The 576,716-nt window shown below is 39.7% G+C and overlaps 1 protein-coding gene and 1 long non-coding RNA gene across 15 annotated transcripts; both read left to right on the top strand.

The window, feature by feature from the left end:
* Window positions 1-97,272: 97,272 nt before the first annotated feature.
* LOC110865673 lies at window positions 97,273-99,629 on the top strand. Of its 2 annotated transcripts, none has more exons than XR_002550874.2 (3): window positions 97,273-97,500; window positions 98,010-98,142; window positions 99,364-99,629. It is a non-coding gene; the product is annotated as an uncharacterized LOC110865673 (long non-coding RNA). The 2 variants fall into 2 exon arrangements; XR_002550875.2 differs by having other exon boundaries at window positions 97,280-97,500; window positions 98,070-98,142.
* A 396,309-nt stretch (window positions 99,630-495,938) lies between these two features.
* LOC110885347 (ATPase 3, plasma membrane-type-like) lies at window positions 495,939-501,470 on the top strand. Of its 13 annotated transcripts, none has more exons than XR_004861211.1 (11): window positions 495,939-496,082; window positions 496,170-496,309; window positions 496,402-496,479; window positions 496,710-496,772; window positions 497,178-497,234; window positions 497,339-497,460; window positions 497,794-497,961; window positions 498,041-498,134; window positions 498,384-498,555; window positions 499,909-500,145; window positions 500,653-501,464. XR_004861211.1 is itself a non-coding variant. In XM_035974737.1 (2 exons), exons 1-2 carry the CDS (start codon window positions 499,873-499,875, stop codon window positions 500,749-500,751), a joined length of 372 nt encoding a protein of 123 aa, XP_035830630.1. In that variant the 5' UTR covers window positions 498,573-499,872; the 3' UTR covers window positions 500,752-501,470. The 13 variants fall into 13 exon arrangements, 1 of the variants encoding a protein (XP_035830630.1); XR_004861214.1 differs by having other exon boundaries at window positions 497,786-497,961; window positions 498,429-498,526; XR_004861207.1 differs by having other exon boundaries at window positions 497,786-497,961; window positions 498,429-498,555.
* The last annotated feature ends 75,246 nt before the right edge of the window (window positions 501,471-576,716 follow it).

Below are 576,716 nucleotides of genomic sequence, written 5' to 3'. Positions count from 1 at the left end.
TATATTTGGTAAATATAATTTTTCACAACACTGTTTATGATTATTTTGTGAAAATACACAAATATTATTTTTAGAGTAAAAATAATATTTGCAAACGTTGACAAATCCAAAATAATACAAACGCTTTCATGATAAACATATAAGTTACAACGGTAATTATTATTACCACACGATTACTAAAACGTAACTTACGCATTATACGGAAATGATTATGAACGCGTATTTTATCAACGTATTATTTTTGGAAAATTATGTGAAGTGGAAATATAATATTTTTGAGAAAAAAATATTTATATTTGGAATTAGAAATGAAAATATATTAAGTGAGACTTAATATTATAAATTGAACGCACATGTATTAAATCCCCCATCATTAGGAAGGAGATTAACTACCAAGTACATGCAAAATATAAACACGAAATAGTTGTCTAACTATTTCCCAAAAACCTAAACTATAAAGCTAAGGCACGGCCATACGTCTAATAGAATTAGTACATGTAGGTCGTCGCACAGCAGACATTCGGAGTACTTGGTAGAGACGCACTGACTGTGAGTTCATGTCCCCCTTTTCTCTTAACTGTTTTCAGTTTTCTAAACTGCGGGGGTGAAATACATGTTACAATGTTTATGATTACTTTATACATGGTATGGTTAGCGTAAGGAGGGTTACTTTTTAGATCATGTGAATGGGTAGGCGGAAACTTGAGGTCATTAATCCTCAGGGTAGGACCGAGGGGCAGGAGCGATAGATCTATTTGGGTGTAGCGAGCCCAGTCCCAGGCCCAGCATAACGGACCTCGGGATGACTTTGTACCCGACACATAAATCTGCTAGGTTTGAGCCTTCCTACTTGCATTTCACACATATCAATGGCCTTGCAAACCATTGGTGATCTCTTTTTCCTTATTTGCTACATACCAGGATTTTGATAACTACAAAGGTTTATTTACTCACTTACACATGAACTCGCTCAACATTATTGTTGATTTTTCAACTTACATGTATTTCAGGGAATTAAAAGATCTGGCACGGTATGGCACGTTTTCCCGCTGCACTAGTTTCCAAGGTCATCCGGGGTTTAGGGAATGTGACTCTTTCCTGGACAAGTCACAGTCCTTAAACTGTGTTTATGTTATGTTTAAGTTGTTTTGTTTGGGAAACAATGTTATGGTTATTAGAGTGTTGTTCCGTTTAAACAATGATACTATGTTTGGGTTTTGAAATTTAATGGATGATTCTTGCATGTTTTTAATTCATATAGCTTTGTTATGATTATGCTATGGTATTAAGAAGTCACACCAAATTAACCACGCTTCCGCAAAGCCAGGGTGTGACAGCTTGGTATCAGAGCCAGGTTCATAGCAAACTAGGATTCCTTCTCGAGTCTAGACTATGATCACTAGGGCTCTCACGAAAACATTTTTACTGCATACCACTTAAGTCCAGATCCAAAACGTTTTTATAAACAAATGTTGAGCACAATTTATTTATTATTTTTCTTTTTAGGCTCAGTCTGGGAGGCTGAGGCTCGGTCTGGGAGGCTGAGGCTCGATCCAATGGATCGAGGTAGTTGTCTAGTGGGACTAGGGAGTCAGTCTGGGAGGCTGGGAGAATTGACTAGTGGGACTAGGGAGTCAGTCTAGGAGGCTGGGAAAATTGACTAGTGGGACTAGGGAGTCAGTCTGGGAGGCTGGGAGAACTGGCTAGTGGGACTAGGGAGTCAGTCTAGGAGGCTGGGAGAATTGGCTAGTGGGACTAGGGAGTCAGTCTGGGAGGCTGGGAGAATTGGCTAGTGGGACTAGGAAGAGCAGTCTGGGAGGCTGGGAGGCTAGTGGGACTAGGAGAATTATGTGATATCTTACTTGGTAACTTATGTGATTATTTGATTGCATGACTGATTATTTGTGCATATTTGTGTTTGTGTTACAGACACATGGACTCACCAGGCACAGGTGACTCGGACACCACCGGACCCCTACCTATCGTATCTGATGACCTCCCATCTTCGGAGCATGAGGTGCATACATCTGATTCCACCAGCACGGTCGACGACGATTTCCAGCCCTTCGCACTACCCGAGGGTGCTGATGAGCCTGCAGATGGCCCTCCTGCTGAGTACCTACCCCTAGTAGTGATTCCGGCTCCTATACCTTTAGCCGTTTATCCCGCATATGACTTACTACTTGACGCCGAGGCTGACGGCGATATCGATCTGTTTGAGGATGAGCCTATCGAGGATGAGATCCCGGACGCAGCCCTTCTTCCCGCTGGCGATCTTCTGATGATCGCTGATGCCCTTGCCGAGGACTCGCCCGCACATTCACCGGTCCCAGACTCCTTTGAGTCTGTGGCATCCGCACCTTCTCACGAGGTGAGCGCATAGCACTTTGCACACGATTCGGATCCTGACCAGGCATCCTCTGCCGCACCTATTCCTAGCTTTGCATTTGACCATGATGACATAGAGGATTCTGATCCCATCTTTCCTCCGGGATTCGACCCGGATCATGATATTGAGTTTATCCCGATGGACCAGCCCATGGAGGATCCCGCCGTGTCACACCCCCAAAATCCACCAGCGGAGTATCACCGCTTGGGAGCGTGACTGACCAGGATCAAGCCACCAATCATATTGAACATGTAATTAATGTCAAGTATAATAAATGTAAACAAACCATTCAATACGATTGATGTTTCAACAAAACATAATTTAAGTTGCGGAAGCATAGTAAATAATCCAACAATAGTTAATAGTTTAAATATCATAATAGTTCAACGTAGAAACCACGATCCTTGTCCACAACGACCCGCTTCTCCAGTGCAAGCTCCAAGTACCTAACGATCTGCAAGGCATGTAACAGAATGATCAACAAACTAGTTGAGCGAGTTCACAGAAAGTAAATGCGTAATAGTAAGTTCGTTTGTAACAGGTGGCTCTACTGGGCCATTTGTATGTTCTATTGGTGGTGGTGTTCCACGTTATTGGTGGTGGTGTTCCACGTTACTGGTGGTGGTGTTCCACGTTACTGGTGGTGGTGTTCCACGTTATTGGTGGTGGTGTTCCACGTTATTGGTGGTGGTGTTCCACGTTGTATAACCACTAGACTACTCGTAACTATAGGTATCCTTCACAACCGAGGATAGTGATCAGTATAAGTATCCTTCACATCCGAGGATAGTGATCAGTATAAGTATCCTTCACATCCGAGGATAGTAATGTGGTAGTCTAGTCATAGTGTCAATAGTGTATCTAATCAACCTTTCAATCCCATTCCCAACACCCCGGGAATCCCATGCCTTGGTAAGAGTGTGAACTCACCTTGGTTTGCTCGGTATGCTATGTTATGCACTCACAAGTAATTAATCAAGTCCTATTGTATGCACGTATAACAAATCAGTTCACGTTCGAAATGATACGCATGTAATCTAACGTCGTATGGTGCTTGACAGCCAATATCATGTATCAATCATGTATCACGTAACAGTTAACCTATCCATACAATACACGTAGCTCATATAATTCGCGTAATTCCTACTAACATATACAGGATCATGCATCAGACAAATATGGGGGGGGGTCTCCCCTGTTCAGAACTCGTATATCACATATAATCATCATACAACCTCAGACATACAATCAGTATATAAATTCGGACATGGTTGGTCATGAATTAAACTGGTCCAACATACCTTCATTAAACTCGGCCCATTTACACAACAATAAACTCGGACCACTCAACAACATTAAACTCGGACATATTTCATCACTTTAAACTCGGATCATGTGTTACACATCAAGTTCGGACCATAGGGAGCACATTATTCTCGGACCATATACAAAGCATTAAGTTCGGACCATATACAAGGCATATAAACTCGGACACTTACACATCAATTAAACTCGGTCCACTAGGGTCCATTTATACTCGGACTTGATGTAGTGAAATTAAACTCGGACTCATTTGTCTTGCAATTAAACTCGGACCCATTTGGAATTACAATTAAACTCGGGCCCAATCATGAGTCCACTTAAACTCAGACAACTACAACCTATTTAAATTCGGACCAAAGAGGTCCAATTAAACTCGGGCAACTCAACATCTTATTATATTCGGACCAATTCCCATTTATAATACTCGGATCTTATGAAATTCTAATAAACTCGGACATGTGTGGTTTTAATAAACTCAGACAAGTGATTAACATTTAAACTCAGGCAACAATCATTCATACGATTATTCAAGTCTAACGTGATTGAATCAGTTACGTTTTCATACGGCTCAAAACCCTAATTCATACATTTTCACAGTGAATTGTTCAATTATCAATCAACAATTCTACATATCTTGCATCTTAATCATCAACCCATGATTCCACATCAATTACACCCATTTCACAACAATCAACCATCAATCAATCACAGAATTATCATATGAAGACTAGGGTTTGCACATATTACAAGAACTGAGGATTTATGAAATCAAATAATCAATTAGGTTTACAAGTATTACAATAATCATAAACAATTACCTTGAATGATTCTAGAGAAAGAGAGGAATCAAACTTGTGATGATTTCTTGTGCCAAATGATTTGGTGATGATTGCTAGAGACAATGATTGTAGTGCTTTGGTTTTTGTGAATGATTAGAGAGTGATTAGTGAAAGGGTTTAGGGTTAAGTATAATCAAGTTTACTAATGGCTCTCTACACCCCTAACTAATATAATTTACAATAGTACACCATCTCATAACTATTTCATAATTCCACCACCAAGTTTACACATTTGACAAGTTTCACAAATACAATCAAACAATCGAAACATAAATAACTTCATGGCAATCAATTGTGCAATTACATGAACGTGCAATAAATACGAAATAAAATCTTAGAAATTCGAGTTGTCACATTATCCCCAACTTGAAAGAAATTTCGTCCCGAAATTTGGTACGCACTCACTGAGGAAGCTAGGTAAGTTATATCATTCACTGGTTTTCCTGGGGTGTCACATCATCCCCCCGTTGATTTGGAATTTCGTCCCGAAATTCAGTAGTAGTAGCTTCAGCCTCAGTAGTGGATGCATTGGTTTCGAATAACTGGGGGTACTTTTCTTTCATTTGATCTTCGCGTTCCCAGGTGTACTCTGGGCCACGTTGGGAGTTCCAACGAACTCGAACAAGAGGGATTCTCTTGTGTTTGAGGACCTTAACATCCCGGTCCGTGATTTCAACTGGTTCCTCGACGAACTGCAACCGCTCGTCGATAGTGAGTTCCTTAAAAGGAACTATAAGGGTCTCATCTGATAGGCATTTCTTCAGATTCGACACGTGAAATACATTGTGAACTGCACCGAGTTCAGCTGGTAGGTTTAATCTGTAGGCTACTTTGCCAATCTTTTCTAAGATTTCGAATGGTCCGACGTACCGCGGATTCAGTTTGCCTCGTTTACCAAATCGAACCACACCCTTCCAGGGTGAAACTTTCAATAAAACCCGGTCCCCGACCTCAAATTCCAATGGCTTTCTACGCTTGTCCGCGTAGGCTTTCTGACGGTCGCGTGCTGCCGCCATGCGTTGCCGTATTTGTGCTATCTTTTCTGTGGCGTCCACAACAATCTCTGGACCCGTAATTTGACTATCCCCCACCTCTGCCCAACAGAGAGGTGACCGGCATTTACGTCCGTACAATGCCTCGAATGGAGCGGCTTGAATGCTGGTATGGTAACTGTTATTGTATGAAAACTCCACTAAAGGGAGGTGCTTTTCCCAGCCGTTGCCGAAATCGATAACACACGCTCGAAGCATGTCTTCTAGAGTTTGGATAGTTCGCTCAGACTGCCCATCCGTCTGAGGATGATATGCTGTGCTCATGTCTAAACGTGAGCCGAAGGATTTGTGCATCGCTTGCCAAAGCTCTGACGTGAATCGTGCATCGCGATCCGAAATAATAGAAGTGGGCACTCCGTGCCTCGAAACAACTTCTTTCAAGTAGATGTCTGCTAGGGTAGAAAACTTATCCGTTTCTTTGATAGCCAAGAAGTGAGCAGACTTCGTGAGCCGATCAACGATTACCCAAATAGTGTCATTCCCACGCTGGGATCTAGGTAAGCCCGTAACGAAATCCATGGAAATTTCTTCCCATTTCCACTGTGGTATCTTGGGTTGTTGAAGTAAGCCTGCTGGTTTCTGATATTCAACCTTGACTCTCGCACAGGTTAAGCATTTTCCAACGTACGTAGCGATGTGAGCCTTCATACTAGGCCACCAATAAGTAGTGCTAATGTCGTGGTACATTTTATCCGACCCTGGATGTACCGAATAGCGAGACTTGTGAGCTTCATCCATTACAAGTTCGCGTAAACCGCCATAAAGTGGGACCCAAATACGCCCCGTTACATAGTAGGCGCCGTCTTCCTTTTGTTCCATGCGTTGCCTTGAGCCGCGTAAGGCTTCAGCTTTGACGTTTTCGGGTTTCAGTGCTTCTAACTGAGCGGTTCGTATCTGTGCAGGAAGACTGGACTGAATAGTAAGCTGTAGCGCTCGCACGCGCTTAGGTAGAGTGTCTTTCCGACTGAGGGCATCAGCCACAACATTTGCCTTGCCTGGATGATACTTGATGGCGCATTCATAGTCGTTTAGAAGTTCAACCCATCTCCGTTGACGCATATTCAAATCCTTTTGCTTAAGAATATGCTCGAGACTCCTGTGATCGGTGTAAATCGTGCACCTGGTACCGTACAGGTAGTGTCGCCATATCTTAAGCGCGAAAACAACAGCTCCCAGCTCTAAATCGTGCGTCGTGTAGTTCCGTTCATGAACCTTGAGTTGCCGAGAAGCGTAGGCTATCACTTTATCACGTTGCATCAACACACATCCAAGACCCTGGATGGATGCATCACAATAAACCACGAAGTCATCCGTGCCCTCTGGCAACGAGAGAATAGGTGCGCTGCAAAGCCTATCCTTTAAGTACTGAAAAGCGGTCTCTTGCGTATTACCCCATCGGTAAACGACACCTTTCTGTGTTAGCATAGTAAGTGGTTGCGCGATCTTTGAGAAGTCTTTAATAAATCGCCTGTAGTATCCCGCCAAACCCAAGAATTGGCGTATTTCTGTTGGTGTACGCGGTGCTGGCCAATTTCTGATCGAATCTACCTTGGATGGATCGACATGAATCCCATCCTTGTTCACCACATGGCCTAAGAAGTGGACTTCACGAAGCCAGAAGTCGCATTTAGAAAACTTTGCGTACAGTTGCTCCTTCCGAAGAAGTTCCAAGATAAAACGTAGGTGCTGCTCGTGTTCCTCCTGACTCTTGGAGTAGATCAGAATGTCGTCGATGAAAACAATGACGAACTTGTCAAGATAAGGTTTACACACCCTGTTCATAAGATCCATGAAGACTGCAGGCGCGTTCGTAAGCCCGAATGGCATGACAAGAAACTCGTAATGGCCGTAGCGAGTTCTGAATGCTGTCTTGGAGACGTCCTCATCCCGGACTCTCAGCTGATGATAACCTGACCTTAAATCAATCTTGGAGTAGTAGCTCGACCCTTGCAACTGGTCGAATAAATCGTCAATACGAGGAAGAGGATAGCGGTTCTTCACTGTGACCTTGTTCAGTTCACGATAATCGATGCACATTCTGAAAGTGCCATCCTTCTTCTTTACGAATAGTACTGGAGCTCCCCAAGGCGAAGAGCTTGGACGAATGAAACCCTTATCCAGGAGCTCTTGCAGTTGCTTTGACAGTTCTTCCAATTCCGTTGGAGCTAAACGATACGGTGCGCGGGCTATTGGTGCTGCTCCAGGAGCTAACTCAATCTGAAACTCAACTTGACGATGAGGAGGTAAACCAGGTAAATCTTCAGGAAACACTTGAGGAAAATCACGCACAACTGGTATATCCTCCAGCTTCTTTTCCTTTGTTGATGCGTCAGTGACAAGTGCCAGAATGGCAGTATGTCCCTTTCGTAAACATTTCTGCGCCTTTAAGTAAGAGATGATGCCAACCACAGCACCACTCTTGTCACCTTGTACTTCGAGAGGTTCTTGACTGGAGCGAGGAATACGAATAACTTTTTCTTTGCATAAGATCTCCGCATGATGTTGGGATAACCAATCCATACCGATGACGACGTCGAAACTACCCAAAACTATGGGTATGAGATCAATCGGGAAAGTCTGACCCGCTAGAACAATACTACAACCCTTGACTATATGTGCGGCTTCTACACTTTTACCATTGGCTAGTTCTACGACGTGTTTGGTGTCTAGAGGTGTTGGTGTACGTTTTAATAATTTACTCATTTTCAAGGACATATAACTTGTATCAGCACCCGAATCAAACAAGACAGTAACATAAATATCGTCGAGAAGAAACTTACCCATAACCACATTGGGATCATTCACTGCATCTCCTCGACCCAACACAAAAGCACGACCACGAGCTTCATTGCCGTTGTTGTTGTTTCCCCCGTTGTTGTTGTTACCATTACCCTGATTGTTGTTATGGTTGTTGTTGTTCTGGTTTCTGTTCAGCTGAGGGCAATGCCTTTTGAAGTGACCCTCTGCACCGCAATGAAAACACCCTTTGTTACCCTGCTGCTGATTCTGCTGTGCTTGAGGTTGCTGCTGATTCTGGTTTGCAGGTTGAGGGCTTCTACAATCTTTGGCCTCATGACCCGTCTTGAGGCATCTTTGACAACGAACCTGGTTACACTGGCCACGATGATGCTTGTTGCAGGTGTTACACTTTGGAAGATTTCCTCGATACCTTCCCTGTCTGTGGCTGCCTGAGGAGTGCTGACTTGGACTCTGGTAACTGTCTGTCTTTCGCTGTTGAGCTTGTGACTGCACTGAAGCTGATCCCTTGCTAGAATCCCCATCCCATTTTCTCTTACTTTCACTGGGAGTAGCAAGTGTAGTAGAAGCAGTAGCGGTAGCAGTAGCACTGATACGCTTAGGCAGTTTATTCTGATCCACTGCCTGATCGGTGATGCGGTGAGCGAGACGCTGGATTTCCTGAATGTTGTTGAGGTTAGCCGAGGTAACGTGGCTCTGTATTTCTGGTGCCAACCCTTTGAGATACAACTCAATACGCTTGTATGGAGGGTCCACCATAGTTGGACATAACACAGCCAACTCATTCGATCTCTTGGTGTAAGCTTCGATTTCCGAACCAACCATTTTCAAGTTATACAACTCATCCTCCAACTTGTGAATGTCTTCTCTAGTGCAGTATTCCCTCTTGATCAATTCTTTGAATTCATTCCAGGGTGTGGCGTTAGCAGCTGCCAACCCTAAGATTTGCACTTGTGCGTTCCACCAAGTGAGCGCAATCCCTTCAAGTGTGCCAGTGGCGAACTTCACCCTGCGAGCCTCAGGGCATTCACACATTTCGAAAACCGACTCGAGCTTTTCAAACCAGTGGAGGAGTCCAACTGCTCCCTCCGTGCCACTGAACGAGCTAGGACGACAATCCATGAAATTCTTGAAGGTGCACCCAGGTTGTTGCTGAGCGGGTTGACCTATTGTGTACGAACATGGCAAAGTTAAGTACGAGAATTAGTGTAGGATCTAAAGATCCTAGTGTCTATACTGCAGGGTATACTACCTGCTTGGGCGGCTGCAACTGCCGCAGCAACGAGAGCCTCTAGCTGGGCTTGAGTCATGGTAATTCGTGCGGCCATTGATCTTCACATCAAAGGCAACATAAGTGAGAAAGGTTCGCGAATAGTGCGATGACAGAAGAGTGTAAGCACATAAGTATTCTCATGCAATAACAAGTTGTGAGCAAGGTAATGTAAGCATACTACGAGCAAAGTTCTATGCAAATTCTAGCATGTAGGCAATAAACATAAACCTTATTACCTAGGAAGTTGAGTCTTGCACGTGGAGCGAAGCGTCGTTGTGGATCGTTGAGAGCACTGTTCTGGTTATAGTCTGGTTTTAATAAAACGTTTTTCCATATTAAAACCAAGTTCTCTATAACCAATGGCTCTGATACCAATCTGTCACACCCCCAAAATCCACCAGCGGAGTATCACCGCTTGGGAGCGTGACTGACCAGGATCAAGCCACCAATCATATTGAACATGTAATTAATGTCAAGTATAATAAATGTAAACAAACCATTCAATACGATTGATGTTTCAACAAAACATAATTTAAGTTGCGGAAGCATAGTAAATAATCCAACAATAGTTAATAGTTTAAATATCATAATAGTTCAACGTAGAAACCACGATCCTTGTCCACAACGACCCGCTTCTCCAGTGCAAGCTCCAAGTACCTAACGATCTGCAAGGCATGTAACAGAATGATCAACAAACTAGTTGAGCGAGTTCACAGAAAGTAAATGCGTAATAGTAAGTTCGTTTGTAACAGGTGGCTCTACTGGGCCATTTGTATGTTCTATTGGTGGTGGTGTTCCACGTTATTGGTGGTGGTGTTCCACGTTACTGGTGGTGGTGTTCCACGTTACTGGTGGTGGTGTTCCACGTTATTGGTGGTGGTGTTCCACGTTATTGGTGGTGGTGTTCCACGTTGTATAACCACTAGACTACTCGTAACTATAGGTATCCTTCACAACCGAGGATAGTGATCAGTATAAGTATCCTTCACATCCGAGGATAGTGATCAGTATAAGTATCCTTCACATCCGAGGATAGTAATGTGGTAGTCTAGTCATAGTGTCAATAGTGTATCTAATCAACCTTTCAATCCCATTCCCAACACCCCGGGAATCCCATGCCTTGGTAAGAGTGTGAACTCACCTTGGTTTGCTCGGTATGCTATGTTATGCACTCACAAGTAATTAATCAAGTCCTATTGTATGCACGTATAACAAATCAGTTCACGTTCGAAATGATACGCATGTAATCTAACGTCGTATGGTGCTTGACAGCCAATATCATGTATCAATCATGTATCACGTAACAGTTAACCTATCCATACAATACACGTAGCTCATATAATTCGCGTAATTCCTACTAACATATACAGGATCATGCATCAGACAAATATGGGGGGGGTCTCCCCTGTTCAGAACTCGTATATCACATATAATCATCATACAACCTCAGACATACAATCAGTATATAAATTCGGACATGGTTGGTCATGAATTAAACTGGTCCAACATACCTTCATTAAACTCGGCCCATTTACACAACAATAAACTCGGACCACTCAACAACATTAAACTCGGACATATTTCATCACTTTAAACTCGGATCATGTGTTACACATCAAGTTCGGACCATAGGGAGCACATTATTCTCGGACCATATACAAAGCATTAAGTTCGGACCATATACAAGGCATATAAACTCGGACACTTACACATCAATTAAACTCGGTCCACTAGGGTCCATTTATACTCGGACTTGATGTAGTGAAATTAAACTCGGACTCATTTGTCTTGCAATTAAACTCGGACCCATTTGGAATTACAATTAAACTCGGGCCCAATCATGAGTCCACTTAAACTCAGACAACTACAACCTATTTAAATTCGGACCAAAGAGGTCCAATTAAACTCGGGCAACTCAACATCTTATTATATTCGGACCAATTCCCATTTATAATACTCGGATCTTATGAAATTCTAATAAACTCGGACATGTGTGGTTTTAATAAACTCAGACAAGTGATTAACATTTAAACTCAGGCAACAATCATTCATACGATTATTCAAGTCTAACGTGATTGAATCAGTTACGTTTTCATACGGCTCAAAACCCTAATTCATACATTTTCACAGTGAATTGTTCAATTATCAATCAACAATTCTACATATCTTGCATCTTAATCATCAACCCATGATTCCACATCAATTACACCCATTTCACAACAATCAACCATCAATCAATCACAGAATTATCATATGAAGACTAGGGTTTGCACATATTACAAGAACTGAGGATTTATGAAATCAAATAATCAATTAGGTTTACAAGTATTACAATAATCATAAACAATTACCTTGAATGATTCTAGAGAAAGAGAGGAATCAAACTTGTGATGATTTCTTGTGCCAAATGATTTGGTGATGATTGCTAGAGACAATGATTGTAGTGCTTTGGTTTTTGTGAATGATTAGAGAGTGATTAGTGAAAGGGTTTAGGGTTAAGTATAATCAAGTTTACTAATGGCTCTCTACACCCCTAACTAATATAATTTACAATAGTACACCATCTCATAACTATTTCATAATTCCACCACCAAGTTTACACATTTGACAAGTTTCACAAATACAATCAAACAATCGAAACATAAATAACTTCATGGCAATCAATTGTGCAATTACATGAACGTGCAATAAATACGAAATAAAATCTTAGAAATTCGAGTTGTCACACGCCGATCCAGTTGATCCTATTGATCCCGATTTTGATTTTGAGATGGCTTTTGATGACCATGAGCCTGCCTTGGCTCCTGAGCAGGCAGCTGCTCTAGATCCTGTGCCCGAGCATGACCCCGTACATGCTGGCATCCCAGTTGAGCCTGTTCTAGCTGACCCGCCCGTTGATGATCATCTGGAGGGTGATCATGTTATTGCTATCGATCTTGTTGTTCCTCCACCTTTTGTTGCTGATATACCTGTCACACCCCCAAAATCCACACGCGGAACACCACCGCTTGGAGGCGTGACTGACCAGGATCCAGCCACCAATTATACTGAGCATTGAAATAATAGTAGAAATATTTAATATCCAAAGTAGTTAGCAACATCGTAGTTAAGTTCGATAATTAGTTTAACAAAACAGCGGAAGCATAAACCAAATAGTTTTAAAGAAAGTCCTTAGTTCAAGATAGTTAAACCCAACACACGGGTTTTGACGAACACTACACATCCCCAAGCAGCAGCTCCTGAGTCACTGGTTACCTGCAAAGCATGCAGTAAGGGGTCAACAATAATGCTGAGTGAGTTCACTAGTTGTCCAGTTTTAGTTACCAAAAACTTAAGTTGTTTAGATAAAGCATTTATAATCACGTTGTGGGGAGCTACCCCTCTGTAAGCTCACTAAACTGTAGATACCGAAACTGTTGACGGAATGTTATCGTGCCCCGAGTCAATGTCTATCGTCATTGACCATGTTGCAAGGTCTACTAGTTCACGCCCGATCCCCCCGGTCACGGTGTGAGGTTGTCAAACCTAATAGCGCTATCAACTAATAACCCGTTCGCCCCCGACGATTAATCGGTACTGTAAGCAGGGACTAAAAGTGATAGAGTTTCGTTTAGCATGGCTAGTTGTGATTTATAAATAATATCCAAACGTATCTCCCCCGGAGATAGTAATTACCCATTCTGATTTCCCCCGGAGTAATGGGTCAAAAGTGTTTTTCCCAAAGTTGGTAGTTTGTTCGTGTCCCTCCGCGGGACGCATGCTTTTAGTGTGTGAACTCACCTTGGGTTGCTCGGCAGATTAGGTTACTTGTCAAACACGTTGGTCACCACGTCCTAGCATGGTTACCGGTATAGGTCAGGTTTGGTGTACAAGCATTCACGTACAAACTTACACATAACTAACACGTATCATGCATACAAGTAAACAGTCATGGGGTTATTGGGTCGGCCCTAACATTCACACATTTCAAACAGAACATATAGTCCAGTTAACAGGTAGCCCATATTACACATTATGGCCCAATAACCGAAGTGGACAGCCCAGTCGCAACCAGGTGATCTCGAGTCGCAACCAGGAGGTCTCGGCTTGTCACGCTGTGGTTGCGAGTCGCAACCGTGTGGTCTCGAGTTGTCACGCTGTGGTTGCGAGTCGCAACTGTCGTAGTCTCGAGTCGCAACCGTTGCAGTTTCGAGTTGTCATGCTGTGGTTGCGAGTCGCAACTGTGTGGTTGCGAGTCGTAATGCTGTCCTTTTCATGTTCACGTGCAGATTCAGATACATCAGTCCAAATAGTACTATGTATTCAGGCCCAAATCAAGTAATAGCCAATAAGGTTTCACTAACAAGTTTTCCTAAACTGTCATTAATAAAAATTGGATCAAACATTGCCTTTTTGAAATCTTCAAACCATATTCAACAAGTTCATCACAAGTTCATAGATTTCTAGGGTTTTCATCTTAACATAATCATACCTTTTTGAACCGAAAATCACATATTTCATCAAGATCATCATGCAAGAACAAAGAAGACATACATTTTGTAGCCGAAATCTTATGTTTAACAACATCATTTTGCAAGAAACAAATGAAGCATAGTTTGGTTGGCCATTATCATTCCTAAAATATCATTCTTTAGCCATTTTGAATCATGTTATCAAATGTTATCACATAATGATTTACACACATCATTAAACCCACAAATCACTTCAAAGATCATGCATAACATTATTAACTAAACACTTTCTAGTCCATTCAACATACATAAATCTTATACACATAAAGATTACACTAACCGGTTATGAAAAGGAGCCGAAACAAAGGAAAGGAACCGAGAAAATGAAGTGTCCGAGTGATGAAGATCTTGTCCGAGATTTCTTGACCGAGATTCCTTGTGAGATCCGAGCTTGAACCGAAAGTTTGGGAGAGAATGGGATGTTGTTGAGGGTTTTCTAGTGAGAGAGAGGAGTGTATGTGTGGTAACTAAAGAATGAAGAATGAGGGGAGGTTGGGATTTATACAAGGGATCTCGAGTTGGGCTTGGGGGTTTCGGCCCAAACGGTTTCGGCTCAAGAGGCCCACTCGAGACCGAGTGGCCCATTCGCAACCGAGTGGTTGCGAGTCATGGTCTCGACTCCCATACATATATATATATATATATAATATATACATACAACACATATCATGCAAAAAGATCACGTTTTCATTTAATAACATATATATATACAAAAATATTACAAGGTGTTCGTTCGGAAAAACCTAGAGTGTCACATTATCCCCAAGTTTTAAGAACTTTCGTCCCGAAAGTTAAGGCAGCCACTGCCAAGCTAGCGTGTTTCAACGGGGTGTCACATCATCCCCCCGTTAGTTTGGAATTTCGTCCCGAAATTCGGTTGTAGCTTCAGTGCTGGGGTTTTCGTTTGGGAACAACTGGGGATACTTGGACTTCATCTGGTCTTCCCGCTCCCAGGTAAACTCTGGGCCACGTCGTGAGTTCCAACGAACTCGCACGAGAGGTATCTGGCTACGTTTGAGGGTTTTGATCTCTCGATCCGTGATCTCAATCGGTTCCTCAGTAAAGTGTAGCTGTTCATCAATAGTGAGTTCCTTGAAGGGAATTATGAGTGTTTCATCCGACAGACACTTCTTCAGATTAGACACGTGAAAAACATTGTGCACTGCACTCAGCTCTGCAGGCAAGTTTAATCTATAAGCAACCTTACCGATTTTCTCGGTAATTTCGAATGGTCCAACATATCGCGGATTCAGCTTGCCTCGTTTACCGAAACGAACCACACCCTTCCAGGGTGAAACTTTAAGTAGAACCCGGTCCCCGACCTGGAATTCTAGCAGTTTCCTACGCTTATCAGCGTAGCTTTTCTGATGGTCACGAGCTGCCGCCATGCGTTGCCTGATCTGGGAAATCTTTTCCGTTGTGTCTACCACCAGTTCTGGGCCTGTGAGTTGACTGTCACCGACTTCCGCCCAGCAAAGAGGTGATCGGCATTTACGACCGTACAATGCCTCAAAAGGTGCCGCCTGAATGCTAGTGTGGTAGCTGTTATTGTAGGAGAATTCCACCAGCGGTAGATGCTTCTCCCAGTTCTTGCCAAAATCGATCACACATGCCCTAAGCATGTCTTCCAGGGTTTGGATGCTGCGTTCAGACTGCCCATCCGTTTGTGGGTGATAAGCGGTGCTCATGTCCAAGCGTGAGCCAAAGGATTTGTGCATAGCTTGCCACAACTCGGAAGTAAAACGAGCGTCTCGGTCGGAAATAATAGAAGTTGGCACCCCGTGTCTCGAGACTACTTCCTTTAAATAGATTTCTGCCAAGGTAGAAAACTTGTCTGTTTCCTTAATGGCCAGAAAGTGTGCAGACTTAGTCAATCGATCTACTATCACCCAAATAGTGTCATTCCCGCGTTGGGATCTAGGTAGCCCTGTAACAAAATCCATGGAAATTTGTTCCCATTTCCACTTCGGGATTTCTGGTTGCTGGAGTAGGCCTGCTGGTTTCTGATACTCAGTCTTGACTCTTGCGCAGGTCAAACATTTGCTAACGTAAGCTGCTATGTGGGCTTTCATGCCAGGCCACCAGTAAGTGGTCCTTAAGTCGTAGTACATCTTATCTGAACCAGGATGTACTGAATAACGGGACTTATGGGCTTCGTCCATCACAAGCTCTCGCAGATCTCCGTAAAGTGGGACCCAAATGCGCCCTGCCACATAGTAGGCGCCGTCTTCTTTTTGCTCTAGTCATTGTCTCGACCCTCGCAGGGACTCAGCCCTGATGTTTTCCGGTTTTAGAGCTTCAACCTGAGCATTTCGAATCTGGGTGGGGAGATTAGACTGGATGGTAAGTTGTAATGCTCGCACGCGCTTGGGCGTAGTGTCTTTTCGGCTGAGGGCGTCTGCCACGACATTGGCCTTGCCCGGATGGTACTTGATGGCGCATTCATAATCATTCAGGAGTTCGACCCATCGACGCTGCCGCATGTTTAATTCCTTTTGCTTGAAGATATGCTCGAGACTCCTGTGATCGGTGTAAATGGTGCACTTGGTACCGTACAGGTAATGTCTCCATATCTTAAGCGCAAAGATCACTGCTCCTAGTTCCAAGTCGTGCGTAGTATAGTTCCATTCGTGCGTCTTAAGTTGTCGAGAGGCGTAAGCAATAACTTTGTCGCGTTGCATTAACACACAACCGAGCCCATGGATGGATGCATCGCAGTAAACCACGAAGTCGTCAGTGCCTTCAGGCAACGAGAGAATAGGAGCACTACAGAGATTATCCTTTAGTTTCTGAAACGCGGTTTCCTGAGCTTCATCCCATTTATAAACCATACCCTTCTGAGTAAGAGCCGTGAGAGGCTGAGCGATCTTGGAGAATCCCATGATAAATCTTCGATAGTATCCCGCTAGTCCCAAGAATTGGCGGACTTCGGTCGGAGTCTTAGGGGTAGGCCAATTCTTTATAGAGTCGATCTTAGCCGGGTCGACGTGAATTCCATCCTTGTTAACCACGTGCCCAAGGAAATGGACTTCTCGAAGCCAGAAGTCGCATTTCGAGAACTTGGCATATAGTTGTTCTTTGCGAAGGAGTTCGAGGATAAGGCGTAGGTGCTGTTCATGCTCTTCTTGACTTTTCGAGTAGATCAAGATGTCGTCTATAAATACGATCACAAATTTGTCGAGGTAAGGTTTGCACACTTGGTTCATGAGATCCATGAATACTGCGGGCGCGTTGGTCATTCCAAAGGGCATAACAAGGAATTCATAATGACCATAGCGAGTTCTGAATGTAGTCTTGGAGATGTCTTCATTACGGACCCTTAGCTGATGATAGCCTGATCGCAGGTCAATCTTAGAGTAGTAGCTCGATCCTTGCAACTGATCGAATAGGTCGTCGATTCGCGGGAGAGGGTAACGATTCTTGATGGTAACCTTGTTCAGCTCACGATAGTCAATGCACATTCGGAACGTGCCATCCTTCTTCTTAACAAAGAGTACCGGTGCTCCCCAGGGTGATGAACTAGGGCGGATAAACCCTTTATCCAATAGTTCCTGTAGTTGAGTAGAGAGTTCCTTCAATTCTGCAGGGGCTAGTCGATATGGTGCACGAGCTATTGGCGCTGCTCCGGGAGCTAGCTCGATTTGGAATTCGACCTGACGGTGGGGAGGGAGTCCAGGTAATTCTTCAGGAAATACCTCGGGGTAGTCACGCACTACTGGAAAATCTTCAATCCTCTTTTCCTTTTCCTGCGTGTTGGCGACAAGTGCTAAGATAGCGGTATGCCCTTTTCGTAAACACTTCTGGGCCTTCAAGAACGAGATAACGCCGGAGATTTCTCCACCTTTGCCACCTTGTACAATGAGAGGTTTGCCAGAATGGCGGGGAATACGAACTGCTTTCTCTTGACAGAGGATCTCAGCGCGATGTTTGGATAACCAATCCATACCGATGACGACGTCGAAGCTTCCAAGGGTAACAGGGAAAAGATCGATGCTAAACGTCTGACCAGACAATTCTAGTTTGCAGCCTTTGATAACATGTGAGGCCTCGATATTTCTACCATTAGCTAACTCGACGATATGAGGAGAACTTAGTAACGAAAGCGGACGCTTAAGCTTCTTACTAATACATAGGGACACATAACTAGCATCGGCTCCAGAATCAAATAATACAGAAACATAACGATCATCGAGTAGGAACTTACCCGCCACGACATTGGGGTCATTCCTTGCTTCTCCAGCTCTAATCACAAAAGCCCTTCCTCTAGCACCATTCCCAGCGTTGTTGTTCTGATTGTTGTTTCCAGCTCCCTGATTGTTGTTGCGGTTCTGGTTCAGTTCCGGGCAATTCTTCTTAAAGTGCCCCTCAGCTCCACACTGGAAACAACCCTTAGCGTTCCCGTGATGTTGTTGCTGGTTCTGCCCCACGGGACGTGGACTCCTACAGTCCTTGGCCTCATGCCCCATCTTGTTACATCTCTGACACTGACCTTTCCCACAAGGCCCACTGTGATGTCGATTGCACTTGTTGCACTTGGGGTGGTTACCGCGATAGCCACCCTGTTGTTGAGTGCCCTTGTTGTTTTCAGTTTTCCTTTGCTGAGCTGGGGCCTGAGTGGGGTTAGCATCCTTGCTTTGATTTCCTTCCCACTTACGCTTGTTGTCACTAGAAGTTCCGACAGTAGCACTGATCCTTTTGGGCAACCTGCCCTCTTCTACGGCCTGATCAGTAAGTTTGTGAGCAAGTCGAACAATCGGCTGAATGGTAGTGAGGTTGGCTGAAGTTACATGGCTTCGAATTTCTGGAGCCAAACCCTTGACGTACAACTCGATTCTTCGATACATGGGTCGAGACATGTTTGGGCAAAGAGCAGCATAGTCATTGGACAGCTTGGTGTAGGTTTCAATCTCTGACCCAACCATCTTAAGCGCATAGTACTCGTTCTCAAGCTTGTGGATGTCATCCCGATGACAGTACTCCTCCTTAATCATGTCCTTGAAATCCTCCCACGCAGTAGCATTAGCAGTTTCCAACCCAAACATCTGAATTTGCGCCTTCCACCAAGAAAGCGCGTTTCCTTCAAGCGTAGCAGTAGCAAACTTCACCCAATTCGCAGGGGGGCACTCACAGATAGCAAAGACAGCTTCAACTTTCTCAATCCAGTGCAGAAGACCTATGGCACCCTCAGTGCCATTGAAAGGGAGAGGATTGCAATCCATGAAAGTTTTGAAAGTACACACGGGTGGTTGCGCAGGTGCATGCTGACCTGTTCGTGAGAAGCGAAGCGTATAGATTTAGGGATAAAAGGCGATGTGGCGGTAGGATCTAAACATCCTAGGGTAACGAGTTTACCTCCAGGGTGAGCTGCGAAAGCTGCAGCCACCGTGTTAAGCAGGTTAGTGAATTGAGCCTGAGTCATGTTGATGTTTCCTCTTCCACGTCCACTCATTGTCTTCATAATCAGAAAACACAGTATGAGTGTGATGTTGTAACGTAGCGAGAATGAGATAGAAGAGAGAGGTGTGTCTATCTAATTAGGCACACTAGTACGTATAGCATAACAGGAATCATAAGGTAAGCAATCAAGTAAACACTAGTCCGAGCTATGAGGTCAAGTGTGTCGAGCCTTGCACTTGGAGTGTAGTGTCGTCGCGAGTCACAGGTTATAGTCTGGTTTTTCCCAAAAAGATTTTCCCCCTTTTAAAACCAAGTTCACTATAACCAATGGCTCTGATACCAATCTGTCACACCCCCAAAATCCACACGCGGAACACCACCGCTTGGAGGCGTGACTGACCAGGATCCAGCCACCAATTATACTGAGCATTGAATTAATAGTAGAAATATTTAATATCCAAAGTAGTTAGCAACATCGTAGTTAAGTTCGATAATTAGTTTAACAAAACAGCGGAAGCATAAACCAAATAGTTTTAAAGAAAGTCCTTAGTTCAAGATAGTTACACCCAACACACGGGTTTTGACGAACACTACACATCCCCAAGCAGCAGCTCCTGAGTCACTGGTTACCTGCAAAGCATGCAGTAAGGGGTCAACAATAATGCTGAGTGAGTTCACTAGTTGTCCAGTTTTAGTTACCAAAAACTTAAGTTGTTTAGATAAAGCATTTATAATCACGTTGTGGGGAGCTACCATATCTGTAAGCTCACTAAACTTTAGATACCGAAACTGTTGACGGAATGTTATCGTGCCCCGAGTCAATGTCTATCGTCATTGACCATGTTGCAAGGTCTACTAGTTCACGCCCGATCCCCCCGGTCACGGTGTGAGGTTGTCAAACCTAATAGCGCTATCAACTAATAACCCGTTCGCCCCCGGCGATTAATCGGTACTGTAAGCAGGGACTTAAAGTGATAGAGTTTCTTTTAGCATGGCTAGTTGTGATTTATAAATAATATCCAAACGTATCTCCCCCGGAGATAGTAATTACCCATTCTGATTTCCCCCGGAGTAATGGGTCAAAAGTGTTTTTCCCAAAGTTGGTAGTTTGTTCGTGTCCCTCCGCGGGACACATGCTTTTAGTGTGTGAACTCACCTTGGGTTGCTCGGCAGATTAGGTTACTTGTCAAACACGTTGGTCACCACGTCCTAGCATGGTTACCGGTACAGGTCAGGTTTGGTGTACAAGCATTCACGTACAAACTTACACATAACTAACACGTATCATGCATACAAGTAAACAGTCATGGGGTTATTGGGCCGGCCCTAACATTCACACATTTCAAACAGAACACATAGTCCAGTTAACAGGTAGCCCATATTACACATTATGGCCCAATAACCGAAGTGGACAGCCCAGTCGCAACCAGGTGATCTCGAGTCGCAACCAGGAGGTCTCGGCTTGTCACGCTGTGGTTGCGAGTCGCAACCGTGTGGTCTCGAGTTGTCACGCTGTGGTTGCGAGTCGCAACTGTCATAGTCTCGAGTCGCAACCGTTGCAGTTTCGAGTTGTCATGCTGTGGTTGCGAGTCGCAACTGTGTGGTTGCGAGTCGTAATGCTGTCCTTTTCATGTTCACGTGCAGATTCAGATACATCAGTCCAAATAGTACTATGTATTCAGGCCCAAATCAAGTAATAGCCAATAAGGTTTCACTAACAAGTTTTCCTAAACTGTCATTAATAAAAATTGGATCAAACATTGCCTTTTTGAAATCTTCAAACCATATTCAACAAGTTCATCACAAGTTCATAGATTTCTAGGGTTTTCATCTTAACATAATCATACCTTTTTGAACCGAAAATCACATATTTCATCAAGATCATCATGCAAGAACAAAGAAGACATACATTTTGTAGCCGAAATCTTATGTTTAACAACATCATTTTGCAAGAAACAAATGAAGCATAGTTTGGTTGGCCATTATCATTCCTAAAATATCATTCTTTAGCCATTTTGAATCATGTTATCAAATGTTATCACATAATGATTTACACACATCATTAAACCCACAAATCACTTCAAAGATCATGCATAACATTATTAACTAAACACTTTCTAGTCCATTCAACATACATAAATCTTATACACATAAAGATTACACTAACCGGTTATGAAAAGGAGCCGAAACAAAGGAAAGGAACCGAGAAAATGAAGTCTCCGAGTGATAAAGATCTTGTCCGAGATTTCTTGACCGAGATTCCTTGTGAGATCCGAGCTTGAACCGAAAGTTTGGGAGAGAATGGGATGTTGTTGAGGGTTTTCTAGTGAGAGAGAGGAGTGTATGTGTGGTAACTAAAGAATGAAGAATGAGGGGAGGTTGGGATTTATACAAGGGATCTCGAGTTGGGCTTGGGGGTTTCGGCCCAAACGGTTTCGGCTCAAGAGGCCCACTCGAGACCGAGTGGCCCATTCGCAACCGAGTGGTTGCGAGTCATGGTCTCGACTCCCATACATATATATATATATATATAATACATAAATACAACACATATCATGCAAAAAGATCACGTTTTCATTTAATAACATATATATATACAAAAATATTACAAGGTGTTCGTTCGGAAAAACCTAGAGTGTCACAATACCTGTTGATCATCCTGTTGATCACGTTGCACCGGTTGATCCTATTGTTGCTCCCCCATTTGATCCTGTTCCACTTGAGCCTGAGCACGCACTGTTTGCAGACCACATGGATCCACCAGATGAGCATGCACAGCACGGTTGGATACCTGCTGATGAGGATGTTCCACCTTTGCCCCCTCAGATCCCTGTTACACGACCTGTTGATTTCACTTTTCAGGTTCCTCAGTTTGTACCTCCAGCGAGGCCTGGAGAGGGTTCTTCAGCCTATCCTTTTGGACACGTACCGATGTCTATTCCTTTCATGCCCCAGATGTCATCTGTTCCACCCTCTACTTCACCATTTCATGTGGCACCGTTTGACCCCACCAGTGAGCCTTTGCTTTGGTCGACACCACCAGTCATGCCACCTACTGATCCTTACCATCCATTTCATGTGGGACACACTATAGAGGATGTTTTGATGTCCTTCGTTTATCAGCACGAGTCACACACGCAGCGTCTCCAGGAGCTTGAGAGAGCTCAGCTGCCACCATGTTCGTGCCATGGTCAGATACACTCTCCTCTTCAGCCATGTCGATCATTACCCCCAGATTATGCTGCTCGCCTCTTTACACTAGAGCAGCAGGTTGCTTCTGTCATCCATACTCAGCAAGCTATGGAGGAGGACTGGCTCCAGTTACGTCGCTTGCTTTACACTTACTTTCCCCCTCCTCCACCGCCATCGGTATAGAGCTCATCAGTACTGCTTGCGTAGACATTGGTGAGAGGACCGCGATTGCTTTTGATTGCACAGCATTTTGGAGGCTACATGATGATACTGACTTTTGACACATACTTGATAAATTTGATGTATTTGACACTGATTTGATATAGCTTTTGGACAGGGGTGATGTAGCCCCTAGTTGATTGATGATTGTATGACACAGTGATGTACTGATACACTTACGTTGTGGTCTCGATATATATGGCAATCGCAGTATTCTCATCATATTTGATTCGCTTGATTGCTTATTTATATTTTTATGACATGGGATGTTGTGTGTATATTTTTATGACATGGGATGTTGTGTGTATAATATTTGTGACATGGGATGTTCTGTGATTAGTATTTGTGAAGTATTGATAACATGAGATGTTATGTGCTATTACTATTACTATATACGTACGCGTTACTATGGCCTGACCGACGTAAACACATCTTTAGAAGATGCCGCCAAGACGTCAACAACAGCAAATGCCTATGACTCAGGAAGAACTACAGCAAGTCATTGCTGCTGCTATTGCTCAATATGCTGCCTCTCAAGGAGGAATGAGTGGAAGCAACTCTGGCAACAATAACAATCCACCTCATGGTAACCCTAAGTCATTAAGACATACCATGACCTAAATGGATTCCCTTAGCAAGAATGCTAATGCCAATCATGCGTTATAATGTATGTGCAGGGTGCACCTACAAACAGTTCTTGGACTGCAAGCCCGTAAACTTTGATGGCACAGGAGGTGCCGTCGCTTTTGTCCGCTGGGCTGAGAAAACAGAATCCGTTCTTCGCATGAGCAAATGCGCATTGGATCAGCAAGTCACTTACATCTCTGGGCTATTTTTGGATGGAGCCCTATCCTGGTGGAACTTGCAAGTACAGACACTTGGCGAAGCTGCTGCTTACGCGCTGACATGGACCGAATTAAAGGAACTCATGCGCAAAAAGTACTGTTCTCGCGCCGAAATCCAGAGATTGGAGACCGAGTTCTGGCATCTGAAAATGGAAGGCCCAAAGATAGCAGAGTATGTTCAGAGGTTCCACGACTTGTCGCATGTGGTACCCTACATGGTCACTCCTGAGTTCAAAAGAATCGAACGCTTCATTTGGGGATTAGCTCCTCAAATCATAAGCATGGTGACCTCCTCCAAACCTGCGAATATCACTGAAGCCATTGATTTGAGCGTGGCTCTTACAGAGGAGGCGATTCGTTTGAACAAGTTTGATGAAGTGGAGCCTAAGAAGAAGGAGACTCATGTGGAGTCATCTGGAGGGAACAAGCGGAAGTATTCAAACTTCAAGTAGAGCACCGGGGCGGTGGTTAAGAAAGGGGAATCAAATGCGCCAGCACAAGATACAGCTGGTAGTAGGAAGAAAGGAAAGGGATACATGGGCGCCCAGCCCAAGTGTAATAACTGCCAGCGCCATCATTCTGGCCGTTGTGGGTTGAAGGTTTGTGAAGTATGTGGAAAGACTGGCCACCTGAAGGAGACTTGTTGGGCTACTGCTGGCCAGGGAGGCCAGAGAGGATTTGGGAATAGAAATAACCGTGGTGGTACTGGGAACCGCCCACAAGGAGATAATGGAGGTGATGGGAATCGGGCCAATAATGCAAACCAAGCGGGCGCCATGAATCGTAATCAGAGAAACAACCAAGCGGGAAACAATGGTAGGAACGGGCAGAGGCCCGGATGTTTCAACTGCGGTGATATTGGGCATTACAAGAGGAATTGCCCGGAATTGAACCAAGCCCGCGGAAGGGTTTTCAACATAGAAGCAAGGGAAGCGCGCCAGGATCCCAATGTTGTCACTGGTACGTTCCCTGTAAACCAACGCTATGCATCCGTTTTATTTGATACTGGCGCCGATTATAGCTTCGTGTCGTTAGAATTTAAGAATATGCTTGGTTTAGCCGCTAGTAAGTTAGATATTCCATACTCAATTGAATTGGCGAATGGGAAGTTAGTAGAAGCTAATGAAGTGATTCAAGGCTGCGTAATCGAATTGGGAGAGCGCGAGTTCGCTCTAGATCTACTACCAGTCCAGTTGGGAAGCTTCGACGTGGTAGTAGGGATGGATTGGTTATCGAGTAACAAGGCCGAGATAGTTTGTCATGAGAAGGTCGTTCGTATCCCGACCGATGATGGTGAGACCATTATTGTTCACGGAGAGAAGCGTGAGACGCCGTTGAGGATTATTAGCTGCCTGAAGGCAAGAAAGTGTTTGCAGAAAGGATGTGCTGCCTTTCTGGCACACATTGTAGATAAGAAGGCCGCTGAGCCAAAGATCGAAGACATCCCTGTCGTGAGGGAGTACCCAGAGGTCTTCCCAGAAGATTTGCCTGGCTTGCCGCCTCAAAGACAAGTGGAGTTTCGCATTGACTTAGTTCCAGGCGCCGCGCCTGTGGCTAAGGCACCCTACAGACTTGCCCCGTCCGAGATGCAGGAACTGTCGACATAACTTCAAGAGTTGTTAGACAAGGGATTCATCCGACCAAGCTTCTCGCCTTGGGGAGCTCCAGTTTTGTTTGTCAAGAAGAAGGACGGTAGTTTTCGTATGTGTATTGACTACAGAAAGTTGAACAAGCTGACGATCAAGAATAGGTATCCCCTGCCAAGAATCGATGATCTGTTTGACCAACTACAAGGTTCAAGCTTTTATTCAAAGATCGATCTTCGATCTGGATACCATCAGTTACGGATACAGGAGGAGAGTATCCAAAAAACAGTCTTCAGAACTCGATATGGACACTATGAGTTTCTCGTTATGCCGTTTGGTTTGACAAACGCACCTGCAGTATTCATGGATTTGATGAATCGAGTTTGTAAGCCGTACTTGGATAAGTTCGTGATTGTGTTCATCGATGATATTTTGATTTATTCAAAGACGAAGGCTGAGCACGAGCAGCACTTAAGAGCTATTCTGGAGCTGCTAAAGAAGGAACAGCTGTACGCCAAATTCTCTAAGTGCGAGTTTTGGCTACGAGAAGTGCAATTCCTTGGGCACGTGGTGACTCGGACACCACCGGACCCCTACCTATCGTATCTGATGACCTCCCATCTTCGGAGCATGAGGTGCATACATCTGATTCCACCAGCACGGACGACGATGATTTCCAGCCCTTCGCACTACCCGAGGGTGCTGATGAGCCTGCAGATGGCCCTCCTGCTGAGTACCTACCCCTAGTAGTGATTCCGGCTCCTATACCTTTAGCCGTTTATCCCGCATATGACTTACTACTTGACGCCGAGGCTGACGGCGATATCGATCTGTTTGAGGATGAGCCAATCGAGGATGAGATCCCGGACGCAGCCCTTCTTCCCGCTGGCGATCTTCTGATGATCGCTGATGCCCCTGCCGAGGACTCGCCCGCACATTCACCGGTCCCAGACTCCTTTGAGTCTGTGGCATCCGCACCTTCTCACGAGGTGAGCGCACAGCACTTTGCACACGATTCGGATCCTGACCAGGCATCCTCTGCCGCACCTATTCCTAGCTTTGCATTTGACAATGATGACATAGAGGATTCTGATCCCATCTTTCCTCCGGGATTCAACCCGGATCATGATATTGAGATTATCCCGATGGACCAGCCCATGGAGGATCCCGCCGATCCAGTTGATCCTATTGATCCCGATTTTGATTTCGAGATGGCTTTTGATGACCATGAGCCTGCCTTGGCTCCTGAGCAGGCAGCTGCTCTAGATCCTATGCCCGAGCATGACCCCGTACATGCTGGCATCCCAGTTGAGCCTGTTCTAGCTGACCCGCCCGTTGATGATCATCTGGAGGGTGATCATGTTATTGCTGTCGATCTTGTTGTTCCTCCACCTTTTGTTGCTGATATACCTGTTGATCATCCTGTTGATCACGTTGCACCGGTTGATCCTATTGTTGCTCCCCCATTTAATCCCGTTCCACTTGAGCCTGAGCACGCACTGTTTGCAGACCACATGGATCCACCAGATGAGCATGCACAGCACGGTTGGATACCTGCTGATGAGGATGTTCCACCTTTGCCCCCTCAGATCCCTGTTACACGACCTGTTGATTTCACTTTTCAGGTTCCTCAGTTTGTACCTCCAGCGAGGCCTGGAGAGGGTTCTTCAGCCCATCCTTTTGGACACGTACCGATGTCTATTCCTTTCATGCCCCAGATGTCATCTGTTCCACCCTCTACTTCACCATTTCATGTGGCACCGTTTGACCCCACCAGTGAGCCTTTGCTTTGGTCGACACCACCAGTCATGCCACCTACTGATCCTTACCATCCATTTCATGTGGGACACACTATAGAGGATGTTTTGATGTCCTTCGTTTGTCAGCACGAGTCACACACGCAGCGTCTCCAGGAGCTTGAGAGAGCTCAGCTGCCACCATGTTCGTGCCATGGTCAGATACACTCTCCTCTTCAGCCATGTCGATCATTACCCCCAGATTATGCTGCTCGCCTCTTTACACTAGAGCAGCAGGTTGCTTCTGTCATCCGTACTCAGCAAGCTATGGAGGAGGACTGGCTCCAGTTACGTCGCTTGCTTTACACTTACTTTCCCCCTCCTCCACCGCCATCGGTATAGAGCTCATCAGTACTGCTTGCGTAGACATTGGTGAGAGGACCGCGATTGCTTTTGATTGCACAGCATTTTGGAGGCTACATGATGATACTGACTTTTGACACATACTTGATAAATTTGATGTATTTGACACTGATTTGATATAGCTTTTGGACAGGGGTGATGTAGCCCCTAGTTGATTGATGATTGTATGACACAGTGATGTACTGATACACTTACGTTGTGGTCTCGATATATATGGCAATTGCAGTATTCTCATCATATTTGATTCGCTTGATTGCTTATTTATATTTTTATGACATGGGATGTTGTGTGTATATTTTTATGACATGGGATGTTGTGTGTATAATATTTGTGACATGGGATGTTCTGTGATTAGTATTTGTGAAGTATTGATAACATGAGATGTTATGTGCTATTACTATTACTATATACGTACGCGTTACTATGGCCTGACCGACGTAAACACATCTTTAGAAGATGCCGCCAAGACGTCAACAACAGCAAATGCCTATGACTCAGGAAGAACTACAGCAAGTCATTGCTGCTGCTATTGCTCAATATGCTGCCTCTCAAGGAGGAATGAGTGGAAGCAACTCTGGCAACACTGGCAACAATAACAATCCACCTCATGGTAACCCTAAGTCATTAAGACATACCATGACCTAAATGGATTCCCTTAGCAAGAATGCTAATGCCAATCATGCGTTATAATGTATGTGCAGGGTGCACCTACAAACAGTTCTTGGACTGCAAGCCCGTAAACTTTGATGGCACAGGAGGTGCCGTCGCTTTTGTCCGCTGGGCTGAGAAAACAGAATCCGTTCTTCGCATGAGCAAATGCGCATTGGATCAGCAAGTCACTTACATCTCTGGGCTATTTTTGGATGGAGCCCTATCCTGGTGGAACTTGCAAGTACAGACACTTGGCGAAGCTGCTGCTTACGCGCTGACATGGACCGAATTAAAGGAACTCATGCGCAAAAAGTACTGTTCTCGCGCCGAAATCCAGAGATTGGAGACCGAGTTCTGGCATCTGAAAATGGAAGGCCCAAAGATAGAAGAGTATGTTCAGAGGTTCCACGACTTGTCGCATGTGGTACCCTACATGGTCACTCCTGAGTTCAAAAGAATCGGACGCTTCATTTGGGGATTAGCTCCTCAAATCATAAGCATGGTGACCTCCTCCAAACCTGCGACTATCACTGAAGCCATTGATTTGAGCGTGGCTCTTACAGAGGAGGCGATTCGTTTGAACAAGTTTGATAAAGTGGAGCCTAAGAAGAAGGAGACTCATGTGGAGTCATCTGGAGGGAACAAGCGGAAGTATTCAAACTTCAAGTAGAGCACCGGGGCGGTGGTTAAGAAAGGGGAATCAAATGCGCCAGCACAAGATACAGCTGGTAGTAGGAAGAAAGGAAAGGGATACATGGGCGCCCAGCCCAAGTGTAATAACTGCCAGCGCCATCATTCTGGCCGTTGTGGGTTGAAGGTTTGTGAAGCATGTGGAAAGACTGGCCACCTGAAGGAGACTTGTTGGGCTACTGCTGGCCAGGGAGGCCAGAGAGGATTTGGGAATAGAAATAACCGTGGTGGTACTGGGAACCGCCCACAAGGAGATAATGGAGGTGATGGGAATCGGGCCAATAATGCAAACCAAGCGGGCGCCATGAATCGTAATCAGAGAAACAACCAAGCGGGAAACAATGGTAGGAACGGGCAGAGGCCCGGATGTTTCAACTGCGGTGATATTGGGCATTACAAGAGGAATTGCCCGGAATTGAACCAAGCCCGCGGAAGGGTTTTCAACATAGAAGCAAGGGAAGCGCGCCAGGATCCTAATGTTGTCACTGGTACGTTCCCTGTAAACCAACGCTATGCATCCGTTTTATTTGATACTGGCACCGATTATAGCTTCGTGTCGTTAGAATTTAAGAATATGCTTGGTTTAGCCGCTAGTAAGTTAGATATTCCATACTCAATTGAATTGGCGAATGGGAAGTTAGTAGAAGCTAATGAAGTGATTCAAGGCTGCATAATCGAATTGGGAGAGCGCGAGTTCGCTCTAGATCTACTACCAGTCCAGTTGGGAAGCTTCGACGTGGTAGTAGGGATGGATTGGTTATCGAGTAACAAGGCCGAGATAGTTTGTCATGAGAAGGTCGTTCGTATCCCGACCGATGATGGTGAGACCATTATTGTTCACGGAGAGAAGCGTGAGACGCCGTTGAGGATTATTAGCTGCCTGAAGGCAAGAAAGTGTTTCCAGAAAGGATGTGCTGCCTTTCTGGCACACATTGTAGATAAGAAGGCTGCTGAGCCAAAGATCGAAGACATCCCTGTCGTGAGGGAGTACCCAGAGGTCTTCCCAGAAGATTTGCCTGGCTTGCCGCCTCAAAGACAAGTGGAGTTTCGCATTGACTTAGTTCCAGGCGCCGCGCCTGTGGCTAAGGCACCCTACAGACTTGCCCCGTCCGAGATGCAGGAACTGTCGACATAACTTCAAGAGTTGTTAGACAAGGGATTCATCCGACCAAGCTTCTCGCCTTGGGGAGCTCCAGTTTTGTTTGTCAAGAAGAAGGACGGTAGTTTCCGTATGTGTATTGACTACAGAAAGTTGAACAAGCTGATGATCAAGAATAGGTATCCCCTGCCAAGAATCGATGATCTGTTTGACCAACTACAAGGTTCAAGCTTTTATTCAAAGATCGATCTTCGATCTGGATACCATCAGTTACGGATACAGGAGGAGAGTATCCAAAAAACAGCCTTCAGAACTCGATATGGACACTATGAGTTTCTCGTTATGCCGTTTGGTTTGACAAACGCACCTGCAGTATTCATGGATTTGATGAATCGAGTTTGTAAGCCGTACTTGGATAAGTTCGTGATTGTGTTCATCGATGATATTTTGATTTATTCAAAGACGAAGGCTGAGCACGAGCAGCACTTAAGAGCTATTCTGGAGCTGCTAAAGAAGGAACAGCTGTACGCCAAGTTCTCTAAGTGCGAGTTTTGGCTACGAGAAGTGCAATTCCTTGGGCACGTGGTAAATGGAGATGGAATCCACATGGATCCCACCAAGATCGAGGCGATCAAGGATTGGGAAACGCCAAAGACGCCAACCGAGATTCGGCAGTTCTTGGGTTTGGCTGGCTATTACCGAAGGTTCATTGAGAATTTTTCAAAGATCGCTCAACCATTGACGCTCCTCACGCAGAAAGACAAGAAGTTTGATTGGGGAATCAAACAGGAGGAAGCATTTCAGATATTGAAAGATAAGCTTTGCAACGCGCCAATCTTAGCCCTACCGGAAGGTACAGATGATTTTGTAGTATACTGCGACGCATCGCGTCAAGGATTGGGTTGTGTGTTGATGCAACGCCAAAAGGTTATTGCCTACGCGTCACGCCAACTGAAGGTACATGAAAAGAACTATACCACACATGATTTGGAACTAGGCGCAGTAGTTTTTGCTTTAAAGATCTGGAGACACTACCTTTATGGTACGAAGTGCACAATCTTCACAGATCACAAGAGCCTCCAACATATATTCAACCAGAAGGAGTTGAATATGAGGCAAAGACGATGGGTAGAACTGTTGAATGACTACGACTGCGAGATTAAGTATCATCCAGGGAAGGCGAATGTGGTCGCCGATGCCCTAAGTCGAAAAGAGAGGATCAAGCCCATAAGGGTTAGGGCTTTGGAGATGGTTATTCGAACCAACTTTCCTCTGCGCATTCGTGCCGCGCAGAAGGAAGCCCTCAAGGAGAAAAACCTTGAGGAAGAGTATCTCCGTGGGACGGAGAAGATATTGGTACCAAACAGGGAAGGAACATTGTGTTTTGAGAAAAGGATTTTGGTTCCTCTGTTTGGTGGTTTAAGGAAGGTTATTTTCGATGAAGCTCACAAGTCGCGGTACTCTATCCACCCTGGAGCGGATAAGATGTACCAGGATCTTAAAGATTATTACTGGTGGCCTAGGATGAAAGGCGATGTTGCTATTTACGTGAGCCAATGTTTAACTTGCGCCAAGGTTAAGGCGGAATACCAGAAGCCCTCGGGACTTCTGCAGCAACCAGAGATTCCCAAGTGGAAGTGGGAACAAATCTCTATGGATTTTATTACGAAGTTTCCAAGAACGCCAAGAGGCCATGACACTATTTGGGTAATAGTGGATCGCTTAACGAAGTCAGCACACTTCCTACCTATCCGAGGAAGGATAATACGAGCAAATTGGCCGAAATTTACATGAGAGAGATTGTTACACGCCATGGAGTACCTCTCTCAATCATCTCTGATAGAGACGGAAGGTTCGTGTCAAGGATATGGCAATCCTTCCAGGAAGCTTTTGGCTCAAAGTTGAATCTGAGCACTGCTTTTCACCCGCAGACCGACGGCCAAAGCGAGCGGACGATTCAGACATTGGAGGACATGCTGAGAGCATGTGTTATGGATTTGGGCGGTAGCTGGGATAAGCATTTACCTCTGGTTGAGTTTTCATACAACAACAGCTACCACACCAGTATTGGTGCTGCGCCATTCGAAGCTTTATATGGGCGCAAGTGCAGATCACCGCTTTGTTGGGCTGACGCAGGTGATAGACAATTGGTTGGTCCTGAAGTGGTACAGGAAACCACAGATAAGATCGCACAGATACGAGACCGCATCAGTGCGGCTCGTGACAGGCAGAAAGCCTACGCGGATCGAAGCAGGAAACCTCTAGAGTTTGAGGTTGTTGAGATGGTTTTGTTGAAGGTATCACCCTGGAAGGGTGTGGCACGCTTTGGGAAACGTGGAAAGTTGAACCCGAGGTATATTGGACCGTTCAAGATCTTGGAGAGAATCGGGTTAGTAGCATACAAGTTGGACCTACCTGCCGAACTGAATGGCGTTCACGATACATTTCATGTATCCAATCTGAAGAGAAGTCCAACACAAGATACCGTTTTCATTCCTACCGACGAAATTCATGTTGACGACACGCTCCATTTCGTTGAAGAAACTGTTGAGGTCACGGATTGGAAAGTTAACAAGACCCGCCGGAGCAGTGTCAAGCTCGTCAAAGTTCGTTGGAATGCTAGACATGGTCCTGAATTCACCTGGGAGCGTGAGGACCGAATGAAAGAGAAATACCCCCACCTATTTCCTGAGAACCCTGCTTCTACAAGCAGAACTTAAAATTTCGGGACGAAATTTTTCTAACGGGGGGAGAATGTGACAACCCTCACTAAACCAGGTATCCGTACGATTTAATTAATTAATAATTACTGCCTGATTACTGTGCTTAACTGAAATTGCTGATGAACTGCTACTTGACGTTATTACTTGAACATATCTGCATCATACTTTACATACCGTCACTACATTATTTTACATGTTGAACCTTAGTGACAAACATGATGCACAAAAGCACAGTAGCATTAGAACGGATAACCTATTGAACATGCTGATAAAGCCAGCATCAGGCAGACACTGCCTCTAAGGGCCTGTATGAGCCAGAAATATTTTACTACACCCATAGTGAGTGTAGGGATACAAGGGTTGTAGAACTGCGTCTCTAGGAATAAGATATAATGACTGGATGTGCCTAAAACGTACTCTAAGCACGAAACACAGCACTTTTATTAACATACTAGCTTCTGGCTAACTAATAAAGTGCCAAAACATGAGGAAAACATTCCTGACACTTTGCAAAATGAGTGTGTCACTAAAAATATTATTTACGACACTTAAAAGCTTATTTAAGCACTTTAACGGATTTCTATCCAACCGAACAACCGGATTATACCCGGAACATAAAAATATTGATAACAATATTATTGGTCTTTTTCTGAGCCAGTTAGGGTCCCTGAATACCCTAACACCCGCATTATAAAACATCACACCACTAACCGAGTTAACCCCTAAACCTAACTTGGTTTAACATAACTAAACTCTAACCATGTGATTGAAATCGAACTAGACCCCCCCCCCCTTGGGCCGAATTCGGTCACTATTTGACCAAGGCTTGTACCCATTTCATTATTTTAATAGCCCTTGTCTAATATCAAGGGGACATGTAATCCATTGGTCGATGAACTTGAATTTTGTCTATAAAACCTTGCCTAAACACTAGAGATTATCACATCCAACATTTCACCAAAACTCTCACTCCCTTGCTCTCTTTGGTTCTCGGCCGAACACCCCACCCCCTACACACCCATTTTCGAGTTTTGATCCATCCATTCCAAGCACATACAAGCCTTTCGGGTCACGCATTAGGAGCCTTGGAGCAAACGGAAGTGGAAGGACCTCGTTATCTTGCTTTTATCCACCACATTTTCGCATAGATTCTTCCCTAGCCCCGAGCTAGAGGTATAACACTTAAAACTCATACTCGGATCATTCTAAGGTGGTTAATAAGATTTGTAACGGTTAAAACTCGGAAACTTGCAGTTTGAATCTTTAAAGTCTACTAAAACATGAATATAGTTGGTTAAAAGCTTAATACTTGTGTAAAAGTTGTAGTACTTGGAAGTGATGATTATTTAGTCCCGATCTACGTTGTGGTAGCTCGGATCATCGTTTAACCCGACTTTGTTAAGATCATAGATCTTGACATAAGCTTGTTTCTATCGGTACAAGGGTTAAAAGGTGAAACTCTACCACACGAGAAACATGAACTTGTGTAAAAGTATTTTTACTTGTAAAATAGTGTTTAAAACTAGCGGATCTACGTATCTGCAAGTGGTACTTTCAAAGGACCAAGTGTCGAGAAAATCATGTTTTCTAAAAGTCGGATAACACACTAACAAGCATGATTTTTACAATCCTCAAGCGTCTAAACACTTGTGAAATGAAAGATCCGACAAAATAATAATTTTTGCAAAAGATGACGGGAAGTTGTAAAGATAGATTTATTCTAAAAACGAGGTTTTTACGATAATAAGTTATTTTACACATAGATCCACAAACTATAACGGGATCTACACAATAGTTTTCGGAAAAACTACAAGTTCATGTGATTATGCGATTTACATACTTGTCGACTAGTTTGATGTGTCGGAAATTGTTTGATTGAATCAAGAAGTTGTTGAAATGATTTGGTAAAAGAAAATGATACGCTTGAAAGCGTGGCCACCTCCAGTTACAGAGGAAACTCTGACGAAATTTTCCTAAAACCTAACACTTAGAATTATTTACAAGTGTTAGAATTATTTTCGACATGTTTTCAAAATATATTTCGCCACGACTTTATTTACAAATATTCGGAGGTGGGATTTTCACAAAACTAAACGTGATAAATATATATTTGGTAAATATAATTTTTCACAACACTGCTTATGATTATTTTGTGAAAATACACAAATATTATTTTTAGAGTAAAAATAATATTTGCAAACGTTGACAAATCCAAAATAATACAAACGCTTTCACGATAAACATATAAGTTACAACGGTAATTATTATTACCACACGATTACTAAAACATAACTTACGCATTATACGGAAATGATTATGAACGCGTATTTTATCAACGTATTATTTTTGGAAAATTATGTGAAGTGGAAATATAATATTTTTGAGAAAAATATTTATATTTGGAATTAGAAATGAAAATATATTAAGTGAGACTTAATATTATAAATTGAACGCACATGTATTAAATCCCCCATCCTTGGGAAGGAGATTAACTACCAAGTACATGCAAAATATAAACACGAAATAGTTGTCTAACTATTTCCCAAAAACCTAAACTATAAAGCTAAGGCACGGCCATACGTCTAATAGAATTAGTACATGTAGGTCGTTGCACAGCAGACATTCGGAGTACTTGGTAGAGACGCACTGACTGGGAGTTCATGTCCCCCTTTTCTCTTAACTGTTTTCAGTTTTCTAAACTGCGGGGGTTAAATACATGTTACAATGTTTATGATTACTTTATACATGGTATGGTTAGCGTAAGGAGGGTTACTTTTTAGATCATGTGAATGGGTAGGCGGAAACTCGAGGGGCAGGAGCGATAGATCTATTTGGGTGTAGCGAGCCCAGTCCCAGGCCCAGCATAACGGACCTCGGGATGACTTTGTACCCGACGCATAAATCTGCTAGGTTTGAGCCTTCCTACTTGCATTTCACACATATCAATGGCCTTGCAAACCATTGGTGATCTCTTTTTCCTTATTTGCTACATACCAGGATTTTGATAACTACAAATGTTTATTTACTCACTTACACATGAACTCGCTCAACATTATTGTTGATTTTTCAACTTACATGTATTTCAGGGAATTAAAAGATCTGGCACGGTATGGCACGTTTTCCCGCTGCACTAGTTTCCAAGGTCATCCGGGGTTTAGGGAATGTGACTCTTTCCTGGACAAGTCACAGTCCTTAAACTGTGTTTATGTTATGTTTAAGTTGTTTTGTTTGGGAAACAATGTTACGGTTATTAGAGTGTTGTTCCGTTTAAACAATGATACTATGTTTGGGTTTTGAAATTTAATGGATGATTCTTGCATGTTTTTAATTCATATAGCTTTGTTATGATTATGCTATGGTATTAAGAAGTCACACCAAATTAACCACGCTTCCGCAAAGCCAGGGTGTGACAGTGCGACAGACTTGCAGACCAGATTCATTGAATTCAGCTTTGCAGCTTGTTCCCACTGATTTCTACCATTGTTTTGCAATGCTTGGAGCTTTTTTATGAGTTCCCATGGTATTTAACACCATGTGCTACACATGGATGGCCAAGATAAAAGCTCGAAACTCGAGAAACGATCCTAACGGTTGTGGAAAATCTATATATACCCACTTGATTTCATTCTTTTCTTCACACAATTTGCTCTAAATCTGCTCTAAGTTGAAGCCTTAGCTTCATACCCGAGTGTTTTAGATCAAATTCTTCATTGCTTGGACCTTTTGTAAGCTTCTATCATGCTTTTATTGCTTTTCAAGCGTAAAAGTCAAACAGTGTTTGACTTTCTGCATTGACCAGTCTTTGGTCAACACAAAGTTCGTTTGAACTTTGCAACGTGAGCGTAATCACGATGGTATAGTCCCTTGTGACTATACATACTGATTACCACGTTGATTAGGCGTAGTGACGAGTCATAGTTTCGGTCAAAATACGTGTTTATGCGTATTTTGCAACGAAGCTATTTTTGGGTATCAAAACAATTTGTTTTGATATCAAACTTGTTTTCTAACTTAGTTAAACATATTTTAACATGTTTAACTCGTCACTTTTAGTTTAGTGCTTATATAGGGTCATAAGATAAGCGGTCTAAACAACCGCTTAGACTTTCGAACCCGACCCGTTTGGTCTATCCTTAGGATTCGACCAAACATATTTTGTGACCATAGTTATTTAGGGAATAACCTTCCGAGGTTATACCTTATGGTCACTTAGTTTACTTAGTTGTATGATATGTAGTTTATATGCCTAAGGAAAATGACCAAAATGCCCTTTTGCGCATAATTTCATTTTAAGCATATGTAACACATGTTTTGACATCTAAACTGATTATATAACATAATTAGATATGTTAAGGCATATAATACTTGTCATAGGACTAGTTAGGCGTCTCGAATGCGCATTCGCGCGAACGACGTGTTAAAGTAGTTTAGACTACCTTAACGAGTCGTAATGGGTCGTAAGCAGTTAGGATAGGTTCCGATTTAGAATGTAGGTTTTCTTAAACCATATCACATGAGTTCCAATACTCATTTGGTTTACGAGACCTCATTCTACCCGATCTTCCGATTTAGGTGTCGATTCACTAACATAGAATCCGTTACACTAGGAACCACTTCGACACTTGAACTTTTGATCCTTTGAGCTTTATTATATCATTTAAACAAGACCTACACAAAATCCCAGGCGAGTACATAGTTCCCCTCTTTTACCGTTTTCAAATGTTTATGGGGTGATTCATATGTATAACCAATTTGTTTTCTAAATGTATGGCATATATGTGTTTACTAAGTGCTTTTATGTGTATTATTTCGATTATGCAAATACGATGTTTATCTAAATCCTTAAAAGATCTATATGTCTTCATAGTTAGATTCTTATAGGATATTTGAAGTACAGTCTTAGATCTTCCTATCTTCATAGTGAGATTTTTAAGAAGTACTTTACAGGCGATGGTTGGTTTATGTGTAGATTGTTGGTGATTTAGATAACGAAACTAGATAGTACAATAAGCACACGGTGGATACGCTATTGGTACTTCCTATATAAGTGTGCTTATTGTATTACCCTTCGTGGCGTTATCCCGAATCACCATTAGGATTTAGGATTGTTTTGATTCAATGATTCAATGTAACAGAACCCAGAATCCTTATAGCATTTATCTATCTTCATAGATTGACTCTTGTAGGATGTTTAAAGTACCAATATTGGAGTCCTTAATTCGATTCATCGTGTGCTTTAATGCGTATGTAACTAGACGATGTAACGAGAATCAGATCCCTGTAATATTTATCTATCTTCATGGCTAAACATGCATGGGATGTTTAAAGTGCAGATATTGGAATCCTTATTTGGATTCATTGTGTACTTTTATGCGTGTTTACGAGTTGGTACAAGTTGACGATTTATGTGTTTATGTGGTAGTTGTGATCTAGATAACGAAACGGGTGTAATAAAATAAGAACATGGTGGATACGCCGCTGGTACTTCCTATATATAAGTGTTCTTATTTTATTACTCTTGTAGCGTTATCCAAATCACTTTAGGATTTTGTGTGCAATTGATTCAATATTCGATTATTTAAATTCTCGTAGAATCTTCCATATCTTCATATGTTAGACTCTTAGAAGGATATTTAAATACTCACACGAGTTTTGTTTTATTTCAAACAATTATTAATAACCCTCGATTGGATTTCAAATAACACATTAACGAGTTTTACGATGGTTTTAAACGAGTTTACAATATACAATTTCAAATGGCATAAAATTACTTTTCATATTGCCATATACAAAACTATTTGCCACAAGTTTTCACAATCAAGACTATGTATTGCAATACTAAATTTTTGCCATTCTTTAGCTTCAAGATTTATTTTCAACTGACAGCTATCGTAGTTATCTAAGTATTGCAATATCAAATGTTTTGCCATTTATTTGGCTAACAAAACCTATGTATTCGCCGACATTTTTATGCTGACTTTATTTTCACATATGTTTCAGGTTTTCAATTATTCAAGCATGCAACGCCTAGGATTGCATACGAGCCTTAGACTTCCTAATCAAAAGAAAATTTCATGTATTCTTTGTTTGTATAACGATTATAATAATATTGAAACAATTTAGTACCAGTAGTTGTGAGCAATTTGTAACGTGACTCCCCGATATTTCCACCGCGTGTTGTTGTATTATGCGATTGGGGTGTTACATCGGTTATCAAATTTTCTTTAAATGTTTTGAATTTTAGGTGGAGTAAATTTTGTCAGAAAATACAAAAACATTTGAAAATTTGAAAAAGCCAAAAACAATAGAAAATTCAAAATATTTTTTGTGTAAAAAGAGGAAATGATAGTACATCAGCAGACAATCGCAGTATGCTAAAGAAATGGAAAGTCAAATGTGATAAACGGTCTCACTGATGATATGCCAGTAGGTTTTTACACGCTTAGTAGATTGATTTCGAGATATAAACCTAAATATCTTACTTATCTCGTGGGGAACATCTCTCGGATATATGGGTAACCCCTGAAATCTTGTTTGAGAGATTGCCTGATTCTGAGGTACTAGGTCTTTATACTGTTTGATATCTGGGGTATTAAACCTGGTCTTCTGATATTGCGGAAGCAATGGCCTAGACCTCGTATAATACTTTACGCGCTTTAAAGCTTATCTCTGCATAAAAATAAAAAAATTTCGAAAGATATAAATAAATTGCAGTTGCAAAGAAGATCCCTAAGTGGGACACGCCTCAAGTCGAGGCTTTATCTCTTTGACTGAACGGTAGTTCATACCTGAGCTCTCAAGGTCTCGCACTAACCCAGAGAACAGATATCAATATGGTATATTCATATGTAAGACTGAATCTAGGGAATCTTGATACAGGAGTATATTCTGAGGTGAGACACACGAATAAGTTTAAGTTCTTAAGACACTAATCTCGTATCTCGAATCAGTTGAACTTTGTGTGAAAATTCAAAGTATACTGACAATCTAAGTTGAACTTTGTCAAAACTGATATGATCCTCTGACACGAACTCAAACAAAAATATTGTCTGTAAATATTTCTTTACTGCTTTACGTTTCAGAAAAATTCAAAATTTTTTTCTACTTTATTTTCGACAATCGATGTGTGAAAGCTGAGTTTCTAAATCTAAGTATGTTGATTGTGTTTTTGATAATAAACTAGTTCATTAATTTGAAACTTGAATTTTTTAAACAAAAACCAAAAACAGTTTGTGAAATCTCCAAGGTCATTAATTTGGACTTGGAAGATTATTTGTGAGGTTTTGTATTCTTAAACTGTCAAATCTTATAATGTCATTTGATAGGGGGAGTGGAGTCAAGTAATCATGGAAAAATTCATATTGTTACATTTGTGCAATAGAGCCAGGTTCTCAATCCAAAAATATTTTAAGAGCCAGGTCATCATTCCTGGGAAAACCTAAAAAGCTTTCACTGTCACATATTTGAAATGCTCTAGCTTATGCTGAGAGTTACGTTTTCAATCCTATATTGTCAAATTTCTTATAAATGTTTGAGATATTGCAGATGTTGTACCAGAATATGATCCCGATAGCCGAGTCTAAGGGGGAGTCTGAAGACGAGCTCGACGCAAGGAGGAGCTTGTAATCAAAGAACCAGGTGTTGATCCTAAAGCACAGAAGCTTTACGAAAGGGGGAGCCTGATGAAAAGAGTCAGCAGAAAGGGGGAGCTGATTCAGATCGCAGAATCAAAAAGAGCTTGAAGAGGGAGTCTGTGATGCTGAAAATGTCAAAGCTTCGTGAAGACTCAGAATGAGAAAAGACAGAAGCTATGAGATTGACTGCGGCAACATCCAAGGGGGAGTCTGTGAGTGCACAATGTCTATCACCTCTGTCAATCCCGAATCGTGGCAGAAAACTGTTAAAGACAAGGTTTTATGATGTTAAATATAAGAAAAGTCTATTTTAGAATGAGGAGTGGCAAACTTGTAAATAAGGAGATCTTCCTTATGCCATTGCCAATAAATAGTGGACTTATGTTAGTCATTTAGAACTTTTGGAGCTTTAAAGTTTGAGAGAAGATCTAGAGAGAGAAAGTGATCAAGGTGATTCAAGGTTTTGTATTCTGTCATATTATCAATCGAATCATCAGTTTATTACGTTCTTGTGTTCGGTCCACACACATGCACGGATTTCGCACATCGTACGTGTCATTTCTCAATCGTTCGGGAGTCAAAACCGATCCCACAGTTAAGCTCCCGATAATCTATACACATCCTGAAGGAACCATCCTTCTTCTTCACAAACAAAACTGCTCCCCAAGGCGAAAAGCTTGGTCGAATAAAACCTTTGTCTAACAGCTCTTGCAGTTGATTTGACAGTTCTTTCATTTTTGATGGTGCTAATTTGTAAGCATATTTTGCAACTGGTGCTGCACCATGAACAAGATCAATTCTAAACTCGATCTGTCTTGCAGGGGCAATCCAGGCAAGTCTTCAGGGAAAACTTTTGGATACTCACGAACTACAGGAATCTCTTCTATCTTCCTTCATTCAATCTTTTTATCAACCACGTTGAGCAAGGATGCATGATAACCCATACGCAACATCTTATGAATCTTCAAAACACTAACGCCTCTCGATTTCAGACTTGTTCGATCTCTGTGAGTCACTATTACTTCACCGGCAGGGCGGGGTATCCGCACTAGTTTCTCCAAACAAATAATCTCCACTTTATTCTTGGATAGCCAATCCATCCCAACCACTACATCGAAACTACCCAGCCCCACTGGTAACAACTCGATACTAAAACTATGATCGCATAACCAAATAATACAACCATGAATAACTTCACTGGTTTCTATCAATTTACCATTTTCTAATTCTATTGAGTACTTTTTATCTAGCTTACTTGCTTGAGAACGCAGAAACGATTCAAAGATTTTCAAAAAAAAAAAAAAAAAAACCTCAAGTCAGCTCCAGTATCAAATAGCTTGAACGCATAATGGTTATTGATTAAGAACGTACCGGTATCAACTGTAGGATCATCACGAGGTTTCCCAGCATTCGACTCAAATGCTCTACCTCTTGCACTCTGACCTTTCATATTGGGACAGTTCCTCTTGAAGTGTCCCTGTTCCCCACATTCAAGGCATCCTTCTAGCTTGCCTCCATCCAATGTGCTATTAGAAAAGCACTCACGAGTCACATGCCTAGATCGACCGCATCTGGTGCATTTCCTTCGCTTATCACCCTGAGTTCTCTTCATCGAGCCACTCTTATCATCCTTGTTCACATCTTTCCCTAAACTGCTGGTGTTAGCCACAAATGCTTTACCAGACCCTCAGAATCCTTCCTTGAACTCTCAAACTTTCTCTTCCTCGAATCCGCAGATCTACGCTTAGAGCGCTCCTATCGATCGGATTTCTTGTCCATATTAACTTTCGCTAACGGCTTCGCAATCTCATCCATATTGTTAAGGCCACTTTTGCTAATGACATCATTAGTCAATGATTTTCTAGTGTAGTAGCTTCCACATAGGTAGTGGGTTTCGCAGATGTGACCATACTACGAATCTGAGGCACCAGTCCCCAAATATACCTTTCAATCTTAACATAATCAGGAATGACCATTCGAGGAACCAATATAGCTAGATCATTAAATCGGGTCGTATATGCTCTGACATCCAAACCTTCCATGGTTAGATTCAAGAAATCTGTCTCAATCTTCTATAACTCCATAAGTAGGAAGTACTCCTTAAGAAGGATCTCTGTTAATTTATTCCAGGTAAGACCGTAGGCAACGTCTTCTCCCAAAATTTGAACTTCAGCGTTCCACCAGGATAACGCTTCGTCAAGAAATGAGCATGAAGCATACCTAACACTCTGATCAGCTTCACAACCCGTGATTACCATCACAGACTCCATCTTCTCAATCCATCTAACGATATCAAGTGGTCCTTGTTGGTGCACTGAATGTCTGTTGACTACATTTGTATTGAGTCTTAGGTCTAGATAGGTTGTACGAAGTCGAAAATCATAAATTAGGGTTTTAGAATGTTAATTTCGCTCATAATGACATATGTGTCATTAAAAGCGAAATCAGTTCATAAGATTTCGCTCATGTATACATAGTTGTAGAGGGTTTCGCTCATAGGGTTACATGGGGGTTTCGCTTTTGTGTCATATGGAATTTCGCTCATTAGTCAGTCATTGGAGCGAAATCAGCCAAGTATAAATAGCCCATGTGTAATCTTGGTTGTAACCATTGGAGCAAAATCAGGTCATGTGCTAGGTGACGAAACTCTGTCAAAATCTACTCAGAAAGCATTAATAGAGAAGGAAATTGAAAGGAAAAGCTGTTGTTACTTTGTCTACACTGATTCCGCCTTTGTACACAAAGATGAACTGCCTTAACTGACTATTCAGGGTCATAGAACGGTCCAACAAGTGGTATCAGAGCTCAGAACGAGGAGTTCATACTACTACAGCTTGATTCTTCCAGATTCTCTTACTTCTATTCACTTCTTCTCATACTTTTCTGATTTGAACTGGTTCCTACGGTTGAAATGGACTGAATTTCGAATATAACGAGTAAAACATAGAAATAACAAACCATAGAAAGAATCAGGTTAAAATTCGGACTAAAAATGGTGAAAATTGGCTAAAAACCTGATTTCGCTTTTACGGACATCGAGGAGTTTTGCTTGTAATTGCTTGATTTCGCTCTTAAGGACTTGAATTTTCTGATTTCGCTCTTAGATACATTCTAATTTCGCTCGTAGGGACACATACTGCTGATTTCGCTTATCAGTCATTTACTGATTTCGCTTATCAGTCATATACTGCTGATTTCGCTTATCAGTCATATACTGATTTCGCTCAAGTGTACATTTTGATTTCGCTCATAGGTGTTTTCGCTCAAAATCACTGTTTTTCAAAATTTCAGAAATTTTTCTAAGTGTTTGCTGATTTTTCAGGTACATTAAAGATGGACGATATTTTCTTGAACCCATTTAGCGACAACAATGAGAACAAGCCAAACGCCAAGAAGAACAATGAGAACCCGCCAAACGCCAAGAAGATACATCTACAAGCAACAACAATGAGAACCCGCCAAACGCCAAGAAGAAATTATCGGATGCTTTGGAGGTTGAAAGTGCGTTCGGAACTTACAACAAACCGCCGAAGTTGATGGCTATCGAGGAGTATAGTCGGTGGGCAAAGAAATTCAAAGATTGGTTGATGGCTTTTGCGTTTTCGAGTTGGAAGAGTCTCAAAAATGGATATAATGACGGAGGCAAAAAGGGTGAAACTTTATCATCAGCTGAGGAAATAGAATCGTTTGTTGCTGAGCAGAAATGTGTTGCGTTGCTGTTTCAATCTGTTCGTGAAGATATAATCTCTTTGATCGAATTCTCTAGTTCTAAAGATCTCTGGGAAAAGTTGAAAAACAAATGTTTAGGAAGTACTGAAATCGTGAAAAACAAAAAGAAAATTCTTAGGAAATAATTTGATTTGTTTGGGTGTTTAAAGAATGAATTGGTTTCAAAAATGATCGAGAGGTTTGGGCACCTGAAGCTGGAACTAGCTGGACATGGAATTAAGTATCCTGAAGATGAGCTAGTAGACAAATTGTTCGATTCATTGCCAGACGAGATGGATTGGCAATATTATGCGATGATGCTGAAAAATACTATCAAAGCGCCAGAAGTGTTGACTGTAGATTTGCTGATTGAGAAACTTGAGAGTCACGAGTTGGAATTGAAGAAGACATTCAAAGTCAACCACTCATCGTACCAGCAGAACTTGGATTTGTATTATCCAAAGAGCATGATGCCAAAAACAACATCTCCTAAAACTGTGTTTTCTGCTGATAATGTCTCCACAACGAACAAAGAAAGTCAAAGTAGTGGCTGTCACAGTGGATATCACAATGGGTCTTCATCAATGTGACACCTGTGTCACTGCGACCATCAAACAAATACCAAGCCGATGAAATATTGTATTTCATACTTGGGATCTTGTATAAATATGTGTATCTTTTGCACATATCAATTCTTGTTCAATTTCAAACTTTATATCGCCTTCTTGAGAATTATACGCAAATTGGTGCGTAAACGTACTCAGTTTAAATGCAACAAATACTCCGGAACATCAACATATACTTAACATACCTTAAATAACCTTTACATAACTTAGAAATAAGTTTTGAAGGCTTTGGTATGGCAAAAACAAGTTAATTCGCTTACAGGGACTAAACTTGACAAACTGCGAAACTATGCCAATTTGAACTGTAACAAACATTCTGGAACATGTCCATAAGTTAAACATACCATAAATATCCTCTCCATAGCTTAGAAATAGGCTTTGAGGTGTTTGGTATGCTAAAACAAACTTTTGGATCATTCAGGGGCTAAAAGTGTCAAAAAGTGCACAAGTTTGCACTTTCGCGCATAACTTACGTTCTGAATACATTCGGACATCCAAAAATTTATGTAAGCACTAAAATAATTTATTGTAGTGTTTAGCATAAGAAAAATCCATTTGTCGCATCATTTGGATCGTCTTTCGCACTTATGCGCATTCCGTCGAAATTAATCGAACATCGCGATCGTACGGCCAAACGAACCAACATCCGGAATATTTTTGAGCATGTTTCATGTCCACAATGTTTAGGCATCATCTTAGGGCCTTAAAGTTGGCTTTACGGGCCTTAGAAGTGTCAGAAATGGCTTAAATATGCAACAGGGACCAAAACTGCCATTTCTGAAAGTTTGTGCAGATGAGACATGCCCAGGCGGCCCGCCTGAGTTTTCTCTATATGCTGACGCGGGCCGCGTGGCCCCTGCAGATGCAGAAACTTGTTTTTTGGCTGAAGTTGGCCTTTCAAGCACTCCAAAGGGCAATGCCCTTTCACAATCTCAGGAGTTAAGGGTCATTATGAGCCACCACAACATCTTGACAAGTGTACGCATAAGATCGTGACACGATATTCAAGAAACGTTCCTAATGGTTTTGCTTTTCCTATAAATACCCCCCCCCATTTGTGTTAAAACCCACAAAACTGATCAAAGAGCTCTAAGTTGATGCCATTGCTTCAAACCTGAGCTCCTGGATCGAGTTTACCTTTTAGGGACCCTTCGTAAGTGTTCTTTCGTTCTTTTAATCGCTTTCTAGTGCTAAAGTCAAACTTTGTTTGACTTTCTGCGTTGACCAGCCTAAGGTCAACACGAAGTTCATTGGAACTTCATAACGTGAGCGTGATCACGATGGTTATAGTCCGTAGTGACTATACCTACTGATTACCACGTTATCTAGGCTCAGTGACGAGTCGTAGTTTCGGCCAAAATGCACATTCTTGCGTATTTTGTAACCAAACTACTCGTGAGTATCAAAACTGTTTGTTTTGATACCAAACCTGTTTTCTAAACTTAGTTAAGCGTGTTCTAACATGCTTAGGTCGTCACTTTTAGTTTAGTGCTTATATAGGGTCGTAAGGTAAGCGATCTAAACAATCGCTTATACTTTCGAACCCGACCCATTTGGTCGATGTTTAGGATCCGACCAAACACATTAGGTGACCATAGCTGTAACCTTCTGAGGTTATACCTTATGGTCACGATGTTAGGCGTTCTAAATGCGTTTTACGCGAACGACGCGTTAAGGTAGCATAAGCTACCTAAACGGGTCGTATTGGGTCGTAAGCGCTTAGGTTAGGTTTCATTTTAGTATGTAGGCTTTGTTGAACCATATTACACGAGTCTCCATACTCATTTGGTTTATGAACCCGCATACTATCCGATCCTCCAATTTAGGCCCGGTATATTAATATAGCTACCTATTAGGTGTCGTTTGATATTCGTGATCTCTAGCATTTTTGGTTGTTATACAAGGATTTCAAAGCAATCTCAGGTGAGTACATACAACCCCATCTTTTACATTTTTTCGAGGAGTTCATGTGAGTACATTGAACCCCTCTTTTACTGTTTTCCAAACTGTTTTGGGGTGAAACACATGTGCCTACTTGTTACATTCATTTTTCCCGTTTTCACATCATATACTTGCTATGTTCATTAGTACATTATAGTACATGATTCCAATACACTTCATGCTATGTACGCCCATTGTGTGCATACTTAGACATCACATTTCACTACATTTTATGCTATGTATGCCCATTGTTTGCATACTTAGTACATCACTTTACAATACATTTCATGCTACGTACGCCCATTGTGTGCATACTTAGTACATCACTTTACAATATATTTCATGCTACGTACGCCCATTGTGTGCATACTCAGTACATCACTCTACAATACATTTCATGCTATGTACGCCCGTTGTGTGCATACTCAGTACATCACTTTACAATACATTTCATGCTACGTACGCCCATTGTGTGCATACTTAGTACATCACTTTACAATACATTTCATGCTACGTACGCCCATTGTGTGCATACTTAGTACATCAGTTTACAATACATTTCATGCTACGTACGCCCATTGTGTGCATACTTAGTACATTGTTTCTCATTACATTTCTGTTGCATATGCTCATCCAGCATATGAACACATTATACTACATTTTGAACCGTTGTAACCGTTTGACTATGCGAACCGTTTTAACCCTTTGATTATATGAACCGTTCGTAACCTTTGAACCGTGTGAACCAGTTGTATCTGTTGACATGATTTACATTTGATAATAGACATTTGACTATACATAAACATTTCTACAATCATTAAACATTACATCTTGATGGTTTGGTTTGAGTAAATGATCTAAGTAACGAGGCGTGTGTAATACGATACAAGTATGGTGGATACGCCGCTAGTACTTCCTATATATAAGTGTTTGTATGGTATTACATATCGTAGCGTTATTTGAATCATTTCAGTTTGAGACATATAACATTTTATACAAATAACATACTTTTCACAAGACATTGACTTACAAACAACTTGTCATATTCAACTCATTTTACATGGTTGTTCATTTAACCATACATTATTCTCTTATTTATACATATCATCTGATCTTACCATTTTTCAATGATTTACAAGACAAAGCAAATTACAAGGTTCATGACTAAACATTTTCTCAAACATAAGTCATGAATTCCGTTTTCACAAAACCTATGTATCTCACAGGCATTTTTATGCGGACGTACCTATTTTCACATGTGTTTTCAGGAGATGATGCATAGGACTTATCAAGATATACTTAGGCGGACCTGTGCCTTAGTGACTTAAAACGAGACAAGAACTAGTTAATTTATGTTATGTACTCTTTGGTTTTTGTTTAAACAATGTAAGCTTTTGTGTTTGATTAATAAAACGAAACTTCAATTGCCATGGATTTGAAACAATTAATTCTGTTACAACACTCCCCGACATTTCCGCCACGTCTTGTATGTTCTACGTGGTCGGGGTGTGGAAGAAAAGTTGGTATCAGAGCCAATGGTTATAGGGAATTAGGTTATTAGTAATGCTTTGACCTAGTCTATAACCTTCCTAGGACCCTAACGCGAGTTTACTTGCGTTTAGTCATAAAACAATACCGTCACCTATCCTTAGGCGACGACCACAACAAGAACATAAATTTCAAAACCGCTTTGAAAACTAATCATCTATTCTAGGATGATTGATTTCTAGGTTTTGAACCCTCTGTTATAAGTTTTTGATCCCCTTTGAATTTTCAAAACTCTCGTCAAAGTTTTGGGACCGAAATAGTGTGAACACGTGCAAACTGGAAGAGTGAATGCCTGTACCCTGGGTTTTGTGTCTAAGGCTAGAGTGTTCGTACAAATCCACATAATCGGACCAGTCACTCATACCTGGGAACTCTTGGGGTGAGTGTCCACTTATAGGCGAGCATGTCTTCGTGATACACTATGAGGATCTATTTGCTTTGACTCAGCCTTGGTGTTGTTTGTTTGCTTCGTGGTTCAAACAAATGACCATCAACCATAATTATGATCGGTAAATGTAACATCCTATTCTTACCCAATGCCATTTCATTTGTTTTCTTTCTTGTTTCTCTTTTAGAAAGCCTCCTCGACGCGAAAACCAGAGAGCAACTGCCGAGCTTGCAAAGATCATTGCGCAGCAAATGGCTGCTCAATTCCCAAACCTCTTTGCTCAATGGAACCAAGCCAACAACAACAATAATGCCCCCTGCAACTTCAAGACGTTCAACTCGGCTAAGCCATCAAAGTTTTCTGGGTCTCAAGGAGCGACTGCACTTCTGCAATGGTTCGAGAGTTTAGAGAGCACCTTCAGACATGTTCAGTGTCCAAACGAGCGAAAGGTAGAATTCGCATATAGCATCTTTGAGAAACGAGCTTTGACATGGTGGAATGGTGTGATGAGAGATAGGGGTGCCAATGTGGCACTGGCTCAAACATGGCAAGAGCTTCGAGCTCTGATGATGAAGGAATTCCGTCCTCGTCACGAGATCAGGGCCTTGGAAACGGAGTTCGACGATCTTAAGCAAGTTAGCGGTGAGCATCGAGCCTACACGGATCGTTATGAGGAGTTAAGTTTGTTATGCCCGAATATGGTTACACCTTTGGATAAGGCAATCGAAAAGTACATTGATGGCCTCCCTGACTCAATACAAGACATTGTGACTGGTAGCAACCCTACTACAGTTAGACAGGCCATTGAGCTATCTGCAACCTTGACTGAATCAAAGATCAGGAAAGGTAAACTTTTCCGAAAAGGTGACAAGAAACTGATCGGGGAATCGAACCCAATCGAGGAATCAAAGACCATGGATGAACAGACTGAATCCCCTAAGAAGTTAAAGAAGCGAAAGGCTTCTCAGAACTTCGCCGTGGTCGCTCACAATGGTCAAGCCGTCCCCAACCAACCAGCTCAACCCCCTGCTAGAAAACCATACAATGGAACTGCACCCTTGTGCAACCAATGTAGCCTCCATCATCACGCCAATGTACAGTGCCGCAAATGCCAAACTTGTGGACTTATAGGCCATACAGCAAGAGTCTGTCCAGCTGCAGCTGCGCCAAACCAAGCTGGCAACAATCCTGCTCAAGGTCGTTTTCTACCAGGCTCTTGTTTCAACTGTGGCGAAATGGGTCATTTCCGAAGAAATTGTCCAAAGCTTGCTAATGCAAATTCAGCACCGAGATGAGCATCTGACTGACTAGAAAACAACATCGTTTAGAAATAATCACGTCTTATGTATTATTTTCTTTTGTTGTCAAGGTCCAAGAAACAGTTGTTATCGTTGTATATAAAGAAATCTTTTATTTACATTGCAATGTATTTCTGTGGTTGCATGTATAAACGACATATCCCTTACAATACTGAAAATCAAGGAACCGTATTCCTTGAAGAACAAACTACCTCCAAAATTCTCCCATTCTATGATCTCTTGCGTCTTCCACGAAATTCCTAAGTACCCGTTTCTTCTAAGAAAAACGAAGTACAAGGCGCAAGTTACAACACGTGACAAATACCCAAAGTACCACTATAAATCCTTAATAGGGTACCTAAGGATTTCCCGTAAGTCCTTAATTGTTGTATACCTTAATTCGAATGTGGTGATTCCTTGTAAACAAAAATCAAATTTTGGGAGATCTTCCTACCTTCTCAGATAGATCCCAGTGGACATTGTAGCCCGTCGACTGGTTTCCATATCCGTATTCAATCAATAACAAGTTAATAACAAATTATAATCAAGTTAAACAGTTATGTGACTTTGTGCTTATGTGTTCCCTTATGTATTGTTGTGTGATCCAAATTATGTTACCCAAATCCTTGTAGAATCTTCCATATCTTTCGTATAAAGGATTCATAGTAGGATACCCAAAGGTACCATATAAAATCCTTAATGGACTTCTACGTTATAGTTAAGTCCCTTGGATTATAAAGTACTACTTCATAACTAGACCCTTGAGTGGTCTAGTTAAACAGATTAATCAAAAAATCTGGATAGGGATATCATGTGATGATATAGCTGAAAGGACTCCTTGGTGGCCTAATTAAGAAGATCCCCTGTCGATCTAATTAAAAGGACCCGATGGAAGTCTAGTCACCCTCATCACAAGTTTGATATCCTTCCCCAAAACATTACAAAACAAACTGTGCGGACTGTGCAAGGGATTACGTAATTATGGATGCATACATAATTATGGAATTTAGTGCACCGAAATCACAGCAAGTTCTGTCGTGTGTCTAGAGTTAACTCTATTCATTTCCATTTCTGATGAAGCAACCGTTGAAAATGACTCCGTTAGTTCATTTTCGTTTCTGAAGATTTATCCGTTGAGGAAATGAACATCCGTTGCGTAATCCTTCATTTCCAACTCTGATGAAGGAACCGTTGAAAATGACTCCGTTAGTTCATTTTCGTTTCTGAAGATTTATCCGTTGAGGAAATGAACATCCGTTGCGTAATCCTTCATTTCCAACTCTGATGAAGCAACCGTTGAAAATGACTCCGTTAGTTCATTTTCGTTACTGAAGATTTATCCGTTGAGGAAATGAATATCCATTGAGTAATCCTTCATTTCCAACTCTGAGGAAGCAACCGTTGAAAATGACTCTGTTGGTTCATTCTCGTTTCTGAAGATTCATCTGTTGAGGAAATGAATATCCGTTGTGTAATCCTTCATTTCCATTTCTGATGAAGCAACCATTGAAAATGACTCCGTCTGTTCATTTTTCGTTTCTGAAGATTTGTCCGTTGAGGAAATGAACATCCGTTTGCTTATTCCGTCATTTCCATTTCTGAAGAATACTCATCAAGGAAAATGACTCCGTCTGTTCATTTTCGTTTCTGAAGAATGAGCGCCAAGGAAATGATAGGATATTGCCTTGCATATCGCTGGTGGGTATTTGGCAAAGTCACTAATAGACTCCTACGAATAAATTTCGGGACGAAATTTCCTAAAGTAGGGGAGACTGTGACACCTGTGTCACCGCGACCATCAAACAAATACCAAGCCGATGAAATATTGTATTTCATACTTGGGATCTTGTATAAATATGTGTATCTTTTGCACATATCAATTCTTGTTCAATTTCAAACTTTATATCGACTTCTAGAGAATTATACGCAAACTGGTGCGTAAACGTACTCAGTTTAAATGCGACAAATACTCTGGAACATCAACATATACTTAACACACCTTAAATAACCTTTACATAACTTAGAAATAAGTTTTGAAGGCTTTGGTATGGCAAAAACCAGTTAATTCGCTTACAGGGACTAAACTTGACAAACTACGAAAGTATGCCAATTTGAACTGTAACGAACATTCCGGAACATGTCCATAAGTTAAACATACCATAAATATCCTCTCCATAGCTTAGAAATAGGCTTTGAGGTTTTTGGTATGCTAAAACAAACTTTTGGATCATTCAGGGGCTAAAAGTGTCAAAAAGTGCACAAGTTTGCACTTTCGCGCATAACTTACGTTCTGAATACATCCGGACATCCAAAAATTTATGTAAGCACTAAAATAATTTATTTTAGTGTTTGGCATAAGAAAAATCCATTCGTCGCGTCATTTGGATCGTCTTTCGCACTTATGCGCATTCCGTCGTAATTAAGCGAACATCGCGATCGTACGGCCAAACAAACCAACCTCCGGAATATTTTTGAGCATGTTTCATGTCCACAATGTTTAGGCATCATTTTAGGGCCTTAAATTTGGCTTTACGGGCCTTAGAAGTGTCGGAAATGGCTTAAATATGCAACAGGGACCAAAACTGCCATTTCTGAAAGTTTGTGCAGATCAGACATGCCCAGGCGGCCCGCCTGAGTTTTGTCTATATGCTGACGCGGGCCGCGTGGCCCCTGCAGATGCAGAAACTTGTTTTTTGGCTGAAGTTGGCCTTTCAAACACTCCAAAGGGCAATGCCCTTTCACAATCTCAGGAGTTAAGGGTCATTATGAGCCACCACAACATCTTGACAAGTGTACGCATAAGATCGTGGCACGATATTCAAGAAACGATCCTAATGGTTTTGCTTTTCCTATAAATACCCCCCCCCCATTTGTGTTAAAACCCACAAAACTGTTCAAAGAGCTCTAAGTTGATGCCATTGCTTCATACCTGAGCTCCTGGATCCAGTTTAGCTTTCAGGGACCCTTCGTAAGTGTTCTTTTGTTCTTTTAATCGCTTTCTAGTGCTAAAGTCAAACTTTGTTTGACTTTCTACGTTGACCAGCCTATGGTCAACACGAAGTTCATTGGAACTTCATAACGTGAGCGTGATCACGATGGTTATAGTCCGTAGTGACTATACCTACTGATTACCAAGTTATCTAGGCTCAGTGACGAGTCGTAGTTTCGGCCAAAATGCGCATTCTTGCGTATTTTGTAACCAAACTACTCGTGAGTATCAAAACCGTTTGTTTTGATACCAAACCTGTTTTCTAAACTTAGTTAAGCGTGTTCTAACATGCTTAACTCGTCACTTTTAGTTTAGTGCTTATATAGGGTCGTAAGGTAAGCGATCTAAACAATCGCTTATACTTTCGAACCCGACCCATTTGGTTGATCTTTAGGATCCGACCAAACACATTAGGTGACCATAGCTGTAACCTTCCGAGGTTATACCTTATGGTCACGATGTTAGGCGTTCTAAACGCGTTTTACGCGAACGACGCGTTAAGGTAGCATAAGCTACCTAAATGGGTCGTAATGGGTCGTAAGCGCTTAGGTTAGGTTTCATTTTAGTATGTAGGCTTTGTTGAACCATATTACACGAGTCTCCCTACTCGTTTGGTTTACGAACCCGCATACTATCCGATCCTCCATCTTAGGTCTGGTATATTAATATAGCTACCTATTAGGTGTCGTTTGATATTCCGTGATCTCTAGCATTTTTGGTTGTTATACAAGGATTTCAAAGCAATCTCAGGTGAGTATATAGAACCCCATCTTTTACATGTTTTCGAGGAGTTCATGTGAGTACAATGAACCCCTCTTTTACTGTTTTCCAAATTGTTTTGGGGTGAAACACATGTGCCTACTTGTTACTTTCATGTTTTCCCGTTTTCACATCATATACTTGCTATGTTCATTAGTACATTATAGTACATGATTCCAATACACTTCATGCTATGTACGTCCATTGTGTGCATACTTAGTACATCACATTTCACTACATTTTATGCTATGTATGCCCATTGTGTGCATACTTAGTACATCACTTTACAATACATTTCATGCTACGTACGCCCATTGTGTGCATACTTAGTACATCACTTTACAATATATTTTGTCACACCCCCAAAATCCCACACGCGGAGTACCACCGCTTGGGAGCGTGACTGACCAGGATCAAGCCACCAATCATATTGAACATGTAAATAAATAGTGATAGTTATCCATCAATACGAAAGGTGATTATCAAACCAACATAGTTAAGTATAGCGGAAGCATTTAAGTAAACCCAAACATATGTATTGATGTGTGAAATATCTTAAGTGTTCAAATAGCATTCACGATCCTTTGCCCACAACGACCTGCTCCTCCCTGTGCAAGCTCCATAAAGTACCTAAGGTCCTGCAAGGCATGCAGCAGAGAGTCAACAACTAGTTGAGCGAGTTCACAGAAAGTAAGTTCAGTAAATAGTAATGGTATAGTAAGCATTGCGTTCGTTCATCTAAACATGTATCGTATTAGTTCGTATCGCAGCCCTCTAGGCATGTATGCGAAGATTAGGGACAGTTCTCAAGTATTCTAGACTATGTATATTTGCATCGCTGGCCACCCTGGCATGTGTGCGAAGTTTAGTATGTATAGTTCGCAGCCTCCCTAAGGCATGTGTGCGAAGATCAGTCATAATATCGCAGCCAACCCTTGGCGTGTGTGCGAAGATCAGTTCAAGAAGGTATACTAGTCTAGCCGTATCTTATCATTTACCATCCTCACCCTGAGGACCATATCATTAAATTCTATCATCTGAGTAAGTACGAATAAATAATCCAAAACCCATTCCCACCCTGGGAACCCCATGCCTTGGCTGTGTGAACTCACCTTGGTTTGCTCGGTATGTTATTGCTTCTAGGGTTTATTAATCTCTAAGTCCGTTACACACGACCTAGGATATATTGCACATGATTCATTCAGTTAGGGTTTACAATCCTCGATATTCAAGCAACAGTGTGTTGTGTGCTTATCGTGTACATGATGATATCACATAGAATGTTCACGCACGTAGAATCATATCGTTGCATTCAGTATTATACAATCATATGGAGAGTCATACAACTATTTGCAGTTATGAACAGTTGCATGCAATTATATACAGGTGCATACAGAAGGCTTTATCACTGGTGTTTACAAGTTCTCGCTGTTCAACAGTCACTCACAGAATCATATCACACAACTTACAGAATCATAACACACAGCTTACAGAATCATATCACACAGTAGCATGCGTTTATTGTATCATACAGCACACAGGGTTTGGGAGTTAGCATCAAAGCATCAACACAAGTCATGCCAAACATTATTGTAAAGGAAATTCGGACAGGCATGCTCTAAGAAACTCGGACCCCTTAACTTGTTTAAAGGTCGGACTTAACCCCACTTAAAGAAACTCGGACATGAGAGTCCTCTAAAAGTCGGACCATGTGTGTGTGCGGGGGGGGGGGGGTTTCTTGCTTGAAACTCGGACTAGGGGCTGCCCCATTAAACTCGGACATATGTGTTTCATTCCATCCCACTTCGGATCCTCATAACAATAAAACTCGGACCCATGAATATTAGCAAAAGTCAGACAAGCATAAAACAAACCAAAGTCGGGCCCCTTAGGCATTTATAAAACTCGGACACATAAGAGGGGATTAAACTCGGACATCTTATGTGTTTGTTAATAAAGCTCGGACATCTACCATCATTAATAACCTCGGACTTACATTTATATAGATAAACTCGGACCACTGCATGTTGTAAAGGTCGGGCATGGGTTTAAGCTTAAAACTCGGACCCAAAGACTTGTTTAAAAGTTCGGTCAACAAGTATAATCTCAAATAACTCGGATATCAATACTTATAGCAAACATGGGCATTCAATTTATATTAAAACTCAGACATCCTTTGTCCATTTAAAACTCGGACATGCTATTTTGTTATAAAACTCAGACACTTAATATATCATTAAAGTCGGACTCAACACATTCACAAACTCAGACAAACAAGCAATCACAATTGTAACAATTATGTTCTATCATTCCATCGGTTACGTTTCAGTATTCATACGATTCCAAAACCCTAATTCGTGCAATACATGGCAGAAATCAATCCAACAATCAACATCTTCATACAAACAAACGATTTCCCGACTAGTCATCATTATAACACAATAATCAAGATTGAATTCAGTAAATACAGGACCATCATATCAAGAACTAGGGTTTGCAAGAATTACAAGAATCATGAATTGATATCAATCAAATAATCAACAAACAATCATTAACAATTACCTTGTGTTGATCCTAGAGAAAGAGAAGAAATCAAACTTGTGATGAGTGCCTTGTGCCAATGATGGTGGTGATGATGATTGCTAGGGGATTAGAGAATTGCAAGTACGTGTTTTGATTCTTGGTGAATGATTAGAGAATGATTAGTGAATGAGATTAGGGTTAAGTATGGTTTAATTTTCACTAATTACACCATACACCCTGAATTACTATATTTTACACAAGTACACCATCCCCTAATAATTTCACAATTCCACCACCATGTTCATATATTTACCAATTTCACAATTAACACATATCATGCACAATCACACAATCAAAACATATATAATTCCATGGCAATCAATTGTGTAAATAAACAACTAAATAATACAAGAACGTGCAATAAATGTGAAATGGAAATCTTGGAAATTCAAGTTGTCACATTATCCCCAACTTAAAAGAAATTTCGTCCCGAAATTTGGTACGCACTCACTGAGGAAGCTAGGTAAGTTATATCGTTCACTGGTTTTCCTGGGGTGTCACATCATCCCCTCGTTGATTTGGAATTTCGTCCCGAAATTCAGTAGTAGTAGCTTCAGCCTCAGTAGTGGTTACATTGGTTTCGAATAACTGGGGTACTTTTCTTTCATTTGGTCTTCGCGTTCCCAGGTGTACTCTGGGCCACGTCGGGAGTTCCAACGAACTCGGACAAGAGAGATTCTCTTGTGTTTGAGGACCTTAACATCCCGGTCCGTGATTTCAACTGGTTCCTCGACGAACTGCAACCGCTCGTCGATAGTGAGTTCCTTAAAAGGAATTATGAGGGTCTCATCTGATAGGCACTTCTTCAGATTCGACACGTGAAATACATTGTGAACTGCACCGAGTTCAGCTGGTAGGTTCAGTCTGTAGGCTACTGGGCCTATTCTTTCGGTGATGTCGAACGGTCCAACATACCGTGGATTGAGTTTGCCTCGTTTACCAAATCGAACCACACCCTTCCAGGGTGAGACTTTAAGTAAAACCCGGTCCCCGACCTGAAATTCCAACGGCTTCTTACGCTTATCCGCGTAGGCTTTCTGACGGTCGCGTGCTGCCGCCATGCGTTGTCGTATCTGTGCAATCTTTTCTGTGGCGTCCACTACAATCTCTGGACCCGTAATCTGACTATCCCCCACCTCTGCCCAACAGAGAGGTGACCGGCATTTACGTCCGTACAATGCCTCGAATGGAGCGGCTTGTATGCTGGTGTGATAACTATTATTATACGAAAACTCCACTAACAGGAAATGCTTTTCCCAGCCGTTGCCGAAATCGATCACGCATGCCCGAAGCATGTCTTCAAGAGTTTGGATCGTTCGCTCAGACTGCCCATCCGTCTGAGGGTGATACGCTGTGCTCATGTCTAATCGTGAGCCGAAAGATTTATGCATCGCCTGCCATAGCTCTGACGTGAATCGTGCATCCCGATCCGAAATGATGGAGGTGGGCACCCCGTGCCTTGAAACAACTTCTTTAAGATAGATGTCTGCGAGAGTGGAGAACTTATCCGTTTCCTTAATAGCCAGGAAGTGTGCAGACTTGGTGAGTCGATCCACGATCACCCATATGGTATCATTCCCACGCTGGGATCTAGGTAAGCCCGTAACGAAATCCATGGAAATTTCTTCCCATTTCCACTGTGGTATCCTGGGTTGTTACAGTAGACTTGCGGGTTTCTGATATTCAACCTTGACTCTCGCACAGGTCAAGCATTTTCCAACGTATGTAGCGATGTGGGCCTTCCTGCTAGGCCACCAATAAGTAGTTCTGATGTCGTGGTACATGTTGTCCGATCCTGGATGTACCGAGTAACGAGACTTGTGAGCTTCGTCCATCACAAGCTCGCATAGACTGTCATAAAGTGGGACCCAAATACGCCCTGTTACATAGTAGGCGCCGTCTGCCTTCTGTTCTAATCGTTGCCTTGAGCCGCGTAGGGCTTCAGCCCTGACGTTTTCTGGTTTCAACACTTCTGCCTGAGCATTTCGTATCTGTGCTGGAAGACTGAACTGTATAGTGAGCTGCAAGGCTCGTACGCGTCTAGGTAGAGTGTCCTTTCGACTGAGGGCGTCAGCCACAACATTGGCCTTGCCTGGATGGTACTTGATGGCGCATTCGTAATCGTTAAGTAGTTCAACCCATTCTTCGTTGACGCATGTTCAAATCCTTTTGCTTAAGGATATGCTCGAGACTCCTGTGATCGGTGTAAATCGTGCACCTGGTACCGTACAGGTAGTGTCGCCATATCTTAAGTGCGAAAACAACAGCTCCCAGCTCTAAATCGTGCGTCGTGTAGTTCCGTTCATGGATCTTAAGTTGGCGTGAAGCGTAAGCAATAACCTTGTCGCGCTGCATTAACACACATCCAAGACCCTGGATGGATGCGTCACAATATACTACGAAATCGTCCGTGCCCTCTTGCAATGAGAGAATAGGTGCGCTGCAAAGCCTATCCTTTAGGTGCTGAAAAGCAGTCTCCTGGGGTTCTCCCCAGCGATAGGTGACACCCTTATGTGTCAGTAGCGTAAGCGGCTGAGCAATCTTTGAAAAGTCTTTAATAAACCGTCTGTAGTAACCCGCCAAACCCAAGAATTGGCGTATTTCCGTTGGCGTACGTGGTGCAGGCCAGTTTCTGATTGAGTCTACCTTGGATGGATCGACATGGATCCCATCCTTGTTCACTACGTGGCCTGGAAAGTGGACTTCACGAAGCCAGAAGTCACATTTCGAAAACTTAGCGTATAGCTGTTCCTTCCGTAGGAGTTCCAAAATAAGGCGTAGGTGCTGCTCGTGCTCCTCCTGACTCTTGGAGTAGATTAGAATGTCATCGATGAATACAATGACGAACTTGTCAAGATAGGGTTTGCACACCCTGTTCATAAGGTCCATAAATACGGCAGGTGCGTTCAATAATATCAAACCATCCATCATATCAAACATAAAATATAGTAGTTAATATAATTCATAAAACCCAATACGATTGATGTTCAAGCCAAACTTTGTTTGAGTAGCGGAAACATAATAAAGAAAACCCAAAATAAGTTATAAGTTCAAATATCGTTCATTGCGTCTCCTCGTCCTAACACGAAAGCTCGACCTCTCGCCTCGTTGCCATTGTTGTTGTTGTTTCCCCCGTTGTGGTTGTTGTTCCCGTTGCCCTGGTTATTGTTGTGGTTCTGATTCTGGTTCAACTGAGGGCAATCCCGTTTGTAATGACCTTCTACCCCACACTGGAAACATCCCCGATTTCCACGCTGTGGCTGCTGCTGCTGTGGGTCTTGGGGAACTGGTGGTGGAAGTTGCTGATTCTGGTTTGCAGGTCGTGAGCTCCTGCAATCTTTGGCTTTGTGCCCTAGCTTGAGACATCTTTGACAACGTTCCTTGCGACACCTTCCACTGTGGTGCCTGTTACACTTGTTACATAGTGGGTGTACTCCCCGGTATCCACCCTGTCCTTGACTGCCAGATGATTGCTGGCTCGAATGCTGGTAGTCACTAGTTCTGCGTTGCTGTGCTTGAGACTGAACGGAAACTGATCCCCTGCTGGAATCCCCATCCCATTTCCGTTTGTTGTCGTTGGGTGTAGCAGAAGTAGCAGCTGGAGTAGTAGTTGCACTGACGCGTTTGGGCAGCTTGTTCTGTTCAACTGCTTGATCTGTGAGTCGATGAGCAAGACGCTGGATGTCTTGGATATTATCAAGATTAGCCGATGTCACATGGCTCTGGATCTCTGGCGCTAAACCCTTGAGATACAACTCAATACGTTTCACTGGAGGGTCCACCATAGTTGGGCATAGCACGGCCAGTTCATTCGACCGTTTGGTTTAGGCTTCGATCTCTGACCCAACCATTTTCAAGTGATACAGTTCATCTTCCAACTTGTGAATGTCTTCACGAGTGCATTATTCCCTTTTGATCAATTCCTTGAAATCATTCCAAGGGGTGACGTTAGCAGCTGCCAACCCTAGGATTTGTACTTGCGCGTTCCACCAAGTCAACGCGATTCCTTCCAAAGTGCCAGTGGCGTACTTAACCCTGCGAGCCTCAGGGCATTCACACATTTCGAACACAGATTCTAGCTTCTCGAACCAATGGAGGAGTCCCACTGCCCCCTCGGTGCCACTGAATGAGCTTGGACGACAGTCCATGAAGTTCTTGAAAGTGCAGACAGGCTGCTGCGCGTGTTGACCTATTGTGTACGAATAGGACAAAGTTAAATACGAGAGTTAATGTAGGATCTAAAGATCCTAGTGTGTGACTATACTGCAGGGTATACTACCTGCTTGAGCAGCTGCAAGTGCCGCAGCAACTTGAGCTTGAACGAGAGCCTCTAGCTGGGCTTGAGTCATGTTAATTCGTCCGGCCATTGATCTTCACATCAAAGGCAACATAAGTGAGAAAGGTTCGCGAATAGTGCGATGACAGAAGAGTGTAAGCACGTAAGTGTTCTCGAGCAATAACAAGTAGTGAGCAAAGTAATGTAAGCATACTACGAGCAAAGTTCTATGTAGTTCTAGCAAGCAGGTAATAAACATAAACCTTATTACCTAGGATGTCGAGTCTTGCACGTGGAGCGAAGCGTCGTTGTGGATCGTTGAGAGCACTGTTCTGGTTATAGTCTGGTTTTAATAAAAACGTTTTCCCATATTAAAACCAAGTTCTCTATAACCAATGGCTCTGATACCAATCTGTCACACCCCCAAAATCCCACACGCGGAGTACCACCGCTTGGGAGCGTGACTGACCAGGATCAAGCCACCAATCATATTGAACATGTAAATAAATATTGATAGTTATCCATCAATACGAAAGGTGATTATCAAACCAACATAGTTAAGTATAGCGGAAGCATTTAAGTAAACCCAAACATAAGTATTGATGTGTGAAATATCTTAAGTGTTCAAATAGCATTCACGATCCTTTGCCCACAACGACCTGCTCCTCCCTGTGCAAGCTCCATAAAGTACCTAAGGTCCTGCAAGGCATGCAGCAGAGAGTCAACAACTAGTTGAGCGAGTTCACAGAAAGTAAGTTCAGTAAATAGTAATGGTATAGTAAGCATTGCGTTCGTTCATCTAAACATGTATCGTATTAGTTCGTATCGCAGCCCTCTAGGCATGTATGCGAAGATTAGGGACAGTTCTCAAGTATTCTAGACTATGTATATTTGTATCGCTGGCCACCCTGGCATGTGTGCGAAGTTTAGTATGTATAGTTCGCAGCCTCCCTAAGGCATGTGTGCGAAGATCAGTCATAATATCGCAGCCAACCCTTGGCGTGTGTGCGAAGATCAGTTCAAGAAGGTATACTAGTCTAGCCGTATCTTATCATTTACCATCCTCACCCTGAGGACCATATCATTAAATTCTATCATCTGAGTAAGTACGAATAAATAATCCAAAACCCATTCCCACCCTGGGAACCCCATGCCTTGGCTGTGTGAACTCACCTTGGTTTGCTCGGTATGTTATTGCTTCTAGGGTTTATTAATCTCTAAGTCCGTTACACACGACCTAGGATATATTGCACATGATTCATTCAGTTAGGGTTTACAATCCTCGATATTCAAGCAACAGTGTGTTGTGTGCTTATCGTGTACATGATGATATAACATAGAATGTTCACGCACGTAGAATCATATCGTTGCATTCAGTATTATACAATCATATGGAGAGTCATACAACTATTTGCAGTTATGAACAGTTGCATGCAATTATATACAAGTGCATACAGAAGGCTTTATCACTGGTGTTTACAAGTTCTCGCTGTTCAACAGTCACTCACAGAATCATATCACACAACTTACAGAATCATAACACACAGCTTACAGAATCATATCACACAGTAGCATGCGTTTATTGTATCATACAACACACAGGGTTTGGGAGTTAGCATCAAAGCATCAACACAAGTCATGCCAAACATTATTGTAAAGGAAATTCGGACAGGCATGCTCTAAGAAACTCGGACCCCTTAACTTGTTTAAAGTTCGGACTTAACCCCACTTAAAGAAACTCGGACATGAGAGTCCTCTAAAAGTCGGACCATGTGTGTGGGGGGGGGGGGGGTTTCTTGCTTGAAACTCGGACTAGGGGCTGCCCCATTAAACTGGGACATATGTGTTTCATTCCATCCCACTTCGGATCCTCATAACAATAAAACTCGGACCCATGAATATTAGCAAAAGTCAGACAAGCATAAAACAAACCAAAGTCGGGCCCCTTAGGCATTTATAAAACTCGGACACATAAGAGGGGATTAAACTCGGACATCTTATGTGTTTGTTAATAAAGCTCGGACATCTACCATCATTAATAACCTCGGACTTACATTTATATAGATAAACTCGGACCACTGCATGTTGTAAAGGTCGGGCATGGGTTTAAGCTTAAAACTCGGACCCAAAGACTTGTTTAAAAGTTCGGTCAACAAGTATAATCTCAAATAACTCGGATATCAATACTTATAGCAAACATGGGCATTCAATTTATATTAAAACTCAGACATCCTTTATCCATTTAAAACTCGGACATGCTATTTTGTTATAAAACTCAGACACTTAATATATCATTAAAGTCGGACTCAACACATTCACAAACTCAGACAAACAAGCAATCACAATTGTAACAATTACGTTCTATCATTCCATCGGTTACGTTTCAGTATTCATATGATTCCAAAACCCTAATTCGTGCAATACATGGCAGAAATCAATCCAACAATCAACATCTTCATACAAACAAACGATTTCCCGACTAGTCATCATTATAACACATCAATCAAGATTGAATTCAGTAAATACAGGACCATCATATCAAGAACTAGGGTTTGCAAGAATTACAAGAATCATGAATTGATATCAATCAAATAATCAACAAACAATCATTAACAATTACCTTGTGTTGATCCTAGAGAAAGAGAAGAAACCAAACTTGTGATGAGCACCTTGTGCCAATGATGGTGGTGATGATGATTGCTAGGGGATTAGAGAATTGCAAGTACGTGTTTTGATTCTTGGTGAATGATTAGAGAATGATTAGTGAATGAGATTAGGGTTAAGTATGGTTTAATTTTCACTAATTACACCATACACCCTGAATTACTATATTTTACACAAGTACACCATCCCCTAATAATTTCACAATTCCACCACCATGTTCATATATTTACCAATTTCACAATTAACAACAATCATGCACAATCACACAATCAAAACATATATAATTCCATGGCAATCAATTGTGTAAGTAAACAACTAAATAATACAAGAACGTGCAATAAATGTGAAATGGAAATCTTGGAAATTCAAGTTGTCACATATTTCATGCTACATACGCCCATTGTGTGCATACTTAGTACATCACTCTACAATACATTTCATGCTATGTACGCCCGTTGTGTGCATACTTAGTACATCACTTTACAATACATTTCATGCTACGTACGCCCATTGTGTGCATTCTTAGTACATCACTTTACAATACATTTCATGCTACGTACGCCCATTGTGTGCATACTTAGTACATCACTCTACAATACATTTCATGCTATGTACGCCCATTGTGTGCATACCTAGTACATCACTTTACAATACATTTCATGCTACGTACGCCCATTGTGTGCATACTTAGTACATTGTTTCTCATTACATTTCTGTTGCATATGCTCATCCAGCATATGAACACATTATACTACATTTTGAACCGTTGTAACCGTTTGACTATGCGAACCGTTTTAACCCTTTGATTATATGAACCGTTCGTAACCTTTGAACCGTGTGAACCAGTTGTATCTGTTGACATGATTTACATTTGACAATAGACATTTGACTATACATAAACATTTCTACAATCGTTAAACATTACATCTTGATGGTTTGGTTTGAGTAAGTGATCTAAGTAACGAGGCGTGTGTAATACGATACAAGTATGGTGGATACGCCGCCGGTACTTCCTATATATAAGTGTTTGTATGGTATTACATATCGTAGCGTTATTTGAATCATTTCAGTTTGAGACATATAACATTTTATACAAATAACATACTTTTCACAAGACATTGACTTACAAACAACTTATCATATTCAACTCATTTTACATGGTTGTTCATTTAACCATACATTATTCTCTTATTTATACATATCATCTGATCTTACCGTTTTTCAATGATTTACAAGACAAAGCAAATTACAAGGTTCATGACTAAACATTTTCTCAAACATAAGTCATGAATTCCGTTTTCACAAAACCTATGTATCTCACAGGCATTTTTATGCCGACGTACCTATTTTCATATGTGTTTTCAGGAGATGATGCATAGGACTTATCAAGATATACTTAGGCGGACATGTGCCTTAGTGACTTAAAACGAGACAAGAACTAGTTAATTTATGTTATGTACTCTTTGGTTTTTGTTTAAACAATGTAAACTTTCATGTTTGATTAATAAAACGAAACTTCAATTGCCATGGATTTGAAACAACTAATTCTGTTACAACACTCCCCGACATTTCCGCCACGTTTTGTATGTTCTACGTGGTCGGTGTGTGACAATCAAATTCTAATCAAGCTGATGCAAAGAATTTGTTTCACTACAACATCGCTGTAGACATGAAGAACGCTCAGAACTTCAGCGAGGAGTCGGCTAAGCAACAGATGGTTTTCCTAGCATCGGTTTTGGAATCGTATGAAAGCCTTGTAGCTGGGAAGATAGGCAACACCAACCTAACGTAAGAGGACTATGATCAAATAGATCCTGAAGAAATGGAACTAGTTGACATAAGGTGGTGCATGGCCAGTGTTGTTCGTCGAGCATAGCGTTTCATGGATATAACAGGCAGGAAGTCAATAGGTGGACCATCTACCAAGTTGGGGTTTGACAAGTCCAAGGTGACATGCTTCAAGTGTAAGCAGAAAGGTCACTTCAAACGTGAATGCAGGAACGCGTATGCTGATGAGTCAGAGAAACCGTTCAGGGAAGATTACTACAAGAAGGCAATATATCATCAAAACAAATCTGAGCCGCCAAGAATGAAGCAGATTGAAGAGAATAAAGAGAAATCTGGAGCTCTTGCGGTGATTTATGATGATGAGGGTTATGAGTGGAGTGAGCTGTTACCGGAGGAAGATGCGGTTGGTTACGCTTTCATGGCAAAAACAGAGCCTATTCCTTGGAAAGATAACAGAACTGAAGAACAGAAGTATAATCACAGAAGACTGTTGGCCTCAAACAGATTGATTAGAATATCTGGAATTTATTCTGAAGCAAAAAGAGCAAACAGATGGGATCCAGACAGGGAATGTTATCTTGATCCATATGGAAACATTGCCATTGATCATAACACTCTTGACATAGAAGCCATAATCAAGGAGTTTAAAGATGATGATGATTATTGGCAGAATAAATGGTGGGGAACTGGAGACGAGAAAGAAAAAGAAGAGAAAGAGAAGAAGGAGAAAGAAGAAAAAGAGAAGTCAAAGAAAGTTGATACTGGAATCATTGACACTACTCAGGAGTTGACTGCCGAAAATCTCAGAAAAATGGCTGACAAGGTGCTGGCAGCTAAGGCGATTGAGGTAGATTCTAAATCCGTCTCTGAGTCTAAAAGCCAGGTCAGTTCAAACACGTCAACGACTGAATCAGGTAAGAAAGTCAATGGGGATGTTGATTGCAAAAATTGCATCAAAGAATGCAAATATTGTAATACGGTCACGTATCTCAATGGTAAGAAGGTTGATGATCTGACAGCAATGGTCAGAAACGTTGAGGATCAAATTCTTGATCTTGACAAGATGGCTAAAGCTTCAACTGAATGGATAAAAGAATTAACTAACAAAATTGAAAATGATAAAACTGATCATGAGAGAATTAGACAAGAAAATGAAAAGTTAGTTCTTGAAAACCATCAAATCACTGAAAAATTTGAGAAGCTAAAAACCACAAAGAAAGATAATGATGATCGAAACGGTAAAACTTATAAAGAAAATGTTCAACTAAAAGTCGTGCTTAGGGTAAAAGAAGAATCAATCAACCAACAACTGGATGAAATCGCTAATTTGAAACTTAAATTTCAAGAGGCTGAAATTGAAAATGAGCGAATCCGGTTGAAGCTTAACAGTTACAACTCCGCAAGCTTTGTTTTGCAACACATTGTTCCCAAACCCATCGGGAAAAACAAAGCTGGCGAAGATGTTTATTCTGATGGAACTGGGGTGGGTTTTCATCAAGTTCCACCGCCAATTCTTGAAAATTATACGAAAAAGCAATCTGGGTTGGTTGAAATTGAGGAAGAAAATGAAGTTAAACTTCCTGAAAACATTGATGTTACTTTTACATCATCTGATGATAGTGTTCAGACAGAGATTGTTAAGAGCACAGTTGAAAGTGTTTTGATGTCTGATTCAGCTGAAGATGATGGATGTTTTCTGGACAAATACATTCCGAAACAAAAGTCCAAAGACAACTTAAATGATGAACCTACTCTTGTTATGTACAAGATGTCGGGATCTGATAAGTTGTATTCGGATTCAGAGTTTCCCATTGAGAATGTGAATGTGAAAAAGTTAACAAATGTTTTCAAGTTGGTCGAAGTTGAATTGTCAGAAGTGAACAGTTTGAGTCAAATAAAGAGACAAATGAATTTTGAAAAAGATAAATCATACTACAAGAAACCTGTTGTTCCACCACGTTTTAATAATAACAAAAATCGAAACAATTGGTCGGGTGGTTATCAGGGTGGTAAGAATTATCAGAGAAGAAATGTTCAAAACAAGAGGTTTGTTGAAAAGAGAAAGTTTGTGAACAGTTCAAGTTCACATGCTGATGAAGAGAAAGAAATTTTTTGAAAAGCGAATGAAGAATTCTTTGAGAAAAGAGCTTCACAGTCTCAGTTTGAAGGCACAAGTCGAGTGGTTGATACTTGAACATGCTTTAGATGTAATCAAGTTGGTCACATTGCACGGAAGTGTACTAACGTGAAGCCTAAGACTGAAATTGTGAAGATTCAACAGAAGAAAGTTGAGGTGAAGGGTAAAGCACCAATGTTGTTGAGAGAAAGAGTGTGAAAAATGACAACACCAAAGTGAAAAATGAACCCGTAAAGAAAGTGGTAACTAAAAATGACATGTTTTATAAACGGGTTGCATTATCTCAACAAGTTTGGAAACCGAAAACTGAGAAAAAGATTTCACCTTCTGAGGATTCAATTCAAGTTGATTATGATGCAAATTTTCCACCTCCTGAAAACTTTAAAATTCAAATTGCGAGAGTTAAAAGTGTCAAGGTTACACCCAAAGCTGATGAGGCTTGGGTGGACACCATGTTTGACTAAGTAGTTTGAATTGCCGGAGCTTCCTTGATCGCGAAGCATGAATCGGCATCTTTATTGAAGTGTTTTAATCATGATGTTATATGTGCAGGATCTTCCGAGATTAGTCTCACGCTGGATTATGGACAGTGGAGCATCTCGACATATGACAGGGAAGACTGCATTGTTATATGATGTGAAGAATATCAATGGAGGATATGTTGGTTGTGCGGGTAATCAAGGAGGAAGGATCATTGGTGAAGGAACTTTATCCAATGGGATTGTGACGTTTGAAAGAGTTAACTACATTGCTGAGCTGGAGAACAATCTGCTGAGTGTCTCGCAGATCTGTGACAGGATGTATACCACTCACTTCACTGATAAAGAATGTTTGATCTTGAAACTAGGATTTGTTATCCCTGAGGAATGGATTATCATGAGGGCACCGAGAGTTAATGATCTGTACGTGTTGGATATGAGTGTTGCTACTACAACCATGGGTCAAGCTCATTGCTTTGTGTCCAGAGCAACTGAAAATGAATCGAGATTGTGGCACCGGAAGATGGGACATATACATCTTAGAAAAATGAATCACTTGGTGCACAATGATTTGGTTACAGGAGTTAATGTCAAAGGTTTTCATCTGGAAGGGGAGTGCATTAGCTGTGTTAAAGGCAAGCAGAAGAAAAAGTCACACCCTACAAAGCAAGTCAATTCAGTCTCAAGACCCCTGGGGAGACTTCACATGGATTTGTTTCGTCCGGTGAATGTCAAGAGTATTATGGGAGACAAATATTGTCTTGTGGTTACTGATGATTATTCCAGATTTTTGTGGGTTTCTTTCTTGAAGACGAAAGACGAAACGTTTGATAGTTTGATGGCGTTGTTCAAGAAGATTGAGAATCTGTACCAAAGGCGTATCAAAATAATTCGAAGTGATAATGGTACTGAATTCAAGAACAACAAGATGGAAGAATTTTGTGATGAAAGAGGTATTTTGCATGAGTTTAGTGCTCCGTACACTCCGTAGCAGAATGGAGTCGCAGAACGCAAAAACCAGACACTAATCAAGACAGCTAGAACGATGCTCGCAGATTCAAAGTTAACGATTAATTTTTGGGCTGAAGCTGTTTCCGCTGCATGCTATACGCTCAACAGAGTTCTCACTGTCAAGAAGTTCAACAAAACATGCTTTGAGCTAATCAATAACCGCAAACCGGATTTGAAGTATCTAGAACCGTTCGGGTCACCCTGTACTATTATAGAGCCTTATGGAAAGTTTGGTCCGAAGTGCATTGAGGGTATATTTGTTGGATATTCAAGTCCTACGCGACGTGTCTTCATTCCAACTGAGAAGCGGATTATTGAAGCTGCAAAAGTTGAATGTCAAGGTTATACTATGCCACCACAAAATCTAGGAGATTCATGGCGTTATCATTATGACAAATTGTGGGAATCGTTTGACATGATGGAAGAAGAAGAGGAAGAGGAAGATTTCTTTGATGAGCTGGATATTTTGCGTGAGTACGAGTCACAGCAAAGGTTCCCAGCTGAATATTCAAGGCGACAACGGGAAACTTCAAATGACGATGAAGCAGGTCCATGTAATGCTGATGAACACGATGATGTCCAACAGGATGATGTTGCTCAAGATAATCAGATGGTTGAGAATGATAATCAAGAATCTGAGAACATGCCGATATTTGATCGAGGAGATTCAGAGTCTGAGGGGGAGCAGATTCAGGATTTAAGTCAAATAAACCAAATTGGTGAACAAGGTGCAAATCAAAATGTTACTAATCTGGAAGGCGATGTGTTTGTTCAAAGCAAAGTAATGCTGCGAACTCTTTCATATCATCCAAAGGAGTTGATCATAGGAGAATTGCAAACAGGCGTTCACATGAGACGTCAAATTGACCAGGGCCTTACATGTTTTTACTCTACAGTAGCACCTTTACAAACTGAATTTTCATTAAGTTGTTTCATCTCGCAGATCGAACCGAGAACGTATAAAGAGGCGCTTACTGAAGACTCTTGGGTCATTGCGATGCAAGAAGAGTTAAGTCAGTTTGAAAAGTTGAGAGTGTGGAAGCTAGTGGATTTACCGGATGGTCAAAGGAAAATCAATACGAAATGGGTATTTAAGTGTAAAAGAGACGATAGAGGAGTTGTTGTAAGGAACAAAGCTCGACTCGTTGTTCAGGGCTTTAGTCAACATGAGGGGATTGATTTTACTGAAGTCTATGCTCCTGTGGCACGACTAGAGGCAATCAGAATTTTCCTTGCATTTGCGTCTTGGAAGAACTTCAAAGTATATCAGCTAGATGTAAAATCGGCGTTTCTTTATGGGAAGGTTAAAGAGGAGGTTTATGTCGGTCAGCCGCCGGGCTTTACTGACCCAATCCACAAAAACAAAGTCTACTTATTGGACAAAGCGCTGTATGGTTTACACCAGGCCTCGAGAGCTTGGTACGAGACTTTGTCTCAACACCTACTAGCCAACAACTTTGTACATGGAAAAGTGGATGCCACTCTCTTCACTAAAGAGGTCGACGGACATCTTCTGATAGTTCAGATTTATGTGGACGATATAATCTTTGGGTCGAAGCAAAAATTCGAAATGTCATCAATGGGGGAGATGAAATTCTTTCTGGGTCTACAAGTTGAACAACTACCTGAGGGAATTTTCATTCACCAGACGAAGTACGTTCATGATATTCTGGAGAAATTTGGAATGTCAAGTTCTACTCCAGCTGCTACCCCACTTGCAACAAATCATGGGATTCATCCAGATCTCACCGGAGACAGGGCTGATGAAACGTTCTACCATTCCATGATAGGTTCTTTGATGTACCTAACTGCTTCACGTCCTGATATTATGTACCCAACGTGCCTCGCAGCAAGATATCAATCTAACCCGAGAGCTTCGCCCATGATTATTGTGAAGAGGATATTATGTTACCTGAAGGGAACTCCAACATTGGGGTTGTGGTATCCTAGAACAGGCGATTTTACGCTCGAAGGGTATTCCGATTCGGATTTCGGATGCTGCAAAGTCAATTCAAAATCGACAACTGCAGGATGCCAGTTCTTTGGACCTAGTTTGGTTACCTGGTAGTGTAAGAAACAAACGTCTGTGGCGGTATCTACATGTGAAATGGAGTACGTTTCTGCTAGCAGTTGCTGCTCTCAGATCCTGTGGATACAGCAACAGATGCGCGACTACGGTTTGCAGTTTCTTAACACACCTCTTTTTGTTGATAATGAGGCCACAATAAATATAACAAAGAATCCAGTACATCACGCTAAAACTAAACATATAGAAATTCGTCATCACTTTATTCGCGATTGTTTCGAGAAAAAGTTGATACGAATTGAGAAAATCCACACTGACGAACAGAAAGCTGATTTACATACCAAAGCTTTTGATAAAAACCGGTTTAAATATTTGTTAAAACTGAACGGTATGAAGCTTCTTTCGGTGGCGGATGGCATTATCGGCGTTGATGAGAGTACTGTTGCGGATGAAGATGAGAAACAATCTGCAATGGTTTGTAAATAGTATATTTTTCAGAAAAATACAAAAACAGAAAAAAATGCAAAAATACAAAAACATGATAAAATTTCAAAATCCAAAAACAATAGAAAATTGAAAAAGAGCTTGTGTAAAAAGGGAAAATGACAGTACATCGGCTAGACAATTACAGTATGCTGAAGATTTGTAAAGTTTAAAATGAGTTAAACAGTCTCGCTGACGATGTGGCGACAGGTTTTCGCACATTTAGTAGATTTATTCGGGATATAAACCTAAAATTTCAAACTTGTGTAATTCGTGGGGAACACTACTTGGATATATAGGTAACCCCTGAAATCTCATTTAAAAGGTCCCATATTCTGAGATACTAGGTTCCATATTCTGAGATATCTCAATGATATCTGGGGTATTATTCCGGGACTTCTGCTGAATGGAAGTTCTGACCTAGTCCCCGAATAATACTTTCTGCATTGCTTGAAATATAGCAACCACCCTCAGCATAAAAAACGATGAAACATTGCAAAATGCAAATCGTGTGCTGTTGAAACTAAAAGATCCTCTAAAGGGGACACACCGAAAAGTCGAAGCAGTCATCTCTCTGCGTATACGGAAGTATCGACCTGAGCTCTCACGGCCCTCGCATTTAACCCCTCACAGATATCATCTATGGTATACTCACCTGTAAGACTGAATATTTGGGATTCTGGATACGGGAGTATATTCAAGAGGTGGGACACATGAATGAGCTAAGTTCTTAACATATCTAAATCGTATCCTGAGTAGATTGAAATTTGTGTGAGAATTTAAGATGGATCAGTATATCGACAATCGACGTGAATTGTTTAAGTCTGAGTATGAAATGAAGCTTAACGGTACTTGTAATTTGTCTAAAAAGCTGATATGATTCCCTGACACGCTCACAAAAATATGTGTGTAAATAGTTTAATTTCGTTACATTCTGCAATTTAATTTTCTGTATTCCATTTCTTAGTTTAGAATACTTTGTTAAAATCCAAAAAGATTTTATTTCTGCTTTATTTTTGACAAACCAAAGTGGAGAGTTAATCGTTGGATTCTCGAAGATTGAAGCAGATGCAGGAAAAGTTTTAAGCTGAAGAATGAGGAAAGCTTACTTTGATGGAGTTTGAGTTATTTACAAGTTTAAACAAGTTCATTAATTTGATGCTTGTTACATTTTTCAGAAAATGTTTGAAAAACTTAAACAAATTCAGTCTGTATTTTCAAAAGATCAACCAGGGTCATTTAATTGGACTTGGTAGATTAATTGAGTAATCAGGGTCATTAACTTGGACCTGAATACTTGAGTGGATTTCAAGAACTGATAGACTGTGTGATTTTGTGAAGAGATAAGTTTGTAATGTTTGATGTCTGAGATACACGTTTTGGACTTCATCATTCCCACGGTAGCTAATTGTCAAAGCTTGAACCAGATCAAGACCTCAGATTCTAGCATATTGAGAGGGGGAGTCTGTGAAAGGGGGAGTCTGGATCAACAGTAAAAGGGGAGTTTGAAGATGGAGCTAGGAAGTGATCCTGAACCTGTGAAGATGGAGTTTTACGATGAAAAGACAGAGTTGGAGAAAAGACCAAGACTGAAGACTCGGAGCTGAAGATTTCGTCAACATCCAAGGTGGAGTCTGTTGGTGCATTGAATGTCTGTTGACTACGTCTGTATTGAGTCTTAGGTCTAGATAGGTTGTACGGAGTCGAAAATCAGAAATTAGGGTTTTATAATGTTAATTTTGCTCATAATGACATATGTGTCACTAAAAGCGAAATCAGTTCATAGGATTTCGCTCATGTATACATAGTTGTAGAGGGTTTCTCTCATAGGGTTACATGGGGGCTTCGCTTTTGTGTCATATGGAATCTCGCTCATTAGTTAGTCATTGGAGCGAAATCAGCCAAGTATAAATAGCCCATGTGTAATCTCAGTTGTAACCATTGCAGCGAAATCAGGTCATGTGCTAGGTGACGAAACTCTGTCAAAATCTACTCAGAATGCATTAGTAGAGAAGGAAATTGAAATGAAAAGTTGTTGTTACTTTGTTTACACTGATTCCGCCTTTGTACACAAAGATGAACTGCCTTAACTGACTATTCAGGGTCATAGAACGGTCCAACAAGTTAGATGTAAATAGTATATTTTTCAGAAGAATACAAAAACAGTAAAAAATGCAAAAATACAAAAACATGATAAAATTTCAAAATCCAAAAAACAATAGAAAATTGAAAAAGAGCTTGTGTAAAAAGGGAAAATGATAGTACATCGGCTAGACAATTACGGTATGCTAAAGAATTGTAAAGTTTAAAATGAGTTAAACAGTCTCGCTGACGATGTGTCGATGGGTTTTCGCACATTTAGTAGATTTATTCGGGATATAAACCTAAAATTTCAAACTTGTGTAATTCGTGGGGAACACCACTTAGATATATAGGTAACCCCTGAAATCTTGTTTGAAAGGTCCCATATTCTGAGATACAAGGTCTTTATACTCAGTGATATCTGGGGTATTATTCCAGGACTTCTGCTAAATGGAAGTTCTGACCTAGTCCCCGAATAATACTTTACGCATTGCTTGAAATATAGCAACCACCCCCAGCATAAAAAACGATGAAACATTGCAAAATGCTAATCGTGTGCTGTTGAAACTAAAAGATCCTCTAAAGGGGACACACCAAAAAGTCGAAGCTGTTATCTCTCGGTGTATACGGAAGTATCGACCTGAGCTCTCATGGCCCTCGCATTTAACCCCTGACAGATATCATCTGTGGTATACTCACCTGTAAGACTGAATATTTGGGATTCTGGATACGGGAGTATATTCAAGAGGTGGGACACATGAATGAGCTAAGTTCTTAAGACATCTAAATCGTATCCTGAGTAGATTGAAATTTGTGTGAGAATTTAAGTGGATCAGTATGTCGGCAATCGACGTGAATTGTTTAAGTCTGAGTATGAAATGAAGCTTAAAAGTACTTGTAGTTTGTCTGAAAAGCTGATATGATTCCCTAACACGCTCACAAAAATATGTGTGTAAATAGTTTAATTTCGTTACATTTTGCAATTTAAGTTTCTGTATTTCATTTCTTAGTTTAGAACACTTTGTTAAAATCCAAAAAGATTTTATTTCTGCTTTATTTTTGACAAACTAAAGTGGAGAGTTAATCGTTGGATTCTCGAAGATTGAAGCAGATGTAGGAAAAGTTCAGAGCTGAAGAATGAGGAAAGCTTACTTTGATGGAGTTTGAGTTATTTACAAGTTTAAACAAGTTCATTAATTTGATGCTTGTTAGATTTTTCAGAAAATGTTTGAAAAAGTTAAACAAAATCAGTCTGTATCTTCAAAAGATCAACCAGGGTCATTTAATTGTACTTGGTAGATTAATTGAGTAATCAGGGTCATTAACTTGGACCTGAATACTTGAGGGGATTTCAAGAACTGATAGACTGTGTGATTTTGTGAAGAGATAAGTTTGTAATGTTTGATGTCTGAGATACAGGTTTTGGACTTCGTCATTCCCACGGTAGCTATTTGTCAAAGCTTGAACCAGATCAAGACCTCAGATTCTGGCATATTAAGAGGGGGAGTCTGTGAAAGGGGGAGTCTGGATCAACAGTCAAAGGGGTGTTTGAAGATGGAGCTAGGAAGTGATCCTGAACCTGTGAAGATGGAGTTTTACGATGAAAAGACAGAGTTGGAGAAAAGACCAAGACTGAAGACTCGGAGCTGAAGATTTCGTCAACATCCAAGGGGGAGTCTGTTGGTGCACTGAATGTCTGTTGACTACGTCTGTATTGAGTCTTAGGTCTAGATAGGTTGTACGAAGTCGAAAATCAGAAATTAGGGTTTTAGAATGTTAATTTCGCTCATAATGACATATGTATCATTAAAAGCGAAATCAGTTCATAGGATTTCGCTCATGTATACATAGTTGTAGAGGGTTTCGCTCATAGGGTTAGGGTTACATGGGGGTTTCGCTTTTGTATCATATGGAATTTCGCTCATTAGTCAGTCATTGGAGCAAAATCCGCCAAGTATAAATATCCCATGTGTAATCTCAGTTGTAACCATTGCAGCGAAATCAGGTCATGTGCTAGGTGACGAAACTTTGTCAAAATCTACTCAGAAAGCATTAATAGAGAAGGAAATTGAATGGAAAAGCTGTTGTTACTTTGTCTACACTGATTCCACCTTTGTACACAAAGATGAACTGCCTTAACTGACTATTCAGGGTCATAGAACGGTCCAACAAGTTAGGTGTAAATAGTATATTTTTTAGAAAAATACAAAAACAGTAAAAAATGCAAAAATACAAAAACATGATAAAATTTCAAAATCCAAAAACAATAGAAAATTGAAAAAGAGCTTGTGTAAAAAGGGAAAATGATAGTACATCGGCTAGACAATTACGGTATGCTAAAGGTTTGTAAAGTTTAAAATGAGTTAAACAGTCTCGCTGACAATGTGTCGATAGGTTTTCGCACATTTAGTAGATTTATTCGGGATATAAACCTAAAATTTCAAACTTATTTAATTCGTGGGGAACACTACTTGGATAAATAGGTAACCCCTGAAATCTCGTTTGAAAGGTCCCATATTCTGAGATACTAGGTCTTTATACTCAGTGATATCTGGGGTATTATTCCAGGACTTCTGCTGAATGGAAGTTCTGACTTAGTCCCCGAATAATACTTTCCGCATTGCTTGAAATATAGCAACCATCCCCAGCATAAAAAACGATGAAACATTGCAAAATGCTAATCGTGTGCTGTTGAAACTAAAAGATCCTCTAAAGGGGACACACCGAAAAGTCGAAGCTGTCATCTCTCTGCGTATACGGAAGTTTCGACCTGAGCTCTCACGGCCCTCGCATTTAACCCCTGACAGATATCATCTGTGGTATACTCACCCGTAAGACTGAATATTTGGGATTCTGGATACGGGAGTATATTCAAGAGGTGGGACACATGAATGAGCTAAGTTCTTAAGACATCTAAATCGTATCCTGAGTAGATTGAAATTTGTGTAAGAATTTAAGAGGATCAGTATATCGACAATCGACGTGAATTGTTTAAGTCTGAGTATGAAATGAAGCCTAACGGTACTTATAATTTGTCTAAAAAGCTGATATGATTCCCTGACACACTCACAAAAATATGTGTGTAAATAGTTTAATTTCGTTACATTCTGCAATTTAAGTTTCTGTATTTCTTTTCTTAGTTTAGAACACTTTATTAAAATCCAAAAAGATTTTATTTCTGCTTTATTTTTGACAAACCAAAGTGGAGAGTTAATCGTTGGATTCTCGAAGATTGAAGCAGATGTAGGAAAAGTTCTGAGCTGAAGAATGAGGAAAGCTTACTTTGATGGAGTTTGAGTTATTTACAAGTTTAAACAAGTTCATTAATTTGATGCTTGTTACATTTTTCAGAAAATGTTTGAAAAAGTTAAACAAAATCAGTCTGTATCTTCAAAAGATCAACCAGGGTCATTTAATTGTACTTGGTAGATTAATTGAGTAATCAGGGTCATTAACTTGGACCTGAATACTTGAGGGGATTTCAAGAACTGATAGACTGTGTGATTTTGTGAAGAGATAAGTTTGTAATGTTTGATGTCTGAGATACAGGTTTTGGACTTCGTCATTCCCACGGTAGCTATTTGTCAAAGCTTGAACCAGATCAAGACCTTAGATTCTGGCATATTGAGAGGGGGAGTCTGTGAAAGGGGGAGTCTGGATCAACAGTCAAAGGGGTGTTTGAAGATGGAGCTAGGAAGTGATCCTGAACCTGTGAAGATGGAGTTTTACGATGAAAAGACAGAGTTGGAGAAAAGAACAAGACTGAAGACTCGGAGCTGAAGATTTCGTCAACATCCAAGGGGGAGTCTGTTGGTGCACTGAATGTCAATTGACTACGTCTGTATTGAGTCTTAGGTCTAGATAGGTTGTACGAAGTCGAAAATCAGAAATTAGGGTTTTAGAATGTTAATTTCGCTCATAATGACATATGTATCATTAAAAGCGAAATCAGTTCATAGGATTTCGCTCATGTATACATAGTTGTAGAGGGTTTCGCTCATAGGGTTAGGGTTACATGGGGGTTTCGCTTTTGTGTCATATGAAATTTCGCTCATTAGTCAGTCATTGGAGCGAAATCCGCCAAGTATAAATAGCCCATGTGTAATCTCAGTTGTAACCATTGCAGCGAAATCAGGTCATGTGCTAGGTGACGAAACTTTGTCAAAATCTACTCAGAAAGCATTAATAGAGAAAGAAATTGAATGGAAAAGCTGTTGTTACTTTGTCTACACTGATTCCACCTTTGTACACAAAGATGAACTGCCTTAACTGACTATTCAGGGTCATAGAACGGTCCAACAATTTAGATGTAAATAGTATATTTTTTAGAAAAATACAAAAACAGTAAAAAATGCAAAAATACAAAAGCATGATAAAATTTCAAAATCCAAAAACAATAGAAAATTGAAAAAGAGCTTGTGTAAAAAGGGAAAATGATAGTACATCGGCTAGACAATTACGGTATGCTAAAGATTTGTAAAGTTTAGAATGAGTTAAACAGTCTCGCTGACAATGTGTCGATAGGTTTTCGCACATTTAGTAGATTTATTCGGGATATAAACCTAAAATTTCAAACTTATTTAATTCGTGGGGAACACTACTTGGATATATAGGTAACCCCTGAAATCTCGTTTGAAAGGTCCCATATTCTGAGATACTAGGTCTTTATACTCAGTGATATCTGGGGTATTATTCCAGGACTTCTGCTGAATGGAAGTTCTAACCTAGTCCCCGAATAATACTTTCCGCATTACTTGAAATATAGCAACCATCCCCAGCATAAAAAACGATGAAACATTGCAAAATGCTAATCGTGTGCTGTTGAAACTAAAAGATCCTCTAAAGGGGACACACCGAAAAGTCGAAGCTGTCATCTCTCTGCGTATACGGAAGTTTCGACCTGAGCTCTCACGGCCCTCGCATTTAACCCCTGACAGATATCATCTGTGGTATACTCACCCGTAAGACTGAATATTTGGGATTCTGGATACGGGAGTATATTCAAGAGGTGGGACACATGAATGAGCTAAGTTCTTAAGACAACTAAATCGTATCCTGAGTAGATTGAAATTTGTGTAAGAATTTAAGAGGATCAGTATATCGACAATTGACGTGAATTGTTTAAGTCTGAGTATGAAATGAAGCCTAACGGTACTTATAATTTGTCTAAAAAGCTGATATGATTCCCTGACACACTCACAAAAATATGTGTGTAAATAGTTTAATTTCGTTACATTCTTCAATTTAAGTTTCTGTATTTCTTTTCTTAGTATAGAACACTTTGTTAAAATCCAAAAAGATTTTATTTCTGCTTTATTTTTGACAAACCAAAGTGGAGAGTTAATCGTTGGATTCTCGAAGATTGAAGCAGATGTAGGAAAAGTTCTGAGCTGAAGAATGAGGAAAGCTTACTTTGATGGAGTTTGAGTTATTTACAAGTTTAAACAAGTTCATTAATTTGATGCTTGTTACATTTTTCAGAAAATGTTTGAAAAAGTTAAACAAAATCAGTCTGTATCTTCAAAAGATCAACCAGGGTCATTTAATTGGACTTGGTAGATTAATTGAGTAATCAGGGTCATTAACTTGGACCTGAATACTTGAGTGGATTTGAAGAACTGATAGACTGTGTGATTTTGTGAAGAGATAAGTTTGTAATGTTTGATGTCTGAGATACAGGTTTTGGACTTCATCATTCCCACGGTAGCTAATTGTCAAAGCTTGAACCAAATTAAGACCTCAGATTCTAGCATATGAGAGGGGGAGTCTGTGAAAGGGGGAGTCTGGATCAACAGTCAAAGGGGAGTTTGAAGATGGAGCTAGGAAGTGATCCTGAGCCTGTGAAGATAGAGTTTTACGATGAAAAGACAGAGTTGGAGAAAAGACCAAGACTGAAGACTCAGAGCTGAAGATTTCGTCAACATCCAAGGGGGAGTCTGTTGGTGCACTGAATGTCTGTTGACTACGTTTGTATTGAGTCTTAGGTCTAGATAGGTTGTACGGAGTCGAAAATCAGAAATTAGGGTTTTAGAATGTTAATTTCGCTCATAATGACATATGTGTCATTAAAAGCGAAATCAGTTCATAGGATTTCACTCATGTATACATAGTTGCAGAGGGTTTCGCTCATAGGGTTACATGGGGGTTTCGCTTTTGTGTCATATGTAATTTCGCTCATTAGTCAGTCGTTGGAGCGAAATCAGCCAAGTATAAATAGCCCATGTGTAATCTCAGTTGTAACCATTGGAGCGAAATCAGGTCATGTGCTAGGTGACAAAACTCTGTCAAAATCTACTCAGAAAGCATTAATAGAGAAGGAAATTGAAAGGAAAAGCTGTTGTTACTTTGTCTACACTGATTCCGCCTTTGTACACAAAGATGAACTGCCTTAACTGACTATTCAGGGTCATGGAACGGTCCAACAAGTTAGATGTAAATAGTATATTTTTCAAAAAAATGCAAAAACAGTAAAAAATGCAAAAATACAAAAACATGATAAAATTTCAAAATCCAAAAACAATAGAAAATTGAAAAAGAGCTTGTGTAAAAAGGGAAAATGATAGTACATCGGCTAGACAATTACGGTATGCTACAGATTTGTAAAGTTTAAAATGAGTTAAACAGTCTCGCTGACGATGTGTCGATAGGTTTTCGCAAATCTAGTAGATTTATTCGGGATATAAACCTAAAATTTCAAACTTGGAACACTACTTAGATATATAGGTAACCCCTGAAATCTCGTTTGAAAGGTCCCATATTCTGAGATACTAGGTCTTTATACTCAGTGATATCTGGGGTATTATTCCAGGACTTCTGCTGAATGGAAGTTCTGACCTAGTCCCCGAATAATACTTTCCGCATTGCTTGAAATACAGCAACCACCCCCATCATAAAAAATGATGAAACATTGCAAAATGCTAATCGTGTGCTGTTGAAACTAAAAGATCCTCTAAAGGGGACACACCGAAAAGTCGAAGCTGTCATCTCTCTGCGTATACGGAAATATCGACTTGAGCTCTCATGGCCCTCGCATTTAACCCCTGACAGATATCATCTGTCGTATACTCACCTGTAAGACTGAATATTTGGGATTCTGGATACGGGAGTATATTCAAGAGCTGGGACACATGAATGAGCTAAGTTCTTAAGACATATAAATCGTATCCTGAGTAGATTGAAATTTGTGTGAGAATTTAAGATGGATCAGTATATCGACAATCGACATGAATTGTTTAAGTCTGAGTATGAAATGAAGCTTAACGGCGCTTGTAATTTGTCTAAAAAGCTGATATGATTCCCTGACACTCTCATAAAAATATGTGTGTAAATAGTTTAATTCCGTTACATTCTGCAATTTAAGTTTCTGTATTTCATTTCTTAGTTTAGAACACTTTGTTAAAATCCAAAAGATTTTATTTCTGCTTTATTTTTGACAAACCAAAGTGGAGAGTTAATCGTTGGATTCTCGAAGATTGAAGCAGATGCAGGAAAAGTTCTGAGCTGAAGAATGAGGAAAGCTTACTTTGATGGACTTGAGTTATTTACAAGTTTAAACAAGTTCATTAATTTGATGCTTGTTACATTTTTCAGAAAATGTTTGAAAAAGTTAAACAAAATCAGGCTGTATCTTCAAAAGATCAACTAGGGTCATTTAATTGGACTTGGTAGATTAATTGAGTAATGAGGTTCATTAACTTGGACCTGAATACTTGAGTGGATTTCAAGAACTGATAGACTGTGTGATTTTGTGAAGAGATAAGTTTGTAATGTTTGATGTCTGAGATACAGGTTTTGGACTTCATCATTCCCACGGTAGCTAATTGTCAAAGCTTGAACCAGATCAAGACCTCAGATTCTAGCATATTGAGACGGGGGGTCTGTGAAAGGGGGAGTCTGGATCAACAGTCAAAGGGGAGTTTGAAGTTGGAGCTTGGAAGTGATCCTGAACCTGTGAAGATAGAGTTTTACGATGAAAAGACAGAGTTGGAGAACATACCAAGACTGAAGACTCAGAGCTGAAGATTTCGTCAACATCCAAGGGGGAGTCTGTTGGTGCACTGAATGTCTGTTGACTACGTTTGTATTGAGTCTTAGGTCTAGATAGGTTGTACGGAGTCGAAAATCAGAAATTAGGGTTTTAGAATGTTTATTTCGCTCATAATGACATTTGTGTCATTAAAAGCGAAATCAGTTCATAGGATTTCCCTCATGTATACATAGTTGTAGAGGGTTTCGGTCATAGGGTTACATGGGGGTTTCGCTTTTGTGTCATATGGAATTTCGCTCATTAGTCAGTCATTGGAGCGAAATCAGTCAAGTATAAATAGCGCATGTGTAATCTCTGTTGTAACCGTTGGAGCGAAATCAGGTCATGTGCTAGGTGACGAAACTCTGTCAAAATATACTCAGAAAGCATTAATAGAGAAGGAAATTGAAAGGAAAAGTTGTTGTTTCTTTGCCTACACTGATTCCGCCTTTGTACACATCGATTAACTGCCTTAACTGACTACTCAGGGTCATAGAACGGTCCAACAGTCCTTCAGCTCTGGTAAATGATCTTGGGTTACAACCCTGGAATGTTTCACCTCTAACTTGACAACGTCGTACCCTAATAGCATGGTACTTATCCGCAGACAAGACCTACTTAGAATAATATGTAGATTTTCCATCAAGGTTTGGATGTCACTCCTGACTTGAGGGCAAATTTCGTGCAAAATACAAACACTGGTTAGCAGTGTTTTCGAAGTATCAAGTGTATATTGTGCCAGCCTTAGGAAAGGCATGTAAGTTTAACAAAGAAACTGTGCTGCTAGGAAGTAGATACGGTAGAATACATCAGTCTTAAACAACAGATAAGATTCAAGATTCCTAGAACTATAGACTAGGGCAAGTATTCATACTTATCCTAATTCCCTATAGTTATGGCTAAGCGTTCGGATTGCTTATGAGATTCCATAACACTAGATATTTCAAAAGATTTAGATTGATTCAAAATAGTCTAACAAATCACAAAACAATTATAAGTACCAAATACATCTCATCAATTAAATGTTCAATGTTTCAAGATTAGCTATGTGGAGTTTCTAATCTTCATCCTAGCGTGTTTCATGAATCCTAGCATCCTATCAGCCTGCAACATGTATTAAAATAGAGTCAGTACATAAATGTACCGGCGAGTATATAAGTTTGAATAATAGCATAATAGATTAAAAGTCTCATATCCATATGTAAATGTAACAAAAATAGTTTTAGCCATGCTAGTGTTCGTAGTCCAACAAGTGATAGCCCAAGTATCCCGATGCTTTGTTGTTTTCCCAATTCTCTAGGAAAACTAGAATCCTCCTAACAATACCCCCGAGAATAATGGGGAGGTGCATCTCCTATAGCGCTAGTATTATTAAGGCGGAACTACACACCCTTGATTAAACGTCCACATAGCACAAATAGAATACAAGAATCACAAGTTTCACATACACATAGGATAGAGTCTAGTTTCCAAAAGTCTCAAGTATCATAGTTTTATAGAATACATGTTGCATCCTAAAGTTTAAAATAAAAAGGGATCGAGTATACTCACAGTGATTGCTTAACAGATTAACTGTTATTGGATCAAAGGGAGCTCTTGAGGTTTAGCCTGATTAGATTACAACAGATAAGAGTCGGGCATAATAACGAGATTCAAACCAAGTGTCGGATCAGTCATCTTGGTCGGGTGGCTGTCCGATCGGATGGCCATCCGATCGGATTGCCATTCGATTGGGATGACACTGTGTGAAAGGGACGGATGGCCATTCAGTCAAATAGTCATCCGATCCAAGTGTCAAGATTCCAAAATGTCATGTCAAGTCAAGTGCCAACTCAGGTTACCTTGATCGGATGGCTATTCGATCGGATGGCTATCCGATCGGATTGCCATTTGAACTAAGGTTCAAGTCTTCAAAGATTCAAAGTTCAAAAAGATTCTAGGGTTACGAGGCAAGTATCACCTAATCGGATGGCTGTTCGATCGGATGGCTATCCGATCGGATTGCCACTCGATTGTCACACCCTGGCTTTGCGGAAGCGTGGGTTAATTTGGTGTGACTTCTTAATACCATAGCTTAATCACAACAAAGCTATATGAAAGTAAAACCATGCAGATCATCCATTGATTAAAGTCTTAAAAACAAAATACCACAACATTGTTTGATACGCTGACACATGCATCAAGTTTACAGCACTACAAAAGATAAACATTTTTTAGAAGACACAAACATAAACATAAAACAGACGTAGTTTAAGAACTGTGACTTGTCCAGGTAAAAGCCACAACCCCTAAACTTGGATGACCTCATAACTCTTACACAGCGTGAAAACGTAGCATACCTTGCCAGATCTTTAGTTCCCTGAAATACATGTAAGTTGGAAAAATCAACAAAAAAGTTGAGCGAGTTCATGTGTAGTGAGTATGTAAACCTTTGTAAGTATAAAAATCCCTGGTATGTAGCAAATAAGGAAATAAAGAGATCACCAATGGTTAGCAAGGCCATTGATATGTGTGAAGTGCAGTAGAAAGACTCAAACCTAGCAGATTTTTGCGTCGGGCACCAAGTCACCCCGAGGTCCGTGCTGTTGGGCCTGGGCTCGCTACACCCAGATAGATCTACCGCTATTGTCCCTCGGTCCTACAATGAGGATTAATGGCCTCCAGTTCCTGCCTACTCACTCACATGATCTAAGTAGTAACCCTCCTTACGCTAAACATACCATGTGTAAAGTATTCGTAATCACAGTAACATGTATTTCACCCCCCGCAGTTTAAAAACTGAAAACAGTTAAGAGAAAAAGGGGGACATGAACTCACCGTAGTGTGTCTCTAACTAGAAATCTCCCAGTCAACCTGCTGTGCGACGACCCACACGTACTAACTTCTATTAGACGGATGACCGTGCCTTAGTTTAAGGTTAAATGTCTTTGGGAAATAGTTAGAGAACTATTTCGTGTGTACACTTCTTAATTATTTAGTAAATTTATTCCTTCCCAAGGATGGGGGTTTCAATACATGTGGGTTTGTATAATTCCATGAATATATTATTAAGTCCCACTTAATATAATATATTTTAATTCATTCGTTTAAAACATTCTATCTCCAAAATATATTTATTTTTCCCAAAAATATTATATTTTATTCCAAGTAATCCCCAAAATAATACTTTTATCGAAATACGCTTTTAAGAGTATTTTTTCCGAAAATACATAAGTTACGTTGTAAAGTTCGGGTGGTAATAATAATACCGGTGTAACTTAAATATTTATTGTGTAGGCGTTAGTATTATTTTGAAGTCGCTTTTAATCAGTATGTTCCAGTAATATTATTTTTACTCTAAAAATAATATTCACGTAGTTCACAAAGTAATCATGAAATTCACACAAGTGTTACTATGAAAAATATATACTAAATATATATTTAGCAAGTCTTATTTATGAAAATCCCACCTCCGACACTTGGTTAATTTGTAATAAAATCATGGCGAAATTTATTTGGAAAAACAAGTTAAAAATATGTTTATAACACTTGTTGTAAAAATATTTCCAGGTGAGTTTCCTTTGTAACTAGAGGTGGCCACGCTTACAAGTGTATCATTTTCTTTAAAAATCCAATTAACAATTTTCCCAACATCAATAAACAATATTCCAAGCAGAAACTAGTCAAAAATCTACAAAAATTGCAAACACATGAACCTGCAAGTTGTGTAAAAGTAGGTAGTAACCTTCCATTATCTTTAGTAGATCTTTTTATCTTTATAAATGAAATCGGTTTCTTGCAAACTTTATTTTTAAAGAAAATGCAAGTTTACAACTTCTAGTTTAAGGATTACGAAAATATTTCTTTGTTATAACCTTTTGTCACACAAGTGTTTACACACTTGTTTGTTCACAAAAACACCTTTGTTTCAAGAAAGATCCGGCTTCTAAACATGATTTCACTTTACACTTGGTTCTTCGAAAATACCACTTGTAGATCTTTAGATCTACTAGTTTAGAACTTCATTTTACAAGAAAACCTACTTTTACACAAGTTCATGTTTATGTTTGAAAGGGTTCGTCATCTAGAAGCTTTACTACTTATCATAAGGCTAGTTCATGTTCCATGAACATGATCTAGCGTGGTTTGATGACGATCCATTCCAACACTAGTAATCAACAACATAAAATAATCATAACAAAACAAGATTCATGAGTTTTACACTATTATTTATTCTTTAACCAAGAAGTTCATCTTCTTTACAAGACATTAAACTTTGTTTTAGCATGTTCATGATTTTTATCCAATAAACTCCTTATTAACCACTATAGACAAGATCAAGAGGGTGTTTAGAATCACTTAAACTAGCTCAAGGCTAGGGAAGAATCTAAGCGAAAAATAGGTGGATAATAGCGTTGTATGGAGGTCCTTGTGATTCCGTAAGCACCGGGCTTCCTTGTATGTGATCCTTCACCTTTGAGTACGTATGGAATGGCAAGATTGAAACTTGAAAGTGGATGTGGATGTGGGTTGGCTCTCGGCCGAAAGTATCAAGAGACGGGGAGAGATGAGCAATTTTGGTTAAGTGAATGTATGTAATGGTGTGATCTAGTGGTGTTGTATATAATCCATCTAATCCAATTAACCTCTAGATAATATTCCCTCTAGATATAAGACAACAACAAATAAAATATTCAAAATGGTAAGAGGGTGTCCCCTCATGGGAACCGAATCATTGGGGGGGGGGTACATGGTTAGATCTTAACCACTTGGTTAGATAACTAGTTAGTTTAGTTTGAGATTAATTAGTGTATTATGTGTTATGAAATATAACAGGTGTTAGGGTATTCGGGGACCCTAACTGGCTCAGAAAAGGAAAAATAGTGTCATTGACAATATTTTTATGTTCCGGGTAAAGTCCAGTTGTTCGGTTGGATACTGATCCGTTAAAGTGCTTAATAAGCATTTAAAGTGTCTTTAATGTTATTTTTAGTGACACAATGTATTCCTGACACTTTGGAAAGTGTCTAGTATTATTTTCCCATGTTTTTGCACTTTACTAGTTAGCTAAAATGCTGAATTTTATATTACAGTGCAGAATTTTGTGTTTAGCACTTGTTTTAGGCACATCCGGTCACTATAACTATTACCTAGTGACGCAGTTCTATAACCCTCATTTCCCTACACTCTCTACTAGTGTAGTAAACTATTCCCGGCTCATACTGGCCTTAGAGACAGTATCTGTCTGATGCTGGCTATGTCAGCATGTTTAATGGGTTATCCGTTTATTGTGCTACTGTGCTTTTGTGCATCAAGTTTGTCACTGTAGTTTGTTTGTAAATAATGGAGTGACAGTTAATAAAGTATGATGCATGGTTATGTATATTTCAGAAATCATGTAGCAGTTCATTCACAACTGTAAGCAAGCACAGTAATTAAGCAGTAATTAAATATTAATTAACGCGTACGGATACCTGGTTTGGTGAGGGTTGTCACATTCTCCCCCCGTTAGAAAAATTTCGTCCCGAAATTTTAGGCTCTGCTTCTAGTTGTAGGAGTCTTGGGAAACAAGTGGGGGTATTTCTCTTTCATTCGGTCCTCACATTCCCAGGTGTATTCAGGACCATGTCTTGCGTTCCAACGAACCTTGATGAGCTTGACACTGCTCCGGCGGGTTTTGTTGATCTCCCAATCTGTAACCTCAACCGGTTCTTCGACAAAGTGGAGCGTGTCGTCAATATGAATCTCGTCTGCAGGAATGACAACAGTATCTTGCGTTAGACTTTTCTTCAAATTTGATACATGAAATGTATCGTGAACACTGTTCAGCTTAGTAGGTAAATCCAACTTGTAAGCTACTAAACCAATTCTTTCCAGAGTCCGGAATGGACCAATATAACGCGGATTCAACTTTCCACGCTTCCCGAAGCGTGCCACACCCTTCCAGGGTGATACTTTCAACAAAACCATATCACCTACCTCAAACTCTAGAGGTTTCCTTCTTCTATCCGCGTAGCAAACTTATCTGTGCAAACTTATCTGTGGTTTCCTGGACCACATTAGGACCAACCAATTGTTTATCACGTGCGTCAGACCAACAAAGCGGTGATCTGCACTTGCGGCCATATAGAGCTTCAAATGGCGCGACACCAATGCTGGTGTGGTAGCTATTGTTATATGAAAATTCGACCAAAGGTAAATGTTTATCCCAGCTACCGCCCAAATCCATAACACATGCTCTCAGCATATCTTCCAACGTCTGAATAGTCTGTTCGCTTTGTCCATCGGTCTATGGGTGAAATGCAGTGCTCAGATTCAATTGTGAGCCAAAAGCTTCTTGGAAGGATTGCCAAATCCTTGATAGGAACCTTCCATCTCTATCGAAGATGATCGAGAAAGGCACTCCATGGCGTGTGACGATTTCTCTCATGTAAATTTCAGCCAATTTGCTCGTGTTATCTTTCTCTCTCATGGGAAAGAAGTGCGCTGATTTCGTTAGCCGGTCCACTGTTACCCAAATAGTGTCATGACCCTTTGGCGTTCTTGGCAACTTCGTTATAAAATCCACGGAAATTTGTTCCCATTTCCACTTGGGAATGTTGGGTTGTTGCAGAAGTCCTGAAGGCTTCTGGTATTCAGCTTTCACCTTAGCGCACGTTAAACACTTGCTCACGTAAACAGCAACGTCGCCTTTCATCCTGGGCCACCAATAGTAATCTTTAAGGTCCTGGTACATCTTATCCGCTCCTGGATGGATAGAGTACCGCGATTTGTGAGCTTCATCAAAAATAACTTTTCTCAAACCACCAAACAGAGGAACCCAAATCCTTTTCATAAAACATAACGTTCCTTCCTCGTTTGGCACTAATTGCTTCTCCATCCCACGGAGATATTCTTCTTCAATGTTCCTTTCTTTCAGAGCCTCTTTTTGCGCGGCACGAATGCGCAAGGAAAGATCCGTCTGGATAATCATCTCCAAAGCCCTAACCCTTATGGGCTTGATCCTTTCTTTTCGACTTAGGGCATCGGCGACCACATTCGCCTTCCCTGGATGATACTTTATCTCGCAGTCGTAATCGTTCAGCAACTCGACCCAACGTCTTTGTCTCATATTCAGCTCTTTCTGGTCGAATATGTGCTGCAGGCTTTTATGATCTGTGAAGATTGTACATTTCGTGCCATATAGGTAGTGTCTCCAGATCTTTAACGCAAATATCACTGCGCCTAGTTCCAAATCATGTGTGGTATAATTCTTTTCATGTACCTTCAACTGGCGCGAAGTGTAAGCTATAACTTTCTGGCGTTGCATCAACACGCAACCTAAGCCTTGACGCGAGGCGTCACAGTATACCACAAAATCTTCTGTACCCTCTGGTAGTGCTAAGATTGGCGCATTGCAGAGCTTGTCTTTTAACAGCTGAAATGCTTCTTCCTGTTTGATTCTCCAATCAAACTTCTTATCTTTCTGTGTGAGGAGTGTCAGTGGTTGAGCAATTTTTGAAAAATCCTCATTGAATCTTCGATAGTAGCCAGCCAAACCTAAGAATTGTCGAATCTCGGTTGGCATTTTTGGGGTCTCCCAATTCTTGATCGCTTCGATCTTGGTGGGGTCCACATGAATCCCATCTCCATTTACCACATGTCTAAGGAATTGGACTTCTCGTAGCCAAAACTCGCACTTAGAGAATTTGGCGTACAACTTTTCCTTCTTTAGCAACTCCAAAATGCCCCTTAAATGATGTTCGTGCTCAGCCTTTGTCTTTGAATAAATCAAAATGTCATCGATAAACACAATCACGAACTTATCCAAGTACGGCTTACAAACTCTGTTCATTAGGTCCATGAAAATTGTAGGTGCGTTTGTCAACCCAAACGGCATAACTAGGAACTCGTAGTGTCCGTAACGAGTCCTAAAGGTTTTCTTCGGGATACTTTCCTCTTGTATCCTTAACTGATGGTAACCTGATCGCAAATCGATCTTCGAGTAAAAGCTTGAACCTTGTAGCTGGTCAAATAGATCATCGATCCTTGGCAGAGGATATCTATTCTTGATAGTCAACTTATTCAACTCCCGGTAGTCAATACACATACGAAAGCTACCGTCCTTCTTCTTGACAAACAGGATCGGAGCTCCCCAAGGTGAGAAGCTTGGTCTGATAAATCCTTTGTCTAACAACTCCTGAAGTTGTGTCGACAGTTCCTGCATTTCTGAAGGTGCAAGTCTGTAGGGTGCCTTAGCCACGGGCGCGACGCTTGGCACTAAGTCAATACGGAACTCTACTTGCCTCTGGGGTCGCAATCCTTGCAAGTCCTCTGGGAAGACTTCCGAATATTCCCTCATGACAGGGATGTCTTCGATCTTCGGTTCTGCAGCTTTCTTATCCACGATGTGTGCCAGGAAGGCAGCACATCCCTTTTGTAAACACTTTCGGGCTTTCAGGCAGCTAATGATTCTTAAAGGTGTATCATGCTTTTCTCCATGAACCACACCCATTTCACCATCCTTGGTTGGGATGCGTACGAGCTTTTCGTGACAGACAATCTCTGCCTTGTTGCTCAATAACCAATCCATCCCTACTACCACGTCGAAGCTTCCCAACTTGACTGGTAGTAGATCCAAAGCAAACTCACGCTCTCCCAACTCGATTACGCAACCTCTGACAACTTCATTGGCCTCTGCCAACTTTCCATTCGCCAATTCGATTGAGTAGGGAATATCTAATTTACTAGCAGCTAACCCAAGCATATTCTTAAACTCTAATGATACGAAGCTATAATCGGCACCAGTATCAAATAAAACGGATGCAAAGCATTGGTTTATAGGGAACGTACCAGTAACAACATTGGGATCCTGGCGCGCTTCCCTCGCTTCGATATTAAAGACCCTTCCCCGTGCTTGGTTCAATTCCGGGCAGTTTCTCTTAAAATGCCCAATGTCACCACAGTTGAAACAACCCATTCTTTGACCATTCCCTGCTCCATTCCCAGCTTGTGCATTGTTGTTTCAGTTCGCATTACCAGCTTGATTCGCGTCGTTGCCTCGGTTTCCATTTCCTCCATTATTTCTTTGTGCACGATTTCCATTACCACCACGGTTATTGTTCCGATTACCAAAACCTCCTTGGCCTCCCCGGCCAGCATTAGCCCCACAGTTATCTTTCAAGTGTCCAGTTTTTCCACAAGCTTTGCATACTCTTGACCCACACCGGCTAGAATGGTGACGCTGGCAGGTGTTACACTTGGGGTGTGTACCCATATAACCTTTTCCTTTCTTCCCAGCACCGGTTGTAGCTTGAACCGGCGTGCTTGACTCTGCTTTCTTAACAACACCGCTTGTTCCTTGTTTGAAATTCGAGAACTTCCTTTTATTACCCCCAGATGACTCTACGTGAGTCTCCTTCTTCTTTTGCTCAACATCAGAAAACTTGTTTAAGCGGACGACTTCCTCAGTAAGAGCTACGCTCAGATCGATTGCCTCGGTGATTGTCGCAGGCTTTGAAGTAGTCACCATACTCATGATTTGAGTAGCTAAACCCCAAATGAAGCGCTCTATTCACTTGAATTCCGGTGTAACCATATAAGGTACCACATGAGACAAGTCGTGAAACCTCTGAACATATTCCGCAATTTTCGGACCATCCATCTTCAGATGCCAAAACTCAGTTTCCAACTTTTGAATTTCAGCACGAGAGCAATACTTTCTTCGCATGAGCTCTTTCAGCTCATTCCAAGTCATCACGTAAGCTGCGGCTTCACCAAGAGTCTGTACTTGTAAATTCCACCAGGACAGGGCTCCGTCCAAGAATAGCCCAGAAATGTAAGTAACTTGTTGGTCTGGAGTGCACTTGCTCATCCGAAGAACAGACTCTGTCTTTTCGGCCCATCGGACAAAAGCAACAGCACCTCCGGTGCCGTCAAAGTTTACAGGTTTGCAGTCTAGGAACTGCTTGTAGGTGCACCCTGCACATACGTTACAATATACGAATGGCATTAGCAAACTCGCTAGAGATATCTAATGTATCGTGGTGTGTCTCAACAACTTAATATTACCATGAGGTGGATTGTTATTGTCGTTGTTGTTTGAATTACTCCCGCTAGTTCCTCCTAGTGAGGCTGCATACTGCGCAATGGCGGCAACAATGACTTGTTGGAGTTCTGCCTCGTTGGTAGGCATGCGTGTCTGGCGTCTTGGTGGCATCTTCTAAAAGATGTGTTTACGTTGGTCAGGTGGTAATAAGTAAAGCATACTTATATATCAATGCATAACATCTCATGTTATATATAAATCAACCACATCTTGTGTTAACAAACATAAACAACAAATCAAACATCACATATGATGAGAATACTGCGATTGCACTGCCATATATCAAGACCACAATGTAAAGTTTACAAGTACACCACTATATCATACAACATCAATGACTAAGGGCCACATTGCCCTAGTCCAAAATATCTAATCAGTGTCAACAACAACCAATATACATAGCAACAAAAGTCAATCAAAATGCAGTCTCCCAAAAGCTGTGCAATCTGTGCAATCGCCGTCTTCTCAACAAAAGTCTACCCGTGTCGTACAAAGTGGCCCTAAGCTGATGGCGGTGGAGGAGGGGGAAAATGAGAAAAGAGGAAACGTCGCATGTGAACCCAATCCTCCTCCATGGCTCGATGAGAACGCAACAGATATGCTATCTGCTGCTCCTGAGTCCAAAAACGAGTAGCAGAATCGGGAGATAACGGACGAGGAGGATGTGATATCGCAGGGTGAGTCGGGCCCTGGCACTGGCATGGTGGTACTGGCATGAGTCGGTGATGAGAATCAAACATCACATATGATAAGAATACTGCGATTGCACTGCCATATATCAAGACCACAATGTAAAGTTTACAAGTACACCACTGTATCATACAACATCAATGACTAAGGGCCACATCGCCCTAGTCCAAAATATCTAATCAGTGTCAACAACAACCAATATACATAGCAACAAAAGTCAATCAAAATGCAGTCTCCCAAAAGCTGTGCAATCTGTGCAATCGTCGTCTTCTCAACAAAAGTCTACCCGTGTCGTACAAAATGACCCTAAGCTGATGGCGGTGGAGGAGGGGGAAAATGAGAAAAGAGGAAATGTCGCATGTGAAGCCAATCCTCCTCCATGGCTCGATGAGAACGCAACAGATATGCTATCTGCTGCTCCTGAGTCCAAAAACGAGCAGCAGAATCGGGAGATAACAGACGAGGAAGGTGTGATATCGCAGGGTGAGTCGGGCCCTGGCACTCGCATGGTGGTCGCTGAGCTCTCTCAAGCTCCTGCACGCGACGAGTCAGCGCCTCCTGCTGTATCATGAAAGACCTGAGAATATCCTCTGTAGAATAACCCATGTGATAAGGATGATAAGGATCAGATGGTGGCATAATGGGCAGCGAAGTCCAGAGAAAAGGCTCACTAGATGGAGCAAAGGATGGCATAGTAAATGGTGTGTCACACCCCAACCACGAAGAACATACAAAACATGGCGGAAATGTCGGGGAGTGCTGTAACAGAATTTATTGTTTCAAATCCGTGGCAATTGAAGTTTCGTTTTATTAATCAAACATGAAATTTTACATTGTTTTAAACAAGAACCAAGTAGTACATAACATAAATTAACTGGTTCTTGTCTCGTTTTAAGTCACTAAGGCACAGGTCCGCCTAAGTATGTCTTCATAAGTCCTATGCATCATCTCCTGAAAACACATGTGAAAATAGGTACGTCAGCATAAAAATGCCTGTGAGATACATAGGTTTTGTGAAAACAGAATTCATGACTTATGTTTGAGAAAATGTTTAGTCATGAACCTTGTAATTTGCTTTGTCTTGTAAATCATTTGAAAAACGATAAGATCAGATGATGTGTTTAAATAAGAGAATAATGTATGGTTAAATGAATAACCATGTAAAATGAGTTTGTATAAGATAAGTTGTTTGTAAATCAATGTCTCGTGAAAAGTATGTTATTTGTATAAAATGTTATATGTCTCAAATTTAAATGATTCAAATAACGCTACGATATGTAATACCATACAAACACTTATATATAGGAAGTACCAGCGGCGTATCCACCATGCTTGTATTATATTACATACGCCTCGTTACTTAAATCACTTGGTCAAACCAAACCATCAAGATGAAATGTCTAACAATCGTAGAAATGGTTATGAATAGTCAAATGTCAATTGTCAAATGTAAATCATGTCAACAGATACGACTGGTTCACACGGTTCAATAGTTACAAACGGTTCATATAATCAAAGGATTAAGACGGTTCACATATTCAAATGGTTACAATGGTTCAAAATGTAGTATAATGTGTTCATATGCTGGATGAGCATATGCAACAGAAATGCAATGTAAAACAATGTACTAAGTATGCACACAATGGGCGTACATAGCATAAGTGTAATGTAAAACAATGTACTAAGTATGCACACAATGGGCATACATAGCATGAAATGTATTGTAAAGTGATGTACTAAGTATGCACACAATGGGCGTACATAGCATAAGTGTAATGTAAAACATGTACTATAAATGTACTAATAAACATAGCAAGTATATGATGTGAAAACAGGAAAGCATGAAAGTAACAAGTAGGCACATGTGTTTCACCCCAAAATAGTTTGGAAAACAGTAAAAGAGGGGTCTATGTACTCACCTGAGATTGCTTTGAAGTCCTTGTATAACAACCAAACAATGCTAGAGATCACGGATATCAAACAGCACCTAATATAGGTAACTATGTTAATATACCGGACCTAAATCGGAGGATTGGATAGGATGCAGGTTCGTAAACCAAACGAGTATGGAGACTCGTGTAATATGGTTTAACAAAGCCCACATACTAAAGTGAAACTTAACCTAAGTGCTTACAACCCATTACGACCCTTTTTGGTAGCTTATGCTACCTTAACACGTCGTTCGCGTAAAACGCGCTTGGAACGCCTAACGTCGTGACCATAAGGTGTAACCTCGGAAAGTTATTCCCTATACAACTATGGTCACCCAATGTATTTGGTTGGATCCTAAAGATCGACCAAATGGGTCGGGTTCGAAAGTATAAGCGATTGTTTAAATCGCTTACCTTACGACCCTATATAAGCACTATACTAAAAGTGACGAGCTAAGCATGTTAGAACATGCTTAACTAAGTTTAGAAAACAGGTTTGGTATCAATACAAACGGTTTTGATACCTATGAGTAGTTTGGTTACAAAATACGCAAGAGTGCGCATTTTGGCCGAAACTACGACTCGTCACTGAGCCTAGATAACGTGGTAATCAGTAGGTGTAGTCACTAGGGACTATAACCATCGTGATCACGCTCACGTTATGAAGTTCGAACGAACTTCGTGTTGACCATAACCTGGTCAACGCAGAAAGTCAAACAAAGCTTGACTTTCGGACTCGAAAAGCGAATAAAAGAACGAAAGAACACTTACGAAGGGTCCCCGAAAGCTAAACTTGATCCAGGAGCTAAGGTATGAAGCAATGGCATCAACTTAGAGCTCTTTGATCAGATTTGTGGGTTTTACACCAAATGGGGGGGGGGGTATTTATAGGATATGCAAGACCGTTAGGATCGTTTCTTGAATATCGTGCCTCGATCTAACCCGTACACTTGTCGCAATGTTGTGGTGGCTTATTTTGCCCCAACCATAGGGATTTGACACGTGGCGTTGCCCTTTGGAGGTTTGAAAGGCTACTGCAAGTGGATTAAAACATTGAATCTGGTCTGGGAGGCTGACGTGGCCCGTGTAAGAGTTCATATTGGGCTTACGCGGGCCGCCTGGATGTCCAGATCAGAAAACAAGTTTCAGAAATGACATATTAGGTCCATGTTGTGGTTTAGGGCCATTTTCGACATGTTTAAGGCCTGTTAAGCCATCTATAAGGCCCTAAAATGATTCTTAAACATTGAGGACATGAAACATGCTCAAAAATATGCCGGATGTTGGTTCGTTTGGCCGTACGATCGCAATGTTCGGTTAATTACGACGGAATGCGCATAAGCGCGAAAAACGATCCAAATTGCGCGAAGAATGGATTTTTCTCATGCCAAACACTAAGGCATAATATTATAATGCCTACATAAATTTTTGGATGTCCGGATGTATTCAGAACGTAAGTTATGCGCGAAAGTGCAAACATATGCACTTTTTGACACTTTTAGTCCCTGAATGATCCAAAAGTTTTTTTTGGCACACCGAACCCCTCAAAGCCTATTTGTAAGATATATAAGGGATATTTAAGGTGTGTTTAACTTATGGTCATGTTCAGGAATGTTCGTTACAGTTCAAATTGGCATACTTTCGCAGGTTGTCAAGTTTAGTCCCTGTAAGCGATTTAACTTGATTTTGCCATACCAAAGCCTTCAAAACTTATTTCTAAGTTATGTAAAGGTTATTTAAGGTATGTTAAGCCTATTTCACTATTCCGGAGTGTTTTTTGCATTAAACTGGTTATATTTACGCATCAGCGCGCGTATAACCTTCTAGAAAGCGATTTAGAGCTTGAAATCGAACAAGAGTTGATATGTGCAAAAGATACACATTTTTATACAGATCCCAAGTATGAAATACAATATTTCATTGGCTTGGTATTTGTTTGATGGTCTCAGTGACCCAGGTGTCACAGTCTCCCCTACTTTAGGAAATTTCATCCCGAAATTTATTCGTAGGAGTCCATCTGTGACTTTGTGTCAAGTAACCACCAGATACACTACAAAAAAAGTGATCATTAGAGACTAAACTATTAGGGACTGATTTGTATGGGAGTCTTATTAGCGACTAAAAATCAGTCGCTAATATTTTTCCACCTTATTTGAGACTAAATATCAGTTTCGAATACGTCTAAGTGATATAAGGTCTCAGAGGGAACCTTTTTCGTGACTGAATTTCGGTCCACAATTTGTTGCCTCTGTAATGAAAAATGGTGTAAGTCTATCGACGACTGATCTTCAGTCTCTAATTCTTATATGGGGGAACAAATTAGAGACTGAAAATCAGTTCTTAACACAAAACTAACCCTGGTTAAAAGCTCAATTAGCTCAAGGGTAAAATGGTCATTCACATCATTATTACTAATGGTTTTAGGGCTCAATAGAGTCTATTAAGACATGCATGAATCATGATAGATATTTCATATACATTATTATTTAGTATGACTACCTAATCTATCCATACAAGGTTTAATACGGTCCATTATGACATATGTGATGTATTATTACCATTTTGAACTAGTATAATTTACCTTTTATGCCCTAAATGCCTAAGATTGTGTCACACACATGAATTCAAATGCCGTGTGAACTTTGTTGTAGGGGTGTAAATTTCTAACACGACCTGAAAACACAACACGAAACTAACAAGAAATTCGAAGGTTTGGGTTTGGTCTAAACGGGTTCGGGTCAGTTTCAGGTTGAACCCACGAACCCGTTTAGCTAAACGGGCCAGGTTCGGGTCAACCCGGTTGGGTTGACCTGTTTAACCCATTTCTATTATATTATATTTTCTTACAATATGTTCTATGTCATAAATTAAATTAGGTGTGTATTTTATGCTATAATTATAACTTAAAAAGGGAAATTGACATAAGATTTAATGCTTTTAATGTATAAATTTGTGCAATTTTAGTAGATGTTAATTTTAACATATTAATTAGCTGAACAAAATAAAAAAAAAATAAAAAGATTCGGGTTGAAAGGTTTGGGTTTGGGTCAACATGTGAATATTTGGGTCGGGTTCGGGTAGGGTTCGGGTTTGTCTAAAATTTTTGGGTTCGGATTGGGTTGAACCTGCCAACCCGTGAACACGACCCATTTAGCACCCCTACTTTGTTGTACCATGAACATGATTCGTTTTAACCCTAACTCTTTTTTTCATATTAACATTATAAGAAAATCTAACATGTTAATTTTTTTCTTTTATTTTATATCATCTATATATTTGTGAATATCTAAAAAATACAACTTTATTTAATATAAATCATAAGTTAGCATATCATACATATATATATTTTATAAGTATATCTTAATTTAATGAAAACTATAAAGATTTATTATTTTAATTCCTCCTTGAAATTTTGAATTCCCTCTCAAAAATTTTCAATTTTCTAAAACTCCCGCCGCACGTATTTCATTAATTTTCATCTCTTCTCCCGAAATCCCTAATTGGGGTCTTCTTCAAAACCAAACCCAAGCTCTCGTGCATCAGTGCATAGCAGCGATCTACCACCAATCAACCTTTTGCATTCGTTCAACCTCAGCAAAGCAATTGACTCATTGCATTGCTTCCACTACAACAAATCAACCACCTTCCAGTCATCCCCTTTTGTAAGTCTTTATACGTTGGTATTTGTTCCATTTATTTCAGGTCTTAATTGCGAATTTCTGTTGTTTACACACACTACATCTTGCTTTTATTTTGTATGTTTTGAGGGTTAATGTTTTTTGTTACGTTATTTATAACTTATAAGTGAAATGTTTGAACTTGTGCATCAACTGCTCGACGAAATGCTTTATGCCTTTTCATGAGATAGGTGAATCTTTTATATCATATTTTTAGTAAGATTTATGATTTACAGAGACAAAGAAGACTATGTAAAACTGAGATTGTTTTAAATAATGTGCATTTCGTAAACTATTGGTTTGCCATCATTCATTTGCTCATTTTCCTATCCAACTAATGTATTTTTACCAGTTAGTCTATAGAACCTGTGTTTTAATTCAATTAAGATGAGGCTAAATAAATTCTTGTCTACTTTTATAAAGCTAGGTGTTTGTATTTTTTTTGTTTTTAGTTGTATTTTTTTTATGATAATACTTTGTTCTAATTGAAACAGAGTGTGTTTTTGGATCTAGCATAACACCGGTATTGTTTTCATCTAAACATATGCTTCCAGGTAACTTGAGTCTTGAGGCTGTTGTGAATTAGCTTTTTAAACATGATGATGCTACATAGATCAGATGACTTTGGTAATTTTCACCCTTTTGCTTTTATACTCCACTCCTTTGTATATTTGCAAAGTGAAGTTGTACTTGTAAATGTGCTTTCCAAGAATTAATTTGTCAATATATTTTGCATGAATTATGAATTAGGTTGGAGTGTAAACAAGCCCAGAGGCTCGAGAGCTACTTGGGACTAACTTGGTTGAAAGCTCGAATGAGCCAATTCTTAACGAGCCTGAGCTCGAGCATGAAATACAAATCCTTTAGTTATCGAGCCCGAGCTCAAACAAAATTTTAATGTTTTTACATATATAATAATGATGATGATTATAACCCAATCTTAAAAAGCCCAAGCCCGTTTCAATTCACGCCCATATGATTTAAACTAATAACTTTAGCTATAGCCAAACTTTGGCTCGTTTAAGCAATATTGAAGCGAGCTTGAGCTGAGCTTTTAGTTTGTTTGAGATTGTTCTCAAATTAGCTCGAGCCGAGCTCGAGTAGGGGATGGTCGGAGCTGAGCTCGAGTAGTGGATGGATCGGGCTCGGCTTGGCTTAGCTTGTTTACACCCCTAGAATTAGGTGATTTTCTGGAAGCAATTTTGATGAATTATGTAATAACTAGACAGTATCGAAAACAAAAATTGTTGGATGATGCTTGCTATATCCTTTCGTCATGTGCAAAAACAAAATGGATTTCTTACCAAGTATATGTAACTCTCTCCTAGATGCTTGCCAAGAGTAAATTAGAGCCTGCCAAGCCTTCTCTAACTCTTGTCGAACAAAAAGCAAAAGCGCAAGTGTGAGTTATGATTTTTTATTGTATATTAAGTTTGCCATATTTGTTGATGAAATAAGCCAGCGGTAGTAAGAACAAGACTAGGATGCTCAGCTATTAACATAATGAGCAAGAGATGGCTAATGCAAAAAATAAAATATTGTTTCTGATTGGTTCCTATATGTTAAAGATATTAAACTAACAGTAGTTTAAGGTGTTAGTGCAACATTCTAGTCTTAGTATTTTTCTTGTTATGTCTTGGGAAGTTATTAACATTTTCTTGTTAATTTTTTATTTTATTTCTAAATTTGAGATTTAAGTGCTCGTTCAATGCTTCATAAGGTTAATATTCAATCTCCTTTTATATCTAGTTTGAATCTATTTAATTCTATATATACTTCATGTTTTTGTAAATTATAATAAGCAACATTTATTAATAAGTAACAAGTAACAACTATAGTGCTTGACAGGTAACTTGGAGCACTAATGGATCCGAGCAAGTCAATTACAAAACTAAGGAAGATGGAAAATGGAAACAACATACATTACAGACTACAACAAAAACATGAAGACTATTACATTGAAGACTATGACTTAGAAGTATTATATCAACTTGGTTGTTTTTGTGTTCTAGAAAAGTCATACATTTATTTTATTTGTTCACATGTATTATCCTATCTAAAGAACATTTTCTCTAAGAATTGTGAATTCATACAAATTTGTAAATTTTTTGGTATGGTTTGCTTAAAATTGATTTGAGACGTAATAGTGGAGACTATGTTTTGGTCACTGAAAGCAATATGAAGTACTGTTTTTATACTTTAAATAAATGTATTGGAGAGTGAAAAATTTGTTACCAGTGATTGATTTTAGACTCTAAAAAATATATTTGAAACTAAATAACATGGCATTTGAGACTATTATTTAGTCTCTAAAGGAAGAAATTATGAAATGAAATCATGTACTGAATACTAATTTTTAGTTTTTAATACATCTTATTAAGGACTGAATTAACATAAAATGACAAACCTAATAGAATGTTTTGGTGACAATAAAGGCAAGTTTAGATACTTATTTTTAGTCACTAAAGGTATACATTAGGGACTGAGCTATATAGTATTCGAAACAGATATGTAGTCACTAAAGAAATGTATTAGGGACTAAAATGGCATGGTACAAGGGAACAAATTGAAGACTGAATTTCTATGTATCAAAGACTGACCATTAGTCCCTGTTGGTGTCATACAACCGAGACTGAATTTTAGTTACTAAAACCACTATCTAGTACTAGGTATCTAGGACTGGCTGGGGACTGGCAAATCAGTCCCTGAACACCATTAGGGACTGATTTTAATGTATCAGATACTGATTTTTCAGTCTTTAATACTCATTTTTTTTTTGTAGTGATATACAAGGCATAATCCTGTCATTTCCTTAACGAGTATTCTTCAGAAACGGAAATGAAGGAATAAACAAACAGGGATTCATTTCCTCAACGGACAATCTTCAGATACGAAAATCAACAAATGGAGTTGTTTTCAACGGGTGCTTCATCAGAAATGGAAATAAAAAGGATAATCAAACGGATATTCATTTCCTCAACGGACAATCTTCAGAAACGAAAATCAACAAACGGAGTTATTTTTAACGGGTGCTTCATCAGAAATGGAAATGAAAAGGATAATCAAACGGATATTCATTTCCTCAACGGACAATATTCAGAAACGAAAATCAACAAACAGAGTTATTTTCAACGGGTGCTTCATCATAAATGGAAATGAATAGGATAATCAAATGGATATTCATTTCCTCAACGGATAATCTTCAGAAACGAAAATCAACAAACGGAGTTATTTTCAACGGGTGCTTCATCAAAAATGGAAATGAAAAGGATAATCAAACGGATATTCATTTCCTCAACGGACAATATTCAGAAACGAAAATCAACAAACGGAGTTATTTTCAACGGGTGCTTCATCAGAGATGGAAATGAAAAGGATAATCAAACGGATATTCATTTCCTCAACGGACAATCTTCAGAAACGAAAATGAACAAACGGAGTCTTTTTCAACGGGTGCTTCCTCAGAGACGGAAATGAATAGAGTTAATTATGTATGCATCCATAATTACGTAATTCCTTGCATAGTGATTTGACACGTGGCGTTGCCCTTTGGAGGTTTGAAAGGCTACTGCAAGTGGATTAAAACATTGAATCTGGTCTAGGAGGCTGACGCGGCCCATGTAAGAGTTCATACTGGGCTTACGCGGGCCGCCTGGATGTCCAGATCAGAAAACAAGTTTCAGAAATGACAGTTTAGGTCCCTGTTGTAGTTTAGGACCATTTCCGACATGTTTAAGGCCTGTTAAGCCATCTTTAAGGCCCTAAAATGATTCTTAAACATTGAGGACATGAAACATGCTCAAAAATATGCCGTATGTTGGTTCGTTTGGCCGTACGATCGCAATGTTCGGTTAATTACGACGGAATGCGCATAAGCGCGAAAAACGATCCAAATTGCGCGACGAATGGATTTTTTTCATGCCAAACACTAAGGCATAATATTATAATGCTTACATAAATTTTTGGATGTCCGAATGTATTCAGAACGTAAGTTATGCGCGAAAGTGCAAACTTATGCACTTTTTGACACTTTTTGTCACACCCCCAAAATCCACACGCGGAGTACTACCGCTTGGGAGCGTGACTGACCAGGATCAAGCCACCAATCATATAGAACAATGTAAATAGTAAAAGTAAATGTATTTAATCCAAACCAATCCATATGAAAGGTGTTCAAAACATAAGTATAAATTCAACGTTTAGCGGAAGCACATGAGTAAAAGCCCAACATAAATAAAGTATGTAATGTCATAATGTTTAATCAAGCATTCACGATCCTTGTCCACAACGACCGCGCCTCCCAGTGCAAGCTCCTTGTATACCTAACAACCTGCAAGGCATGTAACAGAGAGTCAACAACTAGTTGAGCGAGTTCACAGTGAGTAAGTTCGTAATAGTAAGTTCGTAATAGTAAGTTCGTTTCGTAACGTGTGGCTCTACTGGGCCGATAGTATGTTCTATTAGTGGGGGCTTCCCATGTTTGAATATATAAACTAGACTATTTGTAGGTTTTACGTAAGTGCCTGACACAACCGAGGAAGTAATGAGTATAAGTTCACGTAGGTTTTACGTGAGGGTCCTTCGCAACCTGAGGACAGTGATGAGTACAAGTATACGTAGGTTTTACGTATGTGTCCTGCGCATCCGAGGACGATGGGAGATAGTCTAGTAATAGTGTAAGTACAAATCTATTCCTTCAATCCCATTCCCAACCCCGGGAATCCCATGCCTTGGTAAGAGTGTGAACTCACCTTGGTTTGCTCGGTATGCTATACTATGCGCTCACGAGAAATCAGTCAAGTCCTATTGTGTTCATGCATACGAAATCAGTTTTATTCACAATGTCTCCGTATCATTAAAAGTCATAGAGTGTAATGTGTAATCAATCAGAAATCATCACATAGTATATAAAAGTTATACAAAACCATTCAGAACTCATAATTCCCATGCGCGACTCATATCAAAGCTTAAACATCCAATTCGGATTACACAAAACATCCCACACTATTAACAGTCATATTGTATTAGTGAATTATAAAATTCTTCATCAAGAATTGTGTACACATGCTACCCTATAAACAAACTCAGACAAGCAATCAGCCACAAAGAATTCGGACCACACAACTACAAACTCGGACCATGCTTAACCCCTTACAAGATTCGGACAAGTATCAAACATAGAAACTCGGACAAGCTTCAACCCAAAACTCGGACAAGGCTTCATGGCCTAAAACTCAGACCATATGCATGACTTAAGACTTCGGACCATGTTTCCCCCCTACAAAAACTTGGACAAGGCTTTCCCTTGTCAAAAACTCGGACCTTTACATATCATAAGCTCGGACCCCCCCCCCCCCCTTATTTCATTAAAAGGTCGGACCCCCTTATATCCTTATAGAAGTCGGACTATGCATAACAATACAAAAGTCGGACTATTCATAACATAGGAAATTCGGACCAATAACAATCTAAATTCGGACATGCTTTAATATACAAAACTCGGACATATGTTTATAATAAACTCCGAACATAAGATGTTTTTCAATACTACGGACTCAAAACCCTAATCGCACAGAAACACAAGATGAGCAATGTAACAGTTGCAACAATTCTACAATCACAACCCTACCTTCATTGTTACGAATCGACCTAACAGTATGGCAATTCAATCATATCTATGGCATTATAATACCCAGTAACCATGCACATTCATTCACAAACAATCATGTATTCATTCAAGCATAATCATATAAACACAAAACAATTGTTTAGCTTTCTAGGGTTTGCATGAATCAAATAATCAATGATTAACAACAAATATCCATTAAACAATTACCTTGGATTGATTCTAGATAGAGAGAGAGGAATCAAGAGTGATGAAGAGCTTGTGCCAAGAAGATGATTGTAGAGAGAATTGTAGAGGAATGTTGAAGTACGTATGATGGTTGTGAGAATGATTAGGGTTAAGGGTTTTGTTTTATTTTCAATATTAACACTAAACACCCTTAAGTATTATCTATTACATAATACATGCACAAGACATACAATTTACAGTTTCATCACCAAGTTCATGTATTTGACAATTCTTTCGCAAATAACACATAACCATGCACAATCACAATTCACTTTATCGAATCAAAACGTATACAGTTACAAAACAAACCAATTGTGCAAGTAAACAACTAAACAAACAGTGAACGTGCAATAAATGCGAAAGTGGAATCTCGGAAACTCGAGTTGTCACACTTTTAGTCCCTGAATGATCCAAAAGTTTTTTTTGGCACACCGAACCCCTCAAAGCCTATTTCTAAGCTATATAAGGGATATTTAAGGTGTGTTTAACTTATGGTCATGTTCCGGAATGTTCGTTATAGTTCAAATTGGCATACTTTCGCAGTTTGTCAAGTTTAGTCCCTGTAAGCGATTTAACTTGATTTTGCCATACCAAAGCCTTCAAAACTTATTTCTAAGTTATGTATAGGTTATTTAATGTATGTTAAGCCTATTTCACTATTCCGGAGTGTTTTTTGCATTAAACTGGTTATATTTACGCATCAGCGCGCGTATAACCTTCTAGAAAGCGATTTAGAGCTTGAAATCGAACAAGAGTTGATATGTGCAAAAGATACATATTTTTATACAGATCCCAAGTACGAAATACAATATTTCATTGGCTTGGTATTTGTTTGATGGTCTCAGTGACCCAGGTGTCACAGTCTCCCCTACTTTAGGAAATTTCGTCCCGAAATTTATTCGTAGGAGTCCATCTGTGACTTTGTGTCAAGTAACCACCAGATATACAAGGCATAATCCTTTCATTTCCTTAATGAGTATTCTTCAGAAACGGAAATGAAGGAATAAACAAACGGGGATTCATTTCCTCAACGGAGAATCTTCAGAAACGAAAATCAACAAACGGAGTTGTTTTTGAAGGATCGTGCGACGACCTGATTGCGTCGATTTGAAGAGCTCTTGTATGTTTCAGAGGCGGAATACTAAGAAACACACTTCAAAACAGCCTGAAATACACTCTAAATCTCTTTTCTATTGATATAACAATGAATACAATCAGAAAGATAACCGGCAGCACCTCGGTATCAAGTTTCACAATTGTTACAAATGAAACCGTTTGGAATCTATTTATAGTGATACCTGGCCGTTTGAAACATGCTTCAAACGACCAGCCTTCAAACGGCCAGCCTTCAAACGGCTGCAACATTCAAACGCACAGGCTTCATTTCAAATGGACAACTCCATTCAAACGACCAGATTTGACTTTTCTTGATTTCTTGACCAATCTGATCTGTAATGAACCCGAGACTCGACATAAGACGAAGACGACAGATGAATTCACCAACAGACTCCCCCTCAGATGTTGACGAGTCTTAAAGGCCGAGTCTTCATAATCTTCAGTCTTTATCAGTCCTCTGAGCTTTTCTCTCTCTTTGTCTTCAGACTCCCCCTCTCAATTTGCTGGTATTCTTTTGTTCTTCAGCAATATCTTTAGGATCGTTGCCTGGTCTTCACGAAATCAGAATCGATCAACCTGGCTTTCCTGCACATTCTTAACCCAGAAATAAATCTCTAATTTTATCACTTTACGTGCACCAACACTTGACTCCCTCTCATGTGCATCAATTAACACTCTCCATTAAATTTTTTGTGATGAACCACTTAGGAAGATCAGATTATGAAGAACATTTAATCTCACACAAACACTCTCCCTCAAATATTGCTCATCATGTTTATCACTTGGAATTTTGATAATCAGCTTTTCAACATCAGTTTGTCGAAAATCTTTTTGAATTTTTCAAAAATTTATGCTAAAACACACACAAAATCTTTTTGAATTTTTCAATGTAAAGAAATGAAATGCAAACAATGAAATATTTACAAACAAATTTTTGTGAGTTCGTGTAAGAGGATCATATCAGTTTTTGAGACATGTCACTAACACCGTTAAGCTGATTTCATTTTCAGTTCTAAACAATTTACCTAGATTGTCAGTATATCGGTCCACTGAAATTTTCACACAAAGTTCAACTGATCCGAGAAACGATATTAATGTTTTAAGAACTTAAACTTATCCGTGTGTCCCACTACTTGAATATACTCCCGTATCCAGATCCCAATATTCAGTCTTACAGGTGAGTATACCACAGCTGATATCTGTAAGGGGTTAGGTGCGAAACCGTGAGAGCTCAGGTCAGAACTTCCGTTCAGCAGAGAGATGACGGCTCGACTTTTGGTGGGTCCCCTTTAGAGGATCTTTTAATTTCAACAGCAGCGACAATCAATTTTATTGTTTCATCAGCATGCTGAGGGCGATGCTTTTTCAAGCTTTGCGAAAAGTATTATCCGGGGACTAGGTCAGTACTTCCATACAGCAGAAGTCCCGGGATAATACCCCAGATATCACTGAGCATAAAGACCTAGTATCTCAGAATAAGGGACCTTTCAAACAAGATTTCAGGGGTTACCTATATATTCAAGTTTGTGTTAACCCACAGAACAAGCAAGTTTGAAATTTTAGATTTATATCTCGTCACAATTTACTAAATGTGTAAAAACTTACTGACACATCCTCAGTAAGATTGTTTATCACATTTTATATTTCCAATTTTTTAGCATGTTGTGACAGCCTACTGTTGTACTATCATTTCCTCTTTTCACAACGAAACTCATTTTTGAATTTTATCATGTTTTTGTCTTTTTCAAATTTTCTAATGTTTTTGGATTTTCTGAAATTTTCTACTCCCCCTAAAAGTCAAACACATTTCAAAGGAAATTTGAAAACTACTAGACTCTTGACCTACTTGAAAACATAGAAAACAACACAAACTGTACAGAAACTTGACAACTGATATTGAATCACATCAAATCTCCATTCACTCGGCATAAACAATCAGAACTCCCCCTTTTAACAAACCATTTTCTCATTTAGATTTCAAAACACTTAAGTTTGTTTTAATCGAAATGATTTTTCCGGAAAATGAGTTTGTGTTTACCATTTTTAAGTTTACCACTTATTAAGCATGGGGATATGGTTCATCATCTTGTTTATCAATCTCATATGAATAATAAATCAAGTACAACTTAATGTCCCTGATTTATCATTTGCAGTTCAGAATCACTGTACCACTTGTAAATGTAAATTCTTCAGAGTATAACTACAAATACCACTTGTAGATCAAAAATACCATATGCAGGTTTTGCTGTAGGAATTAAACATCTACAGAAACCTCTTTTCCACTTGCCGAATTATTCAGAAAGATGCCGATTCCTGCTTCTCAATTACCAACCTGGAAGCTCCGGCGTAGTCCTTTCACCTGCAAAATTCAAACACTATTCAAAATCTTTCAAACAAACCTTTTAAATACTAGAATGATGCCGATTCCTGATCCACGATATAAACTTGGGATCTCCGGCGTAGTCCTTCGACTATCATGGGAAGCAAACTTCCATCCAAGTCTTCAAATTTCAGCGATGGAAAATCATCATCATTTACTGAAATTTTCTTCTCAACCTGTGGCTCTTCTGGCTTTGTGGAACCAGATTCATCGCCGACATTCACATCAACCTTTTTAGCAACCCACACTTGGTTGTCTTTTCCCTTCTTTTCATACCTCTTCTTTGTAGAACACTCACCAACCTCAAATGTTGAATTTTCAAAAACTTTAGGTTTTTCTGTTGGTGGTTCAGAATCAACAACCTTTTCTTTCAATTTCTGAGAAAATCCCTGTTTTGTTTTGGCAGTTTTTGGACAATTCCTTGCAAGGTGACCAGCTTCATTGCATTTAAAACAGGTTCGAGTATCTCTTGGATGAAATACTCCAGTACCATTCCTTTTTCTCTCAGCAAGAAACTCTTGATTCGATTGTTTCCAGAATGGTTTCTGCTGTTCATCTTCCGAGCTTCCACCTGACACAAATTCTGTTTTTGTTTTAGAATTTTTCTCATTTTTATATTTTTCTGGTGGAACAAAGCCTAAACCTTTCTTTTTGTAGCTACGATTTTGGTTAGGTTTCTTTTGAAAACCAGAACCAGAATTGTAACCCTTTTTCTTGTTTAAACGTTGTTGTACTCTTGAAGTATATTTTTTAGGTTTTTCAAAATTTTTCAAAACTTTTAATTCAGGAATATTAATCTCTATTAGTTTGAATGTTTTGTTAATCAATTCTGTTTTAATACTCATAATTGGAAACTCTTTGTTGTAATATAATTTGTCAGAACCATTCAAAGTATAAACAACTTCGAATGTTTCATCATTCAAATCTGCCTTCGATAACAAAAATTCTTTACTGTAAGACCGTTTAACCGACGACTTTTCACTGTTGACTGACGAATTTGACCCTCCAGACTCAGACTTAGACTCGGACTCCTCATCAGTATCCAACACCTGATCGACCACCTTTTTGATTAATTCGGACTCATGATCAGTATCGGACGAGGTGAACGTGACATTATTTTATCTGGTAAAACGTCAGTTGTGTCGGTTTTAAGCTTTATATTGACTGCTGTTGCAAGTTGCTCCTCATTTGGTTTTCTAGGAGAATACCCATCCCAAATCGGAGGTGGACACTTGTTATAGCTAACAGTCGGTTTCTTACCACAGTCTTTCTTTCCCGTCAGCTTCTCCTCTTGAAAAGCTTCCATACCTGCAACAGTTGGGTAAATACGATCAATGAGATAATCAGAACTAGAATAGCTTTGCAGTAAACGTCTAATTCTCTCATTCTCTATTTTCTCTGTCTCCAACTCTTGCTTCCATTTAGCACTTTCTTCGATGTAGAAATTTATAGCTTTCTGCTTTGACATCATGACTGCATTCATCATCGTCAGTACTTGTTCTCGTTCTGAGTTTGTCTTTTGGAGACCAGTTACTGTTTTGTTTAAGACATCGTACGATTCTTTCACATAGTTGAGATTAAATAGTGACTGTTCCTTCTTTTTCTCGTACTCAGCTATAATGTCGTCTTTTGCTGCACATTCCTTGCAAGCTTCCAAACACTTCTTGCAAGGCTTGACGACTTCAACAATCTTTTCAACCTCGATTGTTTTCACAACTTCAATCACCTTTTCAGCTTCCGTCAACTTTTCTTCTTCTTTCACAACTTCGGTAATCTTCTCAGCAACGCTTTCAACATTTTGAACATCACCATGAGATTTCTTTTGTTGTTCTTTAGCAGCTCTTTTCTCCCTCAGTTTCTCCATGCGTTCTGCAAAATAGAAATGAAAACTTTCAGGAGAAAGATGAGTTTTAGCAACATTTATCTGTCTTTCTTCCTCATCATCACTGCTACTGTGATCTGGTGATTGATCATATTGAACCGATTTTTCAGAATCAGTATCTGAAACACCCGAATCAGATGGTGTTTTGTCAAATATAACTACTTTTTCTGAAACAACCTCATTCTGTACACTCTCATCAGAACTTGATAAACTCTCATCTAAACCCTCTGAAATTTCTCCAGATCTTTCTAAAAGTTCATCGGTACTTTCTGAATTTTCATTAGACGCAACAGACTTTTCATCCTCATTAGACACATTCATCCCAATAGATTTCATCCAAGTAGTAAACAAATCTGGCTCTCGGACAATCTTGGCAATGAATGCTTTGAACTCTCCTTTTTCATCAACAAACATATCCCAACTAAAACCTTCTGGTAGTTTCTCATCATCTTGATCGATTATGCGTGCTGCTTTGCCTTCAGATGATATGTAATCACTCCAGCTGAAATCTACCAAACATGCTCTCTTGGGATCTTCAATCTTTCTTCCATGAGCTGTCTGTGATTCTTGAGATTGACCAACTTGTTGATAGATAGCTTTGCGGTAGTAATCATCTTTCCCAAATGGATTCTGTGCCCCACTAGCTTCTCTTCCTTTGCATTCCCGTTTGAAATGGCCTTTCTCCCTGCATCGAAAACAAGTAACTTTAGATTTATCAAAACCTAAAGTAGATACATGAGCATCAAGAAAGTCATTTCTCCCGGTGATGGTTTTGAACTTCTCAGCACGTCGAAGAACACTTGCAAGACACCATTTGATATCCATGAGTTCCATTTCTTCGGTATCTATCTGATCGTAATCCTCTTTGGTAAGCATAGGATTTCTGATCCGACCAGCAACAAGCCCTTCATAGGATAACAATACAGAACCAAGAAGTGCCATGTGGTCTTTTGCAGTGTCTTCTGAAAAGCTTTGACCTTCTGGAAGGTTGAGAGCTATGTTGCATTGAATCACGTATCCATTTCCTATTTTGGTACTCTGAGACTGAAAGCTTGTGTTTGTCTCTTTAGGATTGACACTCGGAAATGATGAAAATCCACTACTACTCTTGTTTAAACCCTGATCAGCTTTTTCAGATGAATCTCCAGCACTGAATGCAGTTTGAATTTTAGGACTTTTCTCAGCTTCAGGAACTGGAACACCACCTTTGTAGTACATTTTCACATCCTGTTGACCACTCGGACTATTCATCCTCGCGATCTTTTGCTGTTCTAAATCCTGACTCTCGATCTTTTCAATAAAATGTGAGATTGTCAGTCCATCATAAACACCCGTATTCTTCAATATCATCAAATATGTTCCCCACTCTTTCTGAGGTAACGCATCAGCCAGCTTATCCACCCACTCCTCATGTTCTTTCCTAATACTCAACATCGACATCGATCGTACTAGGTGACAATATCTTTCAATCAGTTTCTTTGTATCCTCTCCTGGTAAGCTGCTGAACAGATCAAATTCTTTCTTTAGCAATGCCTTCTTGCTTTTAATCATATTCTCACTACCTTCAAACTTGACTTTAAGTGCATCCCAAATCGATTTTGCAGTTTTGTCATGCTGAAGTAGAATAAAAATATCTTCCTTGATAGCTTGTTGAAGCAGACTGATCATCATCTTTTCTGCTTTGTACATAACACGTTCTTGATCCGTGAATTCTGATAACTCTTTGGTAACATGTAATTCAGTTTTAGGCAACACATACTTCTTTAATATACATTCCCACGATCTAAGATGATTTGCCTGAACCCAGTTCTCAAAACGATCTTTCCACCCATAATATTCTTCGATACTCATCAATCTTGGGGGCTTTTGGGTGGTTCCCGTCTCATTCTCTGAGTTCATTGCCTGAGAAATTACGGCTGGAGTAGACGGTGTTGCGAAGGCATTGTAAAACTCGGTACTCATATTTCACAGATTTCAAATGGATCACACAGTTCAAACGATAGAGTCTCAAACGAAACAGGTTCAAACGATCAATGAATATTTCAAACGACAGAACACCTTTTTTAAACGGTAGGATACTTTCAAACGACAGAAAGTATTTTCAAATGACTGGAAGTAATTTTCAATCGATCAGATCACTTTCAAACGATCGGATCACTCTCAAACCATTGGATCACTTTCAAACGGGCTGAAACTGATTTCAAACGATAGGATACAGTTCAAACGATCAGTTCAAACGATAGTGAACTTTTCAAACGACAGGATCTATTTTCAAATGGAAGAGTGTTCTTCAAACGACAGAATGGCAATTTCAAACGGTAGGTCACTAGACTCGTTCAAACGGACACCAGTTTTCAGTCAATTTTCACCACTTTTTCGTTGAGTTTCAAGCTGAAACTTTCAAGGCTTTGTCATTTATCAATTCCGATCATAATGTGAAGTTTTGAGCTGATTATGACCGTGAAAAGTATCAGAAATGAAACAGAAGGTGTAGAAAGTCAGATTTCCAAGCTGATAATGGTAAGAACTCCTCGTCCTGAGCTCTGATACCAATTGTAGGATCGTGCGACGACCTGATTGAGTTGATTTGAAGAGCTCTTGTATGTTTCAGAGGCGGAATTCTAAGAAACACACTTCAAAACAGCCTGAAATACACTCTAAATCTCTTTTCTATTGATATAACAGTGAATACAATCAGAAAGATAACCGGCAGCACCTCGGTATCAAGTTTCACAATCGTTACAAATGAAACCGTTTGGAATCTATTTATAGTGATACCTGGCCGTTTGAAACATGCTTCAAACGACCAGCCTTCAAACGGCCAGCCTTCAAATGGCTGCAACATTCAAACGGACAGGCTTCATTTCAAACGGACAACTCCATTCAAACGGCCAGATTTGACTTTTCTTGATTTCTTGACCAATCTGATCTGTAATGAACCCGAGACTCGACATAAGACGAAGACGACAGATGACTGCACCAACAGTTTTCAACGGGTGCTTCAACAGAAATGGAAATAAAAAGGATAATCAAACGGATATTCATTTCCTCAACGGACAATCTTCAGAAACGAAAATCAACAAACGGAGTTATTTTTAACGGGTGCTTCATCAGAAATGGAAATGAAAAGGATAATCAAACGGATATTCATTTCCTCAACGGACAATATTCAGAAACGAAAATCAACAAACGGAGTTATTTTCAACGGGTGCTTCATCAGAAATGGAAATGAAAAGGATAATCAAACGGATATTCATTTCCTCAACGGATAATCTTCAGAAACGAAATCAACAAACGGAGTTATTTTCAACGGGTGCTTCATCAGAAATGGAAATGAAAAGGATAATCAAACGGATATTCATTTCCTCAACGGACAATCTTCAGAAACAAAAATAAAAAAACGGAGTTATTTTCAACGGGTGCTTCCTCAGAAATGGAAATGAAAAGGATAATCAAACGGATATTCATTTCCTCAACGGACAATCTTCAGAAACGAAAATTAACAAACGGAGTCTTTTTCAACGTGTGACACCTGTGTCACTTCAGCCATCAAACAAATACCAAACCAATGAAATATTGTATTTCATACTTGGGATTTGTATAAACATGTGTATCATTTGCACATATCAACTCTTGTTCGATTTCGGGCTTTAGATCACTTTCTGGAGGGTTATAAGCGCACTGATGCGTAAATATAACCAGTTTAATGCAACAAACACTCCAGAATAGTGAAATAGGCTTAACATACCTTAAATAACCTTTACATAACTTAGAAATAAGTTTTGGAAGGTTTGGTATGCCGAAATCAAGTTTATTCGCTTATAGGGACTAAATTTGACAATTTGAACTGTAACGAACCTTCCGGAACTTGACCATAAGTTAAACATACCCTAAATATCCTTTACATAGCTTAGAAATAGGCTTTGAGGTATTCGGTGTGCTAAAATAAACTTTTTGGTCATTGAGGGACTAAAAGCGTCAAAAAGTGCATAAATTTGCATTTTCGCGCATAACTTACGTTCTGAATACATCCGGACGTCCAAAAATTTATGTAATCACTAAAATATTTTATTTTAGTGATTGGCATGATAAAATTCCATTCGTCGCGTAATTTGAGTCGTTTTTGCGTTCATTACGATTTCCGTCGTAATTATCCGAACAACGCAACCGTACGACCAAACGAACCGACATCCGAGATGTTTTGAGCGTATTTTAAGATCCCTATACGTTAACTTTATTTTAGAGCCTTGAAATGGGGTTAACGGAACTTAAAAGTGCAAAAAAAATCAAGTTTTACAAGTGCAGGGGCCATTTTTGAAATTTCTGACTAGATTCAATGAACCTAGTCCAATTTTGAAGGGTTGATGGTTTTAACCCATGGTTTTGCAAAACCATGGGCTGATATTTAATGGTTTATAAAATACTATGTGTGACAACCCGTACAATTACAGGTACTGTACAAATTAATTAACCCTAATTATGTGCTTAATGACTGTGCTTGATTACATCTGACACTTTAAATGCTTACTGATTTATGTTATTTACATACATGTGCATTCTTTACATACAGTCACTCCAATTATTTCATACAGACTCTTAGTGACAAACCTGATGCACAAAACACAGTTAGCACAGTAAGCGGATAACTCAGACACATGCTGACAATGCCAGTACTTAGACAGATACTATTTTTAGGCCAGTATGGGCCAGGAATAAAACACTACACCAGTATGGAGTGTCGGGAAGTGAGGACCATAAGACTATGTCACTAGGTGATAGTTTGAGTGCCGGAAAGTGCCTAAAACGCAAATTAATTACAGAATTCCACACTTTCTGTAACAATTCAGCTTTTAACACACTCATATTATACAGAGTATTGACTAAATGGTCCTGGACACTTTCCTAAGTGTTGGAATTAATCTCGTTACAAAAAGATGCACAAAAGACGCTTTACGGGACAATTAAACGCTTTAACGGAACGATGCGAAACCGAATAACCAGACATTACCAGAGACATGAAAGTATTGTTAGAAATATTATTTTATTATTTTAAATTAATCATGGTCACAAAAATCTCCATGCACCATGTAAACATGACATACACCCACTATACTTGTAAATACCCTTAACCTTTTAATAATTACATACTAATTAACAAAAATTTACACTTTATCCCCCCCCCATAACCGAAAATCTGCCCAAATAATTAGAGAATATTTTGTTTAAATCTTGTGTAAGGCAAATCTCACTTCCATTGGCCAATAGGATGGGTATGATTACCCTAACTCCTAGTAGTGCATATTTCCAAGGGAATGTCATCATTTCAAAGGCAACAACCAATCTCCTCCTCTCTCTCTCTTAATTTTTGGCCCATATACCCCCCCCTCTCTCATAACCGAAAATCACCACCATCATCTTCACATCTCCATCTTCTTCCACTAAAAGCTCTCTTTCAAGTTGTGAAGATCCTCCATAGAAGTGTGAAGTTGAAGTGCTCTCAAGAAGCCTTGTTCAAGCTTTTCTCACCATCATTCTCCTTCATCCTTGCACTAAGATTACAACCCTAGCCTTGTGCTAGTAGTAAGTCCCTTCATACTCTTGTTCCACATTGATTCTTGTTACGATTTGTTGAATGTTCATGACACACACAAAGCTTAAACACTAAAATGTGAACTTAAAATTCTGCCTAAAAACCACATATAAAAAGGTTGTGTGAGGTTGAAATCTGAATGATTTAGGGTTGGTTAATGCATGATTGAAGTTTTTAACATTTGTTCATCCATAAACCATGATTAGGATCTTCGTTTATGCACTTTTGGTCACTTCTACAACTTAAACAGCTTGCTGAGTTGAATTTCCAGCCAACTTCAACAGGCTGTAACGGGATCATTCTAAGTCGAAAAACGGATTTTCTAAAGCCTAAAATGAGTGCTTTAGAATAACTAAACAAATGGCACTGGAATCATAATTTTTCGAGATCGTTTACTATTTTTAAAAGTCTATTTTTGGACAGCAGCTCAAGCTGCATTTTTATTTCAGAAAAAGTATGTTATTTTCGTAGTCATAACTTAAAACCTGAGTAAAATCAACTCATGGAATTTTTACAGTAGATAGAAACCATTGTCAGGACGACCTCCAACTAGAATTTCGTCAAACGGACTTACGGTTGATTTTTAGTGAATATTTCCGTAAACTGCGATCAGAAGGCAACAAATCTGATTGCAGTCGAGAAAATGATTTTCTATAAAATATGGGTAACGAATTGGACTTTGATATTTTTACACAATAAACTTTGGAACATATGTGACATTCTGTAAAAATTTGGTAATTTTTAGAAAAGGTTAACTATTTTAGAAAAATCCTCGAAAACAGTCCGGTTTCGAGTAATAAAGCTGAAATGAAGTATGTAATGTTTTGTATGTGTATATGTTGGTTTGGTTATTGAAAATGAACTATTGGATATATATAAAAGAAAATGATATGCTATTTAAGCATGGACACCTCTATTTACAGAGGAGACTCTGCCGAAATTTTTTGAGATTCCGAACACTTAGTAAAATATTCGAGAAAATCGATACGAAATAGTTTTCTAACTATTTTTCTAAGAACGATAGTTAAGTTAAATAATTATTATTGTTTTAACAAAATAATACCTAAGCCAAGGCACGGCCCGTTCGTCTAATAGACATTAGTACGTTGTAGGTTGTCGTGTAGCGGAAAGAGTTTAAGTTCTAGTCAAGACGCACTACGGTTTGTTCATGACCCCCTATTCCTTTACTGTTTTTGGTTTTATACTTCGGGGGTGGAATACATGTTTACAAATTATTTCAGACATTTTATTATTGGTATGATTAGCTTAAGGAGGGGTTTTTATTACGCGATCAAGTGAGTGGTGGGCATGACACTTAAGGCCATTAATCCTCATCGTAGGACCACGGGACATGAGTGATAGATCTATTTGGGTGTAGCGAGCCCACACCCATGAGGCCGGGGGCCCATAGTGGTGACTATGTCTTCATACCGGAGACAAATTTGCTAGGTTTGAGTCTTCCTGCATCATTCACATATACTATTGGATTTGCAACCCAGTGGTGATCATTTTTCCTTATTGCTACATACCAGGGACTATTTTTACTTACAGACATATTAAACGGTTTATTCACACAGACTTACGCATGAACTCGCTCAACTTTTTGTTGACTTTTTAAATTACATGTATTTCAGGTAATTAATTTGGATCTGGCAAGTGATGCATGATTTAGCTGCGTACTTAATAAGGATGTCATCCAGAGTCGTAGGTTTGGGAAGTGTAACTCTTTCCTGGACGAGTTGCATGTCTCAAGTCCTTGTGTCGTTGGTAGCTTTTCGTCGAGTCTTATGAACTCATTTTTAAACAAGTCATGTTTTGTAAACGTATCGTGTGGTTGATGTTTTTGTTTCAAGACAATATGTTATGCATTTTTTAACTATTTTAATGGATGAACATCACTTGTTTTTATCATATAGCATGTTGTGATTGTTGCTATGGTATTAAGAAGTCACACCAAATAAACCCACGCTTCCGCAAAAGCCAGGGTGTGACAGCTTGGTATCAGAGCCTCGATCATAGCGAACTAGGATTCCTTCTCGAGTCTAGACTATGATCACTAGGGCTCTCACGAAAATGTTTTCAAATGTTTTTACATTTGCATACACTAAAAGTCCAGATCCAGGGCACAAACATTTTTACAAACAAAAGGTCACAAATACATTTTTTTTTTCAAAATTTTTGTATCAGTCTTAGAGACTGAGGGAGTTTAGTCTTAGAGACTGAGGGAGTTCAGTCTTAGAGACTGAGGGATTCAATCTTAGAGATTGGGGATGTTCAGCCTTAGAGGCTGGGGAAAATTTGAGTCTTAGAGACTGGGAGGTTGGTCTTAGAGGCCAGGGAGTTAGTCTGAGAGAGACTAGGGAATTCAGTCTTAGAGATTGGGTGGGATAGTCTGGGAAGACTAGGATGCATACATGACTTCATTATTATTTGTTTACATGCTTATCTTATTTGTGTGCATATGTTGTGGATGTGTTACAGACACCATGGCATCATCCGGTAGCGGAGTATCCGATGCGAGTGACCCGAGGACTTTTACCTCTGACGATGAGATGGCTACCGATTCGGGAGTTTACACCTCAGACTACACGAGCACTGATGAAGATGACTTTCAGCCTTTTGCCCTACCGATCTTCAGAGACGACGCACCCCTAGCTGACGGCCCACCTGGAGAGGACCTACCTCTTGTTCCCATCCCTGTCCCCTCCCCTTCGCTGCGGTTCCCTTTGAGGAACAACATATCGACGCATTACCCGATGGTGACATCGACCTACTCATCGAGGGTCCCCCGGAGGGAGACCAGGATGGTGGGGCCCCGGTGGAGGACGGTATTCCACCTGTTGATATCCCAGATGTTGATCCTATTGTTCCCATGGTCGAGCTTCCTGGTATGGAGGTTCAGTCCGATTCGTCCGCTTCTGATTCCTTTGAGTCGATAGCTTCACATATCCCAGCATTGGGACTCGGTTCCATTCCTCGCATAGACGCGGATGAGGAGATGGAGTTGGAGCAGCTTGCTGAGGCTCCTGCTCATCCAGATGATCTGATTCCTGCCATGCTTGTTGATTATCAGCCCGCTCCAGTCACTTCCGAGCCCGTTCTTGCCATCGACCCTGTTACTGTCTCTGTTACACCCGTTGTTGAACCACCAGCCGTTGAGATACCCGATCCCACGGCTATCTTTGATGACCTTGCACCATTCGCTACCCACATGGACCCGAGGTATGCCCACTCCAGCAATGGGTGGATTGAGGAGGATGACTACCCTTCGTACGTAGTCCCAGTCACTCCCCTTCCCGCACCTATCGCTGTACCCTTCGATGCTCCCCTGTTTCCTCCATCCACATCCGATACTCACCGCACTGACCTTCCTATCACCTTCCTTCAGGACATTCCTCCGCCCCAACCTGGGGAGTGATCGTCGAGCCAGCTTTTCGGGCACACCCCATTCATGCCAGAGGTTAGCCAGTTCTTACCGCAGGTCCCTTATTCAGATTTTGTTCCACCAGTGTCACTTTCTGCACCATTCGAGACCAAGTTACCCCACGTCACTTCACAGTTTGTATTTACCCCACACATTACACTTCCGGTTTCAGCTGTCACACCCCCAAAATCCCACCTGCGGAGTACTACCGCTTGGAGGCGTGACTGACCAGGATCCAGCCACCAATCATACTGAACAAGCATATAAATATCATAATAGTTTAACCCATAGGATTGGTGTTTCAAAACAAACAAGTTAAGTTGCAAGCGGAAGCATAAGTTTAAAGTTAAAACATAAGTTCAAATGTTCTCAAATGAAATATGACACGCAGCAGTCCGTGTCCCACAACGACTCTCCTCCATGCAAGCTCCAGCTGAGTACCTATGGTCCTGCAAAGCATGTAGTAACGAGTCAACAACTAGTTGAGTGAGTTCACGGTTGGGTGTTCGTTTTAGTTATTTCAAAACAGTTTCCTTTAACTGGCATCCTGCCGTGGGGGTTACCCCATAGTTTAAAAACGTGACATGTTCATTCCCAGTTACTCCGGCACTCCAGCCGTGGGGGCTACCCCATGTTAGTTATCAGGCATTTCGGCCGTGGGGGCTACCCCATGCGTACACTAGACTCGTTACCATATCGACTGCTGACTGTAGTCATGTTTATGTGCCATGAAAACATCAATGTCTATCATCATTGACGTGCCCCAGATCCATTAGTTCACGCCCGCCCTCTGCGGCACGGTGTGAGGTTTGTCAGACCTAAATAGCGCTATCTAACTAATGACCCGCTCGCCATTGGCCCGGCGATTAGTCGATACAAAAAGGAGGGACTTCGTGATAGAGTTTTAGTCTAGTACGAGTTATCCGTCCATCCGGACGAGGAATCACATTCCTGAACCACTGACGTCCTACCCAAGGAGGACGAGGAATCCACGTTCCTTAACCCCGTTCCCAACCCAGGGAATCCCATGCTTTGTAGAGGGTGTGAACTCACCTTGGTTTGCTCGGCAGTTAATCACGGAAAGTCAATTACGTTGCAGGTAATCAATTAGGTCCTATCACAGGTATTATTCGTATCAGATTCAAGCCAAGCAGTGCACGTATGTTCAACACGTATTGTACACAGGTAATAATCGTGGCAACACGTTTAACATAAACAGTTCACAGGTAACAGTCAAATACCAACCCAAAGTCCAAGTGTGAGGCCCAAACAGTTGGGCTCGTAGTAACAGGCCCAAACAACACGTCAAAGGTAACACAGAAGTCCATAAGTCCGGCCCACTAACTTAGGCCCATAACTAAACAAGTCCAATAAGTGTAGTCTCGAGTCGCAACCGGACTCGCAACCCCGGTCTCGGGTCATGCTGTTTGTGTTGATCATAGGTGGTTGCGAGTCGCAACCTATGTCGCAACCACGGTCTCGGCTTATCATGTTTTGGTCTCGAGTCGCAACAGGACTCGCAACCTGTGGTCTCGATTCATCATGCTGTGGTTGCGAGTCGCAACCAGGCGTTCTTGACTCGCAACCGGTGTCGTAACCTAGAGATTTCGAGTCGCAACCAGGGGTTCCGACTCCCCAACAGTTGCTGATTCTGCGCAGGTCGTACTATCCAATAGAATTCATGCAGAAATATGTACCAGCCACTAAACATGTTTTGTTGTCTAAATTTTACTCAAAATGGATCAAACAATGCAGGTTTCAAATATTCAAACCATATTCAAAGCATATTCAAGTAGTTCTTCATGTTCTTCAAACATTCAACAAGTTCTTCAAATATTCAAATCACAACAACCCTTATTCTAACACATTCATATGATATTCAAAAGACATATTCATAATACATTTAACCCTTGTTCAAGCACACTATGCATTTATCCTAATTATAACATGAACAATTATCAAACACTTGAACCAAAGGCTACCATTCGGTCCTTTATTAACCCGATTACATGACAACTACAAACCGATTTCATGCTCCTTAAAACTAGTGGTTCAGCCTCCTTTAAACACAAAGCATCAACAATCCGAATTCAAGCATGTTAACCGGTTCATTATTATCATACATGTAATATCATCTTTTGACAACAAACAACTATTTTCTACCAAACAAACATCTTGATAAGCAACCATCTCATGTAAAAACAACTTAGTAAGCAAAACATAATGTCATAATATCACCAATCCAAGCACAAAACACAACAAGGATTACTAACCGGTTGAGAGATGGGAAAGGTGAACTCTAATGTTGATTTCCAAGCTTGAACCGATCTCCTAGTGCTAACCGATTGGGTCCGAAATTGATGTGTGTTTGTGTTCTTAGGGTTTTAGTAGGAGAGTGTGTAGAGGAGGGTGAGTGTGGTTGCCCAAAGAGTGACAAGGTTGGCAAGGGGTTTGCTATATATACTAGTTCCACAAGGTGCACCCTAAAGGGCTTACTAGCCGGTTAAGGAGGTCACGGCCCAATGGCCCAAACCGGTCACTAGGTTCTCGGCCCAAGGCCCATTCGGTTACTATACACTCGAGACCTCATGGTCTCGAGTCGGGTCCTTTGTTCTCGGGTCGGGTTCTCGGTTCACTTATAATACATACGTATATACATACCAACACACAAACAAGGCACATTTCACGTAAAACTTCACATTTATTAACAAGTTAACCAGTCCCATAGTGTACAAGTATGTTACATCGAGACACAAGAAGGTTCTAAATTTCGAGTTGTCACATCATCCCCAAGTTGAAAGAAATTTCGTCCCGAAATTTGATGGCACTCACTGAGGAAGCTAGTTAGGTTGCATGGTTTTCCTGGGGTGTCACATCCACCCCCCGTTGATCTGGAATTTCGTCCCGAAATTCCGTAGCTTCGGCCTCAGTAGCGTTTGCAAACAGTTGGGGATACTTTTGTTTCATCCGATCTTCGCGCTCCCAGGTGAACTCTGGGCCGCGACGTGAGTTCCAACGAACTCGAACGAGAGGTATTCTAGTGCTCTTGAGGATCTTAACATCCCGGTCCGTGATTTCGACTGGTTCCTCGACGAATTTCAACTGTTCGTCGATCGTGAGTTCCTTCAGAGGAACCACGTGGGTCTCATCTGACAGACACTTCTTCAGATTCGACACATGGAAAACGTTGTGAACTACACCGAGTTCTGCTGGTAAGTTCAGTCTGTAGGCCACCTTGCCTATTTTCTCAATGATTTCAAAAGGTCCAACGTATCGTGGGTTGAGTTTACCTCGTTTACCAAAACGAACCACACCCTTCCAGGGTGAAACTTTGAGTAATACCCGCTCCCCAACCTGGAGCTCAAGTGGTTTTCTGCCCTTATCGGCGTAGGCCTTCTGACGGTCACGAGCGGCCGCCATGCGTTGTCGTATTTGAGCAATCCGCTCAGTAGTGTCTACCACATGTTCTGGACCAGTGATTTGACTATCCCCCACCTCTGCCCAACAAAGAGGTGACCGGCATTTACGTCCGTACAATGCCTCAAACGGAGCAGCTTTAATGCTGGTGTGGTAGCTGTTATTATACGAGAATTCCACGAGTGGCAGATGTCTTTCCCAGCTGTTGCCAAAGTCGATTACACAAGCGCGAAGCATGTCTTCTAGTGTCTGAATAGTTCGCTCGGACTGCCCGTCCGTCTGTGGGTGATACGCTGTGCTCATATCAAGACGTGAGCCAAAAGTCTTGTGCATTGCCTGCCACAGTTCCGAAGTAAAACGTGCATCTCGATCAGAGATGATAGAGGTGGGCACCCCGTGCCTCGAAACAACTTCCTTGAGATATATTTCCGCTAAAGTGGAGAATTTATCTGTTTCCTTAATTGCCAAGAAGTGTGCAGATTTTGTAAGTCGATCCACGATCACCCAGATAGTATCATTTCCGCGCTGTGATCTAGGTAGGCCAGTAACGAAATCCATGGAAATTTGCTCCCATTTCCATTGTGGTATCTCTGGTTGTTGGAGTAGGCCTGAGGGTTTCTGATATTCCGTCTTGACTCGCGCACAAGTCAAACACTTGCTGACGTAAGTTGCTATGTGGGCCTTCATGCTAGGCCACCAATACGTAGTTTTAATATCGTGGTACATCTTGTCCGAACCAGGGTGTACCGAGTAGCGAGATTTGTGCGCTTCATCCATCACAAGTTCTCGTAAGTCGCCGTAGTGTGGGACCCAAATGCGTCCTGTTACGTAGTAAGCACCGTCTTCTTTCTGTTCTAAGCGTTGCCTTGACCCGCGTAGGGCTTCGGCCCTTACGTTTTCTGGTTTCAGTGCTTCTATCTGAGCAGCTCGTATTTGCGAAGGTAGACTAGAATGGATCGTGAGTTGTAGGGCTCTTACGCGCTTAGGCGCAGTGTCCTTTCGACTGAGGGCGTCAGCCACAACATTGGCCTTGCCCGGGTGATACCTGATAGAGCACTCGTAGTCATTTAGCAGCTCGACCCATCGTCGTTGCTGCATATTCAGTTCCTTCTGCTTGAATATGTGCTCTAGGCTCCTGTGGTCGGTGTAGATTGCGCACTTGGTTCCGTACAGGTAATGCCGCCATAACTTAAGTGCGAAAACAACAGCTCCCAGCTCCAAATCATGCGTCGTGTAGTTCTTCTCGTGAACTTTGAGTTGGCGTGAGGCGTAAGCTATGACTTTATCTCGTTGCATCAATACACAACCAAGACCTTGAATTGATGCATCACAGTAAACCACAAAATCTTCTGTGCCCTCTGGCAGTGAAAGGATAGGTGCACTACAAAGTCTATCCTTTAGATGCTGAAAAGCTAACTCTTGTGCATTTCCCCAATGATAAACAACGCCTTTCTGCGTTAGCGAGGTGAGAGGCTGCGCGATCTTAGAAAAATCCTTAATGAATCTCCTGTAGTAACCTGCCAATCCCAAGAATTGGCGAATCTCCTTTGGTGTGCAAGGCGCAGGCCAGTTCTTAATAGAGTCCACTTTGGATGGATCAACGTGAATCCCATCCTTGTTCACCACATGCCCTAGGAAATGGACTTCACGAAGCCAGAAGTCGCATTTCGAGAACTTTGCGTAAAGCTGTTCCTTCCGAAGGAGTTCCAGAATAAGTCGTAGATGCTGTTCGTGCTCCTCTTTGCTCTTAGAATAGATCAGGATGTCGTCGATGAAGACTATAACAAACTTGTCTAGGTAAGGCTTGCACACTCGATTCATTAAATCCATGAAAACTGCGGGTGCGTTTGTCAGCCCAAACGGCATGACCAAAAACTCATAGTGCCCATATCGAGTCCTAAAGGCTGTCTTAGAGACATCCTCTTCTCGAACTCTCAGCTGGTGATATCCCGATCTCAGATCGATCTTTGAATAGTAGCTCGACCCCTGCAACTGGTCGAACAAGTCGTCAATGCGCGGTAGAGGATAACGATTCTTCACAGTCACCTTGTTGAGTTCACGATAGTCGATACACATCCTGAAGGTACCATCCTTCTTCTTCACAAAAAGTACTGGGGCTCCCCAAGGCGATGAGCTAGGACGAATAAAACCTTTATCCAGGAGTTCTTGTAGTTGCGTAGAGAGTTCTTCCAACTCTGATGGAGCTAAACGATAAGGTGCACGTGCTACAGGCGCAGCTCCAGGAGCTAGTTCAATCTGAAACTCGACTTGGCGATGGGGCGGAAGACCAGGTAATTCCTCAGGGAATACCTCAGGATAGTCTCGTACAACTGGAAAATCTTCTAGCTTCTTCTCTTTCTCTGTGGTATCAGTAACTAGGGCCAAAATCGCAGTGTGGCCCTTTCGTAAGCACTTCTAGGCCTTAAGAAGAGAGATGATGTTCTCAACAGCGCTTCTCTTGTCGCCACGAATCATGAGTGGTTCACTACCCGAACCAGGAATACGAACGATCTTCTCGTTGCAAAGAATCTCTGCTCGGTGTTGGGATAACCAATCCATCCCAATGACAACGTCGAAGCTACCCAAGACGATAGGAATAAGGTCAATAGAGAAGGTCTGGTTAGCGAGAATGAGTTGGCAACCTTTGACTACATGTGAGGCCTCCAAACTTTTACCATTGGCTAGCTCTACAGTGTGCTTGGTGTTCAGGGGTGTGGGAGTACGCTTAAGCATTTTACTAACTTCTAGAGACACATAGCTAGTATCGGCACCCGAATCAAATAAGACTGTAACATAAAAGTCGTCGAGAAGGAACTTACCCGTCACCACGTTGGGATCATTCCTTGCTTCACCTTGACCAATCACGAACACTCGCCCCCTAGCACCATTGTTGTTGTTGTTGTTTCCATTGTTACCATTCCCCTGATTGTTGTTGTTGTTGTTCTGATTCAGTTGGGGACAATCTTTCTTGAAGTGGCCTTCAGCTCCACAATGAAAGCATCCTTTGTTGTTACCCTGTTGCTGTCGCTGGTTCTGTTGAGGTTTGCTGACGATTCTGATTGGCGGGATATGCGCTCCTGCAATCCTTTGCAACATGGCCAGGCTTGTTGCACCGATGACAGTTGCCCCTGGTGCATGGCCCACTGTGGTGTAGGTTGCAACGATTGCATTTGGGGTGATTCCCCTTGTACCCACCATGACTTTGACCACCCGACGATTGCTGACTGGGGCTCTTGTGGTCGTCAGTCTTTCTCTGCTGAGATTGAGATTGCACAGAAGTTGAACCCCTGCTTGAAGTTCCATCCCATTTCCGCTTGTCCCCACTAGAAGTACCGGAAGTAGTTGCAGCACCTATGCGCTTTGGTAACTTGTTCTGCTCCACCGCCTGATCAGTGAGACGGTGAGCCAACTGAACAACCTGCTGGATAGTAGTCAAGTTTGCTGAAGTCACATGGCTTTGGATCTCTGGCACCAAGCCCTTGAGATAGAGTTCAATTCGCTTATACGGAGGGTCCACCATAGTAGGACACAACAAGGCAAGCTCATGCGATCTCTTAGTATACGCCTCAATCTCTGACCCCGTCATCTTGAGGTTGTAGAACTCATCTTCCAGTTTATGGATGTCATCGCGACTGCAGTATTCCTCCCTGATCATTTCCTTGAAATTTTCCCATGGGGTGGCGTTGGCAGCAACCAACCCCGACATCTGCACTTGAGCATTCCACCACGTGAGGGCCAAACCCTCGAGAGTACCAGTAGCATACTTCACCCTGCGCGCTTCAGGGCATTCGCACATTTCGAACACAGACTCTAGTTTCTCAAACCAGTGTAGGAGACCTACTGCTCCTTCAGTTCCGCTAAAAGTAGTGGGTCGGCAGTCCATGAAGGTCTTAAAAGTGCACACCGGTGCCTGAGCATATTGACCTAAGGTAGGTGAAAGAAAGACGGAGTTTAACACAAAGGTTGGTTCACGAGAGTAGGATCCAAATGATCCTAGAACAAATTCGGACTGCAGGATATACCTCCTGCGTTTGCAGCTGCAAGCGCTGCGGCAACTCGTTCGTTGATCAAAGCCGTCAACTGGGCTTGTGTCATGTTTACGCGTCCAGACATGATTCTTCATAATAAGAGTAATACGTGTGAGAGAGGTTCGCGAAAGCACGATAGTATGATAGAGTAAGCACACACGTGTTCAAGCAATAGTAGTTATACTAATCAAGCATACCATGGGTAATGTACTATGTAACTAACAAATAGGCAATATACACATATCATATTACCTAGTATGTCGAGCCTTGCATGCGGAGTGAAGTGTCGTTGTGGACCGTTGAGCACTGTACCGGTTATAGTCTGGTTTTAACAAAAACGTTTCTCTTTTATTAAAACCAAGTTCACTATAACCAATGGCTCTGATACCAATCTGTCACACCCCCAAAATCCCACCTGCGGAGTACTACCGCTTGGAGGCGTGACTGACCAGGATCCAGCCACCAATCATACTGAACAAGCATATAAATATCATAATAGTTTAACCCATAGGATTGGTGTTTCAAAACAAACAAGTTAAGTTGCAAGCGGAAGCATAAGTTTAAAGTTAAAACATAAGTTCAAATGTTCTCAAATGAAATATGACACGCAGCAGTCCGTGTCCCACAACGACTCTCCTCCATGCAAGCTCCAGCTGAGTACCTATGGTCCTGCAAAGCATGTAGTAACGAGTCAACAACTAGTTGAGTGAGTTCACGGTTGGGTGTTCGTTTTAGTTATTTCAAAACAGTTTCCTTTAACTGGCATCCTGCCGTGGGGGTTACCCCATAGTTTAAAAACGTGACATGTTCATTCCCAGTTACTCCGGCACTCCAGCCGTGGGGGCTACCCCATGTTAGTTATCAGGCATTTCGGCCGTGGGGGCTACCCCATGCGTACACTAGACTCGTTTATCGACTGCTGACTGTAGTCATGTTTATGTGCCCTGAAAACATCAATGTCTATCATCATTGACGTGCCCCAGATCCATTAGTTCACGCCCGCCCTCTGCGGCACGGTGTGAGGTTTGTCAGACCTAAATAGCGCTATCTAACTAATGACCCGCTCGCCATTGGCCCGGCGATTAGTCGATACAAAAAGGAGGGACTTCGTGATAGAGTTTTAGTCTAGTACGAGTTATCCGTCCATCCGGACGAGGAATCACATTCCTGAACCACTGACGTCCTACCCAAGGAGGACGAGGAATCCACGTTCCTTAACCCCGTTCCCAACCCAGGGAATCCCATGCTTTGTAGAGGGTGTGAACTCACCATGGTTTGCTCGGCAGTTAATCACGGAAAGTCAATTAAGTTGCAGGTAATCAATTAGGTCCTATCACAGGTATTATTCGTATCAGATTCAAGCCAAGCAGTGCACGTATGTTCAACACGTATTGTACACAGGTAATAATCGTGGCAACACGTTTAACATAAACAGTTCACAGGTAACAGTCAAATACCAACCCAAAGTCCAAGTGTGAGGCCCAAACAGTTGGGCTCGTAGTAACAGGCCCAAACAACACGTCAAAGGTAACACAGAAGTCCATAAGTCCGGCCCACTAACTTAGGCCCATAACTAAACAAGTCCAATAAGTGTAGTCTCGAGTCGCAACCGGACTCGCAACCCCGGTCTCGGGTCATGCTGTTTGTGTTGATCATAGGTGGTTGCGAGTCGCAACCTATGTCGCAACCACGGTCTCGGCTTATCATGTTTTGGTCTCGAGTCGCAACAGGACTCGCAACCTGTGGTCTCGATTCATCATGCTGTGGTTGCGAGTCGCAACCAGGCGTTCTTGACTCGCAACCGGTGTCGTAACCTGGAGATTTCGAGTCGCAACCAGGGGTTCCGACTCCCCAACAGTTGCTGATTCTGCGCAGGTCGTACTATCCAATAGAATTCATGCAGAAATATGTACCAGCCACTAAACATGTTTTGTTGTCTAAATTTTACTCAAAATGGATCAAACAATGCAGGTTTCAAATATTCAAACCATATTCAAAGCATATTCAAGTAGTTCTTCATGTTCTTCAAACATTCAACAAGTTCTTCAAATATTCAAATCACAACAACCCTTATTCTAACACATTCATATGATATTCAAAAGACATATTCATAATACATTTAACCCTTGTTCAAGCACACTATGCATTTATCCTAATTATAACATGAACAATTATCAAACACTTGAACCAAAGGCTACCATTCGGTCCTTTATTAACCCGATTACATGACAACTACAAACCGATTTCATGCTCCTTAAAACTAGTGGTTCAGCCTCCTTTAAACACAAAGCATCAACAATCCGAATTCAAGCATGTTAACCGGTTCATTATTATCATACATGTAATATCATCTTTTGACAACAAACAACTATTTTCTACCAAACAAACATCTTGATAAGCAACCATCTCATGTAAAAACAACTTAGTAAGCAAAACATAATGTCATAATATCACCAATCCAAGCACAAAACACAACAAGGATTACTAACCGGTTGAGAGATGGGAAAGGTGAACTCTAATGTTGATTTCCAAGCTTGAACCGATCTCCTAGTGCTAACCGATTGGGTCCGAAATTGATGTGTGTTTGTGTTCTTAGGGTTTTAGTAGGAGAGTGTGTAGAGGAGGGTGAGTGTGGTTGCCCAAAGAGTGACAAGGTTGGCAAGGGGTTTGCTATATATACTAGTTCCACAAGGTGCACCCTAAAGGGCTTACTAGCCGGTTAAGGAGGTCACGGCCCAATGGCCCAAACCGGTCACTAGGTTCTCGGCCCAAGGCCCATTCGGTTACTATACACTCGAGACCTCATGGTCTCGAGTCGGGTCCTTTGTTCTCGGGTCGGGTTCTCGGTTCACTTATAATACATACGTATATACATACCAACACACAAACAAGGCACATTTCACGTAAAACTTCACATTTATTAACAAGTTAACCAGTCCCATAGTGTACAAGTATGTTACATCGAGACACAAGAAGGTTCTAAATTTCGAGTTGTCACATCAGCCCTGATGGGTGAACCATCCCTATGGTCAGCACCCCATGTCATGCCTGTATCTGACACTTATCATCCATTTTATGACGGATTCTCTGTGGAGGACACGCTCACGTCGCTGCAGTTACGGCGGGACGCCTTGAGGTAGTGTGTCCAGCGATTGGAGAGAACTCCACATCCTCACTGTCCCTGTCAGACTCAGTTTTCAGCATCGCACACTTCTTTTCCCTCATTTCAGGATTCAGACGTTCATTTCCTCCCTCTCGATCGACAGGTTGCTTTCGTGTTACGTTTTGCCTATGCACTTGAGGAGGATTTGGTGCAGTTGTGCCGATTGATTTTCTCTCATTTTCCACCTCCTCCTCCACCGTCAGCTTAGGGATATACTCGGGGCAACAGGGATTTCAGACCATCAACAGATCAGCTACTCTTAGTGGGAAGATAGTGCTAGAGCCATGATTATGAAGACTTTTTTTTGAAGACCACGATTTTGATTTTTGGTTTATTTGTTATTGTACTCAGACATATATTTTGGCCCATGGTAAAATTGTGAAACTGTATCGGTGGTTTGTTTATGAAACATTAATCGCAAGTCTTTTAATTTCATGCATTGTTGATTATTTGTTATGGTTATGACATGAGATGTTATGTGGATGATGAATGTTACAATGTATACGTATAATTACTATACTTACTATGACCTGACCAATATGGAACATCCTCTAGGAAATGCCTCCTCGACGTGACGCACGCATGCCGACTAACCAGGCAGAACTACAAGGAATCATCGCTGCCGCTATTGCGCAGTATGCTGCTTCTCAAGGAGAAACAAGCGGCAACATTCCGAACAGCAACAACAACCCTCCCAACGGTTGTACCTACAAGCAATTCCTGGATTGTAAACCCTTGAACTACGACGGCACTGGGGTGCTGTTGCTTTCGTTAGGTGGACAGAGAAGACGAATTCTGTTATAAGGATGAGCAAGTGTGCTCTCGAGCACCAAGTTACGTACATCTCAGGGCTCTTTCTTGACGGTGCCCTATCTTGGTGGAACCTTCAAGTACAGACCCTGGGGGAAGCAGCGGCGTATGCTATGACATGGACTGAGCTAAAGGAGCTCATGAGGAAGAAATACTGTTCTCGGGCCGAGATACAGAAACTGGAAACCGAGTTCTGGCACCTCAAAATGGACGGCCCAAAGATTGCTGAATATGTGCAAAGGTTTCACGACTTGTCACGCGTTGTGCCGTATATGGTTGAGCCTGAGTTTAAACGCATTGAGCATTTCATCTGGGATTGGCACCCCAAATCATGAGCATGGTAACGACGTCCAAACCCCTAACGATTACCGAAGCCATTGATCTCAGTGTGGCACTTACAGAGGAAGCCATCAGATTGAACAAATTTTCAATCTCTGAATCGAAAAAGAAGGAAACACATGTTGAATCGTCGCCAAGTGAGAACAAGAGGAAGTTCTAAAATTTCAAAAAGGGCACCAGCAGTGTTAGCAAGAGGGAAGAAGGAAGTGCACCAGCCAGGGCCGGAACTGGTACCGAAAACAGAGGAAGAGGATACATGGGCACTCTGCCCAAGTGTGGTACATGTCAGTTCCATCATCCCGGCCCGTGCCGACTCAGGAAATGCGAATCTTGCGGGAAGACAGGTCATTCAAAGGAGACGTGTTGGGTTGGATTAGGCCAAGGTGGCCAGAGGGGTTACAATAACAACAACCGCGGTAATGGAAACAGACCATAAGGAAATAATGGGGGAAGCGGAAATCGTGGGAATGCCCCAAATCAAGCTGGTAACCGGGGAACAAATGGAAATCGAAACGGAAATGGTAGTGGGAATGGCCGAGGCCAGGATGCTTCAACTGCGGGGACGTTGGGCACTTCAAGAGGGAATGCCCAAGATAAATCAAGCTCAAGGCCGAGTTTTTAACATTGGTGCGAGGGAAGCGCGCTAGGATCCGAACGTTGTCACTGGTACGTTCCCTATAAATCAACGCTATGCGTCTGTTCTTTTTGATACTGGTGCCGATTATAGTTTCGTATCGTTAGACTTTAAGAACATGCTTGGGTTAACTGCTAGTAAGTTAGACGTTCCGTACTCTATTGAATTGGCAAATGGAAAACTAGTGGAAACGGGTGAAGTTATTAGGGGATGCATGATAGAACTGGGAGGACACGAATTTACGCTAGACCTACTGCCAGTCGAGTTGGGAAGCTTCGACGTGGTAATAGGGATGGATTGGCTGTCTAGCAACAAAGCCGAGGTGGTTTGTCACGAAAGACCATCCGCATCCCAATGGCCGATGGAGAGACGATTGTGGTTCACAGAGAGAAGCGCGATACGCCATTGAGGATCATTAGCTGCTTGAAAGCTAGGAAGTGTTTGAGGAAAGGATGTTTTGCCTTCTTGGCACATATCGTTGATAAGGAGGCCGATGAGCCAAAGATCGAAGATATCCCTGTCGTGAAGGAATATCCTGAAGTCTTTCCAGAAGACTTGCCTGGATTGCCGCCTCCAAGACAAGTCGAATTCCACATTGACTTAGTTCCAGGCGCCGCGCCTGTGGCTAAGGCACCTTATCGACTTGCACCGTCAGAGATGCAAGAGCTGTCGACGCAACTCCAAGAGTTGTTAGACAAGGGATTTATCAGACCAAGCTTCTCGCCTTGGGGAGCTCCAGTTTTGTTTGTTAAGAAGAAGGATGGTAGTTTTCGCATGTGTATAGACTACCGCGAGCTTAACAAGTTGACTGTCAAGAACAGATATCCTTTGCCAAGGATCGATGACCTGTTCGATCAACTACAAGGTTCGAGTTTTTACTCAAAGATCGATCTAAGATCAGGTTACCACCAGTTGAGAATACAAGAGGAAAGTATTCCCAAAACTGCTTTTAGAACTCGATATGGACATTACGAGTTTCTGGTTATGCCATTTGGGTTGACAAACGCTCCAGCAGTTTTCATGGACTTGATGAATAGAGTCTGCAAGCCGTACCTCGACAAGTTTGTAATCGTATTCATTGACGATATTTTGATCTACTCGAAGACGAAGGAAGAGCACGAGCAACACTTGAGAGCTATTCTAGAGCTGCTTAAGAAGGAGAAGTTGTACGCCAAGTTCTCGAAATGTGAGTTTTGGTTACGCGAAGTCCAGTTTCTTGGACATGTGGTTAATGGAAGTGGAATCCATGTGGATCCCACCAAGATCGAGGCAATCAAGAATTGGGAGTCCCCGAAAATGCTAACCGAGATTCGGCAATTCTTAGGTTTGGCTGGGTATTATCGTAGATTCATTGAGGATTTTTCTAAAATCGCTCAACCTCTCACCGCACTTACTCAGAAGGACAAGAAGTTTGATTGGAGCGATAAGCAAGAAGAAGGGTTTCAATTGTTGAAAAACAAGCTTTGTGACGCACCGATTTTAGCTCTACCCAAAGGCACGGACGACTTCGTGGTATATTGTGATGCCTCGCGTCAGGGTTTAGGCTGCGTGTTGATGCAGCGACAGAAAGTTATAGCTTATGCTTCACGCCAACTGAAGGTACATGAGAAAAACTACACCACGCATGACTTAGAGTTAGGCGCCGTGTCACACCCCGACCACGTAAAACAACAAAACGTGGCGGAATCGTCGGGGAGTGTTGTAACAGAATCATTGTTTGATAACACATGGAAAATTGAAATGTTGTTTTATTGATTAAAAGAATTACAATGTCTTAACAAACAAATAAGCATAACATAATTAACTAGTCTTGCATCTTTTAATGTTACTAAGGCCCAAGTCCGCCTATGTGTATCTTGATCAATCCTATGCATCGTCTCCTGAAACACATGTGAAAATAGGTACGTCAGCATAAAAATGCCGGCGAGTACATAGGTTTTATTGATTTAGGATTCATGACTTATAAGTTTAGAAAAAAAAAGTTGTTTAACAAAAAGTCAGTCATGATCCTTGTAAAATGTTTTGTTTTATAAATCATTTGAAAAGCGATGATAGATATGTATATTTAAATGAATAATGTAAGGTTAAATGAATAACCAAGTAAAATGAGTTTGTATAAAACAAACTGTTTTGTAAAACAATGTCTTGTGAAAAATATGTTATTTGTGTAAAATGTATAAGTCCAAATTGAATGATTTAAATAACGCTACGACATGTAATATAATACAAGCACTTATATATAGGAAGTACCAGCGGCGTATCCACCATGCTTGTATCACATTACACACGTCTCGTTACTCAAATCACTTACCCAAACAAACCATCAATGTAAATTGCCCATGTCTAAACCATTTGTCAAATGTCATAGTAAAAACCATGTCAAAAATGTCTATGTCAAATGTAATCATGAAATGTGTAAACAAAAAGTCATGTATGGCAAGTGAAATATGTATCAACTAAACCATAGGTGAAAATGCACAAAACAAAGTATTGAAGTAAAACTCAGTTTAAATCAATGTTATGTTTTGTGGATGTGCATGCTATACTGATATAAACACTTATGCGGTATGTTAAACGCAATACATTCAAGCCTTGAGACAGCAGGATAACCTTAGAGTAAAGGTTATCAAAGTGAAAATGTTCACGGATTCAGTCATTCCTTACACCCAAACAAACCTAGGATGTCAGGAACGGGATTTGTCAAGTCCTATGGTACCATTACTTACTACCGAGCGGCGTAGCTAATGTTAATGAATGTAGTAAAAGAACCGTTTAAACAAACCAAATGTTTTACCGAATGTAAGCATGTGATGTGATGTGAATGTACTAAGTATGGACTAAATGAACATACATAGCATGAAAAAGGTAAATGTAAATCAAATGTACTATGTATGCTAAGTAAACATACAAAGTAGAAAAGTCATGTAAATCAATGTGCTAGCATGCTCAGTAAACATACATAGCAGAAAAAGTAGTGAAAACAATGTGCTAGCATGTTAAGTAAACATACATAGCAAGAGAAATGTGATGTAAAACAATGTGCTAGCATGTTAAGTAAACATACATAGCAAAACATAATGAAATCATGTACTAATAGTGTACTAATGAAAATAGCAAGTATATGATATGAAAACATGAAAAGCATGAAAGTAACAAGTAGGCACATGTGTTTCACCCCAAAATGTTTGGAAAACAGTAAAAGAGGGGACTATGTACTCACTTGAGATTGCTCAATAGACTTTAAATATCCACCAAGCAAAGCTAGAAGATCACGGATTCAAACGGCACCTAATATAAGTATCTACATTAATAAACGGACCTAACGGAGGATCGGGTAGTACGAGGGTTTGTAAACCAAATAAGTGTGGGAACTTATGTAATATGGTTTAACAAAGCCTACATACTAAAACGAAACCTAACCTAAGTGCTTACGACCCATTACGACCCGTTTAGGTAGCTTACGCTACTTTAACGCGTCGTTTGCGTAAAACGCGTTCGGAACGCCTAACTAGTCCTATGACAATTAATGTATGCCTTAACATGTCTAATATTATTGTCTAATCAGTTTAGATGTCAAAACTTAGGTTACATATGCTTAAAATGAATTTATGCGTAAAAAGGGCATTTTGGTAATTTTCCTAAGGCATAAGAATTACTTATCATACAACTACTTAAATGACGTGACCATAAGGTATAACCTTAAAAGGTTATTTCATATACAACTATGGTCATCTAAAGTGTTTGGTCGGATCCTAATGATCGACCAAGTGGGTCGGGTTCGAAAGTATAAGCGATTGATTAGATCGCTTACCTTTAGGACCCTAAACAAGCACAAATTTAAAAGTGACAAGCTAAACATGCTAGAACATGTTTAGTAAAGTTATAAAACAGGTTTGGTATTAAAACAAACGGTTTTAATACCCTAGAGTAGTTTGGTTACAAAATACGCGAGAAAACGTATTTTGGCCGAAACTACGACTCGTCACTGAGCCTAGATAACGTGGTAATCAGTTGGTGTAGTCACTAGGGACTATAACCATCGTGATTACGCTCACGTTATGAAGTTCAAACGAACTTCGCGTTGACCAAAAACTGGTCAAAGCAGAAAGTCAAACGCAGTTTGACTCTAATGCTAAAACGAACGAAAAACGCGAAAGAATACTTACAGAAGGTCCCCGCAAGATTGAATTCCAAGTATTTCTCAGGTATGAAGTGATAACCACTCCAACTTAGAGAAAATCTCAGAATTCAAGTGAGTTGGGGGTGAGAAGGGTGGGGGTATTTATAGGAAAGGCACAACCATTAGGATCGTTTCTCGATAATCGAGCTTGAATCTCAACCTTACACTTGGGCCCAAGGTATTAGAATACAATGGGAACATGAAAACCATCAAATGATATTGAAAACAAGGGATTAAAACCATCAAAACAGCTGGAACAGGCCAGATTCAATGTTTCTACAATTCTGCTGATCTGGGGACTGCTTACGGACCGTAAGCACATGTCCATACGGTCCGTAAGGGACCTGCAGACCAGCAACTTTCAAAAACGACAATTTAGCCCCTGAACTTGCAAAACTTGCATTTCGGCTCATTTTTGACATGTTTAAGCCTCGTTAACCCCATTTTAAAGCTCTAAAATGAAGTTAAAGTATAGGGAACTTAAAATGTGCTCAAAAATATTTCGGATGTCGGCTCGTTTGGTCGTACGGTTGCGTTGTTCGGTTAATTACGACGGAAGTCGTAACGGACGCAAAAATGATCCAAATTGCGCGACGAATGGAATTTTGACAAGACAAACACTAAAACATATTATTTTAATGATTACATAAATTTTTGGATGTCCGGATGTATTCAGAACGTAAGATATGCGCGAAATTGCAAACTTATGCATTTTTTGACGCTTTTAGTCCCTGAATGTCCCAAAAATTTATTTTAGCACACCGAACACCTCAAAGCCTATTTCTAAGCTATTTCAAGGATATTTAGGGTATGTTTAACTTATGGTCAAGTTCCCGAATGTTCGTTACAGTACGAATCGGCATACTTTCGCAGTTTGTCGATTTTAGTCCCTGTAAGCGAATAAACTTGATTTCGGCACACCAAACCTTCCAAAACTTATTTCTAAGTTATGTAAAGGTTATTTAAGGTATGTTAAGCCTATGTCACTATTCCGGAGTGTTTGTTGCATTAAACTGGTTATATTTACGCATCAGTGCGCGTATAACCCTCTAGAAAGCGATCTAAAGCCCGAAATCGAACAAGAGTTGATATGTGCAAATGATACATATGTTTATACAAATCCCAAGTATGAAATACAATATTTCATTAGTTTGGTATTTGTTTGATGGCTGAAGTGACACAGGTGTCACACACCGTAGTGTTCGCATTGAAGATCTGGCGACACTACTTGTATGGAACAAGATGTACAATCTTCACTGATCACAAGAGTTTACAGCACATCTTCGATCAAAAGGAACTTAACATGAGACAGAGACGCTGGGTTGAGCTGTTGAACGACTACGACTGTGAAATCAAGTATCACCCAGGAAAGGCGAATGTAGTTGCTGACGCCTTAAGTCGAAAAGAAAGGATTAAGCCCATAAGGGTTAGGGCTTTAGAAATGATTGTCTAGACAGACCTCTCGTTGCGCGTTCGTGCCACGCAGAGAGAAGCTTTGAAAGAAAGCAATATTGAGGATGAGTATCTCCATGGGATGGAGAAACAGTTAGTGCTAAACAAGAAAGGAACCTTGCGTTTCATGAATCGAATTTGGGTTCCTCTGTTCGGAGGATTGAGGAAGGTTATATTCGATGAGGCTCACAAGTCACGATACTCAACTCATCCAGGAGCAGATAAAATGTACCAAGATCTTAAGGATTTCTACTGGTGGCCTAGGATGAAAGGCGATGTTGCAGTATATGTTGGCAGATGTTTAACTTGCGCCAAGGGTAAAGCCGAGTACCAGAAGCCTTCAGGTCTCCTGCAACAACCTGTAATACCCCAATGGAAATGGGAACAGATTTCCATGGACTTCATAACGAAATTGCCAAAGACGCCAAAGGGCCACGATACAATTTGGGTAATTGTAGATCGACTGACAAAATCTGCGCACTTCCTGCCGATCAGGGAAAAGGACAACATAAGTAAACTTGCTGAAATATACATGAGGGAGATTGTTGCACGTCATGGAGTGTCCCTCTCGATTATCTCTGATAGAGATGGACGATTCATATCAAGGATTTGGCAGTCCTTCTAAGAAGCATTTGGTTCTCAGCTGAACCTGAGTACAGCATTTCACCCACAAACGGACGGCCAGAGTGAACGAACGATTCAAACATTGGAAGATATGCTGAGAGCATGTGTAATGGACCTAGGTGGTAGCTGGGACAAACACTTACCCTTGGTCGAATTTTCGTACAACAACAGCTACCACACCAGCATTGGAGCAGCACCGTTTGAAGCTCTTTATGGGCGCAAGTGTCGATCACCGCTATGCTGGGCTGATGCGGGTGATAGACAGTTGGTTGGCCCCGAAATGGTTCAGGAAACAACAGACAAGATCTTTCAAATTCGAAAACGCATCGAGGCAGCTCGCAACCGACAGAAAGGTTACGCAAACCAAAGGAGGAAACCCTTGGAGTTTCAAGTTGGGGATATGGTTTTGCTAAAGGTTTCACCCTGGAAATGTGTGGCATGCTTTGGAAAGCATGGGAAGTTGAATCCGCGCTACATTGGTCCTTTCAAAATCCTGCAAAGGATTGGGCTTATAGCATACAAGTTGGACTTACCTGCGGAACTTAATGGTGTTCACGATACATTCCATGTATCGAACCTGAAGAAGAGTCCGACTCAAGAGACAGTTGTCATTCCTGCTGATGAGGTTCATATCGACGACACACTCCACTTTGTTGAGGAACCGGTTGAGGTTACGGATTGGAAGATTAATAAGACACGCTGGAGTAGTGTCAAACTCGTTAAAGTTCGATGGAATGCACGACACGGCCCGGAGTTCACGTCGGAACGTGAGGATCATATGAAGGCCAAGTACCCACATTTATTCCCCAAGACCCCTGCAACTAGAAGTAGAACTTAAAATTTCGGGACGAAATTTTCTTAACAGGGGGAGAATGTGACAACCCGTACAATTACAGGTACTGTACAAATTAATTAACCCTAATTATGTGCTTAATGACTGTGCTTGATTACATCTGACACTTTAAACTGCTTACTGATTTATGTTATATACATACATGTGCATTCTTTACGTACAGTCACTCCAATTATTTCATACAGACTCTTAGTGACAAACCTGATGCACAAAACACAGTTAGCACAGTAAGCGGATAACTCAGACACATGCTGACAATGCCAGTACTTAGACAGATACTATTTTTAGGCCAGTATGGGCCAGGAATAAAACACTACACCAGTATGGAGTGTCGGGAAGTGAGGACCATAAGACTATGTGACTAGGTGATAGTTGGAGTGCCGGAAAGTGCCTAAAACGCAAATTAATTACAGAATTCCACACTTTCTGTAACAATTCAGCTTTTAACACACTCATATTATACAGAGTATTGACTAAATGGTCCTGGACACTTTCCTAAGTGTTGGAATTAATCTCGTTACAAAAAAGATGCACAAAAGACGCTTTACGGGACAATTAAACGCTTTAACGGAACGATGCGAAACCGAACAACCAGACATTACCCGAGACATGAAAATATTGTTAGAAATATTATTTTATTATTTTAAATTAATCATGGTCACAAAAATCCCCATGCACCATGTAAACATGACATACACCCACTATACTTGTAAATACCCTTAACCTTTTAATAATTACCTACTAATTAACAAAAATTTACACCTTAACCCCCCCCCCCATAACCGAAAATCTGCCCAAATAATTAGAGAATATTTTGTTTAAATCTTGTGTAAGGCAAATCTCACTTCCATTGGCCAATAGGATGGGTATGATTACCCTAACTCCTAGTAGTGCATATTTCCAAGGGAATGTCATCATTTCAAAGGCAACAACCAATCTTCTCCTCTCTCTCTCTTAATTTTCGGCCCATATACCCCCCCCCCCTCTCATAACCGAAAATCACCACCATCATCTTCACATCTCCATCTTCTTCCACTAAAAGCTCTCTTTTAAGTTGTGAAGATCCTCCATAGAAGTGTGAAGTTGAAGTGCTCTCAAGAAGCCTTGTTCAAGCTTTTCTCACCATCATTCTCCTTCATCCTTGCACTAAGATTACAACCCTAGCCTTGTGCTAGTAGTAAGTCCCTTCATACTCTTGTTCCACATTGATTCTTGTTACGATTTGTTGAATGTTCATGACACACAAAAAGCTTAAACACTAAAATGTGAACTTAAAATTCTGCCTAAAAACCACATATAAAAAGGTTGTGTGAGGTTGAAATCTGAATGATTTAGGTTGGTTAATGCATGATTGTTGTTTTTAACATTTGTTCATCCATAAACCATGATTAGGATCTTCGTTTATGCACTTTTGGTCACTTCTACAACTTAAACAGCTTGCTGAGTTGGATTTCCAACCAACTTCAACAGGCTGTAACAGGATCATTCTAAGTTGAAAAACGGATTTTCTAAAGCCTAAAATGAGTTTTTTGGAATAACTAAACAAATGGCACTGGAATCATAATTTTTCGAGACCGTTTACTATTTTTAAAAGACTATTTTTGGACAGCAGCTCAAGCTGCATTTTTATTTCAGAAAAAAGTATGTTATTTTCGGAGTCATAACTTAAAACCTGAGTAAAATCAACTCATGGAATTTTTACAGTAGATAGACACCATTGTCAGACGACCCTCCAACTGGAATTTCGTCAAACGGACTTACGGTTGATTTTTAGTGAATATTTCCGTAAACTGCGATCAGAAGGTAACAAATTTGATTGCAGTCGAGAAAATGATTTTCTATAAAATATGGGTAATGAATTGGACTTTGATATTTTTACACAATTAACTATTTTACTATTTTAGAAAAATCCTCGAAAACAGTCCGGTTTCGAGTAATAAAGCTGAAATGAAGTATGTAATGTTTTGTATGTCTATATGTTGGTTTGGTTATTGAAAATGAACTATTGGATATATATAAAAGAAAATGATATGCTATTTAAGCATGGACACCTCTATTTACAGAGGAGACTCTGCCGAAATTTTCCGAGAATCCGAACACTTAGTAAAATATTCGAGAAAATCGATACGAAATAGTTTTCTAACTATTTTTCTAAGAACGATAGTTAAGTTAAATAATTATTATTGTTTTAACAAAATAATACCTAAGTAACGCAAATCAAAACACTAAACTCTAAGCCAAGGCACGGCCCGTTCGTCTAATAGACATTAGTACGTTGTAGGTTGTCGTGTAGCGGAAAGAGTTTAAGTTCGAGTCAAGACGCACTACGGTGAGTTCATGACCCCCTATTCCTTTACTGTTTTTGGTTTTATACTTCGGGGGTGGAATACATGTTTACAAATTATTTCAGGCATTTTATTATTGGTATGATTAGCTTAAGTAGGGGTTTTTATAACGCGATCAAGTGAGTGGTGGGCATGACACTTAAGGCCATTAATCCTCATCGTAGGACCACGGGACATGAGTGATAGATCTATTTGGGTGTAGCGAGCCCACACCCATGAGGCCGGGGGCCCATAGTGGTGACTATGTCTTCATAGCGGAGACAAATTTGCTAGGTTTGAGTCTTCCTGCATCATTCACATATACTATTGGATTTGCAACCCAGTGGTGATCATTTTTCCTTATTGCTACATACCAGGGACTATTTTTACTTACAGACATATTAAACGGTTTATTCACACAGACTTACGCATGAACTCGCTCAACTTTTTGTTGACTTTTTAAACTACATGTATTTCAGGTAATTAATTTGGATCTGGCAAGTGATGCATGATTTAGCTGCGTACTTAATAAGGATGTCATCCGGAGTCGTAGGTTTGGGAAGTGTAACTCTTTCCTGGACGAGTTGCATGTCTCAAGTCCTTGTGTCGTTGGTAGCTTTTCGTCGAGTCTTATGAACTAATTTTTAAACAAGTCATGTTTTGTAAACGTATCGTGTGGTTGATGTTTTTGTTTCAAGACAATATGTTATGCATTTTTTAACTATTTTAATGGATGAACATCACTTGTTTTTATCATATAGCATGTTGTGATTGTTGCTATGGTATTAAGAAGTCACACCAAATAAACCCACGCTTCCACAAAAGCCAGGGTGTGACACTATGGGCCATTCTAGGGGTGCCCATGGTATTACAAAACCATGGGCACATGTGTACGGTTGAGATTAAATCACGTTTTTCGACGAACGATCTTAACGGTTCAAGGAAATCTATAAATACCCAACCCAACTTCATTCATTTCCTACATTTAATCTGATTCAAAGCTTTCTAAGTAGAAGTATATACTTCCTACTTGAAAGCGAATCGGGTTAAATCTTGTGGGGACCTTCTGTAAGTATTCTTTCGCGTTTTTCATTCGTTTTAGCGTTAAAGTCAAACTGCGTTTGACTTTCTGCATTGAACAGTTTATGGTCAATGCGAAGTTCGTTTGAACTTCATAACGTGAGCGTAATCACGATGGTTATAATCCCTAGTGTCTATACCTACTGATTTCCACGTTATCTAGGCTCAGTGACGAGTCGTAGTTTCGGCCAAAATGCGTTTCCTCGCGTATTTTGTAACCAAACTACTCTAGGGTATCAAAACCGTCTGTTTTGATACCAAACCTGTTTTCTAACCTTACTAAACATGTTCTAGCATGTTTAGCTCGTCGCTTTTAGATTTGTGCTTGTTTAGGGTCGTAAAGGTAAGCTATCTAATCAATCGCTTATACTTTCGAACCCGACCCATTTGGTCGATCATTAGGTTCCGACCAAACACTTTAGCTGACCATAGTTGTATATAAAATAACCTTTTAAGGTTATACCTTATGGTCACGTCGTTTAAGTAGTTGTATGATAAGTAATTCTTATGCCTTAGGAAAATTACCAAAATGCCCTTTTTACGCATAAATTCATTTTAAGCATATGTAACCTAAGTTTTGACATCTAAACTGATTAGACAATAATATTAGACATGTTAAGGCATACATTACTTGTCATAGGACTAGTTAGGCGTTCTGAACGCGTTTTACGCGAACGACGCGTTAAAGTAGCGTAAGCTACCTAAACGGGTCGTAATGGGTCGTAAGCACTTAGGTTAGCTTTCATTTTAGTATGTAGGCTTTGCTAGACCATATCATATGAGTTCCAATACTCATTTGGTTTACGAAACCTCATACTATCCAATCCCCCGATTTAGGTCCGGTTATTTATGTAGTTATCTATATAGGGTGCCGTTTGATTCCGTGATCCCTCTAGCTTTGCTTGGTTGTTGTTCAAGACTTCTAAGCACCCTCAAGTGAGTACATAGTCCCCTCTTTTACTGTTTTCCAAACATTTTGTGGTGAAACACATGTGCCTACTTGTTACTTTCATGCTTTTCATGTTTTCATATCATATACTTGCTATTTTCATTAGTACACTATTAGTACATGATTTCATTATGTTTTGCTATGTATGTTTACTTAACATGCTAGCACATTGTTTTACATTACATTTCTTTTGCTATGTATGTTTACTTAACATGCTAGCACATTGTTTTACATGACTTTTCTGTTTGTATGTTAACTTAGCATACTTAGTACATTTGATTTACATTTACCTTTTCATGCTATGTATGTTCATTTAGTCCATACTTAGTACATTCACATCACATCACATGCTTACATTCGGTATAACATTTGGTTTGTAAAAACGGGACTTATATACATTCATTAAGATTAGCTACGCCGCTCGGTAGTAAGTAATGGTACCATAGGACTTGACAAATCCCGTTCCTGACATCCTGGGTTGGTTTGGATGAAAGGAATGACTGAATCCGAAAACATTTCACATTGATAACCTTTACTTAAGGTTATCCGTCTGTCTAAACGCTTGAATGTATGCGTTTAACACACCGCATAAATGTTAGTATCAGTATAGCATGCACTTCCACAAAACATAACATTGATTTAAACTGAGTTTTACTTCAATACTTTGTTTTGTGCATTTTCACCTATGGTTTAGTGATACATGTTTCACTTGCCATACATGACATTTTGTTTACACATTACATGATTGACATTTGACATAGACATTTTTGACATGGTTTTCACAATGACATTTGACAATTGGTTTAGACATGGGCAATTTACATTAGTGGTTTATTTGGGTAAGTGATTTAAGTAACGAGATGTGTGTAATATGATGCAAGCATGGTGGATACGCCGCTGGTACTTCCTATATATAAGTGCTTGTATCATATTACATATCGTAGCGTTATTTGAAATATCTCAATTTGGACTTATACATTTTACACAAATAACCTATTTTTCACAAGACTTTGTTTTACAAAACATTTTATTTTACAAACTATTTTACTTGGTTATTCATTTAACCATACATTATACTTTATTTATATATATCATTTTTATCGCTTTTCAAATGATTTTCAAAACAAAACATTCTACAAGGATCATGACTGACTTTTGTTAAACAACTTTTTTTTTCCAAACTTATAAGTCATGAATCCTAAATCAATAAAACCTATGTACTCGCCGGCATTTTTATGCTGACGTACCTATTTTCACATGTGTTTCAGGAGATGATGCATAGGATTGATCAAGATACACATAGGTGGACTTGGGCCTTAATGACAATAAAAGATGCAAGACTAGTTAATTTTGTTGTACTTATTTGTTTGTTAAGACGTTGTAACTCTTTTAATCAATAAAACAACATTTCAACTTTCCATATGTTATGAAATAATGATTCTGTTACAACACTTCCCGACGATTCCGCCACGTTTGTTGTTTTACGTGGTCGGGGTGTGACAGAAAAGTTGGTATCACAGCTCATGGTTATAGGGAATTAGGTTATTAGTAATGCTTTCACCTAGTCTATAACCTTCCTAGGACCCTAACGCGAGTTTACTTGCGTTTAGTCATAAAACAATACCGTCGCCTATCCCTAGGCGAACCACAACAAGAACATAAATTTCAAAACCGTTTTGAAAACTAATCGTCTGTTCTAGGATGATTGATTACTAGGTTTTGAACCCTCTAAGTTTTCAAAATCTCGTCAAGGTTTTGGGTTCTAAATAATGTGAACACGTGCAAACCGGAAGAGTGAATGCCTGTACTCTGAGTTTTCTGTCTAAGGCTAGAGTGTTCGTACAAATCCGCAGTATCGGACCAGTCACTCTTACCTGGGAACTCTTGGGGTGAGTGTTCACTTATAGGCAAGCATGTCTTCAGCGATACATTATTATGACCTGTTTGCTTTGATTTGTCACCATCTCACTTGTTTGCCTTAGGTAATAAACAAATGATCGCAATTTTTATGCGTTGCCATTCTGTTTTGATTATCCGATAACCTTTCACTTGCTTCTTCCTATGCCTTTCATTTCCTTCTAGAATGTCTCTTCATCTCAGCAACGGTCAAATGTCCGAGCAAACAGCCAAATTTGCCCAGCAAATAGGCGAAGTGATACTGAAGTCTGTGGATCTAGGCATTGCCATGTCTCATCTCAAAAAATGTAGCCACTCAAGAGTCACCGAAGGAAGCAGAAGTCAGGCCTGCACCAAAATCAAGGAAGCATAAGGCTTCAAGGAAACCCGCAGCAGTTACACCTAATCAAGCGGGACCTAGCCAAGTGGCAGCGCCACCAGCTAGGAAGCCGTACATAGGAACTACCCCATGGTGCAAACGATGCAACCGTCATCATTCAAACCTCGTACCCTGCTCCAAATGTACCTACTGTGGACGGTTGGGACATTTGATTAACATATGCCGCTTTGCTATCCAAAACAAAGCTGCTATAAATCTTGCTGCTACCCAACTCCAAGTCAACCCTACTCAAGCTCGTTTTCCGTTTGGTACTTGCTACAACTGTGGCGAGACGAGCCATTTCAGGAACAAATGCCCGAAGATTGTCAATGCAAATCCAACCCTTGGATGAGCATTTGGCTGAGCAAAAGATGTTGCTGTCTTATGCCTTTGTTTTCTTGTATTGTGAAACAATCTTTCTTGTTCATAAATAAAAAAATTGTTGTTCACAATTCTGATGTACATCAAGGAACTACATCAAGGAACTATGTTCTTTACAAACTACTCTTGTGATTCTCCCTTCCAAGTGATCGCTCATGATTTCCTCGAAAACTTTAAGTACTCGTTTCATTCTAGGAGACGAAGTACAAGAAATAAAGTGAAATTATGAGTAATCGTGCTTTTGTTCATCTGTGCCTTTGAATTCTTAGTTAGATAACTAAGGGTATTTTCAAATCTTATTCCCATTACGTTCTGATTTTTTCAGCATGCATAACATAAGTTTTCAAAACAACCTTCATGATTTCAAAAAACATTTTATATATAGTTCAAAAACATTTTTTAATATAGTGTATTTACTTAACATATCAAATCCATGATTTCAAAAGCATTGTCTATGTTTTCAAAAACAATTTTTCAAATGCATTGTCTATGTTTTCAAAAACAACCTCCATGATTTCAAAAACATTGTCTATGTTTTCAAAAACAACCATCATGATTTCAAAATGTTTCAAATAGTCTAACATAGTATATTTTTATCAACTGCATGATTTCAAAAGCATCATTTATGTTTTAAAAAAAAAACCTTATATATAATTTCAAAATTCATCTCGCATGATTTTAAAACATTTTTTTTATATTTACCTACCTAATACACCTACTTTATGATTTCAAAAATATTATATATATAAGGTTTCAAAAACATTGAACACATTTTTTTAGAACCCCATGCGTAGTTTTCAAAAATATTTTCTTCATACATTGACTTAACCTTCAAATTCTGCTTCATATGTCGCCTTGACATATCGAGCATCTCAACTTCATAAGCATTTTTACTTCATGTTTTGACTTAAAGCACATCCAGTGCAAGGTTTCAAAACATATTCAACTTCTAAAATCCACATGGGATCTTTTTATCTTCACAATTAGATCCTTGTGGATAATTGTCATTCAAATCAGAATCCTTAATTGGATTCCTTGTGTACCTAAATTCGAACATCTCGATTCTTTATAATCGAAATCGAATTTCCTCTTTAAGATCTTTCTATTTTCATAGTTAGATTCTTGATAATGTTTAAAAGTACCAAATGAAATCCACAGATTGGATTCCTGGTATGCTTTGAATATCCGTGTCCAAAGATAACAAATCAAATTAAACAATTATGTGATTTTGTGTATATGCATTTTGTGTTTTCTTTTATGCATTTTGTGTTTTTGTATACTCTGGATATTCGTTATCCAAATCCTCGTAGAACCTTTCATATCTTTATATGAGGGATTCATAATAGGATATTCAAAAAGGTACTACCTTAAATCCTTATTGGGCTTCTACGAGATAGTCAAGACCCTTGGATTATATAGTACCATTCCATGATTCAAAAAGAGACCCTTTAAGTGGTCTAAAAGATTGATTCAGAATCTGGTTAAGAATGACATATGATGATATAAGCTGGAAAGACTCCTTGGTGGTCTAGAAATCATTTATTGACTATATTAAAAAGGACCCCAGTATGGTCTAATCACAATCATCACCGGCTCGTTCATTGTTTCCTTCCCCTACACATTATAAGATGCACTACGTGACTATTCAAGGAATTACATAATTATGGATGCATACATAATTATGAAGTTCAGTGCACGGAAACCGCGGTAAGACTTATTATGTGTAAGAACCAATAGTGGCAACCATAACAAAATGTGAACAATGTAATAGAGGTACGGTGGACGCACCAATAACGCTTTATATACTTGTATATAAGTGACCCTCTCACGTTGCAAGCATGATGTTATTTAAGGTTACTAGAAGTTTAGGACTCTAACCAGTGTTGTTCGATCTTTTCAACTTCATGTCTCAAGCTCTCACAAGTTTCTTCTAAATAAATTTCGGGACGAAATTTCCTGAAGTAGGGGAGACTGTGACACCTGTGTCACTTCAGCCATCAAACAAATACCAAACCAATGAAATATTGTATTTCATACTTGGGATTTGTATAAACATGTGTATCCTTTGCACATATCAACTCTTGTTCGATTTCGGGATTTAGATCGCTTTCTGGAGGGTTATAAGCGCACTGATGCGTAAATATAACCAGCTTAATGCAACAAACATTCCGGAATAGTGACATAGGCTTAACATACCTTAAATAACCTTTACATAACTTAGAAATAAGTTTTGGAAGGTTTGGTATGCCGAAATCAAGTTTATTCGCTTACAGGGACTAAATTCGACAAACTGCGAAAGTATGCCAATTTGAACTGTAACGAACCTTCCGGAACTTGACCATCAATTAAACATACCCTAAATATCCTTTACATAGCTTAGAAATAGGCTTTGAGGTATTCGGTGTGCTAAAATAAACTTTTTGGTCATTGAGGGACTAAAAGCGTCAAAAAGTGCATAAGTTTGCATTTTCGCGCATAACTTACGTTCTGAATACATCTGGACATCCAAAAATTTATGTAGTCATTAAAATATTTTATTTTAGTGATTGGCATGATAAAATTCCATTCATCGCGTAATTTGAATCGTTTTTGCGTTCATTACGATTTCCGTCGTAATTATCCGAACAACGCAACCGTACGACCAAACGAACCGACATCCGAGATGTTTTGAGCATATTTTAAGATCCCTATACGTTAACTTTATTTTAGAGCCTTGAAATGGGGTTAACGGGATTTAAAAGTGCAAAAAAATCAAGTTTTACAAGTGCAGGGGCCATTTTTGAAATTTCTGACTAGATTCAATGAACCTAGTCCAATTTTGAAGGGTTGATGGTTTTAACCCATGGTTTTGCAAAACCATGGGCTGGTATTTAATGGTTTATAAAATACTATGGGCCATTCTAGGGTGCCCATGGTATTACAAAACCATGGGCACATGTGTACGGTTGAGATTAAATCACATTTTTCGACGAACGATCTTAACGGTTCAAGGAAATCTATAAATACCCAACCCAACTTCATTCATTTCCCACATTTAATCTGATTCAAAGCTTTCTAAGTGGAAGTATTTACTTCCTACCTGAAAGCGAATCGGGTTAAATCTTGCGGGGACCTTCTGTAAGTATTCTTTCGCGTTTTTCATTCGTTTTAGCGTTAAAGTCAAACTGCGTTTGACTTTCTGCATTGACCAGTTTATGGTCAATGCGAAGTTCGTTTGAACTTCATAACGTGAGCATAATCACGATGGTTATAGTCCCTAGTGACTATACCTACTGATTTCCACGTTATCTAGGCTCAGTGACGAGTCGTAGTTTCGGCCAAAATGCGTTTCCTCGCGTATTTTGTAACCAAACTACTCTAGGGTATCAAAACTGTTTGTTTTGATACCAAACCTGTTTTCTAACCTTACTAAACATGTTCTAGCATGTTTAGCTCGTCGCTTTTAGATTTGTGCTTGTTTAGGGTCGTAAAGGTAAGCGATCTAATCAATCGCTTATACTTTCGAACCCGACCCATTTGGTCGATCATTAGGATCCGACCAAACACTTTAGCTGACCATAGTTGTATATAAAATAACCTTTTAAGGTTATACCTTATGGTCACGTCGTTTAAGTAGTTGTATGATAAGTAATTCTTATGCCTTAGGAAAATTACCAAAATGCCCTTTTTACGCATAAATTCATTTTAAGCATATGTAACCTAAGTTTTGACATCTAAACTGATTAGACAATAATATTAGACATGTTAAGGCCTACATTACTTGTCATAGGACTAGTTAGGCGTTCCGAATGCGTTTTACGCGAACGACGCGTTAAAGTAGCGTAAGCTACCTAAACGGGTCGTAATGGGTCGTAAGCACTTAGGTTAGGTTTCATTTTAGTATGTAGGCTTTGCTAGACCATATCATATGAGTTCCAATACTCATTTGGTTTACGAAACCTCATACTATCCGATCCCCCGATTTAGGTCCGGTTATTTATGTAGTTATCTATATAGGGTGCCGTTTGATTCCGTGATCCCTCTAGCTTTGCTTGGTTGTTGTTCAAGACTTCTAAGCACCCTCAAGTGAGTACATAGTCCCCTCTTTTACTGTTTTCCAAACATTTTGGGGGTGAAACACATGTGCCTACTTGTTACTTTCATGCTTTTCATGTTTTCATATCATATAGTTGCTATTTTCATTAGTACACTATTAGTACATGATTTCATTATGTTTTGCTATGTATGTTTACTTAACATGCTAGCACATTGTTTTACATTACATTTCTTTTGCTATGTATGTTTACATAACATGCTAGCACATTGTTTTACATGACTTTTCTGTTTGTTTGTTAACTTAGCATACTTAGTACATTTGATTTACATTTACCTTTTCATGCTATGTATGTTCATTTAGTCCATACTTAGTACATTCACATCACATCACATGCTTACATTCGGTATAACATTTGGTTTGTAAAAACGGGACTTATATACATTCATTAACATTAGCTACGCCGCTCGGTAGTAAGTAATGGTACCATAGGACTTGACAAATCCCGTTCCTGACATCCTGGGTTGGTTTGGATGAAAGGAATGACTGAATCCGAAAACATTTCACATTGATAACCTTTACTTAAGGTTATCTGTCTGTCTCAAGGCTTGAATGTATGCGTTTAACACACCGCATAAATGTTAGTATCAGTATAGCATGCATTTCCACAAAACATAACATTGATTTAAACTGAGTTTTACTTCAGTACTTTGTTTTGTGCATTTTCACCTATGGTTTAGTGATACATATTTCACTTGCCATACATGACATTTTGTCAACACATTACATGATTGACATTTGACATAGACATTTTTGACATGGTTTTCACAATGACATTTGACAATTGGTTTAGACATGGGCAATATACATTGGTGGTTTGTTTGGGTAAGTGATTTAAGTAACGATATGTGTGTAATATGATGCAAGCATGGTGGATACGCCGCTGGTACTTCCTATATATAAGTGCTTGTATCATATTACATATCGTAGCGTTATTTGAAATATCTCAATTTGGACTTATACATTTTACACAAATAACCTATTTTTCACAAGACTTTGTTTTACAAAACATTTTATTTTACAAACTATTTTACTTGGTTATTCATTTAACCATACATTATACTTTATTTATATATATCATTTTTATCGCTTTTCAAATGATTTTCAAAACAAAACATTCTACAAGGATCATGACTGACTTTTGTTAAACAACTTTTTTTCCAAACTTACAAGTCATGAATCCTAAATCAATAAAACCTATGTACTCGCCGGCATTTTTATGCTGACGTACCTATTTTCACATGTGTTTCAGGAGATGATGCATAGGATTGATCAAGATACACATAGGTGGACTTGGGCCTTAGTGACAATAAAAGATGCAAGACTAGTTAATTTTGTTGTACTTATTTGTTTGTTAAGACGTTGTAACTCTTTTAATCAATAAAACAACATTTCAACTTTCCATGTGTTATGAAACAATGATTCTGTTACAACACTCCCCGACGATTCCGCCGCATTTTGTTGTTTTACGTGGTCGAGGTGTGACACAACGGGTGCTTCCTCAGAGACGGAAATGAATAGGGTTAACTTCTAGGCACATGACAAAGCTCGCTGTGGTTTCTGTGCACTAAATTCCATAATTATGTATGCATCCATAATTACGTAATTCCTTGCATAGTCCGCACAGTTTGTCTTGTAATGTTTAGGGGAGGAAAATCAAACCTGTGATGAGGGTGACTAGACTACCATAGGGTCCTTTTAATTAGATCGACATATGATCTCTTTAATTAGACCACCAAGGAGTCTTTCCAGCTATATCATCACATGATATTCCTAACCAGATTGTTGGATCAATCTGTTTAACTAGGCCACTCAAGGGGTCTAATTATTGAGTAGTACTTTATAATCCCTTATTCGTAGATATGGAAGATTCTACGAGGACTTGGATAACAAAAACTTGGATTACACCAAAAACATAAAAAGGAACACATAAGCACATAATCACATAGTTGTTTAACTTGGTTATTAATTTGTTATCGACTGAGAATGGATATGGAAACCAGTCGATGGGCTACAATGTCCTCTGGGATCTATCTGAAAAGATAGGAAGATCTCCCAAAAATTTGATTTTGTTTTAAAAGAAACGTAATATTCGAATTAAGGAACACATCAATTTTTGGATTTACAGAAATACCCTTAGGTACCCAATTAATGATTTACAGTGGTACTTTGGGTATTCGTCTCATGTTGTAACTTGCGCCTTGTACTTCGTTTTCTTAGAAGAAACGGGTACTTAGGAATTTCGTGGAAAACGCAAGAGATCATAGAATGGGAAAATATTGGGGGTAGTTTGTTCTTCAAGGAATACGGTTCCTTGATTGTCGGTATTGTAAGGGATATGTTGTTTATACATGCAACCACATAAATACATTACAATGTAAATAAAAGATTTATTTTTAAACAACGATAATAATTGTTTCTTGGACCTTGACAACAAAAGAAAATAATACACAAGACGTGATTATTTCTAAACAATGTTGTCTTCTAGTCAGTCAGATGCTCATCCATGTGCTGGATTTGCATTAGCAAGCTTTCGGTAATTTCTTCGGAAATGACCCATCTCGCCACAGTTGAAGCAAGAACCTGGTAGAAAACGACCTTGAGCAGGATTGTTGCCATCTTGGTTTGGTGCAGCTGCAGCTGGGTAGACTCTTGCTGTATGGCCTATAAGTCCACAAGTTTGGCATTTGCGGCACTTTACATTGGCATGATGATGGAGGCCACATTGGTTGCACAAGGGTGCATTTCCATTGTATGGTTAGTTGGGGACGGCTTGATCATTGTGAGTAACCATGGCGAAGTTCTGAGAAGTCTTTCGCTTCTTTGACTTCTTAGGGGATCCAGTCTATTCATCCATGGTCTTTGATTCCTCGATTGGGTTTGATTCCTCGACCGGTTTCTTGTCACCTTTTCGAAAAAGTTTACCTTTCCTGATCTTTGATTCAGTCAAGGTTGCAGATAGCTCAATGGCCTGTCTAACTGTAGTAGGGTTGCTACCAGTCACAATGTCTTGTATTGAGTCAGGGAGGCCATCAATGTACTTTTCGACTGCCTTATCTAAAGGCGTAACCATATTCGGGCATAACAAACTTAACTCCTCATAATGATCCTGTTGGGTTTTTCACATGTTTATCAAAGTAATTTTATCCAAATAAAATTAAAACGCAGCGGAATAAGGATTTAAAACATGTTACTTTGCAAGATTTAAAACCATTTTTAAATGCAAAACCCAAAATCGGATCCATATATGAAATGCATGCTATCAAAATACAACCATAGGGTGTTTTAGAATACTACCTTTCCAAGATCAAGGTGATATGAAGAAGATGATATTCTTGAATGGAAATCTTCAAAGGAGAAGACCTCAAGCTTGCATACCCCAAGCTTCCAACGAACACCTTATGTTGCTAGGTTTTCTACACTTGAAGCTCAAATGAAAAATCCTCTTGATCAACCCACCTTGGCCGAAAATTTTAGAGAGTTTTTGAGCTCTTGCACTTGAAAAAAAACTTGTAAAAATGATAGATTAATCCAAGTCTTGGAACTCCTTTTCTTAAAAGGATGAGAGAGATAGTTGCCACCCACAATAGCCAATCAAGGAGCATCTATATATGCAAAATGCATGGACTATGATTGGACCAAAAAAAAAGTGTGAGTTCCCATGAGGGGGGGCGGCCCCTAGCTTTTATTTAAAAAAAAAAAACAAAATTTCTTTTATAAATTTAAGTCTTGTTTATTTTATAACCTTTTATAAAATATAACATCTCATGTTTACAAGACTTATGTAACCTTTTAAAATTGTTATTTAACCCATTAAATAACAAATAAAATATTCTCTCAAAATAAATTATCCATATAATTTATTAGTTTGTCAAGTGCAATTATTTAGAAAACCGATTTCTAAATATTGTAAGTGTTAATATTTATTTGTTTGATCATATCATAAATAAATATTATAGGTGTTTGTCTAGCTTGTTATTGGGTATGACCCGACTTGGATCATAACGTACTAGCCACATCAATTTAATATGTGTCTTGGGCATATAGAGTCCAACAATCTCCCACTTGCACAAGATACATAGAAGATTGATGCAAGCAGTAAATGACGCCTAACAACGGTTTACTACCCCTAATACGTATGACGAAGTGCCATTCAATAACATCATCTCCTTCAAGTCCCTTAGTTGAACATGATTTAGGTGAATCTATCATTTATCCTTTCGTTGCAGATGTCATGTCAAATCCAGAGACACAGTGTGATCATTCTCTGTTGATTTAACTTTAACAGGCCTTAGACATCTTACTCTCAATGAATAAGAGGAACAAATCCCTTCTTGACTACATACGTCTCTCACAATCACCTCTTACCATACCTGAGCTTAGCCTTGTGTACTGTCTTATTACAGACAGCGAAGAACTAAGTCAAGGTACAATATTTAGTGAATATCAAGACCCAATATGTATCTTAGGTCAGAGGATACTATGATATTCGCCTTTGCTCAAATTTACTTATGATCAATCACAAATGATTCCATGCAGTAACATTTGAGAGCGGGTCAGTCCAATATTTGTATCCCACAAATATCTATGAACTTTGGTAGCAACACTTTGCTCTATATTCATACCTAATGAATATCCACCAATCCAAGTTCATAATAGTCTTACATTCATATTTGTTCCCACAAGTATGATCGACTATGGACATTTAGAATAATTAATTTATTCACGGATTTAAACATGCTAAAATGGAACATAACTCAAAATACCATAAAGAGTTAAAATAACAATTGTTCCAATATCCAAATACAAAATAGATCAAATCCAATCACTAGAATATCGAAGTCCTAAGGCACAAGTATGACCCTCATGTTTTGGCCGTTCAAGGAGCTTCGTGAGTGGATCCGCAATGTTTTGATCGGTGTGAACTTTGCGAATACATATCTTTCCTTTTTCAACTTCATCCCTTATGTAGTTGAATCTCCGCTCAATGTGCCTAGTCTTTTGGTGTGCACGAGGTTCCTTGATTTGAGCAATCGCACCCTCGTTATCACAAAAGATCTCTAGGGGGTCTTGAATGGTAGGGACTACCCCTAGGTCGGCAATGAACTTTTTAACCACGCAGCTTCTTGTGCTGCCAATGAGGCGGCGATGTATTCTGATTCTGTAGTGGACAATGCTACAACATCCTGCTTCGAGCTCTTCCAAGAGACTGCAGCTCCATTCAAAATGAAGACATACCCAGATTGTGATCGTGAACCATCTCGATCAGTTTGGAAACTCGCATCCGTGTAACCTTTTACAACGAGTTCCTCTTCACCAGATCCATATATTAGAAACATATCCTTAGTCCTCCTAAGGTATTTCAATATGCTCTTAACAGCCATCCAATGACTGTTACCTGGATTTTGCTGGTATCTGCTTGTCATGCTTAAAGCGCATGACACGTCCGGTCTAGTACATATCATTGCATACATTATGGATCCAATAGCAGACGCATATGGGATTCCTTTCATTCTTTCTTGCTCATCCTTTGAGCTTGGACATTGAGTTACATTCAATATTGTCCCCTTTTGAATAGGTACCAAACCTTTCTTTGAGTTCTCCATCTTGAACCTTTTCAAGACTTTGTCAATGTATGCACTTTGGTTTAAACCTATCAAGCGCCTTGATCTATCCCTATAGATCTTTATTCCCAAAATATAGGCAGCTTCTCCAAGATCTTTAATGGAAAAACATCTTCCAAGCCAGGTTTTTACACCTTCCATGGTTGGAATGTCATTTCCAAATAGTAGAATGTCATCGACATACAATACTAAGAAAGTGACGGTGCTCCCACTAGCTTTCTTATACACACAAGCTTCATCACCGTTCTTGATGAACCCAAAATTCCTGATCTCTTCATCAAAACGGTGATTCCAACTTCTCGATGCTTGTTTCAATCCATAGATTGATTTCTTTAACTTGCACACTTTGTTAGGATGTTTTGGATCGACAAAACCTTCAGGCTGAACCATATAGATATCTTCATCAAGATATCCATTGAGAAAAGCCGTTTTGACATCCATTTGCCAAATTTCATAGTCATAATATGCAGCTATGGCAAATAATATCCTAATCGACTTTAGCATCGCCACTGGCGAGAAGGTCTCATCATAATCAACCCCTTGAGTTTGAGTGAAACCTTTTGCTACAAGTCTCGCTTTATAAGTATCCAAGTTACCATGCATATCAGTTTTCTTCTTGAAAACCCACTTACTTCCAACTACTTTGGAGTTAAGAGGTGGCACAACCAATTCCCAAACTTGGTTGTCATACATGGATTGCATCTCTACGTTCATGGCTTCAAGCCATTTGTCACAATCAGATTTTGACAATGCATCATGGTATGTGGTTGGTTCATCTGAATCTACCACATAGCATCCATCCATGAAAAATCCATATCTTTCAGGTGGACTACTAATTCTACCAGATCTGCGAACGTTTTGTGTACGTTGATCAACCATTTGATCATTTTCAACAACCTCTTGTTGAGTGCTAGTATCAACCAAACGTGTATCGGGTTGTGGTTCTTGATCCTCATCAAGTTTCACTGTTCTATTAGTTCCTTCCATTAGGAACTTATCCTCCAAGAACTTACCCTTTCGAGCAACAAATACCTTTTGCTCTGTTGGATCGTAGAAATAATATCCTATATCATCTTTAGGATATCCTACGAAGATACACTTAATGGATCGTACTTCTAACTTGTTTGGGGTGTATTGCTTTACATAAGCATCACAACCCCATACCTTCAAATATGATAATGATGGAACCGTTCCATGCCATATTTCAAAAGGTGTCTTATCCACTTTCTTGGTTGGGGCCATATTTAATATACGAGACGCGGAGAGCAAAGCGTAACCCCAAAATGATAGAGGCAATGTGCTTTTAGCCATCATAGATCGAACCATATCCAATAAAGTTTGATTCCTCCTCTCAGACACACCATTATGTTGTGGTGTTCCAGGTGGAGTAAGTTGTGAGATGATCCCACAACTCCTAAGATGATCTTGAAAAGCATCACTAAGGTATTCACCTCCTCTATCGGAACGAAGAACTTTGATTGTCTTGGTGAGTTGATTTTCTACTTCGTTTTGGAAGACTTTGAACGTTTCAAAAACTTCATCTTTGTGTGTTAGCAAGTACACATAACCATAACGACTGAAGTCGTCGGTAAAAGTTACGAAGTATCTTTCACCATTCCTAGTCATTGGCTTAAAAGGACCACATACATCTGAATGTATGATGCCTAATAAATCTTTTGCCCTTTGGTTTGTGCCACTAAAGGGTTTCTTGGTCATTTTTCCTTGTAAACAAGATTCGCATGTATCAAATGAACCAATTTCATTTGTTTCCAAAAGACCATTCTTTTGAAGTGTTTGCATGCGATTTCTGTTTATATGACCAAGACGACAATGCCAAAGATAGGTCTCACTCAAATCCATTTTGAGTTTCTTGGTGTTTGCTTGGTACATCGAATTATCAAATGATGTATTATCATGAACCAATTCATAAATACCATTTGAAGGCGTAGCTTTAAAGTAGAACATGTCATTCATCAAAGCATAAATTTCATTGTTCACAAACTTAAAATCAAATCCATATTGTCTTAAAAGGGAAACAGAAATAATGTTCCTAGTCAAACTAGGAGCATACAAAACATTTTTCAAACATATTTCCAAACCACTTGGAAGTTTTAAAACATAGTCTCCTTGGGCTTCAACTTGAACCTTCGCTCCATTGCCCATGAAGAGACTAGTGTCTCCCTTCTTGTAATGCTTATTTCTTTTGAACCCCTGCAACGAATTGCAAATATGAGTTCCACATCCGGTATCTAATACCCATGTGTTAGAAGAAATAACATTTAGATCAATATGTATCATAAAGATTGTACCTGAGGTTTGCCCCGCATCCCTCTTGTTTTTCAACTCTTTGAGATAGGTTGGACAATTCCTTTTCCAATGTCCTATCTCTCCACACTCAAAGCATGGATCGCTTGTGGCAACTTTTGCCTTCTCTTTTGGTTTTGGTGGTTCTGCTTTTGCCTTTCTTTTTCCCTTCCCTTTGACGTGTCCCTTTCCCTTGGCAACATTTGCTTAGGTGTCGAGGTGATGCCCTTTCTTGCCTCCCTCATTGATCGTTAGAACGGGTAAAGCCTTTTTACCCATTCCTGCTTCGGCCATTTTGAGCATTGCATGAAGCTCACCAATGCTCTTGTCCCATCCATTCATGTTATAGTTCATAACAAAACTCTCAAATTTCTTTGTTAAAGAGTTGAGGATCAAATCCGTAGCCAACTCTTTAGAGACGGGACAATTGAGCCTCTCGAGGCGATCAATGTGGCTTTTCATCTTAAGGACGTAAGATGAGACCGATTGGGTTTCCTCCATCCGACATGCATGAAGCGCTCGAACCGTTTCGAAGCGTTCTACCCTTGCTTGTTGTAGGAACATTTCCTTCAATTGGGTAATCATGTCATATGCCCCATGATGTTCAAAGTCCTTTTGAATCTCGTGAATCATAGTTCCCAACATGAGGCATGAGGCTTGCATGGAGTCTTCGGTATACTTAACCCAATCATTGTAGGCTTCTACATCTTCCTCGTCAGGTTGGTCGGGAATAGGATCGTCCAACACATAGGATATCTTTTCTTGCTTGAGAACAATTCTCAAGTTTCGAAACCAATCCATGAAGTTGTTATGGTTGAGACGATCCTTTTCAAGGATGGTTCTTAGTGATAGGTTACGGACGGTTTGGGTAATCGGGTTTGCATTGTTAGCGGCCATCTACAAAATTTAACAAAGTTCAATTTTAGTATTTTCGATATTATTAAAATTTTAATCATTAATACCCTTTTAATGTCTCATAGACAATTAATAATTAAAATCTAGAATCCAACGTTACATTTAAATATTGGTTAGGTGACCTTTATCCCATTATTTAAATTAACAAGGTAGTCAACGTTTGACGATTGCAACTCTTTGCAACTTCTAGCTATATGGGATCGGTTAAACATCTTTATGTTTAGTTGGCATGTTTAATCCCATCAACACCTTTGTTCCCCATGCTTCGGTGACCCTAAGTTCATGGTTTCCAAATCAAGTCGTCCAACTTACACACACATGTGAGTTTACTCACATAAGTGGTTAGGTGACCTTTATCCCACAAACATGGTGAACCCACCTCAAATATACAAGTTTCCTCAAATGTGGTTAGGTGACCTTTATCCCACAAAGAGTTCCCAAGTAATTCGAGTGTTGTATAAAAGGATGGTGTTTGACTTGTTTTATAAAAGGGATTTTTATTTTTCAAAATTCTAGTTTAGAAAAATTTTATGTACCATATATTTGCATGCATTCAAATCAATGGTACTTTAGTGAAAACCAATTTTCAAGGTTCTTTTAATAAAACCCATTTTATTATAAAATCATTAATTTTTAATAAAACTTTTATTAATCGTTTTAATGATTTTGTAAGAACCAATTTTAAGCTTGTTGTTGATTTTTAGTTTGTTAAGCATGCATATCCAAATATCATCCAAACAACATAAATAAACAACCACACAAGCACAATACACATATCAAAAGGTGCATAACCATAGCCAACTATTTTGACCATACTTGTTAGCCGAAACAAGTGTTGTCAAAAGGTCCTTCCTAAGGGTGAATATAGACACAAATAATGTGTCGTTGAACTCCCACTTGATCCCGCATCCAAATGCTTCAAATCTTCATCTTGTGTTGTGATTTCTTCACATTCTTTGAGCTTCCAAATGTCTTTAATATTCAGCTCCAAACTCCTTTGGACTTCAAAAAAATGTGTTTTGGTTATCGGGCTAAAATCCCATTAAGAACTATGAAGTCCTTTATGCCCGAAAATGGCAAAACACAAAACCGCATTTTTGTGTGCATCTTCTTTTACATAAAAGTATCCTAATACATTTTTCTAGTAAAATAAAATGCATCTAATCTATTTACTTACAAGCCAAATGAAAATAAATAAATTACATATTTTTACAAATGGAAGACAAAATAATAATTATTACAACCCATTGAATAATGAAATCACAAACACAAATATATTCACACAAGGTCATGGCTAGGTTATGAACACCAAAATATATATCCAAATATATATAAATTTCAAGAGCAAAATGGTTTCCTTTTACAACCTATATTTTTCGTTCAAGAATGAAAAACCGAAAAATGTGGGTTTTTGTCCAAACAAAATAAATCATCCATATGACATAATTTTTTCAAGATTCCTTTATGCATGTAGGAAATAAATCTTGAAAAAACAAAGGAAAACCATGGATAAAATTTCGGCTATTGGGTTTCTCCAAACCCGAAAAACCAAAAATCTTTAAATCCGATGAAGCAAGCACTCATATAAGCGGCTCTAGATGCCATTGTTGGGTTTTTCACATGTTTATCAAAGTAATTTTATCCAAATAAAATTAAAACGCAGCGGAATAAGGATTTAAAACATGTTACTTTGCAAGATTTAAAACCATTTTTAAATGCAAAACCCAAAATCGGATCCATATATGAAATGCATGCTATCAAAATACAACCATAGGGTGTTTTAGAATACTACCTTTCCAAGATCAAGGTGATATGAAGAAGATGATATTCTTGAATGGAAATCTTCAAAGGAGAAGACCTCAAGCTTGCATACCCCAAGCTTCCAACGAACACCTTATGTTGCTAGGTTTTCTACACTTGAAGCTCAAATGAAAAATCCTCTTGATCAACCCACCTTGGCCGAAAATTTTAGAGAGTTTTTGAGCTCTTGCACTTGAAAAAAAACTTGTAAAAATGATAGATTAATCCAAGTCTTGGAACTCCTTTTCTTAAAAGGATGAGAGAGATAGTTGCCACCCACAATAGCCAATCAAGGAACATCTATATATGCAAAATGCATGGACTATGATTGGACCAAAAAAAAAGTGTGAGTTCCCATGAGGGGGGGGGGGGGCGGCCCCTAGCTTTTATTTAAAAAAAAAAAAACAAAATTTCTTTTATAAATTTAAGTCTTGTTTATTTTATAACCTTTTATAAAATATAACATCTCATGTTTACAAGACTTATGTAACCTTTTAAAATTGTTATTTAACCCATTAAATAACAAATAAAATATTCTCTCAAAATAAATTATCCATATAATTTATTAGTTTGTCAAGTGCAATTATTTAGAAAACCGATTTCTAAATATTGTAAGTGTTAATATTTATTTGTATGATCATATCATAAATAAATATTATAGGTGTTTGTCTAGCTTGTTATTGGGTATGACCCGACTTGGATCATAACGTACTAGCCACATCAATTTAATATGTGTCTTGGGCATATAGAGTCCAACAGATCCGTGTAGGCTCGATGCTCACCGCTAACTTGCTTAAGATCGTCGAACTCCGTTTCCAAGGCCCTGATCTCGTGACGAGGACAGAATTCCTTCATCATCAGAGCTCGAAGCTCTTGCCATGTTTGAGCCAGTGCCACATCGGCACCCCTATCTCTCATCACACCATTTCACCATGTCAAAGCTCGTTTCTCAAAGACACTAGATGCGAATTCTACCTTTCGCTCGTTTGGACATTGAACATGTCTGAAGGTGCTCTCTAAACCCTCGATCCATTGCAGAAGTGTAGTCACTCCTTGAGACCCAGAAAACTTTGATGGCTTAGCCGAGTTGAACGTCTTGAAGTTGCAGGGGGCATTATTGTTGTTGTTGGCTTGGTTCCATTGAGCAAAGAGGTTGGGGAATTGAGCAGCCATGTGCTGTGCAATGATTTCTGCCAGTTCGGCAGTCGCTATCTGGTTTTCGCGTCGAGGAGGCATTCTAAAAGAGAAACAAGAAAGAAAACAAATGAAATCGCATTGGGTAAGAATAGGATGTTACAATTTCCGACAATAATCATGGTTGATGGTCACTTGTTTGAACCACGAAGCGAACAACAACACAAAGGCTGAATCAAAGCAAATAGATCCTCATAGTGTATCGTGAAGACATGCTCGCCTATAAGTGGACACTCACCCCAAGAGTTCCCAAGTAAGAGTGACTGGTCCGATTATGTGGATTTGTACGAACACTCTAGCCTTAGACAGAAAACCCAGGGTACAGGCATTCACTCTTCCAGTTTGCACGTGTTCACACTATTTAGGACCCAAAACTTTGACGAGAGTTTTGAAAATTCAAAGGGGGTTCAAAACCTTATAACAGAGGGTTCAAAACCTAGCAATCAATCATCCTAGAACAAATGATTAGTTTTCAAAGCGGTTTTGAAATTTATGTTCTTGTTGTGGTCGTCGCCTAAGGATAGTTAACGGTATTGTTTTATGACTAAACGCAAGTAAACTCGCGTTAGGGTCCTAGGAAGGTTATAGACTAGGTCAAAGCATTACTAATAACCTAATTCCCTATAACCATTGGCTCTGATACCATCTTTTCTGTCACACCCCAACCACGAAGAACATACAAAACGTAGCGGAAACGTCGGGGAGTGCTGTAACAGAATTTATTGTTTCAAATCCGTGGCAATTGAAGTTTCGTTTTATTAATCAAACATCAAAGTTTACATTGTTTTAAACAAGAACCAAGTAGTACATAACATAAATTAACTGGTTCTTGTCTCGTTTTAAGTCACTAAGCACAGGTCCGCCTAAGTATGTCTTGATAAGTCCTATGCATCATCTCCTGAAAACACATGTGAAAATAGGTACGTCAGCATAAAAATGCCTGTGAGATACATAGGTTTTGTGAAAACAGAATTCATGACTTATGTTTGAGAAAATGTTTAGTCATGAACCTTGTAATTTGCTTTGTCTTGTAAATCATTTGAAAAACGATAAGATCAGATGATGTGTTTAAATAAGAGAATAATGTATGGTTAAATGAATAACCATGTAAAATGAGTTTGTATAAGATAAGTTGTTTGTAAATCAATGTCTCGTGAAAAGTATGTTATTTGTATAAAATGTTATGTGTCTCAAATTGAAATGATTCAAATAACGCTACGATATGTAATACCATACAAACACTTATATATAGGAAGTACCAGCGGCGTATCCACCATGCTTGTATCATATTACATACGCCTCGTTACTTAAATCACTTGGTCAAACCAAACCATCAAGATGAAATGTTTAACAATCGTAGAAATGGTTATGAATAGTCAAATGTCAATTGTCAAATGTAAATCATGTCAACAGATACGACTGGTTCACACGGTTCAATAGTTACAAACGGTTCATATAATCAAAGGATTAAGACGGTTCACATAGTCAAATGGTTACAACGGTTCAAAATGTAGTATAATGTGTTCATATGCTGGATGAGCATATGCAACAAAAATGCAATGTAAAACAATGTACTAAGTATGCACACAATGGGCGTACATAGCATAAGTGTAATGTAAAACAATGTACTAAGTATGCACACAATGGGCGTACATAGCATGAAATGTATTGTAAAGTGATGTACTAAGTATGCACACAATGGGCATACATAGCATAAGTGTAATGTAAAACATGTACTATAAATGTACTAATGAACATAGCAAGTATATGATGTGAAAACAGGAAAGCATGAAAGTAACAAGTAGGCACATGTGTTTCACCCCAAAACAGTTTGGAAAACAGTAAAAGAGGGGTCTATGTACTCACCTGAGATTGCTTTGAAGTCCTTGTATAACAACCAAACAATTCTAGATATCACGGATATCAAACGGCACCTAATATAGGTAACTATGTTAATATACCGGACCTAAATCGGAGGATTGGATAGGATGCGGGTTCGTAAACCAAACGAGTATGGAGACTCGTGTAATATGGTTTAACAAAGCCCACATACTAAAGTGAAACTTAACCTAAGTGCTTACGACCCATTACGACCCGTTTTGGTAGCTTATGCTACCTTAACGCGTCGTTTGCGTAAAACGCGCTTGGAACGCCTAACGTCGTGACCATAAGGTATAACCTCGGAAAGTTATTCCCCAAACAACTATGGTCACCTAATGTGTTTGGTCGGATCCTAAAGATCGACCAAATGGGTCGGGTTCGAAAATATAAGCGATTGTTTAGATTGCTTACCTTACGACCCTATATAAGCACTATACTAAAAGTGACGAGCTAAGCATGTTAGAACATGCTTAACAAAGTTTAGAAAACAGGTTTGGTATCAATACAAACGGTTTTGATACCTATGAGTAGTTTGGTTACAAAATACGCAAGAGTGCGCATTTTGGCCGAAACTAGGACTCGTCACTGAGCCCAGATAACGTGGTAATCAGTAGGTGTAGTCACTAGGGACTATAACCATCGTGATCACGCTCATGTTATGAAGTTCGAACGAATCTGGTCTGGGAGCCTGACGCGGCCCATGTAAGAGTTCATACTGGGCTTACGCGGGCCGCCTGGATGTCCGGATCAGAAAACAAGTTTCAGAAATGACAGTTTAGGTCCTTGTTGTGGTTTAGGGCCATTTCCGACATGATTAAGGCCTGTTAATCCATCTTTAAGGCCCTAAAATGATGCTTAAACATTGAGGACATGAAACATGCTCAAAAATATGCCGGATGTTGGTTCGTTTGGCCGTACAATCGCGATGTTCGGTTAATTACGACGGAATGCGCATAAGCGCGAAAAACGATCCAAATTGCGCGACGAATGGATTTTTCTCATGCCAAAACACTAAGGCATAATATTATAATGCTTACATAAAGTTTTGGATGTCCGGATGTATTCAGAACGTAAGTTATGCGCGAAAGTGCAAACTTATGCACTTTTTGACACTTTTAGTCCCTAAATGATCCAAAAGTTTATTTTGGCACACCGAACCCCTCAAAACCTATTTCTAAGCTATATAAGGGATATTTAAGGTGTGTTTAACTTATGGTCATGTTCCGGAATGTTCGTTACAGTTCAAATTGGCATACTTTCGCAGTTTGTCAAGTTTAGTCCCTGTAAGCGATTTAACTTGATTTTGCCATACCAAAGCCTTCAAAACTTATTTCTAAGTTATGTAAAGGTTATTTAAGGTATGTTAAGCCTATTTCACTATTCCGGAGTGTTTTTTTGCATTAAAATGGTTATATTTACGCATCAGCGCGCGTATAACCTTCTAGAAAGCGATTTAGAGCTTGAAATCGAACAAGAGTTGATATGTGCAAAAGATACACATTTTTATACAGATCCCAAGTATGAAATACAATATTTCATTGGCTTGGTATTTGTTTGATGGTCTCAGTGACCCAGGTGTCACATGGTGAAACAGGGGGAACAGCAGTATGATGAGAGATCTGTGGTACAAACTGATCTCCTCCAGTCATGAATTGTATCTGACCAATTGGCTAACGTGATGAACCTTCCCCAGGACGTGGTGGGGGTATGTCCTGGAGAAATGTGATAGGCAAGTTGGTGCGGTGAGCATCTGTGGCATGGGTGGGAAACAATGGTGCATCAATAGGAACCGAAGCAGGTGCTGAAGCAGGTGTAACAGGTACAACAAAAGGCGGTTAGTCATCATCATCGTCTATCCACTCATTTCGGGTGTGAGCGTATCGAGGGTCAACATGGGTCGCAAAGGGTGCATGATCGGGATCCACAGGCACTGGGTCAGGAAGAGGGGTGTTGGAATTGAACCCGAACAGAGGAACATATAATGTAAAGCCAAAACCGGATCTCATCAGTGGACCATCAATAAGCGGCAGTTTATCCTATGCTCTCCCCTTGACAGTGGTTATCTAATATCTAATGGATCTTAAGTGCTGCTCAACTACAACAACTGATAAACCAAACTCTGATGATTATCCAACGACTGCTGAAGACAAACACTGATGCTCTATCTACTGCTGTTTCCTAAGTACTGCTGAAGACTCAAGCACTGCTCTCTCAAAGACTGATCACCTTTGAAGATTGCACTGAAGATTCAACATCTGTGCTCAGGCTACAACAGTGGAACGTGAAGCAGTAGTTTTTCTTAGTTTTGCATTTTACTACTTATCAGATGTTACATGTCAGTAGTTTGTATAGAACAGTGTTTATAGTTTGTTAGGTCGTTAGATATCACTATCATGGTGACGTCAGCTGAAGCTCATCAGTAGTTTGGTTTGCCTATAAATATGACAGTATTCTGTACTGTTATACTTGATCGTTTTGAGTGAGTTCTTCTCCTCAATTCAATCCTTTCATCTTGTGCAACCAGCTCTGGTGTATCAGGCTGAGGGGGAGTTTAGATTGTAAGCTTGCATTGTAATCTTTTGCTTTTATGTAAATCTTTTGACTCAATGAAAAGTAATTGTTTATCAATCTATACTTTCCTTTGATTGTGTTTACAAAGTTTGCTACTCATTTCCGCTGCACTTAGTATTCGTTTTATGCAAACAAACACAATCATGACGGCCCCAGATCCTAACAATTAGTATCAGAGCTTGGACAGTCAAATTCGATCTAACAATCAATTTGACATAACAGTTCAGCTCAAAAGTCATTGATACTAAAGGGTTGGTTGTATTCAGTTGAAAAACAGAGTAACGAGTGAATCATGATCAAAATGGTTATTCAAAAACTCTGTAAATCAACCAAGATGTCATATGACACACAAATCTCACACAACAAGTGTTTTCATGCATATGTCACTCATAGTTTTCAGATCTGTAAAATATCTGATAAACTATAGGATCATTCGATGGTTTCAAAATTGATTTCAATTGTTGTTTTGATATTTGTGATGTGTTCAATAAACACTAAAGTATGGACCTCAGTTCAGCAAAATTTGTGTTCATCTAAAACACTAGAATACTGCTGACATAGAAAAGAGGGAATAAAACTTTAGTCAAAATCTCTCATGTGCTCAAACGCAAGTTGAGTATCTTCAAAAGGACCAAATCGACTTTGTCTAAAACACATTGAGAAAATAAGGTGTCAAAACTGTCCTAATCATAGGTAATGTGAGATCTGTAATAAAACATGATCGAATATGGTCAGATCTCTCAAAACATTGCTTCAAAGTGATTATGGACAAAGTATGTTCAAAATGTAATTTCCTAGTGAGTATTTCTGAACATATGAATAAAAAGGGTAAAACGGGAAAAAGAAAATGAGCAAATCTCAAAGTGTGGCTATCTCAAAACTTTTGAAATCAAAAGAAAAGAGTATAAGCATAAAACACTGTTAAGGTTAAAATTAGATCATCAGTGGTCATCATGCAACTGTGTGCATTCATCAATGCAGAAATTGTTCTGGTAGCAATGGCATCTCCAGTGATTATGCTTAAAAGAAACTTTCAATCAATTGACAAGAAAATGACCCAAACAATGGTCAACATAACTTGAGAATAATATGATCATGAATTTACTTGAAAACTGTCGGATCCTTTTTGATTATTTTCAAAACTTCCTTTGATTTTTGTAAAGGTGTTTTCCTATAAAAAAACAGATGTATTTTATTTTTTAATATATTATGATCTTTTACTCATTTTTATATATAGTAAAAGTTCATATCTGGTCTGGATGTAATTACCTTATTTTTGTGTGTAATTACTATCCCTAAAACTGGTCAAAAGGAAATGACACACATATCAAGGTCATGTTAAGCTCAAGTTTGGTAGTAATAGATTAAAAATTGATTGCAAATTAATTTTGAACTACAGAGACACTCATGTTCTAGTTCAAGTAATTAGAAACAAAATGAGTTGTTTAGTAGTAAAAAGGACTCATCATCTGGGATGCTAAACCACTGTTTGAAAAATAGACAGATGGTAAAACCTTGAACAAAATTTCTGAAGATAACTGCTGACAATTTAATCTTGATATTATACATCTAAAATGTGTGGTGTTAAGAATAGCATTTCTGGTACTCAACAGATGATAGACATGGGATTGTGCTTTTACAAGAACAAATCATTTTCTACATCTGAACAAACAGGTGCTAAAAGTTTTTGTCAAAAGTCAAAACACTGCTGCACAAACAGTTGTTAAACATATGATCCTCATTGGTTTTTTTCCACTGTTGTATCTAAAATGTTGTTGTGCCTTAACATCTGTTCACTAAAATATGTCCACTGCTAAGTGTCAACCTCTGTTCTTCAAAAACACTGATGTTTAAAATCATTGTTTCATCCACTGATACGTCCACTGTTTCTTTTTATTACCGTTGTAACTACTGATACTTGATCCATCAGTAGTTATCAAAACAACTGTCCTCCATTGTTTACCATCCATCAGATGTTTGACACGTGGTCAGTTTTTAGCCTTCAGATCAAAATAACCGCTGCCACATCAGCAATCACTTTTTCCCTAAATAAAACCCTGATTAAATCCAAACAGAGGATTACACTGTCGAATTGAATTCCAAACATTCTCTTCACAAAGCAGTTTCCCTCTCAAAACTCCAAAAATCTTCTTCGATCTTCTTCATCTAAAATGACGAAACCAAAATCGAAGCCATCTGCAAAACCAAAATCAAAACTATCATCTTCTTCCACAACAGCAGAGGCCACTCAAATGGCTGCTGTAACCACGGAGATTCGTTACAAAGCTCCACACAACTATGTAGGTATTCTCACAAAACCTACCGATAACCACACTTTCGACTCCATCCTTGACATCCTTTCTGCATCAATAGCAGAAGCTCCTATTTACCTTGATACCCAGAGAGAGTTCTTGAAAAATGCCACCCTTGAAAAACAAGGAGATATCATCGCCGCCATCAACTCCTCGATACAGGGTAAGAAGGTACAAATCTCACCAAAATCCATCTCTGAAACCTTTAAACTCAATGATTTGAAAGGAAAAACCTCATTTACTAAAGACGAGTTAGTAAAGGATTTCATGAACATGGGCTATGTAGAACAACCAAATAGGGATACCCTACAAAAGGGTTACTTCCCTTCTGCAACCAGATTTTTATTCCACACACTGCTCATGTGTGTTTCTAATAAAACAACGTCTTTTAATGAGATACCAACAAAAATCCAATGCCTGGGGTATGCAATTTTAAACGATAAAAACTATAACTACTCCCAGGAAATATTTGATGATTTGGTAAAGAACGTTGATAATAAAGCATTTCTACTCTTTCCAAGATTTCTAAGCTACTATTTTGAACAAAAATTTGTTGAGAAAGATGCAGAATTGCCCAAACAAGGTGTCTCATTCAAAATAAACTGTTTAACAATTGAAACATTTTCAAGAATGATGGCACCAATAAAATTAAAAACAAAGGAGGCTGAGCAGGTTTTAAAAACTGCTACTGATCCTCAAGCAACCACTGCTGAGCCCACTGCTCCAGGTGATCAAAGTAGCACACCCACTGCTTTGAAACCAACACCTGCCACCAAAAAGACCAAAAGAAAAACATCCAGAAAACCCACCAAACCCACACCAAAGGCAACTCTGGAAGATGAGATCCCAGAGTCAATGCCAGTGACAACACAAAAGTCACATGAAACCACTGCTGCTACTTCCTCACAGCAGTTGGAAGAAAGATCTCAACCCCAGCCTAAAACTCCTCCTGCATCCTCACAAAAGGATCAGGTTGTAAGCACAGGGACCCCACAATATGAAGCTCTGGACCCACTCAGATCCATCTTCCACAGTCCTGATCCCAAGGACATGTCTCTTTCAACACCCATACCCTCACCAATCATATTGCCACAATCAATAATACCCCTGTTGCATGCAGTTGGTATGGCACAGACACAAACCAGTTCCTCTCTATCACCTATTACTGAGAGTATACCTCCACAAGTGACTGGGTCTGATGCTCACACCTCTGCTACCCCAACAACAGCTGAGGAGGTTACACCCCCTGAGTTACAAATAACTCTTGGTGGTAGTTCAAGTGGAGCAGTAACTACAACTGATGGATCAACAGATCTTCAGTTGGACAGTTGTTACATTACTAAGACTCCCTTGAAGGCAATTTCTTCCATGGCAACATCGATAACCACCAGTGAGTTAATTTTAACCACCGGTACCATCAAAGGTTTATCGGTTGCTGAAGAAAGAAGTCCCCAGTACCAAGAAAAAGGGGCATCAATGGATGATTTTTGGGACTCTGTTCCTAAGTCACACATTGATACAATCACTGCTGGTGGGGATTCAGATGATCCTGTTAATTTAGGTGATGATTCAAAATACAATGAATTGACGGCCAGAGTTGAAAATCTGGAATCTTCAGTTGCAGAGATAAAAGATATGGTGCAGCAGCTGTTAAAAGTTCAAAAACCCCAATCATCTGCTCCTCCTGCTCAAGCACCTGCTCCACAAGCATTTGCTGCAAATGAGCTTTGGAATATTTTCCAACCAATGCTTGAACAACAGCAACAATTGGCTGATAAAAAGCATGCTCTTCAAGTACAAATGCTGACCAACATGGTGGAATCAAGGTTCAAAGACACTCAAGCAGACATCAAGGCTATAAAAGCTAGCATACAAAAGACTGCTCAGAGTGAGAAAGTTCCATCTGCCATCTTCTTCATGGATACACTGTCACACCCCAACCAATGGCGGAAACATCGGGATGAGACGAAGTGTGAAGATTGCTCGAGACATCATAACGCTAATAATTGTGACAAGTATTTAAATAATCATTTCATTTCATTTCTAAAGAATCAAGTACAAGGTTTTGAAACAAAGTACAACAACATGAATAATAAAATGATACAATACAAATACAATTCTTTCTAAGTGTGTATCTAAGCATCCTACTAGATTCCATGCATCGTCAACATCCACCTGTAACATGTTAAAATAAAGTTCAATGCAAAAGCAAAGGCGAGTATACAAGTTTGATACGTACATAGCAAAAGATAAGTTTTGAACAATTCCTCATAGCAAGCATGTGATTCAAGATAAGCCTTTAAATATGGTATGTGTCTAACATATCAAACCAAGGAAACGCAATATGCTCATGACATAAACGAAGATAAAGAGGCGGGTCGTTAATCCTATAGCGCTACATATGTCACGGTTTGGCTTGTACGAAGTTAATGATAAATTCGACACATAAGATTAATCCAAGTTTAAAGCATCAAGCCATCACGTATACAAGCATGTTATAGGAATGTTCATGTGTTTAAGCAAAATGTTCATGTGTAAGTTGTTGATAGATAAACATGTTACACCCCAAAAGTGGTAAAAGTAAAAAGGGGGGATACGAGTATACTCTCAAAGTTTGCATATGTTTTCCGACTATCCAATGTGACAAAGTTGATGAGGTTGGAAGGTTGAATGCGTAAAGGTTTAAGTTCAAGCATGTTTAGAGTCGAGATTCGGAATGAAAGTGACATGAAAATATTATATCAAAATATTCATCTTCACACATAACACTTGTATGACACTTGGTAACCACAAGGGTTATAATGATTTCATGAGTTAAACACCCATAAGAATCATAACAAGGTTTAGGTCCTTAGATGATAACCTACTACTTTGACAAATGAATATGATTTCAACATCAATGATTCGAGTGTACATAGATAGTATTTAGGTTGTATAATATACACATATTATTAAGTCCAAATGTTCAAGTATTCAAGTAAGAGGTAGAAGATTACATCTTCATTTAGGTACCTCAAGTTGAGTCATGGGTGTCATGGATGGGGTAGGAAGACAAGGCTTCCATTTAGGTACCCCTTTGATGTTCACCACTACACTTGATGTAAAAACAACCAAGGAGGGTCATGAACTAAGGTCTTTACATGTATGTAAACTAAACTAACTAATAGAAATCATCAAATCATGTGAGGATTGTATGTTTGGACAACCCAAGTTGTTCCATAATCACTCATGTATCAAAGACTATGTTTGACATGATTTGTGGGTTGAAACCCTAGACAAAACACCAAGTTTATGAGGTTTAATCCTCTGATTTCAAATGTATCAACCTTGTTTTTAAGCTTAACCAACCATGGGATAAGTTGTAAGCATTAGGACATAGGCATGAGATGTGTTAGACATAAGTTGCATAGGTTTAAACAAGTTTTGAAGAACATAAAAATCAAACAGAAAGTTTATGGACTATTTCGGGGCATTTCCAGGTCTGATTTCTCCAAGGAGAAGTCTAGGAATCGAACCCCATGATTATCCAAGCAAGTAGGAAAAAGAATCAAGTGAATCGGATAAGAATTGAGTGAGTTATGCTCATTTTCGTGAAGGGGTGTCAATCTGCTCGAACCTTTGCTTTCAGCTACGGTTTGGAGGATGTTTTGAGAGTTTTTAGTGTTGCAAAAGTGGTAGGGAGGCTGGTTATAAGTGGTATTTATAGGAGGAAGGATTAGGGTTTCAATGGGTTGGGCTTTGGAAGTGTTTAGAAGGGTTTACACCTTGAAACTAGCCCACAAAACCCAACTATATGGGGCTGAATTTTGCTGAATTGGGGCTGCCATATTTCTTTATTTTTTTTTATTTTTTAAAACATTATAATGAGTAATTTTGTTAATTAAGTTGTGTAATAATATGCAACAATGTTTCCCCTAACTTGTAACAAGGTGAAATATGAAATAAAACATGATTTAACTAGGTAAAAAGTGTAATGTACAAGTATGTAACATGTTTGTAAGTGACAAGTATATGTCACATATTAGATGATTAACCGTTGTATAAATAAGCATATTATTAGGGGTTTTTAGGTATCAACAATATAAGGACAAGCATGGACATGCATCGTGAATAAGTATAAGTATGAATTACAAATAAGGATTCGATGTACAATGAATTCGAACGTATGAACATGTATGAATATGTAGATGGTGAATTTAAAGAATATACGAATTTTATTTATGATCCAAGTCTCGGATTTTACAACGAAAAGACGACTACAATAATACAAGATTTCCAAAAATAGCATTACAAGGCGAGCTTTCTAATTATGGAAAGTATGAAAAAGCAGGGCGTTACAGTCTCCCCTCCTTTAGGAAATTTCGTCCTGAAATTTATTCAAGATGAAGACCTTGGAGAAAAAGCATTTTGGCTAAAAGAATCGACACTTGGGAGTTTTGAAACGTTTAGAAAAGTACGAAATTTTGAAGAACGATAGGATAGGAATTTGTTTGACTAAAATGGGTTGAGGCGTTTAAGCATAGGTAAAACGGGTATGCGTGCGCATAGGCAAAGGAGTTTAAATAAGTTAGAATGTGAACGGGGTTCATATGAAAGAAAGGATAATGGAGAATAATAGGAGTATGGGGTGAACAATTGACACTAAATGAATGCAAGTATATGAATGATATAAGTATTAGATAGACGAATGTAGCGTGTTAAAGATGAAGTCTCGGCATGGATAATCGGATATGATGCATTTGTGAGTTGTTTAAAGCTTGTATTAGGTCCAAAAGGTCTGTAAAACACTGAATTTCTCATTGCACGTTTTACGAAAGTTTGGTAACATGGTGAAAACACTTATATATAGGAAGTACCAGCGGCGTATCCACCATGTTTTGACCATGTTACGTCCGTTTCGTCTTCGGTGTCATGTTACGTTCCGTGTATTACCATACGCAGTAGCACACTCTATGGTTCTCATACGCCTATCACTATAATCCCGTGTGCACCCGTGATTATTTTGATCGTCGCATGATCCGCATAGCTTGTACTAATTGTGTACGAATCGGGGTATACATAAAAAAAATTTAGAATGTGTACGTACAAGAATGTAGTATATAAGCAAGTCCATGTTTAAGTATGTGTGGAACCCACGCAAGCGAATCCCTCGGGTTGCGCTCGCGTATAGGTACGAATGTATGAATTATGAGTAAGGATGAAAGTATGAGCATAAGTTTAAGTATGAATACGCATGTATGTATGAGCATAAACATAAAACGTGAAAGTAGTATGTGTACAAGTAGAAGCGTAAAACGTATAAGTAGTATGCGTATAAGTACAAGCATAAGACGTATGAACATAGGTGTAGGTATGAAAAATAAATATTGCGTAAATAGTGTTTGTTGGGACACCACGGATCTAAGTGTATAAAACATTCAAAAGGTCGAGTATGTAAATACGAATGATATAAATGATGTTATCGCGAGGTATCGACCAAAATGTGTACGATGATATGCATGTATAGTTGTTTAAATGAAACATTGAGTTTATCGAATCAAAATTAGGTTGACCTTGGTTGAAAGGGTAGAATATAGTTGTGTATGTAAGAGGATATAAAGTACTAATTGGTTAAGCATAATGTATTTTTGTAATGATTGAAATGCTACTTTTGTTAAAAAAAAAATTTCATGTAAGTCAAAGATTGTCGGTTCCCATGAAGACTTCTTGCCCGCGTGTTTTGTAAATTGGTGTAGGAAAAAGGTTTTCGTTAAAAAGTAAGTTCGTTTCATCAAATAAGAAATTATGAATTTAGGAGGTCCTTGTGAAAACTAGGATCTTTAGAAGGGAAATTTAGCAAAAGGACTTAGAAATAAAAATAAAATAACAATTGATTTGTTGGTGTTGGAAAGGGTATTTGGTAAAACAATCATATAACTTCTATAAGATCTTATAAGTATTCGGGAAAGGTTGGTTGGATTTTGATTAAAAGTAGAAGGTGGGCGTGTTTTAGTGATTAAGTCGAATATGAAGTTCATGGGCAAGAGTTTCATTGAACCGATTAAATTGATAGGTAGCATTTCGTAAGGTTTTGAAGTTCGAGCAATAAAACGTTTTAAGACATGATTATGAATTTCGCGTATATGAGTTGAGTGAAAATAGATTGTAGAATAAAAAGTACGTTTGATAAAACAATGTATTTCGAAATCTGTATGAGTGGGTATTTTTAAAAAACATTAAATAATTTGGGTATAAAGTATGATCGAGTTTGCATAATAAGATATTTCGAAAGAGAAGTTTTGGTAACGGTCACCTAAGTAAGGGAATCACCCCTAACTCGTTGGTGAGGTCGTTTTAAGGAAAAGGGAGTGGAGCTAATCGTCAAGGTAAGGAAGTCACTCCCATCTCGATGATATTTCTCCACTTGTCGTTACAAGGAAAACGAATTTAAATTATATGAAATCATGCATACGTATAAATGTATGGAAAAGGTTCAATATGTTGTGTGTGTGAAAAGAGAAATCGAAAGTAAACTCGAGTTTGAAAGATTGCATCGTATAAATAAATAATAGAAACACATGTTTGACCAAAGTTTGGAGTGTTCCAAACGGAACTTTGACTAACCAAAGTGGTCGAAAAGTATTTTGAATTTGAGGAGCATGCTTTGGCCTAATAGGTAAAATACTCTCGCCGACAAGTCGGTTAACGGTATTTACCCTTCCGGTTACTACATGTCCCAAATCAATCGAAATTTCGAGACTTGGCGGGATTTATGAAAAAAATCAAGGAGTGGAACGAGTCGGCAAGGTGCGGGTTTCACCCCTATCTTGACGATTTCGTATCCTAAGTGTGGTTGGTACTCGTCGGGTCAAAATTTAATTTCAACACTATGACGAGGGTCCACTAGAATTTGAAATTCGAATTTCTCCATCAAGGTGAGGATTTCACTCCTAACTTGGTGGTGAATTCCGTGTAAAAAGAAAGGTAGAAGGATTGAGAGTCATTCACCAAATTGTGGGTTTCACGCCTATTTTGGTGGACTCGTCTCGTTTGTGCAATATGTGTGTTGTCGGATTTAGAATAGCCGAGTAAAACGCGTGAGGAAAAGTGTATATTAATGATTAAACAAACAAGTATAACATGTCAAGAATATCACAATAAAAGTGAAATGATGAAACGAATATTAATGCATAAAAAGTATGTCAAAAACACACATAAAGGATAAGACGATGAAACAGGTATTAACACATAATAAAAATAAGTATAGCATGTTAAGTGTTAACGCATAAGTGACACATATGCTTACAAGATCAAGAGAATAAATAAAAGCAAATAAGATAGCATGCAAGTAGTTTTTAGTAAAACGTACGAATAAGGCTCTAGAACTATAGACTAGGTTAAAGCATTCCTACTTTTCCTAATTCCCTGTAGTTATGGCTCTGATACCAATCTGTCACACCCCAACCAATGGCGGAAACATCGGGATGAGACGAAGTGTGAAGATTGCTCGAGACATCATAACGCTAATAATTGTGACAAGTATTTAAATAATCATTTCATTTCATTTCTAAAGAATCAAGTACAAGGTTTTGAAACAAAGTACAACAACATGAATAATAAAATGATACAATACAAATACAATTCTTTCTAAGTGTGTATCTAAGCATCCTACTAGATTCCATGCATCGTCAACATCCACCTGTAACATGTTAAAATAAAGTTCAATGCAAAAGCAAAGGCGAGTATACAAGTTTGATACGTACATAGCAAAAGATAAGTTTTGAACAATTCCTCATAGCAAGCATGTGATTCAAGATAAGCCTTTAAATATGGTATGTGTCTAACATATCAAACCAAGGAAACGCAATATGCTCATGACATAACCGAAGATAAAGAGGCGGGTCGTTAATCCTATAGCGCTACATATGTCACGGTTTGGCTCGTACGAAGTTAATGATAAATTCGACTCATAAGATTAATCCAAGTTTAAAGCATCAAGCCATCACGTATACAAGCATGTTATAGGAATGTTCATGTGTTTAAGCAAAATGTTCATGTGTAAGTTGTTGATAGATAAACATGTTACACCCCAAAAGTGGTAAAAGTAAAAAGGGGGGATACGAGTATACTCACAAAGTTTGCATATGTTTTCCGACTATCCAATGTGACAAAGTTGATGAGGTTGGAAGGTTGAATGCGTAAAGGTTTAAGTTCAAGCATGTTTAGAGTCGAGATTCGGAATGAAAGTGACATGAAAATATTATATCAAAATATTCATCTTCACACATAACACTTGTATGACACTTGGTAACCACAAGGGTTATAATGATTTCATGAGTTGAACACCCATAAGAATCATAATAAGGTTTAGGTCCTTAGATGATAACCTACTACTTTGACAAATGAATATGATTTCAACATCAATGATTCAAGTGTACATAGATAGTATTTAGGTTGTATAATATACACATATTATTAAGTCCAAATGTTCAAGTATTCAAGTAAGAGGTAGAAGATTACATCTTCATTTAGGTACCTCAAGTTGAGTCATGGGTGTCATGGATGGGGTAGGAAGACAAGGCTTCCATTTAGGTACCCCTTTGATGTTCACCACTACACTTGATGTAAAAACAACCAAGGAGGGTCATGAACTAAGGTCTTTACATGTATGTAAAGTAAACTAACTAATAGAAATCATCAAATCTTGTGAGGATTGTATGTTTGGACAACCCAAGTTGTTGCATAATCACTCATGTATCAAAGACTATGTGTGACATGATTTGTGGGTTGAAACCCTAGACAAAACACCAAGTTTATGAGGTTTAATCCTGTGATTTCAAATGTCTCAACCTTGTTTTTAAGCTTAACCAACCATGGGATAAGTTGTAAGCATTAGGACATAGGCATGAGATGTGTTAGACACAAGTTGCATAGGTTTAAACAAGTTTTGAAGAACATAAAAATCAAACAGAAAGTTTATGGACTATTTCGGGGCATTTCCAGGTCTGATTTCTCCAAGGAGAAGTCTAGGAATCGAACCCCATGATTATCCAAGCAAGTAGGAAAAATAATCAAGTGAATCAGATAAGAATTGAGTGAGTTATGCTCATTTTCGTGAAGGGGTGTCAATCTGCTCGAACCTTTGCTTTCAGCTATGGTTTGGAGGATGTTTTGAGAGTTTTTAGTGTTGCAAAAGTGGTAGGGAGGCTGGTTATAAGTGGTATTTATAGGAGGAAGGATTAGGGTTTCAATGGGTTGGGCTTTGGAAGTGTTTAGAAGGTGTTACACCTTGAAACTAGCCCACAAAACCCAACTATATGGGGCTGAATTTTGCTGAATTGGGGCTGCCATATTTCTTTAGTTTTTTTATTTTTTAAAACATTATAATGAGTAATTTTGTTAATTAAGTTGTGTAATAATATGCAACAATGTTTCCCCTAACTTGTAACAAGGTGAAATATGAAATAAAACATGATTTAACTAGGTAAAAAGTGTAATGTACAAGTATGTAACATGTTTGTAGGTGACAAGTATATGTCACATATTAGATGATTAACCGTTGTATAAATAAGCATATTATTAGGGGTTTTTAGGTATCAACAATATAAGGACAAGCATGGACATGCAACGTGAATAAGTATAAGTATGAATTACAAATAAGGATTCGATGTACAATGAATTCGAACGTATGAACATGTATGAATATGTAGATGGTGAATTTAAAGAAATACGAATTTTATTTATGATCCAAGTCTCGGATTTTACAACGAAAAGACGACTACAATAATACAAGATTTCCAAAAATAGCATTACAAGGCGAGCTTTCTAATTATGGAAAGTATGAAAAAGCAGGGCGTTACATACACCCCTGGCAGATAATGCCAAAAAGGGGGAGAAAACCAAGCTGAAAAAGAAAGGTATAGAAGATGGGTTGTACATTGAACCAGAAATACCCAAAACCTCAAAAACTTCAACTCAAACAGCTGATACAACAGTAGTTACAAAAACTACTGTCTGTAGCCAAACAGCTGCCATCTCATCAACACACACCTCCAACACACACCACCTCAACATAAATCACCACAACTACTGTTCCACCACCACCACCTGTGTCCACAACACAAAAACCACCATCAAAATCAAAAACCACCAAACCATCATCACCCCCTGCTAAAAGGCAGAAGACAACAGATGTTACAACATCTGTTGTAATGGCAACAGTGGCTGAAACACAAGTTGTTTCAACTACTGCTAGTCAACCACTGATCACTGTCACACCCCCAAAATCCCACACGCGGAGTACCACCGCTTGGAGGCGTGACATGACCAGGATCAAGCCATCAATCATATCAAACATAGTATTTAATAATCAAAAGTAGTTAATACAATTCATAAAGATATGACTGATGTTTCGAAACCAAACATTGTTTAAATAGCGGAAGCATAGTAATAAAATTCTCAAATGTAGTTATGAGTTCAATTAACGTTCGCTATCCAATTCCCACAACGACCTGCTCCTTCCTTGTGCAAGCTCCAATATGTACCTAAGGTCCTGCAAGGCATGCAGCAGATAATCAACAAACTAGTTGAGCGAGTTCACAGTTTATAGTTTAGTTTGGGTAATAGTGCGTTTGTTCAATTAAGTTTCGTATCGTATCAGTTCCATCGCGGCCTCACAGGCATGTGTGCGAAGATTATGTTCGTTAGTTCGCGACCGTAGTCTTTACCGACCAGGGTGTGTGCGAAGGCAATTGATCAGTTCGTTCGCGACCATAGTCTTTACCGACCAGGGTGGGTGCGAAGGCAGTTGAGTAGTTCGTAAGCATCAACAGTTTAGTCGTTCGTTACAGTATCAAAGTATGCACAAGTAATCATCCAACCCATTCCCACCCTGGGAACCCATGCCTTGGCTGTGTGAACTCACCTTGGTTTGCTCGGTATGCTAGGTTATGCACTCACAAGTAATTCATTCACGTCCTATCGTATGCACGTATAACAAATCAGTTCATGTTCACAACGATACGCATGCAATTTAATGTTCACATAACAGTCAGTTTGCATATCGGCACAACACGTAGTATTACACGAATATGTTCATCACCAAGCATGGCATAACAATTAATTCAACATATGTTCTACTGTTCAAAGCATTATCAAAACCCTAATATCTTTCGATTCATAATTCATCTTTCGACCAACAGTTTTGTCATGTTTCGAAGCATGCTATCCTTCGATCAAATCTATCCTTCGGTCAAATTATGGTTCGGTCAAACTATCTTTCGGTCACTACTATTATCTTTCGGCATATACATTATCTTTCGACAATAACTATGTTTCGAGTAGACAAGTATCGTTCGATACAATCAGTTACGTTAACAACAGTTACAATTTCAGAAACCCTAAGCATGCTAACAGCCGTCAATCAACATTATCGATCAAACAACAATCATGCAGTAATCATAGGATCATCATCTAATCATCATGCAATCATCATAATTCTAATACCCATCGTGATCCCTAGTTTATGCGTATCCCGAAACCGGTTAACACACAGTAATACATTATCAAACCCTATCAGAAATAATGACTAAATCCAGATTAACGCCACCCAGAAATCAGTATTCAATCGTAACGAGTTTCACATAGAATCATATACATATCCGTCAACAACAATCCTATATGAAAACTATATCATCAATATCGTAACAAGAATCCTAATATTTAATCATGCATCAATTTCAGATTACTTCAACAACCAAAACACACGACACATGAGCACATACGCAGAGGGGCGAACGATCAAATCAAATCAAATAGATTTACTAACCGAGATGAGGGTTTGGTCACGCAAAAAGGGTTCCGGTGGTTTCTAGTCTGCCGTCACAGTGAAATGGCTCTTAGGGTTGAAAAATGACAGAAATGACAGCCGGTTATGTGCTTATACGTATATATACGTATTACAGAAATGGGCCAAGCCCATCTGAATGACTGGGCCGAAGGATGTCGAAGGATTCCTTCATGGCCCGAATGATATGTTTCGAGACTTATCAATCCGAAGGATGATCTTCCGGATCGAAGGATGTGTTTCGTCATCCTTCGATTCATGCACCATGTTTCGTGGACATCCTTCGAAGGTTGTTTGTGTAATGTAATGTGTTTCATGCTAACTAGTTTACAAGTTTCACAATGTAACAAACAACTATGCACGATCAAACAATCAAAACGTATATATATATATTTTCATTAACACACAACTCGTATAATTCAAGTCCACAATCCAACAACTAAACAGTCAAAGTCAAAGTCAACGCGCAATAAATGCGAAAGTGAAAGTCAAACACTCGAGTTGTCACATTATCCCCAACTTAAAAGAAATTTCGTCCCGAAATTTAGTACGCACTTACTGAGGAAGCTAGGTATCGTTCACTGGTTTTCCTGGGGTGTCACATCATCCCCCCGTTGATTTGGAATTTCGTCCCGAAATTCAGTAGTAGTAGCTTCAGCCTCAGAAGTGGATGCATTGGTTTCGAATAGCTGGGGGTACTTTTCTTTCATCTGGTCTTCGCGTTCCCATGTATACTCCGGGCCACGCTGGGAGTTCCAACGAACTCGAACAAGAGGGATTCTCTTGTGTTTGAGGACCTTAACATCCCGGTCCGTGATTTCAACTGGTTCCTCGACGAACTGCAACCGCTCGTCGATAGTGAGTTCCTTAAAAGGAATGATGAGGTTTTCATCTGATAGGCACTTCTTTAAGTTCGATATATGAAAGACATTGTGAACTGCTCCGAGTTCAGCTGGTAGGTTCAACTTGTAGGCTACCTTGCCAATCTTTTCTGTAATTTCGAATGGTCCGACGTACCGCGGATTTAGTTTGCCCCGTTTGCCAAAACGTACCACACCCTTCCAGGGTGAAACTTTCAATAAAACCCGGTCCCCGACCTCAAATTCCAATGGTTTTCTACGCTTATCCGCGTAGGCTTTCTGACGGTCGCGTGCTGCCGCCATGCGTTGACGTATCTGTGCTATCTTTTCTGTGGCGTCCACAACAATATCTGGACCCGTAATCTGACTATCCCCCACCTCTGCCCAACAGAGAGGTGACCGGCATTTACGTCCGTACAATGCCTCAAATGGAGCGGCTTGAATGCTGGTATGATAACTGTTATTGTACGAGAACTCCACCAGAGGGAGATGTTTTTCCCAGCCGTTGCCGAAGTCTATGACACACGCTCGAAGCATGTCTTCTAGAGTTTGGATAGTTCGCTCAGACTGCCCATCCGTCTGAGGATGATATGCTGTGCTCATGTCTAATCGTGAGCCGAAAGATTTGTGCATCGCTTGCCAAAGCTCTGACGTGAATCGTGCATCGCGATCCGAAATAATAGAAGTGGGCACTCCGTGCCTCGAAACAACTTCTTTCATGTAGATGTCTGCTAGGGTAGAAAACTTATCCGTTTCTTTGATAGCCAAGAAGTGAGCAGACTTTGTGAGCCGATCAACGACCACCCAGATAGTGTCATTCCCACGCTGGGATCTAGGCAGGCCAGTAACAAAATCCATGGAAATTTGCTCCCATTTCCATTGTGGTATTTCTGGTTGCTGAAGTAGGCCTGATGGTTTCTGGTACTCGATTTTAACCCTTGCACAAGTTAAACACTTGCCGACGTAAGTTGCGATAAGAGCTTTCATGTTTGGCCACCAGTAAGTTGTTCTGATATCGTGGTACATCTTATCCGACCCTGGATGTACCGAGTAGCGAGACTTGTGCGCTTCATCCATCACAAGTTCGCGTAAGCCGCCATAAAGTGGGACCCAAATACGCCCCGTTACATAGTAGGCGCCGTCTTCCTTTTGTTCCATTTGTTGCCTTGAACCGCGCAAGGCTTCAGCCTTGACGTTTTCGGGTTTCAGTGCTTCTAACTGAGCAGCTCGTATCTGTGCAGGAAGACTGGACTGAATGGTAAGCTGTAGCGCTCGCACGCGCTTAGGTAGAGTGTCTTTCCGACTGAGGGCATCAGCCACAACATTGGCCTTGCCTGGATGATACTTGATGGCGCATTCATAGTCGTTTAGAAGTTCAACCCATCTCCGTTGACGCATATTCAAATCCTTTTGCTTAAGAATATGCTCGAGACTCCTGTGATCGGTGTAAATCGTGCACCTGGTACCGTACAGGTAGTGTCGCCATATCTTAAGCGCGAAAACAACAGCTCCCAGCTCTAAATCGTGCGTCGTGTAGTTTCGTTCATGAACCTTGAGTTGCCGCGAAGCGTAGGCTATCACTTTATCACGTTGCATCAACACACATCCAAGACCCTGGATGGATGCATCACAGTATACCACGAAGTCATCTGTGCCCTCTGGTAATGAAAGAATAGGTGCGCTGCAAAGCCTATCCTTTAAGTACTGAAAAGCGGTCTCTTGCGTATTACCCCATCTGTAAACGACACCTTTCTGTGTTAGCATAGTAAGTGGTTGCGCGATCTTTGAGAAGTCTTTAATAAATCGTCTGTAGTAACCCGCCAAACCCAAGAATTGGCGTATTTCTGTCGGTGTACGTGGTGCTGGCCAGTTTCTGATCGAATCAACCTTGGATGGATCGACATGAATCCCATCCTTGTTTACCACATGGCCTAAGAAGTGGACTTCACGAAGCCAGAAGTCGCATTTTGAAAACTTTGCGTACAGTTGCTCTTTTCGAAGAAGTTCCAAAATAATACGTAGATGCTGTTCGTGCTCCTCCTGACTCTTGGAGTAAATCAAAATGTCGTCGATGAAGACGATGACGAACTTGTCGAGATACGGTTTGCACACCCTGTTCATGAGATCCATGAAGACTGCAGGTGCGTTTGTAAGCCCGAATGGCATGACCAGAAACTCGTAGTGACCATAACGAGTTCTGAAAGCAGTTTTGGAGACGTCTTCATCCCGGACTCTCAGCTGATGATACCCTGACCTCAAATCGATCTTAGAATAGTAACACGACCCTTGCAACTGGTCGAATAAGTCATCTATGCGTGGAAGAGGATAACGGTTCTTCACCGTCACCTTGTTGAGTTCACGGTAGTCGATGCACATCCTGAACGTACCGTCTTTCTTCTTCACAAATAACACTGGAGCTCCCCAAGGCGAAGAGCTTGGACGAATAAAGCCCTTTTCCAAGAGCTCTTGCAGCTGTTTCGACAGTTCTTCCAGTTCGGTTGGAGCTAAACGATACGGTGCGCGGGCTATTGGTGCTGCTCCAGGAGCTAACTCAATCTGAAACTCGACTTGACGATGAGGAGGTAAACCAGGTAAATCTTCAGGAAACACTTGAGGAAAATCACGCACAACTGGTATATCCTCCAGCTTCTTTTCCTTTGCTGATGCGTCAGTGACAAGTGCCAGAATGGCAGTATGCCCCTTTCGTAAACATTTCTGCGCCTTCAAGTAAGAGATGATGCCAACCACAGCACCACTCTTGTCGCCCTGTACTTCGAGAGGTTCTTGACTGGAGCGAGGAATACGAATAACTTTTTCCTTGCATAAGATCTCTGCGTGATGTTGAGATAACCAATCCATGCCGATGACGACGTCGAAGCTACCCAAGACTATGGGTATAAGATCAATCGAGAAAGTCTGACCCGCTAGAACAATACTACAACCCTTGACTACCTGTGTGGCTTCTACACTTTTACCATTGGCTAGTTCTACGACGTGTTTGGTGTCTAGGGGTGTTGGTGTACGTTTTAATAATTTACCCATTTTCAAGGACATATAACTTGTATCAGCACCCGAATCAAATAAGACAGTAACATAAATATTGTCGAGAAGAAACTTACCCATAACCACATTGGGATCATTCACTGCATCTCCTCGACCCAACACAAAAGCACGACCACGAGCTTCATTGCCGTTGTTGTTGTTGTTTCCCCCGTTGTTCTGATTATTGTTGTTATTGCGATTCTGGTTCAACTGGGGACAATCGCGTTTGTAGTGACCTTCAGCCCCACACTGGAAACACCCCCGGTTTCCACGCTGTGGCTGCTGCTGCTGATTCTGTGGAGCTGGCGGTGGAAGTTGCTGGTTCTGATTCACTGGTCGCGCGCTTCTACAATCTTTGGCCTCATGGCCCATCTTGTGGCATCTTTGACATTGACTCCTGCGACATCTTCCACTGTGGTGTTTGTTGCACCTGTTACACCACGGGTGATTTCCCTTATAACCACTATGTCCCTGACTGCCCGATGACTGCTGACTCGGACTCTGGTAATCGTTGGTGCGACGTTGCTGAGTTTGGGACTGAACAGACGCTGATCCCCTGCTGGAATCCCCGTCCCACTTTCTTTTATTCTCGCTGGGTGTGGCAGAAGTAGCAGCTGTTGGAGTGACTGAAGTAACAGCTGTAGCAGTAGCGCCGACACGCTTTGGCAGTTTATTCTGATCCACTGCCTGATCAGTGATGCGATGAGCGAGACGCTGGATCTCCTGAATGTTGTTGAGGTTAGCCGAGGTAACGTGGCTCTGAATCTCTGGTACAAGCCCCTTGAGATACAACTCAATGCGCTTGTATGGTGGGTCTACCATGGTTGGACATAGCACAGCCAACTCGTTCGACCTCTTGGTGTAAGCTTCAATCTCTGAACCCACCATCGTCAAGTTGTACAACTCATCCTCCAACTTGTGAATGTCTTCTCTAGTGCAGTATTCTCTCTTGATCAGTTCTTTGAATTCATTCCAGGGTGTGGCGTTAGCAGCTGCCAACCCTAAGATCTGCACTTGTGCGTTCCACCAAGTGAGCGCAATCCCTTCAAGTGTGCCAGTGGCGAACTTCACCCTGCGAGCCTCAGGGCATTCACACATTTCGAAAACCGACTCGAGCTTTTCAAACCAGTGGAGGAGTCCAACTGCTCCTTCCGTGCCACTGAACGAACTAGGACGACATTCCATGAAATTCTTGAAGGTGCACCCAGGTTGTTGCTGAGCGGGTTGACCTATTGTGTACGAATAGGGCAAAGTTAAGTACGAGAATTAATGTAGGATCTAAAGATCCTAGTGTCTATACTGCAGGGTACACTACCTGCTTGGGCGGCTGCAACTGCCGCAGCAACGAGAGCCTCTAGCTGGGCTTGAGTCATGGTAATTCGTGCGGCCATTGATCTTCACATCAAAGGCAACATAAGTGAGAAAGGTTCGCGAATAGTGCGATGACAGAAGAGTGTAAGCACATAAATATTCTCATGCAATGACATGTTGTGAGCAAGGTAATGTAAGCATACTACGAGCAAAGTTCTGTGCAAATTCTAGCAAGCAGGTAATAAACATAAACCTTATTACCTAGGATGTCGAGTCTTGCACGTGGAGCGAAGCGTCGTTGTGGATCGTTGAGAGCACTGTTCTGGTTATAGTCTGGTTTTAATAAAAACGTTTTTCACATATTAAAACCAAGTTCTCTATAACCAATGGCTCTGATACCAATCTGTCACACCCCCAAAATCCCACACGCGGAGTACCACCGCTTGGAGGCGTGACATGACCAGGATCAAGCCATCAATCATATCAAACATAGTATTTAATAATCAAAAGTAGTTAATACAATTCATAAAGATATGACTGATGTTTCGAAACCAAACATTGTTTAAATAGCGGAAGCATAGTAATAAAATTCTCAAATGTAGTTATGAGTTCAATTAACGTTCGCTATCCAATTCCCACAACGACCTGCTCCTTCCTTGTGCAAGCTCCAATATGTACCTAAGGTCCTGCAAGGCATGCAGCAGATAATCAACAAACTAGTTGAGCGAGTTCACAGTTTATAGTTTAGTTTGGGTAATAGTGCGTTTGTTCAATTAAGTTTCGTATCGTATCAGTTCCATCGCGGCCTCACAGGCATGTGTGCGAAGATTATGTTCGTTAGTTCGCGACCGTAGTCTTTACCGACCAGGGTGTGTGCGAAGGCAATTGATCAGTTCGTTCGCGACCATAGTCTTTACCGACCAGGGTGGGTGCGAAGGCAGTTGAGTAGTTCGTAAGCATCAACAGTTTAGTCGTTCGTTACAGTATCAAAGTATGCACAAGTAATCATCCAACCCATTCCCACCCTGGGAACCCATGCCTTGGCTGTGTGAACTCACCTTGGTTTGCTCGGTATGCTAGGTTATGCACTCACAAGTAATTCATTCACGTCCTATCGTATGCACGTATAACAAATCAGTTCATGTTCACAACGATACGCATGCAATTTAATGTTCACATAACAGTCAGTTTGCATATCGGCACAACACGTAGTATTACACGAATATGTTCATCACCAAGCATGGCATAACAATTAATTCAACATATGTTCTACTGTTCAAAGCATTATCAAAACCCTAATATCTTTCGATTCATAATTCATCTTTCGACCAACAGTTTTGTCATGTTTCGAAGCATGCTATCCTTCGATCAAATCTATCCTTCGGTCAAATTATGGTTCGGTCAAACTATCTTTCGGTCACTACTATTATCTTTCGGCATATACATTATCTTTCGACAATAACTATGTTTCGAGTAGACAAGTATCGTTCGATACAATCAGTTACGTTAACAACAGTTACAATTTCAGAAACCCTAAGCATGCTAACAGCCGTCAATCAACATTATCGATCAAACAACAATCATGCAGTAATCATAGGATCATCATCTAATCATCATGCAATCATCATAATTCTAATACCCATCGTGATCCCTAGTTTATGCGTATCCCGAAACCGGTTAACACACAGTAATACATTATCAAACCCTATCAGAAATAATGACTAAATCCAGATTAACGCCACCCAGAAATCAGTATTCAATCGTAACGAGTTTCACATAGAATCATATACATATCCGTCAACAACAATCCTATATGAAAACTATATCATCAATATCGTAACAAGAATCCTAATATTTAATCATGCATCAATTTCAGATTACTTCAACAACCAAAACACACGACACATGAGCACATACGCAGAGGGGCGAACGATCAAATCAAATCAAATAGATTTACTAACCGAGATGAGGGTTTGGTCACGCAAAAAGGGTTCCGGTGGTTTCTAGTCTGCCGTCACAGTGAAATGGCTCTTAGGGTTGAAAAATGACAGAAATGACAGCCGGTTATGTGCTTATACGTATATATACGTATTACAGAAATGGGCCAAGCCCATCTGAATGACTGGGCCGAAGGATGTCGAAGGATTCCTTCATGGCCCGAATGATATGTTTCGAGACTTATCAATCCGAAGGATGATCTTCCGGATCGAAGGATGTGTTTCGTCATCCTTCGATTCATGCACCATGTTTCGTGGACATCCTTCGAAGGTTGTTTGTGTAATGTAATGTGTTTCATGCTAACTAGTTTACAAGTTTCACAATGTAACAAACAACTATGCACGATCAAACAATCAAAACGTATATATATATATTTTCATTAACACACAACTCGTATAATTCAAGTCCACAATCCAACAACTAAACAGTCAAAGTCAAAGTCAACGCGCAATAAATGCGAAAGTGAAAGTCAAACACTCGAGTTGTCACATTATCCCCAACTTAAAAGAAATTTCGTCCCGAAATTTAGTACGCACTTACTGAGGAAGCTAGGTATCGTTCACTGGTTTTCCTGGGGTGTCACAATCACCACCCAAACAACTGCAACAATAACCCCTGCTCAAAAGCAGAAGACATCTGCTGATACATCAGTAGTTGTGATGACAACAGCAGTTGAGACACCAGTTGTTTCAACAGTTGTTAGTCAATCATCCACCACTGCTCTATCCTTTCCTATATCTCAACCAAAGCTCTTTAGCAGAAAAAGAAAGCCAATCACTGCCAATGAAGGGATACATGATCCGAATGCTGAAAAGTATCCATTGGAGCTTGAAGCCAACAAAAATGAGATGAGGCAGTTTTATACAGAAACAGATCCCTCAAAAAGAAAGTTTTCCTCACTCATAGGCTATATAGCTACAGAAGACATAAATGATTATCTCAAGATAAAGGCTAGGCAAGCTAAAGTTAAAGCTAAGGTTGACAGTGAAAATGAAAGGCTAAGCGAAGAAGGCATTGCTAATAGACTGGAGTTCTACCTTGCAAAGGTTAAGCAGATAGAAGAATTTGCACAAGAGCTAGACAAAGAAAAGGCTGATCAAAAGAAGAAGTTGAGAGAACAACTTCTAGCCTTCATCATGAAAGAAAAGTTCTATCCTGCTAAAGAACAACAGTTTAAAGAATGGCCTTTAGTAGCTTTAAAGCATGAGGCTGAAAGGAACCAAAGAATCAAAAATGATCCTTCAAAGAAAAAGAATGCTCCAAACTGGAGTAAATACGAAAAGCTCATTGCTGACCTCACTGCTGAATATAAAGGAAAGAAAAAGGAGCTAGTGGATGCTAATGTGGACACTGCTGAAGCCATATCAAAATGGTCTAGGCAGCAAACTGATGAAGCCTAGGAGAGGCTGAAGAAAAGGAAGAAGAGAGAACAAATGGTGAAGCTGGAACAACAAATTGAAAGCCTCAAAACAATGCTAAAACCAGCAGACAACCTTACTCTTGTGACAAACCAAGAAGAAGGTAAACAGCTGTCTGGCAAGGAGGTCAAAGAAAAGGAAGCAGAGTATCTCAAAGACTCCATCATGAAAATGGGTCTAAAAGAAGATAGCTCAGCAAGAATTCAAAACCTTTTTAAGAAGGTATTAAACAGTCCTGTATCCCCAAACACTGCAACAGGCATGATAGAAAAAGAAAAACAAGAGCTTACTGGACAAGAAACTGCAGAAGACATAGCTGCAGCAAACTTAGTCATTGAAGAAGCTTTCAAAAGAATGTCTGAGAGTTTGCATGTGTTTTCAAGGCCATCATCCCTCAACTCATCTGATAATAAATCTCTCCCAAGAAACCCATTGGATTCAAAAATACTAAAGTGGAAGTCTGATCAAAAGACCCACGTATTGACTTTGCTCAGATCCAATGGTGAGGTGAAGCACATATCAAGGAAAGAAGCACTAGGCCTTAGTGTTGAAGATTTGCAGGATCTCCTTGAGCTTCACTGTGCAGGGATGAAGATGACCAGAGTGCCAAAGAATTTGAAGCTGAATTTAAGGAACAAGCTAAGGCACTCTTGATGAGTAATAAAGGTCCGGAATAAGGAAGGGTTTTGGCATTATCTGTTCCAGGGGAGATTGTTGGGATTGAACCCTAACAGAGGAACATATAATGTAAAGCCAAAACCGGATCTCATCAGTGGACCATCAATAAGCAGCAGTTTATCCTATGCTCTCCCCTTGACAGTGGTTATCTAACAGCTGATGGATCTTAAGTGCTGCTCAACTACAACAACTGATAAACCAAACTCTGATAATTATCCAACGACTGCTGAAGACAAACACTGATGCTCTATCTGCTGTTGTTTCCTAAGTACTGCTGAAGACTCAAGCACTGCTCTCTCAAAGACTGATCACCTTTGAAGATTGCACTGAAGATTCAACATCTGTGCTCAGGCTAGAACAGTGGAACGTGAAGCAGTAGTTTTTCTTAGTTTTGCATTTTACTACTTATCAGATGTTACATGTCAGTAGTTTGTATAGAACAGAGTTTATAGTTTGTTAGGTCGTTAGATGTCACTATCATGGTGACGTCAGCTGAAGCTCATCAATAGTTTGGTTTGCCTATAAATATGACAGTATTCTATACTGTTATACTTGATCGTTTTGAGTGAGTTCTTCTCCTCAATTCAATCCTTTCATCTTGTGCAACCAGCTCTGGTGTATCAGGCTGAGGGGGAGTTTAGATTGTAAGCTTGCATTGTAATCTTTTGCTTTTATGTAAATCTTTTGACTCAATGAAAAGCAATTGTTTATCAATCTATACATTCCTTTGATTGTGTTTACAAAGTTTGCTACTCATTTCCGCTGCACTTAGTATTCGTTTTATGCAAACAAACACAATCATGACGGCCCCAGATCCTAACAAGGGGCAACAAGAGGAGCAGCAGGAATATCAGCGATATGAGGAGCATCAATAGCATGATCATCCTCCAACAGCGGAGCAATAATAGGATGATCGTCAACAGGTATATCAGCAATCAAGGGAGCAACAACTGGTGCATCGGCATGATCAAGGCCATGCTCTAATGCGAGGACAGGAGCATCAACTGGCTCAGGGGCCACAGCAGGCTCCAGATCATCAAACTCCATCTCGAAATCTGCGGGATCAGCAAACATAGGGTCAACAGGGGCTACGGGATCCTCCATGGGCTGATCTAAATGAATAAACTCAATGTCATGATCGGGATCAAAGCCCGGTGGGAAAACAGGATCCGAATTGTCATCAACATCATGGCCAAACTCAAAGCTAGGGGCAGGTGCAGCGGATGATGCTCTATCAGGGTATGTGTCGTGCGAATGATGTTGCACTCCCTGCGCATGTGAAGGTGCAGATGCCACAGACTCAAAGGAGTCTGGGACAGGTGAATGGATGGGTGCCTCCTCAGCAGGAGCATCAGCAAGAAGTAGGAGGTCACCAGCAGCAATGTGGGCCTCGCCCTCAAAATCATCCTCGAGTGGGTCCTCGTCAAACAAGTCGACGTCGTCGTCAGCGACTACGTCGAGGGGTATTTCGACAATAGGATAAGCTGCAAGAGGTACAGGAGCAGTGATCACCATGAGTGGCAAGTCCCCGGCGATAGGGCCATCAGCGGGCTCAGCCACGACATCGGGCAGCGCAAATGGCTGGAAATCATCATCGTCCGTGCTGGTACTGTCTGAGGTATACACCTCGTGCTCTGATGAGACCATGTCGTCCGATACTATAGGCTTGGGGTCTGTGGTGTCCGACTCTCCAGTGTCGGATGAAGGCATGTCGTCTGTAATAAAAACACACATATGCACAAATAATCAATCATATAGTCATATAAGTACATTAATCAACAATAAGCAATCAAATAGTCTTCCTAGTCCCACTAGCCTCCCAGCCTCCCAGACTGACTCCCTAGTCCCACTAGACAAATCTCCCAGCCTCCCAGACTGACTCCCTAGTCCCACTAGACAATTCTCCCAGTCCTCCCAGACTGACTCCCTAGTCCCACTAGACAACTCCCTCAGTCTCCCAGACTGAGCCTCCTAGTCCTACAAGACAACTCCCTCAGTCTCCCAGACTAAGCCTTAACTAACAAATAAAATGTGCTCATCTTTTGTTTGTAAAAACGTTTTGTGACCTTGATCTGGTCTTAAGTGGTATGCAATGTAAAAATGTTTTCGTGAGAGCCCTAGTGATCATAGTCTAGACTCGAGAAGGAATCCTAGTTCGCCATGATCAAAGCTCTGATACCAAGCTGTCACACCCTGGCTTTGCGGAAGCGTGGGTTAATTTGGTGTGACTTCTTAATACCATAGCTTAATCACAACAAAGCTATATGAAAGTAAAACCATGCAGATCATCCATTGATTAAAGTCTTAAAAACAAAATACCACAACATTGTTTGATACGCTGACACATGCATCAAGTTTACAACACTACAAAAGATATACATTGTTTAGAAGACACAAACACAAACATAAAACAGACGTAGTTTAAGAACTGTGACTCATCCAGGTAAAAGCCACAACCCCTAAACTTGGATGACCTCATAACTCTTATGCAGCGTGAAAACGTAGCATACCGTGCCAGATCTTTAGTTCCCTGAAATACATGTAAGTTGGAAAAATCAACAAAAATGTTGAGCGAGTTCATGTGTAGTGAGTATGTAAACCTTTGTAAGTATAAAAATCCTTGGTATGTAGAAAATAAGGAAATAAAGAGATCACCAATGGTTTGCAAGGCCATTGATATGTGTGAAGTGCAGTAGGAAGACTCAAACCTAGCAGATTTTTGCGTTGGGCACCAAGTCACCCCGAGGTCCGTACTGTTGGGCCTGGGGCTGGGCTCGCTACACCCAGATAGATCTACCGCTATTGTCCCTCGGTCCTACAATGAGGATTAATGGCCTCCAGTTCCCGCCTACTCACTCACATGATCTAAGTAGTAACCATACTTACGCTAAACATACCATGTGTAAAGTATTCGTAATCACAGTAACATGTATTTCACCCCCCGCAGTTTAAAAACTGAAAACAGTTAAGAGAAAAAGGGGGACATGAACTCACCGTAGTGCGTCTCTAACTAGAAATCTCCCAGTCAACCTGCTGTGCGACGACCTACACGTACTAACTTCTATTAGACGGACGGTCGTGCCTTAGTTTAAGGTTAAATGTATTTGGGAAATAGTTAGACAACTATTTCGTGTGTACACTTCTTAATATTCACATAGTTCACAAAGTAATCATGAAATTCACACAAGTGTTACTATGAAAAATATATACTAAATATATATTTAACAAGTCTTATTTATGAAAATCCCACCTCCGACACTTGGTTAATTTGTAATAAAAATCATGGCGAAATTTATTTGGAAAAACATGTTAAAAATATGTTTATAACACTTGTTGTAAAAATATTTCCAGGTGTTATATTTCTGGAAAAATTTCACTAGAGTTTCCTCTGTAACTTTCCTCTGTAACTGGAGGTGGCCACGCTTACAAGCGTATCATTTTCTTTAAAAATCCAACTAACAATTTTCCCAACATCAATAAACAATATTCCAACATCAAACTAGTCAAAAATCTACATAAATTGCAAACACATGAACCTGCAAGTTGTGTAAAAGTAGGTAGTAACCTTCCATTATCTTTACTAGATCTTTTTATCTTTATAAATGAAATCGGTTTCTTGCAAACTTCATTTTTAAAGAAAATGCAATTTACAACTTCTAGTTCAAGGATTACGAAAATATTTCTTTGTTATAACCTTTTGTTACACAAGTGTTTACACACTTGTTTGTTCACAAAAAACACCTTTGTTTCAAGAAAGATCCGGCTTCTTAACATGATTTCATTTTACATTTGGTTCTTCGAAAATACCACTTGTAGATCTTTAGATCTGCTAGTTTAGAACTTCATTTTACAAGAAAAACTACTTTTACACAAGTTCGTGTTTATGTTTGAAAGGGTTCGTCATCTAGAAGCTTTACTACTTATCATAAGGCTAGTTCATGTTCCATGAACATGATCTAGCGTGGTTTGATGGCGATCCATTCCAACACTAGCAATCAGCAACATAAAATAATCATAACAAAACAAGATTCATGAGTTTTACACTATTATTTATTCTTTAACCAACAAGTTCATCTTCTTTACAAGACATTAAACTTTGTTTTCGCATGTTCATGATTTTTATCCGATAAACTCCTTATTAACCACTTTAGACAAGATCAAGAGGGTGTTTAGAATCACTTACAACTAGCTCAAGGCTAGGGAAGAATCTAAGCGAAAAATAGGTGGATAATAGCGTTGTAGGGAGGTCCTTGTGATTCCGTAAGCAACGGGCTTCCTTGTATGTGATCCTTCACCTTTGAGTATGTATGGAATGGCAAGATTGAAACTTGAAAATGGATGTGGGTGTGGGTTGGCTCTCGGCCGAAAGTATCAAGAGAGGGAGAGAGATGAGCAATTTTGGTTAAGTGAATGTATGTAATGGTGTGATCTAGTGGTGTTATATATAATCCATCTAATCCAACTAACCTCTAGATAATATGCCCTCTAGATATAAGAGAACAAGAAATAAAATATTCAAAATGGTAAGAGGGTATCCCCTCATGGGAACCGAATCGTTGGGGGGGGGGTTTACATGGTTAGATCTTAACCACTTGGTTAGATAACAAGTTAGTTTAGTTGGAGATTAATTAGTGTATTATGTGTTATGAAATGTAACGGGTGTTAGGGTATTCGGGGACCCTAACTGGCTCAGAAAAGGAAAAATAGTGCCATTGACAATTTTTTTATGTTCCGGGTAAAGTCTGTTGTTCGGTTGGATACTGATCCGTTAAAGTGCTTAATAAGCATTTAAAGTGTCTTTAATGTTATTTTTAGTGACACAATGAATTCCTGACACTTTGGAAAGCGTCTAGTATTATTTTCCCATGTTTTTGCACTTTACTAGTTAGCTAAAAAGCTGAATTTTATATTAAAGTGCAGAATTTTGTGCTTAGCACATGTTTTAGGCACATCCGGTCACTATGACTATTACCTAGTGACGCAGTTCTACAACCCTCATTTCCCTACACTCTCTACTAGTGTAGTAAACTATTCATGGCTCATACTGGCCTTAGAGACAGTATCTGTTTGATGCTGGCTATGTCAACGTGTTTAATGGGTTATCCGTTTATTGTGCTACTGTGCTTTTGTGCATCAAGTTTGTCACTGTAGTTTGTTTGTAAATAATGGAGTGACAGTTAATAAAGTATGATGCATGGTTATGTATATTTCAGAAATCATGTAGCAGTTCATTCACAACTGTAAGCAAGCACAGTAATTAAGCAGTAATTAAATATTAATTAACGCGTACGGATACCTGGTTTGGTGAGGGTTGTCACATCGATAGGGTTATCCTTGTCCCGTTCTAAACTTGTAGAGTTTCTATGTTTCTGTTTAAACGATAATGACTTGGTACGTATTGAGACAATGGTAAACACACCAGTGTACAGCCGTTCTGATCGGATGGGAATCACCCCTAGTCCGTCTAGTCGTCTGTTCTTGGTGATGCTTATGTCGGAATCCGTACTCCGGTCATCTTCTCCGGCAATAATCCATTTCTAAGCTGACTTCGGACTAATAATCAAGTCTACAGTCCGTTTAGATCCTGATTACACCATTTCAAGTGAAACACATGAAATTCCTTAGATCTGAGCTAGATCTTGACTGGAATGACATCACACAACAGTTTGGTACAAACCGCCATGATGACATCTGTCGACTTCGTCTTGTATCGAGTCTAGTATTAGAATTGTTAGATTAGGGTGCGTTGTAGGACCGGTTTTTCGACCGTTCGATTGCGTAACGAACGTTTCACGTGCAGAATCCGTGAACGTACGTGACCGAACACACAATAATGTACTACTTAACGTGATTTCATTGAGAAATATGACAATTTCGGTACAAGAATCACGTTTACACAACTTTCTCTCTCTAGACTTTCTCTCTCTAGAATCTTCCAAGTCTTCTCCTAATTCTCCCAAAAATCTAATCTAACTAATGACATAATCCCCTATTTATAGGTCAAGGCATTTTAATGAAAGTTCTCATTAATTACAAGTTTGCCACCTTGCCTTTTAACTAGATATGACATTTACGGATTTCTTCGTTATCTCGCCACGGCTCGGATTGACGAAGGTGATAGACATTCGTGCACTAACAATCTCCCCCTTGGATATTGCCGTAGTCAATCTCATAGTGAAACTCGTAGCGACTTGACTTTCTTTCTCTCTAAAACTCGAACGAAGATGTAGTCGACAGACAACTTCACTAACAAACTCCCCCTTGAATGTTGACGGAATCTTTAGTGAGAGTCTTCAACTACTCTTGCTCGAACAGAATCCCGGTGGATTCGTCTTTAGCTTCAGCTCCCCCTTTCGGTAGACTCTTCAGGCTCCCCCTTTCGTCAAGCTTCCGTGCTTTTGGGATCGACACCTGGCTTTGCGTATCAACAGATTAAGAAACCTGCACATCTCAAACACACAATTATAACAAACAATATTGTGATTCAACTAAATGAATCAACTAAACATTTGAGAATTATCACATTTTAAAACTTATCACAAATTTTACACATTCCAATTTCTGATTCAACCTAATGAATCATTTTAAACATTTCAAACCACTTAACCAACCTGTCTGTTCATCATGTTTAGCCTTTGAGATTTTGAAAATCAGCTCTCCAACATCAGTTGTCGAAAATCTTTTTGGATTTTTCAAAATATGAAACGTAAATGCAAAGACAGAAATTAAATGCAAAAATGAAATATGTACAAACATATTTTTGTGAGTTTGTGTAAGAGGATCATATCAGTTTTTTAGACACATCACACGCACCGTTAAGCTTTTAGACATTTTAAGTTCTAAACGATTCACGTTGATTGACGATATAGTTGTCCTCTTAAATTTTCATACAATTTTCAATCTATTCAGGATACTATTTAAGTGTTTTATGAACTTAGTTCGATTCATGTGTCCCACCTCTTGAATATACTCCCGTATCCAGAATCCCAATATTCAGTCTTACAGGCAAGAATACTACAATGATATCTGTACATAAATTAGGGGTTAAATGCGAGAACTGAGGGATCTCAGGTCAGAACTTCCGTTCAGCAGAGAGATATCAGCTTCGACTTAGCAGTGTGTCCCCTTTAGAGGATCTTTTCAGCTACAACAGATGATTATCAATTTTATTGTCTAATCAGCTGAGGGCTTTATGCTATGTTTCAAGCATTTTGCGGAAAGTGTTAGCCAAGGACTAGGTCAGAACTACCGTTCAGCAGAAGTCCCAGAATAATACCCCAGACATCATAGAGTATAAACACCTAGTATATCAGAATACGAGACCTTTCAAACGAGATTTCAGGGGTTACCTATATATCCAAGTAGTGTTCCCCACGAATTTCACAAGTTTGAAATTTTAGGTTTATATCCCGAATAAATCTACTAAACGTACAAAAACCTATCGTCACATCATCAGTGAGACCGTTTATTATATTTGACATTACATTTCTTTAGCGTGCTGTGATAGTCCACTGATTTACAATCATTTCCTCTTTTTCACAACAAAACTCATTTTTAAATTTTTCAATGTTTTTGACATTTTCAAATTTTCTAATTTTTTAAAATTTTTCTCCCCCTAAAATCAAAATATGTTTCAATTTTGATTTTCTGGGAAAATTTGAAACAAAATGTACAAACTTGACAACTTGATGAGAATCACTTCAATTCTCCATCCACTTGGCATAAACAATCAGAACTCCCCCTCACAACAAACTATTTTCCCATTGTGATTTCAAAACACTTAAGTTTGTTTTAATCAAAATGGTTTTTCCGAAAAATTAGTTTTGTGTGTCATTTCATAAACTCGGGGTTTCATCACTTTGTTTTTCAAATTACCACTTGTAGGAAAGATGAATCATGTACAACTTAATGTCCCTGATTTATCTTTTGAAAGACGAAAAATCACCAGAGTGAAATTTCTCAAGAAATGTGCCGATTCATGTTCCACGCTTACCAACCTGGGAACTCCGGCAAGTCAGGTTTTTCTATTTGAAAAGTTTCACCCCAGCCTGACTGTCCTTGGGTGATTTTGAATTCTTATTCAACAATGGTGGAAAGTTTGTATCATCCATTGTTAAACCTGAATTCTCAGATGTTATCTCAACAACTGGCTCTTCTGGTTTTGACGAACCAGAATCATTGCCTGAATGTGGCATGTCTGACTTTGATGAGCCCGATTCATCACTGACATGTGGCTCCTTTGTTTCCAAAGAAACAGATTCATCGCCACAAAACGTTACCTTCTTCTTTATCTCCTCTTTTGTCCTCAGATTTGCATCTGACGAATTCGGTTTACTTGACTTTATTGTCGAGTGAATCGATTCATCAGCACTCTTATTCGATCTGTCGGGTGAACCCGAGGACAAAATCTTCTCCAGATATTCTCTGGCCTTCTTCCTCTTCTTTCGCAGTTTGTCTTTTTGCCCCTGAGAAAGCTTCACTTTCGTTTCTTGAACTTTAGGTTTTTGAACCTTCTGTTCTTTGACTTTCTGTTCTGAAACTTTCAGTTCCTTGGGCTTGACAGTGACTGGTTTCTTTGCCAATTTCTGAGAATTAACCCTCAATCTGTCATTTGATCTCCTTGGGCAATCCCTGGCAATGTGACCTTTGATTTGACAATTATAGCATCTTCTCGATTCAAACCTCCAATTCTGGCAGTTAACAGCAATGTGTCCTTGATAGCCACAATTGTAACACACTCTGTTATCATACCAATCACCATTTTCATACCAAACGCTCAGATCAAAGCACTATTTGGCTTGGTGATACTCTTTCTTCCTCTTGATTGCTGGATTTGACTTTTGAGCACTGTGGTCAAACCTACACCACTTATTACCAACAATTTTTTAGTTTTCATTTTTCAATTTTTGTGATTTTTTATTGCGATTGGATGATCGATCTAATGAGCTTTTATTTTCTTTTTGAACATTTTTCGATGTTTTAACAATTTGTTTTTGTTCAACAATCTTCTTAACAGGTTTTTGCTTTGAGCATTCGCCTATTTCAGTAGATCGCAAAACAGTAATTTTGAATTTTTCTTCTAATTCTAAAAACAATTTTTGTTTTTCAATTTTTCCATTTACATCATCAGATTTCTCATCACAATCTTCAACTTTGACATTGTCAAAGTTTGTGACACAGTCACTTATTGGAACTAAATTGATCGGTTTTGGGCATGAAATATTCACATACGCTGAAGAAGTCACAAAACCTTTCAATTTATTTTCAAGCTCGTTGATTTTCTTTCGAGCTTGTTCTCCATCTTTTTCAAGTTGGATAATCTTCTGAAGATGAGAATTTATCATTTTTTGCTTTTCGATGTTATTCTTACTAAACTCATTCCTCCCATCTTCAAGAATCTTTATTTGACTTTGAAAATCTTTTTCAATTTTTATTTTTTCAATTTCTGAATTTTTTTTTTGAATTTTCAAAACATTTTCTGAATTTTTAAGATTTTTGTTTTCTAATGTCAAACTCTCTAAATCCCTCAAGAGTTTGGCATTTTCGGATTTCATATTTTCACAATTTAAGCACTTCTCAATCATCTTTTCAGCTTCAGCTTTCTTCTCCACCTTGATAGCTGAAATTTCTTTAACTTGCTCCTCTTCCTCTCTAACGATTGCCTCAGATTTTAATTTTGCTTCATCAGCTGCTTCTGCATTACTAATCTTTTGAATTTCAAGTTCTCGCTCTTTAATCTTCTCGATGAACACGCTCAAATTCAAGTTTAAGTATATCTTCTTCAAGTCTAACAAATACGTTCTCCATTCAACACCCGGTAAAGCATTTCCCAACTTATCAACCAATTCCTCATTGGTCTTGGTTATCTGCAATCTCACCATCTCCCAATACAACTCGATATACCTATTAATCAATTCTTCAATTGATTCTCCATCGATACCTGTAAAATTTTCAAACTTGTTCAGTGCGATATACATTTCAGAATCCATGTTTTGGTAATGAGAAATACACAGCAACATATTTTCAATCAATTAAAAAAAATTTCACACAAACAAAAAATCTGATGAATATCCGATTGATGAAAATCCGGTGACAACAAATCACTTCAAATTACCTGCAACCACACAAATAAACGGTCAGTAAAAATATCAATCAATTGAATCGGCCGACTTAACCGTGATTGAGCCGAATGCAATTAATGGGTCGGTGTATTAATGTTCGTGATTGGGCCGACTTGATAGTGGGTCGGTGCACTATGGTTTAAAAACACTTTGACAGGCCTTTGTTCTAATTGGATAATGGGGCGGTACCTACAAATATATGTTTAAACAATTCACTGATAAAGCTGCCAACACAATTCAATTTATATCAAACTTTTTCAATTGTGCGCCGTAACAAAATTTGATTGTAGTGTAAGTCCACTAATTTCTCATCTGACAACTATGGGGCGGTGATTTTACGATAATTGGACCGATTTTTGTTTAATGGGTGGTGCAAGAAGACAACAACTAGCCGATACTCCACATGCAATACACCTGCCAACTTTCATGTGCAATACACTTTGGTTGAACCTTTGTTTAATTTGTTTCACGTGCACAACAACAATTAAAATGACGGTGCTTTAAGGCTACACAATTAGTGGGTCGGTGAAACAAAGGACCTCATATTCAGACGCCGACAACAACCTGTAATGATCAGAACATCATGTGAAGACGATGACAAAAGAGCGAACCACTTTGGAACCTTATAAGCGGAACTAAATGTCAAATAAGCGAACCAAACATTGACGTTTGAGCGGACCTGTTTCTGTTACCCAATAAGCGAACCATAACAATTCATTTCGAGCGGACCTCTTTTATACAAATAAGCGGACCTGTATTACCAAATGAGCGAACCTGTCTGATCTGATCGTATGACGAGAATTCGGACCGAAAAACCGCGGTTACTCCTAAACGACTTGGAGTTTCGAGCTGAAACTTGGTAGGGTTTTAGATCAGGTCTATACGCACAACATATCCAAAAATCAGACGAAACGGACCATGAAAACCCATTCAATTTGACGTTTTTCAGAAAAAAAACGTAAGAAATGAGTAGAAGATGAAGAAATCGATGAAATCGGATCTGAATTACCTCTGAAATCGCTGAAATCTATACGAAAACGATGTGTTTGATCAAGCAATCCAGCTCCTAGCTCTGATACCAATTGTAGGACCAGTTTTTCGACCGTTCGATTGCGTAACGAACGTTTCACGTGCGGAATCCGTGAACGTACATGACCGAACACACAATAACGTACTACTTAACGTGATTTCATTGAGAAATATGACAATTTCGGCACAAGAATCACGTTTACACAACTTTCTCTCTCTAGACTTTCTCTCTCTATAATCTTCCAAGTCTTCTCCTAATTCTCCCAAAAATCTAATCTAACTAATGACATAATCCCCTATTTATAGGTCAAGGCATTTTAATGAAAGTTCTCATTAATTACAAGTTTGCCACCTTGCCTTTTAACTAGATATGACATTTACGGATTTCTTCGTTATCTCGCTACGGCTCGGATTGACGAAGGCGATAGACATTCGTGCACTAACATGCGTTGTACGAGAAAATAGGAGTTTTTAGGTTGAATTTGATCTGATTCCGCTTGAAGCATGCTATTTTGCTTGAAAGTGTTTTGTGCAATTTCAAGCGAAATCACTATATTGTGATTCCGCTTGAAATGATCAAATCCACTTTCAAGCGGAATCAGCCGCCTATATATAACCCCTTCGAGCGAAATCAGAAGTAGTTGTTCATTCTTCCGGTACCGAAGTGCTGCCGACGTGCCGTTTGATTGTAATCAGTGTGAAATCAATATACAAGGAAAATTTAAGTGAAACAAGCTGTTTTTCAAGTCTGTTTCTTAGTTTCCGCCTCTGAAACGGATAAGAGGTCTTCTGTTTGACTCGTTTGGGTCACGAACCGATCCTACAAGTGGTATCAGAGCTCAGGGGGAGGAGTTCTGCAGATATCAGCCTGTTTTCATTGTGTTTTCTCTCTTCTACACCTTCTTTCATCAATTGAACAACTTTGAACGGTCAAAATGACCTGAATTTTTCACAGCATATACAAAACTACATTTTAACAAAGCCTTGAAAGAATCAGAACAAAATTCGAATTAAAAGTGACAGAAATGGACCATAGACCTGATTCCGCTTGAACGTATATGTTGTGATTCCGCTTGAGATTGTGATATTGCTTGACTGATTCCGCTCCAATGTGCTATCCCGCTTGAGATTTTGAAGCGATGTTAGTGATTTCGCTCGAAAGTTGGTATTTCGCTTGAAACGGTTCAAGTGAAATCTGTGATTTCGCTTCAGTACTAATTCCGCTTGAAATCATGTAGTAGTTCATTCACAACTATAAGCAAGCACAGTAATTAAGTAGGAATTAAATATTAATTAATACGTACGGATACCTGGTTTGGTGAGGGTTGTCACATCGATCGGGTTGTCCTTGTCCCGTTCTAAACTTGTAGAGTTTCTATGTTTCTGTTTAAACGACAACGACTTGGTACGTATTGAGACAATGGTAAACACACCAGTGTACAGCCATTCTGATCGGATGGGAGTCACCCCTAGTCCGTCTAGTCGTCTGTTCTTGGTGATGCTTATGTCGGAATCGTACTCCGGTCATCTTCTCCGGCAATAATCCATTTCTAAGCTGACTTCGGACTAATAATCAAGTCTACAGTCCGTTTAGATCCTGATTACACCATTTCAAGTGAAACACATGAAATTCCTTAGATCTGAGCTAGATCTTGACTAGAATGACATCACACAACAGTTTGGTACAAACCGCCATGATGACGTCTGTCGACTTCGTCTTGTATCGAGTCTAGTATTAGAATTGTTAGATTAGGGTGCGTTGTATAAGAAAATAGGAGTTTTTAGGTTGAATTTGATATGATTCCGCTTGAAGCATGCTATTTCGCTTGAAAGTGTTTTGTGCAATTTCAAGCGAAATCACTATATTGTGATTCCGCTTGAAATGATCAAATCCACTTTCAAGCGGAATCAGCCGCCTATATATAGCCCCTTCGAGCAAAATCAAAAGTAGTTGTTCATTCTTCCGGTACCGAAGTGCTGCCGACGTGCCGTTTGATTGTAATCAGTGTGAAATCAATATACAAGGCAAATTTAAGTGAAACAAGCTGTTTTTGAAGTCTGTTTCTTAGTTTCCGCCTCTGAAACGGATAAGAGGTCTTCTGTTTGACTCGTTTGGGTCACGAACCGATCCTACAAGTGGTATCAGAGCTCAGGAGGAGGAGTTCTGCAGATTTCAGCCTGTTTTCATTGTGTTTTCTCTCTTCTACACCTTCTTTCATCAATTGAACAAGTTTGAATGGTTAAAATGACCTGAATTTTTCACAGCATTTACAAAACTACATTTTAACAAAGCCTTGAAAGAATCAGAACAAAATTCGAATTAAAAGTGACAGAAATGGACCATAGACCTGATTCCGCTTGAACGTATACCTTGTGATTCCGCTTGAGATTGTGATATTGCTTGACTGATTCCGCTCCAATATGCTATCCCGCTTGAGATTTTCAAGCGATATTAGTGATTTCGCTCGAAAGTTGGTATTTCGCTTGAAACGGTTCAAGTGAAATCTGTGATTTCGCTTCAGTACTAATTCCGCTTGAAATTAACTTGTGATATCGCTCCAAATCAGTATTCAGCTTGAATTTGTTGTTCGGTGATTCCGCTTGGAAAGAGTTTTTGTTTGAAAGTATTGATTCCGCTTGAATCTGCATTTTTGAGATAAATTGTTCCGAATCATGGCTGGAGAATTTTACAATGCATTCGCTACACCAGTTGCTCCAGTTACTAGTGCTGAAACTTTATATAGTGAGAACGAAATGGGAACTTACCAAAAACCACCAAAGCTGATGTATATTGAAGATTTTAAAGGGTGGTAGAATCGGTTTGAGAATTGGGTACAGGCATACAAGTTTGATGCATGGTGTGCTTTAAACAAAGACTACGGGAAATCGAAAAATGAACGTGGGCTTGAAAAAGCTTTTTGTGATTTTTCCGAAAGTGATAAATTGAAGTATACAAGCGAGAAAATGATGATTAGTCTTTTGCAACAAGCGGTAAAGGAAGACATCTTTGTTTTACTTCAACATGAGGGTACTGCTAGGTCAATTTAAAAAAGCCAAAAACAATAGAAAATTCAAAATAGTTTTTGTGTAAAAAGAGGAAATGATAGTACATCAGTAGACAATCATAGTACGCTAAAGAAGTGGAAAGTCAAATGTGATAAACGGTCTCACTGATGATATGCCAGTAGGTTTTTACACGCTTAATCGATTGATTTCGAGATATAAACCTAAATATCTTACTTATCTCGTGGGGAACATCTCTCGAATATATGGGTAACCCCCGAAATCTTGTTTGAGAGATTGCCTGATTCTGAGGTACTAGGTCTTTATACTGTTTGATATCTGGGGTATTAAACCTGGTCTTCTGATATTGCAGAAGCAATGGCCTAGACCTCGTATAATACTTTACGCGCTTTAAAGCTTACCTCTGCATAAAAATTAAAAAATTTCGAAAGATATAAATAAATTGCAGTTGCAAAGAAGATCCCTAAGTGGGACACACCTCAAGTCGAGGCTTCATCTCTTTGACTGAACGGTAGTTCATACAAGAGCTCTCAACGTCTTGCACTAACCCAGAGAACAGATATCAATATGGTTTATTCACCTGTAAGACTGAATCTAGGGAATCTTGATACTGGAGTATATTCTGATGTGGGACACACGAATAAGTTTAAGTTCTTACGACACTAATCTCGTATCTCGAATCAGTTGAACTTTGTGTGAAAATTCAAGTGGATCAGTAAACTGACAATCTAAGTGAATCATTTAGAACTTAAAGTGTTAATAGCTCAACGGTACTAGTGATTTGTCAAAACTGATATGATCCTCTGACACGAACTCAAACAAAAATATTGTCTGTAAATATTTCTTTACTGCTTTACGTTTCAGAAAAATTCAAAAAAAAAAATTCTACTTTATTTTCGACAATCGATGTGTGAAAGCTGAGTTTCAAAATCTAAGTATGTTGATTGTGTTTTTTATAATAAACTAGTTCATTAATTTGAAACTTGAAGTTTTTAAACAAAAACCAAAAACAGTTTGTGAAATCTCCAAGGTCATTAATTTGGACTTGGAAGATTATTTGTGAGGTTTTGTATTCTTAAACTGTCAAATCTTATAAAGTCATTTGATAGGGGGAGTGGAGTCAAGTAATCATGGAAAAATTCATATTGTTACATTTGTGCAATAAAGCAAGGTTCTCAATCCAATAATATTTTAAGTGCCAGGTCATCATTCCTAGGAAAACCTAAAAAGCTTTCACTGTCACATATTTGAAATGCTCTAGCTTATGCTGAGAGTTACGTTTTCAATCCTATATTGTCAAATTTCTTATAAATGTTTGAGATATTGCAGATGTTGTACCAGATTATGATCCTGATAGCCGAGTCTAAGGGGGAGTCTGAAGACGAGCTCGACGCAAGGAGGAGCTTGTAATCAAAGAACCAGGTGTCGATCCTAAAGCACGGAAGCTTTACGTAAGGAGGAGCCTGAGGAAAAGAGTCAACAGAAAGGGGGAGCTGATTCAGATTGTAGAATCAAAAAGAGCTTGAAGAGGGAGTCTGTGATGCTGAAAATGTCAAAGCTTCGTGAAGACTCAGAAAGAGAAAAGACAGAAGCTATGAGATTGACTGCGGCAACATCCAAGGGGGAGTCTGTGTGGGCACAATGTCTATCACCTCTGTCAATCCCGAATCGTAGCAGAAAACTGTTAAAGACAAGGTTTTATGATGTTAAATATAAGAACAGTCTATTTTAGAATGAGGAGTGGCAAACTTGTAAATAAGGATATCTTCCTTATGCCATTGCCAATAAATAGTGGACTTATGTTAGTCATTTAGAACTTTTGGAGCTTTAAAGTTTGAGAGAAGATCTAGAGAGAGAAAGTGATCAAGGTGATTCAAGGTTTTGTATTCTGTCATATTATCAATCGAATCATCAGTTTATTACGTTCTCGTGTTCGGTCCACACACGTGCACGGATTCCGCACATCGTACGTGTCATTTCGCAATCGTTCGGGAGTCAAAACCAATCCCACAGTTAAGCTCCCGATAATCTATACACATCCTGAAGGAACCATCCTTCTTCTACGCAAACAAAACTGCTCCCCAAGGCGAAAAGGTTGGTCGAATAAAACCTTTGTCTAACAGCTCTTGTAGTTGATTTGACAGTTCTTTCATTTTTGATGGTGCTAATTTGTAAGCATATTTTGCAATTGGTGCTACACCATGAACAAGATCAATTCTAAACTCGATCTGTCTTGCAGGGGTAATCCAGGCAAGTCTTCAGGGAAAACTTTTGGATACTCATGAACTACAGGAATCTCTTCTATCTTCCTTCATTCAATCTTTTTATCAACCACGTTGAGCAAGGATACATGATAACCCTTACGCAACATCTTATGAATCTTAAAAACACTAACGCCTCTTGATTTCAGACTTCTTCGATCTCTGTGAGTCACTATTACTTCACCGGCAGGGCGGGGTATCCGCACTAGTTTCTCCAAACAAATAATCTCCACTTTATTCTTGTATAGCATGTGACATCTGTGCTTGTGATATCATTTTACAAACTCTGAACAATACAATATTAATAAAACAGTGTGTTTTGATCCCAATGTTTGTCATTTATGTTTGGTTTTGTGCCCATGTTGATTTTTGATCGATTTTGAACTCTATATCGCTTTCTGGAAAGTTATACGCGAACTGATGCGTTAACACGATCAGTAAAACGCGACAAACACTCCGGAACATCATCATAAACTTAACATACCTTAAATGACCTTTACATAACTTAGAAATAAGTTTTAAAGGCTTTGGTATGGCAAAAACAAGTTTATTCACTCTCAGGAACTAATTGCGTCAACTTGCAAAAGTCTGCCGTTTCATAAGACAACGTACAGTCCGGAACTTGATCATAAGTTAAACATACCATATATAACCTAAACATGGCTTAGAAATAAGCTTTGATAGGTTCGGTGTGCGAAAACATGCTTATATGATCTTACAGGGACTAAAAGTGTCAAAAACGGCGTAAGTTTGCATTTTCGCGCATATCTTACGTTCTGGCCACATCTGGACATCCAAAATTTTTGTACACAATAAAATATTTTTATTTTAGTGATCGGCATGCAAAAATTCCATTCGTTTCGCAATTTGGATCATTTTCGCGCTCGTTACGATTTCCATCGTAATTAGCCGAACAACGCAACCATACGGCCAAACGAACCAACATCCGGCGTATTTTTGAGCATGTTTCATGTTCCCTATGCTTTAACTTCATTATGAAGCTTAAAAATGGGCTTGACGAGTGTTAGAAGTGCCAATACGCGTTGAAACAAGCTCAGGGGCCGAATCTGTCATTTTGGGAAACTTGCTGATCTGCAGCAAGGTCCTTACGGACCGTAAGGGTCCCCTTGCGGACCGTAAAGCATGCCCAGCGACCAGAAACATGAAATTAGCTGCTGTTTTGTAAAATCAGGCCCTTGTTTGCAATTTTTATGTTTTGGGGAGCAAGTTATCTTTTCTCCAAGGCTTCTCTTCTGCTTGTAACAAGTGTAAGGCTTGGATTTCATGCTTAATGACCAAGAAAAACACTTCGAATGATCTCATGTTCTTGCTTCAAATATAAATAGCTTGATCCTTTCACTTCATTCTTTACTCATTCCTTCTTTCTCTCATTCACATCTGCTTTGGAGCTCTCTCTCAAGCATTTGGGACTTTGTCTTCTTGTTGAAAAGATAGCAAGGACCCTTAGTGAGCATTCTTTCATATCTTTTTATTGCTTTTCCCTTATGTATTGTAGAAAGTCAAACGTTTGGCCAACAGTTTGACTTTCGGTTTTGACCATCAATTGGTCAAGTCAAAGTTCAATTGAACCTTGAAACGTGATTGTAATCACCATAGTTATAATCCTTCGTGATTATAGCCGCTGATTACCACGTTAGCTAGTTGTAGTGTCGAGTCAAAGTTTCGGTCAAAATGCGTTTTAGCACGCATTTTGCCTCGAAACTATTTTAGGGTGTCAAAACACTTTGTTTTGATACCAAATCAGTAGGTTAGACATGTTTTGACATGTCTAACTCGACACTATTAGTTTGTGCTTGTTTAGGGTCGTAAGGTAAGCGGACTAAACAACCGCTTATACCTCCGAACCCGACCCGTGTGACAACCCTCACAAAACCAGGTATCCGTACGACTTAATTAATTATTAATTGTTGCCTAATTACTGTGCTTGACTGAGATTTCTGCTACTTGATTGTTGATACTTATACATGTCTGCATCATACTATGATTTTCCTGTCACTACATTACTTATTTACTGAACCTTAGTGACAAACATGATGCACAAAAGCACAGTAGCACTAAACGGATACACAGTGAACATGCTGATATAGCCAGCATCAGGCAAACACTGCCTCTAAAGGCCTGAATGAGCCAAAATATTTTTTACTACACCCATAGTGTGTGTAGGGATACAAGGGTTGTATGATTACGTCTCTAGGAATAAGATATAGAGATTTGGACGTGCCTAAAACGAACTTTAAGCACAAAACACAGCACTTTTATCAACACACTAGCTTCTAGCTAATTAATAAAGTGCCAAAATATGAGGAATTATTCCCGACACTTTGCAGAATAAATTGTGTCGCTAAAAATATTATTTATGACGCTTAACGGATATCTTAAGCACTTTAACGGATTACTATCCGACCGAACAACCGGACAATACCCGGAACATAAAAATATTGCCAAAATTAATATTGGTATTTTTCTGAGCCAGTTAGGGTCCCTGATTACCCTAACACCCGCTTTTGATGCACTGAAACAACTAACGGGGTTAGACCTTAAAGTTAACGCACTTAACCAAACTGAACCGTAACTGAACGATTGGAAACGAACCGAGCACCTTTACATCTCAATGGAATCGGCCAACTAGTGGGCCCCGGGGGAGTACACCTTTATTATTTTATATTGGATTGCACGAGGATCGAGACAACTTTCTCTATAAATAACATCACCTCTCACACACACAAACACACACACCTCACCTTCACTCTCTCTCCCTCTCCCTCTCCCTCCTCTCGGCCGAGATCACCACCACCCCCACATCCGTTTTTCGGTTCAAGTCTTGACATTCCAAGGGTATACAAGTGTCGGTGGTTACGTACAACGGAGCTCGGAACAAACGGAACGCGGAGGACCTCTACCGTTTGCTATTATCCACGCAGTTTTCGACTAGTTTCTTCCCTAGCCCCGAGCTAGAGGTATAACGTTTAAAACTCATTTTTGGTCATGTCTAAAGTGGTTAAAAAGATATTTGTCGGTTGAATGTCGGTAACCCGCTTGATGGAACTTTAAAGTTTGCTAAAACGTGAATATCGTTGGTTAAAAGCTCAAAACGCGTGTAAATGTCGTAGTACTTGAATATGTTGATTAATATGGCCCGATCTATGATGTGGTGGCTCTCATCATCGTTTAACCCGACTTTGTTCGGATCGCGTATCTTGACATACACTTGTTTCTTGTGTACAAGGGTTAAAAGGTGAAACTCCACCACACGGGAAACATGAACTTGTGTAAAAATGTTTTAACATGAAAAATAGTATTTAAAACAAGCCGATCTACGTATGTACAAGTGGTATACTCGTAGGACCGGGTGTTGAGAAAATCATGTTTTTGTAAAAATGGATAAAGTGTTAACAAATACGATTTCTATAAACTACAAGTGTAGAAACACTTGTAGAATAAAAGATCCGACAAAATAACAATGTTCACAAAAATTGTCGGGAAGTTGTAAGAAGTGATTTGTCCCAAAAACGAGGTTTTTGCAAGACTAAGTTATGTTATATATAGATCCACTAAAAATAACGAGATCTACACCGGAGATTTTGTAAAAACTACAAGTTCATGAAACAACGCGGTTTTACATACTAGTCTTCTATTTGAAGTGTTGAAAATTGATTCAGTTGATTTGATAAATTGTTGAGATGATTTTGTAAAAGAAAATGATACGCTTGAAAGCGTGGCCACCTCCAGTTACAGGGGAAACTCTGGCGAAATTTTCTAAAAATCTAACACTTAGAATTATTTAACAAGTGTTAGACTACTTTGACATGTTTTCAAAAATATATTTTCGCCACAACTTTATTTATAAATAATCGGAGGTGGGATTTTCACAAAACTAAAAGTGATAAATATTTATTCGGTAAATATATTTTGTCACCTCACTGTTTATGATTATTTTGTGAAAATGTATAAATATTATTTTTAGAGTAAAAATAATATTTACTAACCTTGTCAAGCCCGAAATAATACAAACGCCTTCACGGCAAACATATAAGTTACAACGGTAATTTCTATTACCACCTAATCACCAAAACGTAACTTACGCTTTATTCGGAAGTGTTCATAAGCACGTATATTGTCAATATATTATTTTGGGAAAATATTATGAGAAAAAGGAAATATATTATTTTTGAGAAAAATAAATATATTTTGGAATAAGAAATAAAATATATTAAGTGGGACTTAATAAAATGATATAAATACACATGTATTTAAATCCCCCATCCTTGGGAAGGAGAATGCGTATCAAATATATACACGGAACGGTTGCCTAACTGTTTCCAATGATGTAAACTATGAAGCTAAAGCACGGCCATCCGTCTAATAGAATTAGCACATGTAGGTCGTTGCACAGCACTTGGATATTGGATTGCTTGATTTTGTGACGCGCTCACTGTGAGTTCATGTCCCCCTTTTCTCTTAACTGTTTTCAGTTTTATAAACTGCGGGGGTGAAATACATGTTACAATGATTATGGATATGTTATACATGGTATGATTAGCATAAGGAGGGTTATTACTTAGATCATGTGAGTGGGTAGGCAGAAACTTGAGGCCATTAATCCTCGTTGAGGACCGAGGGACAGGAGCGGTAGATCTATCTGGGTGTAGCGAGCCCAGCCTCAGGTCCAGCATAACGGACCTCGGGGTGACTTAGTGCCCGACGCATAAATCCGTTAGGTTTGAGTCATCCCTACTTGCACTTCACACATATCAGTGGACTTGCAACCCATTGGTGATCTCTTTTATTTCCTTATTTGCTACATACCAGGGTTTTTGATAAAGATAAAGGTTTATTTACTCATTTTCGCATGAACTCGCTCAACATTATTGTTGATTTTTCAACTTACATGTATTTCAGGGAATTAAGGATCTGGCACGGTTTAGCAGGATTTCCTGCTGCATTTAGATTCAGAGTCATCCGGGTTCAAGGCTTATGGCTCTTTCCTGGACAAGCCATAGCCCCTGAACCATGTTTATTTATGTTGCATTATGGTAGTAGTTGTACTGTTTAAGACAAGTAATGGTTGTTGGGTGTTTACCCATTTAGACAATGTTTGACAATTTTATTTTCAATGGATGACTTTGCATGATTTTAAATTCATATAGCTTGTTATGGTTAAGCTGTGGTATTAAGAAGTCACACCAAATTAACCACGCTTCCGCAAAGCCAGGGTGTGACAGCTTGGTATCAGAGCTCTGATCATAGCGAACTAGGGTTCATTTTGAGTCTAGACTATGATCACTAGGGCTCTCACGAAAATGTTTTTCTGCATACCACTTAAGTCCAGATCCAAAACTTTTTATAAACAAATGTTGAGCATATTTTATTATTTTAGGCTCAGTCTGGGAGGCTGAGGCTCGGTCTGGGAGGTCGAGGCTCGATCCAATCGATCGAGGTAGTTTGTCTAGTGGGACTAGGGAGTCAGTCTGGGAGGCTGGGAAATGTTTGTCTAGTGGGACTAGGGAGTCAGTCTGGGAGGCTGAGAAAAGTTGGCTAGTGGGACTAGGAAGAACAGTCTGGGAGGCTGGGAGGCTAGTGGGACTAGGAGGAATATGTGATTATTATGTGGTAACTTGTGTGATTACCTGATTTACTGATATTTGTACATACTTGTGATTGTATTACAGACTCATGGATACCTCAGATACAGGAGATTCGGACACTACTGGACCCCGACCCATGGAGTCAGACGAGAGTATGTCATCAGAGCACGAGGTGCACACCTCAGATTATACCAGTACAGACGACGACGACTTTCAGCCATTCGCACTACCTGACGGCGTCGATGAGCCCATCGTTGGTGGTCCTGCTGCGGATCTTCCTCTCGCTGTGATTCCCGCCCCGATTCCTCTTGCATCCTACCCAGCTTATGAGCTTATGCTTGATGCCGAGGCTGGTGACGATATTGATCTTTTCGATGATGAGCTATACGAGGACGAGGATCCTGACCCAGCTCTTTTGCCCGCTGGCGGTCTTTTGATGATCGCCGGTGCTCCTGTCGGAGACTCGCCTGTTCATTCTCCAGCTCCAGACTCCTTTGAGTCTGTGGCATCTGCTCCATCACATGTGGCGAGCACGCAGCTTTTCGTTCATGACTCGGATCCTGACCAGGCGTCATCTGCCGCCCCTATGCCGAGCTTTGTTTTTGAGCATGACGATATCGAGGATTCTGACCCTGTATTTCCCCCTGGATTTGATCCAGACCGTGATATTGAGTTCGTTCACATGGACCAGCCTGTAGAGGACCCCGTTGACCCTGCCGACCCTTTTGATCCTATCGATCCGGACTTTGACTTCGATATGGCGTTTGACGATCCCGAGCCTGCAGTAGCTCCAGAGCAGGCCGCTGCTTTCGATCCCGCACATGAGCATGGTTTGGCGCATGCTGATGTTCCTGTTGATCCTATTTTAGCGGGTCAGCCGCTTGGCGATGTTCCTGTTGATGATATGCCTTTGTTAGATGCTGACCATGTTGTTGATCCTCTTGTTGACCCTCCGATCGCTGACGTTCCAGTTGACCCTCATGTCGATCATATTGATCCTGTTGTTGCTCACGTTGATCCTGTTTTAGCTCCTGTTGATCCCTTACCTATTGAGCCCGAGCATGCTCTGTTTGCAGAGCACATGGATCCCCCTGACGAGGAGGCTCAGCACGGTTGGATACCGGCTGACGAGGATGTTCCGCCGCTTCCTCCTCACCGCACTGATGCTCACCATCCTGAGTTCTCGTTTCAGATTCCTTCTGTCATACCTCCAGCGGGGCCTGGAGAGGGCTCTTCCGCCCATCCATTTGGCCATGTACCGATGCCATTACCTGTCATGCCTCAGATAGCATCCATCCCATCTTCTGTTGCACCTATCGATCTTACCAGCACGCCATTACTTTGGTCCTCTTCCTCACCCATGCCACCCACAGATCCATACCACCCATTTCATTTGGGCCATACCCTAGAGGATCTTTTGATGTCATTTGTACACCAGCATGATTCCCATTCTCAGCGTTTGCAGGAGCTCGAGAGAGCTCAGATGCCTCCGTATCCATATCATGGTCTGTCATCCTCATCTGCTCAGCCATTTCGGTCTTTTCCTCCTGACATTGTTGCTCGACTTTCGATCCTAGAGCAGCAGATTGCATCCGTGATCCGCACCCAGCAGGCCTTGGAGGAGGATTGGCTTCTCTTTCGCCGCCTACATTATCCTCCACCACCACCACCATTCTAGAGATCATCGACGTTACCAGGGTAGACACCGGTGAGACAGCCGCGATTGTTATGCACAGCTTTTGAAGACCATTTGACTACACAGATTTTTGTTGATACATGTGATGTATTGTTTGTATGTAACACTGATATGATGTATTTTGTACAGGGGTGATGTAACCCCTATGTGAGTGATGGATGTACTAACACACTTACTATGCTTATGGTCTTGATATATATGCAATCGCCGCATTCTCATCATATCTGATTTACTTGATTGATTATTTTTATATTTGGACATGGGATGTTGGACATGGGATGTTGTGTGTGATATATTGATAACATGAGATGTTATATGCTATTACTATTACTATATACGTATGATTTCTATGGCCTAATCGACGTACGCATCTTTAAAGAATGGCACCAAGACGTCAACCGCAGCCGATGCCCACGACTCAAGAAGAACTGCAAGGAATCATTGCTGCCGCGATTGCTCAGTATGCTGCATCGCAGGGAGGACCCAGCTGGAGTAGCTCCAACGGCAATGGCAACCAGAATCCCACTCATGGGTGCACCTTCAAGCAGTTTCTGGACTGTAAGCCCACAAACTTCGACGGCACGGGTGGTGCTGTAGCCTTCGTTCGTTGGGCAGAGAAGACTGATTCCACCATTCGTATGAGCAAATGTGCGATCGACCAGCAGGTCACTTACATTTCAGGGCTGTTTCTAGATGGAACCCTATCTTGGTGGAACCTTCAAGTGCAAACTCTAGGCGAAGCTGCCGCCTACGCCCTGTCTTGGGCCGAATTGAAAGAGCTTATGCGAAGGAAGTACTGCTCTCGCGCGGAGATTCAAAAGCTTGAAACTGAGTTTTGGCACTTAAAGATGGAAGGGTCGAAGATAGCAGAATATGTTCAGAGATTCCACGATCTGTCTCACGTGGTACCTTATATGGTTACGCCCGAGTTTAAGAGGGTTGAGCGCTTCATCTGGGGATTGGCTCCTCAGATAATCAGTATGGTGACTTCTTCCAAACCCGCAACCATCACAGAGGCCATTGATCTCAGTGTGGCTCTTACTGAAGAAGCGATTCGGTTAAACAAGTTCGATGAGATTGAACCTAAGAAAAAGGAGACTCATGTGGAGTCATCTAGTGGTAATAAGCGGAAGTTTTCAAGTTTCAAGCAAAGCACCGGGACAGTGGTCAAGAAGGGAGAATCGAATGCACCAGCTCAAGATTCAGTTGGTGATAGAAAGAAGAGCAGGGGATACATGGGTGCACAGCCCAAGTGCAACTCATGTCAAAAACATCACTCTGGTCGCTGCAGTCTAAGGGTTTGTGAGTCTTGTGGGAAGACGGGTCATACAAAGGATTTCTGTTGGGCAAATGCTGGCCGGGGAGGTCAGGGAGGAAATGGAAATAGAAACAACCGTGGTGGTAATGGGAACCGCCCACAAGGAAATCAAGGAGGAAATGGAAACCGTGCTAACCAAGCAGGCACCGTGAACCGAAACCAGGGAAACCACCAAGCTGGGAACAATGGTGGAAACGGGCAGAGGCCCGGATGTTTTAACTGTGGAGATCAAGGGCACTTCAAGAGGAACTGCCCGGAATTGACCCAAGCTCGTGGAAGAGTTTTCAACATGGAGGCCAGGGAAGCGCGCCAGGATCCCAATGTCGTTACTGGTACGTTCCCTGTAAACCAACGCTATGCGTCTGTTTTGTTTGATACTGGTGCCGATTATAGCTTCGTATCGCTAGAATTTAAGAACATGCTTGGTTTAGCCGCTAGTAAGTTAGATATTCCTTATTCGATCGAGCTAGCTAATGGGAAGTTAGTAGAAGCCAATGAAGTGATTAGAGGTTGCGTAATCGAGTTAGGAGAGCGTGAGTTTGCTCTCGATCTACTACCAGTCCAGTTGGGAAGCTTCGACGTGGTAGTAGGGATGGATTGGTTAGCAAGTAACAAAGCAGAGATTGTTTGTCACGAGAAGATTATCCGTATTCCGACCGACGATGGTGAGACCATTGTTGTTCATGGAGAGAAGCGTGAGACGCCGTTGCGGATTATCAGCTGTCTGAAAGCAAGGAAGTGTCTGAAGAAAGGGTGTGTTGCTTTTCTAGCACACATCGTGGATAAAAAGGCTGCTGAGCCGAAGATCGAAGACATCCCTGTCGTAAGGGAATATCCGGAAGTCTTTCCTGAAGACTTGCCAGGCTTGCCGCCTCAGAGGCAAGTGGAATTTCGCATCGACTTAGTTCCAGGCGCCGCGCCTGTGGCTAAGGCACCTTATAGACTTGCCCCGTCTGAGATGCAAGAGCTATCGACGCAACTTCAAGAGTTGTTAGATAAGGGTTTTATTCGACCAAGCTTCTCGCCTTGGGGAGCTCCAGTTTTGTTTGTCAAGAAGAAGGATGGTAGTTTCCGTATGTGCATTGACTACAGAGAATTGAACAAGCTGACGATCAAGAATAGGTATCCTTTGCCAAGGATTGATGATCTGTTCGACCAACTTCAAGGTTCAAGTTTCTACTCAAAGATCGATCTTCGATCTGGATACCATCAGCTCCGGATACAGGAAGAAAGTATCCCGAAGACAGCCTTCAGAACTCGATATGGGCACTACGAGTTCCTTGTCATGCCGTTTGGTTTAACAAACGCACCTGCAGTGTTCATGGATTTGATGAACCGAGTTTGTAAGCCGTACCTGGATAAGTTCGTGATTGTGTTCATCGACGACATCTTGATCTACTCAAAGACGAAGGCAGAACACGAGCAACACCTCAGAGCTATCTTAGAGCTACTGAAGAAGGAGCAGTTGTATGCCAAATTCTCTAAGTGTGAGTTTTGGCTGAGAGACGTGCAATTCCTTGGGCACGTGGTAAATAAAAGTGGAATTCATGTGGATCCAACCAAGATCGAGGCGATCAAGAATTGGGAAGCGCCAAAGACGCCAACCGAGATCCGGCAATTCTTGGGTTTGGCTGGTTATTATCGAAGATTTATTGAGGATTTTTTTCAAAGATCGCTCAGCCATTGACGCTCCTCACGCAAAAGGATAAAAAGTTTGATTGGGGAATCAAACAGGATGAAGCATTTCAGTTGTTGAAGGATAAGCTTTGTAACGCGCCAATCTTAGCTCTACCGGAAGGTACCGACGATTTTGTGGTATACTGCGACGCTTCGCGTCAAGGATTGGGTTGTGTGTTGATGCAACGTCAAAAGGTTATCGCCTACGCATCACGCCAGCTGAAAGTGCACGAAAAGAACTATACCACGCACGATTTGGAGCTAGGCGCAGTGATTTTTGCTTTGAAGATTTGGAGACACTACCTTTACGGTACGAAGTGTACGATCTTTACAGATCACAAAAGCCTCCAGCATATATTCAACCAGAAGGAGTTGAATATGAGGCAAAGGCGATGGGTTGAGTTGCTGAACGATTACGACTGCGAGATCAAGTATCATCCAGGGAAGGCGAATGTGGTCGCCGATGCCCTAAGTCGCAAGGAGAGAATCAAGCCCATAAGGGTTAGGGCTATGGAAATGATTATCCAAACCGATCTTTCCTCACGCATTCGAGCAGCGCAAAAAGAAGCTCTCAAGGAGGAGAACCTTGAGAAAGAATATCTCCGTGGGATGGAGAAGATATTGGTTCCAAACAAGGAAGGAACGTTATGTTTTGAGAAAAGGATTTGGGTTCCTTTGTTTGGTGATTTAAGAGAAGTTATTTTTGATGAAGCTCACAAGTCACGGTACTCTATCCACCCGGGAGCGGATAAGATGTACCAAGATCTTAAGGATTATTATTGGTGGCCTAGGATGAAAGGCGATGTTGCTATTTATGTGAGCCAATGTTTGACTTGCGCTAAGGTTAAGGCAGAATACCAGAAGCCTTCGGGACTTCTGCAGCAACCGAAAATTCCCCAGTGGAAGTGGGAAGATATATCCATGGATTTTGTTACAAAGTTGCCAAGAACGCCTAAGGGCCATGACACTATCTGGGTGATAGTGGATCGCTTGACGAAATCAGCACATTTCTTGCCTATCCGTGAAAAGGATCATACAAGCAAATTGGCTGAGATTTACATGAGAGAAATTGTCACTCGCCATGGAGTACCCCTCTCGATTATTTCTGATAGAGATGGAAGGTTCGTATCAAGGATATGGCAATCCTTCCAGGAAGCTTTTGGCTCGAAGCTGAATATGAGCACCGCATTTCACCCGCAGACCGACGGCCAAAGTGAGCGGACGATTCAGACATTGGAAGACATGCTGAGAGCATGTGTGATGGATTTAGGCGGTAGCTGGGATAAGCATTTACCCCTGGTTGAGTTTTCATACAACAACAGCTACCACACCAGTATTGGTGCCGCGCCATTCGAAGCTTTATACGGGCGCAAGTGCAGGTCACCGCTCTGTTGGTCTGACGCAGGTGATAGACAATTGGTAGGTCCCGATGTAGTTCAGGAAACTACGGATAAGATCGCGCAAATCCGAGATCGCATTAGCGCGGCTCGTGATCGCCAGAAGACCTACGCTGATCTGAAGAGGAAACCTCAAGAGTTCGAGGTTGGGGATATGGTTTTGTTGAAGGTATCACCCTGGAAGGGTGTAGCACGCTTTGGGAAGCGTGGGAAGTTAAATCCACGCTACATTGGTCCTTTTAAGATTTTGGAGAAGATTGGAACAGTAGCATACAAGTTGGATCTACCTGCCGAGCTGAATAACGTTCACGATACATTTCATGTATCCAATCTAAAGAGGAGTCCAACTCAAGTTAACGTTGCCATTCCTACCAACGAGATTCATATTGATGACACGCTCCACTTCGTTGAAGAACCTGTTGAGGTCACAGATTGGAAGGTTAACAAGACCCGCCGGAGCAGTGTCAAGCTCGTCAAAGTTCGCTGGAATGCTAGACATGGTCCTGAATTCACCTGGGAGCGTGAAGACCGAATGAAAGAGAAATACCCCCACCTGTTTCCTAAGAACCCTGCTTCTTCAAGCAGAACCTAAATTTCGGGACGAAATTTATTTAACGGGGGGAGAATGTGACAACCCTCACAAAACCAGGTATCCGTACGACTTAATTAATTATTAATTGTTGCCTAATTACTGTGCTTGACTGAGATTTCTGCTACTTGATTGTTGATACTTATACATGTCTGCATCATACTATGATTTTCCTGTCACTACATTACTTATTTACTGAACCTTAGTGACAAACATGATGCACAAAAGCACAGTAGCACTAAACGGATACACAGTGAACATGCTGATATAGCCAGCATCAGGCAAACACTGCCTCTAAAGGCCTGAATGAGCCAAAATATTTTTTACTACACCCATAGTGTGTGTAGGGATACAAGGGTTGTATGATTACGTCTCTAGGAATAAGATATAGAGATTTGGACGTGCCTAAAACGAACTTTAAGCACAAAACACAGCACTTTTATCAACACACTAGCTTCTAGCTAATTAATAAAGTGCCAAAATATGAGGAATTATTCCCGACACTTTGCAGAATAAATTGTGTCGCTAAAAATATTATTTATGACGCTTAACGGATATCTTAAGCACTTTAACGGATTACTATCCGACCGAACAACCGGACAATACCCGGAACATAAAAATATTGCCAAAATTAATATTGGTATTTTTCTGAGCCAGTTAGGGTCCCTGATTACCCTAACACCCGCTTTTGATGCACTGAAACAACTAACGGGGTTAGACCTTAAAGTTAACGCACTTAACCAAACTGAACCGTAACTGAACGATTGGAAACGAACCGAGCACCTTTACATCTCAATGGAATCGGCCAACTAGTGGGCCCCGGGGGAGTACACCTTTATTATTTTATATTGGATTGCACGAGGATCGAGACAACTTTCTCTATAAATAACATCACCTCTCACACACACAAACACACACACCTCACCTTCACTCTCTCTCCCTCTCCCTCTCCCTCCTCTCGGCCGAGATCACCACCACCCCCACATCCGTTTTTCGGTTCAAGTCTTGACATTCCAAGGGTATACAAGTGTCGGTGGTTACGTACAACGGAGCTCGGAACAAACGGAACGCGGAGGACCTCTACCGTTTGCTATTATCTACGCAGTTTTCGACTAGTTTCTTCCCTAGCCCCGAGCTAGAGGTATAACGTTTAAAACTCATTTTTGGTCATGTCTAAAGTGGTTAAAAAGATATTTGTCGGTTGAATGTCGGTAACCCGCTTGATGGAACTTTAAAGTTTGCTAAAACGTGAATATCGTTGGTTAAAAGCTCAAAACGCGTGTAAATGTCGTAGTACTTGAATATGTTGATTAATATGGCCCGATCTATGATGTGGTGGCTCTCATCATCGTTTAACCCGACTTTGTTCGGATCGCGTATCTTGACATACACTTGTTTCTTGTGTACAAGGGTTAAAAGGTGAAACTCCACCACACGGGAAACATGAACTTGTGTAAAAATGTTTTAACATGAAAAATAGTATTTAAAACAAGCCGATCTACGTATGTACAAGTGGTATACTCGTAGGACCGGGTGTTGAGAAAATCATGTTTTTGTAAAAATGGATAAAGTGTTAACAAATACGATTTCTATAAACTACAAGTGTAGAAACACTTGTAGAATAAAAGATCCGACAAAATAACAATGTTCACAAAAATTGTCGGGAAGTTGTAAGAAGTGATTTGTCCCAAAAACGAGGTTTTTGCAAGACTAAGTTATGTTATATATAGATCCACTAAAAATAACGAGATCTACACCGGAGATTTTGTAAAAACTACAAGTTCATGAAACAACGCGGTTTTACATACTAGTCTTCTATTTGAAGTGTTGAAAATTGATTCAGTTGATTTGATAAATTGTTGAGATGATTTTGTAAAAGAAAATGATACGCTTGAAAGCGTGGCCACCTCCAGTTACAGGGGAAACTCTGGCGAAATTTTCTAAAAATCTAACACTTAGAATTATTTAACAAGTGTTAGACTACTTTGACATGTTTTCAAAAATATATTTTCGCCACAACTTTATTTATAAATAATCGGAGGTGGGATTTTCACAAAACTAAAAGTGATAAATATTTATTCGGTAAATATATTTTGTCACCTCACTGTTTATGATTATTTTGTGAAAATGTATAAATATTATTTTTAGAGTAAAAATAATATTTACTAACCTTGTCAAGCCCGAAATAATACAAACGCCTTCACGGCAAACATATAAGTTACAACGGTAATTTCTATTACCACCTAATCACCAAAACGTAACTTACGCTTTATTCGGAAGTGTTCATAAGCACGTATATTGTCAATATATTATTTTGGGAAAATATTATGAGAAAAAGGAAATATATTATTTTTGAGAAAAATAAATATATTTTGGAATAAGAAATAAAATATATTAAGTGGGACTTAATAAAATGATATAAATACACATGTATTTAAATCCCCCATCCTTGGGAAGGAGAATGCGTATCAAATATATACACGGAACGGTTGCCTAACTGTTTCCAATGATGTAAACTATGAAGCTAAAGCACGGCCATCCGTCTAATAGAATTAGCACATGTAGGTCGTTGCACAGCACTTGGATATTGGATTGCTTGATTTTGTGACGCGCTCACTGTGAGTTCATGTCCCCCTTTTCTCTTAACTGTTTTCAGTTTTATAAACTGCGGGGGTGAAATACATGTTACAATGATTATGGATATGTTATACATGGTATGATTAGCATAAGGAGGGTTATTACTTAGATCATGTGAGTGGGTAGGCAGAAACTTGAGGCCATTAATCCTCGTTGAGGACCGAGGGACAGGAGCGGTAGATCTATCTGGGTGTAGCGAGCCCAGCCTCAGGTCCAGCATAACGGACCTCGGGGTGACTTAGTGCCCGACGCATAAATCCGCTAGGTTTGAGTCATCCCTACTTGCACTTCACACATATCAGTGGACTTGCAACCCATTGGTGATCTCTTTTATTTCCTTATTTGCTACATACCAGGGTTTTTGATAAAGATAAAGGTTTATTTACTCATTTTCGCATGAACTCGCTCAACATTATTGTTGATTTTTCAACTTACATGTATTTCAGGGAATTAAGGATCTGGCACGGTTTAGCAGGATTTCCCGCTGCATTTAGATTCAGAGTCATCCGGGTTCAAGGCTTATGGCTCTTTCCTGGACAAGCCATAGCCCCTGAACCATGTTTATTTATGTTGCATTATGGTAGTAGTTGTACTGTTTAAGACAAGTAATGGTTGTTGGGTGTTTACCCATTTAGACAATGTTTGACAATTTTATTTTCAATGGATGACTTTGCATGATTTTAAATTCATATAGCTTGTTATGGTTAAGCTGTGGTATTAAGAAGTCACACCAAATTAACCACGCTTCCGCAAAGCCAGGGTGTGACAACCCGTTTGGTCGATCTTTAGGATCCGACCAAGCTTAGTTAGTGATCATAGATACATAGGGAATAACCTCTGAGGTTATACCTTATGATCACATAGGATTGGTTAGTCATTTGCTAGTTAACTTGTATGCCCATAGGAAATGACCAAAATGCCCTTTTGACGCTAAAATCCGTATTTTGACTATGTGAACATAATATTGACATGTAATCTGATTTAGTAACATGTTTAGGGATTATTGGGCATGTAAGACTTGACATAGCACATAGTTAACCATCCGAACATAGTTTTACGCTAATGACGCCTTATAGTGACTTATGTTACCATAATGTGTCAAAACGGGTCAAAAGCACTTAGGTAGGCTTTCTAATCAGAATGTAGGGTCCATTAAATCATACCATATGCGTTCAATTACTCATTTGATTTATAGAACCTCATTCTATCCTATCTCCCGATTTAGGAGCCGATTTATTAACATAGTTACCTATACTAGGTGCCGGTTGATTCCGTGACCTTTGGAGCTTAAATTGGTCTTATTCTCAAGACTAATTAGCAATCCCAAGTGAGTACATAGTTCCCCTCTTTTACCGTTTTCAAATACTTTGGGGTGATACACATGTACATACTTGTTACTTTTGTGCATTTCATGCTTTTATGACATAAACATGCTAGTTTCACCTAGTACATATTTAGTACATGCTTTCACTATGTTTTGCTATGTATGTTAAATCATGCTAGCACAATGATTTATTACACATTTGTTGCATATGTTTACTTAACATATGGAACACATTGTTTTACATGACATTTCTGCTATGTATGTTTACTGAGCATGCTAGCACATTGTTTTACATGAACATTTCTACTAGGCATGTTTACTTAGCATACCTAGTACATGGTTTTCACATGCTACATTGGTTATGACATTTGGTATGTTAAATCGGGTCAATAATACATTCATTAACATTGATCATGCCGCTCGGACTTATGTAATGGTACCATAGGAATTGACAACTCCCGTTTCTGACTTCCTGGGTTTGTTTGGAAGTTGGGGATGACAGAATCTGACTACATAACTTTAGACGAACCTTTAATTTGTTTAAAGGTTTGTCGCCACAGTCGCAAGGCTTGAATGTATGCGATTAACATTACTGCATAAATGTTTGTAATCATAAAGCATTGTTTTCTGCAAAACATAACATTTGATTTAAACTTAGGTTTATTCAAAAACATTGTTTTGTACATTTTCTATGGGGTTGAGTAGCTTTTAGTTATTCACCATACATGACACAGTTTATACATTGACATCATCACATAGTTTAAGTAGATGATTTCCTACTTGCTATGCATTTCATTTGGTTATACATGAAACATTTTTACACATGACATTGTACATGGTTTACACATACACATTTTTGACATTAAACAAGACATTTTGGTTGGTTATTGATAAGTGACTTATGTAACGGGGCTATGTGTTATATTATAAAAGCATGGTGGATATGCCGCTGGTACTTCCTATATATAAGTGCTTTTATTGTATTATACATTGTTGCGTTATCTAAACCACATGGGCAAGACATGAAACATTTTATACAAGAACATGACATTGTTTTACAAAGTACACATTTTATCTAAATTCATTTTCACTTGGTTATTCATTTAACCATGCATTATCATTTCATCATCATTTGATTTTCATTGATTTTTACATGGTTTTACAAAGGAAAACATTTTACAAGGTTCATGACTACATTTTATTAAATACTTCTTTCAAATACAAGTCATGAATCTGCATAAACAAAACCTATGTATCTCACAGGCATTTTTATGCTGACGTACCTATTTTTACATGTGTTTCAGGTGCTAATGCATAAGGGTGTTTGTGCTTCACTTAGGCGGACTCGGGCCTTAGTGACTTAAAAGACAGTTATTATGTAGTTTTAGTTGAACTCAAAGACAATGTAACTTTAAATTTTAATAACACATAACTTTAAATTGCCATGGTTGTTGAAACAATAATTCTGTCGCCACTCACCTCCCCGGCGTTTCCGCCGCGGTTTGTTGTTTTACGCGGCCGGGATGTGACATAGCCAATCCATCCCAACAACTACATCGAAACTACCCAGCCCCACTGGTAACAAATCGATACTAAAACTATGATAGCATAACTAAATAATACAACATGAATAACTTCACTGGTTTCTATCAATTTACCATTTTCTAATTCTATTGAGTACTTTTTATCTAGCTTACTTGCTTGAGAACACAGAAACGATTCAAAGATTTTCGAGAAAAAAACTCAAGTCAGCTCCAGTATCAAATAGCTTGAACGCATAATGGTTATTGACTAAGAACGTACCGGTAACAATTGTAGGATCATCACGAGCTTTCCCAGCGTTCGACTCAAGTGCTCTACCTCTGGCACTCTGACCTTTCATATTGGGACAGTTCCCCTTGAAGTGTCCCTGTTCCCCACATTCAAGGCATCCTTCTAGCTTGACTCCATCCAATGTGCTATTAGAAAAGCACTCATGAGTCACATGCCTAGATCGACCGCATCTGGTGCATTTCCTTCACTTATCACCCTGAGTTCTCTTCATCGAGCCACTCTTATCATCCTTGTTCACATCTTTCCCTAAACTGCTGGGGTTAGCCACAAATGCTTTACCGGACCCTCAGAATCCTTCCTTGAACTCTCAAACTTTCTCTTCCTCGAATCCCCAGATCTACGCTTAGAGCGCTCCTATAGATCGGATTTCTTTTCTGTATTAACTTTCGCTAACGGCTTCGCAATCTCATCCATTTTGTTAAGGCCACTTTTGCTAACGACATCATCAGTCAGTGATTTTCCAGTGCAGTAGCTTCCACATAGGTAGTGGGTTTCGCAGATGTGACCATACTATGAATCTGAGGCACCAGTCCCCAAATATACCTTTCAATCTTAACATAATCAGGAATGACCATTCGAGGAACCAATATAGCTAGATCATCAAATCGGGTCGTATAAGCTCTGACATCCAAACCTTCCATGGTTAGATTCTAGAAATCTGTCTCAATCTTCTATAACTCCATAAGTAGGAAGTACTCCTTAAGAAGCATGTGACACCTGTGTCACTTCAACCATCAAACAAATGCCAAACCAAGGAAATATTGTATTTCATACTTGGGATTTGTATAAATATGTGTATGCTTTGCACATATCAATTCTTGTTCAATTTCATACTCTACAACGCTTTCTGGAGAATTATACGCAAACTGGTGCATAAACGTACTCAGTTTAATGCGACAAATACTCCGGGAGACCATCATACACTTAACATACCTTAAATAACCTTTACATAACTTAGAAATAAGTTTTGAAGGCATTGGTATGGCAAAAACAAGTTAATTCGCTTACAGGGACTAAACTTGACAAACTGCGAAAGTATGCCAATTTGAACTGTAACGAACATTCCGGAACATGTCCATAAGTTAAACATACCATATATATCCTTTACATAGCTTAGAAATAGGCTTTGAGGGGTTTGGTATGCTAAAACAAACTTTTGGATCATTCAGGGGCTAAAAGTGTCAAAAAGTGCACAAGTTTGCACTTTCGCGCATAACCTACGTTCTGAATACATCCGGACATCCGAAAATTTATGTAAGCATTATAATATTATGCCTTAGTGTTTGGCATGAGAAAAATCCATTCGTCGCGTCATTTGGATCATCTTTCGCGCTTATGCGCATTCCGTCGTAATTAAGCGAACATCGCGATCGTACGGCCAAACGAACCGACATCCGGAATATTTTTGAGCATATTTCAAGTCCCCTACACTTTAACTTCATCTTAGAGCCTTGGAATGAGGTTAACGGGGCTTAAACGTGCCAAAAATGGGCCAAAATACGTGTTTCTGAAGTGCAGGGACCAAAATTGAAAATTCTGGTCTGGGAACCTTAGGCGGGGCGCGTAAGGATTTGCCAAATCCTTAGGCGGGCCGCGTGAACATGTCTGACAGAAAGATTTTGCATTTAATGCAGAATCTGGCCTTTCGTTCGATCAAGGGGCGATGCCTTTTCACCCAATGAAGAGCCAAGGGTCAAGTTCACTGAACTTATCCACTGGACACATGTACGCACGAGATCAAGGCACGATATTCGATAAAACGATCCTAACGGTTCCACTTTTCCTATAAATACCCCCCCCCCCTTTGTGTAAAAATCACAAAATCAGATCTTAAAGCTCTAAGTTGAAACCATTGTTTCATACCTGAGCTATTTGGTCTTGATTAGCACTCGGGGACCCTCCGTAAGTCTTCTTTCGCTCTTTTATTCGCTTTTCGAGTCCGAAAGTCAACGTTTTGTTGACTTTCTGCATTGACCAGCTTATGGTCGATGCGAAGTTCATGGAACTTCATAACGTGAGCGTGACCACGATGGTTATAGTCCGTAGTGACTATACCTACTGATCACCACGTTAACTAGGCCCAGTGACGAGTCGTAGTTTCGGCCAAAATGCGCATTCTTGCGTATTTTGTAACCAAACTACTCGTGGGCATCAAAGCCGTTTGTTTTGATGCCAAACCTGTTTCTAAACTTAGTTAAGCATGTTCTAACATGCTTAGCTCGTCACTTTTAGTTTAGGGCTTATATAGGGTCGTAAGGTAAGCGATTTAAACCATCGCTTATACTTTCGAACCCGACCCATTTGGTCGGTCATTAGGACCCGACCAAACACATTAGGTGACCATAGCTATAACCTTCCGAGGTTATACCGTGTGGTCGCAATGTTAGGCGTCCCGAACGCGTTCTACGCGAACGACGCGTTAGGGTAGCATAAGCTACCTAAACGGGTCGTGATGGACCGTAAGCACTTAGATTAGGTTTCATTTTAGTATGTAGGCTTTGCTAAGCCATATCACACGAGTCTCCATACTCGTTTGGTTTACGAACCCGCGTACTGTCCGATCCTTCCGATTTGGTCCGGTATATTAACATAGCTACCTATTAGGTGCCGTTTGATATCCCGTGATCTTTAGCATTATCTGGTTGTTATACAAGGAACTCAAAGCAATCTCAGGTGAGTACATAGTTCCCCTCTTTTACTGTTTCTGAACTGTTTTGGGGTGAAGCATGTGTACCTATCTGTTATTTTCATGATTTCAAAGTATAATTGATTATACATGATAGTATTTATCTTTTGACAAACTAAATGACTATCTATGGTTTAAACACTGATTTCTCAAAAAAATTACAAAAGTAATTGTTGGAATAGTACTTATTTTGTTCACCAGACCGATTGGTAGTATGATATAGCGCTATAGGACTAGACACCCCATTCCTGTTGTCATGGAATGTCTGAAACCAATTTGTTTCTCCATCCAAATAGGGATTTCCTTTGTGGTATCCTTATAGTCTCAAAGGTGTAGTTTGATGCACCAGGTCTGAATGAATTCTTAAATCGCACCTTTAAAGTATATTTTGATATACTCCCAAAAAGTATAGTTTGATATATTCTCATGTGTGGTGTTGTACAAGAACCAACATATATTTTGTAATCATCCAAAGCATATTGTGATATGTTACTTACATAACTAAAACATAGTTTAATATGTTATTTATCACATCCAAAGCATATACTGATATGTTAGTTACAAAACTAAAACATGGTTTAATGTGTTATTTATAAATCCAAGATATACTTGTAATATACTACTGAAAACTATTATTTTGAACAACTAAAGTATATTTAATATACTATCTATCAAACGATTTAGTTTTGGTTAGTGTTTACATAACGGAACGAGTGTAATGTGATGAAAACATGGTAGATACGCCGCTGGTACTTCTTATATATAAGTGTTTTCATTGCATTACATACCGTGGCGTTATTTAGTACACTTGGGTTAACAATATTGGAACTGAAATATATTTTAATATATTACTTATTCAACTTTCTTAAAACCAAGGTATATTTTATATATACCATAAACGTTTTATTAAAACATTGTTTTTCAAACAACTTAACTTATACAAACTCATTTTACATGGTTATTCAGTTAACCATACATTATTCTCTTATTTATACATATCATCTGATCCTATCGTTTTTTTTCAAATGATTTACAAGACAAAGCAAATTTACAAAGTTCATGACTAAACATTTTCTCAAACATAAGTCATGAACTCCGTTTTCACAAAACCTATGTATCTCACAGGCATTTTTATGCTGACGTACCTATTTTTACACATGTTTCAGGTGCTGTCTTGTGATGATTGTTGATGCATGCTACATTTAGGATGGACTCGTGCCTTAGCAACTTTAAAACTTGGAAGATCATAGTTGTACTTATGTGATTGTAATAGAACAACGAGTTCATTTAATCAATAAAACAATATTTAAATTTCCATGTGTTATGAAACAATGATTCTGTTACAACACTCCCCGACGTTTCCGCCACGTTTTGTTGTTCCACGTGGTCGGGGTGTGACAAAGCATCTCTTTTAATTTATTCCAAGTAAGACCGTAGACAACGTCTTCTCCCAAAATTTGAACTTGAGCGTTCCACCAGGATAACGCTTCGTCAAGAAATGAGCATGAAGCATACCTAACACTCTGATCAGCTTCACAACCCTTGATTACCATCACAGACTCCATCTTCTCAATCCATCTAACGATATCAAGGGGTCCTTTAGCTCCGGTAAATGATCTTGGGTTACAACCCCGGAATGTTTCACCTCTAACTAGACAACGTCGTACCCTAATAGTGTGGTACTTATCCGCAGACAAGACCTACTTAGAATAATATGGAGATTTTCCATCAAGGTTTGGATGTCACTCCTGACTTGAGGGCAAATTTCGTGCAAAATACAAACACTGGTTAGCAGTGTTTTCGAAGTATCAAGTGTATATTGTGCCAGCCTTAGGAAAGGCATGTAAGTTTAACAGATAAACTGTGCTGCTAGGAAGTAGATACGGGAGAATACACCAGTCTTAAACAACAGATAAGATTCAAGATTCCTAGAACTATAGACTAGGGCATGTATTCCTACTTATCCTAATTCCCTATAGTTATGGCTCTGATACCAATCTGTCACACCACAACTGATGGCGGAAACATCGGGATGCGAGCACTAAGCGTTCAGATTACTTATGAGATTCCATAACACTAGATATTTCAATAGATTTAGATTGATTCAAAATAGTCTAACAAATCACAAAACAACTATAAGTACCAAATACATCTCATCAATTAAATGTTCAATGTTTCAAGATTAGCTATGTGGAGTTTCTAAACTTCGTCCTAGCTTGTTTCATGAATCCTAGCATCCTATCAGCGTGCAACATGTATTAAAATAGAGTCAGTACAGAAATGTACCGGCGAGTATATAAGTTTGAATAATACCATAATAGATTAAAAGTCTCATATCCATATGTAAATATAACAAAAATAGTTTCAGCCAGGCTAGTGTTCGTAGTCCAACAAGTGATAGCCCAAGTATTCCGATGCTTTGTTGTTTTCCCAATTCTCAAGGAAAACTAGAATCCTCCTAACAATACCCCCGAGAATAATGGGGAGGTGCATCTCCTATAGCGCTAGTATTATTAAGGCGGAACTACACACCCTTGATTAAACGTCCACATAGCGCAAATAGAATACAAGAATCACAAGTTCCACATACACATAGGATAGAGTTTAGTTTCCAAAAGTCTCAAGTATCATAGTTTAATAGAATACATGTTGCATCCTAAAGTTTAAAATAAAAAGGGATCGAGTATATTCACAGTGATTGCTTAACAGATTAACTGTTACTGGATCAAAGGGAGCTCTTGAGGTTTAGCCTGATTAGATTACAACAGATAAGAGTCGGGCAGAATAACGAGATTCAAACCAAGTGTCGGATCAGTCATCTTGGTCGGGTGGCTATCCGACCAGATGGCCATCCGATCGGATTGCCATTCGATTGGGAGGACATTGTGTGAAAGGGACAGATGGCCATTCGGTCAAATAGTCATCCGATCCAAGTGTCAAGATTCCAAAATGTCATGTCAAGTCCAGTGCCAACTCAGGTTATCTTGATCGGATGGCTAGTCGATCGGATGGCTATCCGATCGGGTTGCCATTTGAACCAAGCTCCAAGTCTTCAAAGATTCAAAGTTTCAAAAAGATTCTAGGGTTACGAGGCAAGTATCACCTAATCGGATGGCTGTTCGATCGGATGGCTATCCGATCGGATTGCCACTCGATCGGGTTGTCCTTGTCCCGTTCTAAACTTGTAGAGTTTCTATGTTTATGTTTAAACGACAACGTGTTAGTGCAGTAATGTCTATCGCCTCCGTCAATACGAACCGTAGCTAAACCTGAAGTAAACAAGCATTATATTGTAATATCTTGTTAGTAAAGGCAAGGTGGCATAATTGTAAATAAGGAGAGTCTCCTTATATCCTTTGCCTATAAATAGGTACCTTAGGGTTTCATTTAGTGACTTTTGCTCATTTGAGATCTAGGAGAGCTAAGCTTAGAGAGAGAAAGTCTAGAGAGAGAAAGTTCTCTCACGTGATTCTCGGAGCTTGTACTTGTCATTGTTATCAATAGAATCACGGTTATTGTACGTCTCGTGTGTTCGGTCACACACGTTCACGGATTCCGCACGTCGAACGTGTCGTTACGCAATCGATTCGGAGTGAAAACCGGGACCTACAAGTGGTATCAGAGTAGGTGCTCGGTTGTGAAGATCAAACGCACAGACTCGTACAAGATACGATCAGATTCAGAGCCAAAAACATCCAGATTTGTCAAATTTCTCTTAACTTTCTTGTTCTTCACGTTTTTCTATGAATTTTGCGAAATTGACAGGGTTTTTACGGTCCAAATTAGCTGATCTTTTGATATGTTGTGCGAAATTAGCTGATCTATAATCCTACAAATTTTCAGGTCAAAATTCCAAGCCGTTTGGGAGAAATCTGCGTTTTTATGATCGTTTATGTTGAAACTGTTCGTCACCAGCTGATCAGACCTGTTCGATCGAGTAGCATGTTCGTTCGGCTAGCATAGTCCTGTTCGATCGAATATCCCACTCGATCGGCTAAGCAAAGTCTTGTTCGATCGAATATCCCACTAGATCGGCTAAGCAAAGTCCTGTTCGATCGAATATCCAACTCGATCGGCTAAGCAAAGTCCTGTTCGATCGAATATCCCACTCGATCAGCTAAGCATAGTCCTGTTCGATCGAATATCCCACACGATTGGCTAGCAAAATTTCTGTTCGATCGAACATCCCACCTGATCGGCTAGGCTAACCGTTCCACTGACACATACTTTGTAAATTCATTTAAGTCTGTTGACTTGGCAGCCGATCGGTCGGCAGGCAGTTTCATAACAATCATTACAGTTCATTAAAATGTTTGACTTTGTTGACCCTGGCCGATCGGACAACCTGTCCGTTTCTCTGCATCACTGACATTCACTTAAGTCGTTGACCTGTTGACCTAGCCGATCGGCTAGCACCCTAGCCAAACGACCAGCATCCCTGTCCGATCAACCGACTTATTCAACCAATCGGTTAACAATACACATCATTTAAAGTCAACACTTTATGCTTTTGTCAGTAACATTCATGTGTAACAATCTTTGGCCCAATGAATCTTGAATATTATTAGGTGTATGTCGGCCACTATACTCATAATACATGTGATTTCTATGACAATTAATGCACATTGAATATTGAGTTGTTGAGTGGAATGGGCGGTCCTATAGAAATTGATGGGTGTGTCGGATTTTGCTTGATTATCTGATAAAAATCTCTAAACAATTCATAGGCCCAATCAAATTCTTGCATTACCTTGTTATTGTCAGCCATCATTGTTGTGCATGAGAATGAGTTAACCAATGTGTTTTGGATAAGGTGTTGTCAGCCACTATTAAAAGATTTGCATGTGATTGTGTATTAAAGGTGTGTCATCGTCACAAGAATAGCGGCCTAATTAAATTCAAGTGTTTAGTTTATTTTGTCGGCCATTTTTGAAATCAATTCATCATTAGTGAACCTAAACGGCCCAATCATATCAAAAATAAAATAAGCGCACCGACTCAATAAAGTTTAGCGGATCTATAACAATTGAAGTGCATTAAAACAATTGTCGGCCATTATCTTTGTATTAGTGCATGTGATTTTGTCGAACGAATAAACAAGTCTTTGTTTTTTTTAGTGCCATCGGTTGGAGTGCAAGAGATCGAACAGCTTTTGTCATTTTGTGAATCTATTCAATACGCCAACCGAACGGCTTGCCTAACCGTTCGGCTAGCCTACCCGATTGAACAACACATGTTTGTCCTGTAGTGTTTTTGTTCGAACAGCGAGTCTTTTGAAGTGCCAACCGATTCAAGTTAATTGTTGTGAAGTGTTTTCATACGGCTAGCCTCACCGTTCGGCTAGCCCATCCGATCGAAAAACTTTACTTTTGTTTGACTCACTTGATCGGCTAGCCCAACCGAACGAACAGCATATTATTTTGTTGTTTTGTGAATCAATTCATCACGCTGTCCGATCGAACAAGACAAAATATTTTTTTAAAGCGCTAGTCGATCGAACAGCGTTCCCGACCGATCGACCAGCATTCTGTTCGATCGATCAACCTCCCGTCCGTTTCAGTTGATTGATATTGTTTAAACTGATCGTATGTTTGTTTGCAGGTGATCTGAGGTAATTCAAGAATATAAAATCATGGAAAAATTGTTCCTTTCAAAGACACCAGAACAGAAGAAGAAAAATTCATCAACAGAAAAATGAAAGCTCAAACCAGGTTGCTCAGAATCTCTCGTATATTCAAAGAAGCTAAGGAGGCGATGCGATGTGATGCTGGTAAAAAATGTTACCTTGATCCCAATGGAAACATTGCAGTTGATCCAAATTCCATTATTATTGATGCTTTCATCCAGCAATTTGCTGATGAAGAAGAAGCCAGACAGAAAGAATGGTGGGGAGGTGGTGAAGAGAAAGAAAAAGAGAAAGATGAAAGTTCAAAATGTGAAGTTGTGTGCTCCAAGTATGAAAATCTGAAGCAGACAATGTTAAACTCTTGAAGGATGTGGAGAGTTTGACATTGGAAAACAAAAACTTAAAAGAAAAAGAAAAAGAATTTCAAAATAAGATAACATTTTTAGAAAATGAAAAATTGAAAATTGAAAAAGATTTTGAAAAGATTAAAATTGAAAATAAAGATGTTTCTTGGATAAAATTAGAAAATTAAGTGTTAAAAGAAAAAGAAATAGATTTTCAAAATCAAATAAATATTTTAGAAAATGAAAAATCTATTTTTGAAGAGAAGAAAATTGAAAATGAAAAGAAAATAAATTCTCATCTTGAGAAAATTTCTCAACTTGAAAAAGAAGTTGAGAATGCTAGAAATAAAATTGATGATTTTGAAAAGAAATTAAAAGGTTTTGTGACCACTTCAACAAAGTTTGATTATTTATGTCCAAAGCCGATCAATTCAGTTCCAATAAGTGACAATGTCACAAAATTTGACAAAGTCAAAATTGAAGATTGTGATGATAAATCTGATGATGAAAATGAGAAAAATGAGAAAAGAAAAATATTTTTGGTATTAAAAGAAAAATTTAAAGATACTGTTTTACATTTTACTGAAGTAGGTGAATGCTCAAAGCAAAAACCTGTTAAGAAGAATGTAAAACAAAACCAAAATGTTAAATATTCAAAAAAATTTCAAAAAGAAAATAAAAGCTCATCGATTCAGTCATCCAATCATTATGAAAAATTACAAAAATTTAAAAATCAAAACTCACAAAAAGTTGTTAACCAGTGGTGCAGGTTTGACCATAGTGCCGAAAAGTCAAATCAAGCTTATGGGAGAAGATGGAATGAAGATTCTTCAGAGATAAATCTTGGTAATGATAGAAAAAGGAGAAGTCATGACTACCACAAGGCCAAACAATGTTTTGATCTAAGTGTGTAGTATGAAAATGGTGAAAGGTATGATAACAGAGTGTGTTACACATGTGGTTTTCGAGGACACATTGCTGTTAACTGCCAAAGTCAGAGTTTTGAGACAAGAAGATGCTATGAATGTCAAATCAAAGGTCATATAGCAAGACATTGCCCAATGAGATCAAAGGGAAGATCGAGGGCTGAATCTCAGGAAATGGCAAAGAGACCAGTCAGTGTCAAGCCCAAAGAACAGAAAGTTCAAGAACCAAAAGTTCAAGAGCAGAAAGTTCAAGAAAAGAAAGTGAAATTATCACAAGGGAAGAAAGATAGACTGAGAAAGAAAGCGATAAAGTATCTAGAAAAGATTTTGTCTTCGGAGAAAAGAAAGAAAGAAAGAAAGTATCTTGAAAGGATTTTGTCCTCGGATACAACTGGTAATCCGAGAAAAAGTTCTGATCAATTGCATTCCTCAACTGAAAAGGCAAGCAAAACGAATTCATCAGATGCAAATCTGAGGACAAAAGGGGTGATAAAGAAAGAAAAATTAACTAATCAAACCAACGAAAAATCAAAGAAAGATAGTTTTTCAGAAAAAGCTTTTATCAAAGTTTTAAGTATGAAAAAGGCTGTGAAAGAATTTGTACATCACAGGTTGACAAGTTTGGAAAGCTTAAAAATTGTAAGCATTGGGTTCCAATAGAGAATGGCGATGAATTTATTTCGGTGAAAACAAAAGAGCCATCTTTTGGGAATGAATTTGTTTCTTTGGAAGCAAAGGAGCCAAGTGTTGGCAATGAGTCTGACTTGTCAAAGTCAGATAAGCCACGTTCTGGAAATGATTCTGGTTCGTCAAAACCAGAAGAGCCATCTGTTGAGATAAAAACTGTCAAACTCAAGGCTAGTCAGGCTTGGGTGAATTTTTTTAAATAAAATCCTGACTTGCCGGAACTCCCAGGTCGGTAAGTGGGGAGTAGGAATCGGCATCTTTCTTGAGAAATTCACAGGTTGGTAACTGTGATATTTTTCATTACAAAAGACTAATCAAGGACATTAAGTTGTACTTGATTTATCTTTCCGACAAGTGGTTAAAGGAGAACAATGTGATGAAAGAACCATAAGTTTGTGAAAAGACAAACAAAACTAATTTTCTGGAAAAACCATTTTGATTAAAACAAACTTAAGTATTTTGAAATCATAATGGGAAAATAGTTTGTTGTAAGGGGGAGTTCTGATTGTTTACGCCACAAGGATGGTGAATTGAAGCGATTTGATATCAGTTTGTCACATTCCTTGTACAGTGTGTTTTCAAATTTTCCTAGAAAATCAAAATTGAAATATATTTTGATTTTAGGGGGAGAAAAATTAAAAAAAAAATTGAAAATTTGAAAAAGCCAAAAACATTGAAAAAGAAAAAATGAGTTTAGTTGAGAAAAGAGGAAATGATAGTACATCAGTGGACTATCACAGCATGCTAAAGAAATGAAATGTCAAATGTGATAAACGGTCTCACTAAGTATGTGACGATAGGCTCAGCTAGACTAGTAGATTTGCGATAACGATACAAACTAAATGAAAAACCTAGTTCTAGTGGGAAACATGGTTGAAAGCATAGTACTTAGTTTTGTCCTTCGTGATTGTGTACCTACTCAGTAATCGCTGAATGCTAAAAGAGCATAAAAACCAGTTTGTTTGTGAACTTTCACAACTTGCTGAAAAAGTCGTTGTGCATGTGCATTTTATTTTGCAAAGATTTAAACTTGTTTTATTTCTTTATTTTGTTTATGCATTGGACATCCTCTGCGTATACGTGAGTATCGACCTGGATGTTATTGCCTAAACATTCTGCTTTATTTTCTTTGATGTTTCGTTTAAGCTTTGGATCACCTCTGCGTATACGGGAGTATCGACCTAGTGGTTAAAGCCTAAACAACTTCAATTTGTTTTATTTTCTTATTTTGTTTAAACATTGGACTTTCTTTGCATATACGGAAGTATCGACCTGATTGTTAATGTTTAAACATTCTGCTTTGTTTTCGCACATATCACAGTTGATGAAAGTTTAAAGGCATTACTTGAGTTAGTGTATTGCATGATGAGGGGATATGTTGAGATCGTGGGGTCCATAAGAATTTAGTGCAAAAGTAGTATACCCTAAGTTATCGGTAAGCATTTCGAAAGTTTTTAGATTGAGCTTAAGAGGACCACTATATCGTCAATCTATGTGAATCGTTTAGAACTTAAAATGATTAAAGCTTAACGGTGCTAGTGATTTGTCTCATAAACTGATATGATCCTCTTACACAAATTCACAAAAATATTATCTGTATATATTTCTTCCTTGCATTTCTATTAAAAACAAAAATCCAAAAAGATTTTTGGAGTGTTTTCGCATAAAGTTTTGAAAATTCAAAAAGATTATCGACAACTGGTGTTGAAGAGCTGATATTCAAAATTCAAAGTGCTAAACATGATGAATTGGTTTGGGAGAATATGTTGAAAACTTTGAATGTTATATACAAATGTTTTGAAAGATTGTGTGGTTAGTTAATCAAGGTCATTCATTTGAACTTGATGTAACTATAACAGATTGATGAATGAATGATTTCTACCAGTAAGTTTCTTAAATCTAAGTGTTATAAGTTTGTGATACTTATGTTGAGGTAGAGGATGTGCAGGTTAGACAGGTTTCGAATCCTGAGCAGATGTAGAATAGAGCCAGAAATTGATTCTGGACTTGTGAACTTGTGAAAGCCAAACTACGATCCCGACAGCTGAGTCTAAGGGGGAGTCTGAAGACGAGCTCAACGCAAGAGGAAGCGTGGATTCAAAGAGCCAAATATCTATCCTGGAGGAGCTTGTATCCGGAAAGCCAGGTGTCGATGTGACACCCCAGGAAAACCAGTAAACGATACAACTTACCTAGCTTCCTCAGTAACCGCATGCTAAATTTCGGGACAAAATTTCTTTCAAGTTGGGGATAATGTGACAACTCGAGTTTCCAAGATTCTATTTTCGCATTTATTGCACGTTTATTGATTTTTTAATTGTTTGCTTGCACAATTAGTTTGCTGTGAAACTGTAACGTTTTTGATTCAGTTAAGTATATGTGTTGATTATGAAAGATTTGTCAAATGTATGAATTTGGTGGTGAAACTGTGAACTATTTTGAGATGGTTTACTATTGTAAATTATGATACTTAGGGATGCATAGAGTAATTAGTGACACTTAAACTATTCTTAACCCTAATCCCTTTTCAGTAATCATTACACAAAACAAAGCACGTACTTTCACTTTCTTTGGTTCTCTCTGGCAATCATCACCATCATTATTGGCACAAGATATTCATCACCCTTGATTCCACATTTTCTCTAGAATCAGTGCAAGGTAATTGTTTATTGATTGCTTGATTATTATCAATTCTTGATTCTTGTGATTCTTGGTAAAACCCTAGTTCTTCATATGATACTCTCTGTGATTATTGATTAGATTCTGATTATGATGATAATGATATTGAATAATCGTTTAATCGATTGCCTGGTGATTAAGAATACATGATTGATTTGATAATTGGATTGATGCTAGACAGATACAATGTAATTAGGGTTTCTTTGTCATGATAGTGTGAAAACATAACTGTTACAATGCAATGAACATATAACTAGTTGTTTGTCTGAGTTTTGTGAATGATTGTAATTGTCTGAGTTTGTGGTTATGACACTTAGTCCAAACTTTTTGTATAAACAATGATGTCCGACTTTTTGTGAAGCTTTGAATCCGAGCTTTGCACATTGTACACATGTCCGACCTTTGTTAAACATGGATATAGGTCCGAACTCTTAAACATATGAATGTTGTCTGAGTTTTGATAAGGACTCAAGTCCGACTTTTATATGACATTTATGTGAGGTCCGAGTTTCATGAGTGGGTGCCATGTCCGACCTTTAAACCCTTGAAAGGGTGGTCCGACTTTGTTTAAGAGAATGGGGGGGGTCCGAGTTTTGCATGTAGGGGAGGGGTTGTCCGAGCTTTAACCCCCACCCCCATGGTCCGAATTTTTGGTGCTTGCCATATCCTGTCCGAGTTTTAACAAGGGGAAGTCCCCTTGTTCTTGTCCGAGCTTTATGGCCCCTAAACCCCCACCCCTAGTCCGAGTTTTGTAGTATGGGATGCCCTTGTCCGATTTTTCCTTTGATGTGCCTTGTCCGACCTTTACAACAACCCTTGGTCCGAGTTTCATATGTTAGTAATTGTTGTATTGTTTTTTTAGAATGGTGATTTGATTGTTCTGACGATCGAATAATGAATGATATATATATATGGTTCCATTATAAGCATGCAGAAAATGATTATATTAAACTGCTAATATTGAATAACGAATTTGATGATGATGAGCACATGATTTGAATGATGTTGTTTGAGCATTATAAGTGATGTGTAGCCTAAGTTTAGGACAAGCACTAGTGTTAAAGCATACTACGTGTTCTGTATATGACGGTGTGCTACCGAATGTTAGTGTATGATACTTCATGTGTGTGCAATCTATGTCACGTAAATCTGTAAAGATATATCACACGGAATCACTGTTGTTTGGACTTTTAAGCAATTGTAAACCCTACTTGAATATAACACTTACATCGAATCATGTGCAATGTTTCCTAGGTCGTGTGTAACGGAATTAGACAGTTTATTAACCCTAGAAGCAATAACATACCGAGCAAACCAAGGTGAGTTCACACAGCCAAGGCATGGGATTCCCGGGTTGGGAATTGGGTTAGAAAGATTTGAATTGGATAATTACTCGTACTTACACTATTGCTAGACTATATACCTTCGTCCTCAGGTTAGTCAGGATACTTACGTAAAACCTACGTAAACTAGTATCTACCACTGTCTCCCGGGTCGGGAGGACACTTACGTAAAACCTACGTAAACTCATGCCTACTACTGTCTTCCGGGTCGGAAGGACACTTACGTAAAACCTACGTAAACTCATGCCTACTTCTGTCTTCCGGGTCGGAAGGACACTTACGTAAAACCTACGTAAACCCCACGCGTACCATTGTCCTTGGGGAAGGGCACTCACGTAAAACCTACGTGACCTTGTACATATTTCTGTTCTCGGATTAAGAAGAACACATGGTTACAATAGTCTAGTAAGGATAAACATGGGAAGCCCCCATTAGTAATAAATATAATCATGGGAACCCCCACTATTAGTACATACATACGTGGGAAGCCCCCACCAAATGAACATACGTATTACTGCTACGAACTTACTTTTTGTGAACTCTCTCAACTAGTTGTTGACTCTCTGCTGCATGCCTTGCAGGACCTTAGGTACATATGGAGCTTGCACAGGGAGGAGCAAGTCGTTGTGGACAAGGATCGTGAATGCTATGATTGAACGTTATGACATTACATACTTACTTATGATTGGGCTTTTACTTATTTGCTTCCGCTAAACGATGAACTATTACTTATGTTTTGAACACCTTTCATATGGATGGGTTTGGTTTAATGACATTTACTTTTACTTTATACATTGTTCTATATGATTGGTGGCTTGATCCTGGACAGTCACGCTCCCAAGCGGTGATACTCCGCAGGTGGATTTTGGGGTCTGACAGATTGGTATCAGAGCCATTGGTTATAGAGAACTTGGTTTTAATATGGGAAAAACGTTTTTATTTAAACCAGACTATAACCAGAACAGTGCTCTCAACGATCCACAACGACGCTTCGCTCCACGTGCAAGACTCAACCTCCTAGGTAATAAGGTTTATGTTTATTGCCTACATGCTAGAATTGCATAGAACTTTGCTGGTAGTATGCTTAAATTACATTGCTCACTATTTGTTATTGCTTGAGAACACCTATGTGCTTACACTCTTCTGTCATCGCACTACTCGCGAACCATTCTCACTTACACTACTTTTACTATGAAGATCATGTCTGGACGTGTGAACATGACTCAAGCCCAGTTGACGGCACTTATCAATGAACGAGTAGCTGCGGCACCTGCAGCTGCACAAGCAGGTAGTATACCCTGCGGATGGGATACACACTAGGATCTTTGAATCCTACATTCCTAAACCAACCTTTGTATTTAATATTGTCCTATTTTATGCACAATAGGTCAAAACGCTCCACAACCTGTCTGCACATTCAAGAACTTCATGGACTGTCGTCCAAGCACAATCAGTGGCACGGAAGGAGCAGTGGGACTACTCCATTGGTTTGAGAAGCTCGAGTCGGTGTTCGAGATGTGTGAGTGCCCTGAGGCTCGCAGGGTCAAGTACGCCACTGGTACTTCGGAAGGAATCACGTTAACTTGGTGGAACGCGCAAGTACAGATCCTAGGGTTGGTAGCTGCTAACGCCACCCCTTGGAATGATTTCAAGGAACTGATTAAACGTGAATACTGCACACGGGAAGATATTCACAAGTTGGAAGATGAGTTCTACCATCTGAAAATGACTGGGTCAGAAATCGAAGCTTATACTAAACGGTCGAATGAGCTGGCCATCTTGTGTCCAACTATGGTGGATCCTCCAATCAAGCGCATTGAGTTGTATCTCCAAGGGTTAGCGCCAGAAATTCAGAGCCATGTGACATCGGCTAATCTTGATAACATTCAGGCTATTCAGCGCCTTGCTCATCGTATTACGGATCAGGCAGTGGAACAGAACAAGCTGCCTAAACGCATCAGTGCTACCACTACTGCTATTACTACTTCTGCTACTCCCAGTGACAACAAAAGAAAATGGGATGGGGATTCCAGTAAAGGTTTAGCAACAGTTCAGTCTCAGTCTCAACAGCAGAAGACTGATCACTACCAGAGTCCTAGTCAGCAATCTTCTGGTGGTCACAGGCAGAAAAGGTATCAAGGATCTCACCCCAAGTGTCACAACTGTAACAGGCATCACAGCGGCCAGTGCAACAAGGTTCGTTGCCAAAGGTATCTCAAGATGGGTCACGAGGCCAAAGACTGTAGGAGTCCACGGCCTGCGAATCAGAACCAGCAACTGCAATTACCAGCTCCACAAAACCCGCAGCAGCAGCAACAACGGGGCAACAGGGGATGTTTTCAGTGTGGGGCCGAAGGTCATTTCAAGCGTGATTGCCCACAATTAAACCAGAATCAGAATCGCAACAACAACAACAACCAAGGCAATGGTAACAACAACGGTGGGAACAATAACGGCAATGAAGCTAGGGGTCGTGCTTTCGTGCTGGGTCGAGGTGACGCAAGGAACGATCCTAACGTAGTCATGGGTAAGTTTCTTCTCGACGACTTTTACGTTACTGTTCTGTTTGATTCGGGTGTGGATACAAGTTACGTGTCATTGAAAGTTAGCCAAATGTTAAAACGTGCACCAACTCCCCTAAACACCAAACATGTGGTAGAATTAGCTAATGGTAAAAGTCTTGAAGCAACACACATAGTTCAGGGTTGTAATCTTATCCTCGCTGGTCAAGCTTTCTCCATCGACCTCATTCCTATAGTACTGGGTAGTTTCGACATCGTCGTTGGTATGGATTGGTTATCCAAGCAGCAAGCAGAGATCATATGTAAAGAGAAGATCATTCGTATTCCTCGTTCGGGTAAGGAACCTCTCGAAGTCCAAGGCGACAAGAGTGGTGCTGTGGTTGGCATCATCTCTTTCTTGAAGGCTCAGAAATGTTTACGAAAGGGTCATACTGCCATTTTGGCACTTGTTACTGATGCATCGACGAAAGAGAAAAGGATAGAGGATATTCCAGTTGTACGCGAATTTCCTCAAGTGTTTCCTGAAGATTTACCTGGTTTACCGCCTCATCGTCAGGTTGAGTTTCAAGTCGAGCTAGCTCCAGGAGCAGCACCTATAGCTCGCACACCGTATCGTTTGGCTCCAACGGAACTGGAAGAACCGTCTAAGCAACTACAAGAGCTCTCGGATAAGGGCTTCATTCGCCCAAGCTCTTCGCCTTGGGGAGCTCCAGTACTATTCGTGAAAAAGAAGGATGGCACTTTCAGGATGTGCATTGACTACCGCGAACTGAACATGGTCAAAGTGAAGAACCGCTTTCCTCTTCCACGTATTGACGACTTATTCGACCAGTTGCAAGGGTCGAGCTACTACTCCAAGATTGATCTAAGGTCTGGTTATTATCAGCTGAGAGTCCGGGATGAGGACGTCTCCAAGACAGCATTCAGAACTCACTACGGTCACTACGAGTTTCTAGTCATGCCATTTGGGCTTACGAACGCGCCTGCAGTTTTCATGGATCTTATGAACAGGGTGTGCAAACCTTATCTAGACAAATTCGTCATCGTTTTCATCGACGGCATTCTGATCTACTCCAAGAGTCAGGAGGAACCCGAGCAGCACTTACGACTTATCTTGGAACTTCTTCGAAAGGAACAACTGTAAGCCAAATTTTCAAAATGTGACTTCTGGCTTCGTGAAGTCCATTTCTTAGGCCACGTGGTGAACAGGGATGGGATTCATGTCGATCCATCCAAGGTAGATTGGATCAGGAACTGGCCTGCACCGCGTACACCAACGGAAATACGCCAATTCTTGGGTTTGGCGGGGTATTACAAGCGATTCATCAAAGACTTTTCAAAGATCGCACAGCCGCTTACAATGCTGACACAGAAAGGTGTTACCTATCGTTGGGGTAATACACAAGAAACGGCTTTCCAGTACCTAAAGGATAGGCTTTGCAGCGCACCTATTCTCTCATTGCCAGAGGGCACGGACGATTTTGTAGTATATTATGATGCATCGATACAGGGGCTTGGTTGTGTGTTGATGCAGCGTGATAAAGTTATCGCCTACGCCTCGCGACAACTTAAAGTACATCAACGGAACTATACGACGCACGATTTAGAGCTGGGAGCTGTTGTTTTCGCGCTCAAGATATGGCGACACTACCTGTACGGTACCAAGTGCACTATCTACACCGATCATAGGAGTCTCGAGCATATCTTCAAGCAGAAAGAATTGAACATGCGTCAACGATGATGGGTCGAGTTACTTAATGATTACGAATGCGCCATCAAGTACCATCCAGGCAAAGCCAATGTTGTGGCTGACGCACTCAGTTGAAAAGATACTCTACCTAGGCGTGTACGAGCTTTGCAGCTCACTATTCAGTCTGATCTTCCTGCACAGATACGAGATGCTCAGGTGGAAACATTGAAACCAGAAAACGTCAGGGCTGAAGCCTTACGCGGCTCAAGGCAACGATTAGAACAAAGGGAAGACGGTGCCTACTATGTAACAGGGCGTATTTGGGTCCCACTTTACGGCGACTTGCGTGAGCTAGTGATGGATGAAGCTCACAAATCGCGATACTCGGTACATCCAGGGTCGGATAAAATGTACCATGACATCAGAACTACGTATTGGTGGCCTAGCATGAAGGCCCACATCGCTACCTATGTCAGCAAGTGCTTGACCTATGCAAGAGTCAAGGCAGAGTATCAGAAACCAGCAGGCTTACTCCAGCAACCAAAGATACCACAGTGGAAATGGGAGGAAATTTCCATGGATTTTTTTACAAGCCTACCCAGATCCCAGCGTGGGAATGATACTATATGGGTGATCGTGGATCGACTCACCAAGTCTGCTCATTTCTTGGCTATTAAGGAAACGGATAAGTTCTCCACTCTCGCAGACGTTTATCTTAAAGAAGTTGTTTCGAGGCACGGGGTGCCCACCTCCATCATTTCGGATCGGGATGCACGATTCGCGTCAGAGTTATGGCAAGCGATGCACAAATCTTTTGGCTCACGGTTAGACATGAGCACAGCATATCATCCTCAGACGGATGGGCAGTCTGAGCGCACTATTCAAACTTTAGAAGACATGCTTCGGGCGTGTCTTATCGATTTCGGCAACGGATGGGAAAAGCATCTTCCTTTGGTGGAGTTTTCGTATAATAACAGCTATCACACCAGCGTTCAAGCCACTCCATTTGAGGCATTGTACGGGCGTAAATGCCGGTCACCTCTCTGTTGGGCAGAGGTGGGGGATAGTCAGATCACGGGTCCAGAGATTGTAGTGGACGCCACGGAAAAGATTGCGCAGATACGACAACGTATGGCGGCAGCTCGTGATCGCCAGAAAAGCTATGCTGATAAACGTAGAAAACTGCTCGAATTCCAAGTTGGGGATCGAGTGCTACTCAAAGTCTCACCCTGGAAGGGTGTGGTTCGTTTTGGTAAACGAGGCAAGCTCAATCCACGGTATGTTGGACCGTTCGAAATCACTGAAAGAATAGGCAAAGTAGCCTACAGACTAAACCTACCAGCTGAACTTGGTGCAGTTCACAACGTATTTCACGTGTCGAATCTGAAGAAGTGTCTGTCAGATGAGACCCTCATAGTTCCTTTTAAGGAACTCACTGTCGACGAGCGGTTGCAGTTCGTCGAGGAACCAGTTGAAATCACGGACCAGGACGTTAAGGTCCTCAAGAACACGAGAATCCCTCTTGTTCGAGTTCGTTGGAATTCCCGTCGCGGCCCAGAGTTCACCTGGGAGCGTGAAGATCAAAGGAAACTCAAGTATCCCCAGTTATTCAAAAACCGTGCAACCACTGCTGAGGCTGAAGCTACTACTGCAGAATTTCGGGACGAAATTCCAAATCAACGGGGGGATGATGTGACACCCCAGGAAAACCAGTAAACGATACTGTAACGCCCGGCTCTTTTGTACTTTCCATTTATAGAAAGCTTTGTTCGTATTTCTATCTTTGGAAACTTTGTAGTCTTGTAATCGTTCCTTCTTTGTAATCATTATCAAATCGAGACTTGGATCATTAACGAAGCTTATATTTTGTTACATCTATGTTAAACGCATTCTATGTATACTCGTATGTTCGATTTGGTGAATCAATCTATGTTTAATCGTGATTCTTGGAAACTATGTGCGAAACTTATAATTAAACTAAACTTATGCATTGAACGTGTTTTGAATGAGAACGATACTTAATTTCGACATTCATGCACTCAATTATACTTGGTTTATGATAATCATACTTGTCTTGCCCTTAAACAATGCTTACATGACAAGAACATCCCCTAAAACTTTTAAAAACCCTAAACTATGAACTACAGGGGCCAAATTGTCATTTTTCAAACTTAATTTCATAATCCATGTGCTAGCGTAGCGCGACGGGTATAGCCTGGTTGCTAGCGCTACGCGAGCGCCTTGTTTCGGCAGACTTGTGTTTTCTTTCAAATTTTGCACGAAATCCAACTCTCCAACCTCACCCAATCACCTTTAATCCACCTCTAATCACCTCCAATCACCTCTAATCTCTTCCATTATAAATACTCACCTTCTCCAACCCATTTTACACTTTCACAACTCTTAAATCTTCACTAAATTGCTCTCTAATCAGCTGAGAATCTGAGTTTTGGACAGATTCGTGAAGCTTCACAAAAGTGAGTGTAACTTGTTCATTTCTCAACCAAATCACTTGGTTCTTCTTCCTATTGCTTTGTTATGTCCTTGGGTTCGAATCCTTGGTTTTTCTTTGGAAGAATCATGCTTGGATTTGCCCTAAAATGGACTAAAACTTTCTGTTTGTTTTATATTATTCAAATGACATGTTATTTCTTATCCAACTTGTGTCTAACACATCTCAAACCAATGTCCTGATGCTTACAACCCCTCTTATGGTTGGTTAAGCTTAAAAACATGGTTGAGACATCTAAATCAGAGGTTAAAACCTCATAAACCTTCTGTTTTAATTAGGGTTTTACCCACAAGTAATGTTCAAGTGTGAAACTTGTTGAATGTGTGATGGTTGGATTAGCTTGGGCTATCCTTCATAAGAATCCACTCATTACTTGATGTTTTACCATAGATTAGTTGTTGATAATACCTTAATACTTGTATGTTCATGACCCTCCTTGTTGTTTATAACAACAAGTGTAGTGGTGAACAATAGAGGTGCCTAAATGGAAGCTTGTTCTTCCTACCTCATGTATGTATTCTATGACACAAAGAGGTACCTAAATGGAGACATTAATCTCCTACCTCATGCTTGAATCTTAAGACTTGTAAAACTATATGATATCTAAGTTATTCTATACGTATACATCTAAGTAACTAAGACTTGATGATGACTTAATAGTTATTTGTTAAGTGGACGTTACATCATCTATGACCATGCCCTTGTTACGACTCTAATGGATCTTAGAATCCATGAAATCATACCAACTCTTTTGAGTTTCAATAGTGTCAAGAACAAGAGTTATGTGTACAAGATGATTATTTTCACCTATGTTACTTTCTTTATATTTTAAAAACTCCGAATCTATAATCTTCCGTATACGCCAAACTCACACACCTACGTTTCCTTGTGTAGAAGGACAAGGTGCTCCGAACTAACTCATCTACAAACTTGCTCTCGGAACTTCAAGTCACCACTTGTAAACCGTGAGTATACTCGAACCCATTTCTACTTTTAACACTTTGGGTGCAACATGTATTCTTTATTAAACGCACACGACACTTGAAACTTATTTGAAACTTACTCTATCCATTTAAACATGAAACATGAAACTTGTGAATCTTGAGACTTTTTGTGCAATGTGAACGTTTAATTCTTGTGTGTAGTTCCGCCTTAACAATAGTAGCGCTATAGGAGTAATGCACCTCCCCGTTAGTCTTTGGGGTATTGTTAGGAGGAGACATATCAACCTCCCGTTAAACTTTGGGTTAGGTACTTTAAACGCATTGGGAAACTTGGGCTATCACTTGGACTACGTAAACTAGCACGTTGAAACTATTTTGTTATGTTCATGTTGGATATGAGTTTTTATTCTATTATGCTATGTAAACAAACTTGTATACTCGCTCTTTGCTTTTGCATTGAAACTCTATTTTAATACATGTTGCAGGTTGATTATTGAAGTATGGATGATTCATGAAACAAGTTTAGGGTGGACTAGATACACACCTAGATTAATCTATCATTTTGTTTGTTATGTTATGTTATGAAACAAAGTTGTTATTTCCTTTTGAATTATGTATGACATTTAGTTTTGAAATGAAATTTGAATTTAAATTAATTATTGTCACATAGTGTTATGACGTTTTGAGCAATCTACACACTTCGTCTCATCCCGATGTTTCCGCCATCGGTTGGGGTGTGACAGATACAACTTACCTAGCTTCCTCAGTAACCGCATGCTAAATTTCGGGACGAAATTTCTTTCAAGCTGGGGATAATGTGACAACTCGAGTTTCTAAGATTCTATTTTCGCATTTATTGCACGTTTATTGATTGTTTAATTGTTTGCTTGCACAATTAGTTTGCTGTGAAACTGTAAATTTTTTATTCAGTTAAGTATATGTGTTGATTATGAAAGATTTGTTAAATGTATGAATTTGGTGGTGAAACTGTGAACTATTTTGAGATGGTGTACTATTGTAAATTATGATACTTAGGGATGCATAGAGTAATTAGTGAAACTTAAACTATTCTTAACCCTAATCCCTTTTCACTAATCATTACACAAAACAAAGCACGTACTTTCACTTTCTTTGGTTCTCTCTGGCAATCATCACCATCATCATTGGCACAAGATATTCATCACCCTTGATTCCACATTTTCTCTAGAATCAGTGCAAGGTAATTGTTTATTGATTCCTTGATTATTATCCATTCTTGATTCTTGTGATTCTTGGTAAAACCCTAGTTCTTCATATGATACTCTCTGTGATTATTGATTGGATTCTGATTATGATGATAATGATATTGAATAATCGTTTAATCGATTGCCTGGTGATTAAGAATACATGATTGATTTGAAAATTGGATTGATGCTAGACAGATACAATGTAATTAGGGTTTCTTCGTCATGATAGTCTGAAAACGTAACTGTTACAATGCAATGAACATATGACTAGTTGTTTGTCTGAGTTTTGTGAATGATTGTAATTGTCTGAGTTTGTGGTTATGACACTTAGTCCGAACTTTTTGAATAAACAATGATGTCCGACTTTTTGTGAAGCTTTTAATCCGAGCTTTGCACATTATACACATGTCCGACCTTTGTTACACATGGATATAGGTCCGAACTCTTAAACATATGAATGTTGTCTGAGTTTTGATAAGGACTCAAGTCCGACTTTTATATGACATTTATGTGAGGTCCGAGTTTCATTAGTGGGTGCCATGTCCGACCTTTAAACCCTTGAAAGGCTGGTCCGACTTTGTTTAAGAGAATGGGGGGGGGGGGGTTCCGAGTTTTGCATATAGGGGAGGGGTTGTCCGAGCTTTAACCCCCACCCCCATGGTCCAAATTTTTGGTGCTTGCCATATCCTGTCCGAGTTTTAACAAGGGGAAGTCCCCTTGTTCTTGTCCGAGCTTTATGGCCCCCAAACCCCCACCCCTAGTCCGAGTTTTGTAGTATGGGATTCCCTGGTCCGATTTTTCCTTTGATGTGCCTTGTCCGACCTTTACAACAACCCTTGGTCCGAGTTTCATATGTTAGTAATTGTTGTATTGTTTTTTTAGAATGATGATTTGATTGTTCTGACGATCGAATAATGAATGATATATATATATGGTTCCATTATAAGCATGCAGAAAATGATTATATTAAACTGCTAATATTGAATAACGAATTTGATGATGATGAGCACATGATTTGAATGATGTTGTCTGAGCATTATAAGTGATGTGTAGCCTAAATTTAGGACAAGCACCAGTGTTAAAGCTTACTACGTGTTCTGTATATGACGGTGTGCTACCGAATGTTACTGTATGATACTTCATGTGTGTGCAATCTATGTCATGTAAATCTGTAATGATATATCACACGGAATCACTGTTGTTTGGACTTTTAAGCAATTGTAAACCCTACTTGAATATAACACTTACATCGAATCATGTGCAATGTATCCTAGGTCGTGTGTAACGGACTTAGTCAGTTAATTAACCCTAGAAGCAATAACATACCGAGCAAACCAAGGTGAGTTCACACAGCCAAGCCATGGGATTCTCGGGTTGGGAATTGGGTTGGAAAGATTTGAATTGGATAATTACTCGTACTTACACTATTGCTAGACTATATACCTTCGTCCTCAGGTTAGTCAGGACACTTACGTAAAACCTACGTAAACTAGTATCTACCACTGTCTCCCGGGTCGGGAGGACACTTACGTAAAACCTACGTAAACTCATGCCTACTACTGTCTTCCGGGTCGGAAGGACACTGACGTAAAACCTACGTAAACTCATGCCTACTAATGTCTTCCAGGTCAGAAGGACACTTACGTAAAACCTACGTAAACCCCACGCGTACCACTGTCCTCGGGGAAGGGCACTCACGTAAAACCTACGTGACCTTGTACGTATTTCTGTTCTCGGATTAAGAAGAGCACATGGTTACAATAGTCTAGTAAGGATAAACATGGGAAGCCCCCATTAGTAATAAATATAATCATGGGAAACCCCCACTATTAGTACATACATACGTGGGAAGCCCCCACGAAATGAACATACGTATTACTGCTACGAACTTACTTTCTGTGAACTCGCTCAACTAGTTATTGACTCTCTGCTGCATGCCTTGCAGGACCTTAGGTACATATGGAGCTTGCACAGGGAGGAGCAAGTCGTTGTGGACAAGGATCGTGAATGCTATGATTGAACGTTATGACATTACATACTTACTTATGATTGGGCTTTTACTTATTTGCTTCCGCTAAACGATGAACTATTACTTATGTTTTTAACACCTTTCACATGGATGGGTTTGGTTTAATGACATTTACTTTTACTTTATACATTGTTCTATATGATTGGTGGCTTGATCCTGGTCAGTCACGCTCCCAAGCGGTGATACTCCGCAGGTGGATTTTGGGGGTGTGACAGTCGATCCCAAAAAGCACGGAAGCTTGACGAAAGGGGGAGCCTGAAGAAAAAGAGTCTAAGCGAGAGGGAAGCAACTGATGTCGAAAACAGATCCACGAGAATTCTGTTCGAGAAAGAGGGTGTCTATGGTTGCTGATACCGTCAAACCTTCAAGAAGACTCAGAGAGAGAGAGACAAGTAGCTACGAGCTTGGCTACGGATTGACTGCGGCAATATCCAAGGGGGAGTCTGTTAGTGCAGTAATGTCTATCGCCTCCATCAATGCGAACCGTAACTAAAACTGAAGTAAACAAGCATTATATTGTAATATCTTGTTAGTAAAGGCAAGGTGGCATAATTGTAAATAAGGAGAGTCTTATCCTTTGCCTATAAATAGGAGCCTTAGGGTTTCATTTAGTGACTTTTGCTCATTTGAGATCTAGGAGAGCTAAGCTTAGAGAGTGAAAGTCTAGAGAGAGAAAGTTCTCTCACGTGATTCTCGGAGCTTGTACTTGTCATTGTTATCAATAGAATCACGGTTATTGTACGTCTCGTGTGTTCAATCACACACGTTCATGGATTCCGCACGTCGAACGTGTCGTTACGCAATCGATTCAGAGTGAAAACCGGGACCTACACAATGACTTGGTACGTATTGAGACAATGGTAAATACACCAGTGTACAGCCGTTCTGATCGGATGGGAATCACCCCTAGTCCGTCTAGTCGTCTGTTCTTGGTGATGCTTATGTCGGAATCCGTACTCCGGTCATCTTCTTCGGCAATAATCCATTTCTAAGCTGACTTCAAACTAATAATCAAGTCTACAGTCCGTTTAGATCCTGATTACACCCTTTCAAGTGAAACACATGAAATTCCTTAGATCTGAGCAAGATCTTGACTAGAATGACATCACACAATAGTTTGGTACAAACCGCCATGATGACGTCTGTCGACTTCGTCTTGTATCGAGTCTAGTATTAGAATTGTTAGATCAGGGTGCGTTGTACGAGAAAATAGGAGTTTTTAGGTTGAATTTGATCTGATTCCGCTTGAAGCATGCTATTTCACTTGAAAGTGTTTTGTGCAATTTCAAGCGAAATCACTATATTGTGATTCCGCTTGAAATGATCACATCCACTTTCAAGCGGAATCAACCGCCTATATATAGCCCCTTCGAGCGAAATCAGAAGTAGTTGTTCATTCTTCCGGTACCGAAGTGCTGCCGATGTGCCGTTTGATTGTAATCAATGTGAAATCAATATACAAGGCAAATTTAAGTGAAACAAGCTGTTTTTCAAGTCTGTTTCTTAGTTTTCGCCTCTGAAACGGATAAGAGCTCTTCTGTTTGATTCGTTTGGGTCACGAACCGATCCTACAAGTGGTATCAGAGCTCAGGAGGAGGAGTTCTGCAGATATCAGCCTGTTTTCATTGTGTTTTCTCTCTTCTACACCTTCTTTCATCAATTGAACAAGTTTGAACGGTCAAAATGACCTGATTTTTTCACAGCATATACAAAACTACATTTTAACAAAGCCTTGAAAGAATCATAACAAAATTCGAATTAAAAGTGACAGAAATGGACCATAGACCTGATTCCGCTTGAACGTATACCTTGTGATTCCGCTTGAAATTGTGATATTGCTTGACTGATTCCGCTCCAATGTGCTATTCCGCTTGAGATTTTCAAGCGATATTAGTGATTTCGCTCGAAAGTTGGTATTTCACTTGAAACGGTTCAAGTGAAATCTGTGATTTCGCTTCAGTAGTAATTCCGCTTGAAATTAACTTGTGATTTCGCTCCAAGTCACTATTCAGCTTGAATTTGTTGTCCGGTGATTCCGCTTGGAAAGTGTTTTTGTTTGAAAGTATTGATTCCGCTTGAATCTGCATTTTTGTCATAAATTGTTCGGAATCATGGCTGAAGAATTTTACAATGCATTCGCTACACCGGTTGCTCCAGTTACTACTGCTGAAACTTTATATAGTTAGAACGAAACGGGAACTTACCAAAAACCACCAAAGCTGATGTATATTGAAGATTTTAAAGGGTGGCAGAATCGGTTTGAGAATTGGGTACAGGCATACAAGTTTGATGCATGGTGTGCTTTAAATAAAGACTACGAGAAACTGAAAAATGAACATGGGCTTGAAAAAGCTTTTTGTGATTTTTCAGAAAGTGATAAATTGAAGCATATAAGCGACAAAATGATGATTAGTCTTTTGCAACAAGCGGTAAAGGAAGACCTATTTCTTTTACTTCAACATGAGGGTACTGCTAGATCAATTTGGAATGCACTAATTCAAAATTTCAAAGGAAGCGCATATATGATCAAAAACAAAAAGGCGTTATTAAAGAAATCCTTTGATATGTTTGTAGCTTTTGATCATGAATCAACAAATTAGACGATTGACAGATATTGTTATCTTGTTTTGGAAATGGGAAGAATGGAAATTGTGAAGGATGATGAAGAATGGGTGGATAAACTTGCTGAAGCACTACCACAGCAAAAGTGGGGAACTTATTTAATGATCTTTTAACACATGAGGAAGTCTCAGGATATGAATTTGGCACAATTTATTCAGAGAATTGAGGAGCATGAGCTGGATATTCCGAAAACAGCTATCATGACAAATCCAAATGCTAAACAGGATGTCAGTCTGTATTAGCGAGGGAACAAGTTTGAGGCTACCCCAAGCCGAAGTCCAAAGATTAGTACTGTTTTTAGTGCTGATGGTTCGTCTAGTCTGAATGTTAGCACTACAACTCACAGTGGTGGATATTCTTCATCATTTTCAAGTTTTGATCCAAATAGCACAACATCAAGTCCTCAACAGCAGAATTCTACAAATCTTTAATGCAATGTGAGTTTGAACATTCAGAATGGTCAAAATCTATCTCATGAAGTGGCTAAGCAACACATGGCATCTCTTGTCGCCATGTTAGAGTCGTATGAAAGTTTGGTTGTAGGAAAAAATTGAAATGCGATGCTTACAAAAGAAGATTATGACCAAATTGATGCAGAGGAACTTGAGTTGATGGATGTAAAATGGTGCATGGCCAGTGCTGTTAGAAGAGCTGAAAAATTTCAGCAAATCACTGGCAGAGATGAGTTTCGGGGATTGGCTACTTCTCCGTTAGGTTTTGACAAGTCAAAAGTTACCTGTTTTGGTTGCAAAGGAAAAGGACACTTTAAACGAGAGTGTAAAAACCAAGAAGCAACCAATGGTCAAGATAAGAACAATTATTATCAGAAATCAATTTTTCATCAGATTGAGCAACAACCTTCATCATCTCGTGCCATTGACGATGGAAAGAAGAAAGCTTTGATTATTCATCAAGATGATGAAAAAGTTGCTGAGGGTTTTAGTTGGGACAAATACATACCTGGAACAGCTCTTGTTGCTAAAATTCTTGGTGAAGAAGAGGCTAATCAGAAAAGAATCCAGATTTTTTCAGATCTAGGAAGTGATGTTGATACTGATGATGAAGAAGAATATCTTAATAAATGTAGAAAAAGCATTGATCCTGACAGCTTTAATTTTTTCTATGCAGATAAAGTTGAGATGCTGAATCAAAAAAAGATTAACAGATTAAACAGAGAGCTAGAAGCAGCAAAGTTATTCGCTTATGAAAAGGCAAAGACATAAGCTGGAGAAACAAAAGTTGAAGCAGTGACTGAGAATGCAATAGAAAAAATTGTTGAAGTGGAGAAAGTGATAGAGAAAATAGTCGAAGTCGAAAAAGTTGTTGAAATAGAAAAAAATGTTGAAGTTGAGAAATTAGTTGAAATTGAAAAGATTGTCACACTTAGGGATCTTCTTTACAACAGCACTTGATTTATATCTTTCAATATTTTCTCAATTTTTATGCTGAGGGAAAGCTTTTTTAAAGCGCATTAAGTATTATACGAGGTCTAGGCCATTGCTTCCGCAATATCAGAAGACCAGGTATAATACCCCAGATATTAAACAGTATAAAGACCTAGTATGTTAGAATCAGGCAATCTCTCAAACAAGATTTCGGGGGTTACCCATATATCCGAGAGATGTTACCCACTAGAATAAGCAGTTATTCATTATGTTTATATCTCGAATTCAATCTACTAGTCGTGTGAAGTCTACTGGCACATCATTAGTGAGACTTGTTTAAAATCATTTTGACTTTCCATTTCTTTAGCATGTTGTGATAGTCCACTGATGTACTATCATTTCCTCTTTTTCACAACAAAACTCATTTTTGGTTTTTCAATGTTTCTGTATTTATGAAATTTTATCATGTTTTTGTATTTTCTATAAACTTTCTCCCACTAAAATCAAAAACATATTTTTTGTGTTTTTGGTTTTATCAAAAGCTGTAAAGAAACTGTACAGAAAACATGACAACTAGACGCAGATCACTTCTGATCGCCGTCTGCCTCGGCCATACACTCTACCGCCCTACCAGAAACCAAATTCTTTAACCCGTTCAATTTTAAAAGATAATTAAACCTTGTTTTATCAAAGGGTTTAGTGTAAATATCAGCTCTCTGATCATCGGTGTGAATATAATCAATTCGAATCAATTTTTTCTCGTAGCAATCATGAATAAAATGATGTCGAATCTCAATATGTTTTGTCTTAGAGTGTTGAACCGGATTTTTAGTGATATTAATGGCTGTCTCGTTGTCCACAAAAATTGGTGTGTCTAAGAATTGCAGACCATAGTCCCTCATTTGCTGTTGGATCAAGATAATCTGAGAACAACAGCTCGAAGCTGAAACGTATTCAGCCTCACAAGTCGAGAGAGCGACTATGGTTTGTTTCTTACACTGCCAAGTGATTAGCCAATTTCTGAAGAATTGGCAACCAGCAGTTGTGGAATTAGCATTTAACTTACAGCACCCGAAGTCAGAGTCAGAATATCCAGTTAGAGAGAAGTCACCGCGTCAGGGATACCACAAGCCGATGCATGGGAAACCTTTGAGATACCATAAGATCCTCTTCACTATTATCATGTGCGATGCTCTGGGACTTGACTGGTACCGGACGCAGAGGCAAGTTGGATACATGATGTCCGGTCGTGATGCTGTCAGATACATTAGCGATCCTATGATTGACCGATAAAGCGTTTCATCCACTTTGTCACCAATTTTCATCTGGACATATGCCATGATTCGTAGCCAGGGTTGAATTTGTCCAACACATCATTCACATATTTGGTCTGCTGTATGAAGATTCCATCGGGCATTTGCTCAACTTGAATCCCGACAAAGAACTTCATCTCCCCCATTGAACTCATTTCATACTTTTTCTTCATGACCTTCTCAAACTCCTTACACAACTGATCGTTCGTTGATCCGAAAATTATATCATCAACATATATTTGCACGATTAGAAGATGTCCTACAACCTCTTTAGTGAACAGGGTCGACAATCCCTCTGGTAAACCCGTTGGTCAACAGATGCTGGGAAAGCGTCTCGTACCAGGCTCTCGGGGCCTGGTGTAATCCGTATAACGCCTTGTCGAGTAGATACACCTTGTATTTATGTACAGGATCGGTAAAACCCGGTGGTTGACCGACGTACACTTCTTCTTTAATCTCCCCGTAGAGAAATGCAGATTTGACATCCAGTTGGTAGACTTTGAATCCCTTCCATGACGTGAACGCTAAGAAGATTTTGTTTGCCTCAAGTCGAGCAACGGGAGCATATACTTCAGTAAAGTCAATCCCTTCCTGCTGACTAAATCCTTGGACTACCAACCGTGCTTTATTCCTTACTATAACCCCTCTACCATCTCTCTTACATTTGAAGACCCACTTGGTCTTGATCAACTTCTGATCTGCCGGGAGATCAACCAACCTCCACACTCCAAGCTTTTCAAACAGTAGAAGCTCCTCTTGCATTGCATTTACCCAACTCTCTTCGGTTAATGCTTCTTTGTAAGTTTTCGGCTCTACCTGCAAGATAAAACATTTTAATGAGAACTCTTCTTTTAAAGGTGCTACAGAGGAGTGAAAAATGTAAGCCCTTTGTTTATTTGTTCGCTGGTTTTCCCGCCGCTTTGAAGGTCACCAATGATTTGCTCTGACGGATGGTAAGATAACGTTCTTGGCATGACTGTATCCGGTACGCTCACTTCCGATTGTAAATTTGTTATATTCTGGTCACCCATGTGATCAACAGCATTTGAAGTCGCAATATTTGGATCCTCGTCATAAATCGGATAGGTTTCCGATTCTGAGTCATCATATTGATCAAATATTGGAGTTGTTTCTTCTGGGGGTACATGTGCAGTTCCACTAGGACCTGTCTCATGATCATTTGAACCCACGTTGGGCGAAGATACCACTAACGGTCTCGGTACTTGTTCTTGTGAAAGAGACTGCTGTTGTTGGTATAAGAATGCCAGTTCCTCCTCATTCGGCTCTGTCAGTAAATGGAATGACTCCCAGAGATTTTCATAATCAAATAGCAACCTGTTTCTGGGAAGTTGAGTCGGAGCAGTAAACTGTTGACAGTCAACATGTTGTGTGACAACCCTCACAATTGCAGGTGTCGTACAAATTAATTAACTCTAATTATGTGCTTAATGACTGTGCTTGATTACATTTGACGCTTTAAACTGCTTACTGATTTATGTTATATACATACATGTGCATTCTTTACATACAGTCACTTCAATTATTTCATACAGACTCTTAGTGACAAACCTGATGCACAAAGTACAGTTAGTACAGTGAGCGAATAACTCAGACACTTGCTGACAATGCCAGCACTTAGACAGATACTATTTTTAGGCCAGTATGGGTCAGGGATAAAACACTACACCAATATGGAGTGTAGGGAAGCGAGGACCATAAGACTATGTCACTAGGTGATAGTTTGAGTGCCGGAAAGTGCCTAAAACACAATTTAATTACAGAATTCCGCATTTTTAGTAACAATTCAGCTTTTAACACACTCATATTATACAGAGTATTGATTAAATGGTCCTGGACACTTCCCTAAGTGTTGGAATTAATTTCGTTACAAAAAGATGCACAAAAGACGCTTTACGGGACAATTAAACGCTTTAACGGAACGATGCGAAACCGAACAACCAGACATTACCCGAGACATGAAAATATTGTTAGAAATATTATTTCATCATTTTATATAAATTATGGTCACAAAAATCCCCATGCACCATGTAAACATGACATACACCCACTATACTTGGAAATACCCTTAACCTTCTAACTTATTACCTAATAGTTACCAAAAATTTACACTTTACCCCCCCCCAACCGATTTTTCTGCCATAATTAATGAGAATATTTGGTTTAGATATTTGATATTACCACCTTCACTCTTATTGGCCATTAGATAGGCAATGATGATATTAGGGCTTGAGGGTGCAAGTTTCCAAGGATTTTCCATCATCATAAAGATTTCAACCAATCTCCTCCCTCCTCTCTGTTAATTTCGGTTCACACCCCCCCCCCCCCTCTCTCCATAACTGATTTCACCACCACATTCCTTCACCACCTCCATTTCCTTCTCCAAAAGCTCTCATTCAAAGATTTAGGATTCATCCTTAGAAGTGCAAGGTTGAAGGTTTTCAAGGAAGTTTGATTCAAGTTTTGTCACCAACATTTCACCATCATCTCATCCTAAGATTACTACCCTAGCCTTGTGCTAGTAGTAAGTCCCTTCATACTCTTGTTCCACCTTGATTCTTGTTACGATTTGTTGAATGTTCATCACACACAAAAGCTTAAAAACTAAAATTTGAACTTAATTTTCTGCCTAAAAACCATATATAAAAAGGTTGTGTGAGGTTGAAATCTGAATGGTTTAGGGTGGGTTAAAGCATGATTGAAGTTTTAACATTTGTTCATCAATAAACCATGGTTAGGATCTTCGTTTATGCACTTTTAGTCACTTCTACAATGTAAACAGCTTGCTGAGTTGGATTTCCAGCCAACTTCAACAGGCTGTAACGGGATCATTTTTAATCGAAAAACGGATTTTCGGAAGCCTAAAATGAGTATTTTGGAATAACTAAACAATTGGCACTGGAATCATAATTTTTCAAGACCGTTTACTATTTTTACTGCAGAAAAAGTGTGTTGTTTTCGAAGTCATAACCTGAAACCTGTGTAAAACCGACTCATGAAATTTTTACAGTAGATGGATACCACTGTCAGGACGACCCTCCACCTAGAATTTCGTCAAACGGGCTTACGGTTAATTTCTAGTGAATATTTCCGTAAACTGCAATCAGAAAGTAACAAATCTGATTGCAGTAGAGAAAATGATTTTCTATAAAATATGGGTAACGAACTGGACTTTGATATTTTTACATAATAAATTTTGGGACATATAGAACCTTCTGTAAAAATTTGAGAATTTTTGGAGAAGGATAACTATTTTAGAAAAACCCTCGAAAACAGTCCGGTTTCGAGTAATAAAGCTGAAATAAAGTATGTAATGTTTTGTATGTCGATATGTCGGTTTGGTTATTGAAAATGAACTATTGGATATATATAAAAGAAAATGATATGCTAATTAAGCATGGACACCTCTATTTACAAAGGAGACTATGGCGAAATTTCCGAAAATCCTAACACTTAGTAAATATTTTCTAGACAAGAGCTTACTAGTATATTTTCGACAAGGTTTTTCAAAGATAAAACTCGTCATAATATTTATCACAAAATACGAAGTATCAGAGGTTGGTTTCATACACGAACATGGTTAAATATATATATAATCTCTAAAAGGGACTTAAAAATATATTTCCGACATCCCATCCTTGGGAAGGAAACGCGTATATAAGATACTTTAGAAGTATTGATACTAGAATATGGAATGAACAAATATTCCAACACGACATATGACTAAGTTGAAATACTAATTATTTTGACAAATAATTATCACTCGAAATAATATAAGTAACGTAACCCAAAGACATAAATATTAAGACAAGGCACGACCCGTTCGTCTAATAGACGTTAGACCATTGTAGGTAGTCGTGTTTGCTGAGGAGATTTGGGTTACGAGTACCGAAGACGCAATACTGTGAGTTCATGTCCCCCTTTTCTCTTAACTATTTTCAAGTTTTACACCTCGGGGGTGAAATACATGTTACAGACATTTACAGACATTACAGACATTTATTTACATGGTATGGTTAGCTTAAGGAGGGTTTTTATTACGCGAACATGTGAGTGGTGGGCATGACACTTAAGGCCATTAATCCTCGTTGTAGGACCGAGGGACATTAGTGATAGATCTATTTGGGTGTAGCGAGCCCCACTACTGAGTCCGCTGAGTAGACCATGAGTTGACTAAGTGCCCGACGCACAAATCCGCTAGGGTTGAGTCTTCCTGCATCACTTCACACTTATCATTGGCTTTGCAACCCAATGATGGTTTTTCCTTATTGCTACATACCAGGGATTTTCATACATACAGACATTTTTACAAAGGTTTATACATACTTACTTACACATGAACTCGCTCAACTTTTGTTGATTTTTCAAACGACATGTATTTCAGGGAATTAGTAAATGGATCTGGCGGGCGTTGGAGTTTTTAAGCTGCGTTGTGAATAAAGATGTCATCCAAGTCATTAGGGCTTAGGAGGCGTATCTTAATCCTGGACGAGATACGTGGTCCTAAACTCGGGGTTGCTTTAAAATCTTTTGTTGAGTCTTTTTGAACTCCTTAAAACATGTTATGGTTTGTAACTTGAATTTGGTCTCGTCATTTCAGACAATTATGTTGTACTACTTTTAAACTTAAATTAATGGATGTACATCTATTGGTTTTATCATATAGTGTTGTTATGATCGTATGCAATGGTATTAAGAAGTCACACCAAATAACCCACGCTTCCGCAAAAGTCAGGGTGTGACAGCTTGGTATCAGAGCTTCGATCGTAGCGAACTAGGATTCATTCTCGAGTCTAGACTACGATCAATAGGGCTCTCACGAAAATGCTTTTACAAACATGTTTTTCATTGCATACACAAAACGCCCAGATCCAGGGAACAAACATTTTTACAAACAAAAGGCACAAATACACATTCCAAAATATATGTTTATAATTCAGCCTTAGAGGCTGAGGGAGGTTCAGTCTTAGAGGCTGAGGGGTTCAATCTGAGAGATTGGGGAGGTTCAGTCTTAGAGGCTGGGGAAAAATTTAGTCTTAGAGACTGGGAGGTTTGGTCTTAGAGACCAGGGATTTAGTCTTAGAGACTGGGAGGTTTGGTCTTAGAGACCAGGGATTTAGACCTAGAGACTGGGGAAGTTGGTCTTATAGACCAGGGAGTTGGTCTTAGAGACCAGGGAGTTGGTCTTAGAGACCAGGGAGTTGGTCTTAGAGACCAGGGAGTTAGTCTGAGAGACTAGGGAGTTCAGTCTAAGAGACTGGGTGGGATAGTCTAGGGAAGACTAGGATGATTACTTGCTTACATTGTTATCACATACATGCTTAATTGCTGATTATTGATAAACGTGCATATGTGGAAACTGTTTGCATACGCTAACTAATAGTAATTACTATGGAAATACATACTATGACTACCATATACCGATACACATGTCGCCTTGATAAAAAAGCGGGTTGTCAGACATTAATGACCCTATGGCCACCACCACAAATGATGAGAATGCAATTGCGCCGGAGATATTTACGTCAGACACTGAGAGTGATCCTGATATGCTGACCAAGGGCAACGACGACTTACAACAGTCCGCGCTACCAGATTTTGGGATGATTTATCCTTGCTGAAGGCTTCTCCGACAAGAATCCTCCTATTACTCTTGTTTCAATCCATGACCACTTCATCACTGGTCACCCCGATGGTGAACACACCATGGTTCCGAACCTCGACAATACGCCCCCTGTGGACATTCCTTCCGAAGGTAGGCTACTCGACGAATAGCCGATGACGTCGACATGACTATTGATGGTCCTCCTGACGACACACATGGTGATGGAAAGTTAGACGAGAACGTTATTACAAATTTCACATTTGAGACCTCTGTTATCAGGCTATCCTCTGCGCCTGGAATACACACGATTTCCGACTCCTCTGAGTCCGTGACATTTACAGCCTTATAGATGTCCGGACTGCAACCTTCTACTACTGACACAGACGACGACGCCGTTATGACTGCTGCACTATCACTTGCTCGAGGCGCCACACCGTTACATGACCCGGAGACTGCCCCTGAGCTAGCTTCTGCACCTTTGTGGGACAACTTGATGTTGCACCGGTTGATCCTGCACTCTTGATTGATCATAACCCTGTTTCCTTTTGATTTACCAGACAATGCACCTCTTATATCTGACCCAGTACCTGCACTTGACGATCCCCTTATTGGTTGAGACGTTTGTTTTTGCACCCACAACCGATGATGATTGCTCCTTCTCTCCTATGGAGACCGATGTCCATTGCAACAGCATGCCTATCGCTTCCTCTTAGGACTTACCCACACCGCAGAAAGGTACTCCAGGACGACACCCGCCTAACGATCCCTATTGCTGCTACAACATTTTCTATGACCTCACAGGCCGCGTTGTTGCTACTTTCAACCCTACAGCACTGGACGAGCCATTTCGATGGTCCCTATAATACACTATGCTAATTTTAGACCCTCACACTATGGAGACTACACAGTTACAGTTTGAGGATATGAGTCGCAGAACGTTGGAGCTTGAGCTGACACCACGTCCTCCACCCTGACTATTGCCAGTATACTTTGATTCTCCACATTCATCACTGTCTCCTTTGGCACACTCACCTGCTGCTATTACACCTTCTTGGTTATTAAGGCTCGTTTCTTTACTGTCGAACGGCAGATCGGTTAATTACTAAGACGTATAGACAAGCTCGAGGAGGAGTTCACGCATGTTAACGATTTACTTTTCTTTCCCACTCCACCTCAGTCACCAACATAATTGATTTCTGGATTTTGCGGATTTCATTACATTTGGGTAAAAACACTAATGATAAGCCGGGATTGTGGAGACTTTTAAAGACCACTTCAGACTACGTGATTTTGATACACTAATATACTTATTGGGCAAGGGTAGGGTGACCCTGTTTCCCCCTTGATGTGATACATTTTGAAATACGATACAATTGTGGTCGGAGAATAATAAAACATGCGACAATACTGTGCGGCCAATGACCAGCGAAAGCTCAGACGCTATGTCTTCGTTAAGCACGATATTGATCTATATGTAACGCTACGTGCTTACTTGCTATGATCTCATTAAGCAAAATTACCAAATTGTTTGGTTATGCTATTATTATGCTATTGCTTGATTGGTTGGTATGATAACCTATTGTGTGTATGTACATATGACCACTAAACAAGTAAACGCGTCCCCTGAACAAGTATAACCTGACTTAACTAACCTTCTTCTGAGAAGATGTCGGCACAAGGGAACGTCAATGCCAACAACCTTCCCCCAACAACAGCGGCAGAAATACAAGTGCGCATCTCACGGGCCATTGCACAGCTCGAGGCCCTTCGCTCGGAACATAGTGAAGGCTGCACCTACAAGCAGTTCTTAGACCACAAACCTCGGGAATTTGACAGCACTGGGGGTGCCTTAGCCTTCGTACGCTGGGTTGAGAAAACGGATTCTGTCTTAAGATTGAGCAAATGTGCCCCAAGGAACCAGGTCACGTACATAGCCGGACTATTTGTAGATGGGGCTCTGTCATGGTGGAACCTTCAGGTTCAAACAATGGGCGAGACTGTTGCGAATGCTTTGACGTGGGACGAACTAAGAGAACTAATGCGAAAAAGATATTACTCGAGGGCAGAAGTCCAGAAGTTGGAGACGGAATTGTGGAACTTGACAATGGAAGGTCCAAAGATAGCCGAATATGTGCAGAGATTTGGCGAATTATCACAAGTTGCTTCGCGTTTGGTGGAACCGGAACCTAGGAAGATTGAACGTTTCATAGGGGGATTGGCACCTCAGATTCTAAGCCTGGTAACAACATCTAAACCTTCAACGATCACCGAGGCTATCAACACAAGCGTGGCACTCACTAAAGAAGCGATTAGACTAGGAAAATTTTCGACTACGGATGAGAAAAAGGAGACTCCTATAGAGTCATCTGGGGATAATAAGAGAAAGATCGCAAATTTCAAGAAGATTACTCAGGCAAGTAACAAGAAAAATGCCAAAAAGGGAAAGGACTACATGGGTATTCTCCCTAAGTGCGACAACTGTCTACGCTATCATGTCGGGCGATGTAAATATGGGAAATGTGATACTGTGGCAAGAGAGGGCATCCTAAGGAAACTTGTAGGCAAGTTACTGAAAGTAGGAATGGAGGCCAAGATGGAAGCAAGAATCACGGAGGGAGCGACGAAAGTGACGATTATCCAGGCAGGACAAGTGACAGACAAAAACGTGCTCAAGGTTGTCTTAATTGTGGGAGCAAGAAGCATTTCAGAAGATACTGTCCTAAGAAGAATCAGGCACGAGGATAAAAGCTCAGTAGCAGAGCTAGGGGAGCACACCAGGAATCCAAGCATGGATATCGGTACGTCCAATATCACTCAACGTTATGCATCTGTGTTGCCAAATACTTTTGCAAATTTTCGGTTTCGCACCTCTAGAATTCGAGAGTGTACCTGATATAGTAGCACGTAAGTTAGATAACTTGCACTCGATGGGACTAGCTAGGTGAAGCTAGTGGAAGTCAACGCAGTGACTAGAAACGGCAAGATAGAACCCGGAGAGCGTGAATTTACACTTGATCTACTGTCAGTTGAGTTGGAAAGCTTCGACAAGGTAATTGGAATGGATCAACTGCCGAGTGTTCGAGCGGAGATTGATAACCGCATCACAATGGCAAGCGAAGAAACGACCATGGCTCATGAAGCAGGATACGCCCCTACAAATTACTAATTGCGGGGAGGCCCAAAAGTTATTGAGTAAAGGATGTGTTGTTTTCTTGGCTCATGTCGGGGACAAGGGAGCCGAAGGACCAAAACTCGAAGACATTCCGGTGATAAGGAAATATCCTGAAGTCTACCCTGAAGACTTGCTAGAATTATCCCCTCAACGACAAGACGAATCTTCGCATCGATTTGATTCAAGGCGTTGCGCCTGTAGTCGATGCACTTTAGCGACTTACACCTCGGAGATGCAAGAATTGGCAGTTCGAGCTCAGAAGTTGATGGAGAAGGAAGATAACAGACCAAAAATTCCCTTTTGGGTAACCCAGATTTCTGCTCATCAAAAAAAAAGAGGACGTAATTTTCAAATAGGCATCGACTATCAAGAGCCGAACGAACTAACCCGCAAGAGTCAGTAACTCTTGCTGAGAATTAACAAATTTCTTACTTAACTATCTGTGAGGATCTAACTACTATTACACGACTGATTGATGATCGAGTGTCGTTAGCAATGGATTCAGGAAGAAAGCATATCGGGGGAAATTGTGGGACAATAACTTGTTTTTAAACGTACACAAAGATGGTGTTTCCTACACAATGCACAAAACCGAGTTACACAGAATACGAAACCTTGAGGATCTAGAAACATATGCTTAGGACCCTTGGGAACCCAGGTCCAAACTTGTAAAGGTTGTTACTTAGACACCATATCTGTTAACTCAATCGAACACTATTAACCTGACATATATGCCATTTCAGTTAACAGAACAGAAAGTACTTGAAATTCTTTCGTTAAAATCTTCACTTTTGCTTCTAGCCGAGTAGATGTTTGCATCTCTACTCCCCTTAAAGTAGTTGCATCGCTTTGATTTTCTTTGCTAAGAGCGAACACACATTTGCTTCGATACATGGTCATTACCTCATACTCATTGTTTCATCACCTGGAAACTCACATATTACGCGTGCACCATCTGCTACGCATACGGTTTCATTTCGAACGCTTCATTGAAAATTCGAATATTATGTTGCTAAATCTAACTACTGGTTTGTGATTCGAATGGCCTACATTATTGTAACGGTTGACTCTTTTTCTATCAAGTCAACACACTTTCTCGAAAACTTCTTTTGTTTCAAGATACATTCATGGTTTATTTTTTAACCATGCTGAGATTTCCCTTATTGGTACATACGTTTATTGTCGGGTTATGCTGAAAATAAGTTCAACTGCTTGAACTTATCCATTTCATATGTTTTGATTTGAGACGCCATGTGATGTATTGGGAACATCACATTCAAATATTCTTGCAAAGGTCCTTTTGTTTCGAGACATAGTGGACTCGATTGGCCTACGACTCCACTAAATCATTTGTTGATGTCGATACCTTGCGGTGATACTTTCACAGAATTGAAGCTTGCGCTAAGTTCGTTACGCACCTCATACACGGATTTGATTATTTATTGACTTGCACTAAATCCGTTTTGTTTATCATGATTAAAGTAGTCTCAACACAGTTGTGTGTTAAGGCAATGGTACATAGATTCATTTCATAAGCCCAATGTACCTCCTGACGATACTTTCATTGACTAATCGAATACCTTGTGGTATTTAATACTTTTTCACCTTCGTTCAAAAACAGTGGCTCTTTGATATTCTTTGTTCAGCTGGAAACTTTATGACATTGTGTAAATCAAATCTTCAGGTTGTCTCAGTACACTTTCATTTGATTTCGGACACGGTGAACTTGTTCAGTCACCATTATTATTTCTCGTCATTTCGTCACTTTGTGGTGTCATTGCAAATTTGCAGCTTGTGCTAATCATGGTCGATCGTTTTACACAAAACTACATATAATTTTATTTGAACTAAGTCATTCCAACATTCCTGATGCAACTACGAATCAAGACAATGATACACCAGATTCACTTGTATTTCATTCAGTGTATATTCGCAATTCGAGAATGTCAACACACAAATCCTTACCATTTATTTATTTGAAAGTTGACAGGTCATTTTCATCTCCAAGTTGTTGATTTTGAGTTCATATAGCGGATGCTATGGTTTGTGAAAATTTGCATACTACGACCAATCATTTGAGAATCCTATCGGACAAAACTCCTCTTTTGTGGAACCCCTGTTAACTGGGTTACACTAGACTATGCGTCGATACGTCTTGTACCTTCGACACCAAATGCTAAAAGCACATACCTTTTAATTCGTGATATTATATATATTCTTGGACTCACTTGATGTGAATAGGGTTTAATTCGATTTGGTGATTATCTGCCTCGGTGCTATTCATATGCATACATACATAATGAAACCCTAAGGAGTTAAGGTAGTACAAATTTCGAGGACGAAATTTTCTTAACGGGGGGAGAATGTGACAACCCTCACAATTGCAGGTGTCGTACAAATTAATTAACTCTAATTATGTGCTTAATGACTGTGCTTGATTACATTTGACGCTTTAAACTGCTTACTGATTTATGTTATATACATACATGTGCATTCTTTACATACAGTCACTTCAATTATTTCATACAGACTCTTAGTGACAAACCTGATGCACAAAGCACAGTTAGTACAATGAGCGAATAACTCAGACACTTGCTGACAATGCCAGCACTTAGACAGATACTATTTTTAGGCCAGTATGGGCCAGGGATAAAACACTACACCAGTATGGAGTGTAGGGAAGCGAGGACCATAAGACTATGTCACTAGGTGATAGTTTGAGCGCCGGAAAGTGCCTAAAACGCAATTTAATTACAGAATTCCGCATTTTTAGTAACAATTCAGCTTTTAACACACTCATATTATACAGAGTATTGACTAAATGGTCCTGGACACTTCCCTAAGTGTTGGAATTAATTTCGTTACAAAAAGATGCACAAAAGACGCTTTACGGGACAATTAAACGCTTTAACGGAACGATGCGAAACCGAACAACCAGACATTACCCGAGACATGAAAATATTGTTAGAAATATTATTTCATCATTTTAAATAAATTATGGTCACAAAAATCCCCATGCACCATGTAAACATGACATACACCCACTATACTTGGAAATACCCTTAACCTTCTAACTTATTACCTAATAGTTACCAAAAATTTACACTTTACCCCCCCCCAACCGATTTTTCTGCCATAACTAATGAGAATATTTGGTTTAGATATTTGATATTACCACCTTCATTTTTATTGGCCATTAGATAGGCAATGATGATATTAGGGCTTGAGGGTGCAAGTTTCCAAGGATTTTCCATCATCACAAAGATTTCAACCAATCTCCTCCCTCCTCTCTCTTAATTTCGGTTCACACCCCCCCCCCCTCTCTCTCCATAACTGATTTCACCACCACATTCCTTCACCACCTCCATTTCCTTCTCCAAAAGCTCTCATTCAAAGATTTAGGATTCATCCATAGAAGTGCAAGGTTGAAGGTTTTCAAGGAAGTTCGATTCAAGTTTTGTCACCAACATTTCACCATCATCTCATCCTAAGATTACTACGCTAGCCTTGTGCTAGTAGTAAGTCCCTTCATACTCTTGTTCCACCTTGATTCTTGTTACGATTTGTTGAATGTTCATCACACACAAAAGCTTAAACACTAAAATGTGAACTTAATTTTCTGCCTAAAAACCATATATAAAAAGGTTGTGTGAGGTTGAAATCTGAATGGTTTAGGGTGGGTTAAAGCATGATTGAAGTTTTAACATTTGTTCATCAATAAACCATGGTTAGGATCTTCGTTTATGCACTCTTAGTCACTTCTACAATGTAAACAGCTTGCTGAGTTGGATTTCCAGCCAACTTCAACAGGCTGTAACGGGATCATTTTAAATCGAAAAATGGATTTTCTGAAGCCTAATATGAGTATTTTGGAATAACTAAACAATTGGCACTGGAATCATAATTTTTCAAGACTGTTTACTATTTTTAAAAGACTATTTTTGGACAGCAGCTCAAGCTGCATTTTTACTGCAGAAAAAGTGTGTTGTTTTCGAAGTCATAACCTGAAACCTGAGTAAAACCGACTCATGAAATTTTTACAGTAGATGGACACCATTGTCAGAACAACCCTCCAATTGGAATTTCGTCAAACGGACTTACGGTTAATTTCTAGTGAATATTTCCGTAAACTGCAATCGGAAAGTAACAAATCTGATTGCAGTCGAGAAAATGATTTTCTATAAAATATGGGTAACGAACTGGACTTTGATATTTTTACATAATAAATTCTGGGACATATAGAACCTTCTGTAAAAATTTGGGAATTTTTGGAGAAGGATAACAATTTTTGAAAAACCCTCGAAAACAGTCCAGTTTCGAGTAATAAAGCTGAAATAAAGTATGTAACGTTTTGTATGTCGATATGTCGGTTTGGTTATTCAAAATGAACTATTGGATATATATAAAAGAAAATGATATGCTAATTAAGCATGGACACCTCTATTTACAAAGGAGATTATGGCGAAATTTCCGAAAATCCTAACACTTAGTAAATATTTTCTAGACAAGAGCTTACTAGTATATTTTCGACAAGGTTTTTCAAAGATAAAACTCGTCATAATATTTATCACAAAATACGAAGTATCGGAGGTTGGTTTCATACAAGAACATGGTTAAATATATATATAATCTCTGAAAGGGACTTAAAAATATACTTCCGACATCCCATCCTTGGGAAGGAAACGCGTATATAAGATACTTTAGAAGTATTGATACTAGAATATGGAATGAACAAATATTCCAACACGACATATGACTAAGTTGAAATACTAATTATTTTGACAAATAATTATCACTCGAAATAATATAAGTAACGTAACCCAAAGACATAAATACTAAGACAAGGCACGACCCGTTCGTCTAATAGACGTTAGACCATTGTAGGTAGTCGTGTTTGCTGAGGAGATTTGGGTTACGAGTACCAAAGACGCAATACTGTGAGTTCATGTCCCCCTTTTCTCTTAACTATTTTCAAGTTTTACACCTCGGGGGTGAAATACATGTTACAGACATTTACAGACATTACAGACATTTATTTACATGGTATGGTTAGCTTAAGGAGGGTTTTTATTACGCGAACATGTGAGTGGTGGGCATGACACTTAAGGCCATTAATCCTCGTTGTAGGACCGAGGGACATTAGTGATAGATCTATTTGGGTGTAGCGAGCCCCACTCCTGAGTCCGCTGAGTGGACCATGAGTTGACTAAGTGCCCGACGCACAAATCCGCTAGGGTTGAGTCTTCCTGCATCACTTCACACTTATCATTGGCTTTGCAACCCAATGATGGTTTTTCCTTATTGCTACATACCAGGGATTTTCATACATACAGACATTTTTTCAAAGGTTTATACATACTTACTTACACATGAACTCGCTCAACTTTTGTTGATTTTTCAAACGACATGTATTTCAGGGAATTAGTAAATGGATCTGGCGGGCGTTGGAGTTTTTAAGCTGCGTTGTGAATAAAGATGTCATCCAAGTCATTAGGGCTTAGGAGGCGTATCTTAATCCTGGACGAGATACGTGGTCCTAAACTCGGGGTTGCTTTAAAATCTTTTGTTGAGTCTTTTTGAACTCCTTAAAACATGTTATGGTTTGTAACTTGAATTTGGTCTCGTCATTTCAGACAATTATGTTGTACTACTTTTAAACTTAAATTAATGGATTTACATCTACTGGTTTTATCATATAGTGTTGTTATGATCGTATGCAATGGTATTAAGAAATCACACCAAATAACACACGCTTCCACAAAAGTCAGGGTGTGACATGTTGAACTTGTATGATCTTCCCCAAACTCGGAACAAAAACTCTCTTCAACGGACTAGCATATCCTACAAAAAAACCTTCATTAGCTTTTGCACTAAATTTACCGTCTAGATCAATGTATGTGCATGGTGAACCGAATGGTTCTAAGAACTTCAGAATTCGTTTGTAAAGATGTAGCAATTCAAAACAAGTTTTCTTGTACTTCTTCACCGTAAGAACTCGATTGAGCGTGTAACATGCCGTGGCTACCGCTTCACTCCAAAAATATATCGGTAATTTCAAATCTGCTAACATGGTACGAGCCGTTTCGATCAATGTACGATTTTTCCTTTCTGCGACACCGTTTTGTTGAGCAGTATATGGTGCGCTGAACTCATGAAGAATGCCCTTATCGTTGCAGAATTCGAGCATACAGTTGTTCTTGAATTTTGTCCCATTGTCGCTTCGAATACGTCTAATCGGCAGTTTGTAAAGATTCTCCATCTTTTTTAATAGCGTCATCAAAGAATCAAACGTTTCTTCTTTTCTCTCTAGAAACATTACCCAGGAGAATCTTGTAAAGTCGTCAGTAACAACTAAACAATATAGATCTCCACTTATTCTTTTCACATTTACCGGTCTGAAAAGATCCATATGGAGTCTTTCGAGCGGTAATCTGATGGAGTTCAAGAGATTTTTCGGGTGTGATTTCTTCGTCTGCTTTCATTTCTTACATTCAATACAGTCATCATTAAGATGGAAGCTTTTCAAATTAACACCTTCTACAAGATCATTATGAACTAAAAAGTTCATCTTTCTCAAGTGAATATGACCCATTTTACGATGCCACATGATGGATTCTTTTTCAGTCACCTTCGTCTTACTCACAAAACATTGTGCCTTTTTATCTGTCGTTGTTGCAACGCTCATGTCTAGTACATAAAGATCATTTTCACGAGGAGCGCGCATCAACACCATTTCTACAGGTATCTTAAACCCTGGTTTAAGAATCAGACATTCATCTTTTGTAAAATGAAAAGTAAATGACTTCTCACAAATCTGTGAAATGCTCAACAGATTGTTTTCTAACTCAGCAATATATTTCACTTTATCGAATGTTACGGCCCTGTTGGTAAGTATTCCTTCTCCAAAAATTCTTCCACCTTGAGTTCCAGCAAACCCGACATAACCTCCATTGATTGACTTGACGTCGTATAGTAGTACTAACATCCCTGTCATGCGCCGTGAGGCGTGCTATTCATTATCCATTTAGAAATGATAGACCTTGGAAGCCCCTACACACATCAAAAGACATTTACTTAAACAATGATACCCGAGATTTTTCAACATTTGGTATACTACCAAAGACAATATCATGAGCTACTTTGTCAACTTTTGGAATGTTAAAAACAACATTTGGAACATCAGGTTCTGGTTTTGATTTTAGATCTCCATCCTTGATAGGTGGGAATTCTTCAATCAACTTGTTTAACTCAAACTCATTTTTCTCATCATTGGTTTCAAAGATTTTTGGTTTAGATTTTAAAACTTCTTCCATTTTCTTTTCCTCAAAAGAATGTTTAGGTTTCTCCACCCATGATTGACTTTGGGAAGTCTTTGCTTTAAGATAAACCTTTGAAGTCTTTTGTGATTTTGAAGATTTACCAATTTCAAAAGTTGATTTTGGTTTGTCTTCTGACTTCAATGATTCACCGCATTTAAGAATATGCACGGGGGATACCATAGGTGATTTTTCCTTAACATACTTTGAAACTTTTGGTTTTGGTTTATGGAAAACTGGTTTTATTATCTTTTGGACACATTGTTTGGCCATGTGACCGATTTCATTGCATCGATAACAGATTCTTTTGTCATATTCAACAAAAGTGGATATTTTGGCCTCGTCTCTTATCTTTTTGGCCGCAATAAAATCATCAATTGCTTGCTTACTAAAGATATAATCCTTTTCGACTTCTGTATTATTACCAGCCACAAACACTTCACTCAATTTTTCTTTTGGCTTAACTTCTTTCTTGGCCATTTTCGTCTCAAAACCAACACCTTTCTTTTTGTAATTATTACCATTTCTCTTGTTATTACCATTTATACCCACCCATTCATTTTTCTTTCCCGGGTTCTTTGTCGGTTATTGTTTAACAAAAGATTTTTTCGGTTTTGATAGAAATGAATTGTTGTTAACTTCTGAAATATCAATTTCCATGAGTTTAAAAACTTTTTCAACCTTTTCCAGGTTCGCATTCTGAATCGGGTACTCAAAATCAGTATACGGTTTGTCAGTTCCATTCATCGTGTAAACCACAATGATCGAATCGTCATCCAAAACTTTATCTGACTTTGGGATAAACTTATCAAGAAAGTTTCCGTCATCTTCAGAATCTGAACTGGAATTCTCAAAACGAGTTTTAACCGTTTCGAAATCAATGTTATCATTCTCTTCATCCAACACTTGGTCTACAACTATTTTAACCAATTGTGACTCGTGGTCGGTGTCAGACGGAGAGAATGTAACATCTATGTTTTCCGGTAACTCATTCTCTTCTGTTCTCAGTTTGAGATTCAATGCCTCTTCCACCCTGTCTGGATATTTCTGAGTATAATGATTCCACATTGGGGGTGGAACATTTTTGAAATCTGGTTTAACTTCAGCTTGATGAGGAACGACCTGATCAATCACATATGAAGATGAAAGATAACTGATCAACTTTTTGTCAACTCTTTCTGTCTTAATGCGCATCAGTTCAATTTCCTTCTTTAGAGATGCGATTGTGTCCAGATGGATTTTAATCGACATTTGCTTTTCCATGACCGTAGCTTTGAGCAAATTAGAAATTTTATCATTTTCTTTACTCTCATTGTGAATCATTTTGATTGATCGTGACAGAGTGTCATAAGCTTCTTTAACATCATTAAAATCAAATTTTAATTTGTCGTTAAACTTTTTCAACTCTTGAAACTGTTTGTCTTTTTCAAGACAATCCATGCATGGTTTTAAACAGTTTTTCCATGGCGTTTCAAGAATTGGATCAACTTTTTCAAAAACATTTTCTTGTTTATCATTTTTACTTTCCGATTTACCAAACTTTCCGGACTCAGACTCAGATTTCTCTCTGGATTTGGACATCACATTTTCTGATTTGCCATCGGACTCGGACTTCTCTTCAGACTCATACATATCACAAGTCTCGATAATTGACTCCTTTTCAACTGACACTGACTCTTGAGTTGCATCTTTGGTCTCATTGTTATCAGAAGATGTTTTAGTTTGTTCTACCTCTTGCAGCTTGACCATAAGACCTTTGTCTGCTATTTCTTTCAAAGTCTCTTCATTCATTTCCTTTGAGACATCAATGATCTCTTGAACCGGAGTTTGTTCAACTTCGTACTATGGGCAAAAACCCATAGTCGGTTCACTAAAGAAACCTGTAAAAGAATCAAACACATTAGCTGGCATTATAGATTTAAATTCATTAGTAATAACCTCCTGTTCAGACTGATAATAGTAGACCGCTGCTGCCTCCTCTTCTAGATCTGCAAAACTTTCTTCATTCACCACTTCACTGACTTCTTCAATTTCAGGAACACATTCCTCGATTTCCGGTTCCGACTCTTCAATAATTTCAGCCATCATTGCAAGACCACTTCCTGGAAATCCTTATCCCAACTGAAACCTTCTGGAATCTTTTGGTCATCTTGATTCACCAAAAGAGCTTTTTCTGTTTGTTTGGATGGACTGTTCTTGATTTGAGGTCGTGTATTGAATGGTTGTTGACTGTTTTTATGATAGATGGTCTGTCGGTAATAGTCGTTGGCGAATGGATTCTGATGGTTATTAATTTCTCTGTTCGAACATTCGCGCTTTGTCACACCCCCAAAATCCACATGCGGAGTACCACCGCTTGGAGGCGTGACTTACCAGGATCTTAGCCACTAATCACATTGAACTCATGTGTATATTTAAATAAAACCTTCATTTATTAACAATAGTGTTACAACGTTACAATAGTTCATCATTTTACAGCGGAAGCAAATTTAACTCGTTAAGCGTTTTTAAACTACATGTATAAGCTCTTAGTCTTGTGTTGTGTTTCCATGTAGCTCGACCCATGACCACTCCAGCTTCTCAGACATCAAGTTCCATTGATATGCACCTAAAGGCCTGCAAGGCATGTAACAACTAGTCAATAACAAAGTTGAGCGAGTTCACAGTTGGTTGTTTAGTTATAGTGTTCGTAAATCGTATGTTTATTTCTTAAACCATGATTTGTATCAATTCGTATCGCGGTCTCCTAGACATGTTTGCTAAGATTAGTGCGGGCTTCCCATGTGTTACTAGACCGTGTGTATCGACTACTATGAAAATGTAAGAGGTGCCCTAAGTCAATGTCTATCAGCATTGACCCTTTGCCCATAGTCCATTAGTCCATGCCCGTTCGAACGACACGGTGTGAGGTTTGTTAAACCTAATAGCGCTATTAACTAATGACCCGCTCGCCATAGGCCTCGGCGATTAAGTCGATATAAATGAGGGACTTAATGATAGAGTTTTGGTCCAGTGTGTATACTTGGCATCCTACCCACGGAGGATGGTCGTATTTACCGTTTAGTACATTTACCCATTCCCAACCCTTGGGAATCCCATGCCTTGGAAAGAGTGTGAACTCACCTTGGTTTGCTCGGCAGATAAACAAAATGGTCACTTGAGCTATATGTGGTCAACCACGTCCTAACATGGTTACCATACAAGTCAGGTCTACGTTCAAGTATTGCGCGTATGTTTACATAGAACTAGCAAGTTACGAACACATAGTATTCATAACATACACGTAGAGCAATATCCGACAAGTTTATGTAAAAGCCCATTGTGAATAGCCGGCCCAACCTATTGTGCGATTAGCACAACTTGTGCGATCCACAATGGGTTGTGCGATCTGCCCTATACCCGGCCCAGTAAAACATATGCAGTCCAAGACTTGTGTGGCCCAACAATTAAGCAAACACTTTAACTTATGCAATCCAAATAATCTTGTGCGACAACAGATATCTTGTGCGATTGGAGTTTGGGCTTCGAGGCCCAACAACATAGTAATGTTCAACAGATGTGTGTGGCCCAAGCCTTGTGCGATCAGCACTGTCTTGTGCGATCCACAAGGTCTTGTGCGATCATGAAATTCTAAACTGTACAATATGCCTAAACAATTACACTAATCTTGTGACTGTCTTGTGCGACCGGGGCTTGTGCGAACTGCCCTTGTGCGATCAGGTTCCGTTGACCTGATCTTGTGCGGTCAACAGTCTTGTGCAATCAAGACTAGCTTGTGCGATCAGTTTTATCATCCATAATTCATGGTAACCAGTTTATCTTTGTATGGACCCTAATAAATATCAAATCATTAACGAGAATTAACAACACCCAACATAGATCAAACCAAGTCAATCACTAAGATTATTTGTATGAACCATAATTCAAAACTAATCGTTTAACATTTAAATACACTAATTCGAATAATCTAAGTCATTGATTTCACATACTAACATACAACCTTAGTCATGAACATCAACCAACCCCTCATGTAAATCAAACAAAGTAACATGTGAACCGATTTCTAAGAACACTACATTCTATCATATAACATCATATTCAATCCCATGAATTCATATCATCAGTTATTATATTAACAAGAACCCTAGATCATCATGCAAGATTATACAACACGCATCGGTTCCAGATTATTATGACATGGGGCATCATGCAAAACATAATCAACATACAACAATCAACTAAGGTACCATTAGACGTAAATATTATACTCACCGATTGGAAGGATGGTTTCAAACAAGGAGGTCTTCGGAAGAGGGGGCTGCCGCCAGTTCTTCGAGGAGGAGAGGGAAAGAACAGGGTTTGCTAAAACTTGAGTGTTAAGATAATTGTGGGATTTATACACCACCACACTTGGTGTTATGCGAGGATGATAGGGCCGAGCCCAAAGGATAGAGGGGTTTGCGCCGAGATTATAAGCATAAGAATCTATGTGGTCCAAGGAGTATTTGTGCGATCGGACTCCTCTTGTGCGATCCCCATAAGTTACACACATATACATAACACACTACAATCTCATAACACATATCACATAATAAAAACATAGCCTTTCATCACAAACAATCACATTAGTTAGTCACATAGTGTTCACACCGGCTACATCAAAGTACACGAAAGGTTCTGAAATGCGAGTTGTCACATTATCCCCAAGTTGAAAGAAATTTCGTCCCGAAATTTAGCACGTACTCACTGAGGAAGCTAGTTAAGTTGCGTGGTTTCCTGTTTTTCCTGGGGTGTCACATCATCCCCCCGTTGGTTTGGAATTTCGTCCTCAAATTCCGCAGTAGCTTCAGTCTCAGTGGTGGTTGTACTGTTCTCGAACAACTGTGGATACTAGTGTTTCATTTGGTCTTCTCGTTCCCAGGTGAACTCTGGGCCACGACGGGAGTTCCAACGAACTCGAACAAGAGGTATCCTGGTACGTTTGAGATCCTTAACATCTCGGTCAGTAATCTCTACTGGCTCTTTGACGAATCTCAGCTGATCGTCGATAGCTAGCTCATCGAGAGGAACTATGAGGGTCTCATCTGACAGACACTTCTTCAGATTCGACACGTGGAAAACGTTGTGAACTCCACTGAGTTCGGCTGGTAGGTTTAGTTTGTAGGCCACCTTGCCTATTTTCTCAGTGATTTCAAAAAGTCCGACGTATCGCGAGTTGAGTTGCCTCGCTTGCCCAAAACTAACAACACATTTCCAAGGTGAGACTTTGAGTAGCACTCGATCTCCAACCTGGAACTCGAGTGGTTTCCTGTGCTTATCAGCGTAGCTTTTCTGACAGCCGCGAGCCACCGCCATTCGTTGTCGTATCTGAGCAATCTTCCCAGTTGTGTCTACCACGAGTTCTGGGCCTGTGATTTAACCGTCACCAACTTCTGCCCAACAAAGAGGTGATCGGGATTTACGTCCGTACAATTCCTCAAACGGAGTGGCCATGATACTGGTGTGGTAGTTGTTGTTATGTGAAAACTCCATTAACAGGAGGTGCCTTTCCCAGCCGTTACCAAAGTCGATTACAAATGCCTGAAGCATGTTTTAAAGAGTTTGGATGGTTCGTTCAGTCTGCATATCCATCTGTGAACGATATGTTGTACTCATGTCTAGACGTGAGCCAAAGAGTTTGTGCATCGCTCGCCACAAGTCAGATGCAAGTCGTGGGTCGCGATCAGAGATACTGGAGGTTGGCACCCCGTGCCTAGCAACCACTTCTTTCAGGTAGATGACTACAAGTGTAGAAAACTTATTCGTTTCCTTGCTGACTAGATAGTGTGCTAGTTACGTGCGACAATTGACGATCCTCCAGGTGATATTATTTCCGTTTCGAGTTGTAAGTAGGCTAGCAACCAAATCCATGGCAGCCTGTTTTCGCTTTTGATATAGGTGTTTCTGGTTGTTAACACTTCATCTTGACCTTCCCACAAGTCAAACATAATTCCCATACCTAGCTAGGTGGGCCTTCATGCCCGATTACTTAGTACAAGTTTTATAGATCCTAGTATCTCTCATCAAAACCCATATGACTAGAATATCAGCGCCGATGTGCTTTGCTCAACACAAGTTCCCTACAGTAATCGTATTGTGAGACCTACATTTGTTCCATGAGATAGCGAACATCGTCCGGGCTGTCAAAAGTTGCTTCTCCATGCCCCTCATGGGTTCAACTTGAAAATCCTCATCCTTCAGTTCTCCAGTTTGAATAGAGCGAGTCTAATCAGGTAAGTTAGGGTCGATAGTGAGCTGCAAAGCTCGTGCACGTTCAAGTTTCGTGGTTGCAATCATCCTAGAGTTCCCTTCAGCGATGCCATAACTGATCTAGCTCTATCGAAACAAAAGTACACAGGAGGCCCCTGGTGATCGGTCTAAATAACACATCTGGTACCGTCCAAGTAATGCCTCCATCTAGAATCCTAAGGCCACGGTTTTCACCGTCAGTCATGTGTCGTGCAGTTCCTCTTTGCAACTCCATCACGTAGGTCACCACTCGCTCGTATTGTGTCGGTGTGTAACTGGGACTCTGATTCTGACCATCATGGTATACCACTAGATCCTCCGCACCCTCGGGTAAAGACGATGCTTGGTGCATTGCAAAGTTGGAACTCGAAAGCTTAAAAGACGTCCTCCTGTTTCGTCTTTTACGAACACAACACCCTACTGTGCTTAAGAGATTTAAGTTGTGAGACATTCGAAAATCCTGTGGGTAAGCTGCGATAGTATTTAGTGAAGCCAAGGAATTGCTGCATCTCCGAAGGAACCTTTGGTGTCGATCAGTTTCTAACAAGTTGTATCTCAGCGAGATTCGCAAGTATTCTCACTCCGTTGGTTACCTGATCAAAATGCATGACTTCGTACAAAATGGCTCCTCCCACAGAAATGCTGAAACAGAATACATATGCCACCCATGGTGTTCCTTTCTCTTGGTCATGATTCAGAACGTCATCAATAAATACGGTTGATTCATGTGATCCCTAAAGCTGGTCAACAGGTTGATCTTCGTAGCTGGTCAACAGGTTGCCAATACATGGTCAAGGCAAGTGGTCCTTAACTGCCACCTTACTACGTTCTCAATAATCTGAACACCTACGAAAACTTATGGTTCTAACTAGGGCTCCCCAAAGCTAGGTTCAACAAAACTCCCGTTCAATAATCCATGTAGTTGATTAACGCAGCTCTTGCAACTCTCCTGGTGCAAGACGGTAAGAGTACGAGTAATCATGACTGCCTCTGACCTGATACTGATCTGATACTCCTCCGGGCGATGCGAGGGTACACCCAATAGTTCTTCTGGTAGCACATATGTAGAAATCACGAGCAAAAGGGTGGATCCTCGATCCTCTATTCTTCAACCTTAACATCGATAATAAGTGCTAACATAGCTGGATAATCCTTCCGTGGACACTTCCAAGCTTTCATCGCAGAGTTGTCGCTAGGCTTTGAAACAGATGACGATTCTCCACTAGGGAGAGAGGTACACGAAGTTTTCTCTTCACAGGGCACGCCTGCGCAATATAGGGATTACCTATCCATCCTAATTACTGCTTCAAACCACCAAGGATAGTAGAAGGAAGGTCGATGTCGTTCGCTTGTCCCACAAGGTCGAATTTTGCTTCCCAAGATGTCAATTGTCTTGTCGTCAGCCGATTCCACAACAGGTTCAAATTCATGGAGCATCAGGGTCAAACGGAGCAAAGAAGAAGCGTTTAGCTACTCATACTAGCTACCATGTTGCTAAAGTCCTGGCGTTGCCCATGCCAATTCTAAATTTTCTTCCATGACGTCATTTATAGTGCTGTTGTTTTCATTACATGTATTTCAAGTACTGTCGTTGTTCCTTTGGTCGTTGTCTTCTTAACTCAACCATGACCAATCCATGTTGTAGTCACGTTTTTTTACATTATTGTAGGCTACGGTTACGAATACCTTGTTGTCGCTGTGACTGCTGCTCCCAATGTCGTTGCTTGAAACGAAGCCCTACGATTCTTCGCCATTGAGGTCCATCTTTCCACATTCTGAGCCACGACCTAAAGCACTCCTCACTGTGCTAGCAGTTACACATTCTGTGTTATAGTCGATAGCCATTGCTTATGTCCTGATTGATTCGTTAGGGTTGACTCTCATGAGTCGTTGACAAGGGTTAAGGATTCGATTGAAGCCAATTCGCTGGTGCTCACTGCCGGTAATAAGTGTCGTCAAAGTACTGAGGTCGGTAAGGTACTACGCTCATCCTCCGGTCCATTGATGTTGCAAGTTGTTTGAGTAATACTAGGTTGGTTGCGAGAGAATCGCAGATGTGATCACACTTAGGGATCTAAGAAGTTATTGCGCTAGATTCTAGCAAACAAAGTTAGGCGAGGAAGGTATAGACCAGTCAGTTGACGCTGAGACATCCATCTCAGGGATGCTCATATAAGCACCGAACATCCTACACAGGTCGCTAGGTGTGCAGATGGGTGTTCAGGTAATACTCGATAGCATCAAGATTCGAAAGGATCCAGAGAGGAATGAAAAGTTCACGTTCGAGTAGGGGACAATCACTACTATGACCCCTATAGGTTTGCTATGTCTCACATCGATCAAATAACGGAACGTAACCCATTTTCCACTTGTTAAGGCTCACTGGGACTCGCATGCACCCCACACTATTATTATGTGTGCACCCACAATAATATTGTGATTTGCATGCTCATCTCAGCTCCCCTTAACTCATGTCAAATGGTTCCTCAAACTCAAATAGCGAACAAAGGGCATCACGAAGCGTGAGTCATGAAGGTTTAGGGAAATACCACCCTATCGAACACATAACACAGGTAAGTAATACCCTAACTCATACTGTTGTGCTGAATGTGCAATTACAGGCAATAACATACGTATGTGTTCACTAGTTATGCAGTACAATGAGTATACGAGAGATGAACCTTGCAATCTGGAGCTGAGTGTCATGGTCATATTCACGTTTTCAGAACTTTCCGGTTATAGTCTGGTTTTATCAAAACTTTTTCCCTTTTTAAATAAAACCAAGTTCAGTATAACCAATAGCTCTGATACCAATCTGTCACACCCCCAAAATCCACATGCGTAGTACCGCCGCTCGGAGGCTTGACTGACCAGGATCTTAGCCACTAATCACACTGAAATCATGGGTATATTTAAATAAAACCTTCATTTATTAACAATAGTGTTACAACGGTACAATAGTTTATCATTTTATAGCGGAAGCAAATTTAAATCGTTAAGCGTTTATAAACCACATGTATAAGCTCTTAGTCTTGTGTTGCGTTTCCATGTAGCTCGACCCATGACCACTCCAGCTTCTCAGACAGCAAGTTCCATTGATATGCACCTAAAGGCCTGCAAGGCATGTAACAACGAGTCAACAACAAAGTTGAGCGAGTTCACAGTTGGTTGTTTAGTTATAGTGTTTGTAAATCGTATGTTTATTTTGTAAACCATGATTTGTATCAATTCGTATCGCGGTCTCCCAGACATGTTTCCGAAGATTAGTGGGGGCTTCCCATGTGTTACTAGACCGTGTGTATCGACTGCTACGAAAATGTAAGAGGTGCCCTAAGTCAATGTCTATCTGCATTGACCCTTTTCCCATAGTCCATTAGTACATGCCCGTTTGAATGACATGGTGTGAGGTTTGCTAAACCTAATAGCGCTATTAACTAATGACCCGCTCGCCATAGGCCTCGGCGATTAAGTCGATATAAATGAGGGACTTAATGATAGAATTTCGGTCCAGTGTGTATTCTTGGCATCCTACCCACGGAGGATGGTCGTAATTACCGTTTAGTTCATTTATCCATTCCCAACCCTTGGGAATCCCATGCCTTGGAAAGAGTGTGAACTCACATTGGTTTGCTCGGCAAATAAACAAAATGGTCACTTGAGCTATATGTGGTCAACCACGTCCAAACATGGTTACCATACAAGTCAGGTCTACGTTCAAGTATTGCACGTATGTTTACATAGAACTAGCAAGTTACGAACACATAGTATTCATGACATACACGTAGAGCAATATCAGACAAGTTTATGTAAAAGCCCATTGTGAATAGCCGGCCCAACCTATTGTGCGATCAGCACAACTTGTGCGATCCACAATGGGTTGTGCGATCTGCCCTATACCCGGCCCAGTAAACATATGCAGTCCAAGACTTGTGTGGCCCAACAATTAAGCAAACACTTTAACTTATTCAATCCAAATAATCTTGTGCGGCAACAGATATCTTGTGTGATTGGAGTTTGGGCTTCGAGGCCCAACAGCATAGTAATGTTCAACAGATGTGTGTGGCCCAAGCCTTGTGCGATCAGCACTGTCTTGTGCGATCCACAAGGTCTTGTGTGATCATGAAATTCTAAACTGTACAATATGCCTAAACAATTACACTAACCTTGTGTGACTGTCTTGTGCGACCGGGGCTTGTGCGACTGCCCTTGTGCGATCAGGTTCCGTTGACCTGATCTTGTGCGGTCAACAGTCTTGTGCGATCAAGACTAGCTTGTGCAATCAGTTTTATCATCCATAATTCATGGTAATCTGTTACATCATTTATTTATAAATCAATTCCAACAGTTTCATAACTTGCATTCATTGGTCAAGACAATTAAATAGTTTCCAATCATGCAAATAAACTTTAATTTATTTAAAGTCGGTAACTTCCACAATCATTCCATATCCTATTCTTGGTAACTCATAACAGGAATCAACATCTAATAATTCATTCAAAACGGATCAAACAGTTTATCTTTGTATGGAGCCTAATAAATATCAAATCATTAACGGGAATTAACAACACCCAACATAGATCAAACCAAGTCAATCACTAAGATTATTTGTATGAACCATAATTCAAAACTAATGGTTTAACATCTAAATACACTAATTCGAATAATCTAAATCATTGATTTCACATACTAACATACAACCTTAGTCATGAACATCAACCAACCCTTCATGTAAATCAAACAAAGTAACATGTGAACCGATTTCTAAGAACACTACATTCTATCATATAACATCATATTCAATCCCATGAATTCATATCATCAGTTATTATATTAACAAGAACCCTAGATCATCATGCAAGATTATACAACATGCATCGGTTCCAGATTATTATGACATGGTGCATCATGCAAAACATAATCAACATACAACAATCAACTAAGGTACCATTAGACGTAAATATTATACTCACCGATTGGAAGGATGGTTTCGAACAAGGAGGTCTTCAGAAGAGGGGGCTGCCGCCGGTTCTTCGAGGAGGAGAGGGAAAGAATAGGGTTTGCTAAACCTTGAGTGTTAAGATAATTGTGGGATTTATACACCACCACACTTGGTGTTATGCGAGGATGATAGGGCCGAGCCCAAAGGATAGAGGGGTTTGGGCCGAGATTATAAGCAGAAGAATCTATGTGGTCCAAGGGGTATTTGTGCGATCGGACTCCTCTTGTGCGATCCCCATAAGTTACACACATATACATAACACACTACAATCTCATAACACATATCACATAATAAAAACATAGCATTTCATCACAAACAATCACATTAGTTAGTCACATAGTGTTCACACCGGCTACATCAAAGTACACGAAAGGTTCCAAAATGCGAGTTGTCACATTATCCCCAAGTTGAAAGAAATTTCGTCCCAAAATTTAGCACGTACTCACTGAGGAAGCTAGTTAAGTTGCGTGGTTTCCTTTTTTTCCTGGGGTGTCACACCATCCCCCCGTTGGTTTGGAATTTCGTCCCAAAATTCCGCAGTAGCTTCAGCCTCAGTGGTGGTTGTACTGTTCTCGAACAACTGTGGATACTTGTTTCATTTGGTCTTCTCGCTCCCAGGTGAACTCTGGGCCACGACGGGAGTTCCAACGAGCTCAAACAAGATGTATCCTGGTACGTTTGAGAACCTTAACATCTCGGTCAGTAATCTCTACTGGTTCTCTGACGAATCTCAGCTGATCGTCGATAGCGAGCTCCTCGAGAGGAACTATGAGGGTCTCATCTGACAGACACTTCTTCAAATTTGACACGTGGAAAACGTTGTGAACTCCACTGAGTTCTACTGGTAGGTTTAGTTTGTAGGCCACCTTGCCTATTTTCTCAGTGATTTCAAAAAGTCCGACGTATCGCGGGTTGAGTTGCCTCGCTTTCCCAAAACGAACAACACTTTTTCCAATGTGAGACTTTGAGTAGCACTCGATCCCCAACCTAGAACTCGAGTGGTTTCCTGTGCTTATCAGCGTAGCTTTTCTGACGGCCGCGAGCCACCGCCATTCGTTGTCGTATCTGAGCAATCTTCCCAGTTGTGTCTACCCCGAGTTCTAGGCCTGTGATTTAACCGTCGCCAACTTCTGCCCAACAAAGAGGTGATCGGAATTTACGTCCGTACAATGCCTAAAACAGAGCGGCCACGATGCTGGTGTGGTAGCTGTTGTTATATGAAAACTCCATTAACGAGAGGTGCCTTTCCCAGCCGTTACCAAAGTCTATTACAAACGCCTGAAGCATGTTTTCAAGAGTTTGGATGGTTCGTTCAGTCTGCATATCCATCTGTGAAGGATATGTTGTGCTCATGTCTAGACGTGAGCTAAAGAGTTTGCGCATCGCTCGCCACAAGCCAGATGCAAGTCGTGGGTCGCGATCAGAGATACTGGAGGTTGGCACCCCGTGCCTAGCAACCACTTCTTTCAGGTAGATGACTGCAAGTGTAGAAAACTTATCCGTTTCCTTGCTGACTAGATAGTGTGCTGGTTATGTGAGACAATTGACGATCCTCCAGGTGATATTGTTTCCGTTTCGAGTTGTAAGTAGGCTAGCAACCAAATCCATGGCAGCCTGTTTTCGCTTTTGATATAGGTGATTCTGGTTGTTAACACTTCATCTTGACCTTCCCACAAGTCAAACATAATTCCCATACCTAGCTAGGTGGGCCTTCATGCCCGATTACTTAGTACAAGGTTTATAGATCCTAGTATCTGTCATCAAAACCCAGATGACTAGAATATCGGTGTGTAACTGGGAATCTGATTCTGACCATCATGGTATACCACTAGATCCTCCGCACCCTCGGGTAAAGACGATGCTTGGTGCATTGCAAAGTTGGAACTCGAAAGCTTAAAAGACGTCCTCCTGTTTCGTCTTTCACGAACACAGCACCCTACTGTGCTAAAGAAATTTAAGCTGTGAGACATTAGAAAATCCTGTGGGTAAGCTGCGATAGTATTTAGTGCAGCCAAGGAATTGTTGCATCTCCGAAGGAATCTTTGGTGTCGATCAGTTTCTAACAAGTTGTATCTCAGCGAGATTCGCGAGTATTCCCACTCCATTGGTTACCTGATCAAAATGCATGACTTCGTACAAAATGGCTCCTCCCACAGAAATGCTGAAACAAAAGACATATGCCACCCATGGTGTTCCTTTCTCCTGTTCATGATTTAGAACGTCGTCAATAAATACGGTCGATTCATGTGATCCCTGAAGCTGGTCAACAGGTTGATCTTCGTAGCTGGTCAACAGGTTGCCAATACATGGTCGAGGCAAGTGGTCCTTAACTGCCACCTTACTACGTTCACAATAATCTGAACACCTAGGAAAACTTATGGTTCTAACTGGGCTCCCCAAAGCTAGGTTCAACAAAACTCCCGTTCAATAATCCCTGTAGTTGATTAACGCAGCTCTTGCAACTCTCCTGGCGCAAGATGGTAAGAGTACGAGTATTCATGACTGCCTCTGACCTAATACTGATCTGATACTCCTCAGGGCGATGCGAGGGTACACCCGATAGTTCTTCTGGTAGCACATAGGTAGAAATCACGAGCAAAAGGGTGGATCCTCGATCCTCTATTCTCCAACCTTAACATCAATAATAAGTGCTAACATAGCAGGATAATCCTTCCGTGGACACTTCCAAGCATTCATCGCAGAGTTGTCGCTACGCTTTGAAACAAATGACGATTCTCCACTAGGGAGAGAGATACACGAAGTTTTCTCTTCACAGGGCACACCTGCGCAATGTAGGGATTACCAATCCATCCTAATTACTGCTTCAAACCACCAAGGATAGCAGAAGGAAGGTCGATGTCGTTCGCTTGTCCCACAAGGTCGAATTTTGCTTCCCAAGATGTCAATTGTCTTGTCGTCAGCCGATTCCATAATAGGTTCAAATTCAAGGAGCATCAGGGTCAAACGGAGCAAAGACGAAGCGTTTAGCTACTCATACTAGCTACCATGTTGCTAAAGTCCTAGCGTCACCCATACCAATTCTAATTGTCCTTCCATGATGTCATTTATAGTGCTGTTGTTTTCATTACAAGTATTTCAAGTATTGTCATTGTTCCTTTGGTCTTTGTCTTCTTAACTCAACCATGACCAATCCATGTTGTAGTCATGTTTTTTTTTACATTACTGTAGGCTAGGGTTACGAATGCCTCGTTCTCGCTTTGACTGCTACTCCCAATGTCATTGCTTGAAACGAAGCCCTACGATTCTTCGCCATTGAGGTCCATCTTTCCACATTCTGAGCCACAACCTAAAGCACTATTCACTGTGCTGGCAGTTACACATTCCGCGTTATAGTCGATAGCCATTGCTTATGTCCTGATTGATTCGTAAGGGTTGACTCTCATGAGTCGTTGACAAGGGTTAAGGATTCGGTTGAAGCCAATTCGCTGGTGCTCGCTGCCAGTAATAAGTGTCGTCAAAGTACTGAGGTCGGTAAGGTACTACGCTCACCCTCCGGTCCATTGATGTTGCAAGTTGTTTGAGTAATACTAGGTTGGTTGGGAGAGTATCGCAGATGTGATCACACTTCGGGATCTAAGACGTTATCGCGCTAGATTCTAGCAAACAAAGTTAGGCGAGGAAGGTATAGACCAATCAGTTGACGCGGAGACATCCATCTCAGGGATGCTCATATAAGCACCTAACATCCTACAGAGGTCGCTAGGTGTGCAGATGGGTGTTCAGCTAATACTCGATAGCATCGAGATTCGAAAGGATCCAGAGAGGAATGAAAAGTTCACGTTCAAGTAGGGGACAATCACTACTATGACCCCTATAGGTTTGCTATGTCTCACATCGATCAAATAATAGAACGTAACCCATTTTCCACTTGTTAAGGCTCACTGGGACTCGCATGCACCCCACACTATTATTATGTGTGCACCCACAATAATATTGTGATTTGCATGCTCATCTCAGCTCCCCTTAACTCATGTCAAATGGTTCCTCAAACTCAAATAGCGAACAAAGGGCATTACGAAGCGTGAGTCATGAAGGTTTAGGGAAATACCACCCTATCGAACACATAACACAGGTAAGTAATACCCTAACTCATACTGTTGTGCTGAACGTGCAATGACAGGCAATAACATACGTATGTGTTCACTAGTTATGCAGTACAATGAGTATACGAGAGAAGAACCTTGCAATCTGGAGCTGAGTGTCATGGTCGTATTCACGTTTTCAAGACTTTCTGGTTATAGTCTGGTTTTATCAAAACTTTTTCCCTTTTTAAATATAACCAAGTTCACTATAACCAATGGCTCTGATACCAATCTGTCACACCCCAAAAAACCACATGCGGAGTACCACCGCTTGGAGGCGTGACTGACCAGGATCTTAGCCACTAATCACATTGAAATCATGGGTATATTTAAATAAAACCTTCATTTATTAACAATAGTGTTACAACGTTACAATAGTTCATCATTTTACAGCGGAAGCAAATTTAACTCGTTAAGCGTTTATAAACCACATGTATAAGCTCTTAGTCTTGTGTTGCGTTTCCATGTAGCTCGACCCATGACCACTCCAGCTTCTCAGACAGCAAATTCCATTGATATGCACCTAAAGGCCTGCAAGGCATGTAACAACGAGTCAACAACAAAGTTGAGCGAGTTCACAATTGGTTATTTAGCTATAGTGTTCGTAAATCGTATGTTTATTTCGAAAACCATGATTTGTATCAATTCGTATCGTGTCTCCCAGACATGTTTGCGAAGATTAGTGGGGGCTTCCTATGTGTTACTAGACCGTGTGTATCGACTGCTACGAAAATGTAAGAGGTGCCCTAAGTCAATGTCTATCAGCATTGACCCTTTGCCCATAGTCTATTAGTACACGCCCGTTCGAACGACACGGTGTGAGGTTTGTTAAACCTAATAGCGCTATTAACTAATGAGCCGCTCACCATAGGCCTCGGCGATTAAGTCGATATAAATGAGGGACTTAATGATAGAGTTTTGGTCCAATGTGTAAACTTGGCATCCTACCCACGGAGGATGGTCGTAATTACCGTTTAGTTCATTTACCCCTTCCCACCCCTTGGGAATCCCATGCCTTGGAAAGAGTGTGAACTCACCTTGGTTTGCTCGGCAGATAAACAAAATGGTCACTTGAGCTATATGTGGTCAACCACGTCCTAATATGGTTACCATACAAGTCAGGTCTACGTTCAAGTATTGCACGTATGTTTACATAGAACTAGCAAGTTACAAACGCATAGTATTCATGACATACACGTAGAGCAATATCAGACAAGTTTATGTAAAAGCCCATTGTGAATAGCCGGCCCAACCTATTGTGCGATCAGCAAAACTTGTGCGATCCACAATGGGTTGTGCGATCTGCCCTATACCCGGCCCAGTAAAACATATGCAGTCCAAGACTTGTGCGGCCCAACAATTAAGCAAACACTTTAACTTATGTAATCCAAATAATCTTGTGCGAAAACAGATATCTTGTGCGATGGGAGTTTGGGCTTCGAGGCCCAACAGCATAGTAATGTTCAACAGATGTGTGTGGCCCAAGCCTTGTGCGATCTGCACTGTCTTGTGCGATCCACATGGTCTTGTGCGATCATGAAATTCTAAACTGTACAACATGCCTAAACAATTACACTAATCTTGTGTGACTGTCTTGTGTGACCGCGGCTTGTGCAACTGCCCTTGTGCGGTCAACAATCTTGTGCGATCAAGACTAGCTTGTGCGATCAGTTTTATCATCCATAATTCATGGTAATCAGTTACATCATTTATTTACAAATCAATTCCAACAGTTTCATAACTTACATTCATTGGTCAAGACAATTAAATAGTTTCCAATCATGGGAATAAACTTTAATTTATTTAAAGTCGGTAACTTCCACAATCATTCCATATCCTATTCTTGGTAACTCATAACAGGAATCACCATCTAGTAATTCATTCAAACGGATCAAACAGTTTATCTTTGTATGGACACTAATAAATATCAAATCATTAACGGGAATTAACAACACCCAACATAGATCAAACCAAGTCAATCACTAAGATTATTTGTATGAACCATAATTCAAAACTAATCGTTTAACATCTAAATACACTAATTCGAATAATCTAAATCATTGATTTCACATACTAACATACAACCTTAGTCATGAATATCAACCAACCCCTCATGTAAATCAAACAAAGTAACATGTGAACCGATTTCTAAGAACACTACATTCTATCATATAACATCATATTCAATCCCATGAATTCATATCATCAGTTATTATATTAACAAGAACCCTAGATCATCATGCAAGATTATACAACATGCATCAGTTCCAAATTATTATGACATGGAGCATCATGCAAAACATAATCAACATAAAACAATCAACTAAGGTACCATTAGACGTAAATATTATACTCACCGATTGGAAGGATGGTTTCGAACAAGGAGGTCTTCGAAAGAGGGGGCTGCCGCCGGTTCTTCGAGGAGGAGAGGGAAAGAATAGGGTTTACTAGACCTTGAGGGTTAAGATAATTGTGGGATTTATACACCACCACACTTGGTGTTATGTGAGGATGATAGGGCCGAGCCCAAAGGATAGATGGGTTTGGGCCGAGATTATAAGCATAAGAATCTATGTGGTTCCAAGGGGTATTTGTGCGATCGGACTCCTCTTGTGCGATCCCCATAAGTTACACACATATACATAACACACTACAATATCATAACACATATCACATAATAAAAACATAGCATTTCATCACAAACAATCACATTAGTTAGTCACATAATGTTCACACCGGCTACATCAAAGTACACGAAAGGTTCTGAAATGCGACTTGTCACATTATCCCCAAGTTGAAAGAAATTTCGTCCCGAAATTTAGCATGTACTCACTGAGGAAGCTAGTTAAGTTGCGTGGTTTCCTGTTTTTCCTAGGGTGTCACACGCTTGAAGTGCCCCTTCTCTTTACACTTGAAGCAAGTCACCTTCGATTTGTTGAATCCAAGTTTAGGATCAGGACCTGCGAGACTACTTCTTCCGGTAATTTCCATGAACCTCTGAGCTCTTCTCACAATGCTCGCCATACCCCATTTTATGTCAATGAGTTCTAGTTCCTCGGGATCAATTTGATCGTAATATTCTTTAGTCAAGTTAGGGTTACCAGTTCGTCCGGCTACTAGACTCTCGTAAGACTCAAGTACAGAACCTAGAAGTGCTATATGCTGGTTTGCGGCTTGTGCAACTGCCCTTGTGCGGTCAACAATCTTGTGCGATCAAGACTAGCTTGTGCGATCAGTTTTATCATCCATAATTCATGGTAATCAGTTACATCATTTATTTACAAATCAATTCCAACAGTTTCATAACTTACATTCATTGGTCAAGACAATTAAATAGTTTCCAATCATGGGAATAAACTTTAATTTATTTAAAGTCGGTAACTTCCACAATCATTCCATATCCTATTCTTGGTAACTCATAACAGGAATCACCATCTAGTAATTCATTCAAACGGATCAAACAGTTTATCTTTGTATGGACACTAATAAATATCAAATCATTAACGGGAATTAACAACACCCAACATAGATCAAACCAAGTCAATCACTAAGATTATTTGTATGAACCATAATTCAAAACTAATCGTTTAACATCTAAATACACTAATTCGAATAATCTAAATCATTGATTTCACATACTAACATACAACCTTAGTCATGAATATCAACCAACCCCTCATGTAAATCAAACAAAGTAACATGTGAACCGATTTCTAAGAACACTACATTCTATCATATAACATCATATTCAATCCCATGAATTCATATCATCAGTTATTATATTAACAAGAACCCTAGATCATCATGCAAGATTATACAACATGCATCAGTTCCAAATTATTATGACATGGAGCATCATGCAAAACATAATCAACATAAAACAATCAACTAAGGTACCATTAGACGTAAATATTATACTCACCGATTGGAAGGATGGTTTCGAACAAGGAGGTCTTCGAAAGAGGGGGCTGCCGCCGGTTCTTCGAGGAGGAGAGGGAAAGAATAGGGTTTACTAGACCTTGAGGGTTAAGATAATTGTGGGATTTATACACCACCACACTTGGTGTTATGTGAGGATGATAGGGCCGAGCCCAAAGGATAGATGGGTTTGGGCCGAGATTATAAGCATAAGAATCTATGTGGTTCCAAGGGGTATTTGTGCGATCGGACTCCTCTTGTGCGATCCCCATAAGTTACACACATATACATAACACACTACAATATCATAACACATATCACATAATAAAAACATAGCATTTCATCACAAACAATCACATTAGTTAGTCACATAATGTTCACACCGGCTACATCAAAGTACACGAAAGGTTCTGAAATGCGACTTGTCACATTATCCCCAAGTTGAAAGAAATTTCGTCCCGAAATTTAGCATGTACTCACTGAGGAAGCTAGTTAAGTTGCGTGGTTTCCTGTTTTTCCTAGGGTGTCACACGCTTGAAGTGCCCCTTCTCTTTACACTTGAAGCAAGTCACCTTCGATTTGTTGAATCCAAGTTTAGGATCAGGACCTGCGAGACTACTTCTTCCGGTAATTTCCATGAACCTCTGAGCTCTTCTCACAATGCTCGCCATACCCCATTTTATGTCAATGAGTTCTAGTTCCTCGGGATCAATTTGATCGTAATATTCTTTAGTCAAGTTAGGGTTACCAGTTCGTCCGGCTACTAGACTCTCGTAAGACTCAAGTACAGAACCTAGAAGTGCTATATGCTGGTTTGCGGCTGTCTCGGTAAAATCTTGACCGTTTTTTATATTAACAGCGATATTGCACAGTATCCCATGACTATAACTCTGATTGTTCGAACCTGAAGAACTTTGAGATGAAACTTGTTCCTGAAAATTCTGAACCTTAGGATTCGGTTCGTAATTTGAAAACTGTGAAAGGTTGTTAGGCATGCTTTGAGGTACTCCCGATGAAGAATTTGCACTGAATGCCGTTTGAATCTTTGGACTCGGAGCAGATGTGACAGATGAGTTTCCTTTGTAATAAAGCTGAACATCTTGCTGTACGTTTGCAGATTTCATTTTCCTCATCTTCCGAAGTTCAAGCTCATGAGCTTCAATTCTCTCGATAAACGTACTCAAATTGAAACCCACATATTCCAAATTGTTCTTCAAAACTAATAAGAACGTACCCCACTCTTCTTGTGGTAATGCGTCAGCCAACTTATCAACCCACTCTTCGTCTGATTTATCCATATTCAAATGTTTCATCTCCAATACCAAGTGACAGTATCTCTCAATCAACTCTTTCGTTGATTCTCTACTGAGAGCAGTAAATATGTCGAATTCTTTTTTTAGTAGTGCCTTTTTGCTTTTTATCATTGAAACACTCCCAAGAAATTTGATTTTAAGAGCGTTCAAAATAGATTGTGCGTCACCCTAATGCTGTAACAGTACCAAAATGTCTTCCTTAATTGCCTGTTGCAATATACTGACCATCTTCTTCTCGGCTTTAAAGTGTTCTTGTTCAGCCGGAGTTAACGTGTTAAGTGTTTTCGGAAGACCAGCATCATTCGTAAGAACTACATATTTCGTTTCAACTTTCAGCCAGCATTCGAGGTGATTCGCATGAACCCACATGCGAAATCTATCTTGCCACCCCGAATAATCCTCAATGTTGAGCAGTTTCCGTGGTTTTTGCATGGTTCCTAGCTCGTTCTCCATATTCACATTATGGGTTATACTTGCTGGAGTTTGAGCTGTCATACCTCCTCCGAAAAAACACATTTTAAAACTCTTGATTGTCCATTTCATACTTTGAAAATTGTTTCGAAAAATTTCTAAGTTTTGAAAAATTACGATTTCAAGCGACCTAGACTTCCAAACGAACTGGACTTTCAGACGACCTGTAGTATTTCAAACGACCTGAATTGTTTCAAACGACCTGGACTATCCAAACTGTGCGAAGTGACAAATACAAGTTTAAAAAAAAATTTCAGTTCGTGCGAGGTGAATCAAGTTCACACGATGTGATCAGCTCGTGCAACCTAGTCACACAGTTTTAAAATTTTTCAAACGATCTTGTCCAATCCGTGAGATCTGGACCAGAATTTCAAACGATTTGACAAAAACTCATACGATCTGATCAATTTCACACGATTTGAGCATCATTTTCACACGATTTGGACAATTTCACTATGTTTGAAGACTTAGTTTATCAAAATTTCAAGTTTTTGACATTTTTGGATCAGTTTTAGTGTTATTTATGGTATGTAACTTTGTATAATTGTTCAAAATGATGTTTTACACATAATATCCAAAATTCAGTCCATTTTGTCTGTGAATTTGTCTGAAAATCCATGAAAGAGTAGAAGTGTATGGTTCTAAACCGTTCAAAACACTGATATCAACAGATTTGACTCATCCTGAGCTCTGATACCACTTGAAGGATTGAGGATTTGTCCAAACGAGTCAAACTGAGTCAGATCTAGTTTCTAGAAAGGCAGAATCAGACTAGAAATAGTCAATCAATGTTAGAACAGGAGTAGAAGAGTAGAAAGTCACTTTAAACATGCTTTTCATTTATATAATACGTTTTGGTACAGAGAGAATCGGACAGCACTTCGGTACAAAATTCTCTGGAAAGTTACAAATGAAGAACACTACTTACCTATATATACGCTGACCAGATCGCGTGAAATAACATCACCAGACCACACGAACTGGACTAAATCACTTCGTGCGACCTGACCTTATCAGGTCGTGCGAACTGGCCTAATACATAAACTTTGACATTTTTCAAACCTATTACATATTCATGACACGACATAGACTGATGACGTAGGCGATAGACATTATGCATCCACACACTGAACATGCCTGAAGGTGCTTTCTAGACTCTCAAACCATTGCAGAAGTGCAGTTGCTCCTTGAGACCCAGAAAACTTTGATGGCTTAGCTTAGTTGAACGTCTTGAAGTTACAGGGAGCATTATTCTTGTTATTGAGGGCTTGGTTAACTTGAGCAATGAGGTTTGGGAGTACAGCAGCCATTTGTTGCGCAATGATAGCTGCCAGTTCTTCATTAGGTATCTGGTTGTCGCGTCATGGAGGCATTCTAAAAGAGGAAGTATGGGAGAAAACAAGTGAAATGGTATCGGGTAAGAATAGGAGGTTACAATTACCGACCAAAAAGGCATGGATGATGGTCATTTGTTCGAACCACGAAGCAAACAAACGACACACAAAAGCTGAATCAAAGTAAATAGGTCCTCGTAATGTATCGTGAAGACATGCTCGCCTATAAGTGGACACTCACCCCAAGAGTTCCCAGGTAAGAGTGACTGGTCCGATACTGCGGATTTGTACGAACACTCTAGCCTTAGACAAAAAACTCAGAGTACAGGCACCCACCCTTCCAGTTTGCACGTGTTCACATTATTTAGACCCAAACTTTGACGATATTTTGAAAACTTTGAAGGTTCAAAACCTTATAATAAATCATCCTAGAACAGGTGATTAGTTTTCAAAGCAGATTCGAAATTTGTGTTCTTGTTGTGGTTGTCACTTAAGGATAAGTGACGGTATTGTTTTAAGATCTAAACACAAGAATCTTGTGTTAGGGTCCTAGGAAGGTTATAGACTAGGTCAAAGCATTACTAATAACCTAATTCCCTATAACCATGAGCTCTGATACCAACTTTTCTGTCACACCCCAACCGCGTAAAACAACAAATCGTGGAGGAAACGTCGGGGAGTGTTGTAATAGAATCATTGTTTCATAACACATAGATTGAAGTTTTGTTTTAATGAATTAAAAGTATTACATTGTATCGAAACTAGAAACAAAACATGAACAATTTAACTTCCATTGTTATTAAGTCACTAAGGCCTCGTTCAATCCTATGTGAGCATGCACCAATATCATCAACAAACATCATTAACTATGGTACCTGAAACATATGTGAAAATACGTCAGCATAAAAATGCCGGTGAGTACATATGTTTTATGTGAGTGTCAGATTCATGGCTCGTTTACATGTTGCAATACCTTATTAAAAACCTTGTTTTGAAAAGTGTATAGTGTTGCAACATAATTAACCAACTCAAATCAAGTTGGTTATAGTTTATAAAACCTCGCAGCCATGATTCTTAATCCAAAACATTTGTTTAAGTAAACCCATATCGTAAATTGTTTTTGTAATAAAACTCAAATGGTTTATATTGTTAAAAACCTCATAATATAACTTTTTTTTGATAACCTTGCCCAAGTGATATAGATAACGCAACGAAATATAATGTGTTAAAAGCACTTACATATAGGAAGTACCAGCGGCGTATCCACCATGCTTATAACACATTACACCCACCCTGTTACCTAATCACTTCCCTAACCCAATGGTTCAAACAGTTCCAAATGGTTCACATAAATCAATCAGTTCTAAACGGTTCACAAGGATCAAACAGCTTCAAACGGTTTAAAATGTAAAACAACGTGTCCATATATTGGATGAGCATATGCAACAAAGTGAAACATATGAAAATCAATGTGCTAGCATGCTAAGTGAACATGTATAGCAAAACATAATAATATCATGTACTATCTACGTACTAATCAACATAGCAAGTATATGATATAAAAGCATGAAAAGCATGAAAGTAACAAGTAGGCACATGTGTTTTACCAAAACATTTGAAAACAGTAAAAGAGGGGACTATGTACTCACTTGAGAATGCTTAGAAGTCTTTAATAACAAACCAACCAAAGCTAGAGGGATCACGAAATCAAACGGCACCTAATATAGGTAACTACACTAATAACCGGACATAAATCGGAAGATCAGATAGGATGAGGTTTTGTAAACCAAATGAGTGTTGGAACTTGTATGATATGGTTTAACAAAGCCTACATACTAAAACGAAACCTAACCTAAGTGCTTACGACCCATCACGACTCGTTTAGGTAGCTTATGCTACTTTAACGCGTCGCTCGCATAAAATGCGTTCGGACCGCCTAACTAGTCCTATGATAAGTATTATATGCCTTAACACATCTAAAAATGTTGCCTAATCAGTTTAGATGTCAAAATTTAGGGTACATATGCTTAAAATGAGTTTATGCGTAAAAAGGGCATTTTGGTTATTTTCCTAAGGCATATAATCTACCTATCATACAACTACTTATACGAAGTGACCATAAGTATAACCTCGAAGGGTTATTCCCTATACAACTATGGTCACAATATATGCTTGGTCGGATCCTAAAGATCGACCAAATGGGTCGAGTTCGAAAGTCTAAGCGGTGGTTTAGACCGCTTGACTTACGACTCTATACAAGCACTAAACTAAAAGTGACGAGCCAAACATGTTAAAACATGTTTAATTAAGTTAGAAAGCAGGTTTAGATATCAAAACAAAGTGTTTTGATACCCAAGAGTAGTTTGGTTGCAAAATGCGCATAAATATGCCTTTTGACCGAAACTACGACTCGTCACTACGCCTAGTCAACGTGGTAATAAGTAGGTATAGTCACAAGGGACTATAACCATCGTGATTACGCTCACGTTGCAAAGTTCAAACGAACTTTGTGTTGAACAAAGACTGGAAGAAAATCAAACACTATTTGACTTTCACGCTTGAAAAGCGATAAAAGAACGAAAGAAGCTTACAAAGGGTCCAAGCTAGGGAGAACTTGATCTATAACACTCAGGTATGAAGCAAAGGCTTCAACTTAGAGCATTAATCAGATCAAGGGTGAGTAGAAATGAAAGAGGGCTTGGGTATTTATAGTTTTCGGTAAACCATTAGGATCATTTCTTGCTAAAGAGGGATCAATCTTGGCCATCCATGTGGGCAAATGGTATTCTAATACTCGGGGACATGTAAAACTAGCAAAAACTAGTAGATGGTATCCAAAAACCATGAACAAAACCATCAAAAACAAGCCCCAAGTCCAGATTCAATGTTTCTGATCTGCAGGTCTGTCGCGGCCCGCGTAGCTTTAAGGCTAGGCTTACACGCCCCGCGTAGCTAGTTTGGCAGAATTACACTTTTAGTCCCTACAGTTAGAACTTGGTTTTTGATGCATTTTTGACATGTTTAAGCCCCGTTAACCCCATTTCAAGGCTCTAAAATGAAGATAAAGTATAGGGAACTTAAAATATGCTCAAAAACATCTCGGGTGTCGGTTTGTTTAGTCGTACGATCGAGTTATTCGGTTAATTATGACGGAAGTCGTAACGAACGCAAAAACGATCCAAATTAACGACGAATGGAATTTTATCATGCCAATAACTAAAGTAAAATATTTTAATGATTACATAAATTTTTGGGAGTCCGGATATATTCAGAACGTAAAATATGCATGAAAATGCAAACTTATGCACTTTTTGACGCTTTTAGTCCCTATTGATCAAATAAGTTTATTTTAGCATACCGAACCCCTCAAAGCCTATTCCTAAGCTATGTAAGGGATATTTAGGGTATGTTTAACTTATGATCAAGTTCCGGAATTTCATTACTATACAAATCGGCATAGTTTCGCAGTTTGACACAAATAGTCCCTACTATTGAACAAACTTGATTTCGACACACCAAACCTTCCAAAACTTATTTCTAAGTTATGTAAAGGTTATTTAAGGTATGTTAAGCCTATGTCACTATTCTGGAGCGTTTGTCGCATTAAACTGATTATGTTTACGCATCAGTTCGCGTATAACCTTCAAGAATGTGATTTAAAACTCGAAATCGAACAAGAATTGATATGTGCAAATGATACACATATTTATACAAATCCCAAGTATGAAATACAATATTTCATTGATTTGGTATTTGTTTGTTGGTTGAAGTGACACAGATGTCACACCGGGTAGAGGAACGGTGACTAACCAAAGTGATTCGAACCCCTTTCGAACTAAGGCAACGTGTCTTGACTTACTTAGACAAATACGTCATCGATGTTAGGCCTACGATATTCGTCCTTTTGGTCATTTCACATTACTAATTGATTGGGAATTCCGAGACTTTGGCGAGACATAAAAAAATCAAGGAGTGGGACTAGTTATCAATGTCTGAGTTTCACCTCTAACTTGACAACATCGTACCCTAATAGCGTTGGTACTTATCCACAGACAAGACCTACTTAGAATAATATGGAGATTTTCCATCATGGTTCGGATGTCACTCCTAACTTGAGGGCAAATTTCGTGCAAAATACAAACACTGGTTAGCAGTGTTTTCGAAGTATCAAGTGTATATTGTACCAGCCTTAGGAAAGGCATGTAAGTTTAACAGAGAAACTATGCTGCTAGGAAGTAGATACGGTAGAATACATCAGTCTTAAACAACAGATAAGATTCAAGATTCCTAGAACTATAGACTAGGGCAAGTATTCCTACTTATCCTAATTCCCTATAGTTTTGGCTCTGATACCAATCTGTCACACCCCAACCGATGGCAGAAACATCGGGGTGCGAGCACTAAGCGTTCAGATTGCTCATGAGATTCCATAACACTAGATATTTCAATAGATTTAGATTTATTCAAAATAGTCTAACAAATCACAAAACAATTATAAGTACCAAATACATCTCATCAATTAAATGTTCAATGTTTCTAGATTAGCTATGTGGAGTTTCTAAACTTCGTCCTAGCTTGTTTCATGAATCCTAGCATCATGTCAGCCTGCAACATGTATTAAAATAGAGTAAGTATAGAAATGTACCTGCGAGTATACAAGTTTGAATAATAGCATAATAGATTAAAAGTCTCATATCCATATGTAAATGTAACAAAAATAGTTTCAGCCATGCTATTGTTCGCAGTCCAACAAGTGATAGACCAAGTATCCCGATGCTTTGTTGTCACACCCCCAAAATACCACCTAGAGAATGTCCCTGTTAGGCGTGTGACGTACCAACAACGAGCCACCAATTACTTTGAACCCATTCAAGTAATAAATAAAATCCTCAATTATTAATGAAAAATTTTGTCAACAAGTTTAAAAGAAAACCAACATGTTCAGCGGAAGCAAATAGTAAACCAAAGTTAAATTGTTCAAAACCAATGTATACTAGCCATAATCAATCACACAAGTCCTTCCAGTCGACCCATGACCACTCCAGCTACTCCAGGCAGCAAGTTCCCAAATCCAAGATATCTAACGACCTGCGAGCATGCAACAAGTGTATCAGACAATGCTGGTGAGTTCATAATTTTACGAAAACGTTGGTTACCAAGTGTTTAGTTAATCCATTGAATTTAAATTCGAAAGTAATGTTGATAACAACCCGAATACAAGACGGCTTCTGATTTACATTGCCCTTTCTCCAATGCTCCTATCAAAGCATTGGTTATGACTAGGTCATTAGTTCAACACCCGTCCTCCCAGGTACGGGGTGAGGTTGCCAAACCTAAGTAGCGCTACTAACTAATACCATGTTATCTCCCAGGTAACCAAACAACACAGAGGGACTTTAAAGGTGATAGGATGAGTATATTATCCAACATTACCGTTTTTACCCAAAAGACTTATCCCTCCCCGGGATACCCATTGACTGTCCCAACCACCGGGGCGCATGCTCAAGAGATGAACTCACCTTTGGTTTGCTCGGTAAGACTTAGTTACTCGTTTAATAGTTGATCAATCAAACCCTATCGAGTTTACCAGAGACAGTCAGTTTCACGAATTCACAGTTCACGTATCCCCTCACAGGTATTTCTCAAACAATAAACAACTAAACATATGACATCACGTATATCATACCAAACATCCGGGTCATGGTACATTTACGATGCAAGTTCATGTCCCTTAATTATTGCATGCATTCGATCATGAACATCACTTAGCACATTGCATATATTCACATAATAATAAATCATTAGTACACTACAACGGCCCACTGGCATGTTCCACATCCGAGTGTATGTGCATGTGCGGCCCATGTCACATAATCCTACAAGAAGTGTGCAGTCCAATAGCATGTGAGCCCAATATCACTTAATAGTTCTTTTGCAGTTCTAGTAACAGTGCACAACGGCTTAAAACAGGTGGCCACAGGCCGGTTCGCAGCCCACTCGCCATACCAGCCCAACCACTATGTAAATTATTCGTTAACACATTGGCCCAAACAGGCTTGCATTTATTATTAGTCCAATTTCCCAGTTGTCACCACCATCCTAACCCATATTTAATTCATTCTAAACTCACAACCATCAACAAATAATCCTTGAAGTCCTAAACTAATTCTTGGTATCCATCACAGTCACGTTGCACATGCACAATTAATTAATTCACATCATACTAGAAACTATCACCGGCTACATTAATTGGATCACATGGGCCGCCATTATTTAACTGTCATCTCCACTTTGTTTGATTAGATCAAGGTTACATCACATGGCTGCCAATCATTACTACTTGTTTATCCAACATAATACTTGTTTTAAATTCACATAATACTTGTTTTACATCGGATAATACAATGACTTTTTTCGAAATCTAAGAATCAGATTATTTATAACAAACATAAAGCTATCACTACCAACTTTGATTAACAACATAATCACCACCTAGCATTCTACGATTGCACTAATCTATGCCTTAGAATACCATGTTATTCATTATTCATGTAACACGTTTATATGATCTAAACACACCCAATTAATCTACAAACATTACATCGACAATCATAAACATTACACCAATAATCAATAAAAGACAATCATAAACAGCTAGCTAACGTACCGATTGAATGCAACGATACAAGAAGTGATACTTTGATAATAATAGGCTTCGATGGATAGCTACTGCCATTGATAGACTATAGGGCACCTAGGGTTTGCAAATACTCATGTATTCTTATACAACTCTACGTAAACAATAGTTAGGAGGATTGGCTTGATTTGACTTGGGCTTGCGAAACCGAAGCAAAAGGTAACAAGAGTTTGAAGTGGGTTATAAAGGTTAAACACATGCAAAGTCCATAAGGAGTGGGCTCCTTAGACACTACCAATGACAGCTGACCCAACTCTGATATTCAGTTGGGCTCTAGCAGGCCCAAGTATACCCATGGTCGGTTATTGTGGCCCAATACATGTAATTTACATCATAGCCATTAACCCCTTCTAGCATGTAGTCCATGAAATAACAAAACACCACACAACACAAAACTGTTCAAGAACTCTAACTAATACATTAACATACTAACAGGCGTAGAGAAAGCACCAATGAGAGGCCTCGATGGTGAAGGGGGGGGGGGGGGTATACTGCCGCACACAAACTTGGAATACGTAGGGTTTTTATTTGTGTTTTTGTGCAAATTAGAATATAATATCAGATCCAAAACACATATGTTGGACTATTCCTGATCACTACAAACCATTTAATATCGTAGCCCATTACATGAGCGGCCTAACTCAACCATTTGACACTTAACGTAATCCAACTACACACTTTAACATGCTTAAATACGTTTTACATTCACCACGTTTATCCTAACTAAGAGCGCTTAAAACTTTATCAAAGCACATGATGACAAATCATGATCACGGGACTAAGTGATACTAACCTTGAAAGTTCGGGTTGTCACATCATCCCCAACTTGAAAGAAATTTCGTCCCGAAATTTGACAAGAAGTCTCAGAGAAATGAAGTGGTAGTTCAAGATAACTGTGGATGAATGTGGGTTTTCCTCGGGTACCACATCATCCCCAAATAGAAAGGGAATTTCGTCCTCGAAATTCACCAGTTGCATCGGAATTGATTCAGCAGATTCGTACAATTGCGGATACTTAGTCTCGAGTTCCAACAAACGCTCATAATTGGAATTTGACAGTGCTCGCAAACCTTAACCTCCTGGGGCATGATTTCAATAGGCACCTTGACAACTGAAACTTGTCGTTAGCCTCAGACTCTAAGAAGGTATCACAGGCGTTTTGTCGGACAAACACTGCTTTAGACTCGCGACATAAATGACGTCATAAACGTTACCCAATTTCGTCGGGTAACTCGAGTTTTAGGCGACGTGACCGGCTCTTTCTAGAATTCTGAATAACCCAATGTAACGTAAACTAAGCTTGTCACGCTTCCCAAGCGTACCACACCCTCCCAGGATAAGACTTTCAACAGGAAACGATCGCCTACATCGATCTTCCAGCGTTCCCCAAGTTCATGAGCTTTCCTGATGGTCACGCGTTGCCGCCAATCGACTCCTGATCCAAACAACCTTCCCAAGAGTTTCGAGTACCAGTCCTGGACCAGTAGTTATGTTGTCAACCATCTCAGTCTGGCAAGAAGGTTGGCATTATCGTCTATGTATTGCCTCAATAGAGCTGTCTGGTTACCAGAATGATAACTGCTGTAGTAATACTCAACCATAGGTAAGAGTCCTTCCAATTTGCACCAAAGCTAGTCACACACATGCTCGCAACATGTTTCTGATTGTTAATATCCCACCTTGACTGTCCCACATGTCAAATATCGTTCCCATGCGTGGCTATATGGGCTTTTAGGCCCGGTCACCCACACATGGTCTTCAGGTTTTAATACATCCTATCAAAACTCCGACGAATAGGATATCGAGACCCGTGTGCTTCGCCTGCACCAGTTTCCTAAGGTTGCTGTATAGTGAGGTTCATATTCGTTCCATGAAGTAGCAAATATCGTCCGACCTGCCAAAGGTTGCTTCCCCATGCCCCGCATGGGTCAATCTTGAGAACTCGCTTCCTTCATTTCTTCAGTTTGAACAAGGCGAGTCTTTACAGGTATGTTAGAGTGGATAACGAGCTGCAAAGCTCGTGCACGTCCAGGTTTCACGGTCGTATTCATTCAAAAGCTCCATCCAGCGATGCCAATAACTGATTTAACTCTCTCGTAACCAGGGTACGCAGGAGGCCCTTGTGATCGGTCTAAGTAGTGCATTCGGTACCGTCTAAGTAATGCCTCCCACTTAAATCCAACGACCACGGCTTCCACCGCAGATTGTATGTCGTGTAGTTCCTCTTCGTAACACCATTACGTAAGTCATCACTCTCTCGTGTTGCATCGGCGTGTAACTGGGACTCTGATTCGAACCATCATGGTATACCGCCGGATCATCCGTACCCTCGGGTAGAAGTGATGCTCAGTGCGTTGCAGGGTTGGGTTACAAAAGCTGAAAAGACGTTTCCCCTATTTTATTTCCCATGAATTCACAGCTCCCTGCTATGCTAAGGAGGTTGAAGTTGCACAATCTTCAAAAATCCCATGCTGAATCTGCGATAGTATCCAGCGAACCCAAGGGATTGTTGTATCTCAGAAGGAATCTGAAATTGCATAAGGTCAATCTGAAATTCCACCTGACGATGTGGAGGTGAACCAGGTAACTCTTCAGAAAACACGTCAGAAAATTCACAAACAACTAGAAGATACTCGATCTTCCTTTCTTCAGGTTGCGAATCGGTGACGAGAGCTAGTATACCAGGGTAGCCCATACGTAGACAGTTCTGGGCTTTCGTGGCTGAGATGATGCCAACCATGGCACCACTACGATGACCTTGAACTGATAAGTATTCCCCACTAGGGAGAGGGATACGCATAATTTTCTCTTTACAAAGAATTCCCGCTTGATGCATAGATAACCAAATCCATGTCAACGACCACGTAAAACTTACAAGAGTGTCAGGAAGTAGGTCAATGTCGAACACTTGACCCATGAGCTCAAGTTTACAACCAAAAAGAACACGAGGAGCTTCTATCGATTTACTATCAGCTAATTCTACTACATGCTTATTTACAAGAGGGGTGGGAGTCAGTGCTGACTAGCGACTGGACCCCAGAGACACATAACTCAAATCGGCACCAAAGTCGAATAAAACAGAAGCAAAAAGATCATTCAAGAAGACATACCGGTCTCAGCATTGCCATCATTGCGAGCTTCCCCAGTGCCAATAGTAAATACTCTTCCACGTAACCCATTCCCACCATTGTTCCCGTTATTGTTATTCCCAGTATTGTTGTTGTTGCCAGCATTTTGATTAAGCTGAGGGCAATCCCTCTTAAAATGAGCCTCATCACCACACTGAAAGAACCCCTTTCGATTACTCTGATTGTGTTGAGGCTATTGTTTCTCCTGTTGTTGTGGCTGCTGCTACTGCGTCTGCTTAGGAAGCCAAACCCTACAATCTTTAGCCATATGACCCACCTTGTTGCACCTATGACATACCCGGGTGCATGGCCCACGATGGTGGAACATACATTTATCACACTTTGGTAGCTTTCCCGCGTAAGAACCCTGATTTGAATTGTTGCTCTGATTCTGGTTCACAGAAGACGACTAGCTGAAACTAAGGTGGATGCTGTTGTCTACCCTTTTCTGAGATTGGCTGGCAGTGGTTGCTTTGTCAGTATCGTTGCATTTGCGCTTGTTATCACTAGCAGGTGTGGTAGCTGTAGCAGTCGAGGTAGTAGCAGAAACACGTGGCGGTAAGTTGCCCCGTTCGACCTCTTGGTCAGTAATCTTATGTGCCAAACGGACGATACGGGGCAAATTGTCTAGGTTTGCAGCAGTAACGTACCCCTTAACAGCTGGTGCTAAGCCCTTGAGATACAACTCAATTCGCTGATGTGGGGGTCGAGACAGGTTAGGGCACAAAGTTGCTAAATCATTAGACCTCCTAGTGAATGCTTCAATCTCAGATCCCTCCATTTTCAGATTGGAGTACTCGTTCTCCAGTTTCTGAACCTCATCACGAGGACAATACTCCTCTCGCATCAACTCCTTGAAATCATCCCAAGTAGTCGCATTCGCCATCTCAATACCCAACATCTGAACCTGGGCATTCCACCATGTCAGGGCACCATCCTCGAGTGTGCCCGTAGCATACTTCACTCTGTCCCCAGCAGGACAGTTACACATTGCAAATATCGATTCTGCCTTCTCGAACCATCGCAGGTGTCACACCCCGACCACATAAAACAACAAAACGTGGCGGAAACGTCGGGGAGTGTTGTAACAGAATCATTGTTTCACAACCATGGTGTCACACCCTGGCTTTGCTGAAGCGTGGGTTTATTTGGTGTGACTTCTTAATACCATAGCTTAATCACAACAAAGCTATATGAAAGTAAAACCATGAAGATCATCCATTGATTTAAGTTTTAAGTTAAAAGTACCACAACATTGTCTTAAAGCGTTGACACATGCAACGGAAATTACAACACTACAAAATAAAAACATTGTTCATAAGACACAAACACCAGTATGAAATAAACGCAATTTAAGGACTGTGACTCGTCCAGGTAAAAGACACATCCCCTAAACTTGGATGACCACATAACTCTTATGAAGCGTGAAAACATAGCATACCGTGCCAGATCCTTAGTTCCCTGAAATACATGTAAGTTGGAAAAAAATCAACAAAAATGTTGAGCGAGTTCATGTGTAAGTGAGTATGTAAAACCTTTGTAATATGAAAATCCCTGGTATGTAGCAAATAAGGAAATAAAGAGATCACCAATGGGTTGCAAGGCCATTGATATGTGTGAAGTGCAGTAGGAAGACTCAAACCTAGCAGATTTTTGCGTCGGGTACCAAGTCACCCCGAGGTCCGTACTGTTGGGCCTGGGGCTGGGCTCGCTACACCCAGATAGATCTACCGCTAAAGACCCTCGGTCCTACACTAAGGATTAATGGCCTCCAGTTCCCGCTTACCCACTCACATGATCTAAGTAGTAACCCTCCTTACGCTAACCATACCATTTAATAGTATTCGAAATCATAGTAACATGTATTTCACCCCCGAAGTATAAAAACTGAAAACAGTTAAGAGAAAAGGGCGACATGAACTCACTGTAGTGCGTCTCTAACTAGTAATCTCCCAGTCAACCTGTACTAACTTCTATTAGACGGATGGCAGCGCCTTAGCTTAAGGTTTAAGTTTTTGGGAAATAGTTAGACAACTATTTCGTGTTTACACTTCTTAAAGATGTATTAATTATATTCCTTCCCAAGGATGGGGGTTTTAATACATGTGCGTTTATATAATTCCAAGACTTCATTATTAAGTCCCACTTAATAAAATATACTTTAATTCATTCGTCCAAAACATTCTATCTCCAAAATATAAATATTTTTCCCAAAAATATTATATTTTATTCCATATAATTTTTCCCAAAATAATACTTTTATCAAAATACGCATTTAGGAGTATTTTCTGAAAACACATAAGTTACATTTAAAATTCGGGTGGTAATAATAATACCGGTGTAACTTAGATATTTATTGTGAGGGCGTTAGTATTATTTTGGAGTCGTTACTATTCAGTGTATTCTGATAATATTATTTTTACCCTAAAAATAATATTTATGTAGTTCACAAAATAATCATAAAATCCACACAAGTGTTACTATGAAAATACATATTCTAAATATATATTTGGCAAGTTTTATTTATAAAAATCCCACCTCCAACTCTTGGAGATTTTTGTAATAAAAATTCATGGCGAATTTTATTTGGAAAATAAGTTAAAAATATATATTTATAGACACTTGTCATGAAAATATTCTAAGTGTTATTTTCTGGAAAAATTTCGCCAGAGTTTCCTCTGTAACTGGAGGTGGCCACACTTACTAGCGTATCATTTTCTTTTCAAAATTCAATCAACAATTTTCCCAACATCAACAAACAATATTCAAACACTAAACTAGTCAAAACAAGTATAAATCGCAAACACATGAACTTGTAAGTTGTGTAAAAGTATGTAGTAACTTCCCAATATTTTTAGTAGATCTTTCCATCTTTATAAATAAAATCAGTTTCTTGGACATCTTTTTTTTTAAAGAAAATGCAAGTTTACAACTTCTAGTCCAAGGATTACGAAAATATTTCTTTGTTAAAACCTTTTGTGTCACAAGTGTCTACACACTTGTTTATTCACAAAAATGCCTTTGTTGCGAGAAAGATCCAACTTTTAAACATGGTTTGCATCTTACAATTGGTTCTTCGAAAATACCACTTGTAGATCTTTAGATCTACTAGTTTAGAACTCCATTTTACAAGAAAAACTATTTTTACACAAGTTCATGTTCATTAGTAGTAGAGTTCATCATCTAATCATTTTCACACTTTAACATAACACTAGTTCATGTTTCATGAACGTGACCTAGCCTGGTTAGATGACCATCCGTTCTACTACTAGCATCAAACAACATAAAATAATCATACCAAAACAAGTTTCATAAGTTTTACACTATTATTTTCTCTTTATCCACTTTGTTTGTCATTCTTACAAGACTTTAAACTTTGTTTACGCATGTTCATGATTTTTATCCGATAAACTTCTTATTAACCACTTAGACAAGATCAAGAGGGTGATTAGAAGCACTTACAACTAGCTCAAGGCTAGGGAAGAAATCAAGCGAAAACAAGGTGGTTAATAGCGTTGTAGAGAGGTCCTTGTGATTCCGTAAGCACCAAGCTTGGTTGTATGTCACCTTGCACCCTTGGGTATGTAAGAAATGGTTGATCAAGACTTGAAGGTAGTGGTGGTGATGATGGTTGTGTTCGGCCGAGAGTCTCCAAGAGGGAGAGAAAGATGAGCAAAGTTTGTGCGTTGATGAAATGGAACTCTTAACTTTAGTGTTTATTTATAAACTCGTTTAGGGCTTTAACCCTTATGTAATATGTAGCCTAGATATCAAACCATTGAGATTATTATAATTAAAAATTGGTGTAGGGTGTCCCCACATGGGGAACCGATCGGATGGAGGGGGAGGGGTTATTTAGTTTGATTTCAACCAAAGCTAAGTGATCTAGTTTGTTTAGTTAAGTAACTAAATTAGTGTAATAGTGTTTTATGTGTTATAACGGGTGTTAGGGTGTTCGGGAACCCAAACTGGCTCAGAAAAGGAAAAACAATGTCAACGACAATATTTTTATGTTCCGGGTAAAGTCCGGTTGTTCGGTTGGATACTGATCCGTTAAAGTGCTTAATAAGCATTTAAAGTGTCTTTAATTTTATTTTTAGTGACACAATGAATTCCCGACACTTTGGAAAGTGTCTAGTATTATTTTCCCATGTTTTTGCACTTTACTAGTTAGCTCAAATGCTGAATTTTGGGTTAAAGTGCAGAATTTTGTGTTTAAAACTTGTTTTAGGCACATCCGGTCACTATAACTATCACCTAGTGACGCAGTTCTACAATCCTCACCTCCCTACACTCCCTACTAGTGTAGTAAACTATTCCGGGCTCATACTGGCCTTAGAGACAGTGTCTGTCTGATGCTGGCTATGTCAGCATGTTTACTGGGTTATCCGTTCATTGTGCTACTGTGCTTTTGTGCATCAAATTTGTCACTGTAGTTTGTTTGTAAATAATGGAGTGACAGTTAATAAAGTATGATGCATGTATAAGTACGTATCAGAATTTAAGTAGCAGTTCAATCACAATTGTAAGCAAGCACAGTAATTAAGCATTAATTAAATAGTAATTAATTCATACGGATACCTGATTTGGTGAGGGTTGTCAAACATGGATTAAATAAATTTCGTTTCATTGAATTAAATGTATTACAATGTCTTAACAACAAAGAAAATAAAAACATAGTTAACTAGTCTTGCATCTTTTAATGTCACTAAGGCCTCGTCCAATCCTATGTGAGCATGCATCAATATCATCATCAAATATCATTAACTGTAGTACCTGAAACACTTGTGAAAATACATCAGCATAAAAATGCCAGCGAGTACATAGGTTTTGTGAGAATAGGATTCATGACTTAGGTTTAAGAAAATGTTTATTGAAAACTTGTCATAAATCCAATGTAAGTGTTTGCTTTTATAAAATGTTTGAAAAGCGATAATAAATCAGTTGATATATATATATAAAAGAATAATGTATGGTTAAATGAATAACCCGGTAAAAATAAGTTGTATAAAACAAATTTGTTTTGTAAAAACAAAGTCTTGTGAAAAATATGTTATCTGTGTAAATTGTAATAGTCCAAATTGAATGATTCCAATAACGCTACGACATGTAATATAATACAAGCACTTATATATAGGAAGTACCAGCGGCGTATCCACCATGCTTATATCATATTACACACACCTCGTTACCTAATCACTTCCCTAACCCAACGGTTCAAATAGTTACAAGTGGTTCATGTAAATCAACAGATACAAACGGTTCACCCGGTTCAGCAGATACAAAAGGTTCACATAATTTCAATGATTACAAACGGTTCACATAGTCAAATAGTACAACGGTTCAAAATCTAATTCAAAGTGTCCATATGCTGGATGAGCATGTGGAGCAAAAGGTAATGTAAAACAATGTACTAAGTATCCTAAATTAACATACAAAGCAGAAAACTCATGTAAAACAATGTGCTAGCATGTTAAGTAAACATACATAGCAGAAATGTAACGTAAATTTATGTGCTAAGTATGCACTGAAAGAACATACATAGCATAAAACATAATGAAATCATGTACTAATAGTGTACAAATGAAAATAGCAAGTATATGATATGAAAACATGAAAAGCATGAAAGTAACAAGTAGGCACATGTGTTTCACCACAAAACGTTTGAAAAACAGTAAAAATGGGACTATGTACTCACTTGAGATTGCTTAATAGACTTTAGATATCCACCAAGCAAAGCTAGAAGATCACGGATTCAAACGGCACCTAATATAGGTATCTACATTAATAAACGGACCTATCGGAGGATTGGGTAGTATGAGGGTTTGTAAACCAAATAAGTGTGGGAACTTATGTAATATGGTTTAACAAAGCCTACATACTAAAACGAAACCTATCCTAAGTGCTTACGACCCATTACGACCCGTTTCGGTAGCTTATGCTATTTTAACGTGTCGTTCGCGTAAAACGCGTTCGGGCCGCCTAACTAGTCCTATGACAAGTAGAATATGCCTTCACATGTCTAATATAGTTGCCTAATCAGTTTAGATGTCAAAATTTAGGTTACATATGCTTAAAATGAATTTATGCGTAAAAAGGGTATTTTGGTAATTTTCCTAAGGCATATAAACTACCTATCATACAACTACTTGAACAACGTGACCATAAGGTATAACCTCGGAAGGTTATTCCCTATATAACTATGGTCACCTAATGTGTTTGGTCGGATCCTAATGATCGACCAAATGGGTCGGGTTCGAAAGTATAAGTGATTGATTAGATCGCTTACCTTTACGACCCTAAACAAGCACAAATCTAAAAGCGACGAGCTAAACATGCTAAAACATGTTTAGTAAAGTAAGAAAACAGGTTTGGTATTAAAATAAACGGTTTTACTACCCTAGAGTAGTTTGGTTACAAAATACGTGAGAAAACGTATTTTGGCCGAAACTACGACTCGTCACTGAGCCTAGATAACGTGGTAATCAGTAGGTATAGTCACTAGGGACTATAACCATCGTGATTACGCTCACGTTATGAAGTTCAAACGAAGTTCGCGTTGACCATAAACTGGTCAATGCAGAAAGTCAAACACAGTTTGACTTTAATGCTAAAATGAACGAAAAACGCGAAAGAATACTTACAGAAGGTCCCCGCAAGATTTGATTCCGATTCTCTCTCAGGTAGGAAGTATATACTTCCACTTAGAGAGCTTGAATCAGATCAAATGTGAGGAATGAAAGAAAATGGGTTGGGTTTATATAGGCATAGCACAACTGTTAGGATCGTTCATCGCGAAACGTGCTTCGATCTAGGCCGTACACATGGGCCCATTGTTTTACAAAACCACTAGAGCCCATAGATTCAGTCCATTGATTGAGAAATACCATTTGCAATGGGTGTTTGGGTGATTAACAGCTGTAAATAGCTGTTTGCAACAATTCTGCAGATCTGGGGGTCCTCTCGCGCCCCGTGTAAGATTCAAAGAAGTCTTACGCGCCAGGCCTGAGGAAAGTTTGGCATAAATGTCAAAACAGGCCCCTGTAATTCAGAAACTTGCATTTTGGCTCATTTTTTGCACGTTTAAGCCTCGTTAACCTCATTTCAAGGCTCCAAAATGAAGTTAAAGTATAGGTAACTCAAAACATGCTCAAAAATATTCCGGATGTCGGTTCGTTTGGTCGTACGGTTGCGTTGTTCGGTTAATTACGATGAGAGTCGTAACGAACGCAAAAACGATCCAAATTACGCGATGAATGGATATTTATCAAGACAATCACTAAAACATAATATTTTAATGATTACATGAATTTTTGGATGTCCGGATGTATTTAGAACGTAAGTTATGCGCGAAAATGCAAACTTATGCACTTTTTGACGCTTTTAGTCCCTGAATGAGCAGAAAGTTTATTTTAGCACACCGAACCCCTCAAAGCCTATTTCTAAGCTATGTAAAGGATATTTAGGGTGTGTTTAACTTATGATCATGTTCCGAAGAGTCTGTTACAGTACAAATTGACATACTTTCGTAGTTTGTCGAATTTAGTCCATGTAAGCGAATAAACTTGATTTCGGCATATCAAACCTTCCAAAACTTATTTCTAAGTTATGTAAAGGTTATTTAAGGTATGTTAAGCCTATGTCACTATTCCAGAGTGTTTGTTGCATTAAACAGGTTATATTTACGCATCAGATCGCGTTTAACCTTCCAGAAAGCGATTTAAAGCCCGAAATTTAACAAGAATTGATATGTGCAAACGTTACACGTATTTATACAAATCCCAAGTATGAAACACAATATTTCATTGGTTTGGTATCTGTTTGATGGTCACATTGACACAGGTGTCATAGTCTCCCCTACTTTAGGAAATTTCGTCCCGAAATTTATTCCTAGGAGTCTGTCTGTGGCTTTGTGTCAAATAACCATCAGAGATATGCAAGGCATAATCCTGTCATTTCCTTAACAGACATTCTTTAGAAACGAAAATGAACGGACAGGGTCATTTTCCTCAACGAGTATTCTTCATAAGCGGAAATGAAGGAATAAACAAACAGAGATTCATTTCCTCAACGGACAATCTTTAGAAACGAAAGTGAACAGATGGAGTCATTTTCAACGGTTGCTTCCTCAGAAACGGAAATGAAAAGGTTAAACAAACGGATATTCATTTCCTCAACGAACAATCTATTGAAACGAAAATGAACTGACGGAGTCATTTTCAACGGTTGCTTCCTCAGAAATGGAAATGAAAAGGATAAACAAACGGATATTCATTTCCTCAACGGACAATCTTCAGAAACGAAAATGAACTGACGGAGTCATTTTCAATGGTTGCTTCCTCAGAAATGGAAATGAAAAGGATAAACAAACGGATATTCATTTCCTCAACGGACAATCTTCAGAAACAAAAATGAACTGACGGAGTCATTTTCAACGGTTGCTTCCTCAGAAATGGAAATGAAAAGGGTTAGACAAACGGATATTCATTTCCTCAACGGACAATCTTCATAAACGAAAATGAACTGACGGAGTCATTTTCAATGGTTGCTTCCTCAGAAACGGAAATGAAAAGGATAAACAAACGGATATTCATTTCCTCAACGGACAATCTTCCGAAACGAAAATGAACTGACGGAGTCATTTTCAACGGCTGCTTCCTCAGAAATGGAAATGAAAAGGGTTAGCTCTAGACACATGACAAAACTTGCTGTGATTTCTGTGCACTAAATTCCATAATTATGTATGCATCCATAATTACGTAATTCCTTGCACAGGCCGCATAGTTTGTTTTGTAATGTTTTAGGGAAAGAAAATCAGATTTGTGATGATGGTGACTAGACTACCATAGGGTCCTTTTAATTAGATCGATAAATGATCTCTTTAATTAAACTGCCAAGGAGTCTTTTCAGCTATATCATCACGTGATATTTCTAGCCAGATTTTTGGGATCAATCTGTTTAACTAGGCCACTCAAGGGGTCTAATTATGGAATAGTACTGTATAATCCAAGGGTCTTAACTATTACGTAGAAGCCCATCAAGGATTTAAGGTAGTACCTTTGGCTATCATACTATGAATCCCTTATACGAAGATATCGAAGATTCTATGAGGTTTTGGATAACAAAAATTTGGATCACACAAAAACATAAGAAGGAAACACATAAGCACATAAGAACATAATTGTTTTCTTGGTTATTAATTGTTATTATCTTGTTATTGGTTGCTATTAACTTGACATCGATTTGAACATGGGTATTCAAGGCATACTAGGAACCCAATCGATGGACTTCAACGTCCTGAAGCATCTATCTGAAAGATAGGATAATCTTCCAAAATTCGAGTTTTGATTACAAGGAATCATCACATTCGAATTAAGGTATACAACAATTAAGGACTTACAGAAATACCCTTAGGTATCCTATCAAGGATTTGGGTATTTGTCCAAAGTTGTAACATGTGCCTTGTACTTCGTTTTTCTTGGAGGAAACGGGTACTTAGGATTTTCGTGAAAACACAAGAGATCATAAAGTGGAAGAAATTTGGGGGTAGTCTATTCTTCAAGGAATACGATTCCTTGATTGTTGGTATTGTAGGGCATGGTTGCAAAAGTCGCTAGGCGCTCCCTAGTCGGATTCGGGAGTACTCGGGAAGTACTCGGCTTAGGCGGAGATTACTCGGGGAGTAATTGGCCTGGGAGACCAGTACTCGTGCCTCGGCAGCCTACCTTGTAGCGAGTACTCAGGGAGTACTCGGAGCCTAGGCGGGACTTTTACAACCATGTTGTAGGGGATATATTGTTTACACATGCAATCACATGAATATATTGCAATGTAAATAAAAGATTTATTTATAACAACAATTACAACTGTTTCATAGATCTTTAACAACAAAAGAAAATAATACATAAAGCTTGATTATTTCTAAATAGTGTTGTCTTCCAATCAATCAGATGCTCATCCTTGCGCTGGATTCGCATTAGCAAGCTTTGGGCAATTTCTTCAGAAATGGCCCATCTCACCACAGTTAAAGCAAGAACTTGGTGGAAAGCGACCTTGAGCAGGATTGTTGCCAGCTTGAGTTGGTGCAGCTGAAGCTGGGCAAACTCTTGCTGTATGGCCTATGAGTCCACAAGTTTGGCATTTGCAGCACTTTACATTGGCATGATGATGGAAGCTACATTGGTTGCATAAGGGTGCAGTTCCGTTGTAGGGCTTCCTAGCAGGGGGTTGAGCTGGTTGGTTGGGGACAGTTTGTTCATTGTGAGCGACCACGACGAAGTTCTGAGAAGCCTTTCGCTTCTTTGACTTCTTAGGAGATCTGGTCTGCTCCTCCTTGGGTTTCGATTCCTCGACCGGTTTCTTGTCACTTTGTCAAAAAAGTTTACCTTTCCTGATCTGAGATTCAGTCAAGGTAGCGGATAGCTCAATGGCCTGTCTAACTGTAGTGGGATTACTACCAGTCACAATGTCTTGTACTGAGTCAGGGAGGCCATCAATATACTTTTCGATTGCCTTATCCAAAGGTGTGACCATGCTCGGGCATAACAGACTTAACTCCTCATAACGATCCGTGTAGGCTCAATGCTCACCGCTATCTTGCTTAAGATCATCGAATTCCCTTTCCAAGGCCCTGATCTCGTAATGAGGACAAAATTCCTTCATCATCAGAGCTCGAAGCTCTTCCCATGTTTGAGCTAGTGCCACCTCGGCACCCCTATCTCTCATCACACTGTTCCACCACGTCAAAGCTCGTTTCTCAAAGACACTAGATGCGAAATCTACCTTTCCTTTCGTTTGGACATTGAACATGTCTGAAAGTGCTCTCTAAACTCTCGAACCATTGCAGAAGTGCAGTCGCTCCTTGAGACCCAGAAAACTTTGGTGGCTTAGCTGAGTTGAACGTCTTGAAGTTGCAAGGGGCATTGTTGTTGTTGAGAGCTTGGTTACATTGAGCAACGATGTTCGGGATTGCAGCAGTCATTTGCTGCGTAATGACAGCCGCCAGTTCTTCAATAGGTATCTGATTTTCACGTCGCGGAGGCATTCTAAAAGGGGAAACAAGAGAGGAAACAAGTGAAATGGCATTGGGTAAGAATAGGATTTTACAATTACCGACCAAAAGCAAGGGTGATGGTCATTTGTATGAACCACGAAGCAAACAAACGACACTCAAAGGCTGAATCAAAGTAAACAGGTCCTCATAATGTATCGCGAAGACATGCTCGCCTATAAGTTGTGACAACTCGAAATCTAGAACCTTTCGTTGTAACTTGCTTGTACATTATGTGATTAGTTGAATGATTAAACTTAATGATAACGTGAACCTTTTTACATGATATGTGCTTATTTTGTGTGCATTGTATGTATATGTATGTGTTACATGCGAACCGAGAACACAACACGAAACAACAAGGAACCCGACTCGAGACCATGAGGTCTCGAGTGCATAGAAATCGGTTTGGGCCTTTGGGCCGAGAACCTTTGGCCGGTTGGGCCTTTGGGCCGTGAACCCCACTCGAAACCCACTAAGGGTGCACACTTGGAACTTGACTATATATATACCATACATTAGTTAGTTTTGCCATTTGTTGAACATTATACAACACACACTCTCCTACTTCTCTCTCTCACCTAAACTCTAGAACACAAACACACTCCATCATTCTTGGATCTTTGGACTTGGATCGGCTCACACACACACCCGGTTGGAAGCTTTTCACACACACCCTCGAAACCCATAACCGGTTAGTATTCTTGATGTTTTGTTGAATGATAGTATGTTCATGTTATGCTTGTGCTTAAATAGATGCATAAATGAGATGATGTTTTATGTGTGTTAAAAAGTTTAGTGTTGGAATGTGTTCATGTGTTAAAGAGAGTTTAAACTATTAGATTTGATGATTCATGAAATCGGTTTACATATGTCATGAAATCGGCTAAGGAGTATGTTTGTCATGTTAGGATGCATGCTAGTAAATTGTATCTTGATGGTTGTTCATAGTTTTGTTTGAATAAAGGTTGAATACTTGATGAATATGGGTTTGAATGTGTGAAGAACACTTTGAATGATAGTTGAAGATTGAAAACCCTTGTGATTTTGATCCATCTTTGACCAATAACCTGATTAGGAAAACTGTTAGTGGAATGCTATTGGTTATTTCCGGATTTGGGCCTGATTATATTGTACCACTAATCTGACTACATCTGCATCAACACGTGAACTTGAAAACGACAGCTTACCGACTCGCAATCACCCGGTTGCGACTCGCAACCACAGCGTGATGACTCGAGACCACGCGGTTGCGACTCGCAACCATAACAGGACAAGCCGAAACCACAGGTTACGAGTCCGGTTGCGACTCGAGACCTTAGCATGATGAACCGAGACTACGGTTGCGACACCGGTTGCGACTCGCAACCACCTGAGATCAACACACACAGCATGACTCGAGACCATGCTTGCGAGTCCAGTTGCGACTCGAGACCACACTTTGGGCCTTAGTTAATGGGCCAGACTGATGGGCTTCTGTGATAACTGCTTTTACGTGTTAGGGCCTAAGTAGTTGGGCTGAACTTGTGAATCGTATGTGCTACTGTTGACTGTTAACTGTTACTGCTAAACGTGCTTGCCAAACGTGTTGAACATTTGTGCACTACTTGGTTCGAATCTGATTATACGTGATATCCGTGTTAGGACGTTATTGACTACTTGCGACTTGATTGACTTCTGTGTTTGACTGCCGAGCAAACCAAGGTGAGTTCACACCCTTTACAAAGCATGGGATTCCCTGGGTTGGGAACGGGGTTAAGGAACGTGGTTCCTCGTCTACCTTGGGTAGGACGTCAGTGGTTCAGGAATGTGATTCCTCGTCCGGATGGACGGATAAACGTACTAGACTAAAACTCTATCACGAAGTCCCTCCTTCTTGTATCGACTAATCGCCGGGCCAATGGCGAGCGGGTCATTAGTTAGATAGCGCTATTTAGGTCTGACAAGCCTCACACCGTGCCGCAGAGGACGGGCGTGAACTAATGGATCTGGGGCACGTCAATGATGATAGACATTGATGTTTTCAGGGCACATAAACATGACTACAGTCAGCAATCGATACGGTAACGAGTCTAGTATACACATGGGGTAGCCCCCACGGCTGGAGAGCCAGATGATGTACATGGGGTAGCCCCCACGGCCGAAATGCCTGATAACTACATGGGGTAGCCCCCACGGCCGGAGTGCCGGAGTAACTGGGAACGAACTGGTCACGTTTTTAAAACTATGGGGTAACCCCCACGGCAGGATGCCAGATAAAGTAAACTGTTTTCGAAACAACTAAAACGAACGCCCACCCGTGAACTCACTCAACTAGTTGTTGACTCGTTACTACATGCTTTGCAGGACCATAGGTACTCAGTGGGAGCTTGCATGGAGGAGGATCGTTGTGGGACACGGATTGCTACGTGTTATGTTAAACTTGAAACTTTTGAACTTATGTTACAACTTTAAACTTATGCTTCCGCTTGCAACTTAAACTTAATTGTTTTGGAACACCAATCGTGATGGTTAAACTTTTATAACTACTTATATGCCTGTTCAGTATGATTGGTGGCTGGATCCTGGTCAGTCACGCCTCCAAGCGGTAGTACTCCGCAGGTGGGATTTTGGGGGTGTGACAGATTGGTATCAGAGCCATTGGTTATAGTGAACTTGGTTTTAATAAAGGAGAAACGTTTTTGTTAAAACCAGACTATAACCGGTTTAGTGCTCAACGGTCCACAACGACACTTCGCTCCTCATGCAAGGCTCGACGTTCTAGGTAATATAATGTATGTATATGGCCTACTTGTTAGTTGCGTAGTACATTGCTCATGGTATGCTTGATTAGTATAACTACTGTTGTTTGAACACGTGCGTGCTTACTCTGTCCTACTATTGTACTTTCGCGAACCACTCTCACACGTATTACTCTTATTATGAAGAACCATGTATGGACGCGTTAACATGACACAAGCCCAGTTGACGGCTTTGATCAACGAGCGAATTGACGCAGCGCTCGCAGCTGCACGCGCAGGAGGTATATCCTGCAGTCCGAAATTGTTCTAGGATCGTTTGGATCCTACTCTCGTGAACCAACCTTTGTGTTAAACTCTGTCTTTTCTTTCACCTACCTTAGGTCAGTATGCTCAGGCACCGGTGTGCACTTTTAAGACCTTTATGGACTGTCGACCCACAACTTTTAGCGGCACTGAAGGAGCAGTAGGTCTCCTACACTGGTTTGAGAAACTGGAGTCTGTGTTCGAAATGTGCGAATGCCCTGAAGCGCGCAGGGTGAAGTATGCTACTGGTACTCTCGAGGGTTTGGCTCTCACGTGGTGGAATGCCCAAGTGCAGATGTTAGGGTTGGTTGCTGCGAACGCCACCCCATGGGAAAACTTCAAGGAAATGATCAGGGAGGAATACTGCAGTCGTGACGACATTCACAAACTGGAGGATGAGTTTTACAATCTCAAGATGTCAGGATCAGAAATCGAGGCATACACTAAGAGATCGCATGAGCTTGCCTTGTTGTGTCCTACTATGGTGGATCCTCCGTATAAGCGAATCGAACTCTATCTCAAGGGCTTGGTGCCAGAGATCCAAAGTCATGTGACTTCAGCAAGGTTGACTACTATCCAGCAGGTTGTACAGTTGGCTCACCGTCTTACTGATCAAGCGGTGGAGCAGAACAAGTTACCGAAGCGTATAGGTGCTGCAACTACTTCTGGTGCTTCTAGTGGAGATAAACGGAAATGGGATGGAACTTCAAGCAGGGGTTCAACTTCAGTGCAAACTCAGTCTCAGCAGAGAAAGACGGACGATCACAAGAGCCCCAGTCAGCAGTCGTCTGGTGGTCAAAGTCATGGTGGATACAAGGGGAATCACCCCAAGTGCAATCGTTGCAGCCTACACCACAGTGGGCCATGCACTAGGGGCAACTGTCATCGATGCAACAAGCCTGGTCATGTTGCAAAGGATTGCAGGAGCGCATATCCCGTCAACCAGAATCGTCAGCAACCTCAGCAAAACCAGCGACAGCAGCAGGGTAACAACAAAGGGTGCTTTCAGTGTGGAGCTGAAGGCCACTTCAAGAAAGATTGTCCCCAACTGAATCAGAACAACAACAACAATCAGGGGAATGGTAACAATGGGAACAACAACAATGGTGCTAGGGGACGAGTGTTCGTGATTGGTCAAGGTGAAGCAAGGAATGATCCCAACGTGGTGACGGGTAAGTTCCTTCTCGACGACTTTTATGTTACAGTCTTATTTGATTCGGGTGCCGATACTAGCTATGTGTCACTAGAAGTTAGTAAGATGCTTAAGCGTATTCCTACACCCCTGAGCGACAAGCACACTGTAGAGCTAGCTAATGGTAAGAGCTTGGAAGCCTCACACGTAGTCAAGGGTTGCCAGCTTATTCTCGCTAACCAGACTTTCTCTATCGATCTTATTCCTATTGTCTTGGGTAGTTTCGACGTTGTCATTGGGATGGATTGGTTATCCCAACACCGAGCAGAGATTCTTTGCAACGAGAAGATCGTTCGTATTCCTGGTTTAGGTAGTGATCCTCTCATGATTCGTGGCGACAAGAGAAGTGCTGTTGAGAACATTATCTCTCTTCTTAAGGCCCAAAAATGCTTACGAAAGGGCCACACAGCGATTTTGGCTCTAGTTACTGATACCACAGAAAAGGAGAAGAAGCTAGAAGATTTTCCCGTTGTACGCGACTATCCTGAGGTATTCCCTGAGGAATTACCTGGTCTTCCGCCCCATCGCCAAGTCGAGTTTCAGATTGATCTAGCTCCTGGAGCCGCGCCTGTAGCCCGTGCACCTTATCGTTTAGCGCCATCAGAGTTGGAAGAACTCTCCACGCAACTACAAGAACCCTTGGATAAGGGTTTCATTCGTCCTAGCTCATCGCCTTGGGGAGCTCCAGTGTTATTTGTGAAGAAGAAGGATGGTACCTTCAGAATGTGTATCGACTATCGCGAACTCAACAAGGTGACTGTGAAGAATCGTTATCCTCTACCGCGTATTGACGACTTGTTCGACCAGTTGCAGGGGTCGAGCTACTATTCGAAGATCGATTTGAGATCGGGATATCACCAGCTGAGAGTTCGGGAAGAGGATGTCTCTAAGACGGCCTTTAGGACTCGATATGGGCACTATGAGTTTCTGGTCATGCCGTTTGGGCTGACAAACGCACCGGCAGTATTTATGGATTTGATGAATCGAGTGTGCAAACCGTACCTGGATAAGTTTGTTATAGTCTTTATCGACGACATCCTGATCTATTCTAAGAGCAAGGAAGAGCACGAACAACATCTACGACTTATTTTGGAACTCCTTCGGAAGGAACAGCTTTACGCGAAATTCTCGAAATGCGACTTCTGGCTTCGTGAAGTCCATTTCCTAGGGCATGTGGTGAACAAGGATGGGATTCACGTTGATCCATCCAAAGTGGAATCTATTAAGAACTGGCATGCGCCTCGCACACCAAAGGAGATTCGCCAATTTTTGGGATTGGCAGGTTACTACAGGAGATTCATTAAGGATTTTTCTAAGATCGCGCAGCCCCTCACGTTGTTAACACAGAAAGGCGTTGTTTATCATTGGGGAAATGCACAAGAGTTAGCTTTTCAGCATCTAAAGGATAGACTTTGTAGTGCACCTATCCTTTCACTGCCAGAGGGCACAGATGATTTTGTGGTTTACTGTGATGCATCAATTCAAGGTCTTGGTTGTGTATTGATGCAACGAGATAAAGTCATAGCCTACGCCTCACGACAACTCAAAGTTCACGAGAAGAACTACACAACGCATGATTTAGAGCTGGGAGCTGTTGTTTTCGCACTTAAGTTATGGCGGCATTACCTTTACGGAACCAAGTGCGCCATCTACACTGACCACAGGAGTCTAGAGCACATATTCAAGCAGAAGGAACTGAATATGCGGCAGCGACGATGGGTCGAACTGCTGAATGATTACGAGTGCTCTATCAGGTATCACCCGGGCAAGGCCAATGTTGTGGCAGACGCCCTGAGTCGGAAGGACACTACGCCTAAGCGCGTAAGAGCTTTACAACTCACGATACATTCTAGTCTACCTTCGCAAATACGAGCTGCTCAGATAGAAGCACTGAAACCAGAAAACGTTAGAGCTGAAGCTCTACGCGGGTCGAGGCAACGCTTAGAACAGAAGGAAGACGGTGCTTATTATGTGACAGGACGCATTTGGGTCCCGCACTATGGCGACTTACGAGAACTTGTGATGAATGAAGCGCACAAATCTCGCTACTCGGTACACCCTGGTTCGGACAAGATGTACCACGATATTAAAACTACGTATTGGTGGCCTAGCATGAAGGCCCACATAGCAACTTACGTCAGCAAGTGTTTGACTTGTGCGCGAGTCAAGACGGAATATCAGAAACCTTCAGGCCTACTTCAGCAACCAGAGATACCACAATGGAAATGGGAGCAAATTTCCATGGATTTCGTTACTGGCTTACCTAGATCACAGCGCGGGAACGATACTATTTGGGTGATCGTGGATCGACTCACGAAATCCGCACATTTCTTGGCAATCAAGGAAACGGATAAATTCTCCACTTTAGCAGAAATATACCTCAAGGAAGTTGTTTCAAGGCACGGGGTGCCCACTTCTATCATCTCTGATCGAGATGCACGCTTTACTTCGGAACTGTGGCAGGCAATGCACAAGTCTTTTGGATCACGTTTAGATATGAGCACAGCGTATCACCCACAGACGGACGGGCAGTCCGAGCGAACTATTCAGACCTTAGAAGACATGCTTCGCGCTTGTGTAATCGACTTTGGCAACAGCTGGGAAAGGCATCTGCCACTCGTGGAATTTTCGTACAATAACAGCTACCACACCAGCATTAAAGCTGCTCCGTTTGAGGCATTGTACGGACGTAAATGCCGGTCACCCCTCTGTTGGGCAGAGGTGGGGGATAGTCAAATCACTGGTCCAGAACATGTGGTAGACACTACTGAGCGGATTGCTCAAATACGACAACGCATGGCGGCGGCTCGTGACCGTCAGAAGGCCTACGCCGATAAGGGCAGGAAACCACTTGAGCTCCAGGTTGGGGAGCGGGTATTACTCAAAGTTTCACCCTGGAAGGGTGTGGTTCGTTTTGGTAAACGAGGCAAACTCAACCCACGATACGTTGGACCTTTCGAAATCCTTGAGAAAATAGGCAAAGTGGCCTACAGACTGAGATTACCAGCGGAACTCGGTGCAGTTCACAACGTTTTCCATGTGTCGAATCTGAAGAAGTGTCTGTCAGATGAGACGCACGTAGTTCCTCTGAAGGAACTCACGATCGACGAACAGTTGAAATTCGTCGAAGAACCTGTCGAAATCACGGACCGGGATGTTAAGGTCCTCAAGAGCTCTAGAATACCTCTTGTTCGAGTTCGTTGGAACTCACGTCGCGGCCCAGAGTTTACCTGGGAGCGCGAAGATCGGATGAAACAAAAGTATCCCCAACTGTTTGAGAACAGTACAAACGCTACTGAGGCTGAAGCTACGGAATTTCGGGACGAAATTCCAGATCAACGGGGGGTGGATGTGACACCCCAGGAAAACCAGGAAAACCATACAACTTGACTAGCTTCCTCAGTGAGTGCCATCAAATTTCGGGACGAAATTTCTTTCAACTTGGGGATGATGTGACAACTCGAAATCTAGAACCTTTCGTTGTAACTTGCTTGTACATTATGTGATTAGTTGAATGATTAAACTTAATGATAACGTGAACCTTTTTACATGATATGTGCTTATTTTGTGTGCATTGTATGTATATGTATGTGTTACATGCGAACCGAGAACACAACACGAAACAACAAGGAACCCGACTCGAGACCATGAGGTCTCGAGTGCATAGAAATCGGTTTGGGCCTTTGGGCCGAGAACCTTTGGCCGGTTGGGCCTTTGGGCCGTGAACCCCACTCGAAACCCACTAAGGGTGCACACTTGGAACTTGACTATATATATACCATACATTAGTTAGTTTTGCCATTTGTTGAACATTATACAACACACACTCTCCTACTTCTCTCTCTCACCTAAACTCTAGAACACAAACACACTCCATCATTCTTGGATCTTTGGACTTGGATCGGCTCACACACACACCCGGTTGGAAGCTTTTCACACACACCCTCGAAACCCATAACCGGTTAGTATTCTTGATGTTTTGTTGAATGATAGTATGTTCATGTTATGCTTGTGCTTAAATAGATGCATAAATGAGATGATGTTTTATGTGTGTTAAAAAGTTTAGTGTTGGAATGTGTTCATGTGTTAAAGAGAGTTTAAACTATTAGATTTGATGATTCATGAAATCGGTTTACATATGTCATGAAATCGGCTAAGGAGTATGTTTGTCATGTTAGGATGCATGCTAGTAAATTGTATCTTGATGGTTGTTCATAGTTTTGTTTGAATAAAGGTTGAATACTTGATGAATATGGGTTTGAATGTGTGAAGAACACTTTGAATGATAGTTGAAGATTGAAAACCCTTGTGATTTTGATCCATCTTTGACCAATAACCTGATTAGGAAAACTGTTAGTGGAATGCTATTGGTTATTTCCGGATTTGGGCCTGATTATATTGTACCACTAATCTGACTACATCTGCATCAACACGTGAACTTGAAAACGACAGCTTACCGACTCGCAATCACCCGGTTGCGACTCGCAACCACAGCGTGATGACTCGAGACCACGCGGTTGCGACTCGCAACCATAACAGGACAAGCCGAAACCACAGGTTACGAGTCCGGTTGCGACTCGAGACCTTAGCATGATGAACCGAGACTACGGTTGCGACACCGGTTGCGACTCGCAACCACCTGAGATCAACACACACAGCATGACTCGAGACCATGCTTGCGAGTCCAGTTGCGACTCGAGACCACACTTTGGGCCTTAGTTAATGGGCCAGACTGATGGGCTTCTGTGATAACTGCTTTTACGTGTTAGGGCCTAAGTAGTTGGGCTGAACTTGTGAATCGTATGTGCTACTGTTGACTGTTAACTGTTACTGCTAAACGTGCTTGCCAAACGTGTTGAACATTTGTGCACTACTTGGTTCGAATCTGATTATACGTGATATCCGTGTTAGGACGTTATTGACTACTTGCGACTTGATTGACTTCTGTGTTTGACTGCCGAGCAAACCAAGGTGAGTTCACACCCTTTACAAAGCATGGGATTCCCTGGGTTGGGAACGGGGTTAAGGAACGTGGTTCCTCGTCTACCTTGGGTAGGACGTCAGTGGTTCAGGAATGTGATTCCTCGTCCGGATGGACGGATAAACGTACTAGACTAAAACTCTATCACGAAGTCCCTCCTTCTTGTATCGACTAATCGCCGGGCCAATGGCGAGCGGGTCATTAGTTAGATAGCGCTATTTAGGTCTGACAAGCCTCACACCGTGCCGCAGAGGACGGGCGTGAACTAATGGATCTGGGGCACGTCAATGATGATAGACATTGATGTTTTCAGGGCACATAAACATGACTACAGTCAGCAATCGATACGGTAACGAGTCTAGTATACACATGGGGTAGCCCCCACGGCTGGAGAGCCAGATGATGTACATGGGGTAGCCCCCACGGCCGAAATGCCTGATAACTACATGGGGTAGCCCCCACGGCCGGAGTGCCGGAGTAACTGGGAACGAACTGGTCACGTTTTTAAAACTATGGGGTAACCCCCACGGCAGGATGCCAGATAAAGTAAACTGTTTTCGAAACAACTAAAACGAACGCCCACCCGTGAACTCACTCAACTAGTTGTTGACTCGTTACTACATGCTTTGCAGGACCATAGGTACTCAGTGGGAGCTTGCATGGAGGAGGATCGTTGTGGGACACGGATTGCTACGTGTTATGTTAAACTTGAAACTTTTGAACTTATGTTACAACTTTAAACTTATGCTTCCGCTTGCAACTTAAACTTAATTGTTTTGGAACACCAATCGTGATGGTTAAACTTTTATAACTACTTATATGCCTGTTCAGTATGATTGGTGGCTGGATCCTGGTCAGTCACGCCTCCAAGCGGTAGTACTCCGCAGGTGGGATTTTGGGGGTGTGACATAAGTGGACACTCACCCTAAGAGTTCCCAGGTAAGAGTGACTGGTCCGATACTGTGGATTTGTACGAACACTCTAGCCTTAGACAGAAAACTCAGGGTACAGGCACCCACCCTTCCAGTTTGCACGTGTTCACATTATTTAGACCCAAACTCTGACGAGATTTTGAAAACTTTGAAGATTCAAAACCTTATAATATATCATCCTAGAACAGATGATTAGTTTTTAAGGCGGATTCGAATTTTGTGTTCTTATTGTGGTTGTTGCCTAAAGATAGGCAACAGTATTGTTTTATGACTAAACGCAAGTAAACTCGCGTTAGGGTCCTAGGAAGGTTATAGTCTAGGTCAAAGCATTACTAATAACCTAATTCCCTATAACCATTGGATCTGACACCAACTTTTCTGTCACACCCCGACCACGTAAAACAACAAAACGTGGCGGAAACGTTGGGGAGTGTTGTAACAGAATCATTATTTCACAACCATGGATTAAATAAATTTCGTTTCATTGAATTAAATGTATTAGAATGTCTTAACAATAAAGAAAATATAACATAGTTAACTAGTCTTGCATCTTTTAATGTCACTAAGGCCTCGTCCAATCCTATGTGAGAATGCATCAATGTCATCATCAAATATCATTAACTGTAGTACCTGAAACACATGTGGAAATACATCAGCATAAAAATGTCGACGAGTATTTAGATTTTGTGAGAATAGGATTCATGACTTAGGTTTAAGAAAATGTTTAATGAAAACTTGTCATGAATCCAGTTTAAGTGTTTGCTTTTATAAAATGTTTGAAAAGCGATAATAAATCAGTTGATATGTATATATAAAAGAATAATGTAAGGTTAAATGAATAACCAGGTAAAAATAAGTTGTATAAAACAAATTTGTTTTGTAAAAACAAAGTCTTGTGAAAAATATGTTATCTATGTAAATTGTAATAGTCCAAATTGAATGACTCAAATAACGCTACGACATGTAATATAATACAAGCACTTATATAAAGGAAGTACCAGCGGCGTATCTACCATGCTTGTATCATATTACACACGCCTCGTTACCTAATCACTTCCCTAACCCAACGGTTCAAATAATTACAAGTGGTTCATGTAAATCAACAGATACAAACGGTTCACCCGGTTCAACAGATACAAAAGGTTTACATAATTTCAATGGTTACAAACGGTTTACATAGTCAAATAGTACAACGGTTCAAAATGTAATTCAATGTGTCCATATGCTGGATGAGCATGTGGAGCAAAAGGTAATGTAAAACAATGTACTAAGTATGCTAAGTTAACATACAAAGCAGAAAACTCATGTAAAACAATGTGCTAGCATGTTAAGTAAACATACATTGCAGAAATGTAATGTAAATTTATGTGCTAAGTATGCACTGAAAGAACATACATAGCATAAAACATAATGAAATCATGTACTAATAGTGTACTAATGAAAATAACAAGTATATGATATGAAAACATGAAAAGCATGAAAGTAACAAGTAGGCACATGTGTTTCACCCCAAAACATTTGAAAAACAGTAAAAGAGGGGACTATGTACTCACTTGAGATTGCTTGATAGACTTTAGATATCCACCAATCAAAGCTAGAAGATCACGGATTCAAACGGCACCTTATATAGGTATCTACATTAATAAACGGACCTATCGGAGGATTGGGTAGTACAAGGGTTTGTAAACCAAATAAGTGTGGGAACTTATTTAATACGGTTTAACAAGGCCTACATACTAAAATGAAACCTATCCTAAGTGCTTACGACCCATTACGACCCGTTTAGGTAGCTTATGCTAATTTAACGTGTCGTTCGCGTAAAACGCGTTCGGATCGCCTAACTAGTCCTATGACAAGTAGAATGTCACACCCCGACCACGTAGAACATACAAAACGTGGCGGAAACGTCGGGGAGTGTTGTAACAGAATCAATTGTTTGAAATCCATGGCAAATGAAGTTTCGTTTTATAAATCATACATGAAAGTTTACATTGTCTAAACAAGAATCAAAGTCTACATAACATAAATTAACTAGTTCTTGTCTCGTTTTAAGTCACTAAGGCACAGGTCCGCCTAAGTATGTCTTGATAAGTCCTATGCATCATCTCCTGAAAACACATGTGAAAATAGGTACGTCAGCATAAAAATGCCTGTGAGATACATTGGTTTTGTGAAAACGGAATTCATGACTTGAGTTTGAGAAAATGTTTAGTCATGAACCTCGTATTTTGCTTTGTCTTGTAAATCATTTGAAAAACGGTAAGATCAAATGATATGTATAAATATGAGAACACTGTATGGTTAAACGGATAACCATGTAAAAATGAGTTTGTATAAGATAAGTCGTTTGTAAAACAATGTCTCGTGAAAAGTGTGTTGTTTGTATAAAATGTCATATGTCTTGAATTGAAATGATTCAAATAACGCTACGATATGTAATACCATACAAACACTTATATATAGGAAGTACCAGCGGCGTATCCACCATGCTTGTATCATATTACACACGCCTCGTTACTTAATCATTTACTCAAACCAAACCATCAAGATGAAATGTTTAACAACGGAAGAAATGTTTATGTATAGTCAAATGTCTATTGTCAACTGTAAATCATGTCAATGGATACAACTGGTTTACACGGTTCAATGGTTACAGACGGTTCATGAAATCAAAAGGGTAAGACGGTTCACATAGTCAAATGGTTACAATGGTTCAAAATGTAGTGTAATGTGTTCATATGCTGGATGAGCATATGCAACAGAAATGCAATGTGAAACAATGTACTACGTATGCACACAATGGGCGTACGTAGCATGAAATGTATTGTAGAGTACAACGGTTCAAAATGTAGTGTAATGTGTTCATATGCTGGATGAGCATATGCAACAGTAATGCAATGTGAAACAATGTACTACGTATGCACACAATGGGCGTACGTAGCATGAAATGTATTGTAGAGTACAACGGTTCAAAATGTAGTGTAATGTGTTCATATGCTGGATGAGCATATGCAACAGTAATGCAATGTGAAACAATGTACTACGTATGCACACAATGGGCGTACGTAGCATGAAATGTATTGTAGAGTACAACGGTTCAAAATGTAGTGTAATGTGTTCGTATGCTGGATGAGCATATGCAACAGTAATGCAATGTGAAACAATGTACTACGTATGCACACAATGGGCGTACGTAGCATGAAATGTATAGCAATGTACTAAGTACGCACACAATGGGCATACATAGCATAAACACAATGAAATCATGTACTATATATGTACTATCGAACATAGTAGTATATGATGTGAAAACCGGAAAGCATAAAAGTAGCAAGTAGGCACATGTGTTTCACCCCAAAACAGTTTGGAAAACAGTAAAAGAGGGGTTCAATGTACTCACCTGAGATTGCTTTGGAGTTCTTGTATAATAACCAGATAATGCTAAAGATCACGGGATATCAAACGGCACCTAATAGGTAGCTATGTTAATATACCGGACCAAATCGGAAGGATCGGATAGTACGCGGGTTCGTAAACCAAACCAGTATGGAGACTCGTGTAATATGGTTTAACAAAGCCTACATACTAAAATGAAACTTAACCTAAGTGCTTACGGTCCATCACGACCTGTTTAGGTAGCTTACGCTACCCTAACGCGTCGTTCGCGTAGAACGCGTTCGGAACGCCTAACATCGTGACCACAAGGTATAACCTCGGAAGGTTATAGCTATGGTCACCTAATGTGTTTGGTCGGATCCTAAAGATCGACCAAATGGGTCGGGTTCGAAAGTATAAGCGATGGTTTAGATCGCTTACCTTACGACCCTATATAAGCACTATACTAAACGTGACGAGCTAAGCATGTTAGAACATGCTTAACTAAGTTTAGAAAACAGGTTTGACATCAAAACAAACGGCTTTGATGCCCACGAGTAGTTTAGTTACAAAATATGCAAGAATGCACATTTTGGCCGAAACTACGACTCGTCACTGAGCCTAGATAACGTGGTGATCAGTAGGTATAGTCACTACGGACTATAACCATCGTGATCACGCTCACGTTATGAAGTTCCATGAACTTCGCATCGACCATAAGCTGGTCAATGCAGAAAGTCAACAAAACGTTGACTTTCGGACTCTAAAAGCGAATAAAAGAGCGAAAGAAGACTTACGGAGGGTCCCCGAGTGCTAATCTAGATCAAATAGCTCAGGTATGAAACAATGGTTCCAACTTAGAGCTTTAGATCTGATTCTTGTGGGTTTTTACACAAAAGGGGGGGGGGTATTTATAGGAAAAGTGGAACCGTTAGGATCGTTTATCGAATATCGTGCCGCGATCTCGAGCGTACACTTGTCAAATTCTTGTGGTAAGTCAGAAATTGCCCCTTGGCTCTTGATTAGGTGAAAGGGCATTGCCTCTTGATCGAACGAAAGGCCAACTGCATTAAATAGATATATTGAATCTGTCTGACAGTCTCACGCGCCCCGCGTAAGGATTTGGTAAATTCTTACGCGCCCCGCCTAAGGTTCCCAGATCAGAATTTACAATTTTGGTCCCTGCACTTCAGAAACACGTATTTTGGCCCATTTTTGGCACGTTTAAGCCCCGTTAACCTCATTTCAAGGCTCTAAGATGAAGTTAAAGTGTAGGGGACATGAAATATGCTCAAAAATATTTCAGATGTCGGTTCGTTTGGCCGTACGATTGCGATGTTCGCTTAATTACGACGGAATGCGCATAAGCGCGAAAGACGATCCAAATGACGCGACGAATGGATTTTTCTCATGCCCAACACTAAGGCATAATATAAGGATGCTTACATAAATTTTTGGATGTCCGGATGTATTCAGAACGTAAGTTATGCGCGAAAGTGCAAACTTGTGCACTTTTTGACACTTTTAGTCCCTGAATGATCCAAAAGTTTGTTTTAGCATACCAAACACCTCAAAGCCTTTTTCTAAGCTATGTAGAGGATATTTAGGGTATGTTTAACTTATGAACATGTTCCGGAATGTTCGTTACAGTTCAAATTGGCATACTTTCGCAGTTTGTCAAGTTTAGTCCCTGTAAGCGAATTAACTTGTTTTTGCTATACCCAAGCCTTCAAAACTTATTTCTAAGTTATGTAAAGGTTATTTAAGGTATGTTGAGTATATGTTGATGTTCCGGAGCATTTGTCGCATTAAACTGAGTACGTTTACGCACCAGTTTGCGTATAATGCTCTAGAAAGCAATGTAGAGTTTGAAATTGAACAATAATTGATATGTGCAAAACATACACATATTTATACAAGATCCCAAGTATGAAATACAATATTTCATCGGCTTGGTATTTGTTTGATGGTCGCGGTGACACAGGCGTCACATAGAATATGCCTTAACATGTCTAATATAGTTGCCTAATCAGTTTAGATGTCAAAACTTAGGTTACATATGCTTGAAATGAATTTATGCGTAAAAAGGCTACTTTGGTAATTTTCCTAAGGCACATAAACAACCTATCATACAACTACTTGAACGACGTGACCATAAGGTATAACCTCGGAAGGTTATTCCCTATACAACTATGGTCACCTAATGTGTTTGGTCGGATCCTAATGATCGACCAAATGGGTCGGGTTCGAAAGTATAAGCGATTGATTAGATCGCTTACCTTTACGACCCTAAACAAGCACAAATCTAAAAGCGACGAGCTAAACATGCTAGAACATGTTTAGTAAAGTAAGAAAACAGGTTTGGTATTAAAACAAACGGTTTTAATACCCTAGAGTAGTTGGTTACAAAATACGCGAGAAAACGTATTTTGGCCAAAACTACGACTCGTGACTGAGCCTAGATAACGTGGTAATCAGTAGGTATAGTCACTAGGGACTATAACCATCGTGATTACGCTCACGTTATGAAGTTCAAACGAACTTCGCGTTGACCATAAACTGGTCAATGCAGAAAGTCAAACACAGTTTGACTTTAACGCTAAAATGAACGAAAAACGTGAAGGAATACTTACAGAAGGTCCCTGCAAGATTTGATTCCGATTCTCTCTCAGGTAGGAAGTATATACTTCCACTTAGAGAGCTTGAATCAGATCAAATGTGAGGAATGAAAGAAAATGGGTTGGGTTTATATAGGCATAACACAACTGTTAGGATCGTTCATCGCGAAACGTGCTTCGATCTAGGCCGTACACATGGGCCCTTTGTTTTACAAAACCACTAGAGCCCATAGATTCAGTCCATTGATTGAGAAATACCATTTGCAATGGGTTTTTGGGTGATTAACAGCTGTAAACAGCTGTTTGCAACAATTCTGCAGATCTGGGGTCCTCTCGCGCCCCGTGTAAGATTCAAAGAAGTCTTACGCGCCAGGCCTGAGGAAAGTTTGGCAGAAATGTCAAAACATGCCCCTACACTTCAGAAACTTGCATTTTGGCTCATTTTTGGCACGTTTAAGCCCCGTTAACCTCATTTCAAGGCTCTAAAATGAAGTTAAAGTATAGGGAACTCAAAACATGCTCAAAAATATTCCGGATGTCGGTTCGTTTGGTCATACGGTTGCGTTGTTTGGTTAATTACGACGAGAGTCGTAACGAACGCAATAACGATCCAAATTACGCGACGAATGGATTTTTATCAAGCCAATCACTAAAACATAATATTTTAATGATTACATGAATTTTTGGATGTCCGGATGTATTCAGAATGTAAGTTATGCGCGAAAATGCAAACTTATGCACTTTTTGACGCTTTTAGTCCCTAAATGAGCATAAAGTTTATTTTAGCACACCGAACCCCTCAAAGCCTATTTCTAAGCTATGTAAAGGATATTTAGGGTGTGTCTAACTTATGATCAAGTTCCGGAGGGTCTGTTACAGTACAAATTGACATACTTTCATAGTTTGTCGAATTTAGTCCTTGTAAACGAATAAACTTGTTTTCGGCATATCAAACCTTCCAAAACTTATTTCTAAGTTATGTAAAAGTTATTTAAGGTATGTTAAGCCTATGTCACTATTCCGGAGTGTTTGTTGTATTAAACTGGTTATATTTACGCATCAGATCGCGTTTAACCTTCCAGAAAGCGATTTAAAGCCCGAAATTTAACAAGAATTGATATGTGCAAACGATACACATATTTATACAAATCCCAAGTATGAAACACAATATTTTATTGGTTTGGTATCTGTTTGATGGTCACAGTGACACAGGTGTCACAGCAGGAGTCCTACAGCCCCTTCAGTCCCATTGAAGGTCTGTGGCTTACAATCCATGAACATCCTGTACGTACAAGCATGTGGAGCAGGTGGATTGTTTTGATTCGCAGGTTGACCTAAAATGAAAGAATGTACAACGCACAGGTAAGATTCGAGTACACGTCACAAGGATAGAAAGCAATTGGCACATATCATACCAGCCTGGTAAGCCGCTAGGGCTTCATTTACACGAGTGTTGATCAAGTTGGTTAATTCGACCTGCGTCATAGCAATGTGACCGCGTCCATGGCCTCGTCCGCTCATGATTCTATAGAAGAAGAGGGAAAAGGTTACGAGTCGAAATAAGGTAGGAGTCAAACCTCTTATCATTTGTGCTTGTAATCATTATGAATAGTTTAGTTATCAATAAAACAATGTTATTTGATCCCAATGTTTGTTTGGTTGTGTTTTACATTTTTCATGTTTTGACTTTTGTTCAAATTCAAACTCTACATCGCTTTCTGGAGAATTATACGCAAACTGGTGCGTAAACGTACTCAGTTTAATGCGACAAATACTCCGGAACATCAACATATACTCAACATATGTTAAATAACCTTTACATAACTTAGAAATAAGTTTTAGAGGCTTTGGTATGGCAAAAACAAGTTAATTCGCTTACAGGGACTAAACTTGACAAACTGCGAAAGTATGCCAATTTGAATTGTAACAAACATTTTGGAACATGTCCATAAGTTAAACATACCATAAATATCCTTTACATAGATTAGAAATAGGCTTTGAGGGGTTTGGTATGCTAAAACAAACTTTTGGTTCATTCAGGGACTAAAAGTGTCAAAAAGTGCACAAGTTTGCACTTTTGCGCATAACTTACGTTCTGAACACATCCGGACATCCATAAATTTATGTAAGCATTATAATATTATGCCTTAGTGTTTGGCATGAGAAAAATCCATTCGTCGCGTCATTTGGATCGTCTTTCGCGCTTATGCGCATTCCGTCGTAATTAAGCGAACATCGCGATCGTACGGCCAAACGAACCAACATCCAACATATTTCTGAGCATGTTTCATGTCCACAATGTTTAGGCATCATTTTAGGGCCTTAAAGTTGGCTTTACGGGCCTTAGAAGAGCTGAAAATGCCTTAAATACACAACAGGGACCTAAACTGTAAATTCTAGAAGTTGTGCAGATTAGTCATAGCCAGGCGGCCCGCCTGGGTTTTGCTTGTCTGCTGACGCGGGCCGCATGGCCCCTTCAGTTGCAGAAACTTTGTTTTCTTGCAAAAATTGGCCTTTCAAACACTCCAAAGGGCAATGCCCTTTCACCATCTTTGGGGTTAAGGTCACATTAAGCCACCACAACATCTTGACAAGTGTACGGCTTGGATCGTGGCACGATATTCAAGAAACGATCCTAACGGCTTTGCTTTTCCTATAAATACCCCCTCCTTTTGGTTAAAACCCACAAAAATCTGATCTAAAGCTCTAAGTTGAGGCCTTTGCTCTCATACCTGAGCTCCTGGATCGAGATTAGCTTTCGGGGACCCTTCGTAAGTGTTCTTTCGTTCTTTATTCACTTTTCGAGTCTGAAAGTCAACGTTTCGTTTGACTTTCTGCATTGACCAGCCTATGGTCAACAGGAAGTTCATTGGAACTTCATAACGTGAGCGTGATCACGATGGTTATAGTCCGTGGTGACTATGCCTACTGATTACCACGTTATCTAGGCTCAGTGACGAGTCGTAGGTTCGGCCAAAATGCACATTCTTTTGTATTTTTTAACCAAACTACTCGTGAGCATCAAAGCCGTTTGTTTTGATGCCAAACCTGTTTTCTAAACTTAGTTAAGCATGTCCTAACATGCTTAGCTCGTCACTTTTAGTTTAGTGCATATATAGGGTCGTAAGGTAAGCGATCTAAACAATCGCTTATACTTTCGAACCAGACCCATTTGGTCGATCATTAGGATCCGACCAAACACATTAGGTGACCATAGCTATAACCTTCCGAGGTTATACCTTATGGCCACGATGTTAGGCGTTCCAAACGCGTTCTACGCGAACGACGTGTTAAGGTAGCATAAGCTACCTAAACGGGTCGTAATGGGTCGCAAGCACTTAGGTTAGGTTTCATTTTAGTATGTAGGCTTTGTTAAACCAGATTTTACGAGTCTCCATACTCGTTTGGTTTACAAACCCTCATACTATCCGATCCTTCCGATTTTGGTCCGGTATATTAACATAGCTACCTATTAGGTGCCGTTTGATATTCCGTGATCTCTAGCATTATTTGGTTATTATACAAGAACTTCAAAGCAATCTGAAGTGAGTACATTGAACCCCTCTTTTTCTGTTTTCCAAACATTTTGGGGTGAAACACATGTGCCTACTTGTTACTTTCATGCTTTCCATGTTTTCACATCATATACCTGCTATGTTCGTTAGTACATTATAGTACATGATTTCATTACATCTCATGCTATGTATGCCCATTGTGTGCGTACTTAGTACATTGTTTTACATTACATTTCATGCTATGTATGCCCATTGTGTGCGTACTTAGTACATTGTTTTACATTACATTTCATGCTATCTATGCCCATTGTGTGCGTACTTAGTACGTTGTTTCACATTACATTTCATGCTATTTATGCCCATTGTGTGCATACTTAGTACAATTGCTACATCACATGCCTTCATTTTGGTATGACATTTGGTTTGTTTAACATGGAACAATACGTTCATTAACATTAGCTACGCCGTTCGTAAGTAGGTAGTGGTACCATAGGAATTGACAACTCCCGTTCCTGAAATCCTGGGTTTGTTTGGATTGGAAGGAATGACCGAATTCGATATAAATAACTTAGATAAACCTTTAATTTGTTTAAGGGTTTATCGCCACAGTCTCAAGGCTTGGATGTATGCATTTTCACAATACCGCATAAATGTTTGTATCAGTAGAGCATGCATTGTTCCACAAAACATAACGTTGATTTAAACCATGTTTTACTTCAACACCTTGTTTTGTGCATTTTACATATGGTTTAGTTGATACATCTCACTTACCATACAAGATATATTTTGGGTACACATTACATGATCTACATTAAACATAAACATTTTGACATTGATATACATACTTGGTGGTTTACATTGAACATAGACATTTCGATATGGTTTACACAATAACACTTGACAATTGATTTATACATGAACAATTTACATGGTGGTTGGTTTGGGTAAATGGTTGGAGTAACGTGGCGTATGTAATATGATACAAACATGGTGGATACGCCGCTGGTACTTCCTATATATAAATGCTTGTATAATATTACATATCGTAGCGTTATCTAAGTCATTTCAGTTTAGACACATTACATTTTACACAAATAACATACTCTTCACAAGACATTATTTTTACAAACAACTTATCTTATTCAACTCATTTTACTTGGTTACTCGTTTAACCTTACACTTATCTATACATATCATCTGATATTATCGTTTTTTTCAAATGGTTTACAAAGCAAGACAAATTACAAGGTTCATGACTGACTGTTATTAAACATTTCTTTAAACTCAAGTCATGAATCCCATTTTCACAAAACCTTTGTATCTCACAGGCATTTTTATGCTGACGTACCTACTTTCACATGTGTTTTCAGGAGCTGTTCCATAGGATGATGATCATGACACTAGGGCGGCCCTGTGCCTTAGAGACTAAAAATAAAGATAGACTAGTTTAATTATGTCATGAACTCTTTGTTTTCCTGTTTAAGACAATGTATTACTCTTGTTAAATAAATAAAATGTAACTTTGGTTTCCCTGGTTATGAAACAATTAATTCTGTCCCAACACTCCCTAGCGTTTCCGCTGCGATTGCATGTTATACGCGGCCGGGGTGTGACAAAAGAGCTGGTATCAGAGCCAATGGTTATAGGGAATTAGGTTATTAGTGATGCTTTGACCTAGACTATAACTTTCTAGGACACTAACACAAGTTATCTTGTGTTTAGATTTTAAAACATGCACATCACCTATCCTTAGGTGATAACCACAACGAGAATTTCGATTCTGAATCCGCTTTGAAAATTAATCATCTGTTCTAGGATGATTGATTACTAGGTTTTGAACCCTCTGTTATATGGTTTTGAACCCCTTTGAATTTTCAAAATCTCGTCAAGGTTTTCGGGTTTTAATAGTGTGAACATGTGTGAACTGGAAGAGTGAATGCCTGTACCCTGAGTTTTCTGTCTAAGGCTAGAGTGTTCGTACAAATCCACATAATCGGACCAGTCACTCTTACCTGGGAACTCTTGGGGTGAGTGTTCACTTATAGGCGAACATGTCTTCGCGATACATTATTTTTGACCCACTTACTTTGACTAGACATTTCGTGTCGCTTGTTTGCTTTGCGATGCGTAACCACCATCTTTACTTTTGTTGATTATGTTTCATCTCATTCTCTTCATCCAATCATCTCACTCGTTTCCTTTCATGTTTTTCCTCTTTTAGAATGCCTCCTCGACGCGAACACCAGATAGCAACTGTCGAGCTGGCAGAAATTATTGCGCAGCAAATGGCTGCTCAATTCCCAAATCTCTTTGCTCAATGGAACCAAGCCAACAACAACAACAATGGTACATGCAATTTCAAGAACTTTAACTCGGCTAAACCACTCAAGTTTAGTGGTTCTGAGGGAGCAACTGGGCTTCTTCAATGGTTCGAGAGCATCGAGAATACTTTTCGCCACGTGCAGTGTCCGGATAATCGCAAGGTCGAGTTTTCTTCGAGCGTGTTTCAGAAGAGGGCTCTTACATGGTGGAATGGGGTAATGAGAGACCGTGGTGCAGAAGTTGCTCTAGCGCAGACATGGGCTGAACTAAGAGCTCTTATGATGAGGGAGTTTTGTCCTCGTCATGAGCAACGAGCGTTGGAGAAAGAGTTTGATGATTTGAAGGAAGATAGTGGCGAGCACAGGGCATATACTGATAGGTTTGAGGAGTTGAGTCTACTTTGCCCGACTATGGTCGCCCCACTCGACAAGGCTATCGAAAGATACATCGACGGCCTTCCTGACTCGGTACAAGACATCATTACTGGTAGTAACCCTACCACACTCCGTCAGGCAATCGAGTTATCAGCGACATTGACTGAGTCGCAGATTCGAAAGAATAAATTACATAGGAAGGGTGACAAGGGCAAGAAACAGTCGTCTGACAAGGAAGATAGCAAGAAAGGTCAAAACAAGAATGGAAAGGATTCTGGTTCATCAAAAAGGGCAAAGAAGCGTAAGGCTTCCCAAAACTATGATGTCACTTCCCAAGCTAACCAGGCAGCTCCCAACCAACCCGCACAACCTCCAGCAAAGAAGCCCTATTCAGGAAGTGCACCTTTGTGCAATCGATGCAACAGTCACCATCAGCCGCAACATCAGTGCCGTTTCTGTAGTAACTGTGGGAAGTCAGGTCATCTTGCCGATGTTTGTCGGTTTACTCAAAATCGCGCAGTTCAGAACCCTGTTCAACAAGTTGCTCAGCCTCCTGCTCAGCAACAGGGTCAGGCTGCACGACCAAACTACCTACCAGGTGCTTGTTATAACTGTGGGGATCTGACCCACTACAGAAATCGGTGCCCAAGGCTAGCCAACCAGAATCAGAATGCCAATCAAAATCAGGCTCAGGCTCGAGGGCGAGTCTTCAACATGAATGCTCAAGAGGCACAAGCAGACAATGAAGTGGTGAACGGTACGTTCTTTATTAATAATCAGCCTGCATCTGTTCTTTTTGATTCGGGTGCCGACAAGAGTTTTGTGTCATTGTCTTTTGAGCCAATGCTTCGCGTATCTAGAACGAAACTAGGTAAACCTTTGACAGTAGAGGTTGCCAGTGGTGAACCCATTGTTCTTAACTCTGTTCTACGCAACTGTCAGTTGAACCTTAACGACCATATTTTTCCTATTGACCTCACGCCAATGCAACTTGGAAGCTTCGACGTTATAGTGGGTATGGATTGGTTATCTAAGCATCGCGCAGAGATAGTTTGTTCTGAGAAGATTGTTCGTGTGCCGCTGTCGACAGGCGAGATCCTACAGGTTCGTGGTGAGAAGCCTGCCGGTGGTCTCAAACTCATGTCTTGTTTTAAAGCACGGAAGTATCTACGGAAGAACTATGTGGCTTTCTTAGCACATGTTACAGCAGATAAAGGCAAAGGTAAGCCTATTTCAGATATTCCTGTCGTTCGGGATTATTCTGAAGTTTTCCCTGAATAGTTACCTGGTCTACCCCCAGCACGCCAAGTCGAGTTCCGTATTGATCTCGTGCCTGGTGCAAATCCCATTGCCAGAGCTCCATATCGTCTTGCACCGTCCGAGATGCAAGAGTTATCTAAGCAGCTACAGGAACTCTCTGACAAAGGTTTTATCCGTCCTAGCTTTTCACCTTGGGGTGCTCCCGTTCTTTTTGTCAAAAAGAAGGATGGATCTTTTAGGATGTCTATCAATTATCATGAGCTTAACAAGCTTACCATCAAGAATCGATATCCCCTACCTCGCATTGATGATCTCTTTGATCAATTGCAAGGCGCTTCTTATTTTTCAAAGATTGATCTGCGATCTGGATATCATCAACTCCGTGTGCATGAAGAAGATATTCCCAAGACAGTGTTCCGTACTCGTTATGGGCATTATGAGCTCACAGTCATGCCATTCGGTTTGACTAATGCTCCTGGTGTTTTCATGGACTTGATGAATAGGGTCTGCAAGCCTTATTTAGATAAGTTCATCATCGTTTTCATTGATGACATCTTGATATATTCTAAGATGCGAGCTGATCATGAGCAACATCTTCGTCTTACTTTGGAACTCCTAAAGAAAGAGCAACTTTTCGCCAAATTCTCCAAGTGTGAATTCTGGCTTAAAGAAGTTCAATTCTTAGGACATATTGTCAACGAACAAGGTATTCATGTAGATCCTTCCAAGATCAGTGCGATTAAGGATTGGGATACACCTACTACTCCTACTGAAGTTCGTTCTTTTCTTGGTCTTGCGGGTTATTACCGTCGCTTCATAGAAAACTTCTCAAAGATTGCAGTTCCTCTAACTGCTCTAACACAGAAGAACAAGCCCTTTGATTGGGGATTCAAGCAAGAGGAAGCGTTTCTGACTTTGAAACAAAAGCTTTGCGACGCGCCTGTCCTAACATTGCCTGAGGGCAATGATGATTTCGTCGTATATTGCGACGCATCTAAATTAGGTCTTGGCTACATCCTGATGCAAAGAAACAAAGTCATAGCATATGCATCAAGGCAGTTGAAGATATATGAGAAAAACTACACCACTCATGATCTTGAGTTGGGTGCAGTTGTCTTCGCTCTTAAGATCTGGAGACACTATTTGTACGGTAAAAAATGTGTGGTTTTTACGGACCACAAAAGTCTTCAGCATATCTTCAATCAGAAAGAGCTCAACATGAGGCAACGACGTTGGGTTGAACTTCTAAACAACTATGACTGCGAAATTCGATATCATCCTGGTAAGGCGAATGTCGTGGCCGATGCTTTGAGTCGCAAGGAACGTACTAAGCTTCATTGTGTTCGTATCCAATCTGTTATTCAAGCTCAATCCGATATCCAAGCACGTATTTCTCAGGTTCAACAATCTTGTGTTTCACAAGGGTTGATGGATAAGGAATTTCCTTATCCCATAACTCCTGCTCTAGAACTAAAGGACAATGGATCGTATTACTTCATGGACCGTTTGTGGGTCCCGAGCCAAGATAATCTTCGTACCTTGCTTATGGATGAAGCCCATAAGTCTCGCTATTCTATTCATCCTGGCTCAGATAAGATGTATAAGGATCTTCGTATTCAGTATTGGTGGCCTAGTATGAAGAAAGACATTGCCTTATACGTATCCAAATGCCTTACTTGTCTTAAGGTTAAGGCTGAACATCAGCGTCCTTCCGGATTATTGGAGCAACCAGAGATCCCAGTTTGGAAATGGGAAAACATTACTATGGATCTCATTACCAAACTTCCGCGCACAAAGAAAGGTCACGATGCCATCTGGGTAGTCGTTGATCGTCTTACCAAGTCAGCGCATTTCTTGCCAATCCGTGAGGATTTTTCGGCTGACAAACTTGCTCAAATTTACGTGGATGAAATTGTAGCTCGACATGGTGTTCCTTTGAACATCAATTCTGACAGAGATGCTCGTTTCACTTCTCATATTTGGAGAACCATGCAATCTGCTATGGGGTCCCAACTTAATCTGAGCAAAGCTTATCATCCACAAACAGATGGTCAATCTGAAAGAACAATCTAGACACTGGAGGATATGCTTAGAGCTTGTGTGATCGATTTTGGTGGTAGTTGGGATTCATATCTTCCATTGATTGAATTCTCCTACAACAACAGTTATCACTCCAGCATCAACATGGCTCCTTTCGAGGCTCTCTATGGTCGAAAATGTCGTTCACCAGTATGCTGGAATGAGATCGGCGAGGCTCAACTTACTGGACATGCCCTCATTTTAGAGACAACAGATAAAGTAAAGAAAGTTCTAGATAACCTTCAGACAGCTAGAAGCCGTCAAAAGAGTTACGCGGACCTAAAATGCAAGCCCTTGGATTTTCAAGTCGGTGATCGTGTATTACTTAAGGTCTCACCTTGGAAAGGTGTGATCAGATTTGGAAAGAAAGGAAAACTTGCACCTAGATACGTTGGACCATTCAAGATCGTCGAAAGAATCGGTAAGGTAGCCTACAGACTTGAGTTACCTCCTGAACTTGGAAATGTTCATCCAACCTTTCACGTGTCCAATCTCAAGAGGTGTTTAGCTGATGAGAACCTCCACATACCGCTTGACGAAATTCGTATTGATAAAACACTGAAATTTGTTGCGAAACCGGTGGAAATCATGGAACGTGAAGTCGAGTGGCTTAAACGTAAGCGCATTCCTTTGGTCAAGGTTCGCTGGGAATCTAAGCGTGGACCCGAGTTTACTTGGGAACGCGAAGATCAAATGAAGGCAAAGTATCGACATCTTTTTCCACGAGTTTCCTCTATATAAATTTCGGGACGAAATTTTCACAAGTAGGGGAGACTGTAACATTTGTGCTTGTTATCATTATGAACAGTTCAATTATCAATAAAACAATGTTATTTGATCCCAATGTTTGTTTGGTTGTGTTTTACATTTTTCATGTTTTGACTTTTGTTCAAATTCAAACTCTACATCGCTTTCTGGAGAATTATACGCAAACTGGTGCGTAAACGTACTCAGTTTAATGCGACAAATACTCCGGAACATCAACATATACTCAACATACCTTAAATACCTTTACATAACTTAGAAATAAGTTTTGAAGGCTTTGGTATGGCAAAAACAAGTTAATTCGCTTACAGGGACTAAAGTTGACAAACTGCGAAAGTATGCCAATTTGAACTGTAACAAACATTCCGGAACATGTCCATAAGTTAAACATACCATAAATAACCTTTACATAGCTTAGAAATAGGCTTTGAGGGGTTTGGTATGCTAAAACAAACTTTTGGTTCATTCAGGGACTAAAAGTGTCAAAAAGTGCACAAGTTTGCACTTTCGCGCATAACTTACGTTCTGAATACATCCGGACATCCAAAAATTTATGTAAGCATCCTAATATTATGCCTTAGTGTTTGGCATGAGAAAAATCCATTCGTCGCGTCATTTGGATCGTCTTTCGCGCTTATGCGCATTCCGTCGTAATTAAGCGAACATCGCGATCATACGGCCAAACGAACCAACATCCGACATATTTCTGAGCATGTTTCTTTTCCACAATGTTTAGGCATCATTTTAGGTCCTTAAAGTTGGCTTTACGGGCCTTAGAAGTGCTGAAAATGCCTTAAATACACAACAGGGACCTAAACTGTAAATTCTGCAAGTTGTGCTGATCAGTCATAGCCAGGCGGCCCGCCTGGGTTTTGCTTGCTTGCTAACGCGGGCCGCATGGCCCCTTCAGTTGCAGAAACTTTGTTTTCTTGCAAAAATTGGCCTTTCAAACACTTCAAAGGGCAATGCCCTTTCACCATCTTTGGGGTTAAGGTCACATTAAGCCACCACAACATCTTGACAAGTGTACGGCTTGGATCGTGGCATGATATTCAAGAAACGATCCTAACGGCTTTGCTTTTCCTATATATACCCCCCCCTTTTGGTTAAAACCCACAAAAATCTGATCTAAAGCTCTAAGTTGAGGCCTTTGCTCTCATACCTGAGCTCCTGGATCGAGATTCGCTTTCGGGGACCCTTCGTAAGTGTTCTTTCGTTCTTTATTCGCTTTTCGAGTCCGGAAGTCAACGTTTCGTTTGACTTTCAGCATTGACCATCCTTTGGTCAACACGAAGTTCATTGGAACTTCATAACGTGAGCGTGATCACGATGGTTATAGTCCGTGGTGACTATGCCTACTGATTACCACGTTATCTAGGCTCAGTGATGAGTCGTAGTTTCGGCCAAAATGCACATTCTTGTGTATTTTGTAACCAAACTACTCGTGAGCATCAAAGCCGTTTGTTTTGATGCCAAACCTGTTTTCTAAACTTAGGTAAGCATGTCCTAACATGCTTAGCTCGTCACTTTTAGTTTAGTGTATATATAGGGTCGTAAGGTAAGCGATCTAAACATTCGCTTATACTTTCGAACCCGACTCATTTGGTCGATCATTAGGATCCGACCAAACACATTAGGCGACCATAGCTATAACCGTCCGAGGTTATACCTTATGGCCACGATGTTAGGCGTTCCAAACGCGTTCTACGCAAACGACGCGTTAAGGTAGCATAAGCTACCTAAACGGGTCGTAATGGGTCGCAAGCACTTAGGTTAGGTTTCATTTTAGTATGTAGGCTTTGTTAAACCAGATTTCACGAGTCTGCATACTCGTTTGGTTTACGAACCCGCATACTATCCGATCCTTCCGATTTTGGTCCGCTATATTAACATAGCTACCTATTAGGTGCCGTTTGATATTCCGTGATCTCTAGCATTATTTGGTTATTATACAAGAACTTCAAAGCAATCTCAGGTGAGTACATTGAACCCCTCTTTTACTGTTTTCCAAACATTTTGGGGTGAAATACATGTGCCTACTTGTTACTTTCATGTTTTCCATGTTTTCACATCATATACCTGCTATGTTCGTTAGTACATTATAGTACATGATTTCATTACATCTCATGCTATGTATGCCCATTGTGTGCGTACTTAGTACATTGTTTTACATTACATTTCATGCTATGTATGCCCATTGTGTGCGTACTTAGTACATTGTTTTACATTACATTTCATGCTATGTATGCCCATTGTGTGCGTACTTAGTACATTGTTTCACATTACATTTCATGCTATTTATGCCCATTGTGTGCATACTTAGTACATTTTCTTACATCGCATGCCTTCATTTTGGGATGACATTTGGTTTGTTTAACATGGAACAATACATTCATTAACATTAGCTACGCCATTCGTTAGTAGGTAGTGGTACCATAGGAATTGACAACTCCCGTTCCTGAAATCCTGGGTTTATTTGGATTGGAAGGAATGACCGAATTCGATATACATAACTTAGATAAACCTTTAATTTGTTTAAGGGTTTATCGCCACAGTCTCAAGGCTTGGATGTATGCATTTTCACAATACCGCATAAATGTTTGTATCAGTAGAGCATGCATTGTTCCACAAAACATAACGTTGATTTAAACCATGTTTTACTTCAACACCTTGTTTTGTGCATTTTACATATGGTTTAGTTGATACATCTCACTTACCATACAAGATATATTTTGGGTACACATTACATGATCTACATTAAACATAAACATTTTGACATTGATATACATACTTGGTGGTTTACATTGAACATAGACATTTCGATATGGTTTACATAATAACACTTGACAATTGATTTATACACGAACAATTTACATGGTGGTTGGTTTGGGTAAATGGTTGGAGTAACGTGGTGTATGTAATATGATACAAACATGGTGGATACGCCGCTGATACTTCCTATATATAAATGCTTGTATAATATTACATATCGTAGCGTTATCTAAGTCATTTCAGTTTAGACACATTACATTTTACACAAATAACATACTCTTCACAAGACATTATTTTTACAAACAACTTATCTTATTCAACTCATTTTACTTGGTTACTCGTTTAACCTTACACTTATCTATACATATCATCTGATATTATCATTTTTTTCAAATGGTTTACAAAGCAAGACAAATTACAAGATTCATGACTGACTGTTATTAAACATTTCTTTAAACTCAAGTCATGAATCCCATTTTCACAAAACCTATGTATCTCACAGGCATTTTTATGCTGACGTACCTACTTTCACATGTGTTTTCAGGAGCTGTTCCATAGGATGATGATCATGACACTAGGGCGGACCTGTGCCTTAGAGACTAAAAATGAAGATAGACTAGTTTAATTAGGTCACGAACTCTTTGTTTTCCTGTTTAAGACAATGTATTACTCTTGTTAAATAAATAAAATGCAACTTTGGTTTCCCTGTTTATGAAACAATTAATTCTGTCCCAACACTCCCCGGCGTTTCTGCCGCGGTTGCATGTTATACACGGCCGGGGTGTGACATCACTAGGACTCACATGCACCCCACATTATTATTATGTGTGCACCCATAATAATAAGGCAATTTGCATGGTTATCTTAGTGCCTCTTAACTCACGCAAAAAGGTTCCCCTCATCCAAACAACAAACGAAAGGTATTACAGGGTTATGAATCACAATAGTCAATAGGTAGTGTCACACTAACAGATCACATAACAGGGGTTGGTAACATAAGGGCTCATACTGCTGTGCTAAGTGTGCATTCACGTGTAATGTTATACATAAGTGTACACTAGATATACTACTCAATAGTAAATGAGAAACGAACCTTGCAGTCTGGAGCTGAGTGTCATGGTCAATTTCGGTACTGTTTGGTTACAGTCTTGTTTTATAAAAACGTTTTAAAACCAAGTTCACTATAACCAGTGGCTCTGATACCAAACTGTCACACCCCCAAAATACCACCTAGAGAATGTCCCTGTTAGGTGTGTGACGTACCAACAACGAGCCACCAATTACTTTGAACCCATTCAAGTTATAAATAAAATCCTCAATTATTAATGAAAAATACCATCAACAAATTTAAAAGAAAACCAACATGTTCAGCGGAAGCAAATAGTGTTAAATTGTTCAGAACCAATGTATACTAGCCATAATCAATCACACAAGTCCTTCCAGCATGCAACATATCTAACGACCTGCAAGCATGCAACAAGTGTATCAGACAACGCTGGTGAGTTAATAATTTTACGAAAACGTAGGTTACCAAGTGTTTAGTTAATCCATTGAATTTAAATCCGAAAGTAATGTTGATAATAACCCAAATACAAGACGGCTTCTGATTTACATTGCCCTTTATCCAATGCTCCTATCAAAGCATTGGTCATGACTAGGTCATTAGTTCAACACCCGTCCTCCTAGGTACGGGGTGTGGTTACCAAACCTAAGTAGCGCTACTAACTAATACCATGTTACCTCCCAGGTAACCAAACAACATGGAGGGACTTTAAAGGTGATAGGATGAGTATATTATCCAACATTCCCGTTATTACCCAAAAGACTTATCCCTCCCCGGGATACCCATTGACTGTCCCAACCACCGGGACGCATGCTCAAGAGATGAACTCACCTTTGGTTTGCTCGGTAAGACTTAGTTACTCGTTTAATAGTTGATCAATCAAACCCTATCGAGTTTACCAGAGACAGTCAGTTTCACGAATTCACAATTCACGTATCCCGTCACACGTATTTCTCAAACAATAAATAACTAAACATATGACATCACGTATATCATACCAAACATCCGGTCGTGGTACATTTACGATGCAAGTTCAAGTCACTTAACTATTGCATGCATTCGATCATGAACATCACTTAACATATTGCATATATTCACATAATAATAAATCATTCGTACATTACAACGGCCCACTGGCATGTTCCACATCCGAGTGTATGTGCATGTGCGGCCCATGTCACATAATCCTACAAGAAGTGTGCAGTCCAATAGCATGCGAGCCCAATATCACTTAATAGTTCTTTTGCAGTTCTAGTAACAGTGCACAACGGCCTAAAACAGGTGGCCCACAGGCCGGTTCGCAACCCACTCGCCGTACCAGCCCAACCACTATGTAAATTATTCGTTTAACACATTGGCCCATACAGGCTTGCATATTATTATTATTATTATTATTATTATTATTATTATTATTATTATTATTATTATTATTATTATTATTATTATTATTATTATTATTATTATTATTATTATTATTATTATTAGTCCAATTTCCCAGTTGTCACCACTATCCTAACCCATATTTAATTCATTCTAAACTCACAACCATCAACAAATAATCCTTGAAGTCCTAAACTAATTCTTGGTATCCATCACAGTCACGTTGCACATGCACAATTAATTAATTCACATCATACTAGAACTATCACCGGCTACATTAATTGGATCACATGGGCCGCCATTATTTGACAATCATCTCTACCTTGTTTGATTAGATCAAGGTTACATCACATGGCTGCCAATCATTACTACTTATTTATCAAACATAATACTTGTTTTAAATTCACATAATACTTGTTTTACATCGGATAATACAATGACTTTTTCTGAAATCTAAGAATCAGATTATTTATAACAAACATAAAGCTATCACCACCAACTTTGATTAACAACATAATCACCACCTAGCATTCTCCGATTGCACTAATCTATGCCTTAGAATACCATGTTATTCATTATTCATGAAACACGTTCATATGATCAAAACACACCCAATTAATCTACAAACATTACATCGACAATTGTCACACCCCCAAAATCCACACGCGGAGTATCACCGCTTCGGAGCGTGACATGACCAGGATCAAGCCACCAATCATATTGAACATGTAATTAATAAGTAGAAGTAAATGCCATTCAATCACCAATATGAAAGGTGTTCAAAACACAAGTTTGTTATCACTGTTTAGCGGAAGCGTATAAATAAAACCCAACATAATAAAGTATGAAATGTTGTAAAGTGTTTTAACGAAACATTCACGATCCGTGCCCACAACGACCTGCTCCTCCTTGTGCAAGCTCCATATGTACCTAAGGTCCTGCAAGGCATGCAGCAGAGAGTCAACAACTAGTTGAGCGAGTTCACAGTTAATAGTTCAGTAATAGTAATGGTATAGTAAGCATTGCGTTCGTTCATTAAGTCATGTATCGTATTAGTTCGTATCGCAGCCCTCTAGGCATGTATGCGAAGATTAGGGAAAGTTCTCAAGTATTCTAGACTATGTATATTTGTATCGCGGCCACCTTGGCATGTGTGCGAAGTTTTAGTATATAGTTCGCGGCCTTTCCAAGGCATGTGTGCGAAGATTAGTCATAATATCGCGGCCAACCCCTGGCGTGTGTGCGAAGATCAGTTCGATTGGTATACTAGTCTACGTCGTATCTCATCATTACCCTTCCTCACCCTGAGGACCATATCATTAAATTCTATCATCTGAGTAAGTACGAATAAATAATCCAAAACCCATTCCCACCCTGGGAACCCCATGCCTTGGCTGTGTGAACTCACCTTGGTTTGCTCGGTATGCTAAGTAGGTGCTCACAGTTTATCAATCAAGTCCTAGAGTACGCATGTGTACATGATCAGTTTATATCCAAATTGTTCACGTATAGGCATAATCACAGAAGTACTAATCAGGTATTCAATATCATACAAGTCATGCATACCACTTGACAGCAGTTAATCAGTCCAGTTAACTTCTAACAAAGTTAAGTCAGGTTATGGTGCAAATTATTCGAGTTGGCGTATCACAGGTTGGCGAAACACATGTTGACGAAACACATTATGTTTCGTCAACTACCCTCGGCGAAACACCCTTCCTATTTCGTCGATTACCCCTTGGCGAAACACATTCTCTGTTTCGCCAAACTCCTATTTCGTCAAACAGTCTGTTACGTCCATGAGTCAGTTACGTCAATCACGCCAAACAGTTACAGAACTTATCACAGAAACCCTAACCATCTAAAACAGCCGTCATGAACATCCATCATGATCATCATCAAAAACAACCATACAATTCAGTAATCATCATCTACAACAGTTACGAATCACAGCATATCCAACAGTTACAACATATACAATCATTCAGCCAAACCAACTCATGTAATCCTGTGAATTACTAAATCATTATACCATCATGATTCTCATTCAGTCAATCATTACGTAATTCGAATCATCATTCAGTTGACATATAGACCTACATATATATATATTATCCAGTTAAACATGATCAGTAGTACAATTAATCAAACCTAGTCTAACGATTCACAACAGAAATATCAACCCTATCAAACAACCCAATGAATTATCAATCCGATGTAACAATCTCATCATCTAATCGATCATAAACATACAGCCATGCAATAATTTTCTAAGGAACCATTCAAGAATCAAGCAACAGTGCAAACTAACCAAGATGGAGAGATCACTATACTGATTGAAAGGAAAAGACTTCAAAGCTTGTAGTTGCCGTCACACAGGGAAAACAATAGGGCTCTAGGGTTTCGGTGGTTTCCTTAAAAGTGTGGTGAATGAACGAGTTACCAAACAAATACTTCACATAACGAGTTGGGCCTGAACTGGGCTTTGGCGAAACACGTGTGGGCCGGCGAATTAGATTCGGCGAGACTAGAATTGACGAAACATAGCCAGTTTCGTCAAGTATGCGTTGACGAATCACAATTAGTTTCGTCAAGAACGAGTTAGCGAATCACATTTGATTCGGCGGGTCCTTAATGAGCCTTAAGTCGAAATAGTTTGAATAGTTTAATCAGTTATAATTTCATGTTACCCTAAAACACAACCTACCCAACACATATTCATAAAATCACAAACACTTTATAATACCACAACATGTACATTACAAGACAAACAACTAATAGTCAAAGTCAACGGTTAAAGTCAACGTGCAATAAATACGAAAGTGAAAGTCGGAAACTCGAGTTGTCACATTATCCCCAACTTGAAAGAAATTTCGTCCCGAAATTTAGCATGCGGTTACTGAGGAAGCTAGGTAAGTTGTATCGTTCACTGGTTTTCCTGGGGTGTCACATCATCCCCCCGTTGATTTGGAATTTCGTCCTGAAATTCTGCTGTAGTAGCTTCAGCCTCAGTAGTGGTTGCATTGGTTCCGAATAACTGGGGATACTTGAGTTTCATTTGATCTTCACGCTCCCAGGTGAACTCTGGGCCGCGACGGGAGTTCCAACGAACGCGAACAAGAGGGATTCTCGTGTTCTTGAGGACCTTAACATCCTGGTCCGTGATCTGACTATCCCCCACCTCTGCCCAACAGAGAGGTGACCGGCATTTACGCCTGTACAATGCCTCGAATGGAGCGGCTTGTATGCTGGTGTGATAACTGTTATTGTATGAGAACTCCACCAAAGGAAGATGCTTCTCCCAGCCGTTGCCGAAGTCGATAACGCATGCCCTAAGCATGTCTTCAAGAGTCTGGATCGTTCGCTCAGACTGCCCATCCGTCTGAGGATGATATGCTGTGCTCATGTCTAACCATGAGCCAAAAGATTTGTGCATCGCTTGCCATAGCTCTGACGTGAATCGTGCATCCCGATCCGAAATGATAGAGGTGGGCACCCCGTGCCTCGAAACAACTTCTTTAAGATAGACGTCTGCGAGAGTGGAGAACTTGTCCGTTTCCTTTATAGCTAGGAAGTGTGCAGACTTGGTGAGTCGATCCACGATCACCCATATAGTATCATTCCCACGCTGGGATCTGGGTAGGCCTGTAACAAAATCCATGGAAATTTCTTCCCATTTCCATTGCGGTATCTTGGGTTGCTGAAGTAGGCCCGCTGGCTTCTGATACTCCACTTTGACTTTTGCACATGTCAAACACTTGCCAACGTAGGTAGCGATGTGGGCTTTCATGCTAGGCCACCAGTATGTTGTTTTGAGATCGTGGTACATTTTATCCGACCCTGGATGTACCAGTAGCGAGACTTGTGTGCTTCATCCATCACAAGTTCCCGTAATCCGCCATATAGTGGGACCCAAATACGCCCTGTTACATAGTAGGCGCCGTCTTCCTTTTGTTCCATTCGTTGCCTTGAGCTGCGTAAGGCTTCAGCCTTGACGTTTTCGGGTTTCAATGCTTCTATCTGAGCAGTTCGTATCTGTGCAGGAAGACTAGACTGAATGGTGAGTTGCAAAGCTCGTACACGTCTAGGTGTAGTATCGTTCCGACTGAGAGCGTCAGCTACAACATTGGCTTTGCCTGGATGGTACTTGATGGTGCATTCGTAATCGTTCAAAAGTTCGACCCATCTTCGTTGCCGCATGTTCAAATCCTTTTGCTTAAGGATATGCTCGAGACTCCTGTGATCGGTGTAAATTGTGCACTTGGTACCGTACAGGTAGTGTCGCCATATCTTAAGCGCGAAAACAACAGCTCCCAGCTCTAAATCGTGCGTCGTGTAGTTCCGTTCATGAACCTTGAGTTGACGAGAGGCGTAGGCTATAACTTTATCCCGTTGCATCAATACCCAACCAAGACCCTGTATCGATGCATCACAATAGACCACAAAATCATCCGTGCCCTCTGGCAATGAGAGAAGAGGTGCGCTGCAAAGTCTATCCTTTAAGTACTGGAAAGCGGTTTCCTGGGAATCTCCCCAACGGTAGGTGACACCTTTCTGTGTCAGTAGTGTAAGCGGCTGTGCAATCTTTGAGAAGTCTTTGATAAATCGCCTGTAGTAACCCGCCAAACCCAAGAATTGGTGTATTTCTGTTGGTGTACGCGGTGCAGGCCAGTTTCTGATCGAATCTACCTTGGATGGATCGACATGAATCCCATCCTGGTTTACCACGTGGCCTAGAAAGTGGACTTCACGAAGCCAGAAGTCGCATTTTGAAAACTTGGCGTACAATTGTTCCTTTTGAAGAAGTTCCAAAATCAACCGTAGGTGCTGCTCGTGCTCCTCCTGACTCTTGGAGTAAATCAGAATGTCGTCGATGAAGACAATCACAAACTTGTCTAAGTACGGCTTGCACACCCTGTTCATCAGATCCATAAATACGGCAGGCGCGTTCGTTAACCCGAATGGCATAACAAGGAACTCGTAGTGACCATAGCGAGTTCTGAATGCGGTTTTGGAGACGTCCTCATCCCGGACTCTCAGCTGATGATACCCTGACCTCAGGTCTATCTTGGAGTAGTAACTCGACCCTTGCAACTGGTCGAATGAGTCGTCTATACGCGGAAGAGGATAACGGTTCTTCACCATCACCTTGTTGAGTTCCCGGTAATCAATGCACATCCTGAAGGTACCGTCCTTCTTTTTCACGAATAACACTAGAGCTCCCCAAGGCGAAGAGCTTGGACGAATAAAGCCCTTTTTCAAGAGCTCTTGTAGCTGCTTTGACAGTTCCTCCAGTTCAGTTGGAGCTAAATGATACGGTGCTCGAGCTATGGGCGCTGCTCCAGGAGCTAACTCAATCTGGAATTCGACCTGGCGATGAGGCGGTAGCCCAGGTAGATCTTCAGGAAACACCTAAGGAAAGTCGCGTACTACTGGAATATCCTCCAACTTCTTTTCTTTCGCTGATGTATCAGTAATAAGTGCCAAAATGGCAGTGTGCCCATTTCGTAAACATTTCTGAGCCTTCAAGAAGGAGATGATGCTAACCACTGCACCACTCTTGTCGCCTTGAACTTCGAGAGGTTCCTTTCCAGAACGAGGAATGCGAACTCTCTTTTCCTTGCATAAAATCTCTACGTGATGTTGGGATAACCAATCCATACCGATGACAATGTCGAAACTACCAAAAACTATGGGTATAAGATCAATCGAGAAGGTCTGACCAGCTAAGACGATGCTACAATCCTTGACTACATGTACGGCTTCTACACTTTTACCATTTGCTAACTCTACTACATGTTTGGTGTTTAGGGGTGTTGGTGTACGTTTTAACATTTTACTCACTTTTAACGATATATAACTTGTATCCGCACCCGAATCAAATAAGACAGTAACATAAATATCGTCGAGAAGAAACTTACCCATAACCACATTGGGATCATTCATTGCGTCGCCCCGACCCAGCACGAAGGCACGACCTCGGGCTTCGTTGCCATTGTTGTTGTTGTTTCCCCCGTTGTTGTTGTTCCTGTTGCCCTGGTTGTTGTTGTTGTTGCGATTCTGATTCTGGTTCAATTGAGGGCAATCACGTTTGAAATGACCTTCTGCCCCACACTGGAAACACCCCCGGATTCCACGCTGTGGCTGCTGCTGTTGGTTCTGTGGAGCTGGTAGCTGTAGTTGCTGGTTCTGATTCGCAGGTCGCGCACTCATGCAGTCTTTAGCTTCATGCCCTAATTTGAGGCATCTCTGACAACGTTCCTTGCGACACCATCCACTGTGGTGTCTGTTGCACTTATTACATAGTGGGTGATTTCCCCGATATCCATCCTGCCCCTGACTGCCAGATGATTGCTGACTCGGACTCTGGTAGTCATTTGTCTTGCGCTGCTGTGCTTGAGACTGAACTGAGACTGAACCTTTACTGGAATCCCCCTCCCATTTTCTTTTGTTGTCACTGGGGTTAGCAGAAGTAGTAACAGCAGTAGTGGTAGCACTGATGCGTTTTGGCAGCTTGTTCTGCTCTACTGCCTGATCCATAATGCGATGAGCAAGGCGCTGAATGTCTTGGATGTTGTCAAGATTAGCCGATGTCACATGGCTCCGGATTTCTGGCGCTAACCCCTTGAGATACAACTCAATGCGCTTGATTGGAGGGTCCACCATCGTTGGACACAGCACGGCCAGCTCGTTTGACCTTTTGGTATAAGCTTCAATCTCTGACCCAGTCATTTTCAAATGGTAAAACTCGTCTTCCAACTTGTGGATGTCTTCCCGTGTGCAGTATTCACGTTTAATCAGTTCCTTGAAATCATTCCAAGGGGTGGCGTTAGCAGCTGCCAACCCTAGGATCTGTACTTGCGCGTTCCACCAAGTTAACGCGATTCCTTCCAAAGTACTAGTGGCGTACTTGACCCTGCGAGCCTCAGGGCATTCACACATCTCGAATACCGACTCGAGCTTCTCGAACCAATGGAGTAGTCCCACTGCTCCTTCCGTGCCACTGAATGTGCTTGGACGACAGTCCATGAAGTTCTTGAATGTGCAGACAGGTTGTGGAGCGTTTTGACCTATTGTGCATAGAATAGGACAATATTAAATACAAAAGTTGATTTAGGAATGTAGGATTCAAAGATCCTAGTGTGTATCCCAACCGCAGGGTATACTACCTGCTGGTGCAGCTGCAAGTGCCGCAGCTACTCGTTCATTGATAAGTGCCGTCAACTGGGCTTGAGTCATGTTCACACGTCCAGACATGATCTTCAGAGTAAAAGTAGAATAAGTGAGAAGGGTTCGCGAGTAGTGCGATGACAGAAGAGTGTAAGCACATAGGTATTCTCATGTAATGACGTATAGTAGGCAATGTAATCTAAGCATACTATGAGCAAAGTTCTATATAGTTCTAGCAAGCAGGTAATAAACGTAAACCTTATTACCTAGGATGTTGAGTCTTGCACCTGGAGCGAAGCGTCGTTGTGGATCGTTGAGAGCACTGTTCTGGTTATAGTCTGGTTTTAATAAAAATGTTTTTCCCATATTAAAACCAAGTTCTCTATAACCAATGGCTCTGATACCAATCTGTCACACCCCCAAAATCCACACGCGGAGTATCACCGCTTGGGAGCGTGACATGACCAGGATCAAGCCACCAATCATATTGAACATGTAATTAATAAGTAAAAGTAAATGCCATTCAATCACCAATATGAAAGGTGTTCAAAACACAAGTTTGTCATCACTGTTTAGCGGAAGCGTATAAATAAAACCCAACATAATAAAGTATGAAATGTCGTAAAGTGTTTTAACGAAACATTCGCGATCCGTGCCCACAACGACCTGCTCCTCCTTGTGCAAGCTCCATATGTACCTAAGGTCCTGCAAGGCATGCAGCAGAGAGTCAACAACTAGTTGAGCGAGTTCACAGTTAATAGTTCAGTAATAGTAATGGTATAGTAAGCATTGTGTTCGTTCATTAAGTCATGTATCGTATTAGTTCGTATCGCAGCCCTCTAGGCATGTATGCGAAGATTAGGGAAAGTTCTCAAGTATTCTAGACTATGTATATTTGTATCGCGGCCACCCTAGAATGTGTGCGAAGTTTTAGTATATAGTTCGCGGCCTTTCCAAGGCATGTGTGCGAAGATCAGTCATAATATCGTGGCCAACCCCTGGCATGTGTGCGAAGATCAGTTCGATTGGTATACTAGTCTAGGTCGTATCTCATCATTACCCTTCCTCACCCTGAGGACCATATCATTAAATTCTATCATCTGAGTAAGTACGAATAAATAATCCAAAACCCATTCCCACCCTGGGAACCCCATGCCTTGGCTGTGTGAACTCACCTTGGTTTGCTCGGTATGCTAAGTAGGTGCTCACAGTTTATCAATCAAGTCCTAGAGTACGCATGTGTACATGATCAGTTTATATCCAAATTGGTCACCTATAGGCATAATCACAGAAGTACTAATCAGGTATTCAATATCATACAAGTCATGCATACCACTTGACAATAGTTAATCAGTCCAATTAACTTCTAACAAAGTTAAGTCAGGTTATGGTGCAAATTATTCGAGTTGGCGTATCACAGGTTGGCGAAACACATGTTGACGAAACACATTCTGTTTGGTCAACTACCCGCGGCGAAACACCCTTCCTATTTCGTCGATTACCCCTTGGCGAAACACATTCTCTGTTTCGCCAAACTCCTATTTCGTCAAACAGTCTGTTACGTCCATGAGTCAGTTACGTCAATCACGCCAAACAGTTACAGAACTTATCATAGAAACCCTAACCATCTAAAACAGCCGTCATGAACATCCATCATGATCATCATCAAAAACAACCATACAATTCAGTAATCATCATCTACAACAGTTACGAATCACAGCATATCTAACAGTTACAACATCTACAATCATTCAGCCAAACCAACTCATGTAATCCTGTGAATTACTAAATCATTATACCATCATGATTATCATTCAGTCAATCATTACGTAATTCGAATCATCATTCAGTTGACATATAGACCTACATATATATATATATCTATTATCCAGTTAAACATGATCAGTAGTACAATTAATCAGACCTAGTCTAACGATTCACAACAGAAATATCAACCCTATCAAACAACCCAATGAATTATCAATCCGATGTAACAATCTCATCATCTAATCGATCATAAACATACATCCATGCAATAATTTTCTATGGAACCATTCAAGAATCAAGCAACAGTGCAAACTAACCAAGATGGAGAGATCACTATACTGATTGAAAGGAAAAGACTTCAAAGCTTGTAGTTGCCGTCACACAGGGAAAACAATAGGGCTCTAGGGTTTCGGTGGTTTCGTTAAAAGTGTGGTGAATGAACGAGTTACCAAACAAATACTTCACATAACGAGTTGGGCCTGAACTGGGCTTTGGCGAAACACGTGTGGGCCGGCGAATCAGATTCGGCGAGACTAGAATTAACGAAACATAGCCAGTTTCATCAAGTATGGGTTGACGAATCACAATTAGTTTCGTCAAGAACGAGTTAGCGAATCACATTTGATTCGGCGGGTCCTTAATGAGCCTTAAGTCGAAATAGTTTGAATAGTTTAATCAGTTATAATTTCATGTTACCCTAAAACACAACCAACCCAACACATATTCATAAAATCACAAACAGTTTATTATACCACAACATGTACATTACAAGACAAACAACTAATAGTCAAAGTCAACGGTTAAAGTCAACGTGCAATAAATACGAAAGTGAAAGTCGGAAACTCGAGTTGTCACAACAATCATGAACATTACACCAATAATCAATAAAAGACAATCATAAATAGTTAGCTAACGTACCGATTGAATGAAACGATACAAGAAGTGATACTTTGATAATAATAGGCTTCGATGGATAGCTACTGCCATTGATAGACTAGAGGGCACCTAGGGTTTGCAAATACTCATGTATTCTTATACAACTCTATGTAAACAATAGTTAGGAGGATGGGCTTGATTTGTCTTAGGCTTACGAAACCGAACCAAAAGGTAACAAGAGTTTGAAGTGGGTTATAAAGGTTAAACACATGCAAAGTCCATAAGGAGGGGGCTCCTTAGACACTACCGATGACAGCCGGCCCAACTCTGATATTCAGTTGGGCTCTAGCAGGCCCAAGTATACTCATGGTCGGTTATTGTGGCCCAATACATGTAATTAACATCATAGCCATTAACCCCTTCTAGCATGTAGTCCACGAAATAACAAAACACCACACAACACAAAACTGTTCAAGAACTCTAACTAATACATTAACATACTAACCGGCATAGAGAAAGCACCAATAAGAGGCCTCGATAGTGAAAGGGGGAGGGGGGGGGGTATACTGCCGCACACAAACTTGGAATAGGTAGGGTTTTTATTTGAGTTTTTGTGCTAATTAGAATATAATATCAAATCCAAAACACATATGTTGGACTATTCCTGATCACTACAAACCATTTAATATCGTAGCTCATTACACGAGCGGCCCAACTCAACCATTTGACACTTAACGTAATCCAACTACACACTTTAACATACTCAAATACGTTTTACATTCACCACGTTTATCCTAACTAAGAAAGTTTAAAATTTTATCAAAGCACATGATGAGAAATCAGGATCATGAGACTAAGTGATAATAACCTTGAAACTTCGGAGGATGGGCTTGTGTGAAAGGGACGGATGGCCATTCGGTCGAATAGTCATCTGATCCAAGTGTCAAGATTCCAAAATTTCAAGTTCAGTGCCAACACATGTTACCTTGATCGGATGGCTATCCGATCGGATTGCCATTTGATCCAAGCTCCAAGTCTTCAAAGATTCAAAGTTTCAAAAAGATTCTAGGGTTACAAGGCAAGTATTAGCTAATCAGATGATAATTCGATCGGATGGCTATCCGATCGGATTGCCACTCGATTGGGTTGTCCTTGTCCCATTCCTAAACTTGTAGAGTTTCTATGTTTCTGTTTAAACGGCAACAACTTGGTACGTACTGAGACAATGGTAAACATACCCGTGTACAACCATTCTGATCGGATGGGAATCACCCCTAGTCCGTCTAGTCGTCTGTTCTTGGTGATGCTTATGTCGGAATCTGTACTCCGGCCATCTTATCCGGCAATAATCCATTTCTAAGCTGACTTCGGACTAATAATCAAGTCTACGGTCTGTTTAGATCCGGATTACACCGTTTCAAGTGAAAGGTTAAGAAAAGATGAGAGAAAACATAAGTTTTAGCTGAAAAAGTCTAGATTTAGTTAAGATTCAGTGTAAACACATGAAATTCCTTGGATCTGAGCTAGATCTTGACTAGAATGACATCACACAATAGTTTGGTACAAACCGCCATGATGACATCACCTTCTGTGACACCTGTGTCACGTCAACTATCAAACAAATGCCAAACCAATGAAATATTGTATTTCATACTTGGGATTTGAAAAAATATGTGTATCATTTGCACACATCAACTCTTGTTCGATTTTAAGCTTTAAATCGCTTTCTAGAGGGTTATACGCGCTCTAATGTGTAAAAATAACCAGTTTAATCCAACGAACACTCTGGAATAGTGACATAGGCTTAACATACCTTAAATAACCTATACCTAACTTAGAGATAAGTTTTGAAGGCTTTGGTATGACAAAAACAAGTTTATTCGCTTACAGGGACTAAACTTGACAAACTGCGAAAGTATGACAATTCGTACAAAAACAGACATTCCGGAACATGACCATAAGTTAAACACACCTTAAATATCCTTTACAAAGCTTAGAAATAGGCTTTGAGGTGTTCGGTGTGCTAAAATAAACTTTTGTGTCATTCAGGGACTAAGAGCGTCAAAAAGTGCACAAGTTTGCACTTTCGCGCATAACTTACGTTCTGAATACATTCGGACATCAAAAAATTTATGTAAGCACTAAAATAATTTATTTTAGTGTTTGGCATAAGAAAAATCCATTCGTCGCGTCATTTGGATCGTTTTTTGCATTTATACGCATTCCGTCGTAATTAACCGAACATCGTGATCGTACAGCCAAACGAACCAACATCCGACATATTTTTGAGCATGTTTCATGTCCACAATGTTTAGGCATCATTTTAGGGCCTTAAAGTTGGCTTTCTGGGCCTTAGAAGTGTCGGAAATGGCTTAAACATGCAACAGGGACCAAAACTGCCATTTCTGAAAGTATGTGCAGATCAGACATGCCCAGGCGGCCCGCCTGAGTTTTGTCTGATCCTGAAGCAGGCCGCATGGCCCCTACAGTTGCAGAAACTTTGTTTTCTTGCAAAACTTGGCCTTTCAAACACTCCAAAGGGCAATGCCCTTTCACAATCAGTAGAGTTAAGGTCATTTTAAGCCACCACAACATCTTGACAAGTGTACGCATAAGATCGTGGCACGATATTCAAGAAACGATCCTAACGGCTTTACTTTTCCTATAAATACCCCCCCCCATTTTTGTCAAAACCCACAAAACTGATCAAAGAGCTCTAAGTTGATGCTATTGCTTCATACCTGAGCTCCTGGATCAAGTTTAGCTTTCGGGGACCCTTCATAAGTGTTCTTTCGTTCTTTTAATCGCTTTCTAGTCCGAAAGTCAAATTTTTCTTTGACTTTCTGCGTTGACCAGCCTATGGTCAACACGAAGTTCGTTGGAACTTCATAACGTGAACGTGATCACGATGGTTATAGTCCCTAGTGACTACACCTACTGATCACCACGTTATCTAGGCTCAGTGACGAGTCGTGGTTTCGGCCAAAATGCGCCTTTCTTGTGTATTTTGTAACCAAACTACTCGTGAGTATCAAAACCGTTTGTTTTGATACCAAACCTGTTTTCTAAACTTAGTTAAGCATGTTCTAACATGCTTAGCTCGTCACTCTTAGTTTAGTGTTTATTTAGGGTCGTAAGGTAAGCGATCTAAACAATCGCTTATACTTTCGAACCCGACCCATTTGGTCGATCATTAAGATCCGACCAAACACTTTAGGTGACCATAGTTGTATATGGAATAACCTTCCGAGGTTATACCTTATGGTCACAATGTTAGGCGTTCCAAACGCGTTCTACGCGAACGACGCGTTAAGGTAGCATAAGCTACCTAAACGGGTCGTAATGGGTCGTAAGCACTTAGGTTAGGTTTCATTTTAGTATGTAGGCTTTGTTAAACCATATTACACGAGTCTCCATACTCGTTTGATTTACGAACCCGCATACTATCCGATCCTCCGATTTAGGTCCGGTATATTAACATAGTTACCTATATTAGGTGTCGTTGATATCCGTGATCTCTAGCGTTATTTGGTTGTTGTACAAGAACTTCAAAGCAATCTCAGGTGAGTACATAGTCCCCTCTTTTACTGTTTTCAACTGTTTTGGGGTGAAGCATCTATCTGTTATTTTCATGATTTCAAAGTATAATTGATTATACATGTTAGTACTTATCTTTTGACAAACTAAATGACTATCTATGGTTTAAACACTGATTATTCAAAGATTATGAAATTAATTGTTGGAATAGTACTTATTTTTGTTCACCAGGCCGGTTGGTAGTATGATGTAGCGCTATAGGATTTGACACCCCATTCCTGTTGTCATGGAATGTCTGAAACCAATTTGTTTCGCCATCCAAATAGGGATTGCCTTTGTGGTATCCTTATAGTCTCAAAGGTGTAGTTTGATGCACTAGGTCTGAATGAATTCATAAATCACTCCTTTAAAGTATATTTTGATATACTCCCAAAAAGTATAGTTTGATATACTCTCATGTGTGGTATTGTACAGAACCAACATATATATTTTATCAACAGACCAAAACATATTTTTAATGTGATATTTACAAACCCAAAGTATACTTTTAATATGCTACTATAAGGTTATTCGTTTAACCTTACATTATTTTACAAAGCATAACTTTTGATTTATTCAAACACTTTGTTTTGTACATATTTACTTGTGGTTTAAGAAATCTCATTTTACTTACCATACATAACTTTTGTTTATACACTACATGGTTTACATTTCACTTGAGTTATACAATAACATTGGACTATTGGTTTAAACATGAACATTCTATATTGGTTGTTTGGTTTGCGTAAGTGACTTAAGTAACGAGACGTGTGTAATATGATACAAGCATGGTGGATACGCCGCTGGTACTTCCTATATATAAGTGTTTGTATGGTATTACATATCGTAGCGTTATTTGAATCATTTGAATTTAAGTCATATAACATTTTATACAAATAGCATACTCTTGATAAGACATTGTTTTACAACAACTTATCTTACACAAATTCATTTTTACTTGGTTATTCAATTAACCTTACATTACTCTTTTACGTATCATCTACTTTACCATCACTTTTCGAATGATTTATAAAACAAAACATTTTACACGGATCATGACTGACTTTTGTTGAACAACTCTTTCTAAACTTATAAGTCATGAATCCTATATTCACAAAACCTATGTATCTCACAGGCATTTTTATGCTAACATACCTATTTTTACACATGTTTCAGGTGCTGTCTTGAGATGATTGTTGATACATGCTACATTTAGGATGGACTCGTGCCTTAGCAACTTTAAAACTTGGAAGATCATAGTTGTACTTATTTGATTGTATTAGAACAATGAGTTCATTTAATCAATAAAACAATATTTCAATTTCCATGTGTTATGAAACAATGATTCTGTTACAACACTCCCCGACGTTTCCGCCACGTCTGGTTCTTCTACGTGGTCGGGGTGTGACAGAAAAGTTGGTATCAGAGCCAATGGTTATAGGGAATTAGGTTATTAGTAATGCTTTGACCTAGACTATAACCTTCCTAGGACCCTAACACAAGTTTTCTTGTGTTTAGTTTTAAAACAATACCGTCACATATTCTTAGGTGACAACCACAATAAGAACATAAATTTCAATCCCGCTTTGAAAGCTAATCATCTGTTCTAGGATGATTTATTATATGGTTTTGAACCCTTTTAGTTTTCAAATCCCATCAAAGTTGGTCTAAATAATGTGAACACATGCAAACTGGAAGGGTGGGGGCCTGTACCCTGAGTTTTCTGTCTAAGGCTAGAGTGTTCGTACAAATCCACATAATCGGACCAGTCACTCTTACCTGGGAACTCTTGGGGTGAGTGTCCACTTATAGGCAAGCATGTCTTCGAGATACATTATTTTTGACCTATTTACTTTGATTAATCACCGGGGTCGTTTGTTGCTTTGTAGTAACAAACAAATGACCACTATCCTTGCTTTCATCAGATTTGTTTCATCTCATTCTTTTCGTCTAATTCTCTCACTCGTTTCCTCTCATGTTTCCTCTTTTAGAATGCCTCCTCGACGCGACAATCAGATAGCGAATGCCGAACTGGCGGAAATCATCGCGCAGCAAATGGCTGCTGCCTTCCCAAATCTTTATGCTCAAATGATTCAAGCCATCAACAACAACAATGCTCCATGCAATTTCAAGAATTTTAACTCGGCTAAACCGCTCAAGTTTAGTGGTTCTGAGGGAGCAACTGGGCTTCTTCAATGGTTCGAGAGCATTGAGAATACTTTCCGTCACGTTCAGTGTCCTGAAAATCGCAAGGTCGAGTTTTCTTCGAGTGTATTTCAGAAAAGGGCTCTTACGTGGTGGAACGGGGTTATGAGAGACCGCGGTGCTGAGGTTGCATTAGCACAGACTTGGGCCGAGCTTAGGGCTCTTATGATGAAGGAATTATGTCCTCGTCATGAGCTAAGGGCTCTAGAAACGGAATTTGATGATTTGAAGCAAGACAGTGGGGAACATCGAGCCTATACTGACCGCTATGAGGAATTGAGCTTGTTATGCCCTGCTATGGTTACGCCTCTGGATAAGGCGATTGAGAAATACATTGATGGTCTTCCTGACGTAGTTCAGGATATCGTTACTGGCAGCAACCCTACTACTGTCAGACAAGCCATTGAATTGGCTGCCACTCTGACTAAATCCCATATCAGGAAGCGCCAGCTGTTTCGGAAGGGCGACTTAAGACCACCTGAAAAGACTGCTCATGTGGAACCAAAGGAAGAAAATGCTGAGGTGTCCAAGAAGAAGAAGCGCAAAGCCTCTCAAAGCTACGCTGTAACTGCTCAAGACAAACAGGTTGCACCAAACCAGCCAGCACAACCTCGTAAAAGACAAAACTATGTTACTGGCAGCAACCCTACTACTGTCAGACAAGCCATTGAATTGGCTGCCACTCTGACTGAATCCCATATCAGGAAGCGCAAGCTGTTTCGGAAGGGCGACTTAAGACCACCTGACAAGACTGCTCATGTGGAACCAAAGGAAGAAAATGCTGAGGTGTCCAAGAAGAAGAAGCAAAAAAGCCTCTCAAATGTACGCTGTAACTGCTCAAGACAAACAGGTTGCACCAAACCAGCCAGCACAACCTCGTAAAAGACAAAACTATGTTGGTACCGCACCTTTGTGCAACAAGTGCAACCGTCATCATCTAGAGCAAGAGCAGTGTCACAAATGTACCCACTGTGGGCGGTTGGGACATTTGATCAATGTTTGTCGTTATGCAAATCAAGCTGTTGCAAACCCTGCTGCTGTTCAAGCACGGTTCCCTCCAGGGTCATGTTATAACTGTGGTGACCTTACCCACTACAGGAACAATTGCCCAAGGCTTGTTAACATACCTCCAGCGCGTGGATGAGTGTTCAACATCAATGAGGCAAACATGAACAATGATGCAATAGTGAACAATTAGTGTTTTGTATTTCCTTGGTTGTTATCTTGTGACACTTCAAGACAATTCCGTTGTTACATAAATAAAGATTTGTTGTTTTTATTTCTGCAAAATTTATGCGTTTGTGTGAATGCTTGATGAAACCTTATGATGTCAACCCAAAGACAAACTACTCGTATGGTTCTGTCATATTATGATCACTTGTGATCTCCCCAAGAACCTTAAACTCTCGTTTCTTTTAAGAAACAAGGCTAAACTCTTATTGAGAATCCCTCTATCTTTATAGATAGATCTTTAAAAATCATTAAAGTGCCAAATGCAATCCATGGATTGGATTCCTAGTGTGCTTTAAATATCCATACCTAAAGGTAACAAAATAAAGAATCAAGTTAACTAAATTTGTGCTTATGTGTTGTCTTACATGTTTTGTGGTTGTATGTGATCCATCCAAATCCTCATAGAATCTTTCATATCTCATACGAGAGATTCATAATAGGATATCCAAAGATACTATCTTAAACCCTTAATGGAATTCAACATTGTAGTTAAGTCCCTTGGGTTATAAAGTATTATTCTATAATTGGACCTCTTGAATGGTCTGGTTAAACAGATTGATTTTGAAAATCTGATTAGAAATATCATGTGATGATGTAACTAAAAAGGATCCCTTAAGTGGTTTGTTTAAAGAGATCGTACGACGGTCTAGTTAAGAAGATCATATGTTGATCTAGTTTAAAAAGATCATTCGTTGATCTAATTAAAAGGATCCTTTGGTGTTCTAGTCGAGTCGCTTCATGTTTATTCAAGTAATTATTCCTACGCATTATGAAATGGACTGTGCGGACTGTGCAAGGAATTACGTAATTATGGAGGCCTACATAATTATGGAATTCAGTGCATAGGAGCCACAGGAAGCTTCGTCATGTGTTAAGACCTAGTAACAAGAATAATGATACGGGAGAAGTCTTGGACCTCGACCAATGTCATTTATTCTCACACTCCCCCAATTCTGATCTCAATCACACACCAAGTTTCCTATGATAAGCCTTCATAAGAAACGTTCTTCTGTCCGTAGTCAAGGAATTCACTTTGAGGGTTAACAAATTCGCTAAGAGTCCTAACATGGCCCAGAGTTTTACTTAAGGGTTCAATGGATCTATTAGAAGGCGAAACCGTCACAACTGTCCTCACAAGTTTCCTCTAGAATTAAATTTCGGGATGAAATTTCCTAAAGTATGGGAGACTGTGACACCTGTGTCACTTCAACCATCAAACAAATGCCAAACCAATGAAATATTGTATTTCATACTTGGGATTTGTAAAAATATGTGTATCATTTGCACACATCAACTCTTGTTCGATTTTAAGCTTTAAATCGCTTTCTGGAGGGTTATACGCGCTCTGATGCGTAAAAATAACCAGTTTAATCCAACGAACACTCCGGAATAGTGACATAGGCTTAACATACCTTAAATAACCTATACCTAACTTAGAGATAAGTTTTGAAGGCTTTGGTATGACAAAAACAAGTTTATTCGCTTACAGGGACTAAACTTGACAAACTGCGAAAATATGACAATTCGTACTAAAACAGACATTCCGAAACATGACCATAAGTTACACACACCTTAAATATCCTTTACAAAGCTTAGAAATAGGCTTTGAGGTGTTCGGTGTGCTAAAATAAACTTTTGGGTCATTCAGGGACTAAAAGCGTCAAAAAGTGCACAAGTTTGCACTTTCGCGCATAACTTACGTTCTGAATACATCCGGACATCCAAAAATTTATGTAAGCACTAAAATAATTTATTTTAGTGTTTGGCATAAGAAAAATCCGTTCGTCACGTCATTTGGATCGTTTTTCGCACTTATGCGCATTCCGTCGTAATTAACCGAACATCGCGATCGTACGGCCAAACGAACCAGCATCCGACATATTTTTGAGCATGTTTCATGTCCACAATGTTTAGGCATCATTTTAGGGCCTTAAAGTTGGCTTTATGGGCCTTAGAAGTGTCGGAAATGGCTTAAACATGCAACAGGGACCAAAACTGCCATTTCTGAAAGTATGTGCAGATCAGACATGCCCAGGTGGCCCGCCTGAGTTTTGTCTGATCCTGACGGGGGCCGCATGGCCCCTACAGTTGCAGAAACTTTGTTTTCTTGCAAAACTTGGCCTTTCAAACACTCCAAAGGGCAATCCCCTTTCACAATCAGTAGAGTTAAGGTCATTTTAAGCCACCACAACATCTTGACAAGTGTACGCATAAGATCGTGGCACAATATTTAAGAAACGATCCTAACGGCTTTACTTTTCCTATAAATACCCCCCCCCCCATTTGTGTTAAAACCCACAAAACTGATCAAAGAGCTCTAAGTTGATGCTATTGCTTCATACCTGAGCTCCTGGATCAAGTTTAGCTTTCGGGGACCCTTCGTAAGTGTTCTTTCGTTCTTTTAATCGCTTTCTTGTCCGAAAGTCAAAGTTTTCTTTGACTTTCTTCGTTGACCAGCCTATGGTCAACACGAAGTTCGTTGGAACTTCATAACGTGAGCATGATCACGATGATTATAGTCCCTAGTGACTACACCTACTGATCACCACGTTATCTATGCTCAGTGACGAGTCGTAGTTTCGGCCAAAATGCGCCTTTCTTGTGTATTTTGTAACCAAACTACTCGTGAGTATCAAAACCGTTTGTTTTGATACCAAACCTATTTTCTAAACTTAGTTAAGCATGTTCTAACATGCTTAGCTCGTCACTCTTAGTTTAGTGTTTATTTAGGGTCGTAAGGTAAGCGATCTAAACAATCGCTTATACTTTCGAACCCGGCCCATTTGGTCGATCATTAAGATCCGACCAAACACTTTAGGTGACCATAGTTGTATAGGGAATAACCTTCCGAGGTTATACCTTATGGTCACAATGTTAGGCGTTCCAAACGCGTTCTACGCGAACGACGCGTTAAGGTAGCATAAGCTACCTAAACGGGTCGTAGTGGGTCGTAAGCACTTAGGTTAGGTTTCATTTTAGTATGTTGGCTTTGTTAAACCATATTACACGAGTCTCCATACTCGTTTGGTTTACGAACCCGCATACTATCCGATCCTCCGATTTAGGTCCTATAAGCATAGTTACCTATATTAGGTGTCGTTGATATCCGTGATCTCTAGCGTTATTTGGTTGTTGTACAAGAACTTCAAAGCAATCTCAGGTGAGTAGATAGTCCCCTCTTTTACTGTTTTCAACTGTTTTGGGGTGAAGCATCTATCTGTTATTTTCATGATTTCAAAGTATAATTGATTATACATGTTAGTACTTATCTTTTGACAAACTAAATGACTATCTATGGTTTAAACACTGATTATTCAAAGATTATGAAATTAATTGTTGGAATAGTACTTATTTTTGTTCACCAGACCGGTTGGTAGTATGATATAGCGCTATAGGATTTGACACCCCATTCCTGTTGTCATGGAATGTCTGAAAACAATTTGTTTCGCCATCCAAATAGGGATTGCCTTTGTGGTATCCTTATAGTCTCAAAGGTGTATTTTGATGCACTAGGTCTGAATGAATTCATAAATCACTCCTTTAAAGTATATTTTGATATACTCCCAAAAAGTATAGTTTGATATACTCTCATGTGTGGTATTGTACAGAACCAACATATATATTTTATCAACAGACCAAAACATATTTTTAATATGTTATTTACAAACCCAAAGTATACTTTTAATATGCTACTATAAGGTTATTCGTTTAACCTTACATTATTTTACAAAGCATAACTTTTGATTTATTCAAACACTTTGTTTTGTACATATTTACTTGTGGTTTAAGAAATCTCATTTTACTTACCATACATAACTTTTGTTTATACACTACATGGTTTACATTTCACTTGAGTTATACAATAACATTGGACTATTGGTTTAAACATGAACATTCTATATTGGTGGTTTGGTTTGCGTAAGTGACTTAAGTAACGAGACGTGTGTAATATGATACAAGCATGGTGGATACGCCGCTGGTACTTCCTATATATAAGTGTTTGTATGGTATTACGTATCGTATCGTTATTTGAATCATTTCAATTTAAGTCATATAACATTTTATACAAATAACATACTCTTGATAAGACATTGTTTTACAACAACTTATCTTATACAAATTCATTTTTACTTGGTTATTCAATTAACCTTACATTACTCTTTTACGTATCATCTACTTTACCATCACTTTTCGAATGATTTATAAAACAAAACATTTTACATGGATCATGACTGACTTTTGTTGAACAACTCTTTCTAAACTTATAAGTCATGAATCCTATATTCACAAAACCTATGTATCTCACAGGCATTTTTATGCTGACGTACCTATTTTTACACATGTTTCTGGTGCTGTCTTGAGATGATTGTTGATACATGCTACATTTAGGATGGACTCGTGCCTTAGTAACTTTAAAACTGGGAAGATCATAGTTGTACTTATTTGATTGTATTAGAACAATGAGTTCATTTAATCAATAAAACAATATTTCAATTTCCATGTGTTATGAAACAATGATTCTGTTACAACACTCCCCGACGTTTCCGCCACGTCTGGTTGTTCTACGTGGTCGGGGTGTGACAGAAAAGTTGGTATCAGAGCCAATGGTTATAGGGAATTAGGTTATTAGTAATGCTTTAACCTAGACTATAACCTTCCTAGGACCCTAACACAAGTTTTCTTGTGTTTAGTTTTAAAACAATACCGTCACTTATTCTTAGGTGACAACCACAATAAGAACATAAATTTCAATCCCGCTTTGAAAGCTAATCATCTGTTCTAGGATGATTTATTATATGGTTTTGAACCCTTTTAGTTTTCAAATCCCATCAAAGTTGGCCAAAATAATGTGAACACATGCAAACTGGAAGGGTAGGTGCATGTACCCTGAGTTTTCTGTCTAAGGCTAGAGTGTTCGTACAAATCCACATAATCGGACCAGTCACTCTTACCTGGGAACTCTTGGGGTGAGTGTCCACTTATAGGCAAGCATGTCTTCGAGATACATTATTTTTGACCTATTTACTTTGATTAATCACCGGGGTCGTTTGTTGCTTTGTGAGTGTCCACTTATAGGCAAGCATGTCTCAAGTAGTAAATAATCACCTTGCATATGAAGAAGAGTGCTAAGATGTTTAAAACAGGGTTGTGATTTGTAACACCCCGAAAATATAAAACTTTATATTAGAACTGTAAAGTATTAAATAAACAAGAATAAGCTAACTAGGGTAAGTAACCTAGTTAGTCATAAATCTTGTTATAACTAAGGAACATGAGTTAAAACACTTAGAGATTAACATGGTTTTTAGTTGGAGGGCCAAAAGTGTTAAAATGGAAAACTTAATATTATTAAACTATAAAAAATAAAATCCAAACACACCTTTAGATGTGTCTGGATCGAACAAGAACAGGAGAAGGGCGACCAACCCACCTTCAAACCCTAACTCTCACAAAACTCACAAATTGATGGCCCAAATCAAGTCAAAATCGAAATCTGAATATAGATTAGTGAACACTTCGACGAAGGGATCATAAGGTATGTAATTTCCATGGAAAAATCTTCATCCAAATTTCTGAGTGAGTTCATGAAATTCGAAATTGATGTTGCATGATTGTGGTATGGATGATATTGAAGTGAAATGGTGTTTATGAGTAAACCCTAGACAAGTATATATTGAAATCATGCCTAGCTCAAGTAAATTCAGATTTTGTTGATGCTAAATTCATGTATGAGATGTTCTTAGGGTTTTGATTGCTAAAAATTAGTGTTATGATTTCAAGAACATGTTTAAATTGAAAGCTGAATTCAAACAGCTCATGATCAGAATTTACAGCTGACTTGTATTGGCTGTAACCTGAACAAAACGTGACAAAAACATATGTTTCTTGAGTATGAAATGTAATTCCAGGAAATATCTTTAAAGTCCCACTGTAATCGCATTTTTTCGACGAAAATTGAGCGTTTTATGAATTTTTCCTTATCAAAGGTTCAAGCTGCGTTTTCTGGCAGAATTTGCAGCCCATTACGAATGTCATAACTCAATTTAGGGATTTAGTTAGGATCTCAAATTCTTAATGTAGATAGTTTTAAGCGATTAAAAGAATCGCCAATTGGAATTTCTTCAATCGGATAAACGAGGAATTTTTAATGAATTTTTCCGTAAGCTGCAGTCAGAAGTGACGAATCTGATTGCAGCTTAGTAAATGAATTTTCATACATTTTTGGTGGAGAGTTAGACTCTACAAATTTAACACAAGGATAACCCCTCCGAGGGGCACGTCGCATAAAAAGATTGTAATTTTTGCAAGCTCGTAAGTACAGTAAACGGACGTCCCCAAACAGCCTATTTTCAGTGAAATAAACTTTACATGTTAGTGAATGAATGATTAATGCAAGTTGAATATGAAATTATGCAAATGTATGCTCGTTATCAAGTACAATGATGTATGCTAACAAGAATGTGTTGATGATAACCTGAAAGCGTAGGAGCCATGTCAACATGTACACGAGCATGGAAGGGCAATGGGTCAAAGGTAAATACGGAAGCTATGCATGAACTCGGACGCACGAGGTAAGTGATTTCCGAAATCACTTCTTATTTTGTTTAAGTAAGGTAGCGTTAGTTAATTGAGCATGGTGATGATTGAAGTTTGATATGGTTTTGGTTGTATGAAATCGGTAATTTTAGCTAAGTAGACCGAACGGGACAATATAAAGTTGTAATGATATGACAGATTGATGTCTAAGTAACGTTACGGTATTGTAACCGGGTAATGGGTAGAATTGCACATAAGTGCGCGAACCAAGAATGGCGACTTAGGTTAATGGTCAAAAGACTTAGCTTTTGACCTTAAATAAAAGAATGGTTTAACAAAATACGAACGGGTCGAATAAATGTGCATAAACTTCATAATGCTAATGAAACGCGTAAAGATTAAGGACCCGGGTAAGGACGTTTAGCCCATAATGTAAGAACAAGTCTTACTGACAACTAGAAATAATTGTGAGCAATTTGATTGAGGAATGTCCGAGTTACGCAAGTTTTAATAATAAAAATATGAATGGGTTGAATAGTCAAAATGAGTATGTAGAGCCAAAGGCTTTAAGTTAAGATTTTTCCTTGTTTGGATATTATATTACAAGCTCATATGTTAGAAAATCGATTTACCAACGCATAGGAAAAAAAGAATCATATTAATCGATTCGTAGATCAGAAGTTATGCAAATTGTTAGTCGAAAATACCCTTGGAATTCATAGCTGGGAATTTACAGTAGCAAATCGAAAGTTTCTGTCGAAATAGGGTTGTCGCGCCTCGCGGTCGCCCAGGGTAGGGGCTGTCGCGCCCCGCGAGCACCAGTCAGCTGGCAAATTTTGGTTTTCTTGTTTGATTTCGCATCCGAACTCGATGTTTTAATGATTTTCGATGTCCCTTAACTTATATTAAAGCCGGTTTGAAACACGAGTGATGTTATGAGCCTCCGGATAATGAAAGTATGTATTTTCTTTCGTGTTAGAGAAGAAAAGATTATAAGTAATCGAGACTAGAAATGAGTGGGCATGCAGTATGATAAGTATAAAACTTATATCACGGAAGTTATGATTATGATAAGAAATGCGAGATTAAATGAATAAAAGTAGTAAGCGAGGGCTCGCGTCTATGTGTGTGTATGTGAATGTGTGCGTATGTATGTAGGTGGATATGTTGTATGTATGTAGGAATTAGGAACGTATACGTTTGTGGATGCGAGATGTTATAAGTATATGAAGGAATGGTTTGGACTGGTTTCATTATGTTCTAGCATTAATGATTGCTAATTGTGTGTTTGAGATTGGAATGAAATGCAGGTACATGAACACCGAGTTCATGAAGTATCGAAGTCGAATTCGGAACAAGAAAATACGAAAGGATAGTTGAATGAATTAAAGTTCCTACTGTTAAATGTTATTCAATATTGGACTATATGAGAATCATGTCGTATGATGTTGTTAATAACTAATGGTTATGATGTATGTGATGTCTACAGGTATTGCACGGATCACCGCTACCACTACCGAAGATAAGCAAGCGTTGATCGAGTCACGGAGCAGGGGTTGTACGGAATTATGTATTGTCTTGAAGCGTTAATTTAATGTGGTTATTGTAAATCCCTTTTGTAAATGTTTATCATTTGTATTTGAGCCTTTAAGTAAGTAATGTGTCTAAATAAGAAAGAAATTTTTGGGCTCGTATTTTTCTGTTGCGTCATATTTAAGTTCTTACAAGTTGGTCTTACAGGGAATCGTTCATTATACGAACGGGTCATGCCCGAATTTTTTAAATAATAATACGTATTTTGAAGTATGAAATATGGGCATTACATGATTATAACTAAAGTATACCAATTGAAAAATAACCATTTTGGGCATTTTGACTTTTCGAGAGGTTATGGGCTGCAGCCCAAAATGTTGGTTCATATTCTTTTTTTTTACAACTTGCATTTACTTCCGGGCCAGCAGGTAAGAAACTAAGAAAGGAAAAAAATAGAAGGGGAGGCAATAGGTAAATACGTAGTTAAGTGTTATTATTAAAGGGTTTCTTTTTTTTATATTAAGTTTTTTACTACATGTGTTTAAAAAAATTGCTTACTCTATTTGTTTTTCATATTTTTACATATACATTTGCCATCTAAATTAGTCATTAAATTGATTTATAAATTAAACAAGTTGGAGTTACCCGCGCGATGTTGCGGGAAGTTGACTATAATTATCTCATTTATTGACGATAAACAATTACTCATTTATTTAACCGATATATGCAATTTAATTATGTGTTCATAATTAAAATGAATGGATACGAAAATACTACTTCATGCCTTTCTTGCTTAAAGTGAATCAACGCATATTTTACTAAGGAACACCTCATTTAACATAATAAAACAAAGAGACACTCTTAAAAAAAGTAGTAAAGAAAACATAATTGATGTAATGATAGTAAAGATTCAATCTAATTCCAATAAGCATTTAGTAAGGAAAACATAATTTGATAAAATGATGGTAATTCTAATTCCAATAAGCATAACGCGTTATGGGGCGGTTCCGTTACTTTTATCACCGAACATTCTATCACGCGTGAACTTCCATATTCCCACCACCACCTAATAGTATAACGCGTTATATTTTCCACGAAATCCATTTTCGTTATTTTCTTCACGCGTGATGGTTTTTTTTTTTTTTTTGTGAGTGTAATTGTTGGTTGGGGGAAATTGTTGGGTGTGGTGGTGAGTGATGATCACCCCCACTAAAAAAGGTTGTGAGTGATGGAAAAATGGTTGATGACATGGCGCAACTTGATTGGTGCTTGTGAGTGATAGAATTCTATCACTAGTGACCACCCCCTCCTCTAATAACACAAAAAAGATGAATATCGTTTACTAATTCTTTTAATCCATGTATAAGAAAAATATTTAAAGTTCTTGTGAATTAAACACACATACGCCATTAAAGTTAAACCAATAAATCATTGATAACATACGTAACTTTATCATGTTGTTGTCAATTCGTTGCCAATATTCGAAATCAAGTATGTCTATTGTTTAGTTGTTTAATCATTTCAAACCTACAATATTATCAGTCATACTCTTAATATGTTAATATGTAATATAATTTTACATATTTTACTTGTATAGTATGATGAAGTTTGACGTAAATCGAAACTCATTCTTTATAAACAAAAGTTATTTATGTAAGTTTTATTGATGCAAACATTTATAAACTAATATTATGAGAGTAAAAAAGCAAAACAAATACTTTAATCTAGAAAAATCGATAAAAATACTTCAAAAACTTTATAAACACACAAACTTTTCAACTTCTCTGGTGATTTTTAGGCTTCCCAACATTTTCAATTTTCTTAAATATTATTCATCCACCCATCCATCTAAGGCCTTGTGTAGTGGGGCTCCATCTCACCTCATAAAGCCCCATAAAGCCCTTGAACACCATTACGTGGGCTTTATGAGATGAAAATGGGGGGAGGGCGCTACTTTTTTCACGGCGTTTTGTTGTTTCCATTTTCCACTTTGGTCCCTGCATTTTACACTTTGGTCCCTGCATTAAAACACTTTGGTCCCTGCATTTTACACTTTGGTCCCTGCATTTTACCCTTTGGTTATGATGAGGTAGGGGCTTTATGACTACGGGCTCTAGTGACATAAAGCCCCTGTGTGACGTGGCACGACACGTGTCGCATAACGCCCACAAAAGGGCTTTATGACTACACATGACCTAAGAAAATCAGATAAAATTAACATCTCTCATCTTCTACACACATAATCTGTAAAATTCTTCAAAATCAAGGAGCATTGCCACAAAAGAATAACCGCCATCACAGACCATCACCACGCCACCGGTGTACCGAAATCGTTGGGTTTTTTTTTCTGCTCCCCTCCTTAACCATCTAAACACTTTCATCTTTTTTTTTCTTTTTCTTGCGATGCCGAGTGATAACATTGCAGGAGATTTTTGGTGGTGGTTTGGTTATATACAGTGTAAAGAGGTAGCAGATGATGGGAGAAACGATGGTTGGAGGAGATGCGTCAATAGGGGAAATGGCAGTTGGAGGAGATGCGCCGTTTGGGTTTATGTTCTTCTCCAACGGCAACTTGGTTGTCGATGATGGTTTAATGTATATGTGTGCATATATTTCATTTGAATGGGTTTCGGGTTTATTTCACTGTTTTTATCAGGCGCGTCTTATGGTTACCAATTGTGTAGATATTTTTTTCATTTGATACAGCGGTGGCGTTGTGGTGGGGCAGCGGTAGAGATGGTGCCGAAGAATTAGAACAGAGATGATCGATTTGATGGTGGTTGCTATGGTGGTGGTACTGTAAATGTAAAGTCCGATTGTTGGGTTTTTCATTCATGTGAAAGTTTCTGTCGGTTCCAGAGATTTAGAGAGAAAAACAATCAAAATGAAACAATGCCTTTGTAAATCAAATAAAAAATGAGATTTTTTTGTAAAGGCTTTTTGGTTAGTCGGTGTTAAAACGAAACGGTTCCTTTTAATGAACGGGTGCCATGATGGTTAAACGCAACTTAAGTTGTTTTTTGTAGGGTATAGTAATTGCTTCTGTACAGTTTGTAATATTTCTAAAATGAGAAATGTAAGATTAAATATTTTATTTATATATTTAATCTAGTAGCTATCATTATCATTTATATAATATGGATTAAAATATATTAAAACCTATAATAAATTAGTTGGTAATTGTTGATGGGCCATATTACCTTAACATCACATCACACTAAAATCGCCCCTCCTCTCTCTCCATTACTACGAGTTCTTAAACCCTAAAGAACTCGGTACTACCATCAAGAAGATACATCCTAACGGGGAACCGAATCAATCTGACGAACATGACGTCTACTTCATTCTCTGATGCGGTTACTGGCTAACCAGGTACATGTCACACCCCGACCACGTAAAACAACAAATCGTGGCGGAAACGTCGGGGAGTGTTGTAACAGAATCATTGTTTCACAACCATGGATCAAATAGTTTTGTTTTATTAAATTATTGAACTCAATGTTTTGGTACAATTCAGATAATTACAAATAATTGTTTCTCAGTTTTATAGTCGCTAAGGCACAAGTCCATCCTATGTGTAGCATGCATCAATAATCATCACAAAGCAGTACCTGAAACATATATGAAAATAGGTACGTCAGCATAAAAATGCCTGTGAGTAACATAGGATTTTATGAATTAGATTCATGGCTTTGGATAAAGGAGGAAAAGGTTTTATGTTTTCAAAATAGCCATGAATCCAATGTAAAAAGTTTTGTTTCTGAAAACGTGTCGTTTTGTAAAAGGGTTTATAGTATATACAAAATATACTTTGGTTTTGGAAAGTTTGTATAAATAGTATAATAAAGTATACTTTAGTTTTGAAATAGTTAATAGGTAGTATATCGAAATATACTTTAGTAATTAAAATATTAGATTTGGTAGTATATCTCAAGTATACTTTAGTTTAAGGATAAAAGTATTGGTAGTATATCAAATTATACTTCGGTTTGAAAATAGCATATCAAATATGCTTTGGTTTAAAAATAGCATATCAGTTATGCTTTGGTAGTATATCAAATTATACTTTAGTTTATGAAATAACAAAGTGGGTAGTATATCAAACTATACTTTGGTAAACAGTAGCATATCAAACTATGCTTTGGGAAATAACAAAGTAGTATGTTAAAACATATGTTGGATTTTGTACTTAGTATATCAAAATATACTTTGGTAGATCACATTTGAGAGCACATCAAACTGTACTTTTGTAGTATATCAACATATACAAAAAGAGTGTGATTTGGTATTCAATCATGCCTTAGTGTATCAAACTACACTTTGGAGACTATAGAAACACCACAAAGGCAATTTCTATTTGGTTAAAATTTGGTTTCTGACATTCCATACAACAGGAATGGGGTGTCTAATCCTATAGCGCTATATCATACTACCAATCGGCTGGGTGAATGTATAAAAATGGTACAATCCAACAATTTGTTTATTAAGTTTTGGAAAATCAGTGTTTAAACCATAGGTAATTGTTTAATTTGTCAAAAGAATATGTATTAAGCATGTGTAATCATATAGTTTAAAATCAGGAAAATAACAGATAGGCATATATGTTTCACCCCAAAACAATTGAAAACAGTAAAAGAGGGGACTATGTACTCACTTGAGATTGCAAGTATCCTTGATTAAGTGCCCTAACAAAGCTCGGGAAATCAAGGAATCAAGTGGCACCTAGAATGGATCACTATGTTAAACAATCGGATCCTAAGTCGGGAGGTAGGATAGAATGAAGTTCTATAAATCAAATGAGTATTGCAACTCATATGGCATGATTTAATAGAGCTAACATTCTGATTTGGAAGTCTACCTAAGTGCTTTTGACCTGTTTCGACCCATTATGGTAGTATAAGCCACTATAATGCGTCGTTTGCGTAAAACTAGGTTCGGATGGTTAACTATGTGCTATGTCAAGTCTTACATGCCCAATTATCCCTAAACATGTTACTAATTCAGATTATATGTCAAAAATATGTTCACATAGTCAAAATACGGATTTTAGCTTTAAAAGGGCATTTTGGTCATTTCCTATGGGCATACAAGCTAACTAGCATACGACTAACCAATCCTAGGTGATCATAAGGTATAACCTCGGTGGTTATTCCCTATACAACTATGATCACTAACTAAGCTTGGTCGGATCCTAAAGATCGACCAAACGGGTCGGGTTCAAAAGGCTTAGCGGTTGTTTAGACCGCTTACCTTGCGACCCTAAACAAGCACTAAACTAATAGTGTCGAGTTAAACATGTCAAAACATGTCTAACCTACTGATTTGGTATCAAAACAAAGCGTTTTGATACCCTAAAGTAGTTCCGTTGCAAAATGCGTGCTAAAACGCATTTTGACCGAAATTTGACTCGACACTACAACTAGTTAACGTGGTAATCAGCGGCTATAATCACGAAGGATTATAACTATCGTGATTACAATCACGTTTCAAAGTTCAATTGAACTTTGACTTGACCAATTGATGGTCAAAACCGAAAGTCAAACTGTTGGCCAAACGTTTGACTTTCTGCACTACATAAGGAAAAAGCAATAAAAAGAATGAAAGAATGCTCACTAAGGGTCCTTGCTATCTTTTCAACAAAGAAGACAAAGTCCCAAATGCTTGAGAGAGCTCCCAAGTCAGATGTGAAGAAGAGAAAATGAGAATGAGCAATGAAACAATGAGAGGAGTGGGCTATTTATAGTTGTGGTGAGGCTCTAGGATCATTCCAAGTGGTTTGTTTAGCCATTAAGCAAGAAATCTTGACCCTCCAATTGTCACAAGCAGGTACAAAGCCTTGGTGACCACTTAAACTTGCTTAACACACCAAGAATTTACCAAAACAGCCCCTGAATTTGCAAACTGTTGCTGAAAACAGACTTTCTGCCCAGATGTGATCGTCGCGTAGCGCGACGAAATAGGCAGGGGATGGTCGCGCTACGCTACCATGTGTCTGATTCAGCAAAGTTTCAAAAATGACAGAAATGGTCCCTGCACGTGTTTAAAGCCTTTTTCGATGCGTTTAAACCCCGTTAACCTCATTTTAAGGCTCTAAAATGAAGTTAAAGTATAGGGGACTCAAAACATGCTCAAAAATATCTCGGATGTCGGTTCGTTTGTGTGACAACTCGAACTTTAGATTTACTTTGTGCACGATATGTGATTATATGAACTTGATCGATTAATTGAAAGTATGATTATTATGCTTGTGTATGTAATGTATTTATGTATGGTTATGACCCGATCGCACAACACACAAGACCCACTCGACCGCACAAGCCCACTTGGGCTTTACATTTGGACGCGGCCCCTTATGGGCAGCCTAAGTGGAGTTCGGCCCACCTACTTTACACGATTAACACAAGGGGTGTTGGTAATTTGCACACACTTTGGCAAATCATCCTCACACAAGAAACCCTAGGCGCTACCCCTCTCTCTCGTTGCTTGGAACCCGACGGCACACACACACTCTTTCTAACCGAAGACTATTGTTCGGATCACCTTTTCTGCCATTAATCGGTTAGTATGTTTGATTGTGTTCATGTATGATTCGTGTGGTATTGCTCGTTTGTTTACCGAATGATATGTTTCGAATGAGTATTGTATGATGATGATATTAGCAATTTTACTCGATAAACCGAGGAGCCTTGTTATCATGGTTGTTTATGATGATTGATTTATAGTGTTTTGTTAAATCGACTCTCATGTATGTTCACGTAAATCGGATTGTACGACATAATCAAGTTAAGTGTAGGTTGTTAATCGGCTGTTATGTTATGCAATTCGGATTGTTAACTTGATTGATTGGTTTGTGTATGGGTTATGTTGTTGATAACCGGATGCATGTTTATGTGAATCGATAAGTTTGTTGTTCATACTTTGTTAGGGTTCATATGGATTTAGGAACGATTTGCACTGTTTGATCGACATCATGCTAAACGATTTGTTGAAATCGTGTTAATTGATAGAATGTTAAGTTTGGAAACTATTGATTGTTGTAACTGATTGCTTAAATCACGGAATTTGTTTACCAATCGCACAAGGCATCTTGTTCGCACAAGATGCCCACACGAACAAGCAGACCAGTCGCACAACTGACCTGGTCGCACAAGCTAGCTGGACCGCACAAGTGTTTGGGTTATTAAGCTGTTGGGCCGAATGACCCAAAACCATCCATCGCACAAGTCTGGCCGATCGTACAAGACCTGTCCAGTCGCACAACGCCGGTTGGATCGCACATGTGTTCAACGATTGGGCCATCGCACATGTGTTCAACGATTGGGCCTCTAAGCCCAATACGAGTCGCACAAGGCCGGTTTATGTTGTCTGGGCCGGAAGGTTATTGGGCTGGACTTGATCGCACAAGTTCACTGGATCGCACAAGTCATTTATGTGTTACATTTGGGCCGCTTATACGTGTTGGGTCAGTTACGTTATTTGGGCTGTATTCTGATGGGTTTAATTATTGGGCCGGGTATGTTTGGGAAACATATGGTGGATCGCACAAGACGATTGGACTTGTGCGAGCCCAATCTTGTATATGATATAACTGTTGAACATGAGGTTGCGTATTTGCCATGATCCGTGTGTGTTTTTCCTATATGCTATCTTATGTGATAATGGTGTGCAATACTTGAGTCAAAACCTGACTTGTGTGGTAACCCTGTTAGGACGTGGTTGACCACCCTTAGTTCAAGAGTCTTTTATTTGTGTATCTGCTGAGCAAACCAAGGTGAGTTCACACTCTTACCAAGGCATGGGATTCCCGGGGTGTTGGGAATAGGATTGATAAGGATAAGGTTGAATAGATTCATACGGATACTATTACTAGACTACCATACCATCGTCCTCGGTTGTGCAGGACACGTACGTAAAACCTATGTACACTTATGCTACTCGCTATCCTCGGTTGTGAAGGATACTCACGTAAAACCTGCGTGAACGGATACTCACTACTGCCTCGGTTGTGTCAGGAACTTACGTAAAACCTACGTAAACCCCCACGTACGCTATCCTCGGTTGTGAAGGATACTTACGTAAATCCTGCGTAAACTTGTACGTATTACTGTTCTCGGTTGTGAAGAACACTTATGGTTACGCATAGTCTAGTGGATTAATAACATGGGAAGCCCCCACCAATGGAAAACTATATTGGCCCAGTAGAGCCACTTGATACTCATGAACTTACTATTACGCATTTACTTTCTGTGAACTCGCTCAACTAGTTGTTGACTCTCTGCTGCATGCCTTGCAGGACCTTAGGTACTAACGGAGCTTGCACAAGGAGGAGCAGGTCGTTATGGACAAATGGATCGTGATTACTTATGTTATTTCATACATTAATACTTATGATTGGGTTTTTACATTAATGCTTCCGCTATACTTAACTATGTAGGTTTTGATAAACACCTTTCGTATTGATGGATAACTTCTGCTATATATTTACATGTTCAATATGAATGGTGGCTTGATCCTGGTCAGTCACGCTCCCAAGCGGTGATACTCCGCAGGTGGATTTTGGGGGTGTGACAGTTTGATCGTACAATCGCGTTGTTCGGTTAATTACGACGGAAGTCGTAACGAACGCAAAATCGATCCAAATTAAGCGACGAATGGAATTTTTGTATGCCGATCACTAAAATACAAATATTTTAGTGTGTACAAAAATTTTGGATGTCCAGATGTGTCCAGAACGTAAGATATGTGCGAAAATGCAAACTTACGTCGTTTTTGACACTTTTAGTCCCTGTAAGATCATATAAGCATGTTTTCGCACACCGAACCTATCAAAGCTTATTTCTAAGCTATGTTTAGGTTATATATGGTATGTTTAGATTATGATCAAGTTCCGGACTATAAGTTACCTTACGAATCGGTATAGTTTCGCAGTTTGACGCAAATAGTCCCTGCGATCGAATAAACTTGTTTTCGCCATACCAAACCTTCCAAAACTTATTTCTAAGTTATGTAAAGGTCATTTAAGGTATGTTAAGCCTATTTCACTATTCCGGTGTGTTTGTCGCGCTAAACTGATTACGTTTACGCACCAGTGCGCGTATAACTTTCCAGAAAGCGATTTAAAGCTCAAAATTGAACGAGAAATGATATGTGCAAAAGATACACATATTTATACAAATCCCAAGTATGAAACACAATATTTCATTGACTTGGCATTTGTTTGGTGCTTGTGGTGACACAGGTGTCACAGCCTCCCCTACTTTAGGAAATTTCGTCCCGAAATTTAATTCTAGAGGAAACTTGTGAAGACAACTGTGATTGTTTCGCTTTTGAATGAATCCTCCGTTTCCCAAGTAAAACTCTAGGTCACGTTTTGATTCTTAGCGAATCTGTTAACTGCCAAAATGTCGTTGTTGTAGTAACAAAAACATGGGGTTTTGAGCAACAGATAGGAGAATGTTTCCTATGAAGACTATTATAGGAAACTTGTGTGTGCTCGAAATCAGAGTCGGAGAATGCAAAATAAGATTGACAGTGGTCAAGGTCCAGGACTTCTAGCAATTTAAATAACGCTACTTTCGCAATGTAATAAGGAACACTTATATATAGGAAGTACCAGCGGCGTATCCACCATGCCCTTTTTACATTGTTCCCGTCTCGTTATTCTTATCACTATAGGTCTTAACACATGACAAAACTTGCTGGGGTTTCTGTGCACTGAATTCCATAATTACGTATGCATCCATAATTACGTAATTCCTTGCACAGTCCGCACAGTTCATCTTATAATGTGTAGGGTAAAATCAATCGAATAACCATGAAATGACTTGACTAGACCACCAAGGATCTTTTTAACTAGATCAATGAACGATCCTTTTAACCAGATCAACACATGATCTTCCTTAACTAGACCGTTGTATGATCTCTTTAAATAGACCACTTAAGGGATCTTTATAATTCGGAACCAAATAAGTGTTTTGAATCAGCACTTTGGAATCCAAGGTTCTTACTATTTGCATAGAAGCCCCTTAAGGATTTAAGACAGTACTTTGAGTATCCTTCTGGGAATCTAATCATACGAAAGATTCTACCAGGACTTAGATAACAAGCTTTGGAATTACACATAAACACGAAATCACCAAAAATTGTGTATTCGTTAATTTAGTTATTAGCTCGTTTGTGAATTTGAAGTACACTAGAAATCCAATCACGGACTTCAATTAGTACTTTAAAATATCCTCAAGAATCTAACTATGAAGATAGGAAGATCTTATAAGGATTTGGAATTTGTTTCTGTCGTGTTATAACATTCGTATTAGGATAAATAAAGAATCCAATTAAGGACTTACGACAGTACCTTTATCAAATCAAAGATTTGAAATGGTACTTCAAGTATCTGATTAAGAATTGCACCTGTACTTTGTTTCTTAAAAGAAATTTGTACTTAGGATTTTTGGGGAGATCACAAATGATCATAGAATGAAGGAACCACACGAGTAGTTTGCTTTGTTAGGAACACAGTTCCTTGGCGTGAATATCGTAGGGGTATGTCAACACACACACCATCGGATCAGTTTTGGAAATAAAATTGGAACAACCATTTTATTTATAATAACTGAATTGTCTCAAATGTCAAAAGATAACAAACAAAGGAAATACAAAAGTCTAGTTATTCACTGCTGCATTGTCATTTGCATTTGCCTCGTTTATGTTGAATACTCGTCCACGTGCTGGATTTGTATTAACAAGTCTTGGGCAATTGTTCCGGTAGTGAGTAAGATCACCACAGTTATAGCACGATCCAGGTGGAAACCGTGCTTGAACAGCGGCAGGATTTGCAGCATTTTGGTTTTGGATAACATAGCGACATGTATTGACCAAGTGTCCCAATCGCCCACAGTGGGTACACTTGAGACACGGTGTTTGATTCACATGATGACGGTTGCATTTGTTGCACAAGGGTGCAGTACCAATATAGTTCTTCCTAGCACGAGGCTGTGCTGGCTGATTTGGTGCAACCTGATCATTCTGAGCGACTACTGCAAAGTTTTGTGAAGCCTTACGCTTCTTCGACTTCTTAGAGGACTCGGTCTGTTTATCCTTTGGTTTATCTTGTGTTGTCTTGTCAGACGGTCTCGGATCGCCTTTTCGGAAAAGCTTACCCTTCCTGATTTGAGATTCAGTCAAGGTGGCAGATAATTCAATGGCTTGTCTGACGGTAGTAGGGTTGCTACCAGTAACAATATCCTGAACTGGATCAGGAAGGCCATCGATGTATCTTTCAATTGCCTTATCCAAAGGCGTAACCATGGTAGGACATAACAGACTCAATTCCTCGTAACGATCAGTGTATGCTCGATGTTCACCGCTGTCTTGTTTGAGATCATCAAATTCCCGTTCTAAAGCCCTAAGCTCATGACGAGGACAGAATTCCTTCATCATTAGAGCCCGAAGCTCTTCCCAGGTTTGTGCCATCGCTACATCGGCACCTCAATCCCTCATTATGCCATTCCACCATGTGAGTGCTCTTTCCTGGAATACACTCAACGCAAACTCAACTTTTTGCTCGTTTGGGCATTGCACTGTAGGAGTCCCGTGGCCCCTTCAGACCCAGTAAATGTAAGTGGCTTAGCTGAGTTGAATGTCTTAAAGGTGCACTGAACATTGTTATTGTTATTGTTTGCCTGATTTATCTGGGTGATAAGGTTCGGGAGTACAACAGCGAATTGCTGAGTGATTAAGGCTGCCAAAGCGGCATCCTGAGCTTGATCACGTCGAGGAGGCATATTCTAAAAGAGCAAAGAAGCACGAGGAAAAACAAGTGAGATGTCATTGGATATTCAAAACTGGATGTTAAGAATATCGACAAGGCATAAGGATTGTGACCATTTTTTCGTTACTTAAAACAAACAAACGACACTGTGACAAATCAAAGTAAATGGGTCAACATAATGTATCACTGAAGACATGCTTGCCTATAAGTGAACACTCACCCCAAGAGTTCCCAGGTAAGAGTGACTGGTCCGATACTGCGGATTTGTACGAACACTCTAGCCTTAGAAAGAAAACTCAGGGTACATGCATTCACCCTTCCAGTTTGCACGTGTTCACATTATTTAGACCCAAACTTTGACGAGATTTTAAAAAAACACCAAAGGCTTAAAAGCCTAAAAACAAATCATCTAAGGATAGATGACTTCTTGTGATGTTTTGAAAAATTTTGACTCGAGAGAACGAATTGTGTTTTGTTTTTGTTAATCACCTAAGGATAGGTGAAGTGTATTGTTTTAAGACTAAACACAAGATAACTTGTGTTAGGGTCCTAGGAAGGTTATAGTCTAGGTCAAAGCATTACTAATAACCTAATTCCCTATAACCATTGGCTCTGATACCAACTTTTCTGTCACACCCCGACCATGTAAAACAACAAATCGTGGCGGAAACGTCGGGGAGTGTTGTAACAGAATCATTGTTTCACAACCATGGATCAAATAGTTTTGTTTTATTAAATTATTGAACTCAATGTTTTGGTACAATTCAGATAATTACAAATAATTGTTTCTCAGTTTTAAAGTCGCTAAGGCACAAGTCCATCCTATGTGTAGCATGCATCAATAATCATCACAAAGCAGTACCTGAAACATATATGAAAATAGGTACGTCAGCATAAAAATGCCTGTGAGTAACATAGGATTTTATGAATTAGATTCATGGCTTTGGATAAAGGAGGAAAAGGTTTTATGTTTTCAAAATAGCCATGAATCCAATGTAAAAAGTTTTGTTTCTGAAAACGTGTCGTTTTGTAAAAGGGTTTATAGTATATACAAAATATACTTTGGTTTTGGAAAGTTTGTATAAATAGTATAACAAAGTATACTTTAGTTTTGAAATAGTTAATAGGTAGTTTATCGAAATATACTTTAGTAATTAAAATATTAGATTTGGTAGTATATCTCAAGTATACTTTAGTTTAAGGATAAAAGTATTGGTAGTATATCAAATTATACTTCGGTTTGAAAATAGCATATCAAATATGCTTTGGTTTAAAAATAGCATATCAGTTATGCTTTGGTAGTATATCAAATTATACTTTAGTTTATGAAATAACAAAGTGGGTAGTATATCAAACTATACTTTGGTAAACAGTAGCATATCAAACTATGCTTTGGGAAATAACAAAGTAGTATGTTAAAACATATGTTGGATTTTGTACTTAGTATATCAAAATATACTTTGGTAGATCACATTTGAGAGCACATCAAATTGTACTTTTGTAGTATATCAACATATACAAAAAGAGTGTGATTTGGTATTCAATCATGCCTTAGTGTATCAAACTACACTTTGGAGACTATAGAAACACCACAAAGGCAATTTCTATTTGGTTAAAATTTGGTTTCTGACATTCCATACAACAGGAATGGGGTGTCTAGTCCTATAGCGCTATATCATACTACCAATCGGCTGGGTGAATGTATAAAAATGGTACAATCCAACAATTTGTTTATTAAGTTTTGGAAAATCAGTGTTTAAACCATAGGTAATTGTTTAATTTGTCAAAAGAATATGTATTAAGCATGTGTAATCATATAGTTTAAAATCAGGAAAATAACAGATAGGCGTATATGTTTCACCCCAAAACAATTGAAAACAGTAAAAGAGGGGACTATGTACTCACTTGAGATTGCAAGTATCCTTGATTAAGTGCCCTAACAAAGCTCGGGAAATCAAGGAATCAAGTGGCACCTAGAATGGATCACTATGTTAAACAATCGGATCCTAAGTCGGGAGGTAGGATAGAATGAAGTTCTATAAATCAAATGAGTATTGCAACTCATATGGCATGATTTAATAGAGCTAACATTCTGATTTGGAAGTCTACCTAAGTGCTTTTGACCCGTTTCGACCCATTATGGTAGTATAAGCCACTATAATGCGTCGTTTGCGTAAAACTAGGTTCGGATGGTTAACTATGTGCTATGTCAAGTCTTACATGCCCAATTATCCCTAAACATGTTACTAATTCAGATTATATGTCAAAAATATGTTCACATAGTCAAAATACGGATTTTAGCTTCAAAAGGGCATTTTGGTCATTTCCTATGGGCATACAAGCTAACTAGCATACGACTAACCAATCCTAGGTGATCATAAGGTATAACCTCGGTGGTTATTCCCTATACAACTATGATCACTAACTAAGCTTGGTCGGATCCTAAAGATCGACCAAACGGGTCGGGTTCAAAAGGCTTAGCGGTTGTTTAGACCGCTTACCTTGCGACCCTAAACAAGCACTAAACTAATAGTGTCGAGTTAAACATGTCAAAACATGTCTAACCTACTGATTTGGTATCAAAACAAAGCGTTTTGATACCCTAAAGTAGTTCCGTTGCAAAATGCGTGCTAAAACGCATTTTGACCGAAACTTTGACTCGACACTACAACTAGTTAACGTGGTAATCAGCGGCTATAATCACGAAGGATTATAACTATCGTGATTACAATCACGTTTCAAAGTTCAATTGAACTTTGACTTGACCAATTGATGGTCAAAACCGAAAGTCAAACTGTTGGCCAAACGTTTGACTTTCTGCACTACATAAGGAAAAAACAATAAAAAGAATGAAAGAATGCTCACTAAGGGTCCTTGCTATCTTTTCAACAAAGAAGACAAAGTCCCAAATGCTTGAGAGAGCTCCCAAGTCAGATGTGAAGAAGAGAAAATGAGAATGAGCAATGAAACAATGAGAGGAGTGGGCTATTTATAGTTGTGGTGAGGCTCTAGGATCATTCCAAGTGGTTTGTTTAGCCAATAAGCAAGAAATCTTGACCCTCCAATTGTTACAAGCAGGTACAAAGCCTTGGTGACCACTTAAACTTGCTTAACACACCAAGAATTTACCAAAACAGCCCCTGAATTTGCAAACTGTTGCTGAAAACAGACTTTCTGCCCAGATGTGATCGTCGCGTAGCGCGACGAAATAGGAAGGGGATGGTCGCGCTACGCTACCATGTGTCTGATTCAGCAAAGTTTCAAAAATGACAGAAATGGTCCCTGAACGTGTTTAAAGCCTTTTTCGATGCGTTTAAACCCTGTTAACCTCATTTTAAGGCTCTAAAATGAAGTTAAAGTATAGGGGACTCAAAACATGCTCAAAAATATCTCGGATGTCGGTTCGTTTGATCGTACAATCGCGTTGTTCGGTTAATTACGACGGAAGTCGTAACGAACGCAAAATCGATCCAAATTAAGCGACGAATGAAATTTTTGTATGCCGATCACTAAAATAAAAATATTTTAGTGTGTACAAAAATTTTGGATGTCCAGATGTGTCCAGAACGTAAGATATGCGCGAAAATGCAAACTTACGTCGTTTTTGACCCATTTAGTCCCTGTAAGATCATATAAGCATGTTTTTCGCACACCGAACCTATCAAAGCTTATTTCTAAGCAATGTTTAGGTTATATATGGTATGTTTAGCTTATGATCAAGTTCCGGACTATAAGTTACCTTACGAATCGGTATAGTTTCGCAGTTTGACGCAAATAGTCCCTGCGATCGAATAAACTTGTTTTCGCCATACCAAACCTTCCAAAACTTATTTCTAAGTTATGTAAACGTCATTTAAGGTATGTTAATCCTATTTCACTATTCCGGTGTGTTTGTCGCGCTAAACTGATTACGTTTACGCACCAGTGCGCGTATAACTTTCCAGAAAACGATTTAAAGCTCGAAATTGAACGAGATATGATATGTGCAAAAGATACACATATTTATACAAATCCCAAGTATGAAACACAATATTTCATTGACTTGGCATTTGTTTGGTGCTTGTGGTGACACAGGTGTCACAGTACACATGTTTTATTATCCATGATTGAATTTATTTAATTAGGGTTTATGTTTTACCCATGTTCTTATGATATAATCAACATGTGGTATCAGAGCGTATGTTGATTATATCAATTCAATGAAGGAACTCAATGTTTTAGGATTTAAAACATTAAGATTGATTTTTTTTTCTGTTTTGCGATTTTCTTATGATCTTCAAATTAATTTGAAAATTAAAATCAATCAAAATTATATAAGTAATGATGGTGGTCGAATTACTTGTGAAATTAGTGGTTAACGTTCTCAGTTTCACCACTTATTAATTCTTATCATTCCATTATACATTATTTTACTTTTACTTTGAAATCATAATTCCTACAGTGAATTCTTTATGAGATTTCACCTCATGAAATCATTATTTAAAGTTAAACGAATATTGATTTTCAATAATTGAAAGCTTCATAGTTTTATTATGTTAATTAATTAATTGTCATCACATGTTCTAAGAAACTCGAAAAATTCCTTAAGTTTTGGAATATGATTTGGACTAGTGGACGTTTTAACTGTTTTGATCTGAATTTTATCTATTAAAATTGTCGAAAACTGTTAATAGATAACCAGTTGTAATTTTCGAAATCTTTGATAAGTTTAGATCAGCAATAAAACAGGAAACATTATCCCACAATCCCTAAAATTTCGAAGTTTTAGTTATTATCACAATAACAGCTATTAACAGTGGACTCGAGACCATCAGATTACGACTCGAGACTACAAGGTCTCGACTCGAAATAATAAGGTCCTCAAATCTTTACAACTCGAGACAAAGGTCTCGACTCGAGACCATAAAGTTTCAACTTGAGACCACTGAGGTTTCGATTAAAGGCTTCAATCTTCACAACTCAAGACCGTGGTTGTGAATCGAGACCTCATTATGAGTCGAGATCTCATAAAATACAGTAGTCGAGACCATGGTTCCGACTCGGAACAACGAGGTTGCGACTCGAGACTGTAGGATCGTGTTCTGACCCGAATGAGTCGTTCAGAGGCGTTCAACTACGTTTCAGGTGCGGAATAACAAGAAATGAAGGTAGAGACAGTTTGCAATTCACTTAATCTACTGAGTTTATTGATTTGACAATGTTTACAGCTCGTTCTTCACACCGGCAGCACTTCGGTATGGAATTTGACCAAGTTACAAATGAGATCTGCTTATGAGGTATATATAGTGTTGGTAGGTCCCCACATACGGACATGTACGTATAAGCGGACCTAACCAGATAGGTTCCCATATACGGACATGTACGAATAAGCGGACCTAACCAAGTAGGTTCCCATATACGGACATGACACATAAGCGGACCTACTCTCTAAAACACATATACTCTCCAGTTTTCTCGTAAAACGCGCGCTAATCTATACAATACAATGTATAATATGATCCAAGATGAAATCAACAGATGTAGTGCACCAACAGAGACCTTAATGAGTCGAGACCTCATAATGTTACAGATGAGTCGAGACTTGACTCGAGATCTCACTCGAGACCTCATAACTGAGTCGAGATCTCACTCGAAACCTCATTATTTTGGGTTGTTTAATGTGAACTAAGACTTAGCTATTAAATAATTGGTTTTGTAAATACTTAGTTAATTAATAAGGATCAAATAATGTTTTACAAAACCAAAGTGGCTTAACTTGAATGAGCTTATGATGTATCATTTCTGGCCAAAGCTGATTTGATGCATCTATTTATTGTTCAAGTATTATAGAAGCTATGTTAATTATGCATTAGAAACGTGAATGTCTTACTTCTGGCCAAAGCTGATTTAATTCATTTATGTCTAGCATAATTAACAAGTGCATAACTAAAGTGATTGTCTCATTTCTGACCAAAGCTGATTTGTCACCATTACTTTGCACACATGCTTAAATGATCACACTTCTGGCCAAAGCTGATTTGTTTTCGTTTAAGTAGAACTTTAAATAAGTTTATTATTTTGATGTTAGTAATAGAAATATCACAACCTCTTCACATAATGATCCTTATATCAATGATCCTTCATTAATTTTAATTTTATGATCATTTCGTCTGCCTTATTTTTTTAGTACCCATAATCTTACTCACTATAACTTTCTTCAATAAATCAATATCTTATCCACTCTAATTTCTAAACCTAATATGTTTTTGCTTTACTTAAAGTTTCTATAAGAATTAGCTCTTAAATTGAATCCTTGATTATCCCTTAAGACGCGATAATCCTACTGCTCTCTTCTGATAATGATTACTACAGAAGAAAAGTAGAACATGATGAATAGGACAAATCAAACATGATGTCTCTCATGATAATCAAGAACTCTCTAAACATAAATGCTATCACTAAAAGGTCATTCCAAATTAAGTTTTTCCTAAGACTAATCTATTATTTGTGGAATAATCACAAGAATTCCTAAGATGCATGCCTTCATTTAAAATTCTAAACTTTAAAGTTAAGTGGTATATGTGAATACATTATAATGTACAATGCCATGACCCATAAAGTTAAGGGCTTACACATGGAAATAAGTACAATTTTCAGTACATTACATACTAAGATTTTCACTTGTACAATTTGATGCCTTATAAATCAAATATAACACTCGAAAATACCAAAGTATAATGAGTGTGTTGGTAAGCAACATATGTACAAAGAAATAAATGTTTGAAACTGGAAAATAAGATGTTATTCACCTTACAACCACTAAAACCTTAAAAGAGGATTGTTCTAAGGTCCACAGTCAAAATACAAGTACAAAATCCCAACTCTAAGGTTCTTCAAGGGAAAATCTCACTACATGATTATGCCATTAGACTAGGCATAAGCAACGAGACTATCCATTATTCAAAGGAACGGTTGGATAAGTTAATTAGGTAGTCACTTACTAATGATATTTAAGTCTGATAATTTTTTAATATTCCAATTAACACATGATTAGTTGACTTTAGTTTTAAACGTTTCCTTACTAGAAGTCAAGAAATAACTAACATGAGAGTTAGTGACAAAATTAAATGTTAAGGCTATAAGAACCATAATAAGCAGTCTTCTAACAACGTCTTTCGATACCTTTTATATTCCGAAGATTAATCAGAATATAGTATCATAATTAAGTAATGTTATGAAGGTTGTGAGGTTTGAATAGTCAACATAAAGTCACACTTACCTTAAACTCTCATCTTATTTGTTCTCAATATCTGGATATAAACATTACTAAGATGAAACTGGATGATACCTTATACTTTCACAACTTTTGTCATCATGCAAATAAGAATTTGACAAAAGGAAAATGAGACATATAAATTTCATCCATTATACCCAAATATTACTAATCTCATTCTAAGTGATTTTAAATCATGACGTTACAGCCCTAAATATTACTTGGCTTAAGGAATAAGTATGGGTCCATCATAAGTCATTCATTGACATTCGTGGAATTTATTCCAAATGGAATATTCAGACATAATTCATTTATCACTTAAAAGACTATCAACTTGTATCTAAATTTTGTTGCGTATGGCCCACGGTCTTCGAAGAAATCTATTCATATATGTACTTAATAAGATTTCTATTAAATATGTCCTTAAAGTTTCTTATGATATCTGGACATTAAAGAAATCAAATAAAGTCTAACGTATATATGATAGGTTCCCACGTCACGTAGCTCATTGAAACTTCTCTTGTAGCATTCTAGAGATATTAAAGATCAGTGGGAGCATTAAGTGTCTTAATCATAACTTGCAATAGTTGAAAGAGGTGGGGGAGTGAAAACTTTATATTACTTCAATTTACACCTCATGTACAAGACACCGCTCCATCACGACATTGTTCCATCAAAACTTGTCTCCTTAAAATCTAATGCTACTCTTACAAAAGTTTCATTGTTGCTTAATTGTGGGCACACTTAGATTTCTTACCTAAACTAACATACTCCTCAACAAGAGAAACTACAAAGACTGATGTAATTAATTAGTTTTCTCTATTAGAATTTGTTGGTCTTTAAATATTGACCCTATGCATGTTGAGTTCCTAAAGATTTCTAAGGTCAGTGGGAGCAGTCAAAGTCCTTATCCTGACTTGCAGGGAATACAAGAGGCCGGGGGAAGAGTGTCATTAAATTTTACTCTGAATTTAACTCTGATTACACCTCTTGTACACCATACTGCACCAACTCTTACAAACTTAGAATCCTGAAAATGATAGCAATCTAACTAAGAGCTAATCCATAAAACTGAAACTTCTAACAAACCCAATAATCAACTCAGGAGGTCATCTAGGTTTAATAAACTACTAACTTTAATGATTACACAACCTCCCTAACTAAAGTTGAAATGGATTTTAGAAAAGTTTACCGATCCTATCTCTTCTAATTAAGCCATTAGTGTAAATCAATCTTCTCAAATGGAATAAAACTGTTTTTAGTAAAACTAATTTTATGTGTTCATATAACGTTTGGGATTTGATTGAATTACTTAAGAGTGTTCATAACTAAACCAAATCCTAATGTATAAACGTTAAGACACTAAGAAGCATGATTGATTGTCAAAGGTTATACTTAGGAAGAGATAAATTATCAAAGATTTCTTTGAGGATCATCACTGTTCTAGTAGCTTATAATAGTTTAAGGCTACATTAAATGAACATTAAAACAAATTTCCTTAACAACTGGCTGACATACTTACATGTTCATAAAACAACCTAAAAGTTCTAAACTCAAGGTTAAAGAACAGTTTGTCTATAAGCCAATAAAATCCATGTATGAGTTAATGCAAACATCATAATATGATGAAATCTTAACGTAATTATTTTCATCAACAACTAAGTGGATTAATGTACCTACCTCAAGATGAGTGGGAGCAACTAAGAAAAACTTGTCTATATAGATGATATTCTTTTGACAACTATATGTTACATAAGTCAAAACATTGTTAACACAAACTTTGATATAATAGATCTCAGAGATATCTCTTATGTAATAGATATCATAACATACCGAGATAGACCCAATGGGACAATAGTATCGTTCCACAAGTTTAACATTAAATGGGTCCTGTCCATGGCTTTATAGCCTAGTGGCATCTTGGTGGTGGGATAAAGCTTTGGGACCAATAGGTCCTGGGTTCGATTCTCACAAGGGGGTTTTCCCATATTTATTGAGTTTCCTCCTGAATTGGTGAGGCATTATTGCCTAGTGGTGTTCGATATGATCGGGTGGTTCCGCTGGTGGCACGCTGATACTCCGGTGGTCCGTCAGTGATCCAAATTTGCCGTTCAAAAAAATAAATAAATAAATGGGTCCTTACATATGTAACAAAATACGGCTCTCCTTTAGAGGATAATAGGATAAATGAGATTATTTCTTACGCTTCATTAATTAGAAGCCTTATGTAAGTTCAAGTCTATACTCGTTTAGATATTACTCACTTTGCAACACACTAGATATGTGTGACAACCCTCACTAAACCAGGTTTCCGTAGGACTTAATTAATAATTGATTATTGCTTAATTACTGTGCTTACTTGAATTTATGGATAGACTGCTACTTGAATGCTGATACATGTACTTACTTACTTCAAACTTTACTTGTTGTCACTCCATGTTTTGCTCACAGCACCTTAGTGACAACCTTGATGCACCAAAAGCACAGTAGCACAATGAACGGATAACCTATTGAACGTGTTGTTATAGTCAGCATCAGGCAGACACTGCCTCTAAGGCCTGTATGAGCCAAAAATGTTTTACTACACTAGTAGTGAGTGTAGGGATACAAGGCTTGTAGAACCACGTCTCTAGGAATAAGTTACAATGACTGGATGTGCCTAAAACGTACACAAAGCACAAAACTCAGCACTTTAATAAGCAATTCAGCTTTTAGCTAACTAATAAAGTGCCAAAACATGAGAAAAATATTACTAGACACTTTCCAAAGTGTCGGGAATAAGTTGTGTCACTAAAAATAATAATAACGACACTATAAAGCTTTGTTAAACACTTTAAAGGATTACTATCCAACCGAACCACCGGACTATGCCCGGGACATAAAAATATTGCCATTAACATTGTTTATCTTTTTCCGAGCCAGTTAGGGTCCCTGAATACCCTAACACCCGCTATAAGGCATAACACACTAAGTAACCGAGTTAACCTTCACTTAACTTAACTAACCTAACTATTTAGTTGAAATGGAACTATATACCCCCCCCCCCCCAACCGAATTCGGTCACCATGTGACCATCCCCTTGTCCTATTTTTGATTATTAAATTCACCTTTGCCTAATATCTTGGAGACATAGGAACCTTTGGTTAATACTCTTGAAATAGCCTATAAGATCCAAGCTTAACCCTCCATATTATTCACCACATTTCACCCAACAAGAACACTCCCTCTCTTTCTCAAGAACTCACGGCCAAGCACCCCTCTTTCAACCCTCCATCATTCGACTTCCTTCTTCACATTCCAAGTCCATTCAAGTGTCGCGGATCCCGTATAAGGAGGCTTGGTGCAAACGGAAGGCGAAGGACCTCATTCTCTTGCTTTTATCCTCTCATTTTGCGCTTAGATTCTTCCCTAGCCTCGAGCTAGTGGTATGCTGCTTAAATCACATTCTTGAACTATTTTGAAGTGGTTAATATGATATGTAACGGTTAAAACTCGAAATCTTACAAGTTGGTGCTTTAAAGTCTACTAAAAACACAAATAATGATGGTTAAAAGCTCATATGTTGTGTAAATGTTGTAGTAATTGATTTGTGTGATTATTTGGACCCGATCTATGTTGTGGTAGCTCGGATCATCATTTAACCCGGGTTGGTCATGGTCATGGATCATGACAAAAGGTTGTTTTGAATAAAGCAAGGGTTAAAGGGTGAAACTCTACCACACATGAATCACGAACTTGTGTAAAAGCGTTTTTACTTGTGAAATAGTGTTTAAAACTAGTAGATCTACGGATCTACAAGCGGTATTTTCAAAGAACCAAGTATCAAAGAAATCATGTTTTCTAAGAACGGATCTTACACTAACAAGAATCATTTTTAGAACACACAAGTGTGTAAGCACTTGTGTAGCACAAAGTTTCGACAAATAACAATTTTTGTACAAGATGACGAGAAGTTGTAAAGATGGAATTTCTATAAAAACGGGGTTTTTACTAAACCGGACTAATTTATATAAAGATCCGCTAAAAGTAATGGGATTTACTTCATAATTTTAGAAAACTACAAGTTCATGTGATTTATGCGATTTACATATTTATTAACTAATTTGTTGTGTTGGACGTTGTTTTGATTGAATAAGAAAATTGTTGAATTGATTTGTAAAAGAAAATGATACGCTTAAGAGCGTGGCCACCTCCAGTTACAGAGGAAACTCTGGCGAAATTTTTCTAAAAACGTAACACTTAGAATTATTTTCACTATAAGTGATAGAAATACTTTTCGACATGTTTTCAAAATATAAGTTTCGCCACGACTTTATTTACAAATATCGGAGGTGGGATTTTCACAAAATTAAACGCGACAAAAATATATTTAGTAAATATATTTTTCACAACGTCACTTGTCAACTATTTTGTGAAGTGTATAAATATTATTTTTAGGGTAAAAATAATATTATCGAACGTTAACGAGTCCAAAATAATACGAACGCCTCCACGATAAATATATGAGTTACACCGGTAATTATTATTACCACTTGATCGTTAAAACGTAACTTACGCATTTTAAGGAAATAATTCTGAACGCGTATTTTCGTCAAGTATTATTTTGGGAAAATTATGTGAAATAAAAATATAATATCTTTGAGAAAAATATTTATATTTTGGAATTAGAAATAAAATATATTTTAAGTGGGACTTAATAATATATTCCGAACGCACATGTATTAAATCCCCCATCCTTGGGAAGGAAAATCATTACCAAGTATGCACAGAATGTAAACACGAAATAGTTGTCTAACTATTTCCTAAAACGTAAACCATAAAGCTAAGGCACGGCCGTCCGTCTAATAGAGTTAGTACATGTAGGTCGTTGCACAGCTGCTTGACTTGGAGACATACTTGGTAGAGACGCACCACTGTGCGTTCATGTCCCCCTTTTCTCTTAACCGTTTTCAGTTTTCTAAACTGCGGGGGTGAAATACATGTTACTATGTTTACGAATATTTCTTATATGGTATGGTTAGCGTAAGAATGGTTATTATTTAGATCATGTGAATTGGGTAGGCGGAAACTTGAGGTCATTAATCCTCAGAGTAGGACCGAGGGGCAGGAGCGGTAGATCTACTTGGGTGTAGCGAGCCCAACCCCAGGCCCAGCATAACGGACCTCGGGGTGACTTTGTACCCATCGCATAAGTCTGCTAGGTTTGATTGAGCCTTCCTACTTGAACTTCACACATATCAATGGCCTTGCAAACCATTGGTGATCTCTTTTTTTCCTTATTTGCTACATACCAGGATTTTATACTTACAAAGGTTTTACTTACTCACTACACATGAACTTGCTCAACAATTTTGTTGATTTTTCCAACTTACATGTATTTCAGGTAATTAAGGATCTGGCATGGTATGATACGTTTTCACGCTGCGTATGAGAAATAAGGTCATCCAAGTTTAGGGGTCGTGGCTTTTGCCTGGACGAGCCACCGCTCTTAAACTACGTCTGCTTTATGTTTGTGATTCCGAACAAGGTTTTTATGTTATTAGGTTGTAATTTCCGTTGCATGTGTCGGTACTTTAAAACAATGTTGTGGTACTTTTATTTTGAAACTTAATCAATGGATGATCTTGCATGGTTTTACTTTTATATAGCTTTGTTATGATTATGCTATGGTATTAAGAAGTCACACCAAATTAACCACGCTTCCGCGAAGCCAGAGTGTGACATCTTGGTATCAGAGCTCTGATCATAGCGAACTAGGATTCCTTCTCGAGTCTAGACTATGATCACTAGGGCTCTCACGAAAACATTTTTACTACATACCATTTAAGTCCAGATCCAAAACGTTTTTACAAACAAATGTTGAGCACATTTTATATATTATTTTTAGGCTCAGCCTTGGAGGCTAAGGCTCGGTCTTGGAGACCGAGGCTCGATCTAAGAGATCGAGGTAGATGGCTAGTGAGACTAGGAAGAGTAGGCTCAGTCTTGGAGGCTGAGGCTCGGTCTTGGAGGCCGAGGCTCGATCTAAGAGGTCGAGGTAGATGATAGAGCAGTCTTAGAGACTGGGAGGAATTTGGCTAGTGGGACTAGGAGAACTATTTGATTGCTTAACTGGTGACTAATGTGTTTATTTGATTATGTGATTTATTATTTGTGCATGTGTGTGTTTGTGTTACAAAACGGCATGGCATCCTCTTCAGATACTGAAGTGACGGACACCTCAGATCCTTTAGCAGTCGTGTCGGACGATGAGATTATGACAGAAAGTGAGGTACACACTTCGGATACTACCAACACGGACAATGGCGACTTCCAGCCATTTGCACTGCCCGATGTCGCGGATGAGCCCGCTGACAGCCCTATCGCTAGGGACTCGCTGTTCGCGGTGATCCCTGCCCCTAAACCTCTTGTCGCTTACCCTATGGTTGATATGCCCCTGGACGTAGGCGCTGACGATGACGTCGACTTGTTGACGAGGACCCACTCAAGGATGACATGGAGGGCGAGGCCCTCATTGCTGCCAGTGATCTTCTACTCCTCGCTGATGGCCCGCTTATTAGGGACCTACCGCTTGTAGAGACCCCTGCTCCCATACCTTTGGCCGTTTATCCTGCCTATGATATGCTTCTCGACGCTAACGCTGATGGCGATGTCGATCCGTTTGATGACGAGCCCCTAGAGGATGATGTTCAGGGTGAGGCCCTCCTAGCCGCTGGAGAACTTTTGTTGCTCGCAGATGCTCCCGCAGAGGAGTTACCTGCTCACTCACCGGTCCTGGACTCCTTCTAGTCTGTGTCCGCCGCACCTCCCCACACCCAGAGTGCGCATCACTTTTCGCACGGTTCAGATCCTGACCAGGCATCCTCTGTTGCTCCTATTCCTAGTTTTGCTTTCGACCATGATGTTGTGGAGGATTCCGATCCTATTTTTCCCTCAGGATTCGACCCAGATCAGGAGATCAAGTTTATAACACTAGATCAGCCTCTGGAGGACCCGGTTGACCCAGTTGGCCCAGTTGACCCCATTGACCATGCATTCGATTTTAGATGCCGTAGCCCCCGAGCCAGTAGTAGCTCCAGACCCCGTATTCGAGCATGACCCTATTCGTGCAGATGTACCCGTTGTGGATCCTTTGATTGATAATGTACCTATCGATGACCATTCCATTGTTGCTCCACTGCTGGAGGATGAGCATGCTGTTGATGCTCATGTTGATACCCCTCACATTGCTGATATTCCTAGTAATCCTATTATTGCCCCTTTTCCTGACTCTGTGCCTGTACAGTTCAATCATGCGCCTCTTGCGGCCCAAGTTGATCCTCGATACGCGCACACCTGAAGTGGGTGGATAGACGATGACAATAGTTACCCACCTTTGGAGTTTCCTGTGACACTCCCTTGTTACTCCTGTTTCAGCCCCTGTTCCAGTTCCTATGGATGCACCTTTGTTTCCCACACTCACCACTGATACTCACCACACCGCTACATGACCGGAGCCTGTACTTGAGCCAGCTACTACACCATTGAGACGGCTTGATATTGCGTTTGCTGAACCTACACCTATACTTGATCATGATCCTGTTTCTTTTCAGTCTTCCAGACGTTGCACCCCTTATATCTATCTGCATCAGGCAACACCCCTCCCCCCTCATTTGTGGAAAGGTTCGTTTTTCCCTTGTGAAGAACGACGCCCGTTGCGCCATCGTGCCTAACACTCTCCGTCAGGACGTACCCGCGCCTAGTAGAGATGCTCCAGGCCGCACCACTTGCTACATTCACCACTACAACGCTCGATAAGCCAATTGGATGGTGCCTACAAACGCACTATGCTAACTATGAACCCTTACCATTTCTCACATTATGAAAAACACACACAGGATAAGTTGCTCCTGTAACATCAATTGCAAGTTAAGGATATGAGTCGCGGAACGTTGAAGCTTGAGCTGACACCTCGAAGGGCAACTTCAAATGTAAAACATTACATAACTAAAAACATGAGTTAAGGGTCTACATCACAAGACAGCATATTGTCTGAAAACTTTGAGTAAAACACCACGTCCTACACCAGCATGCCTTAATCCGCCACGCACATCAGGATCCCTTTTATGCTCTTGACCTCTGATATTCCACCTTCCTCAGGATTTCGATACTCGTTCCTTTACCATTAAGCAGCAAATCAGTTGACCACTTCGAGGAACATACAAGTCACGGAGGAATTCAAGCATATCGATAGTTACTTTTCTTTCCTCCCCCACCTTAGTTACCAGAAATGTTGATATCTGGATAACGCAGATTGCGTTACGATTGGGTAGAGACCCCAAGATTGTGGAGATTTGTGAGGACCACATCTGACTACGCAATTTAGATATGCTGATATACTTGTTGGGCAAGGGTAGGGAGACCCGGTGACCCAGGTAATGTGATACCTTTTGTAAGACGATGAAGTTGTAGACGAACAACGATGGAAACCAATTGTCATAAAGCATGTACTAAAACATTATGGCCAATAATCAACGAAAGCTCAGTCGCCATGTCATTGCTAAAATGCGATCAGTAACGCTTGTGCGCGTACTAAAATTTTGATACTACATGTTTACTTGCTATACATTTATTAAACGAAACCCTCAAATTACGTACTAACGTTATGATTTTGATGCAACGTGCTTACCCGTATAATGAAAACCTAATCATAAGACGTGATACCAATATAATGGTTTGTTTGATATACTTTCGGTAAACATGATCCCAATTACTTGCTTGATGAATTGCGTGATGAGTAATATAATGACTTAAACATGTGTGATACATGTGTTCCAAACAACTATTTACGTTCCCTGAATAGAAGAGACCTAACTAACATGAACTTCTTCCTAGAAGATGTCGCATCAAGAGATCACCCGACTGACTGAGGCAGAATGGTTAGCGCACGCCTCTCGAGTCAGAGCTCGGCACGAGGTTCTTCGCTACAAACATGGCGAAGGTTCCTCAGGGAGAAACCTACCTAACGGTAATGTTTAAGTCACCCAAGACACATTACGACATGTTTGGAAAGTCCCCAAAGTGCCTTGCTAATATCTTTTTGGTGATGGTGAATTCTTGGATACAGGTTGTACCTACCAGCATTTCCTAGAATGCAACCCTCTGAATTTCGGTGGCACGGGAGGTGCCATAGCATTTGTAAAATGGGCTGAGAATGTGGATGCCGTTGTGCGAATGAGTGGTTGCACGCCAGAGCAGCAAGTCCCGTACGTTTCCGGATTGCTACAAGATGGAGCTCTATTATGGTGGGACCGTAAGGTTCAAGAATTAGGTGAGGCTGTAGCATATGCAATGTCGTGGAGCGAGCTGAAAGAAATAATGCGGAAGGAGTACTGTTCCCAGAAGGATATCCAAGGGTTGGAACTAGAGTTCTGGGAGCTACAGAAGGAAGGCCAAGATGTGGTGAAGCACGTGAAAAGGCTTTACGACTTGTCGCGAGTCGTCCCATACCTAGTGGAACCCGAGTTGAAGAGAATGGAGCAATCTATTTGGGAACTGACACCTCAGGCCTTGAGCTTGATGATGACATCAACGCCACCATCACCCGTGATTGCCCATGTGATAGGACTGGAGCTCACTAAGGAAGCACTTAGGCTGGTGAAATTTTCGATCCTGGACGAGAAGAAGGAAACACCAGTGGAGACATCTGGAAAGAACAAAAGAAAGCTTGGTAAATTTCAGGGAGGTGATCAGGCAAATGAAAGGAGAAGGGCCAAAAAGGGAAAGATGTACCTGGGTAATCTACCTAAGTGTGAAGTATGCCAGCGCCATCATAACGGGAAGTGCGGTAATAGGAAGTGTGACAACTGTGGTAAAAGGGGACACGACAGGGAAACGTGTTGGTAGGAGACGAAAAGAGGAAAAGAAGGTTGTAACTGCGGTGGCATGGGGCACCTTGGAAAGGATTGCCCAAGAGAGATTAACCAAGACCATGAAGGAGCATCCAACACCGGAGCTAGTGAACCATGCCAGGACCCTGAGATGGTCACCGGTACGTTCTTTATCAACCCAAAGTCTTGCATTCACGTTATTTGATAGCGGTGCCAACCATTGTCTCGCGCCTCATGAATTTAGGAATCTACTTAAGTTAGTAGAGAGTAAGTTAGTCGACCCACTCTTAATGAGGCTAGTTAATAAACGACCTCGACGTAGTAACTAGGATGAACCCGCGATCGAACAACCAAGCGAAGAATCGTGATCCGTATCCCGGAGTCGAACGACGAAGCATTCATGACTCATGAGGAAAGATACGCCTTTACAAACTACAAAGTTTCTTGAAGGCATGGAGGATGTTGCATAAAGAATGTGTTGTTTCTTGGCCCATGTCGGGGACAGGAGGAGCCGAGGAACTAGAGCACGAAGATCTTCTTATTACAAGGAAATGCCCTAGGGTCTTCCCCGAGGATTTGCCAGTATGTTCTCTCCCACGGCTAATCCCGTTCGCATCAGATAAATTCCCGACGTCACACCTGCGGTCAATACCCCTCATCGACTTACATCTTCGGGAACACAAGGATCGACAGTGAAGCTTCAGAATTTGATGGAGAAGGAAGATAACAGACCAAAAATCCCCTGTTGGGAAAACCCCATATCTGCTCGCCAAAAAGAGGGATGATGAGTTTCAAGTAAGCGTCAGCTACCAGGAACCGAACGAGCTAACCCACCAGAGTCAGTGACTCTTGCTAAAATTAGCAGACATCCTACACGACTGACCGACGATCGAACATCGTCAGCGGAGAAATTCAGGATATGTACCAGGATGAAATTGTGGGACAATGATTGTGCTTAAACATAAACAAAATGCTGCTTCCTACACGATGTATAAACTAGATCCACACGAGGTGCGGAATCTAGAGAAACTAGAAGCCTTACATCTAGGAACCGTATCTGTTAACCCAATCAAACATCATTAACTTGACCAACTTGTCATTACAGTTAACAAACACGAAAGTACTTAAATTTTCTTTCGTTGAAGTCTTCACTTTCACTTCTAACAAGTAGAAATTTGCATTTCTGCTCCGCTCAAGTAGTTGCATCACGTTGTTTTCCTTCGCTGAGAGCGAACGAACGTTTGCTTCGTATATTCGGTCACTTCTTCGTTTTGGTAAGAACGCATCACTTCTTTACCTGTATATAACCCATGCACCATTTACTATGCATGCGGTTTCATTTCGAATAAACGCTTCATGAATGTTCAGCTATTACGTCGTCAAATCTAATTACTAGTTTGTGATTCGAATGACCTATATTTTTGTCATTGTTGACTCTTTTGTTGCCCAGTCAACACCCTTTTTTTTGAAACTACCTTCTTTCAAGTTACATGTTCGCAATCATGTCAAGATTTCCTTGTTGATATGTACATTTATTGTTTGGTTACGTTGAAACTAGGTTCAACTGCTTGAACTTATCCAGTTCACATGTTTAATTTGAGACGCTATATGAGCATTGAGAGCATCATGTTCTAATACTTTGGCACAGATTCTTTTGTTTCGGATCGTAGTAGACTTATTTGGTCTATAACTCCACTAAATCATTGATAGATTTCTATACCTTACAGTGATACTTTCACAGAACTGAAGCTTGCGCTTATCTGACTACTCGCTTTGTACACGGATTTAATTGATTATTTGACAACTTGCCCTAAATCCGTTTTCGTTATCACAATTAAATCACTCTCAACACACTTGCGTGCTGAGTCAAAGGTACATAAATTCATTGCATATCATGGTGTACCCCCTAACGATTCTTTCGTATTCAAGCAAACGCCTTGCAGTACTCAATTTCATCTTCTGGTTTGTTTCGGTACACTTTCATCTGGTTCCAAACTCGGTGATTTTGTTCAGTCACCACTATTTCGAATCTTGTCATTACGATACCTTGTGGTGTCATTGCAAACTTGTAGCTTTTGTTAATCGTGGCCAACCGTTCCACGTATAATACATAAACTTTTGTTGACTTATCATTTACATATTCCCGATGCAACTACAAATAAAAGCAAGGATACACCAGGTTCGTCTGTACTCATTCGGTGTATCCTCACAGTTCAAAAGGTTCAAACACACTGAACCTTGCCACTCGTCTACTTGGGAGTTGACAGATCACTTTACCATTTCATTTGAGTTGATAATTTCTGAATTTATATAGAGGGTGTTATGTTTCGTGAAAACTCGCTGGGAGGCTGCGATCGGTCATTTGAGGATCTTATTGGTTGAAAACTCCTCTCTTGTGGACCCCTGCTAGCTGGAATGCATTAGGCTATACGTAAAGTATGTTTTGTATTTCTAACATCAACTGCTAAGAGCACCCACCTTCTTAACCCTAGGGTGCGGATTGTTAAATATTCTTGGAACCACCAAGTGTGAGTAAGCTTTGATGCGGTTTGATAACTATCTACCTCGATGTTATACTTGTGTAACATGACCAAAAGGAGTTAAGGTAGTACAAATTTCGAGGACGAAATTTCTTTAACAGGGGGAGAATGTGACAACCCTCACTAAACCAGGTTTCCGTACGACTTAATTAATAATTGATTATTGCTTAATTACTGTGCTTACTTGAATTTATGGATAGACTGCTACTTGAATGCTGATACATGTACTTACTTACATCATACTTTACTTGCTGTCGCTCCATGTTTTGCTTACAGCACCTTAGTGACAACCTTGATGCACCAAAAGCACAGTAGCACAATTAACGGATAACCTATTGAACGTGCTGTTATAGTCAGCATCAGGCAGACACTGCCTCTAAGGCCTGTATGAGCCAAAAATGTTTTACTACACTAGTAGTGAGTGTAGGGATACAAGGCTTGTAGAACCACGTCTCTAGGAATAAGTTACAATGACTGGATGTGCCTAAAACGTACACAAAGCACAAAACTCAGCACTTTAATAAGCAATTCAGCTTTTAGCTAACTAATAAAGTGCCAAAACATGAGAAAAATATTACTAGACACTTTCCAAAGTGTCGGGAATAAGTTGTGTCACTAAAAATAATAATAACGACACTTTAAAGCTTTGTTAAACGCTTTAACGGATTACTATCCAACCGAACCACCGGACTATACCCAGGACATAAAAATATTGCCATTAACATTGTTTATCTTTTTCCGAGCCAGTTAGGGTCCCTGAATACCCTAACACCCGCTATAAGGCATAACACACTAAGTAACCGAGTTAACCTTCACTTAACTTAACTAACCTAACTATTTAGTTGAAATGGAACTAGATACTCCCCCCCCCCCAACCGAATTCGGTCACCATGTGACCATCCCCTTGTCCTATTTTTGATTATTAAATTCACCTTTGCCTAATATCTTGGAGACATAGGAACCTTTGGTTAATACTCTTGAAATAGCCTATAAGATCCAAGCTTAACCCTCCATATCATTCACCACATTTCACCCAACAAGAACACTCCCTCTCTCTCTCTCAAGAACTCACGGCCAAGCACCCCTCTTTCAACCCTCCATCATTTGACTTCCTTCTTCACATTCCAAGTCCATTCAAGTGTCGCGGATCCCGTATAAGGAGGCTTGGTGCAAACGGAAGGCGAAGGACCTCATTATCTTGCTTTTATCCTCTCATTTTGCGCTTAGATTCTTCCCTAGCCTCGAGCTAGTGGTATGTTGCTTAAATCACATTCTTGAACTATTTTGAAGTGGTTAATATGATATGTAACGGTTAAAACATGAAATCTTACAAGTTGGTGCTTTAAAGTCTACTAAAAACACAAATAATGATGGTTAAAAGCTCATATGTTGTGTAAATGTTGTAGTAATTGATTTGTGTGATTATTTGGACCCAATCTATGTTGTGGTTGCTCTTATCATCATTTAACCCGGGTTGGTCATGGTCATGGATCATGACACAAGGTTGTTTTGAATAAAGCATGGGTTAAAGGGTGAAACTCTACCACACACAAATCACGAACTTGTGTAAAAGCGTTTTTACTTGTGAAATAGTGTTTAAAACTAGTAGATCTACGGATCTACAAGCGGTATTTTCAAAGAACCAAGTATCAAAGAAATCATGTTTTCTAAGAACGGATCTTACACTAAAAAGAATGATTTTTAGAACACACAAGTGTATAAGCACTTGTGTAGCACAAAGTTTCGACAAATAACAATTTTTGTACAAGATGACGAGAAGTTGTAAAGATGGAATTTCTATAAAAACGGGGTTTTTACTAAACCGGACTAATTTATATAAAGATCCGCTAAAAGTAATGGGATTTACTTCATAATTTTAGAAAACTACAAGTTCATGTGATTTATGCGATTTACATATTTATTAACTAATTTGTTGTGTTGGACGTTGTTTTGATTGAATAAGAAAATTGTTGAATTGATTTGTAAAAGAAAATGATACGCTTAAGAGCGTGGCCACCTCCAGTTACAGAGGAAACTCTGGCGAAATTTTTCTAAAAACGTAACACTTAGAATTATTTTCACTATAAGTGATAGAAATACTTTTCGACATGTTTTCAAAATATAAGTTTCGCCACGACTTTATTTACAAATATCGGAGGTGGGATTTTCACAAAATTAAACGCGATAAATATATATTTAGTAAATATATTTTTCCCAACGTCACTTGTCAACTATTTTGTGAAGTGTATAAATATTATTTTTAGGGTAAAAATAATATTGTCGAACTGAACGAGTCCAAAATAATATGAACGCCTTCACGATAAATATATGAGTTACACCGGTAATTATTATTACCACTTGATCGTTAAAACGTAACTTACGCATTTTAAGGAAATAATTATGAACGCGTATTTTCGTCAAGTATTATTTTGGGAAAATTATATGAAATAAAAATATAATATCTTTGAGAAAAATATTTATATTTTGGAATTAGAAATAAAATATATTTTAAGTGGGACTTAATAATATATTCTGAACGCACATGTATCAAATCCCCCATCCTTGGGAAGGAAAATAATTACCAAGTATGCACAGAATGTAAACACGAAATAGTTGTCTAACTATTTCCTAAAACGTAAACCATAAAGCTAAGGCACGGTCGTCCGTCTAATAGAGTTAGTACATGTAGGTCGTTGCACAGCTGCTTGACTTGGAGACATACTTGGTAGAGACGCACCACTGTGAGTTCATGTCCCCCTTTTCTCTTAACCGTTTTCAGTTTTCTAAACTGCGGGGGTGAAATACATGTTACTATGTTTACGAATATTTCTTATATGGTATGGTTAGCGTAAGGAGGGTTATTATTTAGATCATGTGAATTGGGTAGGTGGAAACTTGAGGTCATTAATCCTCAGAGTAGGACCGAGGGGCAGGAGCGGTAGATCTACTTGGGTGTAGCGAGCCCAACCCCAGGCCCAGCATAACGGACCTCGGGGTGACTTTGTACCCATCGCATAAGTCTGCTAGGTTTGAGCCTTCCTACTTGCACTTCACACATATCAATGGCCTTGCAAACCATTGGTGATCTCTTTTTTTCCTTATTTGCTACATACCAGGATTTTATACTTACAAAGGTTTTACTTACTCACTACACATGAACTTGCTCAACAATTTTGTTGATTTTTCCAACTTACATGTATTTCAGGTAATTAAGGATCTGGCATGGTATGATACGTTTTCACGCTGCTTATGAGAAATAAGGTCATCCAAGTTTAGGGGTCGTGGCTTTTGCCTGGACGAGCCACCGCTCTTAAACTACGTCTGCTTTATGTTTGTGATTCCGAACAAGGTTTTTATGTTATTAGGTTGTAATTTCCGTTGCATGTGTCGGTACTTTAAAACAATGTTGTGGTACTTTTATTTTGAAACTTAATCAATGGATGATCTTGCATGGTATTACTTTCATATAGCTTTGTTATGATTATGCTATGGTATTAAGAAGTCACACCAAATTAACCACGCTTCCGCGAAGCCAGGGTGTGACAATATGTCTAGATTAATGTGAAGCATCTAATAGAGTATTACAATATCTTTAAAAGAAACGAGAGACTATATTTTAAACAAGAAGTGAGAACTAAAACCGGTTTATTACTCTAACTTTGTAATATTCAAAGATGACAAAATGTAATTTCGGGTATATCTTTATGTTAGCAGACAAAACCAATCTTATGGAGGAGTCATAATAAACTGATAATAACAATCTAAGTTATAAGAACATAATATAGTCACTAAATGTTGTTAGAAATTTATCAGTGGACTCATAAGTTTATTAACTCCATATAATTAATATATTGAAGACTTATTGTGATAAAGTCAGCTACCTTGTCTCCTTAAACAGTAACACTTCGAGAGGTGCTGCATTAAATTTCGATACGCAATTAATTATTCGTTTATGAACGAATTGAGGAAACTAAATCTTTGTATCGAATTCATTCGTGATATGCTTAAGGATCCTATAACTAAAAGTCTATCACCCATAACTATTATGTAAGCGCTTATATTAATCACGGGTATATTGATGACTATATACAACTGCATATCGTACTATGAATGACTAATTATTAATTAATTTTCCTCATCAGTTTGATTTTGTATGTCTCTAACATATGTTCTGCCGGTGTAATGACATATAGACAACTATAAATACAAATCAAATGCTAAAGGCCTTATTTGCGTATTTTGATTATAACTTTTACGTTTTAAATTGAGGCTGTAGTATGACTAATGAGGGTCCTGAGTTGCATAATGACTCAACGGCTGTATTTCTCTGCTACGGTTCTTGGTTTAAAGCTAAAATGAGTATTAACTTCTGATCAGACTTATCTAATACTCATGATAAATGACTATTCGGCTAAGTGGGAGAATGTAAGATTAAATATTTTATTTTGTATATTTAATCTAGTAGCCATCATTATCATTTATATAATATGGAACAAAATATATTAAAACCTATAATAAATTAGTTGGTAATTGTTGATGAGCCATATTACCTTAATTAACTAATTGGGTTTCCCCTTGGGTGTATATAATGAGATTACTAGAGAGGGATTAGGGTTAGACCCTCATAACATCACACTAAAATCGCCCCACCTCTCTCTCCATTACTACGAGTTCTTAAACCCTAAAGAACTCGGTACTACCATCAAGAAGATACATCCTAAAGGGGAACCGAATCAATCTGACGAACATGACGTCTACTTCATTCTCTGATGCGGTTACTGGCTAACCAGGTACACATGTTTTATTATCCATGATTGAATTTATTTAATTAGGGTTTATGTTTTACCCATGTTCTTATGATATAATCAACAGAAAACACTTTTTAGGCTTATCTGATTTTCATTCTAGGTAAACAAACATCAAAGGGCTTTTGGTCTACCGGTATTCAGGTGTAGAAAATGTGCTCCCGTGATGAACATAGATACAGAATGAGAATTATATTAGATTGGTTTTAAAAAAAAGTTAATAAACAAGACCCTTCAGATGTAGATAAATAAAGTTAAACAGTAACTGGGAACCAAGGAAACTAAAAGTGTAACGATACTTAAATAAATCCTTACTTTCGGTTTAATTTGCTCTATGTAGACTTGGTTTAATATTTTGGTTCACATATACAGCATTATTTCCTTTGTTAAATGTTACGCAATATTTGAATTCGTTATTAAATCTTATATAATTTGCTTCATCTAAACTATTGTGTGATATTGAACAATTGTAGAACTGTTAGGTAAAGTTATAATATTCCGATTTCTTACGTATTCATAACAATGAACAGAATGTTGGAAAAATGGATCGGTCCGAATAATTAACGCGGCTTACCGAGTTATGACCCGTAAGAGTTACACTGTGGGCAGCGAACCAAAATTCACTTATCTGGTTTAACTGATAATTACGAACGGTATGCGAAACAGATCACAATTATATTTATGGCCATGAGCCAATTTATATTATTAATACTTGTTATTAATAATATAATTGTTTATTTTGATTAATAAACTTGTTGCGGGTATTAACTGAGAGATGGGTACATGAACCGGGTGAGATAAGCACACTCCTGCTACGCCACTTGTTACGCATGCATAGCATCTCTGCCACTTGTCACGCATGCATAATATCTCTGCCACTTGTCGCGAATGCATAACATCTTCGCCACTTGTCGCGCATGCATTGTATCTTTGCCACTTGTCGCACATGCATGTGCATGTCCGCCACTTGGCCAACATGCATGGACCTTCATATTATATATAAACGAAAGCATGGAGTTCGAGAACGAGGTTAGAGAAATTTCACAAGAACTCTCAAGACATTCACATCCGCTCCGCCGTCGCCACCGCCACCAGTACCGCCGACCATCACTGTCGCTACCCCAGCCAATACCCGTGTTTCGTCTGTTCGTTTCACCAGCGTTTGTTCGTGGAATCTCGGTGTCTCAACCGGTTAGTTATTATCCGAGGTATATCTTTCTCATCAGTAGTTAGATATTCTTATCACTATGCTCGTATTTAGATGTAACCGGATCCTATTGGGTTTCGTTTATTGTTGATCACTTGTTTATTTTTTCGTTGCGTTTTATTAATTAACTCGCTTAATTGATTGACTATTACTTATTGAACCTGGTTTTAATAAATAAAATTTTAACTGATCGCCATGGAATCCCAACACAAAATAACTATATATGTAGAAGATAGATCATGTGTCGATCGTTTTAAGTTGTTTACCGAGTTAGAAGCGTAAAATAATAAGCTAGAAGAACATCTACCGACCCTAAACAACAAGACAAATTCATCCTGTAAGTAATAAAACTCACCACATTAGAATATCCGAAGTTAAAGGTCAAAAGTTCCCAAGTGGTGAACTAGTACATCTGCTTTCGAAATAATGTTTCTACTTTCCATATAAAAATAGACTTCACGCGAGTATGTTATACAAACCTATGTTGCCAAAAGAGAGATAGGTGCGCCCTAGGCGCAGCAAGGCGCAACTAAACCCCTGGTGGAGAGCTAGGTGCACATATGTGTCTTTTTTCAAAAAAACGCACTCAGGCGCTCGTTTGGAGCTGGGCGCAGGCGCAAAAAGCGACCCTAAACCGAAAAAAACAGCCTAAAACAAGAAGGGACGACCTGAAACGTTAATTTAGAGAGGGTAGATAGTTAGGAACCTAGTTTAGCAAGTTGTTGAAGACTCAACAGATGGGGATAAACCCTGGTAAAACCCTAGAGCATTGTGGCCGACCAAGTGGACTGGTGTTGGCTGCTGTTTTGGATAGGAAACCCTAATTCAATAAAATTGGTGGGCTGGCTTTTGTAGATTATGTGTAGATTGTAATGGGTCAGCCTTCGTTTTAAATAACTAACCTAATTTGTGGAATAGATGGGTGACCCAGCTAAAGATCTTAAATAGTTTTCAACTTTATTGTTTTAGCTTGTTACAAATATTTGGATGTTTTTATAAACATTAATTATTGTTGTACATATTCTTTTTTTTTGAACGGCCAACAAAAAACCTTTATTCATTTTCACCCAAAAGAATATACAAGCTAGCTGAAGCCAGCAATTGTTGTACATATTCTAAAAGGATATTATGTTTCTTACAATATATTTGTATAATAATGTAAACCTATTAATTTTATACCTATTATATATAACTTCTTTTATTTTTTTACTACGATGTATTACTTAAAATAGCTCTCACTTTTTTTTACGCGTTGCCATTGGTCCACTCCTCGTTCATGTGGATGTTTAAAATTGGTCATGATTAATCAAAAAGCTTGAAATACTGCAGTGGTAGTTTAGGTGGTACAAAACCTATTGGGCTTTCAACTTCCGAATACTGGATCGGGCCGCTGCTGGGCTGTGGCCCAAAATGTTTGGTTCTTATTCCTCTTTTACTTCCGGCAGCAGAAACAAAATAACAAAAAAAAGGGAAAGAAATACGGAGATTAAATAAAGTTTTATTATTTTCCAAAAGATAAAAGAGTTCAAATGCTGTAGGTTAAGCCGGCTTTGGGGTGAACAAGGTGAGCGATGACCTTCAGGCTTGGTTTCCTTGTGGCCATGTCTTTTTTAAATTATATAAATGTTCGTACGGTACCTGTGATCTGATATGAGCAAATGATAAAAGTGTTTCAAAAAGCTATATATTATTATTATTATAATAAAAACACTATTCTTTGGATTTGTTTATTAATATATAGATAAAGGTAAAAAGGACTTTTGAGAAAAGAACTTATTGACTTATAACTTTTTGAAAAAGAGTTTTTTAAAAAAAAATATTTGGATTAGCTTATGGGGTGGGAAAAGCCAATAAGTCAATAAGTTGTTTTTTAAAAAGTGTTTGGCTTAGCTTATTGATGTAAGATGACTAAAAACTAATAAGTCAATAAGTTAGTTCAAAAAGTCACAACATTCTAACTTTTCAAAAATGACTTATTCTCCTTCTCAAAAAGTCATTTTGAAAAGGACTTTTGCATTTGCCAAACACTAAAACTCCTTATTAGCTTTTTGATTAAGTCAATAATTCAATAAGTTGGTTGGAAAAGCTTAGCCAAACATGCTCTAAATAAAGTTTTATTATTGTCCAAAAGATAAAAGAGTTCAAATGCTGCAGGTTAAGCCGGCTTTGGGGTGAACAAGGTGAGCGATGACCTTTAGGCTTGGTTTCCTTGTGGCCATCTCTTTTTTAAATTATACAAATATTCGTATGGTACCTGTAATCAGATATAAGCAAATGATAAAAGTGTTACAAAAAGCAATATATTATTATTATAATAATAAAACACTATTCATTGAATTTTTTTTATTAATATACAGATAATTCTGTATACTCATTCTCATATTTGGGGTGGACAACGTGAGCGATGGCCTAAGCCCTAAGGCTTGGTTTCCTAGTGGGCCTGTCTTTTTTAAATTATATATATAAATTCTATATATTCACTGTCATAAAATTATATTAGACTTAACTTTTTTTAACGGAAAATTTGGGTCACTAACAGATTACTTGAGTATTATCGTGTCATTAGCGGAATCACCTGATCATATCAATCTCTATGGTGGGGTTCGGTTACACTGATAAATGTGTGAAAACGCCCATGTGGAAGTCGAACTCAGAACCTAATGGTCTTTAAGACTTATCCCACTCTAGAATACCACTAGACTATAATAACATGGACTATATTATATTTAACTAGTTTAAACAATTCCACTAGTTTAAACAATTCAACCTAAATTGTTAAATAATTATATAAGAAGCTCAACAATTAAAATCCATTGCATATTTAACAATTAATTTTCCATATTATGTTTTTTATATATGATTATTGAATTTATACTATAGGATCCCACTTTGTTTTTACTCGCCCTGTACTCAAAACTTTTTTGAGGATTCTTAGATACGGCTCTAGCTGAAGGTGTATGTGTAGGTGGTTGATACAGTAGATTATGATTATGAGTTGTGTTATATAATGTTTTAGCCATTTAGCTATGGTTGGGTGGTAGAGACTATTGCCTCTTATAGAAAAGAAAATGGTTCAAATGTATGTATGTATATATATATATATATAGGGTTAGGATTTAGAGAAAACGGGGGAAAGTGTGAGAACGGAGAGAACGTTTATGGATCGTCAGATCAAAACAATCCATGGACTAGATTGCGCGGTGGCGTTTTCGTAAATAACATCAATTTTATTATGTGGCACGCGCTTCATTAAAGGGAAAAGGGTCCTTTACCGCTCAAATTCAAAATGCCAACAAAGGATAACAAGCCATTCAAAAAAATAAAATGCCATTAAAAACAAAACGCCAAAATGTTAGTGCAGTAATGTCTATCGCCTTCGTCAATCCAAGCCGTAGCGAGAAACCGAAGAAATCAACCATTTATTGTAATATCTAGTTAGAAAGGCAAGGTGGCAATTTTGTAAATAATGAGATTTCCCATTATATTTCGTGGCCTATAAATAGAGGAGTTAGTGGTAGAGTTTAGGACTTTTTGCTCATTTGAGATTTTAGAGATCTAAGCTTAGAGAGAGAAAGTCTAGAGAGAGAAAGTTCTCTGATGCGTGTCAGTGTGTATATGTTTTTAATATATAATTAAGCCCTTTTTACACTTTTAACCAAGTTTTAAATTTATAAAACACGATATTCACTAACACTAAACACACATATGGGCAAGTGCACCCATCGTGGACGTAGTATAGTGTTGGTAAGATACCGAGGTCGTCCAAGGACACAAGAGCTTTTAATACCGGTTTATCCTCAACGTCTAACCAAATCAAAAAGTTAGAAAAATGTTTTAAACTAAGAAAAATAAAAACTAACTAAATGCTGAAAAATAAAATAAAATAAAAACAGATAGACAAGATGAATCACTTGGATCCGACACGTGTATTAGTATAACCTTTGATTATTTTCGCACTTTTGCACTTGTTTAAGAGATTATCTTAGTTATTGTAGTAGGCCCCTCTTTTGAAGGCGACGTTACCCTCAACCCAGTAGTTTGAGTCAGCAAGGATACAATCCTAAAGGGTCGGATTATTGAAAGATAATGAATTAAGTTATTAATGCAAATTATGGTAGGCCCCGCTTTTGGCGGTGACGTTACCCTCGGCTAAGTAGTCTGAGTCAGCAGGGATACAGTCCTAAATAGCCGGGTTATAGTATTAATAGTAGTTAGCTTATGAGGGGGTCAAAGAGTTTGGATCCCCGCCATCCAATACCTATGGGCATTGAAGGAGATCCTACTAAATTTGACCCAGGTCCCAAGCAGGACCTCTAAACGCTGAACAAGGGCAAGACCTTTACCAAACCATTCCCTTAACCCCCGACCAGGTAGCCAACATACCTCCATATAGACCGTGGAGATATGAATGGTGAAAATCTTTTATTTTATATAGACAGTAAAATAATGCCAAGACACCACGGACAAACGATAAGGAAAGATCACCTTCAACATAAGTAACTAGTTATTAAAGTCATTAATACAAAACCAAATAAAAAGTGCAAAAGATTAAAAATAAAAAGTATTATACTAAACACTTGTCTTCACAAAGTGATGTAAGAGACTTAGGCAAACATGGCCTTGATTGTCAAGAACTCTTACGATCAATCTTGGATCCCGAGACGACTCACACACTCTACGATGGACAATGGATGATGGTGGTGGATGATGGTGTTATGGTGGTGGTGGGTGGTGGATGAAGTGTGAGAGGGGTGGTGTGCCAAGGGATGAGAGAGAATGAAACCAAGCTCCTCTATTTATAGGCTGGACAGAACGCTGGACACGGCCCCTTGTCCGCTGGACACGGCCCCGTGCCCGTCTGACACTCTCTCTCTTCATTAACTGTAATTGCGAATTACAATTAATACGCCTGCTGTACTTTCAACACGCCCCCGTGCTCGCTGGACACGGCCCCGTGCCCAGCAATAGAAGCTTCTACTGGTTTGTCTTATCTGCTGCTTCCTGGGCACGCCCCCGTGTTCGCTGGACACGGGGCGTGTTCAGACTCTGTTTTCTTCTCTTTGTCTTGGGAGGTGACGTTGAGGGTCCGGGCAGTCCACTTTTGTTCCTTTTCTTGTATTTATGGTAGAATTAGGAGTCTTTTTGCTTCTTTTGTGATTTTGAGCTCATTTCATCCTGAAAATACAAAAGGAAGACAAAAACACTCTTTTTCCAACATTAGTACTTAAAAAGGGTTAGTTTTATGCCTTAATTGATGTGTTTTATATGTTGCATTTTACACACATCAAATACCCCCACACTTGAACTTTTGCTTGTCCTCAAGCAAAACTCTTTTAATGTGGCTTACACTCCCAAATGGAATAGGTAGAAGAGAAGTTTTTTAGCTTGTCCTAGAGTGTCGGGAATCCAAGGTTTGTATAGGTTTTATTTTTATTTTATTTACAATCCTATTCGTCATGATTTATTTTGAACTTTTCATAAGATAAACTACTTATTTGGGCATAACATGCCTTTTTAAAATTCCATTTATAAACAAGTTCACATACCTCACGGGAGATCACTCAATCACTCGGCCGAAGGTGTATATTTAAGTGAATCGCTCGAGAGCGGCACGGACTCACGTTTTCCATAGGCTTGCCAAGCGATCAATCCTCCTCCTTTTTAACTTTTTACCTTTGTAAATATCAAGAGGACTTTTGGGGTGAAGGCTTGGGTTTAAAGGTGGGTGGTTGGTTAGTGGTTAGTAAAAAGGGCGAAAATCGTAACAAGTGTCGGTTTTCATAAAATACCTTATTTTTAGTGACATTTATTTTTGAAGTATTTCTCCAAATAAGCTTTTGTAGCCTTTGTTTGTTTTTGACTTCATTATTCATATTTTTTTTTTCGTCACGTAAAGGGTATGTTTATGAAAAACCGAGCTTGTTACTAAAATAAGGGTGAAAAAATGAAAAAGGTTTTTGGTGGGTAAAAAATTGTTTTGGGGGTAATGAAATGAAAGGTTTAGGCTCAAAGGGGTTTTTCTAGGGGGATTTTGGGTAGGTAAAAAAAAAATGAAAAATAATGGTTTTGAAAGAAAAATAGTTAGTCCTAATGCCTCCATCATTTACTTACTTGGGTTTAAGTTGGTAAGGACCGGGAATGTATCGTCGTGGCAAGTTCTAGATTTGTAAAGACCGAGCGGCTATTCACACAAGAAACGAAAAATGAGCATTTAATCTAAATATGTATATTTTTATGCTCAATAAAGGCTCAAAACTCACTTTTGTGGGAATGGGTTTTTAATGTGACCAAGCATATATAATCGAATTTTTAACTAGACTTGTTATACCGTTTCATAATTTTCTTATGTTAGTTCTTTTTATCACGACGCTATCGGTTGTAAAATAAAAAAATATAATCCTTTTATAACTTGTTATTCCCAACTTAAACTAAGACAAGTAAATAAAAAAAAATGAAAAAGTTTTTGAAAAAAATTTGGGGTGTTTAGCGGTTCCAATAGAGTTTTGTGTAAGGCTTGTTTTAGGATTTTGCAAAATTTCAAGGTTTTAGCATTCCCCCCCACACTTAAATTACACATTGTCCTCAATGTGTCCAAAAATAAAGTTTTTGGTTGATTAGAATATGTAAAAGTGTGTTTAAAAACAAAGTTTTGTGTTACTGGCGCTCTGGACACGGCCCCGTGTCCATTGGACACGGCCCCGTGGTGAACTGCCAGTAACGAAAAACTTACAGAGGGTGGACACGGGGGCGTGTTGGGTGAACACGGCCACGTGTCCGGCAAAAATCTGCAGGTCAGTAGCCAAACAGCAGAACTGGGAGATGGGCACGGGGGCGTGTCGGCTGGACACGTCCCCGTGTGGACAGTCTGTTAGCCACAAAAATAGGTTTTTCCCCCGGTTTCTTCATCCTAGGGCTGCAAGTGCCAATGTTTAGCACTCTAACCCTTGCATTGCACCTGTTCAATCATTCAATACCATCCAACCAAGCACAAACCATTCCTAATCTTACCATTGTCAAATATTATCCAAACATAAAGTAAAAACAAAATAAAGAAAAAAAAATAGTTAAGGAAAGTAAATTGTTTGACAAATGGCACGCAGGCCATAAATTGTTCGATGGATAAGAAGGGTAATCAAACCTGTGGGCTCATCACCAGCCAGCCCCTTGCTCCTCCCAGCCTCCTACTCCATATCTTCATCACTATCTCCACCTCCGCCTCCCTGCCTCGCCATGTACTCCCGGATGCTACCGATATCATCTTGTATATCGTTGACGCTGCGTTCGATAGCTCCAACCCGGAGGTGTGTGTTGTTGGCGAGGTTGTAGGTGTTCCTGGTGCACATGAGGTTTTCCTGCAAAAGATCATGTAAACTTTGGAAATTAGGAAAACCGCCTCCTTGAGAGGAGGATTGACCCGGATCGCCTTGGGGAGGGTATTGATAATGTGGAGGTGGTGCATGAAGAACTAGAGCCTCTTGCGGGTTCCATGCGTAGCCCTGTGTTCTCTGAAAGCTCACCGTCCCGTCCTCCGCTTCATAAAGCAAGTTCATGGATCGGCAAATGTGATAATCGACCCGTCCCGACCATGGACTCCTTTCGAAGGACCTTGGGATATTCGTGAAGTGCTTGAAGAGACGGTACACCCATCCTCCGAAGAAGATTGGTGTAGGAGCAGAGGCAAGGCGGTTCAAGTGCATGTTCCGCAGTAGGAGGTAAGGAACATCGAGAGGCTTCCGGTTGTGGATGCAGTGAAGAACAACCAAATCTTTTAACCCAACAATGCCACTACTGTTGTGGCATTGGTTCAGCGAGTACGATAGGAGCCTGTGGATGTAGCGGTATAACGGGTCCCTCAGTTTGGTGCTCTTTGTGCTGCTTGGGTTGTAGATCCCTTCACCGATTTGAGCCCATGCGGCTTGGCGTTCAGTTGCGTCCAAGTCTCGCAATCCCCCGGTATTCTCTTCATTCCCCGCTTCTTCATCTTTGTACAGCCCAATGATTGATCCGAACTGCGCCATGGAGGTTCTATAGGTCGTACCTCCACATCGAAATTCGACCGCCTCGTGATCAAACGGTTCGCATCTCGAGTTAAAGACGAACGTGCTATAGAAATCCATTGTGCATTGATGGACCGACCGAAGTCGGGCAGTCAATGCGACGTGCAGTGGACCTGTCACTATGTTGTTGAAGCGGTCCAGTTGGTTTACCATTGTTAGCAGATCAGTACATGCCCGCCTTGGATACTCTTCGGGCCTTGTTTGTAGGACCTCGTAGCGAGCCCTGGCGTCAAGTTCGCTGGCATTAAACCGTGTGAATTTAGACATCTGAAAAGAATACAGCAAAAGTTAGTGCGAAACATGGAAATTCAGGTTGAAAAACTGCAAACAGTGGGCTGGACACGGCCCCGTGTTCAGCGGACACGGCCCCGTGTCCAGGCGTCTGTAACACCTAATTTTCATTTTTCGTCCCGGTTTCGAAAACCTGAAAATTTTTAGCCTAGTAGCAGCGGTTTCCCCCGAAAATGAAACCCTAAGTGTCATTTTTCCAAAATCAAACCATTTACCCTTTCAATTTTTTTGTTTTTCGGTTCAAGAACAAGGGTTTGTGTTTTTAGTTGGAAATCGGACAAATCTATCAACAATACATGTCTATTTACTTCCTACTACTCTACTCTAAACTACTACTAACAATTTTCATCAAAAATTTTGAGTTCGATCCGGATGAACATGAAGAACCCTAGATTTCCCCCAATTTTTGATGTTTTAACTACATGCAAGTAACTAATCTAACTACTAAGAAGGATAGAATCATACCTTAACGTTGTTAGGTTCGGTGGTAACGTTCGAAATCTGCAGAAAATCGCCTCTAACCAGAGAGTTTTCGGCGAAACGGGGCGTGTGGAATGGTGTAACTGATAGAAAAAGAGGGTTTTATCCCGACAGTCGCCTCGACACGGCCCCGTGTCCAGCGGACACGGCCCCGTGCCGGGTGAAGTTTTTGAAATTTTTTTTTTTTTTTTTTTTTCGTGTTCGTGTGCATGCCCCTTATTTCCGAAAAATGGTTAGATGATTTTACCGGTTTTGAACGTATACTTACCTGTAACATGTTGGGTATGAGTTTATTCGTTGACCGTTTGAAGTGCGATTTCCTCTTCCTCATCCTCAATGGATCCTCTGTAGAGTTTCAGCCGTTGGCCATTGACTTTAAATGGTGTCCCATTTCGAGTTTTAATTTCTACTGCACCGTGTGGAAAAACATGGGTGACTGAAAAAGGTCCCGACCACCTAGACTTTAACTTACCAGGAAACAATCGAAGTCGCGAATTAAACAATAGAACTTGGTCTCCAACCCGAAATTCATTAGATTTAATATATTTATCATGCAAATTTTTCATTCTTTCTTTATAAATTTCGGAGTTAGAATATGCATAATTCCTAAGTTCTTCTAATTCGTTTATTTGACAAAATCGATTTTTACCGGCAACTTCTAAGTCTAAGTTTACGTTTTTTATTGCCCAGTAGGCTTTGTGAGCGATTTCTACTGGCAAGTGACAACTTTTTCCATAGACGAGTTTATATGGGGTTGTGCCTATAGTGGTTTTATAAGCGGTTCGAAAAGCCCATAAAGCGTCGTCTAGTTTGTCGGCCCATTCTTTTTTATTTATTCCAACGGTTTTTTCAAGTATTCGTTTTAAACCTCGATTAGTCACTTCGGCTTGCCCATTTGTTTGAGGATGATATGCTGTTGAGACCCGGTGATAGACCCCATACCTTGTTAATATTTTTTCGAGTTGATGATTGCAAAAATGGGTACCTCTATCACTTATTAATGCCTTTGGTGTCCCGAAACGAGAGAACAACTTTTTCAGGAATTTTACCACTATTCTTCCATCATTTGTTGGAAGAGCCTCGGCCTCTGCCCATTTAGACAAGTAATCGACTGCCACAAGTATATATTTGTTTCCCTTTGAAGGTGGGAAGGGTCCCATGAAATCGAGTCCCCACACATCAAAGATTTCACAAATGAGAATGCCATTTTGAGGCATTTCGTTTTTGGAAGAAATTTGGCAGGCATCACATGTCTTTACAAGGTTTTGTGCATCCTTGTAAATGGTTGGCCAGTAAAATCCCGAATCAAATACCTTCCTTGCGGTACTTGCGGCACCATGATGTCCTCCGTATGGACCTTCATGACAATGACGGAGTATTCTTCGTGCTTCATTACCATGGACACACCTTCGGATGAGTTGGTCGGCACACATTTTGAAAAGATAGGGGTCTTCCCAAAAGTAATGCTTTACATCAGCAAAGAATTTTTTTCTTTGATGATGTGGCCATCCTTTGGTGACTATACCGCTGGCTAAGAAATTAGCGTAGTCGGCATACCATGGTTCTTGTCTGCTTTCCATCATTTCCAGGGACTCCGTGGGAAATTTTTCGTTGATTTGCTCGTCCCTGGTTGTCTCCAAAGTTGGGTCTTCTAAGCGTGAGAGATGATCCGCAGCAGTGTTTTCTGCTCCTCTTTTGTCCTTGATTTCAATGTCGAATTCTTGGAGGAGTAGAATCCACCTTATCAAACGGGGTTTTGCGTCTTGCTTCTTGAAGAGGTACCTGATGGCTGCATGGTCTGTATAAACTATTGTTTTAGAAAGAACAAGATAAGAACGAAATTTATCAAAAGCAAATACCACCGCTAGTAACTCTTTCTCAGTAGTTGTATAATTTTCTTGTGCATCATTTAGAGTTTTACTAGCATAATAAATTGGGTGGAAATGTTTTTCTTTTCTTTGTCCCAAGACTGCTCCAACAGCAAAGTCGCTTGCATCGCACATGATTTCGAAAGGAAATTTCCAATCTGGCGCTATCATGATAGGTGCATTGACTAGCATTTCCTTGAGGGTTAGAAATGCTTGATTGCATTCCTTGTCAAAGATGAAGGGTGCATCTTTTTCAAGCAAATTTGTTAGAGGTCTTGAAATTTTCGAAAAGTCCTTGATAAACCTTCTATAGAATCCGGCATGCCCTAGGAAACTTCTGATGGCTCGCACGGAGGATGGAGGAGGTAATCGAGAAATAGTCTCTATTTTTGCTCGATCAACTTCCATTCCTTCGCTCGAGATTTTATGCCCGAGTACTATTCCCTCTGTTACCATGAAATGGCATTTTTCCCAGTTAAGGGCGAGGTTAGTTTCCTCACATCGGGATAGCATTCGTTCAAGATTATCGAGGCATTGATCATATGAGTCTCCAAAGATGGAAAAGTCATCCATGAAGACTTCCATGGTTTTTTCAATCATATCATGGAAAATGGCGACCATACAACGTTGGAATGTTGCAGGTGCATTACATAGACCGAATGGCATGCGTCGATATGCAAAAGTTCCGTAGGGGCATGTGAAAGTTGTTTTCTCTTGGTCTTCTGGTGCTATCGGTATTTGGAAGTAACCTGAAAAACCATCTAAGAAACAATAAAATTTATGACCGGATAATCTTTCTAACATTTGATCAATGAATGGTAAAGGAAAGTGGTCTTTCCTTGTTGCTTCATTTAATCTCCTATAATCTATACAGACTCTCCATCCTGTGACGGTTCTCGTGGGTATTAATTCATTTTTCTCGTTAGTTATTACCGTCATACCTCCTTTCTTTGGGACTACTTGGACGGGACTTACCCACGGGCTATCGGAGATAGGGTAGATTAGTCCGGCGTCGAGTAGTTTGATGACTTCATTTTTAACCACTTCTTGAACATTGGGGTTCACTCTTCGTTGTGGTTGAATCACCGTTTTGTAGTCATCATTCATTAGAATTTTGTGCGTGCACATGGAAGGACTTATTCCTTTAATATCTACAAGCTTCCAAGCGATCGCATTTTTGTGTTTTTTAAGTAGGTTAACTAATTTTTCTTTTTCTATGCTAGTTAATTTAGACGAAATAATTACAGGTAAACTACCATCTTTGCCTAGAAAAGCATATTCCAAACCTTTAGGGAGTTCTTTGAGCTCAATGGGTGGGTCTTTAGGAGACACCTTATTTTGTGGCTCATCTAGATCAAGAACTTTAAAAGTTTGTTCTATGGCTACCTCTTCATCGACAAAGTGGTCTTCTTCGTTGGTTGTATCGGGTGGCTCAGCTTCATCTTCAATTAGGGGGTCATTATTGCCAAAAGGATATTTCATTGAGCGCTCAAGATCTATGCTCCTTTTGAATGCCCCTAATTGAAGAGGTAGATTGTTGAATTTCCGGTTTTTCAAAGCTTTGTGAGTTTGTACAAAAGGTTTTCCCAAGACTAGGGGGCATCATCTAAGATGACGAAGTCGGTTGGGATTACCATTTGATTTGTTTGAACCAAAACATCTTCAACTACACCGATTGATTTCATTACTTTTCGGTCGGATAGAAAAATGGGTATTTGAAGTGGAGTAAAATCACTAATACTTAACTTTTCAAAAATGTAGTTAGGCATTATGTTAACACAAAGATCTTTATCAATAGTGATATTGCTAATAAACGAATTTTGAAAGAAACATGGAACCGGTGTAATGTTAATTTCAAAAGGATCTTCTTTTATTAGCGAGGTTTGATCATTAGTTAACTTAACACTTACTAAGTCATTGATTTTAGCATTAGTGTTTAACTCTTTTAAAAACTTGGCATGAGGGGTTATTAAACAATGATTTTCGAAAGTAGGTGACAAGAGAATAATTTCCTCAAAATTAGACTCTTCTTGAATTTTAACATTATCGGACTCACCATTTTCGTTGTTTAACTCATGTGTCTGTTTTTCACTTTCTTGTTCTTCCATTTTTACACTTTCAACTATCTCTACGTTATTATCATTTTTTAACTCTTCTCTTGCGTGGGATTCCTCTTCCCTTGCGCGAGATTCTTTTATGCAACGTTGGATAGTTTTAATGTGTTCTAATATCCTATTAGTTACTTCGGTGAGATTGAAAGAATTCGGATCCTCAAAGCTTGAATCCGGTTGTTCGATCCTTGGTTCCTCATAGTACTCATATGAAGTAGATGGTTCGCACCATTGTTCTTCATTGTAAGTGTATGATGGATAAGGGTCGAAACTTTGTTCTTCATAGTACTCATATGAGGTGGGTTGTTCACGACATGGTTCCTCATAATAAGAGTATGAAGGTGGTGGCTCATATCTTGAGTCCTCAAAGTATGAGTATGAAGGCTCATACCTTGGTTCGTCAAAATATGAGTATGAGGGAGGAGGTTCATACCTTGGGTCTTCATAGGATGTGTATGAAGTTGATGGCTCGTACCTGGGCTCCTCATAATGGTTGTATGAATTGGATGGTTGATACGAAGTATTATATTGAACCGAGCGTGCATCACGACAATTAGTGCAATAATTACCTCTATAATCATCCTCATCATAGGTGTAGTTGTAACCTCTTGAGTATTGATCCATAGGAATCACTCAACAGATCACAACTGAGTCTCGGGACCAGAAAACAAAAATAAGACGGAAACAGAAGCTGGACACGGCCCCGTGTTGAGTGAACACGGCCCCGTGTTCAGGGACTGTATCTGGGCGTTTTAATTAAATTTACTGGTCACGTTGAGCACGGGGGCGTGTTCAGCGAGCACGGCCCCGTGTTCAGACTCTGTATCTAGGTATCTACTCTAAAATATGCAGCACGGGGGCGTGTTCAGTGAGCACGGCCCCGTGTTCAGGCTACTGTAAATGCAAAACTAAACTAAAATGCAGAAAAATGCGCGCGTTTTGAAAAGGTTTTGAAAAACTGATTAGGCCGTCGATTTTAAGCTTTCTTAAAATCCTTGTGTCCCCGGCAGCGGCGCCAAAAACTTGATGCGTGTCAGTGTGTATATGTTTTTAATATATAATTAAGCCCTTTTTACACTTTTAACCAAGTTTTAAATTTATAAAACACGATATTCACTAACACTAAACACACATATGGGCAAGTGCACCCATCGTGGACGTAGTATAGTGTTGGTAAGATACCGAGGTCGTCCAAGGACACAAGAGCTTTTAATACCGGTTTATCCTCAACGTCTAACCAAATCAAAAAGTTAGAAAAATGTTTTAAACTAAGAAAAATAAAAACTAACTAAATGCTGAAAAATAAAATAAAATAAAAACAGATAGACAAGATGAATCACTTGGATCCGACACGTGTATTAGTATAACCTTTGATTATTTTCGCACTTTTGCACTTGTTTAAGAGATTATCTTAGTTATTGTAGTAGGCCCCTCTTTTGAAGGCGACGTTACCCTCAACCCAGTAGTTTGAGTCAGCAAGGATACAATCCTAAAGGGTCGGATTATTGAAAGATAATGAATTAAGTTATTAATGCAAATTATGGTAGGCCCCGCTTTTGGCGGTGACGTTACCCTCGGCTAAGTAGTCTGAGTCAGCAGGGATACAGTCCTAAATAGCCGGGTTATAGTATTAATAGTAGTTAGCTTATGAGGGGGTCAAAGAGTTTGGATCCCCGCCATCCAATACCTATGGGCATTGAAGGAGATCCTACTAAATTTGACCCAGGTCCCAAGCAGGACCTCTAAACGCTGAACAAGGGCAAGACCTTTACCAAACCATTCCCTTAACCCCCGACCAGGTAGCCAACATACCTCCATATAGACCGTGGAGATATGAATGGTGAAAATCTTTTATTTTATATAGACAGTAAAATAATGCCAAGACACCACGGACAAACGATAAGGAAAGATCACCTTCAACATAAGTAACTAGTTATTAAAGTCATTAATACAAAACCAAATAAAAAGTGCAAAAGATTAAAAATAAAAAGTATTATACTAAACACTTGTCTTCACCAAGTGATGTAAGAGACTTAGGCAAACATGGCCTTGATTGTCAAGAACTCTTACGATCAATCTTGGATCCCGAGACGACTCACACACTCTACGATGGACAATGGATGATGGTGGTGGATGATGGTGTTATGGTGGTGGTGGGTGGTGGATGAAGTGTGAGAGAGGTGGTGTGCCAAGGGATGAGAGAGAATGAAACCAAGCTCCTCTATTTATAGGCTGGACAGAACGCTGGACACGGCCCCGTGTCCGCTGGACACGGCCCCGTGCCCGTCTGACACTCTCTCTCTTCATTAATTGTAATTGCGAATTACAATTAATACGCCTGCTGTACTTTCAACACGCCCCCGTGCTCGCTGGACACGGCCCCGTGCCCAGCAATAGAAGCTTCTACTGGTTTGTCTTATCTGCTGCTTCCTGGGCACGCCCCCGTGTTCGCTGGACACGGGGCGTGTTCAGACTCTGTTTTCTTCTCTTTGTCTTGGGAGGTGCCGTTGAGGGTCCGGGCAGTCCACTTTTGTTCCTTTTCTTGTATTTATGGTAGAATTAGGAGTCTTTTTGCTTCTTTTGTGATTTTGAGCTCATTTCATCCTGAAAATACAAAAGGAAGACAAAAACACTCTTTTTCCAACATTAGTACTTAAAAAGGGTTAGTTTTATGCCTTAATTGATGTGTTTTATATGTTGCATTTTACACACATCATTCTCTCACGTGATTCTCGGCACTATGTACTCGTCATAATCAATTGAATCACGGTTATAGTACGTTCTTGTGTGTTCGGTCACGCACGTTCACGGATTCCGCACGTCGAACGTGTTACGCAATCGTTTGGTGTCTCAATCCTATCTAGACCTAAGACTCGATTAAGACGTAGTAAACAGTCATTCAGTGCACCAACACAAAAATTAGTGATAAAACATGCGGGATATTACAGGAAGAGGAAACAACACAATAACTGAATTTCAGTTATTAACATTTATTAGAAGAAATTCCCTCCTAAATTACGCGCCAAAAACATCATTATATAAACGACGTAAAACATCGCTTGCATAATCACTTCAATCTATCATTTCTGCAAAAACATCTTCAACCAAAAACGCCAATTTAACCAAAACGGCAAAAATGGCAACAATCGTTTGGTGGAGATACATTCTGGCAATCAGGCGATTCGTCCTCCGTTTTGGCAACAGAAGGAGGGTGTATGTTAGGACGATCAAGGCAATTTTGAAGATGGAAGAAGAGGTACAGAGGGGTATCCTATCTCTTGGCATCACTCTGGATGACGAATGCCATGAAACACATATACTTATGAAAGCATTAACAAGGAAATTTGGACCAATCAAAGCAGATGTAAAGCAGGACCCTGTCATGACATCATGGCGTTTTGATGATGAAACAGACATGGTGACCGTTATATACGACAGCGGAGAGCAGGAAGACTACTGGCTTGAAAACATCATGACAAAGCAGGGGCTTGGGTTCATGGAAGAATTGCATAACACCACTTGTTTGAACACATAAATGGACTCAAAATTGGCGTTAATGCAAGACATGTTCAAATGGAGGCTTCAGAATCTTCAGGAACGAGAACCCGATGAAGGTGAAGGTGATGACATGGATGAAGATCCAGATGAAGACTCCGAGGAAGAAGATGACGCAAGTGATGGATACTTCTCGGATAAAGTACCTTCTGACGAAGAGTTTTAATTTTTTTTCTTCGGTGTAATCTTCTTTTTCTAAGATAATTAAATGATATATTTCTCTATTTATTTGCAAAACACCAAAAAAAATACTACAAAAAGTTGTTGCTTACAAAATGCCAGAAATAACAAAAAATATTTTTCCTGCTTAATATTTTATTTTCTCCGTTATTGTATTTTGTCACTTGGTTTGTATAACGCCATTTAAAAAAAAACCCCAAACTTGGAAGACGGGACGTCTATCACCCTAGAAACTGCTAAAAAGCTGATCAAAACAGTAACTGAAAAGACAATTACTTTATTACTATCATTTATTATAATAAAAAAATCCCGCCTAAACTACGTGCCAAAAGACTCCTATAAGAGAGGGGTTTATACACAATGAATTGATCACACCCAGAAAGACAAAACATCATGTTCTCTAGAAACCACTCGCTTTAAAACGCCAGAAAAGGTTAGTTAAAATAACCACAGATGGAAAAGCTTTCCCTCAATCGATTCTTCTCTGAGGGGGTTATCTCTATAATCTTATGCTGATGAGACGGACAAATATTCAAGAAAAAGAGACTGATGACAGTGATATGTGATCATGTGAGCTTTGTTCTTGAGGAATATATGCATGGCATGTGTTTTGGTTAAAAATCACACAAAGATAATGTAACCAAATCTGATTTTTGTGAGGTTAGATGCTTGTTTAATTGAACAAATGTATGAACAATGAATGAATGAAATGAATGATGAACATAAGGATTTATACGAGGAAAAAGCCCTTGATCAATGAATGATCTTCGGCATGAAAAACCTCGGGTGATGGAAACTACCGATCACCAACTATATTGAACAAATAAAGTTTACAACTTCGGATGATAACAAGCTTGGTACAATGATTGCTAGAGTGTTAGTGTGTATAATCTCCAAGACTTTGCAGAGAGTTCGAGTTGTGTGTTTGTGTGTAACTAAATTGCTAATTTTAGCTTGTTATCCCCTTTCAAAAATAGAAAAAATCTAGCTAACAAACTATTCGAATTTGGTGCTAGCCTCCCCACGATCACCATAACGGTCATGGAGCTATTGCACGTGCACAAATGTCAAGCATATTCCCCTGGAATCTTGGTAGGACCAAGTCTCCTTCAAATACACTTGCAAAACAATCTAAAAGATGATGGAAACAATTGTTAGTTCAGAATAATAAAGAGGATCCTGGATCCTTAGCCTTCCTGTATCATCTCCTGAGGATCCTCGATCCATACTAAACTGAGGATCCATGATCCAGGCTACAGTTGAGGATCTGTGATCCACATGCTATAAAATTTTATCCCTAACAATTGCCCCCAAATATGACTAGTTGAAATTCGAATAGATAGTCATGTTTCAACAATTTGCGGACTAGCCGTTGCAAGTGGATATAACCACTACAGGCTGATGTCAGCAATAGTCATCTCCTGCAACAATAATCATTATAAATAGGTTAGAGATAAGGATGGAAAATTGCATTTATATTCGAGATCCTCCCCTTTAAATCCTCATTCGAAGATTATCACAGGTATCTCCTTCTTCCTTCTCTCTAATTTTCTTCTTTCTGATCCTCTGTTCTTCAAATATCCATGGCGAAAATGAGCACCCGTTCTTCTCCCGCCAAGAATCCTAAACATAACAGCCCATTGAAGAGTCAAGGTCTCACCAAAAACCCTTCCATGGAGCTTTGTCGATTCACTAATCCTGAAGTTGATCAGTTACGCCCCTGCTTCCCAGACGGTACAATTTTCTGTCCATTCGACTCTTCAACGAAGAGCGATTGTGTATTGGACACCGGGATCACCTTCCCTGCAGCCCCTTTTCAAATAGGGTTCGCATATCCTTTTCCTGTTCTCACACAGGGCTTCTTCACACTGACCAGTTTATGCTACATCCAAGCTATGCTGATGGTGTGGAGACTCTTGTACACACTTGAGCACATTGTAGAGCACGAAGGTATAGATATAGGCATGTCCGAGTTGAGCCAACTGTACAATATAGTAAGCCATGGTTCTCACTGATACCTTTTCAAATCCAAAACCCAGCAGCCTCATCCAATCCTTAAGACCAACAAGAATGACACCAACTGGAGGAATCAGTTCTTCTTTGTGAGAAGGGATTCCATTCCAAACGGAAGTCATCTTCCCAAGAAATGGAATACAGACGGTAGGATATAGGATCCTTAGATTAGGATAACGGTAAGAATCTTTCTTTTTTTGTTGAGGATAACTGATCCTTTCTTTTTGTCTATGCAGCTATCACCCTGTCACATATTCAAGAATCACCTGTCACCAAAGAAATAATAGAAGCTTTCTGGAAGCTTGACCCTGCCATCAGAACATTTCCACCAAGGTCAAAGTGTTTTGGTCAAAAATCACACAAGGATAATGCAACCAAATCTGATTTTGTGAGGTATGCAGCTTGGTTAATTGTATGAACGACAAGTATATGAAATCAATGATGAACACCGAGATTTATACGAGGAAAAAGCCCTTGATCTTTAGAAGATCTCCGGCATAAAAAACCTCGGGTGATGGAAACTACCGATCACCAACTATATTGCAAAAACAATAGTGATCCTTGTACAACTTCGGAAGAAAACAAGCTCAATACAATGAATTTCTAGTGTAAGTGTGTGTTTTTTGCTAAGTGTTTGCAGAAAATTCGAGTGTTGTGTGTTGTTTTTGTGGTGTGTACGACTTATGCCTTTTTTGAGCTCGTTTTCCCCTTAAAATGATAAGAAAAATCAACTAACTAACTTCCCGAGAAAGGTGGAAGTCACCCATGACCACCACTAACGGTTATCACTTCATTTAGCACATGCCTAAGAAGCATATTCCATGAGATTCCAGCAAAGAAGTAGTCCACTACGTCCATTATCTGCATTTACACATTAAAAGCGTGACAATTGTAACAAAACATAAGTTCTGTTAAGGATCCTGGATCCTCAGACTCGTGATCCTCAGGCTCGTGATCCTCAGACTCTAGATCCTCAGACTCTGGATCCTTAGACTCTCTGCATTAGCCATTAAGGATCCGTGATCCATGCCCAGTCTCAGGATAGATGATCCTTAGCATAAAATTCATGCCCTAACAATTGCCCCCAATATGGCGGTTGTGATAAAGATTCACAGCTGTCATATTCCCGTTAGAAGCAGACTAGCCGTTGCTGCTGGTATCTAGTCATTACACTGCCTGTCATCACTGATAAGACCTGCTATAATGATCACTGCAAAATATATAGAGTTAGAGATAACTCCTCAAGTGCCTTTACAGACAAGAAGATCCTTCTGTTTGTGGAAGATGAATCCTTCTACAGCGTTCGCTATAAACCTTCCTGCATTTTAATTTCTGCATAGACACTTTAACTGTTAGATAGCCCTGTCTGGTCTGGATGAATGGTCCACGGTTTTGCTGGTGAAATCCAGGCCAGATGATTTTGATACATAATGAATGGGTAATAACATTAAACATTTTTAGCTACAACTGTTGTTGTTTCTTTCCTCTTTATTTTTCATGTATGGTTTCTATTTTCAAAGATATCATCGCCCAACAACTGGAAAGTTATTGGAAATCTGATTATAATGTTAAACTTTTAACAGAAAACTTGAAGTGTTCGAACAAATGTGGATCAATGATCCTTAACCAAAAAGGATAAAAGACAACTTGCAGCTTAGAAAAAGTTAGAATGTAACATTCCAGAGAATCCAAGTTAGGATTCTATATCCTTGTAAACTAATACTGAATAAAATGTGTGAAAAGTAAAGTTTCCAAGATCCAGGATCCTTATTGTCAGAACTTGTATAACTTTAGAGCTCCAAGATCCTGTAAGAAAACAAACTTGGGACCAAGCCAAATAATTGGGAATGAACCCATAATAACTGGGGACAAGCCCAAAGAAACTGGGGACAAGCCTAACAAACTGGGGACAAGCCCAAATAAACTGGGGACAAGCCCAAATAAACGGATGTAAACTGGGGTCAAGCCCATATAACTTTTGTAAACTGGAGTATGGCCCTCACTGGCGACTATCCAAACTTGAGCGATATGAAAATGCCGAAACCTTAGCTAACGTGAAAACGTTAGAAACCTTAGGAACGGATGTATGGTACGTCTACCATTATACGTAGGATCCTGAATACAGCCAGTACAATGAAATTGTCAGCCCCTAAAGCGGGTACTGGTCGCACTGCCTTGAACTGCACCAGGATCATCGTGCGCTACTGGCGAAACTGGGGACAGGCCCAAACTGGGGACAAGCCCAAAACTGGGGACAAGCCCAAATAAACTTTGGAGAGTTGGCCAACCACTTTGATCTTCTGTAAAATGATAATAATTCTGCAAAAGCTTAAACTTTGTGAAAATAGATGTTAACTGATTAACATCTTTAACTTATGATAAGTAATAAGAACAAAATGAATAAAAATGAAAGTAATGTGTTACCAAATGTAGAATCATATATCCTTTGAGGATCCTGGATCCTTAATCAGAATACCGGTATCGTTGAGGATCCCTGATCCTTCTTACTTAAAGTATTTTTTGAGATGAACAGCATTCCAAGCTCTTGGTAGGAGATCACCATCCATTGTTAACAAATGATATGCCCCCTTTCTTGATTCAGCTTCAATTAAGTAGGGACCTTGAAATCTTCTGAACCTGACATTCTTGTTGTATGCTCCAGCCATTTTTTGTTGATAACTGGCCATTTCCTTTTTTCTGACTTTGAGCAAAAGCTTCTTCTTAAGATGCAGATGTTATGTTGGTTGGTGTAGAATATTACTGTGTCTTTGACAAGCATCACACTTCTTTGCATAATCCACAACATCCTTCTTCGTGGTAGGCCTATAGTATGTTGTTCTAAGGATCATTGAGAATAGTGCTCTGCCGCCAGTGTGGTTTCCACAGTCTCCTTGACTTTGAAAGCTTTAGGATTTTGTCCTGTAGGGATCTCTCCATGTTTTATATATCTTAGGATTGGAAGGATCCAGGATCCTGAATTCGACTGTGTAGGATCACCAGGTATGATTGCAGAATCCTCCACTATCTCCATGGCTACGTGATCCTCAATTATTTTTCACATCTTCTGGCATCTTTAGGAATGATCCAAGGTTAGTTAAAGCGTCAGCTTCTGCATTTTCTTCCCTGGGTACCTGTGGTAGGCTGAAAAAAGCAAAAGAATCTGCCAGTTTCCTGACTATTTCTAAGTACTTGATTAGCTTTTCACATTTGACAGTGTAAGAACTGTTATAATGATTAGTAATTGATAGAGAATCTACATATACTTGAAGATACCTGATCCTCATATTATTAGCTAATTGCAAACCTGCTATCAAGGCTTCATACTCTACCTTATGATTAGTGGTTTGGAATTCACATGCAATGGATTGGGGTATAATGTCCCCCTGTGGCGATTTTAGTAGTGTGCTTTGTCTAGTTCCTTTAACATCTGAAGCTCCATCCGTGAGGAGTGTCTAAGGATCCTTGTTCTTCTCAAGTTGTTGGACTTCTAATTCAGCTTCCCTTTGTAGATCACTACTGAAATCAGCCACAAAGTCAGCTAAAGCTTGGGACTTGATGGCAGTCCTGGGTTCATACTTAATGTCATATGCAATAAGCTTGATTGCCCACTTTTCCATTCTACCTGACATTTGAAGTTTCCTGAGAACATTCTTGATAGAAAGGTTAGTTTTCACAATAATGGTGTGAGTTTCTAAATAATGTCTATGTTTAGCAGAAGCCATAATTAAATCAAGAATTAATTTCTCTAAATGAGAATACCTGGCCTCAGCATCAAGTAGAATTTTACTTACATAGTATACCGGATGTTGAGAGCCTTCATGATCCTTAACTAGGATCACACTTACTGCTTTAGCTGAAATAGCTAAGTATAAGGATAATGGTTCTCCATTTTCTGGTTTCATCAGGGCTGGTGCTAAGGATAGATAATCCTTAAGAACCTTAAGTGCAGCTTCATGCTTATCAGTCCACTCAAACTTGCCTTGAGCAATTTGTCTACCTCTTCTTGGATAATGGCATTCCTTTCAAGTGCAAACTTTCTCCTATCATATCTTCATGTTTCCAAGCGAAGGTAGATTTTCTTCTTTCCAAGAAGGATACTAAATCCTGCTCAATACTGTCTATGATCCCGGATCCTATAAAAATTTTGGATTCAGGATCCTCTGGGTTCAACATAATATCCTTGACGTCTTGCTCTCTTGCCTCCATGATGTCTTGCTCCTTGGAGGCTGGCTTCATTGAAGAAGTGTAATAGTTCTTTGCCTCCTAATGATCACTTTCTATCTTCACCATATCTCATAGAGTTGGGACCTTGACACATTGATGATATGTTGAGGGGGACTGCCTTCATATCGTGTATCCATGGCCTGCCAAAGATAACATTACAGCAAGATAAGTGATCAATAACATAGAAATTTTTAACATAATTCACTCCCTCTATGTAGATAGGAAGTTTGGTGTCCCCCAATGTAATCTTTGTCTCTCCACTGAATCCCACAAGGACAGATGATCTTTGGACAATATCGGATTCAAGGATGTCCATTCTATTGAGGACATCCAACTGGATTATGTTCACTGAGCTTTTCCCATCAATGAGAATCCTGCGAACAAAATGGTTAGATATAAATAATGTAATAACTACACCGTCGTGATGAGGATCCTGAATGTCCGCACAGTTATCCTCATCATATGATATCACTTTCTGCTGGGTAAGGATGGAGGTCCGAACAGGTCTGCCCCTATTCTCCATCGTTGTTTCCTTTGCACGTCTCTTAGCTGGTGAGAAGCTCCGGAGATGAAATGGATGATTTGAGCATCAAATAGTGGAGGAGGAGCTTTTTCAGGAACTTTCTCAGGATACTTGATCCTTGACTTTTTCCTTCCGAGCAATTCCTTCAAGTATCCTTTGCTCAAAAGATAACCTATCTCCTTCCTTAATGCTATGCACTCATTTATGAGATGACCAGAATCCCCTTGGTAAGCACACCATTTCGATTCGTCTTTGGTGGCAGGCGGTTTGTCATTCTTCCTTGGCCACCTAACCTTGTCACCTAAACTCTGCATAGAAAGGATTAGTTCATTATTATCAGCAGAAAAACAATATTCAGAAATACGAGGATAATCCTCATCATCTTCCTCTTGTTCCACAACATGCACATTCTGGATGTTATGCTTGGAGTATTGCTTGGATCAGTTATCCTTGAGATAGGATCCTTATTTGTCTTGCTTTGAGGATCCTGACAATCTCTCGTGGATCCTTTTGTCATCCTCTAAACGGATGAACCTAAGGGCCCTGTTTCTTTCCTCATCTAAGTTCCTGTGAGGGGTCATGACAAGATCATCATAGAACATTGAATCCCTAAGCAAACCCATTTTAAAGGCTTCCAGAGCTGTAGCAATATCTAAGTTAGGGATATCTAAGGATTCTTTACTGAATTTAATTATGTAATCTCTAAGTGATTCATTATGACCTTGAGTTACCCCATATAAATCACTAGTTAATCGTTCAAATCTCCTACTGCATGAGAATTGGCTATTAAACAAATTAACTAGATTAGCAAATGAAGTAATAGAGTAAGGAGGAAGACTTAGCAGCCATTTTAACGTTGATCCGGTAAGTGTGGATCCAAAGCCCTTGCACAAGCAACCAGATTTGGTGTCTGAAACCTCTTCGGTATCTCTGCATCACAAATAGGTGGTGCAAAACGAGATATCTTGTGGCTTTCATCAGGAATTTCAGGAATGGGCTTAACCACTCCTTGAACGTTGGATATTATATCCCTAAGTTTTTGCAATTCCTTAGCTATAGCTTGGTTGATACCTGTATCCTGCACAAAGCCATGGTTAGCATTGCAAAAATTATTCAAAGTGTTACCTCCTGAATGATTCAAGTTTGGAATTCCAGATGTGAATCCATGTTGGCGGGATTCTGGCGTAACCGACGGACCAGAGGAAGCAATGGTCTGCATTGGTATGAAGTCTCCTAGATAAACATCTGAACTTCCAGGTTGCACACTCCTTAAGTATCCTTGATCCTGGAAGATGTTGGATCCTTGAAGTGCTGTGAATGTATGTCTTAGAGGATAATCCATGGATCCGGAAACCTGAGATGAAGATCCTTGAACCTGGATGGAGGAACCTTGAACCTGAGAGGATCCTTGAACCTGGGAGGAGGATCCCTGAACCTGAGAGGATCCTTGAACCTGAGAGGATCCTTGAACCTGAGAGGATCCTTGAACCTGAGAGGAGCCTTGAACCTGAGAGGATCCTTGAACCTGAGAGGATCCTTGAACCTGAGAGGAGCCTTGAACCTAAGAGGATCCTTGAACCTGAGAGGATCCTTGAACCTGAGAGGATCCTTGAACCTGAGAGGATCCTTGAACCTGAGAGGATCCTTGAACCTGAGAGGAGCCTTGAATCTGAGAGGAGGACTGCTGAATTGGCTGCGTCCCCATGCATCCTCCTAAACTGGTGAAGAATCCCTGATGTTGAAATGAGGATCCTGAAGGCTGGAAAGAGGATCCTCGAGCCTGAGACATTACCGATGATCCAGAACGCATTCCTATTGATGCACCCTGGTATTGGACATCTGGAGCTGCAAAGGGCTGGGAAGTTATGACCGGAGTGTCGAAATTCAGCGACCTCGACATCAAAGGGGAGTGATCCTCTGCTGATTTTATCAATTTTGCGAAGGATCCTGCCATTAGTTTTGACCTGCTGCTGCATGTGATCCTTCATCTGCGCAATCAAAGCATAAAAATCACTGTTAGTAAGTGTAGAGGAAGAAAAAACAGTTGGTTTTGTGAAAACGGGGGTTGTCTTCTTTGGAGAATTCTCAGCATTCTTCTGGAATTCAAAGGGGAGATGATGCAAAGGTGGAATGCCCTGTGAAAAAGTGACCGCCGACATAGAACTTGGAGTAGTTTTCCCTGAGAAGCCATGTGGTTGAAGGTAATGAACCAGAATGAATGAAATGAACAAAATTTCTCAGAATTGAAGCACTAATTGCCCCACGGTGGGCGCCAAACTGTTTTGGTCAAAAATCACACAAGGATAATGCAACTAAATCTGATTTTGTGAGGTATGATGCTTGGTTAATTGTATGAACAACAAGTATATGAAATCAATGATGAACACCAAGATTTATACGAGGAAAAAGCCCTTGATCTTTAGAAGATCTCTGGCATTAAAAACCTCGGGTGATGGAAACTACCGATCACCAACTATATTGCAAAAACAATAGTGATCCTTGTACAACTTCGGAAGAAAACAAGCTCAATACAATGAATTTCTAATGTAAGTGTGTGTTTTTTGCTAAGTGTTTGCAGAGAATTTGAGTGTTGTGTGTTGTTTTTGTGGTGTGTACGACTTATGCCTTATTTAGCTCGTTTTCCCCTTAAAATGATAAGAAAAATCAACTAACTAACTTCCCGAAAAAGGTGGAAGTCACCCATGACCACCACTAACGGTTATCTCTTCATTGAGCACGTGCCTAAGAAGCATATTCCACGAGATTCCAGCAAAGAAGTAGTCCACTACGTCCATTATCTGCATTTACACATTAAAAACGTGACAATTGTAACAAAACATAAGTTCTGTTAAGGATCCTGGATCCTCAGACTCGTGATCCTCAGACTCTGGATCCTTAGACTCTCTGCATCAGCCATTAAGGATCCGTGATCCATGCCCAGTCTCAGGATAGATGATCCTTAGCATAAAATTCATGCCCTAACACAAAGGATGTTGAAGAAATTTCATCCACCTCCTACACTATGTCAAGTAATTATCCATATATATGCATATATAAATGTTTAATAAAATTAGAATATGAATACTTATCTGTGTGTTGTGCTTGTAGGTGCTGCTTTCTAGGTTCAGAGTTGCTGATCTTCAGGACATTGCATTCCCTCGGTCTATCAAAAAGGAGCTGGCTACAAGCCAAAGCAATTCGGAGCCCAAGGGCATGAGCACCAGGGGTAAGGGAGCCAAAAGGAAGAAGCCCAGTGAATCCTCTGAAGGGCTGCCTCAGATGGAACGTCAGTTTCATGAGTATGTCTCCGAGGTAAGGATTTTATATCCTGAAATTATACTCCTCTTGAGGATAAAGGATCCTGATTACTGAATTCTTTCTGTGCAGAAATTTGCTGAAGTTCATATCCTCTTAGATCAATGTCACACCCCCAAAATCCACCTGCGGAGTATCGCCACTTGGGAGCGTGACTGACCAGGATCAAGCCACCAATCATATAGAACAATGTATATAGTAAAAGTAATTGTATGTAAACCAAACCAATCCATATGAAAGGTGTTCCAAAACATAAGTATAATAACAAAGTTTAGCGGAAGCAAATGTATAAAAGCCCAATCATAAATAAAGCGTGCAATGTCATAATGTTTAAATCAAGTAATCACGATCCTTGTCCACAACGACCGCGCCTCCCTGTGCAAGCTCCAAGTACCAAACGACCTGCAAGGCATGTAACAGAGGATCAACAACTAGTTGAGTGAGTTCACAGAAAGTAAGTACGTAATAATAAGTTCGTTTGTAACATGTGGCTCTACTGGGCCGATAGTATGTTTTATTGGTGGGGGCTTCTCATGTTGCATATACACTAGACTATTCGTAACCATAAGTGTTCTTCACAACCGAGAACAGTAGTACGTACAAGCATTACGTAGGTTTTACGTAAGTATCCTTCTTTACCCGAGCACAGTGGTACGCGTGGGGTTTACGTAGGTTTTACGTAAGTGTCCTTCCTGACTCCGGAAGACAGTAGCATGTTATTGTTTACGTAGGTTTTACGTAAGTGTCCTTCCTGACTCCGGAAGACAATAGCATATTCCTGTTTACGTATGTGACACCTGTGTCACTTCAACCATCAAACAAACGCCAAACCAATGAAATATTGTATTTCATACTTTGGACATATATAAATATGTGTATCGTTTGCACATATTAACTCTTGTTCGATTTCAAGCTCTTGAGCGTTTTCTGGAGAATTATACGCAAACTGGTGCATAAAACGTACTCAGTTTAATGCGACAAATACTCCGGAACATCAACATATACTCAACATACCATAAATAACCCTTACATAACTTAGAAATAAGTTTTGAAGGCTTTGGTATGGCAAAAACAAGTTAATTCGCTTACAGGGACTAAACTTGACAAACTGTGAAAGTATGCCAATTTGAATTGTAACAAACATTCCGGAACATGTCCATAAGTTAAACATACCATAAATATCCTTTACATATCTTAGAAATAGGCTTTGAGAGGTTTGGTATGCTAAAACAAACTTTTGGATCATTCAGGGGCTAAAAGTGTCAAAAAGTGCACAAGTTTGCACTTTTGCGCATAACTTACGTTCTGAATACATCCGGACATCCAAAAATTTATGTAAGCATCCTTATATTATGCCTTAGTGTATGGCATGAGAAAAATCCATTCGTCGCGCAATTTGGATCGTCTTTCGCGCTTATGCGCATTCCGTCGTAATTAAGCGAACATCGCGATCGTACGGCCAAACGAACCGACATCCGGAATATTTTTGAGTATATTTCAAGTCCCCTATACTTTAACATCATTTTAGAGCTTTGAAATGAGGTTAACGGGGCTTAAACGTGCCAAAAACGCATCAAATACCAAGTTTTGGTGCTGCAGGGACCAAAACTGCAATTCTGCCAAACTAGGGGCTTACGGACCGTAAGCCATAAGCCATACGGTCCGTAAGGAGTCCCCAGTACAGCAGAACCCACATTTAATGCTGATTGGCTCTTCAAATGGCGAAAGGTCCAATTGCCTTTTCACCCAATCAAAGGCCAAGGGCCATTAATCAGTGACCACAACATTTTGACATGTGTACGCACAAGATCGTGGCACGGTATTCGATAAACGATCCTAATGGTTCCACTTTTCCTATAAATACCCCCCCCATTTTGCTCAAAACCCACACAATCTGATCTTAAGGCTCTAAGTTGGAACCATTGTTTCATACCTGAGCCATTTTGATCTAGATTAGCATTCGGGGACCCTCCGTAAGTATTCTTTCGTTCTTTTATTCGCTTTTCGAGTCCGAAAGTCAACGTTTTGTTGACTTTCTGCATTGACCAGTTTATGGTCGATGCGAAGTTCATTAGAACTTCATAACGTGAGCGTGATCACGATGGTTATAGTCCGTAGTGACTATACCTACTGATCACCACGTTATCTAGGCTCAGTGACGAATCGTAGTTTCGGCCAAAATGCGCATTCTTGCGTATTTTGTAACCAAACTACTCGTGAGCATCAAAGCCGTTTGTTTTGATGCCAAACCTGTTTTCTAAACTTAGTTAAGCATGTTCTAACATGCTTAGCTCGTCACTTTTAGTATAGTGCGTATATAGGGTCGTAAGGTAAGCGATCTAAACCATCGCTTATACTTTCGAACCCGACCCATTTGGTCGATCATTAGGATCCGACCAAACACATTAGGTGACTATAGCTATAACCTTCCGAGGTTATACCTTGTGGTCACGATGTTAGGCGTTCCAGACGCGTTCTACGCGAACGACGCGTAAGGTAGCATAAACTACCTAAACGGGTCGTGATGGGTCGCAAGCACTTAGGTTAGGTTTCATTTTAGTATGTAGGCTTTGCTAAACCATATTACACGAGTCTCGATACTCGTTTGGTTTACGAACCCGCATACTATCCGATCCTTCTGATTTGGTCCGGTATATTAACATAGCTACCTATTAGGTGCCGTTTGATATTCCGTGATCTCTAGCATTATCTGGTTTTTATACAAGAACTTCAAAGCAATATCAGGTGAGTACATTGAACCCCTCTTTTACTGTTTTCCAAACTGTTTTGGGGTGAAACACATGTGCCTATCTGTTACTTTCATGCTTTCCATGTTTTCACATCGTATATTTGCTATGCTCATTAGTACATTATAGTACATGATTTCATTACATTTTATGCTATGTATGCCCATTGTGTGCGTACTTAGTACATTGATTTACAGTACATTTCTGTTGCATATGTTTACTCAGCATATGGACACATTGATTTACATGAACATTTCTGTTGCATATGTTTACTCAGCATATGGACACATTGATTTACATGAACATTTCTGCTGCATATGTTTACTCAGCATATGGGCACATTGATTTACATAAACATTTCTGCTTCGTATGTTTACTTAGCATACTTAGTACAATTGTTTACATCACATGCCTTCATTTTGCTATGACATTTGGTTTGTTTAACATGGGACAATACATTGATTAACATTAGCTACGCCATTCGTTAGTAGGTAGTGGTACCATAGGAATTGACAACTCTCGTTTCTGAAATCCTGGGTTTGATAGGATTGGAAGGAATGACCGAATTCGATATACATAACTTAGATAAACCTTTAATTTGTTTACGGGTTTATCGCCGTAGTCTCAAGGCTTGGGTTTATCGCCGTAGTCTCAAGGCTTGGATGTTTTGTGCATTTTACATATGGTTTAAGTTGATACATTTCGCTTACCATACATGATACATTTTGGGATACACATTACATGATTTACATTGAACATAAACACGTTGACATTGACATACACATTTGGTGATTTACATTGAACATAGACATTTGACATGGTTTACACAATAAACAATTGAGTTATACAAGAACAATCTTACATGGTGGATGGTTTCGGTAAGTGATTAAGTAACGAGGCGTGTGTAATATGATACAAGCATGGTGGATACGCCGCTGGTACTTCCTATATATAAGTGTTTGTATGGTATTACATATCGTAGCGTTATTTGAATCATTTCAATTTGAGACGTATGACATTTTATACAAATAACACACTTTTCACGAGACATTGTTTTACAAACGACTAATCTTATACAAACACATTTTAAATGATTTACAAGATAAAGCAAATTACAAGGTTCATGACCAAACATTTTCTCAAACATAAGTCATGAATTCCGTCTTCATAAAACCAATGTATCTCACAGGCATTTTTATGCTGACGTACCTATTTTCACATGTGTTTTCAGGAGATGATGCATAGGACTTATCAAGACATACTTAGGCGGACCTGTGCCTTAGTGACTTAAAACGAGACAAGAACTAGTTAATTTATGTTATGTATTCTTTGGTTCTTGTTTAAGACAGTGTAAACTTTCATGTTTGTTTAATAAAACGAAACTTCGTTTACCATGGATTTGAAACAATTGATTCTGTTACAACACTCCCCGACATTTCCGCCACGTTTTGTATGTTCTACGTGGTCGGGGTGTGACAGAAAAGATGGTATCAGAGCCAATGGTTATAGGGAATTAGGTTATTAGTAACGCTTTGACCTAGTCTATAACCTTCCTAGGACCCTAACGCGAGTTCACATGCGTATAGTCATAAAACAATACCGTCACCTATCCTTAGGCGACGACCACAACAAGAACATAAATTTCAAAACCGCTTTGAAAACCAATCATCTGTTCTAGGATGATTGATTACTAGGTTTTGAACCCTCTGTTATAAGGTTTTGAACCCTCTGTTATAAGATTTTGAACCCCTTTGAATTTTCAAAACTCTCGTCAAAGTTTTGGGTCCTAAATAGTCTGAACACGTGCGAACTGGAAGAGTGAATGCCTGTACCCTGGGTTTTCTGTCTAAGGTTAGAGTGTTCGTACAAATCCACATAATCGGACCAGTCACTCTTACCTGGGAACTCTTGGGGTGAGTGTCCACTTATAGGCGAGCATGTCTTCGCAATACACTATGAGGATCTATTTGCTTTGATTCAGCCTTGGTGTTGTTTGTTTGATTCATGATTCAAACAAATGACCATCAACCGTGATTACGGTCGGTGATTGTAACATCCTATTCTTACCCAATACCATTTTATTTGTTTCCTTTCTTGTTTTCCTCTTTTAGAATGCCTCCTCGACGCGAACACCAGATAGCAACTGCCGAGCTGGCAGAAATTATTGCGCAGCAGATGGCTGCTCAATTCCCAAATCTCTTTGCTCAATGGAACCAAGCCAACAACAACAACAATGGTACATGCAATTTCAAGAACTTTAACTCGGCTAAACCACTCAAGTTTAGTGGTTCTGAGGGAGCAACTGGGCTTCTTCAATGGTTTGAGAGCATCGAGAATACCTTTCGCCACGTACAGTGTCCGGATAATCGCAAGGTCGAGTTTTCTTCGAGTGTGTTTCAGAAGAGGGCTCTTACATGGTGGAACGGGGTAATGAGAGATCGTGGTGCAGATGTTGCTCTAGCACAAACATGGGCTGAACTGAGAGCTCTTATGATGAGGGAGTTTTGTCCTCGTCATGAACAACGAGCGTTGGAGAAGGAGTTTGATGATTTGAAACAAGATAGTGGCGAACACAGGGCATATACTGATAGGTTTGAGGAGTTGAGTCTACTTTGCCCGACTATGGTCGCCCCACTCGACAAGGCTATCGAAAGGTACATCGACGGCCTGCCTGACTCGGTACAAGACATTATCACTGGTAGCAACCCTACCACACTCCGTCAGGCCATTGAGCTATCTGCAACCTTGAATGAATCGCAGATCAGAAAGCATAAACTTTTTCGAAAGGGTGACAAGAAGCCAATCGAGGAATCAAAGACCATGGATGAACAGACTGGATCCCTTGAGAAGTCTAAGAAGCGTAAGGCTTCGCAGAATTGTGCGATTGCTGCTCAACCCAACCAAAACACCCGCAACCAACCAACTCAACCTCCTGCAAAGAAACCTTATGTCGGTACTGCACCGAAATGCGACAAATGTAATGCACACCACTTAGCTCACCTACAGTGCCGATTATGTGCATCATGTGGGCGACTCGGTCACCTGGCAAATGCTTGTCGATTTACCCCAAACCAAGGTGGTCCAAACCAACCTCAAGTAAATCCTGCTCAAGCTCGTCTTCCACTAGGTCCTTGCTTCAACTGTGACGAAATGGGCCATTTCCGGAGAAATTGCCCAAAGATTGCTAATGCGAATCCAGCGCAAGGATGAGCATCGGACCAACTAGAAGACAATGTTGTTTAGAGATAATCAAACCTTATGTATTATTTTCTTTGTAGTCAAGGTCCATGAAACAGTTGTTGTTGTTTATAAATAAATCTTTTATTCTACATTGCAATGTACAAATGTGATGTCATGTATAAACAACGTATCCTCTACAATACCAACAATCAAGGAACCGTATTCCTTGAAGAACAGACTACCCCGTAATTTCTTCCATTTTATTATCTCTTGTGTTTCCCACGAATACCCAAAGTACCACTATAAATTCTTAATAGGGCACCTAAGGGTATTTCCGTATATTCAAAAATTATTGTACCTTAATTCGAAAATTGCGTTTTCTTGAAAACGAAATAGAATTTATAGGAGATCTTTCTATCTTCATAGTTAGATTCTTGCTAATGTTTAAAGTACCGAATGAAATCCAAGAAATGGATTCCTAGTGTGCTTTAAATTCATGTACGTAATCAACAAAACAAATTAACAAATTAAAGATCTAGATAAACAATTTTGTGGTTATGTGACTATGTATTTATGCATCTTGTCTTTCCATTTATGCATTTTGTGTTTTTGTATACTCTGGATATTCGCTACCCAAATCCTCGTAGAATCTTTCATACCTTCATATGAGGGATTCGTAGTAGGACATTCAAAAAGGTACTATCTTAAATCCTTAATGGACTTCTACGTTGTAGTTAAGTACCTTGGATTATAAAGTACTATTCCAAAGTTTAAGGATAATACGCGTTGATATAGTTAAAGAGGCCCTCGGGTGGTCTAGTTAAAGAGATCCTACGTCGATCTAAGTTAAAGAGATTGGTTCGACAATCTAGTTGAATATGTCATGCGTTGATATAGTTAAAGAGGCCCTCGGGTGGTCTAGTTAAAGAGATCCTACGTCGATCTAAGTTAAAGAGATTGGTTCGACAATCTAGTTGAATATGTCATGCGTTGATATAGTTAAAGAGGCCCTCGGGTGGTCTAGTTAAAGAGATCCTACGTCGGTCTAAGTTAAATGGATTGGTTCGACAACCTAGTTAAAGACATCCTACGTTGATGTAGTTAAATATTTGTCTTGGGTAGTTTAGCTGAAGAGATTATTCGTTTGATTTATTTTCCCATACGCATTATGAAATGAACTGTGCGGACTGTGCAAGGAAGTACGTAATTATGGAGGCCTACATAATTATGGAATTCAGTGCACAGAAACCACAGGAAGTTATGTCATGTGTTAAGGCCTACAGTGACAAGAGTAATGATACGGGAGAAGTCTTGGATTTTGACCCATGTCATTTATCCTTACACTCCCCAATTCTGATTTCAAGCACACACAAGTTTCCTATGATAACTCTTCACGGGAAACGTTCTCCTGCCCGTAGTTCGAAACTCCATGTTTTGTTACTACAAGGACTTCACTTTGTGGGTTGAAATTTTCGCTATGGATCCTAACATGGCCCAGAGTTTTACCTAAGTGTTCAATGGATTTGTCTGAAAGCGAAACCATCACGGCTGTCTTCACAAGTTTCCTCTAAAACTAAATTTCGGGACGAAATTTCCTAAAGTAGGGGAGACTGTGACACCTGTGTCACTTCAACCATCAAACAAATGCCAAACCAATGAAATATTGTATTTCATACTTTGGACATATATAAATATGTGTATCGTTTGCACATATTAACTCTTGTTCGATTTCAAGCTCTAGATCGTTTTCTGGAGAATTATACGCAAACTGGTGCATAAAACGTACTCAGTTTAATGCGACAAATACTCCGGAACATCAACATATACTCAACATACCTTAAATAACCCTTACATAACTTAGAAATAAGTTTTGAAGGCTTTGGTATGGCAAAAACAAGTTAATTCGCTTACAGGGACTAAACTTGACAAACTGCGAAAGTATGCCAATTTGAACTGTAACAAACATTCCGGAACATGTCCATAAGTTAAACATACTATAAATATCCTTTACATATCTTAGAAATAGGCTTTGAGGGGTTTGGTATGCTAAAACAAACTTTTGGATCATTCAGGGGCTAAAAGTGTCAAAAAGTGCACAAGTTTGCACTTTTGCGCATAACTTACGTTCTGAATACATCCGGACATCCAAAAATTTATGTAATCATCCTTATATTATGCCTTAGTGTATGGCATGAGAAAAATCCATTCGTCGCGCAATTTGGATCGTCTTTCGCGCTTATGCGCATTCCGTCGTAATTAAGCGAACATCGCGATCGTACGGCCAAACGAACCGACATCCGGAATATTTTTGAGCATATTTCAAGTCCCCTATACTTTAGCATCATTTTAGAGCTTTGAAATGAGGTTAACGGGGCTTAAACGTGCCAAAAACGCATCAAATACCAAGTTTTGGTGCTGCAAGGACCAAAACTGCAATTCTGCCAAACTAGGGGCTTACGGACCGTAAGCCATAAGCCATACGGTCCGTAAGGAGTCCCCAGTACAGCAGAACCCACATTTAATGCTGATTGGCTCTTCAAATGGCGAAAGGTCCAATTGCCTTTTCACCCAATCAAAGGCCAAGGGCCATTAATCAGTGACCACAACATTTTGACATGTGTACGCACAAGATCGTGGCACGGTATTCGATAAAAGATCCTAACGGTTCCACTTTTCCTATAAATACCCCCCCCCATTTTGCTCAAAACCCACACAATCTGATCTTAAGGCTCTAAGTTGGAACCATTGTTTCATACCTGAGCCATTTTGATCTAGATTAGCATTCGGGGACCCTCCGTAAGTATTCTTTCGTTCTTTTATTCGCTTTTCGAGTCTGAAAGTCAACGTTTTGTTGAGTTTCTGCATTGACCAGTTTATGGTCGTTGCGAAGTTCATTAGAACTTCATAACGTGAGCGTGATCACGATGGTTATAGTCCATAGTGACTATACCTACTGATCACCACGTTATCTAGGCTCAGTGACGAATCGTAGTTTCGGCCAAAATGCGCATTCTTGCGTATTTTGTAACCAAACTACTCGTGAGCACCAAAGCCGTTTGTTTTGATGCCAAACCTGTTTTCTAAACTTAGTTAAGCATGTTCTAACATGCTTAGCTCGTCACTTTTAGTATAGTGCGTATATAGGGTCGTAAGGTAAGCGATCTAAACCATCGCTTATACTTTCGAACCCGACCCATTTGGTCGATCATTAGGATCCGACCAAACACATTAGGTGACCATAGCTATAACCTTCCGAGGTTATACCTTGTGGTCACGAAGTTAGGCGTTCCAGACGCGTTCTACGCGAACGACGCGTAAGGTAGCATAAACTACCTAAACGGGTCGTGATGGGTCGCAAGCACTTAGGTTAGGTTTCATTTTAGTATGTAGGCTTTGTTAAACCATATTACACGAGTCTCTATACGCGTTTGGTTTACGAACCCGCATACTATCCGATCCTTCCGATTTGGTCCGGTATATTAACATAGCTACCTATTAGGTGCCGTTTGATATTCCGTGATCTCTAGCATTATCTGGTTTTTATACAAGAACTTCAAAGCAATATCAGGTGAGCACATTGAACCCCTCTTTTACTGTTTTCCAAACTGTTTTGGGGTGCAACACATGTGCCTATCTGTTACTTTCATGCTTTCCATGTTTTCACAGCGTATATTTGCTATGCTCATTAGTACATTATAGTACATGATTTCATTACATTTTAGGCTATGTATGCCCATTGTGTGCGTACTTAGTACATTGATTTACAGTACATTTCTGTTACATATGTTTACTCAGCATATGGACACATTGATTTACATGAACATTTCTGTTGCATATGTTTACTCAGCATATGGACACATTGATTTACATGAACATTTCTGCTGCATATGTTTACTCAGCATATGGGCACATTGATTTACATAAACATTTCTGCTTCGTATGTTTACTTAGCATACTTAGTACAATTGTTTACATCACATGCCTTCATTTTGCTATGACATTTGGTTTGTTTAACATGGGACAATACATTCATTAACATTAGCTACGCCGTTCGTTAGTAGGTAGTGGTACCATAGGAATTGACAACTCCCGTTTCTGAAATCCTGGGTTTGATAGGATTGGAAGGAATGACCGAATTCGATATACATAACTTAGAAAAACCTTTAATTTGTTTAAGGGTTTATCGCCGCAGTCTCAAGGCTTGGATGTATGCATATTTCACAATACCGCATAAACGTTAATATCAATAGAGCATGCATTTTTCCACAGAACATAAAGTTGATTTAAACCACGTTTTACTTCAACGACTTGTTTTGTGCATTTTACATATGGTTTAAGTTGATACATTTCGCTTACCATACATGATACATTTTGGGATACACATTACATGATTTACATTGAACATAAACACGTCGACATTGACATACACATTTGGTGATTTACATTGAACATAGACATTTGACATGGTTTACACAATAAACAATTGAGTTATACAAGAACAATCTTACATGGTGGATGGTTTGGGTAAGTGATTAAGTAACGAGGCGTGTGTAATATGATACAAGCATGGTGGATACGCCGCTGGTACTTCCTATATATAAGTGTTTGTATGGTATTACATATCGTAGCGTTATTTGAATCATTTCAATTTGAGACATATGACATTTTATACAAATAACACACTTTTCACGAGACATTGTTTTACAAACGACTAATCTTATACAAACACATTTTACATGGTTATCCGTTTAACCATACAGTGTCTTCTTATTTATACATATCATCAGATTTTATCGTTTTTCAAATGATTTACAAGATAAAGCAAATTACAAGGTTCATGACCAAACATTTTCTCAAACATAAGTCATGAATTCCGTCTTCATAAAACCAATGTATCTCACAGGCATTTTTATGCTGACGTACCTATTTTCACATGTGTTTTCAGGAGATGATGCATAGGACTTATCAAGACATACTTAGGTGGACCTGTGCCTTAATGACTTAAAACGAGACAAGAACTAGTTAATTTATGTTATGTATTCTTTGGTTCTTGTTTAAGACAGTGTAAACTTTCATGTTTGTTTAATAAAACGAAACTTCGTTTACCATGGATTTGAAACAATTGATTCTGTTACAACACTCCCCGACATTTCCGCCACGTTTTGTATGTTCTACGTGGTCGGGGTGTGACAACGTAGGTTTTACGTAATTGTCCTGCTTAACCCAAAGACCATGGTAGATAGTCTAGTAGCCGTGTAAGTACGAGTAATTGTTCGATTTAATCATTCAACCCATTCCCTATCCCCGGGAATCCCATGCCTTAGTAAGAGTGTGAACTCACCTTGGTTTGCTCGGTATGTTATTGCTTCTAGTGTTAATTAATGGTGAGATCTGTTACTCACGACCTATGGTACATTGCACATAACTCGATGTAAGTGTTTATATTCAATTAGGGTTTACAACTCCTCGGTGATCAAACAGTAACATATGGTATCGTATCATACAGTACCATGCAGTATCATACAGTAACATGCAGTATCTTATCATGCAGTAACAAGTAACAGGCAGTATGTTCTTCATCCAGGGTTTTGACTTAGTATTAAAAGGAAACTCGGATCATGTATCACATACAAACTCGGAATATATATATATATCAAGGCATCATGCATAAAACTCAGACAAGATCATCAAGAAATCAAAGTTCGGACTTAGAACATCAAGTTAACAAATTCGGACCTCTTATATCCTTCATAAAGATCGGACACCCTTGCTATCACAACCCAAAGTTCGGACATCAATGTTCATGTACAAAAATTCGGACCAAGGGGGTTCCCCCCTTTAAAACTCGGACAAGGTTACCCCCCCCCCCCACAAAACTCAGACAAGAATCAACTCAATGGTCGGACCCTCATCACCTTGTAAAAGTCGGACCAAGGGGGGGGGCTTTCCCTTCACAAAAGTCGGACAAGGGGGCTTCCCCTTCACAAACTCGGACCCCCCTAATGCCCTTCAAAAAGTCGGACCTCTTGAAACATCCTTAAAATTTCGGACTACATGCACTATACAACAAAATTCGGACATAACATCACTTACAAGAATTAGGACTCAAGCATTACACACAAATATAATCCGGACCTTGTTTCTTGTGTAAAGTTCGGACCTTTAGGTTAAATGAAAGTCGGAATTTATGTTTTATATACAATAGTCGGACAACATGAATCACAAACAAAAGTCGGACTAGGGTAAACTCAGAGTTATCAATCAAGCTATCATAAACTCAATGTAACAGTTACGTATCGTTTACACGATCGTGAAACCCTAATTTCACATATTCACAGTGCAGTGATCTAATCAAATCAACGATTTTAACATATCCTGTATCTTAATCATCAGGCAAATGATTACACAATAATCATATTCATTTCTCAATAATCAGAATAAATCAATAAGCACAGAACTATCATATGAAGAACTAGGGTTTTAGCATGAATCAACCAATCAACGACTAACAACAACAATCATTAAACCATTACCTTGGGTTGAATCTAGACAAAAAGAGGAATCAAGAGTGATGAAGAGCTTGTGCCAATGGTGAAGATGATGAGTGCAGAGAGGATTGTAGAGAAAATCCTAGGTACGTCTGATGATTGTGTGGTGATTAGTGAAGGGATTAGGGTTAAGAATGATTAGAATTTCACTAATTACTCTATTCATTCCTAATTATCATTTCTTACATAAAACACCCATCACAATATAATTTTACAGTTTCATCACCAAGTTCATGTATTTGTCACATCTTTCGTAAATAACACACAACCATAGACAATCACAATATACTTTATTGAACCAAACGTATACAATTACAAAGCAGACTAACTGTGCAAGTAAACAACTAAACAAACAGTGAACGTGCAATAAATGCGAAAGTTGAATCTCGGAAACTCGAGTTGTCACATTATCCCCAACTTAAAAGAAATTTCGTCCCGAAATTTAGCATGCGGTTGCTGAGGAAGCTAGGTAAGTTGTATCGTTTACTGGTTTTCCTGGGGTGTCACGTCATCCCCCCGTTGATTTGGAATTTTGTCCCGAAATTCTGCAGTAGCTTCAGCCTCAGTAGTGGTTGCACGATTTCCGAATAACTAGGGATACTTGAGTTTCATTTGGTCTTCTCGTTCCCAGGTGAACTCTGGGCCACGACGTGAGTTCCAACGAACTCGTACAAGAGGTATTCTAGTGTTCTTGAGGACCTTAACATCCCGGTCCTTGATTTCAACTGGTTCCTCGACGAACTGCAACCGCTCGTCGATAGTGAGTTCCTTAAAAGGAACTATGAGTGTCTCATCTGATAGGCACTTCTTCAGATTCGACACGTGGAAGACATTGTGAACTGCACCGAGTTCAGCTGGTAGGTTTAGTCTGTAGGCCACTTTGCCTATTCTTTCAGTGATTTCGAACGGTCCAACGTGTTTTGGTTAAAAATCTAATGAGGATAATGCAACCAAAATCTTAGTTACGGGGAATGATGCTTGAAATGAAGAACAATAATAAGGATCATTTCGATGTAAATTGCACAAACAACACAAGGATTTATACGAGGAAAAAGCCCTTGATCAATGAATGATCTCCGGCATAAAAAACCTCGGGTTATGGAAACTACCGATCACCAAGCTCAAATAAATCAATAAAAGTTTACAACTTCGGATAGTGACGAGCTAAGTACAAGGATCACTATGGTTAATCGTGTAAAAGTGTGAGAATTGTTAAGTGTTTGTTGAGAGCTTTGAGACTGCAATTGTACGAGAGTGTGTGTGTAACCGAAAATGGCTAAGTGTTCTAATTTTAGCTCGTCACCCCTTTAAAAATGAAAGCTAACTAAGCTAACTAATTGTCCGACTTTTGTGCCATGCTCCCACGTTCTCCACAACGTCCATTTCTATTCAAATGTGTGCGAAATACCCGTGGAATATTCCATAGTAACGTTGCCAAGACCAAGTCAAGCTCAATACTCCTGCAAAACAATACGAAACACAAACTGCAAATCGTTAGTATGAGGATCTTTAGGGTGATCCATGATCCTGATCCTGAAACAGCAAATCTGTCACAGAAGTAAGGATCAACTCATGGTGTTTATCAAAATACACACAATTACTAAGTTAAAAATCATAACAAAATTTTTTAGAAAAACTTTTAAATATTATTTCATATAGGATAGCAAATAAGGATCACTAATTGTTAGAAAATCCTCCCCTAACAATTGTCCCCAAAATATAAGGAGTAAAATGTAAAATTAACGAGTTATGTTTTCTTGATCTTATCTGCAACAAACTCAACGGATTTATAGCCGTTAATATCGAACTATCCGTTGCATTATGACGTCACAAAAGTGACACCCCTGCAGAATCATCATTATAAATAGGAGATATGGATATGATCGTATGCATTTAAATTCCAGAGCTACTCCCTTTATAACCGCATTCAGAAGATCAAACAGGTATTCTCCCCTTCATCTTCTCTTTTTGCTTGCTCTGTTTTTCTTTCCTTTCAATTATTCTACCAAAATGTTGCTCCGAAACTCCCCTTCCAAGGATCACACGAAGAACAGCCCGCTAAAAAGCCAAGGAATCATTGAAGATTCCATTAAAGAACGATGTTGCTTCTCCGATCCACAAATCGATAGGATCCGCTACTGCTTCCCGGCGAACACGGTGTTCAAATCCTTTGATCCCAACACCCTCATCGATCACATTTCTGATAACTGGGTTGCGTTTCCTGTTACCTCGTTCACCATAGGTTACACATATCCCTTTCCAGCTTTCACCCAATCCTTCTTTTCCCTGACCGGCATATCTTACATCCAAGCCATGCCGATGATCTGGAGGGTTTTACATACCCTTGAAAGGATCATCGAGCAGGAGGGGATAGATTTAGGCATGGCTGAGTTGGGAGAACTGTATGATCTTACCACCTTTGGTTCCCATCGTTATCTGTTCAAACGAAAACCTGGGGAGGAGCATCCGATCTTCAAGGCTACCAAGAATGATACCAACTGGAAGCGGCGCTTCTTTTTTGTCAGGAGAGATTCTATCCCTGACGGGAAGGATCTACCCAAGAAGTGGGCTACCCATGGTAGGATGGAGGATCCTGAGAAGGATCACCAGAGAACTTTATAATATAAGGATCACTGATATTGTTTTGCTTTCTTATTGTGCAGTTATCTCCGTTTCACATCTCAGATTGACTCCTGCTGCTAAAGAGAGACTCTTGGCCTTCAAGAGACTTGACCCTGAAATAAGAACTTTCAAGACTACCACCTAAGATTCTCAGGAAGTATCCTCTAGTTCTGTCAGGATGTCAAGTAAGTATCCTTGCTTAATAATTCAAATAAATAATGAAATATAAGTGAAATTAAGATACTTATCTTGTTTTGGTTGTGTAGGTGCTGGAAAATCCATCAAGTCTGCTTCAAAGTTCAGCGTCGCCGATCTCACCACCGTCAGATCCTCCAAGAGAAAAGCTCCTACCAGCCCGTCAGCCTCGATCCCCAAGGCACCCCTCAAAGGAAAGGGAGGCAAGAAGAGAAAGGCCTCCGAAGCTGAGGATTTGCAAGGTCTCCCCTTGATCCGCCAACAATTTCTAGACTACTTCAATGAGGTAAGGATCACCATCTCTGCCCCTATATCCTGCTGATATGAGGATCATTTGGTTCTGACATTATCCTTTGTCTTCCTTGCAGAAATTTGCTGAGATTGAGACCTGTGTTGGCCATGTTGAGGATCAGAATAGCAAGATTGCTGATCTTCAACAAGTTGCAGTGCTGAAGGACCTCAAGATAGCTGATCTTCAGAAGGATCTCCAGAATGCCAGAAACGAAACGGCCAAGGTGTTGATCAACTTTGACTATGAGAGGCACGAGATCACCGAAGATGCCAAGGTCTCCGCCGCCATAGCAATGTACAAGACCCAGCTGCAAATGGCCATGGAAGCTCAGGATCCTGCTTTTGACAAGAGCACCTGGGATGTGGAGGGCTGGAAGGCAAGGCTGGCTGAACTGGAGGATGAAGAAGAGGCTGAAGAGATCCTGACCATTGAGGCTGGAGGCAAGGGTGAAGGTGGTGAAGCAAGTGGAGCCGGAGGTGGTGATGCAGCAAAGGTCTAGGCTGCAGGATTGGGCGATGAAGGAAACTTCTAGACATAGCCGGAGCCCAATTTTTTTTGTTTGATGGTAGTTTGTTTTGTTGAACAATGATGGTCTGTACTCTTGAACAATAGCTTTAGGTTTAAGGATCAAGGATCCTTCAGACAATAGGCAGGATTGCAAATGGTGGAGGGATCCTCTGTTTGGGGGATGAAACCATTGTGATCCTGCCGCCTTTATGTTCCTGCACAACTTCAAACCTATTATCATGGACACCCTTTACCTACCCCAGCGGACGGGCCACGTATTGCTGGTAGATGCTTGGGGTAGGTAATTTTGACAACCTTTAAGGGTTAGTCTTTTTGTTAATAAATAAAATCCTAATCTTTTGTCGCTTATCTTGTGCTGTTATCCTTTTAGTTCCTTTGATTCTCAATTGTTTTGGTATACACTTATTAAATCAGCAGTTTTAAATAAGTCAGATTGAAAACATTTAGGATATGATCCTTGATCAAATATCCTGTAGTTGAAAAATCCCAAAAGGTAGTATACATTTTAAGGATTACAAGATTAGTTGTCAAATTTCAAGGGTTACTCAAAGAAAAAATGAATAGAATTAAAAACAATTAAGGATCATACCTGAGGATCCAATTTAGGATCCTAACCATAATCAGGATAACTATAAGATAAACCTTAGAGAGAAATAAGGATCAAGGATCCTTAGTTGTTTAACTTCAAAGACCTGAAATAGAGCATAACTTGGGACTAAGCCAATATAAGATAAGAGTTAGCAACTGGGGACAAGCCCAAGTATAACTGGGGACAAGCCCAAGGATAACTGGGGACAAGCCCAAGGATCGTATGTAAACTGGAGTATGGCCCTAACTAGCGACTATCCAAACTTAGTGACATGATAATGCCAAAACCTTAGCTAACGTGAAAACGTTAGAAACCTTAGGAACGGATGTATGGTACGTCTACCATTGTACGTAGGATCCTAGGTATAGCCAGTACAATGTAATTATCATCCCCTAAAGCGAGTACTGGTCCCAATGCCTTGAACTATACCAGGATCATCGTGCGCTACAGGCGGAACTGGGGTCAAGCCCAAATAATTGGGGTTAAACCCAAAGATCTGGATTGCTTCTGTAGATAATCAACATTATGCTAAGAATACCTGAACTTTCAAAACTCAAAATCTTGTGAGAGAAGGATAAAGGACACATGATCCTTATCCTTGTATGAGAAAATAAGTAAATGAAATAGTTCAAGATTAGGACATTGCCAGAGTAAGGATCATTGATGCTTTAAGGATCCTTCAAGGATACCCCTAATGTAAGGATCATACGTGCCAGGAGGATCCTGCTCACATGAAATATTTCTTCAAATGGACAGCATTCCAAGCTCTTGGTAACAAATCACCTTCCATGGTCAGCAATCTATATGCCCCCTTTCATGCTTCAGCTTCAATCAAATAAGGGCCTTCCCATTTTGGTGCCAATTTTCCATCAGCAGGATTGGTGGTATTCTGAAATGCTTTCCTTAATACCATACCACCAATCTGAAATTTCCTGATCCTAACATTTTTGTTGTAAGCACCAGCCATTCTTTGTTGATAACTAGCCATCCTTATCCTAGCCAGATCCCTGGTTTCCTCAATAGTATCCAGGTCTTGAGCCAGGTTCACATCATTTTCCTCAGGATCACGGGTACTTGTTCTAGCAGTTGGAACTACCATTTCTGTTGGGATCACTGATTCTGATCCAAATACCAAAGAGAATGGTGTTTGACCAGTAGCATTCTTAGGGGTTGTCCTATCAGCCCAAAGCACATAAGGTAATTGTTCTGCCCATTTCCCTTTCTTGGATCCAAGCTTCTTCTTCAAATTGTTGATGATGATCTTGTTGGATGATTCTGCTTGACCATTGGCTTGTGGGTGGACTGGTGTTGATGTTATCATCTTAATCCCCCAGCTGTCACAAAAGTTAGTGGTTCTGCCCCCAATAAATTGGGAACCATTATCACATATAATTTCAGAAAGAATTCCAAATCTAGTAATAATATTTCTTTTAATGAAGGATATAACTTCCTTTTCTCTGACTTGGGCAAAAGCTTCAGCCTCTATCCACTTGGAGAAGTAATCAGTCATAGCAAGCATGAACACTTTCCCACCAGGTGCCTTAGGGATCTTACTAAATATATCCATCCCCCATCTCATAAATGGCCAAGGGGAGGATATGGGATGTAGAAATTCAGCCGGCTGATGAAGGATATTGCTGTGTCTCTGACAAGGATCACACTTTTTAGCATACTCCACAGCATCCCTTTTCATAGTTGGCCAGTAGTATCCTGTCCTTAGGATCCTTGAGAACAATGCCCTGCCCCCAGTGTGGTTTCCACAATCTCCTTCATGGAAGTCTTTTAAAACTTCTTGGACTTCAGGATCCTCGATGCATCTTAAATATGGTCCTGCAAGAGATCGCTTATACAACATATTATTTAAGATTGTGAATTGAGATACCTTAATTTTGAAAGCCCTAGGATTTTCTCCCGTAGGAATCTCTCCGTGTTGTAAGTATCTCATGATTGGTGAGATCCATGATCCTGATCCTGGATAAGATTGAGTATCCTCACTAGGGATAATTGCAGAATCCTCCCCTATTTCCATGGCCACATGATCCTCGATGGCAGGAGCCAAGATATGGATAATGGGAATGCTTATATCCTCCGGGATCTTCAAAGATGATCCTAAATTAGCCAATGCATCAGCTTCTGTATTTTCTTCCCTTGGTACCTGTGTCAAACTAAAGGAAACAAAAGAGAGTGCCAATTCTTTGACTATCTCTAAATATTTAGTTAGCTTTTCACCTTTAACAGTATAGGATCCATTAAAATGATTTGTAATTAATAATGAATCTACATGTACCTCAAGGTACCTGATCCCCATATGCTTAGCAATTTGTAAACCAGCAATCAAGGCTTCATATTCAGCCTCATTGTTAGTGGTTTGGAACTCACAAGCTATGGAGTGGGGTATTATGTCCCCCTGTGGTGATTTTAGTAGTATACCAAGCCCTGTGCCTTTAACGTTTGAGGATCCATCAGTATAGAGTATCCAAGGATCCTTGGTCTCTTCTAGCTGCTGGACTTCTAACTCAGCTTCTTTTTGTAAATCACTACTGAAATCAGCCACAAAGTCGGCCAATGCTTGGGATTTGATGGCTGTCCTGGGCTCATATCTTATATCATAGGCACTAAGCTTCACTGCCCACTTAGCCATCCTTCCTGACATCTCTGGTTTCCTGAGGACATTCTTAATTGGAAAATTAGTTTTAACAACGATAACATGAGTTTCAAAATAATGTCTCAACTTCGTGGATGCCATAATTAATGCAAGAATAAGCTTTTCAAGGTGTGAATACCTGGATTCGGCATCAAGTAAACTCTTACTTACATAATAGACAGGATGTTGTGTACCTTCATGATCCTTAACAAGGACTGCACTTACTGCTTTTGAAACACATCTCCTTTCTCTGGTTTCATCAAGGCTGGGGCTGAGGATAGGTAATCTTTGAGAGCTCGTAAAGCACTCTCATGCTTCTCAGTCCACTCAAATTTCTTGTTCTTCCTTAGGATATCATAGAATTCTTTGTGTCACACCCTGGCTTTGCGGAAGCGTGGTTAATTTGGTGTGACTTCTTAATACCATAGCTTAATCATAACAAAGCTATATGAATTAAAATATGCAAGATCATCCATTGATAATAAAAATATTAGACATTGTCTTAACGGGTTAACACCCAACAATCATAACTTGTCTAAACATTACAACCACAAACATAACATAAACGAGATTCAAGGACTGTGACTTGTCCAGGTAAGAGTCACATTCCCCGAACCCTGGATGACCTTGAGCCTAATGCAGCGGAAAACAAGCCATACCGTGCCAGATCGTTAATTTCCTGAAATACATGTAAGTTGAAAAATCAACAATAATGTTGAGCGAGTTCATGCGAAAGTGCGTAAACAAACCTTTATCTTTATCAAAAACCTAGTATGTAGCAAATAAGGAAAAAAGAGATCACCAATGGTTTGCAAGGCCATTGATATGTGTGAAGTGCAAGTAGGGAGACTCAAACCTAGCGGATTTATGCGTCGGGCACTAAGTCACCCCGAGGTCCGTTCAGCTGGACCTGGGGCTGGGCTCGCTACACCCAGATAGATCTACCGCTCCTGTCCCTCGGTCCTACTATGAGGATTAATGGCCTCAAGTTTCCGCCTACCCACTCACATGATCTAAGTAACAAACCTCCTTACGCTAATCATACCATGTATAAACATATTCATAATCATAGTAACATGTATTTCACCCCCGCAGTTTAGAAAACTGAAAACAGTTAAGAGAAAAGGGGGACATGAACTCACAGTCAGTGCGTAGCTAAATCAAGCACTCCAAATGTCCGAAAGCTATGCAACGACCTACATGTGCTAATTCTATTAGACGGATGGCCGTGCTTTAGCTTTATAGTTTAATTTTCGGGAAACAGTTAGACAACTGTTCCTTGTACATAATTGGTAGTTAATTTCCTTCCCAAGGATGGGGGAATTAATACATGTGCGTTTATAATATTAAGTCTCACTTAATATATTTTACTTCTCATTCCAAAATATAATTATTTTTCTCAAAAATAATATATTTTCTCTTCGTATAATACTTTCCAAAATAATACGTTGACAATATCCGCATTTATGAATATTTCCGTATAAAGCGTAAGTTACGTTTTGGCGATTTAGTGGTAATAGTAATTACCGTTGTAACTTATATGTTTGTCGTGTAGGCGTTGGTATTATTTTGGGTTCGACAAAGTTTGTAAATATTATTTTACTCTAAAAATAATATTTATATATTTTCACAAAATAATCATAAACAGTGTGGTGAAAAATATATTTATCGAATAAATATTTATCACGTCTAGTTTTTGTGAAAATCCCACCTCCGATTATTTAATAAATAAAGTCATGGCGAAATGTATTTTGAAAACATCTCAAAATAGTTTAACACTTACAAATAATTCTAAGTGTTAGATTTTAGAAAAATTTCGCCAGAGTTTCCCTTGTAACTGGAGGTGGCCACGCTTTCAAGCGTATCATTTTCTTTTACAAAATCACTTCGACAATTTCTTTAAATCAACCAATCAATTTCCGATACTTCAAACCAGTTTCAATACATTAAACTTGTAGACTAGTATGTAAAATCGCATTATTACATGAACTTGTAATTTTCCCGAAAATCATAGTGTAGATCACCTTATATTTAGTGGATCTATGTATAAAATAGTTTAGTCTTGTAAAAACCCCGTTTTTGGAACAAACCATTCTTTACAACTTCCCGACAACTTTTGTAAAAATTGTTATTTTGTCGGATCTTTCGTTTCACAAGTGTTTATACACTTGTAGTTGGTAAAAATCATATTTGTTAACATGTCATCCAACTTTTAAAAACATGATTTTTCTCGACACTTGGTTCTACGAATATACCACTTGTACATACGTAGATCGGCTCGTTTTAAATACTATTTTACAAGTCAAAATACTTTTACACAAGTTCATGCTTCTCGTGTGGTGGAGTTTCACCTTTTAACCCTTGTACTAATAGAAACAAGCGTATGTCAAGATTCGTGATCTTAACAAAGTCGGGTTAAGCGATGATAAGAGCCACCACATCGTAGATCGGGCCTCAATAATCAACATATTCGAATACTACGACTTTTACACGCATTATAAGCTTTTAACCAACAATATTCGAGTTTTAGTAGTCTTTAAAGATTCAAAACGCATGATTCCAACTTTTAACCGTTAATCATATTAACCACTTTAGATACGATCAAGAGCGAGTTTTAAACATTATACCTCTAGCTTGGGGCTAGGGAAGAATCTAGTCGGAAATGGCGTGGATAAAAGCAAATGAACGAGGTCCTTCAACTTCCGCTTGCTTCAAGCTTCCTTATACGTGATCCGTAAGCCTTGTATAAGCTTGGAATGGCAAGACAAGAACTCGAAAATGATGGATGGATGGTGGGTGCTCTCGGCCGAGAAGGGGAGCAAGAGGGGGAGAGAGTTGGGTGTTGGTGAAATGGTTGTGTCAAGTCTTGTGTGTTAAGTGTTGATTTTATAGACAAAAGTTTGATCATCGTCCAACGGTTTACAAGTTCTCTAGGTATCCACGAAATCAAATAAAATAATCAAAAGCTTGTACTCCCCTTGTCACATCATGTTGGCCGATCCCATTAGGGGGTGGGGCATCCGGTTGGATCTCGATTGTTCAGTTAGAGTTCAGTTATGTTAAGTAGGTTACTTTTAGAGATTAACCCCGTTAGTTGTTTGATGCGTTAATAAGCGGGTGTTAGGGTAATCAGGGACCCTAACTGGCTCAGAAAAAGGCTAATAATATTTCTGGCAATATTTTTATGTTCCGAGTATAGTCCGGTTGTTCGGTTGGACAGTAATCCGTTAAAGTGCTTAAGTAATCCTTTAAGCGTCGTAATTAATATTTTTAGCGACACAATTTATTCTGCAAAGTGTCAGGAATATTTCCCCATGTTTTGGCACTTTATTAGTTAGCTAGAAGCTAGTATGTTGATAAAAGTGCTGTGTTTTGTGCTTAGAGTACGTTTTAGGCACATCCAATCTCTGTATCTTATTCCTAGAGACGCAATTATACAACCCTTGTATCCCTACACACACTATAGGTGTAGTAAAATATTTCTGGCTCATTCAGGCCTTTAGAGGCAGTGTCTGCCTGATGCTGGCTATATCAGCATGTCAAATAGGTTATCCGTTCAAATGCTACTGTGCTTTTGTGCATCATGTTTGTCACTAGAGTTCAGTAAATAAATATTGTAGTGACGGAAAAATCAAGGTATGATGCAGATATGTACAAGTATCAACAATCAAGTAGCAGTCTATCAGAAATCTCAGTTAAGCACAGTAATTAGGCAACAATTAATAGTTAATTAAATCGTACGGATACCTGGTTTTGTGAGGGTTGTCACATTCTCCCCCCGTTAAATAAATTTCGTCCCGAAATTTTAAATTCTGCTTGTAGAAGTAGGGTTCTCAGGAAATAAGTGGGGGTATTTCTCTTTCATTCAGTCTTCACGCTCCCAGGTGAACTCAGGACCATGTCTAGCATTCCAGCGAACATTGACGAGCTTGACACTGCTCCGGCGGGTCTTGTTCACTTTCCAATCCGTGACCTCGACAGGTTCTTCAACGAAGTGGAGCGTGTCATCAATATGAATTTCATCGGTAGGAATGGCAACGTTAACTTGAGTTGGACTTCTCTTCAGATTGGATACATGAAATGTATCGTGAACATTATTCAGTTCGGCAGGTAGATCCAACTTGTATGCTATGGTCCCAATTCTTTCCAAAACCTTGAAAGGACCAATGTAGCGCGGATTTAACTTCCCACGTTTTCCAAATCGTGCCACACCCTTCCAGGGTGATACTTTCAACAAAACCATATCCCCAACCTCAAACTCCTGAGGTTTCCTTTTCAGATCTGCGTAGGTCTTCTGACGGTCACGAGCCGCACTAATGCGATCTCGAATCTGCGCAATCTTATCTGTAGTTTCCTGAACTACATCGGGACCTACCAATTGTCTATCACCTGCGTCAGACCAACAGAGCGGCGACCTGCACTTGCGCCCATATAAGGCTTCGAATGGCGCGACACCAATACTGGTGTGGTAGCTGTTGTTGTATGAAAATTCAACCAGGGGTAAATGCTTATCCCAGCTACCGCCTAAATCCATAACACATGCTCTCAGCATGTCCTCCAACGTCTGAATCGTCCGCTCACTTTGTCCGTCGGTCTGCGGGTGAAAAGCAGTGCTCAGATTCAACTTTGAGCCAAACGCTTCCTGGAAGGATTGCCATATCCTCGATACGAACCTTCCGTCTCTATCAGAGATGATTGAGAGAGGTACTCCATGGCGTGTAACAATCTCTCTCATGTAAATTTCAGCCAATTTGCTTGTATTATCCTTTTCGCGGATAGGTAAGAAGTGTGCTGACTTCGTTAAGCGATCCACTATCACCCAGATAGTGTCATGGCCTTTTGGCGTTCTTGGCAACTTCGTAATAAAATCCATGGAGATTTCTTCCCACTTTCACTGGGGAATTTTGGTTGCTGCAGAAGTCCCGAAGGCTTCTGGTATTCCGCCTTAACTTTGGCGCAAGTTAAACATTTGCTCACGTAAATAGCAGCATCGCCTTTCATCCTAGGCCACCAGTAATAATCTTTAAGATCCTGGTACATCTTATCCGCTCCAGGGTGGATAGAGTACCGCGACTTGTGAGCTTCATCAAAGATAACCTCTCTTAAACCACCAAACAGAGGAACCCAAATCCTTTTCTCAAAACACAACGTTCCTTCCCTGTTTGGCACCAATATCTTCTCCATCCCACGGAGATATTCTTCCTCAAGGTTTCCCTCCTTGAGAACTTCTTTCTGTGCTGCACGAATGCGCGAGGAAAGGTCGGTTTGAATTATCATTTCCATAGCTCTAACCCTTATGGGCTTGATTCTCTCTTTACGACTTAGGGCATCAGCAACCACATTCGCCTTCCCTGGATGATACTTGATCTCGCAGTCGTAATCGTTCAACAACTCGACCCATCGCCTTTGCCTCATATTCAACTCCTTCTGATTGAATATATGTTGGAGGCTCTTGTGATCTGTGAAGATTGTGCACTTTGTACCGTAAAGGTAGTGTCTCCAGATCTTCAAAGCAAAAACCACTGCGCCTAGCTCCAAATCATGAGTGGTATAGTTCTTTTCGTGCACCTTCAGTTGGCGTGATGCGTAGGAGATAACCTTTTGGCGTTGCATCAACACACAACCCAATCCTTGACGCGATGCGTCGCAGTATACCACGAAATCGTCAGTGCCTTCCGGTAGAGCTAAGATCGGCGCGTTGCAAAGCTTATCTTTCAATATCTGAAATGCTTCACCCTGCTTGATTCCCCAATCAAACTTCTTATCCTTCTGCGTGAGGAGTGTCAACGGTTGAGCGATCTTTGAAAAGTTCTCGATGAACCTTCGATAATAGCCAGCCAAACCCAAGAATTGCCGAATCTCAGTTGGCGTCTTTGGTGTTTCCCAATCTTTGATCGCCTCGATCTTGGTCGGGTCCACATGAATTCCACCTTCATTTACCACATGTCCAAGAAATTGCACTTCTCTTAGCCAAAACTCACACTTAGAGAACTTGGCGTACAACTGTTCCTTCTTTAGCAGCTCCAGAATGGCTCTAAGATGCTGCTCGTGCTCAGCCTTTGTCTTCGAATAAATCAAAATATCATCGATGAATACAATCACGAACTTATCCAAGTATGGCTTGCAAACTCGATTCATCAAATCCATGAACACTGCAGGTGCGTTTGTCAGACCAAACGGCATAACGAGAAACTCGTAGTGTCCATATCGAGTTCTGAAGGCTGTCTTCGGGATACTCTCCTCCTGTATCCGTAGCTGATGGTACCCAGATCGAAGATCGATCTTTGAATAGAAGCTTGAACCTTGAAGTTGGTCAAATAGATCATCGATTCTTGGCAAAGGATATCTATTCTTGATCGTCAGCTTGTTCAACTCTCTGTAGTCAATGCGCATACGGAAACTATCGTCCTTCTTCTTCATAAACAAAACTGGAGCTCCCCAAGGCGAGAAGCTTGGTCGGATAAATCCCTTGTCTAACAACTGTTGAAGTTGTGTCGACAGTTTTTTTTTTTGCATCTCAGACGGAGCAAGTCGGTAGGGTGCCTTAGCCACAGGCGCGGCGCCTGGAACTAAGTCAATGTGGAACTCCACTTGCCTCTGAAGCGGCAAGCCAGGCAAGTCTTCTGGAAAGACTTCTGGGTATTCCCTCACGACAGGGATGTCTTCGATCTTCGGCCCAACAGCCTTTTTATCCATAATGTGTGCCAGAAAAGCAACACATCCTTTCTGCAAACACTTCCTTGCTTTCAGGCAGCTAATCATCCTCAACGGCGTCTCACGCTTCTCCCCATGAACAACAATGGTCTCACCATCATCGGTCGGAATACGAATAACCTTCTCGTGACAGACTATCGCTGCTTTGTTACTCGATAACCAATCCATCCCTACTACTACGTCGAAGCTTTCCAACTGGACTGGTAGTAGATCGAGAGCAAACTCACGCTCTCCCAACTCGATTACGCAACCTCGAGTCGCCTCGTTAGTTTCTACTAACTTCCCATTCGCCAATTCAATTGAGTATCTAATTTACTAGCAGTTAAACCAAGCATATTCTTAAATTCTAATGATACGAAGCTATAATCGGCACCAGTTTCACACAAGATAGATGCGAAAGTTTTGGTTCTTAAAGAACGTACCGGTAATCATGCCTGGATCCTGGCATGCTTCACAAACTCCGATGCTGGGTGTTCTCTCACGGTCTTGTTTCATCTCCGGGCATTCTCTCTTAAGATGTCCAATGTCCCCACAATGGAAGCATCCTAGCATTCGGCCATTTCCTTTCCTGCTTCCACCTTGAGCGTTGTTACGGTTTTCTCCTTGTTTGGGACTCTTCATCCCACAACCATCCTTGTTGTGCCTTTTCCTCCCGCACCTAGGCTTCCGACATCCACATTCATGGTGATACTTGCACCCAGCACGTCTTGCTTTAGTTTCTAAGCAAATCTTATCATTGGCCTGTCTGTTGTTAGGGCAATCTTTCTTGAAATGCCCTTTGTCTCCGCAGTCAAAACAACCTCGAATAGATCTTTGTTCATCATTATTTGTTCGGGTATCTTCGGTAAGCTTCCTTTTGTTCTTTCCAGATGACTCTACCTGAGTCTCCCTATCAGGGTTTGCAAGTTTTTCTAGTCTAATGGCTTCCGTAACGAGTGCCAAACCCATCTTGCTTGCAGCAATAGTTGTTGGTGGCGTAGATGCTGCCATTAAGCTCATGACTTCTGGTGCCAGTTCCCAAATGAACTGTCCCAATTTCCTCATTTCTGGTTCCGCTAAGTGGGGAATAACTCGTGCCAAGTCATGAAGTCTTTGCATGTATCCCAACATTTTTGGACCTTCCATTATCAGGCTCTGGAATTCCCCTTCCAACTTCTGGGTTTCCTCTTTGGAGCAATACTTCTCATGCATCATTCCCTTCAGTTCATCCCATGATAATGCATATGCTGCGGTTTCGCCCTTCATTTGAACCTGAAGGTACCACTATAGTCGAGCTCCATCTTGAAACAACCCAGAAACGTATAGGACTTGTTGTTCTGGCGTACAACCACTCATTCGAAAGATGGAATCCATACTTTCAATCCATTTCACAAAAGCTATGGCACCTCCAGTGCCATCGAACTTCGGAGGCTTGTAGTTGAGGAAGTGCCAGTAGGGACAACCGTTATTTTCCGAGGTACCTCCGTTGCGCTCGGAGTGATGGGCCTCGTATTGTGCGATGACTGCAGCAATGATTTCCTGAAGTTCCGCCTCGTTGGTGGGTATGCGCATTTCGCGTCTTGGTGGCATCTTCTAAAAGATGTTTCACATAGGTTAGGTCGTAGCAGGTAAAATGTACGTATGTATTCAACAATATCAGCACATAACAGCTCATGCTATCAATAAATCAGCCACATAACATCTCATGTCATAGAACATAAACCATAGATCAAACATCACAAGTGATGAGAATACTGCGATTGCATTACCACAAATCGAGACCACAATGTAAAGCTTATATGTACATAACTGTATCATACAACAATAATGACTTAGTAGGGGATGACCCTAGGCAAGTCGTGCGATTTCTGGACATGTTAAGGAATCTCGGGTCTCTCCATTTTCAAATTCCAGAACTCCACCTTAAGCTTCTGAATTCCAGTCCTAGAACAACATTTCTTCTCAATCATTTCCTTGAGCTCGTCCCAGCTCAGTGCATAAGTAGCATCCGTGCTAAGGGCCTGAACATGATGGTCCCACCATGAGAGTGTGCCGTCTAGTAATGACCTTGAGGTAAAGGTATCACTCCATTTGGGGCGAACAGTTTGTCTTTCTTAGAATGGAGTCAATCTTTTCGGGCCAACGAACAAATGCAATGGCGCTTTCTGTTTCGTCGAAGTTCAAAGGCTTGCAGTTTAGGAACTGCTTATAGGTGCGGTCAGCTAGGGATTATTTCCAATAGTGCCATTGCTGTGCTAAAAGCGGAGAGCTTCATGTCGTGCAATTGCCTGTGAGTTGCGTTTTTTTTTTGCAGCTCGGCTCCTATCCTTGGCAACATACTGGTGTTTGTGTCACGCCTGGGTGGCATTCTCTTCTGCCGGAATGGCATGAAGTGGGTTAGACAACTTTCCAATTGTCTATGAGATACATAGCACCGTAAGCCATCATGTACTCACCCAATTTTACACATAAATATACTCAATGAATGGGTGGGGAAATAAATGTTCTGAGCCTTCTCATAGGCTTGCCAATGGCTTGTTGCTTGAAATAGAATGAACTCGAGGCTTCATCGCCTTGTTCATTCGTGTTTGAGTTATTTCCTGCTACATTGGTTTTCATTAGCTTGACCCGCAGAGTCCACCAGGATTTCTGTGCACTACAAGTCGTTATTACGTGGGCCCCCATAATAATAAATTGTCTTGCACAGTTACCCCACATTTTCTCTCGTCCAAGCAGATGATCAACCAAGGAGCGACAGCAGGTGCATTGGCATGAACAAGGTCATGCTCTAATGCGGGGTCAAGAGCAATGCCTGGCTCAGGGCCACGACTGGCTCTGGATCAACAAACTCTATCTCAAAATCAGCTGGATCAACCATCACAGGGGGTTACAGGATCCTCCAAGGGCTGGCCTAAGCGTATGAACTCAAGGCCATGGTCTGGATCAAAACCAGATGGAAGAACAGGATTACCCTCAATACTGTGATCAAACTCCAAGCTATATGCGGGAACCGGTGCAGCTGATGATGCCGTATCAGGGTCGGCGTCGTGTAAATGGTGCTGCACTCCCTGTATGCGAAAATGCGGATGCCAGGAACTCAAATGAGTCTGGGACAGGGGAATGGGCATAAGTTTCCCCTGCAGGAGCGTCCGCAAGCAGTAGGTTAATACCAGCAGCAATAGGGCCTCGCCCTCAAATGGGTCCTCTTTCTAGTAGATCGTTATCATCGTCAGAGGCCACGTCGGGGGGGGGGCATATCAACAATGGGATAAGCGGCAAGGGGTACAGGTGTTGGTGCAGATTTGTGACAACAGCTTAGATTTGGTCTTTGGATATCTTGTAATTAGTTAAACGATAAACAGTTAGCGGGTTTAGCTTTGTAATAGTGAGATTATAGAGTTTGGGCTAAACTAAACCCATTTGGGTCAAGGGGGAACGAATTGGGCCTTGCCCATGTAGGAAACCCTAGTCCAAATAGTAAACCTTGTGGTATATAAACAAGGTTAGGCTTTAGGGTTTAGGTTGATCAGTTAATCAGCCAAAACAATATTTGAGAGAGTAATTTCATGAGAGCTAGTACTTGGACGAAATTAGGGTTTGTGTTTAGGGTTTGATTGATTGTAATCAATCTTGATAGATAATCAATAAAACCCGGTTTGATTGAATTGCTGTTTCTGCGTTCTACACGTTTTCTGCTATAATCTGATCTAGAGGATTCCGCACTCTAGGTTAGATAGACGATTCTGTGAAGATCCATAACATCAAGGGGACCTACAATTGGTATCAGAGGATAAGGAGTGATAATGGCACGGAGTTCAAGAATCGTATTCTAGATCTCTACTGTCTTCGCAAGGGAATTGAACATCAATATTCTGCTCCTTATACGCCTCAACAGAATGGAGTTGCTGAGAGAAAAAACAGGACGTTGATTGAAGCCGCTAGGACAATGCTTTCAGATTCTAAGCTACCAGTTCTTTTCTGGGGAGAAGCTGTGAATACAGCTTGCTATGTCCTAAACAAAGTTTTGACTGTTAAACGTTTTAACAAAACTTGTCATGAATTAATGTTTAACAAGAAACCAAACTTAGAAGGCTTTGAACCATTTGGATTACCCTGCACCATTGTGCGAAATAAAGATAAACAAAAATTCGGTGAGGTGGCTGACGAGGGCTACTTTCTAGGTTACGTACCTGGCGCACCGAATAAAAGGGTTTTTAATCTAAAAACTGGTAAAATTGAGGTTGTGTTTAATGTTGAAATCACTTCTTACAAACCTCAACAGTCAACGAATGGACCAGCTATATTATATGATTATGAAAGTGTCTTTAAATCATTTAATATTCCTGAGTTTTCCAATGCAGATGAGTCTCAGCTAATTCAAACAGTGATTGGTGATGATGAAGGCGAGTTCATGCCTAGATCGAATGTTGATACAACAGATGCTCTGGGACCTTCCCAAGATGCTGATACTGATTCAAGTGACGATGAACCCGAACCCAATCACGGGGAGGATTTCATTAATCCGTTTGCGGATCAGCATATTCAGGGGGAGGTTGGCTCAAACCTTGGTGACAATTTAGAAGTCGATGATGTTGCTACTACACGAGCAAATAGAGATCATCCAGTTGACATGATACTGGGAGATCCTGCTGCAGGTGTTCAAACGAGAAGAAGCATAGCAGCGAATACAGGTTTATTTGTGTCGATTGAGAAGACTGGGAATGTGAACGAATGCTTGTATAGTTGCTTTATTTCCCAAGAGGAGCCGAAGAACATTCATATGGCTCTTAAAGACAATTCATGGGTTGAAGCTATGCAAGAGGAATTGGCCCAGTTTGCTAAGTTGAAGGTTTGGGAGTTGGTTGATCTTCCTAAAGGTGAAAGAGAGATTGGCACTAAATGGGTGTTTAGGTGCAAGAAGGATGAGAGAGGTATAGTCACGCGAAACAAGGCTCGATTGGTGGTCAAAGGTTTCAATCAGCAAGAAGGGATTGATTACAATGAGGTGTTTGCACCAGTGGCAAGGTTGGAGGCAATTCGTTTGTTTCTGGCTTTCGCAACTTTCAAGGGCTTCAAAGTTTACCAACTAGACGTGAAGAGTGCGTTTCTTTATGGGAAAGTCCAAGAAGTGGTGTATGTCTCACAACCAGATGGGTTCGTTGATCCAGATTATCCAGATCGAGTGTACAAACTTGATAAGGCTTTGTATGGGTTACATCAAGCTCCCAGGGCGTGGTACGAGACACTGTCTACACATCTGATAAAGAATGGTTTTGAAAGAGGTCAGATTGACAGTACACTGTTCATCAAGAGGAAGAAGGAAGATTTTCTGCTGGTACAGGTGTACGTGGATGACATCATCTTTGGGTCATCTGATGAAAGCATGTGTAAAGAGTTCGAGCAGGTGATGAAGAGCAAGTTCGAAATGAGTGCTATGGGTGAGCTGTCCTACTTTCTGGGATTACAAGTTGAACAGAAGGCGGATGGGATGTTTATTCATCAAACAAAGTATGTGTATGACATTTTGAGTCGGTTCAAAATGAATGATTGCACTACTTCCAACACACCCATATGTGAAAATCACAATCTTGGCCCAGATCATGAAAGTACTGAAGACGTTGATCCTACTCAATACAGGGCAATGATTGGTTCTCTGATGTACTTGACTGCTTCAAGACCTGACATCATGTTTGCCGTATGCTTGTGTGCCAGATATCAGGCGAATCCTAAAGAGTCACACATGAAAGCAGTGAAGCGAATTATTCGTTACTTGAAGGGGAAACCTAAACTTGGGTTGTGGTATCCAGCTGATAGTGATTTGACGTTTGTTGCTTACACTGACTCAGACTTTGGAGGATGCAAATCGAACAGGAAGTCTACAACAGGTGGTTGTCAGTTCTTAGGAGGCAGGATCGTGTCTTGGCAATGCAAGAAGCAATCCTGTGTGTCTACCTCTACGTGTGAAGCTGAATATATTGCTGCTGGAAGCTGCTGCTCTCAGGTTCTCTGGATTCAACAGCAGATGCGTGATTACGGTTTGGATTTCACTCGTACTCCTATTATGATAGACAATAATGCCACTATTTCAATAACTAATAATCCCGTGAACCACAGTCGCACAAAACATATTGACATACGTCATCATTTTATACGGGATTGTGCTGAAAAGAGACTAATTGAATTACATCGAGTCGACACAGAGGATAACCTGGCAGATCTTTATACTAAAGCATTTGACAGGGCTCGCTTTGAACACTTAGTCGAACTCAACGGGATGAGGAATCCTGAATAACTGGTTTTTCATAAGAATTTTTGTAAATAGTTTACTGCTTTTTCTTAAAAATCAAAAACACAAAAAAAAAATTGAAAAATCAAAAACATAAAAAAAAATTGAAAAAATCAAAAACATAAAAAAAAATAGAAAATCAAAAATGAGTTATCACTGTGTGAAAAAGAAGAGATGATAGTACATCAGCAAGTTAGACTTTCACACTGAAATTGAACCAAAATTGCTTAAGTGTGATAGCAGCTTCATCATATGATGTACCAGTAGGCAAAAGCATGAAATAATCAACTTACCAATGTGATATAAACTTAAATGAACTGAATATGAGTGGGGAACACATCAGTGATGTATGGTTTAATGACCTTAATTCTTGCGTTGATAGATTGCCAAAATCTGAAGTTTTGGGTCTTTATACTGTTGTTTCAACTAGGGATATCTTGGCTGTCTGTCTGTTAGAACTAAAATTATACATGACCCCAGGAAAGATAGTCACTTGGAATTAGCTCATTTCTATTTGAATGTCTGTATATTTCCCGATACACACAATTTTGATCTGATTCTGAAATCTTCTCTGAAAAAAGTCGTGTACCTCCTCTGCTGCATCCAGATATATGCTGACCTGGAGGTGCTAGGCAACGACAGCTTCTGCTGCATCCAGATACATGCTGACCTAGCTGTACGTTGTCGCGCTATAGATCTAATACACCCGAAAGAGGCCCTCAAGTGCCCAAAAGAAACCCAAGAAACCTATATCAAACTGAGAAAATCTCATTTGATCTGTATATTATACCATCTCTACTAAAGATCTATTCTGTTCTCTTCTCAACCTATTCCCAGTTAAGATTTCAGAACTCAGGATTGGACTTGTGAAATATGTGGTAGGGAAGATACTTGCATGATAGAGTGTGTTGTTTATATTTCCAGGATTTGATTAGTATTTATTTGGGTGTTCATAGTTAAGCAATTAAAACATGATAAAACAGTTTATATGCAGAACTAGACACAGTCAGGATATCTTAAAGGATGACATCAGTATACTCACCTACTACGATGAATCTTTGTGCATACCTTGATCGCGGGGGTATATCCTGAAGTGGGACACACTAATATATCAGTAATTAAAATTACCTTAACGTATCATACGGTAATGGTACTTGAAATGTTCATGCATTTTGTTTAAGTGGACAAACATACTGGTAATCGTCTTGGACTGCTTTTCACGAGAAATTAAATAAAGAATTATCTAATTGTGTGAAACGGTTTGATTGTGCTAATATGATCTTCTTACCAGTGCTTCTCACAAAAATAGAGTGTTTATTGTTTTTGCTATTTACTTGCTTTCAGAAAATATAAAAATCCAAAAATAGTGTCATTTTCTGTTTAAAATTCTTAACGTACGGAAAACTGTTATTCTTGGAGGAATTGTTACCGATAGGGGGAGACGGTGTTAGAAACTGAGTTCAAAATTTTCAATCAGGCAGGGTCTTGTGTGTTGAACAAAAGGTTTTGCGTGTTGGTGATGAATTTGAAAATGCTTAATCTGTGATACAGTTTAACTATCTCTTGAAAAGTAATAATTTATTTAACTTTGTTGAAAAATTCTTATGGTTTCTCGAGATGTTTGTTTTATAGTATACAGATTGAAGCGGTTAGTTGCTGAGAAGTTGCTGTGAAGTGTGAAGATGAGAGTTTGATTGGATGCATGGTAGAACCTCCTTTCTATATTGCAGACAAAGATTGAAGAGTTTGAAGATTGCTGTGCAAATGCTAAACTGGAGTTTACTCAAGTGCTAACGTGTTGAAGATTTGGTGATTGGATGCATCAGCTTAGGGGGAGTCTGTTGCTGACAGAAGCTGTTGAAGCTGAAGCTATCCAAAGACCAAAGACAGTGCAAGATTACTTGAAGATTGCAAGAAGACTGAAGACAAAGTTTTGACTCAAGACAAAGTTTTTATGAAGCTATTGTCAAGGGGGAGTTTGTTGGTGCAGATTTGTGACAACAGCTTAGATTTGGTCTTTGGATATCTTGTAATTAGTTAAACGATAAACAGTTAGCGGGTTTAGCTTTGTAATAGTGAGATTATAGAGTTTGGGCTAAACTAAACCCATTTGGGTCAAGGGGGAACGAATTGGGCCTTGCCCATGTAGGAAACCCTAGTCCAAATAGTAAACCTTGTGGTATATAAACAAGGTTAGGCTTTAGGGTTTAGGTTGATCAGTTAATCAGTTAATCAGCCAAAACAATATTTGAGAGAGTAATTTCGTGAGAGCTAGTACTTGGACGAAATTAGGGTTTGTGTTTAGGGTTTGATTGATTGTAATCAATCTTGATAGATAATCAATAAAACCCGGTTTGATTGAATTGCTATTTCTGCGTTCTACACGTTTTCTGCTATAATCTGATCTAGAGGATTCCGCACTCTAGGTTAGATAGACGATTCTGTGAAGATCCATAACATCAAGGGGACCTACAACAGGAACAGGGATCACCACGAGTGACAAATTCCCAACAAGATGGCCATCAGTAGGCTCTGCTACGACATCAGGCAGCGCAAAAGGGGCTGAAAGTCGTCATCGTCTATGCCGGTAGTATCGGAAATGTACACCTCGTGCTCCGCTGCAACTATGTCGTCTGATACTATGGCCATGGGATTCGTAGTGTCCATCCTTCTAGTACATGGTGAAAGCATGACGTTTGTAACACAAACACATATACGTATAATAATCAATCATATATTCATGCAAACATGTAAGTCAACAATAAACAATCAAATAATTCTCCTAGTCCCACTAGCCTCCCAGTCTCCTAGACTGACATTCCTAGTCCCACTAGCCAAATTCCTCCCAGTCTCTAAGACTGCTCTATCATCCACCTCGACCTCTTAGATCGAGCCTCGGCCTCCAAGACCGAGCCTCAGCCTCCAAGGCTGAGCCTAAAACAACAAACATCTACCTCGATCTCTAAGATCGAGCCTCGGCCTCCAAGACCGAGCCTCAGCCCCCAAGACTGAGCCTAACATAAATAACATCTACCTCGATCTCTAAGATCGAGCCTCGGCCTCCAAGACCGAGCCTCAGTCTTCAGGACTGAGGCTAATAATGAATAAATGAAATGTGCTCAACATTTGTTTGTAAAAACGTTTTGGATCTGGACTTAAGTGGTATGCAGAAAATGTTTTCGTGAGAGCCCTAGTGATCATAGTCTAGACTCGAGAAGGAATCCTAGTTCGCTATGATCAGAGCTCTGATACCAAGCTGTCACACCCTGGCTTTGCGGAAGCGTGGTTAATTTGGTGTGACTTCTTAATACCATAGCTTAATCATAACAAAGCTATATGAATTAAAATATGCAAGATCATCCATTGATAATAAAAATATTAAACATTGTCTTAACGGGTTAACACCCAACAATCATAACTTGTCTAAACATTACAACCACAAACATAACATAAACGAGATTCAAGGACTGTGACTTGTCCAGGTAAGAGTCACATTCCCCGAACCCTGGATGACCTTGAGCCTAATGCAGCGGAAAACAAGCCATAACGTGCCAGATCGTTAATTTCCTGAAATACATGTAAGTTGAAAAATCAACAATAATGTTGAGCGAGTTCATGCGAAAGTGCGTAAACAAACCTTTATCTTTATCAAAAACCTGGTATGTAGCAAATAAGGAAAAAAGAGATCACCAATGGTTTGCAAGGCCATTGATATGTGTGAAGTGCAAGTAGGGAGACTCAAACCTAGCGGATTTATGCGTCGGGCACTAAGTCACCCCGAGGTCCGTTCAGCTGGACCTGGGGCTGGGCTCGCTACACCCAGATAGATCTACCGCTCCTGTCCCTCGGTCCTACTATGAGGATTAATGGCCTCAAGTTTCCGCCTACCCACTCACATGATCTAAGTAACAAACCTCCTTACGCTAATCATACCATGTATAAACATATTCATAATCATAGTAACATGTATTTCACCCCCGCAGTTTAGAAAACTGAAAACAGTTAAGAGAAAAGGGGGACATGAACTCACAGTCAGTGCGTAGCTAAATCAAGCACTCCAAATGTCCGAAAGCTGTGCAACGACCTACATGTGCTAATTCTATTAGACGGATGGCCGTGCTTTAGCTTTATAGTTTAATTTTCGGGAAACAGTTAGACAACTGTTCCTTGCACATAATTGGTAGTTAATTTCCTTTCCAAGGATGGGGGAATTAATACATGTGCGTTTATAATATTAAGTCTCACTTAATATATTTTACTTCTCATTCCAAAATATAATTATTTTTCTCAAAAATAATATATTTTCTCTTCGTATAATACTTTCCAAAATAATACGTTGACAATATCCGCATTTATGAATATTTCGGTATAAAGCGTAAGTTACGTTTTGGCGATTTAGTGGTAATAGTAATTACCGTTGTAACTTATATGTTTGTCGTGTAGGCGTTGGTATTATTTTGGGTTCGACAAAGTTTGTAAATATTATTTTTACTCTAAAAATAATATTTATATATTTTCACAAAATAATCATAAACAGTGTGGTGAAAAATATATTTATCGAATAAATATTTATCACGTCTAGTTTTTGTGAAAATCCCACCTCCGATTATTTAATAAATAAAGTCATGGCGAAATGTATTTTGAAAACATCTCAAAATAGTTTAACACTTACAAATAATTCTAAGTGTTAGATTTTAGAAAAATTTCGCCAGAGTTTCCCTTGTAACTGGAGGTGGCCACGCTTTCAAGCGTATCATTTTCTTTTACAAAATCACTTCGACAATTTCTTTAAATCAACCAATCAATTTCCGATACTTCAAACCAGTTTCAATACATTAAACTTGTAGACTAGTATGTAAAATCGCATTATTACATGAACTTGTAATTTTCCCGAAAATCATAGTGTAGATCACCTTATATTTAGTGGATCTATGTATAAAATAGTTTAGTCTTGTAAAAACCCCGTTTTTGGAACAAACCATTCTTTACAACTTCCCGACAACTTTTGTAAAAATTGTTATTTTGTCGGATCTTTCGTTTCACAAGTGTTTATACACTTGTAGTTGGTAAAAATCATATTTGTTAACATGTCATCCAACTTTTAAAAACATGATTTTTCTCGACACTTGGTTCTACGAATATACCACTTGTACATACGTAGATCGGCTCATTTTAAATACTATTTTACAAGTCAAAATACTTTTACACAAGTTCATGCTTCTCGTGTGGTGGAGTTTCACCTTTTAACCCTTGTACTAATAGAAACAAGCGTATGTCAAGATTCATGATCTTAACAAAGTCGGGTTAAGCGATGATAAGAGCCACCACATCGTAGATCGGGCCTCAATAATCAACATATTCGAATACTACGACTTTTACACGCATTATAAGCTTTTAACCAACAATATTCGAGTTTTAGTAGTCTTTAAAGATTCAAAACGCATGATTCCAACTTTTAACCGTTAAAAATCATATTAACCACTTTAGATACGATCAAGAGCGAGTTTTAAACATTATACCTCTAGCTCGGGGCTAGGGAAGAATCTAGTCGGAAATGGCGTGGATAAAAGCAAATGAACGAGGTCCTTCAACTCCCGCTTGCTTCAAGCTTCCTTATACGTGATCCGTAAGCCTTGTATAAGCTTGGAATGGCAAGACAAGAACTCGAAAATGATGGATGGATGGTGGGTGCTCTCGGCCGAGAAGGGGAGCAAGAGGGGGAGAGAGTTGGGTGTTGGTGAAATGGTTGTGTCAAGTCTTGTGTGTTAAGTGTTGATTTTATAGACAAAAGTTTGATCATCGTCCAACGGTTTACAAGTTCTCTAGATATCCACGAAATCAAATAAAATAATCAAAAGCTTGTACTCCCCTTGTCACATCATGTTGGCCGATCCCATTAGGGGGTGGGGCATCCGGTTGGATCTCGATTGTTCAGTTAGAGTTCAGTTATGTTAAGTAGGTTACTTTTAGAGATTAACCCCGTTAGTTGTTTGATGCGTTAATAAGCGGGTGTTAGGGTAATCAGGGACCCTAACTGGCTCAGAAAAAGGCTAATAATATTTCTGGCAATATTTTTATGTTCCGGGTATAGTCCGGTTGTTCGGTTGGACAGTAATCCGTTAAAGTGCTTAAGTAATGCTTTAAGCGTCGTAATTAATATTTTTAGCGACACAATTTATTCTGCAAAGTGTCAGGAATATTTCCCCATGTTTTGGCACTTTATTAGTTAGCTAGAAGCTAGTATGTTGATAAAAGTGCTGTGTTTTGTGCTTAGAGTACGTTTTAGGCACATCCAATCTCTGTATCTTATTCCTAGAGACGCAATTATACAACCCTTGTATCCCTACACACACAATGGGTGTAGTAAAATATTTCTGGCTCATTCAGGCCTTTAGAGGCAGTGTCTGCCTGATGCTGGCTATATCAGCATGTCAAATAGGTTATCCGTTCAAATGCTACTGTGCTTTTGTGCATCATGTTTGTCACTAGAGTTCAGTAAATAAATATTGTAGTGACGGAAAAATCAAGGTATGATGCAGATATGTACAAGTATCAACAATCAAGTAGCAGTCTATCAGAAATCTCAGTTAAGCACAGTAATTAGGCAACAATTAATAGTTAATTAAATCGTACGGATACCTGGTTTTGTGAGGGTTGTCACACTTTGCACTTTTCGGAGGATTTAGATATAAATCTGTTCAAAGCTGCTATCCTGCCTGTTAGTCTTTGGACATCCTTAGCATTGGCAGGGGATTTGATATTCACTAAGGCTTTGATCTGTTCCGGGCTAGCTTCAATGCCTCTCTTGGTCACCATGTATCCTAAGAACTTACCTGCTTTAACACCAAAGTGACATTTCGAAGGATTAAGTTTCATGTTATATTTGTCAAGGATATCAAATGCTTCCTCCAAGTCCCTTAGGTGATCCTCAGCTTTTATGGATTTTACCACCATATCGTCTATGTAAACCTCCATTGTTTGTCCAACCTGCATTCCTTAATCCAAACGGCATGGCAATATAACAATATATACCGGTTGGAGTCATAAAAGCCGTATCCTCTTGATCAGATGGTTTCATCTGAATTTGTTGAAATCCAGATGAAGCATCCATAAAAATCAACAGTTCATGACCCGCCATTGCATCCACCATGTTGTCAATGTGGGGTAATGGGAAAGGATCCTTGGCACATGCCTTATTTAAATCTGTAAAATCGACACATACCCTCCACTTTCCATTTTTCTTTTGAACAACAACCACATTGGCCAACCATCTTGGATACTTAACCTCTCTAATCATACCTGCCCGGAGCAATTTCTCTGCCTCTTCCTGGATAATGGCATTTCTTTCCGGTGCAAACTTCCTCCTTTTTTGATGGATCGGTTTGAATGACCTGTCAATGCCAAGTTTATGAGTTATAATATCCTTAGATATACCTGTCATATCCTCATGCTTCCATGCAAAAGTAGTCTTCATTCTTTTGAGGAAGGATACAAAATCTTCTTTCATTTTGCCAAGGATCCCTGATCCGATATAGATTTTGGATTCAGGATCATCAGGATCCATGAGGATTTCTACCACATCCTGCTCTCTTGCCTCCAAGACATCCCTTGGAGGATACTTTGATTGCTATTGCTCCCTTGATTTCGAGGCTGGTTTCATTGATGAAGTGTAGCAATCCTTAGCCTCCTGCTGATCACTATCAATCTTGACTATTCCCCAAGGACTAGGGAGCTTCACACATTGATGGTAAGTAGATGGGACTGCCTTCATATCGTGTATCCAGTGCCTGCCAAGGATAACATTACAACAAGATAAACAGTCAATAACACAAAATTTTTGATAATTATGTAATCCTTCAACATAAATTGGGAGTTTAATGTCCCCCAGGGTGTTCTTGGTTTCGCCACTAAATCCCACGAGCACGGAGGATCTTGGTATGATATCTGATTCAGGGATACCCATTTTCTTCAGAACATCTAGCTGGATAATGTTCACTGAGCTTCCTCCGTCAATAAGGATCCTGCGGACAAAATGGTTAGAAATAAAACGAGTAATAACTAAACCATCGTGATGAGGACCCTGGATGTCAACACGATCATCCTCATCAAAGGTTATGACTTTTCCTTCAGAGACACTTGATGTTCGAACAGGTCTTTCTCCATTATCCATTTTAGCTTCCTTTGCATGCCTTTTAGCTGCTGAGAAGGATGTACCACAGATGTCTGGTCCTCCAGAAATAAAGTTTATCACTTGTGCATCTGCTGGAGGGGCCGGAGCTTTCTCAGGGATCCTTTCAGGATCCTGAGTCCTTGACTTTTTTCTACCCAGCAATTCTTTTAAATGCCCCTTGCTCAATAAGTATCCAATTTCCTTTCTCAATGCAATGCATTCCTCTGTTAGATGCCCAAAATCCTCATGGTTGCAGCCGGTCTGTCATTTTTTCTAGGCCATCTGGCTTTATCTCCTAGATTCTGCATCGCAAGAATTAGTTCATTGTTATCAACGGAAAAACAATATTCAGAAATTGGAGGATAATCCTCATCATCCTCTTCATGATCAACTGTATGCACGTTTGGTTATCAGATCTGTTATAGGATTTGAATTTGTTGTTCTTGAACGAGGATCCTTGCTTCTCTTGTTTTGAGGATCCTGCTAATCTCTCCTGGATCCTTTTGTCATCCTCTAGCCGGATGAACCTGAGTGCCCGGGTTCTTACCTCATCTAGGTTCCCGCACGGTGTCATAACAAGATCATCATAGAACAATGAATCCCTAAGCAATCCCATTTTGAAGGCCTCAACAGCCGTGGCTATATCCAAGTTGGGAATGTCTAAGGATTCTTTACTAAATTTGGTAATGTAATCCCTTAATGATTCATTATGACCCTGAGTTATCCTATATAGATCACTAGTTAATCGCTCAAATTTTCTACTACAAGAAAACTGATTATTGAATAAGTTAACTAGATTAGCAAATGAGGTAATAGAGTAAGGGGGAAGACTTAGCAGCCATTTGAGAGCTGATCCAGTAAGAGTGGATCCAAATCCCTTGCATAGGCATGCTTCCTTTAACCTTTCTGGAATTGGATTGATCTCCATCCTCTCCCTGTATTGTGCTATGTGTTCCTCAGGATCCGTCGAACCATCATACAGCTTCATAGTTGGAACATGAAATCTTTTGGGTATCTTAGCATCACAGATTGGTGGTGCAAAACGAGATATCTTATGGCTTCCATCTGCAATCTCCGGGATAGGTTTGACCATTCCTGGAACACTTGATATCATATCTTTCAGTTTTTGCAACTCTCTGGCCATAGCATGGTTGATACATGTATCCTGCATGAATCCATGGTTAGTGGTAAGAGGATTATTAAAAGTGTTACCTCCCATTGGGTTCAAGTTAGGAACACTGGATGTGAATCCATATTGCTGGGACTCTAGGATTATGGAGGGACCAGTGGAAGTAATGGTCTGCATCGGAATAAAATCTCCCTGATGGACATCTGAACTTCCTGTTTGCAAACTCCTCAAGGATCCTGGCATCTGGAAGGGTCCCTGAAACTGGGATGATCCTGGAACAAAGGAGGATCCTTGAACCTGGGATGATCCTGGAACAAAGGAGGATCCTTGAACCTGGGATGATCCTGGAACAATGGAGGATCCTTGAACCTGGGATGATCCTGGAACAAAGGAGGATCCTTGAACCTGGGATGATCCTGGAACAGAGGAAAATCCTTGAAGCTGCTGCGCTCCTGAGTAGGCTCCTGAATTCATGAAGGATCCCATATGCTGAGGATAGGATCCTGCTGGCTGGAAATATGAACCTGATGCCTGAGTCACTATTGCTGAACCGTAGAGCACTCCTTTTGGTCCACCCACATATTGAACATCTGGAACCTCTGATGGCTGAGAAGTAATCACCGGAGTGTCAAAATTCAAAGATCTTGGCACCAGTGGGGAATGATCCTCTACCGCTTTCTTTTGTTTCTTGAGATCTCCGATTTCTTTGAGGATCCTATCATTGGTCTTATCCTGTTGCTGTATATGTTCCTTCATCTGCAAAATCAAAGTAAACATGTCACTAGTAGTGGGAGTGTAAGGAGCAGAAGAAGTTGGAGGTTTAGAGAAAATGGGAGTTGGTTTCTTCTCAGCATTTTTATGAGATCCAGCAGGTGGTGGAGGCAAAGGTGGAATGCCCTGAGACGAATTGACCGCAGACATTGCAGTAGAGGTATTCTTCAATGATGAAGCCATGTACTTGTATGCAATGAACCGGAATGATCACCAATAGAAAACTTTCTTAGAAATGAAGCACCAATTGCCCCACGGTGGGCGCCAAACTATTTTGGTTAAAAATCTAATGAGGATAATGCAACCAAACTCTTAGTTACGGGGAATGATGCTTGAAATGAAGAACAATAATAAGGATCACTTCGATGTAAATTGCACAAACAACACAAGGATTTATACGAGGAAAAAGCCCTTGATCAATGAATGATCTCCGGCATAAAAAACCTCGGGTGATGGAAACTACCGATCACCAAGCTCAAATAAATCAATAAAAGTTTACAACTTCGGATAGTGACGAGCTAAGTACAAGGATCACTATGGTTAATCGTGTAAAAGTGTGAGAATTGTTAAGTGTTTGTTGAGAGCTTTGAGACTGCAATTGTACGAGAGTGTGTGTGTATCCGAAAATGGCTAAGTGTTCTAATTTTAGCTCGTCACCCCTTTAAAAATGAAAGCTAACTAAGCTAACTAGTTGTCCGACTTTTGTGCCATGCTCCCACGTTCTCCACAACGTCCATTTCTATTCAAATGTGTGCGAAATACCCGTGGAATATTCCATAGTAACGTTGCCAAGACCAAGTCAAGCTCAATACTCCTGCAAAACAATACGAAACACAAACAGCCAATCGTTAGTATGAGGATCCTTAGGGTGATCCATGATCCTGATCCTGAAGCTCTTCTGAGGATCACTATCTGTCACAGAAGTAAGGATCACTAATTAGGATAGCAAATAAGGATCACTAATTGTTAGAAAATCCTCCCCTAACACAACGTACCGCGGATTGAGCTTGCCTCGTTTACGAAAACGAACCACACCCTTCCAGGGTGAAACTTTGAGTAGCACTCGATCCCCAACTTGGAACTCGAGCGGTTTTCTGCATTTATCAGCGAAGCTTTTCTGGCGATCTCAAGCTGCCGCCATGCGTTGTCCTATCTGTGCAATTCGTTCAGTAGCATCAACTACCATTTCTGGACCTGTGATCTGACTATCCCCCACCTCTGCCCAACAGAGAGGTGATCGACATTTACGTCCGTACAATGCCTCGAATGGAGCGGCTTGTATGCTGGTGTGGTAACTGTTATTGTACGAAAACTTGTAGGATCGGTTTCAACACCTTACGATTGCGTAACGAACGTTCGACGTGCGGAATCCGTGAACGTGCGTGACCGAACACACAATAACGTACACTAATCGGTGATTCTATTTATGATGTGACGAATACAAGCTCCGTGAATCACGTTTTGCCACTTTCTCTCTCTAGTTTCTCTCTCTAAGCACCTAGCTCTCGAAGCTTTAATGTGGCAAAAGTTCTAAATCTAAACCCTAAGGCTCCTATTTATAGGCACAAGATTATAAGGGATTTCCCCTTATTTACAATAATACCACCTTGCCTATTGCTAACAAATTACAATATAAAGCCTATTTTACTTCTATTTCAGCTACGGTTCCGATTGACGAAGGCGATAGACATTCTGCACTAACAGACTCCCCATTGGATATTGCCGCAGTCAATCTGTAGTCAAACTCGTAGCAACTTGACTTTCTCTCTCTCTCTGAGTCTTCTTGAAGGTTTGACGGTTTCAGCAACCATAGACTCCCTCTTTCTCAAACAGAATCCCCGTGGATCTGTTTATGAGCTTCCGTTGCTTTTGGGATCGACACCTGGATTTCCGTATACAAGCTCCTCCAAAATATTTATCTGGCTTTTTGAATCCACGCTTCCTCTTGCGTTGGGCTTGTCTTCAGACTCCCCCTTAGACTCAGCTGTCGGGATCGTAGTCTGGCTTTCATCATTTCACAAGTTCAGGATCAATTCCTGGCTTTCTTCTGCATCTGCTCAGGACATGAAACCTGGTTAACCTGCATATCCTCTACCTCAACATAAGTTTTACAAATTTATGACAGTTAGTTTTAAGAAACTTACTGGTAGAAATCATTCATCAATCTGTATAGTTACATCAAGTTCAAATAAATGACCTTGATTAACTAAGCATACAACTTTTTAAAACATTTGTATATGACATTCAAAGTTTTCAACATATTCTCCCAAACCTGTTCATCATGTTTAGCACTCGAATTTTGAATATCAGCTCTTCAATATCAGCTGTCGAAAATCTTTTTGACTTTTCAAAAATTTTATGCTAAAACACTCCGAAAATCTTTTTGGATTTTTGTTTTTGAATGAAATGCAGTAAACAAATATATACAGATAATATTTTTGTGAGTTTGTGTAAGAGGATCATATCAATTCATGAGACAAATCACTATCACCGTTAAGCTTTAATCATTTTAAGTTCTAAACGATTCACGTAGATTGACGATATAGTTGTCCTCTTAAATTTTCACACAATTTTCAATCTATTCAGGATACGATTTAGATGTTTTATGAACTTAGCTCAATTCATGTGTCCCACCTCTTGAATATACTCCCGTATCCAGAATCTCAATATTCAGTCTTACAGGTAACTATACTACAATGATATCTGTACATAATTTAGGGGTTAAATGCGAGAACTGAGGGATCTCAGGTCGATACTTCCGTATGCGCAGAGAGATATCAGTTTCGACTTTGCAGTATGTCCCATTTAGAGGATCTTTTCAGCTACAACAGATGATTATCAATTTTATTGTCTAATCAGCTGAGGGCTTTATGCTATGTTTCAAGCATTTCAGGCAAAGTATTAGCCAAGGACTAGGTCAGAACTACCGTTCAGCAGAAGTCTCGGAATAATACCCCAGACATCATTGAGTATAAAAACCTAGTATATCAGAATACGAGACCTTTCAAACGAGATTTCATGGGTTACCTATATATCCAAGTAGTGTTCCCCACAAATTTCACAAGTTTGAAAATTTTTCTCCCCCTGAAATCAAAATATGTGACAACACGTAATTCGAACCTACTTTGTGTAACGTTACGTGCTTACGTGAACTATGTAAATTGAATGAATGTATGAATGTTATGTTTTATTATATGTGAATGTGTGTATATATACAAGTGATCCGACCACACAAGACTCACGAACGCACAACACTTACTTGAACGCACAAGGCCATTTGGGCCACATCCTTGTAATCGGATCTTAAGGGCGGACCATTGAGGGGTCCGGCCCACCTCTCCTATACGTACAACACACACATGAGGGAGTTGTCCTCTCATTGTTACAAAACACTTCACACACACAAAACCCTAGTTCATATTCGGTTCCTTTCTCTCTCTCTCTCACGAACCCGACGGCAAGCACCCTCCGAAGCTCGTGATCCGGATCGATTCTCTCAACCGGTTAGTGTTTGATTATTCGTTGATGATGTTTTGATGTGTGTTTATAATAGTCTTGCATGATGATCTAGGGTTCCTGATTAATATGATTGTTTATGTTGTTGAAGGATAGTGTTCTTGATAATCGGATCCTATGTATACTTGACTTACATGTTTGATAGTGTTCATACGATTTGGATTGCATGATCTAGTATTAGAACCGAACACATAGTAATCGGCTGTGATATGATATTTTTCGGATGGATGTTGTGATGTTAGGATAGTATTCATGTTAGTGATCAAGTAATTGAAGTATGATGATATGTTATGAATATTTTTCATATGTGTGGTACTAGGGTTCATATGGATTAAGAGATTGTAGCCTTGTTTGATCGAAAATTAGCATGATTGAAGATTGATTATCTGTTGATGGATTGGTGTAATTTTGGAAACCATTTAATTAGTTGTAACCGATTGAATAATATCCGGAAATCATAAATCAATCACACAAGAGCCCCAATCACACAAGTCAGCCGGTCGCACAAGATCAGGTCATACAAGACCTGATCTGTTCGCACAAGATATTACTAGTCGCACAAGGTGTTTTCACTCGCACAAGGTTTACTGGATCATACATGTGTTAATGTCTGTTTAACCGTTGGGCCTTAAAGCCCAAGTCACAAGCACACAACCCAATCCAATCGCACAATATGATTTCCAGTCGCACAAGATGCATGAACCGTACAAGTGGCTTATCTGTTTAGTGTTTGGGCCGGGTATGCTATTGGACTACTTATGTAGTTGGGCCGGGTTTGGTTGGATCGCACCACATGTTGTGGATCGCACAACATGTTGGGCCGATTTCTTTGGGCTTATTTCAAATCGCACAAGTTGAATTAATTGACTGTTAAATTGTTGCCATGATCTACGTGCTTGTAACGTGTTAACTTGTGTGAAACATACGTGTATTACTTGAGTCCAAACCTGACTTGTATGGTAACCCTGTTAGGACGTGGTTGACCACCCTTAGTTCAAGAACCTTTTGTGTATCTTACCGAGCAAACCAAGGTGAATTCACTGCACTTTTTTAAGCATGCGTCCCGGTGGTTTGGGACATCTAGTAAACATTTGGAAGGGAATGTTAGGTAAACGGTTAAACTGGGATGTTGGTTATTGAACACAGAATCAATCATCTACCGGGTTGCCTGTAAGGCAATGGGGTAATTAGTTGATAGCGCTATTAGGTTTGGCACCCTCACACCGGGCCGTAAGGACGGGCGTGAACTAATTACTTGGACATCTTGAAAACACATCGTGGATATAAGACCTCCTACAGCTTGTCAAGGTTGTTTGATACCTTGACTTTGACCGATGCCTGGTTATGGGCATTGGGGTTAGGCATTCCCATCATTGACGCTACATACGGTACTGTAATCAAGTTAATAACAACATCTGAAACAAAATGACGAGTTGACTTAACAAACATTTGGTAACTTCACGCGTAAACAAAACCTTGAACTCACCAGCATAGTCTGACACACTTGTCTGCATGCTTGCAGGTCGTTAGATAACTTGACATGGACTTGCTATCTGGGAGTGCTGGAGTGGTCATGGATCGAAACCCTTGGATACTTAACATATCACTATGAACTTATGATTCTGAACAATCAACTGATAATTTACATTATGCTTCCGCTGGATATTTAAATTGGTTTGAAACCCTTATGTTGGGAATTATTTATTATGAAATGGAATGTTTGTTTACATATTTATTACTGGTGCAACTTGATTGGTGGCTCGAACTCTGATGCGTAACACACCTCGCGGAGTTCCCGCAAGTGGTATTTTGGGGGTGTTACAGTTTGGTATCAGAGCCACTAGTTATAGTGAACTACGTTTTAAAATGTTTTTGTAAAACCAGACTATAACCGAACACCTTCAAAAATCGATCATGACACTCAGCTCCAGATTGCAAGGTTCGTCTTTCTCACTTTATACAGTACTTGCCTACCAGCCACACACTCACAACACATATGAAACGATACATTAGATACTACGGTGACTTGATAGTGTGACACTACTCTTCGACTTATGTGAATTATAAACCTGTGATACCATCCGTTGTGTTGTTTGAACGGGGGAAACTTCGAGCGCAAGCTAAGAGGCACTGAGATAAAACGTGCAAACCACTTTATTATTATGGGTGCACATTTAATAATAACGTGAGGTGCATGCAAGTCCCAGTGAGGCTTATCGAGCGTGAGAGGGGTCCTGCCTTATTGTGTGTGAATTTGGTAGTACGTAGATATCAACGTGATACTTGACTTCCACCTCGTTTTGATTCCTAAATCGGTTCATCTCCATATATAGAATCATGAGTGGACGAGGACACGGACGTGGCAACATCAACATGACTCAGGCTGAGTTGACTGACCTAATCAACACCCGTGTGGCTGAGGCTTTAGCAGCCTATCAAGCTGGTACGGAATGTACCAAGTACTCTCTACTCTTATACCGCGTACACATCTTTTCACTCCTATAATGTGTTTCTTTTCGTCTTTTAGGTCAACACGCACAACCCCACAACAACCAGCCTGCGTGTACGTTTAAGACGTTCATGGACTGCAAGCCACAGACCTTCACCGGGACTGAAGGGGCTGTGGGACTCCTGAGATGGTTCGAGAAAGCAGAGTCAGTATTTGCTATATGCAACTGTCCCGCTGGGGACAGGGTGAAATATGTCGCGGGTACCTTGGCGGATGGTGCCCTAACGTGGTGGAATGCCCATGTGCAGATGTTGGGCATCGAGGCAGCGAATGCCACAACTTGGGATGACTTTAAAGAACTGATCAGGGAGGAGTATTGCCCTCGGGACGAGGTCCAGAAGTTGGAAAACGAGTATTATGACTTGAAAATGGTAGGATCTGAAGTCGAGGCGTATGTTAAGCGATCGTATGAATTGGCTGACATGTGTCCGAACTTGTCACGGCCCATGTCTCGGAGGATTGAGTTGTTTATCAAGGGGCTGCCTCCGCGTGTGAAGAGTCTGGTTACTGCAGCACATCTCAATGATTTGACACAGATTGTCCGTTTGACCCACAAGATTGTGGATCAAGAAGTAGAGAGTAACTCGTTACCACCGCGTGTCTCAACCACTACTACTGCTGCACCCACTGCCACTGCGTCCGCTAATGATAACAAGCGGAAGTGGAACGACTACGACAAAGCATCTAGTGCGAGTCAGACTCAGAAAAGGCCAAACAACAATAGCAACCGCAGCATCAGCCAGTCGTCTTCTGTCAATCAAGGCCAGGGAGGCAGCCAAAGTCAGGGTTTGTACGTGGGAAGGAAGCCACAGTGTAACAAGTGTGGCTATCATCATTTCGGGCAGTGTAGTCGCACATGTCGCAGGTGTTGTAAAGCAGGCCATGAGGCCAAGGATTGTAGAGCCCCACAGCCCAAACACCAGCAGCAACAGAACCAGCAGAACCAGAGACAGCAGGGACAACCACCCCAACAGAATCAGGGCTTCAGTAAGGGGTGCTATCAGTGTGGTGACGAGGGTCACTTTAAGCGGGATTGCCCTCAGCTAAACCAGAACACTAACGAAAACCACCCGAATAACAACAATGCTGGGAACAACAACAACAATGGCAACAATGGGGGTAATGGTACCCGAGGCAGAGTGTTCCAGCTTGGGGCAGGGGATGCTAGGAATGACGGCAATGTCGTGACCGGTACGTTTCCTGTAAACAATCATATTGCTTCTGTGTTATTTGATTCTGGTGCCGATTGGAGTTACGTGTCCCTAGAATTTAGTCGACGATTGGGGATAACCCCAACACCTTTAGAAGTTAAACAAGTAGTAGAACTAGCAGATGGTAAGACGATAGCGGCCTCGAATGTCCTTTTCGGGTGCAAACTAGATCTCGTGGGTCAGGTTTTTGATATTGACCTCCTTCCCGTTACGCTCGGTAGTTTTGACATAGTGGTAGGCATGGATTGGTTGTCCAGGCACCAAGCGGAGATTTTGTGTAAGGAAAAAGTTGTGCGTATTCCTCTCCCAGATGGGGAGTCATTATCAGTTCAAGGACATCGTAGTGGGACGATGGTTGGAATTATCTCGGCCATGCATGCGCAGAAGTATCTACAAAAGGGGTATCCTGCAATGTTAGCGTTAGTTACTAACGCTCAGTCTGAAGAAAGGAGGATCGAGGATCTGCCAGTGGTGCGAGAATTCACTGATGTGTTCCCAGAGGAGCTACCAGGGTTACCTCCTCACCGTCAAGTAGAATTTCAGGTTGATCTTGCGCCGGGCGCGACTCCAATTGCTCGAGCTCCTTACCGGCTAGCACCTGGGGAGTTGCAGGAACTATCCAATCAACTACAGGAATTATTGGATAGAGGATTCATTCGACCCAGTTCTTCGCCTTGGGGAGCCCCAGTTCTGTTTGTAAAGAAGAAGGATGGGTCGTTCCGTATGTGCATTGATTATCGGGAGCTCAACAAGGTAACCATTAAGAACCGATATCCATTACCACGAATCGACGACTTATTTGATCAGTTGCAAGGGTCAAGTTTCTATTCGAAGATCGACTTACGATCGGGATATCACCAGGTAAGGGTTAGGGAGGGGGATGTTCCCAAGACGGCTTTTCGAACGCGCTACGGACACTATGAGTTTTTGGTAATGCCGTTTGGATTGACTAATGCACCAGCGGTTTTCATGGATCTCATGAACCGCGTGTGTAAGCCATATCTAGATGATTTCATTATTGTATTCATTGATGACATCTTGGTCTACTCGAAGAACAAGGAAGATCACGAGCATCACCTACGACTCATCTTGGAACTTTTGAGAAAGGAACAACTGTATGCGAAGTTTTCTAAGTGTGATTTCTGGATTCGGGAAGTGCATTTCCTTGGCCACGTTGTTAATGGAAAAAGGGATACATGTGGATCCTGCAAAAGTAGATGCGGTTAAGAATTGGGCGGCACCAAAGACTCCCTCTAAGGTGCGACAATTTCTCGGTCTCGCAGGATATTATCGGAGATTCATTAAAGATTTTTCGAAGATCGCGCAACCCCTCACCTCGCTGACACAGAAGAACACAGCATACTCTTGGGGAATGAAGCAGGAAGAGTCTTTCCATTTGCTAAAACAGAAACTTTGCAGTGCACCGATCTTGTCTTTACTAGAGGGTACCGAAGATTTTGTGGTCTATTGTGATGCATCGATTCAGGGTCTCGGCTGTGTGTTAATGCAACGCGAGAAGGTGATAGCCTATGCGTCACGACAGTTGAAGATTCACGAGAAAAACTACACGACACACAACTTGGAGTTAGGAGCGGTGGTATTTGCGTTGAAGATCTGGAGGCACTATCTGTACGGTACCAAATGCACCATCTATACCGACCATAGGAGCAATGGGGTAATTAGTTGATAGCGCTATTAGGTTTGGCACCCTCACACCGGGCCGTAAGGACGGGCGTGAACTAATTACTTGGACATCTTGAAAACACATCGCGGATATAAGACCTCCTACAGCTTGTCAAGGTTGTTTGATACCTTGACTTTGACCGATGCTTGGTTATGGGCATTGGGGTTAGGCATTCCCATCATTGACGCTACATACGGTACTGTAATCAAGTTAATAACAACATCTGAAACAAAACGACGAGTTGACTTAACAAACATTTGGTAACTTCACGCGTAAACAAAACCTTGAACTCACCAGCGTAGTCTGACACACTTGTCTGCATGCTTGCAGGTCGTTAGATAACTTGACATGGACTTGCTATCTGGGAGTGCTAGAGTGGTCATGGATCGAAACCCTTGGATACTTAACATATCACTATGAACTTATGATTCTGAACAATCAACTGATAATTTACATTATGCTTCCGCTGGATATTTAAATTGGTTTGAAACCCTTATGTTGGGAATTATTTATTATGAAATGGAATGTTTGTTTACATATTTATTACTGGTGAAACTTGATTGGTGGCTCGAAATCTGATGCGTAACACACCTCGCGGAGTTCCCGCAAGTGGTATTTTGGGGGTGTTACAGTTTCAATTTTCATTTTCAAGGAAAATTTGAAAACAAACTATACAAATAAAATGTCAAACTGATATCGAATCACTTCAATTCGCCATTCATTTGGCATAAACAATCAGAACTCCCACTGACAACGAACTATTTTCCCATTTAGATTTCAAAACACTTAAGTTTATTTTAATCAAAATGGTTTTTCTGGAAAAATAGTTTGCTTTCCAACCATTTGAAGGTTAGGGGTTTACATCATCATCTTGTAATTTTAACAATATAAGATCAATTTTCACAAACACTCGTAGAAAATCAAGTACAAATTAATGTCCTTGATTACCCACTAGTAGATCGAAATATCACAGTTACCATCCTGTGAATTTCTCAAGAAAAATGCCGATACCTGCTTCTCGCTTACCAACCTGGAAGCTCCGGCAAGTCAGAATTTTATCCAACCAATTTTGACACCCAAGCCTGACCAGTCTTAGGCGTATTTTGAGCTTTTCTCTACTCTTCATAAAATTTTGTTACTCCTTTTTCCTTACCATCAGCCATCTTACTAAAAATATGTTTAACATTGCTATTAAACATTTTTCCAGTATCAACACCTTTTGATTTTTGGTTCGCGGCTTGGAATGGTGGAAAATCCTTATCATTCATTAAAAGAATTGTTTCTTCCTTTTTTACCTCAAGTTGTGGCTCTTCTGATTTTGTGGAATCAGATTCATTGCCTGAGTGTGGCTTGTCTGACTTTGATCTGTCAGATTCATCGCCGACACTTTTCTTTTTCTCCTTTCTCTCTTTTGTCCTCAAATTTGTATCTGATGAAACCGTCTTGCTGGACTGTGCAATGGAGGAAATCGATTCATCAGAACTCTTATTCTTACCAACCGAAGAACCCAAGGACAAAATCCTTTCCAGATATTCTCTGGCCTTCTTCCTCTTCTTTCGCAGTCTATCTTTTTGCCCCTGAGAAAGCTTTACTTTTGTTTCCTGAACTTTAGGTTCTTGAACCTTCTGTTCGTTGGGCTTGACGTTGACTGGTTTCTTTACTATTCTCTGAGATTCAACCCTTGATCTTCCTATCGATCTCCTTGGGCAATCTCTTGCAATATGTCCTCTGATATGACATTCATAACACCTTCTCGTTTCAAATCTCTGACTTTGGCAGTTAACAGCAATGTGTCCTTGATAGCCACAAGAGTAACACACTCTGTTATCATACCTCTTCTCTCTTTCATACCGTACACCATTGTCATACCACACACTTAGATCATAACATTGAGTTGCCTTGTGGTAGTCACCATTTCTCTGTTTTCTATCATAGTAATGATTTGTCCTTGAAGAATCTTCATCCCATCTTCTCCTGTAAGCTGGATTTGGCTTTTGAGAACTGTGGTCAAACCTGCACCACTTATTACCAACATTTTGTGAATTTTCATTTTTAAATTTTTGTAATTTTTTATAATGATTGGATGACTTATCTGATGAGCTTTTATTTTCATTTTTAGGATTTTTCAAATTTTTATCTTTTTGTTTCTGTTCTGCATTCTTCTTAACAGGTTTTTGCTTTGAGCATTCACCTATTTCAGTAGATTGCAAAACAGTCTTTTGAAATTTTTCTTGTAAATCTAAAAATATTTTTCTTTTCTTTTCTTTTTCATCATCAGATTTGTCATCACAATCTTCAATTTTGACTTTGTCAAAATTTGTGACCTTGTCACTTATTGGAACAGAGTTGATTGGTTTTGGACAGGGAAACTTCAAACTATCTAATGAAGTCACAAAACCTTTCAACTTCTTTTCAAGTTCACCAATCTTGTTCCTTGAATTCTCAGCTTCGTTTTCAAGCCGAGATATTCTTTCAAGATGTGAATTGATTAATTTTTCATTTTCAATTTTAACATTTTCAAGAACAGATTTTTCATTTTCCAACAATTTTATTAGTTCATGAAATTTTGTTTCATTTTCTTTCAAATTCTTGTTTTCCAGTTTTATCCAGAAATCTTCACTTTCTGAAGATTTTCTTTTGCTTTCAAAATCTTTTTCTTTCAAAATTTTGTTTTCTGATGACAAACTGTTCAAATCATTTAACAGTTTATCATTCTCAAATTTCAGCTTTTCACAACTCAAGCGTAACTCCAGAATTTGTTCATTATCGGCCTTTTTGCTATCATCATCACACTCTTCATCAGATGAGCATGAATGATTAAAAACTGGAGCTTTTTCTGAAATATCTTCTGAAATTTCTTCATCTTTTTCAGTTTTAACTGCTTCAGCTTTGACTTTTCCTAAAGCTTCCCTTTTTATATCTTCAACCATCTTTTTCACCCTTTCATCTGTTCTCTTCTTGAATTCTACCACCTTCGGTTGTCACACCCCCAAAATCCACCTGCGGAATATCACCGCTTGGGAGCGTGACTGACCAGGATCATGCCACCAATCATACTGAACATGTAATTAATATCAAGTAAAATAAATGCAAACCAATCATTCAATACGATAGGTGTTCAAAACATAATTATAGTATCAAGTGTAGCGGAAGCATAAGTATGAAAACCCAATGTATATCATAGTTCAAATGTTTAAATGTTTTAACATGGCATCCACGATCCATGCTCCACAACGACCTGCTCCTCCCTGTGCATGCTCCATATATCTAACGACCTGCAAGGCATGTAACAGAGGATCAACAACTAGTTCAGCGAGTTCACAGAAAGTAAGTTCGTAGCAGTAATACGTATGTTCATTTGGTGGGGGCTTCCCACGTATGTATGCACTATTAGTGGGGGTTTCCCGTGATGATATTTATTAATGATGGGGGCTTCCCATGTTTATCCTTACTAGACTATTGTAACCATGTGTTCTTCTTAATCTGAGAACAGGAATACGTACAAGGTCACGTAGGTTTTACGTGAGTGCCCTTCCCCGAGGACAGTGGTACGCGTGGGGTTTACGTAGGTTTTACGTAAGTGTCCTTCCGATCCGGAAGACAGTAGTAGGCAAGAGTTTAAGTAGGTTTTACGTAAGTGTCCTCCCAACCCGGGAGACAGTGGTAGATACTAGTTTACGTAGGTTTTACGTAAGTGTCCTGGCTAACCTGAGGACGATGGTATGTAGTCTAGCAATAGTGTGAGTACGAGAAATTATCCAATTCAGATCTTTCCAACCCAATTCCCAACCCGGGAATCCCATGCCTTGGCTGTGTGAACTCACCTTAGTTTGCTCGGTATGTTATTGCTTCTAGGGTTTATTAAATGTCTAAGTCCGTTACACACGACCTGGGATTCATTGCACATGATACGATGTAAGTGTTTGCATTCAATTAGGGTTTGCAAGTCATTGATATTCAAGCAACTGTGCTTTGTGTGCTTATTGTGTACAGGATGATATCATATAGAATGCATCATACATGTCAGATCATACAGTTGCATTTGGTATCATACGATTATATATATAGAACCATACATCACGTAAACAGTTAATCGTATTCACATAATTCATGCGTCACGTCTTTGATTTCACAGTTTAGTCTAACGTGGATATTAACCTAATTGCCACCGTTAAGATACTTAGTACATTTAGCAGCTTTAATAAACTTCACAAGTTTAACGGAGTTAGTGACTTAACCAAGTGACATACCCATCTTAACAGATTCAACATTATATAACACACACTCATGGCTTCAAATTAATCATACACAAAGTCAGACAGGGCCTTGCCCTTCTTAAAAGCTCGGACAAGTGTGGGGGGGGGGGGGTTCCCCTGTTCAAAAGTCAGACAAAAGGTCCCTAGCATGAAACTCGGACCTTTGTGGTGCCATTAAAGGTCGGACATAAAGTGGGGGGGGGGTGGTAAAACTCAGACTAGGGAACATGGGGGTCAAAAGTCGGACCAAGTGAGGGGTTTTGGGGGTCAAGAAACTCGGACATCACATGTGACAAGAAACTTGGACCCCTTAATTTGTTTAAAGGTCGGACAAAGTGGAAGTGGGGGTTTAAAAGTCGGACCCCTTGATCTTTGCCAAAACTCGGACCATATGTCCCATTACCAAAACTCGGACAACACATGATCAAGAAACTCGGACCCTTGTGCATCTTATAAAACTCGGACAGTGTGTGCAAAGGTCGGACATCATTGTGTTATTATAAAACTCAGACAATTGTTCATGGTTACGAAACTCTGACAAACACATGCATTAAAACTCTGACCTAATCCACGGACTAACAACATACGTGATTTTCCAAGACAATTCACAGCATCACAACAGTTACACTTCAACATTCATACGATCAAAAACCCTAATTCATACTTTCTCAATGCAGAATCAACACAACAATCAATAGTTCTTCATATCATGCATCAAAATCATCAAGCAATCGATTATACAATTAGTCAATCATCATAATCACAATAATCATCATCACATTAAAGCGCAGAACCATCATATGAAAGCTAGGGTTTACAAGTATTACAACAATCAAGAATTGATACAATCAAACAATCAATAAACAATTACCTTGAATTGATTCTAGCTAGATTGCAAGATTAAGATTAATGCAGGAGACTTGTGCTTGTGATGGAAATGATGATTGCCAGAGAAGATCAGAGGATTGCAAATACGTGTTTTGTTTTGTGTAATGATTAGTGAAAGGGATTAGGGTTAAGAATCTCTAGAATTTCACTAATAACTCTTTACACCCTTTATTATTATATTTTACAATAGTGCACCATCTCAAACAATTTCACAGTTTCACCACCAAGTTTATGCATTTGACAAGTCTTTCACAATTAACACATAACCATGCAAAATCACACGATACACTTCATTGTATCCAAAACGTTACAGTTTCACAGCAAACTAATTGTGCAAATAAACAACTAAACAATAAATGAGCGTGCAATAAATGCGAAGTAGGAATCTTGGAAATTCGAGTTGTCACATCGGTAGACTTGCTACACAAACTTCTCTTATCTTTTTCTCCAAATTCGGCAAATACTCTTTATCAGATAACCTTCGTGTGTTGAAAGTACCCTCACTAGGAAACAAATTGGTTACAGCATCAAAATCCACTTTTGATGGATCAACTACTGGATTTCCCAGTGGATCCATGTAACACTCTAACTCTTCATTCCATCTGTTTGCTCTTTTTGCTTCTTGAAATGGTTCATTCAATTTTCTAATCTCCCATCTCGCACTGTCTCTTCGCCACCAGGCATCATGATCATCATTAGCCATGTCTTTATATTCGTGAATTACCTTACCAACAATCAAACAATCAGTTTAAACAGACTGAATATGTAACAGTGTGTTGATGAAACTAACCGAAGACTCGTTGTCGAAGATTTGCGAATTTGTTTCAACGTTGATGAGGTGAGAACACTTGATGAATGAACCTGAACAAAATAATTCACAAGATACGGGCTAAGAATGAACTTTTTCTTACCACCGAACCACTAAGCCGACACTTCAAATCAAATATTCAGACAACTCAAATCGGGTTTTGTGATTTGGCCTTTTGTTCAACTAAACCCACAAACAAATAACCACTGATTGTAATTGGGCCTCAAAACTTGTAATAGCAGACAACACTTAATGAATTCAAACGATGATTGGGCCGTGATCACATTGGTTGTAGGAATGCTATAGGGTCAATTGGGTTAGTGGATCGGTCACTTTTTAAAGGTGGCCGACAACACTTAATTGTCTAACAACGATTGGGCCAAGGCTTTAATCAATTAATACAAAGGTCTGTGATATAATGAGCCGACAATAAGCATTGATTGGACCTTTCTAGTTAGTGGGTCGGTGACTTTATAAACTTCAAAAACCAAGTGAAGACGATGACACAAAAGCGAACCACCACTAATCTGACTTAAGAGCGGACCACTGAATAATGCACAATGAGCGAACCACCTGATATCACAAAAGCGAACCTATATCTATTGCATAATGAGCGAACCACACATGTTACCATAAGTGAACCATCACAAAAAAACGAACCCTATGAGCGAATCTCCTCAACTTATGAGCGAACCTGTTTGTTTGACGCGAAAACGAACCGAAAAACCTCAATTTCTCCTAAACGGCTTCGAGTTTCGATCTGAAACTTGGTAGGGTTGTAGATCAGATGTTTACGCACAATATATCCAAAATTCAGACGAATCGGACCGTGAAAACCCGTTCAATTCAACGAATTTCAGTGAAAAACGTGAAAAATATGTAGAAGATGAAGAAATAGATGAAATCGGATCTGAATCGGCTGAAATCTGGTACGAATCAATGCGTTTGATTGTGCAATCGAGTTCTTAGCTCTGATACCACTTGAAGGATCGGTTTCAACACCTTACGATTGCGTAACGAACGTTCGACGTGCGGAATCCGTGAACATGCGTGACCGAACACACAATAACGTACACTAATCGGTGATTCTATTTATGATGTGATGAATACAAGCTCCGTGAATCACGTTTTGCCACTTTCTCTCTCTAGTTTCTCTCTCTAAGCACCTAGCTCTCCAAGCTCTAATGTGGCAAAAGTTCTAAATCTAAACCCTAAGGCTCCTATTTATAGGCACAAGATTATAAGGGATTTCCCCTTATTTACAATAATGCCACCTTGCCTATTGCTAACAAATTACAATATAAAGCCTATTTTACTTCTATTTCAGCTACGGTTCCGATTGACGAAGGAGATAGACATTCTGCACTAACAAAACTCCACTAAATGGAGATGTTTTTCCCAGCTGTTGCCAAAATCGATAACACACGCCCGAAGCATGTCTTCAAGAGTTTGAATAGTGCGCTCAGACTGCCCATCCGTCTGAGGGAGATAAGTTGTGCTCATATCTAACCGAGAGCCAAAAGATTTGTGCATTGCTTGCCATAGTTCTGAAGTGAATCGTGCATCCCGATCCGAGATAATAGAGGTTGGCACTCCGTGCCTCGAAACAACTTCTTTCAAGTAGATGTCTGCGAATGTAGAGAACTTATCCGTTTCTTTGATAGCCAAGAAATGAGCAGACTTTGTGAGTCGATCTACGATCACCCAAATAGTATCATTCCCGCACTGGGATCTAGGCAGGCCAGTAACAAAATCCATGGAAATTTCTTCCCATTTCCTCTGTGGTATCTTGGGTTGCTGAAGTAGGCCTGAGGGTTTCTGGTATTCCGTCTTGACCCTCGCACAAGTCAAACACTTGCCGACGTAAATTGCTATGTGGGCCTTCATGCTAGGCCACCAGTATGCAGTTCTAAGATCGTGGTACATTTTATCCGAACCTGGATGTACCGAGTAGCGAGACTTATGAGCTTCATCCAATACCAGCTCGCGTAAATTGCCATAATGTGGAACCCAAATGCGTCCTGTTACATAGTAGGCGCCGTCTCCCTTCCGTTCTAATCGTTGCCTCGAGCCACGTAAAGCTTCAGCCTTTACGTTTTCCGGTTTCAATGCTTCTACCTGAGCATCTCGTATCTGTGCAGGAAGATCAGACTGAATAGTAAGCTGCAAGGCTCGTACACGCCTAGGTAAAGTATCTTTTCGACTAAGGGCATCAGCCACAACATTGGCTTTGCCTGGATGGTACTTGATGGCACATTTGTAATCATTAAGTAACTCGACCCATCATCGTTGTCGCATATTCAATTCCTTCTGCTTGAAGACATGCTCGAGACTCCTGTGATCGGTGTAAATAGTGCACTTGGTACCGTACAGGTAGTGTCGCCATATCTTGAGCGCGAAAAAAACAGCTCCCAGCTCTAAATCGTGCGTCGTGTAGTTCCGTTCATGAACTTTGAGTTGCCGCGAAGGTAGGCAATGACTTTATCCCTTTGCATCAATACACAACCAAGACCCTGAATCGACGCGTCGCAATAAACCATAAAGTCGTCCGTGCCCTCTGGCAATGAGAGAATAGGTGCGCTGCATAGCCTATCCTTCAGGTACTGAAAAGCCGTTTCTTGTGTATTACCCCAACGATAGGTAACACCTTTCTGTGTCAGCAAAGTAAGCGGCTGTGCGATCTGGGAGAAGTCTTTGATGAATTGTCTGTAGTAACCCGCCAAACCCAAGAATTGGCGTATTTCCGTTGGTGTATGTGGTGCAGGCCAGTTCCTGATCGAATCTACCTTGGATGGATCAACATGAATCCCATCCTTGTTTACCACATGGCCTAGAAAGTGGACTTCACGAAGCTAGAAGTCGCATTTTGAAAACTTGGCGTACAGTTGTTCCTTTCGAAGAAGTTCCAAGATAAGACGTAAGTGCTGCTCGTTTTCCCCCTGACTCTTGGAGCAGATCAGAATGTTGTCGATGAAAACGATGACGAACTTGTCTAGATAGGGTTTGCACACCCTGTTCATAAGATCCATGAAAACTGCAGGCGCGTTCGTTAGCCCGAATGGCATGACTAGAAACTCGTAATGACCGTAGCGAGTTCTGAATGCTGTCTTGGAGACGTCCTCATCCCGGACTCTCAGCTGGTGATAACCGGACCTTAGATCAATCTTGGAGTAGTAACTCGACCCCTGCAACTGGTGGAATAAATCATCAATACGTGGAAGAGGGTAGCGGTTCCTCACAGTCACCTTGTTCAGTTCGCGGTAGTCTATGCACATCCTGAAAGTGCCATCCTTCTTTTTCACAAATAATACTGGAGCTCCCCAAGGCGAAAACATAGGTCGGATAAATCCCTTATCCAAGAGTTCTTGTAGCTGCGTCAATAGTTCTTTCAATTCTGATGGAGCTAAGCGATACGGTGCGTGAGCTATAGGTGCTGTCCAGAACTATAGGAATGAGGTCGATAGGGAACGTCTGACCAGCGAGGATAAGATTACAACCCTGAACTATATGTGGCCTTTAGACTTTTACCATTAGCTAACACTACGACATGTTTGGTGTTCAAGGGAGTTGGTGCACGTTTTAACATTTGATTAACTTTCAAGGACATATAACTGGTATCCACACCCGAATCAAACAAGACAGTAACATAAAAGTCGTCAAGAAGAAACTTACCCATTATTACGCTAGGATCGTTCCTTGCGTCACCCTAACCAATCACGTACATGCGGCCTTGGCGTCATTGTTTCCATTGTTTCCCCCAACGGTATCCCCATTGTCGTCCCTATTTCCATGGTTGTGGTTCTGAGTCTGGTCCTGGTTTATTTGTGGACAATGTCTCTTGTAGTGATCTTTAGCTTCACACTGAAAACAACCTTTAAAACTCTGTTGTTGTTGCTGATTCTGTGGAGACTGAGGCGATCGTTGCTGTTCTTGAGTTACAGGACGTGAGCTTCGACAATCCTTAGCTTCATGACCAATCTTGAGACACCTCTGACAACGACCCTTGTTGCACTTACCGCTGTGGTGCCTATTGCATCTGTTACACTTTGGATGATTTCCTCGATATCCATTCTACCCACGACAACCAGAAGACTGCTGTCTGGGACTCTGGTAGTCATCTATCTTTTGCTGCTGCGCCAGAGGCTGAACCGAAATTAATCCCATGCTCAGGTTTTCATCCCACTTGTGTTTGTGGTCACTAGAAGCACATGTAGTAGCAGCTTTAACACGTTTCGGTAGTTTGTTTTGTTCTACTGCCTGGTCTGTGAGACGATGAGCAAGCCGAGTGACTTGCTGGATAGTGCCAAGATTTGCTGCGGTCACATGACTCTGAATTTCGGGCACCAGACCCTTGAGATACAGCTCGATATGTTTGGTGGGAGGGTCTACCATAGTGGGACAAAATGTGGCTAATTCATTTGATCTCTTCGTATAAGCCTCAATTTCAGACCCCGCCATCTGTAAGTTGAGGAACTCCACCTCTAGTTCGTGGATGTCTTCCCGACTGCAAAACTCTTCCTTAATTAGGTCCTTGAACTCGTTCTAGGGGGTGGCATTAGCAGCTGCCAGCCCTAACATCTGAACCTGTGCTTCCCACCAGGTTATTGCAGCACCTTCGACTGTTCCAGTAGCAAACTTTACTCTACGAGACTCAGGGCAATCATTCACCTCAAAGTCGGTTTCGAGCCTCTCAAACCAATGAAGGAGGCCTACAACTCCCTCTGTACCGCTGAAGGTACTAGGTCGGGAGTCCTTGAGATTTTTGATGGTGCGAACAGGTGACTGAGCGTGTTGACCTATTGTGTATAAGAATAGGACAAGGTTAAAAACAAGAGTTGGTTTAGGAGTGTAGGATCTAAAGATCCTAGTTACGACTGCAGGGTATACCTCCTGCTTGTATGGCTGCAAGTGCCGCAGCAATTCATTCGTTAATGAGAGCCGTCAACTGGGCTTGAGTCAAGTTGATACGTCCGGCCATGATCTTCATAGCAAATGTAACGTAAGTGAGAGAGGTTCGCGAATAGTGCGATGACAGAAGGGAGTAAGCACACAAGTGTTCTCAAGCAATAACAAATAGTGAGCAATGTAATCTAAGCATACCACGAGCAAAGTTCTATGTAATTCTAGCATGTAGGCAATAAACATAAACCTTATTACCTAGGATGTTGAGTCTTGCACGTGGAGCGAGGCGTCGTTGTGGATCGTTGAGCACTGTACTGGTTATAGTCTGGCTTTAATAAAAACGTTTTCACTTATTAAAACCAAGTTCTCTATAACCAATGGTTCTGATACCAATCTGTCACACCCCCAAAATCCACCTGCGGAGTATCGCCGCTTGGGAGCGTGACTGACCAGGATCAAGCCACCAATCATCTGCATATCCAAAGGACTTCTTAAATTCATTGAAATTTCCTTAAAACACCCCTAAAGTATGATGTACAAGTCTTTTAAGCACCAGAAAACTTCACTTTCCACTTATACCCTTTCCCCTAAACTACACACAAACTAGGGTTTCTCTCAACTCTCATTTGGTCCGCCGCTCATCCTCTGCTCTCTCTCTATGGCGATTGCTCTCTCTCGGATCTCGCCAGATCTCTCACCAGATCTGTGAGGATTTCACCAGAATCGATGAAGGTAACCTCCTTTTCTCGATCTCTCTCTCTCTCTCTCTCAAATTCATCATAAACGCTGAACCACGGGGTACTGTACAATCGATTTTAGGGTTTGCCATTTCATCCATCTCCCTGCTTCTCTCTCAAAGAAGATCTAGGGTTTCTCTAGGTGGAGCCGAGCCACTGGCTCACTGAGACCTCGCCGGCGGTTTGATACTTCCATGGAACCAAAAAGTCCGAGCCGTGTAGGTTGGTATTGTGTTCTTACCCTTTTCTCTCTTTTCGTTTTTGTTGAACTGATTTCGTTTTTGTACAACTCATATCACCAAATCCGGTTTCAGTGACACTCTTTTCGTTTTTGGGAGTGAAAAACAAGCAGATCCGGTTACCTATATGTTCGTCGACCTCATATCACCCCTGTATGTATTTGGTATTTTTGTAGATCTAGGGTTTTTTTGTATTTTTCAGATCCGTAAAATGATGATGTTGATAAAACAGGGTTTAGATGCCATCAGACATATTTGACCTTTATTTTGTCAACCCCTCTCTTTCCCTCTGTTCTTCAAAAATTTCTTCATTCTACATTCTTCATATGTTTGTTTCTCACCATGACTTTATAGGGATTAATTTTTTTAGCATTTTGGTGCAGTTGGAATAATTTTTATGATTGATTAAAGATACTTCAGCAGACCATCCAAGGTTCCCTTTTCTGGTTAGTTACAAAATCTGCTATAAAGGAATTGTTTTTCATCATGAATCTCGTCGGATCAGAGTTTTTAATGGGTTTTGTTTGTGATTGGTTTTTTTCATTTGTATATATTAATAATGCAAAACACCTGTTTTACACCAAAACTATTTGTTTATTGGATTAATGTTTTGAATAATTGCAACTCGTGTTTACAAGAGTATACATTTTAAAAGCTTACTATGCACACTTACTTTAGTATAAAGACAGTCCTTGGAGTTGGCTTTCATTTATTGACTTTTAATGTACCCTATATATTATGTTTCGTATCAAATTGATTCATTTTTGAATTTTCTGTTCCGTAAATAGCAATATGTGATTATTTATTATATGAATTCCAGCCAATATGGTTAATTTTATACGTTGTTTCAGAATTTTTTTGATACGAATGCCACCAGAAGCACTCGATCTTGTCTTCATGTAGTGCTTGTAAGTGAATCTTGTTACGTGTATCTCATTTTTCTAAATAACAAAGATTTATTGAGTGGGCGATGTTAAGCATGCTAATACCAGACATTATACTTTTGCCACAGAGCAAGCACTCCTTGCAAGTTGCAACTTCTTCATTACCAGAGGTTTACAAATGTCAATAAGAGGTCTTCTTCATTACTGGAGGTTTACAAATGTCAAAAGAGGTCAAATTACAGGCGTATAGGTATGTTCTTTTTATGATGTAGCTAGGTTTTCCATTTGTAAGCATCCATCTAAATCTACTTGACAGATTGGATGCACAATTCGATAGATTTGGGCTACTTTTAATATATGCTCTTGTGCTTGGGTTTTTTTTGGCTATGAAATGAGTTTTGTGTTTGATTTTCTGCAAAAAAATAGTTTTGGTTACATATATTGTTCGACTATTGGAAGCCGAAATTTTTGAACCAGGGGCTCTTTCAACGGACCATTGATTTATGAAACAACTTCTAAAGCTTGTTAATGTTTTAAAGGTTTTAACTTTTTTTGATGAAATTAACAATATGCAGACGACCAGGTGGCGAACAGGTGTACGCTGTATTTGATAATCAACTCCCTACTGCTTTAAAAAGGTTACAGTTTGACAAGCAACTTTCAATGGAGAATGTGAGAAAATTAATTACTGAATCTGATGGATATCAACCTCATTTAATAGCACCTGAACAAGGCTATCGTCGTTGATGCGGTATGTTCGCCAATATATATTATTATTTTGGATAAAACAACTTGAAATCTTTGTTGTTTTACTTCTATATTGGTTTCAGGTTCACGGTATACTGAAGGATATGGTCCGCAAGTCGATTAAGGAGACCGCAGTGAGTCTGAAGGCTCTTAATATGGTTGGGATCCGAAACCGAAGTGAGTCTGAAGGCCCTTTGTTGTTTTACTTCTTTATTGTATCTGGATTTAAATTGTATTCGGTTCAGGGCTCTCAATATGGTTGGGATCCGAAACCGAATTTCATCATTTGTTTTTGGTTTGATTTTCGAATTAAAGGTTTCCAAACAAAACCAAACTGAAAACTGGATTGTATATATATTATATGGTGTTTGGCAGATTCACAATTTGACATAAAATAACATTTTCTTTTTAAATTGATTGTCTAAGGCACTTCTTTGTCTCACTGATTCATGGGTTAGTGTTCGGTTAAAGGTTGCCACAAGAGACTGTGCATCGTTCATACCATAGAGTTCAGTGATGGGGGTTCAGATATCCAGATCTTGAGGGTTGCTGTTTACGAAGAGCAATGGGTCAGTACTGCTCATCTTGCTGACAAATGGTATCTTAACTTCACTCATTTAATTTGAAAATGTCAATATGCAGAGTCGTCCCCGAGAACTCTTAAAAAGATTTAGGCCCCGGGTGACAAAAAGAATTGGGCCAAAAATTGTGATTCTGGGGAAATGAATTTAAAAAATAAAACAATAATGCCAGAGTTAAGACTTGAACTTGAGACCACTACATCATTTTAAAATGGCTTTTTCCACTCCACCACCAACACTTTTTGGATAATAAATGGATGCATATAATAAATATATAATTTTATATAAATATAAAAGCTTATAAAATCCTTTCGGGCCCTTTGAAAATTTGGGCCTCGAGCAACGGCCCGGGTTGGCCGGCCCAAGAGCCGGCCCTGTCGATATGTTCCTACAACTAATCTTGTAATACACGTGATCCTTGGAGGCATTAGTGGTTCAGTTATAACCCATTCATTTACGAAAGGGTTATGTTTTTGTGATAATTTCACATTTCCCACTCAAAGCTTGGTATAATATATAATAGAGTAAATTGCCATTTTCGTCCCTGAGGGTTGGCCAGTTTTGCGACTTTCGTCCAAAGGTTTGTTTTTTCCGCATCTGGATTCAAAAGGGTTGAAATCTTCTCTTTTTCATCCAGCTCCTTAAATCCATCTATTTTTCTCGCTTAAGTCAGGGGTATTTTCATCTTTTTTGTTAACTAAAAGGGCAATTCGGTCTTTTGAATACTTGTAGTTTAATGATATGGGTAAATATGAAATTATATGTTTGTGGAATTGATATATTTGAAATTAATATTTTGGTTGGTAAATATGACTTGATACAAGGGTATATCAAGTGTATTTATAAAGATTGTATAGCAAGTGAATGATGAATAGTTTCCACTATATTATTAGGACCTAAACATTTGTTTGTGTTGTATTATATATCAAACGGGTTAAACCAAAACATTTAGCTTAAAGGGGAATGCACACAACTAGTTGAAAGTCACACAAAGTCATTTCTCTTATGACATTTTAAATTGTTCTTATTCAACGAATTTGATTATTGTTGTAATGATAATATTTTCTAATCATAACTAACATAATGAAATCTGAAACCTTTTGAAAATGACATAGTGCATGTGGGTCAACCAAATTTGACCTTGACTGTTTTGACCCGCACTAGAAAATAATTCTTTGCGACCAACTCGACTCTATAGTTACTTAATTTGTCCATAATTTGTTTTTTGTAATGCAAGCAGTGACGTTGACTTTGACGTGAAATTGTTTTCTCAACGAATTTGATTATTATTGTTGCCCGCTTACCTGTCATTCTTATGTAATTTTTTTAACTATATGACAAGAAACTTAAATTTTTTTCATCAAACACAGGAAAGCAAAATCCTCAGGTTTTTTGGGTTTATGTGGAACACCCTATCATTGGTCATGGAGGCTGTAGCCATCATGGCGATTGCACTCGCCAACGGCGGTGGTAAGCCGCCAGATTGGCAAGATTTCGTTGGTATGGTTTGCCTGCTTGTTATCGACTCTACCATCAGTTTCATCGAAGAAAACAACGCTAGAAACGCTGCCGCTGCACTTATGGCCGGTCTTGCATCTAAAACCAAGGTACATAACAATTTTCTACGCTACATCTCGCGTATCAAGGACTGATAATTGAGATATTGCAAATCACAATGGGACATTGGTAATTTTAACAATTTTATATATATAGGCATATAACCATTTAACATTAATAATTCAGTATACTCTCCTACCATTAACAAATTAACCTTTTGCAACTTGCAAAATGCTAACAATTGTAGCAAGTCAGAATTGATTAAGACCTAAAACACTAACAAGTAACAATTAAGACTTAAAACACTAATAATTGAAAGATGAATGCTAGAACTAAGAAGAAAGGTACTAATATCGTGAAAATCGGTGAGATATCGCTCAATATCGCCGGTAATATTGACACCGATATTCTGACCGATATCTCACCAGGGGACCGATAACCTATATATCGCCAATGTTAACTAATAATTTATATGATGATTGTATTCAGGTTTTGAGGGATGGCCGATAACCTATATATCGCCAATGTTAACTCATAATTTGTATGATTGTATTCAGGTTTTGAAGCTACTATACTGGTTCCTGGAGATATTATCAGTATCAAACTTGCTGATATCCTTCCTGCTGATGCGCGTCTTCTTGAAGGTGATCCCTTAAACATTGACCAATCTGCGCTTACAGGAGAATCTCTATTGGTCACCAAGAACCCATACGATGAAATGTTCTCCGGTTCAACTTGCTAGCAAGGTGAACTTGAAGCCGTTGTCATCGCTACTGGTGTCCACACCTTTTTTGAAAAGGCTGCACATCTTGTGGACAGCACAAACCAAGGGGGACACTTCCAAAAAGTTCTAACCACAATTGGAAACTTCTGTATCTGCTCCATTGCTGTTGGAATGGCTGTTGAGATTATCGTTATGTACACAATCCGACATAGAGAGTACAAATCTGGGATTGACAATCTTTTGGGGTTGCTTATTGGTGGAATTCTGTTTGCTATGCCTACGGTTCTTTCGGTCACTATAGCTATCAGATAACACAGGCTTTCGCAACAGGGTGCGTTCACTAAACAAAAGACTGCTATTGAAGAAATGACGGGAATGGATGTTCTTTGCAGTGATAAAACCGGAACTTTGACGCTAAACAAGTATACGGCTGATAAGAATTTGATCAAGTTAACCAAGTTCTGTGAAATAATTGTTAATTTCATACAAAAATTTGTGTTTTAATTTTTGTCATGGTAATTATTTGTTTGGTTTATTATTAATCAGACTTCCTGCAAAAACAAAGTTTGTTTTTGAACCCTGGTGGAAATGTTAAAGATAAGAGACTGTTATAATTGAAGAGGTAAACTCAGTCTCACTTTTATACATTAATTATGAAAATATGCTTATGGTGAGTTCATACCTGTGCGCATTCATACTGTTAACACCAGTTTTGCAATTCTCCAATTTGCTAAATATACAAGTTGGTCCGAACTTTATGGGTGTTTAAGTGTTTGATAAGTAGAGGTTTTTGAATCCATATCTTGCTAGGGAGGGACATCAGTTGTAAAATTGGCTAATGCTGGTATTGTAAATTCATTTGAAAATTTATGGGACTACCATTGAATTAAGAGGCCTGGTGATAAAAAAAAATTCCACATTAAAAGATTGCCAAAAACAACTTAATCCAAACACATCACACAAAGGAATTATGATATATTGAGAAGGCCAACAAAGTACGGGCCGATATAATCAATTATGGATTTAATTGCATGTCTTACCATACCCTTGCAATTTTTTTGGGTCACCTTTACATTGCGTTGCATTTGTACATCATTTATTAAATTTTATCTCTACTCAATAAATAAACAGGACACTTCTTGGACTAAATTCAGCAAAAAATAATATCATCTGTTGCGTTCATAAATTTCTCCTACAATGGGTATAAAGTACACGGCAAAAAGGCTCTATATTAATGTAAAGAGTATTTCCGCTCAATCACAGACATGAAGCTTTGGTTGAAACGTGAACAAACCGAATTGTATATTGAAACTGACAAGCCAAAAGTTAAAGAAAGAAAGTGACGGCGCAAACCAAACCGAAGACAGGTTTTGGCGGTTTTACGATTTGAAACCGAACCTTGATCAGCCCTACAATATATCATGAAACGACTAATAAACTAACGGTAAATGAGTATTATATTGTAAATCGTCACTCCCGCCGCATCGCGCGGGTAAATGGCTAGTATAGAACAATGTATATAATAAAAGTAATTGTATTTAAACCAAACCAATCCATATGAAAGGTGTTCCAAAACAAAAGTATAATAACAAAGTTTAGCGGAAGCAAATGTATAAAAGCCCAATCATAAATAAAGCGTGCAATGTCATAATGTTTAAATCAAGTAATCACGATCCTTGTCCACAACGACCGCGCCTCCCTGTGCAAGCTCCAAGTACCTAACGACCTGCAAGGCATGTAACAGAGGATCAACAACTAGTTGAGCGAGTTCACAGAAAGTAAGTACGTAATAATAAGTTCGTTTGTAACATGTGGCTCTACTGGGCCGATAGTATGTTCTATTGGTGGGGGCTTCCCATGTTGCATATACACTAGACTATTCGTAACCATAAGTGTTCTTCACAACCGAGAACAGTAGTACGTACAAGCATTACGTAGGTTTTACGTAAGTATCCTTCTTTACCCGAGGACAGTGGTACGCGTGGGGTTTACGTAGGTTTTACGTAAGTGTCCTTCCTGACTCCGGAAGACAGTAGCATGTTATTGTTTACGTAGGTTTTACGTAAGTGTCCTTCCTGACTCCGGAAGACAGTAGCATATTCCTGTTTACGTAGGTTTTACGTAAGTGTCCTGCTTAACCCGAGGACCATGGTAGATAGTCTAGTAGCCGTGTAAGTACGAGTAATTGTTCGATTTAATCATTCAATCCATTCCCTATCCCCGGGAATCCCATGCCTTAGTAAGAGTGTGAACTCACCTTGGTTTGCTCGGTATGTTATTGCTTCTAGTGTTAATTAATGGTGAGATCCGTTACTCACGACCTATGGTACATTGCACATAACTCGATGTAAGTGTTTATATTCAATTAGGGTTTACAACTCCTCGGTGATCAAACAGTTACATATGGTATCGTATCATACAGTACCATGCAGTATCATACAGTAACATGCAGTATGTTATCATGCAGTAACAAGTAACAGGCAGTATGTTCTTCATCTAGGGTTTTGACTTAGTATTAAAAGGAAACTCGGATCATGTATCACATACAAACTCGGAATATATATATATCAAGGCATCACGCATAAAACTCAGACAAGATCATCAAGAAATCAAAGTTCGGACTTAGAACATCAAGTTAACAAATTCGGACCTCTTGTATCCTTCATAAAGATCGGACACCCTTGCTATCACAACCCAAAGTTCGGACATCAATGTTCATGTACAAAAATTCGGACCAAGGGGGTTCCCCCCTCTAAAACTCGGACAGGGTTACCCCCCCCCCACAAAACTCGGACAAGAATCAACTCAAAGGTCGGACCCTCATCACCTTGTAAAAGTCGGACCAAGGGGGGGCTTTCCCTTCACAAAAGTCGGACAAGGGGGCTTCCCCTTCACAAACTCGGACCCCCCTAATGCCCTTCAAAAAGTCGGACCTCTTGAAACATCCTTAAAATTTCGGACTACATGCACTATACAACAAAATTCGGACATAACATCACTTACAAGAATTCGGACTCAAGCATTACACACAAATATAATCCGGACCTTGTTTCTTGTGTAAAGTTCGGACCTTTAGGTTAAATGAAAGTCGGAATTTATGTTTTATATACAATAGTCGGACAACGTGAATCACAAACAAAAGTCGGACTAGGGTAAACTCAGAGTTATCAATCAAGCTATCATAAACTCAATGTAACAGTTACGTATCGTTTACACGATCGTGAAACCCTAATTTCACATATTCACAGTGCAGTGATCTAATCAAATCAACGATTTTAACATATCATGTATCTTAATCATCAGGCAAATGATTACACAACAATCATATTCATTTCTCAATAATCAGAATAAATCAATAAGCACAGAACTATCATATGAAGAACTAGGGTTTTAGCATGAATCAATCAATCAACGATTAACAACAACAATCATTAAACCATTACCTTGGGTTGAATCTAGACAAAAAGAGGAATCAAGAGTGATGAAGAGCTTGTGCCAATGGTGAAGATGATGATTGCAGAGAGGATTGTAGAGAAAATCCTAGGTACGTCTGATGATTGTGTGGTGATTAGTGAAGGGATTAGGGTTAAGAATGATTAGAATTTCACTAATTACTCTATTTATTCCTAATTATCATTTCTTACATAAAACACCCATCACAATATAACTTTACAGTTTCATCACCAAGTTCATGTATTTGTCACATCTTTCGTAAATAACACACAACCATACACAATCACAATATACTTTATTGAACCAAACGTATACAATTACAAAGCAGACTAACTGTGCAAGTAAACAACTAAACAAACAGTGAACGTGCAATAAATGCGAAAGTGGAATCTCGGAAACTCGAGTTGTCACCTTCAACGCCTGGCTGAAGCTGATGAGAAAAACATGGACCTCCAAAAGATTGCCCTTGCCAAGGACAAGAAGATCTCCTCACTAGAGAAGGACATCAATACACTGCAAAAGGAGTTGCTTCTTACCGAGATCACAGCCAACAAGGAGAGGATCAAGATCATGGATGGGGCCAAACTCTCTGTTACCATCGTCATGCTGAAGATCAAGCTGCAAATGGCCAAGGAAGCTGCTGATCCTTCCTTTGACAGGTCTGAATGGGACTTGGAGGCTTGGGCAAAGAGGTTGGCTGAACTCGGAGATGAGGATGAGCCTGAGGAGGTGCTAGCTCTTGAAGCCGGAGGCAGTGAGGTCAAGGATCCTGAAGAGGCGGCACCTGGTGGCAGTGGCAAAGGTGGTGAAGAGATGGTGGACAAGCAGCGAAGGTGTAAGCTGCACAAATGGGCGATGATGGATAATTCTATACATGGCCGGAGCCCATTTTTTATGTTTTGGTAGTTTGTTTTGATGGTGTTTTGGTTTCGAACAATTGGTCTGTAATAACTTCAACAATAGTTTTAGGGTCAAGGATCACTGATCCTTAGGACAATAGGGGGTAGCAAAGGTGGACGGATCCTTCTGTTTGTGGAGGATGAAGCCTTTGATGCCCCTCATCTTTTGATTATCTGCATAACTTAGAACCTTGTTAATATGGACACTCTTTGCCAACCCAAGTGGACGGGCCACGTTTTGCTGGTAGAAACTTGGGTTGGCAATTTTGACAACCTTTAAAAGGGTTTAGTTTGATAAATAAAACTCTAACTTTTGGCTCTCTTTGTGTTGATGATTTTATCTTCTAATGTTATTTCATATACATTTATTTGTCAATTTCTATTTTAAAATCGTAGGATTTATAACTATTAGAATATCAAATGTATATTGAAATTAGTTCAAGTCAAAAGATAAAACACTATATGATCAAGGATCATATATCCTGTTGTCAAAGGATAAGGGTATAATTAACAAACCAAGAATAATGTTAAAGTCAATAAGGATCATACCAGAGAATCCAAGTTAGGATTCTATATCCTTAACACTTACAACTGTACCAACAAAAGATAAAATCTGGTAGAAAGTTAAGATCCTGGATCCTTAACTATTTGGCTTTAGAAACCTACAATAACATATCACTTGGGACTAAGCCAGTTGCCAAAGAAAGTATTAATATCTGGGGACAAGCTGAATAAACTGGGGATAAGCCCAAAAACTGGGAACAAGCCCAAAGACTGGGGACAAGCCCAAAGGATCTTGTGTAAACTGGAGTATGGCCCATACTGGCGACTATCCAAACTTAGTGACATGAAGATGCCAAAACCTTAGCTAACGTGAAAACGTTATAAACCTTAGGAACGGATGTATGGTACGTCTACCATTATACTTAGGATCCTAAATACAGCCAGTACAATGAAATTCTCAGCCCCTAAAGCGGGTACTGGTCCCGTTGCCTTAAACTGTACAAGGATAATCGTGCGCAACTGGCGAAGGTGTAAGAACCTGATTCGTAGAAGGTAATAGATACCTTAAACTGGGGACAAGCCCATAAACTGGGTTAAACCCAAAGACTTTACAGATATGACTGAATACTTGATCCTTTGTCAAAAACACACCTACTTCTGCAAAACTCAGAACTTGATGAAAAAGGATAAAGGATGCTAATACACTTTCCATATAATCAAATGAATTAAAGAATTAGAGAAATAATAATGAAATGATTACCAGAATGAGGATCATATATCCTCTAAGGATCCTTAACATGAGCTGGGTATAAGGGTAACTAAGGATCCTGGATCCTTCTTACATGAAGTATTTCTTCAAATGGATAGCATTCGAAGCCCTTAGTAATAGATCACCTTCCATAGTTAATAAACGATATGTCCCCTTTCCTGCCTCAGCTTCAATTAGGTAGGGGTCTTCCCACTTTGGTGCTAGCTTGCCATCAACAGGGTTTGTGGTGTTTTGGAATGCTTTCCTCAACACCATGTCACCAACTTGAAATTTCCTGATCCTGACATTCTTGTTGTAAGCTCCAGCCATTCTTTGTTGATAGCTAGCCAGCCTTATCCTGGCTAAATCCCTAAGTTCTTAAATGGTATCCAGATGTTGAACCAAGTTTTCAGCATTCCCTTTCAGGATCACGGATGATTGTTCTTGCAGTAGGGAGTACCATCTCTATAGGGATCACAGATTCAGCTCCAAACACCAAAGAAAATGGTGTTTGATCAGTAGCATTCTTGGGAGTTGTTCTATCAGCCCATAACACATAAGGTAGCTCTTCTGCCCATTTCTCCTTCTTGGATCCAAGCTTCTTCTTTAAGTTGTTGATGATGATCTTGTTGGATGATTCTGCTTGACCATTAGCTTGTGGGTGGACTGGTGTTGATGTTATCATCCTAATTCCCCAGCTATCACAAAAGTTAGTAGTTCTACTCCCAATGAATTGGGATCCATTATCACAAACAATTTCAGAAGGTTTGCCAAATCTAGTAATGATGTTTCTTTTAATAAAGGATATCACTTCCTTTTCTCTGACTTGTGCAAAGGCTTCAGCTTCTATCCACCTGGAAAAGTAATCAGTCATAGTAAGCATAAATACTTTTCCTCCTGGTGCCTTGGGAAGGTTGCCAACTATATCCATTCCCCGTCTCATGAATAGCGAGGAAGAGGATATAGGATGCAGGAGCTCTGCTGGTTGATGAAGGATATTGCTATGTCTTTGACAAGCATCACATTTCTTTGCATAATCCACAACATCCTTCTTCATGGTAGGCCAACAATATCCTGTACTAAGGACCCTTCAGAATAGTGCTCTGCCCCCAGTGTGGTTTCCACAATCTCCTTCATGAAAATCCTTCAGAACTTCTTGAATTTTTCGATCCTCGATGCACCTTAGATATGGACCTGCAAGAGATCTTTTATATAAGATATTGTTTAGTATTTTAAACTGGGATACCTTGACTTTGAAAGCTCTAGGATTTTCTCCAGTAGGGATCTCTCCATGTTGTATGTATCTTAGGATTGGAAGGATCCATGATCCTGAATTTGACTGTGAGCCATCACTAGGTATAATTGCAGAATGCTCCACTATCTCCATAGCTGTGTGATCCTCAATAGCAGGAGCTAAGATGTGGATAATGGGAATCTTAACATCCTTTGGAATCTTCGATGATGATCCAAGGTTGGCTAAAGCATCAGCTTCTGCATTTTCTTCCTTGGGTACCTGTGTCAAACTAAAAGAAGCAAAAGAGTCTGCCAATTTCTTGACTATCTTTAGATTTTGATTAGCCTTTCACCTTTAACAGTATAAGAACCATTAAAGTGGTTAGTAATTAGTAAAGAATCTACATGTACCTCAAGATACCTGATCCTCATGTGCTTTGAAATTTGCAACCCAGCTATTAAGGCCTCATACTCAGCCTCATTATTAGTAGTTTGAAACTCACAGGCAATTGAGTGGGGTATAATGTTACCCTGTGGTGATTTTAGTAGTATGCCTAGTCCAGTTCCCTTGACATTTGAAGCCCCATCTGTGAAGAGTATCCAAGGATTTTTAGTCTCTTCAAGTTGTTGAACTTCCAATTCAGCTTCCCTTTGTAGATCACTACTGAAATCAGCCACAAAGTCAGCCAAGGCTTGAGACTTAATGGCAGTTCTTGGTTCATATTTGAAATCATATGCACTAAGCTTGACTGCCCATTTGCCATCCTTCCTGACATTTCAGGTTTCCTGAGAACATTCTTGATAGGAAAGTTAGTCTTATCAATAATAGGATGAGTCTCATAATAATGACGTAATTTAGTAGATGCCATGATTAAAGCAAGAATAAGTTTCTCTAAATGAGAATACCTGGACTCAACATCAAGTAGACTTTTACTTACATAGTATACTGGATGTTGAGTACCTTCATGATCCTTAACAAGGACCGCACTTACTGCCTTAGTAGAGACTGCTAGGTATAAGGATAATATCTCCCCATTTTCTGGTTTCATTAAAGCTGGAGCTGAGGATAGGTAAACCTTAAGGGCCTTGAGGGCATTCTCATGCTTTTCAGTCCACTCAATTTTTATTCTTTCTCAGGATGTCATAGAATTCTTTGCATTTCTCTGATGACTTTGAGATGAATCTGTTCAAGGGTGCGATCCTTCCTGTCAATCTTTGCACATCCTTAGCATTGGCAGGAGACTTGATGTTCACAATGGCCTTGATTTGTTCTGGACTTGCCTCTATCCCTCTTTTTGTCACCATGTAACCTAAGAATTTGCCAGCTTTTACTCCAAAGTGGCATTTAGAAGGATTCAATTTGATGTTGTATCTATCAAGGATATCAAATGCTTCCTCAAAATCTCTAAGGTGATCCTCAGCTCTCTTGGACTTAACCACCATGTCATCAGTATAGACTTTAATTGTGTGTCCAATTTTTTCTTTAAACATCATATTTACTAGCGTTTGGTATGTAACACCTATATTTCTTAGTCCAAAGGGCATAGCAATATAACAATAGATACCCGTATGGGTCATAAAGGCTGTATCCTCTTGATCAGATGGTTCCATCTGAATTTTTTAGAATCCAGATGAAGCATCCATAAAAGTTAACAACTCATGACCCGATGTAACATCCACCATGGAGTCAATATGGGGTAATGGGAAAGGATCCTTGGGACATGCCTAGTTTAAATCAGTAAAGTCGACACATACCCTCCACTTTCCATTCTTTTTTTGAACAACAACCACATTGGACTACCATCTTGGATACTTTACCTCTATAATCATACCTGCCCTGTCAATTTATCTACATCCTCATGGATGATGGCATTTCTTTCAGGTGGAAATTTTCTCCTTTTCTGATGTATGGGTGTTAGGATCTGAGTTTCTTTTGATTGTGTTTTTTTTAATTAGAATGAAGATGAAACAGAGATTAATTGCATCAGAAATAAATGGAATAAACTTTCAACACACAATCAATGGAAGAATAAGTTTTAAGCAAACATGTTTGACATATAATCGAATGATTATATTTATTACACAAATCAATTACAATGCATGCATGCACTAATCTCCCCCTCAGCCTGAGCTCACTTGATTGTTCGTACAAAATGACTTGTGTGAAAGAGCTAACAAAACAATACAGGGCACTGTTCTATTTATAGTACAGAATAACCACTGAGCATCTTTTGGCTGACGTCACCATGAAAGTGACATTTAACTTCCTAACAAACTACAACTACTGCTACATGCAACCACTGATTACAAACTACTGATTACAATAAAAAAGTACAAACAAAACACTGATTCTTCATTCCACTGCTATAGCTCCGGCAGTGCTTTGGTCTTCAGCAGTACTTGAGACATATCAGTAGATTGAGCATCAACACTTTAGTCTTCATCAGTCTTTATGGTCAGCAACAGTTGTGAAGAGCAGTACTTGAGTCCATCAGTTATTAGGAGCCACTATCAAGGGGAAAGACTATGTACAAACAACTGCTTATTATGGATCCACTGATCTGAACTAGTTTTGGCTTTATCAACTGTTCCTTTGTAGGGTTCAATCCCAACAATCTCCCCCTGGAACAGATGATGCCAAAACACTTCATTATTTATGATCTTTGTTATCTCATCATCATTTCCATGATTTGCTCTTTGAATTGTAATTCAAAGCTTAGGGAATCTTCATCATCCTCATCCCTGCACAGTTGGAGCTCAAGGAGATCTTGTAAATCTTCTACACTCAGGCCAAGTGCATTTTCCCTTAATATATGCTTCACTTCACTACTGGATTTGAGCAATGTCAATACGTGGGTCTTTTGATAAGACTTCCACTTTAGTATTTTTCAATCCAGTGGGTTTCTTAGGAGAGTCTTTATTTTAGACGAGTTTGGAGATGGAGGCCTGGTTATGACTCCTTTTGTAGGGTCTTGAGATTTTGCTAATTCAGCAGTTTCAGCAATCATATCTTGTAGGACCATTTTCATAATATAGTCTACTTGAGTCTGTTCTTCTTCTGCATCCATTTGCTTTTCTTTCTTTCTTTGGTAAAAGATAGCAGCAGGTGGGACAGTGGGTTGAACAGATCTTTTGATTAGCTGGGCCTGTTTGACTGGAACCACTCCTTCTGGATAATCTGGCTTTTTGGGAACAGTGGGATCTTTCTTTCTCCTTTCTTCCAACCTTTTGTAGGTTTCTAACACTTACACCTCTATCCACCTTGTGACCTGATTCTTTGAGCCATAGTTTGCAACTATAAGCTCTTCCTTCATTCTTTTCAGCATCAACACCCTTTCAAGTACATTCTTCTTATATTTAGTACAAACTGGAGGAGTTTGTTTCACTTTGTCATCAAGCATCTTTTAGATCCTTGCTATTTCTTCTTTGAGCTCACTTATGGTCCATTCCTTATATTGATATTTTTCTGCCTTGTATTTCTTATAAGCCATGATGTGCTCAATGTAGTCTTGCTTTAGGCTTTCATCATCTTTTTCTGACAATTTCTGACAAAAGTCTTTTGAAAACTGCTCCAAAGTTCTGACTTGTGTAAGCAGATATTGCAGATTCCTTTTGAATTTATTTATCAGATTTTCCCTTTGTGTCTCTTTTTGATATATCCTCTGCTTGTTTTGCCTTCAATTTAAGATACTCTTCTATGTTTCTTGGCAAAAGATATCCTTGAAGAGATCTTTTCAGGATCATCTTCAGAGTAGAAGGATTTGATCTCCTCCCTAACTACTGGAAGATCCAAAGAGTATTTTACTCCAAAAGGGACCAAGGCAGTGTTTGGGTCAGATGCTTGAATTGAAGAGATTGGAATAGGTTTTTCAATAGTGGATAGGAACAGAGGTTGTGAAGATACTGGAAGTGGAGAAGGTACATTGTCATCTTTAGGTACAACATTTGTTATCCTTCTCCTTTTGAGTTTTGGAGTGGTTGGTGGTGTATTTGAGGGTTGAGTGGTGGTTGGTATGGTGATGAGTGACTGACTAACAGTTGTTAAAACAACTGGTGTCTCAACAACTGTTGTCACTACAACTGTTGATGTATCAATTGTTGTCTTCTGCTTCTTGGCAGGTGGTTTTTGAGATAGTGATGTTGTTTGTGGTGTAGCAGTGGATTGAGTAGTGATGGTTGGTGAAATGATGAGGGCAGTGGTTGACACAACATTTGTTGAAACCACTAAAGTATCAACAACTGTTGATACAATAGGTGTCTCAACATCTGTTGGTTTGGATGTTGGTTTAGAGGCTTGATGTGAGGAACTTTTGGGGATTTTAGGAGTAGGTTTAGTTGTTTTGGAAGGTGTAATTTTGGGTTGGCTAACCTTTCCGATAGTCATTCTCCTTTTTAAAGTACCCTGCTCTTCCTTTTCCATCAAAACTTTCTTTTCTTGTTCAAATCTTTTAGAAACCTTTATTTCCATTGTGTCTTTCTTGTTTGCTTTTTGTTCAGCAAAAGCATTCATAGTCACATCAACCATCTTTGAACCATCTGGCCTTGGAATTTCTACCACAAGTTTAGACTTTGGGTCTGGTGGTAGATATAAACCTTCTTTTCCTTTGTTTCCTTTCTCCTCCTTTTTGGCATCATCAGGGTTTTCAACATAAAGGATTGTAGGAGGAGAAGTGCCAGTTGTTTGGAGCAGATGAGCTTTAATGGCCTTGATATCAGCTTGAGTATCTTTGTACCTAGCTTCCATTACATTTCTGAACATTTGAAGTTGGATTTCATGCTATTGATCAGCATATTTCCTTTGTTGATGGAGCAGAGGTTGAAACAAGTGCCATAGCTCAGTGGGAGTGGTAGCAGATGATGAAGCGATGGATGGAGCTTTTTGAGATTGTAACAACTGCTGCATCATATTTTTGATATCTGCAACAGATGTTTCAATTATGTCTACTCTCTCTGTCAATTCTTGGTATTTTAAACCATCACCCAAGTGAATGGGATCATATGATTTCCGACTAGCAGTGGTTGTATCACTAGTTGGACCAGAAGAAGTTTCTACTGGTTCATCCACCGATGCCCCTTTGTCTTGGTACTGGGGACTTCCCTTTTCATTAACCATCTTGTTTAACACACCAGTGGGTAATATAAACACATCAGTGGTAACTTTGATAGCATCAGATATGGTTGCCTTCAAGGGAGTCTTACTGATGAAACTACTGCCCAGGTATAAATCAGTGGATTTAATACCTGTGGTAGCTGCTCCAATTGAATTACTGACATGAATTACTTGTAATTCCTGCAGTGTAACCTCCTCAGCTGTTGATGGGTTAGCAATGGTAGAGGAATTAGACTCAGTCACTTGTTAAGGTATTTTCTCTGTGATAGGTTGTTGAGAAGAACTGATTTTTGTCTGATCCATATCCAAAGCATTCAACAGGGGTAACAAAGATGGTGGAATTTGTGAAGTGAGGATGGGGGTTGAAATAGAATTTGCCCCGGGAGCAGGGCTGTGGAAGATGGAGTCAAGTGATTCCTGAGCTTCATAATGTGGTGTCCCTGTATATACAACCTGGTCCTTTTGTGAGGATGCAGGAGGAGTTTTAGGCTCGGGTTGAGATCTTTCTACCAACTGCTATGTGGAAATAGCAACATTTGTTATTGGTGACTTTGGTTTTGTCACAGGAGTTACTTCTGGGATCTCATCTTCTAGAAGATCCTTTTTGGATGGGTTAGTGGGCTTTTTTATTGTTTTCTTTTTGGGATTTTTGGTGGGTTTTGTTGGGGGTTTCACAGCGGTGGTGGTGCGACTGTGATCACCAAGAGCAGTGGGCTCAACAGCAGAAACCTGAGGAGCAGAGGTTGTCTCAGCTAAATTCTGCTCAGGTTCCTTTGTTTGTGTTTTAGAAGGTTTTGATAGCCTTGTAAAAGTTTCAGAAGATAGGTTGTTTATTGGAAAAGGATTTCCTTGGATAAGCACATGTGTACTATCCTTTGGAATTTTCTTTTGTAAATAAAAACTTAAGAATATTGGAAACAATAAAAATGGTTTTTTCTTTTCTTTGATATTAGTGACATTTTTGACCATATCATTGAAAATCTACTGGGAGTAGTTAAAATCAACTTCAGCCATAATAGCATATCCCAGATATTGGATTTTCATTGGTATTTCATTGAAAGTTGTTGTCTTATTTGAAACACACATGAGGAGGGTATGGAATAAAAATCTCATGGGAGATGGAAAACTCCCCTTTTGCAAAGTATCCTTTTTCATTTGTTCCTCATACCCCCTCTCAATCAAATCAGTTTGATATTCTTCCTTTGGGAAAGAATTTTTACCTGTATGATCATTTATTTCAAAAACCTCACAGATGGTTTGAGGTGTGACAGCAACCTGAATTACCCCAACTGTAGAAGTTATAGCCCAAGGCTTGTTGTCTTGAACTTCAATTTTTGCATGTTTCCAGAAATCATGAAGGGTATCCAGGTAAATCGGTGCATTACAAGTCAACAAAGTTTTATACTTTGAAGAAGATAGGGCATCAATAACGGAGTGGAAGGTTGTGTTTTGACTTGTTTTCTCAAGTGTACATAGGTAGTTATGAGGAGTTTTTATTGCGAGAGCCATGGTGATTTGAAGGTGGTGAAGCGAGAAGAAAGAAGATGAGTGATTCGAAGGATTTTGATGGAAACTGATTTTGAAAGGAATTTTGAATTCGATTCGACAGTGAAAACCCTGTTTGGGATTTTGATCAGGGCTTTATAAAGTGAAAAAGTGAATGCTGATGTGGCAGCGGTTACAAATGATCTGACGGCTAAGTATTGTCCACGTGACAACCTCTGATGAATAATTAATGACAGTTGTTTAGGAAACCACTGATGGATCAATATCAGTGGTTTACAGTAGTGAAAAATGAAAGCAGTGGCTGACTTTTGACTATCAGTGGATAGCATATCAGTGGTTTAAAGACACTGGTGTTTGACAACAGTGATTAACAATGAAAATGAGAGAAACAGAGGTTTTCTTTCAGCAGTGGATAGAATTCAACAGAACAGATGTTTGAACCAAAACAGTGGTTATGGCAAACTTTTAGGATTAATGAAAATTTGCATTTTTATCTATTTTTAAGGATGAATTTTTGATTTTTTGAAAACGTTTTAATGTTTTTTATTCATAGAAAAACAGGATTTTGCCTGTTATTCCATGTTAAGCATTCCAATCCTAGAGATCAAGCTTTCAAAGGTAGATGTGTCTAAAGCCTTTGTTAGCACATTTGCCAGCTGATCTGTAGTATGGACATGATGCGGAGAAATCAAACCTTTTTCATAGCAATCCCTCACAAAGTGATGTCTGATATCAATGTGTTTAGTGGTTGAATGTAAAACTAGATTTTTGATGATATTTTCTGCTGCCTGCCTGTCCAACATGAGAGGTGTCTTTAAGGCAGTGATACCAAAATCCAGCAGTTGATTTTGAAGCCATAACAGTTCGGCTGTACAGCTTGCAGCAGCTATATACTCTGCCTCAGCAGTGGATGTTAAAACAACTGCTTACTTTTTGCTTTGCCAAGATACTAAGCAATCACCTAGAAATTGGCACCCTCCTGGTGTGGACTTCCTTGTTGCATTGCACCTAGCAAAGTCACTGTCTTTGAAACCTGAAAGCTTAATATTCTCATTAGAAGGGTACCAGATACCAAGTGTGGGAGCACCTTTTATGTATCTGAGTATCCTTTTCACAGCTATTAGGTTAGACTTTCTAGGGGCTGATTGGAATCTTGCACAAACACATGTTGCAAACATGATGTCTGGCCTAGATGCAGTTAGGTACAATAAAGACCCAGTCATGCTTCTATATAAGGTTTGATCCACTAAATCATCCTTTTCATCAGTCATGACTAGCTTGGTGGTTGCCATGGGTGTACTACATGGTTTACAGTCATTCATCTCAAATTTGTTTAAAAGTTCTTTAGCATATTTGCTTTGATGAATGAATGTACTATTTTGCAGTTGTTTTACTTGGAGACCAAGAAAACACTGTAGTTCACCCATTGCACTCATCTCAAACTCAGCTGTCATGAGTTGTCTGAACTCTTCACACATTTTAGAACATGTGCTTCCAAAAATGATGTCATCCACATAAATTTGGACAATCATCAGGTCTTTCCCTCTCCATTTTAAAAATAGTGTTTTGTCAATTTTACCTCTTGTGAAACCAATAGAGAGAAGAAAAATGGAAAGAGTTTCATACCAGGCTCTAGGTTCTTGTTTCAAGCCATACAAAGCTTTATTTAGCTTGTAGACATGATTTGGATTAAATGGATCCTCAAACTAGGAGGTTGACAAACATATACCTCATCTTGAATCTTACCATAGAGGAATGCACATTTGATATCCATTTAAAACACCTTTATGTTGTGGTTGACAGCAAAGGCCAAGAACAGTCTGATAGCTTCCAATCTTGCTACAGGGGCAAAAGATTCATCATAGTCAATGCCCTCTTCCTATCTGAAACCTTGAACCCCTAGCCTTGCTTTATTTTTAACAACAATGCCCCTTTGGTCAATTTTATTTTTGAAGACCCACTTTATGCCAATAGGACTCACACCCTCTAGCAGTGGTACAAGCTCCCATACTTGTTGTCTCTTAAACTGTTGGAGCTCTTCTTGCATGGCTTCCACCCAACTGTTGTCTTTCAGTGTTGGTGCAGTCATCTGTCGTCTTCGTCTTATGTCGAGTCTCGGGTTAGTTGCAGGTCAGATTGAGCAAGAAATCAAGAGATTTGAAGCCTGGACGTTTGAGAATTTTCCTGGCCATTTGAAGAGGCTTCCGTTTGAATGTTTGCTGACCGTTTGAGCATGTTCAAACGGTCAGGATATCTAGTATAAATAGGTTTCAAACGGTTTAGTTGTAACGGTTCTAATTTCCGACGGCGAAGCTCCGTCGAAGTGTCTCCGTGACTGTATTTGCTTTATAATCAATACAAGAGACAATTAATAGTGAATACAAGTTGAACGAAGACCAAATCAATGAATTCCGCCTCTGATTCGGTCTGAGCGCTCTTCTGATTGACTCAACAGGTCGATTCACGATCCTACATTCAGTGCCTCTTGGTACTTGACAGGTTGATGAAGTGATAGAAAACCAGCAAAAAGACAGACGTTTTGGGATTGACTTCTTGTGAGCACCTCTTCACTAATGTTGCCAATGATTTGGTCAGGTGGATGAGACTTCAAGAAGATTAGATCTCCTATGTATGGAACAATGGCATTTAAGGGTGGGGGCTGCAGATGTGAATCATCTGAGCTAACAACTGTTGGTGACTTTGATGATCCAACAGTGTCTTGAAATGGAGGTGGAGGAAGTGGTGTGGAAACATGTTGACTTTTATCCACTGTTTAAAGATTTGTATCAATAGTGTTTGATGATGTGGAAATAGGGGTTTTAGGGCTACTTTGGTCAACAACTATTGATGTAGCAGTGGCTAAGCTTTGAAAGCTATTTTGAACATATGCTGCTCTGGCAATGGATGTGAACTTTTGTTGAGGAATGATGATTTCATATCCATTGTCTGATGGAGGTGGTTGAGATGGACCTTCACTGTTAGTCTTGACACAAACATTTTCAAAAGTGAATTTATCAAGATCAAATAGCTCAGCAGGGTTTACAGGGATTTTCATTGAAGAAAGTTCATTGAACTTTACATTCAAAGTCTCTTCCACTGTCTTAGTCCTAGTGTTAAACACTTTGTAGGACTTAGCAGTGGTTGAGTATCCCAAGTGATATCCACTGTCTACTTTGGCTGCAAATTTTGAAATTGAGTCTTTTAAGTTTAAAATGAAACATGGGCAGCCAAATACTTTGAAGTATGAGATCAGTGGTTTGATTTTATACAGAATTTCATAGGTAGTCTTTGATGCCTTGGGTTGATCAAAACTCTGTTCTGTACATAGCAGGCAGTGTTTACAGCCTCTGCCCAAAAAGTTAATGGCAAACCTGAATCAGCAAGCATGGTTCTGGCAGCCTCAATCAGTGTCCTGTTCTTTCTCTCAACAACCCCATTTTACTCTAGTGCCCTTGGAATGTTGTACTGCCTTACAACCCTTTTGACACACAAAACTCATCCAAGTCCCTATTTCTGAATTCTGTGCCATTGCCACTCCTAAAGACTTTTACTGGCAAGTCAAACTGCTTTTCAACCTGTTTGACAAAGTCTTGCAGAATGCCTGCAGTCTCATATTTAGAATGTAAGAAATAAGTCCATGTAAACCTAGAAAAGTCATCTACAATTACCAAACAATATCTTTTCTTTTTAAGACTCATGACTTTTACTGGGCCAAACAGATCCAGGTGCAGCATTTGCAAGCACTTGGTTGTTTTGGACTCTTCAATAGACTTAAAGGAGCTTTTATGTTGTTTTCCTTTTAAACAAGAAACATAATGCTCAGGACAAAGGAGTGATTGTCTTGAGATTTGTGTGCCCCAATCTCATGTGCCAAAGTTCTGTCTCTTTGTTAGAGGCAGCTGAGAATAAATAGGCATCAGTCGTGGGGCTTTCTTTTGTGACAACTATCACTTTTCCGTACATTCCGTACACTAATTGAATAGTAATCTGTGCTTTAATAACTGTGCATGATCTAGCTTACAAGACAAATGAATTTCTGATTATTGTTATATACATACAATGGCATTTCATGTTGCAAGACTTTTATCATTACTACATGCAACACGATATAATTCTATTAATGCTCAGAACAGAATTGGCACCATTATCAGACAAACTAAAAGCACTGACGGGAGTTTAGTATATAGATAGACAATGTTTTGAGGCCCAGTATGAGCCAGAGACTACGTACTACACTAGTATAGTGTGTAGGGAAGTTAGGACCACAAAACTGCTTCACTAGGTGATAGTTTAAGTGCCGAAAAGTGCCTAAAACCCACTGAAAGTGCTGAATTCAGCATATTTCAGCAGAAATCAGCAATTTAACAAACTAGTAACATGCAAAATATGGCAGAATGGTCCTGAATGCTTTCCTAAGTGTCGGGAATAAAAAGTGTCACAAAAGGGTACTTAAAGATCACTAAACGAAATAGTTTGACACTTTAATGAACCGGTATATAACCGAACAATCGGACACTACCCGAAACACCAAAATTACACTAGAAGCACTGTTTTATTATTTATAAGCTAGTTATGATCCCCGAACACACTATATAACACATGATACACATAAACACTAACCATTACACTTGGAATCCTAACTAAACACTTAACTTATCATTAAAACACAACTAGATACCCCCCCCCATGTAAGTGGACGGTCACCAAGGGTGACCCCACCAAGATTTTCCATAATCTTATAAGATCTCAATTGATTTGTTCAGAGATTTGGTTATGTACTTATGAGACATGTAAACCATTGGGTAATAGCTATAAAATGGTTATAAGAGGAACATGGAGGATCATAATCATCTACATTTCACTTTAACCATCACTCTCCCTCTCCTCCTCTCCCTCTCGGTCGAGAACCACACCCACACCACCACCACTTTTCATCCATCATCCATTCACTCCAAGATCATTCTAAGGTGTAAGGAGCCATACAAAGGAGCTTGGTGCTTGTGGATCTTGAAGGACCTCCATCATTTGCTATTATCCTCTACATTTGTCATGTTCAACCTCTTGTGTTCTTCCCTAGCCTTGTCCTAGTGGTAAGGCCCTTATGATCTCTTGATCTTTCATATATAGTTGGTTAATAAGTGATGAACATTAAAAGACATATTCATGAATCTCTAACATAAGCTTATGAACATATGAATACTTGTTGATTTGTGTTTATTTGCTTCTTGTTGATTGATTAGTAGTGTTAGTGATGTTAGACATCATATGGAACCTATTAGATTGTGATTAAACACATGATCTAGTAAGTTGATGTGATGATCTTGTGGGAGACCAAGATCATCATACCTTATGTTTACATGAACTTGAAAAATAAAAAGTTGTTTTCATGTGATGATGATTTAAACAAGATATAAGACTTGTGAGTGGATGATTTCTAAAATAGTTTTCCAAAGAAACCAAGCTAAATCACAAGATTTGTATAAACATAGTTTTTTAAAGAAACTAACCATGTTTCTAGTGTTGAAACAAGTATAAGAATACAATGTTTACAAGAAAAATTCAAAAGAATGATTTTCTGGAAAAATCATCTAACAAGTTGTAAACACTCAAATCTTTCAAGAATAAGATTTTTAAAGAAATAAACACACTTTAAAGGGTAACTAAGTCTACTAAATACACTACCAAGTTACTACAAGTTTTTGTGAAAACTCAAGTTCATGATCATTATGTAGATAGATTTGTTTTAGCACTTGGTAAGTATAGATTGATTGTTGATTGTTTGTGATGATTTTTGAAAAGAAAATGATATGCTTTGATAGCATGGACACCTCCATTTTTAGGGGAAACTACGGCAAAATTTTCTAAAGATATAAACACCAAGAAAAATATTTTCTAAACAAATATTTACAAGTGTGTTTTAACCATGGTTTCCAATAAAAACTTTGCCATAGACTTTGTTACAAAAATACAAGTATTAGAGGTTGGTTTTTATAAACAAAAATGGATAAATATGTATTTAGAATATATATTTACATTTGTAACACATTGTGTGTGATTATTTGTATACTTGGTGTAATAGTTATGTTATTTTAGGAATTAAAGTAATATAACTTAACAAAATACCAAGAATTTACAATCCAAAATAATACCAAAAATCACAAGGAATAGATATATAAGTTACACGCTTAATATTGTGAAATCGAACGCAAGAACGTAACTTACAAAATATTCCTGAAAATACTGTTATAAATATATTTTTGGTAAATATTATTTTAGATACAAGAAATGAAAATATGATTTTTGTAAATATTACGAACTTGTATTATATTTTTGACCAGAAGAATATATGTTATTTTTGGAAGTCAAAATATATTTTCTTAGTATATTTAGAAGATATATGATTTTTGGGAAAAATATATATTTTCTTGGAATACATTGTTTTTGGACAAAGTAAGTTTATATATATTTTCTAAAATAAGACTTGAAGATATATTGTTTCGGAAACTACAAATACAAGAATACGAAAATACATGTATGAAATACTCCCATCCTTGGGAAGGAAATACGAAAACAAATACTTGAGAAGTATTGTTACAAAATATTGCTTTACAATTATTCCAAAATTAAATATAATTCAAAGTTAAAATAATTATTATTTTAACAAGTAATTATAACTTGGGATAACATTGAAGTCATGGAAGAAACGTAACTCAAAAAGGTGAATACTAAGGCAAGGCATGGCCCTTTTGTCTAATAGACCATAGTACATTGTAGGTAGTCGTGTTTGTTGACGAACTTTGAGTTACGAGTACCGAAGACGCAAAACAGTGAGTTCATGCTCCCCCTTTTCTCTTAACTGTTTTTGGTTTTATAACTCTCGGGGGTGGAATACATGTTACGAATACTTAAACTGTATGAATTGCCTATGAAATGAACCACTAGATCATGTGAGCATAGACTAAATATTGAAATGCCACTAATACTTAATTAGGGATGAAGGTTAGATCTAACGGGTACAGCCGAGTCCCACTCATGGTCCTCATGTGATCACTTGAGTGCTTCGGTGTCCCAGTCGAGGGAAATCGACATAGTCAAGGGAAATTGACATAGTCAAGGTAAATTGACATAGTCGAAGGGAAATTCGACATAGTCGGGAAATCGACATAGTCGAGGGAAAATCGACAAGGGTATAAGCCTACTCATTTCGAGTGCTCCCTATGTCCTCACATGCCTTAATATCCTTGTAAAACATTTATTTGGTATGTTCATACACGCTTTTCATACTGGTTTTCAAAGGAGTCTCTCAAAGGTTTACAAGATTACTAGTACACACAAAACGCATGAACTCGCTCAACTTTTGTTGATGTTTTCCAAAATTACATGTATTTCAGGTAACAGGTTGGATCTTGGGCGCGGGTGTTGTTTCTAGAAGTAAATTTCAAGTTTAGATGTCATCCACTTTTGTTGGTTTGTGACTTAGTCGAAGGTTGTGTTTTGAAACTTAAGAAATCGATGTTTGTAACACTTTAAATTTTATGAATGGATGAACATCGTTTTGATCATGTAGTTGTTTATTACGATTGAATGCAATGATATTAAACCAGTCACACATCGTACGCTTCCGCAAAATTCAGGGTGTGGCAGTTTGGTATCAGAGCTTTGATTGTAGTGAACTAGGATTCCTTCTCGAGTCTAGACTACAATCACTAGAATTCTCTCGCAAAAACATTTTTTACAAAAAGGTTTTTCATTGCATTCATGTAAGTGTCAAGATCCATGTGACAACCTGTACTCTCATTGTCGAGAGAAGGGTATTTTAGTGAAAACGTGCGATATTATTATTGTTATTACTTTTACTATTACTATTATTATTTGCGAAATAATAATAATCCACAATGAGAGGTTTACTCGTATATTTGTTGTATTTACCGTTAATGGGCCAGTCGGTTGAACGAGACGCGTAACCATCTAGACGAACTCGCGCACTTGGGCTAAGGCCCAAGCTAACCCAACCTACCTAAACCCAAAACCCTAGACTATAAATAAGAACTTAAACCCCACCCCCTCATTTTTGGACAAAAACCCTAACCCATAACAATTGCAGCCGCTCTCACACTCCCGCACACACTCCTCGTTTCTTTCTGCTACTTCGGCGACCAGAGCTTTTCCGGCGACTCCACAGGCGACCAGCAACTCCGGCGGACTGTCGGCGTTCCAGTTCCAGCCAAACACCCCCACCCACACCTTTGAAACCTTTCCTTTCTTGCACCAATTCTCGTACACCCCCCCTCTGACTCCTCGAGTTTCCGGTGTGTAACAGTGACGGTGTCGAGGCCATTCGGCGATGGAACGAAACATTAGAGAGAGAGAGAGAGAGAGAGAGAGGTGATGAGGGAGAATATAAGAAGGAGAAGGAGGAATAACCGGCGGCGGCGCCGGTAGTGGCGGCCGCACCAGTGGCGGAGGCGTTTAGAGGCGACGAAGATGGAATACGACACGAAGATGGTGGTGGTTCTTGATTCGAGCTCGCAGCAGCGGTGCTGCAGTGGTGGCTGTGGCCTGACTCCGGCGAACAACGTCACTAGGTGAGCGGTGATAGCGGATGCCCCTCTCCCTTGTGTCTCGAAGCCCTTGGTCAGTGCTATGTTTATTTGTGATAACCTTGTTTGTCTTGCAAGCTCTAATTATTTTATGTCGATAAACTCATCTCTAGTATATGTTGATTCTGGTTGGTTTGAAGTATTTGGAGAAACCTACTGATTTGCTTGAATTAATTATGGGTGCACCAATAAGTGTTGTTGTGTTCTCTGTTTCTTTTAAATCTATATAACACATGGCCAAAATGACGTTTATAGTGGCATGTTTTCTTAAGGTACAAACTTCTTGTATGTTGAAGAGTGGTATATGTTGTTTACATCTCTTGTGTCTATCGATTTTTGTTGGTCTAGACTTACAAACATGTCTATTAAAATTGTTGATTGATCAATTTGGGGACTGTGTATGTATGTGGTGAATATAAAATTTAATTTGATGATTTGTTATTTAAATGTTGGGGCTTTGATGTAGGTTGTGGTAGAAATTCTTGATTAGATGATTGTTGGTTAAATGTTAATGGCAACTGTGACGAAAATATGATAATAAGATTTTGACATAGACATGTTTGTGTATGATATTGCATAGTGTTAATAGATGATGAACTGTTAAATGGTGCCAAAATATTTGAAATGTATGCATTTGGTCTGGGTTGGTAAGTGTAGGGAATTGGGAACATGTTAATGAAACCTGATTGGCTAGAACATGCTTATGAAATTTGATTGGCTAGTACTATTCTGAGGAATTCTAGAAGCATCTGCATAGCTGCGAGTCGAGACCTTATGGTTGCGATTCGAGACAATTGATTGGCAACTCAAAACCAGACAACACACTCCAGGAGTCGAGACCAGCTTAGTTACGACTCGAGATCTCCTGATCTCGTCTCGAGACCTGACTCGAGACCTCTAAGGTAGCGACTCAGATACGCACAAACCGAGACCATCTGATTTCGACGCAGGAACTCGTGGTTGCGACTCGAGACCTCGTGTTCTCGAGTCGAGACCACTCGGTTTCGATTGGACTCCTTTGCTTAGTTATTGGGCCGCATAAACTGATGTTATGGACTGTATGCTACTGTTGTTGCTTAACTGTTACTGTTTGACTGTTCACATTCTAAGACATGCCCAAAAACATATATGCAGGTATGATACGTATTACTGTTGACATTACTGTACATTATGCAAAGTGTATGTATTATATGAAATGTTGATTTACATGCTACGTTTTAGATACGTGTAATTTATACGAGACGTTACTTGCATACGAACCTAATAAATATATATAACCATAATAGGGTATGGTTGACCAACCTAACACAAGTAAATTGTCTGTCGAGCAAACTGTAGGATCGTATGCAGACCCGAACGCGTCGATCAGAAGAGTTTTACTCAATACGAAAGGCGGAAACAGATGTATTGAGGTCAATTCAGCAGAAATATTACTTTAAATTGTCAATTTGATTGATATAATGACGTTTTATAGCGTGACAACACTTCAGCAACACTTCGTTGCACAAACCGGAAAATCTTACTCTGATTTCGCTTGGAATGCCTTTATATAGGCAAAGAGATTCCGCTTGAACACGTCTCAAGCGGAATTAACATAATTCATTCAAGCGAAATTAGCAGATTAAACTCGAGCGAAATTAGGAACATTGTTGATTTCGCTTGAACATGACCTGATGTCATTTCAAGCGGAATCACCTCTAATTTCCACTTTCTTGTTTTTCGTGCCCTAATCTAACTAGTTCTATACAAGACTCGATACAAGACGAAGTCGACAGACGCATGCACCAACACAAACCAAGGTGAGCTCACACACTAAAAGCATGCGTCCCAGGGAGGTACATGGATAAACTGACATCTTCAAGAAGAATACTTCCAAACTAATATTTTGAGGGGAAAATACGAATGGGTACTTTTAAATCACTATCTCCGGGGGAGATACGTTTGGGTATTATTTATAAATCACAATTAGCAAAACTAAACGAATCTCTATCATGTAAAGTCCCTGCTTACAGTACCGATTAATCGCCGGGGGCGAACGGGTTATTAGTTGATAGCGCTATTAGGTTTGACAACCTCACACTTGAAACAGGTTCGAGTTTCCTTCTTCTGATAAACAGTCTTCATTTCTTCTTTCTTCTTTGCAAGGAACTCTCTGTTTTACTGCTTTCTGAATAACTTTTCTTTCTCTTCTTCAGAAGATGTACCTGAAACAAATGTCATCTTTGATTTAAAATCTCGAACATATTTTTCATTTTTCTGTTTTTCCGTTGGAGTAAAACCAAGACCTTTCTTTTTGAAATTACCATTATGGTTTGGTTTCTTTTGAAAACCAGAACCAGAACTGTAACCCTTTTTCTTGTTTAATTTTTGTGGAACTCTTGAGGTGTATTTTTTAGGTTTATCAGTAAAATTTAAATCTTTTATTTCAGAAATATTGATTTCTGTTAGTTTGAAAACCTTTTTTATCATCCCAGTTTTGACACCTCTTATTGGAAATTCCTCATCAAAATATAATTGTCCGAATCATTCAAAGTATATGCCACTTTAAATGTTTCATCATTCAAATTAGATTTTGATAACAGGAAATCTTTACTATAAACTCTTTTGCCCTGTTTTTCTGTTTGAACCGGAATGCTTGGCTCAGACTTTGACTCCGACATAGACTCCGACTTTGACACCTCTGTTTCATCGTTATCTAATACATGATCCACCACTTTCTTCATCAATTGAGATTATTGATCAGTGTCAGACGATGCAAACGTAACATCAATACTTTCTGGCAAATTTACTGACGGCTCCGACTCCCACTGTAAGTTTGTTGCCTTTTGGACTCTTTCAGAATTTGGATTTCTGGGCAAATATCCATTTTCCAGCAGGGGTGGACACTTGTTGTAACTGACACCTTGTTTCTTACCAGATGTCTTTTCTTTAGAATCCCTCTTCTTTTCATTTTTCTTTTCAAGAGCCTTTTCTTCAGAAACTTTTTGTTCTTCGGTGACTTCATCATCCTCAAATGCCTTCATGCCTTCAACAGTTGGATAAATCCTGTTATTAAATAAGAAGTACATGAGTAACTTTTCAACAAACAATTTACTCTTTCAGTTTCAATTCTTTGAAGTTCCAATTTCTGTTCAAGAACAACACACTTCTCAATGTAGTTATTCACAACTTTTTTGCTTCGTTATGAATGCTCCTTGAAGAGTTTTCATAGCAGTTACCTGTTCTTCACTGGAATCATTATACATATTCATTGCTTTGTTGAGCACATCATACGATTCCTTCAACCTGTTCATGTTGTTGATTAATTCACTATTTTTCTTCTTCATGATCTCACAGGTTTCACAATTCACGAAAATCTCTTTTGCAAAAACATCTTCGCCAATTTTGAACTTTTGAACTTCTTTAACTTTTCTTTTCACCACCGGAGCTTCCTCATCATCACTGCTCACTGGTGTCTTGACCTTTTTCTTTTTCTGTTTAGCGTTTTCATCTTCACTGTCACTTTCTGCCATCATTTTCAAATGATCTCTCATTCTTTTAGCATAATATTCAGTATCATCATCAATATCTTCTTCAATTCGGGCAACAAAAGCTGTGTGAATTGGAGTTTTGTTAGGATCATAATCATCCCAATTGAAATTCTCCCAGCTAAACCCTTCAGGTAACTTTTCATCATCTTGATCAATCACACATGCTTTAGCATCAGATGGAATATATTTGTCCCTGTTGAACCCTGTTGATGGCTTCTTTTCATCTTGATTCACCATACAAGCTCTCTTTGAAGATTCTTCAATCACATTCCTTCCATGTGCTGTTTGTGCCTGTTGTTGAGTTGGTTGTTGAGCAACTTGATGGTAGATGGCCTTCCTGTAGTAATCATTGTTGTTAAGCGGATTTTGAGCTCCACTTGCCTCGCGATTGGTGCACTCCCTCTTGAAGTTTCCTTTTTCCCTGCAACGAAAACAAGTGACTTTAGATTTGTCAAAACCTAAAGTAGAAACATTAGCCTCACGGAGATCATCTCTTCTTGTGATCTGCTTGAACTTCTCAGCTCTCCTCAACACACTTGCCAAACACCATTTTATATCCATTAACTACATTTCTTCAGCATCGATCTGATCGTAATCCTCCTTAGTAAGCATTGGATTCCCGATCCGACCAGCAACAAAACTACCATAAGATTCTAAAACAGTTCCCAACAAAGACATGTGGCTTTTTGCAATTTCTTCTGTGTAATCTTGATCATCCTCAAGATTCAAAACAATGTTGCACTGTAATTTCCTGTCATTCTTTGTTGTTGACGAATTCGGATCAAATGATGGATATGATGAAAAACTCGTTTTGCTGCTTGATCCTTTAGATGAACCACTTGATGAACCCTTTACATTGAATGCGGTTTCAACTTTCGGTGACATGTTTGTCTTTTCATTCAATCCTGCTTTGTAGTACAAACTGATGTCCTGTTCACTATCAAACACTTTCATTCTTGAAATCTTTATCTATTCCATTTCTTGTGCTTCAAGCTTCTCAATGAACTTGCTCAGTGTTAGATTGTTGAAACCTTTTTGTTTCTTAGCATCATCAAGTATGTACCCCAAGTCTCATGTGGTAATGCATCAGCCAGTTTCTCAATCAACTCTTCATTTTCTTTCATAATGCTAGCCCTCTTCATGTTCACCAATAAATTGTAGTATCTGTCAATTATCTTCTTTGTGCTTTCATTTTTCAAACCACGGAATAAATCAAACTCTTTTCTCAGAAGTGATTTCCTGTTTTTGATCATCTCTTGGCTTCCAACAAACTTAGATCGCAATGCTTTCCCAATTGAATATGCACTCCCAGTGTGTTGCAGTAAAACCATGATATCCTCTTTGACTGCCTGTTGCAAGAAGCTGATCATCAACTTTTCGTTTTTGTATTTCTTTTTCTCCTCGGCACCAAGATCTTTGATAGCAATTACCTCATCATCATCATTTGTTGGTCTAACTTATTTCGTTTCAATACATTCCCAAGCATCTAAATAGTTTGCTTGTACCCAGTTCTCAAAACGTTCTTCCCAACTTTTATACTTCTCGATGTTCATGAGTTTGGGCGGTTTATGCATAATTCCCGTTTCATTTTCTAACATCGTCTGCTGAGCAACTGTGATCGGGGTAGCAAAAGCAATATAAAATTCCTCTGCCATGTTTCGGTTTTCAAGAAATTCTTAAACAATCAGTTCAAGCGAAATAACAAACTCAAGAGAAATCCCTGTTCAAACGGAATCAGTAAATTCAAGCGAAATCTTCTTTCAAGCGAAATCCCCTTTCAAGAGGAATACTGTTCAAGAGGAATCAACAAGACTATTCAAGCGGAATAACTAATTTTGCTTGAACCATTACCTTCTTCAAACGGAATACCAAATTGAAGCGGAATAGGTGATTTCAAGCGGAATCACTGAAGCTAAATTACAACTTGAAGCGGAATTAGCCAATTTCAGGCAAAATCAGAATAATATTTCAAGCGGAATACCGGTTTCAAGCAGAATTAAGCTCTAATTCCGTTTGAAATGCTGCTGATGTCATCATTCTCACGCTGAGTTCTAGCGGAATTAAGATAATTACCAGTTTTAGATCGATTTTAGGCCTGAAACTTTCAAGGGTTTGTTAAAACACTATTGCGCACATTCTGTGAGAAATTTAGCCAATTTTAACCGTGAAAAATTTTGAATTTTCAAAAATAAGGTGTAGAAAACAGAATTCACAGCTGAGTTGGTAAGAACTCTTCCTCCTGAGCTCTGATACCACTTGTACGATCGTATGCAGACCCGAATGAGTCGATCAGAAGAGTTTTACTCAATACGAAAGGCGGAAACAGATGTATTGAGGTCAATTCAGCAAGAATATTACTTTAAACTGTTGATTTGATTGATATAATGACGTTTTACAGCATGACAACACTTCGGCAGCACTTCGTTGCACAAACCGGAAAATCTTACTATGATTTCGCTTGGAATGCCTTTATATAGGCAAAGAGATTCTGCTTGAACACATCTCAAGCGGAATTAACATAATTCATTCAAGCGAAATTAGCAGATTAAACTCAAGCGGAATTAGGAACATTGTTGATTTCGCTTGAACATGACCCGATGTCATTTCAAGCGGAATCACCTCTAATTTCCACTTTCTTGTTTTTCATGCCCTGATCTAACTAGTTCTATACAAGACTCGATACAAGAGGAAGTCGACAGATGCATGCACCAACAAACTCCCCCTCGAATGTTGACGAGTCTTCAGTGTCGAGTCTTCGCATCTTCAGCCTTTATTAGTCTTTGGGCTTCTTTTCAAAGTATTTTACACTATAAAGTATCCTTCAACCTCTTTCTTCTCTCTCTCATGATCAAAAATCTAGAATCAGCACTGGCTCTAGCTCTTATAGACTCCCCCTCTTAATTAGCTAGGATCGCAGTCTGGCTTCCACAGGTTCAAGATCTTGCCCTGGCTCTCATCCTGCTCTGGATCGAAACCTAGCTTTCAATATTTTAACCCAAAATCACCCAGCTCTTCTCCTGCACAAATCTCTATACAAAAATAAATTTCTGATGATCATTTGTAAAAACAACTTCACATTCTGATGAATCACTTGTGGATAAGATATCCAAACAATGATTTTACAATGTTAATCTTTGATGAACCACTTGCAGTAATACAATTTTTAATTCAAAATAACTTTTCTCATTTCATTTCAAAACATCTTAAACAATTTTACCCAAACCATATGTTCATCATGTTTAGCACTTGGGATTTTGAACATCAGCTCTTCAACACCAGTTGTCGAAAATATTTTTGAACTTTTCAAAAAATTTATGCTAAAACACACATAAAATCTTTTTGGATTTTTGAATAATATGAAATGCAGTAAAGAAATATTTACATACAATATTTTTGCGAGTTTGTGTACGAGGATCATATCAGTTCATGAGACAAATCACCAACACCGTTAATTAAGTTCTAAACAATTCTCCTAGATTGGCAGTATACTGGTCCACTTTAAATTTTCACACAAAGTTCAACTGTTTCGAGATACGAGATTAATGTTTTAAGAACTTAAACTTATTCGCGTGTCCCACCACTTGAATATACTCCCGTATCCAGATCCCAATATTCAGTCTTACAGGTGAATATACTACAAATGATATCTATAAAGGGGTTAAATGCGAAACCGTGAGAGCTCAGGTCAGAACTTCCGTTCAGCAGAGAGATGACGGCTATTCTTTAGGTGTGTTCCCTTTAGAGAATCTTTTCTTCAACAGCACATGATTAGCATTTTTCAATGTTTCATCATTTTTTATGCTGAGGGCGGCGCTATATTTCAAGTAATGCAGAAAGTATTATGCGGGGACTAGGTCAGAACTTCTGTTCAGCAGAAGTCCCACGATAATACCCCAGATATCACTGAGTATAAAGACCTAGTATCTCAGAAAGAGGGACCTTTCAAACAAGATCTCGGGGGATACCCATATATCCAAGAAATGTTACCCACGAGATAAACAAGTTTGAATTTAGGTTTACATCTCGAAAACAATTTACTGAATGTGCAAAAACCTACTAACACATCCGCAGTGAGATTGTTTATCACATTTTTGACTTTTCATATCTTTAGCATGTTGTGATAATCCACTGATTTACTATCATTTCCTCATTTTACAACAAAACTCATTTTTGATTTTATCATGTTTTTGTTTTTTCCAAATTTTCTAATGTTTTTGTATTTTCTAAAATTTCTTACTCCCCCTAAAATGCAAACACATTTAAAGAAATTTGAAAACAAACTGTACAAACAAAGTTGACAACTGTTGTGAATTGCTTCAATTCTCCATTCACTCGGCATAAACAATCAGAACTCCCCCTCTCAACAAACTATTTTCCCATTTAGATTTCAAAACACTTAAGTTTGTTTTAATCAAAATGGTTTTTCCGGAAAATAAGTTTTGTTAAAACCACTTGTAGGTTCGGGGATCATCATATTGTTTATCAACCACTTTTATGATGTGACAACCCGTAACTTCAGGTTAATGCTTTAACTTAACACAATTAAGTTGGTCACACAATCTTTAGCATTTCATGGAACTATGTACTACTTTATGCATTATTTGACTTACATGAGAACTTTGTGCCTTAACTGTAAATTGTATGTGGTGTGTGTGTTTTATGTAAAGGATGATACTTAGGGGTGTTTAGTGGTAATAATGAAAATAAAACAAAACCCCTCAACCCTAACCATTCTCATCAATTCCAATCATACGGCAGTTCAAATCATTCTCTCTACAACCATTTCTCTCATCATTCTTGGCTATCATTCTTGGCTACACAAGTTCTCTTGCATCAATCTTGATCTTCCAATCCATCTAGAATCAATCTAAGGTAAACGTTTAATGGTTATTTGTTGTTAATCATTGATTATTTGATTCATGCAAACCCTAGTTCTCCAAGCAATGGTTTTGTAGTATTAATCGTTCTGATTGTTTGTACAATGGTTTATGAGTAGTTGCGTAACCCTTTGCCTGTCACTATGATGTCTGATATGCTAGAATAGTTAGATTGTCTGTTTGATTACAACACTGGCAATGTCTGGGATTAGGGTTTTTGATCGTAAATGTAACTGTTCCATTGAAAACTGTAAGTTGGTTTTGGAAGTCTCGCATGTTCTTAACTCGGAGTTAAGCGTCAGGGTTTTGTGAAGTCACAAGTCTGAGGTTGTAACATGACACTTGCCACCGAATTTTGTAATGGAAACTCATAGTCCGAACTTTGTAATGCTTGTATGGTCCGAACTTTGTAATGCTTGTATGGTCTGAACTTTGTAATGCTTGTATGGTTCGAACTTTTTAAGTGCTTGAAGGGTCCGAGTTTTAGTTGATTGTTGGTCCGAATTTTTATAAAGGGAACTAATGGTCCGAGTTTTTGCAAAGGGAAAACATGGTCCGAGTCTTTGATGTTTATAAGGTCCGAATTTCATGATGTTTGGTCTGAGTTTTTGGTTGGTGTATGGTCCGAGTTTGTTGTTTGTTCAGTTAGTGTCAACTCTGTTAAATATACAAACTTTGTTAAGCATGTACACTCCTGTTAAGTTGCTAAGTGGTTAACTTTATTTGTTGGTTAACTCTGTTAGTTAACTACACTGTTAGTTTATTATTCCTGTATGTTTATAAACCCTGTTGAGTTATTAACTTCGTTATGACTGATAACTCACAATTGTGTTATTTAATAACCACATTAGCACAAACTGTGAAAGACAATTATGTGAAGCATGAATGATATGAATGTGACTATCTGTTTACGTGTTACTTGATGTTAGCTATCCCGTACACTTAGAGATTTCGGTTTCATGTGGAACTTTATAAACTTGAACTGATTTAGTATACGTGCATAATATAGGACTTGATTGATTATTTGTGAGCACTTAACTTAGCATACCGAGCAAACCAAGGTGAGTTCACACTCTTACCAAGGCATGGGATTCCCGGGGATTGGGAATGGGTTGAATGATGGGATTGAACAATTACTCGTACTTACACGGCTACTAGACTATCTACCACCATCCTCAGGTTAAGCAGGGCACTTAAGTAAAACCTACGTAAACAAGTACTTACCACTGTCCTCAGGTTTCGAGCGACACTTACGTAAAACCTACGTAAACTCACACATGCTACTGTCTTCCGGGTTAGGAAGGCCACTTACGTAAAACCTACGTAAACCCCACGCGTACCACTTTCCTCGGGTAAAGAAGGGCACTTACGTAAAACCTACGTATACCTTGTACGTACTACTGTTCTCGGGTTAAGAAGAACACTTATGGTTACAAATAGTCTAGTGTAGATGCAACAATGGGAAGCCCCCACTAATAGAACATACTATCGGCCTAGTAGAGCCACATGTTACGAAGAGAACCTACTATTACGAACTTACGTACTGTGAACTCGCTCAACTAGTTGTTGACTTTCTGTTACATGCCTTGCAGGACCATAGGTACTCATGGAGCTTGCACGGGAGGTGCGGTCGTTGTGGACATGGATTGTGGGTGTTTCGATGAAAACATTATGACTCTTTAAACTTAACACTTGTGTCGGATTTTTCATACTATGCTTCCGCTACTTATACTATGTTTTGAAATGAACACCAATTGTATTGTGATGAATTACATTTACACTTACTTATTAATTACATGTTCAATTGATTGGTGGCTTGATCCTGGTCAGTCACGCTCCCAAGCGGTGATACTCCGTGGGTGGATTTTGGGGGTGTGACAGATTGGTATCAGAGCCATTGGTTATAGAGAACTTGGTTTTAATATGGGGAAAACGTGTTTATTAAAACCAGACTATAACCAGTACAGTGCTCGACGATCCACAACGACGCCTCGCTCCACGTGCAAGACTCAACATCCTAGGTAATATGGTTTATGTATTATCGCCTACTTGCTAGATTACATAGAACATTGCTTATGGTATGCTTAGATACGCATAACCCCTATTGCTTGAGAATACTTGTGTGCTCACTCTCTTCTGTCATCGCACTATTCGCGAACCTCTCTTACTTATGTTACCTTTGCTATGAAGATCATGGCTGGACGTATTAACATGACACAAGCCCAGTTGACGGCTCTCATTAACGAACAAGTTGCTGCGGCACTTGCAGCTGCACAAGCAGGAGGTATACCCTGCAGTTGTAACTCACACTAGGATCTTTAGATCCTACACTCCTAAATCAACTCTTGTGTTTAATCTTGCCCTGTTCCTATACACAATAGGTCAACACGTTCAGCAACCTGTTTGCACTTTCAAGAATTTCATGGACTGTCGTCCTAGCACGTTCAGTGGCACGGAGGGAGCAGTGGGACTCCTCCATTGGTTTGAAAAGCTCGAGTCGGTGTTTGAGATGTGTGAATGCCCTGAGGCTCGCAGGGTGAAGTACGCCACTGGTACCCTAGAAGGAATTGCGCTGGCTTGGTGGAACGCGCAAGTTCAGATATTAGGGCTGGCAGCTGCTAACGCCACCCCATGGAATGATTTTAAGGAACTCATCAAACGGGAATACTGCACATGTGATGACATCCACAAGTTGGAAGTGGAGCTCTTTCATCTGAAAATGACAGGATCGGAAATTGAAGCTTATACTAAACGGTCAAACGAGCTGGCCATCTTGTATCCAACTATGGTGGACCCTCCAATCAAGCGCATTAAGTTGTACCTCAAGGGGCTAGCGCCAGAAATTCAGAGCCATGTGACATCGGCTAACCTTGATAATATCCAAGATATTCAGCGTCTTGCTCATCGCCTCACGGATCAGGCAGTGGATCAGAACAGACTGCCAAAGCGCATCAGTGCTACTACTACCGCTACCACTTCTGCTACTCCTGCTACTCCCAGTGACAACAAGAGAAAATGGGAGGGGGATTCCAACAAGGGTTCAGCTACAGTTCAGTCTCAGGTTTAGCAGCAAAAGACTGACCACTACCAGAGCCCTAGTCAGCAGTCTTCTGGTAGTCGCGGGCAGAGAGTTTATCGCGGAAATCACCCCAGGTGCAACAACTGTAACAGACACCACAGTGGCCAGTGCAACAAGGGTCGTTGTCAGAGGTGTCTCAAGATGGGTCATGAGGCCAAGGATTGTAGGAGCCCACGGCCTGTAACTCAGAATCAGCAGCAGCAGCAAACACCGCAGAATCAGCAACAAGGCAACAAGGGATGTTTTCATTGTGGCGCTGAAGGTCACTTCAAGAGACACTGCCCCAAGTTAAACCGAAACCAGAACAACAACAACAACAACAATAACCAAGGCAATGGCAACAACAACGGGGGAAATAACAATGATGGGAACAATGGTGCAAGGGGTCGTGCATTTGTGCTGGGGCAGGGTGATGCCAGGAATGATCCCAACGTAGTTATGGGTAAGTTTCTTCTTGATGACTTTTATGTTACTGTATTGTTTGATTCGGGTGCGGATACAAGTTATATGTCTCTAAAAGTAGCCAAATGTTAAAACGTGCACCAACTCCCTTAAACACCAAACATGTCGTAGAGTTAGCTACCGGTAAAAGTTTAGAGGCCACACACATAGTTCAGGGTTATAATCTTATCCTCGCTGGTCAGACTTTCTCTATCGATCTTATTCCTATAGTTCTGGGTAGTTTCGACATCGTTAATGGGATGGATTGGTTATCCCAGCAGCAAGCAGAGATCTTATGCAAGGAAAAGATAGTTCGTATTCCCCGTTCTGGCAAAGAACCTCTCGAAGTTCAAGGCGACAAGAGTGGTGCTCTGGTTGGCATCATCTCCTTCCTGAAGGCTCAGAAATGTTTACGAAAGGGTCACATTGCCATTTTGGCACTAGTTATTGATGCATCAACGAAAGAGAAAAGGATAGAGGATATCCCAGTTGTACGCGATTTTACTCAAGTGTTTCCTGAAGATTTACCTGGGCTACCGCCTTATCGCCAGGTCGAATTTCAGATTGAACTAGCTCCTGGAGCAGAACCCATAGCTCGTGCACCGTATCGCTTAGCTCCATCAGAACTGGAGGAACTGTCCAAACAATTGCAAGAACTCTTGGATAAGGGTTTTATTCGTCCTAGCTCTTCACCTTGGGGAGCTCTAGTATTATTTGTGAAAAAGAAGGACGGTACCTTCAGGATGTGCATTGATTATCGCGAGCTCAACAAGGTGACAGTGAAGAACCGTTATCCTCTTCCACGAATTGATGACTTATTCGACCAGTTGCAAGGGTCGAGCTACTACTCCAAGATAGACCTGAGGTCAGGTTACCATCAGCTGAGAGTCCGGGATGAGGACGTCTCTAAGACAGCATTCAGAACTCGCTACGGCCACTATGAGTTTCTAGTCATGCCATTCGGACTAACTAACGCGCCTGCAGTTTTCATGGATCTTATGAACAGGGTGTGCAAGCCTTATTTAGACAAGTTTGTGATTGTTTTCATCGACGACATCCTGATGTACTCCAATAGTCAGGAGGAACACAAGCAGCATCTACGACTTATCTTGGAACTTCTTGGAAAGGAACAACTGTACACCAAGTTTTCAAAATGCGACTTCTGGCTTCGTGAAGTTCACTTTTTGGGCCATGTGGTAAACAAGGATGGGATTCATGTTGATCCATCCAAGGTAGACTCGATCAGGAACTGGCCTGCACTGCGTACACCAACGGAAATACGCCAATTCTTGGGTTTGGCGGGTTACAACAGACAGTTCATCAAAGACTTCTCGAAGATCGCACAGCCGCTTACATTACTGACACAGAAAGGTGTTACCTATCGTTGGGGTGATACACAAGAAACGACTTTTCAACACCTAAAGGATAGGCTATGCAGCGCACCTATTCTCTCATTGCCAGAGGGCATAGACGATTTTGTGGTCTACTGCGATGCGTCGATTCAAGGTCTTGGTTGTGTATTGATGCAAAGGGATAAAGTCATTGCTTACGCCTCCCGCCAACTTAAAGTTCACGAGCGGAACTACACTACACATGATTTGGAACTTGGAGCTGTTGTTTTCGCGCTTAAGATATGGCGACACTACCTGTACGGTACCAAGTGCACTATCTACACCGATCACAGGAGTCTCGAGCATATTTTCAAGTAGAAGGAATTGAACATGCGACAACGTCGATGGGTCGAGCTACTTAATGATTACGAATGCGCCATCAAGTACCATCCAGGCAAAGCCAATGTTGTGGCTGACGCCCTCAGTCGGAAAGACACTATAGCTAGGCGGGTACGAGCATTGCAACTTACAATCTAGTCTAGTCTTCCTGCACAGATACGAGATGCTCAGGTGGAAGCATTGAAACCAGAAAACGTCAAGGCTGAAGCCTTACGCGGCTCAAGGCAGCGATTAGAACAAAAGGAAGACGGCGCCTACTATGTAACGGGGCGTATTTGGGTCCCACTATATGGCGGTTTACGAGAACTTGTGATGGATGAAGCACACAAGTCTCGCTACTCGGTACATCCAGGTTCGGATAAAATGTACCACGACATCAGAACTACGTATTGGTGGCCTAGTATGAAAGCCCACATTGCAACTTACGTCGGTAAATGTTTGACTTGTGTGAGAGTCAAGGCGGAATACCAGAAACCATCAGGCCTACTCCAGCAACCAAAGATACCACAATGGAAATGGGAAGAAATTTCCATGAATTTTGTTACGGGCCTGCCTAGATCTCAGCGTGGGAACGATACCATTTGGGTGATCGTGGATCGACTCACAAAGTCTGCACACTTCCTGGCTATCAAGGAAAAGGATAAGTTCTCCACTCTAGCAGACATATATCTCAAGGAAGTTGTCTCAAGGCACGGAGTGCCAACCTCCATTATTTCGGATCGTGATGCACGTTTTACTTCAGAACTATGGCAGGCAATGCACAAAGCTTTTGGCTCTCAGTTAGACATGAGCTCGGCATATCACCCTCAGACGGATGGGCAGTCTGAGCGCACGATTCAAACCCTAGAAGACATGCTTCGGGCATGTGTTATTGCTTTCGGCAACAGCTGGGAAAAGCATCTCCCTCTAGTGGAGTTTTCATACAATAAAAGTTACCACACCAACATTCAAGCCGCTCCATTCGAGGCATTGTACGGACGTAAATGCCGATCTCCTCTCTATTGGGCAAAGGTGGGGGATAGTCAAATCACAAGTCCAGAACTTGTAGTTGATGCTACTGAACGAATTGCTCAGATACGACAACGCATGGCGGCAGCTCGTGACTGTCAGAAAAGCTACACTGATAAACGCAGAAAACCGCTCGAGTTCCAAGTTGGGGATCGAGTGCTACTCAAAGTCTCACCCTGGAAGGGTGTGGTTCGTTTTGGTAAACGAGGCAAGCTCAATCTGCGGTATGTTGGACCGTTCGAAATCACTGAAAGAATAGGCAAAGTAGCCTACAGACTAAAGCTACCAGCTGAACTCGGTGCAGTTCACAACGTTTTCCACATGTCGAATCTGAAGAAGTGTCTGTCAGATGAGACCCTCATAGTTCCTTTGAAGGAGCTCACTATCGACGAGCAGTTGCGATTCGTCGAGGAACCAGTAGAAATCACGGACCGGGATGTTAAGGTCCTTAAGCACACTAAAATACCTCTTGTACGAGTTCGTTGGAACTCCCGTCGTGGCCCAGAGTTCACCTGGGAACGAGAAGACCAAATGAAACTCAAGTATCCCCAGTTATTCGAAAACCGTGCAACCACTACTGAGGCTGAAGCTACTACAGAATTTCGGGACGAAATTCCAAATCAACGGGGGGATGATGTGACACCCCAGGGAAACCAGTAAACGGTACAACTCAACTAGCTTCCTCAGTAACCGCATGCTAAATTTCGGGACGGAATTTCTTTCAAGTTGGGGATAATGTGATAACCCGTAACTTCAGGTTAATGCTTTAACTTAAAACAATTAAGTTGGTCACACAATCTTTAGCATTTCATGGAACTATGTACTACTTTATGCATTATTTGACTTACATGAGAACTTTGTGCCTTAACTGTAAATTATATGTGGTGTGTGTGTTTTATGTAAAGGATGATACTTAGGGGTGTTTAGTGGTATTAATGAAAATAAAACAAAACCCCTCAACCCTAATCATTCTCACCAATTCCAATCATACGACAGTTTAAATCATTCTCTCTACAACCATTTCTTTCATCATTCTTGGCTATCATTCTTGGCTACACAAGTTCTCTTGCATCAATCTTGATCTTCCAATCCATCTAGAATCAATCTTAGGTAAACGTTTAATGGTTATTTGTTGTTAATCATTGATTATTTGATTCATGCAAACCCTAGTTCTCCAAGCAATGGTTTTGTAGTATTAATCATTCTGATTGTTTTTACAATGGTTTATGAGTAGTTGCGTAACCCTTTGCCTGTCACTATGATGTCTGATATACTAGAATAGTTAGATTGTTTGTTTGATTACAACACTGGCAATGTCTGGGATTAGGGTTTTTGATCGTAAATGTAACTGTTCCACTGAAAACTGTAAGTTGGTTTTGGAAGTCACGCATGTTGTTAACTTGGAGTTAAGTGTCAGGGTTTTGTGAAGTCACAAGTCTGAGGTTGTAACATAACACTTGCCTCCGAATTTTGTAATGGAAACTCATAGTCCGAACTTTGTAATGCTTGTATGGTCCGAACTTTGTAATGCTTGTATGGTCCGAACTTTGTAATGCTTGTATGGTCCGAACTTTGTAATGCTTGTATGGTCCGAACTTTGTAAGTGCTTGAAGGGTCCGAGTTTTAGTTGATTGTTGGTCCGAATTTTTATAAAGGGAACTAATGGTCCGAGTTTTTGCAAAGGGAAAACATGGTCCGAGTATTTGATGTTTATATGGTCCGAATTTCATGATGTTTGGTCCGAGTTTTTGGTTGGTGTATGGTCCGAGTTTGTTGTTGGTTTAGCTAGTGTCAACTCTGTTAAATATACAAACTTTGTTAAGCATGTACACTCCTGTTAAGTTGCTAAGTGGTTAACTTTATTTGTTGGTTAACTCTGTTAGTTAACTACACTGTTAGTTTATTATTCCTGTATGTTTATAAACCCTGTTGAGTTATTAACTTAGTTATGACTGATAACTCACAATTGTGTTATTTAATAACCACATTAGCACAAACTGTGAAAGACAATTATGTGAAGCATGAATGATATGAATGTGACTATCTATTTACGTGTTACTTGATGTTAGCTATCTCGTACACTTAGAGATTTCGGTTTCATGTGGAACTTTATAAACATGAACTGATTTAGTATACGTGCATACTATAGGACTTGATTGATTATTTGTGAGCACTTAACTTAGCATACCGAGCAAACCAAGGTGAGTTCACACTCTTACCAAGGCATGGGATTCCCGGGGATTGGGAATGGGTTGAATGATGGGATTGAACAATTACTCGTACTTACACGGCTACTAGACTATCTACCACCGTCCTCGGGTTAAGCAGGGCACTTACGTAAAACCTACGTAAACAAGTACTTACCACTGTCCTCAGGTTTCGAGGGACACTTACGTAAAACCTACGTAAACCCCATGCGTACCACTGTCCTCGGGTAAAGAAGGGCACTTACGTAAAACCTACGTATACCTTGTACGTACTACTGTTCTCGGGTTAAGAAGAACACTTATGGTTACAAATAGTCTAATGTAGATGCAACTATGGGAAGCCCCCACTAATAGAACATACTATCGGCCTAGTAGAGCCACATGTTACGAAGAGAACCTACTATTACGAACTTACTTACTGTGAACTCACTCAACTAGTTGTTGACTTTCTGTTACATGCCTTGCAGGACCATAGGTACTCATGGAGCTTGAACGGGAGGCGCAGTCGTTGTGGACATGGATTGTGGGTGTTTCGATGAAAACATTATGACTCTTTAAACCTAACACTTGTGTCGGATTTTTCATACTATGCTTCCGCTATTTATACTATGTTTTGAAATGAACACCAATTGTATTGTGATGAATTACATTTACACTTACTTATTAATTACATGTTCAATATGATTGGTAGCTTGATCCTGGTCAGTCACGCTCCCAAGCGGTGATACTCCGTGGGTGGATTTTGGGGGTGTGACATATGAGGATTACATCAAGTTCAAATTAATGACCTTGATTAATCACTTTGTCAAAACAAGCCTCTGTTCCACTTGAACGTTTACCAAATAAATACAAAGAATGATGCTGATTCCTGTTCCATTCTCACGAACCTGGGAACTCCGGCAATTCCAGCAGTATGACTTGCCAAAATTTAAAAATTTTCAAAAATATTTTCTAATAAAGATGCCGATTCATGCCCCACGATTACCAACTTGGGAGCTCCGGCAAGTCAGGTTTTTCTATTCAAAGAATATATCCACCCAAGCCTGACCAGCCTTGGGTGTTACCGAGTTATCAACGCTCAGTTTCTTACATCCCATTTTCTTCTCATAGAACTCTTTAACCCCTTTGACTTTTCTGTCAATCATTTTACCAAAGATGTGTTTTACTTTGGGGTTAAAGGCCTTTTCAACATCAAAAACATTTTTGTCAGAATAGAATTGGTTGGAAATTTCAACTTTACCAATTTTCTTTTAAAATTTTCAGCCCGAAGTGGTGGAAAATTCTCATCATCCACAGTCGGAACTGATTTTTCACCATTTTCTACAACCTGTGGCTCCTCTGATTTTGTGGAATCAGATTCATCACCAGAAGATAGCTCCTCTGATTTTGACCTATCAGAATCATCGCTAGAACTATCAACAGACTTCTTAACAACCCATTTCTGGTTGTCGGATTTAGCTCTTTTCTTGTAAAACCTGTTTGAACATTCACCAATTTCAAACTTTGAATTTTTGAATAGTTTGGTTCTATCAATTGGTGGTTCAAACTCAACCACTTTCTCTTTCAGTTTAGAAACTCCCTGTTTGGTTTGAATTGCTTGTGAACACTTAATGGCAATGTGACCAGTTTTTCCACACTTGAAACAGGTTCGAGTTTCCTTCTTCTGATAAACAGTCTTCATTTCTTCTTGCTTCTTTGCAAGGAACTCTCTGTTTGACTGCTTTCGGAATTACTTTTCTTTCTCTTCTTCAGAAGATGTACCTGAAACAAATGTCATCTTTGATTTAAAATCTCGAACATATTTTTCATTTTTCTGTTTTTCTGTTGGAGTAAAACCAAGACCTTTCTTTTTGAAATTACCGTTATGGTTTGGTTTCTTTTGAAAACCAGAACAAGAACAGTAACCCTTTTTCTTGTTTAACTTTTTTTGAACACTTGAGGTGTATTTTTTAGGTTTATCAGTAAAATTTAAATCTTTTATTTCAGAAATATTGATTTCTGTTAGTTTGAAAACCTTTTTTTATCATCTCGGTTTTGACACCTCTTATTGGAAATTCCTCATCAGAATATAATTTGTCCGAATCATTCAAAGTATATACCACTTTAAATGTTTCATCATTCAAATTAGATTTTGATAACAGGAAATCTTTACTATAAACTCTTTTGCCCTGTTTTTCTGTTTGACTCGGAATGCTTGACTCAGACTTTGACTCTGACATAGACTCCGACTTTGACTCCTCTGTTTCATCGTTATCTAACACATGATCCACCACTTTCTTCATCAATTGAGATTGTTGATCAATGTCAGACGGTGTAAACGTGACATCAATAATTTCTGTCAAATTTACTGTTGACTCCGACTGCCACTGTAAGTTTGGTGCCTTTTGGACTCTTTCAGAATTTGGATTTCTGGGCAAATATCCATTTTCCAGCGGGGGTGGACACTTGTTGTAACTGACACCTTGTTTCTTACCAGATGTCTTTTCTTTAGTATCCTTCTTCTTTTCATTTTTCTTTTCAGGAGCCTTTTCTTCAGAAACTTGTTAGGACCGGTTTCGATACCGTTCGATTGCGTAACGTACGTTCGACGTGCGGAATCCGTGAACGTATGTGATCGAACACACAATAACGTACAAGAAAACGTGATTCTATATAGATGATGTCTTGTACAATGCCGAGAATCACTTGGAGAGACTTTCTCTCTCTAGACTTTCTCTCTATACAACTAGATCTCTAATTCTCCAAATGAGCTCCAAGTCTTCCAAAAGTCTTGACTTTTACAACTTAATAAGCTATTTATAGGCACAAGAAATATAAGGATTTCTCCTTATTTACAAGTTTGCCACCTTGCCCTTTTTAACTAATTGTAACCTAAAAGCTCAAAAACCTTCGGTTTCTTCTATTTCTGCTACGGAATAGATTGACGGAGGCGATAGACAGATATTGCACTAACAGACTCCCCCTTGGATATTGCCGTAGTCAATCTCGTAGCGCCTTCTCTTTCTCTCTCTCGAACAGAATCCCCGTGGATCTGTCTTCAGGCTCCCCCTTTCGTCAAGCTTCCGTGCTTTTGGGATCGGCACCTGGATTTCCGTATACAAGCTCCTCCAGGAATGATACCTGGCTCTTTGTACGCTTTCATTTTCCTTGAGCTCATCTTCAGACTCCCCCTTAGACTCAGCTGTCGGGATCGTAGTCTGGCTTTCATCGTTTCACAAGTTCAGGATCAATTCCTGGCTTTGTTCTGCATCTGCTCAGGATTTGAAACCTGGTTAACCTGCATATCCTCTACCTCACCATAAGTTTCACAACTTTTTAACCAATTAATTCCTGTAAACTTACTGGTAGATATCATTTACAACAAACATGTTAGTTACATCAAGTTTCAAATAAATGACCTTGATTAACTAAATCCACAATCTTTCAAACCATTTATATATGTTATTCAAAGAATTTTCAACAAAATTTCCCAAACCTGTTCATCATGATTAGCCCTCGAATTTTGAATATCAGCTCTTCAAAATCAGTTGTCGAAAATCTTTTTGACTTTTCAAAAATTTATACTAAAACACTCCGAAAATCTTTTTGGATTTTTGTTTTTGAATGAAAAGTAGTAAACAAATATATACAAATAATATTTTTGTGAGTTTGTGTAAGAGGATCATATCAGTTCTTGAGACAAATCACTAGCACCGTTAAGCTTTAATCATTTTAAGTTCTAAACGATTCACCTCGATTGACGATATAGTTGTCCTCTTAAATTTTCACACAATTTTCAATCTATTCAGGATACGATTTAGATGTTTTAGGAACTTAGCTCAATTCATGTGTCCCACCTCTTGAATATACTCCCGTATCCAGAATCTCAATATTCAGTCTTACAGGCAAGAATTCTACAATGATGTCTGTACATAAATTAGGGGTTAAATGCGAGAACTGAGGGATCTCAGGTCAGAACTTCCGTTCAGCAGAGAGATATCAGCTTCGACTTAGCAGTGTGTCCCCTTTAGAGGATCTTTTAGCTACAACAGATGATTATCAATTTTATTGTCTAATCAATCTGAGGGCTATAATGCTATGTTTCAAGCATTTCAGGCAAAGCATTATCCAAGGACTAGGTCAGAACCACCATTCAGCAGAAGTCCCGGAATAATACCCCAGACATCATAGAGTATAACCACCTAGTATATCAGAATACGAGACCTTTCAAACGAGATTTCAGGGGTTACCTATATATCCAAGTAGTGTTCCCCACGAATTTCACAAGTTTGAAATTTTAGGTTTATATCCCGAATAAATCTACTAAATGTACGAAAACCTATCGTCACATCATCAGTGAGACCGTTTATCACATTTGACATTACATTTCTTTAGCGTGCTGTGATAGTCCACTGATGTACTATCATTTCCTCTTTTATCAACAAAACTCATTTTTTCAATGTTTTTGGTATTTTCGAATTTTCTAATTTTTTTTTTAAATTTTTCTCCCCCTAAAATCAAAATATGTTTCAATTTTGATTTTCAAGGAAAATTGGAAAACAAACTGTACAGATAAAGTGACAACATGATATCAAATCGCTTCAATTCTCCATCCACTTGGCGTAAACAATCAGAACTCCCCCTCACAACAAACTATTTTCCCATTATGATTTCAAAACACTTAAGTTTGTTTTAATCAAAATGGTTTTTCCGGAAAATTAGTTTTGTGTGTTGTTTCATAAACTCGGGGTTTCATCACATTGTTTTCCTTTAGTTACTTGACGGAAAGAGAAATCAAGTACAACTTAATGTCCTTGATTAGTCTTTTGTAATTCGAAATATCACAGTTACCAACCTGTGAATTTCTCAAGAAAGATGCCGATACCTGTTCCACACTTACCAACCTGGGAACTCCGGCAAGTCAAGGTTTTTCATTTGAAAAGATCCACCCAAGCCTGACCAGCCTTGGGTTTGATAGTTTTTACCTCAACAACTGGCTCTTCTGGTTTTGTCGAACCAGAATCATTGCCTGAGTGTGGCTTGTCTGACTTTGACCTGTCAGATTCATCGCCGACACGTTTCTTTTTCTCCTTTTTCTCTGTTGTCCTCAAATTTGTAACTGATGAACTCGGCTTGTTTGACTTTGCAGTCGATTGAAGCGATTCATCAGTACTCTTATTCTTACCAACTGAAGAACCCGAGGACAAAATCCTTTCGAGATACTCTCTCGCCTTCTTCCTTTTCTTTCGCAGTCTGTCTTTTTGCCCCTGAGAAAGTTTTACTTTCGTTTCCTGAACTTTCTGTTCTTGAACTTTTGGTTCTTGAACTTTCTGTCCTTTGGGCTTGACATTGACTGGTTTCTTTGCCATTCTTTGAGATTCAGCCCTCGATCTTCCCATTGATCTCCTTGGGCAATCTCTTGCAATGTGACATCTGATATTGCAATTAAAGCATCTTCTTGTCTCATAATTCCATCTTTGGCAGTTAACAGCAATGTGTCCTTGATAACCACAAGAGTAACACACTCTGTTATCATACCTCTTCTCTCATTCATATCGTATACCATTTTCATACCACACACTTAAATCATAGCATTGAGTTGCCTTGTGGTAGTCATTTCTCTTCTTGTATCCTTGATTTGGCATTTGAGCACTGTGGTCAAACCTGCACCACTTATTACCAACACTTTGTAAGTTTTCATTTTTAAATTTTTCTGATTTTTGAAAATGATTGGATGACTTATCTGATGAGCTTTTATTTTCTTTTTTAGGGTTTTTCAAATTTTTATCTTTTTGTTTCTGTTCCACAATCTTCTTTACAGGTTTTTGCTTTGAGCATTCACCTTTCTCAGTAGATTGCAAAACAGTATTTTTAAATTTTTCTTTTAAATCTAAAAATATTTTTCTTTTCTTTTCTTTTTCTTTTTCATCATCAGATACATCATCACAATCTTCAATTTTGACTTTGTCAAAATTGTGACCTTGTCACTTATTGGAACAGAATTGATCGGTTTTGGACAAGGAAAATTCAACCTGTCTGATGAAGTCACAAAACCTTTCAATTTCGTTTCAAGTTCATCAATCTTGGTCCTTGAATTCTCAGCTTCATTTTCAAGCAGAGATATTCTCTCAAGATGAGACTTAATTGATTTTTCATTTTCAATTTTAAGATTTTCAAGAACAGATTTTTCATTTTCCAAGACTTTTAACTGTTCTTGAAATCTTGTTTCATTTTCTTTCAGATTTTTGTTTTCCAATTTTATCCAGAGATCTTCATCTTCTGAAGATTTTCTTTTGCTTTCAAAATCTTTTTCATTTTCTTTCAAAATTTTGTTTTTTGTTGTTAAACTCTCAACAATCTTTAAAAATTCGTCATTTTCAGATCTCAATTTTTCGCAATTTAAACGTAAACCCTGAATATGTTCGTCATCAGCTTTCTTCTCGTTTTTTAGAGTATTGTTTTCCAATATCAAACTCTCCACATCCTTCAAGAGTTTCACACTGTCGGCTTCTGATTTTTCGCATTTCGAGCATACAACTTCACATTTTGAAGTTTCATCCTTCTTAGATTCTTCAATCTTTGTTATTCCTTCTCTAACCCTGTTGATTAATTCAATAAACTCATCCAAACTTATATTTTCTGAGTTTCTTTCTATTTCATCTATTAACTCTTTCTTTTTCTTCTTCTCTTCTTCATCTCCCCACCATTTCTTCTATGAAATGGTTTACCCCCCTGATAACCACCCGACCAATTGTTTCTGCTGTTATTGTAAAAACGTGGTGGATAAACAGTTTTGTTGTTGTAAACCCTCTCTTTCTTTCGACTCAGATTGTTCACTGCTGACAACTCAACTTCGACCAGTTTGAAAACATTTGTCAATTTGTTCAGATTAACATTCTTTAATGGAAACTCAAAATCCGAAAACAACTTATCCGATCCCTACATCTTGTATATGACAAGATCAGATTCATCATATAAGTTGTTTTTGGACTTTTGCTTCGGAATGTATTTATCTAGAAAACACCCATCCTCCTCAGAAGTGTCACAATCCGGCTTAAGCACTTTGTCTATCACACTTTTCACCACATCATTTTGGACACCCTCTTCATTGGAAGACGTGAACGTGACATCAATGTTCTTAGGAAGTGTAACATCACTTTCTTCCGCAACTTCCACTAAACTAGACTGCTTTTTCGTGTAGTTGTCTAAAATTGGCGGTGGAACTTTGTGAAACCCTACACCCGTTCCATCAGAAAACACATCCTCACCAGCTTTGTTTTTTCCTATAGGTTTGGGAACGATATGCTGCAAAACAAAGCTAGCTGAGCTATAGCTGTTTAATTTCAACTGAATTCTTTCATTTTCAATCTCAATTTCTTTAACCTTAAGTTTTAATTTTGCAATCTCATCCAGTTCTTCATTAATTGATTTTTCTTTGAATTGCAACACAGCTCTTAGATGTTCGTTTTCTTTGAATGTTTTGCCGTTTCGATCATCACTGTCTTTCACAACACTTTTAAGTTTCTCAAATTTTTCAGAGATCTGACGGTTTTCCAGAATTAACTTTTCATTGTCAGTTGGACCGTTCTATGACCCGAAAAGTCAGTTGTAATTTTGTCACATTTAGTTGTTAATTCATTAAACCGTTCAGTTGAAACTTTTAACTCTGTGTCACGATCGAGAATCTGATCTTCAAAAGTTTTAATTTTTGATTTCAGATTCTTGAATTTCTCATCATTCAAATACATGACAGTACTACAAAAATTGCATTGTTTGGTGCAATTTTTGCAGTCAACATTTCCATTGACTTTATTACCTGACCTGGATGTTGACTCACTTTGACTGACCTTCCCTTTTGACCCAGAGACAGAATTAGAATCTACCTCAAGTGCTTTCGCAGCTAGCACTTTGTCAGCCATTTTCTCTAAATTCTCAGTTGTCAACTTCCGAGTCACATCGATCAACCCCGTATTAACCATCTTCGATCTCTCAGTCTCTGCGTTTTCTTTCTTCTCTCTCTCTTCTTTTTCCTTTCTCTCTTTTTCTTTCTTCTCCTCAATCATCTTCGAAGTTGGTGTTCCCCACCACTTATGCTGCCAGTATTCATCCTCTTCTTTGTACTCTTGAATGATGGCTTCAATATCTAGCGTTTTGTCATCAATCGCCACATTGCCATACCTATCAAGATAGCACTCTCTGTCCGAATCCCAACGATTTGCTCTTCTTGCTTCCAAGTATACACCAGAAAGTCTGATAATCTTTGTTTCAGCAGTCATCTTCCTGTATTGGTACTTCTGTTCCTCTGTACGATCATCCTTCCATGGAATCGGTTCATCATGACTTGCCATAAAAGCATAACCAACGGCATCATCTTCCGGCAAAACCTCTTTGCTCCAATCGTAACCCTCATCATCATAAATCACAGCTAACGCCCTCGATTTGTCTCTGTTCTCTTCCTGCTGCTTCAATCTGGACGGCTCGGATTTATTCTGATGGTAGATTGCCTTCTTGTAATAGTCATCTCGAAACGGATTCTCCGATTCATCAGCATATGCATTCCTGCATTCCCTCTTGAAATGACCCTTCTGCTTACACTTAAAACACGTCACCTTCGATTTATCAAACCCCAACTTTGTAGATGGACCACCGATCGTTTTTCTCCTAGTAATCTCCATGAAGCGTTGTGCACGTCGCACTGCACTTGCCATTGCCCAGCGGATGTCGATCAGCTCCATTTCTTCGGGGTCTATCCGATCGTAATCTTCCTTCGTCAGATTCGTATTCCCGATTTTACCAGCCACCAACCCTTCATAAGATTCTAGCACAGATGCCAGAAAAACCATTTGTTGCTTGGCCGACTCTTCATCAAAATTCTGGGCATTCTTTAGATCTATCGCGATGTTACAAGAAAACTTCGCATCAGAACGATTTGCAGAAGACGTAGATCCACTGTGATAACCAATGTGGCTTCCGTTGCTTGAACTGCTTTGACCTTCTTTGCTTGCTGGAGAGACATTCTCAGCAGAAAATGCAGTTTTCGGAGAAGTAGCTTTCGGGATCAAGCTTTTTGGATAATACAGATCCAGATTCTGCTGATAGGATGAGTGATTAACTTTGTATGTTTTCTTCAACTCTAGCTCATGGCTTTCAAGTCTTTCAATCACCACATCTGGTTTCAACTTTTCAGGAGCAATAGTGTTCTTCAACATCAACGCATAATATCTCCAATCCATCTCGTCTAGTAGTGAATCAAACAGTTTATCCACAACTTCTTCCGGAGAATACTCAATATCATGTCGTGCCAGTTCCAGCTTCAGATGACCAAACCGTTCAATCATTTTGCACACCGATTCATTCTTAAGACAACTAAACATGTCAAACTCTTTTTTAAGCAGTTTCTTCTTATTTTTTATAATCTCAGTACTCCCTATACACTTTTTCTTGAGTTTATCCCATAAATCTTGAGCATTTGTATAATCTATTAGAGAGATAATATCCTCCCGAACCGATTGAAACAACAAAGCAACATACTTTTGTTCAGCCACAAAATTATCAATTTCTTCAGCTGATCTCAATGCTTCGCCATTCTTCTTTCCATTAGCATAACCAGTTTTCATACTCTTCCAACTGGGAAAGGCGAATGCCATCAACCAATCTTCAAACTTTGTTGCCCACCTGCAGTAATCTTCTATAGCCATCAACTTAGGAGGTTTGTTAAATGTTCCAAATGCACTTTCGGACTCCCAAGCTTCTTTCTTTTTCTCTTTTGGTTGATTTTCATTCGTATTGTTCGATGTCGAATCATTGTTTCCTGAACTTCCTGTGAATGCGTACATGTCGCTAAATGGATTCAAGAACATATCATCCATTGTGAACGTTCCTGCAAAATCAGACAACACTTAGAAAAATTTTGGTTTTGAAAAACCAACAGAACCACAAAAGCGATCCTGTCTAAACAGTTTGACAAAAAAGCGGTCCAGTATATGTTCGTAAACGCGGACCAGACAGTAATGACTAAGTCCTCTCGAGCGATCCACAATATGTCAAATAAGCGACCGAGAGTATGTACGTTCGAGCGATCCAGAGAATGATCGTTCGAGCGGTTCAAATACTGTCCGTTCGAGCGGTTCAAGTAAGTTCGAATAAGCGATTCAAACTATGGTCGTTCGAGCGCTCCTACTATATCCGTTCGAGCGATCCTGAGAACAAAGTTGTCTAAAAAAGCAGTCCTAAATGTGAATTTGGAGCGATCCAAGCAGGTTATGTCCAGATAAGCGATCCAATGTCCGAAAACGCGATCGACAGTTTTTAAACAGTTTTTACCATTTTAATCCGTATTTTCACCTGATACTTTCTAGGGTTTGTTAATAGTGTATTTTACACGTTATACTCGAAATTCAGACAATTTTGACCGTTGGAACCACTAGAAACTGAAAAAGTATAAGAGAAAGTGAGTAGAAAAGAGAGATTTCTGCAGATCTATGCTGTCGTAGTATGAACTCCTCCTCCTGAGCTCTGATACCACTTGTTAGGACCGGTTTCGATACCGTTCGATTGCGTAACGTACGTTCGACGTGCGGAATCCGTGAACGTATGTGATCGAACACACAATAACGTACAAGAAAACGTGATTCTATATAGATGACGTCTTGTACAATGCCGAGAATCGCTTGGAGAGACTTTCTCTCTCTAGACTTTCTCTCTCTACAACTAGATCTCTAATTCTCCAAATGAGCTCCAAGTCTTCCAAAAGTCTTGACTTTTACAACTTAATAAGCTATTTATAGGCACAAGGAATATAAGGATTTCTCCTTATTTACAAGTTTGCCACCTTGCCCTTTTTAACTAATTGTAACCTAAAAGCTCAAAAACCTTCGGTTTCTTCTATTTCTGCTACGGAATAGATTGACGGAGGCGATAGACAGATATTGCACTAACAAAACTTTTTGTTCTTCAGTGACTTCATCATCCTCAAATGCCTTCATGCCTTCAACAGTTGGATAAATCCTGTCAATGACATAAGAAATACATGAGTAACTTTTCAACAAATGATTTACTCTTTCAGTTTCAATTCTTTGAAGTTCCAATTTCTGTTCATGAACAACACACTTCTCAATGTAGTTATTCACAACTTTTTGCTTCGTCATGAATGCTCCTTGAAGAGTTTTCGTAGCAGTTGCCTGTTCTTCACTGGAATCATTATACATATTTATTGCTTTGTTGAGCACATCATACGATTCCTTCAACCTATTCATGTTGTTGATTAATTCACTATTTTTCTTTTTCATGATCTCACGGGTTTCACAATTCACGGAAATCTCTTTTGCAAAAACATCTTCACTAATTTTGAACTTTTGAACTTCTTTAACTTTTCTTTTCACCACCGGAGCTTCCTCATCATCACTGCTCACTGGTGTCTTGACCTTTTTCTTTTTATGTTTAGCTTTTTCATCTTCACTGTCACTTTCTGCCATCATTTTCAAATGATCTCTCATTCTTTTAGCATAATATTCAGTATCATCATCACTATCTTCTTCATCTCGGGCAACAAAAGCTGTGTGAACTGGAGTTTTGTTAGGATCATAATCATCCCAATTGAAATTCTCCCAGCGAAACACTTCAGGTAACTTTTCATCATCTTGATCAATCACACATACTTTAGCATCAGATGGAATATATTTGTCCAAGTTGAACCCTGTTGATGGCTTCTTTTCATCTTGATTCACCATACAAGCTCTCTTTGAAGATTCTTCAATCACATTCCTTCCATGTGCCGTTTGTGCCTGTTGTTGAGTTGGTTGTTGAGCAACTTGATGGTATATGGCCTTCCGGTAGTAATCATTGTTGTTAAACGGATTTTGAGCTCCACTTGCCTCACGATTGGTGCACTCCCTCTTGAAGTGTCCTTTTTCCCTGCAACGAAAACAAGTGACTTTAGATTTGTCAAAACCTAAAGTAGAAACATTAGCCTCACGAAGATCATCTCTTCCTGTGATCTGCTTGAATTTCTCATCTCTCCTCAACACACTAGCCAAACACCATTTTATATCCATTAACTCCGTTTCTTTAGCATCGATCTGATCGTAATCCTCCTTAGTAAGCATTGGATTCCCAATCCGACCTGCAACAAAACTTCCATAAGATTCTAAAACATTTCCCAACAAAGACATGTGGCTTTTTGCAATTTCTTCTGTGTAATCTTGATCATCCTCAAGATTCAAAACAATGTTGCACTGTAATTTCCTGCCATTCTTTGTTGTTGACTAATTCGGATCAAATTATGGATATGATGAAAAACTCGTTTTGCTGCTTGATCCTTTAGATGAACCACTTGATGAACCCTTTGCATTGAATGCGGTTTTAACTTTCGGTGGCATGTTTGTCTTTTCATTCAATGCTGCTTTGTAGTACAAACTGATGTCTTGTTCACCATCAAACACTTTCATTCTTGAAATCTATATCTGTTCCATTTCTTGTGCTTCAAGCTTCTCAATGAACTTGCTCAGTGTTAGATTGTTGAAACCTATTTTGTTTCTTAGCATCATCAAGTATGTACCCCAAGTCTCATGTGATAACGCATCAGCCAGTTTCTCAATCAACTCTTCATTTTCCTTGATAATGCTAGCCCTCTTGATATTCACCAATAAATTGCAGTATCTTTCAATTATCTTCTTTGTGCTTTCATTTTTCAAACCACGGAATAAATCAAACTCTTTTTTCAGAAGTGATTTCTTGTTTTTGATCATCTATTGGCTTCCAACAAACTTAGATCGCAATGCTTTCCAAATCGAATATGCACTCCCAGTGTGTTGCAGTAAAACCATGATATCCTCTTTGACTGCTTGTTGCAATAAGCTGATCATCATCTTTTCGTTTTTGTATTTCTTTTTCTCCTCGGCACCAAGATCTTTGATAGCAATCACCTCATCATCATCATTTGTTGGTCTAACGTATTTCGTTTCAATACATTCCCAAGCATCTAAATAGTTTGCTTGTACCCAGTTCTCAAAACGTTCTTCCCAACTTTTATACTCCTCGATGTTCATGAGTTTGGGTGGTTTTTGCATAGTTCCCGTTTCGTTTTCCAACATCGTCTGCTGAGCAACTGTGATCGGGGTAGCAAAAGTGTTATAAAATTCCTCTGCCAAGTTTCGGTTTTCAAGAAATTCTTAAACAATCAGTTCAAGCGAAATAACAATCTCAAGCAAAATCCCTGTTCAAACGGAATCAGTAAATTCAAGCGAAATCTCCTTTCAAGCGAAATCCCCTTTCAAGCGGAATACTGTTCAAGAGGAATCAACAAGACTATTCAAGCGGAATAACTAATTTCGCTTGAACTAATACATTCTTCAAATGGAATACCAAATTGAAGTGGAATAGGTGATTTCAAGCGGAATCACTGAAGCGAAATTACAACTTGAAGCGGAATTAGCTAATTTCAGGCAGAATCAAAATAATATTTCAAGCGGAATACCGGTTTCAAGTGGAATTAAGCTCTAATTCCGTTTGAAATGCTGCTGATGTCATCATTCTCACGCTGATTTCAAGCGGAATTAAGAAAACTACCAGTTTTAGATCGATTTTAGGCCTGAAACTTTCAAGGCTTTGTAAAAACATTATTGCGCACATTCTGTGAGAAATTTAGCCAATTTTAACAGTGAAAAATTTTGAATTTTGAAAAAGAAGGTGTAGAAAACAAAATTCGCAGCTGAATTGGTATGAACTCTTCCTCCTGAGCTCTGATACCACTTGTAGGATCGTATGTAGACCCGAACGAGTCGATCAGAAGAGTTTTACTCAATAAGAAAGGCGGAAACAGATGTATTGAGGTCCATTCAACAAGAATATTACTTTAAACTGTCGATTTGATTGATATAATGACGTTTTACAGCGTGACAACACTTCGGCAGCACTTTGTTGCACAAACCAGAAAATCTTACTCTGATTTCTCTTGGAATGCCTTTATATAGGCAAAGAGATTCCGCTTGAACACGTCTCAAGCGGAATTAACATAATTCATTCAAGCGAAATTAGCAGATTAAACTCAAGCGGAATTAGGAACATTGTTGATTTCGCTTGAACATGACCTGATGTCATTTCAAGCGGAATCACCTCTAATTTCCACTTTCTTGTTTTTCGTGCCCTGATCTAACTAGTTCTATACAAGACTCGATACAAGACGAAGTCGACAGACGCATGCACCAACACAAACCAAGGTGAGTTCACACACTAAAAGCATGCCTCATAGGGAGGGACACGGAAAACTGACATCTTCGGGAAGAATATTCCAAACTAATATTTCCAGGGGAAAATACGAATGGGTACTTTTAAATCGCTATCTCCGGGGGAGATACGTTTGGGTATTATTTATATATCACAACTAGCAAAACTAAATGAATCTCTATCACGTAAAGTCCCTGCTTACAGTACCGATTAATCGTCGGGGGCGAATGGGTTATTAGTTGATAGCGCTATTAGGTTTGACAACCTCACACCGTGACCGGGGGGATCGGGCGTGAACTAGTAGACCTTGCATCTTGGTCAATGATGATAGACATTGACTCGGGGCACAACAACTTTTCGTCAACAGTTTCGCTATCGACAATTTAGTGAGCTTACAGATGGGGTAGCCCCCCATAACGTGATTATAAATGGTATATCTAAACAACTTACGTTTTCGAAAACTAAAATTTGACAACTAGTGAACTCGCCATCTTTGTGTTGACACCCTACTGCATGCTTTATACAGCTCTGGACGGACGTTGCAATCAGATGGAGTGCGTGGATCGTAAGTAACGTGATAACAAACTTGTGGTTTTCAATTATGATACGTTTTCTTCCTCTTTCCGCCGTGAACATAAACTATGTTTAGAAAAATTTAAATTAGGTCACTAATTATGCTAATGTTTATAACAATAACTAATTCGTTCAAAATAATTAGTGGCTAAGATCCTGGTCGTCACACGCCTCGCGGTAATACTCCGCGTGTGGATTTTGAGGGTATGACAATCCATGAGTCAAACATTTTTCAAAGAAGAGACAAGGCAAGGACATTAGTAGGGAGGAGAATACCCCAAAATAAGGTGCCAACTAAGGCATAGTCTACATGAGTTAGACTTGCCAAAGACAAAATGAATCCCCCAAAGGATAAACGAGAGTTATATGTATCGAATTTCCTGTTTATGCTAAGTAACATACTTATTTATTGATATATACATACGAATAAGTGTACGGAATAATTACTGACGTGAATAAGATACCTTCGACTCCGAATCCTATTACTATTCTTACTCGCATGATGAAGCTATTGACCTCGTGTTCATTGCAAAGCTCATGGCTGGAGTGATTACCGAATGAGATTCTGAGCTTGCTTCCGTAGGAGATGGCTGCTCTTCCCTCTCGAGCGTGATGGTGCCTGACTACGGTAGTGACGACGAGGCAGAGGCGACAACCTTGGACAACTTCTTAATCAACAGGACGAGATCCCTGCGGCTTTTGTGAAGAAAGATTGACGACACACCTGACCGGACAAGGAAGATGAAGTATTCATCTTGAAGGTGCCCCTCCAACTACTAGGAATTCTCCTTGTTCCTGTTTCATCTAATCATCGTGCCTATTCGCGCGTAACGATAACGAGTGTTAGCGCGTGGACCACCGCAATGGTCCTTTCCATGACAGTGGTATAAGGACAGTAGTGTCCCCTCCTTGGTTGATCATCTGCTTGGACGAGAGAAAATTGGGGTAGCTGTGCAAGACAATTTATTATTACGGGGGCCCACGTAATAACAACTTGTAGTGCATGGAAATCCAGTGGACTCTGCGGGTCAAGTTAATGATCACCATCCCTCCAAAAATAATCTATAGGTGTTCACACCTTCATCTGGTAAAACAGTACATAGACCATTGCTTTAACACTTTATAAAGTAGGAAACCTGTCTTTGCCTACTTCGTGTCTGACACTTCTAACCGTATATGAGGCGTTTGGGAACCAATATCTAAGCTAGTGGAGATGGCTAACACGCGGGAAAGATTCAGTGATGTTACACTCTCTATCACCCTTACATGAACAACCCCCATCCCAGGGAAGTATACCCATCTTGTAAAGCTATGTAGAAGGAAAACAATTGCCACCTCATGAAACTTGTATGACCAAGGCAATGTAGCCTCGAGTTCATTTTATTTTTCCCATTACAAACAATAAGCGAAGTTGCCAAGCCTTGTGAAGGCTCAGTGATCGTTTCCTCGCTCATACATTGTTAAGTATATATGCATGTGATATTGGATGATTACATGTTTGCTTGTGGTAATATGTGCCACGTAGACAATTATGGAATGTTGTCTAACCTACTCCCTACCATTTTGACAGAAGAGAATGTCGCCCAGACGTGACACAAACACTAGTACGTTACCAAGGACAGAAGCCAAGCTTCAAGAACGCATCTCACAGGCAATTGCACGACATGAAGCCCTCCGCTCCGAACACAGCGGTGGCACTTCCGGAAATAACCCTCCAACTGGCTGCACCTATAAACAGTTCCTAGACTGCAAGCCATTGAATTTTGATGGCACAGGAGGTGGCGTTGCATTTGTTCGTTGGGCAGAAAAGACTAACTCCATTCTAAGAATGAGTAACTGTTCGCCCCAGTGGAGTGTTACCTATATCTTAGGGTTGTATTTGGACGACGCTCTCTCTTGGTGGAACCTTCTGGTTCAGACCCTCGGTGACAAAGCTGCTCATGCACTAAGCTGGGACGAGCTCAAGGAAATGATGGAGAAGAAATACTGTTCTAGGGCTGAAATCCAGAAGCTTGAGGTGGAGTTCTGGAATTTAAAAATGGACGGGCCGGAGATTTCCGAGTATGTCCAGCGATTTCACGATTTGTCTAGGGTCGTTCCCGACTTAGTCAAGCCGGAGTTGAAGAGGATTGAGCGATTCATTTGGGGACTTGCACCTCAAATTAGGAGTATGGTTACTACCTCAAAGCCCCCAACCATCGTAGAGGCTATCGATTTGAGTGTCACTCTTACTGAAGAAGCCCTACGCATGGGAAAATTTTCGGAATCTAAGGATAACAAGAAAGAGACTCACGTGGAGTCAGCAGGCAACAAGAAAAGGAAGTCCTCAAATCTAAAGATGGGCACCCAAGTCAGCTATGGAAGCTCTAAAGCAAACAATAGAAAGGAAGTGAACACGCCGCGTGGCAAGAAAGCCTATGGAGCCACTAATAAGGCTGGTGGTAAGGTTTACTTGGGGACTAAGCCGAGGTGCGATGAATGCAATTTTTACCATGAAGGTCGATGTCTGAGGCCTAGGTGTGGAAAGTGTGGAAAGGAAGGGCACAGCAAGGATGCCTGTTGGGCAAAGGATCCAGACGAAAGAGATAATGGAAAAACTCCAGGCTGCTACATGTGTGGTGAAATAGGGCACTTTAGGAAAGATTGCCCTAGGAAGAACCAAGCGAGGAAGGGTTTTCACGATCGGAGCTCGTGAAGCACGCCAGGATCCAGATGCGGTTACAGGTACGTTCCCTATTAACCAACCTTATGCATCTATTATTGATTAATACTGGCACCAACTTTAACCTTGTATGCTTAGAACTTAAGAAACTGCTTGGCCTAGTTTCGAGTAAAACAGACATCCCGTATTCTTTAAGAAATGGGCATATAGAAGGCTAGTTTAAGTAGACGAAGCAATTAAGGATTATATGTGACAACCCTCACTAAACCAGGTATCCGTACGATTTAATTAATAAATAATTGCTGCTTAATTACTGTGCTTAACTGAAATTGCTGACGAACTGCTACTTGATTTCTAGTACTTGTATATTCCTGCATCATACTTTGATTGCCGTCACTACATTATTTACAAGTTGAACCTTAGTGACAAACATGATGCACTAAAGCACAGTAGCATTAGAACGGATAACCTATTGAACATGCTGATAAAGCCAGCATCAGGCAGACACTACCTCTAAGGGCCTGTATGAGCCAGAAATATTTTACTACACCCATAGTGAGTGTAGGGATACAAGGGTTGTAGAACTGCGTCTCTAGGAATAAGATATAATGACTGGATGTGCCTAAAACGTACTCTAAGCACAAGCCACAGCACTTTTAATAACATACTAGCTTCTGGCTAACTAATAAAGTGCCAAAACATGAGGAAAATATTCCTGACACTTTGCAGAATGAGTTGTGTCACTAAAAATATTATTTACGACACTTAAAAGCTTACTTAAGCACTTTAACGGATTACTATCCAACCGAACAACCGGACTATACCCAGAACATAAAAATATTGACAATAATATTATTGGTCTTTTTCTGAGCCAGTTAGGGTCCCTGAATACCCTAACACCCGCGTTAAAGCACAACATATGACTAACCGAGTTAACCCTAAATCTAACTTGGTTTAAAGTAACTAAGCACTAACTATCTACTTGAAATCGAACTAGACCCCCCCCCCCATCGAGATCGGCCAACTAGAGGGGAACACAAGGGTACAAAAGTTTGATTATTTTATTTTTGTTGCCTAAAATCAAGGGGACATGTAATCCATTGGACGATGGTCTTGATTTTGCCTAAACACACTAGAGATTATCACTTCACATCTCACCAAAACTCTCCCTCCCTTGCCCTCTCTAACTCTCGGCCGAACCCCCTCCCTCTTCTACATCCATTTTCGGCTCTTGTTCACTCCATTCCAACATCACACAAGTGTTCAAGGTCACGCATTAGGAATCTTGGAGCTAACGGAAGTGGAAGGACCTCGTTATCTTGCTTTTATCCACCACATTTTCGCATAGATTCTTCCCTAGCCCCGAGCTAGAGGTATAACACTTAAAACTCATTCTCGAACTAATCTAAGGTGGTTAATAAGATTTGTAACGGTTAAAACTCGGAAACTTGCATTTTGAATCTTTAAAGTCTACTAAAACATGAATCTTGTTGGATAAAAGCTTAATACTTGTGTAAAAGTTGTAGTATTTGAAAGTGGTGATTATTTAGGCCCGATCTACGTTGTGGTAGCTCGGATCATCGTTTAACCCGACTTTGTTAAGATCATAGATCTTGACATAAGCTTGTTTCTATCGGTACAAGGGTTAAAAGGTGAAACTCTACCACACGAGAAACATGAACTTGTGTAAAAGTATTTTTACTTGTAAAATAGTATTTAAAACTAGCCGATCTACGTATGTATAAGTGGTATTTTCGTAGAACCAAGTGTCGAAAAAATCATGTTTTATAAAAGTCGGATGACACACTAACAAATATGATTTTTGCAAACCACAAGTGTATAAACACTTGTGAAATGAAAGATCCGGCAAAATAACAATTTTTGTAAAAGATGACGGGAAGATGTAAAGATAGATTTATTCTAAAAACGAGGTTTTTACAAGATTTAGTTATTTTACACATAGATCCACAAAATATAAAGGGATCTACACTATAGTTTTCGGAAAAACCACAAGTTCATGTGATTATGCATACTTGTTGACTAGTTTGATGTGTCGGAAATTGATTGATTGGTTAAAGAAGTGTTGAAATGATTTTGTAAAAGAAAATGATACGCTTGAAACCGTGGCCACCTCCAGTTACAGGGGAAACTCTGGCAAAATTTTTCTAAAAATATAACACTTAGAATTATTTATAAGTGTTAGAATTATTTTTGATATGTTTTCAAAATATATTTCGCCATGACTTTATTTACAAATATTCGGAGGTGGGATTTTCACAAAACTAAACGTGATAAATATATACTTAGTAAATATATTTTTCACCACACTGTTTATGATTATTTTGTGAAAATACATAAATATTATTTTTAGAGTAAAAATAATATTTCGAACGATAACAAGACCCAAAATAATACAAACGCTTACACGACAAACATATAAGTTACAACGGTAATTACTATTACCACACGATTACTAAAACGTAACTTACGCATTATACGGAAATATTCATTAACGCGTATGTTGTCAATGTATTATTTTTGGAAGAATTATGTGAAGAGAAAATATAATATTTTTGAGAAAAATATTTATATTTTGGAATGAGAAGTAAAAATATATTAAGTGGGACTTAATGATATAATTCAAACGCACATGTATTAAATCCCCCATCCTTGGGAAGGAGATTAAACTACCAAGTACATGCAAGATATAAACACGAAATAGTTGTCTAACTATTTCCCAAAAATCTAAACTATAAAGCTAAGGCACGGCCATCCGTCTAATAGAATTAGTACATGTAGGTCGTTGCACAGCTGCCTAACATTCGGAGTACTTGGTATAGCGACGCACTGACTGTGAGTTCATGTCCCCCTTTTCTCTTAACTATTTTCAGTTTTCTAAACTGCGGGGGTGAAATACATGTTACATTGATTATGAATACTTTTTTACATGGTATGGTTAGCGTAAGGAGGTTTGTTACTTAGATCATGTGAGTGGGTAGGCGGAAACTTGAGGCCATTAATCCTCATGGTAGGACCGAGGGACAGGAGCGGTAGATCTATCTGGGTGTAGCGAGCCCAGCCCCAGGTCCAGCATAACGGACCTAGGGGTGACTTAGTGCCCGACGCATAAATCCGCTAGGTTTGAGTCTTCCTACTTGCACTTCACACATATCAATGGCCTTGCAAACCATTGGTGATCTCTTTTTCCTTATATGCTACATACCAGGGTTTTTTTTTTTTTGATAAAGACAAAGGTTTATTTACTCACTTTCGCATGAACTCGCTCAACATTATTGTTGATTTTTCAACTTGCATGTATTTCAGGGAATTAAAAGATCTGGCACGGTATGGCATGTTTTCCGCTGCATTAGTCACCGAGGTCATCCAGGGTTTGGGGAATGTGACTCTTTCCTGGACAAGTCACAGTCCTTGAATCATGTCTATGTTATGTTACGTTTGTAATGTTTGTTGAACAAGTTTGTGGTTGTTAGGATATGTTACCCCGTTAAGACAATGTTATGGTATTTTTATTTTAATGGATGATCTTGCATATTTTTAATTCATATAGCTTGGTTATGATTAAGCTATGGTATTAAGTAGGGGTGTGCAAAAAACCGAATTAACCGAACCATAACCAAATTAACCGACAAAACCGAACCGAAAAAACCGAACCAAATTAAAAACCGGTGGGTCGGTTAATGGTTTTTTTGAAAACCGAAAGTAGCGGGTCGGTTATGGTTATCATTTTTCCATACCCACCATAACCGAACCGAACCGACATGTAATAAATCTTTGTAGGATTTAGTATTTTTCACCATATTTTTAATATTTGAAATTTTTTACTGAAGATTTTTAGTACTTATGGGTTTTTCATATCATTTTGTAGTTTTGGTTGAATGTTTATTTGAATTTATGGAATGTCTCATATCACTTTATTTGAATATTCGATAATAATTGGTATTAATATTATAGATTATATGTATTTTTTAATACTATGTAATATACTAATATATACAAATATGCAATAACAATTTATTCCATGTTAAAAAAATAAACTATTTTTAGCTAAGCTAAATACACGGTTAACCACCCATAACCGACCCGCTATAACCATCAAAACCGAATAACCATAACCATCATAACCGATCGGTTATGGTTATGGTTATCCAATAACCGACATCGCGGTTATGGTTATGGTTTTTGGTCAAAACCGACCCAAACCGACCCATGCACACCCCTAGTATTAAGAAGTCACACCAAATTAACCACGCTTCCGCAAAGCCAGGGTGTGACAGCTTGGTATCAGAGCTCTGATCATAGCGAACTAGGATTCCTTCTCGAGTCTAGACTATGATCACTAGGGCTCTCACGAAAACATTTTTACTGCATACCACTTAAGTCCAGATCCAAAACGTTTTTACAAACCAATGTTGAGCACATTTTATTTATTCATTATTAGGCTCAGTCTTAGAGGCTAAGGCTCGGTCTTAGAGGCCGAGGCTCGATCTTAGAGATCGAGGAAGATGTTTATTTATTATTTTTAGGCTCAGTCTTGGAGGCTGAGGCTCGGTCTTGGAGGCCGAGGCTCGATCTTAGAGATCGAGGTAGATGTTTAATATTTTAGGCTCAGTCTTGGAGGCTGAGGCTTGGTCTTGGAGGCCGAGGCTCGATCTTAGAGATCGAGGTAGATGGCTAGTAAGACTAGGAAGAGTAGGCTCAGTCATGAAGACTGAGGCTCGGTCATGGAGGCCGAGGCTCGATCTAGGAGGTCGAGGTGGATGATAGAGCAGTCTTAGAGACTAGAAGGAATTTGGCTAGTGGGACTAGGAATGTCAGTCTAGGAGACTGGGAGGCTAGTGGGACTAGGAGAATTATTTGATTGTTTATTGTTGACTTACATGTTTATATGAATATATGATTGATTATTATACGTATGTGTGTTTGTGTTACAAACGTCATGCCTTCATCATGTACTAGAAAGATGGACACTACGAATCCCATGGCCATAGTATCAGACGACATAGTTTCATCGGAGCACGAGGAGTACATTTATGATACTACCGGCACAGACAATGACGACTTTCAGCCCTTTTGCGCTGCCTGAAGTCGTAGCAGAGCCTACTGATGGCCATCTTGTTGGGAATTTGCCACTCGCGGTAATCCCTGCTCCTGTGCCCCTTGCCGCTTATCCTGTTGTTGATATGCCCCCCCCCCCCCCCCCGACGTGGCCTCTGACGACGATAACGATCTACTAGAGGAGGACCCATTCGAGGGCGAGGCCCTATTATTGCTGGTATTAGCCTACTGCTTGCGGACGCTCCTGCGGGGAAAACTCATGCCCATTCCCCTGTCCCAGACTCATTTGAGTTGCTGACATCCGCATTTTCGCATATACAGGGAGTGCAGCACCATTCACACAACGCCGACCCTGATACGGCATCATCGGCTGCACCGGTTCCCGCACACAGCTTTGAGTTTGATCACAGTATTGAGGGTGATCTTGTTCTTCCACCCGGTTTTGATCCAGACCATGACCTTGAGTTCATACACTTAGACCAGCCCTTGGAGGATCCTGTAACCCTCCGTGAGGGTTAATCCAGCTGATTTTGAGATGGAGTTTGTTGATCCGGAGCCAGCCGTGGCCCCTAAGCCAGGCGTTGCTCCTAACACCGCATTGGAGCATGACCCTGTTCATGCCAATGCACCTGTTGTTGCTCCTTGATTGATCATCTGCTTGGACGAGAGGAAATTTGGGGAAACTGTGCAAGACAATTTATTATTACGGGGGCCCACGTAATAACGACTTGTAGTGCACAGAAATCCTGGTGGACTCTGCGGGTCAAGCTAATGAAAACCAATGTAGCAGGAAATAACTCGAACACGAATGACCAAGGCGATAAAGCCTCGAGTTCATTCTATTTCAAGCAACAAGCCATTGGCAAGCCTGTGTGAAGGCTCAAAATTTATTTCCCCACCCATACATTGAGTATATTTATGTGTAAAATTGGGTAAGTACATGATGGCTTATGGTGATATGTATCTCATAGACAATTGGAAATTTGTCTAACCCACTTCATGCCAATTCGACAGAAGAGAATGCCACCCAGGCGTGACACAAACACCAGTATGTTGCCAAGGATAGAAGCCGAGCTGCAAAAACGCAACTCACAGGCAATTGCACGACATGAAGCTCTCCGCTTTTAGCACAGCAATGGCACTACTGGAAATAACCCCCCCCCCCCAGCTGACCGCACCTATAAGCAGTTCCTGAACTGCAAGCCTTTGAACTTCGACGAAACAGGAAGCGCCTTTGCAATTGTTCGTTGGTCCGAAGAGATTGACTCCATTCTAAGAAAGACTAACTGTTCGCCCCAACAGAGTGATACCTTTACCTCGGGGTCATTTCTAGATGGCACACTCTCATGGTGGGACCATCAGGTTCAGGCCCTTGACACAAATGCTGCTTATGCACTGAGCTGGGATGAGCCAAAGGAAATGATGGAGGAGAAATGTGGTTCTAAGACTGGAATTCAGAAGCTTGAGATAGGGTCCTGGAATTTGAAAATGGACGAACCAGAGATTCCTGAACATGTTCAGCGATTGCACGACTTGCCTAGGGTCGTCCCCTAATAAGTCATTAATGTTGTACGATACAGTTGGGTACCTGTAAACCTTACATTCTGGTCTCGATTTATGGCAATGCAATCGCAGTATTCTCATCACTTGTGATGTTTGGTCTATGGTTTATGTTCTATGACATGAGATGTTATGTGGCTGATTTATTGATAGCATGAGATGTTATGCGCTGATATTGTTGAATACATACGTACATTTTACCTGCTACGACCTAACCTACGTGAAACATCTTTTAGAAGATGCCACCAAGACGCGAAGTGCGCATGCCCACCTCAGAGGCGGAACTTCAAGAGATAATTGCTGCAACTACATCACAGCACGAGGCCCTACGCTCCGAACCTCACAGAGGCACCTCAGAAAATAACGGTTGTCCCTACTGGCACTTCCTCAACTACAAACCTCCGAAGTTCGACGGCACAGGAGGTGCCATAGCTTTTGTGAAATGGATTGAAAGTATGGATTCCATCTTTCGAATGAGTGGTTGTACGCCAGAACAACAAGTCCTATACGTTTCTGAGTTGTTTCAAGATGGAGCTCGACTATGGTGGAACCTTCAGGTTCAAATAAAGGGCGAAACCGCAGCATATGCATTATCATGGGATGAACTGAAGGGAATGATGCATAGGAAGTATTGCTCCCAAGCGGAAACCCAGAAGTTGGAAGGGGAATTCCAGAGCCTGATGATGGAAGGTCCAAAAATGTTGGAATACATGCAAAGACTTCATGATTTGGCACGAGTAGTTCCGTACTTGGTGGAACCAGAATTTAGGAGACTAGGACATTTCATTTGGGAATTGGCACCTCAAGTCCTGAGCTTAATGACAGCATCTACGCCACCAACAACTATGGCTGCAAGTAAGATGGGCTTGGCACTCGTTACGGAAGCCATTAGACTAGAAAAACTTGCAAACCCTGATAGGGAGACTCAGGTAGAGTCGTCTGGAAAGAACAAAAGGAAGCTTACCGAAGATACCCGAACGAATAATGATGAACAAAGATCTATTCGAGGTTGTTTTGACTGCGGGGACAAAGGGCATTTCAAGAAAGATTGCCCTAACAACAGACAGGCCAATGATAAGATTTACTTAGAAACTAAATCAAGACGTGCTGGGTGCAAGTATCACCATGAATGTGGATGTCGGAAGCCTAGGTGCGGGAGAAAAGGGCACAACAAGGATGGTTGTGGGATGAAGAGTCCCAGACAAGGAGAAAACCGTAACAACGCTCAAGGTGGAAGCAGGAAAGGAAATGGCCGAGTGCTAGGATGCTTCCATTGTGGGGACATTGGACATCTTAAGAGAGAATGCCCGAAGTTGAAACAAGACCGTGAAAGAACACCCAGCATCGGAGTTTGTGAAGCATGCCAGGATCCAGCCATGATTACTGGTACGTTCTTTAACAACCAAAACTTTTGCATCTATTTTGTTTGATACTGGTGCCGATCATAGCTTCGTGTCACTAGAATTTAAGAATATGCTGGGTTTAGCCGCTAGTAAGTTAGATGTTCCGAACTCGATCGAATTAGCGAATGGAAAGTTAGTAGAAGCTAATGAGGTAATTCGAGGTTGCGTAATCGAATTGGGAGAGCGTGAGTTCGCTCTAGATCTATTACCAGTCCAGTTGGGAAGCTTCGACGTGGTAGTAGGGATGGATTGGTTATCGGGTAACAAGGCCGAGATAGTTTGTCATAAGAAGGTCGTTCGTATCCCGACCGATGATGGTGAGACCATTATTGTTCACGGAGAGAAGCGTGAGACGCCGTTGAGGATTATTAGCTGCCTGAAGGCAAGAAAGTGTTTGCAGAAGGGATGTGCTGCCTTTCTGGCACACATTGTAGATAAGAAGGCTGCTGAACCAAAGATCGAAGACATCCCAGTCGTGAGGGAATACCCAGAAGTCTTCCCAGAAGAATTGCCTGGCTTGCCGCCTCAAAGGCAAGTGGAGTTCCGCATTGACTTAGTTCCAGGCCCCGCGCCTGTGGCTAAGGCACCTTACAGACTCGCTCCGTCTGAAATGCAGGAACTGTCAACACAACTTCAAGAGTTGTTAGACAAGGAATTTATCCGACCGAGCTTCTCGCCTTGGGGAGCTCCAGTTTTGTTTGTCAAGAAGAAGGACGGTAGTTTCCGTATGTGTATTGATTACAGAGAGTTGAACAAGCTGACGATCAAGAATAGGTATCCCCTGCCAAGAATCGATGATCTGTTTGACCAACTACAAGGTTCAAGCTTTTATTCAAAGATCGATCTTCGATCTGGATACCATCAGTTAAGGATACAGGAGGAGAGTATCCCAAAGACAGCCTTCAGAACTCGATATGGACACTACGAGTTTCTCGTTATGCCATTTGGTTTGACAAACGCACCTGCAGTATTCATGGATTTGATGAATCGAGTTTGTAAGCCGTACTTGGATAAGTTCGTGATTGTATTCATCGATGATATTTTGATTTATTCAAAGACGAAGGCTGAGCACGAGCAGCATTTAAGAGCCATTTTGGAGCTGCTAAAGAAAGAACAGTTGTATGCCAAGTTCTCAAAGTGCGAGTTTTGGCTAAGAGAAACGCCACGTGGATCCAACCAAGATCGAGGCGATCAAATATTGGGAAACGCCAAAGACGCCAACCGAGATTCGGTAATTCTTGGGTTTGGCTGGCTATCACCGAAGGTTCATTGAGAATTTTTCAAAGATCGCTCAACCATTGACGCTCCTCACGCAGAAGGATAAAAAGTTTGATTGGGGAATCAAACAGGAGGAAGCATTTCAGATATTGAAGGATAAGCTTTGCAACGCGCCAATCTTAGCTCTACCGGAAGGTACAGATGATTTTGTGGTATACTGCGACGCATCGCGTCAAGGATTGGGTTGTGTGTTGATGCAACGCCAAAAGGTTATTGCCTACGCGCCACGCCAACTGAAGGTACATGAAAAGAACTATACCACACATGATTTGGAACTAGGCGCAGTATTTTTGCTTTAAAGATCTGGAGACACTACCTTTATGGTACGAAGTGCACAATCTCCACAGATCACAAGAGCCTCCAACACATATTCAACCAGAAGGAGTTGAATATGAGGCAAAGACGATGGGTAGAACTGTTGAATGACTACGACTACGAGATTAAGTATCATCCAGGGAAGGCGAATGTGGTCGCCGATGCCCTAAGTCGAAAAGAGAGAATCAAGCCCATAAGGGTTAGGGCTTTGGAGATGGTTATTCGAACCGACTTTCCTCTGCGCATTCGTGCAGCGCAGAAAGAAGCTCTCAAGGAAAGAAACCTTGAAGAAGAGTATCTCCGTGGGATGGAGAAGTTATTGGTACCAAACAGGGAAGGAACGTTGTGTTTTGAGAAAAGGATTTGGGTTCCTCTGTTTGGTGGTTTAAGGAAGGTTATTTTTGATGAAGCTCACAAGTCGCGGTACTCTATCCACCCTGGAGCGGATAAGATGTACCAGGATCTTAAAGATTATTATTGGTGGCCTAGGATGAAAGGCGATGTTGCTGTTTATGTGAGCAAATGTTTAACTTGCGCCAAAGTTAAGGCGGAATACCAGAAGCCTTTGGGACTTCTGCAGCAACCAGAGATTCCCAAGTGGAAGTGGGAACAAATCTCTATGGATTTTATTACGAAGTTGCCAAGAACGCCAAGAGGCCATGACACTATTTGGGTAATAGTGGACCGCTTAACGAAGTCAGCACACTTCCTACCTATCCGAGAGAAGGATAATACGAGCAAACTGGCCGAAATTTACATGAGAGACATTGTTACACGCCATGAAGTACCTCTCTCGATTATCTCTGATAGAGACGGAAGGTTCGTGTCGAGGATATGGCAATCCTTCCAGGAAGCTTTTGGCTCGAAATTGAATCTGAGCACTGCTTTTCACCCGCAGACCGACGGCCAAAGCGAGCGGACGATTCAGACATTGGAGGACATGCTGAGAGCATGTGTGATGGATTTAGGCGGTAGCTGGGATAAACATTTGCCTCTGGTTGAGTTTTCATACAACAACAGCTACCACACCAGTATTGGTGCCGCGCCATTCGAAGCTTTATATGGGCGCAAGTGCAGATCACCGCTCTGTTGGTCTGACGCAGGTGATAGACAGTTGGTTGGTCCTGACATGGTACAGGAAACCACAGATAAGATCGCACAGATACGAGATCGCATCAGTGCGGCTCGTGACCGGCAGAAAGCCTACGCAGATCGAAGCAGGAAACCTCTAGAGTTTGAGGTTGGTGAGATGGTTTTGTTGAAGGTATCACCCTGGAAGGGGGTGGCACGCTTTGGGAAGCGTGGAAAGTTGAATCCGAGGTATATTGGACCATTCAAGATCATGGAGAGAATCGGGTTAGTAGCTTACAAATTGGATTTACCTGCCGAACTGAATGGTGTTCACGATACATTCCATGTATCCAATCTGAAGAGAAGTCCAACTCAAGATACCGTTGCCATTCCTACCGACGAAATTCATGTTGACGACATGCTCCATTTCGTTGAAGAACCTGTCGAGGTCACGGATTGGAAAGTTAACAAGACCCGCCGGAGCAGTGTCAAGCTCGTCAAAGTTCGTTGGAATGCTAGACATGGTCCTGAATTCACCTGGGAGCGTGAGGACCGAATGAAAGAGAAATACCCCCACTTATTTCCTAAGAACCCTGCTTCTACAAGCAGAGCTTAAAATTTCGGGACGAAATTTTTCTAACGGGGGGAGAATGTGACAACCCTCACTAAACCAGGTATCCGTACGATTTAATTAATAAATAATTGCTGCTTAATTACTGTGCTTAACTGAAATTGCTGACGAACTGCTACTTGATTTCTAGTACTTGTATATTCCTGCATCATACTTTGATTGCCGTCACTACATTATTTACAAGTTGAACCTTAGTGACAAACATGATGCACTAAAGCACAGTAGCATTAGAACGGATAACCTATTGAACATGCTGATAAAGCCAGCATCAGGCAGACACTGCCTCTAAGGGCCTGTATGAGCCAGAAATATTTTACTACACCCATAGTGAGTGTAGGGATACAAGGGTTGTAGAACTGCGTCTCTAGGAATAAGATATAATGACTGGATGTCACACCCCCAAATTACCACCTAGGGTATGTCCCTATTGGAGGTGCAACGATCCAACAAAGAGCCACCAATCATATCAAACACAAGTTTTAATGTATTAAAATACCCAATTGAAAGAAATGTATCGTTTGAAAAGTTAAACCAAAACCAAAGTATTAAGCAGAAGCATAAATGTATAAGTGCGTAAATGAATGAAAACCAGGTCAACATAATTGTTTATTATGACCACAACCACTCCAGCAGCATCAGACGACAAGCTCCCAAGTTCCTTCAATAATTACCTACAAGCATGTAAACAAGTGTATCAGACTACGCTGGTGAGTTCAAGGTTTGCGTTTGTTTACCAAGTAGTGTTACCAAACAGGTGATCAAAACAGTTTACAAGACAATATGTTGTTTGTTGTTATGATGCTTGATGTTTCGATGTTGTTATTACTCGATTACCGAATGGCCATATGATATGTGATTGCCAACCCCAATGCCTCTATCAAAGCATTGGTCATGTTTTAAGGTAATTAGTTCACGCCCGTTCTCCTCGAACGTCGTGAGGGTGCCAAACCTAATAGCGCTATCAACTAATAACCCCCGTTGCCCTACAAGCAACGACCCGGTAGATGTAGTGGTCTTACAATGATAGAAAACTGAGTACGATAACCAACATCCCATTACACATGCATTCCCCCTCGGAATGTTACCCGTTATCCCTTCCCTGGGATCCATGCTTGAGAAAGAGCAATGAACTCACCTTGGTTTGCTCGGTTTGACTAATTACTTGTTAACAGTTGAACAAACACGTCCTAAAAGGGTTACACATATTAATCAGTTTGTATACTAGCACAACACGCATCATTCCACCTAGTTAGCAGGTAATGAACAAGTATACATGTATTAGTATTTATTGCACTATGCTCTTGACTTCACAGCTAAACACGTTGTTTAGCATTTCATTAACAGTGAACAACCCAATAAATCATATAGTCCAAATCAAATGTGCAGCCTATTTAAAAGAAAATAGTGGAGTCTAGGTGACTTGGGCCCCGGCAAGGGTGTACAGCCCAGCTATGAGCGGGTTTGTTTGTGGCCCAAGAGCCAATTATTCTAGCTTATATGTACGTGTGTGTTTAGCAGTTATATATATATATAGCCCAACAATTCAACCCAACCCATGTATCCCTAACAATTCGTTTACTAAATGTCAGCCCACATGATATCTATATACAATTTGTAAAAGTGATTTGCTCAAATAAGGATTCCAGTTCACTTTATTGAGTTAGTTACCCAACCCACTGTACGGCTATGTGGCACAATATTAACAAGAGGTGCCGCCCACTAGAACCAACCATATTTCTCCAACAATTCATTCCCCATAACATTATTTATTCAACATGTATTGCTTACAACTTTAAAGTTCATGGCCGGCAATTGTATATGTAACCAAAATCTCATTGGACCCCCAATAATCATTATAACAACTCATCATCAACATTACATATGAACATCATCATTAGTATCACTTATGGCTAACCTAATTGGACCTCACTTATGTCACTTTAGTCAACTTCATTCGGTGCCTTCCTGGTTTGAGTTTGGTCGCACATGGTCAACATTAATTTCATGTATAGCCTATTAGTCATATCTAGCTTGTCTATCATGCCTACACACAACCCAATATCAGCCACTTTCATGTGTATTAATCATGCAAAACTATTAATGGATCACTGTATTGTATTAATCGGTAATAGTTTAAACAACATTTATCAATTAAAGCATACATTTATACATGCGATCATATAAGTCCTGTACGTATCACAATCTAGTAGCCGAGAACTAAAACATATAAGAATTTACTAACCAGAAGTCTCGGATGATCAGATGTTAATGCGAAGGGGGGGGGGGTTTCTCCTGCCGACGTGACTGATAGGGGAATGTAGGGTTTGTTATAATGATGTATGTTAATATTGAGTATGCATCATTCCTATATAATGCTAATAGCTACCAGTGGGCCGACTACAAGGGTTGTTACAAAAACTGACCAGTGGGCTTCATGATAATACCATACATGTGGGCCGGTTAATCTAGTTAGTGTGGTTGTCTATGCTGAACCGACTTAATCAAGTCTAAAAGGACATGTCTTGCTACTAGAATGTATAATTATAAAACCCACATATATATTCGGCCCACTAAATTATAAAACCCCACTAGATTATATAACTCAATTAACAAGCGTCTACGTTTAACGGAGTTAAATTCGCAAGATCAAAACGTAGCTAACCTTGAAAGTTCGGGTTGTCACATCATCCCCAACTTGAAAGAAATTTCATCCCGAAATTTGACATGTAAACACGAAACGATGAAGTGAGAATTCAAGATTGTTGCGGATTTTGCTCAAGTGTGACACTGGATGTGCCTAAAACGTACTCTAAGCACAAGCCACAACACTTTTAATAACATACTAGCTTCTGGCTAACTAATAAAGTGCCAAAACATGAGAAAAATATTCCTGAAACTTTGCAGAATGAGTTGTGTCACTAAAAATATTATTTACGACACTTAAAAGCTTACTTAAGCACTTTAACAGATTACTATCCAACCGAACAACCGGACTATACCCGGAACATAAAAATATTGACAATAATATTATTGGTCTTTTTCTAAGCCAGTTAGGGTCCCTGAATACCCTAACACCCGCGTTAAAGCACAACATATGACTAACCGAGTTAACCCTAAATCTAACTTGGTTTAAAGTAACTAAGCACTAACTATCTACTTGAAATCGAACTAGACCCCCCCCCCCATCGAGATCGGCCAACTAGAGGGGAACACAAGGGTACAAAAGTTTGATTATTTTATTTTTGTTGCCTAAAATCAAGGGGACATGTAATCCATTGGACGATGGTCTTGATTTTGCCTATAAGTAATAGGCTAAACACACTAGAGATTATCACTTCACATCTCACCAAAACTCTCCCTCCCTTGCCCTCTCTAACTCTCGGCCGAACCCCCTCCCTCTTCTACATCCATTTTCGGCTCTTGTTCACTCCATTCCAACATCACACAAGTGTTCAAGGTCACGCATTAGGAGTCTTGGAGCTAACGGAAGTGGAAGGACCTCGTTATCTTGCTTTTATCCACCACATTTTCGCATAGATTCTTCCCTAGCCCTGAGCTAGAGGTATAACACTTAAAACTCATTCTCGAACTAATCTAAGGTGGTTAATAAGATTTGTAATGGTTAAAACTCGGAAACTTGCATTTTGAATCTTTAAAGTCTACTAAAACATGAATCTTGTTGGATAAAAGCTTAATACTTGTGTAAAAGTTGTAGTATTTGAAAGTGGTGATTATTTAGGCCCGATCTACGTTGTGGTAGCTCGGATCATCGTTTAACCCGACTTTGTTAAGATCATAGATCTTGACATAAGCTTGTTTCTATCGGTACAAGGGTTAAAAGGTGAAACTCTACCACACGAGAAACATGAACTTGTGTAAAAGTATTTTTACTTGTAAAATAGTATTTAAAACTAGCGGATCTACGTATGTACAAGTGGTATTTTCGTAGAACCAAGTGTCGAGAAAATCATGTTTTATAAAAGTCGGATGACACACTAACAAATATGATTTTTGCAAACCACAAGTGTATAAACACTTGTGAAATGAAAGATCCGGCAAAATAACAATTTTTGTAAAAGATGACGGGAAGATGTAAAGATAGATTTATTCTAAAAACGAGGTTTTTACAAGATTTAGTTATTTTACACATAGATCCACAAAATATAAAGGGATCTACACTATAGTTTTCGGAAAAACCACAAGTTCATGTGATTATGTATACTTGTCGACTAGTTTGATGTGTCGGAAATTGATTGATTGGTTAAAGAAGTGTTGAAATGATTTTGTAAAAGAAAATGATACGCTTGAAACCGTGGCCACCTCCAGTTACAGGGGAAACTCTGGCAAATTTTTCTAAAAATATAACACTTAGAATTATTTATAAGTGTTAGAATTATTTTTGATATGTTTTCAAAATATATTTCGCCACGACTTTATTTACAAATATTCGGAGGTGGGATTTTCACAAAACTAAACGTGATAAATATATACTTAGTAAATATATTTTTCACCAAACTGTTTATGATTATTTTGTGAAAATACATAAATATTATTTTTAGAGTAAAAATAATATTTCGAACGATAACAAGACCCAAAATAATACAAACGCTTACACGACAAACATATAAGTTACAACGGTAATTACTATTACCACACGATTACTAAAACGTAACTTACGCATTATACGGAAATATTCATAAACGCGTATTTTGTCAATGTATTATTTTTGGAAGTATTATGTGAAGAGAAAATATAATATTTTTGAGAAAAATATTTATATTTTGGAATGAGAAGTAAAAATATATTAAGTGGGACTTAATGATATAATTCAAACGCACATGTATTAAATCCCCCATCCTTGGGAAGGAGATTAAACTACCAAGTACATGCAAGATATAAACACGAAATAGTTGTCTAACTATTTCCCAAAAATCTAAACTATAAAGCTAAGGCACGACCATCCGTCTAATAGAATTAGTACATGTAGGTCGTTGCACAGCTGCCTGACATTCGGAGTACTTGGTATAGCGACGCACTGACTGTGAGTTCATGTCCCCCTTTTCTCTTAACTGTTTTCAGTTTTCTAAACTGCGGGGGTGAAATACATGTTACATTGATTATGAATACTTTTTTACATGGTATGGTTAGCGTAAGGAGGTTTTTTACTTAGATCATGTGAGTGGGTAGGCGGAAACTTGAGGCCATTAATCCTCATGGTAGGCGGAAACCCAGCCCCAGGTCCAGCATAACGGACCTCGGGGTGACTTAGTGCCCGACGCATAAATCCGCTAGGTTTGAGTCTTCCTACTTGCACTTCACACATATCAATGGCCTTGCAAACCATTGGTGATCTCTTTTTCCTTATTTGCTACATACCAGGGTTTTTTTTTGATAAAGACAAAGGTTTATTTACTCACTTTCGCATGAACTCGCTCAACATTATTGTTGATTTTTCAACTTACATGTATTTCAGGGAATTAAAAGATCTGGCACGGTATGGCATGTTTTCCGCTGCATTAGTCACCGAGGTCATCCAGGGTTTGGGGAATGTGACTCTTTCCTGGACAAGTCACAGTCCTTGAATCATGTCTATGTTATGTTACGTTTGTAATGTTTGTTGAACAAGTTTGTGGTTGTTAGGATATGTTACCCCGTTAAGACAATGTTATGGTATTTTTATTTTAATGGATGATCTTGCATATTTTTAATTCATATAGCTTGGTTATGATTAAGCTATGGTATTAAGAAGTCACACCAAATTAACCACGCTTCCGCAAAGCCAGGGTGTGACATTATATTTTGGGGACTCAGAAGGCCGGAACTTTCGGTTGCCATTGACTTGGGAAGTCATGGTATGATACTCAGCATGGATTGGAAATCCAAGTATAGAGCTGAAGTCGTTCGATATAAGGAAAGTCAGTCGCATCCCTCTTGCGAATGATGAAACATTTATAGTACACAACCTTCCTGCAATGGGTGCAAGGGTGCTAGACCCCATAAGGCAGCGGATCTGCAACATCTCTCATTGGTCGAAGAGACACAGAAGCGCCTTTGAATAGACTGCAGAGCCTTTCTAGCTCATGTTGTTGATAAGGAGACCTAGGAGCTGGAGCTAGAAGACAACCCCGTAGTGGAGGAATTCCCAGAAGACCTTCCTGAAGACTTGCCCAGAATACCTCCAAAGCAACAAGAGGAGTTTAGGATGAACCTAGTGCTAGGAGCGGCACCAGTGCCGAATGACGCCTTACCGACTAGCTTCGTCCGAAAAGTATGAGCCTCGATATAATTGCAAGAGCTGCTAGACAGAGAGAATTAAGGACATGACACCCTTAGTTAGGGACACGAGAAGAAAGTCGGTAGTTTCCACTTTGCATAAATTTCAGCGAATTGAGAATCGGAATCCTTTGCCAAGGATTGATGACATGAACAGACCAATCGTCAGGTTATAGTTACCACTCAAAGATCGAATTAAGGTCAGGATGTCCTCAACCATGAATACAAAGGAAAACATCCGTAAAAGGACCTTAAGGACTCGCTTTGAGCATTACGAGTTCCTTGTCGTGTCGTTTGGCTTAACACGTGCACTGGCAATTTATCATACTTCATGGACCTCATGAATCAGGTATGTAAGCCATACCTGGAGAAAGTCATGATCATACTTATTGACTACGTTCTTATATGCTCAACGACCAAGGAAGGTCATGAGCAACATCTGCAATTTATCTTGTGACTCTTAGAGAAAGAACAATTATGTGCTAAGATATCGAAGGGCGGATTTTAAATTCGCAAGGCAAGAACTCTAGGATACATGGTAGATAAGAATGAGATTCATGCCAACCCTGCAATTAAGAGCTAAGGAGTTAGAGTTGCAATTATGTGACGCTTCTCGACAAAGTCTCGATTGCGCGTTGATGCAACGAGACCACGACATTGCATACGCATCACGTTGATTAAGGGATCATGAGAAGAAACCTTTATCTAGATACAGTAATTGCGCGCCACAAATTTGACGACATTACCTGTAAGAAAACGCTGCACGACCCTTACTGATCACAAGGGTTGCAGCACACCGTTGATCGTAAGAACTTAAGTATTAACGAAGATGGACTGAGCTCCTAGACGATGCAGAGTGTATGGACATGTTACGTGCTTGGGTGATAAACTTTGATGAAAAGTTGGAACACTCACTTGCCCTTAGTGGAGTTTTCCTACAATAGTATTTATCACACCGCTGTTTAAATCGCTTCGTGTGAAGCTTTTGATGGAGCATAATAAGTCGATCCCCGTTGTGTTAAACGGAGAATCTACTGGTCTAAGTTGGTTCAGGAAAAATTAGTGGCAAGATCGTTCAGATATGTGATCATACCAAGACAGCCCGCGGAATACAAAAAGATTGCGCCGACGAGCGGCAGAAATCGTAGGAATTTGAGATAAGAAGTATGGCTTTAATGGGAGTCTCGTCTTGAGAAGGCGTGATGCGATTTGGAAAACGTGGAAGGTTGGACCGCGGTATATTAGACCATTCGAGATCCTGGTAGGGATCGGGACCATTGCTCACAAGCTGAAACTTCCAGAAAAGATCAGTAGTGATCGCGACACATTCTGTCTAGTCTTTAGAGGAGTCTGACTCAAGGAACAGTCGTTGTTCCCACGAACAAGATTCACGTCAACGACAAACTCCAATTTACTATAGAACCTGTTAAGGATGCGGACTAAGAGTCCACAAAACACGAAGAAGACATAGTTGATTTACTTGAGTACGTTAGAATTCATATCATGACCCAGAGTTACATGGGAACATGAAGACAAATTTTAAACCTAAGTGACCACATTTGATTCACAACTCCCCTGCGACCGATAGCATCGCTTGAATTTCGGGATGAAATTCTTTTAACGGGGGGTTTCTGGGACAACTGTCACTTTTCCGTACATTCCGTACAATAATTGAACAGTAATATGTGTTTTAGTAACTGTGCATGATCTAGCTTACATGACAAATGAATTTCTGATTACTGTTATATACATACAATGGCATTTCATGTTGCAAGACTTTTATCATTACTACATGCAACACGATATAATTCTATTAATGCTCAGAACAGAATTGGCACCATTATCAGACAAACTAAAAGCACTGACGGGAGTTCAGTATATAGACAGACAGTGTTTTGAGGCCCAGTATGAGCCAGAGACTACGTACT

The sequence above is a fragment of the Helianthus annuus genome, chromosome 6 (genome assembly GCF_002127325.2).
Source record: "Helianthus annuus cultivar XRQ/B chromosome 6, HanXRQr2.0-SUNRISE, whole genome shotgun sequence".
In the NCBI taxonomy this organism is placed as follows: Eukaryota; Viridiplantae; Streptophyta; class Magnoliopsida; order Asterales; family Asteraceae; genus Helianthus; species Helianthus annuus.
Note: the sequence above shows the minus strand (reverse complement) of the source record. Positions and strands in the feature narration are given on the sequence as shown.

Bases quoted from the DNA above. Each gene is read 5' to 3' on its own strand.
- LOC110885347 (XM_035974737.1), top strand. From the start codon at position 499,873: ATGACAAGAAACTTAAATTTTTTTCATCAAACACAGGAAAGCAAAATC. The intron at 500,146-500,652 runs GTACATAACAAT...GATTGTATTCAG, and splicing joins GTCTTGCATCTAAAACCAAG to GTTTTGAAGCTACTATACTG.